At 42.2% G+C, this 573942-nt stretch overlaps 10 protein-coding genes, 2 long non-coding RNA genes and 1 pseudogene across 26 annotated transcripts; 7 read left to right on the forward strand and 6 right to left on the reverse strand.

Annotated features, from left to right (window-relative positions):
• Positions 1-1534: 1534 nt before the first annotated feature.
• LOC120381287 lies at positions 1535-54796 on the reverse strand. 2 transcript variants are annotated; one of them, XR_005588008.1, is made up of 3 exons: positions 54670-54796; positions 2400-2533; positions 1535-2149 (listed from the first exon to the last, which is right to left on the reverse strand). It is a non-coding gene; the product is annotated as an uncharacterized LOC120381287 (long non-coding RNA). The 2 variants fall into 2 exon arrangements; XR_005588009.1 differs by lacking the exon at positions 54670-54796 and adding an exon at positions 20170-20291.
• A 3151-nt stretch (positions 54797-57947) lies between these two features.
• LOC120380172 lies at positions 57948-64111 on the reverse strand (annotated as a pseudogene).
• A 30570-nt stretch (positions 64112-94681) lies between these two features.
• STX16 (syntaxin 16) lies at positions 94682-113983 on the forward strand. Of its 4 annotated transcripts, none has more exons than XM_039498460.1 (9): positions 94682-94952; positions 99458-99469; positions 102865-102972; positions 103790-103930; positions 104733-104895; positions 106105-106196; positions 107617-107760; positions 108549-108629; positions 111373-113983. In XM_039498460.1, exons 1-9 carry the CDS (start codon positions 94818-94820, stop codon positions 111475-111477), a joined length of 981 nt encoding a protein of 326 aa, XP_039354394.1. In that variant the 5' UTR covers positions 94682-94817; the 3' UTR covers positions 111478-113983. The 4 variants fall into 4 exon arrangements, with proteins under 4 accessions (XP_039354394.1, XP_039354395.1, XP_039354396.1 ...); XM_039498462.1 differs by having other exon boundaries at positions 94684-94898; XM_039498461.1 differs by lacking the exon at positions 99458-99469.
• Positions 113984-119574: 5591 nt separating this feature from the next.
• Positions 119575-141899, forward strand: NPEPL1 (aminopeptidase like 1). Of its 2 annotated transcripts, none has more exons than XM_039499395.1 (12): positions 119575-119775; positions 122488-122673; positions 124613-124783; positions 128015-128104; positions 128945-129026; positions 129173-129315; positions 130340-130417; positions 134371-134471; positions 136497-136620; positions 138635-138811; positions 140294-140404; positions 141630-141899. In XM_039499395.1, exons 1-12 carry the CDS (start codon positions 119626-119628, stop codon positions 141786-141788), a joined length of 1572 nt encoding a protein of 523 aa, XP_039355329.1. In that variant the 5' UTR covers positions 119575-119625; the 3' UTR covers positions 141789-141899. The 2 variants fall into 2 exon arrangements, with proteins under 2 accessions (XP_039355329.1, XP_039355330.1); XM_039499396.1 differs by lacking the exon at positions 119575-119775 and adding an exon at positions 120588-120650.
• A 1741-nt stretch (positions 141900-143640) lies between these two features.
• Positions 143641-205869, reverse strand: LOC120380173 (piezo-type mechanosensitive ion channel component 2-like). The gene is made up of 51 exons (XM_039497658.1): positions 205806-205869; positions 203151-203273; positions 202198-202360; positions 200479-200665; positions 199743-199944; positions 198973-199186; positions 198096-198258; positions 197636-197728; positions 196540-196654; positions 195764-195879; positions 194840-195103; positions 193604-193709; positions 192908-193089; positions 192259-192407; positions 189607-189780; positions 187563-187595; positions 186799-186902; positions 185829-185992; positions 184225-184401; positions 182850-182981; positions 181861-182061; positions 180485-180689; positions 179204-179305; positions 178896-179061; positions 177615-177858; positions 175821-175917; positions 175368-175530; positions 173998-174087; positions 170650-170765; positions 170010-170078; positions 168661-168773; positions 167915-168023; positions 167407-167478; positions 164925-165091; positions 163050-163237; positions 160692-160916; positions 159283-159541; positions 158677-158865; positions 157879-158077; positions 157179-157308; positions 156837-156984; positions 154970-155184; positions 154051-154209; positions 151455-151602; positions 149703-149891; positions 149265-149357; positions 148000-148169; positions 147172-147288; positions 146125-146204; positions 145515-145743; positions 143641-144189 (listed from the first exon to the last, which is right to left on the reverse strand). Exons 1-51 carry the CDS (start codon positions 205867-205869, stop codon positions 143934-143936), a joined length of 7833 nt encoding a protein of 2610 aa, XP_039353592.1. The 3' UTR covers positions 143641-143933.
• A 1970-nt stretch (positions 205870-207839) lies between these two features.
• On the forward strand, positions 207840-208139 carry LOC120380329 (signal peptidase complex subunit 1-like). Its single transcript, XM_039497959.1, has one exon. It carries the CDS (start codon positions 207840-207842, stop codon positions 208137-208139), a length of 300 nt encoding a protein of 99 aa, XP_039353893.1.
• A 15162-nt stretch (positions 208140-223301) lies between these two features.
• On the forward strand, positions 223302-230297 carry LOC120380330. Its single transcript, XR_005587716.1, has 3 exons — positions 223302-223360; positions 228018-228194; positions 229595-230297. It is a non-coding gene; the product is annotated as an uncharacterized LOC120380330 (long non-coding RNA).
• A 1246-nt stretch (positions 230298-231543) lies between these two features.
• GNAS (GNAS complex locus) lies at positions 231544-467758 on the forward strand. Of its 5 annotated transcripts, none has more exons than XM_039497954.1 (13): positions 231544-231957; positions 326550-326622; positions 342201-342230; positions 374537-374591; positions 374685-374804; positions 408839-408936; positions 450235-450289; positions 456512-456585; positions 458825-458883; positions 460982-461102; positions 461617-461747; positions 462603-462670; positions 463908-467758. In XM_039497954.1, exons 1-13 carry the CDS (start codon positions 231717-231719, stop codon positions 464052-464054), a joined length of 1272 nt encoding a protein of 423 aa, XP_039353888.1. In that variant the 5' UTR covers positions 231544-231716; the 3' UTR covers positions 464055-467758. The 5 variants fall into 5 exon arrangements, with proteins under 5 accessions (XP_039353888.1, XP_039353889.1, XP_039353890.1 ...); XM_039497956.1 differs by lacking the exon at positions 231544-231957 and adding an exon at positions 319922-321046; XM_039497958.1 differs by lacking the exon at positions 231544-231957 and adding an exon at positions 322893-322978.
• A 16080-nt stretch (positions 467759-483838) lies between these two features.
• NELFCD (negative elongation factor complex member C/D) lies at positions 483839-499063 on the forward strand. 3 transcript variants are annotated; one of them, XM_039498137.1, is made up of 15 exons: positions 483839-483990; positions 485688-485803; positions 485975-486084; positions 487536-487645; positions 488109-488216; positions 489341-489493; positions 491328-491458; positions 492201-492366; positions 492879-493013; positions 493507-493646; positions 494739-494853; positions 495251-495346; positions 495565-495705; positions 496166-496295; positions 496699-499063. In XM_039498137.1, exons 2-15 carry the CDS (start codon positions 485772-485774, stop codon positions 496731-496733), a joined length of 1602 nt encoding a protein of 533 aa, XP_039354071.1. In that variant the 5' UTR covers positions 483839-483990; positions 485688-485771; the 3' UTR covers positions 496734-499063. The 3 variants fall into 3 exon arrangements, with proteins under 3 accessions (XP_039354071.1, XP_039354070.1, XP_039354069.1); XM_039498136.1 differs by lacking the exon at positions 483839-483990 and adding an exon at positions 484243-484664 and having other exon boundaries at positions 485691-485803; XM_039498135.1 differs by lacking the exon at positions 483839-483990 and adding an exon at positions 484244-484664.
• A 533-nt stretch (positions 499064-499596) lies between these two features.
• On the reverse strand, positions 499597-507969 carry CTSZ (cathepsin Z). The gene is made up of 6 exons (XM_039498139.1): positions 507741-507969; positions 506628-506791; positions 503655-503834; positions 502766-502916; positions 502307-502469; positions 499597-501710 (listed from the first exon to the last, which is right to left on the reverse strand). Exons 1-6 carry the CDS (start codon positions 507881-507883, stop codon positions 501597-501599), a joined length of 915 nt encoding a protein of 304 aa, XP_039354073.1. The 5' UTR covers positions 507884-507969; the 3' UTR covers positions 499597-501596.
• An 8600-nt stretch (positions 507970-516569) lies between these two features.
• TUBB1 (tubulin beta 1 class VI) lies at positions 516570-523786 on the forward strand. Of its 3 annotated transcripts, none has more exons than XM_039499223.1 (4): positions 516570-516702; positions 519187-519295; positions 519806-519916; positions 521551-523782. In XM_039499223.1, the coding sequence occupies exons 1-4, from the start codon at positions 516646-516648 to the stop codon at positions 522633-522635; spliced, it is 1362 nt and encodes a 453-aa protein (XP_039355157.1). In that variant the 5' UTR covers positions 516570-516645; the 3' UTR covers positions 522636-523782. The 3 variants fall into 3 exon arrangements, with proteins under 3 accessions (XP_039355157.1, XP_039355159.1, XP_039355158.1); XM_039499224.1 differs by lacking the exon at positions 516570-516702 and adding an exon at positions 517834-518043 and having other exon boundaries at positions 521551-523784; XM_039499225.1 differs by lacking the exon at positions 519187-519295 and having other exon boundaries at positions 516613-516702; positions 521551-523786.
• A 3154-nt stretch (positions 523787-526940) lies between these two features.
• On the reverse strand, positions 526941-550161 carry PRELID3B (PRELI domain containing 3B). Its single transcript, XM_039498250.1, is given in 9 exon segments — positions 526941-527100; positions 528734-528860; positions 541847-541899; positions 541902-541968; positions 544866-544968; positions 546185-546255; positions 547060-547149; positions 548632-548800; positions 549943-550161. Coding segments are annotated over 8 exon segments (654 nt in total). The 5' UTR covers positions 549975-550161; the 3' UTR covers positions 526941-527100; positions 528734-528791.
• A 924-nt stretch (positions 550162-551085) lies between these two features.
• Positions 551086-560871, reverse strand: LOC120380505 (aurora kinase C-like). Of its 2 annotated transcripts, none has more exons than XM_039498249.1 (8): positions 560813-560871; positions 559738-559900; positions 558439-558496; positions 557482-557673; positions 555703-555841; positions 554723-554871; positions 553505-553679; positions 551086-551416 (listed from the first exon to the last, which is right to left on the reverse strand). In XM_039498249.1, the coding sequence occupies exons 2-8, from the start codon at positions 559883-559885 to the stop codon at positions 551243-551245; spliced, it is 1035 nt and encodes a 344-aa protein (XP_039354183.1). In that variant the 5' UTR covers positions 559886-559900; positions 560813-560871; the 3' UTR covers positions 551086-551242. The 2 variants fall into 2 exon arrangements, with proteins under 2 accessions (XP_039354183.1, XP_039354181.1); XM_039498247.1 differs by having other exon boundaries at positions 560777-560866.
• Positions 560872-573942: the final 13071 nt, after the last annotated feature.

Consider the following 573942-nt stretch of genomic DNA (forward strand, 5'->3'; position numbering starts at 1 on the left):
TTCTACTGATCTTAGATTTTGTAAAACCTTGTTTTTACAAAAACCTAAATTTCAGCCTTAAATCAAGCTGAATTTCCCATTAATAACACTGGTACTTTGGAGCCAATACAGTCCATCATATCACTGGCAGTTTAGGTATTTCAAAATAAGACTGTGTTATAAATCTATCCACCCTACTGTGCATGTGTAGAAAGTTTGCAAACTCAAAATCCTTGGGAAAAAACAGAGATGCTCTGCATACACCGAAGCCAGTATGTCAAGCTTAGTATCTCAGACAGTTTAATTTTATGCTGGAACCAATGGAACTATCCAGTTCAGGAATCAGGACTGTGCACAGAGGAGAGAGAGGTCTTTCTCTGTGAATGGCCTTCAGATCTGGAACTTGTTCCCAGGAGATGTTGAGTGACCACAAGCCACAGCTCCTTCAGACCTAAACACCAAACCTATTTCTTTGCTCTCTATAACCCCAGCAATAACAATAAAAACAGAGTCTAGTCCCTGCACTCTGAAGAGAGGGAGATTAGGCTCTCAAACCTACAACTGGATCTGTGTGGGTGGGCCCCATAAAGCCCCAATCACCTGCCCAGGGTGAAGTTGCAGGATTGGGGCCTGTCTGTGGGGAACTTCATAATTTCTGAGGTGCTCGGAGACCACGGTGATGTGTTCTGTATGAATAGATAGATGCTATCCTTTGTGTCTCGTTCTACTCATTTTTGCACCTTCTTCCATATCCCCAAACAACCTCTCTTTCCTCCTTCATATTCACTTTCCATGAAGACAGTCAGTGAGGACTCCTCCTAGCTACTGCATTGGGAATTGTAGGGTCACTTTGCTCAGGGAAGTGGTTGTATTATCGTCAGTGAGTGTTCAGATACCACAGTGATGTATGCCTAGACAAGCAGATAGTGTAGTTTTAGCCATTACGGTCCCAGGATATTAGAGAGACAAGACCCACCTTGTTTCTATAGACAAGCAGACAGCATGGGTTTGAAGGATTGGGCCCCAGACATGGTGCAGCACAGAGGTTCGTGAGGTACTGCACCAAGATACCAGTTCTATCAGTAAATGGCAGCCTGAAATTTAGAGGGGGACCTTTGATCTGCTGAAGCCAGAATACGGAATTGATTCTTTTCACTTGGAGGCGTGACTAGTGTTACATTTCCTAAGCCGGATAAGGGTGGTCCAGCTGTCCATGACTGTTTTTTGCATGGCCACTTCACATTTTTTTCCTTGCTGTTCAGTTTTTCCCTCTTGTAGAAAGACTTTCCACAAACAGTTGCTGCTATTTGAATCACTGCCTAGAAAAAATGTATTTGCATAAGTAACATCAAACTTTATTCTTCATTAGTTTATTGGAACTCCACTTCCTGTTCAGTTGCATGCTTCAGCCAAGCAGAAATTAACAGACAACTAGGGATTACAGTTTATTTTGCTACAGGAAAGTAAACATAATTGCTACAGATTGGACAGCTAAAAAAACAATCCATTTATATATTCTACTCTTGACCAATCAAAATATGAAGGTTTTGCTGTTTCAAAAAGGTGGACAGAGGGCAAGATTTAAACAAAACAATTACTTTTTGTGTTACATGAAAATCTGACAACATTAATATTGGGCCCAATCTAAAGTCTCACTCAGCTTTTAACTTAAGTGGAAATGTTGTCTGCGTAAGTGACTTAGAATTCTAACTTCCATTTCCAAAAGTGGTTTAGGCACTTAGGGATGGGATTTTCAAGATTGCTAAGTGAGTTAGGCACCTACTTTCACTGAAAGTCCATTGGAGTTAGGCACTTTGGAAAATGGGACTTTAGGCACCTTTGAAAACTTTTTACCCAAAATAAAAAATGAAGTACAGATTTCCAGATTTGGTCCAATGTGTATATTTCGACAATCTCTTTCTTTTTCAGATATGCAGCTGCATTGAGCCACAACAGTTTGGAGACTCCTGCTCACTCTTTTGCAGAGGTAGCTCTAAAAGCTATCAAATAAAATAATAAGTAAATTGTTCAAAACAGAAAAACACAGAGAAATAACTGGAAGGACTGTTACTTGTAGCTGTAATTACATGGTGAATGCTTATTATAACCTTTTGATGTAGATGAAGAAGAAGCTCGCTAATTCTTTCTCTGTCTGATATTCTTCCTCAGTCTGTGGATACAACATGCTGGGTGAATATAGAGTGATCAAAATTGGATTCAAAATACAAATACAACCATAAGCCTCAGTACAAGAGAGGAGTATGTCTTTGATGGCATTTATTTCTGTCTAGTGGTGGCTCCAGCAAGGGTGGGAATTGGTATTATACTTGCTGGTGTGGCTTTTATAGCATTTTAGGCTTTCTTGGGCTGTGGCCAATTCACAGAAACACACAAAGTCAGTCTTGAACTGACTGTCTTACCAGCAAGCAGGAAGAACAGTACACAAGAGCTTCTTGGAACTTGCTGTAAATATAGAAACACCATTTGGAAGAGATGGATTGTCATCCCTATTCCTAGATCTGAGATGTTGGCGTGACTCCTTGTCGACCAGCACCTATATGTGGAACACGATGTGGGAAAGACACAGAATGAAGAGCATAAGAAAATGTTATTGTCCTACAATATTATGATAGGCTCAAAACACTGGGCCATACTTTCAAGCAGGTGAGGAATACAACTGCATGCCTCAAATCTGTGGCAAATGTACAGCTAGTTTGCAAACATAATTATGGCAACGGCACTTAAAAATGAGATAATTGCATATACAAACTAGGTAATCAATTGCATGTGCCTTTTGGGGAAGAAATGGTGTGTCCAAGCTATTTGAAAATCTAGAACATTGTTTCTATGGGCCAGATCCCCATGGTCTATACTTAGCTTTTACTCAGTCCTCATTCAAACAATTTCCATTGAGTAAAAACTGAATGAAAACTTCAGGGTCAGGCCCTGCGGTTTTACTTTGATGATTATGGCTGTTTCAAAACCAGTAATCATTCTGTGTGGAACTCCCAGTTCCATGTGCCATGCCCATCGCTGGTATAGAAACAGCGTAATTAAGAGGCACAGCTCTAGATTTGTGTAGTGGTGGTGGCCGGATCTAAAATGTAGGTCCTCCTTAAGAAAGAGGGATGGTACAGATAGTGGAAGAAGTTCTTTATCTTGAATAGGTGGTAAAATTGTCCTTCTCTTACTGTATTTGATCTAAGTGCATGCCCTGCTATTGAAAGTTGGTTGCTCCTGGCCTCAGATAGGGCTTCATTTGATCAAAAATACATCCAACTGCAGATGCAACTGCAAATGTCAGCTGATCCCAGCTTCTGGAGACCAGAACCCATGGGTATAGTTGGTACTGAATTTGTGTGGCAACTTTCCCAAAGCATTTCTGACCTTGGGCTCTGTCACTCGAATGATCCGTTCACGTTGAGGATGATGGCTTCAGATTTTAAACACAGAAGAGCTCCATTCTACAAGCATCCCACTGACGTCAGTTTGGGTCACTTAGAAGAGAACTGGGTCCAATCCTATATGTGGAAAGATGCTCATCTCCAGCCAAATACTAATTTGTAGTAAGTAGCTATTCATCTAGGCAATCTCTTGGTGATATATTAAACAAAGCTGGTGATATATTCTAAAAAACCTTTGCCAATATTCATTTGAATGTTAAAATTAATTGACTTCAGCCAGGCCACGTCTCTTAGCATTTGCTTTCTGCTAATGTTCGGTTACGTATATTTACTCTCACAAATATACATGCAGGGTATAATTTACTGCTGTGCAGAAAGCCAGCACAAACATCTATGCACCATGGGAGTGCTATTTAAACTTTGAGGATTGGGGTAGAATTTACATGGGTCACAGACCTTAATGCTGGCTCTCTGCAGAGAAGTGAATTTTACACTTAGATTTTATTTTCCCCCCTCATTTTTAACAGAAGTACACATTATTAGGAAAACAGGAATGCTGGGGTTTTTTAAACGATGTGTAATATTTATTATTTGTATTGTCATAGTGCCTAGAATCCCCAGTCATGGACCAGAACCCCACTGAGCTAAGTACACAACAGAAAGACAGTCCTTGCCCATCACCAGGTGACTGGCCCATTTAAGGGGAATCAGGGCCTAGTCTGTCCACAACTGCCTTCTGAAGCCCCACCTGGGGGTAATTGACTACCCAGGTGGCTAATCAATGGTTAATTGGTAAACAAACCAATGGACCTAGTTAAAAGGTTACCTGAGCTTAGTTAGGGTGGGTATTCTCAGGGAGAAGGTGCTTCTACAGAGAAGGCGTGCTCCTAAGGACAAGCTGCTTGCAAGAGAGCTCACTGGGGGAAGGAGCCTCGCACGTATGCTCCTAGAGAGAGGAGATCTTTAAGGGGAGAACTATGCTACCAGGAAAGCCTGGTCCCACCGAAGGGATCTCCCAAACAGGGGCAGGAAGCCAGCCAGCCAGGAACTATGGGCTCTCCTTGAGAAGAGCTGCTGTTGGCAGGTTGACCCCTATCTCCAGAGAAGGATTCTCCCCAGCTAGTGGCAAAAGATTGGACTCCAGAAAAGGGACTTGAGTGAAGACAACCCTGCTGGTAAAGGGCCTGGACAGAGGCTAGCAGTGGGCTAAGGTGGGATGAATAAAGTAAGACTGATTCTGTGTCCCAGCTAAGACACAGGGCTGAAGGCTGAAGACCCTCTATGCTCTTTGATACCCACTTGTACTTGTTTATTCCCTGGGGTGAAGAGAAATCAAGGTAGGCCTCACCTGTGCTGCCAGACCTGACCACAACGGATGTGCTGGGACAGCCTGCACTATGCTACTGCCCCAAAGACCTTATAATCTAAATACAAGACAAGAGACAATAGTTGGATACAGACAAACTAAAACGGGGGATGGGCGAATGCAAGGAAACAGTGACAGTGGCCCCTTAACTAATGCATGATCACGGCCAACAGTAATGCGTTTCTTGCATGAATTCTTGCAGGGTGGTTTCTTATTATCCCTGTATGCAAATCCTTTAAATAAAGAATAATGAAGTTCAGACATCTCCCTGTTCAATGCAGGAAAAAAAGGGTTTCACAATGTAATGGGAAAATATGGATGTTTTCTAAGCAACATCCATTCAGAGACGTCCAAAGTGACACACAAGTGAATATCTGGTGATAGTAATAACAACAGATGATGATGATGCAATGAAGGGAGGCCATCAAATTAATACTAGCTGCAGAATCTGGACCTTGCAGGGGATGTCCATTTAAATCCCTTCTTTCCTTGATCTCGGATAGTCAAATCCAATTACATATAAGAAACACAAAATGTGATGTGCCCAAACAATTGTTCTGCTCTCTGGTGCTCCTGTATATAGGCCTGACCGAAGCCCACTGAAATCATTGGAAAGGCCCCTCATCGGCTTCAGTGGGCTTTGGAACAGGCCCTACTTTGCTACTGGCACTAACGCACCGTTTTATTTTGTTAATGGCAAACATTAATTTGAAACAGCCGTAGAGCCACGTGCATTTCTGGAACATCAAACACAGGTTTTCAGTCTCACATTGCTTGATTAGTCTGTTGACCATGACTTTCTGGTCACTCCTACTCTTTAATCAAGGAGAAATTACCTAATAGCTGAGCATTTTAATTTGCTGTGTATTGTCACAGGAGAGTAAACGTAATTGCTACTATGTGAATTAGGCTAAAACAATGAATTTCAACTCGTCTCACAAGCAATGAGAAAATGAAAATAATTGTGTGGCGTTTCCTACTGAATTTTCAAAGCAAGAGGTTTTTTCAAACACTATTTTTTTAAATAAAATGTTTGTCAAGATTATTAATATTGTATATATCGGAGGTGGCCAAACCATGGCTCGTGAGCCGCATGCAGTTCTTTTATAGTTAAAGTGCGTCTCACAGAGCCCATTCTCCACCCAGGTTGGGCACCTGGAAGTTGAGAAACCCCAAATCAGTGGCTAGCATTGAAAATTTTGGCCTTGGCTCCTAATTTTGCAATAGGGCTAGTGATCTGAGTAAGAAATACAGGACTGGGCACTTGTGCTTCTAGGGGTACATCTACACTGCAGTTAAAAAAAACCCTGGCTGATCCATCCCTGCTGACTTGGGCTCCTGGGGCTCGAGCTAAGGAGCTGTTTAATTGCAGTACAGATGTTTGAGCTCAGGCTGGGGCCTGGGCTCTAGGACCCTGTGAAGTGGGAGGGTCCAAGAGCTCGGGCTGCAGCCCAAGCCCAAATATCTATACCTCAATTAAACAGTCCCTTAGCCCGAGCCCCTTAGCCCAAGTCAGCTGGCACTGGCCAGCCAGGGGTTTCTAACTGCAGTGTACACAGACCCTAAGAGTTTATACTAATACATTTCAGGACCTGCTCTGTTCTGAAACATTTACATAATGTTCCAGCTTGAGAGTAAATTGTGTTTATGCAAAATAATTTTTTTAAAAAGCCTTAAACTTTGTAAATTACAGGCAAAATATTTATGGGTTTCAACATTACTTTTCAATCCCTTCACTTAAAAATGGCTTTAATCAGCATTGCAAGAGACACGGCTGTGAAGACCACGCTATTCTGGAGTGATGTTTTCATCAGTACGATCATAAAAGATCATACAAGGTTTTTTTGAATAAGCTGAAAAAAAATAAAAGGAAAATGTCTCTATTATATAATCTGTCCATTAACAGTTGGAAAAATGGTAGCATAAATTAGCTTTTGACAGAAACATCTTCCTCAGAGCCAAGCAAATTCATTTGTGGTGTTTGAGCACTGGCAACATTTCAGACTAGTCTGTAATGGGAATCCAGTGGAAAACTGGGGGAAGAATATCCCATTCAAAACTGAACAAGGGTTAAAAATGCATGGATTTACGGCGCAATCCCATCAATAGCAATGGGAATTTTGCCTGAGAAAGGAGTGCAGGTAGAATCCCCCTACATTTGGTTCTGAGAGACCTGCTCTATTGCGTGTCTCACCACCAGCTTGAGAATGATAGATGATTTATACATCATTTTCCTTACAGTTTTGTGATCAGTAAGCATTCTGATTGGGTCATTACAGATGGTTCATTCAGTCAGGGATTCTTGCACAGATGGGCTTTGTAGATGGCTTAGAAAATCTCAGCCAACTAGCCCAAATATGCAAGAATCCTTGATTGAGTGGACAGGCTAATGACTCAGCCCATTTATACATCATGTAATCATTTTAGCCTTGAACTCTGGGGTTGTCACTACTGCTGACACGTATGAGAGTGTTGAACTTTAGACACACAAAAGGTCCCATGGGACTACTGAGATGCATAAATTAAATGTGTATGTAAGAGTTTGCAGGATTAGGGTTTAGGCTTGGAGTTGATTAACAAACCCACTCAAGGTTCAGAAGTTGTAGAAGTTAATATATCACGACTGGTGTGGGGAAAGTGAATAAGGAAGTGTTATTTACCCCTTCACATAACACAAGAACCACGGGTCACCCAATGAAATTAATAGGCAGCAGCTTTTAAACAAACCTTAGGAAGTATTTCTTTACACAACACACAGTTAGCTTGTGGGACTCGTAGCCAGGGAATGTTGTGAAGGCCAAAATTATAACTGGGTTCAAACAAGAATTAGGTAAATTCAGGGAGGATGGGTCCATCAATGGCTATTAGCCAAGATGCTCAGGGACATAACCCCATGCTCTGTGTGCCCCTAGCTAAGCCTCTGACTGCCAGAATGACTGAGCCTGGAGGACAGGGGATGGATCACTAGATAATTGCCCTGTTCTGTTCATTCCCCCTGAAGCATCTGGCACTGGCTACTGTCGGAAGACAGGATATTGGGCTAGACGGACCATTGGTCTGACCCAGTATGGCCGTTCTTATGTTCTCATCTCTTTTTTTTTAATTTCAGATGCAACTTTGAAGCTTGAGATCCTCTAAGAAGGCTAATGAGAGCTAAGCGTCCAACTGCCATTGAACATTAATGGGACTTGGACTCCTTGACTCCTTATGCTCTTTCGAACATTCTGTCTGTAAAGTGTTATCACATGGAAGGTGAATATGCTTGGGTCAGCATGGCAGGGAAAAGATGTTCCACCCCAGGAAAACTAAAGCCAGCCAGAAGCTCCCCCCGCTCCCCTGTTTTTGACTGGCTCCACTAAAACTTGAAGCCTCTACATATAAACGACTTCTCAGCTTTATCCTTCAGGATAGGCTATCAACTCTCTGTCCCACCATGGACCAAAAATCTGTTAAGTAGGGTGATACAATGTTCAACATTTAACAACAAGATTATTCCTGTCTAATCAATCTCTCCTCTACTAAAGCAAATGTAGTTATTTTAATGGAGTGCCAAGATAAGTAAGAAACTGAAATTAATCTGAAAATTCCTGTTCCTGCCTGTTAATTGGGAACTTTCATGCATTTTCTACTTTGAAAACTTTCCCAGATTGTTCTGAGCTTGACTGAAATATCTTATTAAACCATCGCCTGGGAATTACTTTTGTGCTGGTTTAAAAAACAATTATCTAAAAGCTGTACAGGGGCTTTATTTTTGTAAGGACCTTAAAAGATATTAGTACTTATCTCTAGTTAGCTTTGATAAATATTTTAATTAGGGCACTAACAATTGAGTATATGGTCTTTTTACCGTTAGTGTATTACCCAGGAAAATTTAGTAACACAAATAAAAATGTAGGAAGAGCAAATATAAATGTAATTATCCGAGAAGTTAGATATAAATACAAATCAAATACTTGCTACATCTACATTATAGAGGACCAGCTAACTCAGTGCAATAGCAGCACTTTGCTGAATGGTGGACTCCAGTTTACAAACAGGTATTAAAAATTATAAAACTGCATTGACAATTAGAGAACACACAAAGCATAAATATACATGAAACTAAAACAAAAATAGTCATGATTGACAAATACATAAAGTCCATTCAGCACCAAACATAATGAGGAATTTTATTAATAACCCCAGATGAAGAATTGGGCTGGGATAACTGGGTAGCTAAGGGGATTGGTAATAAGAGGTCACATTTTTCTCCCTGGGTCAGCCATTCAAGTTCAGCCCAGGTTAGTCATTACCAGCTGATATTCAAGCTGATTGTGGGTTGGTGGCCTGGTCCATTGGATTGCTGTGTCATCACAAAGAAACTACCACCTGAATAGGCACTCATGTTTTTTATTGAGATATATGGGGCCAGATCCTCACATACTCCCAAAATGCACAGAGGGGAAGAGCTGGTATATAACTGTTTCTTGCAGTGCCATCATCCCAGTGCAGCTCTGTGCACACACACCTGATCAGGTGCAATAGTAGAGCAGCCTGAAGGCTGCTTTAAATTACATTGGCTCACAAAAGGTTGAGCACCTTGCCCAAGATCAGCTTAGCAGAGTTGTGTCCCAACTGACCCATACTCCCACTTCTCTGCTGTGCCAACAACAAGGAAGGTGTTTTAATACAGAAGACCTTGCCTTAGACATATCCTTACACTGGGGTAATCTGTCCTTGGCCATATGCTCAGATTTCACAGCCAAAGTACACCAGTGCAAAGTGGCTGCAAGACATGCAAGGGCCTGCCCCAATTAATAGGCTGTTTCCATTTTGGAAATATTGTTTTAGTAATTGTTGTCAACAATTTCATAATAAAAAATACCTAGACAATATAATCAGGACGTCAGATTATCCTGGATAAGGGAAGATCTCTCACCAGCCCACCCAAAACACACACACATTGGCATGCTAAATGACTTCCCCCAGGGCATGCTCAAGTAGGAATTGACCATTTCCCTTAGTAAATATCATCTGTGTATAAATTAGATTCACTAAACCACATGCAGACCATGTCATAATACAACACAGTTGGGACTGCAAAATCTTTTACTCCTCATGATCAGAATTGCTGGTGTGGCCAACCACCTCAAAGTGTGAAATAGATCAGATACTCACACACCACCAGGAAAATGCCACTAAAGTCAGTCTGTGCTGTATTTACAATGGATTTTAAAGTCTAGGCAATGCCTTTTTTAATAAACCCTAACGCATTTGAAAAGGTACCAGGAGGCGCCTAGTAGGCTAATGTCTCAGTGACAAACAGCAAGAAATCCAGTGACGGTCTCCACTTGCACTAGCATAACTGTCCGCCATTCAGCACTGCCAGTCAGGAGCTGCCAGCCTTTGATGGAAAATGCATTAGCAATTTGCAGTTAGATCAGTGAATCTGCCAGCACCCTGGGGTTACTAGGCAGTCGACATGGTTAGAGAGGATATAGAATGAATTAAAACTCTGTGCCATGGCTTTTTTAGGGCAGGAAATATGCAGTCACCATCCTTTTCTTTCTCATCTGGAATGCCAGAACCCAGCACGCCATTACTAGACGTTATTATTACAGCCCCTGATAAGTTTCAAGAGTTGCTACCGCTATTAGCTACTCAGAAGCAGACTTCTTCAGTGTGATGCCTTCGGGCTCAAAGCCTTCCATAATTCCATTGCTTATGCCCAGCTTCTAAGACTCCGAGCTATTGGCAAAGCCGATAATGACTCTCGGTAAAGTTAATAAAATGTGCATGTTTTTTAAGGATTGTCGTTTCCTGGTAGCTAATAACCAAGTGCCAGCAATCAGTGGGATAAAGCCCAGGATAATCCCACTGTCTCCCACTTGTTTTTACTTATCACACTACCAAAAGAACTACCCAAGACTCAAGCCTCAATCTAACTAGGGCTGGGAGAGGCTCAGCTGTTTGGTTTGCAGAGGGGTTCACGCAAATATTTTCTTGGTTCTCAGTCTACGTGGCTTCTCCTCTTGAGATTCATGTTATAAGGAGTAAAAATTTCCTACAGGGTCTTTGGTAAACTGAGAGGTTGGGAAGAAAGTACTGTGCATCAGATAATAAATAAGCCTTTCATCTGCGGATCTCAAAGCACTTAGCAAGCGCTCAGTCATAATGAAGACCCACAATACCCCTACGTGATAGGGAAGGTTTTTTGTATCCATTTGACACATGGAAAGACTGTGCCATGGAGAGGTTAAGGGACTCACCCAAGGTCACTCTATGAGGCAGTGGCAAAGTAGAAAACAGACCCGTAGGAGTCTTGTGTTCCCAGCTCTGTGGTGTAACCACAAGGCACAGAGGTTTTAGGAGAAGGGCCAGCCGTGAAACTTCTATTGCTCTAATAAATCTGTATTATAGAGCCACTAACCAACTAAACTCTCTAAATGGAATCAGATCTTAGAGAGCTTGCAATTTTGATTGTTCATTTTACTTTTTGTCCTAATGTGGCCTTTTGTTTGGAGAGGCCTGATCCACAACCAGCTAGCACCCCAGTCTTTCACCATAAGCTCAGCCAGGTGTCCCCAGTACTCTCGCTCTATGTGTTTTTCATGAATTTTCCTTCACAGAACTACCCCAAGTGCAACAGCCGCAGATCAGATAAGGGAACTCCTTCTCACTACCTAGCTGTTCAGACTATATATAAAACAAAGTGTAGGGGCACATGCTCGTTTTGACAGTCAGTATCACATGGGCTGAGCTGAGATATCCCCTGTAGCATTAATACAGTAATCATAGGTCTCCCTCAGGAGGGATAATTGTATACTATTGCCCTGGTAAACCTAAATCACCATTAAAACCTACAAGAAATATTTTTATCACAGTTTCAGTGCAAGGTGGGTGGGAATAATTTTGTGAAAGCACAGTGTACAGCAAAGACTAGAAAAAACTAATCAGTCACATTTTGACTTCACAAACAATGACAATTATATATTTGGAAACCAAAACGCAATGCAAATCTACACAGGGGAAACATGGGAAGGCCTCTTAGATCTACCAACTTTCCCCTTCTTTCCTATAGTTTTGTTGCTAGAAAAATCCCTTTCTTCATACATTTGACACCATTTATCTCTTTATCTAAATCTGGTCACATCAGCTAAAATTATCTAGGACTTGTGGGTGGCAGCATGTCTATGACAGCAGAAGGGCCCGTCCTAAGTGACTTGGATTTGTGAGCGTTTATTTGTCCAAGGATATCTGAGCACTTACACAACCCAGGCATTTCACACCTACAGAATCAGGGTCATCAATAAAGAGATGCTTTGCTGGTATTACTTTGATAAATCACATGAAAAAATAAAAAGCCTCAGTGCTATGAAGAGGATGCAGGAGTGTAGGAGACAAAGAAAGGGAAATATTTCTGTTGGTGTTTGGTTTGTGGGGAGAGGAATTTAAAAGCCACCTTTTCAAAAGTGATTCAATTTTTGGGTACCCCAACTTGAGGCACCTCAAGGAAGCCTGATTTTTAGAATGAAGGGTTTCAGTTCTTTCTGGGGATCAGCCTCCTTCACAATGGCACCCCAAATTTTAGGCCCTTTTGACTAGATGAACAATTCTGCAAGCACAACTCTGTTCCTAGTCTCTGTGTGCAGTTCTAATGAGCATGCAAATTATATTGTATCCCTTTGTTCTCTTATTCTGTTGGTGTAGTACCTAGCACAAGTGGGCCCCATCCTCAGCTGGCCCCTAAGCACTACAGTAATAAACATAATAGATTATAATAATAATAATTAATACATGTGGAAATAGCCGCTTCTGGTCACCTATGTGCACAATTACCCAGTCTGAGCACAAAATCACAGTAAGCATACAAGCAACGTGGGCACTCAGTTGCATGCCTAAACATTCTGAGCTACATTGTGCAACTTTTGCACAGGGCATTTACTCACAGGAGTAGACACACCCATTGGGGACTGCTCCTGGGAGTCAGAGCTCACCAACACGAGTGAGGATTGCACAATCTAGCCCTTCAGTTGTTAGCGGTTTTCACCTCAAAGATGCTGGTCGTGAAGAAAAACTTAATGTTGAGTTAAACAATCTGTTTTTTCTCTTTTAAATGGAAAAAAAAGGAAAGCCATTTTCCCCTCCTCCTACACCTTCAGTCCCCAAATGTTACAGCAATGGTGGTGGTGGTGGTGGAACTTTCACTTTCAATCCCCCACCCACCTACACACCCTTGGATGCCCAGTGGTCGCACAGTCCCTAGGGACACAAGATAAAATGTGTGACTAGAGTGTTTTTTTCCATACCAAGGCTCTGAGATCCAAGTGCTTCTATTCTTCAGGCTATAACTAGCTAAATGTTACAAACATTTCAAGTAAACAGTGACTGCATACGCTTCTCTAAGATCCGCTTGAGACAGAAACCGAGCAGGGATGAGTTACATTATCCTACTGGTTACAGACCAGTGGCATAAAGGGAGCAGATAAAAACCAGCTCAGGCTCTAAGCACATCTGTGGTTTGCTATATTTATATCATTGGAATCAGTTATTTTGTTCTACTGTATCTGATAGGACAGATGAACCCAACCCAAAAATAATATTGAATCCAGCTGGTTCAATATCTCAGCATGCAAGGAAACTAGTGTACAGAATGAGGGCTCTTCTGATCATTGCTTTGAATGTACCACATGCCTGTAGTTTAAGTCCAACTGAGCGGCTTGAAACTGTACTTCCCAGCTTCCTGACATAACAAAATATCAGTGATAAATTTGTACTAAAAGCAACAAATAGCCAAGATTATGGACAGTTCCCCTGGTGACTCCTTGCCCTCACCCTGATGTACATGTGCATGTGCTTTGACACACACACAGAGAAAGTAACAACAAAGATTCAGAAAACCCTTAAGCAGTTTGGACCAAAGAAAACATTTTCAAAGGCGCCTCGATTATTGCTTGAAGCCCAGACATTATTGTTATATCCATGTCTTCGGGGAGAAAGCCAGCAGAAGCAGAGATGATGAGAATTTTTCATGGCAGCTCATAGATGTCCCTAAAGATCATGAGATGGAGAGGTTTGAAAGCTGCAGACATAAAGACTTTCTATATCCCAATGTACCCACGAAAAGACGCCTATTTATTAAGAGGAAAATGGAGGGGCGGGGACAAGAACTGTAGGGAATTTAAGTGATCAAGAAAAGTGCTTTCAATCAACTAGAGCGTTTATTATTGCTCTCGTCGGCTGCAGAAAGGACCGGATCCAACTCCCGTTGAAGTAAATTGAAAGAATTGCCTTTGACTTCAACGGGAGTTGCTTTGAATGCCATATGTGATCTTAAACCATTTTAAGCTGCGTGCCTTCGAATAACATTCTAAAGGGTGGTGTACAGTAGGAAAAACTTGGAAAGGGGAGAATGTTCACCCAGGCGCTCTCAAATTACAACCGCCACTAATCTCTAGAATTTTATGATCTAAAAATTGATCCTCCAAGAAAGTGTGTGTGTATGTAATTTTGTAAATAAAAATGGATTCTGATGATGAAATGTTACCCAAAGCAGCAGCGCTACTCGATAATTATCCAATTAAAGAGGGAAAAGCTGACATAGTACCAGTTACAGGATGAGTTATGGGGGTCTAATTACAGGCAGCAGGATTCTCTTTTTAAAAAGTGACATTACATAATGCACAACTGAAAGTTCTTACAATTTAGTGGCCAGCACTCCTTGCACTTTTGGGCCTTCTTAGCTACAAAGAAAAGGAATCTGTGTATTCCATGAACACAAAGCAAGAGTGAGCCAGGGGGTCCCAGGGATCTAGTGAATCTGGGAGTACAAGGGAAAGAGCAAGCATGTGACTGCCACCACCTGTGTTCCTGTGACTGCAAGGGACCCGCTGTCCTTTATAAATATGCAACCAACAAGAAAGTGTAGCAACTCTAAACCTCCTTCATTTTCAGAAAGACAGAGCAGACTTCCTAAAAAATCCCTCCAAGCAGCAGTTAACCTTAATCTACTGAGTGATCCAGCTGAAGATAGAGAGCATAGTTCTTGCAGAGAGACTATCTAACCACAGTGGTATCACCTCCGTGAATAAAAAGCCGACATTTGCAACTCCAACGGAGGGCTAGCAGCAGGGGTGGACTCTTAATATCTCCACGTCTTTGGCTACGGAAGGGTTGCTAAGTATTCAGGGTCACATTTCTTTAAGTCTTCTGAACATGGACTCTAAATCTGCATGTGTAAGTTTTTTCATGCAAGAACTACAGGCAAAGTTCTATCTAAAATCTTGCACGCACCTCTAAAATTTGGAAAAGTTGAAATCAGGATCTGGGCTTTACAAATCAGGCCTCTCTAGAGCAATGTGCACTACCAAACTCGATAGTTAGGTGTCGATGTGCTCAGTTAGAATAGACTCCCAGCAGACTGTGCATGCAGAACATGAATGTGCAAATATAGGGCTCAAAATTACAAGGTGCTGAGTTCTCCTGCAGGGTGCTGAGCACCCTCAACTGAAATTAATGAAGGTTGCTGGCACTCAGCACCATGCAGAATCAGAGTCAAAGATGCCTTTTGTGAAAACACAGCCCTCATTGATCTGTAGGAATTAGAGAGCAAAAGACAGTGAAGTGCAGTGTCTGTGTGTCAACCTTCCACTGAAATGCGATAAATGTGCTGCAAGTGTCTTACAGAATTAGCTTCTTAGGCTGAATGACTTACATTTCTCAATATCATTTTTGGAGGTCTCTTCATAGACCAGATGGCTGCAAAGTAACAAAATGATTGGCAGGTACACAGAGATAAATGTCATATGTTCCAACCACTGCATTTCAACATATATAGTCTGCATAGCCAACAATACTGCAGAACATAACATGAGAGGACAATGTGTCTGATTTCAGCCAAAGAAATGTGGAGTCCAGGAAAATATGACTCTAGCAAAGATACTTGGAGAAAATAAATCAGCTCCTTCTAACAAAATATATGCGCAGGTCCCAATGTCACAAGACAGCCTGCAGTATGTAGCATAAATCTTCAATTAGAAACTGCAAGTTCTATCAAATTTAATTGCTTCTCTCTGCAGCTTTAAGCTGAGCTAGCTTCAAAATGAAGGCAGCTCCTCTTTAAAACTACACAGTAAAGGTGAGATTACTAACCACAGGCATTTACCAACAGAAGACAGCTCCTAAACAAAGATCTCTGGTATCCACAGCACGCTGCAGGATTCTTTTTGTAACTTAACCAGTCCTTTTTTACTAGGTCTAGCTGGAGGGGGCCCAGACGGTTATATATATGAGTCCTCTGTAATGTTGTGTAGTGCAGCTTAAATGGTAAAAATAGCATTGGGATGTGCAAATCATTTGTCCCTAGATTACAGTATCCTGCCCACCAGTTCCGATCATTTTGTGCCAAATCTTGATCCCACTGAGATCAATGGCAAACTCCCATGGACTTCAATGGGACCAGAATTTGGCCCAGGATTAGTTTCCATGCGTTTTGGCAGAGATTAATGCACTTTTATAATGAACAATTCAGAAACTTTCCAGAGGAATTCAGTAATGAAGGATTGTCCAGCTGTCAGAAACAAGGCACTTTAGATACTTCATGAAGAGTAAAACCTTCTTTAATAAGACTTGATTTTTTTTTCAACCTGCACTTCATTCATTTGCTAGAGATCCAGGAAACATTTGAATCCATTTAGCACCAAACACTGCAAAAGGCTGAAATGTGGTTAGCATCATGTTGTGAGCAAGGCAAAGACTTAGACAAAATCCACTCCCTCCAGAATATTCCGATCAATATTAGGGGAGTGAGAAGCAGCCGCAAACCATCTGGCCTTTGTTAGCTATGTTTTCAGCTTGACGTGCCTGGGGTTAGAAGTCCAAAAGACACCCCGTTATAGTCAAAGAGTTCCACCAAAAGTCTGGCTAGTGGATGAATGATCCTCAGAAGCTTCCTGATGATGAAGTTCACATGGTGTGCTGTGTTGACAGTGCTGTGGAACTGATATGTGTAAGTGCAGTTTATGATGATTTTTCCCAGTTTAAATGCAATAAAACAATCAGTACAATAAGTACTGTCAATTTCAAAGAGTCCGTATAATCATTCATTTCCCCCTCCCCCCAAAGCTTAGCAACAACAGGTCTTTCTGTAAAGTCTGTGTCTTCCTGTCACTGTAAATGCCTTGTCCTTCAGCCACTACAAAATTATTTGAGTATCAAAAGGGTAGCTAGGTTAGTCTGGATCTGTAAAAAGCAACAAAGAGTCCGGTGGCACCTTATAGACTAACAGACATATTGGAGCATAAGCTTTCGTGGGTGAATGCATCCGACGAAGTGGGTATTCACCCACGAAAGCTTATGCTCCGATACGTCTGTTAGTCTTAAAGGTGCCACAGGACTCTTTGTCGCTTTTTACAAAATTATTTGTCCTCCAAATATATCAAATTCTGCCTGCATCAACTATGATTTCCCAAAATACTGTGAGTATATATCCCATAAAAGAGCTGTCTCTCTGGGCACCCTCATCTAAATTCCTCGACAGTCTGTCACATGATACCACTTTGTTTAACAGATCAAATGATAAACTTGATTCCTCTTTGTGACGGCGTAACTTAGCCATTCCAAAAACTTGGCCTGGGATGGAACAAAAACCATCTTAGCGTTGAACTTGCATGTCTCTGTGTGCAAAGCTCCTATTGACTTCAATGGGTGTGCCACATGTGAAAGGTTTACAAGTTAGAGGCTCTAATAGATTTTAGTCTGTGAAAACAATAAAGTGGCATCACTCCCTTTAGTCCCCAAAGTGTTCCAGGACTAAATTACAGTCAGACACATGCTTTCTCAGTGGTCAGCAGGGAATGCTGAGATTTATGTGGTGTCCTGAGAGAATAAGCAGCTACTTTATCATAGTCGTTTGCAGGATTTGTTTTCTTTTGTGCAGTGGGATGGCTATCTAATGCATCGGGGTATTCTACAAAATGCCTCCTTGAACCTGCAAATCAAGAACAGTATTTGGTCTGTAAACAGAAGGTGACAAACCTTGCAAAAGGTATTGTTGCAGTAGCTCTTCCATGGGCTAAGCACGTCGTATAAGACAAGTGAATGGCATTGCCACTGAAAGCTGTGCCAGGAAGGTCAGTACGTTTCCCACTGCAGTAGCTTCTTATTTCAAATTTCCTTTCCCGGCTGTAGTCTCTGGCTGCTAAGGGGGAGTGTAGTTTCATGGTTAGAGCAGGTGAAGTGAGAGTCAGGAATCACAAGTTCTATTCCAGCTCTGTTCCTTAAGTGCTGTGTGACTTGGGTCAATCACGTAATCTCAGTTTCCTGGCTGTAAAATGGAGATAACACCTACTTGACAGGAGGAGGAGATGCAGGATTTAATTCATTCATATGTGTACTTCTCACTGAGATCCTCAGATGAAATGTTCACAGTGCTATCTTTTTCTTAGCGTAATTACAGTATAGCTTGGCCAGGCGCAATGAGAGACATGAACTTCACGGGGTTAATAGAGCTGCGTGGGACATGGGTTTCCTGTTCCACAAACATTTTTAAGATATTGAAAAAATTTCCCAGCCCAAATCAAGATGAAAAGTCAAAAATTTTGGAAAAATGAAGATGAAAAAAGAAAATAAAATTCAGTTTGGCGCAAATGAAATTGTTTGTTTCAATAATTTTGAAACATTTTGTTTTGTTTCCAACCATTTTTCATTTCAAAAGATAATTTTTGTGCTATAAGTATCTTAAATTTTGAAACCCAAAAGTCATTTCAAACCAGAAAACCAGGATTTTTTGTTTCAAAAAGGTCAAAAATGTTGACCACTTTGAAACATTTTTTTGAGTTGAACAATTCGTGAAAACTGACCCTTTTCCGTGAACAGTTTGTTTTAACAGACTGGCATTTTCCAATGAAAAAATGTTTTGTCAGAAAGTTCCTGGCCAGCTGTAGCTAATACCACTGTTGAAACTAGCCTCTGCAAAGGGGCTGGAGAGGCATTAGGGACGGTGGGTCCAAGGAATCTGTCCTAAACTACCAGCAGACCTGGCTAGGCATGGAAGAGAGTGTACACTGCACCCTCTTCAAAGGTGGCACAGCAACCACCTTGCTCAAGTACACAATATTTGCAAGCACTCCCCCTTGGGGTTGTGGAGCTCCCCATTGATCCCAATGCAGGGCTTGGCTTCAGGCCTTGGCAAATAGGGGCTCTTGAACTGGTCAGGAAATATTTTTCTTTGGCTGTTTTTTTCCCTGTGGACAATTTCAATGAAATAAAAAAAAAAGTTCTCATGAAAATTTGCTGTGGAAGATTTTCAGTTTTGTCAAAAACAACACAAAAATGTGGGGGCAGAAAACTGGAAACTTTTCAGTTTTCAATTTTTTGCTGAAAAGTTGAAATTTTCCAGTGAAAGTAGATGTTTTTATATATATATAAATATTTAAATGTAATAAACTCCCCCACACACCCAATTTTCTATTGAATAACAGGGGTTTTGTTTTGTTTTTTTTGAACAGACCAAAGAATCTCTCATTCCCGCTAGTTGGTGCTTCTTCTCTCTGAGTAACGTCAGCTTAGTCACACTGTACATACACAAAGAGAGCACTTTCTTCTCAGTACGCAATGCACTTTGGCTTTGTTGGCAGTCTCAGCAGAGAGGTCATGGGCTGCATGAGCCAGGCAGTCTGAACTCCTCTCAACCTAGAGGTGATCCAACAGGTCAGAGTTGAGGCACAGGGTGAGGAGACTGTTCTGTGGCAAACATGGGCGGTTTATCAGTCAGTCGTCTTTCACAAGCTCTAAATTCTCTTTGAGGAACCCTCCTCCTAATTTTATCCTAACAGTCAGTGAGAGCCTTCACAAATTGCCTGTGTAGCTGGTTTTATCTCTGACATTGGTCTCCTCAGCTCATCTCTCTTCCCACACACAATGAGCAGCCTGACAGCACAAAGCTAAATCAAGAAAAGAGCCAGAAATGATGCATGCTAGTGGCATCCAAGTGCACAAACAGCAAGAGCCTGAACTATGTCAAGTCATTTCTGTTCGTTTTAGGGATGAGTTTTGATGCCCCAGTAAGATACCTGAGACGACACAGCACTTATGTGCTTCGTTATCTGTCAGAAAGAGACGGGAAACTGATGATAGCAAAGGAGGTTGGGAAAAGAGTTTTGTTGACATTGCCAGTAAAAAGAGGTGAATAGAGAATCTCCTGGGTGGCCTTGGTGAAACACAGCACAGCCTGATTCCAAATAAAAGACAACAGTTTGCTTCAGATAAACCGAACAGTAGATATGAACAGAACCCAGATATGTGCTAAGTTCAGACCATTAGCCGAGTCGCCACAAGATATAAGGGGACAGAAGATGTCCCTCAGTAAATACAAACTTCCAGCCAAGTAACATTTGCCAAAATAATTCAAATGAGAAAAAGAACAGGAATTTTCACTCTTACCTGAGGACTGGGTGGTGCTGTGATAACCCACACTGTAAGTAGCTTCTGTATTTCACTATGAGCAGCTGTAGAGCTGTGAGGTTTTGGAGACTGTATGCTGTACGTGAAGTGAATGGTTCATCGTATGAGTCCACAACCTGGGGGTTTGAAGTCCATGGGGTCACAAACAGGCCCAGAGGAGGTTGCAACTATCCTGTACCTGCTAACTGCTGTATGTGAAATGAAGGGCTTATCTTAAGAGTCCACAATGTGGAGGGTCCAACCCCCACCTTTTGTCTGTTGTAACATGGAGTCATGGTGTGGAAAAGGCAGGGAAACCTTGGCTTGTCCCTTGCTCCCAGAGCCGGCTCCAGGCACCAGCCCAGCAAGCAGCTGCTTGGGGCGGCCAACGGTGAGGGGCGGCACGTCCAGGTCTTCGGCGGCAATTCGGCGGCGGTTCCCTCACTCCCTCTTGGAGCGAAGGACCAGCCGCTGAATGGCCACCGAAGGCGAGGTCTACACTGCGGGGGAAGTCGACCTAAGATACGCAACTTCAGCTATGCAAATAGCGTAGCTGAAGTCGGCGTATCTTAGGTTGATTTACCTGGCCGTGAGGACAGTGGCAAGTCGACCGCTGCTGCTTCCCCATCGACTCCACTTCCGCCTCTTGCTGCGGTGGAGTTCCGGAGTCGACAGCAGAGTGATCGGGGATCGATTTTATCGCGTCTACACTAGCTGTGATAAATCGATTCCCAATAGATCGATCACTACCCGCCAATCCAGCGGGTAGTGTAGACATATCCAAAGACTGAAGCGGTGGTGGTAGAGCTGCGGATCGCGACCGTGGCTTTTTTTTTTTTTTTTTTTTGCTGCTTGGGGTGGCAAAAACCCTGGAGCCGGCCCTGTTTGCGCCTACTGTTTAGAACAGTGGTTCCCACACTTGTTCTGCTGCCTGTGCAGGGAAAACCCCTGGCGGGCCGGGCCGGTTTGTTTGCCTGCCGCGTCCGCAGGTTCAGCCAATCATGGCTCCCAGTGGCCGCAGTTTGCTGCTCCTGGCCAATGGGAGCTGCTGGAAGCGGTGGCCAGTACGTCCCTCAGCCTGCGCCGCTTCTAGCAGCTCCCATTGGCCTGGAGCAGCAAACCGCGGCCACTGGGAGTCGCGATCGGCCGAACCTGCGGACACGGCAGGCAAACAAACCGGCCCGGCCCGCCAGGGGCTTTCCCTGCACAAGTGGCGGAACAAGTTTGGGAACCACTGGTTTAGAAGATACATCAGCTGACGGTGATCTGACAAACTCAACACATACGACAACATCACTCTTGAGGCACAGAGACTTGCCTATATGCTGCAAGGCCAGGGCCAAATGAAAGTATCTGCACCAAGTTCTCCCATAACAGAATCCTGGCCACGTTATCACTGGATAGGGACTTCATTTACCGGCAACTGAGCAGGCTGTGCTTTACTGGAAGTGCATCACCCAGAGGGAACTGGGATGACTCACTGGTAACAATATTTTAATACAGCATCTAGGATGGGCAGCAGCTCCGCACTGAGTCATTCTGCTTGAAAGCTAAAAAAAAGTTTGCGGCTGACAAGCTCTGTGAGGCAAACGATTTGACGTGAACTCCACTGTGGCTCTGTGGATCTTCTTTGTCCTCGTGATCTTTAAAGTCACTTCACCATGAACATCTCAATTCCCAGGGCATGGGCCAACGCTTAGGATATGAAATGAACAGGAAAGACTACAAACAGTCACTTGGCAATAGCAAATAATACGTAAATGGAGTGTGAGAAGTAAATACAACTGCCACCTCAAGCTGTGCTGGAGTTTAAAGATTCTGAGGAGGGCCTCGTCATCCTTCTAGTAGCCCCAGATGTAGGGTCAGCCTCTCTTTCTCTCTGAAGACAGCAGCTGTTCTACTGATGCTAGTGGAGAAAACCACTCCGGAGCTAGGCTACTGAGGAGGTCCCCAGCAGGCTGGCTGAGGTTGCAGCCAATACTAATATTACAGTACAATGTGGTGAGTTTGTTTTTCACAAGGTTCTCCTAGCTAGGCGCATAACTCAGAATTAATGGAATGCAACAACTAATTTCACTTGTCAAGCCAGCAAGACTACCATGTCTGTTGCATCACGCTGTGGCTTAGTTTAGGAAGAAATTCTTAAGAAAGTTTAGTGTGAAAAAGGCATGAATCTTGGTTGCTGGCTTCAGGTTGGTACACAAGGTATCTGAGGTGGGTATTTTTACTTCTGATGTTTTTCTATTAATCAAATTGGTATCTGCTAAAAAAAATACAACTCAGGTCCCCTGTTTATTGAAAAACCAGGGGACAAAGCAACATTTCATGTGTCACTTGGGGAGGAGGCAGTTTGGGGGCCAAGTAACCTTTAGCTGAGTTAATTAGCTGCCCCATTCAACCAAATCCTTCCAAGATAAATACCCCCAAGATAAAAGCAATTAGTCCCCTTCTTTCACCAGTGTCTTACCTGAGCTAATGTAAGTACCAGAGGAGGTCTTCCGACTGGTGTATCAGGATGCCAGTCCCAGGTGAACATGGTGTTAACCTCAGCTCAGCTTTCCTAGTCTCCTTGCACAGGTATTGTGGGGAAGAACTATAACTTGGCTTCTGAGGCCAGAGAAGGGAGAGACTGCCTGTGAGGGAGGGTGGAATGCCAGGGCTGTGCCATTTTGGGTTACTCTGCTGAGCCATCCTAGCAGTTTACAATGTTTTAGTATGCCGAGCTGTGTACAGCAGTTTTAAGCAATTGGGTCAAGCATTGGAGATCAAATACTGCCAAAATCCCAGTTGCTGCCGTGCAATTTCAGTCTTTAAAATATGGCAGAATTAGTCCCTAAACACATAGAGGTCAAAGGACATGTTGCAAATCCTCCTACAGAGATGAACAGAAGCACCTGGAACAATGTGGTAAACTCCTGCCTCCAAGAGGGTACCAGCTTTCCCACTGTAAGGGTCTGACCCACAAAGGTACTCAGGAACCTAAATCTTGTTATAGGCACCAGTGCAATCCACACAACTCCCACTTGGCTGTCATCTAATCCCCGTAGGTACCAACACTCACTCTGCACCTACCTTTTGTCCTTGGAGCATGCACACTGCAGCTTCACTTTAGGTGCCTATCTCCTCCCTAAGCATGCGCACTGCTGCCCCTGAGAGGAGCCCAGATGCCTATCTCCCACCTAAGCCCCTGAGCAACTTAGGAGAGAGAAGGGTTGGGCCACCTAGGTGACATGGAGGGGCCCTGATCTGATAGGTATGCTGGGGCCACCTACAAGACTGGGCTCCTCAAGCAAGTTCACAGGGAAGCTAGTGATGCCCTCCCTTTAGCCTAGTCACAGCCAGGCGGTAGGAGGCCCGAGCTTCACCTCACCACTGTTCCTGAAGGGAAGAACAGGGATCTGCTACTGCTCAGGTGAAGGCCTTAACCCCTGGGCTATAGAATATCCTATGGGGCTCCCCTAATCTCTCCTGTTGAAGTTGTTCTACTTTAACTGGCTAAATATTAATTGGGCCAATAAACGAGTTAGAATGTCTCTAAAACCTAGTGGTTGTAGCACTCACCTGAGAAGCCCCAGAGCCCTGTTCAAAACCATTCTCCCCCTCAGAAGCAGGGGGACATAGACCAGGGTCTCCCATCTTCTGGGTGAGTACCCTAGCCACGAAGGTAAAGGTTACAAGGGAGGAGGCCTCCTCCTGCTGTTTGTTTCGGGCCCTGCACACAATGGAGGCAGCCAAATCCCTAACTTCCCCTCCCCCAAACCCCAGTTCATTAACTGCTAGCAGAGATAGGTGCCTCCCCAGCTTATACCGGCTCCTCACCAACATCCTGTTGCGTTTCTGGCTGCACTTTTCCCCTCACCTCCTTCTCCACGCACTCCCTATCCGTGGCCCCACAAAGTCGCGGGACCTCCTGGTCAACCTCCTCCTCGCCCTGGCTAAAATGGCCATCTACGTGACCAGGGAGAGGCGGTTGGCCAATGGAGACTCCTGCGACTGTGGGGCTTGTTTCCGATCCTTAGTCCGTTCACGTCTCCGGGCAGAGTTCCTCTGGGCGGCGTCCGCTGGCTCCCTCGACACCTTCGAGGAGCAGGGGGCGCTGTCCGGGGTTCTCTGCTCGGTGTCCCCGTCAGGCTCCCTTCTTATGACCCTTTGACCGCACTCCTGTCCCTGTTCTTTTATTAGTTGTCCCCCGCAATTAGTGGGTTTCTGAGGCCCTGTGGAACCTCCCCTTAGGCTGGGGGGGATCCGTTAGCATGGGACGGGCTTTGCCCGCCCCATTTCCCGGAAACCCAATAGATACTGGGACCGCTCTGCCTGCTTGGGCTGCCCTGCTGGCTGGAGCGCTCCCCCTTTCTCTGGCTGCCTTCCTGACTGGAGCTCCTTCTCCCTTCCTGGGCTAAAAAAAATTAGACACTTATCTCCCAGAGAGGAGCAGGGCTTAGCACACACCCCTCTGGACAGCATCTCCCATTGGCTTCTAGCATGCTGGCTTTGGTGGATTGCATTCTTATGTCCCATCGCTCCCCATTCATTGTTCAGGGGCCTTGGGGGCCTAACACAGCTTGGTGGGTCACAGTGTTGTTCTTGTGATTTTCTAGGTACTTAAAAGTAAGGCTCAGCATTGCACTGCTGAAGTCCCTTTGTGGATTCCACCCTAAGAATTTATGTTGAGGCTTCGACGATCCGTTCTCACAGTGCCCTGTGCTGCTGGAACAGTCTCTTCCTTAGTGCTACCGAACACTGTATTCTTAAGACGCCGTATCAACAAAACTCTCCACAAAAGTTCCTTAAGACATCACACAGAGAGAGGCACTAATTACAGGCTCACTATGCGTAAACTAGCGACAATTTTCCCGACTGAGGACACAGTTTATTTTGAACACCAGTGGCAGTCTCTAGGATTGTAATAACCTAGCTTCACCACCCACCTGTGCAATTCTTCTCTCTGCCACCTGGGAGCGTAACTGCCATCGGCCGACAAGGCACTTGCCCTGCACACTTCTCTCCTGTCTTTAGCACATGCTTACATTCTTTTTCCTTTTGGCCCAGACTACACCTCATGTCAAGGGACAAAAATTACCTACGTTCCACACAACCTGACTGTTTCCATCCTCACACTAACTGTTCAAAACGATTTGTGTCAGAAGTAAAGGATCATGAAACTAAGGCTATGGAAAGAGTTGTGTCTGCTAGTAAAAGAATGAATCACACAACGTTTCGAGTGTCCTGCATGAATCATTTTTTTTTTGATCCTCATTTGGGCCTTGGCAGGTCTGAGAGATATGAATGTGAACAAGACCAAGCCCAGCCTGTGCAGTAATGCCTCTTTGCCATACTGTTTTCTGATGTGAAACATCAAGCAAACCAATGTCGCAATGACAGTATTTGTTTTCTGCTGTTAAAAGTTTTTCTTATGTTTTTAATATATCTATCTGGACAGATCTGTACTGCATCCACCCCATTAATGTGAAATGGCATTCCCTTAAATTGATCCATTCTTATTGTTGATTTCTCTGGACTAAAAATATAAACCTGCTATATAAAGTTGAAAGGCCAAGTACCACTAAGTTTTAATTCAGTTTCTGTCTTCTGTGTTGTTTAGTGTGGTACATATTTCCTTCCAAAGAGATGCTATTTCAGTATTTTCAAGGCCTACTGTATTACTTGTCTCTACATACCTGTTGCAAGGTATCTAATTTCTTTCAGGTACTGCACAGTTTATAATTTGAGCATAAGGTGGAATTTTATTTTATTTTATTTTTATTGCCACTCTTGGGCTAATTTTGCCCGAGCCCAAGATCAGTGACATTGATATTCACCATTAAATGTTAAAATAAAATAAATAAAAAATCCAGTCCCATCAAAACCATTTGATCTCTAAGAACCAATTTTAGTTCTTGAAAGACCAGTTCACATCTTGGGGTCATATTTATTTTATTAGATGATTTTTTTCTGGTGAGATCAGTTAATGGAAAATGTGGAATAAATTTTCAATAATATTCCATAATACCCAGAAAAGATCACACCTGTCACTTAGTTGTTAGTAATGGGTGCATTTTAATAGCCTCTACTTTTACATATCTCTGGTTTCATAACTCCCTTACTCCTACTGCATGTCCCCAAATACATATCTGGTTTCCTGCTTTCCTACTGAGCACTTTGGGGAGTTAAAAGTTAACTCCACTTCCTTGAGTTGCTGAAAGATTGGTTTCAGGTGCTGTAGGGGTTCTTCCCAGGCATTACTATAAATCAAGACATCATCCAAATAGGTCACTGCATACTCTAAATGTTTGCATAGCAGTAGGTCAGTTACTTGCTAGAAACACTAAGGAGTCACATACAACCCACACAAGCCATAACCTGATAGTGAACCACCCAATTAGTGTTGAAAATTCTGCTTTGGGTTTAGAAGATTCAGTTATATGTATCTGCCAATACCTGTTACATAAAGCCAAACAGTTTTCTTTACATCTTGCCTAACATCAGCTAGTACCCCACTCATCCATGCAGCTTGTTGAAATAATGTGTTAACACTGGGATCTACAGCTTGTAAAACACTAAATGATCTACTCCCCAGTCCCTGCTTGGCCATCTTACTGAAATCTTGTTCTTAAACTACACAGAGTGTTTGATCAGGATCTAGTCCCCTGAGCCCATTGGCATGCTGCTTGCATTGTTTTTTAGTCAACCTTTCTTTATACATAATCAGCACACATTGCCCTGAGGTACTGTCTTTAGGTGCTCTGGTTAAGTGCCTGGAGGAGGTGGGTACTATTATAAGCTGTGCACCCGACCCTTATCCCTCTGAAGTCAGCTGGAGTTTTGCCACTGACTTCAATGGCAGCAGGCACTGAAATCTTCCACAGGAGACTCTCCTTCAATTCCCAAATAGGAGAGCTTTTGGACCCTGGTTTCCACTCCCAGAAGGGAAAGGCTCTTCATATTGGGTCCAACCTGGGATTTAGCTCCATTGCCTTCTCACATATGTGACAACCCATGAAAGGAAAAAGACTCAGAAATATCTAGAAGCAGCGACATGCCTGCAGAGTGGGTTAATAAGACAATGAAAGCCTACAGCAATAGTTGGTGCAATGTTTCTAACTTGATACCCCATTAGAGAACCTCAGGTGGAGGTGGTTGTTTTATGCAATTGGAGGACACTGGAACGATCTTATCTTCTGCAGTTTCACCTGAGTTTAGTTGTAGTAATTTCTTACCGTTAATAAACTTAGTTATTTTTCTAACTTTTCCCCAGATTCTTTCCTTTCTTAATGACAGATTCTGCAGCCCTTACTCACATTGAGTAGTGCTTACTCATGCAAAAAGTCCCACTGAGGTCAATAGGACTACTTGGGTGACTCAGTGACAGTGAGTGCAAGGAGTGCAGAATTTACTCGTTAATACTGTAAAAGCAGAAAAGAGTCCTGTGGCACCTTATAGACTAACAGACGTTTTGGAGCATGAGCTTTCGTGGGTGAATACCCACTTCGTCGGATGCATCAGTGCCACAGGACTCTTTGCTGCTTTTACAGATCCAGACTAACATGGCTACCCCTCTGATACTTGTTAATACTGTGTAGTGAGTGCTGAACAGGTATACAAGTCACACACATGCTGAAATGAAGCACCTCTGGGTCATTGTGTGCTCAGAGCCCCGAGCTGTGCTACAATGTTGAAAATGCAAGATGCATTCACCTTTATGAGGGTAGAAGATTGCTAGAGATTTTTTTTAGAGCTACTGTCACTGGTAACTGAGGAGCTAATGAAGAATCTCTCCTAGCTCAAGAGGCAGAGCTATGCCACTTGGATTTAAGAATACTTGAATCAGGTTTGAGAAGAGGCAAACTCTTAAGAGCAGTAAAATAAGGAGCAATTCTTCTCCCATTTGAATTCATGGGAGTCTTGTCATTGATTTCAGTGTGAGGAGGATCAAAAAGCCATATGTTGTAGACTTCCCCTGTATTGTAACATGGCTTCAGAATGGATACATTTTGGCTCCACATCACATCACAAAGTAATTTAGCTCTAGGAAAGGAAAGAGAGTGAAATGAAGAGGAGGGCCGTTGCCTGGAGCGTTGGAGACCTGGGTTTATTTCCTTGCTGTGCCGCAGCCTTCTTGTGTGACCTTGGATGTCTTACTTAACCTCTCAAGTCCCTATCTGTTACATGTGGGGTATAGCACTGCCTTATCTCACAGAGGTGTTGTGAGGATGAACCCATTAAATATGGGTGCCCAGATGGTTCAGTGATGAGGGCCATATAAATGCTTAGAGCACTGATAACCACCACTGACCCAAAACTATACTGTGAAGTATATAACAAATTTCCTTATGTCACATCGTCCAAGAAGCAGCTTTCTCTTTTTTTTTCTTTATTTTGGGGGGGTGGGGAAGGGAAGGGGGGCTTTCTAATCCATAAAAAGAACTTCTGCTATCAGAGCAATTATTTTTTCCCTACAAAGCCCACAAGATATTATAAAAAGGTTATGTTAGTTTGATAACTCCTAGACAAATAATACATGTATGTACACTGGGCCTGTTAGCACTTCTGGATGTCTGGAAGTTGTCTGTGCATTAGTGCACACCAGTTGGGATGTAAATTCAAGTGCACCCCAGCGTGTCGCATGCTAACTGTCTGTCTGACCCCTACTGGCATGTCCTGAAAGTTCCCCAATGTGCAGTGACATGGTGCTGTTGAGACTATGTCAATGTGCACTAGGGAACTTTTATTGTGATCCAGGAGGGTCCACATGGACAGTTAGTGCCCAATGCACTGGTGCACACTAGAAGTTACACGCCAGCTAGTGTGCAGGAACACGCCATGTAGACAAGCCCTCGTTAGTGTAGTATATTCCAATCATACAAAAAGCTGATTGGCTTCACTTTAAGCTTTACTTTTACTTCCCTTGTGCACTTCTTTATTTGTGAAAATTCATCCATGATTAAAACTAGTCCTTTCTTTTACAACTTGCAATCACGGTTGCTTCTTTGCACTGGATTTCACTTTAACACACATTCTGCAGGATTCACTTTGCCCCATGTCCCTTTGCCAGGCTTCCCTCCACAAAAGTACAGTGGATATGGCAGTGGAAGCAAGGAGGGTCCTGGGGAACTAAAGTCATTTAATCACACCCTTCTGGCAAGAGACAGCAGTGCCTAGCAGCACAAACAAGAGTGAGGCACCATTGTGCTAGGAGCTGTACAAACACATAGCAAGAGATAGTCCCTGCCCTGAAGAATTTAGTCTAAATGTACAAGATAGACAAAGAGTGGCAGGGGAAACAGAGGCTCTAAGGAGGGAAATGATTTGTTCACCAGTCACATAGCAAGTCAGTCTTTTATTTTAGAATAGCAAAAAGTGTCCACACCCAGAACACCCTGCTAAGGATTTAAAGTTACCAAACCAAATGTAAAAGCAGCAAAGAGTCCTGTGGCACCTTATAGACTAACAGCCGTATTGGAGCATGAGCTTTTGTGGGTGAATACCCACTTCTTCGGATGCATGTATTGGATGACGGAAGTGAGTATTCACCCACGAAAGCTCATGCTCCAATACATCCAGGACTCTTTGCTGCTTTTACAAATCCAGACTAACACGGCTACCCCTCTGATACTTCAAACCAAACGTGTGGTTCCATCAGCTCACCACTGCTATTCATCATAATGAAATACCAACTGCCTCTTACACTGGCCTAGCAGAGTCTTCTGAATCCCAGTCCAGGGCCCTATCCGCTAGACCACACCACTCATATTTAGCAACTGAAAACTACGTGAGACCACTGCAGCTTAAGATCAAATTAAATCTGTGTTGACCGATTCATTATTTTCAGTTCCCTTCACTTTCTTCTGGTGTCACAAAGCAGCATATATGCAAGCCAAGCAACTGTCAGATAGAGAAATAATTGAAAGTTTGACTTTTTATTCCTCTTACCATGTCACTGAAAAAGCTTTCTTTCCAGCTGGAGCAGCCTTCCATGGGTCTGAAGAGGTAGACGCAATACAATGGATGGGCAAAAGTTTCCTGATGTCTTAAGCAATTCCCTTTAACATTATGCATAGAAAACTAAGGGTTGAGCCCTATGCAATGCCAGAAAAAAATCTCCCCCCCCCCTTTAGATGTATAATATTTACCCAGGTTTAGTTCACTGCCACCCAGATTCACCCTACTGCTGAAAAACACCTATAATTTTATTTCTCTGAAAAGCTTGTGAAGGTTTTGGCTCAAAGACTGGATGGGGGAAAAAGTACATTTATTCGTGGTTTATTGCCCTTAGGAAAACATACTTTAGTTATGAAGTATTCCCCCCTGAAAACTTACTTGACATTTTGTCAAGAAATAGTAACATTTTAAAAAAGTTGGCCAAGCTACCTAATACCATAGCTGTAAAGCAAAGACATTTAGAAATATTAATACGTGGACAGGGATAGCTACCTTGATTGTCTTTATTTTATCCTATAAAACATCTTTACTGACTAAGGGACTGATCCCGCAAAGACTTACACACAAAGCAGATTTACCCTAATAAGAAATGTTCCTCCTGTGCAGAAGGCTTTGTGGCCACAGTTTGATATTTCTGCCTGGCCAAGTAGCTGTTTGAGAGCCTGTATGGGGTTCTGAGAAAGCTTGAGAGGAATAAAAAGAAGCAAAGGTGGGTTTGAGGTTTGTAGTTAATGTTTTCATAAAATGATGCCAAAGAAACTCTATCAGCTTCTTTGAGGGTCAAACATGGCTTTTACATCCACCTGTGCAATCCACTTCAATGGAGAGGCATGAGAGCAGAATTTAGCCCTGTGTCTTCAAGGTTTCAAAGGAGCTCGACTTTCATCTGTGTTCAGGGACTGCAAGCAATTCCAAAAGTTCTCTGTCTTGTGCACCAGGTTTTTTGCTATATGTTATAAAGAGAGCAGGAAGATTACTACAATAAAACTTCTGCCAGTGTTCACACACATCAAAATTCATTTGCTTGGCTTTGCTTAACTGATTTAATTATTCACTGCAAATCATTTGCTCTGCTCTAATCTCTCTATTTTACAATTTTATAGAGAGGATGGGGGCATAAGGGAAAGCATATCCTCATCTGGATTTATACCAGTTGAAATCTGGCCTGAAAAGATTATGTCTCTATGTATAATGTTACACAAATCACTGTGCTACCTCATCAAAACTTTGCAGCTGGTCCATTTCTTTAGAAGGAATGAATCTAAATGCTGGGTCTGAACAAGCCTGAGCATTGAGTAAGTTTGGCCTCATGTTGGGATCTGAACATTTTGATTTTTCTTTCTTTCTTTCTTTGCCTATTTCTAGTTTTGCTGTAAACAATTTCAGAGTATGAAATTAGGTTTTAGGGAAACTTATAATAGAGCTGTAATTGGATATGATGTAATATATAATAATAATAATTAATATAATATACAGCAGCTGTTCAGTAAAACCTTTGCTGTGTTTAGCCCAGAAGGATCCAGGGAGTTAGCTGCAATTTCATATTTTGAAATAGGGAATATTAAACACAAGAACTATGTTGCAATAATTTTATTGTAAATACTAACAGGAAAGCCAGAAAAGTGAGAGTTAAGGATGACAAGAGGCTGCTGTGAGGCAAACTCCCTTAAGATAGGCTTTATTATGATTAATTATTATTATTATTTAATTGTCCCTAATTCCTACTTAATACAATGGAATCCCAGATATTACTTTCAAATGCTCCTTCACCATGAAAGACAATGCGAGTTTTGCTATTGCCTTCAATGGCAGCACAGCTGGGCCCTTAGAGTGTACTTATACACATTAACTTAAGATGTCTATCCAGATGTTTGTTTGAAGTTGAGTCCCTCTGCTTAAAATGACACTCCGAGTCTAGCCTCAACTCATGCCATTAAGAGAGAAGAAACATACGAGCAACGGTAGTTAAGGACGAAATGTCTGCGTTAAAATTGGATTTCCTGGCTTTTCTTGGAGTGTGTTGTAAGTATAATGTTAATGTTGCTGCTTGCATATATTCTCTTTGTGTTGAAAAACAAAACAAAACAAAACAAAATGTCCTGGAGTGATTAGAACAGGTAAACCTGCAGTTAGGTTTCTATTAGAGGTGTGTTTCTGTTAGGGATGTGTTTTTCAAATGGAAAGGCCAAAGGCTGCTCTTATATTGTACTCAAAAAATGAGCATTTGCATGTGCAAATTGATCAAACCCATTTGATTTTTGATTAAATAGACAGGAAGGAATTTATTACAATTATATCTTTTTATTGTTGAGTGCAACAATGGAGGAAACATTATAGAAGATCCAGGGAAATCTTCTTTGTTGCTTATGAACCTGACAGAGGGGGAAGCTTTGCAATAGCACATACGAATGTTGGATTTAAAGGGATCAGTTCTGCTGCACAAGGAGCTTTTTCCCACCTTCACTGTGCAAAAAGCAACGTCAGACTCCTGCTGATTATACTCTCTGCCTTCCAGTGTCTTAAACTGGCTTTGTATTCTACATAACGTGACTGGCTTCTACGGCCCAAGACAGCCCTCTGGGTCCAGTCCTGCCTACCAGTGTTGTGTGCAATTTGGGCCCATTCCAGCCATTTACCATCAAAACTGCCTTCAGGGGGAGTTCCAGTATTGGCCCCTGATCCTGCAAACATTTACTCACATGCTTAAAGTCAAGCACATGGGCAGCCCTACTGACCACAGTGGGGCTATGCTCATAAAATTAAGCCCATGCAGAAGCCCTTGCAGGATTGGCACCAGAGAAGGGAGGCCCAGCCGAGTGATGCTTCTTCACGTACCTTTCCACTGTGTTTGGGAACCATGACTAAACTGAGAAGCAAGACTTGCTGGCTGCTCTGATCAATCTGCGTATGTCTGTACTGCAGCTGGGAGCGAACCTCCCAGCCCAGGGAGAAAGATGCTAAAAATAGCCGTGTGGATGTTGCCGCTCGGGCTGCAGCTCAGGTTCTCAAGCCTGAAGGAGGTCACGCTGGCTTGATAGCCTGACCTGCAACCCAAGCTGCAATGTCCACACCACGAGTCTGTCTACCTGGGCTGGGAAGTTCAATCCCAGCTGTTGTGTAGACATCCCCTAAGGGCCTGAACTGGAGTCAATGGAAAATCTCCCGCTGACTTCAACAGACTTTGAATCAGGCCCTTAAGACATCCACACTGCTCAACCGAAATGTGTTAACGGCTTACTGGGAACTGATTCAAAATCTGTTGAAGTCAGTGGGAGTCTTTCCATTGACAAACATTCAAACAGATTCCTGTCCTTGGAGTTGTTTTGATATATTTCTGCCTTCACCATGTTACTGTATTGTACTTGCTTTTGAAGTACATTTTTTTAGCATAATAAGACTAGACAAACGTGACATTCTACTACTTCAATCGCAACATGCTTCTGGTCTCAGAATCTGCTTAATTTTTAACTTTTGATGGTACAATTGATTTAGCTTGTGACTTGACTCTATTTCAGCCTTTCACCCTGAAGGAGAAGGGAAGTTACAAAAAGTTTTGCAATCATTTTTACTGGAGCCGAAGGAATAAAGTCATTGGGTGTATCCTGTTACATTGCCCATTTCATGGAGAACAAGACAAGTATTATTAAGTGTGCTGATGAATCCAAAAGAGTTTTATAGTGACTAACTTCAAACAAAGTAACCTAGATGTTTTAATGATGAGATTGTTATCTGGCTAGAATGCATTTAAATGTTTATTTTACAATTCACTGGCCAAATCATAAAAGGACCATAAACCTCAAAAGGAAAAATGAAGGTTAATAGGTTAGAAATCAGCCACAGAATTTTATGGTTCAGGAATTAGTAAATTTTTATTCTCCTTTAGGTGCTTTGGAAGGCAAGTTGGTTAGGGCTCATGTTCGTGTTACTGTACTGAGCTGGCTTTTCAACAGTCACATAACACAGAGGAAGAAAGATATTTCCAAGAAACTTGGGATGTCACATAAAAGAAGGGAACAGCGCTGTGAACTGACATTACCAACAAGCGTTGTATTGTCAGCTACGTCGTGTCTCCCACAGATACAATACTTGATCCATACTGGCTAGATAACACGTTGTTCTTTGAAGTCTTTAGCACAGAGCAAAGGTAGAATACAGATGGCAATGCAGAAAAAAAAATCTTCTTGCATGTATCTAATCCTCATACAGATTTTACAGAAGGCTTTGTCCGGTGTTCCCATCTGCTCTGGAGCTGCTACGTTTCCCTGTTGTTCCTCTGTGATTGTTGTGTTTATTTTACAAGTTGTGCTTGGAATGTTGCATGGAATTCTTTTGGCTGGTCTTGCCTATGATTTACAGTTGTTATAAACATTCCAAAGTATACATGTAAGTCAAATGATACAATAATATTATAAAGCTAGAATTCTGGTATAAATGTGTCATCAGTTTGCAAATTCAGTTCCTCTCCCGCTCCCGCTGGTACCTGGTGAGGCTGAACAGAATCAACTCATTGTAAAAGCCCCAAAGATGTATATATTCGTTCTAAGGTGCGCACGCACACCCCAAAAGTAAAATATTGTTGCCTCTTTTTTTACCTGAGCAGCTAGTCAAAGTTTGGGGCCCTGGGTGTGTTCCAGTTGAGAGCAGAAATTGGTGACAGTCAGGTATTTCTTTGATGTAGTTTTGTTTATTTACAAAGAATGTACAAAGTCCCATATCTCTGAACACAGAAGGAATCAAATTGCAGGCAACAGCTTCTTTTGCTCATAGCACCAAAAGCACTCATTCCAGCCTGCACCTCTGACCTGAAAACCTCTTTCCAGGTGTCTTCCAGAGTCAGCTACCGTGCTTTCAGCGGCTCCTTTAGCCTGTTTCTCTCCCTCATCTGTTCTTGTCTGACTTCAGTTTCTGTGTGATCTCTCTTCTTTCTCACACACACACACCACTACTCAGAACAGTCCTCGGCCAAAAGTCTTGGGTGGGCTCCCCCACACCTTTTATTTTCGATGGGTCTTATGCTTACAGTAATGTTAACAGAAGGGTGAGTTCTCATCCAAAAACAATGTTTCATCTAGCTCATAACAATATTGTGAAGCAGAGAACAGAAAATAGACTGACCCTTCTATTGAGCCTTTGCAAAGGTGGTTGTTTCTTTGAGCAGTTATATGCATTTTTGTCATGTTTATGGAAAAACACAGAGGGGGGTGGGCATCACATCCTCTACAAATGACAGAGAGGCAACCTGTGTTCTCAGTTACACCCATGCAGTCCACAGGGCCCCATTCTTCCCTCGATACCCCTGTGCCACTGACTTTGAAATCAGCATGGGAACTGCAAGGTGCTGAGGGCAACAGAATCAGGCCCCTTGACTGTGCAATTTGCCTTGATGCATTTGTTGTTGTTTCATCAGGGTATTTCATATCGTGTTGTTTATTGTGACAATTCAATCACCTCCATCCTCTGAACACCCATTTGAAAATGTTTAAATTTGCTAGGTATACAGGGATAACCTCATCTGGAAGTTTCAAAGGAGCCTAAAGGAGTTAGGCACCCAACTTCCACTGAAAATCCCTTAGGCCTCTTTGAAAATCCCAGCTGTGATCTTCATGCTTTATGGAACAATTTAAAGCAGAAGTGAGGAAACTCTGAATTGATATTTACTATCTGTGACTTTTCTCATGGACATCATTAAAAGTCACAGCATAAGTAACAATCTCTCATTCATATGTTTTGAATACACTGTTCCCATACAGATGTCTGTCATCTCAAAGTGCCTTTCAGACTGTAATTCGTTAAGCTTCACAACACCTCTGCAAGGAAGCATTATTAGTCCCATTCCACAGGCAGGGAATCTGAGAAACAGAGCAATTCAATGTCTTGCCCAAGATCAAATCAGTGATACTATCAGGACTAGAATCCAGAACGCTGGATTTCCATTCCCAGGCTCTAAATACTTAATTATAAGAAATGTCAATAGGGCTAAACTCAAATTACAGCTTCCTATGATGCTATTCAACAGATTCATTTCAAATGGCTCTAGGACTGATGTTGCCATTCCGCCCCCTGCACCTCCCCCAGCTAAGCACGTGTTTTGATGACAGTGAGTGGCCTACTACTATTTTCTGAACCCAGATCTTCTGAATGGCAATTACGCGTGCATCTGCCAACCCACTTCAGATGCATTTCTGCGGTTTATGTTAGAGAGGGGCTGGAACTGGTCGGATCTGGATCCAAACCAACCTTGGTTTTGCTTTTTTAAAACAAAAACTGGGCTGATAAGGTTTTTCAAAACCAAAGCCACTGCTGATTTTGCCTCACCTCCATTTAAAACAGAAGTGAACCACAGTCAGAACCATTTATCCAAACACCAAGCTTTGAGAGGGTGGGTAAAGGGAAACCAGATCAGAACCTCCCCAGTTTAGATTTTTCAAAACGTAACCAACGATGTTTTGTGAAGTCAAAACCAATCCCTTTTTATCCATCCTCAATTCCATGAGGTGAGTCTAGCAAAACCAATGGAAGTTCAGGGAGTACAGCACCTTTCAGGATCAGGGCCTAAATCTGAAGTATTTATCAAAAACCATGAGAGAGCTGCCTCCTGACAGAGACAGAGCTAATACGTATGGCGTCTCCACCCAGCTATGCTGTATCAAAGAACCCATAAGGGATACTTGTCCTCTAAATAAAATAGATCAAATTTATTGTTTAATAAACAAGACTCTAAGCTGACCTCCGTCTTTGCTTTATTTGTATTACTCATGTTGCGTGTCTTTGTTTAATCTCATATGTTTTGAATTGGAAAGAATGCCTGGTAGCCCTCTGACTTTATCCTAACAGATTCAACACCAGCATTATCCTGAACAAACTAGTTAAAGAAACTGAAAAGGCCCTCATGAGAACAGACTGTATGGAAAACATTATGGTGGAGACTAACTAAAATACATAGTACCATATTTCCTGAAAGCTTCTCAGTTTGCGTGAAGCTACTTGTTTAGCTGCTCCATGGACAACTCAGTTCAGCCCATCCAGAATTCCTTGAACCGCTCTGAACATTTAAAACCATTGCAACTCCCCATAAGCTAATATTTAATATCTTTATCCAGTAACTCCATACACAACTGTAGAAAATGTTCTTTCTTTGCCAGAAAGTTACAAGAAGTAATGTCAGAATTCAAAAATATTAGTAATTTAATTCCCCTTTTTTTCCACAACTAAACATAACAAAGAATGCTCAGTTAGCTATCAGCTCAAACAAGACGACCACAGAGCAGCTTCAGTTTTCATTGTTGCAATATGAAAATGTTTTACGATGGCTCATAACTCATGCATGAAACACTGATAGTGGGAATGTCAGCCTCCACCTTTCACACTGTGCTGAAAAATATGGCTTGTTTATGTACCGCATGGGCTGTGGTCAGATTTACCTTTGAACACATGCAGCATGGGCATAAAGACTATTGTCTGAAAAGGGCCCTAATAACATAGAAAACCCTACTTGTCATTACAATTATTGTTTTAAAATTTCACTTTTTTTTTAGTTCATAGATTGGGCCAAATTTATCCATGGTGTAACTCCATGGAATTCATTGAATGTTTGGTGCTCCTTGGGGTTTTGCATATCACATTAACCTCTACGCCCTCCTAGAGATTATCCCAAACAGAATTTTCTATAAACCAACAAGATGGATAGATAGATAGATATAGCAGATTCACAACCTGTTTAGAAAAGCTAGCATAGAAAAGCTAAGAAATGTGACCCACATGCACCCTAAAGGCTCAAAAAAAAAAAAGGCAAATAAAAAGAACCCAAAATGTATTTCAGAGCAAAACAAAACATGATTTTTAGGCCAATCTCATGGTTTTTGGCTCCTGGCTCATGGTTTTGTAATGTTTGGGGTTGGCAATAACGTTTGTACTTTGACGTGATTATCTTGATCTTATTTTAGCACCTTTAACACAGTAAAATAAAACTATTAATTACACTGTGTCCTTCAACAATAAGCCCTTGTTTTTCTTTTATATCCTATGTTGGAGTAATATATTTCAAGCTAAAACCATTTTTCACAAAGGATCCAAGTGCAACATATTTGCTGACTATAAAAATGATTCTGTATTTCAGTTAGAGATTTTTTTTTCTTAGCACAAAAGATAAGATATCAACCTAAGGCATTAGCCAATGCCCCATAAACTTTTGCTCAGTTCTAAGATGCTGGCAACGTTGTCTTACCTTATTTATTGAGCAGCTGGGCAGTTAATGTGTACTGTTGCAGAGCATAACAGTTATATTATATAATGCACCAGGACTCTGAACAGAGCCAGCACTATGAAATCTGTGGGCCCGTGAAGCTTTCAGCCAGGGCCATGCAGGAGTTCAAGAGGTTCAGACAACTTGTAAGAAGTGCTGGGGTTGGGACTCTTCTCATTGCGGATGGTATAACCTCCCTTCATTATTAGTGGCTAGCTTATTCCTCCACCCTTAACCATACCCACTCCCCTGCTGCCTTCATGTCCTCCCTAGCTTGCAGCCCAACTACACTCATGCTGAGGCCCACCCCAGTGCTTCCTTTGAATTTTTTTATGTGCGCAGCAAACCCTATGCCTCAGACTCCACTGCACAAGGGAGCAGGAAAGAATTCCCAGGGGCGTCATGCCAGGGGCCAGCAGACATGTCTCAAGGAGTGAAGAGTCAACTTCTATTTTGGGGTGCCATAAAGGATCCAATGCAGCTGTGAGCTCTGCATTTAGGGACCAATAAAAAGCCCACTGAAATCAATGGGAGCCTTTCCATTGATTTTAATGGACTTTGGATCATGCCCTTATAGCACTGGTCCTGACCCTATAGACAGACTTACAGTATCAGCCTTGATTTTACAGGAAGGCAAACCAATATAGCATGTTTTCCCTTCCATTTATCAACATAGCCCATTCAATAGCAGTCCGGTAATATGCCATACTCCTTGCCTATGAGTCTGATCTTGGGAACAAGTATAATGAAGAGTGTGTAACGGAGTTTAGCATGGAGCTGGGAGCCAGAGAATAATAGTCTTTTATAAAGGGACCTATTATGGGGAAGTTCTGCATATTATATTCTTAATCACACAGTGGGTTACCCACACAAGCTACGTGTTATGTTTTCCTCTTGTCCAATAAAGTACATTTATATAAGTTTAAGGAAGAAATAAGACATTTTATAAGAATATTTCCTAGTCTCCGTGAACAAAGATATCTTGATTTAAAACAGTCAAGTGCCCAGAGGGAGGAAATAGTCCATATTATATGTGTAAAGAGAAAAATGGCCCAATCCACCAGTCCATCACATTTTCTAAACCGAGCTAGAACCACACATAGTAAAGCAGTGTGAATAATCGAATCTACCAAATAAAGGGCCAGGAAAATTGGCTAGAGGTTTGCAAACATTTTATGTGTGCATTTGAGTAAGCACCTTCTTAAGAATATGCAGCCAGTACATAGATGAATTTGTCTCATGCACACAAATACACAAACTAATTCCATTGTATTGAGCACTGGGATTGAAACACTGTCATTTGTAAGGTAAAACTTTTGGGTCCCTGCGGGACTAGGTGCTGTCCATACAAATAGTCCTTGCTCTGAAGAATTTGCAAGCTAAACCTGGCATTTCAAAAGGACCTAAACTTAGATGCCCAAATCCCATTAAAAAGTGACAGGATTTGGTCACCTATGAAAATTCACACCTAAATAGACAAGATGGAAAAAGGAAGTCCCCATTTTGTAGATGGAAAATTAAGGCACAGAGGAATTAAATGATATATCTAGTGTCATACTGCAAATCTGCAGTAGAGCTAGGAATCCAACCCAGATTTCCTTAAATTGAGTCTTGTGCCTTAACCATCTGACTATCCTTCTATTCAGTAAAAGAAGAAGAAACTGTACCATTTGCTAAAAATGTCACATTCCATTCACAAGCTCCTTAAGTGAATCCCTGAAAATAACTCTCTGCTAATTTGTTCCAAGCAACTCCATGTTGCCAAAAGACCTCCGTGTGAAATAAAGTTCTAAGCAGCTAAAGACTGACTTAAGGTCCACTGGAAATCAGGAATTATTTGCGGAAAATTAGCATATGTGATATATATGCTGAGTGACACTTACACTAAACATCACCTCCAGCTGGCAAACTCTTAACCTAGGGGACAACTTTATTGCATCCTCTAGGATTCCAGTATAATTTTCGTTGACAAGTAGTTAAAGATCCTCTCTAACAGGCAACTAATATTTCACTAGTCCATTGGATGGTTGCCTAAGGCAAGTTTTACTGTGCATGGGTCAATAAAAAATTTCACAACAAAGGGAGATTTTCTTGCTTTGCTTTGTTGCGAGCAAGGCAGAAATAGAACTTCGAATGGAAAGCATCTTTCAGGCTTTAACTGTGGAGGCACTATTCCATATTTCTTTTGTCTATATGCACATGTAAATCCTATTAATGTCAAGAGGAGTTACACATATGCCATGGTGGAAGAATAGACCCATAAGAAAAGACTGATCCGTAAGGAAAGACTAACACTTGACACGGTGCATATGTTCCCAGATATCATCATGCTTCCAGTGTGTCATGAGGCACAAGACCAGAGACTGACTACTTCCCATGTCCAAGACATCTCACCAGCACTGCTAATTTTATTTGTCTTTTTAAGCAAAAGCCTGGCAAAAATGGGTCACACCTGTTCTGACCGCAGCGTAGAAACCTTGAAGATTCCATCCATGTCATAGGAGGCCGACAGCGAAAGCGGGGTGGAGCTCTCTGCCTTTGTTTGGTTAACCATTCCATTCAGTAATAGACCTCTGAATCCTTCCTCCTTTCCTCTGAGCATTGCCGGCAAACATCAGGGTGAAATTCGCCCATGGTGCAGAGGGCCAGCACAAGACACCCCTTGCCACAAGAGCAGGAAAGGGATTGCAGCCGTCACTGACCTAGCCCCACACAGACAGCAGACTGAGAGGGGGTGATGCGCTGGAGGGGGGCCACAGAATCTGTATTTACAAAGTAGGAACTGGCTATGGCTACTCTTCCACCCTGCAGGGTCAGCAGACCTGCTCACTGGCCTCGGGTGGCAGAGGTGGACTTTACCTCCTTAGCCCCTCCACACTCCACCCAACTGCTATAGAGCCTGATCCAAAGCCCATTTACGTCAACAGAAAGATTGCCATTGAGTTAAATGGGCTTTGGATCACCCCCCCTTCCAGAATAAAGCTCCAAAGAATTCACAATCTAAACTGAGTCCAGGAGTGGACACCACAGTTAATACACAGAACAAGGTCATTCTTTCTTCTGAACTCCCAGAAATGGGACAAGTGCCTAGGTGATGGAGCTGTCTGGGTGGGTAGTGCTGTGTGCATCATGGTAGTTCCTTTTCACGGTCTATATTTAATGTAATGTTTTAAAGGACACTAATTAGAGGATCATTGGAATGGGGGAAAGGTGTGTGTTGAGAAGGGATTTAAAGGAGGAGGGGGCAGCTCTCTGTTGCATAGGATAGGCAGGCCATTCCAGGTACAGAGGCTGCATGGGAAAAGGTGTGGTGATGCTTGTGGGAAATGGGAACATGAAGAGATATGTCCTGGAAAATAGAAGTTGACTCATCAAGGGAGTGCTACGGGTAAGTTTTCTGAAGTTTGCACACTCTGATGAGATTGGCATATGGAGTCAATGTCAGTAAATGAAAGGCTACACATCTGGGGAGGACCAATAAAAAGGCAAAATGTACTTTGGATGGACTTCTTCTTGAGGAAACTAAAAAGGAAACAGAACAGTTGACAACAGCAACAGAACTTGCACAAAAGGCAAACAGGGCCCTAGAATACACTGGCCAGGGAGTCAGTTAGAAGTCAAAAGAGATAACGGTTCCCCTAGTCTGGTTACTTTAGGAAGGTTTTGTGCACTACCGAGTACTTAGTTTTACAAATGGCATTACGACAAAGGTTCAGAAGACAGAGAAAGAAGGTGAGTTTGGGGATTGGAAAGACAGTATTCTTAGGAAAGGCTTGTCCAACTAAGTATGGCTTTCAGCAAAGTAAAAGGCAAACAAATCATAGCACAGGATAAAAGTGCCTGAGAGATTCATACAAGTGGCTAAGGAAAGACGTGTTCTGACTTCAGGCTAGATGGGGTTGCTAGACTGCTCATGCAGACCAGGGGTGGAATGTCTCACACACTGTCAAAGGGCTGGGAGGTGTTAAAGTGTTACAGCACAGGACAGACCAAAAACAATCGCATATTTGGTTCATACAGAGCAAGAGGCAGATTTCATTTGCTAAGGGACGAGATTGACTGTGCATTCAGGAATCTATCTGCAGAGTAGTTCATTACTTCTCCATGGCAGTTTTCATTCTGTCAACAGCCCTTCACATAAGGTGAGGAAGGTTAGTGATGAGTCACAGGGGACCGTGCGGGGACTGCAGAACAAGGCCCTAGGTGTGGCTCATCCATTAATATTCCTGCAGGTGCGTGTTGGCATTTAGCATAGTCTGGGTGAGTGTGAATTTACACAGGCTAACAATTCTCCATCCTGCACTCCGCAGGACAGTCACATGGCCCCCAGCTGGCATTTCTAGGGACTGCAGTTTCAGTAAACTCTCTTTTGCTTTATTCTCACATCAGCAACAAATGGGGTCACAGAAGGGAAGTGCTGGATCCAAGCACAGAGTACACCTTGGTGTTTGAATGACTTAGAGTCAAATCAAGCTTAGGGGTCGAGGAAAGGCTGCTGAAGGCTTCAAATACATCTCAATAGCTGCAGTTCTTCTGTTCCCCCTACATACTACTGAGTGCTGCTCCACTGCAGCTCTCTCATTGCCCCCCCCCCGATGGGCTGGAGCAACCTGGGGATGACGTGCTGGGCATGGCCAGTGGAGCCATACCTTTGAAGATCCACTGGCCAAAGCACCAGATGAAAGGAGCACAAGCTCTGTGGACACTACTGCAGCCCTGAGACTATAGCAGTGGCTGCACGGTTGCTCCATCACTGCCTGAGGACATGATAAAAGTGCATAAGATAATGAATGGTAGAGTGAGTCAACAAGAGTACTTTCTGAGTGAAGACTAAAGGATCAAGACCACATATTTTAACCTGACTCCTCTCAGCTCATATTCCTCGAAGGTCAAGCATGCACTGCTGGCTTCTAGAAGGAAAAAGAGAGCACTGAATTGTAAAGTCACTTTCTTTCCCCAGATAACAGGAGAAATGTCTTCACTAGAGCACATTGAGTTCTGTGGCAATGGAATATAAACCAGATAAGAAAATAAACATGTTTGCCAGTTGTTTTCACCTTACTGACAGCCTCTATATGACCATGTAATCAAACGGCTGGCAATCTACAACGCTGTTACAGAATCCCATTGCAAAAGAATATACGCACAGCTGTTACCTGCCTCCAAGGCAGACAGTGAAAGCTAGCTAGAGACAGGATTCTTCCCATCAATTGGGCAGTTTGTTTAGTTTGCATGGGTCAAAGAATGTTCAACACCTTTCAGTTCCTTAGAGAACGGGTGGAAGAAAGGTGAGAGAGACAAGGTGACACCAGAAATTGGTGTCTTTTTAAAGGTGCCTTGATGATCTACTGCAAAAAAAATCTCAAGCTCTCTGGTTTCTCACCTGGCATCCTGGAGCCTGCACTGTATGAGGCCTGCATTTATAGCTCAGTCACCAGGAGTGAAATTCTTTATATGGCTCCGGGGAAACGTGAAAGGAGAGCTGCCCCCAGCGCACTACTAGAAGCTATGCCAGCAGTTCAAATAAAAATTTTCCAAGATTTTATGACCCAATCCTTGGATTACATTTGTTCTGCTGCAGAGGTGTGAGGTCTGAGTGATTTGTAAAAGGAAAGAATAGTTCAAGCAGCATACATGTGTGTGTTTTGATTTTAACTTCAACCATGACACTGTGGAAATCTGGGGGAAAGAAGGATGAAGTCATAGGAAACCTTGAATGAGAGTAAAAAGCACCAGTGAGAAGAGGGACATAAAGGACTGCACTGCAGCTGGCGTGCTCCTGTCCTTGACTAAATCACCACATGCGCTATTTCTATAGCCCTGTCCAGCTGGGAGGCTCAAAGCAGTCGGGGCCGGATTCTGCCATTCTTACTCAGACTGGGCCAGATCCTTGGCTGCGCTGTATTAATACGAAGTACAGCGAAGGAGAGTCGGGAGGAAACCTGTCTCTAAGCCACCTTTCCACTCTCCCAATTCTGGGCCGGCGGGGGCTGCTCTAAGTCATGTCAGGCCAGCTAAAGAGCAAAAGTTCTCTGGCCCCACCTACTTTTGCTCCAGCACACCTGTCCCCGCCCCTTACAGTGTGGGGGGGCGGGGGGGAGCCACCACAGCAGGGGAAGACCTCTGTTGACAATGCTTCCATCCATAGAATATCAATGCAATGTGCAGTATTCTATAAAAAACAACCAGCATCTCTTTATGTTAATGTTTCTTCTATACAAAAATCATATTATTAAAACCCTTAGGGATGTCCTGCCATAAAGATCCTTGTAACAGCCGACTTGTCTTGGCCTCTGTCATTTGCGTGGTAAGTCATTGTGGAGAGCTAAGAGCTTGTCTACACTTACGAGCCGCAGCTGCATTGCTTAGTGAAGATGTGACCTACGCCAATGAGAGAGCTTCTCCCGTCAGTGCAGATACTCCACCTCCCCGAGAGGAGGTAAGAATGTCAATGGGAGAAGCCTCCTGTCAACAAAGCGCTGTCTACCCTGGGGGTTAGGTTGGTATTACTGCGTTGCTCGGGAGTGTGGATTTTCCACATTCCTGGGTAATGCAGATATACCGACATACATTTGTAGTACAGGCCAAGTCTACGGTAATTTGCTTTGTACACGCCACTGCCTTCTTGAGGCTACATCTAAGATGGTGGTACTGTGAGGAAGACAAGGGAGCGAGAAACAATCAAATTGATCAGATGCCTACCATGCCCTGGAATATTCCTCCAATCCTGACAGGGAATCACATGGGAAAAGAAAATCACGGGGATTTGCAAGGACTGGTACAAAAATCGGTAGATCCGTCCAGATGACAACTTGCTTTCCCCTGGTTTTCCTGCTTACCAAAGTCCCCTCAGAGTAAATCCCTGCTCCATTTTAACTATCCAGACTGTGCAACTATTTGTATTACAATAGCGCCTCGAGGCCCCGACTGAGATCAGGACCCCGGTGTGCAAGATGCTGTGCATACACACAGTAAAAGTCTCTCCCTGCCCTGAAGAGCTCACGGTTTAAACAGACAAAGCAATGTATTATTATCCCTGTTTGGTAGACAGAGGAGTACTGAGTCATCAAGTGACCTGGCCAAGGTCACACAGGGAACTGTGGCAGAGCTGGGGCTTGAGCCCAACCTCCTGACTCCCAGTATAGTGCTTTATCTACAAACGACAACTCAGAGCCCCTGGCTTGTTTACATGGAGCCACCATGTGCACTGGAGGGGTGTGATTTCTAAAGCCACCAATGTGTTGCACATCAGCTGGTCCTAGACATACCCACAGTCACCTGTAGAGTTTTATTTTAATAGAGTAACATTTTATTAAATTGTTTTATCCCATTATTTTATCTTTCAAATTTCAGGCTCCAAATGGCTACACTAAGTTTCTTTTGTTCTCTGAGGGCATTGTAATAATAATACACAGTACTTCCTACATTATAGCTAATATTATATTAGCTCCGTTTTACAGCCAGAATTCAGACAGAGAGGTTCAACAATTTATCCAAGGCCCCAGAGGGCACTACGAAACCCAGCGAAGCCAATGGAAAGATTCCCCTTCAGACTGCAAAGAGAATCGTTTGCAAAGCAGAAACAGGTTCCAGGCGCCCAGTTCCATTCCTGTGCTCAGAACACTAGGCAAGGCCTGCCCTTCTGCTTTCATTTCTATTACAACGTTTTCCAGGCCCAAGTTCATCTAGGGTTAAATCTCTCCCTTTCACTTTCCATGTCAGGATACAGAACATTTAGAAGGGGCTATCTTCTTCTTGTGCGGCATCTCCATTACCAAAAGTTTGCAACCATAGTAGCCCATTCTCCATCGTCTTCTGCTAATCTCTTTGTGGATGAACTGTCATTTTGATCCACCCAGGATACCACATCGTCCATCCAAGAGTTAGGGGTTATACTAACTTTATAATTTGCTCTTTTGTAGAAGCTCATGTTCACTGTTGGGATATTCATAACCAGTAAATGTAACACACAAGCTGGCAGCATCAGCCACTTTACGGATGTAGTTGTTTTGCACTGTGCATAGAACCCAGGATTTGTTTAATATACAGAGCTATATTTGGGCCCGATCCTGTAAGCAGCTACACATTGAAGCCAGTGCGAGTTGCAAGTGCTCAGTACCTCTCGGAATCAGCCCTGTTGTTTTAGGGGGCTTTTAAATGTAGTGTCTGTTGCATGTCACAAATGCATATTTTTTTACCATAAGGAATTTCCCCCGTACACACAGCCCTCCCCAAAAGCCAAAGTCCTTTTATTTTTATAACTACAAAGAGCAACAAAACATATAATCACAAAGCACATGTAATATACCAGACGTCATGTTGGATTAAGTGTACTGTACGCTTGAAAAACAAGCCTTCAGATAAATAACAAATGTTAACAGCATTCACTCAGCAAACTCAGTTTCCACCCTATCTCTAATCTTGCTGTCAGAGTTTATGCTCGCCTACTTTACTGAATGCATGGATCTGTCATCTCTTGAAACCCGTTGAAATGGTTTCTCCAAAAGAAAAAAACCACCCATAACTTTATATATATGGGCAGCTATATATCTATATCACTCTAACAATGGAAAAGAGCAGTAACAAACCATGCCATGGATATTAACAGCAAAGATAGGGGAATGGGGTTCTGAAAGAGATGGGAATAGGTTAGGGAATCCTTCACTTCCATGTCGCTGGTTTGACTCTGACTTGGTAGTGACTGAAAGGTAGTAGCAGCTGTTGGTTAAGGTTGGAGGGGCTATTATGTGAAATGAGACTCATCCTAGGCTGAATCTACTATAGCTGCTACTTAAAGGAATTACTCCCTTAGCTGAGATAGCAGATGCTTGTGCTGAAAAATCCTGTTTCAAGTGCCACTCTGAGCATATTTGGTGAGGGTTGTTAAATCTACTTTCCAGGAAAGACAGAGACCAATTTCAAACGAGAGCGACTTTCAGAAAGTGCTCAGCACCCACTCTAAAAATGAAGGCACCGGAAATCGTTAATCACTTTTGTCAGTTTTGGTCAAAAATAACTCTTCCTTCTTCATCGGTTCCCTCTATGTTCAGTTCTTTTAAGAAGCCCAGGTATTGGGGGGGTAGAGAAAAAGGCAGAAATGATCTGAATACAGTGAATTAGTCAGAAATAGTCTGAGCTGAGGCGCTTTCGTAAAAATGACAGAACCACTTAATTTCTTTAAATGGGTGCAAGAATGTTGCCAAGTTTCAAGAGCAATTAAATTTAATATGAGATAAGACAGCAGGGATGAAGCATAATTATATGCTTTTGAAAGCTTAGGCTCTTTTTAAATGAAATGGCCTTAGGGACTTTTCCAGCAAAATTTTTTTTCAGCCTTTGGTTCCAAAAGAGCCAACTGCCAATAGTTACTTTTCAATGAGCGTATGTGACATGAACCACTAATAAACTCCCTCACAGCTAAATGGAAAGTTGCCACCTAACCTGACAATTTGTTAGGCTTTCCATTTGTTTTGGTTTGTTATATTTTCCTTACTGGTGGTGTCTCAGTGTTCTTACACGGCCATGTTGTAATGAAGGCGGGCCGGTAGCATATTGTGTACTAACCACTAAATATGACTACTGAGCATTAATATCTAGAAGTATTTTGAGTAAATATAGAGGAAGGGATCTTCCCACCTTTTTCAGAAAATAAAACTCCCATAGCAATAACTGTCAAATCCTGCAAGGTGTTTGATGTGTCTTGTGAGGTACCGAGCACCCGCAACTCCTGTTGAAGCCAATGGAACTCATTTGGATACAACCCTAACAAATGGATGCAGACTCAAATACTGAAGTCCTTAACCTTTATGGGTATGTCAGGGATTGTTATCCCATTATTGGGCGTATGAATGAATATCATACTCATATCACTACCAGAAAAGATCCCATTCACAGAACTTAAAGTTTTAGTAAAAGTAGAAAACTCCATTTCCACCATACATAACAGAGAAACAAAAAACTTCTTTAAGATTAATTATTGCTGATATTTGTTTTCTTTGGAAGTTATTTGTGGGATCATAGTATTACTAGTTTGTGAGTATTTAGAATATTTGTGAATATGTTTTTAGATCCCAAAAGTGTCGTGAATTTTAGCACAAATAATTTTTCATGATTATTCATCAAAGAAAAGGCTGGAAAACATGGCATTCCCTGTTCGTCACTTGCAACTCTCCTCTTTGAAAAGTTTCTCAGCATGCAGGGATCAGAAATGGCATTCTGTGACTTAGGGGAGCAAACACATCCCAAATATCAGGGAGTCAAACCAAACAAGTTCATGAACAGCCCAACAGCTGAAATTTGTTTTGGAAACGATTACAAGAAAGCTCATGAACATGTAAAACATCAGAGGAATGAAGGAGTCACAAACATAAAACAGGGCTAAATTCATTGGATCATTAATTCGTAACCAATAATCTGACCAGATTTATTTGGGAGTTTCAGTTACTGGCCTTTTTCAGATAACATTATCTACTCTTCAAGAAAACTCAGTGCTTTGGGCCAAGTTAATTCAGAGAAATGGAAAGAGCATGCTTGCTATCAACTTTCACAGCTCCTAGCATATAGCACAGCATCTAAGAAGTGTGACAGAGCAGGCAACAATTAGCTAGTTCCAATAGAAATAGGATATATCATCAAACAATTTGCCTACCAACATGACAAAAGTGATTTGCCACCCCTCCCACATTTCATTTTTAATTAATTAAATGTACTCTATGATTTTCTGGCAATTTTCCCCCTGAGGAAAACATACTGTACCTGCCAATAAGTTCAAACATATTTCCCCAGAACACATATTCCAAATAGCTGTATGTGATGCTCTTCAATATATTTTCCCTGCTATGGTTTAATTACATTTATTTTTAGTTAAATCACTATCTATTCTTGAGAGCCTGTTGGATCCTGAAGATGCCTGTACCTGCTGTTGGGAATATGGCATAAGCAGTGGTTCTGAAAAGCATGACACTTACAAGAGTTCTAACAATTTTGCTGCTGGCTAGGAGCTGAGAGTGCCATTTTCCCCAACTCCCACAGATTTCAGGATCTAACAAGCTCCAGACAACACGTGGTTGAAGGTATATCCACACAATTAGTTATGTGAACTTGCCTGATGGCATAACTCAGTGTTTCTCAAACTGGGGTCACCGCTTGTGTAGGGAAAGCCCCTGGTGGGCCAGGCCGGTTTGTTTACCTGTCCCGTCCGCAGGTCCGGCCGATCGCGGCTCCCAGTGGCCATGGTTCGCCGCTGCAGGCCAATGGGAGCTACTGGAAGCAATGGCCAGTAAGTCACTAGGCCCGCACCGCTTCTAACAGCTCCCACTGGCCCAGAGTAGCGAACCACGGCCAGTGGGAGCCACGATCGGCTGGACCAGCAGACGGGGCAGGTAAACAAACCGGCCCGGTCCGCCAGGGGCTTTCCCTACACAAGCGGCGACCCCAGTTTGAGAAACACTGGCATAACTGTATATTTAGTCACATGGCCACTCATGATATTGCCATACTGCCAGCAACTATGATCTCATAAGCTTGGATAAACTAAGCAGGGTCAAGCTGAATCAGTACTTCGATGGCAGATCTTCAAGAGACATTAAGAATGGGGCAGGAAGTCCCCTGGTGATTCAGTGGGTAGCACTCTTCCACCCGAGTACAGAACTAGCCCCTGAGCCACTGGGACCACTCACATGCTTAAAGTTATGCACATGCTTAAGTGCTCTGCTGGACTGAAGCCCTAATGTCCAGGATAGAGTTCAGAGTCGGATGCTATCTTTCAAATGAAGGATAAAACTTGAGGTCATGGGCCTTTGTGATCATTAAAGATGCAATGATGATTTTCACAGGAGCTATGAGATTAGCCCTCGATGTCCTTGCCAAGTTTAAACTGGGGTAATTATAACCTGCAATGTCTACTTTCCCTGTGTTGTGCAGTGCTACTGTACATTCTTAAACAGTGGTTCTCTAACATTTGTCCTGGTGACCCCTTTCACATAGCAAGCCTCTTAGTGCGACCCCCCCCCCACACTTATACATTAAAAACATTTTTTTATATATTTAACACCATTATAAATGCTGGAGGCAAAGCGGGGTCTGGGGTGGGGGCTGACAGCTCGTGACCCCCCCATGTAATAACCTTGTGACTCCCTGAGGGGTCCCAACCCCCAGTATGAGAACCTCTGTTCTTGAACAACTGAGCTATCCCTCCCCATAGATAGTTACATTTCAGTAATGAATGTGTTTGTATCGTATATAGTTCTTAAGGCCCTTCTGGCTCATTCAGAAAGAAATGTGCTTGCTAAATATGAGCTGCTATGGTGTTTATATTGTATATTATATTGATATGGTGTTTATATGGTATATTATATTGATATTTATTTTACAGCAGCTGGAGAAAAAGTATTTAAAAAACAAAACTTTGATGAAAGCTGCCACAGTTGGAGCTAGCTAGTAAATAAGAAGAATATCTGAATGGCGATTTCCTGAGTAAACTGATTTGAAGGAATCAAAATTCAGAACAGGACTTTCTGCAAATTTCCTTCAATCTGCATTTGAGAGACAATAAATACATGATAAATGTGACTGAAAAAAATATCGCGTGTATGCCTATTGTTTATGGTCCACGTGTTTTTAATACATTTTACATTCAGAATAATAACTATCCCTTTATGTTTTAATAGTTCATAGACTCTGGGATCCTGTATTCTTGAGTATAGCCACAACTTTTTAATATGTGCAATCTGAATGCAGGAAGCCATATTTTGTTCTCGTTTATACCTGTTTAAGTCTGGAGTAACTCCATTGAAGTCCAGAGGATTACTATGCATTTATACCAGTATAACTCAGACCACAATTTGTTCTTTTAAAAAAAATACCTTTGTTCACGAGGGAAAATGAATCCACAACCAATGGTGGCGTATTGCATAACGACCTCCTAATGAATCCCTGTCTGCGTTTTAGAGCTATGAAAACAAACCCAGAGACTGCGCTCATTCCTCTCTCTGTAGGAACCTGACAGGTGCAGTTAGCGATGAGGTCAAGGCTGATAAAAGCCACAGTTTCAATACACGAAAGAAAAAATATTTTCAGAAATGCACACTGGGCTCAGGCCAGTAGTTCAGGGATGTGGCTTTGTCTGTGAGACTGCCATAAAAGACCAAGCCTTGCAAAACTTGTGTGCCCTCAACTTCTGCTGGAAATGACAAGACTTCAGAGTTCAAGACGAATGCAGGTCCTCATTTACACTGGTGTAAATCAGGGGTAACCCCACTGATGTCCATGAAGATACAATGATATAAAACCTGTATACGTGAGATCAGGACTGGGCTCATCAGACCTTGCCGCCAGCAGAGTTATTCCTGATTCACAACAGAGTGAGATCATGAATCAGGCCCATTTTAAAAATGTTTAGGTTATTTTGATTTCAAAAGGGTCTTTTCAAAAACAATGATCATCCGGTACGTTAGGAAGGGGATGGGAGGGGAGAGCAGCTTTCACAGGTCAATTATTTACCTTGGAAACTTCTGCTCAGGCTTTGATTTTCCATGCAGTCCTGCTCCCTTCTCCCCACCAATTTCACAGTTGATTTAACTGTGGTTTTCAACCTATTTCCAACCACAATTCAATTATTGATCAGGATTTTTGCTCCCAAAGGTTTCTCAGCATCACATAATTCTAGATCCTAGAGACAATGAGGGTGCCAGCACCAAGCAGTACAGGTTTGTGTCAACTTGGGGTCTGAATCAATTGAGTGAATCACACACAGAGTTCAGAAATTTCACCTTACATATCTCGCATGCATTTTGCAGCTTATATGAAGAGAAGGGATGTAAGTTTCCAGTATGTTTCTTTTCTGCTGACACCCTGGTAAACTTTCTAGGTGGATAACCAGGATCCATAAAACAATGAAAACATCTTAGTAAGAAACCGTAGGCTAAGATTTATATGCGGTGGGGTAAATAAATATTAAATTCCCATTAAAGTTAATGGGAGTTAAGTGGCTAATTCCCCACACATTGCACTGAAGATTTATTTCTCTGTGTTTGGTAGACCAAATGAATTTATCGTCTTCCTGAAGGTCAGGCCAGGAGAAGAATAAAGAGCTCAGAGTGGGAACAGGCTACTTCATTTTTATGAGGTCATTTTCTGTTGTTGCTGCTGCTGCTGCTTTTTTTTAAAGAGATTTCTTCCCTGAAAGGAAGGAAAGGTTAAAAGAGCACAAAATTAAAGCAATGGAATGCCAGTGAAATCTGCGACAAACATTAAATCCAAACTATCAGACTTAGGGATACACAGAAAGATCCATATAAAATGTCTTAACAGAAGCCGGAAATTCTTAACGATAATCAAGGCTGACATTTATACAGCCCTTTCGTCCACAGATCAACAGGCTGCATTCTGCTTTCAGAGGTGCCCACAAAACTCCCTTTAAAATTAAAGATACTAGGAATTACATACCCATACCAGAGGACAATATTTGCTTCTGTGTAAACTAGGCTTACTTTACTGAAATATAGCCTCCTTTGGGGCAGAAATCAGCAATCATTTAAGAACACACTTCATCAAGGTACTTGAGCACATTTCTATTTTTAAGCACATAATTAGTCCCGTTGTCATCAGTGAAACTATTCATGTGCTTAAAGTTAGTTAGACCTTGCTTAATTGAGTCCACATCAGCACTTGCATGATAGTTTGGGACATTCCTATGCCAAAGTCCTATGGAATTTAATAAACAGTGCTAACATTTCTATAGGTCTTGTGAACCATCCTATGGCATTTAGTAGATATTAAATATATCGCCTTTAAATAATTGTATAGGATAGTTGTAGAAGAGATATTATTCCCTATTACATTCTATTCTTTTAGAAAGTGACCATGTTAAATTTCTCTTGGTTTCAGCTGTATTAAATTCCATAGGACTCTTCCAGAAGTACAGAAAAATGAACCATAGTGTGGAAGCAAAGCTGAATGTACCAGGGGAATTTCAGGGAGGCACACCATAATCACCCAACAAAAGTTTAGCCAGGACACCAAGGGGTTGCACTAAATTTTTTGTTATCTTTCTCTTTTGATTCACAAAAGATGTGTCCACGATAGCCCCTGAGTACAAGCCCATGCATTTAATAACATCACAATGTAATGATCAGTCAACTGAACAAGAGAAGGCCTTAGAATGTACCTACTGTTCAACCCACTCAATCCAATCCATCAGGCCAAAAGTCTGAGAGCGTAGACAGGCCTTACAATACACTTTGGAAGTCAAGAAACTCAGACTTTCAGAACTGGCCTTTGGAGCCCACCAAGCCCACAGCTGCATTTCTTCATGATGTGACAAGACCAAGAAACATGCAAACTGACCTTGGCTTTCCTTTAAACAAGCACAAGTAGGTTCTTTGCCTTTCTCCTTGTGACGCTCACCTTGAAAATGCTAGTTGAGGTAATGCATGCAGACCGAGCCATTGGGCAGTGAGTCTGATTTTTGAGTCACTGATTTACAGGTAATTAAAATTCTTTCTTCTTCCCCCAACCCACATATCTGCTCAAGACTGTCGTTAGAAATCAGAGGAACACAAAATCAGTGTCCGCAATTTTGGGCAGCTTCCCAGACCAAATCACAGCTGAAAGGTGTGGCATTAACCAGAGCTCCCAGTGATAATCCCTGAGTCCCTGCAACTCCCTCCCAACCAGTTACTTGCTGTTGAGCAGGCCTCTCTGCTGAGCAGATCTCTCTGCTGAGCAGCCTCTGGCAACAAGGAAAGACAGCTGACTAGGATGAGAGGCAATTCATTACTTGTATTACCTTAGCACCTAAGAGTCCCAGTCATGGACCAGAACCCCATTGTGCTAGGCAAACACAGAACAAAAAGATGGCCCCTGCCCCAATGAGCTCACAGTCTAAATGAGAGACAAGGTGGGTGAGGTAATATCTTTTATTGGACCAACTTCTGTTGGTGAGAGAGACAAGCTTTTGAGCTACACAGAGCTCTTCCTCAGGCTTGGGAAAGGTTCTTGGTGTCACAGCTAAATACAAGGTCAAACAGATAGTTAGCTCTGTGTAGCCTGAAAGCGTGTCTCTCTCACCAAAAGAAGTTGGTCCAATAACAGATATTACCTCACTCACCTTGTCTCTCTAATATCCTGGGACAGACAACGCTGGCTACAACAACGCTGCATACCAAAATCTAAGTATAAGACAAAAGGTAACAGGTAGAGACAGACAGACAGGACTATTGGTAGCCAGTCACTCTTGAATTCCATCAGACATCAAACTTGGTGACATTGACAATAAATTCAACTCCCTTCACCCTTTCTCCTCTGCTAAAAACACTGACCTGCAAAGAGGGAGGCACAAGGAAGAATCTGAATGAAGGAACAGTGGACTTCACTTCAGTAGACCCCAGCATGACACGCAGTCACCATAGTAATCCAATTTGCTTGGTCTTGTTCTGCTCTTCCCAGAAGTAGATCAGGCCCTCTAGAAAAGGAAGGGGGCAGAGAACAAACAGATCTGGAATGTGATTCTGCTGCATATTTGAAATGTTATTTACTATCTCACAAACCCATTTTATAGCAACCCTGTATTTTATTTTCCAACACTTCTATCGACACACACACTGTATATCAGTCATTATCTGATTATGGAAGCTTTCACAATGGTTTCCGGGCGCCTTTAGGAAGCTGCCAAGGAATTCAGCATGACAGAGTTTTGAACTTCATTGCTCATTTTCACAGCAAGGCTGAAGAACAAAAAACAAAGAGGAAAAATGTATTTAAATGGCATGCGCCAATGCAACAGGCCTTAGTTCATTGACAAATGAACCCCACAGGTTTACACAGTGCGGATAAGCTGCCCGCGAGCATCCTTCAGATCACTGGTCTCCAAATCTTTTTTTAAAAAAAGATTTAATTCCTGCAGAAAACCAACAAATAAGTGTCATGTTATTACTGAAAAGGCACCAGCAAGATACAGAATAAATATTAATTGTACTTAAAGTAGCCTAGTCAGACAGGGTACGTGAGCATCCTAGAGAGATGATGGACAGGTAAAGAAAGAAATCTCTCCATTTAAAAGAGATAGCTGACTGGACTAGTTTGTTTTTGCTGGCTGCATCTGAATAGGATCACGCCCGCACAGATTACTTTAACATTCTCCGCTTTTCCTGGGGGAAAATACCTTGTCTTTTTAAGCCATTTAGTTGTGTTGATAATTTTTATTCTTCATACTAGGCCATTAGCCAAGGTAAATGTTTGTGTTGTTTTAAAAACTTAAAGTATATCACTGTGGGAAACTTAAAATATACAGATTACTTCAGAAAGCATTTTTGAAAAAATTGTGATAATACTCAACGTTATTTCACTTTTCTTCTTTTAGTTTTACATGTTACAGGGCTTGGGAGCCTTTCCTGGGTTGTGGGATGGGAGACTTTGCTACTTTCAAATATATGAAAATAGTGATACAATATGAACTGAATCTGTCTACAGTGTATTCCACCCACCCCAGATATTACAGAAGAAAGAAATAATCTAAAATCAAACACTATTTTTTGTCTTTGAATGAATGTTTGAAATGTGCACCAGAAATAAGAAAAACACTTTAAAGTGAGTCATATATTAAATATTAGTACTAAATAGGACTCAAAATAGTAAGGGAAGGACTGGCAGTGTTTAATTGGAAATGACAAAATTAAATAAGACGTGGCCTTTAAGTTCACACAGAGAACATTTGTCTAAATCAGATGCTACTACTGCTGCATACCAATTAAGTACCGTATGTTTCCGAGCTCCAGGAACCAAAATAAAAAAGATTAGAAGTTTGGCTTGCAAAGCCTGCCTCAGAGTCTATGTAAAACAAAGTCCGACAGCTGAAAACATTCAAGGGCCATTAGACACCAACACATTTTTGTGGGGGATAGAGGTGCAGGGGGGAAGGCATCCAAATTCTTAAAGGTTTCCTACTTTCACAGTGCCATTCCCACTCCTTAATAGCCCCTTGTAGCAGGAGCGAGAGCAGCAAACAAAGACCTTCCCGCAAAGGGAAAATAACTATTCACACATATGGGCAGCACACACCACCATGAGCCAGAGTGGTCTCTCGCTGCATAATGAGGAGTATTAATTAGGGATAAACCTGAATTGCAAAATTTGTGTCTAAATCTGAATTCAAATTTGCCTGGCATTGAAGAGTGTTCACATCCGGGGTTTTCATAGGGTTAATCCAGTAAACCAAGAAAACACCAGCTGTCAATCTACCACCGCATCCCATACGTCTCTCTTATTGTTATGGTGAGGACACTGCTATGGGGGAAAAGGGGGCTTTAGGCCAGCCACACTATGCAAGCTAGATGCTGCCTGGTTTAGGACCTGGTAGAGCTTGTGTAAACTATACATGTCTATCTATTAATCAGATGGCCACTTTGTTCTGTGTGCTGTCTTCTAGTTAATTCTGTTCCTGGCATGTCCCACAAGTCCTCAGATCAATACACCACCTTGCACTCATGAGTCATCATAATCTCAAACCAACTTTCCCTTTCCAAGACACACACATACACACACACACACACACACACACAGAGGCACAAGTCCCCACAGGTTTGTTGTTTTAGGAGCAGATGACATTAAAACAGCTCAGGAGTTGTGTAATCTAGCCTTAATAAGCATGTGCTTTCTATTTGTCACTGCTTAAACTGTACTTTTAGACACACAGCCCGGGAGCCTTCCTGAAATCTGCAAAACATTAACTGCAGAAAAGATGAAGGGAGTTTGTACACTCCACAGGCAGAGTAGATCATCTGGCTGGGAGAGTGGGTTACGGAGAAGTCATTTTGATGGAATTAAGGGAAATAGTAATCAGGGTTGTAGTAAGAACTCTCTTCCTCGAGTTAATGTATTTTCTTAAAGAACAGAAAGCTCTTGTGTGCTCCTTGGGTATGTAGCTAACACGGTCTTTAAGTAACCAACATAACACAAATGCATTTTTCATTCCATAATCAATGAACATATGTAATATTTAAAGACTTAGAGCCAGAATCCCTTCTCAGTTACACTGGAGTAAAACATGAGATTTTCAATGGACTTGTTCCAGATTTACACCTATATAACTAAAACCAGAATTTGACCCAGAGGACTAGAATCTGCTCTCAGTTACGCTGGTGTAATCCAGTCCATTTATTTCAATAGATTTACTCCTGATTCACGATGGCAAAATGAGAATCTGGCCATAACTGTATAATGCAGCATCTTGGAGTGTGCACCACATGAATCATTAAAAATGAATATATATATATAAATATAAGAATAATATTTAGTGCTGACTTGAGGGAAAATGCTTTATATTTTTCACTAAAGTTTTTGAAAGGAATGAAACATTTTCATACTCTAAATGTTTTGTGGATTGTTTGTTTTTTTGTTTAAACAAAAAAAAAATACCCCACCCACCTCTGCTGGAATCCATTAATATGAAAAGCTATGGAGAAATCAATCAAATTTTCTTAAAGTTCAATTGCCCAGATTTTAGGTTTAGAATGAATTAGTTGGAAAGAGTTAAGAAATAATGCCATGCAAAAAAGAACTCCAGCAAGTCCCCATTCACAAACTCTGTCATAGAGTTCTTATACTGTACCATGACACACAGCTGCAGAAATTCAAGACTTCTCTGATGTTAAAACTGAGTCAAAGGCTGTTGATAACACTTTGCAAATAGCTTGTGCTTGTTCCAGACTATTACACTGATACACCCAGAGACTGTATTCTTCATAACTTGCATCTGTCGTCTTCAAAGCCAATTAACTCTTTCCTGCTCCCAGACCATCATCGTAGCAGACCATCCGCACAATTAAATACAGAGCATGTCTATGTAAAACATCATACTGATCAGATGTTGAGACTTTAATACCGTACTTAGAAACTCCCATAATGAACTCTTTTTCAGCTGGAACAAAAGGTAACTTTCCGTCTTGCTGTGCCACATCTATGTAATTTATCAAGTCCAATGGTCCCTCCAGACTCTTGCTCTCATCAAGTTTCTCATCAAGGGCCGCATTTTCAGCTTGCCTCAAGATGGCCTCTGAATTTGCATATTACTGACTGCCTCAGAAAACTTGGGTATGTATGTATTTTGTGCTGCCCGTTGGGTACATGGGGCTAAATAACTCAGCCCTGCCAGAAGCCGATGTAACTCCCACAGGCTGCAAGTAACATGATACCTATTTCTGCTCGTTACTACGCTGCAATTAGATACCCAGGGTTGGCCCAGGCTCTAGGATCCTGCTAAGTGGGAAGGTCCCAAAGATCAGGCTGTAGCCTGAGACCAAATATTTACAGCATAACTGAACAGCCCCTTAGCCTGAGCCCCTCAAGCCCAAGTCAGCAGTGTAGACATACCCTAACTGCAGTGTAGACATACGCTAAGGGCCTGGCCCACACTGGTTTGGAACCCTTGCAGGACAAGCCCTATTAGTGGTTCTGAAATCAGTGATTCACTGATGCCAGGTAGCTGTGGGGGGATGATTCTGTTCTACCAACATCTACAAGGAGCCCCATTTACTTAGACATTGCACCAGTCAAGGACTTGGGCCCAGATCCTCAAATGTATTTAGGCACCTAAGTGACTTAGGCACCTAAATGCCTTTAAGGATCTGGGCGTTGGCCCTTTAAAAGCATAACTCCTCATGCATAAATCCTCCATCAGTATCTTTCTCATTTGGCCTTTCCTTCTCCCTGTATCTTAATAGAATTTTTTTTTAAATTAAACAGAGAAATGTGTGTGTGTGTGTGTATTATATATATAAACTTCTTTACTTGGAACTACTTCTTTTCCTGCAGTTTTCTAGCTGACTGGTAAGTATCTTAGTGAGTCTGTTTTTTGGCAATAACCATTCCCTAACCCAGTCACACATACTGTCTAAGTGCCAGCAACCCAAAACTTTAAATAAAGTGTTACTGAAATAACTGTACAAATATCTTTTTCACAATAATCTGCTTGCTGTCTTTCATGCATTCGCTAATGGCTTCTGCCTCCTGTGGAAATTCATTGAGCTCTAACTTCTTTACAATTTTCCAGCAGTCGAAAAAAAAAAAAAAAGAAGTCGTCATTTTGGGGCAGGCTTTTTGTGTGTGTTTGTTTTGTGGCAAATTTGTATTTTATTGTCATAATTGCAGCTTTTTAAAATGAACTAGCCGTCAAAACAAATCAGAAGGGGAAATGACCGAAACGCTTCTTTTCTGGAGCCACTCTAGAACATCAAGAGCTTATCGTCTTATTGTTTGAGATGCTTAGCACAGCTAAAATGAACCTCAACATCAAAAATGAGTGGATCCCTCACTAATTATATTTCAAGTGTGTTGTGGCTTTAAAGCATTGAATGTGTAACTTGAGGCAACACAGAATTTTCCAGCTTAGTTAACACTGGTGTAATCATTTTAATATGTTCCATCCATGCAACCCATTATTAGAGAAGTAAATGCCTGGAAGAACCCATTCAGAGAGCATGTGCTTAGCGCCTAATTGTGCAAATAAAAGCTACTGGGTGTATTGCTTAATTGAGAGTTTTGCCATTGATATTTACTCCGGAGATCAGTACTATTAACCTCAGTGGACTACTCCTAGTAGTAAGCAACTCACTCAGTAGAAAGTATTTGCAGATCAGGCCCTTAGTTTATATAATCCACAGTATGCAGCTCAGTGCAGTGGATCAAGGACCTGGCCCCATGTTTGTAGCAGAAATTAAAAGTGGGGAAAGTGGGACAACAAAATAAACAAAGAAATAGAAATACATATTAAGGATCAGATTTGCAAAGGGGCCTCTACACAGCCTCTAATCATTGCACGTGCAATTCTACATGCACTACTATTTGCACTTGCAAAATCAATCACAAAACACAACCTCCTTGGCCCATGCTCTTGAAATGGGTGGAAAGATCAACTGCACAACTCTGCTGATTCTGCTCTCTATGATCATGTTTAGCACTTGCAGCATTATAAGTTTTTCCTCTTCTAAGCACCTTTCAAACATTAACTAATTATTAGGGCTCAATTCTCCCCTCGCTTAGAGTAACTCTGGAGTAATTCCACAGAGAGACAAGGTGGGTGAGGTAATAGCTTTTATTGGACCAACTTCTGCTGGTAAGAGAGACAAACTTTCGAGCTTACAGAGCTTCAGGTAGGTGGCTTGAAGAGGAGATCAAAGTAAGCTTGAAAGTTTCAATAAAAGTTGGTCCAATTAAAGATATTACCTCACCCACCTTATCTCTTTAACATTCTGGGACCAACATGTCTACAACAACACTGCACAGAACAGTGGGAATAAGTCCAGTCAACAAAGTCACCTTGATGCAAAGCAAGAGAGAAAATGATCAGAATCAAGATCCATCAGATTTTCCTGCATAAACTGTGTTTTAAGATCTATTGTTTTATTCATTAAATGTCTCGTTGTCTAGTAGCACAGCACTACATCATGCAACATATCCAGTTCTATACCAGCAAATCTCTTTATGCTTCTACATTGTATTCCAATTCACAGTATTAATGCTGCAAGTAACATACAGTGACAACCACAACTTTAAAGAGAGCACATAATTTTCATTCCAAATGCCCACTATCAGTTTCAGTAATGGGTATCCATTCTGCGTATATGTTTCTAGCAGACCATAACAGCATGACACCTAAAGTATCAGTGGCACTTGTGAAACCTCAAAAATGCAGGTAATCTTCTGTGAACAGTAAAACATTCCCATGGACTTTGGCTTCTCCACTTCCAGTCTTAATTCTTTAGTGTTCCTTTAAAAAGAAGGAATGACACAAAGCACGAAAACAGCAGCAGTAGTAACCGTGCAGAGACTTTCAGTAATACATCACCACATAACTGATTTACTATACATGGCAGAAAAACTGCAAACGGCCACCACCACCTCTAAAGACCCAAGAAAATGATGACTGAACAATAAATAGCATTAAAAAGTGACTTCTTTTTTTACTCCCAAAGAATCCACAGGTTTAGATTAGATCCACAGAATTAGATCCACAGAATCTAATTCTCCTTCGACTACCAGCACTTTTATACCCCCATTGTAGCTCCATTCATGTCAGCAGAGTCCTTCCTACAGTGCAAGTGACAGGGGAATTGAGTCCTCATGCTCAGATTTTCAGAGCTGCCTTAACTGGGCCTCCATTTTTGCATCATCACAAATGGCAAATAATTGCAGCTCAGGCTGATATTTAAACATCTAAATGACCTGCATTGCTGCTCTCACAGATAGCTGCTTGCAAAATTATGCCCCTAGTTATTAATGCCTGCAGATGACAGGTGCAACAGATATTAAGGACAGTGTTTGAAAATGTGACCCTTAAAGCTTAGAAAGATGGGCCCAAGCCACAAAGTTGAGAGCCAGATGCGAACTTTCCTCAAACTTGGAGCTGTTCCGATCCAGGGCTTTGTTTCAGGCCTCGCTCACTATTAGAAAGGTCTAGAGTTCCTACAATGGGGTTTGTACCTAAGGCTACATGCTCTCACTATTCCATGCACAGGATGTAATGGGGTGACTCCCATGGGTTTCAAGGAAATTGTTACCCTTGATGGCAGGATATGTAATTTTTTCTGCTGATTCTCACCAGATACTGCAAGATAAAAGGGGAAAGAGATGCAGGGACACACACGCCATATTAGAGTCAAGAACACGTCCCCTTGAGATGCTGCATCATTTAGTATTAATTAATTAATATTCAGCTTTTATTTACTACTTCAAATATGTCAGGATGGATGGCACAGTGGTAAAGGCACCTGGTTCTCTTTATACCAGTAGTGGAGCTACACCAGTGGTGATTTATGGCTATGAAGTTTGCTAAGGTAGATAATGACTTTGTTCCAAGTTACTTTTGAGGCTAGGTGAGCATTAGCACCCCTGCATTCCAGCCCATGCAAGCAAGTTTAGCCTACTTTCACCATTGTAACTGCAAAACTTGTAAATGGCAGTATCATCAGTAACGCTTTCCTTGTGGGCCACGTCTACACAATTTCAGCACCAAAAAATATTATTCCAAATAAATTGAGCAAACCAGAGAATCCCTTATGCATCCAGTGTGTCACGTTCAGTGAATCAAAACTTGGAGTAAAAAAAATCCAGAATGTATAGACGGCGAGATGGGGTGCAGTTCTCAGCGGCATCAAGTTTATGCTCAGAGTCGCTGCGGAGAAGTAGGGGAAAAGTAGCTCTAAACCATCTTTCTGTTCCCCTGAACCTGAGCCAATCTTGGGCTGAAATGGTCTCCAGAACAACTTAGAACAGCCCCGGGGCTGTTGTAAATTACGCCAGTGCAGCCAGTTGCTGAGCTAGCAAAGGATCTGACTGAGTGCTGTGTGCTCTTCCCCATATGGGGAGAGGGGGTGGTGGACGGATTGCGCAGAGCCAGCTGTGGCAGTTTTGCACAACCCTTCCTCCGCGTCAGGGGGAATCCTCAGTTACTCCATTAAGGCAGCATTCTGGCTGCTATGTGCTGCCTAAGCAGCACAGAACAGCTGGACCAGGGGCCAAGGATTGAGCTCATAAATTTCAGGGCTTTGATTAATTCCTTTGCTTTTTTTTTTTTCCTTAGCAGATGTTAACATTTCCTAAGCAGTTATATGCTACCTTGGTTAGCTGCAAAGAAAATAGAAACCATGTCTAAAGTTACACAAAGCATCAATTAGAATAGTATGTACCAGTTTAACACAACAGCTGAGATTAGATAAGGAGTGCAGGTCCAGTACCATATTTGAGAAATTGACAGGAATATGAAAAAAATTATTAATATGTGTTTGTGATACAAGTCTGTTTCACTCAAAGGGGAAATATGTTTATTTTTTGCCACCAATGCTTCTTCCCTGACCTGTCAGGCTAAAACATATTGGAAGAAGCAGAATAATACTGTTCTAGTGACAGCACAATTTTCTTCCTACTAAAAAAAGGTTTATTGTGTCCTCTAAGCCAGACCTCACAGCACCAAGCAGCATTACATTTACCTCTTGCTGCTGCTATCATCTGACACTTTTATATATGGCTATGGACCAAAATGATTTAAAGAAATGTATGCAGCAAAAATGATATAATTTTGCCTGGCAGAGCATGGTGAGGGTTACTTTCAGTCTCTGTAATCAGGCCACAAAATCATTCATATAAAAATGTATCCTGAAAAAATAGCTGTCCTAGAAAAGGGGCTTATCTACCTCTCCTGGGAGAACTGACATTGAAATTAAGAACCAATATTTCTCCAATAATATACCTTTAGTAGTTTTAAAACAAAGGTACAAAACTATACCTAAGAGTTACAAAAGTAGAAGCTAATAAAATATGGGCCAGATTTTCAAAAGGATGCATACCATTTTGAGATCCCTAGAGAGTTACAGCAAGTTCATGAGCAAATTGGATATTGGCATGGGTAAGTTGCACAGCTAGTCATTTGCTTGTGCAAATATCTAATTTGCACATGCAGTTGAAGTAACTGCAAGTTCAAATTAGCGATGCAATTCTATACACATTTGCACATGTAACTTTTTTTAAATTGTTTCCCAATATAACCCAACTACTACAAGCAAATATCAAACTAACACTTAACCAAGAATAAAATCACTGACTGCCACACTGCTGTAATACCACCCATCCTTTGTGATCTTGCATACTTCTCAGTTACACATCTGTATTATTCTTTATGCAAGAAATAAATTGCTCCCATAGCACCTAAGATTTCTCTATGTAGTCATTAATCTCACATATGCGATGCTCACCTGACACCATTTCCGCCATTTCAGAATACCAGCCTTTCAGAATGGGAACACATGGGATTTTCTTCCTTCACAAGATTAATCTCTTTGTATAGCTAAGGGCAATCACAGTCCATTTTTGAAAGGGCTCTGTACTCCCACATATTAAGGAGAAATCATGGTGCCACATTTTATTTTCCTGCTTTAAAAAAAATGTATTATTTCTCTGCAACACAAAACAAATTGTAGCCCACCCCACAAAAATCAGATCCCATTCCCAATTCAGATTTAGATTTGGGCACCCTGGAGATCTGGGTACCCCACTGTGGAGATCAGTGCCTGTTTTAAAATAATAATTGCACCGAAAGCCCATAATAAATAAAGATGGTTGAAATTTGTCAGCAAAATCTTTTCCTACGGAAAAATGGGCTTTCATAAAAAAACAATTTTTTTAGAGAGAGAAAATGTTATTTTCAATTATTTTTAAAGAAAATTTCTATGGGAAATTTCTAAACAAAATGAAATTTTTAAACAAAATGAATTTTTTTGTTCTGTTTTGAATTGCACTTTTCCTTTCAGTTTGGTTTTCAAATTCAAATTGAAAAAAAGTTATGAATTTAAGCTGCCAGGCTCATCTCTGACATTCAAAATTTTTCATTTTGTTTCATTCAGAAATTTCCCAACAAGAAATTCAAATGAGAAATTTTGTATGAAAATGTTTCTTTTGAAAATTTTCACAAGAAAAAAACAACAATTTCTCCATTAGCTTTATTTATACAAATAAGGACCATGTACAAATGTAAATCTGAAGCTGAATTTGGATTCTGAGCCTCCTCTTCAAAATTCACGGTGTTTATACCCATCTATAAAAAATATTACAGCATGGAACAGGCCACCCTAACACACTGGGAGAACCTGCTTCAATACTGAAAAACCCTCCTGCCACGCACTCCTAGTTGTCACTGCTCACCCCAAACTGGAACCCATACAAGGTATCATTAAGCAATTACAACCCATACTCAATGGGGACCACATCCCTGAAAGAAGTCTTTCCTAAACCCCCTCTTCTGGCCTTCAGACAACCCCACAACCTCACCAAGCTTATTAACAGAAGCAAGCTCCCCACAGACCAGGACACAACAACTCAGAGCAGCACCAGACCCTGCCAGAACAGATGCAAAACCTGCAAATAAATCTCCATTGCTACAATGATCAATATTTCCCACAACACACTTTTCAAGACCCAGGGGTCCTACACATCCCTATCACAACATGTGCTGTGCCTCATCCAGTGCACTAAATACCCCAATAACAACTATGTGGGTGAAACTCTCAAATGAACTCATCCAGAAAAATTAGAAAAGACAAAAATACCCTATTACTCGTGGGTGAATACTTTTCAGAAAGCAATCACTCCATATCTGACCTCTCAGTCCTCATCTTCAAAGGAAACCTGCCCAACATTTTCAAAGACGAGCTTGGCAGCTTAAATTTATAACTTTGCTAGACACTGAAAATCATGGGCTTAATAAAGAACACTGGATTTAGGTCTTATTACAACAATCTGTAACCCACTAACCCCCCTGTTTTGTCCTGTGACTGGAGAGCTGTTAAATAGCCACTTCACCTTGAATGGTCTCAGAATATATGAGCTACTTATGCTAAACAATCTGTTACACCTTGTATTTAGTTGTGACACTCTGAGGCCTGGCCTACACTAGAAAATTAGGTCAACATAATTACATTACTCAGGGATGTGAAAAATCCATAACCCTGAACAGCACAGTTAAGCCAATATAAGACCCCATGTAGACAGGGGTAGGTTGACAAAAAAAAATCTTCCATTGACCTAGCCACTGCCTCTTGGAGAGGTAGACGACCTGCACCAAAGGGAGAATCCCTCCTGTTGGTGTAAGTAGTGTCTACACTGAACTGCTACACCGGCACAGCTGTGGTGCTATAACATTTTAAGTGTAGTCAACCCCTGAGTACCTTCCCCAGACCTGAAGAAGAGTTCTATGCAGCTCAAAACCTTGTCACTCGCACCAACAGAAGTTGGTCCAATAAAATATATTACCTCACCCACCTTGTGTCTCTATAAAAAAATATAAGTAATGTAAACCTTAGGACTTGGCTTATAAATAGGCACCAACTCAAGAGTCTAAATATGCAAGCCCAAACTATTGGCACCTGTATGACAATCACTTGCAGAAACAAATTCATCAATAGGATGTAGGAGTGAAAATCCTGGACCACTGAAGTCAATGGCAAAACACCTATTGGCTTAAATGGGGCCAGGATTTCATCCTAGATGTCTAAATACTTGAGTTCAACAAACAGTTGCTGATGCAACCATTTCACTCCTGTAAATCATGTAGCTAGACATCCAAATCCTCTTATTTGGGCCAGCAAATGATTCTCTAAGCAAACATACTGGGATAAATTTAGAGGCCATTTTTTTCAAAATTTGAAGCCTCTGAGATTGCTCTATGGTAATAAACAGAGCTGAGCAAATAACGGAGGTTTTGGTTCAGTGGCTAAACTGAAAAACTGGGGGGAAAAATAGTACTGGGTTGGCCAAAAAATAGAAAATTTTCAATTTTTATTGCCAAAATGAAAAATTGTTTTGAGTGAAATAAAATGTTTCGTTCAACCTGAAACAATTTTTTTCTCTTTTTCCCCCCAGATGTTTTTTAAACTTTTTGTTTTGTTTTTTAAATACATCTAGCTACATTTCAAAACAAAATGTCATTTTGAAATGAAAAGTCGCAATATTTCATTTAGGAAATGTCAAAACTAAACATTTTTGAGTTTGTCAGAATTAATTAATTTTTTTCCCCACTTCAAACACAGTCAGACCACTTGGCTCAATTTTGTATCATGGAGACTCCTGTTTATGGAGCCCCTGGTGTCCTGTGGGTTTTGCAGCACCCAGACAGCAGGAGGCACCCATCAGTAGCCCAAAAATGGTGACACTTGCCCCGGAAAGAAACAGGGTCTCTAGTATGTGAATATCAGCTAAAACAGAGATTGGACCTTTGGCACGTGGCCCACCAAGGTAAGCCCCCTGGGGGGCCGTGCTGGTTTGTTTACCTGCTGCGTCCGCAGGTTTGGCTTAGGGCTGCCCAGAGGATTCAGGGGCCCTGGGGTCTTCGGCAGCGGGGGGCTCCTGCCATCGAATTGCCGCTGAAGACCCAGCACTTCGGCGGTGGGTCCTGGAGCAGAAGGACCCCCCGCCACCTAATTGCTGCGGAAGATGCTCCGGGGGCCCCCGAAGCAAGTGAAGGACCCCGCTCCAGGGGCCCCAAAAAATCTTGTGGGGGCCCCTGCAGGGCCTGGGGCAAATTGCCCCACTTGCCCCCCACTCTGGGCGGCCCTCGTTTGGCTGATCGCAGCTCCCACTGGCCTGGCGCGGCAAACCACAGCCAGTGGGAGCTGCAATCGGCCACACCTGCGGATGCGGCAGGTAAACAAACTGGCCCGGCCCACCAGGGGGCTTACCCTAGCAGGCCACGTGCCAAAGGTTGCCGATCTCTGGACTAGCGTGTCAATCAATAGCAATGGTGATGGTAATTTTTGAGACATGGAATCTATTCAACAAGAACTGAACTGAGACCAACAGCTCATTTTGCACAAGCAACTAAAGACTCATCAGATGAGAACAACTTTTGATCATTACTGACCAGAGGTGCATTTGATCCAGCAAGCAACAGTTCCTCTTCTTTGTGCCTTTAGTAAGCTGTCCAGGGATTGCATAAGCTCTCACTATCTTAAGAGCAGCATTATGCCTTTGCAGATTTCTGTGTTTGTGGATCTATTCATAAATTAGTTTTGTTTAAAATGTCCAGCTGCAGAGACTTGGCAAGAAGACCGCCACATACCACAAGCACTAACTCAGTTGTCACTCTGAGTATGGGGCTTTTACACAGAGTGACATTTCCTCTGATTGATGATGTACCTAAATATGGTGTCTATGTAACAAATGCATACGAGTGAGTAAGCGTGGTCCATTCCCAAACAAAAATCATGCCCAGGAGGAAAAAAAAATCAACGAACACATTAGGGAGGTGAAAGGTCAGATGAAGAAACTTTTCCCATTAACCCCTTAAGTGCTGGTAGGCTGAAAACAGAAGTGACTTAGTCAAAAATGCATGGAGAGTTAGGGGCCTGATTCGCCCCTGCCTTGCACCAAGCGGTGTGTTGTGTTAACGCTAGTATAAGGGAGTGGAGAATTCTGATTTGGTAGCATTCTACACTCCCTTTCCACAGGTGTGATAGCCACAGGGGCAAGGCAGGGCAGAATTAGGCTCTTGGTTTTCAAAGGATTGTTGTGAGTAAGCTCATCTTTATTTTGTTATATTCACTCCCACAGCTGCATGTGGCTCTCAGAGTATTTCTTTCTGCAAACCACTTTGTGAGGCTCCCACCTGCCCTCCTAAAATCTCCACACACCCCAATGATGGAGAGAGACCCGTTCTTTTTCTCTCTTTGCACCAAAGTATGCTCGCTCTCATTCTCATGCCCAGAGGCCTGGAGCAGAGCTGTACTCCCTCCCACAAAGCCCCTGGTGGCAGAGTGAACAGTTTATCAGAGGGGCTTGACTTGATCATATGGGAGCAATGATCTCTCTCTCACAGGCTAAGCGGCAGAGCACCAACAAGCCCTCTGAAGAACTGGTGGTCCAAGGGCCATAATTCTGGAAGCCCTGGAAGGAAGAAACAGACTCTCTCTCTGTTCTAGTCCCACAGCATTTTTTGTGTTTTCAATTACAGACTGTTCTCTCCACCTTGCTGCACACAGACAACACCCAGGAGTATCCTGTGCAGGGCCACTTCCTTACCCTGGGTCGCTACTGGATGTAGCTTCTGAAAGGAAGCTGAGCGGCGAGTGAGTCGGCCAGGACGGAGCACATTTGGGAACCATTCCCAGCATATGGAGGCTTCGTTCTGCGGCAAACTAGGGCAGTTCCCAAAGCAAGTGGAAAATGGGCTTCAACTCCCTGCGGTCTCGCTGTGGTTTGCTTGCCTGGCAATATTATTTCTGAATAGCATGCAGGAGCTACGTGTTTCTTGTTCTGTTTTGTAAATCCAATAACCAAACCTGCCCCCCTTCTGGGTGGTCCTTGCAGAATACCAGCAAACCACTCCAAGGCCATGTGATATAATAATCATAATAAACACTGGGTTTGCTTTGACAAGACACCTCAAAATCAGCTTTTCAAGAAACAGGATGTTTCTACCAGTCTGTCCACTCCCTTCGTTTTTCTTTCCTAGTCCCTTCTCTCACCCGCTGCCCCTGTTCTTCATGCTATACCTTTCATTAACTGGTAGACCAGAGTTACTGGCCTGGAAAATGAGCTTCATTGATGCATTGACACTTGACTTCTTATAAGACGTAGAGGCGGAGTGCTATGCAAAATGCCTTCCAGGTTTAAGAAGTCAGATCTGGACTGCAAACAGGCTGACAGGATTCAAGACCAAGAAAAAGAAGGGTATGATGCTAAAAGCTGGCTGTTATAACCCACATGTAGGCATGGTTTCCTTCTGTTTTTCTAAACATTCTGTGGGTAGCGCTAGTGTTCAAGAACTAATACTCTGAATAGAGCCAGCTATAGTGCTGCCAGGCACTGAGCCTGCCTGCACACCCATAGCTCTGCCAATGCACCTCAGTCTTGACCTGCAACACCCACTGCTGTTCCATTCCGGGGTCCCCCCACACACAGTGCTTGCCAATGTGCTTCAGCTTGTCCAGGACCCCTTCCCACTCAACTATGTCACTGCACTTCCATGCTAATTCGTAGCACCCCTGCTAGCCTACACTTATAACTCTCTTTCGCCAACTCTGCACACTGTTCTGAATTGTGTGGTGCTTTTGTCAGAGGGACAAATTTCCACGAAGGGCTAGGATGACGCCATCAAACTCCTTTCACTTCTGAATGAAGCAAGATTTGAACATAGATCTGAAGGTTGCTTATGTATTAATGCACATTCCCCCTAGCCTCTTGCAGAATCACAGAGGTTAGCGATGGAAAAGACTGATTAGATCATCCAGTCCATCCCCTTACAGATTGCCCATAAACACGTTAAATTAAAGGAAAAATTATTAAAACATATCCCTAATAGCTCACAGTCCTCTGCAGTAACCACTAATAATAAGTTACATTTACATAACATCTTTCCACACAAAGCATTTCAAAACTACAGTATATACACACGCACTCACCATTGGCATGCAGTCACCTCTTGACAGAGAAGAACCAAACTCCCATCAGAGGGAGAGAACATGCTGGCCAAGGACACTGGGCCAAATTCCCACTTTAATGAAAAAAAATCTATTTAATGTCTATATGGAACAGAAACAATGTTGTTTTTAAGGACCTGATCCAAACCCCATTGAAATCAATGGGAGTCTTTCATGTCATTCAGTGGCCTTTGGAGCAGATCTTAATTGTGCATCCATTTGCCTATGGTCTTATTTACCATCACATCTGGTTTGACTAATTACCACAGTATTAAAAATATTGATTTAATTAATGTTAACATCTGAAAGGGGAAAAAAATCCATCTTTCTTTCTACTACAAAGTTTGAAAGAGCATAATCTTTTGAGCTATTTGCACTAGAAAGTACTAGAGATTCTCACTACAAACCTAGCCAAATATTGCTAATAAGGATCAGAATTTGGCCAACATAGCTATATTACCTCACAATTTTTCTAAAGGAAAAGAATGCAATTTTCTCTCCCATTCTCCCCACTGTGAATCAGGCAGAGGCCATCTAACAAAAGTGGTAATACAGCAGAACTGTTTGTGGTGCTAGTGAGAAGACTCCATCATGAAAGGGGAGTGGTATAGTATATTCATTCTCTCTAAATAGTACTTCCTGGTTGTGTGACATGCTTACAGCATTATAGGATATACAGTTATACTCCGTCCCGAGATGGTATGCTCTTTGCTTATGGTGCAAAGGATGGGATATATGGCAATTGCTCAGTTACTGAATTACAATCAGAGATGATTTGGGTAAAATCAGAGCACCCTTTCCCCCAGATCTTCATCCTGATTCAAACTCAACCTGAAACTCCTTAGACTTTGAAAAAAGTCTGTTAACTTTTCTTCAGTATGTTTCTTTTTCACAGCCGCCACTGCTTGTCCGAAACTGAAGAATCATGAGAGAGGCTGTTCGCTTTGTACTCCATTAGAGAGGAAGGATGGTCTTGCATTTAATGCATCAGACAGGGACTCAGGAGATCTGAATTGGATTCAAGTCACAGATTCGCCATTGGCTTCTTGTGTGACCTTGGGGAAATCATGTCATGTCTCTGCACCATGGTTGCCTGTCTGTAAAAGGGAGATAATAATGTTTCTGGTCTCTGGCTTGTTCCTTTAGGTTGTAAGGTCTTTGGGGCAGGGATTATATTGGGACAGTGCCTAGCACAATAGGACACTGATCTCAGCCAATCCTCCATCAGTCCCGCCAAAGTGGCCAGTGGTTTAAAGCTATAGCCTGGCTTTTAATGGAGTCTAAATACATCAAAACTTTGGGACCTCCAGACAAACAATTCTTCCTGGCCCAATCCCACTGGATGAACTGACTTCTTCCACTCACCTCTGAATCCTTGATTTTGCCCACAAGTGAGGCAACCCAGACAGGGCAAGCCTCAGTGAGCAGGACACTGGCTGCAGGCAGCTGTGTGTTGTATTACCACCTGCTGCCCTGAACCCAGGAGCCTCTGACTGTGACCCTGAAAGCCAAGGCTCTTACTCTGTCCCTGGACCCCCAGACCTCCAAGTTTCTCAGGGTTAAATCTTGGCTCTATTGAGTTTTGCTATTGACTTCAGTGAAGCCAGGATTTAACCCTCAGTATTTAGCTCCTTGCCTACACACTCCATTTGGAGCCTGCAGCTTTTTTACACTTTAAGTTTTCTCCATTTCAGTTTTTAAAGTCACCCCAGGCCCAACCTGCCTGGGGATGCAGTCCTCAGGGCTTAGGGCCCACTCACATCCCTCACCAGCTTTTAACGTTTGTCTGAGCCCATAAAAGGGAATCACAGAGCAAGTACAAATCCGAACAGCAAGTCTGAGCACTAAAAACACCCACAGTCAAAATATCCATTACAACAACCAGGCTGCCCTGGGCTCCTATGGGTGAGAAATGCCAGCAACACCTACAGATCATGTCCCCAGGATGTCTCCATAGAGTCAGGCTCACCGCCCTGCAGGTCCCTCCTTTCCTCTTCTTTACCAGGAAAGCTCCATCCTAATTCCCCTAATATACCAGTTTGGCACACATGGCCTAGTCTGCTCCTGCTGCCTGGGAATGTAACAAGTAACAAGGCAGAGTTGGGCCTGGCAGTCTGGGTGGAAGGGGCCACTCATCACAGGCCCAGGTAGAGTTCTACATCTGTAAGGACAAAAGGTCAATCCCATTACTCACAACAATCTGTGAACAATTATAATAGGTCAGGGGTATGGGAGGTATGAGCCCAGCCATTAATATTTAGAGGGGTGGAGGAAGGAAGACATAGAGATGAAAGCCAAGCACCCTTTTGAATCACAGCCAAAGTTTTGTCAGCCATATAACTAAGACAACCTCATAGCCTGCTCAGCTAGACACATATCCACCCTCTTTCATTACACTACATTCCGTTCCATCCTCAGTTGTGATGGATCCTGGGAGACTCATGTATAATATATCGTGCCTGGAGTGGCTCAGGCAACAACAAGAAAAAATATTGTGTGAGTCACAGCCCATTGAAACGGCATCCTAAAGAGACCTGCTTAATACACTAATTACCAAATGATTGTGAACCCCCGGTCACAGTTGGCTCATAGATCATTGTAAGTGTTAAAATTAAAATGATCTCTAAGTGGACACAAGTGTAGTGGAAATCATGCAGCAGAGTGTGGGCATGGCAGTGATCCGTCATTTCTGACAGAGAACAATGACATTAGATTTTGATGGGAGCGGAGCTTAGGGAAACCCATCCTACCAACCTTATAAATGCAGTGAAATCCTCAACTATATTTAAGATAATAGAAAACTGGAATATCCTTGTAAGGATTCCCCAGTGACTCAGCCATGTTTACTCTCTGATGATCCCTTCTGCTGCTTTTTGCTCATTTGAGGGGTCCACATTCAGATCTCATTTATGCCAGCATCAATCCAGAGCAACTTTGCCTAATAGATCTGAACCCAACCCTGTTTTATTTCGGTTGGAACATGATTGCTGGCTTGTTTTGACCGCTCGGAGATACCCTTGACATGCTTTGACTTGCCTGCATCAAAAATGTAAACAACAGTGCTAAGTACAACAATTAACATTGTTTGTTTCTCTTGAAGGAGTTTGGAATTTGAGTGGGGGTGAAGGAGGAAAGTTAATTCATTTGGAGGCATAAGTCCCCCCTTGAGTTTTTTAAAACAGCACAAGCTGCTCCCATTCCTGTTTGTGATGCCAACAGAAACCCTTTACTGGACTGCAGCATTGTTATCAATCATCTGCCATCTGCAATTTTTTCTCTACTGTATAACAGGAGGCACTTTGGTAAAGCAGTATGTGAAGGCAGCTGGAATCTTGAATCATTTCAGCCCCATTTGAATGGAAGCCAGTACGTTTCAGATTGCTTGAATTTTTCATACGACTTATCTCGCCCAAGTCTGAAGATAATGTCGTCTAACAGTTGTAGGTTATAACTTCCAAATAGCAAGATAACCTTCATCATCAAGTAAAGGCATAAATGCCATTAGCAGATAGAAAGGTGATTTAACTCAATCTAGCCATTTGCTTGCAAGTCTGAATTTATGGTATTGGCTGTGATGAAATGAGTGTTTTCTTAAGATAGACATGTACAACTAACACAGCGCAGAACTCGACAGTCTTCAAAGGACACCAAGTTTGTAGCCTCTTTAAATTCTCTGGCAAAAGCCAAACATTTGTCTTTCTTATCACTTTCACTCAAATGATGTGTTTTTGCAATATTACATCAGGTTCATATGCCAAAAGAAGAGCCCAAAATGTAAGCACAGAAAAATGAATTCCGCCCTCAGTTACATCAGAGTAACTCCATCAACTCCGCTGGAGCTACTCTGGATTTACACTGATATAGCAAACAGCCAGATCTTGATACCACTAATGCATTATTTTTATACTATCATTCCAAAGGTGCTATGAATCTGGTATTTTCCAAGTGAGAAATTTCCGATGAGCAGTTCATAGCTAAGGTAATTAAAGAACTGACAAGGAAAGGAACCAAGCTCGGGATAACAGTAATAATATGACACTTGTCCTGCTAGCCACTTAGAACTGTGTTATGCTAAAATAACAATACAGTTCACTAGAAGTTCACTGCGGTATGAGATGTGAGGCTTCAGTTAGTACATATGTGCCTGGATGGGTCACTTTTATTTTCTGGTCTTCTTTAAAAACAACCCTGGGATGCTCTTACTTCTGTTCCTATTTAAATCTTTCAGTACCAGTCCTGCACTGCACCTGCTGTGCTGCTCTCCTCCAATAAGACCAATGAAATCAAACCAATGTTAGGGTGTATCTGATACATTCTGCAGTACAGATGTGTTCTGGACAGTGCCTGATCCATTTAGCAACATGGCAGGTTCATTCTACCTGGAGGTAATTGGGAAGTTCAGCAGAAGTCAACTGGTTTTGACTTCACTGAGGAAGCATAGGTAGAATTTGGCCCATTGAGATAATGACATAAGGACACCTCCCTGTGCTGATCTACTTCCAATGCCTAAAGAAAATAAAATTATTTCCAACATTAAAGAACATACCAGAGCTTTCTAACATTATTCAAACCCAAACATGCTGAAATAGTCAATAGAGGATTTTTTTTCTTATTATAAGCAAATATGGTTAGTTTTATTTCACCTGTTTCCCTTTCCAAGCACGACCTACGGCAAACAAAGGTCATGTGAATAAAGCACAAGGCAGTGATTCTGCTCTAGAGCAATGGTTCCCAACCTTGTTCCGCCGCTTGTTCAGGGAAAGCCCCTGGTGGGCTGAGCCGGTTTGTTCACCTGCCGCGTCCACAGGTTCGGCCGATCGCGGCTCCCACTGGCCGCGGTTCGCTGCTCCTGGCCAATGGAAGCTGCTGGATGCAGCGGCCAGTATGTCCCTCGGCCAGTGAACCGTGGCCAGTGGGAGCCGCAATCAGCCGAACCTGCGGACGTGGCAGGTAAACAAACCGGCCTGGCCTGCCAGGGGTTTTCCCTGCACAAGCGGTGGAACAAGTTTTGGGAACCACTGCTCTAGAGGGATCAGGATTGTGACGTTGTGGGGTCTTTTGGGGAAGGGAGATGGATCAGAGCTCAGTGAGTCCTGCTCTGCAATAATCACAGTAGATCCTACTGTCACACATATCATATGTGTAGCCTGTGCAAGTCTTGGCCTCTTTCCTAAATCAGGAATGTCTGAACATGCCTTATACAACGCACTGCAACTCGTGATTGGGGCTTCTGTCAGTTTTCAACAACGGTGAGCAACACGTGCTCCTAATTTTTGCATGCAATTACTGTGGTGGCATGAGCAGCTCAGATAACAGCATGGGCAAATGACCAGAGCTAACTACATGCATGCACACTTACTGGATTTTCATGTGCAATTATCAATTATGGTAAATATGAACATTTTTTTCTTCCCTGTGCACTCAACCATTTTAAAAATCACTTGCATTTGGTCATTCAGCCGATAAGCTCCATTATATACCCAATGCAAGAGCGTTCTCTACGGTACATTTTCAAGACAAGGGCCACCAAACCAAATCCCCAGACGCAGATACCTTCAACCTTCGGATTCTGACTGACATTCAAACTCGATAGCTTATGCCCATCTCTAGTATTGGCTAGTATTTCAGTCACTATAGTTTTAAATACGTTTGAACAAAGAGGAGACTACTTGTTACTCCAGAGCTGCTGTCTGGATCCAGATAAATCCTTTAAAACATATGTTAATGCTTCTATGGACAATTGTGTAGAGCTGGAAGCCACAGTTAGGGCTTTACTATATATCCCAAGTGCTTCACTTAAAAAAAAAAGTAGCTCTAAGTCTAGTCTATACACTAATGGTCTTCAAAGAGATTTCAAAAGGCATCTTGAATGTTTCACCCTTTCGTTAGCATGTTATGAGTGACATTAGAAGCCGTTTTTGGCACTCGCTATTATCATCACATCCCAGTAATTGCAGCCCACAGCTGCCCAGATGTTGGAAACAGCAGTGGAACAGATCTGTAACACTCTCTGACACACACCAGGAGAGTTTGTACAGCCCCAGTCACAACTCCACCACGCAGGAGATATCAGCCCCGCATGGCTAACTATAGATTTGCTGAAACTTTATCATACATGAAGGACTAATTAGGTGTGCTGGGCCATTAGCCATCTCTGAACATTGACTGATGAAAAACATAATTAATGGCAGCTTTCATAAACAGACTCCAGAATGTAGAATTAAATTAAAAAGAAAGCAGCTGTTGCTAATGGAAATAAGGACCATTTCTAGCTTGAAACATTCCACCGTCTTTCTGTGGGGGGCTGTTACAGAATGTTAGAGTGGTTGGGGAGACCAAGAGAACTGGGAGCAGATGGTTTGCAAAGCTTTCTGCTGGAGAAAACAAAACTTCTTTGGGTGAGAGGCATAGTGTTTTTCTTTTCAGATTCACTCAGGAATTAGAGATGGGTAAGACCCACTGGCTTATCTTGTCCCTCTGACTGCCAGGGTAGCTTGGTAACCCTTTGAAATCAAACCTGAGATGAGAGAACCCAGATCAGCTATGAGAGCAAGCATGACTTTGCATTAAATGTGTTAATGGAGCTAATTAGATTTGACCCTGACCAAGACCCTGGATTCTTACAGATATTTGCATATGCAAAACAAACAAAGAAATATCCACAATACAAGACCTGCCTGCTCTCCTCAAAGCCAACCTCCCCCACCCCCCACCAAATATAAATCACCCATTTGAGTAATCTAGTATAAATGGTAGCTTCCCCTATCATACCATCCCATACCCCACAGCCCCCTGGAAATATATGAGCTTTATGCCTGGCCTGAAAGCCAATAAACCCAAACTCTGTTGGATCCAGAAGTGGCAAATGAACTCCAGAGTCAAGGATCCTTGATGGAAACAATCTGCTCCCAGCCCTCTCACTATTAAACCATGGTCCTGCTAGTCTGAGCACTCCGTGGCAACATCACATGGGGAAAGAGGGGGCATAGCAAGGTCCTAGAGGCCCAGGTGCAGAAATAGGTTAAAGGCCCCCTTCCCGATTCTGAAATCTAAAACGTTACTTACCTTTACCCTCTTGGAAAATCAGAACATAGCCATCTTACCCACAAGTACACAAACACGCTATGCAGGTTATGCCTATGTATTTTTGCAGGCTCTTTACACATTGATAGAAATCGCTCACTGGCCGTGATGTAGTACTGCATTCTTTAGTGCAGGAGCCCTGTGGAAATTATCTCAATTATTCTGTCACATATGAGAGAGTCTCCAAAATCTATCTTGCGTGTGACACCATCATAAGGTAAAGCACCCAGATTCCAAACCTAACTAACATTTTATCTGTGATTTTTTTCTCATTAAAAATCTGTGCAACAGCAATTATGAGATTTCTACATATTCATATTAAATACACGTGTCATATCAACATAAAACACACGTGACTCACCTTTTACATGCCATACTTAAAACCATGTGGCAAGGCACATCCACAGCACACAAGTAGTTAATCAAAGTCCCAAGGGCTTGAGTCAGTGCTTCTATATCCTGGGAAATTTCCCAAAATCTGGGAATTTGTGAGTAAAAAGTTTTGATTGAAAATTGCCAGTTTCCCAAGTTGAAACATTTTACTCACAAATTCCCAGGTTTTGGGAAATTTCCCAGGATATAGAAGCGCTGTAAAAAACTTTATCTGGGAATTTTTCACCAGATTTGGGAAATTTTTCACACTAGGTTGGGAAAAGTTGGCATCACGATATAGAAGCACTGGCTTGAGTCATCATTGTGTTACCCCAGTTTCAAACTGGGGCAACTCTATTGGAACTACCTTAATAGAGTTACACCACTGTAAAAGAGGAATAATGCAATGGGGAATCAAGCCAATACCTGAACCCCCAGTTTTGCCAATGGAAAAACTTGCAATTTGAGCAGAGTCATGTGACTGAGCACAAAATGCAAACAAGTGTTGTCACAGATATACAGACCACTCTCGAAAATGCGGTCTCTTTGTCAGAGAAACCAAACAGAAGGAGCCATTCTGACATGACATTTTTTTACAAAATCCACTATTAAAAATCTACATCCTCAGCACTTCTCAAAATCACACCTAGTCCATTTTATATTACTATGTAAGTCAGGCACTTACGGTATGTCTGCTTTCATATCATAGAAACGTTATCTGACCTAGATAAAAAGACAGCCCTCCCCAAATCTGTAATATCTTCTAAGTACCTCTAAGGTTCACACACACTATTCGGATAGGGTTTGATCCTACTCCATATAGGGCAAGATTCACTGGTATGCTCCAGCTTCTTTGGGGCCACCCCAAACACTCAATTTAACTGGCTGATCAAACTAGGTTGACAATGGTTTTCCATTGTCAAACTGTTACTTGGGAGCTAGAGTGCACCGGTGAATCTAGCCTAGTTGGGAGAAACACTTTCTAGCTCAGAGCAGCTGAGCAGGGGGCAGGAGCGCTTCTGCCTGCTCCTTGGAGTCCTGGCTGGCAGGCAGCCGCCTAGTCTGCCTTTACGTAGACTGTGGCAAAACTACAGTGGTGCCTAAGGTAGATCAGCATCTGCTGGCTGGGCCCCCATAACCTTGTGGACCCTGGCACTACTGAACCATTTGCACTGTTGTAGCTACACCAGGTTCAGGTAGATCTCAAATGCTCTTTGTGGAGCTAAACAACTGCAGTGTTTATACCTAGGTCAGCAGAGGTTTGTTTCATGGAGTAACCACACACCTACAGTACCTTCCATGTCAAAGTGCTTTGCCACCATTACCAGCACAGCACCCTTGTTAGGCAGGTAACAGTGATTAACCCCACTTTGCAAAGGGAGAAGTTGAGATGCAGTGAGGCAAATAGCCTGGTTTTTAGACATCCTGAGCACAACAGCTCACTTCGCCACTGCAGCTCTCCTCTGGGCTGTCCATGGGGGATGGCAGTTTTAATGTCCATCACATGCCGGTCAGCTAAGAGAGGGCTGAATCAGGGCATCCTGACCACATTCCCCCTCACCTTTGGAGATGTGTAAGCCTCGTGCAGGATCCCTGGTGAAGAGAAAGTTGCAGATTTCCTGTGCTGAAGCAACTGCCTCAGGGCAGACTTTCTAACCAGGGAACCTGCACTAGCTGTTGCCTGTACAGGTCCTGCAGTGAATCATGCCTCATGGGGTATCCCAGCTGCCATCATTTGGATTCCAAGAACTCTGCAAAGGAAAAAGGCATTCCTGTGAAACTTCTTTGCTAAACACTTACTATACACTTCCCTCCTTCCTTCCTGATGTGTGAGTTAATTCTCCGCTCATTAAATTAGGAGCTAATTGCACTGATTTAAACTGGGGCCTAGTACAGGAAGTCACTGTGTGAGCCCCCACACTCCACTCTGCCAAAGCACTATGAATTCTGGTCTTCTTCTTATTATTATGTATTAATTGTCATGTGGTAATACCTAGGAGCCCCAGTCATGGACCAGGGCCCCTCTTGTGCTAGGCACTGAACAAACAGAATAGTTTCTGCCCCAAAGAGCTTGCAGTCTAATGCAGCACACTCTGTTATTCCAGTCCTGAGCATAATAGAACAAAAGCAACAAACCTTTTTTCACTTGTGAGCTGAGCCAGGGAGATGAACTCAAGACCTGGATTCAATTCCCTGTTCTGCCACAGATTTCTTGTGTGTCACTGCAGCAAAGAATCCTGTGGCACCTTATAGACTAATAGACGTTTTGCAGCATGAGCTTTCGTGGGTGAATACCCACTTCTTCGGATGCAAGCCCTGTTAGTCTATAAGGTGCCACAGGATTCTTTGCTGCTTCTACAGAACCAGACTAACATGGCTACCCCTCTGATACTTGTGTGTCACTGAATCTCTCTGTGCCTCAGTTCTCCATCTGTAAAATGGGGACAATTCAGTAACACCCCTACCTCCCAGGGGTGTTGTAGAGATATTTTAATGATTGTGAGGTGCTTAAATACTATGGTAACAGGAGTCATATAAGAACTGTACATAGATTGATAGATCAATCGAGTTTACAACATGCTGCAGTTAGGAACAGAAATGAGGCTTATGCTGACTGCATGGCCATCCTGCTGGAGTTTCAGAGACAGAGTCAACTACATGTGCTTCTCATTTCATGAGGAGAAGAAGGAGCTGTGAAAAGCAGTTTCATACACATGGGTCTGCTTACCGCTGGCAGTCACATCGCAACTATGAAAATGTTTATACTGCCTGCAAATGCTTATGTATTGGCCTTGATTGTTTAAAAGTGTTTTTAAATTGTAAGGCTGAGCTTCCTGAACTGCACGTGAAACAATCACAGGCTCTCTTCTCCCCTTGATAATAAGGGCAATTGTTCACCCACTGGCATGCCTAGGAGGGAGCTGCACAGATTGCCTAGGTCCCAGCCAAGGGTGCTCATAGGAGCTCAGCTAGCAGCTTATGAGCTAGGGGAGAGACTATTTCCTTTAGAATGATTTGGGCTCCACATCCAGGCCCATGGCACCGGGCGGACCCAGAGGCTGGAGTTTGCTGTTTCCCTTTTCCACTTACGTTCACATCTTGATGTAAAAGTTGTCTCTTGGGGGCAAGGCCCTCACTGGCAGCATTTGTACTCTGTGTGGAGTCATTCCACGAGATTACGTGTCCAGCCTTACTGCAGTCATGTCTCTTGTATCCCTCCAGGAATCCATTCCTTCACACACTGAATTCTCTCCAGAAAACCTACTGTCTGTACAACGACTAGCAAAATGGGGCCATGATCCTGACTGGCCCCTTAAGTTTTACTGTAATACACGATTCACTATGGACCGGATCCTTGGGGGCTTTTCGACACCTTTCTGCACCCCAGTTCTGAGGCAGCTGCATCCTTGCATTGACTCGATCAGTCCTGCATTGACTCATTCAGAACTATAGATCTTTTCAATAGCTCCTGCCCCTGAGAGCTAAGCTCGGGAAACCCTATGCCCCATGTGGCATGATGATGAGATACTTGCTGCACACCACCTGCACCCTGTGGAATGCAGCAGCATGAAAGGCTGAGTTCAGGTTGCAGCATCAAATTCAAAGTGGAAACTAAAGGGAAGGGAAGGTCTGACAGACGACCCTGGGGGCGGGGGCAAAGGGATGCTTGTCGTTTCACCTTTGATCTGCATGAGGCTTTGATGTGGTCTTTCAGCCCTCCTCCCTCTCCCCCAACAATGTAATTTATCCTGGGTGCACCTCATGGTACCACCAATGGATTTACATGAGGCAAAAAGCCTGACTCTGCAGCTCTCACTCAGACACTGCATGATAGAGCAGCATAATTTGGGCCCAGCTCCCTTCTCCATCCTCCCACCCCCCTCGCATGCACAACCTGGGCAGGAAATTTTCTTGAATAAACACAGAAGTGTTTGATGTTCCTAATGGCATTTCAGGGACAGGAAACATAAAACCACACGAGTTATTCATCTCTGTGTAATGGTTTTATCAGAGGCCCAGAACGAAATTCCTCAACCTCAGGAAGGCCGATTTTCCGGGTGAGACGTAAGCCCATCAGGCTTCACATGCTCTGATACCCTGGTGATGGGTGCAATGCAAGAAGATAGATAGATAGAAAGCAGCAGGCATGCTGGGATGAAAAGAACAAGATTTCCTCTGAGTAGGCTGCTCAGACATAGACAATATCAGAGAAACAACCAAGATATTTTTTTGCAAATCTAGGCCAAAAAAGGGGGTTTTCTCCATGTTTTGGAGCAAGCATTTATTATTTCTGTTGAGGTAATGCCCAGACATGGCCCAGGACCCTATTGTGCTAGGCGGCGTACAAACACAAAACAAAACTGTCAGTCCCAGTTCCAGAAACCTTTCAATCTTTAAGTAGGGGACCTGACTCATGGGACCTAATTCATCTCTGGTATAAGTCCACTGTAGTCACTTACACCAGGGATAAATTTGGCCCACTATGTCTAAGCATATGTCTCTCTTTACTTGCTGTCTTAAGCTGTTGTACAGTGCGGGTAAATCCTGTGCCACGTTCTAGCCCAGAAGTGGTTGCATTTCAGTGCGGTGGCGAAGTGAGGCCTATATTTACTGGGCAAAATCCTGTCCTTAGATACAGAAAGCTGGAGGTGGGAAAGGGTGCTGGCCACACATTCGGCACCAGAGCCATGTTGCTGGAGCAGGGCAGAATGTACTTGGTGAGGAGTGCAGTGATGCTTCTTTAGGAAAGAGGAGTGTGTGCCCTCAGACAGTGTTCACTGAACACTGCAACCTATGTTCTAGCCAGCGGGGGACCTGGCAGAACTTGCCTTCATGTGAGGTTGTAGTGTGCCTTCTAGGGAAGGAGCTGATGCCCCTACCCTAGCACTCTCTAGAGAGATGGGGATAATAGGGTACCTACACATGCTACAGGCCTATAAGTTTATAAAGCACCTCACAGCCATTAGTTAATCCTGTGAGATAGCCCGTTGTACAATTTATTATCGACTTTACAGCTGGGGAGACTGAGGCAATTTGGGCCACTGGATATGGCATGGAAGTAGGAGACATGGATTCTATTCCTGACTCTGCCTCTGACTTGCTGCATGACCCCAGCTGAGTCACTTATCCCCTCTGTGCCTCGGTCTTCCCTTCTGCAAAATGGGAATAATACTTAGTCTACCTACCCCGCTTGGTATGGTCACCACCTACATAATAAGCTGAATCATGGCACTGGATCTGGACTCCTCTAAACTTGTTCATATTTGAGGCATGCCGGGTGCCTATCCCTGCACATGGTAGGTGTCTGGATTTAGACTTCCATAGAATTATCCTTGCTACTTTTTTCACTCTGAGAAAAACATTCTCAAACTCTTGCACCTTTGATGTCTGAGTCACTTTGAAAAGAGGCAATATGGGCTTCACCAAAGGAGCTCTTGCTGCTGCGCCCCTCCCAAGCAAAACATCTGCCTCGAAACTTTCCGCGTTAAAGGGAATGTAGAGGAATTGCTAACTCCACACCCATGCTGCATCATTCCCCAGTGATAAAAGTGTGTTGGAGCATACACAGGACTGAATATATTATCAGTGCTCATAGAATGGAAACTTTTAACCAGCCATAGGGAAGTCTCTCTTCTTTGTCTATTCTACCATTTACATCCAGTCTATTTTTTGCATTGTGGTAACATTTGAAAATTCAGTAACAGTTAATTTTCATAGCTTGAAAGTTCAACATTTTCCAGGCGCTCCCAGCAGTGGTTACTGCACAGGGACAACATGGGACTGGCCCCTCTCTCCCTTGGGGTAGTATGGGAGTGAGAGGAACTATATAGCTCTAGCTTTGGCCTGCACTGGCCCAACAGTCCTGGCCTCAGAGGCAACCAGAATGCCCCAGCTGGTCCAGAGCACTTCTGCCCCCTCTCTCAACCTATATTTATGTATATCAAGTACTCATACAACTCCTAGCCTTACAGGATCTGAGCACTCTGAGTTTTAAGGTATTTATCCTCATAACACGCTGTGAGATAGGGAAGAACTGTGAGCTGCATGTTATTCCCAAAGAGACTTAGTGACTTGCTCAAGGTTACACAGAAACTCTGTCACAGGAGGGAATTGAACTTGGGTTTTATGCAACCTCTCTAACCACTAGACTAACCTTCCTCTCTAAGCACCTCCTGACTGTAAAAGCCAAATCAGAGCCCTTTGTGGGCAACTGCTACTGTCTTGCATATCCAGACACATCACCCCATTTTGCAGATGGCAAATGGATGTGCAAGCACGTTTTGCGATGGCATTTCCAGGGGGCCATTAGAAAATCTGGCCTCAAAGCATGAAATGAAACATATGTGTTTAAAAAGAAACACTTGGAAAAATGCATGTGAAACAAACCAGATAGAAGGAACAGAGTAGAGCGTTCTCACTTGCCTTTTCTCCTCTGCAGACTTTAATTGAACATTACTCATTAAGCCTTTGCTCTTCAAAGCAAACAGCTCTGTTACGTGACACTTCTGTTATATAAACAACCAGAAACCTTTCTAGAGGCGTGTGCATGCACGCACTCACACATACACATTTACACACAGAGGAATGTTGTACTCACACCAAAGACTCTGGTTTTGCTGTTCAGCTCCTGCATTAAAGGAACAAGGAGTTATCACTGTATTAGGGATTTTTTCAGATTAGCTTCACAAAGTCCACATGGAAACCAAACTGAGTCACCTGGGGCCTGGCAGTTCAAGAAATGAGGAATGCAGCAGCACACACAAAAGGACCATAAATGGTTATTTGTGAGCGCTCTTACTCCTAACTGTGTGCTCAGTTGCAAGGAATTGTGTCTGCAAATCAAGTGGACAGTTGTGGAAGCGAAACGGCCAAGGTGTCCCAGGAGTCAGTGCAGCTATACAATGGGACCACACCGGGCAACTGTGTGTGCAAGTGACACACACTAGTTCAAAAATCTGAGGTGTAAATGGGAGGAGTGTCCAATATGTAGAACAAGGCTGAAAGAGCCGGCCCCAGAAAATTCAGAGCGGAATAGCTACAACCTCCAATGCCAAGGTTGCCAAAGCAAAGAGCACTGTCACAGTCCAGGTTCAGGTTCAGCAGCCACATTTCTCTCTGAAGTTGGGTGACTCTGTGTTCCAGAACTGACCTGCTTGGCGTGGGGAGGTTTGGTGGCTGCCTGTTAACCTACCTCTACAGCAGGGGCGGGCAAACTTTTTGGACTGAGGGCCGCATTGGATTTTGGAAATTGTATGGAGGGCCGGTTAGGGGAGGGGGGCATAGCCTGGCCTCCACCCCCTATCATTCCCCCCCCCCCCCGCTTCTCATCCCCTGACGGCCCACCCCCGGGACTCCTGTCCCATCCAACCCTCCTTGTTCCCTGACTGCCCCCAGAACCCTCGCCCCGATTGTCCCCCGCTACCCCATCCAACCCCCCCCTTCCTGACTGCCCCCCCGGATCCCTGCCCCATCCAACCACCCCTCCTTCCTGACTGCCCCCCCCAGAACCCTGCTTCTGACTGCCCCCCGCCACCCCATCCAACCCCTCCTCCTTCCTGACTGCCCCCCCAGGACCTCTGCCCCCATTCAACCCCCTGTTCCTCCCCTGACCACCCCGACCCCTATCCACACCCCCATCCCCTGACCACCACCCTGAACTCCCCTGCCCTCTATCCAATGCCCTCGCTCCCTGCCCCCTTACCGCGCTGCCTGGAGCACCAGTGGCTGGCGGTGCTACAGCCACACACCGCGCAGCACAGAGCACTGGGCCAGGCGGGGCTCTGCAGCTGTGTTGCCCCAGGAGCTCGCAGCCCCACCGCCCAGAGCATTGCACCAGGGCAGAGCGAGCTGAGGCTGCGGGGGAGTGGCCGGGGACTAGCCTCCCGGCCAGGAGCTATGGGGCTGGGCAGGAGGGTCCCGCGGGCCATAGTTTGCCTTCCTCTGCTCTACAGTGTAAGCAGCACCACCTGCAGGAAAGCATGATGAAGGGGCAACAGCGACATGATGTGCCTGCAAACTGCTAGCGGCACACGCAGCCATTCCCTAAGATACTGCCATGTGGCTGTCCCCTCATGTCCGCAGGCCTGGCTGTAGCACACGCCTGCCACGCACACTGCACCTGTTGGGCAGTTTTCACATTTAGCTAATGAGAAATCCACAGGAAAGATACATTTTGTGGACCACAGTGATGAGATGATTGGCAGGAGGCATCCTACCAAAGAATTGTCTTTCCTTTCCTTCCCATTCAAAATATTCCCAAACAGCAGGAATACCAATTCTCATGCTCACATACTAGAGGGATAGCTAGATTGATATATGACTGCATTCACACTGCTTTATCCATCATACTTGTTATTTAAAGCTGCCACTTTCTATGCAGCTCAGCACTCTTCATTTTCCTCTCATAAACAGCATTAATTTCACTTATGGCCTTGGGGGCCACCTGCCAATCTGACACAACTGAGCTCGTAAACTGAAGATGTCTCTGACCTGCATGCTTCCTTTCCCCATTTCCCTAAATCCCACAAGCAAACTGAGTCAAGCATGCGCTGCTCCAGTGCACACGAGACCATGAATTGGAAAAGTGCACATTTTCCAGCCTTGCCTCGAGAGTGTCTCCCCATCAGTGGACAAGTCCTTTGCCTAAGGTCAGAGTATGGTGCATCACCTCGTATTTCACATGATACAAGATGGTGCAATGATCAGCCATTTCTCTAGCCTGAGGTTTATGGAGATAGCAATTAATGGGGAGTCAGTGTGTAGGGGACACACGGGCAGCACATGATATGGAGCCCTTGCTAGTGGTGGGTGGGGCTTGTTTGCCTCTCCCTGAATTTCTGCCAGACCAGTCAGCACATCCTCAGTCTCAAGGAGTTGGCAGCTGTTTTGCTTTGAAGCACCAGAGGAGGAGAAGGAAAAGCAGCAGAGATTCCAAAGGCTCTTCTCAGGAACTGTATTTCAGTTCCTAGTATCTTGTCTTTGGTCAGGAATCCTAGCTGGAGTTGGGTAAATATGCTGAGTTTCACTTAGACCAAAAAACCCACACCAGGCCAAATTCTGTCCCAGTTACCCCCTTCAGTGTCCTTGACTTATAAGATAAAATCTGGGCAGAATCTGAATTATTATCTATCTATATTGTTTATATGGCCTCCATCATTGCAGTCTCCTTAATGTGTTTATCCTCACAACACCCCTGTGAGGTAGGGCAGTGCTGTGGCTCCCATTGTACAGATAAGAAACTGAGGCCCAGGGAGACTAAGTGACTTGTCCAAGGTCACACAGGAAGTCTGTGCCTTCAGTGGGATTGCACAAGGATAACAAAGTGCAAACCTTGGCCCTAAAAGAGTCTCAAGCTTTCTGTGCATTAGTTTCCTCATCGGTAAAATGGTGACAATAAGACTCACCTACTTCACAAGGCGTTTGGGAGGCTTTGATTCACGTTATTAAAAGTTCTTTGTCAGGCACTATAGAAGTCCCCATATGTGTCCATAGAAACACTGTTATTGTGTTTTCTGAACATAAAGAAAAGAGGAAAAGCTAGTGAGACTCCTGGACCTGCTGCGGATTCTTACAAGCCCCCTGTTTTGTTTTAGGAAGTGTGGTTTGCTTTTTTAATATGTATATATATGTATGAGGCTATTTCAAGCAGAAAAGGGTTTCCATCTTCTCTTCTCAGCTACTCAGAGCTGCACCTCTGCCCCCTCACTTCACTTGGTCTAATAAGCATTTTTTTTGCATGGTCTGGTATCTTACATCATCCCTGTATTTGTCTCAGATTCTTGCATTTCCTACTTCTAAGGACCTCTGAGAACAGCAATAAATACCATGCAAAGCCGCATCTTGCCAGTGGTATGTCAGCTGCAAGCAGCTATCGTAAGTGACAGAAAGCCAGTTTGGAAACCTAAGACTCTCTGTTTTGAGGTTACCCATTTAAGAAATTTTCTAGTCACGGGCACCAATTCGTTAAGAAAGTCACTATTCGTTAAGAAAGTCACTGTAGGAAAATCTAGACCAGGAGAGTTTAGATTTGCTAACTAGATGCCTGTTCCTGCTTGCCCTCTGCTGTTTACAAATGTATATTTCAATGTGCAAAAGCTATTAATTTATTTGGAAAGATATTTCCGAAGTGTATGAAAGAGATCCTTCTTTGATAAGAATTGTTATTGCTGGAATGAATGTCAGGCCATGATCTACTGTGTTGCTGCTTTCTGAATCACTCTACTACATTTTATTAGCAAATTAAAAACCCTTCTAATTTGAAGAGATGAAGTCTTTCAGAGAGTGAAGACAAGCAGAAGCTGCACACTGGGGACAAGGCAGTCCATGATTCCCTTTCTGAATAAGGGAAGGCTTCTTGTACATCTGGAACAATCTTCCTCTTTCTCCTTAAATCCCATAGCTCCTGGGAAAATTTCTTACACTGGTCTCCTCATCCGTGATTTCTCTGGGAAGAAAGATCATCTAGGGGGTTAACCAGTGTTCCCTCTAATTTTTCCCACCTATGTGCAGAATGAATTTTGTTATGTGCACCAATATGGAGATGATGTGTCACACATCACCTCCATATTGGTGCACATAACAAAATTCTTTTGGCAGGGGTGGGGCTGAGGGGTTCGGAGTGTAGGAGGGGGCTCAGGGTTGAGGCAGAGGGTTGGGGTGTAGGGGGGTAAGGGCTCCAGCTGGGGGTGTGGGCTCTGGGGTGGGGCTGGGATGAGGGGTTTGGGGTGCAGGCTGCCCTGGGGCTACAGTGGGGAGAGAGGACTCCCTGCCACTCTCTCTCCCCGCAGCAGCACCTAGGCTGGAGGGGAGAGGCACCTCTCTCCGCCGCAGCAGCTCCAGAGCTGGGGCCACGGGATAGGCGCCTTTTCCTCGGCTGCAACAGGTCCAGGGCTGGGCTGGGGCCAGTGCAGAGAGCTGCCTCTGCCTGCCGCAGCAGGTATGGGGCTGGGTGAGCGGCATCTCTCCCCGCCACAGCCCTCAGCACCTGCATGGCACTTAATAGGCTGCTGCCGTGCAGCATAGAGGGAACTTAGGTTAAGACACCAGACTGGAACTCAAAAGACCTAGCTCAGCTCCTGACTCTGCCCCAGACATCCTGTGTGTACCCTTGGAAAAGTCACTTAATCATTCTGTGCCTGTTTCCTCATCTGCAAAATGGAGATAAGTCTGCTTTCTGGATTCAATTCCTAGCTCTCACATCCTATGTGACCGTGGCTGAATCACTTAATGAATCTCTTCTACTCAGGTATGTGAAGCAGAGGTACTTTAATGTCATTTCTAGATGTATACACCAACGCTGGCTATTAAATTCTGATCCACTGTGTACTCCTATGGCCTAATTCTGCAATTGTTCTGCGTGCAGGAGTGCTGCTGGAATCAACAGGACTTTTGAGTGTGGATTGAGGCACAACCGGCCCCACTTTGGAAGATGAATTCCTAGCATTACTGTATTTTACATGTCTACTATTCTCTCCCTAGGGGCTTTCCCTAGTGATATTCTTAATCTTTAACTCCAACAAATCATCTGTTAAAATTTGAGTTAACTTAGATCATATGAAAAGACAGCTTGTTCAATCAGTGGGTTTTCAGGAAAAGAAAAGTAATAGGCACACATTTGTAACACAGAGGCAATAATCGTTCTCTTCTGTTTATACAACTTTCCAATGGGTGCATTTTAATTATGATTCAGCAAAATAAAGAAATTATAGGCAATTACCTCCAGTTTTCTTTAAGAAAGTTGAAATACCAAGGACTAGTAGAAACAAAGGAGACTTCATTTACCCCAAAAAAAAAAAAAAGTCTAGAATGTTTCCACTCTCATTTTGCTACCCTATAGCACCACCTATAGAAAGCCTGCAAGAATCACATCGACCTGCAAAAGGCAGGACCTCAATTCACTGTCAAAGCAGTGCGCTGTTTCAATGAATGAAGTACTTATGAAAGCTGGTACGCCAACACCCTTGGAGTCTGAAACCATCTATTTATTCACTGAACAGGTGCAAGGGCAGTGCAAGTTTCCTCCAAAGTGCCTGAACTCTGATCCAGAGGGATAACATCTATCAGTGACAAAGTCAATTTACAGAGTGGTAGCCCTGTTAGTCTGTATCAGCAAAAAGAATGAGGAGTACTTGTGGCACCTTAGAGACTAACAAATTTCTTTGGGCATAAGCTTTCATGGGCTAAAACCCACTTCATTGGATGCATGCAGTGGAAAATACAGTAGGAATATATATATACACAGAGAACATGAAAAAATGGGTGTTGCCATACCAACTCTAACAAGACTAATCAATTAAGGTGGGCTATTATCAGCAGGAGAAAAAAACAGTTGACAAGAAGGTGTGAGTAACAGTAGGGGAAAAATTAGCATGAGGAAATAGTTTTTACTTTGTGTAATGACCCATCCACTCCCAGTCTTTATTCAAGCCTAATTTAATGGGGTCCAGTTTGCAAATTAATTCCAGGTCTGCAGTTTCTCATTGGAGTCTGTTTTTGAAGTTTTTTTATTGAATAATTGCGACTTTTAGGTCTGTAATTGAGTGACCAGGGAGGTTGAAGTGTTCTCTGACTGGTTTTTGAATGTTATAATTCTTGACGTCTGATTTGTGTCCATTTATTCTTTTGCATAGAGACTCTCCGGTTTGGCCAATGTACATGGCAGAGGGGCATTGCTGGCACATGATAGCATATATCACATTGGTAGATGTGCTGGTGAACGAGCCTCTGATGGTGCGGCTGTGATTAGGTCCTATGATGTTGTCCTTCGGATAGATATGGGGACAGAGCTGGCAACGGGCTTTGTTGCAAGGATAGGTTTCTGGGCTGTTGTATGGTGTGTGGTTGCTGGTGAGTATTTGCTTCAGGTTGCGGGGCTGTCTGTATGCAAGGACCAGCCTGTGTCCCAAGATCTGTGAGAATGAGGGATCGTCCTTCAGGATAGGTTGTAGATCCTTGATGATGCACTGGAGAGGTTTTAGTTGGGGGCTGAAGGTGACGGCTAGTGGTGTTCTGTTACTTTCTTTGTTGGACCTGTCCTGGAGTAGGTGACTTCTGGGTATTCTTCTGGCTCTGTGAATCTGTTTCTTCACTTCAGCAGGTGGGTATTATAGTTTTAAGAATGCTTGATAGAGATCTTGTAGGTGTTTGTCTCTGTCTGAGGGATTAGAGAAAATGCGGTTGTATCTTAGAGCTTGGCTGTAGATTATGGATCATGTGATGTGGTCTGGATGAAAGCAGGAGGCACGTAGGTAAGTATAGTGGTCAGTAGGTTTCCGGTATAGGGTGGTGTTTATGTGACCATCGCTTATTAGCACTATAGTGTCCAGGAGGTGGATCTCTTGTGTGGATTGGTCCAGGCTGAGGTTGATGGTGGGATGGAAATTGTTGAAATCATGGTGGAATTCCTCAAGGGCTTCTTTTCCATGGGTCCAAATGATGAAAATGTTATCAGTGTAGCGCAAGTAGAGTAGGGGCTTTAGGGGACGAGAGCTGAGGAAGCGTTGTTCTAAGTCAGCCATAAAAATGTTGGCATACGGTATTCTTTAACATCTCTGCTGAGATTGCCAACAAAGATCCCAGTTGTGAAAGGAATGTGGGGTTTGTCATGCTGAGTTGGACTTATTGGTCTATTTAGCCCAATATCCTGCCACTGGCACTGGCCTGTAGCATCAGAGGATTGCAGTGTTCCCTCAGCTACCCCCATATGAAACGTACCAATGGGGGAGGGAGAAGATGTTCCTTCCTGACCCTTGTTTTGAGCCCTGAAACATGAAATCTAACCTTGTCTAAATAGTCTGAATAGTTGCACAATGCTGGTGACTATTAGGAACTAAACTGAGATGTCAAAACGTGTGGGCACAATTTTAAAGTCATCTTTTGAAAATGTGGCTCTAGTTATCTAACCATTTTTGGAAAATTTTACTTAGCAGTTTGCCTCAAAATATAATTTTTAGATGAAATAAGGCGTACTTTTGTCTTTCTTTGGGAGCCTGATCTAAAACCCACTGTGGTAAATGGAAAGACTACCATCAAGTTCAATGAGCTTTGGATTAGGTCCTGGTTGTGGGTGAGAATGTGAGTGGAGGAATGTGAGCGTCCATAGAGCATGTACTGTATCATTGTTCATGAAGTAGGACAGCAAGAAAAAGATACTAAGAAATAGTGGGGAAGCAAGCAGAAGAAATAGCACTTAAAACAACAACAACAAAATACCAAGTGAGTTTTAATACAAAAAGAAGCCAGAGATCTAGGAATCCAAAAACATCTTTAAATGGAGACAAGAAAGGAAGACAAAACTATGCTAAAAGAACATCAAAGTTTGCAAAAATGAAGTCATGAAATGTAAAAGTTCAGGTACCATCTGCCCCTGGCAATATGGTACAGAATGAGGGCTTATTTCATATGCACCCTCATCAGATTCAGAGAAATTCCAACCAGCTTTCTTATATGCACATGTCCAGAACTAAAGGAACATTGAGAGACTGCCTGTTGAATGAAGAATTCAACTCAGCTTACATACACATGCATGTGCAGTGCCAAGAAAGTGTTGGAAGATCATTAGCAAAAACCTGTTCTCACCGAATAAAAAATTGTTAGAGTAGATTTTAAAAAATCACTTAGAGGAGTGAAGTATATATTTTAAACCTTTATAATTCAGCCAAAATCAAAACAGATTTTCACCAGACCACTGAAAACGAAGCACACGGCTAAGTCTTTGCAGGACTGAGGCCTATATCCCTCCCAAATTCCAAATTTCTAGTCTCTTCCATTGAGGCAGTAGAGCTGTTAAAGGATGGATCCTAAAATGTCTTATAATGGCAAAGGCCACTGCTCACTATAGATGCTGACCCAGGTGGCTAGACAAAATGGAATGACTTTTCTGGAAAAGGTATCTGTGATTATGGTAGTTGCCTGAGCAATATGTACAAATGCCATGTCTTTTTCTGAGAATTTAGGCCACTGAATCTCTTGAAGGACAAGAGAGGTGCACAGTGGGACAGTTGCTCTGCTGCTTGCCACTGTACATTGGCTTCAGTTTCTTGCTGTTTCAAAAGTAAGCTTTGGGGACCTGGTGAGACAAGAAAGAATGTGTAGATCACTGAGCAGACAGCAGAAGCATAGATCCCTCTCCATACCAAAAGGAGGCTCCCAGGCAGCTCCAGGAAGCAGCATAGCATACAGGATGCCCAGTGCAATAGAACAATCTAGCAACAAAGGAAACCGGAAAAGCCTGAGATTCTTCTCTAAGTCAACCCCAGTTCTCTGGAGTTTTTTCTGCCATTTGAAAAATTCAAATAAATTAATGTTTAAATATGTATTTTTGTTTTAATTAGTAAATAACATCTCCCACACTTTAAATTAATGCAGACAAGAATTCCAGAACTGTACTTGCTGCAGCCTGCCTGGAGAGAGGTCACCTTTCTGTTTCTCTATTCCATCTTATTCTGATGCTTATGTACTGTGTTGCCAGCTGTCATGATTTTACCCAGAATCTTGCAATGGCCAGTGCTTTTCTTAAAGCCTCACCTTCTGGAGTCTTGTGATTATGTGAGCAGCTCATTTTCAGCCCTCCTGGTTGCAGAGGAAAGCTGGAACATCTAAACAGTAAATGCTGGGAAACCAGAAGGCAAATCAGCAGAACCCAACGTTTATTAGTTTTAATAGCTCATGATTTTTACGCCAACCTCATGATTTTGGGGCCTGACTAATGGTTTCTGAACGCTTGGGGTTGGTGATCCTACTAACGGTTTGGCTCTTTGTACCCCTTTTGGAGATTAGTCCTGTAGACAGGTTAATGAGTTAGCTGCTGCCCTCAAGCTAAGGCGCTGGCCTTGCCCCTTTCCCCAATCAGTACAGGCTTATGCTTTCATGGACTTTGGTCCCTGCAGACAGGGACCCCTCGAGGACATTGTTACAAACTTGGGATGGCCCCGGCAACAGTCCCTTATTACAAGGGACATCCATCCCTTCTTTTTTCATCTCTGTACAACAAGCTTGGGAATTGCTGAGTGCTGCAAAAAGCAGCAAAAAATACCTCTGGCGAATATAGGTGAGAACTGCTTATTAATTATATTATTATTAATAATAATAATTAATAATACCCGGAGGAGGGATGGGGCAGAGGTGCTAAGAAACCAGTCCCTTGTTTTTGAAATACATTGGCAACCCTAGCAAAGGCCCCAGGACACTTGCAGCACCCACAGGCTTGGCACTGGGGGCAACCCCCATGGCGCGGCCCAGTGATGCTGGGGACAGTGGGGCAGCCCTAAGGAATCCCTCAAGATTTCAGTCTCAGGCTGAAAAGTACAACAGGCTTCTTCCCCTCCCATTCTGGGCAGGTGCCCAGGCCGCCCCGGGGCCGGAACGTTGGTGCCGCGGCGCGCGGGCCGGGGGAAGGGGCGCTAGTGATGCACAACGCGGAAGTGAGCCGGGCCGCTGTCAGATCCGGGGAGGGAGGCTGGATGAAGCCGGGGGCTGCCGCGGGGACTCGGGGCTCGTTCCCGCTCCTTGGTCCCTGTGAGCGGCGGGAAGGAGCCGCCGGGGACTCGCGCTGTATCCGCCCCGGGGTGTCTGGGCTCAGCTAGAGCGGGAGGCCCAGGCCTAGGAGAGCCGGGCCCCGGGGGGGATGCGCAGGGCACAAGCCTGACCTGGGAGTCCTTAGATAGGGAAGCCATTGGGGGGCTCGGGGTGTCCCGTGCAGGCCGAGGTGGAGTCGAGGAATCTGGGGACCCCTGGGAGTGCAGGGGGGGCCTTGAAGGCTCGGGGCTGGGACCCCTGGGAGTGCAGGGGGGGCCTTGAAGGCTCGGGGCTGGGACCCCTGGGAGTGCAGGGGGGGGCTTTGAAGGCTCGGGGCTGGGACCTCTGGGAGTGCAGGGGGGCTTTGAAGGCTCGGGGCTGGGACCCCTGGGAGTGCAGGCGGGCCCTTGAAGGCTCGGGGCTGGGACCTCTGGGAGTGCAGGGGGGCCTTGAAGGCTCGGGGCTGGGACCCCTGGGGGTGCCGAGGGGTCCCGTGACAGATCTGCGGGTAGTCCAGGGGGGGCCCGAGAAGTAGAGCCATGGCCACCCGGCGGTTAACAGACGCGTTCTTGTTGTTGCGGAACAACGCGATCCAAAACCGGCAACTGCTGGCCGAGCAAGTGAGTAGTTACAGCTCCTCCAGCCCTCTGAATTCACGTAGCATGGCTGCTGCGGTGAGTCTCCTCCCTTCATCCTACTGTATCCCACACTTGCTGCTCTAATGCCATCTGCTTAGGACAGTCAGACAGCAAGTGTTCTTGTCTCCTCCTTCCTCCTCTCTTCACCCCATCTCCTCTCCCCCAGTACACCCCTTTGCCTCACCTTCCCCCCAACTCCCGCGCTACCCTTTCTTCTCCTCACCCTATAGTTTCCCTCCTCCCCATCTTCTTTCCTCTTACAATTTCCTTGCCCCTTACACTTGTCTCCCCATCTCCCACCCTCCATTTGTCCTAAACTTCTAACACTCTCTCTCCCTCCCACTGCCCTCTCCCCATGTAAAATGAATAGAATAGATCTGTCCGTTCATACTGATCTTGTCTGTTTGCTCCATAAATAATGAACTTTATTATTATTTAAATATCTTCAGATTATTATTAGACATTAAGTTCTCTCTCCTTTTTCTCCCAACCCCACCTCCTTTCCCAGGTGAAAGGAACAGAGCTATCTTTTCATTCTGATATCTTCTTCTCACTTTATTGTGGGCACTGTTAAAACTTATAATGCAGTTTACCACCACTGTTTTAACCTTTTCTTATTTTGAGACAAGTTGCTGGTATCTCTTTTTTTTCCCTTTTCCGAAGTAAAATGAATGACTGTACTCTCTTCAATGTGTATCTGATATTTTAATTATGGAAAAGAGAGGCATATGGATCATGGTGTCATAAATTTGTTAAAATGCAATGCATGAATGCCTTTTGAAGTTCATGTAATATGGCATCCTAGACCTGACGGATCTTTTTGTTGTTTCTTGTTGTAGAGGTTGTTTAATCAATAGATGCATTCCAAATTTACCATGATTCAGTCTCCAAATTCTGAAAATACCATCACATAATTACACTTAGTGAAAGTGTAGGAAAAAAGGAAGTAGGATGGTTTATAATTGTCCACACAGCCAGTGCTTGTTTGCCTCTCTTTTAACCTACCCCAAAAAATTACACCATTCCCTTTAGGGGTTTTGTCACCTGGAAGCAATCTAATTTTATTAGGACTTTGAACTTCCAAAGCAACTAGCTCTGTTATCTTAGTGGTTTGAGCATTGGCTTGCTAAACCCAGTGTTGTGAGTTCAATCCTTGAAGGGGCCATTTAGGGATCTGGGGCAAAATCAGTACTTGGTCCTGCTAGGGGAAGGCCAGGGGACTGGACTCAATGACCTTTCAAGTTCTATGAGATAGGTATATCTCCATATATTATTTATATATATATATATATATATATATACACACGAGTGCAGCCATCTATTTTCCAGTTGTACATAGAGTGATGAAAAAAGCAAGGAAACAATTTAAGCAAAAGCAATAATGAAATAAAAATTGTCTAGTTTTAAAAACATTTGCGGCCACTCAATTTTTTATATCTTCATGTCACTCCGAATCCAGGTACACTTTTAGTTCGTAGTTTGGTTCTTCCTTGTTTTAAAGAACATGTACATATGCATACGGGATCCAATACTGACTCTTGCAGGCAAAGCCCCTGTTGAAACCTTAAAGAAGAATCTCAAAATTGGACCCATTGTATGAAGTCTATGTTATAGCTACCATTCCTGCAAGAAGATGCAATTAGAGTGGGCTGCCATGTAGGCATAGACTTTCTCATTAGCACATCTGCGGGAGAGATCAGGGCCAGAAGTGATTTGACATGTTTAGTTATGTATCAGTCATTCAATTTTTCTTTCCCTGGTAGGTATTAGCTTTGCTATTGTTCCATTCTGAAATGTAATCACTTGTTTTAATAAAGTCACATTCCACTGCAGTATATACAGCTATGTATGCAAAAATCCAGCATACAAAACTCAGTACATTTTTTCAGCTAAATATTATTTCAGCTACTTGAAAGTACTTCATAGTATAATAGCAAATGTAGAAGCTAATTGGACTCTGCAGGCACAGGAGTCCACCCTTGTATATCAGTTTGCAGGATTGGGGCTTGGAGTATATTCTCTCCATTGATAATTTAAACATACAGCAAGTTTATATATATAAAAATATGCTGTAGTTCCAATTTGGATATTTTAAATATGAAAGGAGAAGCCCTTCCATTTTTCTCCTTAATATCTTATTGTTTGTTTCCTCTTTCTTCTCTGACAGTTTTTATTGCTTTTGTTGTTTGTATTCTATTGCAAAGTGATTATAATACATAGGGCAGATACCACCAAGCATAATCCTCAAGTGCAAGAGGACGAACTCTATACCTGTGGCTGTTTGTAAATTTTGGTCTGGTCAGACTATGATGGAAAACTTCAGATTCCAGTGTTACTTTGAAATCACTTATGAAATAATTATCGAGAGAGAGAGGCTTTTGTAAATGCATATAAATAGGCCCAATTTGAATTGAATTTTAAAAATTGTATTTCAGTAAATAACTAAGCACCCCATTTGACAGCCCAGCCAAGTAGATTTCTGGCTGGTAACTGAAACTACATTAGTATAGAATTGTCTCTGTCCATTTCCACTTTTAAGTCAATCTTCTCATTTATTTAGAAAAGTCTCCAGTAAACATATGGGTCCTCCTTTCTTTCTTTGTAGCTTTTCACTAGTGCATTTTCTGTAAGGAGAAATGGTACTTAATGCTGTAAATTCCATTTCAACCTGGGAGCTGCCATTGACTAATCTTTTTTCATGGTTAGCTTTATTCCACCTATCTTTGTACAAGCTCCTTATGAAATTACATTTATAGAACAGTAAAGGTCACACCTAGTAATATATTTTAAGTGTACTTTATTTTGGCACTCTATTTGGCTTTTCTAAAATTTTATTTATCCAGATTGTAATTAGAGGTTGTTAAATCGCCAGGATTTTTTTTAGACATTCTAAAGTTTTAATATTTACCTAGAAATGTTACTGATCATGAAAACAGGCATAGAAGCAACTGACCAATCAAATTCAGTTTCTATTGAAAGGGTAGTGGGTTAGTAATACTTAGCACTTGTTTACAGCTTTACATTTTCAAAGCCTTTACTAGCATTGATGGAATAAAAAGCTATTTTGTCAAGTGCTGGTGTAAATGCAACCAGTACTGGCAGAGATAGAAAAGCTTCATGTCTCCTTGTTGCCCTGTGTGAAATGAATTAATAATTGGACCCAGTTCCTAGTGGACAGGTTTCTGTTCCATAATTGCTACTCTAGTTAAATCCACATTTGTCTCAGCAAGAAAGCTCTGTCTATACAGTTTTTGGCTATCTGTCATATATCCGTCTGGGGTGCCTATCACTACACCTACCACTATAACATCTGTGCAAATTGCCTTTTCCTCCCTAACATGGTGCCTCCAGCGCAGGGTTGAAGCACACTGGCAGGTTGACAAAGCCTTGTCACTACCTTGTCTTATCTTGTTTTGGGATAAACAGATTCCAGGGTTGTTGATCTACCACCCCTTCATGAGTACTAGAAATTGCTGTAAAAAGTTAACTTTTTTTATTCTTCATTAGAATAGTTCAGCCTTTTGATACTGATAGTCATTGAATCAATGCAACTGAAATTTTAAATACTCAGGCAAAGTTTAAATACTTAACATTCTTAAATTACTTTTTATTTCTAAAGCTGAGTATGTAAATATAAGAGGTATTTAAGTGTAGCATGAGACACCTTTTTACCTCTGAAGTATTTTGTCCTTGCTTTAGAAGTAACGTTTGCTTAATTTATTTTTCAATGATTCTTTTGGCCCCCTGTTCATACACTATGCAGTACAAAGATAATGCAGTGGTTACACTGGTAAAGTTGCAAATATATTGTAGTTGCTAGTCTTTTATATGCTTTTCAACTATAAGGACAATAACATTATTTGATAACTAAAGTATACTAAACTAGCTCTTACATCTTTTGGTGTTTGGTGTGGCTTTTTTTGCCTTTCACTATGTCCTCTTAAGGTGAGTGGGATGCTTATCAGTAAATGTGTGTCTTGAGTCGATTTTTCAAGCTTTGCCTAATAAAAATATCAAACCAAAATGCATACAGGTCTTCCAATCTCTTTCTTGAATTGAATGTGTCAAAATGTATACTGGATTTTGAATATTATGGACACATGATCCTTGCTACATTCAGCTGTTACAGCTCATATTAAATATGTTTTACACAGCAGTTTTTCTATCTGATAGTTGGTATTTGAAATCATATATTGTATTTAAATCAATTTCTTGACTGTTCCTTGATGATTTTTTTTTAAAACAAAAATTGTGTTCCTGTTTACCAGTTTAACTGAAATAACTTTTAAAGAAAAATGTGCTTTTGTGCACCAGGCTAAATGCTTATGTAGATACATTGAGAATGCTGTATTTTATTAGCCATTACTGTTTTAAGAGCCTCTTTGGTTTGTTTTGGTAAACTGTCAATTTAAAAAAAATAAAGCTTCAGTATTTTCTCAACTGACTGTACCCTATCTCTGTCCTATGTCTCTCTCTCTCTCTCTTTTACCTTTTGCTGTCCCTAAATGGATGGGGCTGATGGAATCAACTAATCATATCAGGAGCTGGATGAGGTATTGTTTTTTTTATGTTTTGTTCCACCATGATGCATCCAATATAGATGATGATCAGTTAGAACACTCATTTCTTTTTACTGTTAATTTTTGAGATTTAACAGTGTAAGATCACTTGGTTGTATTTTTTCACAATACAAGGACGAGGCAGCTTTTTCATTAGTGTGACGGAGAGCTTTCATGAGACATTTTGATGTTCAGGGTAGTCACATTACACTATTACTATATACTTACATAAAACTGTCCAGATTTACTGTGTGCACACTACATATAAAAACTTTATACAGTGAAACCATTAAATGTTATTCCTGCTTTTGTAAACTATAGCAGCCATAGGGCTTATTTCTGAGAGTAGTCCCTTAGGATTCAATGGACTAAGCAGTGTGCCGAGTAATGTTTGCAGCAACAGGGCCTTAGGGGGAGTATCCTTATTATCAACAGATCTTCAAAGCTTAAGCTTTTAAATTAGAAAAGCATTATACACTAGAAACAATTAATTTGCACAGCTTTTGATTGTCTGCACAGCTGCAAAATATACATGTTGCCATCTGCTTACACAAAGTAGTATTAATGGGATTTCTCTAATATGACATCTTCGGTTTCCATGACGTTTTGAAAAATCTTGCCTTCGCAGTCACGTCTAATCCATCTGTATAGGCACAGCAACCTACTTCAAAATGCAACCCAAACAAAATGAACTGAAGAAAACGTACTTCAGTAGCTTTTTCTTAATGTAAAGTACTGGTACATCATCAGATACCATTCATGCTGCTTTATTTAATTATAAAATAAATCCTTTCTATTATGCGTTCAATGTCCTATAAAGAAGCGGAGTGTTTCTGTTTGTAGCTGGAGCAGAGCGTTGCAGCAGTACTTCAGTGGGAATGAGAGGAGGCTGAGTGAATTAAGTTAGAAAGTACGGTCTAGTGGATAGATCACAGGACTGGGTGTCAAAAGACCTAGGTCTCATTTCTAGCTCTGCCATACATTTTCTGTGGACAAGTCATTTAACCTCTCAGTGCCTCTGTTTACACATCAGTTATACGGTATTAGGATAGTATTTCAGGGGATTGGTGAGGGTTTGGTAAAGTTTTCCTTCTGAGGTACTCAGAAGGAAAGTGCTATAGAAGTATTAAGTGGTTTATGTTGTTGTTTATTGTACTATTGGCCTTACCTCAGAGTTTTCTTGTTTGTACAGAGCTGTAATGAGCCTTACAGTTGTAACTACACACTGTGTTCATTTCTCTTTTTAATTACAAGTTATTCCAATCACATATTAAAAAAAATAAAAAATACTGAAGGTTACAGCAGCTAACTCAGCAAAAAGAACAGATCCAGGTAAACTACCTTGTTCTGTGTGTCTCAATCAGTTTGAGATTCTTCTGTTAGCTTTGAGGGGGGGGGTAAAAAGGAGTGGCAGGGAGGGCAGTAAGAGATTGCTAGAGTAAGGAAATAAATGGATATCTTCCTTCCACCCACTCCACACCTTAAGGACACAATTCTGATTGAGGATAAACAAGTGTATTTCATCATTAATTATGTCAAATCCTATAACAGCATATAATGCATTGGCATATTTGACATCAGAACTGGGCCTTTAGTCTTTGCCAGACTGAGCATGTTATGCTCTTTTTAGCTTCTTTGTTTTATTTTAAGGCTTTATTAGATGCCTCTTGAGGGTGAAGTGAAATTTTTTTTGACCTACACCTACCAGTGAGATTTGGAAAATAAGGCTTCTGCACACTTACTGTAAGCATTTGCAACTCTGCAGATCATCTTTGTGATTAGTTCTCTCTCTTTCCCTTAAAGCCTTTCAACTTTTCAAATCTGGTTGCAGCCATGCTATGTTTTAATAGAAATCCACGCTCTGTTTTCAAGTATACTATCTCTCTCTCTCTCCTCAGAATGTACTGCACCCTCATTTTAAAACTTACAACACGGCTATAAATAAATCAATGTACTTCAGCTTCCAATAACATTAAACTCTATATCATGACACCCATTAAAACATCTTCTATCATTCAAATTATGTGACTCCTATGAATTGTGATATACACAGGATGTTTTTCGTCTTTGTATTTGTGCTGTTCCAGAGAACATACCATGATGTTAGCGGGCCACTTTTTAAAGGCTTGCTTTCACTATGGGAGTCACTGTAATTACCGGTACATACAAAATGGTTTTGAGGTTGTTTCCTTCTAAAAGCATTTCTGTTGGCAGCTTTGCCTGTGTGCTTATTTATTTCCTTGCCAGGATCGCTACTTATTATTACTTACTTATTTTATGGTTACTCCCAGAGGCCTTAATTAGGACCAAGGCCCAGTTGTGCTAGGCACTGTACAATTACAAGTATACATACAATCTAAGCCCCTGACGTTGCAGTGATCTCCATGCAGGCAGACCCTTGTTGATGTCAGTGGGGCCCTGCACAGATTCAGGTGTTTGCTGTTGCAGATCTCTGCAGGACTGGGGCCTAAGTAGACAAGATGCAACAAATGAGTGCAACATGCAGAAGGGAGGCTGGGGTAACATGTATTTACGTTGGCTTATTGCACGGGTTTAGATCATGTATACTAGCTTTGTTATTGTAAACATGCCCCCTAAAAACATAGCCCCTCAGGTTTTATTAAAATTCTCCTACCCCAAATAAGGTGACTCTGGGCATCCTGATTTGGATCCTCCAATTTTTCTTCATATCAATTCTAAAAGACCTTACACATGATCATTTATTAAATATATTGGTCTAGCAGATACTTATCTAGCCCGTGTCCCCCCTAGTATTTGAGATTCCGAATTAATCAAATTCAGTATTTATGTGAAAGAACTCACTGGAGACAGAATATAGAAAACTTTCTTTTCTTAGCTTCACAGGGAGCTAATAAACATTATCTTTGGTTATTTGGAAATCTCATACTATTGTTTGAGACTGCAAAACAATATATATATATATTTTTAAAATTAAGTCATTGAAATGAAATTTGAAAATTTTGGCTAGCCCTGATCTGTAGAGAAATGTGGCCGGTATGAGGATCCATTGGCAACAAGCTCTCACATAGAGTGAGGCCACTTCCCTTACTCCAGCTCAAGGGCTTCCTGAGTCCTGGAGCAGAGAGGAAAATGTGTGGCTGCCTGCTAGTTGCAGAGTGGATTCTATCTCCCGAGTCCTGGCAGGACACAAGGACATTGCTAATTAATGTGTGAGGAACAAGCCAGGAAATGAGGAGCATCCATCACAAATGAATAAACTGAACGTGGAGTGCGTTAACTACTCTGTTAAGCTGGCTTTTTTTAAGGGAGGTTGCAGTTACCGTGATTACAAATGCCTGAATTGGATGTCTATAATCTGAATAGACATCATTTTCTGTCTTTAAATTTGTTGCTTTTCCCCTTCGTAGCTTGCTGACGATCGCATGGCATTAGTATCAGGGATCAGTTTAGATCCCGAAGCAGCAGTTTGTGTAACAAAGCGGCTACCTCCCAAATGGGTTGATGGAGTGGGAGAAGTAAGTACTTACATGGTATTGTTGGGTGTAGTTTCTCGTGCACGGATTTTATTGGGAAAATAGCTGTGACAACACTAATGCAATAAGGCTTATTGTAATAGTAATTTACAAAGGAGTTAGTTGAAGTAAAGTCTTTTTGTAAATTCTAATGCTGTTTTACATGCATAATGCAAGAAACATGGCACAAAAAGTGAAGCTGCTAGTACAGATTTCAAAAAGGCCTCTGAAAATGAACTCACAACATTTACGATCATGTCCTTTTCTGTATACAAAAAACCTCATGTGTGCACAAAAATGGGTATTCAGCCTTTACAAGCACAAGACGCTGCTTGCAGACATCTGGCTTATGACCTTACAGTGGTATTGGTAGAAGCCAATTTGAAATTATGCCCTTGAATTTAAACCATTATGCTTGGTTTGTATTGCAACACCATGTGATATGGGTGAAGGTGCCATCTGGATTTTTCATATTCCCTTCTAAATTTACATTTTTTATTTTACTGTTAGTTTTTTATATAATTTGAATGATTCTTTGACTGTATTATGGTCCAGTCCACTGGAGTTACATCTTTGAAAGCACCATAGTCCCATCCAGTGGATACTGATAGAGGGTTTATGCTAAGTTAAAATGTCAAAAGAGCAACAAGGTCACAGACGAAACAGAGGTCAACTTTGTACATTTTGGCTTAAAATATTTGGCCTATTTTTCTACAGTACACGCTTCTGTTAATTATTTCTTCACATAAATTAAGTCTATCTGATATTTGTCAGAACCTTTTCCTTTGTGGCATTACTGTCCTTTCTCCATTTCTTTTAGATTCAGGATGATATCAGCAGGATTAAACAGAAGATGAAAGAATTAGCCAGTCTTCACGACAAATATTTAAACAGGCCTACTTTGGATGATAGCAGCGAAGAAGAACATGCAATAGAAATTACTACCCAAGAGATCACACAGGTGCAGATAAAATATTTTCAGAGAAGATGTTAATTATGTTCAGTTCCGAAGCCACGGTTTTACTTTGCTCTATCCTGGTGTGGCACTGACTTATTTGAAATAAAGTTCACATTTGATAATCAGTGCGCTCTTGTGGTTAGAACAGGTGATTGAGCCAGAACTTTGGGGTTCTGTGCCTAGCTCTTCAACTATGTCAATGAGATCCTGGGTGCAGGTGGCCTGTGATATACCGGAGGTCAGGCTGGATGATCTGGTGGTCTCTTCTGGCCTTATACTCTATGATGACAAGTCACTTACTTGCTCTGTGCCTCAGTTTACCCATCTGTAATATAGATGTTAAACCCCTTGCTGTAGGATTGTGAGGCTCAAGTAATTCATGTTTGTAAAGGAGTTATACAATATAAAATAGTATTACTAATATGCAACCTCCATTCTGAACAGAAGTAATTACTTTCTAATGGAGTAAATAGTGTTCTTGGGCAGAACAGCCTGCATGATCTCTTGAATGCCTTTTTTATTCACAAAGTAAATATCATAACTTAATCACAAATCCTTTAATCAGTTACAAAATTTAGCTTACAGAAAACTTTCATTTATATTTATCTGCAAAATTGTTTGGATTTTAATCTTCATCTGAGTGCTGTGTTTTTATATCCATTTAAATGACAGTCTGGACATCAGTGTTCTTTACTTTTCTTTAGAAATCCTTATGTTAAAGTATTACAGTCATTTGTTCAGCATTTGAGCCATTGATAATTAAAATGTCTTACTATTCTTTGACTAATTGGAATTATTTTTTCAGCTATTTCACAGATGCCAGAGAGCAGTCCAGGCCTTGCAGAGCAGGTCACGTAATTGTACAGAACAAGAAGAACGGGTTCTCAGAAACATAGTGTCTTCCTTAGCACAGGCCCTTCAGGACCTATCCACCAACTTTAGGCATGCACAGTCTGACTATCTCAAACGTAAGCATCTGCAAATACATATAGTATTAAGTGCCTTCGTCTGCAAAGTTTTGACCAAATACCATCGCCCAATTCCATTTGTGCTGTGAAGGTGGTATCCCCATATTCTGGTTTGGGGAAACAGAAGCACAGAGAGGTTAAGTGACTTGTCCAAGATCACGAAAAGCTAGTAGTAGAATTCAGGAATTCCTGGCTCTAAGTCCTGTGCTCAAACCTGTGCCTCTTTTGTTCTTATTTATAAAATAAGTTAATATACTTAGCGTGGTCTTGATACAAGTACAAATATGAGGTGTATATATATGAGTGAAGTCTTATGTACAGTTTTAGCTGCAGGCAACAAGTGGAGATTGATTGCTAATAAATGTTAATGTCCAACAGCCAGAGAGGAGAGAAAACACAGATGCAAAATGCTATGTGCAATATACCACATATATAATGTGCAGTGTCCAAAATTCTGTAACTAGGCAAATGCCCCAACTTATTTTTATCTTGTCCACTTAATATTGACTTAATATCTCTTCACCCTGTAGCACAGCACTATAGTTGCCACAGGTAAGGTTTGGGATTATGACTAGGAGGAGACATGCAACTGAGAGGATTTCTTTGTTAGAAAATAACTTCCGGGGTGACACACTGAAAACTGCTGCCCTGTGAGAGACATAGTGCATGTATCTACCTAGGTACTTCGCAGCGCACATCACCTTAGTATGTGTATTTACTCATCACCTCTAGCTTTGCTCAATCCTAATAATGTGCTTTTCTGCAAAAAGAAATACCCCATTTTTTTAAAGATGGGGCAACAAAAAAAACAAATAAACCTTTAAATTACTTTAAATTTCATATGGTGAATGTTAGAGCATGCTAAATTACTTGAAGTTCATGGAACATAATGATTAAGAGTTGTTGATCTAATCAGAATCTTGTGTAGTCAAAGTTGGTCATGCTTTGTAAATAGCAATCTGTATATGCTGATTAAAATTCAGTGCCTGTTAGGAAAATCTGGCTAATGGCGTGATATTGCTCTGCATAAATAAGTTTCCCTGTCTACATCTTTTGTGTCCTCCTGAAGCTTCTGGAAAAATCTTATTTCACCTAAAGTACATTAATATTTAGAATGTTGTATTTCAAAATGATAATAGTGGATCTGAGTGACTTTCTGCTTTGTGTATCTAAATATTATACTCAGCCACAGCTTTTTTCTTTTTACAGGCATGAAGAATCGAGAAGAAAGATCCAAGCATTTCTTTGATACATCAGTCCCACTTATGGATGATGGAGAGGACAGTACTCTTTATGATAGGGTAAGTTGGTAGGTATTAAGTGAAGTTTATTGGAGAGTAGGGTTTTTTTGTTTGTTTTTACTGTGGTCTGAAATATGAGAATCATGAGAGTGAATCAAAAACCAGATTGTGTCTGATGTATGCGTCAAACCACATGTGAGTTCCATCTTGCCAGTTGCCTGAGTGTTTTCCTAATAGCACTATTGTAAATGAGTGGGGGGGGTTAAAGACTTGAATTTTAAAAAAAGTATTTTTCTGCTCTGATATGTCATCACTAAGATGTGTTCAGTAATACGGATCGTGCCATACATTTTGGGGGAAAAGGAAGAGCACAGATTGTCATTCATAATGTTAGGAAATTGGGATTAGCTTTGATTTTTTGCAGTGTGAGAGATATGAGTTCAGAAATCAAACTCTCATTCCCCTGATAGAGATCAGGAGCTCTGCAGAGGCAGCATTGTCACCCCTCGGTCCATCTTTCCAGGGCACATGTAGGGGTTCTGAAGAGAATTGTCATCAGCTGGCAGGATGGTAACTTCAATTGGATGGTGGCAATGTACAGTCATTAGGAGTGATCCCTGTGACTCTATTTCCTCTTGACAAAGAAGTTGAAGTTTTCTGCACAGACCTTATGGAGCATAGAGACGAAGAATGGGTCCAATTTAATGCTTCACCTCTACCTCACCTACTTGGTATATTACACAAGACACATCTCCAGTGTTACCACGCGTGCCAGATGCGTCCCTTACAAGTGCCCACAACAGTGTTTCAGGGAACTGCGTACTCCTGCTATGTCAGTGTTTCTCAGTATGCCTCTGTTTGTTGGCACTGCAAAACACCACAACCTCCAAGGCTAAAGGGTTAAGCGGCAAACTCGTGGAAAAGATGGTGGACTGTATTTCAAGTAGCATAATAAAAGTAATGTTCCACTTGACCTCTAAACAAGAGAGCCTGAAAATGAGCACAGTGCGTTGTAGTGAATGGCCTTGGCAGATAAAAATAGTAATGTCTGTAATACAAAAGGATTCTGCAAACACAGTCATTGCTGTAGTATACACACTTTAACAGCAGTTGACCTTATGAGCTGTTCTGTAAACTGAGCATTGAGTAGCTAGGCCATACCTACTACCATTGACATGTAAGTTTTGCCATTTCCTTGGTTTGATACATGCGGACGAACTTGCTTTCAGACAGATTTTGATGCCCTGCTGACATTTTGGGTGTGCAATACAGATGGCAATCCAAATTATTTTTGTGGCAGCCCTAAATCTGTTACATATTTAATGCACAGTAGCATACTAAGATTTTTTTCTTAATGATGTCTGTGGCTGCTAGAGTTCCAAAGAGGCCCTGGCATTAGGATGACAATGCTTTATATTTATTACTACCGTGTTCCATGTTGTTACTGTTAGCTCATCATTTAAATCTTCTATTTCTACAGGGTTTTACGGATGACCAGTTAGTATTGGTGGAACAAAACACATTAATGGTGGAAGAGCGGGAACGAGAAATCCGCCAGATTGTACAATCAATCTCTGATCTCAATGAAATATTTAGGGACCTTGGAGCAATGATAGTGGAACAGGTGTGTGGACCCATGGTATCAGCACTACAGACAGAGCTGGTAGCAGTGCCTGTTATTAAGGTTGCCTGACACTGCTCACTGGTAGACCCTCTTTTCAATTTCTTACAACTTTGCCAAATTTCAACCATTTGGGCTGTAATAGTCCATGTTTGGTGTCTGCCTCAAGCTAGTTTGCATATTCCCCCCTTCTTTCTCCCTCCCTGCCACCAAAATGGTTTCCAGGCTAGGGAAAAATATGTTTGCCCATGTTAAAAAAAAAAAAACCTCTGGCAACCTTTTCTAGCGTGTGTCTGTGTATCAGGGCTGGGAAGCGCCCTCCCGGTTGCTGTGTAGATATACCCATACCCAAAGGATTTGGATGCCCATTGTTTCTGTTCATTTCCATGGTGCAAGGAATTTGAGGGTTGAGAAAACTAACCAAGAGTACAACATTGTTTCCTGGGATCATGAAAAAGTGTTAGTTGCAAGAAACTCTTGGTCATTACAAGTAACTGGATCTGCATTTATAATTTAAAAACTGAAATGATCACTGTTACACACCTCAAATTGTGCATGCTTTAACAGTCCCATTATTTAGGCAACCAAGCTAGGAACTCCTTTAAAGACAACATTTTATTTTCTTGACTGGTTCTTTTTTTTTTTTAAGACGTGCTTAGCCTGCATAGCTCATCAGTTATCTTCTGTGAACCCTATTTATCACCTTCTTATTAATTGTAACTGATTGTGACAATTGTAGTATTTATTTAGGTTCAGGTTCATGCTCATTATAACTGTTGTTTGTTATTCAGGGTACAGTTCTGGACAGAATTGACTACAATGTTGAGCAGTCATGTATAAAAACCGAAGAAGGATTGAAACAATTACATAAGGTAAACAGAGTGGATGTTTAAGATGCTATATACTTTGTTACATGATACTCTTTAATATTTTTAACAAGATCCATCAAACACCATGGCCAAATTTTAAAAAAATAAATAACTGGTGCCTCTTCTGTCATGTACAGTTGCTTTGTGGCAATTGTGGATGCAACAGCAAGTGAAATCTATGATCTGACTCTACCAGGAACTTTACTGCATAATATTTTCAAACATAACAAGGAGTCCGGTGGCACCTTAAGGGCTAACAGATTTATTTGTGCGTAAGTTTTCATGGGTAAAAATCCTCACTTCTTCAGATGCAACCATTTTCAAACATGATTCCTGGCACTAGGCACCCAGTCCATAGTTGAGCACATAAATACAGGTGACCTGACTTCCAATTGCTGAGCCTCATGCAGCTTACACAGAAGATCAGGCTAGTTACTTAGGTCCCTCATCGTGGACTTAAATCCCTCACTTTAGGTGCCTAAGTTTGCAAATGTTGTCCCTTGAGGCCTGGGTTTAATATGCAGGCATTGCTTTTCGTGCAGCTAAAAGTGGGTATTTTCCCTTTTTCTACTGCATCAGCTAGGATTTTAGTCCAACCTTGTGCTTCTGCTCTGGAAAACTTAGCTTTGAGGTAGCTGAAAAGCTTGGACTCCAGCAAAATGATACAAAAAGGCTTTTTTCCCCTCTTTTTTTAAAAATGTAGGATTTTGTTCTGTTCAATTGAATCCTTCCCTGGCTGGCAACAACATGGAATGAGAAGTTTATGCTCAACCTCAGAATCTCAGTGGCCCATTATATTTTGGAAACTTGGAAGTCTATTTACTGCAAACTCAGTCTTCTTATATCATTGCAGATTTCTGATACATTGTCATCAGAAAAGTGCCATTGGAGAAGAGCATAATGCATTGCTATCTAGTTTCTTTTTTCTGCTTGTGTATAAAGATGAATTGGTGACCACTGAAAACAGGGCATTGATCCTCTGGCTATAATTATTAACGTAATGACCAGCAGTTTACACAGAATGTGCTAGAAATTAATAAATGATCAGAACTGGAAAGATATAGTCATGTTCGTGACCCTGCCACAGGTCCCTTCTGGTATACTGATTAGAGCTTGGATCCTTTGTGCAATATGCATTTTATACTGACTGTTTTCAGTAGATGTGGGCTGTAGCTAAGCACTTGGTAGAAATCTAATCAGTCACAGGAAATATATACGCAAATTATCATGATACTGTAAAACAGAGTGCCTGCTACGATTGGTATCTCTTTTTTCCTTTAAGGCATATGTTGTCAGTTTTCTTTTCTGCTTTAATGTGCACAGCTATTTCAAACTCTGTTTACCAACTGATTTGCATTATTCACTTTGGAAACCTGATGCCATTAATATTAAAATATTCCTCCCTCATAACAAAATGAAAATTACACAATCCATTGTTTTGGGATACTTTAAGGGCCAGATTTACAGGCTAATTAGGTGTGCAATTACGTTGACTACACATCAGTTAATTGCATATCAAAGCGGCTAGTTAACATTTCTTCACCAGTCCTATTAAGCATTTCTCATGGAAAAAATTTCTAACATTGTTTTTCATTTTTTTTTTTCAAAAATTGTCATGGTGTTTATCTGTTTTGATTTAAGAAATCAAAACAACAGTCGTTGTTTGGTTTTGATTTTAAAATTTTAGTTTTGTCTTCTTTTGGTGGGGGGTGGTTTCCCCCTCTAATCCCCTGAGTTGGGGAATAGAGAGAAGGTGGGGGAAGGAGGTAGAAAACTGAAAACTAAATCAAAACAAAAATTTCAATTCCAATTTCAGAAACTAAAACAAAATTTTCATTTTGATTTGTTATATCAAAAACACATTTTAAAGGAAATGAAGCTTTTTCTAAAAAAAAATTCATTTCCTTCAAAAACCACTTTTTTTAAAATAATACCAAAAAAAAGTTTGAAGAATTTTTGACCAGCTCTGTTACTTAGAGACATTTGTATGCACAATTGCCTGATTTGTGTCCACAATTTAGGTAATTTCCGCACCTAAACAATCTAAAATTATGATTTTAGTTATCATTTACATTTTCAGGTGTGCTGCCTCTATTTTAGGTAAAGTAATATTTTACACAGCACCCTATGGGGTGTACAGCTTTTCCAGGAACTAAAGATAAGCACAGCCAAACTTTGTTTAATTGACAAGAGATCAAATTCTGTGACATGAAGTTTCCCTCTTATCTGAAATAATCTAATGTGGATAAATGGGGTTTCAGCATATACTTGTCTTCAGTACATCTGTACCAAGTTAAAGTCTGTACAATGCTGACATGGGTTATTGAGTTATAAGGCCATGTCTACATTGCAATAAGTACCCGTGGCTGGCCCATGTCAGCTAAGTTGGGTTTGTAGGGCTCAGTCTGTGGGGCTGTGAACTTGTGTAGACATTTGGGCTCGGGCTGCAGCCCGTGAGCGGGAAGGTTCCCAGAATCCTGGCTCCAGCCCAAGCCCAAACATTTGCACCACAGTTATACAGCCCAAGCTCAACTCAGGTGACACAGGCCAGACACGGCTGTTTAATTGCAGCATAGACATACCCAAAGTGGCCGCTTTGCAGTATAACGTGAAATGTCAAGTTATAACTGTAAAAACAGTGTACATGTCTAGTATGTGTCTAGATACTAAACATGGATCATGCCAGGATCTGCTTTTGCACAGTGCTGAAATCAACATACTAACTACCTTTCATTTGTTTCTATAGGCTGAGCAATATCAGAAGAAGAATCGGAAGATGCTTGTCATTTTAATTTTATTTGTAATAGTAATTGTACTTATTGTTGTTCTTGTTGGTGTAAAGTCACACTAGGTAACGGTTCTATGATTTTCTTATTTTTGTGTGTATGTAATTATTTTTCCTAATCTAAATGGATGGACCTGCACTCCTGAAAGTTGCCTTTGAATGTATAAGCCCTAGTGGTACAAATTCTGTGCAATGTTTCAGTAGAACTCTTTTCATAACACATGCTTCGGTGATACCAGAGGTGTTTGTAAAACTTGTACAGAAAATGTCAGGACACTTGATAATGCTACCAAATTGGTCATCCAGTTCTTTATCCAAACATATTTGGAATATTGTGCAGTATTTAAAAAAAAGATGGAAAATAAGAGTAGATGTTTACAAGAAAGTACGATAATTAATATTTCACTGTGTGCAAAAAAGTGTGCCGTTCTTTGTAGTCTTATGTTGCAATTTTGTAAACTATAAAGGTTTTTATGGGACTATGATTTGGAGGTTAAATGCCTTAAAAGATGCACAAAATTCTAACTGTTTGATTTCACCTACTTTTCTCCAAACTTTTAAAAAATATATTTGGAGTGACCGTTAAAAAAGAAACCTCTTAAAACAGAGCATAATTCAACCCCTGTGATCTTAATTTACATTTTGCATCATTAGTAATTATCAAAGTAGTACTTAAAAGTGTAAATAACAAGACTTAATCACTGGTATAATTTAACACATTTAGTTTAATTAAAATAGCTTCCTAATCCTAAGTAATCATAGGGATAATTTTTCCTCATCAAAAAGATCATGCATGATATTTTCTATTGCAAATTTCTTGGTTATATATTAAATACAGCCAGCTACATTACAATCATTTTAATGGTTTGTGCTAAACCTGCAATAGAAAGGAAATTCTCCTTTTAACCCCCTGTATCCTTCATCTTTTCCCCTCCATCAGGTGTCCCACAACAGTAGATGGTAGACGGTCTTCACGTACAAGTAGTTCCAAATATTTACAGTACATCTATCCATACACTCATCCTAAATAAGTATTTCAATATGGGTACAATATATATTGCAGTCTTTATAAGGGGACAAGTTTAAAATGCAGTGTTGACCATGACTAAAATGATGTATTAGTATGGGCATGCATCAGATCTTTGGTACCAAATGTCTGGCTTGCAGTGATTCTGCAGCAATACAATTTGCTGTAGGTCAGGGGAGAGAGAGAGAGAAGAGAAATCTTGAGCAGTGGGATATTAATGGTTTAATATGGTCCAAAGTGTTGCACAATTATAGGGGCATTGCCTTAATACTTTTAACAAGGCTTTTCTGTATTGAATACTTGGTTTCTCTAAGAGGCTATAGCTTGTACTAATGGCACTTTGGTTCTGATTTGTACAATGATCTGCATACGCTTGCAGTGATGTTGTGCCCAAAGCCACTGAAGCTCAGGTACACAATATAATGGTTCTAAAATTGTACATGGGGGATTGGGATCCTCTGTCCATAGCAGTGCAGACTCTTGCCAGCTTTCTTCCTGTAATGGGCCATGTATGCCATCCACCAACCCCTACTTCCCTAGTAATGATGGTATACATGGGTCTTCCTTGGCATACTTAGACATAATATTAAGATATGGCCCTTTAAAAAGTATTTCTAGCTATTGATTTTCCTTTGTCTGACTAGACCTTCAGTCATTAGGGTGCTTAGGGTATCTGTTTACTTGCTGGAATACTTCAGTGTCAGTTCCAAGTCTCTAGGTGTCATATATGGCAAATCAAACCAGACAGATTGACTCTGATGGAAAGAGGTCCACTAATGAAGTAGATGTTCTCTCCTCCCCTCTCCCACCAACCTCCGCCACCCCCCAACTGAAGAATTGCAGTTAGTAGCTGCAAGGCAGAGGAGACACATGGAGGTCCTTCATAATGATTAGTCATGATAATTGGTGTTTTCTCTATTAAAGATATTGCAGGCTAAAGAGAGAAATCCCTAGCGTGTGCTTAAGTTACTGCCTTTTGCAAGATGAGTGTGCCAGGGAACTTCCTTGGGACCAGATTAATTTTCACTTTTTATTAATAGTCTCCCTTGGTTGGGAGAAACATTTGTTGTCCTTTATGAATCAGGCAGATGATAGGAGACTAATGGGGGGGAGGCTCATTTAAGTCTTGTAACTGACTTTGTGTGGGCAGAACCCTACCTGATACAAAGTATCTTATGAAATAGGATAGAATTCTGAGCAAGTAGTTTGCCTGCATGCAGCAGCACGACCCACAGGGTTACACACTGCAGACATTTTCAGGATAACCGCAGGCTAATGGAGTTCTTGCTGATCAAAGTGTCCCATCAGAATACCTCATTCCTTGGTCTGAGCTGATACTTGGAGAATGCTTATTTGATATGGGGAATAGGGCAAAATAAATTTGTCAGGTGGCTGGATGGTTTTTTGGATTGGTGATGGAATATGTGGAGCCATTAGGTTACTGGTTGAAATCTGTTCCTGTTGGTAACAGCCTTTAGTTACTTCCACCTGATGGATAATTCATGGCCTATGTGGAATAAGATGATAATTTCAGGCCAGTTTCACAAACTGGCACTAATTGGCACACTTTGCAAACCTTAACTGATAGGCCAATGAGACTGGACTATCCTCTGGCCTTGAAATTTGGGACAGTGTGGGAATCCATGCACTGCTTCTACTCCCAGGATTTGCTTTCTGGGTAAAGAGGAATTTGGTCTCCAGAAACTACCAATGTAGACTTTTCACCAGCACTAAATTCACACGCACACAATTTGTAAAAGGTAGAATAAAATTCTTTAGTTTTGTAGCTGGTGTGTTAGCTCCCCAGTGTTGGCATAGATCTTTTTGATGATTGTGACTAAAACTACTGTCTCCTAAGTGTGTTACTGCTGTCTGCATCCTATGGTGCGAAGCAGTAAACTTTGCTTTAATTTAATTGACTGTATTTGCAACTTTCACTCTAAGATGTTATTTATTTCTGTCTTGACCAGTGCTTTTGTTGTTTTATCCTAGCTGATTAATTTAAAGACATAATAAAACAACAACACTTCCAAACTAATTGGTTAATTGTTACTCATTTTTCTTACATATTTATACTAAAATAAAACAATTAAGCACTTAGTTTTGTTTAAGAAACATCAATGTAATTTTGTGTTTGTAGTCTGTCAAATTTAATGGAAGCAGTAATGACATAGAAGATCCCGGAAAATTAGTGCTCTTTTTAACTAATGCTAAATCTCATGTAGCATGAACACTTCACGTAGCCAAAATTAGGAAAGGAACAGCATTCATCTATAAGTATTGCTGAAATGGAAGGGATGGCCTAACCGTGCTAAACTGATAGAAAATATTTAGCAAATGTAAACATTTTAAATAGAGGTGCACATTTTATATACAGTGCAAATGACAAGTTTAAGCTCAGATGCACTGTCTAGCATAATTCATGAGCTAGAAATTGCTGAAGCTGATTTTTAGTGATACTGTGTTTATCTGAGAGAGAGGATCTTTGATAGGATTTTATTTCCTATATCATTCCAAATGTCTGAATTCCATTATAATTCGTCCTAGATACTTATTCAGGGCCAAACCATTGTCGTTTATGCAAGGCTGGAGTAATCTGGCTTTAATCTCCCTGGGGTTAAAAACGGATGGTATTACCCTTCTGACCTAGGCTGTGGAGCATCTGTACGGCCACAACAGTCCGTGAGCGGTATCAGCAGCTGCTACACCTACATTGAGGATTTGGGCCATTGGATCAGCATAATCTCATCAACCTATTGGCCACGCCTTTGACCTCCTCCTGACCTCCCTTGCATGCTGCGGAGAAAGCCAGTGCAATGTATTTGATGGCTCTTGGGGTGTGCACTTCTTCCTGGTCTCGAGACACCTCCCTGTCTGTAGTGGAGCCCCAGAATATGTTCAGAATCTGCTGTGGGCACAAAGGCCAGAGTAGGAGAACATGTTAGGATTCAGTCCTTGATGTGGAAAGCTATTGAGTTGAGAAAGTAGACACCTGCAAGAGCCAGCAGAATAAAAATTGCAAGAACGTGTTCTCCAAGAATGCGTGGCTCTCCTTACCTGTCCTGAATACATCCCTGGCCTACAGGTCTCCTTGGCCAGGCTGTTGACTTTTATATTAAAATTCTCCACTAAAATAGAAACAAGCTTACAAAAATGACCAAATCTACCTGTAAGTGTAACTCAAACTTACTAGAATCAAACTTCATTAAATGTTTGAAAACTACGACGTCTTGTAAGCTAATATCAATAGGATATTAGGTGCCACTTTGACCCCTCTCTAAAAACTGAAAATGTGTAATGGTTCTCCTTAAAACACACAGTGTAAGCATTAACACCACTTGTAGGCCTCCAGGCCTAACTAGCAGTGGAATGATGACTAATGATTTAGTATTCACTGGAGCTTTTTAATGTAAGATATAACATACTGAAATGTTGGATACTTGCTGTATGCACTTTGTTATGAAACTTTAATTTTCATCTGCTTTGCTTAACCTTTACAAACCTGGCTTTCAGTACAGCCATGCACAGTACATTAAGAACAAGAGGTGACAAACAGTTAGAATTTTGATTTTGCTAAAGAAAACTTTAAAAGACTTTTATCTACCAAGAAAACCCTCATGTTCTGTGTAATCTGCAAAGCGGTATTAAGGCAAACTGATCCTTAGAGTGTATCTTTGTTAGTGTATGAGGCATCAAAATGAAAAGTTACACTCTGTCAAAATAGAGCTTTATGAAGTGGTTGAGGAAAGCTTCTGGGATTTTGTATATTGTAATTTATCCACTTGTAATTAGAAGAAATTACATTTGTATTTTGGGGAAGAGGAAGAAAAAGCAAATGATTTGACAACATAATTTGGGTTTAACAGCCTAGTTTTTGAGCTAGACTAAATGTAAAATATGTACATTCCAAAGGAGTTTGCAAACTTGAGATCTCTTGTTTATGCCTAATGGTTTCATTGTAAGACAACGTTGTCTTACCGATTGGGACAAGTAGCAGTGCTTGCTTAAGGGATTGTCAGGGCTTTTTCTGCTCAGCACCCCTTTTTCCAGACAAATGGGTAAACATGGGACATAACTTTTCTTACTTTGCATAGTAATTTTCCTAAACTCCAAGAATGTTTTTCACATTCCTCAAAATGTTTTCTTAATTTAGATCTCCAAATAGTGCCTGTCCCCAGATAAAATTGATCAAAACTTGGATTTATAAAATAAACACACTTAAAAATAAGGAACCCAGTACAGATTTCTGTGTTGAATTGTAAGTAATCATTTAAGTCCTTAGCAGTTGCTTGATTCCATAAACACTGTTGAACCAGCACAAGGTTAAAAATAGCTGTGGCCATGGAATTTAGTTGTCTATGCTAGGGCTCTCACCATTTTTAACACCAGTGCAACCAATGGGGGGTGGGAGGGGAATTTAAGAAATTTTCACAGCATAGACAAGGCTTCAGAAAGAGATTAGACTCTCAGCAAGTCCAGTGCCTTGATTAAGACCCTGATTCGGCACCATTAAAGTCAACGTGAGCTTTGCCATTGATTTCAATGAAGATAGGATTGAGCCTTAAGTATCCGTTCTTTTTACCCATTCCAAATCTTACCTACTGAGCATGTTAACATTCTGGGATTTGGATTAGATGACCTAATGTACTTTTCCAATTGTAAATTGTTTTAATGTCTAAATCCAAAATACAGCTGTTTATTCCTATTTCTCCTATCTCCCACCGTAGTTTGTCCATATGTATTGGAATAGAATTGAATCCCTAGTGGAGTATGTTCTCTGGCTCAGTAATATCACCAAAGATGGAACCTGTGTATTAGGTCATCCTGTCCATTCCCTAGCAATGCAGGATTGTTCTCTACAATATACTTTCTGTATCTAGGCTAGCTGGCTTTCACCACTTCCTTTTGGGAAGCTGGCCCATGGCCTAATAAGACCTGACCATAAGGAAGTTTTTCCTGGTATTCAGCCTAAATTTTTCCTTTTTAAATGTCTTCTCTTTACTTGCACTTACATTCTGCTTTGCCACCATAAATAAATCCACTCCCTCTTAGATATATAGACCCTCCACCCATTTGTAGATTATCGTGTCTATCTCCGGCTGACCAAACATGCAGAAATGAAAATATACCCCAATATGTTTGGTTTAAACCTATTTTAGTTTGCTACTAAAAGTGGAGTTTGGAAAACATTGTTTCTTATTAGTAAATCCACATGCTGTAATTTAGAGCACAGTTTGGCCATTTCCTCTGGTTTTTGGCATGCTCCTTTATAAATATAATTTAGGTCTAATAGTTATGGTTTTGTGACTGCAAAGAAGAAAATTCAGCTTTCCATTTAGATTTAAGAATTAGTCGCCTATGAAATTAACATTTAGTCTGTTTACAGTTTCCATCAGTTAGAAGATATCAAAAAAACTCATCAAGAATGTGTAACTTGAGCTCTTCATTTTATAAAGGGTGCCTATTTTTAATGGTAGGTGGATGGTAGCTGGAATCAATGCTAATAACTTCCATTCATTTCCCCAAAATATGAATTACCACCTTAATCTGTGGAGTGTAACACAAGGGATCTCATGTTTTGAACAACCATGTACAGTTTATTTTCTTCCATTTCACTCTGTGAACTGTTTGTAATGTATAAGTAAACCATTAAAAAAATCTTAGTATATTTATTGAAAGTTATATTAAATGCACAAACATGTTAGATCAAATAGCTCAGGATTTCTCAGCCTGGGGCCACAACCAGGACCACTCTGCCCTTAAGATAGCATTGGAAGGGTGTCCCAGCTCAAGAGGTGGGAGATCCCCTCCCCCTATAGAAAAGCTGAAGCCCCCAGATGTAGGCCATCGTCTGTTACGCCATGTTTCCTATTGCTTTATCAAGCCTGTACTTGAATATCCCAAGCAATGAAACTTTCCCACTTCCTTTAGGAAACTAGTCCACAATCTGGTTTTACTCTGAAATATTTTAATGTGTATTTAGCCCAAATGTTCCTTTATATTAGCTTCCATCTTGTTATCCTTCTGCCTCTCTAAATGATTCCTCTCTTCCTTGAAGCTACACTATAGATGTGTTTTTCTTCTTCCCCCATCACTCTATCTTCACTTACTAAACTGGCCTAGGTCCTACTAGCAAAGCGCCCCAGTTCCTGGGCAGCATCCTATCCACTCTCAGACCCCCCCCCCACCCAAGCTACCCTCTGGGCTGGGTGTTCTTAGAGCCACCAGCTGCCCTTAGCCCAAATGTTCCAACTGATCACTGGTTGTGGTCACAGGCTGTCATAGATGTTTGTCTTTATGGTCAAACCATCCACAGCGTTTCCCCTTCTTGACCTGTGATCCTCTCTTGCCAGAGAAAGGCCCCTTTTTAACCCTGTCATCAAAGGGTGCAAAAGCTCAAGCACTCCCCAGCCAGCTGCGGCTCACACATTTCTCTTGCTTTCCAAACCCATCCCAGCGCGATAGTCTCCCTCTCTCCTCATCCTCTCGCGTACACAGGTGGAGTTGAAATCCTGAGCTGCTGCCTGTTGCTTGGCCTAGGGGCAGCTCGAAACATTTCATAGAATATCCGGGTTGGAAGGAACCTCGGGAGGTATCTAGTCCAGGGGTCCCCAGTGTGGTGTCTGCGGGGCGTCTAAGTGCGCCCGCATACTGGCCGGCGGACGAGCATCCGCCGAAATGCCACCGACAAACTGCGTCATCCAGAGGCGTCGCCGCTGAAATGCCGCCGATTTTGGGCGGTATTTCGGTGATGCTGCTGCTTGTTGGTGGCATTTAGGCGGCGACGCCTATTGATGTTGCCGCTTGTCGGCGGATGCTCATCCGCCGCCAGTGGCTTGTCAGACGAAAAAGGTTGGGGACCACTGAACTAGTCCAACCCTCAAAGCAGGACCAACCCCAACTAAATCATCCCAGGCAAGGCTTTGCCAGTTTAAATTTCAGAATTTTTCAACCAACCAAAAAAGTGTGTGTGTGGGGGGGGGTGATTTTATGTATTCCCAACCAGTCGCCTCCGTTCCCCCCCGCACGGCGAGGGTGTTGCGAACTGCTGAGCTCGCTGCGAGCCAGCATGCCCGGGAGGGACGTGCCCCCGCGGAGCCGGCTGTGCCCGGCGCGGCCGCACGGGGCGCCCGCGGCGGCGCTGCGCGGGGAGGCGGCCGGGCAGGGCCGGGGCTGCGGGCGGGAAGATGGCGAACGTGCAGCTGGAGTTCCAGGCCAGCGCCGGGGAGGCGGATCCGCAGAGCCGCCCGCTGCTCGTGCTGGGCCAGCTGCACAACCTGCATCGCCTGCCCTGGGCCCAGCTGCGGGGCAAGCTGCAGCCGCGGGTCAGCGAGGAGGTGAGGCCGGGCCGGGGCCACGATTCCCCCGCAGCTCGCTGACTGCGGCTCGGTATCCCTCGCGAGCCCCTCCCCCGACCGGCGGGGTGCACGGTGCTCCCCAGCCCCGGGGCTGCGGGGTGCATGATCTCCTCCCCCCCCCCCGGGCGGGGCTGCGGGGTGCGCCATCCCCACCCCGACTTCCCCCCGGGGCTGCGGGGTGCATGATCTCCTCCCCCCCCTGCCCCGGGCGGGGCTGCGGGGTGCATGATCATCTCCCCCCCCTGCCCCGGGCGGGGCTGCGGGGTGCATGATCTCCTCCCCCCCCCTGCCCCGGGCGGGGCTGCGGGGTGCATGATCTCCTCCTCCCCTCCTGTCCCGGGCGGGGCTGCGGGGTGCATGATCTCCTCCTCCCCGCCCCGGGCGGGGCTGCGGGGTGCATGATCTCCTCCCCCCCCTGCCCCGGGCGGGGCTGCGGGATGCATGATCTCCTCCCCCCCTTCCCCGGGCGGGGCTGCGGGGTGCACGATCTCCTCCCCCCCCGCCCCGGGCGGGGCTCCGGGGTGAATGCAGGCTCCCCGGGTGCACGTTCCCGCTCCTCTCTAGGGCCCCTTTTCTGCAGGGCCTCAGGGTGTATGTCCTCCCCCAGCTCCCCAGGGCCATACGTGCTGGGACTGGCGGTGCTGCCGCAGCCCCGGGCTGGCTTCAAGTGGTTTCCATCACAAAGATTTGAGTCAGTGCCTCTCCACACCCCCACTCTACACATTGGGCTTCTTTAGGGTCAAGACAGAGGTTTTTTTCCCCTGCTCCTTCCCCTGGGTCACTCATCCCACCTGGCTGCCAGGTGCATGATTGGGCCCCTGCATGTGTGTGGAGGAGACTCTGGAGGGCTGAAGGTGCGTGATTTCCTCCTGGAGTGGGGTTTGTCTTGGGTGTCCTGGGGGTGCAGGGTGCATAGTCCCCCTTTGGGGGGGTGTTTAATCCCCCCTGGGCTAAAATCCCTGGAGATTAAACACCTACTTAATACCTCTGTGCCTGGGCCTCACCAGAGCATCCTTCCTCTTCCAGGCTGGGTGGGTTGCACTCAGCTCTAATCTCCTAGCTCTGCAGCTGGTTGAGCCTGCTACTGCAGGGTGGGGACTGAATGGGAAATCACAGGGGAAGTCAGCAAATCACAGGGTGTTTGACCCTGCACCTTCATGTGTTTTCTGAGCAGAAATACAGTTGCTGTGACTGGAAGCGACTAGCTCTGATTGCCTGTTCTAGCAGAGCAGTTTCTGGTGAAGGGGGCCTCAGAGCTCTGCCTCAAACCATGGGGTGGTTGCATCCCTGTGAGGGGAGCCCCAGTTCAGGGGATTGGGGCTGGGGGCAGAGTGTCATGGGGAAGGAGGGCTTAGCCGGGCCTTCTCAAGTGAAATGAGATTTTAAATGTCTCCTTGAAACCCACAAAGCAAAATCCTTTGCCTCTCAATGAACGATGCTTTAAATCAGTGGTTCTTAAACTTTTGTATTGGTGACCCCTTTCACATAGCAAGTTTCTGAGTGCGGTTCCCTTATGAATTCAAAACGCCTTTTTATCTATTTAACACCATTATAAATGCTGGATACGAAGCAGGGTTTGGGGTGGAGGCTGACAGCTTGCGACCCCCCCCATGTAATAACCTCGCAACTCCCTGTGGGTCCTGACCCCCAGTTTGAGAACCCCTGCTATAAATGAACCTTAAAATGGCTCCTCCCCAAAGGAATCCCCCCTCCCAGCTGAAAGATACTTGGCAGGTCTTTTTCCCAGTGGGGAGAGGTCCGGTAGGGCTTCCAGGCACAGCAGTTAAGATAGCAACTTCTGGCAGGAGCCTGTTGCTGTTCTGGAAGATCTGTGGGATTTGCCATGTGCTCAACGAGGGGACTGTTGCAACTTAAAATGTAGAACTGATCTTACCTTCCCTCTGCTTTGATGGGTGTAAAGTGCTTTATGTTTCTTTGAGGTCACAGGTGTTCTAGCAATGCCAGGTGAGGATATTGTAATTAATGTAATTACTGAAATATACATTCTTGCATGCCAAATGGCAAGCTTGAGACCTAAATTGGATTTTCAGAAAAGGGTGAAATGTATCATGTTGTTGTTTTTCCCTCTCTCCCAGCTGTTTGGATGGAATGTGTAGATCTGTTTTTATTTTGATGCGCCTAATGACTTTTTAAAAATTACAGGACAACCACAAATATTTTTGCATTCTGGTTTTTAGCTTGCGAGATGTGTGGCAGTTCTTGATTGGACTGTGTGTCTCTAGTGAAGAACAATTGGCTCTCATCTCCTTTTTTAATTAAATGGCCATGTGAAACGGCTGTATATTCTATGCTAATAAATCAAACCAGCTTTTTATCACTATTAAAACAGTTTTAATTAAAAAGGCTTTGAATACCTATTACATAAAATGGCCTGTTTCCATGTTTAATGCAGTATCAAACATAACTTGCACTGCCTATGGAAGTATGTATTTTCCTGATTAATCAATAAGTTCCCCATATTTAAGTTGTGTGTATAAAGACATCATAAAAAAAGTTGTCTCCGTGTGGATACTAGCGGATACTGTATTTAAACTCAGGTGCATCATTCTACACTTTCCGCACCTAAATATTACAGTTGCGGAATCCATCAGAAATACCAAGAGTGAGACTGACAGAAAAGTGTTGTACTGTTCTTTGCTTTTAATTTCATTCCCTTCCTCCTCCTCTCAGATATGGCAGGCTGCATTAAGCACTCTGAATCCGAATCCCACCGACAACTGTCCCCTCTACTTGAACTATGCCACCGTAGCTGCTTTACCTTCCAGGGTTAGCAGACACAATAGCCCATCTGCAGCTCACTTCATCACCCGCCTTGTTCGAAACTGTCTTCCAGGAGGCATCAACAGATGTATTGTGGTAAGTGACAATTCAAAAGTACCTTTGTTAAAAAGCCAAGTTAAGCATTTTCTTATACTCAGGGAAGTCTGATCTGTAGAATAAGGCCTTTGTCTATAGTTGAAAGTTTTATCAGTATAATTATTTCAGTTAGAGAGGGATGGGGATTTTTTTGTTTTTGTTTTTACCAAAACAGTTAAAGCAATAAAAGCCCTAGTGTGGACACAATTATACCACCATAAAGAAGATTTATACTGATATACACCTCTACCCCGATATAACGCTGTCCTCAGGAGCCAAAAAATCTTACCGCGTTATAGGTGAAACCGTGTTATATTGAACTTGCTTTGAACTGCCGGAGTGCGCAGGCCTGTCCCCCCGGAGCGCTGCTTTACCGCGTTATATCCAAATTCGTGTTTTATTGAGTCGCGTTATATCAGGGTAGAGGTGTAGCTTATTCCCTTTTCCATGTTGGGCTAGCTATACTGTATATAGCTCTTTATAGCAATATGACTGTGTCTATGCTAGGGGGGTCGGTTGCATAGGTATAACTGTACTGGTATAATCACAGGGTTTGTCTACACTGCAGCTGGGAAGGTGTTTCCCTGTGCAGGTAGATAGACACAGTAGCTCTGCTCTAGCTAATGCACCAAAAAGCAGCATATCTGGGGGTAGCAAGGGGAATGGTTCAGGCTAGCCACCTGAGTACAAACCCGCATGGATTCCCGGGACCTGTTGTTCGCATGCTGCTCTGCTGTTGGCATGCTCCCAGCTGCAGTGTAGACATACCCATAATGTGGTACAACTTTCCAGCATAGCCAAGGACTAAGTGGAAGAGCTAGTCTGGGCACAAGGTGAACACCAGTTTAACTAAATCACTTTAAGAATTGTTTTTATTGTTTTTTTTTAAACAGATTTAAGCCAGATTGATGTAATGCCCCCTTCATCTGGAATAAGAGCCCAAACAAAGGGTTTGCAGCAATAGATGCCTTGTCTAGACGAGATCTAAGGTGTGACATTAACACATACTAGCAAGCGTGTTTTAAAAGTATAATGTAGAAGCAGCCTCCTGCCTTTAATACATGCTACACAACCAGTTTAGGACATATTAGAAGCAATGTGCCTTGTCTACACTAGACTCTGAAAACGTGTTAGCGAGCACCTGCTAATATCACACCTTAAATCCTAGTCTAGATAAGGATTTATTTAAACTGCTGCAACTGGAGAGACTTTTTAATTTGACAAGACCGGTTTGAATGGTGACTTTCAGGTTATGTCAGTAATGAAACATTTCTCTAAATAAACTGTTAGGCTATCTACAACACTCATCACATGAAAAATTAGTTGGGAGGCCAGTTGATCTAAGTCTGTTCCTTCTGAGTTAACACTGGTAACGTTTCTCTAAAACACTTTTCCATTTCTCATTCCTGTTGTAAACGTCAAGAATCTACTGCATGTATCAGGTGCCCGAAGTTAATAGTTAGCCTTTCCCATAGTAGTAATTTCCCTGTTAATGGGCTTGGAATATAGACGGGCAATTCCCATGCTTCCTAGGCCTTGACTATACACCAAAGTTGAAACGCTTTGACTATATCAGTGTAATTAAATTAGTACACACACCCCAGTGTGGACAGACTTGCACCTGGATAAAAGTGCTACAGGGTCCTGCAGTAGAGTTTATCCCCGTATGGGAAGTGGAAGAAGCTATTCTGGTCTAAGGCCCCTTTACCCCGGTATAACTGTGTCCACACAAGGGGTTATACCAGTATAACTATTGCAGGGGAAAAAATCACTCCCTAACTGAAATAGTTTAACCAATTTAAAGTCTGTGTATAGGCCAGGCCTGAGCTCCTTCTCTTTTCTGTCCCTGGCACTCTTATCAAGGATAACAGCCCCCATAATCCAGTTTCATCCCCTTCTAACACTTTGTGACCCATTTGTCTTCCTGCTGGTATTTCAGATGGTATGTGAGCGCTCTGAAGTCTTTGCCTCAGCTTGTGCGCTAGCCAGGGCATTCCCACTGTTCACCCACCGGTCCAGTGCAGCTAGGCGCACAGAGAAGAAAACTGTAATTGTGGAGTTTTTCCTGGTTGGACAGAACAATGGGCCCATAGAAGTGGCCACACTTAACGTAAGTTACAGATTTTTCCCTCTGTTAGCTGTCACATTGCTCCTTGTATATCCAGCCCAGTTTTCTTTCAGAACCTGTTACACTGATATGAATTACCAGTCAGTAGCTAATGAATGTTGAGTATCTACTGCACCCAAGATAAGAAATGGTCACAGATCAACTCAGTTTTATTACCACTTATGTGAATATAACTTTATAGCATTCAGAATTGGTAATGCTGAAGATATTTTTGCAAAGGTACCTGTTTTTAAAGATCTCAATCAGGGGTCAGACTCCTGTGTCCTCGGAGAACTGTACAAACACATCACACAGACACGTCATTTCTATAATATTTGTCTTAAGTGCAATTAATAGATGTTAATGTATGGCCTAATATTGCATTGAATCAGGCATGTGCATATGTTTCCAGCCAAAGGAAGTTACAGTAAGTTTATCCTGCTTTTATGAGGCTGAATTCTACCATTGGTTACATATATGCATCTCTCGTTGAAGTCACCGGTAACTGAATGTTCTGGGGCCAGAATATGGCCTGTGATATTTATATGTGACATTACATCACCTCAGTGTTTTATTCTCCTAGTGAAACCTTGTAGCCAGAGATGAGACGCTAGGGCAGTGTTTCTCAAATGTTTGTACTGGTGATCCCTTTCACACAGCAAATGTATGAATGCGCCCCCCCCTCCCCCCCTTTATGAATTGAAAACACTTCTTTTGTATTTCACACTATTATAAATGCTGGAGGCAAAGTGTGGTTGAGGGTGGAGGCTGACAGCTCGCGACCCCCCAACCTTGTGACCCCCTGAGAGATCACGACCCCCAATTTGAGAACCTCTGCACTTGGCGAGTAATCAGTCAGAGCTGAGCTGCAAGTCTGTATTATACAGCATGAACTTAGCATATCACTTGATTAGTTGCAGGAACCCCTCAACCATGTTTTTTGGCTGTGATGGAGCTGAAGAGGCCTAGGTTGACTAGTGTCACTGAGCTGACGCTTGTCCCTGTCAGAAGAGCAGTTACAAATTTTTCTACTTTATGCCTTTGCTTCTGCCCTGGCTAGCGAGCTGGATTAGCTACACAACACAAAATGATGCCAGCCCAGCTAATCAGTTTTTGTGAGGGTGGCAGGGAAGTATTCAGAGATTGGCTAAGGGCAAGATATAGTTGTGTTGATTTCTTTTTTAAAGTGGCTTTCCCAAGCTCTAAGCATCTTTGTTAGGACAGTATAGTACAATCTCGAGCAGACGCGTAACAGCGGACGAGAAAGTCATAGAATCATAAGACAGGAAGGGATCTCGAGGGGTCATCTAGTCCAGTGCCCTGCACTCTTGGCAGGACTAAGTATTATCCTATGAGTACTGCAAATGGACCCCATCATGGAGGCAGAGCCCAAGCCACTTAAGGCTTTATGGCTCAAAATCAACCCCTAGACTCCAGGTTCTCAAACTGGGGTATGGCCTCCTCCCTGTGGAAGCGCAGAATATATTCGGGGGGTGGGGGGGCATGAGAAGCTACTGGTAGCAGTGTTGCCTTCAGCGTTGGGCGTCTGGCCAGCAGCTACTGCTCTCTGGCCTCCAGGTCTGAAGGCAGTGTTGCAGCAGCAGTACGGATGGCATGGTGTGGTATTGCTATATACTTAAATGGCTCTGTTTGAATCAGTACCTTACTGGTTTTGATATTTAGTGAGTTGCAAGTGGATTTTTTTTATCAGTATATGTACTTGGGTGGCGAGGGGTCGTAAACTTCTGCAGACACAAAGAAAGGGGTGTGATCACATAAGTTGGAGAACCACGGCTCTAGAGTGAAATCCTGACACCCTTTCCCCAACTGAATTCAGTGAAAAAATTCTCATTGGCTTCAGTGAGGCTAGGATTTCACTCCATAAATTCAACCCAGAAAATATGAGATGGCTCGTGCAGACCCCAGAGCCCTGATGTCACATGCTTCTTTTTGGATACACCACTCACCAGGCAGGCTGCTCTATTCTGCACCATCTTCCTTGTCTGGGCTAGTTTAAGATGGAGGCCCATGTAGAATGTATTGCAATAGTAAACTTCAGCATTGAAGCCTCCAGAGTTAATCAGCTCAACAGCCTCCCCTCCAAAGGACTATATCATTTCCACAGGCTTCCAGCATAAGCAGCCCACTGTTTATGGGAGCCCTTCCTTATATGAGCAGCAAAGAATCCTGTGGCACCTTATAGACTAACAGACGTTTTGCAGCATGAGCTTTCGTGGGTGAATGCCCACTTCGTCGGATGCAAGAGTGGAAATTTCCAGGGGCAGGTAAATATAAGCAAGCAAGAAGCAAGCTAGAGATAACGAGGTTAGATCAGTCAGGGAGGATGAGGCCCTGTTCTAGCAGTTGAGGTGTGAAAACCAAGGGAGGAGAAACTGGCTAACCAGTACTGATAAAAAAAAAAAAAAATCCACTTGCAACTCACTAAATATCAAAACCAGTAAGGTACTGATTCAAAAGGAGCCATTTAAGTATATAGCAATACCACACCATGCCACCCGTACTGCTGCTGCAACACTGCCTTCAGACCTGGAGGCCAAAGAGCAGTAGCTGCTGGCCAGACGCCCAACTCTGAAGGCAACGCTGCTACCAGTGGCTTCTCATGCCCCCCCAACTGGCTAACCAGTTTCTCCTCCCTTGGTTTTCACACCTCAACTGCTAGAACAGGGCCTCATCCTCCCTGACTGATCTAACCTCGTTATCTCTAGCTTGCTTCTTGCTTGCTTATATTTACCTGCCCCTGGAAATTTCCACTCTTGCATCCGACGAAGTGGGCATTCACCCACGAAAGCTCATGCTGCAAAACATCTGTTAGTCTATAAGGTGCCACAGGATTCTTTGCTGCTTTTACAGAACCAGACTAACACGGCTACCCCTCTGATACTTCCTTATATGAATCAGTTTCATGCCCTCTCCATTGCATTCATAACTTGACATTGCACTGTGTGATTGTTCAGTAGGACAGTGAAAAGGACTGTTACGTTGTGCTGTCAATTCACGCTGAAAAGGAATTCGGTTTCCTTAAGGCACAGCTAATTAATTGGAGCTGAAGAATAGGCATTGCAGCAGTGTTGGACTTGAACAAGAATCTGTTGCAGTTGAGAATCAGAGAATGTGTGTCTTGTGCCTTTACGTTGAACCCAATTTCTGTGCAGTGTTGTGCAATTAATCCGCCAACTCTCAAATGTCTGTGCCTTCCATTTCTTTTATTTCCAGTGTTTGGCAAGTGCTACAGAAGGAGTGAGGCTGGCTGCTCGCATTGTGGACACCCCATGCAATGAGATGAACACTAACAGCTTCCTGGAGGTTGGTGATACGCCTTGCAACAGGGTTGCTTATTGGAAGTCTGTCCTGAATGTCATGGTCTAGAATTAATGCTGGCATCTCTTAGCGAAGTCTTGTGCAGCGTGAATGATGGCAGGCATCCCCAAGAAGCTGTTACAGGCTTGTCAGTAGCATCTGACTCTTTCGCAGCTCAAGAGCACTGTGAGTTTGAGGGAAGCCCAGTTAAACAGAACACGAGTCCGGAGAGCTGGATTCTCTTTCTGACTGTGCCACTGGCTTGCTCCATGATTTTTGGACAGGTCACTTAAGGCTGATATTTCAGAGGTACTGGATGCTCACAGTTCCCACTGGTTCTAGGGTGCTGCCCCCTTTTGGAAACGAGTCCCTTAGCCACTTGTTCCCCATCCATGAAAAGGGAATGCTATTCAGTTATCACTGTGGAGTGTTTCTGGGGCCATGGGGTGAAAGGAGCCATATGTGCAAATTATTTTAGTATTATGCAAAGTTTTTGAGAGCATGAACTTTCCTTCCCTGTTTCATCATGGTCTGATACAGGAAAGTGCCTTCTGTGGAGGCTAGCTGGCCTTCCTCTTTAAAAGCTCCTCTCTCTGTCAGAACTTAAAGGCCAGAGTCAGCCCTCACGCTGTCATAAATCAGTGGTATCTCCACTGAAGTCAAAAGAACGACACTATCAGGAGGTCAGCATCAGGTCCAAGATCTTGAACGCTTTGTGGCTTTGCACGCAGTGGATGTGTGGGTGGGCATCTTGAGCTTTGGAAAGACACATGCGCATTCTAATCAACATTGGCTAATTATCATTCTTTAATTTTATTTATATATTTTTTTATGATCACCTTAAAGGAAATCAAAAAAGTTGGCAAGGATCTTGGGATTGTTCCAACCATTATTCGTGATGAGGAGCTGAATGAGAAGGGATTTGGAGGTATGTCTTGCTGAAAGCTCAGTCTTTCATCTTCCGTTTACTTCAGAATAGTGCCCACTTCGTTATGACTTTTGTTGTTTATACAAATCCCCTCCCCCCACACACAGTTCCTTAACAACTCAGGTTTTTCAATCTTTCTTTTCCAGGTATCTATGGAGTTGGCAAAGCAGCTGTGCATCCACCTGCCCTAGCAGTACTCAGTCACACCCCGGATGGTGCTACACAAACCATTGCGTGGGTTGGGAAAGGTATTGTGTATGACACCGGAGGCCTCAGCATTAAGGGAAAGGTATGTAAATGCTGTATCTGTAGCTAGACTAGGTGGCTGGGGGAATGTCTAGACTTCAGTCAGCACATGTAGATGTATTCGAACTAGCTTTCTTCTAGCTATGTCAAACGACGAGCAGTTAAGCTACAGCAGCACGTTCCGCCGCATGTCTCCACTACATACCCAGAATCCAGGGCAGGAACAGATAGCCCATAGCTTAACGACTATTGTTTGTGCTAGCTGGGTCAAAGCTAGCTCAGGTCTGTCGACGTGTGCTGCAGTCACAGCTCTGATTGCAGTGTAGACATACCCAGTGTCCTGCTTCCGTCTTTGCTTGTGATAAAGTCGAAGGGGATAATTTATGTCGGAAATGTCCATGGAAAATGAGATGGTTTTCTTTGAGTTAAACACTTATACTTGAGATCCTTCATGGATGCACATCTGTAAACAAGCTATAAGGGTGAAAGTGGCAAATAAGGTTCTGGGAACGTGTGGCAAAGCAGTTAAATTGCTGCTGTTTTCCTCCTGCAGTAGCTTGTGGCGTTAGAAGAAAGCCAGAATTGAAGGGCCTTCTTTCCTGAACCTAAAGCATGATCCTAAACCCCTCCATGTCAATGGAAAGAGACCCATCGACTTTAACTCGTGTTGTCAGTCCCTTAGAGGACACTGCAGCCTGTTGACTTTATATGTTGAAATAGCAACAGAAGTTTAATATTTTCAGCTTTAAAACAGGATCCAGTAAGAGCCAGACAGAAACAATGTCTGGAGAATTGTCTGTATTTAACATAAAATTGGCTTGTCCAGTATGCAGATCTTGTTGTGAAAGCTTCCCTTGTGTAGCAAAAAAGTGCAAGCTGTTCATTTTCAGTGGGTTAGCAATAGCATTTATACATGTTCTGTCTTAAAATGTTAAGGTGCAAAGCAAAAGCTTTGAGGGTTAAGGTTGCATCAGAGATTCTAGTTTTAACAGGGAATAAAACTGAGACTCTCCCGTACATTTTTGAATGCACGCACACACACACCTACCTATTTCTGTTTTAAATAGACCACTATGCCTGGCATGAAACGTGACTGTGGTGGAGCGGCTGCTGTTTTGGGTGCCTTCAAAGCCACGGTAAAGCAAGTAAGTGAAATCTTAGTCAACATCACTTAGATCAGAATTCGTGCCCAAGTTCACGTACTGCCAAGAAGATGCAGTCTTGTCTAGTCCTGTGTTCCCTGGACTGGGGCCAAGGAGCTTCAGAGTTCTAACTGTGAGTGGCCTGGGACAACTGCTACACATCAGTGCCTGTCTCTCTGTGAAATCGGGAGGTTGCTCTTTTACATACATCACTGGGGTTTTGGGAATGAATGTTTGTAAAGCACTAGGGCCCCGAGTCGGGAAATCACTTTCCCAAACCATAGCCTATATGTGTAAGAGCCAAGTATGCTCATATCCTGAGAATTTCATTGATGCTAGTTCTTGGGTCACATCCATTCTGCCTCAGGTGAGGGCATTGAGTGTTTTCTTTATTGTCAGCAAACCGGTAGATAAGGTATGAACACTGGGAAAACAGGCTTATCTTTCCCCATCGACAGTTTATGGTCTTGCAAGGAGCTGGCTTTTGGTTTGCTCCTGTGGACAGAAGGTAGAAGGAGACCAGCATAAAGCCAAACCTTGAAATGTTGGGAACCATTCTGAATAATAATAATAAACCTAGTGTGAACGCTGCCAGAGGGATTCAGCTTTCACCATAAATCCAATCACTGTAAGTCTTGCTGATGGAGCAACCATTGCCTCCAAGAAATATCCAGGCTTCAAAGAACATTTGCTGCTGTGGATTAACATACAAGTCTGAGAGAAGATCTGTCCAGGAGATGGTCAGATGCCAAACTTCCATTTCCCAGCAGTTTATTATGACCTTAGCTATGTTCTTGGCTATAACAGGAGTGTTTGTTGTTGAAGGACTATAAACCTCATAGTTGTCTGCACAGTCTTGCAGTTGGAAGCAAATTTGCAAGGAGCAGCTTAAGCGAAGCTGCTAGCTCTGTAACTCTCATGCCTCAAATAATTTAAGTCACACACACACAATGCCAAAGGACACGGCAGAATTTTCACAGCACGCCGGTGGGACTACAAAAGCCATGTATGCAGTCAACATGACAACTTGACTTCATTTTATACTAATTATCCCTCAACGATTGTGCACCAAAGTTTTACAAGTGCATGTGCACCTAATTGTGTGCAGTTATTGCTCACAGTCATGATAAATGTACATGTAAATGACTGGTCATTTTCACACACTATTACTATGACTGTGCAATATGGCAGTAAAATTAGTCTGGGCAAATTAAGCCTGCAGAGGCTGTTGCATTTCTGAGAAAATCCGGGCCTACGTATTTGTAAACACAGGATCCTATTGCTTAGTTTTAAAATCTCTAGAATAAATGCCAGGCAGATAAGTCCAAAAAGAAGCTATCTCAAAGTTGTAATTTGGACAGTAGAGGAGTATTCATTGTTGTTACTGGTTTAAGGTATTTTAAAAGCAACGCATAGAACCTGCAAGAGAAACTAACAGGATTCAATTATCTGTCAGGGGACATTTGATAATGGGATGGGATGGAATGTCCACCTTTCTAAGCATTAGTTTAGCTGCATTTCCTATTTAGAGGAGTAAATATACCCCCGCTTGGTGGAATTCCTTTTATGGAACATGAATAGAAAAGCTTTTTGTCATGCAGATCAACTTTGCCCAGGAGGGCACAGTGGTTGGCACAGTGTGTGGTTGGCACTGTGTCTTTTGTATCCCTTTACTTGTAAAGTACCCCAGCTCTTGTGTGCGAGGTTATTTGATGGTTCCCTGCTGCTGTCCGTTTATAGGAATGGTTGTTGGCTTTAATTTACAAAGTACAAAGAGCCAATCCAACTCTTGGGTTAGCCCTTTGGACTTAAGACCATGAGCTGGCTCAGCAAGTCCTGGCTTCTCTAGCAGGTGAAGCTTATCAAAAGATCCCTAGTGAAACTGACCTCTGACACAACCAAGAGTTTGCTTCTTTTAAAAGCAGCTGCTGCTGTTGAAAATTGTGAAAGGGGATCAAAGCAGATTTATTAAGACACAGCTGCCACGCTTTCCTCCTCCCCCCCCAAAAAGAGCCCCCCCCCCCAATCTCAGGGCACTCGGCATGTTGTACACATGAAAACAGTGATATATTTTAAAATGTCATCAAACAAAATACAAATATAAACTGGTTATAAACCAGAAAAAAACAGAGTGGGACTTAATCAGAAAGAGAGAAAAAGAGGGAAGGGAAAATACAAATTATTTGCCAGCTTCTAAGAGCACGCCGTGTAGCTCACAGCAAAATAGGAGACCACAGAGTGATAATTCTTTTTCGTTGTGAGACACCTTATGGTACCATTAGAAGTGGGGGAACCCTAGGAAATGCTGTATTGGATCAGACTCGTGGACTGGATAGACTAGTATCTCGTCTCTTATGGACGATCAGGTGTGAGAAATCCTGCAGTAGACCAGTGTGGGATGGGAAATGATGCATTGACACACGTGTGGATACCATACTCTAGGACTGCCAGTCATCTTCCAAATGAAGTCTCCATAGTGGAATTTCAGAAAGTCAGGAGGCATTGGCCTGTCCTCTACGGTGAGATTGCTAATTATAAGTAGGCCCTGCAGGACAATGGACAGATAATAGGCATAAGGTCACTCGGCTTGTTGTCTGGAGAAACAACTTTCCATCAGATCTCTCCTGGCATCTGGTTCAATCCAATTGGGGTCCACATGGCCTGGCAGTTATTCTTTTAGGGTTCCTCTTTAGGAGGCTTACAGTTCACAAATGGCTGTAGCTCAACTGTTATTGTATCTAACCTTCTTCATAACTACTACAGGCTTTTCCCTGAGATTGCCGGACGTGATAGGGATGGGAGCAATTTATCAAAAGCCCCCAAGGCATCTTTCGAGACTAAAATAGAAGTAATAGAAAACACAAGCATTGGAAAATAAAAGCCCATTCATCATGAACTACTTTGTAACATGCTGTCACAAGTCTTTATAATTGTCATGTTGAAAGGATTTATTGTCTGAATCTTTTATTTGTGGCTAGAGATGTTGAAGTAGCTAGAAGTATTGTCCCAGATGTCCCTAGTCGCTGTGTTTTGAGCATGCTTTTAGGGCTGTATTGAGGTTGAACATGTGCAGTAGCACATTTCTGAAAATCTGCACCACTGTTGTTTTTGTATAAGGAGCTTGTACTTAGTAGGGGCCTGATCCAGAGCCCACTGAAGTCAGTTAGAAGACACCTGTCAGCGTCAATAGGCTTTGGATTGACCCTATTCGAGCTGGTCAAAAAGAGCAAAAATAATTTACAAAAACTTCTAGATTATTTTTATCAAATAATCAAATTTCACAAAGTTTCAACCAGCTCTGTTGATGCAGACATCTTGAACAGAGACACTTTTTAATTCTGATGTCACAGACTTTAAGGCCAGAAGAGACCACTCCATCATCTAGTGTGACCTCCTGTATATCGTAGCCCACCAGCGCCGCCCACTGAACCTGACAACAGAAATGAGAACAAAATATATGAGACCCATGGAGACTAGACTCTTATGTGCCAGAGAGTGAAAGAGGCTGAATTCAGTGATTTAAGCAGCTGGCAAAAGCTTTAGTTCCCCACCCTAACACACACGTACACATGCTTTCTTCTCAGCCTGTGCCGCTTTCTTTTTGTTAGGTTCCATATTATCCACTGAAAACTCAGAAGCTATAGTCAGTGAATCTCTATGCTGTCTTTTTTTATTATTATTTGTATTATCAAAGCACCTGGGAGCCCCAGTCATGGATCAGGACTCCATTGTGCTAGGCCCTGTACAAACACAGAACAAAAAGATAGTCCCTGCCCCAATGAGTTTACATATCTTGATATCAGCTCCAGACTAGAAGCCACTTGTTGCAGATTTTGCATGTGATAAATGCATTTCATGGTAATAATCGTATCTAAAAGCCAGAATCCCTCATTAATTTCCGTCCCAGTAATCTACTGTGTACATTATGTTGAATTGCATCTCTCTTATTGTTACAGGGCTTTAAAGACAATCTTCATGCTGTTTTTTGCTTGGCTGAAAATTCTGTTGGGCCTAATGCAACAAGACCTGATGACATCCATGTCCTTTACTCAGGAAAGTAAGATTGTCCGTCCCTTCCATAGACCTATTTAGTAGTGCTTTGTCTCTCCACTTTATTTAAATGGCTCCAGTTCAAGTGAACAAAACGTATAGCTGTAGAATCTATTTTCTTATATTGTAAGCTCTTAGAGGGACAAGGACCTTTTATTGTTGTCGTCCTGTGTTTGTACAACTGCTAGGGTGCCGAGCCATCACTAGGCTTGAGATGCTACCGCAGTACAAATAATAAACCCTCATATCATTGATACATTTCCCAGCGATAGACACCATGCCAAAGGAAGTCCGTGATACCTTAGCCAAGTAACTGAGAATAAATCAAACAATATTAACATCTGCAGCAAATTTTAAATTGGAGAAGATAAAGAAACAAAAGAAACTGCTGAACTTGAATTAATATGCAAACTAGATACTATTAACTGTGGGTTAAACAAAGACTGGGAATGGTTGGGTCATTACACCAATTGAATCTATTTCCCTATGTTAAGTTCTCCTCACACCTTCTATGGGCCATCTTAATTATCACTTCAAAAAGTTTTTTTCCTCCTGCTAACGATAGCTCATCTCAATTGATTAGACTCTGCCTGTTGGTATGCATACTTCCACCTTTTCATGTTCTCTGTATGTATAAATATCCCCTGTCTGTGTGTTCCATTCTATGCATCCGAAGAAGTGAGCTGTAGCTCACGAAAGCTCATGCTTAAATAAATTTGTTAGTCTTTAAGGTGCCACAAGTACTCCTGTTTTTTTTGCAGATACAGACTAACACGGCTGCTACTCTGAAACAAAAGATGGTTATAAGTTGTTTATTTTACGCAATATATTGCTGTAAAAATCTCATGTTACATCTCTATTGTCAACTAGAGCTGGTTGAAAGATAGGATGGGGATGGAAAATGACAAAAATTTTCGTCCTCGTTTTTCCTTTTGAAATTTCAAAATGTGAAAAAATGAAACCAGGTCTTTTGACAAATCTTTGCCACAAAATCTTCATCGGTATCTTGAAAATCTGCTCATTAAGTCCTGAAACGGGCTCGGATAATAAAGGATTCTTACCTGATTCCCAGACAACTGTTCTGGGTCATTAAAGGATCTGTATAAAGGATCAGCTACTCTAATTCACTGCTTACTTTTTAGCATTGGATGGGAGAGCAAAAATCACCCTTTTCTTTGAAGAGCAGTCACGGAAATGACATTGGGAAAGCGACTGCCCTAAAAGTATGAAATAGAACATCACAACCTGTGTCCTTGGCTGAAAGTTTGGAGCTGTTTGCATGAAATCTCCCCATTTTGACTGAAAACAAGAACATTTTCACACAAGAGTTAACTTTTTTTTTTTTTTTTTTGAGATGCAGCTGGGGGGCAGGGAGGGGACCCTCAAAGTTTTACAGGTTCCCTGAAAAATGACAATTTTTCTGAGTACAAACCAAAATGCAAAAACCTCTAATTTCATTTTTTCCCCCTCAAATCCTGATGCCGCTATTTCACATATCTGTAGTTGTAAGTTTTCTGTGTGTTTAGAAGTGGATGCTTTCTTCTTGCTAGCACATTGTAAGATATCGTTCTAATCTGATTCCCATCTGAGCAGAACAGCATCAGATTATGTCCATTTTCATCCTCGCTTTGTAGAGTCCCAGTTCCAGTAATAGGTTAGCATTGCCTGAGCGTTTAGGGCTCTAAGTTGACGATAGGTAGCTGTTGCTGTTCATATATATTCTTATTTATATTGCAGTAGTGCCTAGAAATCCCAGCCCCATTGTGCGAGAGACTTTACAAACCCATTAAAAAGCTGGTCCCTGCCCTGCAGACTGTAGGATCTATGATAAAGCCAGCACTAGACGCTCAGGTACGCGCTGTTTTGGAACTTTAAAGGAAAGGGTCCCTTGCTTCAAATAAGTAAATGCATTTTATTTTTATTTTTCGCTTTGCAGCAGTGTTGGATCTTAGAGCTGCTAAGCAGGATCTCTTTGCATACGTAATTCCCAACCTGAAACCTTGTTGCATTAAATAACATGTCTTCTTCCTAGAACTGTGGAAATCAACAATACTGATGCAGAGGGCAGGCTGGTGTTGGCTGATGGAGTAGCGTACGCGTGCAAGGATCTCGGCGCTGATATCATTCTTGACATGGCCACTCTCACCGGAGCTCAGGTACTTGTTTGCAAAGCCTCTGCGTTGCTGGAGGACAGCTTTTTATTGTAACGACCCCATGCCACCACTGTAGGTTGTCTGTGGCGACAGCATGCTGCTCCTTCAGCTACAAACCACAGGTCTCTACAACTGGAGCTGGAAAAGTAACTCTGTTAGCTAGCAGCAGTAATAGACTGTTATCCTCTACATCAGAGATCGGCAACCTTTGGCACGCGTGCTTACCCTGGCGGGCCGGGCCGGTTTGTTTACCTGCCGCGTCAGCAGGGATCGCGGCTCCCACTGGCCACGGTTCGCCACTCCAGGCCAATGGGGGCTGTGGGAGGTGGCGGCCAGCACATCCCTTGTCCCGCACCACTTCTCACATTCCCCCATTGGCCTGGAGCGGTGAACCGCGGCCAGTGGGAGCCGTGATCGGCTGAACCTGCCGACGCAGCGGGTAAACAAACCGGCCCGGCCCTGCCCTGCTCTACATGAACCAGCCAACAGGGGAATACAGCACACTTTGCCAGCGTGTTATATTTATAACTACATTAGTCAGACATGGTTTGTGTACCTTATGGGCTTTTATATCTTATACATAATTGAGTAAAAAATGGAATTTATTCAGACACAAATGAAACTCGTAAATTCTCCAGTGTTATTCAAAAGTTGACAGTTTTATCAATTTCTCCTTGAGAAAACTTGAACCAGTGTTTAAGATGCTGTTTTCAGTTTTCATGGTCTGATCCTGTTCCCATTGAAGTCCCTGGGGGGGTTTACCAAGCTGGAGGTAATAACCATCAATAATGGTGAACATATGGGTGTTTCTAAATTCAGCCTAGCAGATTGGACTCATCCCCTTTGCTTAGGCACAAGACGTGTGTTGTATGAAGGAGTGAAATGTTGTTAGGCTTTATCATCATCGCAAGGACGGGTAAGAGAACTCTGTGCTTGGCCTAGCACTTTTATCTGATGATGTAACTAGAGCTGGATATTTTTTAGCAGTTGCAAGAGCTGGAAGTTCTATAGGAGATAAAGATTAGTGGGCCAGACCTTTAACTGATGTAAATCACACTAGTTCCTTTGAAGTTAGTGGAGCTATGCTGATTTCCACCAGCTGAGTATCCGGCCCGGTGTCTGCAGTTAATTATTTGGCAAAGGCTTGATTTACAAGGTATGTTATATAATGTAGGGTGTATGTTACACACAGTCTATAATATTAGTAAAAGAGTAAAAACGGACATTGAAATACCACTTTTGCAAACAACTATAACATTTTTATAGAAGATGGTGTGGACAGGCAGTAGTTCCTGTGATGAGATCTGGCCTGGATGTCTGGGGTTAGAATTAGTCTTCATTTAAAAATTGGGTCGTTCCTGGAAGCATGCTTTTTGCATACATCAGGGATTGTGCATGCCAGTGTAACGGTGTCCTATTGAAAACCTGCCTTGTGTCTGCCAGTCTGCCCTATGGTACCTGTCTGGAAAACACTAACAACATACGGCTTCTAGGTCTCGGGTCAAATCCAGATCTAGGGTGAAATGACCTTTCCAATGAAGGATCCCGCATTCACAATGTCCATGTTATCTGTGGTTGACACAAAATGCTAGGTGGGTTGTCTGTGCATGTGAGCTATCTTATTTATAATTCATTGCCTGACCAACAAACACGGGCGTGCAGTCATACAGCCATATCGTTTGTTGGCTATGAAACCCCAGGGAAATGTTTGTGTGTCTGCCATTGTGTTAGCCCAGATGAAGGTGGAATATTTCACTGTGAAATGGATTTCTTTTCAGAAATGTAAAATGTTTTGATGATGCCCAGAACCCCTCTGTTTATTTATAACACCTCAGTCTTTTTCTTTAGTTTTCAGATATGTTTTCTCAGTGGGCATGTCATTGATAGCCATGTTACGTGGCAGGCAACTGCTAGCGCCAAGTAGGGGGAAGAAAATGGTTCTATCCAGCACGTCCGCTAAAGAGTTTGGGACTAAACTCATATTAATCCTACCCGGTTGTGTCTTATCCCTCACTAGGGAATTGCCACAGGGAAATACCATGCTGCTGTCCTCACCAATAATGAAGATTGGGAGAAGGCCTGTGTTATCGCTGGCAGGAACTGCGGAGACCTGGTCCATCCTCTTGTGTATTGTCCTGAGCTCCATTTTAGTGAATTTACCTCTGCTGTAGCTGATATGAAGAACTCTGTGGCAGTAGGTTTTTTTCCTTTTTTTCTTTAATTCCCTTATTTAATCAGAATTGTTCAGGCCAGACTCCCGGTGCATGTTCTGCATAATGCACCAGTTGTAGGAGGGGCTAGAAGATACAAAGATGATGTCTGGGTAGTTGATAAAAGCTTTTAGAAACCTGCCTGCCATTGACACTTGCAAACAACTCTGTTGTTGCCCCCCCGGGGGGGGGGCAAGTGGGGCAATTTGCCCCAGGCCCTGCAGGGGCCCCCACAAGAATATAGTATTCTATAGTATTGCAACTTTTTTTTATGGAAGGGGCCCCAAAATTGCTTTGCCCCAGGCCCCCTGAATCCTCTGGGTGGCCATGACTCTGTTTTTGACAAAGGGGGCAAGGCCTGGCCTCAGGTCTGGCTGTGGTGACTTCAGCTGTTGAGCTTGGTATATCTAAGCTAAACAAGTGCCAAAGTGGTTTTGGGGTTGGAATTGGTGTGATGGAGGATTCTGCATTGACTTCTGAACGGCCACATGCATCATGGCTGTGTAACCCACCCCTTCTGTCCCAGTGAAAGTACAGTGGTTCTGGTTAGTAAGGGGGATGGAGGTAAGGAGAAAACACAGCTGAGTGGGGAGGTAACTCCAAAAAGGAGCAGCAGGCATTAGCTCACTCTTGCATACCTGAGAACTGGCTGGCCTTATGAGCGATGGATTTGTACATTGTCTTCTAAAACCGTGGTTCTCAACCAGGAGTCGGGGGCCCACTGGGGGGCCATGAGCAGGTTTCAGCGGGCCCGCCAAGCAAGATAGGCATTAGACTTGCTGGGACCCAGGATAGAAAGCCAAAGCCCCACTGCCTGGGGCTGGCTCCAAGCCCTGCCACCCGGGGCTGAAGTCGAAGCCTGAGCAACTTAGCTTCACGGGGCCCTCTGTGGCAATGGGTCCTGAGCAATTGCCCTGCTTGCTACCCCCTAATGTTGGCCCTGCCTTTTATGTGCAGGAAAAAAGTTGTTGTGGCGCAGGTGGGCTGTGGAATTTTTATAGCTTGATGGGGGGCCTTAGAAAGAAAAAGGTTGTGAACCCCTCTTCTAAAATGCTGGGTAACGTAAAGAAATTTTTACGAGTTATTTTTAGACAAACAATATTTTTTTTAAAAAGAACAGGAGTACTTGTGGCACCTTAGAGACTAACAAATTTATTTCAGCATGAGCTTTTGTGAGCTACAGCTCACTTCTTCGGATGCATAGAATGGAACACACAGACATGAGATATTTATATATACAGAGAACATGAAATATCTCATGTCTGTGTGTTCCATTCTATGCATCCGAAGAAGTGAGCTGAAGCTCACGAAAGCTCATGCTGAAATAAATTTGTTAGTCTCTAAGGTGCCACAAGTACTCCTGTTCTTTTTGCGGATACAGACTAACACGGCTGCTACTCTGAAACCTGTCAATATTTTTAAAGACAAATTATCTCACACAATCAAACTTTTTACCGTTTCTCCAGGACAGAGACAATACTCCGAGCTCCTGTGCCGGGCTCTTTATCGCTTCTCACATTGGTTTCGATTGGTCTGGTGTCTGGGTCCATATAGACATTGCAGCACCTGTCCATGCGGTGAGTGTGTTCATTTGTCGTGTGAATTGTCACCTTTCCTGCTTGCTCTTTTTGCAGAGCTCTCTGATGTGGGGTGGGCGAATTAGACAGAAAAGCTTTCTTGTAGGAAGTAATGACTGTACAAAGAGATCTAGATTTTAGAAAGATACCTGCTTTATTCTGGTAACTTATTTTGGGTTTTTTATTTAAAAAAAAAAATCTCTAAATGTTACTTAGTCTAATTTCTGATTTGCAGCAACATGCGCATTCCTAACCCAGCTAAGGGCCTTCTACAGAGTTAAGAACTGAGTACATAAAACGTGCCATGGGGATAATTGATTTAGCCCAATATCCTTTCATGGTGGTTGTACAGCATTTGCTTTGTTGTGTCTCTTCCCGATTGGCTTGTCTGGGCTGCCTGTCAAATTTCTGTGGGGCTCTGTCTGCTCTCCCAGTGCCTCAGCAGATATTTGCGCACACATTCTTTTCTTGCTAACCAACTAGATGCTTTGCTTTTTAAAAAACAAAACAAAATTGTGGAGCTGGATTTTCCTCTCTGGTATTGAATTGTGGATTCTCTGCTGTGAGAGGGGTTAGGATAAATACAACACAGTCATTGTCAGTCTCTCTCTGTTGCAAATCAATTGCACTCTGCCTCCTACTAAACTACAGTAAAGTGCAAACTTCCCCCACTCACAAGTATCAGCCGTAACTTAACCCACAGAGTAACCATGTACTACTTCCAACTCATCTGTAGATCAGTTTCATAGAATACGTTCTTGCTTTGATGTTAAAAATCATTGTAAAGGATGTTGTGCTATGTTCATTTGTATTATTACAGAGCAGACTGGGATTTCTGCATTAGTAGTGTGCATGTTTCTAGACATCTGCATATCTTAAAGTATTAGTGTGGATTCTCCATTTTTCTCCTTTGTGTGTGGTGCCTGCTTATTTAGCACTTTTTCCAGCAGGATCTGTCAGTAATGCCTGCCTGCGAGCACGCTGCCAGCTTCTTCAGAGTTCTTCCGCCAAAGGCGGCATAAAAGGTGGGATTTTCCAAAGCAGCTAAGGGAGTTGGACATCTCACTCCCATAGGCACTTTGGAAAATGCCACCTCAAGAATGTGCGCAGACTCACGGGGTAAGCTCTCTGCTTGGATGTGCCAATTACATCCTGCTTGGAAAAGAGTGAGGATGAGTGCAACACCCAAGTGATATTAAAATCTGAAGTGTAACCATTTTTCTAGGGCGAAAGAGCTACTGGTTATGGAGTGGCTTTGTTGCTGTCCCTGTTTGGCCGTGCATCTGAAGATCCTCTGCTGAACATGGTGTCCCCTCTGGGATGCAATGGAGACTCTCCAGATGAGGAGATGGAGAGAGATTCTAAAAGGCGGCGCCTTGTTTAATGTTCCCCAGCCCTTACCAACGGGGCGCCTATATTACCTCACTTTGCACCGATCCGTTCTGAAGCAAAGAAAATACCACACGTGGGGAAACTGCCTTTTTTTTTTTTTTTTTTTTACTGTCGTGATGAGATTGATTGCTTATTTCTGATGAAATGGCCTATTCTTTTGTTTTTTAAATTATTGGTGCCCACAGTTGCTGAACAACATTGACCGTGCAATCTCTGAGCTCCACTAGCTTTAGTGGAGGGAGGGAAATGTCCCCCTTAAAGCACCTCACAAAACTTGCTGAGTGCATTAATGCATTAATGCATGAATAAGCCACTGCAGCTCTTGCTTACCAGGCCTTCTGATTTACTTTGTTACTTTCCAGGAGGTTTTATTAATTCTTACAGCCCCCATTGCTTCTCACAACAGAGTTCTCTGAGGAAGAAGAAACCACTGTAGGCTCAACTTATTCCATGGCAATTCAGCTTAGCAGCAAAGAAGGTCTAATGGGAAAAGGCTTTTTATTTTAGTAAGGTGCAGTACCTGCACTTTAAGCTTTCGCTGACCATTACAGTCAACAAAAGAGTGGGCCAAAACGCAGTTCCATGTCGCTCTTACTCTTTCAGATAACGGAACATATTCACTTGGAAAGAAAAGAAGAAATAGTGGGACTATGAATAAACTTGGTTTACAAAACAAAGTGGCTGCTTGCTTCTGTCTACTTTGCACATGCATGGTCTGAGTTTATTAAAGCCATTTGTATATCCCATCGTGGAACTTCATGGCATTATTTGCATTTCTGAAAATACTGGGTGCTCCTAAAATGAGTCTGACTGGACTGTGCGTGTAAGTTCTCACGCCCAGCTCTACTGCTGCACTTCAAATCAGACCCACAGCCCCCTTTTCCTCCAAGGAGCCGCTGCCACTTGTGCTGAATGACTAGGTGGCTTTGCAGTGCAGAGGAGCTTCCGCTAATGGCTAGAATACCAAGTTCTCTCACTCAATTCACTGAACAGAGATTAAGGGCCCGTGCTGCGTGCACACACAGTGAGAGACACACCCTGTCCTGAGGAGCTTCTAGTCTAAACAGACAGGATGGGAGGGGAACCAGGCACTAAGGAGGGAAGTGACTTTCCCAGAGTTTCACAGCCTGGCAGAACTGGAAATAGAAATCCTGGGGCTCCTGATGCTCCGTCCACTGGATACATGCTGCCTCCTCAGACATTTTTATGTGTAAAAGAACTGCCCTAGTCCATCCCCTTGTCCCTATGCTGGGGTACCATCCTGGATGTTATTCAGGTAACCCCTCTATTTTAACCTAACAAAACACTGCCCAATACGCCTGTTCTCTGCTTCCAACCCATTTTTCAGTGATTCTGCAGCGGGGAAAAAGTGGATGAACTCTTCACTTGGAAGGAGCGAGTACCCACTTAAAAGCAGAGCAAGCTGGGAAACCTCTCCAGACTATAAAGTAGAATATTAGTTGGGTAAAGGCTGTGGTAGAGACCTCTTAAGAATCGAAAGGGCCTTAGGCCTAGCTAGAGAGATCTTGCTCTGATTATGCAAGTGCCCCATTCTGTTCTTTTATTTTGTCTTGGAAAGGTTTGTTTTTATGTTCTAAACTGGAATATTTGCACATCTTGAGTCTGTGCATTTTGTCCAATGAGCACTGGAAGCCTCATCACCCAGGTCAGAGCACCTTTTTAAGTGTTTCTTTAAAATCTTACATTTGAACCTGGGCTCTTGTAAATTAGCCCTATTAACATTTCCTCCCTATAACTGATCTTCAGCCATTAACGGCCCATGCGGCAGTTGCTCGGAGGCTGCTGTGAGGAAGTTTCTAGCTGCTTTGCAGATAAAATCAGGTGGACTTGGGCCAAGCTTTTTGCACCCATGATTGTGGGATGAAGTCTAGAGGGGATCAATACTAGGTCTTCTCTGGCTGAGCAAAGGGAAGTCACTGACCTGAAAAGTACACTTAACTGCCTAAACATGATACGTTTTGGTGAGGAACGTGTAGAAAAGCTTAAGGTGAAAATATGCCAATGGAGAGGAGACGCTCATAGCATCTCCCGTTCCTGAATGTTAAATTTTGCTTCTCAAGCAGCCCATGACAATAGCTTCCTAAACCTGATCTTCAGTAAACAAACCTTTGTCCTGTCATTGTTCCTTTGACTCTCTGGTCCACTTGATCATAGTTTCAGGAGATCTGTACAAAAAGATGAGTTTGGCAAAGAGTTGTTCCTCCAGTTCCAGCTCCCCAATCTCCCTCACCAGGAAGATGTCCGTGCAGAGTTTCAGGATGCGGTCCACGTTGGGCAGCTCTTCAAACATTATAGAACGGGAGATGCCATTGAAGAACTCTCGGATAAACTTCCCAATGACCAGGACAACAGACATATAGAGGCCAACGATGCTGAGGAGAAGGGAGTAAAGAGTTGATCAGAACTAGGCGAAACAAGGGACCATATCTGTTCCCTAATATGGCCATGCTATCCGCCCACTCTATGGGAGTCTATAATGTCTATAATAACCATAAATGTCTATAATAAGCTATTCAGGTATCCATTCATTAAGGTGCAAGTTAGCTTTTCTCAAGGAGCCCAACTTTACCATCCTTACCTTGAATAGTTATACAGAGTTCCACTGATTTCAGTGAGACTACCAGTGCAGATTAAGGTAAAGTAAAAGGCCAGAAGGAGAGACTATTGTGATCAGCTATTCTGACCTGCATAACACAGGCCATAGAATTACCTCCCTCGGTGCTGTCTGCCTTAAACCCAGAACTTGTGGTTGAGCTTCAGCATGTCTTTTTTAGAAAGAAATCCAATCACCACCTCCTTAGCTAAAGTGGGCCGATGACTAATTATCTTCACTATTAAATTTCAGCTTTTATTTCTAGTCTGAAAATCTCCTAACCCAGGGATTGGAAACTGGGTCCAATGTAGCTCCCAGCATAGTGCTCTGGGAAGGGGACTTTTTTTCCTCCTCTTTGTTTTCACATTTGGGTTTACGGAAAAGCGTGTGATTTTTAGATAAAACTAAAAAGGGATATAAGGACTGCTCGCTGGCAAAACCCAAGGAATTTGTTCATGATTTTGAAGGAGAATAAAGCACCTGTGCCTTCACGCTCTTATAGAACACAGACCTAGGACTTGAGTAAATTGCCAGGTGCATAAAACCTACTGTGGGGGACACGGAAATGGTATTGCTTTATGTGACTCTTTTCTCTCGGCATCACTGCTAATTTTGAAAGCTGTAGCACTTTGCAACAATTAGACTGACATCCTGTCTGTTAGCCTGCAGGCAGTTTTGTGCACAGTGGGCTAAATTCTGCTCTCAGTTACACTTGTGCAACTTCATTGACTACAGCAGGGTCAAAGAGGAGTAATCAAAGGTCAAATCTGGTTGGTGATAACCTTACACCTCCATTTCAGTTGCTAATAACCCAGCTGGGGGCCTATCTTTCAGTCCAGTGCCTGAGTCAGGTTTGACAGGCTCAGCTTTCGAGCCATATCTGACCAAGGAAGGATAGAAACCAAATACAAAATACTGAAAAATTATGAAAGAACCAACCTGTCAAATACAATACACAAGCAGGCAGAATAGATGTCTATTCTGCCTGGTTGTGTAGGAAAATGCCAAGACTAAATAACTACCTAATAAACACGAATAAAGTATTCCTCTACCTAGGAAGAGCAATGGGGAGTATTTTTTTGTAGCGTAGCATGCCATCCTTACCCGTAGCCTGCCAGGAATCCCAGACTGGAAGGGCTGACTTTGTCATTGTAGATGATAAGCTCCACATTCTTGCTGCAAGCATTACCAGAGCAGGTAGGATTCCACTCTTGAATAACCCACCACTCAGTAACTTGGCCGGAAGATGAGTTGAGGGTCAGCTGCTGTAGTTTTATGGTTATGTTTCGGAAGAAAGCCATTTTGTCTACGTCCTGTGGTTTATGAGAATGAGCTGGTTCCCAAATGCAAAGATGAAAATTAGGAGCTTTTCCCCTACATGTCTAATATCTTTCACTACTATGCTTCCCTTCCCTGCATGCTATTTCCTTCTCCAAGTACTCCCCTTCAGAGAAGAGAATCTGCTCTGTAGAGCAGTGCAGTGGATCTGCTTTGCACATGTAAAAATTGATGTGCTCACAAATTTATGAGAATTTGTTACCAGGGGAATATTTCCAACATTTCAGACAGTTTGGTGCAGAATCTTTGAGATACTTGGAACTGTGTGTGAGGCTCACAATATTTCCCCTCTGAGCCCACAGTGGGTACCACTTTGGTTTCCACCAAGGAACCCTGAGACCAAAACCTTTATTGCAGCTTTATTGCAACTGCTTACCAACTTGCAAGCGATGTGCAGTTCTAGCTTCTGCTCCAGCAGTAGCCCTGAGGTATCTTGGTACCACGCCGGGAAGCAGTCTAGAAACAAGTGGAAGCCAAAATTGCCTTGGACTTATCAAATACTTCTGTGCTATGCATTAATCTTCTGGATCATTACCACTTAGAAATGTGCTTGGATCAACCCCCCAGAGTGAATCTGAACTTTGCAACTCCCACCCATATCTGTTAACAGAATGGCTCTATCTAGCTCTCAAGGAGCATATCAGAGAAACTAGCTAAGGTACCTGTATTGCCCCCCATTGCTATAGTATGTGAGCACCTCAAATTATTAACATTTAATCTCACAAGACCCTTGTGTGGTAGGGCAGTCACATTATCCCCATTATACAGATGGGAAAATGAGGCCTAGACCCTCAAAGGTATTTAGATGCCTAACCCCCTATTGAAATCAACAGGAGTTAGGTGTCTAAATAACTTTGTGCATCTACATCTGAGTGACCTGCCCAAGGTCCTGCAGGAAGTCTGCGGCAAAGTCAGGAATTGAACCCAGATCTCTGGAACCCTAGGCTAGCACCCTAACAACCAGATCATCCTTCCAGTCTGCCTCATAAGTTGCCCATTTTTGGCAGCCTCAGGAAAGAGTCCCGGGGTTGACTGGGCTCTGGAAACCAACCAACCCAAAACCACAGTGATGATCCCTCCAGGCACGTATGCAGGGCAGCTTCTGCCTGGGTTGTAGCTGCTTTGTGGAATCCAGGGCTTCAGTCTCTAGGGCTGTACAGACACCAGTGTTGATACGCAACGTATTTTAGAAAAGGATGAGTGTAAATGGGAGCTAAAATACTTCTAGGAGTGACAATAACACCCCTGCTCCTCCTTGTCATCAAACAGGAAGAAGTCCTAACATAGCGTGGTTCTAATGTTTGTAAAAGGAATGATGCTCCCATTTCACGTGTGAACAATCCCCTCTACTGTGTTCACCAACAACAATTCTTTGCCATGGCACATTTTGAAAACGCTGATCGAACAGAAGAAAAATACTGACATTGGCTCTTTCCTGGTCCCATTTAGCATTTGAACAATTTGTTCTCTTATCTCCTTCTCTTCATACCGCACCGTGTGCTTGCCAGACGCTTCCACATTCTTCACCAGAGAAGCATTCCTGCCCAAAGGAAATCAAGCGCGGTATATTCAGGTGTGGTACCCAAATGCAGTTCAAGATAAGACTTACTGGGAGGGATTCTTCTTCCCGCTGTGGGCCAGATGCGCTGCTGTGTACAGGGGCTGTAAAGACACTCTGGTGCAGGCACTATATAAGACAGCTGTGGGCTGTCTTATGAGGGTCCTTTGCAAGCCCTTTGGAAGGAGATATGTTGGAGGTGAAGCTGCAACACAGAGTGCTGCAGAGGATAATTACCCCAGCTTCTCGGTGGAGGTAGGTGTGAGGCTCAGGTCATGAATGAATGTTTGAGATCCCTGAATGGAAGCCATTAATTAACTAATTATTATTATGTATTTGTATTGTGGTAGCTCCTAGGAGCCCCTGTCATGGACCAGGACCCCTTTGTGCAAGGTGTGGTACAAACACAGAACACAAAGATGGTCCCGGCCCCAAAGAGCTCACACTCTTTGTAAGACAGGTGGGGAACGCGCAGGAAACAATGCGACAGCATTGGTCAGCATGACTGGCAGTGACCTCAGCACACCAGCAGGCTTAACCCTAGTGAAGTTTGAATTAATACCAGCTATATAATTCATTAACTGATGTAGTTAAAACTGACGTGTAACTCCTCTGAAAAGTACTTTTAAAATAAATACAGAACTTGAGCTGCTTTTTAATCCATTGCAGTGTTAACCACGATGCTGCATTTACCTGAGAATTGTCCAGTGAAAGTTGATGTAGACAGCGGTTGAGCTGGAGAGCTCGTCCATCATGGCTTCTCGGCTGGCGGGACTGATGCTCCACAGCAAGCTGGCATTGCTCTTTATTTTAGCAAGGACAATGTCCTCTGGGCTGTAGTTCACTATTAACTGCATGGCAGACTTGGGACGGGATAGAAGGGGTAAAACATCAAGACAGGAACCTGTTGGCTTCTCGGTAGGGGGGGCCTCATCTACACAGGCTTTGCAATAGGAACCAACACATTTAAAACGGCTTAAACGTAACAGCGGCCAAACTGCGGCGTTTGCTCGACTGCTGAGAGCAGGGCCAGGCTGTGTGAGACACTGCTCAAAAACCTAGTGCTGGGCCCAATCCTGCCTCACGGCCAAGTTCCCAGAACTCCAGGAGGGACAGAAGTGGGGTCACCGGGGAACAGCCCCCACAAAGCTGCTGCCAGGAAAGACTGGCATAGTGGAACAGAGCTTTGCCATCTCCCCTCACCTGCCCCCGTCCATGCCCCCTTCTGCCCTTGGCTGGGAGGACAGGACCTGGCAGCAGCACTGATGTGCTGAGAGGGACTCTCCTGCTGGGCATTTGGAGCTGAATTATGGCTCCTTTGCACTTCCTGAGTGTAACACAGGGGCCATAACTGGACTGAGGATCTGGCCCACTAACCCTACTAGAAGCAGGGATGTACACTAGAGTAGGGCTAGAGATCAGTTTAACCTGCAGCCAGATTTAAACCAGGTGTGACAGGGTGCAGGGGCACTACCTGGTTCTTGGTGAGCAAGAGGTTAATACCAGCTCAGCATTCCCTCCCCCACCCTTGCACAGGTGCTATGGGGAAGGGCTGTAAATTGGCCACTTAAGGCAGTGAGGAGAGGAGTCACTTTAGGGACTGTCCGGCTCTAGACGGGGGAAATATTTGGTGAGTTTATTTTTTGCTTTGACTTTAAGTTGCAAACATTCCCCTTTGAGGAAAGACCTTTGCTGACTACACCTGTGATTTGTTTCTGCTGAGTCATGCCAGCATGTGCCATGACTTCTAAGCACTGCTGAAATCCCTCTGTAGACAAGCCTTGGGCTAAAAAAATCACAGCAGTTTTATGAAGGGCTCACCCCAGGAAAGTGAAGATATGCCCAGCAAAGCACCTGGCACCTGCTGGAGAACTCGAACCAAGCAGCACTAACACTGAGAGATGACCGGAGGGGAATCTGGGCTCGCTGATGAAGTGACCTGTTCGAGTGACACTTACCGGGTGAAGGGCATATTGATTAGCCAGCTCGTTATATGCTGCTGGAGAGAAAGGGATCAGATTCCGCTGCTGAGCGCTCATGGTGAATAATGACTAGGCAAGAAAAAGAGGGCAAATCAGAGAGATGGCATTCTCAGTGCAGCCTGTGCCTCCAGGCACTGCCGCAATACAGAGAAAATCCATACCAATGGTATGAAGCATGAAACCAAAGAGAATTTGCCACCTCCACTTTTCTTTCTTCCTATTACCTTTCCCTTTTCTTTTGCTTCCACTGCCATTTCACACACGGCACTGAACAGCCTTCTGGCTTCAGTCGCCCCTAGCATGGGCCATGTGCACACCAACAATAAGGTGAAAAAATCCTGACCCTAGTGCAAATCCACTTAGCGTGTGTGTGTGTGTGTGTCAGTCACACTCCTGTAAGAACACTACCCTTACCTCGTAACCACTAATGGTAATTTTGACTGAGACATCCAGGGGCTGATTGGTTACTCCTGCCACAGATTTAACCAGTGACATAAGAAGCAGTGGGAACCACACGATGCAGACCAATATAAAGACAATGCAGCCTCCTATTCCATACTTCACAATCATTTTCTTCTTCTGGCCAGAAGGCTGAGGATATTTCTGCAAAGGCAAAGTTATAATTGAGCATGATGCAATTGTAGCATGGCAGGGAAACCAGGCAGGAAGGAACTTGGTGACCCTTTTGAGGCTATGAGATAGAACATTTGGGAAATAACCCAGTTGTTTTGCATGCACACTGAGTGACAGATTACTCAATCAACACACACACACACACACACAAAAAGGACATGTGTAAACTGGCAAACACACAACTTCAAGTGAAGTATCAGAGCGGTAACCGTGTTAGTCTGGATTGAGTTATTCCACTTGTAACTTATCTATTCACTTTTAATGAACTATTTAAAAATTATCAAGTTTTTAAGATGCTGTAAATGCTCATTATTTTATTTGTGAGGGTTGGGGTTGAAATGCACTGTACACACTTATAATTCAGTAGAAATTATCCGTATAATGTCTATATGATGTTCTTAGAGGTGGCCCATTGCTCCCTCTCAGGACTGAGTAGCTACTGCAGTGGAACAGCTCTTTGAGGAAACAGCACTAGTGAAACAGGCTGGGGCAAGGCTGTAAAAAGGCTACAGGGCTAGGAAGCAGCATCTAGAGGAAGAAGGGCCGGGAGCCTAAAGTCTTGGTAGAAATGAGATGTCCCCCAGCTCCTTCCATTGAAGGGGTGCTGCTCTCCGCAGAAAGCAGCAGCAGCAGCTGGCGGCAGAGCATGGCATTCAGATACCGAGGACAAATCTAAGATGGAGCTGGCTTCATTTCAAAATGACTGGTGGAAGCCCCATTGCTTAGAGGAGCTAAAATTAGACTGGACAAAATTCTACAAAATGTGCCATAGGGAGCTGTCCTGCATGGGCCAGAGGGGTGGAGCAGACCTCCTAATAGTTCTTTTCCAGCTCTAACTTGCGTGACTTTTAATATATTCTCTCATCCCCACCATGAGATATGAGTTGTACTTATAAATAAGGAAGAACTGTCTGTAGCTGGAAACCCCTTTAAGGGAGAGTCTTTTTTAGATGCGGGCGAGCAATTCTTCCCCTCATCTTATAGAGAGAGGGTGAAATCCTGGCTCCATTGAAGTCAAAAGGAGCTTTGACACTGACTTCAGTGGGGCCAGGATGCCACCCACAGTGACTATTCGGTAAGTGCAAAAGTAGCTTTTGATAACATAGAAGATCCCGCAGGTGGGCTCAGACCAATGCTGATGCTGAAGTGGAACTGGAATGGTGATGTACTGCTAAACTCCCATCTCTAGTGTCTATCTGACTAAAGGCAAAAGATCCCATAATCTTGGAGTCCCACCAAAATCCCCTCTCTGAGTAAAACAGGTCTATGCCTGAGACATTGCTGAGTGCGTAATTACGGCTTCCTTGTTTAACTATACAGTCAGAATGCTATGGGCATCTCCGTTTATCTGCAGTATTGCAATGCTCAGTGAACAAGGGAAGGTTCTGCTCAAACATAAATCTCTCTATCTTCCCAAGTCCAGTTTTTTCTGAAGGGTGCATTATTTCTCCCCCTCCCCCCAGCCTAAACCGGCCTCACAAATGTCTGTTAGATAATTTTATGAGACGGGATTGTACAACTGGAATCACTTGCCTTCTCAGACTCTCTCAGGCATTTCATAATGAAAACATTTGCATATAAATCCTCCACACAGATCCAGCTGGAAAGACTCAGTGTGGTGTCAGTCCAAACCCAGTCCATGACAGCTCTCAGCTCGGTAAGGAAAGGCACCATACGAAACCTACCAGTTAAAGAAAGAATGTTATTAACATTTTAGAGTGACATCTCTGTTAAATACCAGAGCCTGGAGTCCTAGCAGATAATTTTCAGGCATTTAGTGAAATCTTTTTCCCTGGCACAATCTTCCTTGATTTTGAGGGACTTTTCCTTTATCAGCTCCTGAAAACCCGTTTCCAGTGTGTAGTTGTATAGTACTGAGACTGTACAGAGTGCCCAGGGATTTCAGAAATCACAGAAACCTTCATGCTTCGGGGCAGAAGCCAAATGCAAACTGCCTAGGGATAGGAAGAAACTTCCCCTATGGGCAAATTATCCCACAATTGTCCATTATGGGAAGTCTGAGGCATCTGGTACTGGCCACTATTGGAGGCAGGGTACTAGACTGGATGGATCATTCATCTGATCCCATCTGGAAGTTACTATAAACCAGTGGTTCCCAAACTTTAACAACTTGTGAACCCCTTTCACTAAAATGTCAAGTCTTGCAAACCCCCTCCTGAAAATGAATATTTCCAGGCGATTTTCTCCTTTACCGGAGTATAAATTATAAAAGCAGTGATCTTGGAAATATCAAATTTGTTTTTATGACATGCTTATTACACACTACTTATTATTAATTATTTATCATGACAACATTTTTATTACATTATGAAAATGGCAACACTCTTCCAAGATCTCACTTTCGTAGCTTGTATCACTTTGAATAAGCCTGTTACAAGACAAGGCTCCTATTTTTCATCAAGGAGTGTCATTTGTGAAACAGCAGGAAGGTATTTAAGAAGCCAACTCAAAGAGTTCCTCCTACATAAGCATTCAGGTCTTGAGCAGTCCAGGCAAACAACGCACGTTACAACAAAGCTTAAACTTGTTCTTCATCATAATTTTTAAAACAACACTGGTTACCTATTTAATTTTAAAAACAGCAAAAAATATCCACCTCCCTTTCCATTTCTTATAAGGAGTCTTGAAGTTGAAATCTCCTCAGTGTGACAGATATGCTTGCCTTGATCTGCTTAGCTCTTGGAAGTCCAGGGGCTCCAGGCCACTGGTCCCATGCTGCCCGGTGTCCCTAGGGACAGCTCTGTCTGCCATTAGGGAATTTTTTTTCCAAGAACCCCCTGTAACATTTTGTGAACCCACAGGGGTTCCCGAACCTCAGTTTGGGAACCACTGCTATAAATCTATTCACCCACCAGGGAATTATTCAAATTTGGAAGATCTTCTTTAAAAGCCAAATTTACAGTGAGGCCTTGACTTCGCCTCCTGTTGTTCCTGTACAAATACCTGTGTGCACCCTTCTCAGATGTCAGCACCTGTGTACAAAAGACCACCCAAGAATGGGGTCTCGTGCTAGATGCTGTACGGAGAAGTATAGTCTCTGCCCCAAACTGATAGATTCTCTCACCTGCAGATGTAGGAGATGGAGTCTGTTCATGGAACATCCACTGATCCTGAGGGGGTGTGTCTTTGTGCACAAATCATTGTTTCTATCCCCTCAGCTGGCAGGTAATAGCACTCAAAACTGCAGTGCATGGCCCACTGGAGGCCAGTGCTTGAAAACTAGGCCACAAGCATGCAGGAGAGAGATTTCTCCCTTAAAGTTCCTTTCAGAGCCTCTTCCTTTATACAAAACCCACAGATTGCTCCATGCAATGTTAGCCCACATGGGAAATGGATATTTTTTCCATAGGGTTTTTTAGGTTAATAATATGTAACTCAGCATGTATTTAAAAATGCCTTGAGTACATAAAATTCATCCCAAATATGACCAAACTGTCCAATGGCTTTTTAATATCTCTGCCACAAGACTGTGTATCAACATATTTCCTGTCTGGAGACATTCCAGTGGCAATTCCAGGCATGGAATATATTTAGTCTATATTTACTTAGTCTATTTAACTTTCAGTTAGGCTCATCTCACAACCATGCTATTTCAGGGTGATTTATACAATATTTACATTGAATTCTGCTAATATTTCCTTGCCTCTTGATACTGGATCACAGCACATACATTCCAGAGACCCAGGCTGGAGGAATAAGCAGCTATTCTAGGCAATCAGAGAGGATCTAGCTAAGGGGAGACTGCCAGGATGTGAGATGATTTGTCTGAAAAGTTTATTGAGCGATTATGTAGAAAGGTAGCAATCAGGCTAGGGGAAAAGATAAGCTACAGCAACAAGAAATGGGGGTTGCACTCAAGAGTCAAGTTATGGCATTCAGACCCTGCTCTCCTTTCCTCTAAAGTGCAAACTTAGGGCTTGAGCTTAATTTCTGATATACCTGCCATAAATCACACATATCCCAAAAAAGAACAGTCAACGTTTATCGTGCTAAATACTGGTCCCACTGAATTGAGTGAGGATTGTATCGTTGGCTTTAATGAGACTGGGGCTTGGCCCATGGTTTTTAAGCCTTTATTATAAAAGCTGAACATCCCCTCTCTGCTTACCCTTGGAATAGGAAAAGGTTTACAAAATTGTAACTCTTTGTCAGAAAGTTGCCTAGGACCCGATTTGGATAACCACATTTGATCTGATACGCAGACAGGCCAAAATAAACACATTTGACCAGGTACCAAAGCTGAGCCACATGGTTTCTGTTGAATCTCCTGTAAGTGAATAAAACAGAGATTTCATTACACTATTTTTGTCACCAAAGTCCTTTTAATTTTTTTTTAATGTGACAGTTCCTGAATCACTAGTTTGACCTTCATTTTAATATCACCCCCCTCAGACTGGATTGGAACCTAGTGAAAATGAGATGCAAAGTGAGTGGCCATATGTCGTCACTTGAGGCTATGGGTCCTATTAAATGGAGCTTCTTTTCCCTGCAGCTTGAATAATAAATGTCCTTCCACCAAAGGGAAGTGTTGACCAACAGTGAGCAGCTTTAAAGTAGGATATGTCTAAAGTTGGGAGAATATTTCTGCCAGGGGTTTTTCCCCTTGCCATACTTCATAAGCCTGCAGATGTCTCCTTTTCCTGAGATCTCATTTTCAAAGAGTCAGATGCACAGTTCCTATAACTGAGCTTGCATATGAATCACATACCTGGCTATTTGCGCAAATAAACTAGGCATGCAACACAGTAGCATTTTGCACACATAATTGCACTCTCTTTTGTTTCTTTACCCAAAACATGCTGCACTTTCAATGTGAAGACTGCGGTAGGAAATTAAGTTGTCCCTCTATCCAGTTCCAAACCCACCCATCGCAGCAGAAGTGCTAAGAGCACAAATTAAATTGCTGCTGAAAGCATGCAGAAATGTCAGATTTCAAAGCCACCCTGGCTTCTGCCTGTTTTCCCATTGAAAACAAGTCCTGCTCATGAAAGAGAGAGATTTTCATGTGACACTGGCCACAGTTGTACCTTTCAGTAACGCCTGGCAAGATGAAGAACATCCAGAAGTGAATGCCAAAGACAAGGACAACCTGGAACACACACTTCCCAAACATAGTCTTCCTCAAGTAAATGGCCCGGTCCACTATCATGGTGCCAAACTGAATCAGGAGCATCACCAGGAAGGCTTCAGGGACCTGGTCTTCCGACAGGGATTCAGTTATGTCAGCAGCTGCGGAGTGTTTCTGAAAGGGGAAAATCTAGTTACAAAGCAATACCACTCAGGATTTATCCAATGATTTTATATAATCCATGGGATAGTGGGAAAACTCCAGACCGCTATTATGTGAATAGTCCCTATTCAGACAAGTATCTCCCCTGAGTGTAAGGGGACTTACAGCTGTAAGCAAGTGCTGCATTTTCTGTTAAGGGCTGGAAAGGCAAGGCTCTAATTCCTCCTCTCTACAAGCAAATCCCTACTCTGCAGGCACTAAGTAGAAGCATCTTAAATAAAGATGCAGACAAAATAACAGTGAGCAGCTGCTGATGCCTCATGGAGGATTCTGAAGAACAACTGGTTTTTAAACAGTTCTGTTCCTTTGTTTCATAGAGCAATGGTCATCTACCCTGCATCGAGAGCCAGGTCCATGTTTGTAGCTTGCACCTCCCAAAATAAAATCTTCAGATCCAGATTTCAAAGCCCCATGCTTGGGAAGGTTCAGATATGGAGTTTTAACTAGACCCATTATAAAAATATCAGGGCTTCAGCGCTGTGGTTTGGATCCATCTCCATCCCTCGCTTTCTCTTTCTCCTCCCTAAATTTTTATAACTAAGACTATTTTGCATGAAACCAAGCTTTTAAGGATCTTGATAGACTCATCTGTTATTACTGCTCATTCCCCCACTTGGAAGCAGAATCACATTCTTATGAGACATAACAATAACATCCAGATGTGGAAAGCACAAGCAAGTGCTACGGCAGCCAAGCACAATGTGCAAGCAGCAATGCTGAGAGCATAAGCATTGCACTGACTGGGTTGTGCTTCTGTTCCAGAAGCCTACATCACTCTGCCGCTTTGCCGTCGGTTTGGAGTTATAGCCCTTCTGGAAATGAAACAGTCTCCCGCTCTCTATGCATGAGGACCCGCTCCTGAAAGAGGCTGAGCATCTCTCATGAGATACCGAGCCGCCCTCCACTCCCACTAATGTCTATGGTGTTCTTCACATTGCAGTAGGGGTTCAGTACCTCATAGGATCAAGGCCCTACGTAACCCTCCCTTTCTCCTTTCTTTTGAGTAGTTTTCCATCTCAAATCTCTACACTGAGGTGATCTACTCTATATAAAAAAAAATAAAACAAAGCAATATGGGGTGGGTGGAGAATGGAACAAACAAAGAATTTATGATCAAACAAAGTGAAACATTTGCTTTCTTTGGGACACAATGGTACTCCCTGCCCAGTGTCTGCTGAAGAGCCTCTCCCTTCTCATCATTAGTCACTGTGTTATCTGAATCAGTTAGCCTGTCTTTTGTGGGTAGTCTCTTCTCTAGTCTATGGAGACTCCTTGCTCAAGAGAATTTAAGGTTGAATCAAAAAACAAATGAAAAGAGTGGCTGTAATTCAGGGGAAATTTCCATCAGGTCCCTGATGGTAGAGAAGAGAGAGGAATCAACTGTAGTGAATACAAAGTGTGTTCTTTATTCTCACACACACATAGGACACTGTGGTTCCTCCTGGCTCCCAGACTGATTAACTTAGTCTGTGCCTCCTTCTGTCTCCCTAAATCCTGGAGTATGCAGTCATGGAAGGGATTGCTGACTATATACCATAGTCCCCAAGTTAATAATCAAGCTACTTGCTTTGCAGTCTGTATAAAGAAAGTGCATTTGTGCTTACGCCAAAAGCCCAGTATCCAAAGATAACAATTATAAAATTGATCACGTCAACCAGGAACATCAGTGCATAGACGTCACAGACGGGGCTGTACTCCGGATGAATAATGTCGTAGAAGAACTGCCTGATAGGTCGATAGATTTGAAGGGCACTAGGGGTAAAAACAAGTATAATCTAGATCAATGGAAATTGTAACAATGCATCCGCAGAATGATCAGATGAATGTCTCCACTGCACGTCTTCCAAAGAAGACCCATAAACACTGGAATTATAATTACTCTACTGAACTGAAGTGCAACAATGTCTCATTTTCCTAAGAGATGTTACAAATAATACCCCAATTACATTTTAATCACCAGCTTCTTTGCTTTCAATATCAGTTGTTTCATCTTTTGCTTAAGAAGTTTCTTCTTACTGATGGGACTCTTTCTAAAAAGCTTCCATTTCTTCCTGGCTTCCTTCTTCTGAGTCTTGCCTACCAAAGGGAAGACAAATCACAGTTTTGTCTGGGGGCCATTCTTTTCTTAACAGCCATGTCCTAATTTTGTCACAAAGGTTTACAATTCTGGTAAAACTTTAGGTGTTCCAATAAGGCACTAATTCAGCCAGTAGGGTTATCTCACAAGAAATCAATGTTTGAGAATGCCCTATGAATATAGTTTCTTGGGCTAGCAAATACACTAAGTTACTCAGAAGGAATTATTTGGCATCTATATACCATGCTAATGGGCACATAGGAAAAAAAATCACAGTAATTCTCTAGTATGGGTAGGGTGACCAGACAGCAAATGTGAAAAATCGGGATGGGGTGGTGGGTAATAGGAGCCTATATAAGAAAAAGACCCCAAAATTGGGACTGTCCCTATAAAATCAGGACATCTGGTCACCCTAAATATGGGTGGGTAGAGACTACAACCATCTAGGCACAATCTCCCTATTTTCAGGTGCATCCAGAGAAAATTTGCCTCATAGTATTTTCTCCACCTGAATTTTAAAATGAAAACCCTCTCAGTGTCTAAAACTAGTTCAGTGTGGCTCTGACTACCTCTGTTAACGGAAGCTGTCTTCCTTCCTCTGAAGACGCTCCCTGAGGGATTGTGATGTCTGAAAAGGTGCCATGCCCCTGATCCAGGCTCATCTTCCTGCAGACCACCTCTGGACTCCTGATTCTTTGGACTCCTAGAAAATTTCCTTTTCTTGGTTTCAGACACATTGTCACCTTTGGAATCCCATAGTCCATGGCACTAATGGGAACATTTAAAGAATGATTAATACAGTTTGATACACTGTGTCCTCAGCCCAGCATCTTTAATTTGCAGTAACCATGAATTGCTCTACAGGCGGAGATAGAGGCAGACACAGAATGGGGGAGAGAGAAACAGGCTGGGTTTGCACTTGAGATGAAAGCTTGGTTTCATGATGGGTAGGGAATGGGCACAAGTCCCCAATTTGGATCCACACTTCAAAGCCTCTAAAATCCAGGGGCAAACCTCTTATTGACTTAAGCAGGGCTAGGATTTCACCCCAAGGACTCTAATCTCCCATCACAGCATGTGAGTATCTCACATGAAAGCAAATGGCACTTATTTGTAAAGAATTAGGCCCATAAGTGTTCAGATCTGGGATTTTGTTGGAGTTGAGGGCCAAATGCTAAGTTTAAATCCAAACCTGGGTTTGGACACTGAGTCCCTGCCCCCAAAGGATGAGATGAGTTTTGAATTTATAACAGAAATGAAGATCAGGCAAGTTTAGCAGCGTTTCAGTTTTTCTCTGCAAACATTCAGCAGAGCGCTAAGAAACTAGCCATTTCTTCTCCTTCTCCTTCTCTTCAAGAACAACTTACCTTCAAGATAGACCTGTGAAAGAACAAAGCCAGCAGCTGCACAAGATCAAAATGCACATAGCCATCCTTCTTCTCAATCCCAACAATGTTTGGCAGAACAAATGGTTCTTCTGCATTGATGCCGCAGTATAACTTAGTGGTCCAGGGAAAGAATCCAAACTGAGCAAAATATTTGACAACTACTGCTATCTAAAGAGAAAAAAAAACTAAATTAGTTGGAAGACATGGCCTGGCAGGGCAACAACTAGCCTTAAACATTTTCAGAAGCGTTTCTATATCTTCCAAATACAGGGAAAGACTCCAACCAGCATTTCTGCTGGCTTGAGATTCTGGAGAGCTAACCTTGCTTTGGGATCCAGTGGTGTTTTATCACGTATAGATGTTCTCTAATTGTGTTTGTTTCTGGTTTTATGTTCAATAAATTACCTGCAGTTTGTGAGCTACCTTCAGACCTACCAATGTCATTTAGTCACATCCACCATCTAGTCTACCCCATTAACATCAATTCTAACAGAAGTTTATTGCACGTTAATGTAAAGAAAAAGAATAATATTTGTTTGCAGAGAGACACGTCGGCAGCAAGGCAATTTTCTGGCTGTTGCATACCTCTGTATAAACGATAGCCATCATCCAGAAGAATTTAGTAGGCCTTGGAATGGATAACATGGCCCACAGAAATATAAGGATAGGCAGAACCAAAGTGAGGACTGAAGCGGAGACCATGTGGTTGAGAATGATCACAAAATAACAGAGCATTTCTGACTTGGATACCATCGCATTGTACAAAGCAAAGCCCAACTTCAGGGATCGAGGCAGACTCTGGTAAAACTTGTCTGACTGCTCCAGTTCATTGTCATGAAACATCCTGAACCACAGAACAAAAAAAAAATATAACAACAGATTAATTATATTTCCTCACAGAATTGGTGCAAGGCTACAAACTAGTATTTTTAATACAGAAGGTTATATAAATGAGACCAGATGTATGGCATAATATAATCTCTTCAGAACTGCATGCCTAAGGCTGTGCTAGTTTGTCAACCAAATCTGCTGTGAAAGCTGTCAGTGATCTAACTCACATACACTCATAGTCCCCCACCCCTCATTCTGAACGGCCCTCACAAAACACGGGTGTGTTTGCACATTTAAACCTCCAAGTACAAAGTAACTCCTGGAGGTGCTGCTGAGCACTCTCCGTTTTTGTTGACCGTAGCCCTTAATTCACCAATTCTGTAGCATTAGTGCATGACGACCGTAGCGCTCGTATGAACACAAATGCCTGTGCTGTGTGGGCACAGTTCTTTCAGTCTAACCCTAATAGTCGGGCTGGTCGTGGGGAGTGGGGACAAAACAACAACAAAAAACCACCTTAGTGACATTTTTGAAATTTCTGAGTTGTTTCCATCTCATAGGGTTCAAACTGGGCCTGAAATGTTCTGTGCGGGTGGGTTGTTTGTTTGTTTGTTTGTTTGTTTGTTTTACTGAAATTTTAATTTGTTTTTTAAATATTTTTTTTTCATTTATCACAACCACCATTTTCCATACGTAACAGTTTGTGGTAAGCAAAAAAAAATCTATTTTGGTAAAAAATTCAGTAAAAATCATGGAAAAATTTGCAAAAAGTGAGACTTTCAACAACTTTTTATGAAAAGTTTCATTGGGGGGGGGAAGCCATGGGGGGGGGGGGGCTTTTAATGTGCAAATTTTTTGACCAGTTGGACCATGTAGTAGGATTAGTCTCATGGAGACTATAATCCATAGTTCCATATCCCCCAGCTGGTGAAAGCGGGCATAGCTTTACTATGAATGGAGCTACACTGACTTACGCCAGCTGAGCATTTGCACCATAAAGTCTCTTTTTAGTCTGACATCAAACACAACATCCAATGTCAGCTTGTGCAAGTGAAGAAACTAGACACAGTCAAGTGATGCCATGTTGTTTAAGGCACATCATCATTCCATGAGCACATTTTTGGGTATCTCTGCAGCTGGGTTTGACTTTAGGTCTTTCTTGCCTGTTCAGAAGCAGCTCACTGGCAGTCATGATAACAGGAACTTCATTTAATGGCCTGCCTGCTTCTTTGCTCCTCTCAGCTGATGGGGAAACGGCATAATCTTTCCTTTCACAGGAAGGAAGTGGAGTGGTCATTTCTGGGGCAGCTTCTTTGATGCTGTCTTCATCTTCCCTCTTCTCTCCTACCTCATCTCCATTAATTTCCTCAGCAACTTCATCAGGTGTCCTAGATTCAGAATGAGGTGGGTTTTTTTTTAAAGATCACTGAAAATCACAAGTTAAGTTTCTTAATAGACATTGAAATAATTGTACTAATATGAAACCTCCTGGCTCATGCCAAAGCGAGAAGGGGCTCACTCACCATAAATTCAGAATCCAGCTAAGAATTCCAACATCTAAGGTCATGGTGACAGTGATTAGAAAGGATTCACACGGAATTTAATGTTATTTCCATACAAGCTTGTTCTTTTAAAGTATTCAAAACATTTCAATTTGCATCACACTAATTGCAGGCTAACCAGCCTCACAGCAGTCATTGCATGAGCTGCATGCTTATTGAACTCTCTGCAATATTACACATGGGTTACTCCAGCTGCATGCTAGCTAATTCCACTGTAATCATTCCCCTGAGTTTAGCTGCTGCTAACTGACCTTCCTGTAGCCACTCCCTAGGGGCTATTTTTCATAGAAATATTGGTCTGGGAGGGATTCGAGAAGTCACCACGTCAAGCCGCCTGCTCTGTAGAGGACCAAGTAAACCTAGACTATCCCTGACAGGTGTTTGTCCAATCTGTTCTGGAAAACCTCCAGTGATCTGGATTCCACAACCTCCCATGGAAGCCTATTCCAGAGCTTAACTACCCTTATCGTTAGAAAGCTTTTCCTAATATCTAACCTAAATCTCCCTTGCTGCTGATTAAGCCCATTACCTTCAGTGGATATGAAGAACAATTGATCACCAACACAGTTGAAGACTGTTATCAGGTCCTTCCTCAATCATCTTTTCTCAGGACTAAACATGCCCAGTTGTTTGTTTTTAAATCATTCCTTATAAGTCAGGTTTTCTAAACGTTTGTTGCTCTCCTCTAGATTCTCTCCGATTTGTTCCCATCTTTCCTAAAGTGGTGGCACCCAGAATTGGACACAGCTTTCCAGCTGAGACTTTACCAGTGCCAAGTAGAGCAGGACAAATACCTACCGTGTCTTACATATGACACTCCTGCTAGAACAGCCCTCAATGATATTAGTCTTTTTCGCAGCTGCATCACATTGTTAACTTATATTCAATGTGTGATCCACTAGGCATTAAACATCTCAGCTTTCTTTTTATGTCATCAGTTATTAGCCCTCCTTCCCTGCTAAGCAGACTTTCCTTCACCTTCCTCTTGCTCCTAACGTATTTGAAGAACCTCTTCTTACCACTTTTTATGTCCCTTGCTAAGTGTAACTCATTGTGTGCCTTACCGATTCTGGTTTTGCCCTTACATGCTTGTGCTATTCATTTGAACTCCTCCTTAGAAATTTGTCCATGATTCCACTTTTTTTTTTAGGATTCCTTTTTGATTTTCCAGTCATTAAAGAGCTCCTGATGGAGCCATATTGGCCTCTTACTATTCTTCCTGTCTTTCCTTTGCGTCAGGATAGCATGCAGTTCTGCCTTTCATATTGTCCCCTTGAGAAATCACCAGTTCTCCTGACCTCCTTTTTTCCCTTAGATTTTCTTCCTGGGACCTTACCTACCAGTTCTGAGTTTTGCTCACTGTAACCATTCATTGGCTGACTCCAGGTGCTGCTAACTGATGACACTGCTACCCCTCTCTTGGGATTACTCCTGTTCCATGCCGCAGTTTTTGCTTTGAGCTCAAATGAATCTAAAAATCTCAAAATGAAGCAAAACAGAGCTGCCAAGCTTCACCCAGCTTCCACTCAAACCATCAGTTATCCCAGACTCACTCTGAACTGGAACCAGTTCACGCCATAACCCAGGCTTGGAGGCTTGAGAGGAAGGATGGTTCAATGATCAGAGCACTAACCTAGGGTTTAGGAAACTTGTCTTCAAGTCTCTGCTCCACCACAGACTTCCTGTGTGACCTTGGGCACATCATTTAGCCTCCCTGTGCCTCAGTTCCCAGCTTTAGAATGGGGATAACAGCACCTTCCAGGGAGTTGTGAGGATACATACATTAAAGGATTGTTAGCTGCTCAGATACTATGGCTTGCGGGGTGGGGGGGATACATAAACACCTTAGATATGTAACAAATTCAGCAAATATTGCCTAGCTGCACATTACCTTACTACAGGTTTGCACAGCTCTTATGAGAAGTTCTGACAAGGATAATGTCCCCACTGTCTATTCACCTGGATGCACTGCTCTGGTGCGGGAGCTGAGTTCCCCTCCTGGGTATCTGCTGGCACTCTAATGTGTCTTCATGCTGATCCTCCTGCGTGCCTTTCATTTTATTTCCTCCATAAGGACTTGCTTGCACTTGCTGACTCTTCTTCAGGTTGTAATATTGGAGAATTGTGTCTGGTGAGGCTTCTTTTCCCTTAAAAAAATTTAATACAAAATCAGTCAGATGGGAAAAATGCTGTCCTCATTTCTGTCAATGGAAGCGATTGCAATCCCATACTACCCTTTGAGACCCCTACAGTCCCATGGGGAATTCCCACCTTTAAAACAGATGGCTGGTGCTCATTTTATATCCTTGTGTCCCACACTAAATAAGACAGTCCCTTCCTTGCTGTTAACGCCTTTCAAAATATAAGCATGACAGCTCTTAGTCATCACTAAACTTAGTTAGTAGAAACATGTGGGAATGGACATTTTATATGGATCTCAAGAATATCCAGCGTTATCTAATTAATAATAGCACAGATTTTGAAAGGAATATTAAATCTCATGTTTTCTGATTTTAAGCCAATGTCTATTAGAGACCAAGAGGAGACCCCTTTCTCCCTACTGTGGAGTTTCTTACATCTTCTTCTGACGAATCTGGTGCTGGCCACTGCCAGAGACAGGACACTGGACTAACTGCATCTTGGTTCTGATCCAATGCACCAGGGGTTCTCAAACTTCATTGCACCGCGACCCCCTTCTGACAACAAAAATTACTACACGACCCCTGAAGTGGGGACTGAAGCCTGAGCCTACCCAAGCCCTACTGCCCCGGGCAGGGCGGGCCAAAGCCCAAGGGCTTCAGCCTCAGGTGGGGGGCCTGTAACCTGAGCCCCACCAGCCAGGGCAGAAGCCCTCAGGCTTTGACCCTGGGCGCTTGGGCTCGGGCTTCAGCTCTGGCGACCCCATTAAAACGGGGTCGTGACCCACTTTGGGGTCCCGACCCACAGTTTGAGAACCACTGCAATACACCCATTCCTATGTTCCTATTAAATTATTGGGGGTTTTCTCCATGAAAAATGTATATGAAAACAAAAGATTTTCAGTTTCATCAAAAATTTTCTTCAAAAATGTTCTTGTTGAAAACACAAAAAATATAAACAGGTTTTTTTTTCAATTTGTTGTATTTATTGCTGAAAACTAAAAAACACCCAGTTTTTATTTTTTAAAAGAAAACCCCAATTTTTTTTAAAAAAAAAACAGGATTTTTTTCATGAATGTTCTCATTTAGCCCAAAAGCCATTTTTCATTGGAAAATAGTTTCAGTGAAAATTGTTCAACCAGCTCTAAATATTAGCTCTTTTAGTCTTTCCTTGCAAGTCAGTCTTTCAGGTGCCTGTAATACTTTTGTTCAGTGATGTAAGCAGTGCTCAGAATTTATACATCATCTCTTTAAGGGGAGTAACAATGGGTTTCAGAACACGGCCTAATGCAGAAAGATTGGTCCACAGATAAACATGAATAAACCATATTTGTAGTTGCTATTGTAATGCATAAATAATCAGAGAAACTGGTTGGAAAATGTAAATAAAAATCTGGAAATTATATTTTGAAAATGAAAAAGGAAATTAAAAGTGATTTGAAATGGAGTCTTGGACTGGAATTGAAGTGACCAATGAAAATTTTCTGTGACTTTTCTCTTTTCAAGACACTTCTATCAATGAGCTTGTGCTCAATGGAGCATTTTTATGCACATCTAACTCAATGGGAATTTTGTGTATATAAAGATTTCAGGACAGAGCCCAGAATTTCCAGCTTGTTACAGTTTAATATAGTCAGACATCCTGTTACATAAACAAAAAAACCCAGGACATTGTGTAAAATGACCGTGATCTTACCTTATTAATTTCTCGCCATAGCATGCACCTTTCAATTCTCAGTACATTTGCTATGTCCAGGTTATTTTTACAGAGTGAGTTTAATGCCTCTGTAGTATCATCTAACAATGCTTGAACAAAGACCCAAGTAAACTTGATTGTGTTGATTATTCTTTCGATTATACTTTCTGTCAAAAGGGGAAAAAACATGTGCAGTTACAAATAGGAAATGGTTCTACATACTATTCTATTTCAACCAGCTCCTCAGCACTGGCTGAGATACAGTGATAAAGGATTTCAAAGGTCAGTTTAGGTCATCTTTATTCCCATCCAATCCTGATCCATCTTACTGAAGTGGGTATTGCCAATACGGAGGTGAACCAGAATATCATACGTTAAGATCTGAATGACTTTGAAAACAGGAGTAATAGAAATGGGATGAAATTTAATAGTGTAAAGTGCCAGGTCACGCACTTAAGAAAAATTCTTGTTAATCCCTATAAAATGGGGACATATCAGTTGGAAGTGACTGAGGCGGAGAAAGACCTGGGTGTATTGGTTGATCACAGGATGATTATGAGCCCCCAATATGATGCGGCCATGAAAAAGGCTAATGCAATCGTAGGATGCACCAGGCAAGGTATTTCCACTAGAGATAGGGAAGTGTTAGTACCATTATACAAGGCACTGGTGAGACCTCATCTGGAATACTGTGTGGTGTTCTGATTTCCTATGTTTAAGAAAGATTAATTCAAACTGGAACAGGTGCAGAGAAGGGCTACTAGGATGATCAGAGAGTGGAGAACCTAGAATCATAGCACTGGAACTTAGAATCATAGGACTGGAAGGGACCTCGAGAGGTCATCTAGTCCAGTCCCCTGCACTCATTGCAGGACTAAGTATTATCTAGACCATCCCTGACAGGTGTTTGTCTGACCTACTCTTAAAAATCTCCAATGACAGAGATTCCATAACCTCCCTAGGCAATTCATTCCAGTGCTTAAGCACTCTGACAGTTAGGAAGCTTTTCCTAATGTCCATCCTAAACCTCCCTTCCTGCAATTTAAGCCCGTTGCTTCTTGTCCTATCCTCAGAGGTTGAGAAGAACAATTTTTCTCCCTCTTCCTTGTAACAACCTTTTATATACTTGAAAACTGTTATCATGTCCCCTCTCAGTCTTCTCTTTTCCAGACTAAACAAACCCAATTTTTCCAATCTTCCCTCATAGGTCATGTTTTCTAGACCTTTAATCATTTTTGTTGCTCTTCTCTGGACTATCTCCAATTTGTGCATATCCTTCCTGAAATGCGGCTCCCAGAACTGGACACAATAGTCCAGTTGAGGCCTAATCAGGGCAGAGTAGAGCGGAATAATTACTTCTGATGTCTTGCTTGCAAGACTCCCAGTAGTATATCCCAGAAGGATGTCTGCTTTTTTTGCAACAGTGTTACAGTGTTGATTCATATTTAGCTTGTGGTCCACTATGACCCCCAGATCCCTTTCCGCAGTACTCCTTCCTAGGCAGTCATTTCCCATTTTGTATGTGTGCAACTGATTGTTCCTTCCTAAATGGAGTACTTTTAATTTGTCCTTTTTGAATTCCATTCTATTTACTTCAGACCATTTATCCAGTTTGTCCACATAATTTTGAATTATAATCCTATACTCCAAAGCACTTGCAACCCCTCCTTAAGGAGCTTGGCTTGATTAGCCTAACAAAATGAAGGCTGACAGGAGATATGATTGTTCTCTATGAATACAGCAGAGGGATAAACACCAGGGACGGACAGGAGTTATTTAAGTAAAGGGCCAATGTTGGCACAAGAACAAATGGATATAAACTGGCCATCTATAAGTTTAGACTTGAAATTAGATAAAGGTTTCTAACCATCAAAGGAATGAAATTCTGGATCAGCCTTCCAAGGGGAGTAATGGGGGAAATAAACTGAGCTTGATAAATGTATGGAGGGGATGATATTATGAGGTTGCCTACAATGGCGTATGGCCCATCCCACATCTGCTGGTAACAAATATCTCCAACAACTGGAGATGGGACACTGGATCGGGAGGGCTCTAAGTTACTACAAATAATTCTTTCATGGGTTTCTGGCTGGTTGGTCTCACTCACATGTTCATGGTCTAACTGATCATTATTTTGGGGGATGGGAAGGAATTTTCCCACAGGTCAGACTGGCAGAGACCCTAGGTTGTTGTTGGGGGTGGGGGTTGCCTTCCTCTGCAGTGTGGGCCCAGGTCACTTGCTGGTTTGAACTAGAGCAAATGGTGGATTTGCTGTAACCTGAAGTCTTCAAATCTTGAGACTACAATGACTTAGCCAGGGGCTTTGGGTCTATTACAGGAGTGGGTGGGTGAGGTTCTGTTGCCTGGAATGTGCAGAAGGTCACACTAGATCATGATGGTCCCTTATGGTCTTAGTCTATGAGTCTATGAAATCATCTGAGCAACAGCTTCTGGTTTGCTGCTGCAGTATGGAGCTACTCACCTGACTCATCTAGGTTCTCTTCAGTGCCTGAGATCTCCCCTTTCTCTTCATGGAATTCCAACTTTACCTCTCCTGTATCATATAGGAACATAAGCAGAGCTATAGAGGAGATAAACTTCGCCTAGACATCTTTCCAGCTATTCCAGCCGAACCCAATGCCCAGTGAATCAATGGGATTATGACTCCATCTGAAGGTTACATAATCAGATAACAAGACACTGTATTGAAATGCACATGTATGTGGGGCAGAGTTAAGGGCATTGTGGCTATGGAAAAGGGAAGTCTTCATCCAGCATGTGGGACGCGCTGGGGGCAGGTGATATGGATGGTAATTAAAGCTGGTGTCAGGGTTTCCTGACCTGGCCACATGTAAATGAGTACCCTTAACATTGTGTTAGCTGATTCTTGCTGTAGGAATTACAGCCTCTCTCATTCAAACAGTTTCTTTTTTTGTCGAATTTGGCCTAGCAGCCCCTGTGCGCAAATGTCTGTGCATTCTTCCCATTACCTGCCAGTTGCAGTTGCTCCTCCTCTTTCTTCCTCTGCTCTCTGGTTTCATCTTGTTTTCTTGTTCTCAGAGCTGATTTAGAGCTAGACATCCAGGCTTCATACGCAAGCTGCAGGGAGAAACCCCATTAGTCTTTGGTGAGAAGCCTGGTGCTTCCATCCGGCTGATCAAGCCTAAGCTGTGTTTTGTTTGATGTACTCCGGGATGCTGGGGCTTCCCAACTTTTTAATAGAGTGGATCAAATATGTGGTGTGCCCCCCCGCTCCCACTTCCATTCGCATGCCCCCCCCCTTCTTCCCCTCCCGTTCATGGTTCTACAGACCCCTTTCCCTCCCAGTGGGAATTCACTGACGCCCTCTGCTTCCCTTTACAGTCACCTAACGCCCCCCTAGTAACAACAGCAATTGCTTCCATGGAAAAGCAATGTTGGGAAAATATTTTGGTAGTTTGCAGTAAATCTCTTGGGATTTTTTGAAAAAAAGGTAACTGTGTAAAATAATAATTAATAATAATACCCCATTCTTTTCACCCGTAAGTCTCAAAGCATTTTACAAAAGACATAAGCATCATCATTGCCATTTTACAGAAGGCAAAACTGAGACACCAGGAAATCGGGTGACTTGCTCAAGGTCACACAGCAATCCAGGGGCAGAGTTGGAAATAGAACCCAAAGTCTCCTGAGTCCCAGTCCTGTACTCTATCCACTAGGCAACACTGCTCAATATTATCAAAAATAAGTCCTGCACCTGGAATGCTGTTTTCTTCTTTGGTGATTCTTCCTCCCTCTTTTCTGTGGGCCCTTGTTCCTCTTCTTCTTCACTGTCTGTCTCAAAGAGGTAGTAGCTCCCAGCTCGAATCACTAAAATCAGTTCCAGAAAGAGATGCGGCTGAGCTTTTTCAAAGCTACCTAGGGGATTTAGATGCACAATTCTCCTCAAAATCAATAGGAGTTGCATATCTAAATAGGAGCTGCCTAGCTATGTGGCTTTGAAAATCCTAGTCTAGCCATTTTAACAGGACACATTTTTAGTAAATATTAACTAGCAGAGTGGCGCATGCGAGTATTTTTACTGTTACTATTTTTCATTCTCTTGATTAGTATCGTTATGCTTAATATACTTTAGAGCAGCCCTTAGGCTGTAAATAGGGAAACTGGGAGAGAAAACCACATTTCAACAGCACTGAAATATGTAGGAGAGGGCTTGGAAGGGACAGAGTAGACAAATTGCATGGGTTTTGCTAAGATACACACACACCCTCCTTCCTGAATAGGGGGGACTGTTAGGACAGCTATTGAAGAACAGTTTGGTTGCATTAGAAATGTGTTTTATAAATCATGTGCTTGTCAGCTGTCCCCGAATTAAATGACGACAATTGTCCCCTATGGGTCCCCGCCACGATGTTTCCTTTTTCCTGCCAGCCTGCTGTGTGTGCAGCAGGGGAGGGACTGCTCAGAGCTGCCCGGGGAGGGGGAGCAAGTGGGGCAATTTGCCCTGGGCCCTGCAGGGGCCCCCACGAGAGTTTTTTACGGGGCCCCTGGAGTGGGGTCCTTCACTCGCTCCGGGGGCCCGGAGCGTCTTCCTCTCCGGCGGCAATTCGGTGGCGGGGGGTCCTTCCGCTCCGGGACCCGCCTCTGAAGTGCCCCAAAGACCCGTGGCGGGGGGTCCTTCCACTCCGGGACCCGCCTCTGAAGTGCCAGGTCTTTGGCGGCAATTCGGCGGCGGGGGGCCAGGCCCCCTGAATCCTCTGGGCGGCCCTGGGACTGCTGCCGAGAGCAGAATCTGGCCTTAGGTTTACAGCAGAATCATAGGCCTGCCCCCCACTGGAGTTAATCGCAAAACTCCCATTGATTTCTACATGAAGCCCCATGCTTGTGGTTTTGTTTTGGGGTTTTTTTGGCGGGGGGGTGGGAGTGTAGGGCTAAAACGCAACCATCCAACAAAACAAAACATTTCTGCAGGTTCTTGTTGTGTACAAACCCAGCAACTGTGTGCAAAGACACTGTTTCTAGCAGGATCCATTGCCATTTGCTTATACATGTCATTTTTCCAGCTAGTTGTGGCTCACGGATCTTTAGCGCACACAGAAAACTTACTGGAGGCGTGGGTCACCCAGGGTTGCCACCATATCTTCTTGTCCTCGTTTTCCTTCTTGCCACCCTCCTCTGCAAAGGTGGTTGTAAAATGTACATAGTGAAACAGATGGACAGATTTCCCCCCCCCCCAACACACACAATTTAAAAGAATTACATTTCTCAATGCACAAGACTGTGCAGGACCCATTGGGGGGCTGCATTGGAGCCTGTGGGTTGGCTCTATGTACAGGTAGATCTCTTCATTCTTTGTGTGCCCTCGAGGGGTTCTCCACAACAGCTCTGAATTGCAGGCAGGCAGGATCCATTCCCTGGATCTCATACCCCAGGATTCCATTGCCCAGACACCCCATCATGATGAGCAGCAGAGGGAGTTTATATCAAAGACTGGTGGCCTAACTGTGGGTTTCAGCGATTAAATTAATCCCACAGATTTACAGACAAGGCCTGAACAGAGCCCAATTGGTTTGAATGTGAAGGCAGAATGTGAAGGCAGCGGCACTGGGGTTGTGAAAAGGCAATTTACTGTTTACTGTGGAACACAGCATTGCAGAAACAGAAAGCAGAGGAAGGGAAGGCACGGTGATCACTCTCCATGTTGTTGTCACTACACAGGCTATTTAACATGACAGGATCATTTCACCTGGATCTAGCAGCTGCTGCTCTTTGGCAGATTGATCCACAGCTGTTCCTTCTGGGCTTGGTGTCTTTTGCTTCAAACTGTCAAATTTCTTCTGCTTCAATTTGATTAGTTCCATTCTATAAGTTTAAGACAGAACACAGACAGGAGTATAAAATCATTAGCATTTAGATAAGTGCTTTCGGTCTGAACTTCAAAGTGCCTTACAAACATTACATAGTGATCCTCAAAAATATCCCTGTGACGTATCAGCCCCAGCTTGGTCGTTGTTACCCTCAACATTGTATTAGTAATAGAGGTGGTCAGAAAATGGATTTTTTTTCCTCGTGTAAAATTTTGACTTTTTTTTCAAAAAAACAAACCCAAAATGAACGTTTTTGGCCAAAAACTACCAAAATCCAAAAATTTTGTTTTCAGCTAAAAATGTTTGGGATTTGGTTTTTTGAAGAAAGTTAAAAATTTTCAAGGAAACACACACTTTCTACACACTGTGTTCTCTCGAAAACCCAAAAAAGTTTTGACAGAAAAATTTGGAACAGCCCCAGTTACTAGCACCAGCTGGTAAATGTGGAAACAATGTGTCCAGTGACACAGATAGAGCAGAGCCTTGTCAGAGCTGGGTCTGGATCTCAGGAGTTTTTGGCTCCCAGTCCTGTACCCAAACTAGACGCTTTTTTTTTCCCCTTTCTCTTGCTCTCTCTTTCAATCTCGTTCCCCACCATCTCCTCCTAACACCCAAAGTGTCACCAATACGCTCCATTCTGAAGCTTTTATCACAAGCACTAACACTGGCCCCAGCACATATCTATTTAAAATATTATAACTAAAACAGGAGGCCTGTGTCTTCATTGGGCTTAAATTAACTCGGGAATATTAACATTCTAACATTAACATTCTTTGTTGCTTATTCTAACAGGGCTAATCCAAAGCCCACTGAAGTCAAGGGGAATCTTTGCATGGACTTCAGTGGGAATTGGCTTCGGCTCCGAATACAGCTATTGTGGAGCACTCCTTTGACAGCTAAGATATGAGGGTTGTGATAATAACAGAGACTTTTATAACCTTTGGCCAGAATGGGCTCAGTGTATGTCTCTCTGAGAAGGCTGGCCACCTCCATAAGAACACATGCAAGATAGCCAGCCAGGAAATAATAAAAGCATAATTATTCATCTAACCATGTATACTGTTGCTAGTATTATTTTTTTACTGAGCACAGCTTACTTTGGACCTGGCTAAGTTTTGGAAGCTATCCATTCCAAGATCTGATATTCAAAACAGGAAGCAGTTTGATATATGCATGTAATACTATAGGCCAAACCAAAATAAACGCCGCCAATGTTTGGCTTTTGGCCAACTTTGCATGTGGTGAGGAAATGTTTGGCATTTTGCTTAAGAGTTTTGCAAGGAAACATCTGTGAAATTCTGCAGAAGATGACATGAAATGTTTGATCAAGCTTTGCTTATCTAACAAGTAATCAAGGTTTCATCCAGTCCCCACTGCAAGATGGAATGTGGGTCTCATTATTCCAATGCTGACAGCACCAGGCAGATGATATTGTTTCTTACAGTGCTGTCGCCTATACCATGTCAGGAACTGACACTGTACAATCAGATTTATCACCCCTGTGGGGCCAATGATTATAGGCACAGTGCAGGTCCCCATTTAACACATCCTTTCAGTCTTCAAGGGAAGTTTATTATGTCTCTAGGTTGATTTTTCTTTGTCTGAATGGGGGCATATCCAGTGGGAGACTCTTTAATAAAGCCTTGTGTACACCAGGGCTTTAGCTGGTGTTATAGCTGCACTGGTATAGTTGTATCGGTGCCAGTCCCTTTTGTAGATGTGATGAGTTAATGGGGACTTGTACCAATGCCACTTACCTGGGTTTCAAACTGGGATATATTGTACTAGTGCCAGCCCCAGTTTACCCCAGTGCAATATGGTATGGTTTGTACCAGTGTCGCTACACTACTGGCTAAAGCCCTAACGTAGACAATCATTCTGATTGGATACCATCATTGATCCTGTCATAAACAGATAGTTAAGGGTTAATGCTGCTTTTACCTGTAAAGGGTTAAGAAGTTCACCTAGCCTAGCTGACACCAACCAGAGGAACCAATGGGGGAACAAGATGTTTAAAAAGGAAGGAGGGAAGTTTTCCTTTGTTTAGAGTTTCAGTTTCAGTTTCAGCCGGAGTGAAAAAGATCAAGGAACCAGCCTCTTATCAGAGTAGTAAGTTTTAGAAAGGGATAAATAGGTTTATGGTTATTTTCTTTGTAACTTGTCTTGGTACCATTAAGGGAATTATCAAAATTGGGTATTTGGGTATTTTTTGTGTAACTAAATTTGTGCCCAGGGGAACATCCTCTGTGTTTTGAATCTGTCTGTGAGAGTAGCTGGTATGCTAATCTCTCCCAGAGGGTTTTCTTTTACCTTTCTTTTCCTTCATTAAAAGCCTTTTTCTTAATACCTGATTGATTTTTCCTTGTTTTTAGATCCAAGGGGGTTGGATCTGGATCCACCAGGAGTTGGTGGGAGAAAGGAGGGGGGATGGTTAATTTCTCCTTGTTTTAAGATCCAAGGGGTTTGGATCTGTGTTCACAGGAACTTGGTGAAAAAGTCTCTCAAGGCTCCCCAGGGAGGGGAAGGTTTTGGGAAGAAAGGGAATGTTCCAGACAGAGGAATCTGGATGGTGGCTGCGATACCAGATCTAAGCTGATAATTAAGCTTAGAAGTGTCCATGCAGCTCCCCACATCTGTACCCTAAAGTTCAGAATGGGGAAGGAACCTTGACAGATCCTATTAGCAATTTGTTCTCAAAGAGTGAAAAGCCTAAAATTCCATGGGACAGAACAGCTGATTGTCATCCAGCACAAGGGATTTTGTACCAGCCAAACAGCTGTCCTGTGTTACAATTCCTCTGTAGTATCAACCATGGAGCAGAGTCGATAGCTTTCTGGTCTTGCAGTCTAGAGTCCAAAACTCTCCTAGAACTCTCTATCCGGATCCTAAAGTCCCACAGAAGAATAAGGACAGGGAGTTGTTACTGTGTGTTGGGCACTGAGTCCATAATTTGAGCCCCTCCATTTGAAGCTCGTCAATAACTATTTTCATTTGATTGCCATTGTTGTTGTTATTTGTAGCATTACCCCTAACTCCTCCTCGTAGTGATGGGAAAGGGTTTGAGTTATGAGTCACTAAGAAGGGTGGGGGAGGGGGAATCAGAGGATGGAAAATATAATATCCTGAATACAGAGAGAAGTGAAAAGATGACCCATACCCATACCCACATACCAGTTAGATATGTGGTGTATAAGTAGTATGTGATTTTAAATGAACAGCAAACTTACTGTCTTCTCATGGCTTGCAATGATTTTTTCTCTTCCTCCAATCTGAGCGCCACAACTTTTTTCAGCTTCACTTCAAACAGTTCAGCTCCTCTGCATGTGTGAAACAAGCCAGGTCATTTGATAAACACTTCACTGGGCAGCATGCAACTATCTTCACACCACAAAGGGGCAGAAATATACCCAGCTACCCAGAGCATTGTCAATCTGGTAAATCACTGGAGTGACACTTCTGTCCCAGTTCTTATTGGTGGATTGAGGTAATTGTCAGCAATTACATCATTCTCCGGGCTCTGATTGGTGGGTTCTGGTAAAAAAAAGATTGACATCAGACCTCTGATTCCACCAATAAAAACAGCAGTTTCAGAAGATTTCAGTGAAGAGTCACTCTGGCAGTGAGATGGATAATTCAGGGTAAATCACTCCAGTAGCAATTTGAACAGAGGGAGGGCTTGGTGATATTAAATACCATAGAAAGGGGTGTATTATAAGTGCAGAAACAGACAAGTAGCTATAGCTAATGGATAAGGGACAACGAGATTGAAACTTGAAGAGGGATAGGAATGTAGAAAGGGTAAAGGGAATCCTCTCCATCTCAAGAAGCTTCTCTTTCATGGACTACGGTGTCCCACAAAATTCCCAGCGGAATTATAACCCCACAGTTCAGAGTTGCACATTATTTATTCTAGGTGACTCTTTTTTATGGCACATGCCATATTTTCTGTCTCTGCCACTTTCTGGTACTGCCCAAACATAGCTCCTAAACGCATGGCGATCTGCTTGTCAAACCCTTCAGGATTCTCCTGAAATCCTCAGAACTACAGATGAAGTCATAGCTGTCACAAAAGGTCTATCTTCCCCACCCTGCCCATTGTGTGAAGTATGTGGTCATGAAAGTTAGGATCTAAAGCCAGGCTTACTATAGGCCCATCCTCATCTCTTGCCCCACTGACCACTTTGCTAAGGCATGATCATGGCAATGGAGCCTCAAGCACTTAAAGCATCAGCATCTGCATCCTTAAGTCACACTCCTGACATGAAACCTTTGCAGGATTTCTGCCCCACCTCGAGTTTGCATCATCACCCGGGGCACTATAGAGGCCTGAGTCGGGTTTTAAGCTTCTTGGGGCAGGCGCCAGGTCTTGTTTACTTTTACAGCACGGAGCCCATTACCAGTGCTCAGCAAGTAGTAATAATCGTCTGACTAGATCCCTTGTTTTTGGAACACGAAGCTTGGGAGGCTCCCCATCACTCTCCCCAGCAATCCAAATCTCAGAGAGACCTCATTTCTTTACAGAGAGGAGGGGGCCTCCGACTCCTCTCTGCACCACTGAGGACTATTGGTTTAAACTTGTTACATCCAGTGCATGTACCTGGAAGCTAAGATCTTGGCAGCCTTCAGATCTGACACTACGTAGAGGAAGTAATAGCTCATAAAGACTCTCCGCTGGACCAGCAAGAACGTGAAACTTATCACATCCCAAACAATCCCGGCTTCATTTTCAGGGAGTTCGCACTTCTCATCCTCGGGAAGAGCTACACAGGAGAAATCATAGAATCGTAGGACTGGAAGGGACCTCGAGAGGTGACCTAGTCCAGTTCCCTGCACTCAGGGCAGGACTAAGTATTATCTAGACCATCCCTGACAGGTGTTTGTCTCCACTTCAATAAACAGGTCTCTGCTTGCACTGCAAGTGATACAGTGTTTTATTGGCTTTGTAGAAAAAGTGGACTAGATTTCTGCTTATCTTTCAGTAAGAAAATGTTTTCCTGAAATTACAGTGACATGGTACGTCCTCTCTGCCTGTTCATTATTTGCTACTTACCCAAGTCATACCCCGGTATAGTACAGAACATGCCAAAGGTCTGTATTAGCCAGCAATGGTTTCTCAGTAACTTATCAAGATAGGCACACGCTCCAATCTACAATAAAAAAGGAGACAGTGAAAAGGCTCAGCAGCATTCTGTTCCTTTCTATTCATTTAGCTAAGCTCTAATTGCACTTGCTGTTTTTATCCAAACTAGTATGATGGGTCAGTTTAGTGAGCCTTTCGAGCTGCTGTTCCTGAATTAGCTAGAGAAGAGGATTCTCAGGTATCCCACTTTCCTGCCAAAGAAACAGAGAAGATAGGCAGCCCGCAGGAAAGGCCTGTAATTGCGAAAAAGCGCTTTGCTCTCTGTTTGCTCTTGGGAGGGCACGCACGTGGAAAGCTGGGGCCGGGCCATGCCATGCCACACGTCTCTAATGTATGGACTGATCAATTGTCATAAGCAGGAAGCTATTTCTGAAAACTCTTTTTTTTACTTTTTCAGTTAATTTAATTTTCATTAAAGGTGCTGCATGAGCAGCCTGGACAAAGACGTCTTCCTTTCATCCACAGACAAGCTCCGGCACAGACCACAGCTGTGAATGCTTCCCCACCCTCTAGGGCAGTGGTCTCCAAAGTGGGGTGAGCAAGAGGATCCTTGGGGGTGCGTAGCAGGAGGAGCGCTTCCTTCCCCCCCCCGCCCCGCTTCATCAGTTTTGGCGGGAGTCCGAGCAGCCTTTTTTTTTTTTTTTTTTTTTTTTTTTTTGCTTCAGCAAAAATGGTAGAGCCGGCGTGGCAGGGGGTGCATGCTCAAAAAATTTTTACTGGTAGGGGTGCATGATTGAAAAAGTTTGGAGACCACTGCTCTAGGGGAAAGAGATATAGGGCCAGATTATTTTTTTGAAATGTGCATAATTTTATTATGTAACATTTATCATAATACAGAAGGGCTTAAATCAACTGAACTGGAAAAATCAAGCAGGGCCATATTCCAGTCACTGTCACAGAGAGCGTAAGTGGGCTGTGCCCAGGGGAGTGCCACAAATGGGTGGCAGAATCCTGCCCCAGAGGCCATAGGGCAGTAACAGAGCCACTGTGTGGCCTCAGGACTCATTAGCCTTCATAGCAGCTGTGTCCCCACCCCGTCATGCATGGAGAGAAAGGCTTTAGCCGGTGAAGCCACTTCATTGCAGAAGCTCTGTCCATGCCCTTCTAACTCCCCAGTCTTCCCCTGAGACTCACCTCCCCTGCACACCACGGCACCTAAAACCAACCTCACCCACAGCTCTGCAGATGCAGAAAATGTGGCCCCCTTTCACATGCGCTCCACATCCGGCTTTCCCCACACACAGCAGAAGCCCACTGATTCCACTACCAGCTGGCTATTACTTAGCTGTGGAAATAGAGAGGATGGATGGTCTTGAGGTTCAAGCACTGGAGTGGGACTCATGACTTCTGGGTGGTGATCCCCACACTGCCACACACTACCTGTGTGACCTTGGGAAAGTCACATGAACCCTGTGTCCCTCAGTCACCCCCATCTGAAAAGTGGGGATTGTAATACTTCCCTTTCTTCTACCTTTTGTCAGTCAAGAACCTCACTGACTTCAAGGATCTGCCCATGAGGAGGTCATTGTAGGATCAGGGCCTTAGATAGCAAGCTCTTGGGGCAGGGACATTTTCCACCATGCAAATGTAAATTCCCTAGCCCACTGGGTACCAGATTTCGGCTGGTGACTCTAGGTCCTACTGTAATATAAAAAACAACAAGAGGGCAGATATTTCCCTAATTTTGTGAAAGACAATACATACAGCCAGAAGATTCTTCATCACTATAACTAAGGCAGTGTACGCAATCAAATAGTCCCACAATCTGAGAATAGTCTTGACCGGCTTTAGAAGGAGACTGCTTCCAAAGAGCATAAAGTAGAAACAGGCCATCAGATAGCCCAGACAGAATATGTTGATTCGAGTTGTCCCAGTGATAAAAATCAGGCAGAGCACAAACCAGAAGTGATAGCCAAACACAACCACTTTAGCCATATCCAAATAGGACCTGCGGGAGTGGAAATGAAGTGTCAGAGCAGTATCAGGGTGATTCTTGTCTGCCAACTGGTGGCCATGCACTTAAATATTTAAACCAACAGTGCCCCTGGACTTATGACAGCACCCCATTGCACCTGCCCATTATACACCAAGCTCAGTCAAAACTAGATCAGTGAACTTTGTGTTTCCCCAGGTAGAAGTTCCACCAGGTGAATTGAGATTACAGGCTTGCCCACTCCCTTTGCAAACAGTTATTTTATCTGCCTATTACACTAAATATTAAAGTGGTTCATAAAAAGATTGCTGGTTCATACAGAGAAGAGAAAAGAAGCCACTTGCAAAAATTTTCCATGCAGTATGAACTTGCATAGACCCACTCAAGATCTTTTGCTAATGAGCTGAGAAAGTTAACTGTAAATCTATTTTGATCTTTATCCTAGGATATTATAGCAGTCCATTCTCTGATATTATTCCTTCTTGTAATTAAATGACATTTTATTTGGATGTGTTGAGGATACTAAAGGCCAGTTAGTGTACTCTATAAGATATAGTGAATTCCAACAGAGTGCTAGAGTTTAGCAGCATGTGGGTCCGCTTATAATTTGTAAGGGTGATGGTGATGAACTGTTGGAACAAGCTAGCTAAAGAAGTGATGGATTCCCCATCTCTTGATGTCTTCAGATAAAGACTGGATGCCCATCTTGAAGCTATGATTTAGTCAAACACAAGTCACTGGGCTCAAGACAGGGATAAGTGGGTGAAATTCTCTGCCCTGGGTTGCACAGAAAGCCAGACTGGGTGATCTAGTGCTCCCTTCTGGCTTTGAAATCAATTTAATAAAGTGTTTGTAACTAAAGATGAGCCCCGCCTCCAAACACCCACAAACTTTGGATTGGATGGGGACTCTGAGCTCCAGATCCAAACTGCACAGCTGCCCTCTACTTCTCTTAAAGGCCTGATAAAATCCTACATCCAAACACCTTCAAAATCCAGATTCCCTGTTTCCACCTGCTATACTTGGCCAAAGCAAATCTTGCTGGTTCCTACCTGCAGTGGATAAAGTTTGGCACAGGGCTGTACTGGCTGAGAGCAGCTGGATCTAATTCACAGCTGATCTCCACATTATCTCCTGCCTCTATACGCACACAAGCCTTATTCTCATCTTTGAATACCTGCCATTGCAGGGAGGCAAAAAGCAGGAGCAGGAAGTCATCTGGGAGGAGACAGGAAAACAGCTTCTTAGCAGCTTCAGACAAGACTATTCTGATTATGTTTAATATTATGATGACAATGATTAGTAGTTAGCAGCAGGAATTTCAGACAGTAAAATGCTGCACTGGATGACTGATACTTACACAGGAGAAAACTGGCATCAGGTTTCTTCGCAAAATCAGGCAGATAGAGCCACTTAATCAGATTGGAATGGATTGTCCATCGAGAGGTTCTCCACGGATAATCTGTAGGCAAAGGGGTTCGTTTCATCACACAAAACATGTTAAGCTAATTTCTGAGCTTACAGCCTAGAAATGTTCGAGTTGAAGCGCACTGGCATTTCTCAAGGGAAATGGCACACATCTGGATAACAGCACAGCCTCCTGATAGCACAGGGTTGGGACTATTGCTACCAAGAAAAGCGAGCCCTCATCAGTGCTGAAACAACTAGTGTTGGTGCCGTGAGTTCTCCAGTGTGAACATTGCAATTGGGCTTGGGATTGAATAGAGACAGAATTGTCCCGGTGTTGTCTGACCTCTGCTTGTTGTAGCTCAGAGCCAGCTGAACCCAGCCAGTGATTTACAGCTATTTGGTCCTCCTGAAATACCTCACCTCATCTGTTTGTCTGCCATTTCCTGGCTGCCCCCTCCCCTCCAGTCCCTTGGCTGTACCTGGTGTCTCTGGAATCATGGAAAGACTTGGCTCTTCTAATTCTCATAGTGCAGGGAGAGCACATGGGGTGTCACCTATGCTAGCAGGTGAAACCAAGCCAGTCATCCTGATGTGACTGTAGCCTTTTGAAGGGAAAAACCATAGAGAGGAAAAGAGCGAGAGAGAGAAGCTGCAGACAAGAGATACAATTTTACAGGGATGTATTAATAATCATCGTAATACTATTACAACGTTTGGGTAAGTTTTGGGGGGGGGTCACCTGACCAGGTAAAGGTGCTTCAGCTTATACAGGTTTAACAGTCTGGTCATTGGATGCTTGTGGTGGAGTCTCAAAGAAAAGGTAAGCTGGAACACAAGAGAACTAAGAGGAAAGGATGGGTGTCCCCTCCGAGTGGGCAGTAGCCTCTGGGGATTATTGCCCAGTGGTTTTCAGTTGATTTGCTGCTGTTTTGGGGGCAGATAATAAGCCCCGAGGAAAAGGCTTTAGAGGACTGAGGCTTGGAGTGTTATTTCCATTCCCTGGTTGGTAGAACGTCCCCACTAGCCTACACACCATCACCAGGGACTTCCCCATTCAGTGTCCCTGTATGTTCTCTTCTCCTTGCAGAGCTGGTTGGGATATGGCTCAACAGCCCTCACCGCTCATGTTTTGGCCAGTCCTCGTTCAGGTTATCAGTGACTGCTGGGGGCTTTTCCATGTGTTCACTCAACCCCCCCCCCCCTCTCAGACAATGCACTGTGTTGCATTTACCTTTGCAGAAAGCAGGAGGGAGGCCAATGCATAGCAAATACTGAAAGGTCATGACACTGGCAAGGAAAGAGCAATATCTCGGCCAGACCTCAGCCACTGCTTTCCTTCGGCGTCGGTGCAGCAGGTAGATCAGCCAGCAGCCGTGGAGAAGGGCATAGAAATCCATACGCTGCTTAATGACATTCACGGCCATGATGAGACACACCTGAAAGAATGGAATGTTCCAATGGCAACACTGTCCATCAAAGCCCATGGTTGCTCGGAAAGCCCTCCTGACCGCTTAATTTTTCAAAGGTTACCACTGCGGGGAGCGTTAGCACTTGGCTGTGTGGGAAAGCCGTACTGGTATCAGCTAAGATGTGAATTTAAACCAGTATAATTTTAGCATTATAGCCCTGCCATGTGGACACTCTTACTCTGGGATAAGAGAGGCTTTTTTCAGTTTCTTATGTCGCTTGAGAAGGAGTTTAAACTAATCTGAAAAAGGCACTCATTCCAGAATAAGAGAGTCCACATGAGAGTTATACCCATATAACGATACTGGTTTAACTGTATTGGTAAAACTTTCCCATGTAGACAAGACCATAGTCAACGTTAATAGATTAAAGAAAAGAGAGTTGGTCACTAGGGAATAAAATACGAAGAGGAAAATTCTGCCTTTCCTTCCACAAGGGTGACCTCCCCTGAACCAATGCTATGAAGGGAAACACTGAGAGAAGCTCATGTAGTGAAGAGAATGACTCTGACTACAAGGGCCAGATTTTCAAAGGCTGGGGAAGGGACCGTACTCACAAAACAATGCATTCACCTCATGCTACAGTGAAAACCATCATCAGCATGCAAAAAAAGGACCTGCTGACATGTTAAATTGTTTATGGCAGCAATAAAAACTTTCTGATGAAATTCCCCTCCTTATCCTCTGGGAGAGGGAGCACTGCACTCCACCAGGGCACAAGAACCAGCCGCTGCCACCCAGAAAGGGAGCATGATAAGCCCACAAAGACCAGGCCATAAGTGGCAGGAAGCCTGGATTTTAAAGCTGCCCTCCCCAAACTGAATCCCTGATACTGTAATCTGCTCTCTGGTGTGGCGACCTGGGCAAGGGAGGCTTTAAACTGCAACCCGCTCCAACCAGGGAAATGAATCACCCCTAAGAGCTCTGCGTCTGTGCAAATCTGATCTCACTGATAATTGCTGCCCATATCTGCATGGGAACACATTTTCTAGGGAGAGTCAATGGAGTTGTGCTTGTTTACACCAGAAGGGAATTTATATTCTCCGTTGGTGTGTGTTTTCCACAGGCTTCTTAATGCCTCAGTGAGCTATTGCCGGGGACCAAGTCCAAAGAGGATTGTTCTCCCCTGATATTTGCTCACCTCTAGTCCAAACTTGTAGAAACTGTAGTTGATAAAGTATTTGATACAGCTGAGTAACCCATCATCCAGGTGCTCTCGGGTGATGGTATCAAAAATGATCCCTGTAACAGGTGGTGTCAGCTGGTTTTGAGTCCGGTAGAAGAGCTGGTGGTGATGCACAGTCACTTCTATTACCATTAATGCCAAGATGGTGAGATGGTTCTGCAAGGGCAGAATGAAATGGCACCAGATGTTAATGGCATCCTAAATGCAATATTGAGCAACCCGCACTGAGAAAGACAAACGGCAGGACAAATGAAGCTTACAACTAAACTGTTGTTCTGAGCTGTGTCCAATCTGTTACATTGGATGCCAGGGGCTCTGCTTTTGCTATGTTTTGCTATGTTCTGTGTACAAGTGCCATGTACACTTACAGCCCTATAAAAATTTCTCATGAGAATAATAAGTGCTATGAGAAATGAATGATAAATGCTTCCTTTCTCTCCTGGAACACTGCAACATGGTGACTTGAGAGAGATTCTCCCATGGACTTCTCTCCCATAATACTGGAGTAGTAGCTATACTGGATTCAGACCAGTGGCAATTTCAAGGGATAAGATGTTCCTTGAGACGAACAATAATGGCTCTTGATGGTATGGAGAACATTTACCGGTGTCTCATCAGCTGCTGACGCAGAATGAGAAGAAAACCAAGTACAGAAGAATGGCTGAGAAAAACTTCTCATTTTCTTTGGTAGATCTCCTCTCTCTTCCACTTACCCTGCCACCGTTTTTTAATCACATCTTCTCATTAAGATCTAACCAGGATTTATTTTCAAGAAATTTTCAAATTCCCATGTTGCTCCCTCTTCCTATTTCAAGCTCCTCTTTCTGCTTGTGCATGTCAAAATCTGACATATCAGCAGAGGGTTTGTGCTGAGCGAAGCTGCTGACTACCCCTGTTACTCTATTCAGTAATAGTGTCTGAAGACAGCACAATAAGAATCCTACCTTCAGGCAGGGTAAAACATTGTCACCACACTTCCGTAACCCTCCACACCAATCGGCGGGATCAACAGGAGCGACGTACAACACTGATTTCTGCAACAGCTCATCCAGGCTGTCATGATAGTAGGTTCTGTTCTGGTACAGCCCCTATGGAATGAAGCATGTCTGTCTGAAATACACTCTCAGAAATTAACTCCTTCAATAGTAGGGGTAAGCGCAAGTCCTAGTGGCTCCCTTACTGTGTTTAAAGTTTTTTTGTTTTTTTTTTATTTCTACCAATTTATATCCAGAATGTAATGTGCACACAAATAGAAAAGATGCCATCTAATTTAGTTTTTGTGGTAGGCATGGATGATTTTCTATGCCAGAAATTTCACTCAAAAGTGCTTGGTATATTTCTTGCTTGGCAACACTCCTATATGCATAGCTATCATTTATAAATCTTTTAATTTTATAAGCCTACTGACCATTCATTTCTTTGTGCCCAATAAGTAACATGAGAGAGAAGTGACTGAGTAAAGGAAATCAAGTTCCCTAGAGCACTTTGACCTGGTACTGAAACAGGGTATGTTTAATATGCAGCAGGTTCCACATGCACCATCTGTGCATGGCACATTGGAGCACAGTAGATTTACATCCTAGCTTGCCACACATGAAATATTCTTGTAGACATGCCCTCAGTCAGGACTCATGAATCCTGGGTCTGATACTTGCTGTGTGACCATGGGCAAGTAACTTCTTTTTGCCTCATTTTCCCATTAGTTTGAAGTTCAAATACAAATCAGGTAGCTATCCATCCTGCTGTAATATTTGAGACCCTAATTATTTTGCCAGCACAAAAATTTTAACCCACCAATTTTGCAGATGTGAAAACTGTAGGTTTGAATTGTGCCCACAAAAGTAAGGTCTTTGTTTATCTGCAATCACCCCCATTCTTTACTATCTTTCAACAAACAAGTTTCAAAACTTTCCATTCCCTTTCACATTGCAGAGGTGTTTATTAAATGCAAACCTACAAAAGCTTCTCAGGAAAGCTTTGGCTGAGAGAATTGCATTCCCAGGACTATGTTAAATCTTGTCTTGATGTGGCATGGAAGTTGCACATTATTCAAAGATATTCTTGAATTTGAAGAAGGACACTGCTTGCTGGCTGTTCACAGATCTTTGCTGAGTGTGATACACTAAGAACCCCACCTCCTCCCTAGGCTTCAAAGCCTGAACTCTAGTCTGAGATGCAACATCAAAGCACCATCTATACAGCTATTTTTAGAGGGCCAGAGTGAGTCTGTTGACCCAGGCTGGGAGGTTCGCTTTTGCTCACTCAAGATATATCCCGAGTGTTTGCAGAATCAGGACCTGAGTGCTCTAGAATGCTCACCTGCATACAGTTTGAGGAGTAGTCATGCGGCCTGACGAATTTCAGCTGGTACATCATTTTACAGATAACCATCACACAGGACCAAACTGTGCAGATCTTTGATGCATGAGGCCGGAGCTTGGGATAGGGCAGGGCAAACACCCAAAGGACGAAGAAAGGGTAATTCATCAAAGATACCTAAAGTCATTGCAGGAAAAAAATCAGAGTTGTTTCACTGTAACTTACCTCTTTGCTGGTGTGTTTGTGGGTTGAGGAGTTCAGCTTGTGGCATTTGCAACAACACAATAGAGAATAACAGATAAACTATTAGATTAAGCAAAAGACTATTTGAGGAAAAAATATGCCCCGATGGTTGGGATGGCAAGTAACGCTGCTGGGCAGAAAGGACAAGATTTTCTAATCCTCAGGAAAGGACCTATTATAAATGTAGTAAGTGATATGATTTTATTTACATTTTTCTCTTCCTGAAAACTAAGGATGACTTTTTACCTTGCAAGGGACTAAGTGACATTTAGGTCACTGTTATGTAGTTTCCTATCTCTGTAAAATTAGATGACTACAGTTTGCACATGAATAGATTCATGAAAAATATTTATGAAAACCTGCATCTTAAGAGCAACAAACAGGAACAATTTGGGTTCTGGTGAAGCCCTGTCTAACTAGCCATTTGCACGTGTATTTAATTATGAAATCTTGGGTCTGAATTACATAAGCCACCTGAGTTTCAACTAAGGTTTATTCTGATGGCTGCAGGGAGGAAAGGAAACTTTGCTTAGTAAACTGAGAAGAAAACCAAGTAGGCTCTGTTATGCCATATCACATCATGATCAAAGTTCTAAAACAAGTCCCATTGTGCCTTACATCTAGGCACAATGGCAGTCCCTGTGCTCTCCTGAATTCAAGGACTACACAGCTTAACTAAAGGGGCAGGGAAGAATAGGGTCGAAGTGAGGCCATGGTTCTGCATCATCCACCAAAGCAATTAGCAGAGCTGTTCGTCAGATGAGAGTTCATGCTACACCTCCTTTAAGGGTGGCATGCTGGCTGCACTCCCCAGGAGATCTTGGAGGCAGTGTGCAGGCTGGTGCATTAACCTTGTAGCAGGTTGGCAGACTCTAGGACTCGACATATAAATGAACCCTTTATGAAGGTGCATTGGAATTATAGCAGAGAAGAACCAGCAAGTCGATTCAGCCAGGTCCATCCAGAATATATAAAAGTGTTTAGAGCCTTTCAAAAAGCAGAGGAAACTAGGGAATGGGGGAGAGGCGTTGGATGGAAAACCCTAAAAACAGCCAGCTGGCAGAGATGGTTTAGATTGAGGTTTATGTATGTTTGGTTGCTTGACTTAACAATAAAGCCAAACCCCAGGAAGCTGCTCAGTTTGGACAACATGCAGAGTGTGTAAACCTCATTAGAAGCGGGAACAAACGCCCACTAATATACATTTCTATGTACTTAGAGGATTACAGTTACTGGCCTAAAATATGAACATAACTCGCCATAGCTGCTGATTTGGAGGAGAGCTGAGTCTCTTGTAGCACCAGGAAAGGAGTCTGCAGAAAACAAATGAATAGTATGAAGAACCTGAAAATATCACCAACCTCCTGGAGAGTGATCCAGATCACCCAAGTGGAGACAATTTTAAGGATGTGCAGCTCTAGGACTTTCCAGGCTAACACCTGAGTTTTATGAAACTTTTCCAAAAGCTGCAGGAGAAGAGAAGCCAACTTGTCGATCACCAGGTTCCATTTATTAGGCTCTCCCCCTAAGAAAAGAAAAGTGCTGGGTTAGCGCTTTAAAATAACTTTTAAAGATGATTTTTGGAGACAGAGAAATAGAAATCCTTTACTATTTTTACTGCTTTGTCAGATGACTTGTCAGCTATGTCTTCATCTTCCACAAGAGGAAGGAAGGAAGAGTTCAGGGGTGGCAGTATTGTGGTGGAGAAATATGGGATTAAAGAGGTCAACAATAGCTCATACATGGAGTGCTAGTCCTTCCTCTGGCTTTGGTGACTATTTTGTATTGGCAGAAATAAGCTGTGAATTTCACTGTCTCTCAGTTCCTGCTCGAGCAAAGTCAGGTTAGGAATAAAGAACAAAGCAAAATTGTATTTGGGGCCGAAAAAACTATATATCCATCATGCTTTATATCTCCATACTCACTAATCATTATTGCTTCCTACTGCCATTGTGTTTAGGGAGGCCAAGGACTGCAAGTATGATTAGCCCTTGGGCAGGATTCCCACTACTATACACCTACAACGCCTGAAGTCAACCCCTAGAATAAGAATACTCAAGCACTTGCCTATACAGACGCTCCCTGGGTTACGCAAACCTGACTTACAGAAATCGGACTTATGGAAAAAGTTGTGGGGGGGTTGGCGTAATTGTCAGAGATACTTTCCTGACTTACACAAAATTCGACTTACGCAAGGCGTTCCGGAACATAACACTCGCGTAAGTCAAGGAGCTTCTGTAAACTATATAGTATTGGCTTTGCTCCATGTAAAAAAAAATAATAATAATAATAATCATTCAACCAATGCTGCAAGGAGTTACATATCATCACCTGATTTCTCCTGCTGAGCCTCTCCCATGGTTTCATACACTGTTGTATTCTCTATCTTGTCCGAGGTGGTTTGATTTTCACCATGCAGTTCATTGGCTTCCAGCCTGTCGGGAACACAAGAAAGTTGCTAATGCCAGACAACTTAGATATTGATCCCTTTACCTTGTAGCGTTAAAGAGAGTTAGACATATTCTGATATTACACAGTTTGTGATCCATTTTTAATTGCCTGCAACTAAACTGAAAGGGAACAGAATACAAAGTGGAGGTGTACACCTGTGATATATGTATAATTTATGGGTGGGATTTTCAAATGAGCTCATGGTTTGCCTAGCTCTGCCCTGATTAAAATCAGTGGTAGATCTCCCACTGAATTTAACAGGAGCAGAATTGGACCAAAGCTGAGCAAGTTTGAAAATCCAACCCTATTAGGTTTGTAAATAATACTACTGTGTTGTGAGCCTGGGGTCTAAACTAAAGCAAACAAATTTCATGTAAACCTCCTTTTTGGGTTTTTTTTAAATCTGTCTCCAATATTTTCTTAGACATGCTATAACAGTGCTGCATATCTGGAACAAGTGTTCCCAATGTCAGATTTCTAAGTACAAAATATACTCGTTGGTTCTACTATAAATTCATGGAGAAGTAACATGAGTAAATCCATTTACTCCTAATCAGAGCTACGCCTATGTGTCATCCAGGCATCAAGAGCAGAGTAGACTCCAATGCAGAGAAATGCATTCCTCAATGTCATTTCATTCTCACCTGTTTTGCAGTTTCCAAATATTTTCTTTAAGCCTGAAAATTAAAAACAGGAAAAATATAACATCAAATATTGGATTTTATCTGTCTAGTTTTCTACAACTACTACTATGAATCCCTTACAGATTTATGGAGCCTTTCATCCCAACAGGCCCAAAGCAATTCACAAATTTATATATGGCCATGTTCATACAGTAGCCCTGGTTATTAATAGGAATCAAACTCAACACCTTCAGCACCTACCACTCAAGCTATCACTAAGCAGCTAACAGAGAGCAGCAAGAGATTATCCTTGCTGGGGAGAACCATTAGAGAGAGAGAATTCGACACACTAAACAAGTGTTTTGCACCTATACTGCACTAACTACAATGCATCCACCTTGAGTGAGGAAAGCAGCTAACTTGCACACAGAATACTGCCCTACAATACAGGAAAGAAAATGTTGTCCAGGAAATGTATGGGAAGGTTATTGGTGGCCTACTCCCTATTTCTCCTTCTCCTCTCCATCAGTGACATATTTTACTATCCTTGCTGAGCTCCATTGTGTGTTGTCCTACAGCAAAATGAAGTACAATCAAAATAACGGTGTTGGATATAGTTAAAAAGAAAATGTTTGGAAAAGAGTGAAGAAATTAAATGAACTCACATGTCGGCCAGGAGATACACCTGAGTTTCAGTTTTCTTTTTACTAGGGAGAAAATATAGCATAAAGTCAACATATGTTCTCTTTAGCACATGGCTGACAGGATGTGCCTCATCCTCCCACATTATCTTCTGCATCACAATGAGGTTCAGTGCTAGTACCTTCCTTTCCAAAAATAAGAGGAGACCAATATTTCTGGCATAATACAGAGCCCAATTTTCAAAGCTGGGTTACTAAATCAGGGAATGCATTTGTGCTTCTAGGTGCTCAAACTAACATGTAGGCACCTAACACATGTGTTTCAAGGATCTTTTTTGCATTTATGGGAATCCTCCATGGGCCTGGGGCTCCATGCTGCCATGGCCTAATGCAGGATTAGGGTTTTAGGCACCCAAGTTTGAAAATTGGGCCCTTTCTCTATTAGGAACATTTACTGTGTTGCATGCTACGTGGTAATGGTTCAGTGTGTACTCTACTGAAGATGAGTTTATGTGATCAGTGTTACTCCCATTGAAATCAATAACAAAACTAACAGCAATTCCAGTGGGAGTGGGAGCAGAAGCAGGCTCTTTATATATTTATCATATATATTGGCATATTTCTATTATCCCCATCCCCTCCGTTCAGGGAAAAAAACAAATACAATATATATTATCCAAATAAAATCTGCAAAGTCAAAATGGAATGTTTTAGGTATAATAGGAGTCATTACAATTCATTAAGGGAAAGTGACATATTCATGGATTTCCACAAGTAATAAGATTTCCATGAAAATGCCTTGTAAATATTAAGCAATTAAAATCCTTTCCTGCTAATATTTTGGAAATTAAGGAAAAGTTACATTGTTCTATTCTTGTCTGACTCTTATTTTGAGGCAAATTTTCAAACCAAGACACAAGGTTTTCATACCAACGCACCCAGAAAGCCCCATAATTTTGCATGGAAAGAGGAATTTTTGAATGCAAAAGTGGGATTACTGGTGCACTATGTGCACACCTCTTTATGAACACAAAATTTGGCCTATTATGTTTTAAAGACCAGATTTCAAATAAGCAAGGCATCGTAATTGCACATGCATATATGTGACTAGTTTGTATGTGAAATTCCCCTAGCTGAGTAAGTGCAGGACAAATTATCACAATTAAGTATTTGTTTCTGGAGGTACCATTTTGTATGTGCAGCCATAATAAATTTATGCACCGATTAGACATGCTGTAATTGCAGGCCTAGCTTATCAATAAAAGTGTCTTTGTTCCTCCATGTGCATCAGAAAACCAATACAAATTCTTGTAAATATATAAAATGTAAAGCACTTTCAAGTCTCGTTTTCCAGCTGATAACACTGCGGTAGGGACATGCTCACATGCTTTGCAGTTTACCAATGTGCAGGTCTGTTCACATACCTGCCAGAAGTACATTCATGCTTGATGGGAATATTACTCAGGTCAGTGATCTTCAGAAAATCTTCACTAAAGTAACGAAGCTGAAGGATGCAGGCCAGGAGAAAAGTGGAAGGAAGCAGAATCTTAGCAAACAGTTCTACCGTGTCATACTGTTCAAGACCCAGGTCTTTTAACCTGTCAGGTAAAAAGGAAAAAGCCTTTCATGGGTCCACCTTAAAAGCTAAATTTCTAGTAAAGATACTGAAAAAGGTTACTCTAGGATACAGTGAGGTAGCTAGTTATATGGAGCTACTGTAGTGTCCCTCACTGTAGAGAATAGACTCATCTCAGTTTTAATGAGCATCAAGGGGATTCTTCATTGAGGCTTTTTGGATGCAGAGAGACCATATCGTTCTCTCTAGATCTCAAGATTCCAGATGACTGATGGAGCCTTGTGCTACCAGTCATGGTCTCCCTAAATCCTGTCCTGGACTCTGAAGTCATGGCAGGGGCTACCAACTACACTTCATTTACAGAGATACACCCCTTTATTTTCAATGTTATCTTGAGATCACATAAAGAACCCTGTTGTCTTTTTCAAGCACAGAATGTTATTCACAAATTTCCTTCCTGCTGTCTCTCTTTCTCTAACCTCAGGAAAAGACCAAAGCCCATTTTGTGGGGGGGAATAAACTCCATTGATCTTAGAAAATCTACCACTATGTGGCTACAATTACTGCGAAAACCCTCAAACTATTTAACTAAACAAAGTACGGAGTCTTTCCAGAAAAGCTGGCTACAGTATTTTCAATCTAGCATCAGCGATAATTCCCAAGAGAAAAAAAGCCGATGAGTCCCTCAAGCAAGCCTTGAGTTTGTATTTCAGCAAGTCACCCGTTGTGGTTTGTTTGGGTTATACCCTACATCCTGCTGCCTTAGCCACATCACTGAAAATACAGAAACCACTGGGAGCGCTTGGACAGCCCCACAAGGGGAATAGGGTAATGCACCCTCACTGCGCTATTCATTTCAAAATAATGCTGTGGATTTATTGGGCTTTATGAGGGGAAGTGCTGAGGTTCCCCAGCTCACACTGAAATCAGAGGAGGCACTCAGCAGCTTGTCGGACTGGATCCTTTCATCCATGCACCTCAGAGTGACTACAGTCATTAACTAATACAACATAGCCCAAACTTACTGACATTCCAGGCCCACACTCACTAACCTTCACAGGCATTTAGGCCCTGATCCAAAGCTTGCTGAAGTCAAAGGGAGCCTTTCCATAGGCTTTGGAATCAAGCCGATGGGGATGGGATGGGCTCACAGGATGTGAGGGGGGAGGCTGTAATTTAATTGCGCTATAAAGGAGTGATGGGGGTGGGAATTATGATTGAATGAGTGATCAGTGCAACAGTGTGTATGAGCCCTTTAAGAACAGGCAAGGCATGCTGGGAAAGAGGACCTGGTTTATAAACCCTTTTGTCCCTCATCCCAGAGAGGTTTTGAGAAGAGTGGTAGCTGCTGGTGGATTTCTCCAGGACAGACCTAGGAAGTGAGCAAAGGTATCCGAGAAAGAGGTCTTGGAGCTGGGTAAAGATGAAAACCTTGGACAAAGGAGTTTATTTAGGGTTTTGTCTAGAGTTTTCTTCTCCTGGGTGAAATGACCAGAGTTGTATCTTCCTGCTGAGGGGGGCGGGGAAGGAAGGAAGCCCCACATTCCCCATTTCAGCTGAGGGAGCCTGTGATCAAGTAGCCAGGGATTCATCCAGGGACTGTGTATTTTGGGCCTTCTTTTCTTTGTTTATGGCTCTGTACATCAGCCTCTAGGGTGGAAATGCCTGGGTGAAGAAACCTGATGAGGAGGCAGTGCGTATAGTGAACTCTTGTGGCCAGGCTGCCCAGTTGTTTACTTGGGACTTTGGTGGCCTTGTAAAAGCTTGACCAAATGGCTAAAATGTCCACACCCATCACGTACTGATCCTAAGGCAGCAGCTACACCTGATGATGGAGAGTTAAGAACCAACGACTGTTAGCAATGGATTTTAGTGGCTTCATGTAAATGCTGTGGTGGGGGACACACAGTGTGTCTGCGGTGATCCAAGAGCCAGATACTGATATCTTTATTCATGCTGTGTGACTCACACTTACTTTGAGTTCCATTGAAATCAGTAGCTATCCTTATGGAGTAAGGTGTCATTTGGAGTAAGGGTACCTGAATAACCAGTCTACACTGTGACAATGATTCCTTCAGCCTTGAAAAATTCCTCCTCTCATCTTACCTGGGGTGGATAATTTTTGGATGGGCCAATAAATTATAATTTTTTCCCCCATCATGGTCAACCGTCATGCTTAATGCAGGTGAGCAGATTCTGAGTCAGATCCTCATCAGCAAAATTCCATTAATGTCAGTAGCACTACTTGTGGTATAGGGCACTACTCAGGGTGAGTGAGCATATCACAGTCTGGTCTATAATCTCTGTCTTGTCTATTGGACTGTAAGGTCTTTGGGGCAGGGACTGTTGCTTGGTATGTTTGTATACTACCTAGTACAGTGGGCCCTAATCTAGGGTTCGTGCCTCAAAGTGCTGCCATGATACATATAAATAATAACATAGGTTCCTAGATAAAACAAGTGAAATAGGATTTCCAGAAGGATAATTTTGTTTTCCTTACCCCTCCTCTGACAGTCCCAAAGTCAGTAGCAAGAACCCAGAAATGGTTTTAAACTGGTAGGCATACACAGCAATGAGGACCACCATTGAATAAGAGACAACAGTGAGCCAAAAATACTTCAGAATTCGTCTCCACCACTCATAGTGAACCTGAAACCAAATGCATCTCAGGTTAGATGAACCTCAGTTTATTAAGTAAACTGAAGACAGCCCACTGACAGCATCTAGGTCAAATCCCCTCTCCTATCCAAAATGCCAAACTGAGAACTCCTATTGATGAATCTGAAACATTTGAGAGAGAGAGAGAGAGAGTGTGTGTGTGTGTGAGAGAGAGAGAGAGAGAGGTTTCCCAACAAAATGAGCAGCTTGGCTATCTTATTCTATCTGAGACCGTCACTTCAATTCAAATTGAATGGTAGCCATAGAAAATGAGAAGCTTCATGGACTAAGGATAAAATATAGGCCAGCAGCTGTATCAAGATAACCATACTGTAGGCAAAGCAGGATACAAAAGGGCAAATCCATAGCTGGTGCAAATTGTCATAGCTGCATTGAAGTCAATCGGTCTATGACAATTTGCACCAGCTGTGCATCTGCCCTGAAGGAAACAAAGTGGAGCATGTGAGCACTTTAAATTCCAGTTTGCTTACCTGATATAAAGCTACACAGAACAGAAAGAGCATAATGTACAGAATTTTGTAGACCACTACTTTGCCATTGAAACTGACAACGAAAAACATGGCAGCGCAGAAATAGATCCAATATTTAACCAGCATTCCTTTAATCAGAGAGCCTGAGATTTCCAGCAGAGGATTGTGTGGGATTTCCCTTTCTGTAATAAGAGCAATGCAAATCTGTCAGGTCAGGTGTGACGCTAGAATGTGCTTGGTTATTGTAACATTCTAATACCTTTATTATCATTCCACATTTCTAGGCTAGCAAATATCGATCCTAATGTGTTTAATGTTCCATGTTAAACTATGTCACAGACTTAGATTGTAACTATGTCATATACTTAGATTTTTGGGGCAGGGACCGTCTTTTTGTTCTGTGTTTGTACAGCACCTAGCACAGTGGGGTCTTGGCCCAGGACTTGGGCTAAAGTAAGCAAAGATGCTAAGGTAGGACAAATAAATAATATAGCAATATCATATATTGCTAATATAGTAATAATATTGCAATGGCTTCCTGGCCTTAAGCGTTCTTGCTAAATGACCTAATACTTCGAGAGATTTGGTATCCCCTATAATGGTGACTGATAGGAACAATGGTGATAGGGAGCAAGAACCACAACAGGCAGATGGAGTATCAGGGTGGTCTGATGATATAGTGTTAAGTTTTCTTACCATTCGCATCCACTGTCACTTCTGTGAGAGTTTCTTGCTTCTCCTCCATATGTCTTTTAATCATATGCTGCCTTAGCAATAGCCAGAACGTGAATGCATAAAAGATCTGCAATTAAACCACATTTGTGCCTTACTTTTTCATGGAAAGAACCCACATAGAAATGCAAATAACTGGTCTCCCTAGGAATATAGATTCCTAATTCTCTGTCCAAATGAGGTGGAAAAATAGTAGCACAATGGAAAAAAAAAAGGCTGGCTCGGTGCTTAGATTTTCCATATGTTTAAATTATAACTAAGGAGCAGAGTCTAGGTTGCAAGGTCTTAGGGGTCACACCTATCTTTTACTATGTGTTTGTTCAGTGACTCGCACAGTGGGGATGATCCCAGGCACTACTGCAGTACAAACTGAGAATAATCCTTTGCAAACCAACTTTTGTAGTGAAAACGTTGGGTTATTTGTTGCCAACTTAATGAGTTTGGCTTAACCAGAAGGCAAAATGTGGCTTGTGTGATGCTATTCCAAATGTTCTTCCTCTCCAGCTCTGGTATAAAAACTACACAAGTCCTGAGGTGAAGTATATAAATCCCTGCGAGGATTTATTAATTCATAGGGATTCTGATTCACCTCTGTTTTCTTTTACACGTACTTGATCTTAACTATTTGCCACCACTTCTTGGCCTCTCTAACAAAGTCCATTTTTAACCAACTGAATATTAACCCATCTCCACAGGCTAGAGACGAGCCTGGTTCAAACCCCTAAACTCTGGGGGAGTTTGGACCCAGATCTGAATTTTGCAGCTGGCCTCAATCTGTATAATGCACTGAACCCAAACACCAAATCTGAACACCCTGAACCTTTCAGCAACTTCAGATATATATCTGGTTCCAAATTGTGTGGCTCCAACCCATCTCTTGGTAACCAGGCACACTGTGCTGAATCAAAGCCTCATAAAAGTCCAAGCAAATTAAGCCAACTTCATCAGGTCTCTGCTTTCATTGCCATTCTTTCAAAGAGATGAATTGGGTTTGATAAGTACATGATGACCACACTGGGTAAATCTCTTGTGACTATCTCGGCCCAAGCTGTGAGTCTTTCTCATTTGGTCCCTGATCATGATCTCTAATTTTTTTCCTAAAATGGAGGTGCAACTTATAAATATGTATTTTCTTGATTCTTTCCTGTGTCCTCTGCGTTACTAGCCTCACAATTAAATGAGAAAACGCTAAGTTCATACCTTAACACCAAGGTGCACACATGGCAAAGAGTATGGTTTTAAATCAAAGTCAGTGAGCACGGAGGTTGGAATTTCAGGAAACAGTTCTTCATGTGAAATATTGAACCCTACAAAGAAATTGAGGATCACCAGGATATTCCCATAGATGGCAAGGAATGGAGAGCTACGCATGGCATAACGACGCCGGTCACGAACCATCCAAATGATACAAGACCAAATCAGCAGAACAAAAGTCAGCCAGCTGTTGTGGGTGATGCTCCAAACCTGCAAACAGATACATCTAAGTGAAAGAATGCTGCTGTTTAAATCTTAATGAAGCCAAAATCGGGGATAGCTGAAAAGCAAGAGACATATTACCAGCTTCAGTCTTTAATTTTGCACTCCACTTTGGCACATGCACCTATGGCCACAACAGTGAACATATTTCTATTTCACGTCCTTCTATCAAGCAGCTGGGAAACCAAAGCCTGATTTACACCGAGGTGCAGGTTCTCTGTGCATAACAGAGGTACAATGCTCCCATCTGTGCAAAAGTAGACACAAAACTGTAGGCCAGTTTGGAAGCGACACGGGCCGAGGGATGTACTGGCCGCGGCTTCCAGCAGCTCCTGTTGGCCTGGAGCAGCGAACTGCGGCCAGTGGGAGCCATGATCAGCCAAACCTGCGGATGCAGCAGGTAAACAAACCGGCCCGGCCTGGCCCACCAGGGGCTTTCCCTGCACAAGCGGCAGAACAAGTTTGGGAACCACTGCCCTAGAAGAAAGCAGTGAATCCGTTTCTTACAAGGTTTTGAGGCACTATACAATGTTTTCCTCCCCACACCAATGAATGTATTCCACGCTATAACAAACTCTTTAGGAAGGCTAATGGAAACCAGAAAATGACACGAATGTACAAAAGATTCTCATCAATTCCATATCTTACCATCATGGCAATCAGTGCACTGACATAACTTTGATTCATAATGAACTGCCCCAGTACTGCCATAGCGCTAGTCCCATCCCCATCAGCATCCGGGTTTTCAGGGCAGGTGCTATCCTCTGTAAGAAATGTAAAGCGTATAGATACAGGTGAAGGTGACTGAAGGGTCTCTAGTACACAAGTGAGCCCTTACATTGAGAATTGATGGTATTCTGTATCCGCTAAAAATTTTGTCTTAGGCGTGTGTGTTTTGTGACTGCACTTAAGGGGGTATCTGCACGACTCCCCTGAACTTTGGAAGGAATTGACCATACCTCCATAGATACTGTGTAGAAAATATACCTCTGAAATAATCAATGTTAAATGGATGGAGATAATTTCTGGCTTTACATATGCAAATATAACTCCCCGTAACTCACTCATTTACCTGCAGCTTTTGCCTTGCTGCAGGTATCATATAATGCACAAGACTCCTTGGCCTCACCCACCGAGAATGCTGCATTCCACACCTCATTCAAAAATTAGCTAGTTTTCCAAGATGGCAGTGACAGAGCCAGCAGTAGAAGGAGGAGCCTGGTCTACCTATATAACCTCGATCAGAAAAATGTACTGGGAGATGCTGTGCACATGACAAATGCAAAATGACATCAAATTCTTTCTTTCCTATTCTTCTTGGTGCTGCCTGCTTTCCAAGATGCTAGATGCCTACTACACTTGGTGGTTTGTGCGTCATGCTTTTTCATGCAATCATGCAAACATCACTCTCAGATGGTCAGTACCTGATACAGGAGCGCTGTGTCCTTCACTGGGGTCAGCACTGGCTGTGAGGCTCCTGCCATGTTCACACTGTAAAAGGGGCATGTCCTGCCAGCTTCCATTTGAAAAATAAGCCACCTAGAAAAGGAAATAGAATAGTGTCTCTCCTGCCTCGCTTTTCTACAAACACTGTGCCACACCTTAGTCTAGGATGCTGGTGAGACCGCTTTTGAGCTGCTCTGTAATTGATGAATACTGTATGTTGACCTGGCTATTGGGATGTTTATTGTATGACTATATTGGGGACTAGTAGGAGACTGGCAGGGGGTAAACAAGCAAGAAGGGAAAGAATGGCGCAAGATAAGCCACTTCGCAGCAACAGCTCAGAGTTTTTAAGAGAAAAAGCCAGGACAGGAAAAGTCCTGCAAACATAGGAAGTCAAAAGTGGGCGGCTAATTGGGAGAACCAGACTAAGATGGAGGCACAGTGAGGTATCTGAAGAAGTTACACCTGCATAAATTACCATTGGGGGATGATCCGTTTTTAAGTAAGAGATGAATGTGGACTGTTTGTTTGGTTAATCCTTTGTTCCTACTGTTAGAATAAACAATACTTGGTTTTCAGAAGGCTGTCTGAGCAGTGTTCACCACTAGTCAGACTCCAAAAGGGAAGAACCAGAGGGGCCCAAATTCAGTCAGAATTCACGTAGCCATGTACGCACAGTTGATCCATGGGGTACTGTATCCCAGGGCCCAGTCTCAGAGTGGAAGAATTGCAATATTCCATGCTGGGGTAGGAAAGGGCACAAGGCCTGACACCTGAGGGAGTGTGCTCAGAGACCAGAAAGGGGACAGAGATAAATGTCACAGCTAGTTTCCAGAGTGCACCAAGAAAACAGTGTAGTGGAGTGACTGCACTGAATGTGGTGTCTATGGGACCTCTTAGGTCTCGGAAATCCAGCCACTTATTTAGGCGCCTAATTACGGAATTAAGGGCCTACCTTTAGGCATTCACTCATGAAAATGTTGGCCCTTCCTACAAAACCCAAAGGATGGGCCTATTCTGAACTGTTAATATCCCCTGTAACCGTTGCAGGAACCTTCTTAAGATAGCCATTACCTTTTTCTTCTCATTCTTTGCCATCCAGAGCATGGTGTCCAGCTCCAACTTACTCTGCTCTTCCAGTGGCGACTGGATGCCCTCTTCACATTCCTGTATTAAAGGAAATATAACACACAGCTGTCGCCCACCTCCGGACACAGCTATATACCATCCAATGCAATTGTTACTGCACTGTTACAGGCCATCACCCTTATAATATTCCAGGACACGAGCCAGGTGGGAACTGGAACAGAAGACATGGCCTGTTTTCACATTTGTGCAATGCACCGGACAAGAGCGATGAATATTTAAAGAACTTCCTGCCAGGCCTCCCTCATAAATTCCAGGGGGGAAATGGACAAATCATGTGGAAAGACACAGATTTTTTTCTTGATTTCTCTCCTGAATGTGGCTGTATTTAATTATGGTGCCATTTGTGATCTGTCTTGTCCATTCTGCACTTTGACCCATGCATTACCTTAGGACTCAGAGCCCACTGCTGTAGCAACATGACCAGTGAATAATATAATACAAGCAGCAAAAGAGGATTTAAAAACACAGGCCAGCTTAATCCAGAATGAATCTGCAGCTTCCAGGTTTCTGTGCTGTTTGTCTTGATGAGCGCCACCATCCCCAGGAGCCTGGAGAAACAAAAGTTGCAGACAGTGCTAGCACTGGTTGTCATCTATAATTTTTACTATTGCTGTTTTTATATTAAGAATTGTTCAGAATACTGTCAAATAATACTAAATACTTTACTACTAAAAATAAGATCTCACGGATCATCCTCATTTTTATTATTCTGTCAGACTGCCTTTATTTGCAAGTCAGAGTAATTATTAAGGAGACAATGACAAATTCCTGATGCACCCTAGGGGTTAAAGAAGGCGACTGAGCGTGAGTCCTCGAGTGACCTCATGGCCCATTGAGGTCAGTAGCAAAACTCCCATTGACTTCAGCTGGGCCAGGATTTTTCTGGATTCTATTCTATTCTCCTGCCACAGTTTTCCTGTGTGACTTTGAGAAAGTTATTTAGCCTCAACTCCTCCATTATAAAATGGAGATGATGATAAAGCACAGAAGACTTGTGGCTTAGTTAATGTTTATAAATTGCCACAAACTCCTCCGATAAAAGATACTAGGCAACAGCAAAGTAACCGAAGTCCTAAAAGCTTAAAAGCAAAAATGTTCCCTACAAATCTCTCTTATTGGGAAATGTCGATATGTTACTTGTTTTTATACTGTCTCAATGGGTCAACTTAGGATCATTTGTATATATTTCAATTCTGCCTTTAAAATAAACTGATTTAAAGTATTAACCCTATCCTTTGCTGTATGGAAGTTGACGTCTTTACCTGGCATAAATGTCATCAGGAGGAACCAGGTCCTGAAAGTATGGCAACTGGTACAGGTAAAGGGCAGCAAGGTGACCTGCACTGAAGATAGCCATCATCACACACAAACTGCTGAAGGTGACCATGGTAATGGGACGATGACAAGCCCACCAGGAGCACAGGCCCAGGAACGTGAAAAAGTAGATTGCAGAAGTCACAGAAGGCAAAATTATACCTGGGGAGGAAATAGGCCATGAAAGGGCTTCTGTTCCACAGCAAACAGGATACACAGATCAGGCCAAAGTGGCTCCTCAATTGATGGACAGTGACCCCAACTAGTAAGAGAAGCCACTGTGAAAGTGCCATTGATTAATTTCCATATGAATAAAAATTAAGCAAGCAGAACACAGTCCTAGGTGATGCCTTCAACCATCTTAGCTAACTAGAAAAGAAAGTGAGACCCTCACAGTTTTCAGTGGGCCAAGGGACAGACAAATTCCCCTCTCCAACCTCCAATGAACAACTGTGTAAAGGCCTCTCTGCAGCTCTGAAAAGGAAATTCTGCCCCATAAGTGATTGCAACTTTGCAACAATAACCTATGACAATAAAGGCCGACAACAACACAACAAGGCATAGATCAAACAACAAATAATCGGGCAACAGCAAATAACCAGCAAGAAGAGTTGGGCAATGAAGAGGATTGCTTCTAGTTGCTTGTCTTGTTTTTCATGCTTTGTTTATGGGACGAAGACTCTTACCTCCTTTTAACCTCCTGCTTTAACAGTCTTACCTGCTAAGCCTAATAGAAGAGTTGCTACCACCTTTCCAGCACTTGTCAGGATGGCTTCAAATATGATTTTCATGCCTGCTAGGAACGCAGTGACTTTCTGAATGAAACCTGGTTTTCGGTCACCTTCCTCTTTTCCCAAATCTTCTTCAGATAAACAGTTGGTCTCTTCCACGTCACTGTCTCCTGCTTCTGTTTCATAGAGCTGTGGAAACAAGGATGGCCAAGCAAGATCTGAGCATGAAAACCAAGCTGTTGCTAGACGGATCCGAAACTCCTTGACTGCGCCATCTCAGTCATTAAGAGAACTATGTTTTACAGTATGGATATGCTGCAGTGCAGAATTAGGCACAAAATCCTATTGAAAAAATAATGGTCATGGCACTTTTAAGTCCCTAAATACTTCACTGAAACCATACAGTCTGAGGTGTGAACACTTGTTCCTGTGATCTCATCAGGCTAGAGACAGACAGTCATGAATAGGGAGAAAGCAAAGCTCAGGTCTGTTTACATAAGGCAGGACTCACTCCACTGGCTTAGGGAGTGGAATTGTTTCTTTAGTTTCCTGCATAGCAGTCTCACTATGGAGCACTCCTTGGGTTTTGTTTCTGTAAGTGAATGTAATCCAGTGCCCATGTGGCTCCCACGCACACAGCCAAATTCATTTTGCCCCATCTGAAAATGTCCAATGGTTTAGCCTGCTGAAGTCTTAATTAATGTAAGAGGATCCTGAACATACCATCTCCTCCTCCTCATCATCATCCTCGTCCTCATCCTGCTCCCGGTCTTCAGAATGAAGCCGCATTTTGGGAATATGAGGTTTCACCTGTTTTTTACAAAGCCTTATAACCATGAAGCCAGTGAAAAACATTCCAACGTCAGGAACCAGCAAGCGGATGATATTTCTAGCATCAACTTTGCTGAGCCTGCAGAGTGGAAAGCACATGAGTGAAACATAAGGCTGGTGCTCAGAAATGACAGTCTAATTTTTCCTGTAATAATTAACCTGAAAACTAATCCCAGAAATATATATCCGTGCATTTAAAAAATGACCTAAGAACGAAGTGCACTTGGTTATCCTATTGCAATTTGCTTTATTGTAGTTTCTGTATTCCACAGCAGAGAACAATACCACATTATTAGATAGCAGGTAATATTACACTCAGATACTGAGCAGAATTTTTTAAGATGTCTTTTTTTCCACGATTGGCATTGAAAATCTGCTGAAATGAAGAAATATCCTCTTCAAATCTCTTAATCATTAATAGAATATGAGCAAACTAAGGGTTTTATTATAAACACAGCTTATAACGTTTGCAACATTAAGAAAAGAATTGTTGATACTCTTATAACAAAAATCAATTAAAAAAATGTTAAACACAAAATCAACAGGTCACTGAACAAACAGCTTTAGAACACTTTGTCAAAATTACCAGCTCCAGTGATGTGTTTCAAGTTCATGTAGTCTGCATCTCTGGTTCAAATGGCTTTAGACTTTGTAGTGTATTTTTTTCAGAGCAAACCGTAAATCCTGGAAAAGTGGAGAGCTCTAAAAAAAATTTTATGGATTTTTTTTCCACACCGATAGGATAGAAAGGTTTTTACAGCTCTTTCAGATCAGCAAAAAAAGAGAGATCTCCCATATTAACAGAGAATCACATCTGCAACATCTAAGTGTATATTCAATTGACCATACACCTCTACCCCGATATAACGTGACCCGATATAACACAAAGTTGAATATAACACGGCAAAGCAGCACTCCGGGGGTTGCGGGGGGCCTTGCGTGCTCTGGCGGATCAAAGCAAGTTCAATATAATGCGGTTTCACCTATAATGCGGTAAGATTTTTTTTGGCTCCCAAGGAGAGCGTTATATCGCCGTAGAGGTGTACTTGCTAAATCAACCACTAAAATAGATATTGCTCTTATTTTTAATTATAATACAATAGGACCTAAAGGCCTCAGTCAGAGTCAGGTCCTCTGTGTGCTAGGTACTGTACAAACATGTGATAAAGACACGGTCCCTACCCTAAAGAATTAATTCTCCACTTCAAGATGTGCTCACATAGCTTGCAGAAGGATTGTAATTCCCTGCAATACCAGGCGTCCTCATGTATAATTTGGTGCTTTCTTACAGACCTAAACAAATCTGTGATATTATTATTATTAAGCATTCAATTTTCAGTGTCTACATCTTAAAAGAAGAGACATGCAACTGATATCCTACCTTAGAATTCCAAAATGACCAAGCACTTCCTCCCATCCATAGCCTACTAGAAAAGAACAAAGAGGCCTGTTTATAAATTGATTCCCTAATGTTTTCAAACCCAAACATTCACTCTCATCAATAGGCTTGTGTCTCACTTTCCTGCCCGCATCCTTCTGGAAAGTATTTCCGCCGTCTATAGGGAGGGCTTTTGCTATTGTCTTCAGTGAGTGCAGTATAACACCCCAAACCAAGACTCATTGATATGGATCACTTTGTATGGCAACAAAACTGAGGTGACAGGAATATAATCTATTTTACGTTTAAAGAGTTTCAAAAGACTTCCAAAGAACACGCCTGCGAAATGCTTCATCTGCACATGTAAAGCATATGGGTCAAGATTTCCAAAGGGGACTAGCAATTGTGGGATTGAAGCACATGTTTAAAAGCATTAGGGGCAGCTTTTGGAGCAATGCGAGCTGTATCTGAACTGCAACCTTTGAACCCAGGGTTTGTTTCAGCCCGGAGTAGAAATGCAATCAGAGGAGAAGCTGAGATCAATCAAAATCCTTTATAGCTCACGGGTAATTGTATCCAGGCCCATCTCTACTGATGGCATTCTGCTCCCAGAGATGAATTCCTTGGGCTCTTTTCCATAGGGTAAATTATTGCAGTGGAAATCAAATTTACCATTAGGTGGCAGGTAGTAGAATGCAATCTGAAATGCCACTTGGATCACAAGGAAAGTGAAGCTGGTGTAATTTATCGCTCTAAGCAGCTGCCGTGTGCCTCCTGAAAAATAAAATGCTGGCTTTGTTACAATAGCGCACCAAGTATCCTACAAACCATGAGACAAGCCAAGGTCCCTGCCGTAAGAGCTAACAGACTAAATCAGATGGATACAATGCATGGGGCAACAGCTCCCTGCCCTTCCCAACTGCACTGTGGACAAAAACAATTCCACCCACAGAAAGGCCGAACATCCCTCAGCCCAAGGCCAGAGATTGGGGCCAGCCCCCAGGGCTAACAAATAGAAAGATGTACAACTGCAGCTACGCTCTTTCTACTTCAAATAAAGGAAGTAAATAAGATCTTAGCACAATGTGCCTCTATAGAATTCTACAAGGTGGAATCTACTTATTCAGTTAATTTAATTTGTCTTAACACAATATTCATAGTCTAGAATTTGAAGGTGGTCCCCTACCTTTCATTGTGACAGCTGTAGGCTTGGGGAACAGTGGAATAAGCAGTAGAAAGATGAGATAGGCCAAAGACAATCCATTGTATCTGACAGATATCGCTGTGAAATAATCAAACGTGACTTTAACTGAGACAAAAACGGGAATAAAAACGAAGACTATATATGTATGCATCATTAATACTGGATCAGTAGAGGAATTTCGATATTTTATTTCAAAGCTATTGCTCATTCCCTCTAACTTCTAACCATAAGACTACTCCACTCTTCAGTACAAGAGCCATGACTATGTATTCTGCTCCTTTGCTCTGCCTCTTGCTGCTTTGATTTTATTTTTTACCCCTTGTTATCTCTTCAGTGAATCCTTCTCAGATTCATTTTTCTTCTTTATTACTATTTTTGTGTACCCACAATATCCTAGGTGCTCTGCAGACATACAGCAAGATACACTCCCATTCCTAAAGTGCTTACAGTGTAAAGAGACCAACAGAGGGGAAAAGATAGAGGCTGTTCCAGTGGCTGGGACACTAGCCTGGGACTCAGCAGTTCCCTACTCTGCCACAGACTTCCTGTGTGACCTTGAGCAACTCACTTAGCCTCTGCTTTAATTCCTCATCTGTAATAATAACACTGCCCTACCTAACAGGGGTATTGTGAGGATAAATACATTAAAGACTGTTTGTTGCTCAGATAGCTTGCTAATGGAAGCCATATAAGTATTGGTGGTAGATATGAAGGGTCATGGAAAGAGATAAAACATGCTCTATGATCAAAGTGATGATCACTTGAATTATCACATGAATCAGTACCATTCCGTAATTAAGGCTCTGTTGTGGCCTGTTGTCATAGTGAAGATTAAATGTCTTTATAATGTATGAAAAATGATTATCCATACCACGCTTACAGCAGTCACTCTTAGGATAAAGATTTAATCATAAGTAATCAGATGTATGAACTGTGGGTAGGTATAGGTTTGTATTGGCAGGGAATATGTTGTGGTGGCAAGTAGGAGGGGAATATGGATGAGTATGTGGTTGTGAATCTAGAGTTGGGGGTAGTTTGGATGCAAATTTTTCCTTTGCTAGGGATTTTTAAGATTTTTGTATTGTATTGTGATTGTATTGATGAGAAATGGGCTTGAAACACAGCGTATAATCCTGCACTTCTTATAACAGCTTGCACTGAAATCAAAGGGACCCTTGTCTTATGAAAGAATTTGGGAATGGAACACTAAACTTTAAAATCTATATTGACCTCAAACCTCTATTTCAAGTACATTTTCAATAACACATGCAAACCATTGAAAATGTGCAATTCATTTAATCAGCAATAAAACTAATATTACCAAATTAAAAAACAACAATAACAAATTGGCCAGCTTTTCAATGCAAAATATTTTTGCTATGGAAATTCACCTTTCAAGCATTGTATTTGGAAAAGAAACCGAGATTATGAACTCTACAAAGAAATGTATAATCCAGACAAATTTTATATGTAGTAAATATTATGAAAACAGTAATGTAGTTGCAGGCTTCTATTTTCAAGGATTGCTTACTTACAGAGGATGTAGGACAAAGCTGCAATTAACCTCTAGCTGATATATTTTTATGATAAATTAATCCTTAATTTGTACTACTAATGTATGCTAAATTTCCTAAATGCAGTCTCTCTCTCTGTAAGTGTAAAATATTTCTGAGTACATTAAATACAAAGTGTTTTTCAAAACACAAATGTACAACAATAAGAAATCAAGCCACAATAAGAAAATATGAATTTCGGAGAGCAGGTTTGCCTCATGCCTAAAGACAAAGCTATCTGAATTGGAACCTGTGTATGAAATTGACTTGTAGAGTAGAATAATGAAAGAAAACATTTTGTCCATGCATTTTTGCCAGGATAGTGTTTATATGATAAAAACTTAAGAGATATAGTAGCTGTACAAAAACAATAAGATCTCAGGAGGATAAATTAAATTACAAATGGATAAATTAAATTATAATAATATACTGCAATTTTATCAATTCACATTTTATAATCAGGGCCTTCATTAGAAGAATACACTAAGCAGACCTTCACTAAAAAAGCAGACCTATCAACTGAGCAAAACAGGATTTAATCCGAGTGCCCCTCAAAGCGGGGGCCATGATATTTTGGTAGTGATCCTTCGTTGCAAAACAATTTTCTCTAAAAGTATTATCCATCAGGAAGATATCTTGGAGAATAGAGAGAACATCTTCCAAGATTTCCCGAAACATACACACATGTATTACTTACCAACATAGCACTTGAATACAAGATGCAGGAAAATGCTATGTGTTTTCCATCTTCTGTAAATTAATAATCCCACATTATAAATAGGTGGTCGCCTAGTATTGTTCTTATCTGAAGTATGTGATGTTCTATCCAATGCAATACAATTGTATTTTATATATTATCTCTCGTTCAAATTATAGCCAAATGCAGTTCTCTAAAACCAACTCTTTAAAACTTCTTTCTTTTGGTTCTCATACTGTTTTTGGTTGAATTTTAAAAGAATTTGGCCAATTTCATCCCTAGTCTGCATCTACTGTCCTCCATGGAATTACATCAAAGGTAAATTTTGCCCACATTTTGTAGCATCTTGAAACATTACTCTTTAAACGTGAATGCAAATTTTCTTACCTGCTATCAAGGAAAATGGCAAAACTAATCTGAAAAGCAGCCCACAGGCTAAATTATTCGCCATGCTCTTCTCTCCTCAGGGTGTTGTCGGGAGCTGGGAGGCATCCACAAACTCTGGTTCAGCACTGGTGGCCTGTGTTGTCTGAGAAAAGGAGTGACTTTCCAATAAGCCTTTTTTGACCTCTATCCCTTTCTGTTTGTCCTTTTTAAATGTAAACCCAAAACCTTACAAAACTGCATTAAAAATGTGATCAGTGAGGCAATCGATTTCTCAGTAAGAAATTGTTACAGCAACTAGAAGGCTAAGATCAGGGACTTGTCCAGTAATCCTCATTTTCTCTGAGATGGGAACTATTGATCCCTTCTTTCTTTCCCACTTTAATCCAGCCTTTTTCTCTTTAGTGCTGAACAAGTATTCTTAAACTTGGCTGTCAGAGCTACATTGATCTTTCTTTCCAAAGTCTTCTTGCTTGTTGCTTTCCAGGTCCTAATAAGTAGTCAGACTAGAACTATCCTCTAAACTGCAAATAGGAATTTTTCCCCAAAACCCAAGTGTTATAGATGGTTTCTTTGTGAGTTTGTTTCTCTTTCCTGATGAATTGCCAGTAGCCATTGAAAGTTTAACCTGGATTACAAGCCAAATACAACCAATTGTATATCGAAGAATAAAGTACCTCCTTGTACATGCTTAGCAAAAAGCATAGTTAGTCAAGGAAAGAGATTTCAAAGGCACAGAGAGGTCTAAGCAGAAATCCAAATGTTTTACAATCCAGTACATATTTTTTTTTACACAAATCTTTCTCCAGTTTGTTTAAAAACAAGTATAAATTACAATATTAGTTGCAACATTGTAACATTTTTCACTGCGGCTGTACATTTCTAAACATTGGGAACGCAGCAATTCACTTGGAGCCTGATTCAATGCCCATTAAAGTCAGTGGGAGTGTTTCCACTGATTCCAATCACCATTGGATCAGGTCTTTGAGCAGAAATTAAGTTCTAGTGATTTCAGTTTGAGTTTTCAGCAGGATAGTATTTGGTCCATGGATCCTAACTTAGGTCATGGGCATACATGCACAGTGACTAAAGGGCTAATTATCTCTAAACACTTAGCTAACACTCATTTGTTCAGGAGACCTAAATTCCCCTGCAGTTTCACTTGCGGAATTTATTTGTCACTTCCAAGCCTAAAGATTGAAATAGAGTGTTGCTGGCCCAAGATGGCTGCAAGAAGTGACTGTATTTCCATGATGGGTTACTTTGTGAGCTCTGGGTAAAGTGCTTTGGGCTCTCACAGTTGCTCTAGAAATAAAAGGCTTTGGAATAATACATTGTAGGTGATTTTCCCAGGACTTTTTCTGCTTATTGTAACAATTAGAACTCTTCCCTCCCAAGAGCTCTTTGCAGCCCTTAGCATCCCCCTCCCCAGTCTTCTTTCTCTTTTCTGCTGCACCCCGATCTTCCATCCATCTCTGTCAATGTGGCTTCTTTAATCATGCAGAGGAGTTGCTAGTGGACAACACCTGCTCCTCCCCAGGGACTGAGTTCGCTGCCTGCATGGGATTCTTGGGAAGTGAGACAATTAGAGGGAAATGCAATCCAAGTCTCCACATGGCAATGAAGAAGCTGCCACTGGGCTGTCCAATATGTCATATATGTGTCATATATGTCATATACGCTAACAATATATGAACTCCCTTACTGGAGCTTGGTGTGATACAGTGTCTCACAACTGCCCTGTAATGCATCTGTTGCAGAAAGCACAGTATTCCTTGGAAAGGCCTCAGTCCCATGCGTGTTTGACCTCCTTATTCCAGCTTGTCATTTCCAGAAGAATCCACAGCTGAAAACATACTTCTCATCTGGTGAGCAAAGACGCTGCCAGCAAGCATTGCAGGGGTGCAGGAGAAACTGCCGACCCCTGATGCCAACCCATGGAAACAGCCCAGAGTTATGTCGGGAGCCTCCATGGGGCAGGAACTGAAGCCACTCACAACAACCTTTCAATACGAGGCGACTTCCGTCGCTAGCACCATGCTGGACGTATTTGGCTCCAACCCCACCCAGATGGACTATAAGGGTCAAAAACTATCAGAACAGATTTTTCAAGGGATCGTTCTTGTTTCTGCAGTAATTGGTTTTATCTATGGCTACATGGCTGAAGAGTTTGGTTGGACTGTCTATATAGTTATGGCTGGGTTTGCTTTATCGTGCCTGCTAACACTCCCTTCACGGCCTATGTACCGCCACAATCCTCTGAAATGGCTACCTGTCCAAGAATTGGGAACAGAAGATAAGAAGCCAGCAGAGAGAGAACTGAAACGGCATACTTAAAGTTGAAGAATATGAACCGTCATGATGTAACATTGGAGAATTTTGCTTCATTAAAGGTTTCTATGATAAAAAAAAAACTTTCAGTATCTAGAGCATCATCTGGTAGGTTTTTTAAAGCAGGCACTTCCACTGAACCAGAATCTATTTCTGTGAGGTGAGGAAGAATGATGGTGCTATCAGCTGTAGCACCCGGTCAGTGGAGAAGAGAAATGTCTCTGATGTTCTCCTTATACATTGCTTCTCTCTTACTGTTTGTCTTGTCTACTTAGATTACAAGCTCTTCAAGGTAAGGATTGTCTCCTCCTGTATGTTTGTATAGGACTGATCCTCTCTAATGCTCATGATCTGTGGTCACGGGCAGCCGGTAGGGGAGGCTGGGGGAGGCGGTGCCACTTCCCCACCCACACTCCATCCCCAGGACCCCGCTTTGACAGTGCCACTGGGCTCCAGGGGCTGGAGCCATGCCACCCGCCTTCCCAGTGCCGGGGAGTCTGCAGTGCTGCTGCTGTGCACTCTCCCTCCTGGGGCTCTGGGGCTGCCGGGGGGGCCTGTGGGCACTAGCCAGCCTAGGGTGGGAGCTGGCAGCTGTGGTGTGGGGGCTCTGGGTCCTGGGGTGTGCAGAAGAGGCGAGGCTGAGGCTAGCCTCCCCCAGCCACAGGTTCACAAGCCATCCATGTCTGTGGTTACAATATGGGCTTAATCTGCAGCAAAGGAAATTTAGTTTAGATATTAGGGAAAACTTTTTAACTATAAGTGTAGTTAAGGTCTGGAATAAGCTTCCCAGGGAGGTTGTGGAATCCACATCATTGGAGTTTTTTAAGAACAGGGTTGGACAAACACCTGTTAGGAATAATCTAGGTTTTCTTGGTCCTGCCTCAGTGCAGGGGGCTGGACTTGATGACCTCTCAAGGTGCCTTCTAGCCCTACATTTCTATGAACATGACGCTGACATTGTTTTAATCTTGATGTCAATCTCTACATCTTCCTCAAGTGTTGAAGAATATCCAAGAAAGAAGACAACATAAGTGAATCATTAGCAATATTTATACAAAGCAGTCAGTGTATGTGAGCTAACATATGTCTTAAGTTTGTGTGTGATCTGCATTGAGACAAGTTTTGGCCATAGGTTTCTTTCAAAATCACAATAGTTTAGTAAATATGATGACATTAATTTTATATTATAGCAATTTTCAGTCAGCATTTCTCCCTGCTTCTCTAGCTTTGCTGTTGTTCAGTTGATTTAACACTAGATTATTCTCTAACTTTGATGTATTGCTTCATAGGCTGTGAAAATAACTAGGACTATCAAGCAATTAAAAAAATTAATCGTGATTAATCACACTGTTAAACAATAATAGAATACCATTTATTTAAATATTTTGGATGTTTTCTACATTTTCAAATAAAAGTGTACAGTGCTCACTTTCTATTTATTTATTACAATTATTTGCACAGTAAAAAACAAAAGAAATAGTATTTTTCAGTTCACCTAATACAAGTACTGTAGTGCAATCTCTTTATCATTAAAGTTGAACTTACAAATGTAGAATTATGTACAAAAAAACCAGCATTCAAAAATAAAACAATGTAACATTTTAGAGCCTGCAAGTCCACTCAGTCCTACTTCTTATTCAGCCAATCACTCAAAACAATTTTGTTTACATTTGCAGGAGATAATGCTGCCCACTTCTTGTATACAATGTCACCTGAAAGTGAGAACAGGCGTTCTCATGGCACTGGTGTAGCCGGCGTCACAAGATATTTACATGCCAGATGTGCTGAAGTTTCATATGTCCCTTCATGCTTCAACCACCATTCCATAGGACATGCATATATGCTGATGACAGATTCTGCTCAATAACAATCCAAAGCATTGCGGACTGATGCATGTTCATTTTCATTATCTGAGTCAGATGCCACCAGCAGAGGGTTGATTTTCTTTTTTGGTGGTTCAGGTTCTATAATTTCTGCATCAGAATGTTGCTCTTTTAAGACTTCTGAAAGCATGCTCCACACCTCGTCCCTCTAAGATTTTGGAAGGCACTTCAGATTCTTAAACCTTGGGACGAGTGCTGTAGCTATCTTTAGAAATCTCACATTGGTACCTTCTTTGTGTTTTGTCAAATCTGCTGTGAAAGTGTTCTTAAAATGAACAACATGTGCTGGGTGATCATCTGAGACTGCTATAACATGAAATACATGGCAGAATGTGGGTAAAACAGAGCAGGGGACATTCAATTCTCCCCCAAGGAGTTCAGTCACAAATTTAATTAATGCATTCTTTTTTTTTTAACAAGCATCATCAGCATGGAAGCATGTCCTCTGGAATGGTGGCTGAAGCATGAAGGGGCATACGAATGTTTAGCATATCTGGCACGTAAATACTTTGCAATGCCAGCTACAAAAGTTTCAATCAAATGCCTGTTCTCCCTTTCTGGTGACATTGTAAATAAGAAGAGGGCAGCATTATCTCCTGTAAATGTAAGCAAACTTGTTTGTCTTAGCGATTGGGCGAACAAGAAGTAGGACTGAGTGGACTTGTAGGCTCTGAAGTTTTACATTGTTTTGTTTTTGAGTGCAGTTATGTAACAAAAAAATCTACATTTATAAATTGCACTTTCACGATAAAGGGATTGCACTACAGTACTTGTATGAATTGAAAAATACCATTTCTTTTGTTTATCATTTTTACAATGCAAATATTTGTAATAAAAAAGAATATACTTTGATTTCAGTTACAACATAGAAATACATATGAAACATACATACAAACATACATACATATGAAAATGTAGAAAAACATCCAAAATATTTAATAGATTTCAATTGGTATTCTATTGGTTCACAGTGTGATTAAAACTGCGATTAATGTTTTTGAGTTAATTGTGTGAGTTAACTGATTAACCGATAGCCCCAAAAATAATACATACCCTTGTGAGAAATAGGTGCACAATGCAATGATCCAGATCCTCACTTACTAGACTTCAATGGAGCTATGCCAATTTGCATCGCTTAGACCAGGCGTAGTCAATAGGCAGACTACGGGCCAAATCCAGAGCGCCAGATGCTTTTGAACAGACCCTGAAATCTTTTTATTTACTTATTATTATCATTATTGTTGTTGTTTGTTATTATTTTCTCTGGAGTCTGGACCTTGATTAGACCTTGACCCAGAAATTTGAAACTTAACAAAAAAATAGTTGACTACCCCGACATAGACTCTGACAACTTGTCTACACTTAAAACACTACAGCAGTGCAGCTGCAGTGCTGCCACTGCACCACTGTGACACTTGGGTTCTCCCTTCAACGTAGGTAATCCACTTCATCAGGAGGTGGCAGCTAAGTCAACTGAAGAGTTCTTCTGTGGCCTCAAAGCTGCTGAAGATAATTCACGTTTCCACCAAAAAAGCAATTATAAGCCATTTTGAGATTGGCACTCGGTGTGCATGGCCCCTTTATAGGACATTAACATTATATTTAGCTTAAAAAGAGAATTAATCACATAACTCCCTTTACAGCGACCATCCAGAAGGCTGTGACATGTTTTTACTAGTCAGCAAATAATACAGGTGGCCAGATTGTACTCTGAGTCACAAAGCCACTAGTGTTCTGCAGATGCACATTATCCCCACACTCTAATGGCTTTAGATAAGGGACTGGTGCCTTAATTGCATAATCTGGGCCAGGGTGCTTTGTCAGTGTCTCTGCAGGGCGTCAATCCCTTTCACGTATTTCTGAAGTTCTGAATGCATGTATCTGTTTATGTACTTTAACTCCAGAGTTGCTCTACTCTAAAGACTATATTCAGTCCTATAAACTTGTCTGTTTCACATGGAGACTGCCTAGTGGTTAAGTGTTCTACCTTTAAATCCTTTGGAAAGATCATTACATGGGGATAGCTCTTCTGGCACCAGCTGTCGGAAGAAACATTTTGATAATGGCTGTGGAGGTAAATGACTATCAGTAAAAGAGTAAAGCTCATCAAGTCCTCCTTTGCCAGCACAAGAAACTCAGCACTTAAGATGTAATTGACATCATAGAAAGGAAAGCACATTTTAAAATGGCATGGAAAATAAAGGCTCTTGTATTATGTAGCGATAAAGAGACAGCTAAACTGATGACCAGATAATATAGTCTAAAATATAGATGTCAGCCCTTATGTGCCCTGCAGTTTCTAGAAACTATTGGCCTATTTTGCCTTCATTTTTTATCTCTGCAACCCCACTGACCTCAGCCTAACCTTCAACTCAGGCCAATGGGGTTAATGGTTGAAGTGGCCTTCTGTAGAATAATGCAAAACCTAAAGGCTCGCCCAGAGTATTCAGGGGGCCTGGGGTCTTCCCCGGCACTTCGGCGGCAGGTCCCGGGGCGGAAGGACCCTCCGCCGCTGAATTGCCGCCGAAGACCCGGAACGGAAGAATCTCCGGGGGCCCCGGACCCACGAGAGTTTTCCGGGGCCCCTGGAGCAAGTGAAGGACCCTGCTCCAGGGGGCCCGAAAAACTCTCATGGGGGCCTCTGCGGGGCCTGGGGCAAATTGCCCCACTTCCCCCCCCCCACACACGCTCCCTGGGCAGCCCTGCTCTTAAATGATTTGTTTATGTCTACATTACTCTGATGTAGCTAGTGAAGGTAAAACTACCAGTGACTTGTCTCCTAGAGAAGTTTACATCAAGTTAGCTATCTCATTGCAGAAAAATTCTTCTGCAGTGAAGTCATAGCTTAAGGTTTTCACACAGTTTAAAAGAAAATTCTGCAGTGACTTATTTGTGAAATTCATGGCTTGCTAGAGTGGGAGGGCACTGCATACCAGAGTAAATATTGTGTCCAAAGTAAGGCATAGTTAGGATAAGGAACCAGAAACTCCTCAGTTTTAAACCTGTCCTGACACTGACAGACACTCTTTGTGTATTTTGGAATCATAACTCAGCATCTGGTTCCCACAAAGGGAACAATAATACTCACCTGCCTATAAGGTTGGATATGTTTGGAATAATGCTAGTTAAAAATTATGAAAATTTCTATAATTTTTTCCCAAAAATTTTTTAGGGGAAAGGGTAATTTGGGTGGGTTGTTTTTTCGGTTTTGTGAACATTTTCTAAAGAAATTGATTATATTTTCCAACCAGTTCTAGAACAGATGGCTTTATTCCCATTACGGATCCATCTTTTGGCAGTTATTTATTTCAATATGGGACAATCAAATTTCTTGCTTACAACATAGAAAGTAAGAGAAAAGTTCTCTGGGGTACGTCTACACTCCAGTAAAAGACCCCTGGCAAGGCTGCTGCTGGCCCAGGTCAGCTGACTCAGGCTCATGGGGCTTGGGCTGCAGGGCTCAGTAATGACGAGGATGTCACACAGCAAGCACTTCACATTCTCAAAAGGGTGTTACAAAGAAGAGCCTTGAGGAACCCCATTTTCTCCACGGACTTGCCAATCCTTCCCTTGAGGCAATTCTGTGCAGTCCATCTGAGACCCACCTTACTAGCATAGCTTTTTAGAGCAACAGAGGGGACATTCGTGAGCAAGGCACTCCCTCCTCCGAGACTTGAACGTGCCTCTGGGACAATGCTCCTCCTCCTTCTCTAATCAGAGAAAAAGAGGTCAGGACCAGCAGTTACTGAATTCTTGTTTGGTAGAAATCATCAGGAAGATGGAAGCTATAAGAAAGTATGGTGATTACAGCAAAATGCAACCTTGATCGAGGAAATGAGAAGCAACATGAAATGTTTCCCTAAACCTTATTTTCTTTTAATTCCAGTGGAAAAAATCATATAAACCAATGAACCTTCCGCAGCCATATTTGAAGCCGGAATATTACAACATTGGCTAATGTCTGAGAACCCACCCAGTATCCGAATCAATTAGAAACTGGCTGTGGAAGAGCAGAGAGAAACACAACTAGTAAAAAAACAGCACAAATAATGAGACTTAAATTAAATTTTTTAAATATTTCCAATTTAATGCAGGAAGTGTCATTAGCAATTTGCAAAAATAAATACCTAAATAAAGTGGTTTTAAATGTATCCGTGTCCCTTTAACTCTTACTCTGCTCGCTATAGTACGGCACTGAGTTGTAGTATTGCCAAGAGGAACATGCAAGCCATTACAGTAGTAATAATGAACAGGAGCTCTGTGTAAACTTGAACGCTTGTCTCTCGCACCAACAGAAAATACTACCTCACCCACCTTGTCTCCCTATTACAGCAGTGACATCTAGAGGATGAGACCTGCCTGCATTGTCCACATCTTTGTATACAGTGAGATCAAAGATATTCTTTCCAAACCCTGGGCCAAATTCTGCTGCCAGTTAATCGGAGTTGACACTGGTGTAAATAAGTGAAAACAAAATTTTGCTCCATGTAAGTATAATAATCCACAGAGAAAACGCTTTGACTTTATGCTTCTCAATTCATCATAGTTCCATATTTAATTAACAATCAAGTTAGCGCTGCTACTGCAAACAATAAAAGAACGAAACCACCATTCTTCTTTCCATAGACAATGCATGCATAACTCCAACGATATCATAACGTAGGGCATAATTGCAATGACTTGTAAGGACGCTTGTGTCAAAGTCGAGTGAGTGGCACTGCAACCCTGTGTCCCAGGCACTGCAATCCTGTGTGCCAGGCTCTCCCCTGCACCCCGCCCCCTGTCACGACAAAGGGATGGATGGTCCAAACATGAGTGGGGCTATGACCTTGTGTGCCAGGTCACAACGCCCAGAGCAGGGAGCTGGCCCAGCCCTGCAGGACAGGAGCTGCCGCTGCAGGGTAACATTTTCATTTTATCTTGTTTGATAGGTTGGTTTTTGTTCTATTTCATGTTATTCCACATTTGCGAAACACACGGGGCTCTGGTAATAAATATAAGCAGGGCTGGGTTAATAAGAGGATTGATGACAACAATCCTTCTGAAGTAACATTACTGTAATGTTAAAAGGTGCCAGTGTCTGCTATCAGGTGACTCTTTGATCCAAAGACAATCACAGAGGGAGTTAGTCAGCGAGCATACCAGCACTCTGTCAGATTCAAAGGAAGGAACAATTAAGTGCCTTTATGTAGTAGAGAAAACTACAAACTATTCAGTATCTGAGCATAAAAAAGGAAAGAACCAAGAGAGGGCAACATTCAGGCTTTGTTCCTTCCTGCTCATATGGTGTTCTCTTTCATCCAGCACTTCCTGGCAGTAGAGATCTCCAAGTTCCGAGACATAATCATACCACAGTACTCCCTGCTGGGAAGTTCTTTATGATAACAAACAACAGAGGGACTGCCCAAGGCACACATCAGGTCAGAACTGAACCGTGTGGGATGAGGAGGTCCCTGGTTTGCCAACACAGGGGCTAGGATATTGTCTTTCTAACTGGCGTGTGTTAGAGGCACAAAGCCCAGAGAAGCAATTGTGTGTGCAATCCTGGGGAGAAGCAGAGACCAAGCTTATGGGCGTAGAGCCTGCTGGAGAAGATCAAGAATGAACTCTCAAAACTAGAAACTCTCTTAAAAAAAACAGTCTTCCACACAGACTCCCTGGTGGCTGGACTTTACAAAAGCTAGACAAGCCATTTACAACACACACACTTTGCATCTCTACCGAGGAAAAAGGAAACTAAACTATCTAAATTCCTACATGCCACAAGGGCTCACAACAGTGCTTCCCTTAACTCGCCTAACAATATTGTTAACCTATCCAGCTATACTCTTAGCCTGGCAGAAGAGTCTGTCCTATCTCAGCGTCTTTCCTTCTGCCCCACCACCCCCACAAACATGATACAGTTCTGCGGTGCCCTAGAATCCTACTTTTGACGTCTCCGACTCAAGGAATATTTCCAACACACCACTGAACAGCACACTAACACACAGGAAGCTTCCTACCAACACTACAAAAAGAAGGACTCTGCGTGGACTCCTCCTGAAGGTCGAAACAACAGACTGGACTGCTACACAGAGTGCTTCTGTTGATGTGCACAAGCTGAAATTGTGGAAAAGCAGCATCACTTGCCCCATAACCTCAGCCATGCAGAACACAATGCTATCCAGAGCCTCCAAAACAACTCTGATAATAAAAAGGCTGACAACATGAAGCTGCAGAACTTGGAATTAATTTGCAAACTAGATACCATCAGATAAGGCCTGAATAAAGACTGGGAGTGGTTGGGTCATTACAAAACCTAAACTTAATTTCCCCAATACTAATTTCTCCCTACTGTTACTCACACCTTCGTGTCTGTTGTCTTTAATGGGCCACTCTCTTACCACTTCAAAAGTTATTTTTCCTCCCTTGGTAGCCTGCTGTTAATTGATTTGTCTCATTAGACAGACCTAACACTTGGTAAAGCAACCCCCATCCTTTCATGTATTCATATCTGCTCCTGTATTTTTTACTTCACACATCTGATGAAGTGGGTTCTAGCCCACGAAAGCTTATGCCCAAATAAATGTGTTAGTCTCTAAGGTGCCACAAGGACTCTTTTCTGAGCAGGGAAACTATCTGCTGCTGTTTGTTTCTAATGTGTTCAGGGAAACAGCACTTTGTGTAAATAAACAAGATTACATCAAAGAATTTAACTTACTCATATTGTTGATTTCTCTTCCTAGTGGAATACCCCTGCAAGGCATGAATGTTGGCTAACCACTTGGGCCATACAGGCAACATTACTTAATGTGGACAGGTCAGTAAAATTCCTGTTTGTACTGACAATTTTTAACAAGGTTAAATATTACTAATGTGCATCAATCTCTCTTGTGCCTGAGCAGAGAACTCAAACAATCCTCAGTTGCAGACTTGCCCTGTGTGCCCGTTCCAGCTGTTAAACACCATTTCAGCAACAACATTCAACCCCCTCGTGCAACCCACAGCAGCTCCTCCATATAAAACCCATGGGTTTTTAGGGCTCTGCGGGCTCTAAACAAGGACGGAGGTGCAGCTGTAGGGCTGGACTGCTCTCAGATATCCTAGTTTTCTGAATCCTTTGAAATATGCTGTATAGAATACTGCATTATCTTACAAAGATCCCCAGGGCACCCAGAGTCCCCTTTTCATGGCAGCTCCAGCTCTTGATCTTGGCTTTTAGGTCCTTTGTGTCCTAGTGGATTGAGCATGGGACTGGGACTCAGGAGACCTGGCGTCTATTCCTGGCTCTGCCACTCGCCTGCTGGACAAGACATTTCACCACCCCGTGTCTCTGTTTCCCCATCTGTCAAATGGGGATAATGATACTGACCTCCCTTGCAAGGTGCTTGGCGAGCTACTGATGAAAAGAGTTATAGAAGAGCTAAGTATTGTTATAGTTTTATTTATTATGGCAAAGAGTCTTACAATAGGAGGGCTGGCAGAATTGCCCCAGTGCCTACAATGGGTGCACTAGTGCTCTTCGTCTCCAGTCCCAGAGCTCCATGGATTTGGTCTTATGATGCCTGGGAGAATGCAAGGTTCCTTCTTTGGAGGAAGTCATGTCTTTTCATGATAGGGTGATCATACATTCCGTGTTGGCTGGGACAGCCCCCTTTTTAAGTCCTGTTCTGGGGGTCCTGATTTTTTGGGGTAAAACTGTCCATTTGTCCCGTTTGGTCTTGCCCACTGAGGATCAAGTGGGGGAGGAACGTTCCGGGGGTGAGCAGCTATGTTAGCCCCGCAGGGCTTGGGCCAGCAGTGATGCTAGGCAGCTCAAACCAGACCCACATGTGGGAGGGGGCTCAGTTGAGCCCTCGGGGGAGAAGGCCAGCTCCACATGGGGGGGCTTGGGCCAGCAGTTTGAGGGGGATGCTCAGGCAAGCCCTGCATGGTGTCCTATTTTCCCTGATCGTCTTTCATTATGAAAGTATGTTCCTGACATTTTTTCCATTTAACTTCACTTGTGTGCATGAGAACAACAGGCAAAGTTAGGCTGGCCTCACACTTCAGCATGAACTGTTGACCTTCCAGCGGCTCAGAGAAATGGGGAAATCTTTACTGGTAGAACTTTAACTACCTAATCACTCTTGAGTAAACTGGCTGCTATTTTTAAACCATTGGAAGATAAGCTAATTCTCCATTAAATTATTCCAAAGACTAAACAGGACAAACTGCCTTTAAAGTCAAAGGGCGAAGTTGATTCCTTTTTTATGATTATTAATTATTATTATTATTAAGGGAATTTTGTTGGAAGGCGCAAGCTCAGATATTGTTGCCCCTTGACCCAAGCAGGTAACCAATACTTGGGGCCTTGCCAGATTGTTTCCATTAGAAGGAGAAATTTCTCAGAGTCAAGTATTCCTTTTGTGCAATCCTGTTTATTTACAAAGAATGTTCATGAAGTTGTGGTTCCCTGAACTCAACAGGAACAAACAGCCAGCAGTGTCCCTGTTCAGAAGTCCAACTCTACCTCTCCAGTCAGTCCAGAGCTCCAAAGAAGCGCCCACACACACACACTCACTCATTCACACTCTCTCTCTCTCTCACTCACTCTCTGTAGTGGTACAGATGCACCGCTGCAGCGCAAGTGGTGAAGACTCTCTATGCTGACAGGAGAGAGTTCTCCTGATGGCATAAAAAACCCACCTCTGCGAGCAGCATAAGCTGTGCATACAAACGCTTATGTCGGCATAACTTATGTCACTCTGGTGGGGGGGTGGAATATTCACACCCCTGAGCGACATAAGTTTTGCCGACGTAGGCTGTAGTGTAGACATAGCCACAGTCTCTGTTGTTCTCATGCACCCCAGCCCCTGCACTTGCAAATAGTCTCCAGGGAAACTCCTTGGGCTGCCTGGTTCAGCTTCTACTGAGACCTTCCTAGATTGGCCCATGCCTTGGCTTCTGTTGTTTCAGCTATCACGAAACAAAGAGGCAATTCATTGCTCCCTCATTTAGCCTGAATAGAACGTGGTTAGCATGTCCCCCAGCTTCAGTGAGGTCCACGATTGCCATAGATCAAAGACCTGTTTGCCGGCAGCTCACATCACCTCCCAGCATAACCAACCTACTAAAATAACATTCTAGGGCCAGATCTCCTAGAGTAGTCCCAATGGCACTAACCACAGGAATAAGATTACTCGCCTATGTGGTTGTAGGATGGAGTTTCTGTCAAGAATGGACTCTGGTTATTTGCCACTCCCTGATTAAATTGAACTCAAAGGTAATGTCTACACTCCTAGGCGCTGACTCAGAAAAAAATTGGTGGGTACTCAGCACCCTCCGGCAACTCCCTGCCCCACCCCACCCGCTCCAGCTTGCCCCCGCCTCCTCTGTGAGCGCACCACTGTGTCCTGCTTCTCCCCCGTCCCTCCCAGCCCTTGCACCGCAAAACTGCTGATTTGTGGGGCAGGGAAGGAGGGGGGAGAGGGGAACACGGGCGCGCTGGGGAAAGAGGCGGGGCCGGGGTGGGGATTTGGGGAAGAGATCCAATAGGGGCAAGGAGGGGCAGAGTTAGGGTGGGGACTTTGGGGATGGGGTTGGAATGGGGGCGGGGAAAGGGTGGAGTCAGGGTGGGGGCAGGGGCACGCACTGGCGCCGGAGAAAGTTGGTGCCTATGTCTACCCTGGCTCTGAATCAGGTTGGAGCCCAAGGGTCCAGCCTGTCCCCACACAAATCAATGTGATTCAGGTCAGCAAAAACTCAGGACTTGGGTCCTGCTGGGGGTAGGTCAGTTAAGCAGGTGGTTTTCTGTAGTGGGCCTTAATTATGTCTCCCAGTATGTCAACTGTTGTTCGACCATATTTACTCCTGGGGGAATTCTGCACCACTGCGCATGCACAAAATTCATGTCTCCTGCAGATTTCTTTGCTTCCCCACAGAAAAATTGCTTTCTGACTGGGAAGCAAAGGGAAGCCGCAAGAGTGGTCATGCAGCTGGTGTCTCCTATCCAGCAGCAGGTTCAGCTGCTAGTCCTGGCTGGACTTCCTCTTCCCCTGCAAGGAGCAGCTGAGGCTGGGTCAGACCCATACCCGGGTCCCTCCCACTCATCACTGGGGGGAAGTGGCTGGACTATAGAACTGGGAGATACTTTCCCCCGAGGAAGGGGGAAAACACCTCTGTGCAGCCAGTGGCCTGTGCTTCCCATTGTCATACTGGAGTCTACACATTTATTTATTGACAAATTTGCAGAATCTTAAAATATTGTGCACAGGGTTTTTTTTGGTTTCTTTTTTAGGCACAGAATTCCCTCTGGAGTACATATTGCAGAGAAAGTGGCTATTGATAGAAAAAGAAAGACATTATTGCCTGAGATGAGATTGTCGTGACCCACAACAATGCATGATTTGGAAAACAGTAATTTTGCCTACTGTTCATGAAACCTGTAGCTTTCAACCTTATTTGATTTTAGTCGGTAATGCACAAGCGTATTCCAATGAATAATCACCATCTGGATGCAGTCCAGTGTTATTACAAGATTATTTGCCCAGTTATCTGCTTCACTCTAGGGGCAATATCTCCTCAGTGTAGGAAACTGTTTTACACCACCTTTATTGACAGGGGCCAACAGATGTCAGTACAGCCTGAATAACAGGGAGTCTCACTTGCAAAAAGCTGAGCACCTACTGGAAGAATCTGCTTCTGCAGGGCCAACCTTCTGTGGGAGTTTCACTCTAAAAGACAAATATAAGTGCTCACATGATGGGGAGGGAAATTTCCCTATGAACAGAATTAATCTGTGGCCTAAGGAAAGTTTAAAAGGATCCCACCAGCTAAAAATATCCACTGCTGAGTACTTTTAAAACACTTTCAAGAGTGTTTATATGCACACAGACTCTTGCTGCCAGGACAGAACCTCTCATTTATATTGTATATTATCTTTGAAAACTTGGCGTGTTCGTATCAGGAGTTGAGTTAAAGATGCCACAATGTGATCCCAACAACACAAGCGAGTTTTCCTTTTAGAAAGGAAGGTAAGAGTAAATGACTTCATCCCTTAGAAGAACCAGGTTCAGAAACCAAAAATAGGCCATTTAACCAAAATGTTAGAATTCCGTTTTCATGAGTGCAGTCAGGCCAGGGTAGTCATTTTTTTTAAGGTCCAAATTTTTGGACAAGGTATAGTCAAGGTCCAGACTACAGAGAAAATTAAAATAATAATAATAATAATAATAAGTAAATAAAAAGATTTTTGGGTAAAGCATCTGGCAGTCCAGATTTGGCTCGTAGTTTGCCTATTGACTACCCCTGCTCTAGCCCTTCCATCCCTATTCAGGAAAGCCCCTAAGTGCATAATTTTAAATATATACTTAAATCTTATTGAAATCAATGGGACTTCTGCAGATACTTACAGTTAAGCATCTACTTGTATTATTTCTAGTATAGGGATGGACTTAAGAATGTTACTCAGGAAAAGAGGATTGGGCCCTGCCCCCAGGTCACCCTACAAACAGCTCAAAGGAGGGTCCTGGCCCATATTTAAGAACATCAGAATAGCCATACTGGGTCAAACCAAAGATTCATCTAGCCCAGATCCCGTCTTCCGACAGTGGCCAATGCCAGGTGCCCAAGGGAGAATGAACAGAACAGATAATCATCAAGTGATTAAGTGGCAAAGAGAGGCTAGGGACACCACCCCTGCCCATCCTGGCTAATAGCCATTGATGGACCTATCCTCCATGAATGTATCTAGTTCTTTTTTCAACCATTTTATAGTCTTGGCGTTCACAACATCCTCTGACAAGGAGTTCCACAGGTTGATTGGGCGTTCTGTGGAAAAAATACTTCCTGTTGTTTGTTTTAATTGAATTGTGTGAATTCAGCGAATATTTTGTGCTCACAAAGTGAAGTTTGATAGTGACAGCAAAAGCCATTTGGGGGACCAAATTCAACATTGACATCAGCGCACAATTCCACTGCGGTCATAGTTGGACCCACTTATACCAGTAGTCAATTTGACGCTGGTGCTGGTAGGCACAATAATCCCTGTTTATCAGAGACAACTGTTTTTACCTCCTGATGTTTAGATGGGTGGTGACAGTATAGACAGTGTGGAAATAAACCCTGGGGCAAACAAACTCACTTACATTTATAACTTTAACACAGATTTGAACCCATAATGTTCAACCCACAAAAACACACAGGCCCCACTGGTAGCTGTGCCACACGGTGTCAGTGTGAAATAGAAAAGTCATTACAATTGCCAGCCAACCAGCACAGATAGCGTGCCTGATATACAGCTGTCAAGCAACAGCTGGTATGATGAATGGGAGAACAAATCTTGGGAAAGGGTACCAAGGAAAACACTCAGGCCCAGGTCCTCAAAGTGAAGTGCCTAACTCTCATTGATTGAAATGGGAGTTAGGCACCGAACAACCTTTGAGGATCCAGGCCTTAATCTTATAAAAAGCACTGGGGGCTGCAATGCTTAATGTGTGTCAGATCTGAGCCTCAGGACATCCAGGCTTGGCAGTTCATAGCCTGGCACCTCTGGCCTTGCTGCATCCGTTATGAATGTAAAAAAATTGCTTAAGCCCTGGCACCTTTCATTACAAATTAAGCACTGGCCCAGGGCTGCCCAGAGGGGGGGGCAAAGGGGGCAATTTGCCCCGGGCCCCGGGCTCCGCAGGGGCCCCCAAGAGAAGAGCGGAGGCTCCCGCCTCCGCCCCTCTCCGGGAGCCTCGGCGCATCAAGCGCCGAGACTCCGGCCGAGCCCCTGAGCCCCGCCCCGAGCGCCGTGGGGAGGGGGCGGGGCAGCTGCCTCCGCTCGGCGTGGAGCTCACAGCCCCGCCCCCTCACCACGTGGCTCTGAGGGGGACGGAGCTCAGGCCCTGCTGGCGACGCGCTCGGTAAGAGGCCGAGGCCGGGGCCGGGAGAAGCCGGGCCGGGCCGGGCCGGGCCGGGCCGTGGGAGAAGCGGGGCCGGGCCGGGCCGGGCGGGGGGGGGAGAAGCGGGACCCGCCGCCATCGAAGCGCAGCCCGGTGGTCAGCGGTAATTCGGTGGCGGGGGGCTCCCGCCGCAGGTCTTCGGGGCACTTTGGCGGCGGGTCCCGGAACAAGGGCCCCGCGCTGCCGAAGACCCCGGGCCCCCGGAATCCTCTGGGCGGCCCTGCACTGGCCGTCTGGTCCCTGCAGTTCTAATTAATTACTCCAGCACAAACCTCATTAAGAATAGCTGGGCCTAACTGATGGCCTGAGCAGAAGTAAGAGGCTAATTAGGCAGACGATACAAAAGGCACAGGAAGGAAGTGGGAAAGGGGCATGTAGAAAGAGATGGCTTTTCCCTGCTTGGGCCAGGACCTGTGAGCTCCCTAGGACTACAGGGGTGAGGTTATATAGTGTATATGGGTGATGGAAGCTAATATTGTATGTAAACTGCAAGGGAGGGGGTTACCAGCAGAAAGGCCTCTGAGCTGTGTGTGGACTTGAGCAGAGCTAGGAGGAAGTGGGCTCTGCCACAGGGTCTTTAATGCCCACAAAAGCAGATCATCACATAAACTAACTTAATTTTTAAGGCCTCTGCTAAGGGAACTACACACAGTAAACTGCATAGCACTGTGCCCCCTGCTTTCACAGAGCCTGAGGGTATCAAACTTGAAAATCAGACCAGTCAGCTATCTCCTCCAGCTACTGTGTTCATATGCTATGTTCTCATCTCATCAGCAGAAAAACTTCATTCAGCTTATACTTCTGATTAACTTGAATCTGTCGATCTAGGTCCTCCTTCTATTTATGATGCCAGGATGAACAGTTGAGAACATCTTGTCGTAATACAGCATATGTTAACAGTCCCATAGGACCCCCTGCTCCCTTGACTGGAAGCATTTGTTATAATTCTTTTCATTTTACATTTTGGAAGTGAATATGAACAGTACTAACTAATTTTTTCCACATCCTCTTTCCCCTCCGCCCTTCTGTGTGAAATGAGTAAGTATCACTATCTTCCCTTTACAGATGAGCTGAGTCATGAGGAAGTTAAGTGAGATAGCAAAATCCCCTGCCAGTAAAGGTAGGATTAGAGATTAGGAGTTTCTGATTTACAATCCCCTTTTCAATCCTGTAGATCAGTGTCTCTCCAGAAGGCCAAGCAGAGAAATTAAGTACCTAGAGTAGGTCATTAGATGAGGACAGCAAACTCCTGATGGCTTGAAGCATAGCAAAAAGATGCAGAAGAAGAGCTGGAACTTGATCCAGATAAAATCAATCTCAGTCTTCAATGGGCACAACTTTGTAAATAATCAGACCCAAATTTTCAAATGTAGGTGTCTTACTTTAAGCACCTAAACCCATATTTTTGCACTGGTGTGACCTGATTTTTCAAAATGCTGAGCCTGCGCGGTTCCTATTAACTTCACTGGGAATTCTAGGTGCTCACACCTCTACAAATCTGGCTACTTTGTTAGATGCCTATGTATGACCCCCTTAATTTGAGCCTGAGTGAGTGGGCTTGACAAGGCCTGAGCTTGGAGGGGAGCACCTTAGAGGTTGCAAATGACTCTGCCACATTGATATCTTGCAATGACAAATGAAAATCTTGAGTATGAATTATTCAAGTGTAAGGGGTTTTGTTTTTGTTCAGAGGGTGAATCATTTTCTTTCCATCCCATGGCACAGATAAATACGAATTTTACTCATTTATGTTTCTTCTGCTGGCATATTTCCTGGTGTTCATCCAGGAGTAAAGTTCTTGCACTCTATTTGTGTGCTCCTTAAACCCACCACTTCTTTATGCTGCAGATGGTGGTCCACCTACCTTCCAAGAGGGCAGTTGGCATTAATTAATCTCACATTACTCTAATTATTTACACCATTCCTAAGAATCACTTTCAATGGAAAACAGAGATGAACTTAATGGTTTGTCAGAAATGTTGATTCCTATGAAGAGTAGTTACCTCATACAGGATTGGACGAGGACACCCTAAGGGAGGAAGGAATACAGAAGCTCAATATCCTTTAATGGTTAGAGTGCCCTGTTTTAAATGTCTGTGTGCTGGAAGTAGAAATGCCCGCAAGAGCTAAAAGAATGTAGGGAAGTAAATGAATGTTGTACCATACTGAAGCCAAAACAGCTCTAACCTACCTTAATGCTATTCTGAATAAAGTGAAACACGGTCTAGTCTATAGATCAGTGTTTCCCAAACTTGGGATGCCCCTTGTGTAGGGAAAGCCCCTGGCGGGCCGGGCCGGTTTGTTTACCTCCCCCTAGCCGCGGTTCGCCGCTCCAGGCCAATGGGAGCTGCGGGAAGCTGTGATAGTCCCCTGCCTTCGACTCAGACTTGACTTGGTCCAGGTAACCTGGCTCTGACCCTCAGCTCCAATTTCTGACTTTGGCTCTGACCCTTGCCTCCGAGTCTGGCTCCATTCCTGGCTACTGACTGCTGCTCTAACTATGAGGTCTGAGTGCTCATGTCTTGGTCTCCAAAAGGTTGGCCTTGTGTAAGTCACCTTCCTATGCCTCCATTCCCCATCTGTAAAATGGAAATAATGATGCTTACCTCCTTTATGAAGTGTCTTGAGATCTACTGATGAAAAGTGCTGTTTAAGAGCTAGATATAATTATTATTACAGGACACAATCAACATCCTGGGTGATTTTTATTTTTTATTTTTTTGGTGTGGGGGGTTTAACAGTATTTCACTCTTATTAGCTGTCAAACTGCTCTGTGGAAAAACAGCTGTTAGCATATCGTACTAGGAGTTTAGCAATGTCTTGCCTCTTGTCCCAGCTCTCTTTAATGTGCATAGGAAGTGAATATGATATATTAGTACTCCCTTTAAGGAGTTTTTCAAAGAAGTTAAGCACAGAGTTGCACATCTGAGAGAACACACTGACTGCAGTTAGCCAGTACGTGTGCACAACCATGACATTAACATGGAGAACTGAGGTAGAACTCTTTGGAAACCTGGCTTCACATCCTGTCAGTGCATTTTGTGTAAACTACGATTAAACCTCTGCTTTTGTGGCCAAATTCCATCCCACTGTGTAAAAGCCCCTACAATGTTCATGCCCATATGTAATAAAAGATACTTTGATCATCAGGTGGTATTCAGACCTGTGTGACTTTCAAAATTAATCAATATCATTGTAATACACCTAACTGTGAAATAGAAAACTAAGACCTTATCATGCTGCCACTGAATTCAGTAAAAGTTTTGCCATCTGAATTGGCCGGTGGCCAATATACAGTCCAGAAATGCTGATCAGTATAGTGAGAAGACACAATGATTGAGGAAGCTGAATGAATTCAGAGTTACACAGTAACTGTAGGCATGGACGGTAGACATGAGTAGACCAGCATATACACATTTTAATTTCAAGCTGCTCTTATATCTCCTTTTCTTGCCAGATACCTGTATCTAACTCCACCTGCTGTTTTAGTATGGTGCTGTCATGTTTTTTCTAGGAATTTAAAGACATGTTGTGGGCAGAGGGCAAAGGACTGGCTAGTGCAGGGGCCGGCAACCTTTCAGAAGTGCTGTGCTGAGTCTTCATTTATTCACTCTCATTTAAGGTTTCGCGTGCCAGTAATACGTTTTAACATTTTTAGAAGGTCTCTTTCTATAAGTCTATAATATATAACTAAACTATTGTTGTACGTAAAGTAAATAAGGTTTTTTAAATGTTTAAGAAGCTTCATTTAAAATTAAATTAAAATGCAGAGCCTCCCAGAGCGGTGACCAGGACCCAGGAAGTGAGAGTGCCACTGAAAATCAGCTTGCGTGCCGCCTTCGGCACGCGTGCCATAGGTTGCCTATCCCTGGGCTAGTGTGTCTGAGTTTTAAATGGCTAGCTAACACCTTTACCTATGGTTTGGGAGGGTTTGGTTTTTTATAAGGCTCATTGCAGTAAGAATGGGTGTTGCATGCCGTGTAAAACGCCATTCAAGACAGCAGTTAAGGGCACTTGGGAAGAACTCATCTTTGGAAAGGTTTCCATATTTTAATTGCAGCCAACCCAACTAATCCTAACATTTCAAAGTCTCATTGTTGTGCATTACACAAAGCTGATAATATTTGTCCTTCTGAAGCCCTGGGGGATCTGATTCTTTAGCTGAATGCTGCCTTCTGTTGTCCTTTTAGTTTGCCCTTCCCCCCGCCCCCCAATGGCCAGTCAAGGGCTCTTGTTCCTTTTTCAGGCAGCGGCAGCGCACTGACTCTTGTAACATAGTGTGCCTCAAAGAATCATCTCAGCTCTAAATATAACCTTACTCTTGTTCTAGTGCCTCTCCAAAAGCCACAGATGGGGTTGGGGTGGGGGGGAAGAACTTAATAATACTCCTCAAACCCACTTGCCTGGCCTTTATATTCCGTCAGCATCTTGCATTTCTTTCACTTGAGTATACGAATGAGACAGACAGAAGTTCAGTCCCGGGGGAAAGACATCACAATGAGGGACACAGAAAAATAGTGGTGAGGACACTTCAGTAGGACGTGGGGTTGATTCACTTCTGCAGCACAAAATTACTGTTTCTACAATTTTGGGGTCATGGCCGCATAGCTGCGGTGAATTTTTCTGCTGTGCAGTGGTTTGTATAGCTATCTAATCTCTCTCTGGTATTTACAAGGCACCAAATACGGTAATGTCCAGGCACCAGAGCACTGAATCGGCATCTAGAGCATTGTTTAGGTATATTATAATAAACGGGAGGAAACAAATAGCAAAGAGTTAGAATCTGCCCCCCACCTGCTCATGATGAGTGGCACCTTACTCTGGGAGTAGTCCTATTGACCTCCATGGGACTACTCATGGAGTAAAGTACTACTCAGAGTGAGTAAAGGTGCAGAGTGAAATGAGCAACATCCCCAAGACATGGGTGTGGCCTGCTCTGGAGTTCCAGAAACCCACTCTTGTAGTTTAGTTGCAAATTTACCTTTGTCCTATTCATCGTAATGCCAGCTCCCAGAGAAGTCGGTTCGTAAAGGGACACTGGAAGCAAGTATAGATAATCCCCAAATTTACTTTTTTTTTTTTTTTTTTTTTAGATGAAAACTAACTTCAGACAGGGCTATGCATCTGGTTCTGCAGGGACGCAAGAAAGCCTGAGAGAGAGTGTGTGTTTTGCAAGATTGTGTCTTCTCATAGTATTTCCATTCCTGGATAGTGAAACTATCATGAAGACCAGCTCTCTCATTACTTAGGCCCAGAAATGCCTCCTTCAGGTATTCATAAAGTACATTAAACTATAAACCCAGAGGTGAAAGTAAGCCGGTACAGTATGGCATACTGGCAAGAGCCGGTATACAGCCAACCATACCGGCAGGGAGCAGCCTCCCCAGACCAGCAATTTAAAACGGCCCTGAGCTCCTGGCAGTGGCCGCAGCCCCTGGCCCTTTAAATCGCCACCAGAGCCCCACTGCTGGAGCCTTGGGGTGGTGGCGGTGGCCAGAGCCCTGGGCCCTTTAAATCACCACCAGAGCCCAAGAGCTCCCGGCTGCCGCCACAGCTCCCACTACCATGGGGCTCCAGCGGTGATTTAAAGGGCCCGGGGCTCCCTGCCACCGCTACCAGAGCCCCAGGCTCTTTAAATTGCTGCTGGAGCCCCGAGTAGCAGCAGCAATTTAAAGAGCCCAGGAATTTAAAGACCCCGCCCCTTCCACCTGAGGCCCTGCCCCTTCTGGTTGAGTGCCCCCTCCCCATTGCTCAGGACCCCAGTCCTGTGTACCTGTAAGTCCCTTAGAACAACATTAAAAACAAACACTGAAACCGGCATATGCCCTTAATGTCTGTAGAAATGTTTCTGTGGGGTTTTTTTTTAAAGGGGCTCCACCTACTTGAAATCTAGCTCAGTTTTTTTAAAACAAGTTAAAGTTTGTTTCAGGTATTACACTGGCCTTGCCCCCCCACCCCACACCTATTTTTATGGTTTTACAATCACATTTTCTTATTTCCTAAGCATTAAACTGTAACCTAGCCCTATATGGCTGTATAGGGGGGAAGAGAGCATAAGACAATGCTGCTGACCCTTCCCCCAGGCGCACAGCCTGCATGATCATGGAGGGCTTGCACAGATAGGAAGCCCAAACACCAAGATAAGAGCTGATTCCGTGGAGTCATAGTTCCCCACAGCACACAGGAAGGGACCAGAGACGCATAGGGAAGAGCAGGGATTTGGTTGACTCTTGGCTTTGCCCACCACACCTGTGCCAAATGGCTGAGCTAACTGAGCACAGAGGAGGGAATGTGCTGTGTATAGCAAGGGGCTGATGGAACATGCTGTTCCCCCTCCTTGTGCATCAGAGGATCTCCTGGGGAATTATAACTCTGAGGGGTACCTCTGACTCATAACTTTTTTCCTCTCTTTCTGTGGCAGTGCAATTGCATGACATGTCTTTAACAAGCAAAGCGTCAATCTAGCCCCAACTGCTTTTCTCTCCCCTGAAGTTCCCCTCAAAGGCCCTGGATCTCCAGTTACACACATGAGTGCATAAAGTTACTCAGATGCAGAATAAGGGCAAACAACAGCCCTTGGATTAAAAGAACATTTTTGTTTTAAGAATTGCTTTGCATTGTTCACATTGCAGCAATCTCTTGCTATTATTATTTCCTTTGTTTTGTACAGTGCCTAGTACATGGATGCTGCCTGAAATAATGTATGGAGCATCAAGAGAAACAGAAAGTGAAAATGACTAGTCTCTTTCCAGTCTAAGGGTCTGATCCTCCAAATACTGAGCAGCAGCAGCATTATCTTTCCCCAGCAGTCAATGTTGGTTTCCCGAGTCCAGAAACAGCTCTCCTTTGAATGAATCTTCTCTAGGACAAGTTTTTTTTTCCCCACAATTAGCTGCTCCAATTTCTGTCTCCGCTGTTGAAATCAGCTCAGCAGCGCAGTGGCTGGCTTCCAAAGCCATCAAGGTGCATGATCGCTAATGCATGTGTAGCAACCTCTGTATATTAATGAGTGTCTGGACCATGGCACTCAGCTGTGTTCCTTCTGTGCTGGCTGACAGTTTGAAAATGGCCCTGATTCACAAAAGGTGGATAAATCATGGGATGCCAGCGGAGGATTCATAGAAATTTGCTACTGTGACCACAAGTCCCTGAATTCGCAGGGCTTCTGGTAGCTGTCCCACAATGCACAGTGAGAAAAATCCCAACATGCATAGAGCTCACCAGCAGGACAAAATGCCAGTGGAGACCTAGTCAGAATTCTGAGCACTTATTTTGGAAAAAAGTCAGTACCATGTGTATATACTGATTCGGAGGGAAGTAGGTAACAGCCAGACATGTGGATGAAATTATTTCAGAATAACTATTGCAAAACTGTTCATGCACACAAACCTAATCTGGGGTCGGGGTGAGGGGAAATCACTCATCCTGACAAGCCCTGACATAGGAGAATAAGGGAGACATGCTTCTTCCAGTAATGCCCAATTCTTACTCATTCAAAGCCATCCCACTGACCTCAATGAGATGAATAACATGAGTAGGGATTACAGTATTGGGCCATATAATATAAAACTTTCTGGGGTGGGGACCATCCCTTTGTTGTATGTTTGTGTAGTGCCTAGCACAATGAGACTAAGGCCCTCCAGATGTAACCACAATGCAAATAACTAATCAGAATCAAAGAGTAAAGAAACAGCAAAAAATGCAACAAATTAGATTTTTAAAATTCTTGCCACTAAAAAACAGGCCAGATCCTGAACTGCAAATGTACATGGATTTACACCAGTTGAGGACTGGGCATAGGATTTATTGTTGATACATTTGGGGGTTGTGGGACAGTACATGGCTAGAAAAGGGATACACAGGATCAGAAAGCTATCAATCTATGTAATCTTCCACTGAAAAGTGATAGTACCCATAAATATCTTTCTCCCTAATATGCATTGAAGACAGGGATATATTTGGCATCAAATAATTCTTGCCTTTATATTATCCAATCAGTGAACTGCTACAGATGCAAAAAGTTATCACTCATCAAAAGCCAAGGCTGGTTAGAAGACACAGGGATTTAACTGTCCATTCGTTTATGATTTTTTTCCCCCTGAGCCAGCACAATAAAATAATACAAACTTCTGGGCAGACTTGTACTGGTCTGTTCTGATAGCTCAGGTGTTAGCAGTAGCCCAAGAAAGGAGTTGTGGTTATTTAAAAATACCGGATTTTAATCTGACAGTGTCCCTTTAACGTGGGAAGGGCTCTGAAGTGCATGGGTTGGATGAAGCTTTCTCAGTTAAAAATGATTTTGCTTCCTGTGTTTCCATGAGATATTTACAAATCTTAGCCATCGTATTTATTTTAAATCTCCCTCAGTGGGATTGTCCCGCTTCAGAACAGCCCTTGGAGTCAATTCCCCAGCAACCTCAAAGCGAATGTTTAGCTAATGGAGGAGGAGGTGAAGGAGACAGTGAGACACTTCTTGCACCACCCACAGCAGGCAAAGCCATTGTAAAGAAAAAAGAAAAAAGTACAGTATCTCCCCCGCCTGGGTTTTCTGGAGAATACGGTAACCAGGTCGGGATCACGTGTATATTTCCCCTTATGAGTGTGGAAAGAAAAAAAAAATGACCCAAAAGGGGGAGGGAAAAATGTGCTCCTGAGCCCAGGGGCAGCAGCTCCACCTTAAGAGGCCGCAGGGAGAATCCCCCAGGCAGAGGCTGGCTCCCGAGGCGCCCAGCTGGAGACCATGCCTGGGGCTTGGTAAAGGGCAGGCGCCAGGGACCCGCCAGCTTTGCCCCATGGGGATGTGTTACAGCCTGCGAGCCAGGCTGCTGGGAGCCCACCCCTCCATCGCCTACGGCGGGGAGGGGGAGCCGCACGCCGGGCAGCTGGAGCACGCGGACCCCCAGCTGCTCCACAGGCTGCGGGAAGAGCTGGTCGCCAAGGAGAAGGCGGACAAGAAACGGAGCAAGAGCATCGACAAGACGCTGAAAGCCGAGAAGCGGGAGTACAAGCAGACCCACCGGCTGCTCCTGCTGGGTGAGTGAGGGAGGGAGGGAGCGGGGCTGGCGCTGCCCAGACCCCCTGACTCCGCGGGCAGGTCCCCGGGCTGGCCGCGCGTGTGTGCGCAGCCCGGCGTGTGCCAGCGGCGAAGGGGGGCTTGCAAGTCCCTTGCCGCTTCTGTTGTCCTCCTTTAAACGCGGTTGTGGTGTAGATGCGCTGGGGGGGAAGCTGGCTGGCTCTCGTTGGCTGCTGCCTGTGTCTGCTCTGAAACGCTCAGACTTTACTTACTAACTAACTGGAAAGCGTCTTGGAGATCAGGACGCTTCTCCCCGTGGCTTGGCGTTGGAGCCGTGTAGTGGGTTCGTTATTTCAAGGGTATCCAGATGATCTGCAAGGTGAACAAGCCGCCCAGCCGCTGGACCGCACCACGCCGTGGTTTGACAGGTTAAAGTTGATTATGAATCAGGTAGCCAGAGAGTTGATTCGGTGTCGCTGTGCCTTGATTGAGGCTATGGCTACACTTGCACTTCAAAGCGCTACCGCGGCAGCGCTTTGAAGCGCTAAGTGTAGTCAAAGCGCCAGCGCTGGGAGAGAGCTCTCCCAGCGCTGTCCGTACTCCACCTCCCTGTGGGGAATAACGTACAGCCTTCTTCTATTGGCCCGTTTATTGTCACAGTCAGGTTAAGTTATTCAAGGAGCGGATAGACACTACGGCTGCATTGTTGGGAAATCAAAGGGGTTAAGAGGTGATTTTAAAAAGGGAAATAAACAATTATATGTAGAGGCTGGATTTTTCTGGTTATTCCAAGCAGGTTTAGAAGTTCCTGTGAAGTGTTCAGAGTTTGATTCTTTGTTTCATGGCTTCTCATCTTAAATTACAATTAAATAACTGTTATTTTACCCTGTTTGATCTAATCCATGGTATTTGTAGAGAGGAGTCAATGTGGTATATCTAGGTGCTGATAAATGGGCTTTAGCAAAATTACCTTTATTTTTTAGTAAAACTGGGATACGTATGTTTAAAACACTGATGTATTTTTCCAGTGCTAAATATTTGTTTGCAAGAGATATGTTCCATGTGATTCTTATCTGCTGTCAAGATTATATTAGCATCAGCATTTACCTTCAAAAATGTGTATTTTGAGAGGTAGTCAGAAGCACAGTGGAGAGAATAACTGGCTTCCCCAGGAAGAAAAGCAAGAATGGAAGGGACAGAAAACGTTTTATCTTGTGTTTATTTACATATATAGTTTATACCACAATATAATGCATGATCGAGGACTTGCTCATAAAACAGTGATCAAAAATCTTTGTAAAGTGTAACTAATACATTGTATCCTTCCTAAATTACAGCATTCACTCTTTGAGGACAGTGTTTGATTTGGTTGGTTGAATTTCCATGTAAACTGTTACTCTCTGTGTTGTTATAATGCTATGTGGACCCTTTTAAGAAATACTTTGGTGCGTTTAACTTACTTTTTGTTTCTCTTTAGCAAATAAATTACTAAACTTTGAAATCAGCAAACCACTTCAGGACTGTAGCAAAATCTAAAGTCTAGATAACAACATTTTTTAAAGCTTATTAAAGTGATAATGTTCTGTTATTGATATAGGCCCCAATCCTGCAATTTACAGCACTAGCACAGAAGCCTAACATAAGTGGAGCTCTACATAGGGGTAGCAGTCTGACTTCACATTGTAAATTGCAGGATTGAGGCCTTAATAATAACAATTTCTGTCTGGGAGTTTGATCCAATGTAGGCTGACCAGAGAGCAACTGTGAAAAAACAGGATGGGGTGGGGGGTAATAGGGGCCTATATAAGAAAAAGTCCCAAAAACCAGGACTGGCCCTATAAAAATGGGACATCTGGTCACCCTAATCCAATGTCTCTCAAAATCAATTGGTGTCTTTCCATTGACTTCAATGGGCTTTGCATTAGGCCTGAAGTCGTGATGTTGTTAACAAATATTTTCATTTGCCCATATTTGTCACTGAATAGATGTTCCAGGATCTAAGGCCTGGCCTACACTACAAAGTTAGGTTGATATAAGTCAGCTTGCTCGCTCAATTTTGTCTCTGGTTGACATAAGCACCCTGTTGTAGCTGCACAGTAAAATCACCTCCCTGAATGGTGCAGAGCCATGGTCAACCTACTGATGTTGACCTATGGAGAGGATAGACACTGCAGGACCTGGGTTGACCCTGACAGCTGTCCCACAATGTCCCATTCCCTGCAACAGTGGCCGCTCTGGTCAGTACCTTAAACTCCACTGCCATGGGGTCACAGAGACTGGAAGTCACGTACACATCATTTTAAAACCCCAGCATGTTTTTGAAATGTCTTTTCCTGACTGCCCACCTCGGCAAACACATCTAGCAGCTCAGCCCTGTAGTGTGCAACTCACCATGCCAGTTCCATGCACTGGACGAGTTCCTACCTTGGGTAGGCAGGATTTTGTATCTCCTGGGCCTCTGAGGAGACGAGCCTGTGCAAGCAGAGCTACAGACCAGCCATGGAAATGTGAACATCTGCAAGCGGATTGCACAAGGGATACAGAAAAAGGGGTCTGACAGGGATCAGCAGCAATGCCCCATTATTTTGTACCCTGGTATCATGTATCATGACCACCGGCTCCTCCCCAGTACTACTCATAACCCTGTCTAGATGTCTCAAGAGATCTGCAACCTCCGCACCCAGCAGGCAGTTCACCATGTGGTTCTCCCAATCATCACAAACCCAGCTATCTATGTTTCTAAGATCAACTCCACCATTACTATTACTTGTCTCTTCCTAATAAGTAGAGTTCCCTCTCCTGGCGATGTATCTTCAGTGTGAGAGGATCCCATGACATCATCTATGTTCTCCTTCCCTGAGACTTTCATCCTCCTCCTTAGAGGCTGTCAGATTGGGGGTGGTACCACTCTATGGTGGGCTGGAAAGTCTCTTCTATGTACCTCTCTCAGTCTTCCTTAGCTCCTCCAGTTCAGCCACTCTGGTCTCCAGAGCCCGTACTTGGTCTCTGAGGGCCAAGAGTTCTTTGCACTGAATGAACACATACGCCATGGCCCCCCATAAGGCACATAATCATGTATGATGCATTCAGTGCAATACACTGGATAGCCCCCCACTCTGTTGCTGGACTTCCGCCTGCATTCTCTCTTTTACTCCTGCAGCTTTTTATGTTGGGGTTTCTTCCTCTGTTTTGTTTCTATGGGGAGGGATGGTTTATTGCCTTAAGTTTAGCGAATGTTAATCAGATGTATCTAGCTCTCCCACTTCCTCTCTAAAAACTCTCTCCCTGTTAGCTGCTCCTGTTCTCTAGCTCTATAACATAACAGGTCTCAGTCCTGCAAATAGTTATGCATGCTCGTTACCCTCATGAGAAGTCCCACTGATTTCTGCGGGAGGACTGTTCACAATAGTAAAGTTAAGTGCGTGTGTAAGTGTTTGCAGGATCAGAGCCTATATGAGGCAGAGATCATACAGACAACAGTGTCATATACTACACAACTCTGATCCCTTCCTTGAGCACCATATATCCTGGGCCCTGAATAAGGCTGGGATCCTATGGAAACACATACTATGTGATCTGTAATTAAAGACTGTATCAGAACACAGACACACCAAGGAGCTGAATTAGGGTTGCACAGCTAACCTTAACTCTGGCAATCCTAGTTTTTGAGACACTCTTAATGTAGTTTTTTGTATGTAACTTCTTTTTTTTCTTTTTTTAAGTAGACTGAAAAAACCCAGAAATTCCATCAGAAGGAATGACAATGACACACACCTCACCATGGGTGATCAGCAGGGTTGGGTCATTTCAATCAAGAGCACAGAGGTCACCCAAATGAGCGAACCAGTTACTGATTGTGATAGTATGCTCAGTGTGCTCTGTGGGACTGGAGCACATTGTAAGGGGCATGCAGGAACTGTGTGGGGAAGGAACGCAGTCAGTCCCCAGAGAATGGTTTGAGAATTTAGCTACCGGCCTCTAACAAACCTTTACTGAGCATATGCAAATGGTGATTTTTCAGGGACATGTAACTTTTAGCCCAAGTTGGGCATATTTTCACAAGAGTGGCAAAAGGCATGTAGCTGACCACAGTCCCAGTGCCCCAGCCAAATTTCAGGTCCCTACTCCAACGCATGGAAGTGCTAGAGCTTCTCAATGAAATGGCTGTACAAAGTTTTTAACAGTGAGCAAGACAGTGTCTTTTTTTTCTTAATCTCAGTCTTGAAAACAATTTAACTATTTTTAACAGAATTTAAAAAAAAAAATCAGCCTCAACAAGACAGTTGGAATGGAAAATTTAAACCTAGTTTGACAATGGAAAGTGCTGGGCAACCTATAAGCGGCAGAGTTCCCTCTAATTTTTCCCACCCATGTGGTGGGGTGGGGCCGAGGGGTTTGGAGTGTGGGAGGTGGCTCAGAGCTGGGGCAGAGGGTTGCGGTTGGGGTGGGGTGAGGGCTCCCACTGGGGGTGGGGGCTCTGGGGTGGGGGGGGGTTGGGGTGCAGTGGGGCTCCACATGGCTACGGTGGGGTGAGAGGACTCCCCCACAGCAGCACCTGGGCTGGGGGGGAAGGGAGCCTCTCCCCCAGCCCTGGCAGGTCCAAGCCAGGCTGGGTTGGAGCCGGGGAGGGGCGCCTGTCCCCTGGTGACAGCAGGTCTGGGGCAGGGCTGGGGGAAGGGTGCCTCTCCCCCTCCCGGCCATGGCAGGTTCAGGGCCGGGACTGGGTCGGTGCCAGGGGAGGGGCGCCTGTCCCCCGGCCGCAGCAGGACTGGGGCTTGGGGAGAGGCATCTCTCCCTGTCGCAGCCCTGAGCACCTGCACAGTGCTTAATAGGCGGCCACGCAGCTTAGAGAGAACTTAGTGCCGCCTGTCTATCCGCTAACAATTATGTTATGACAAAAGGTGCTAATGGATTGCACGTTAGGGGTCACTGATGTATAAACACCCAGCATGAAACTCTCTGTGGAAAGAGTTCCAGAGGCCATGCAGTAAGTGCTTTCAGAGATGTTAAGCCTATTGTGGGGGGGGGGGGGAGAAGGAGGGAAAAGTAGAGAGAGTGTGGGTACGTCTTCACTACCGGCCGGATCGGCGGGTAGCAATCGATTTCTCGGGGATCGATATATCGCGTCTCATCTAGACGTGATATATCGATCCCCGAACGCACTCCTGTCAACTCCGGAACTCCACCAACGCCAACGGCGGTAGCGGAGTCGACATGGGGAGCCGCAGACGTCGATCCCGCGCTGTGAGGATGGTAAGTAATTCGATCTAAGGTACTTCGACTTCAGCTATGCTATTCACGTAGCAGAAGTTGCGTATCTTAGATCGATTTCCCCCCCCCCCCCCAGTGTAGACCTGCCCTGTGTGTGTGTGTGAAAACACTCTTCTTCGGGCTTGTCTTCACAACCGGATAAATCAGCCTAAGTCGATGTAGCTTAGGTCAACTTACTCCAGTGTCTTCACTGTGCTGTGTCGAAGGGAGACGCTCTCCAGTAGACTTCCCTTGTTCTTCTCGGAGAGGTGGCGTACCGGGGTCGACCAGAGAGCGCTTTGCTGTTGATTTAGTGGGTCTTCACTAGACCCCTGCTCCATCGATGGCTCCCTGTAGTGAAGACCAGCCATTCGTCTGAGCCCTTAGACCTTTCTGAGCTTCCTTTGTGTTGCAGAGCAAACACACAAAAGGAGGATTAAAGAGCAGGTCACCTATTTCAGACCATTCTTTCTAGGGAGAAATTTAGACTTAAGTCCAGTCTACCTTCCTAAGGCCTGTTTTACACTACAGCTGGTGGTTGATTTAAGCTACGCAATTTGAGTTACGTTAGTAGCGTAACTCAAGTCCGACACAGCCTAGATCTTCTTACCACAAGGTCCACACTACACTATGTTGACGGGAGATGCTTTCCCACCAAAATTGCTTCTGCCTCTCATTAAGGTGGAGTACAGCAATCGACGGCAGAGCGCTCTCCTATTGATTGAGCGTGTCTTCACTAGACCTGCTAAATCGATGCCGCTGCATTGATTGTAGCAGCACCGATTTACCTTCGTACTGAAGACAAGCCCTCAGTTAGGTCAACATACGCCACCTTATGTTGACCTATCTATCTCAGTGTACACACTACAGTCTTGCTCCTGCCGATGTAAGTGCCCTCCAATACCAACATCATAACGCCACCTCCACTAGAAGCCAGGGCTTATGTTGGTGTGCTTACCTCAGCTGTTGGCTGTCTTGTCAATTTCATGACTCCAGGCTGGAGCCGTGAAATTGACAAGAAAGACCGGCAGCTACAGCCTGGCTCCCTGCTCCCAGCCAGGCTGCTGCCCAGAGGCTCACTGAGGAGAGAAGGTCAGAGGGGCCAGCTGGGCTCTGAGCAAGGAGCTGGGAGCTCTGGCTCTCAGCCCCCACACTGCCCCTCTTCAGTCAGTGGTGAGGACTGGCACCACCGACAGAAGGAGGGTAGTATGGACATCAGCCATCACTGTAATTATGGCGGCGGCTGTAAGTCAACCTAACATAGGTTGACTTAGGGCTGTAATGTAGACATGCCCTAAAGGTTTTCCAAATGTAAAGCGCAGGGGCTGAGGGAGGCAGAGGGTCACATAGTGTGTCCGAGTAGTTGGATCTGTCTGAGATGAGCGAAAGTCCTGGAGAGAGACAGACCCATGGCAGCTGCTTCCTGGGACAGGACTTCCTGAGGTTTCTATAAAAGCGAGCTGCCTGTGTGGTGGTTGTACCCACCTCCGTTCAAGGAAACGGGAACTATACAATTTAAAACATGTACACAAATGACATTAAGAAAATACCTTACTCCATATCATCAATATCAGTAATGGCAGTAGGACCTTTGGAATAGGAATCAGCGTCACCCCTAGTGGTATATGTGGGGAATCAAAAGAACATAAGAACGGCCATACTGGGTCAGACCAAAGGTCCATCTAGCCCAGTAACCTGTCTTCTGAGAGTGGCCAATGCCATGTGCCCCAGAGGGAATGAATAGAAGGTAATAATCAAGTGATCCATCCTCTGTTGCCTATTCCCAGCTTCTGGCACACAGAGGCTAGGGACACCATTCCTGCCCATCCTGGATAATAGCCATTGATCAACCTACCCTCTATGAATTTATCTAGTTCTTTTTTGACCCTGTTATGTCTTGGCCTTCACATCTGTGGTAAAGAGTTCCACAGATTGACTGTGTGGTGTGTGAAGAAATACTTCCTTTAGTTTGTTTTAAACCCACTGCCTATTAATTTAATTTGGTGACTCCTAGTTCTTGTGTTATGAGAAGGATTAAATAACACTTCCTTATTTACTTTCTTCACAACTGTCATGATTTTATAGACCTCTATCATATCCCTCCTTGGTCGTCTCTTTTCCAAGCTGAAAAGTCCCAGTCTTATTAATCTCTCCTCATATGGAAACCATTCTATACCCCTAATCATTTTTGTCGCCCTTTTCTGAACCTTTTTCAATTCCAATATGTCTTTTTTGAGATGGGGCGACCACATCTGCATGGGGTATTCAGGATGTGGGCATACCATGGATTTAGATAGAGGCAATATGATATTTTCTGTCCTACTATCTATCCCTTTCATAATGATTCCCAACATTCTGTTAGCCTTTTTGACTGCCGTTGCACATTGAGTGGATGTTTTCAGAGAATTTTCCACAATGACTCAGAGATCTTTCTTGCCTGGTAACAGCTAATTGGGACCCCATCATTTTATATGTATAATTGGGATTATGTTTTCCCATGTGCATTACTTTGCATTTATCGATCATTATATAGTTAGCCTTATGAGTCTTATCAGCAGAAGCAGGTTGCTACGGCACTTGGAGCCAGGCAGGCAAACCACCAACCCCCATCTGTACAGTTCTCAGCAACAAGTAAAGTGTTTACTGTTACTTAAAAAGTCTCCAGAATTTTTTTTCCTGTTATACTAGCAAGTTGGCAACCACTATTACAATATCTGCTCCCAACTGGAAACTGACCCACAAGGCCCCGACACTGGCTTTTGTTCAGCAACGGGGCAGTAGTGATGATATTGCTGTTGCCCCTGTTGACCCAATATTTGGGGACTTTCAGGTTCTTTCCATTAGGAGAAATTGTTCATTGCAAACCAATAGCCTAAAAATCCTTTAGTTCATGTGGGCCACATTTCTAAAGAGAATTTCCAAAGGTTAAATTTGTAGGATACCTTTCCTGATATTTATTACATAGTTATTAACCACAATGAAATCCAAGCAGATTATTAGCTCATCTGCTATCTTGAAGTCAAGTTTGCAAACCCGTTTTGAGCAGGTGCACATTCTCAAATTGAGACCAATTAGGAGGTCAGGTTTATGAATCCCCTATCCCCCAGCCTTCTTAGCATATCTACTCTAGTAACTGTTCCGTTTGAGCCAGTGTCCACTATTCCTGTGTGTTTCATAGATCTGATTACACACTTAATACGCACATTTCCATTCTTCTTCTTTAATTGCCCAGACCTAAATAAAAACTGTGGGGTTGATCCTGCTATCTCCAAGCTTTGTCCCTTCAGCTTGGTGTCACCCAGCTCAGAAAACGGAAAAGGGCTTTCACTAGACACTTGTGGTGCTCTGTCATGTTCTGCCTTATATTTGTAACAGTCCTTCATTATGTGGCCAATTTTTTTTCACGCTACCAGCATTTAATTCAATTGCTTCCCTTACTTTTTGTGCCATTGCCAGTTTCCTCTGTGTCACAGACCAAATTATCATTCTTCCTAAATCGTCAAAAATGTCGTCATGAACTTGATTAGAATCCCCTTTTCCATCCTATGTCTGAGGCCTGGCCTACACTGGGGGGGGGGGGGGATCGATCTAAGTTACACAACTTCAGCTACGTGAATAACATAGCTGAAGTCGACATACTTAGATCGACTTACCGTGGTGTCTTCACCACGGTGAGTCGACTGCTGCCACTCCCCCGTCGATTCTGCCTGTGTCTCTCGCCAAGTTGGAGTACAGGAGTCAATGGGAGAGGGATCAGGGGTCAATTTATCACGTCTCGACTAGACAAAATAAATTGATCCCCACTGGATCGATCGCTGCCCACCGATCCGGCTGGTAGTGAACACATACCCTCAGACTAACAGGGCTTATGTTGATCAGCTTTTATCTTATTTACTGGTTCTGGTGAACCATTGCAAGGAAATATTTGAGTTCCATGGCAAATACCACAGCCTCTCAGAGTGACTTTGGCTTCCTGTCAGAAGCATCAGCAGGTCCCTAAAAGTGATGGGGGCCAACCGGCGCCTGAACTGTGGCCCTATGGGTAGGGCACTTGGAGCTAGGGTTCCGATGGGTAGCGCTTCCCGCCCTACGGCTAGGGTTCCTAAGGGTGGGGCACTTGGAACTAGGTTTAGGGTTCCTTTGGGTAGGGCACTCTGCCCTAGGGTTAGGGTTTCTAAGGGTAGGTAACTTGGAGTTAGGGTTACGGTTTCTATGGCCCTGCCCCCATGCTGCCCCTTCTCCCTGAGCTCCTGTCCTTGCACCACCTCTTCCCCCCCCAAGACACCTCCCTTTTTTCTCTTCTCCACCCCCATTTCCCCCGTCGCTCAACCTTATGACCGGTAAATGTGGGAGGCCCATGACCCCCTGCCCACCCCGTTCTGGCACTCCACCTCCTGTCACAGACTTGGATTTGCAGATGAAGATCAGTCTGAGCGTGTACAAATTGGTCCATTGCCAATTTATCCTGGAATCCTTTGTTAATACCTGGGTATGCCAGAAACCCAAGTCTCCACAGGTCCTCTGCCAGTTCAGGTAGCGTCTCTTCTTTCCCTTTCCTAGCTCTTAGCAGTGCCCTGTAGCCTGGCTGGCTCAAAACCACATATCAAAGGTTTGTACCAGATCTGGATAACGCAGTCTTTCTTCTGGGGCAACCTCTCACGTTGGCTGCTAGAACCCTCCTTTCTGTTCATGTGCCCAGCCATTCGTTTGGGCTGTCATGTTGAATTTAACCAAATAAACCTCTCAGGGAGTCAGAGTTTTTCCTTCAAAGATGGTGGGTTTTTCATTAGCTGAGCTGAGACCATCCAGCCTCTTCCCTCTGGGCCTTTTTGGATTACAAACAGGGTAGTGTTGTAAAAGTCCTGTTACCCAAGCTCTCTGGCTAATCCAATTCCATATCCAGGCAGCTGACTTCCTCTACGGTCTTCTCAAGGTGATTTTTCAGCTCCTTAAGTCCTTGCTGAAGCTCATCTCTGTTAGCAAGTTCACCAATGCTTTCCCAGTCTCCCCTCCTTCATAGAAAACCTTAGAACATAAGAACAGCCATACTGGGTCAGACGAAAGGTCAGTCTAGCCCAGTATGCTGTCTTCTGACAGTGGCCAATGCCAGGTGCCCCAGAGGGAATGAACAGAACAGGTAATCATCAAGTGGTCCTTCTGGTCCATGGCAGTCAGGTTGCCATCACCTCACTGATCCATCTTATCATTCCAGACTGGGAGTGTTGCAGCTGGGCTTCCCAATCTGCCTAGACAATTTGTAGTTGGTGTCCCAACAAAGATTTCATTCTACCTGCACGTCATCTCTGTCCTTTCTCAGAACCCTCCAGAGGCTACATTAATTTCATTTGTGAAGCCTCCAGCTCTAGTTTTAAATTATTTTGGCCATCGTTCAGTTTTGTGAGCACCTCCGTTATTTTGGTTCAACAGGAATGCCAGCTCACAACTTCTCTCCCTGGAAACTGGATCCCACCACTAATACCAGAGTTACTCCTTTGGACCCAAGCAGTTAGCCAATATTCAGGGTCTTGTGGGGTGTTTTCTTTAGGAGAATAGGTTGCTGATAGGTATTTCTTGGCTACAATCCTGTTTCCCTGAACACAACAGGATTAAAACAAGAGACATTCTCTTTGCTCAATCTTCCAAGCCTCTTTTTTTCAGCAAGTACTCTACCCAAAAAGCTCTCTCTCAAGGTCACGCTACAAGTGCCCTCCAGCTGTCTTTGGCTTTCTGTTGTGTGCGCGCGTGCGCGCGCGCGCACACACACACACACACACACACACACACACTTCCACCAAAACAATATGCAGTCCTCTGCATTTGCATTTAGCCCCACCCTCATAACTCAGTGTCTGACCACCCTGTGCTGTGGGTGGTGGCTCCTAGTATTTCAGCTATATTATTCCAAAAGGAGCTTAATTGCTTTATATATTTAATCTGACTAAAAGGCATCTATTAAGCCCATTAGCTTCAATGAGGTTTTTGCCCAGTCCCTAGCATAGCAATAATCTAGATTACGGAGTGGATGACCACCATATAACACCATCTGAACTGGATTGTATAACACATCTTCAGTTATTGCCTTAAGAAGTTACGGGTAACTTGGCATAATCCCTGGCTGGAATCAGAAGTGAGTAAGGAATAGACTGTGGCTGGATCTTATCAGGTTCCTCTGCAGCAAAAAATAAATCTATATTATCTCATTCTCCAGAGCAAATAACTAAACTGAAAGGCTGATTCAGTGAAGCAATAACTCCAGCTTGTTCGTACTGGCACTCCCTGTTTATAGTCTTCAGTTACAAGTTCAGAGAGTAATTGCCAGCCAACCACAGTAACAATCAAATCATGACACTTGAGCCTTGTCCACGCTGTAATTGACTGAGTTTGTAACCAATTAGTGGCATGGTGGGCTCTAAATGGTTGGTGTTAGTGCATCACATGGTTAATTCTTGGCTAGTAGTCCTGGCTTCTAGCAGTGCTTGAGCCCAGGTTGCCACATGGTTGTCTTCCTGTAACTAAGTTGGCACTGTTTATTTTCAGTGCAGCCAGGACCCGTGAACCCACCTGAGTAATAAGTTGGCCTGGTCCTCCTTCCTCCAAGCAGTGTGTGCAGTGAATATCTCAGAGTGTATTTGTGAGCCTGATCAGCTGACACAGGAAGAGACCCAGGAGAGGGAAATGAGAACTCCAGAAGGAGATGCAGGGAGACTGAGCCCCTCCGCAGAGTAATGGAGGAAGGCCTCAGAACCCCAGTGGGGAGGAATCCCAGAAAATGTGGTGAGCACTTGAAGCTCCATCCTATCGGGGTGGTTGATGGGTACGTGGATCTGTGTGTCATATTACCTCCGCCGCAGAGAGTCCGGTGGGGATTGGGAGTAGCGTGTATGCAAAAAGTTGGTTGAGTGAGCACATGGGTGTCTGGGTGATTTAGTGGCAGAAATCGGTGATAGGGTGGGGAAGTAGTACAGAAAGAGGCGGGGAGCGAATTGAAGCAAGAAGAGTGAGATGGGGGATTAGGATAATTGGGAAGTTTGGGATGGGGAAGAAGATGGAGGAGAGGCAGAAGGGGGAAGAGAAGACTGGAAAGGTGGAATCTTTTTGGAAAAAAATATGGAAAGGGAGAGAGGTAAACACTAGAAAAGAAAGTGAGGGAGAGAAGGAGAAATTAATCTAAAGAGAAACATCCTGAAAGGCAAAGGGGTGAGGAGGAGGAAAAAATTACAACTCTGAAAAAGAAACGAAGATACAGGAAAAGGAGAGAGAAGTGAGGCCAAAGGCAAAGGAGGCTATGCATGTAAAAATTATTTATTGTTAAAGTTTTAATGCTATAATAAAATACAGGCAAATGCCCTGTGTTTGATTTATATGGTACAGATGAGCTCTTTGGAGCAAAATTGCACTGTAACTCTCCCTTATTTCTCTCTCTCTCTCTGCTGGTAAATTAATTGGAGTTATGGCTGCATTTTTGTGGGCTGCTCAAAATATCTCTGACTGTTGCGGGTTGGACTGGCAGGCACTAGACGTGTATGAAGAGGGGTCGTATGAGCTGGAAGACCCACGAGCACTTCCTCCTTCAGGTGAATGAGTAGGGGACTTTTTTTTGCTCTGATTGCAACTAGGGTTGCCAACTTCTTAACAGCACAGAACTGAACACCCTTGCCACGCCCCTTCTCCAAGGTCTTGCCCCCGCTCACTCCATTCTCCCCCCTCCCTCTGTGGCTTGCTCTCCTCCACCCTCACTCACTTGCTCATTTTCACTGGGACTGGGGGCTGGGGTGCGGGCTCTGGGGTGGGGCCAGGTTTGAAGGATTTGGCGTGCAGGAGGTGGCGCTGGGTTGGGGCTGAGGGGTTTGAAGTGAGAGAGGAGGTACGGGCTCTGGGCTGGGGGTGTGGGCAGTGGGGTGAGGCTAGAAATGAGGGGTTCAGGGTGCAGGAGGGGGCTCCGGGCTGGGACAGATTTATGGTGCAGGGGGTGTGGGCCATGGGGTGGGGCTGTGGATGAGGGGTTTGGGGTACAGGAGGGGCTGGGCTGGGACAGGGGGTTGAGGTGCAGGGGGTAAGGGCTCCAGCTGATGGTATGGGCTCTGGGGTGGGGCCAGGGGTAGAATCTGGGAGGGGGCTCAGGGCTGGGGCAGGGGGTTGGGGCATGGGAGGAGGTTCAGGGCTGGCAGTTGGGGCATGGGGGGGGTAGGCTCCGGGCAGCATTTACCTCGGGCGTGGCAACATATCCCTCAGCTCCTAGGCGGAAGCACAGCCAGGCGGCTCTGCATGATGCACGCTGCCTCTGCCTGCATGCTGCCTCCACCCTGAGCACTGGCTCCACAGCTCCCATTGGTCGTGGTTCCTAGCCAATGGGAGCTGCGGAGCCAGTGCTCAGGGTGGAGGCAGCGTGCGAAGACCCCTTGGCTGTCCTTCTGCCTAGGGGCTGCAGGAACATTTTGCTGCTTTCGGGAGCCGCGCAGAACGAGGTAGGGAGCCTGCCAGACCCGCCATCTGGACTTTTAACAGGATCGGAGCCACCAGGATCCCTTTTTGACCAGGTGTTCTGGTTTAAAAAAACAAAAAACCAGACACCTGGCAACACTAATTGCAATCCAGGCTGTGGTCCAAGGGTGGAAGCCAGCCTGCTGCTTCTGTTACCACAGCGCTGTTTCTCCTTCTTGCCCAGATCCTACTGGTCTTTCTGGCTCTTCCCTTGCCCAAACCCAACCATTAAACTCTCCCCATGTCCTTTCTTCAGCTAACTAGGCTCTTGTTTTTAACTCCGTCTGAATGGGAAAGAGGAAACGGGAGAGGCAAAAAGATAATTAACATGCCTATGGGTGTCCCATAAAGGAGCGACGCAAAGGCAGAGGAATTGAGAGATCTACCGTGTGGTGAATGAGAGAGGCAAAAATCTGAGGAACCTTAGAAATAAAGGGAGAGGTTGAGAGATCCCGATTCTGTGTGGTGGGCAGATAGTTGATGAGTAATGGGCACGTGGTTTGGGGGAGGAATAGTGAGTGGTGGGACTACAGGTTTTTAAGTATGTTTCCTTCTGTGATCGAATGGGTACATGCAGTGTTGCCACCTCTCATGATTTTATTGCAAGTCTCACTCACAGTATTTGGTATTTATAATAAATCCCCAGCTCTGGAACCATGTGATTATGTGAATCATTTAAAAAAAAATCTTTCTAGCCTTCCTGGACATGGATAAAATCTTGAAAACATGAACCCTAAAGGCTCAAACCAGAAAGCAAATAAATAGAAGCCAAACTTTATTTTTAAAAAACTCATGATAAGTCAGTCTCATGATTTGGGGAAGGGGGCTGACTCATGATTTTTGAACACATGGGATTGGCGATACTGAATGAGTGAGTAAATGCATGGATGGGGAAGCCGTGAATAAGCAAATGCATGTGTGCTTGTTATGGGAGGTAGCCCTCAAAGTGTTTGATTAACAGATGGAGGAAAAAAATTGGAGAAACAGAGGAAAGAAAGAGATTGGGGGAGGATAGTTAGGGGCTGGGAAAGGGCACTGAGAGAAAACAAAACCGACATGGAAGGGAAGGTGGTGTTCTTTGACAAGAGCATGGGAAAGGAAAGGACACAGTGAGGGAGAGATTAGACTGAAAAGGAAGAAGCTGAAAAAGATGAAGCGGGAGGAGGGAAAGAAGCCAGGATTCTAGAATAAAAAGGAGAGAGAAAAAATTGAAGGAATGAAAAGGGAAGAAAACAAAGAGAGGAAAAATTAAGGCTTTTTAAATGATGATTATTTAATGTTTCCTGCCTCTCTCTCTCTCTCCCCATGTGCATGCGCCATAAGTGATATTCATATGCAACCGATTGTGAGAAATGGAGGGGAGTTCCACTCCAAGCCGCAGGAGACACTCTAGGTGCAAATCTCCCACAATACAGGCCCACCTAGTTCTTCTTTGATAATGCCAAGCAGCTCTGTCATGAAAATAAGTGGTAATGTTCCAAAGGCCCTGTCCACACCAGGTTCAGATTTGGGTGAGCTACAACCCTGTTGAAATCCAGTTGTTGCTGGCGTGATCCTGGCATGCGTTCCCTGACAGCGGTGAGCACAGACATTTTGGCCCCTTGGATGTTATGAAACTGCACAGTTATCACAGGCCTGATCCTAGCACAAGTAAGGGCCTCTGAAACATTGTTAGGTCTGACCAGAGTTATCTTACAAACATAAAACCAGATGGGTCCACATTCTGGACTGTGGGAAAGGTGCTTATCAGTCAGCAATCTGGTGGAATACCTGTAATACCTCATTGATTCACAGATTCCAAATCCAGAAAAGATCATTATGATCATCTAGTCTGACCTCTGTGTAACACAGGACAGAGAACTTCCCCAAAATAATTCCTAGAGCAGATCTTTTAGAAAAAACATCCAATCTTGATTTTAAAATTGCTAGTGATGGAGAATCCACCACAACTGTTGGTAAATGTTAGAATTAATTACCTTTACTGTTAAAAATGTACACCTTTATTTCCAGTCTGAATGTGTCTAGCTTCCAGTGATTGCATTGTATTACATCTTTCTCTGCTAGATTTGAATATTAAATATTTGTTCCCCATGTAGGTACTTACAGACTGTAATCAAGTCACCCCTTAACTTCTCTTTGTTAAGCTAAATAGATGGAGCTACTTGAGTCTATCGCTATGCAACAGGTTTTCTAATCCTTTAAACGTTCTTGTGGCTCTTCTCTGAACCCTCTCCAATTTAGCAACATCCTTCTTAAATTGTGGACATAGTGTTCCCACAGCGGTCGAATCAGTGCCAAACTCAGAGTTGAAATAATCTACTCCTATTCAAGAGTCCCCTGTTTTATGAATCCAAAGATTGCATTAGCCCTTTTGGCCACAGTGTCACAGTGGGAGCTTATGTTCAGCTGCTTCTCCCCCTCAACTCCCAAATCTTTTTCAGTCACTACTTCCCGAGTCTCCCATTCTGTAAGTACAGCCTAGATGTATACATTTACACTTAGCCTTATTCAAATGCATATTGTTTGTTTACCATGTGATCCAGATCACTCTGTATCAGTGACATGGTCTCTTCATTATTTACCACTCCCCCCATTTTTGTGTCACCTGCGAACTTTATCAGTGATGATTTTGTTTTCTTCCAGGTCATTGATAAAAATGTTAAATGGTATATGGCTAAGAACCAACCCCTGCGGGTCCTCACTAGAAACACACCCGTTCAAAGATCATTCCCTCTCTACAGTTACATTTTGAGACCTGTCTCTTAGCCAGCTTTTAATCCATTTAATACGTGTCATGCTAATTTTATATTATTCTAGTTTTTTTAATCAAGATGTTGTGTGGTACCAAGTCTCATGCCTAAGAAGTCTAAATGTATTATCTAAACACTATGACGTTTATCAACCAAACTTGTAATCTCATAAAAAATATAAGGTTAGTTTGACAGGATTTATTTTCCATAAATCCATGTTGATTGGCATTAACTATATTACCCTCCTTTAATTCTTTATTAATTGAGTTGTGTACCAGCTGCTTCATTATCTTGCCTGGGATTGATATGAGATTGATATCAGTCTGGCAAGCCAATAACCAAGATCATCCCATTTTCCATTTGCCCTTTTAAATATTGGCACAATGGTAGATGTCTTCAGACTTATTGAAATCAACATTAATGGTCCAGCGAGCTCCTCAGCCAGTTCTTTTAAAACTCTTGGGTTCAAGTTATTCAGATCTGCTGATTTTAAAATGTCTAACTTTAGTAGTTGGGGTTAAACATGGTCCTGAGATATTAGTGGAACGGAAAGAGTGTTATCATATGATATGACTACATCATCATGTTTTTTTTCCCCAAATACAGAACAGAAATATTTATTAAACACTTCTGCCTTTTCTGCATTATTACTGATAATTCTACTGTTTCTATCTAGTAGTGGAGCAATACCATTGTTAAAATTCTTTTTCTTCTGAATATATTTTAAAAACGACTTCTCCTTAACTCTAATAGTCATACATTGCTCTTTGTGACTCTTTGCTCCGTTTATCAGTTCTCCATAGTTCCTACCTTCTGATGTACATGCAGTACTATGAACTTTTCCTTTTTTCCATTTATTACATATTATTACTGAATTTTTTATAGCTGCCGTCTCCTCTTCTGTAAATCAGGTTGGTGTTTTAACCACTACAGCCTTCTTGCTTGATTGTGGCTTGTGGGGCACCTAATAAAGTGTTCTTAAACAATTCCCAATTATCAGTCACATTTTTTCCAATTAAATTCCTCCCAGCTGATTTGGCACATAATTGTTCTCAGGTTTGTGACACTGGCCATTTTAAAGCATCAAAAGTATACCTTACTGGCCTGGACTTTATTCTGTTTGCACATTGTAAATGTGATCCAGCCATGATCACTAAGTTGCCATTAATTTTTAGTTCTGTGATCAGTTCCTCTTTATTTGTCAAGATAAGGCCTAATATAGAATTTCCCCCATATTTGAGGGGATTTTTTTTTTTAGTTAGGAAATTTGTCATTTCTCTCCCCGCAGGAGCATCTGCGACGGGGGGAGGCGGGGCGGAAGGCGGCTGTCCCCTGGATGCAGCAGATCGGGGGATGGGCGAGGTTGGGGCCGGGGGAGGGGCGCCTGTCCCTTGGCCGCAGCAAGTCGGGGGCCAGGCTAGGTTCGGGCCAGGGGAGGGCTGCCTTTCCTCCAGCCACAGCAGGTCCGCCGGTGCTGAGTTCCCTGAGTGCCTACGCGGCGCCTAATAGGTTGCTGCACAGCCACACAGCTTACAGGGAACTTAGGTGAGGTTTTGTGTCTTGTCTGTGGTCAATGGGTCCCTTCGATGTAGGTCCGCTATTCAGGAAACTGCATCTGAGAACTAGCTTCAGAATCTTTCTTTTAACTTTTAAGAGTCATTGCAGGGCCTGGTTTTCAGAAGTGCTGAGTCCCCCACAACTCCAGCGAGCGTCTGGTTCACATTTATGCCTCTTGAAACTTACATTCAGTTTCTCACCTTGGCGCTTCTTGAGCCTGTCCTTTCTGTTTGCTGTTTCACAATGATCTGCTTCTGCCCATCTGGCACCCGTTTAGTGGAATTCCCTCCCCTTGAATTCCATATGGCTGATTCATCAGTTTGTTTAAACTTAGGCTCCAAATATTAATTTTAAAACCATTTCAAGCTCATTTTTGTGTTGCTGGGTGTTTGGGTTCCACTCCTTTTGTGGGATATGTTTGCTGCCTTAAAGCACCTTGGAAGCCACTGGGAGTTTTGCCTTTGACTTCTGCGGGCAGTAGATCGTGCCCATAGTGCTGTACCAGATCCTGATCTCACAGGGTTAGTAACCCCCTCTACTGCCCGTCAGTGTCTGTGATTCTTGAGGACATTTCCTACCTAGCAAAATTAGGCCCTAAATCAGGAGCTTTTCACTGGTGGAGCATCCTGACTGCATCTCTTCAGTTTAAAGGGTGAGCTACTAATTGTTTGCATGAGCAAAAGTTTGCAGCATCTCTGCTACAAATGGCAAGTACGCCTAGGCACAACTCTATGGAACTATGGGGCACCTTGGCACAAGCTTCCGGCTGCCTTGCCAGTGCAGTCTGCCCTGGAACAGCTTCCATGGTTTAGCTTCTAGAAGTTCTAGCTTCTAATGGTTTAGCTTCTTGTGCTTAGGCTTCTAGTAAGAAACTAAAAAAATAATATTGTCCAGTGACCACAGTATGATCAAAGTTGGTACTGTCTGTGAGGAGGAATTGATAATCATCCATTTAAAAGAAAAAAAAAAAAAAAGCTCTCTGTCTCTTTAACCATGATAATGATACTTACCCAGCTTCATAATGCGCTTTGAGATCTGTGGAAGAAAAGCACAATGTAGGAGCTGATTTTTCCTATCTGTGCACCAGACCCTCAGTATATACACCAGGTCATACTTCTGTTGTTTTTTCTCCCCCTTAAATTTTGGTCCTGTGCTTGTACAAGTGTATATAATCATTTATTTTCATTTAATTTTCCTTCTAATTGGTACAATCAACAAATGTATAATAAGAGGCTTGGTAATTCACCCAAATGAACAGAACTCCAAATGTTTGTTGACTGAGGGAGCCTCTGAAATGTGATTATACTTGACATGTAGATCCATATACTTCTGAAGGTGAAGGATGTGTAACGAAGGGAATGTTGGCTGTGGGACTTACTCTAATTTACCCTTGGTTCAATGAGGTACTGGAGAAGCAAGACTGCATGTATTTTATAAATAGGACAGATGAAGTGTTTTTTACTTCCTCTAATGAGTTCCTACTGCTGTGGAAACCTACGGTATCTATTAGCTGCCTGTCACAAGCTTTGTTGCCACTTAAAGAAACAGATGAATCTTTCCTCCATTAAGGAACCTTAGCTCAGGGGTTTTCAATTTGGAGGTGCACAGGTGTCAGGTGGTTGCTATCACCTTCTGCTTCTCAAATTGCAAGATGGGAGGAGTGGGTCCTGGCTCAGTCTCAGCTGGATGGGAGGAGGGTTTCGGGTGAGGGTGGGGTGTTACCAGTAGGGGAATGTCTTAGCCTATCTACCTGTTTTCCTAGTCTTTGCAGTAATGTGTTTGGGGCGGGGGGCTACTGAAAACCGTGAGGAGACCTTGTTAAAATTCTGCACCCAAAGTTCAGGAAGAGTTTGCATGATTTTCCTGCCTCTGGTGGAGTCTCCCCTCCCCCATCCCCAGATGCAACTAAATCACTCTGACTGGAGCGGACTTACTCTTGTAGCTCATAAAAATGCTTCCAGAGAGAGGGGTTTTTTTTGCCTTGAGAATGAATCAAATTTCCCAGAAATGGAAACCCCAACCTGCTAGAGGTCTTAACCTTCCCCACCCCCAAATCATAAAGGCTGAATATTGTGCTGTGCTGCCAATATACTCAGAATAGTTTTCAGGACCAAAGTACAAACATTTCCAGCCAAGGGCAGCTTCATAGAAGTTTACTGAACAAACAGTATTTTCTCCCTACTTGGCTATGGTCATAAGGAAGTGTTCTTATGTCAATGGAAAAACAAATGAATAGATGGCCCAGCCTCTCTCCTCTCTCGTTGCTGAGCACACACATCTCTGCAGAATGGGGTTTGCCACCATCTAGAGGGAAAATAATTGTGGGAGCACTCGTTTAAAATAGCAGAAGCCCACCCCTCAGCCCAGTAAGCCCCCATAATGAACTAAGGGTGGTTTGTGAGATGGAGTCCTGGAGACATGACTGGAAAGACATTTTTGCAGTGTAGTCACATTGAAGATGCATGTATTTTAAAGCACCATTTCAGATCATCTAGTAATTAGGATTCTTGCTGTATATTTCTGTGCACTCCAACAACCACCTCTTCGCTGTTACTCTGAAACATACTGCGCTGTGCTGTGATTTTTGGTCTGTTTGCTTGATTTTGCCCATCAGACTGCCAGAAATTCAGAAGCTTTCAGCCTGAGACAGTACCTGGGTGGGAAATCTTCAGGGAATAGCTGAGGGATATGTGATTCAGGAGAAGATGCAATTCTCTCTGAGTCAGTTTGGCGTTAGGGGTTGTTCTGCTGTGCAGCTGAAGATACCCAAATGTCCATTTTAAAGATTCTGTTACTTGTAAGAATAAACATGTTCATCCTTATGTCCATTGGCTAATGACATCCTGCCTCAGATTCCCCAAGCAATGACATGTGGAAAAGGGATTTCTCACTTCCTGCCCCAGACTGTTGTAGGATGGTTCTTCCTGCCATTAACAGCTGCTGAATCTCAGCCTCATGGTAAATAGAGTGACCCCTGTGTAGAGGTTGTGTATGAGCTTGTAAAGCGTGTTGGGTTGAAAGACGCTGATGATAGCTTATTTGTTAAGTACACAGTATGTTCTGAGTAGAGCTGGATGAAATTTTTCCACTAAATGTTTTTCAGCTAAAAATGCAGATTTGATAACACTAAACGTTTCACAAATTCATGTCAATTTCATTTAATTTTTTATTTAAAAAAAATAATTCAGAAAATCAAAATGTTTCAATGTTTTGGTTTGATACGGCTTTTCATTTTGAAATTTTCTTTTCTTTTTTTTAAATCATTTAAAAATACTTGTAATTGAAATTAAATGTTTAGTTTGACCCCAAATGATTATTTTGACTTTTTGCCAAAATTGCCAACAAACTGAAAAATCCATTATTCTCCCAGTTCTTGTTCCGAGCCACACAAGACACAGAAGAAGGCACTATCCCTGCCCCAATCTGCTCAAAACCTAAAGGCAAAGATCTGCATCTATGAACTGCAAGTTAGCTAAGAAGGTGCCCGTTTAAGGAAGAGCCACAGGAAATTGCTGAAGTCCTTCCTGACTCTATTTTGGGGAAGTGATAATGCCAACATTCTATCTGTGAGATTGTTTTATCTAGGCAGGGACAAGTCAGCAGCATTTCTCAAACCAGCATGAAATACAACAGCAAAATCCTGCTGGCAAAAAGAGTTAGGAAACATAAGATCAAAATATTTAGGGTAAACATCTAAGATCTGAACTTGGTCATTGATTAATTCTTGAAACGCATTGTTACCTCTCCCTATTTCTGGCTGAAATAAAATAACAACATGTTACTATTACACTATAGATCAATGAGCTTATGATGCATCAGTTAAGACGCTCCAAAGGGTGTACCTTGCGGTTCAAGTCCCTTCACCTCCTGCAGTCCTTGTTGAGGGTCAGTAACGGTGGCCCACAGATGAAGTGAGCACAAACTAAGGGGTTGCTACACCCTCTAAATGATGCTGTAGAAAGGGTCTCCATGCCTGTTCCAGATAGTCCAGCGTGTAAGACTCACAAGGAGAAAAGGTGAAATTTTAACTCTGTTGAACTATGGAGAATAGAATTTAAAACTCTGTTCCTTTGGATGCCTTAACCCAACACCCCCCCCGAAATGGTAGTATCAATGATATGCATGAAGGGCTGTTTTTGGCCAAGCTCCCTGTTATGTTCAAACTTGCACAGCAATTGGCAAGTTTTGCTAAGGTGGGATGTTCTACTCCCTAGTGGTGGTGTCTGGTTGTAGCTCGTTCGGGTCAAGTCTACATTTTGTATAATCACTTAAGTTTAGACCACTGTTTTACTGCCCAGGAGAAGTGTCCGTAAAGCTGTTCATGCCAGTACAATAGGGGGGATGTGTTTGTGGAGAGCACGGGTCTATTTTCTCATTGGTACATTGGTGTTTATTAACAAAAGCTGAATTCAAAACAGCAGTATCCTCCAAACCAGAGTTAAGACCTGGATAATTTGAGATCCCAAATTCTAGTTTTCCGCCCAGCGACTTGGAAACATTAGGAGGGGGGAGGGATAGCTCAGTGGTTTGAGCATTGGCCTGCTAAACCGAGGGTTGTGAGTTCACCCTTGAGGGACCATTTAGGGAACTGGGGCAAAATCAGTACTTGGTCCTGCTAGTGAAGGCAGGGGGCTGGACTCAATGACCTTTCAGGGTCCCTTCCAGTTCTAGGAGATTAAGTATATCTCCATTTTTTATTATTATTATTAGCATACCCAGTGAGGAGAGAGTTATTTTGGCTGTTGTAATTCAACCATTTGTTTTTGCAGTGTAAGTATTAGTGAGGGTCAATTCACTTTTGCAATCATTTTATAATTAAAAACGTTACTTCAACATTGGGGCTGATTTCTGTTCGGGGGGGCAAAATAAGTTCTAGGGAGCTTTTAGGATGAGACTTAACTGGGATGTGGATGATCCTCAGCATCACTGAAGCTGTACGGTGGCATTGTGGCGGGGAGCTAGAACGGTGCAGAGGGAGCTCTGTACCCATTTCACATTGCAAAGGGTGCTCCATTCCAGTCTCAGATAGATTGGTCCATAGAGGAGATGTGAGGTGGGCTAGAGGGCCTTCAGCTGTGTTGATCCAGTAGCCCTAAAACCAGCTCAAGAGTGGGAGAGTCTAGAAGAGAGAAGGGATGGGTGGTACTCGCTGTACTATCAGGCTGCTCAGAAGCTTGTCGGGCCTCCAGCTTAAGTTAGAGCAACCTCAGGGCTACTGTGATTTACACTATGGCTTCAGTAGCCCCCTATGGGCCATTCACAAGCTAAGAAAAGCTGGAGTACAGCAGTGCTCTTGCCACACTCTCTAAGATGGGGATGGAAGGAATGCTGAGATACAGACCTCTGTGTCAACTGGGGACACCACTAAGATGGGAAATATTCCCCAGGTGTCACTTCCACCCCTTTACTGATGCTTCATGCAGCCGAGCGACATAAAGGAGCCATACAACTGAGACTCAAGCCCTTTAGGTGAAACGAGGAGTTGCTGTAGCTGTTTTCGCAGCTCAGGGCTTGAGAAGCAGCTGCATTTATCCACCTTCCTTAATACCATGCATAAACCCTGCTTAACCTGGGCTGTGTCCAGAAGGGGTGGTTTTCACCTTTGAAGAAACCAAACAACCCAAGGTGAGCATAAATATCACACAAAAAGGGCATTGTTATTCAGAGGTTTAAACTCGTCAAGTTGCCGTGGACTGCAATAAACAAACACTCTCAGATGGCCAGGGAGTACAGTTAGATCAAGGTAAACATTCCACTCTGTACAGGCTGTCCCATCCGACTCTTGAATTTTACATCTGTTAATTTTCACACTAGCGGCGAAATGTGAATTCCCATTCTTTACGTTCACTGAATCTATAAATTCTTTTGGCTTCCGAATGGATCTTACAAACTCTGATTTATAACATTTTTGGCTGTAAACATACTTTTGTGGATCAAGGCATAGAGTGAAAATCATTACAATAATTTTACGGTGAAAGTTACCAGTTCTCTGAATTTCTTCCTGAGCTACTACAGGAGCCTTGATATTAAGATCCTGATTCTGAGCTGATGTGGAGGAAGTGGGGAAATGTGGCTGTATGCTACTCCAGATAGGGGGGCTGGCCTGAGATCAGTGGGGTCCCCAGTGTAAACTAGAGGCTGCTCTAGCCGATGCATGGCTGCCTGGGTAGAAACGGAGACTAGACAGCATGCAGTAGTAAAACTCTGGCTGTGACCCTTTGAGCTGTTGCAGTGGGCTGAAGTATGGCATTGAAATGAGAGATGGGGAAGTTTGGTTTTGTTTACAGGTGTGGATTTGTCCTGTTTTTGCTGCTTTGTTTGGCATAAAAAGAGATTTGTTTGAAAAAGACAGGGGTGGAGTGTGGGAAGCTCGAAGGTTTTTTTTCTCTGTTTTTTGTTTTGTTTTGTTTTTTTTACATTAGAAATCTGAAATCTCACTGTTCCTTTTTTAGCTGGAGGGCTCTTTGGAGCACTGGAGAATTTGTGGGACTTGGACCTCACAGAAGATTGAAAAGCAAGCAGCTGAGAAGGAAGAGGATGTTGGAATATTTAAATGCTGATGTTTGATTTGGTTTTGTTAAAAACCTGTTGTAATAGGGTGATCTGCCCCTTTAAGGTGATAGAGGCCAGCCAGCTGTGTTCAGATATCAGTCCCATCTGGTAAGGGGTCCATTGGTGCCTATAAAGGACCGAGAGAGCTGCTGGAAAGAGAACTGTGATAGGGCAGCTGAGTCCTGTGACTGGCCCTGCAGCAGGGTCGTGCCCAGTGAAAGGCGTCTGGGCCTCTGCAGCCTGTGTTAGTCAGAGGAATGGCTTTGTTTCCATACAATCATAAAAAATACAGGATTGGAGGGGACTGCAGTAGGTCATCTAAGTCCTGCCTCAGTGCAGGGAACTGGACAAGTATGATCTAGATAGGGTTTCCAACCCTCCAGGATTGTACTGGAGTCTCGAGGAATTAAAGGTTAATCTTTAATTAAAGATTGTTATGTGACGGAATCTCCAGGAATTTGTCCAACCAAAGTTGGCAACTCTAGGTCTAGACCATCCCTGACAGGTGTTTGTCTAATCTGTTCTTAAAAACCGCCAATGACAGAGATTCCACAACCTCCTTAAGTAATTTGTTCTAGTGCTTACCTACCCTTAGAGTTAGGAAGTTTTTCCTAATGTCTAATCTAAATCTCCCTTGCTGAAATTTAAACCCATTGGTTCTTGTCCTGTCCTCTGTGGTTATGGAGAACAATTTGTCACACTCCTCTTTATAACAACCTTTTACGTACTTGAGAACTGTTATCAGATCCCTCCTCAGTCTTCTATTCTACAAACTAAAGAAACCCAGATTTTTTCAATTTTTCCTCATAGGACATGATTTCTGTACCTTTAATCATTGTTGTTGCTCTCCTCTGGACTTTCTCCTCATTTTCCCCTGAATTATGGTGCCCAGAACTGGACACAAGGCCTGAACTGGGGTACTATCAGTGCTGAGTAGAGCGGGAGAATTACTTTCTCATGTCTTGCTTACAACACTCCTGGTAATACATCCCAGAATTATGTTCCTTTTTTGCAACAGCATTACTGTGTTGATTCATATTTAGTTTGTGATCCACTATAATCCGCAGATCTTTTTCTGCAGTAGTCCTTCTTAGGCAGTCATTTCCCGTTTTGCATTTGTGCGATTGATTGTTCCTTCCTAAACCTAGTACTTTGCATTTGTCCTTATTGAATTTCCTCGTATTTATTTCAGACCATTTCTCCAGTTTGTCAAGATCGTTTTGAATTCTAATGCTGTCCTCCCAATTGCTTGCAACCCCTCCCAGCTCTGTATCATCTGCAGACTTTACAGGTGAACTCCCTATGCCCTTATCCAAATTATTTTTGCAGTTATTGAATAGAACTGGACCCAGGACAGATCCCTGTGAGACCCCACTCAATATGCCTGTCCAGCTTGATTATGATCAATTGATAATCACTCTCTGAGTATGTTTTTCCAACCAGTTGTGCACGCACCTTATAATAGGGAAATGTAGCCTAGATGAACCTAATTTGTTTGAGAAAATAATGGGAGACCGTATCAAAAGCCTTACGAAAGTCGAGATATATCACATCTACTGTTTCCCACCCACCCACAGGGCTTGTTACCGTGCCAGAGAAGGATATGAGGTTGGTTTGACATAATTTATTCTTGACAAATCCATGTTCACTGTTACTTATTTTCTTCCACGTACTTAGCAAATAATCAGACAATCAATTTGTGTTATTATTTTGTGTTGTTTTGTATCAGAATTAATAAACTGTACCTCAAAGGAAGGGCCTGAAAGAGACTTTGGTGTGGGGGTAGTGCTCCCTGGTAGGGGAGACAGGCCAGCAGCCCTACACCTGTTTAGCTCAAACTCCTGACAGATATTTGGGAGAAACATTTTACACAGAGAGCCTAGCACACTCCCCCTTTCCCCTGAGGGCTGACAAAGGTCCCTCTCCATTTCTCCTCTCTGAAGACAAATACAGGATGTGACAGCCCTGTGATTTCTAAAGTGGTAAAAGTACGGTGACCATCTAAGTTCCCTCTAAGCTGCGTGGCTGTGCAGCACCCTGTTAAGTGCCATGCAGGCACTCAGGGCTGCAGCGGGGAGAGCTTCCTCTCCTCCAGCCCCGGACCCAACCCAGCCCCAGCACGGACCTGCTGGGAGAGGCGCCTAGCCCACAGCCCTTGCCCCGGAGCTGCCATGGCGGGGAGAGGTGCCCCTCCCGCCCCAGCCCAGATGCTGCTGGGAGGAGAGAGAGCGGGGGGGAGTTCTGTCTCCCCACTGTAGCCCTGGGCAGCTTGCACCCCAAACCCCTACTCCTTGGCCCCACCCCAGAGCCCGCATCCCCCGCTGGAGCTCTCACCCTGCACACCAGCCCTCTGCCCTAGCCCTGAGCCCCTCATCCCCACCCCAGAGCCCACAGCCAGAGCCTTCACCCCCCTGCACTCCAACCCTCTGCCCCAGCTCTGAGACCCTTCCCACGCTCCGAGCCCCTGGGCCCCACCCCCACCACATGAATTTTGTTATGTGCACCAATATGGATTGTCTGATTGTCACACATCATCTCCATATTGGTGCACATAACAAAATTCATTCCACGCGTGGGTGGGAAAAATGAGACTGGTGACCATACGTCCCGTTTTGGCTGGGACAGTCCCTTTCTTAAGCCCTGTCCTGGCTGTCCCAACTTATTTGGCACAAGTGAGCATTTGTCCTGTTTTCTCTTGCTAACTTGATCAGTTGGCAAAAAGCAAATGGGCAAAATGCCCACTTTGGACAAAAGAGTGGGGTGCGGGGGGGGGGAGGTGAGCGGTGAAGCTAGTGTCTCCTGGTGTGGGGAGACAGGGCTCAGGCAGGGGCAGGGCCGGCTTTCCCCACGCCCGCGCCTAAGAGCGCACCGCACCCTAAAGAAGAGCGCCTAACTTTTCAATTTTTACTCACCCAGCGGCGGTCCGGGTCTTCGGCGGCACTTCGGCAGCGGGTCCTTCACTCACTCTGGGTCTTCGGCGGCATTTCAGCGTCGGGTCCTTCAGTGCCGCGGAAGACCGGAGCGAGTGAAGGACGTGCTGCCGAAGCCTCGGACCGCCGCCAGGTATTCAAATCGGGCCCCGCACTTCCTAAAGCCGGCCCTGGGCAGGGGGCAGACGGGGCTCAAATGATCAATGCCATTGTCAGCCTCATGCAGGGAGCAGGCAAGGTTCGAGCAAGCAGTGGTGCCAGCCCCGTGCAGGGTCCCATTTTCAAAACTCATTAAAGGCAATAGGGAATCCCAAGGACTTCACCTCCAGGCTGGGGGCATGTTACCTGAGCCCCCCTCCCTTTACTCTCACCCACACACACTCAGGGCTCAAGCCCTTTGGGTTCGGCCCCAGGCCAGTGGGGCTCAGGCATCAGTCCTGGGCCCCTGCAAAGCGAATGCAGGTCCTTGCTGACCCCATTAAAATGGGGTCATGACCCACTTTGAGGACCCGACCCACAGTTTGAGAACCGCTGATCTCTATAATCAAACAGAAGAGCAATGTATAAAACATATCAGAATCATATCATAGAGCTGGTTCTGGATGCTACTCTGAGGTTCAGTGTCTCACATATACACTAGTTAATAATATCCTATGCTTGGAAAACACACACACACACACACACACACACACACACACACACACACACACACACACACACACACACACACACACACACACACACACACACACACACACAGTTTGTTTTTAAAAAAGGTTGGAGAGTCAAAAACTTTAAAAATGCCAGATTTATGGTTACCCTTCTAACCTTAATTTCCCCCTTGTGTTTATGAATTATGATTTATTATTGCATAATCACATAGCATATTTCCATATGTATAGGTGTGAACCCAGGATCTGCTGATACAGAGCACAGCCTTCTTTATCTTGAGCAAAAGTAGCACCTTGTAGTAGTTGCAGGCCTTTTCCTCCATATAGATTAGTCCCCAAAGGAGGACATGACAAACTTTGCCAGTGGATTATAAACTGTTTGTAACACTATAGTGGAATGCTGGCTATTAAGATTCTTGAGTTGTATTCCTGACTCTGGAAACAGCGTGATCTAGTGCTTAAAGTATTGGTTGTAGACAGGATATACAAATATATACATTTGGCACATTCATGCTGAAATTCTGGCTGAGAGGATGACTTGGTGCTGTCATATTAGAGAGCTGAGACCTATTCCCATCTGTGTTTGAAGTTATCTTGTGCAGACTTCATTACTTTATTTCCAAAATGTTGAGGAATTATATCTGTCTTCTGTTTCCTGAGGTAGGGATATATATAGCTGGTCAGTAAAATAAGGTTTGTGAACTGCTTTGAAGTATGAACAGCAATCAGTACAAAAGAAGTGGGACCAGAATCCATGGGCTCCTGGATTCCAGCCCCGTAAACCTTCCCTTAAATTAAACAGTACTTCATGGGAGAAGGAAGAGTATCTGTCAGTCATTTTGAAGTGCTTGACATTTTACCTAAGATACACACAGATCTGTCAGTGCTGCCAAATCCTGTGTCATCTGAATGTTTGACACTTGGCAGGTCTGCATACCACACAAGCAAGAAATTTGAGAATCTTTTTACTGTAGAGATCTCTTTTTAAAACAAAATTAATCTTATTTTGTCTTTCACTCCAGAGAAACTTTAAGGCATTCCACCAGATTTCTGTCTTCTAAAAATACCATTTGTCTTGAAAATGTTTTGATAAATCAATTGCTGTGTAGTATGGCACCCTCTTTTGATTTCCTGGTGTTTAATTTTCTCACATTGCCTTAGAAGAGGGACTGCTTGTACATATAAAAACTCACTTTTAGTTTGTACAAAGAATAATAAGAATTATGGAAAATTGCCTAAATTTGTATTTTAGTGAAATGAAAAAGTCACTTTCCATTGAGGATAGGGTGTGTATTTCCATAAAAAGTTTGTTTTTTATTAATTAATGTGTTAATTCTTTAGGGCTTAATTTTTGGTTTATGCAATTAGATTTGTTTTTAAAATAAGAGAGTTATAAGTACTTCCTCTCATTAAAACCAACAATCTCAGATCTATCTTTGAGAGAATCCTAACCTTGGAGAATAGTTTTGTTCTCCTGATATACCTTACAAAGAATAGGCAAAAATATAACCCATCATGTTTGTTGGGAGAAAAAAAATTGTGCTTTTTGGTAAAAATCTCCTGTGCTTCAGATTTTATAAAAATGGTATTCTTATGTACCAATCCCGACACCTGTGAACAGGATTATGGACCCACAAAAGTTCTCACATATGGGCATCCACTACGTCCTGGGATAGATCTCCTCATTCCACCACACTGGCAACAACTCAGGCTTAAACAGTGTTCCTCTTAAATTCAGACTCCCTCTGCTGTGCTGCCACAACACTGCTCTGATCTCAGGTTTTTTCCTTCATCTGAGTGTGCTTTAGGCACATTGCTGTCCACAACAGAGCTTTCGTGTGTGTTTCTTCTGAGAAACTGCTGGGAACTTCACATGAGTTGGATTTTCAGTAATCGAAATCTGTTGACCTTCCTTTTAGGACAGCCTGAGGATTCTGTGCGCAAGAGCCAGGGCGTGAGTGCATGCCTATGTATGTGGCCTAGCTGAGCATGCCATGTTACCATACCTTCTGCAAGTTTCCCTTAGCAATTCAATAGAGCCGTCTAGCCCATCACGTCAGAGAGCAGGTAAACCACATATCTGAATTCTGTAAGGAAAAAGTAAGGCTGAATTTCTCCTCTTCCAGCAAAAGGCCCAATAATAATTCCAAGCATCTCAGCAGGGAAAAATTGCATTCTTCATGCTGTTGATATTTATATCTGAAAAGATGCCGATGCATTGAACAGACTAGTGTGTCCAAAATGCTGAAGATACCATCTAGGAATTCAGAGAGAGTCTGACAAGGACGCCATTTAGCCAGTGGGAAAATAAAATGAAGAAAATAAGAATTTCTTAGGTGCACTTAGTGTTTAGTAGGCTATTTAAGCCCTGTTGAGAGAGAAGTAATACCTGGTGAAATGTCAAAAGTTATTCTGCAGGCTCATGGTTGACCTCCAAAGGAGGATGGATGTACCAACTTTCGAATGCTATTTGGTGGATTTTTTAGGATGAGGGTGTGTCTGCACCCTCATATCATAATTATCATAACTTTGGAGAAATTCCTGCTGTGCACTAGGGGAGGCCTTTGATCAAAATGTCACATGTGATGTATGTTTTACATAACTAGGAACTCTGTACTAAATTTATGAAAGCAATTGAAGGATGTTTCATAAGGATTTAACAGATTATATGCTGGTGATGCTACTGTTACAATGTTGCTACTGTTGCACTCTAGGTGTTCCTAGTTATGTAAAACGTAATCTAGATCGACATTAGGACAAAGTTTAAGAACAAATTTAAATTAGTGATTGAATCTAAGCCAAGGAGAACATAAGTGTTGAGCTAAGGACAGGAAATAGTGGTTGAAACGTGGCTGAGGGAACATAAACCGAAGGTTTGTTCTTTTTCTTCTAGTTTTTAAAATTTAAGGTTATTTTTTACCTCCTCTCTTTGCAAAGAAGTTTATGTTGCAGTTTCTAGCCTCAGAATGGTGGGGAAATTGTGGAAGCAAATTCATGGAAGACAGGACAGTTGAATTCAGAATTGTGATTTTTTTTTTTTAAAGATCTTTATTCCTCTCCAGCCAGCTCAGTAACATGTCTGAAGTACATTTTGATTGGCTTGGTCCAAAGACTGTAACCGGTTTTTCACCTCCTAACCTAACAGGCTGCAAAAAGCACACCTATGTTAAGGGGAAGATACAAAAGTGGTAGCTAATTAGTATGTTCTGGGGAATTGATTTATTGTGCTCTTGTTTTACTTTTTATCTTGGACAATGTGTGTGTCTTTAAGTTTGAGGAATAAATATGCATAGCAAGTGAATGTTTTTAATAAATCTTAACTGGCTTTTTCCAATGGTTTTTTTCCCTAGAAAAGTGTGGGGGTTTTATCTTCAGGCAAGGCAAAATAACCACCATGTTTGTGTATAATTTCTCCCCGTTGGCAACGATAGGCAGATGGCCTCAGTTTTCAAGTAACTATCTCCCTCTCTTTAAGAGTCTTGTTTGCCTTCAGCTGAATTGTTCCCTAGACTATTGACTGATACATTTCTGGAAGGACATAACAGCTTCTCAGGTGCTCATCTGAAACTCTCTCAAAAGAGCAGAAGTCCAAAAAGAAAAAATTAGAATACTTGTGGTGTTACAGGAGCCGCCTTTATTCTCTCTTGTCACAGGTTAGGTTGTGCATGTGAAAGTCAGACTGTTCTAGAGGTCCCATACCTATGTTCACCAGGCAGCAGTGTCAGCTGTGATGGATGCTCACAGAAGCAAAAGGAACAGATTCCTGGGCTTAAAGATCCCAGCAGTGGAAAGCTCCTTCTGCCTAACCCAGGTTAATTCCTTGCTATTCCAGATTCTCCTTGGAACAGTACTTCGTTATAGGTCAAAGGTATCTCCTTTTTCCTTTCACTTAATTAATTTTACCCTTTCTGCCCCTTACTCTTATCTCCGCTGCCATTAAGAGAAAAACGCGACCTACATGTCAAATGGGTATGTAAGAGATATCTGAAAAGGAGATGACATCCAACTCAGAGAGTTCTCATCTTGCATGGGGAACAGAAAGGAACAGATCAGACCGAAAGGCTCAGATTCTGCAGACACACACGAGAGTAACTATACTTGCGTGAGCAGTCTCATTGATTTCAATGGAGGATTATTCCTATGAGTAAAATTCTTAATGTGAGTAAGTATTTGCAAGTTCGGGCCCAAATAAAGAAATGTGTTTTTAAGTCAATTTTACTTTCACGAGTTTAGTAGAATTTCATTTTCAACACACATGCTTGGTGAGCTTTCTTCTAATAATCCTATTTTGTAAAGGTCTGGGAGTCTGTTGCTTCTACTTTAAATCTAAGCAAAAAATAAATATTGCAAACAGATATATTTTTAAGATTCAGCGTTCAAGGTTTACTCTGGGGGGAAAAGGCAGGGTAGCCTGATAAGTTATGTGCTTGACCACACGTAGTTAAAAATATTATTTGAAATATAAACTTCCTTGTCTGAAGACTAGCTTTATACACGAAGTCAAACAGCACAAAAAGCAGTTCTCTTCCCCTCCCCCCATAAGTATACCTTCACGCTGCAGAATCCTGGAAATTATACAGGGCGTGTTTTTCTTAAAATGTTGATTTTGACTTTTTGCCTGGTGCCAAGTGTAAAGTCTTTCCAAGGAAATGCTTAGAAGACTCACAACGGAACCCTAATACAGCTGCCAAACCTTAGTTTTAGTAAAGTGCGGGGAGGGGGATCTGGACAGTTAAACTTCGTCATTTGTAATTAAATCCTCTTCTTTTGTCCACAATAAACATATACTTTAAAAAAAGATCATTTTACATCATACTTAGGTGGTTTAGTTCTTTCTTTGGCCGCTAAAAATCAAGTGATGTGCTGTCTTTTCTAGTTTTGCAAGGTAAATTTAAAGATTGCAGGAAACTGGGAAGCCAGGAATAAGGCAACCGTGCCAATGCAGTGACATGTTTCTACTATATGCTTACATACAGGTATGCTTACATAGTGATTACATACTAATCAAGCAGGGGAATCCTAAACACAACCACCCTTCCTCCCTCCACCCCCAAAACCTGCAGATCCTGACTAGCTGAAATTGACACTGACGTGATATTTTAGGGGAAATTTTGTCCACCACCCTGCTTAATCAAGAAATAGCCTAGCAGATATTTTTACAAACTCTGTTTACATTAGGAATGTGCAGAACTTCTGAAGCAGTGGGAAAGGTCTGGTGACTCAGAGATAGCAAACCCCCTCATTGATGACATGCAGGGAACCCTGGGAAGAAGTGGCATCAAATACAGGCTTGACAAGGGCTAGCAGGAAAGCGCGGCCACTCATAAGAAAGCTTGGAGCAGCACAGACACCACTACCCATACTTCAGTGTAAAGTGTCCCCGAACAGCACTGCCACACACCTACCTAACATGGCAAAAACCAATGGGGGTGAGCCGTTTGGGGAATCAGTAAAGAGGGAACGGCACCAATACAAACTGTCCCACCTTGAAGTGAGGAGGGTATCTTCCAGCCTTTCTCCACTGAGGGAGTGGAGAGAACATTGAGCCGCAAGAAGCAGAAAAAGCATTTGACAAGATTTCACCAGAAGTGCTACTAGACTTCGGTACAGATAAAATGGTTGTCAATTTTCATATCCCATTGCATTCAAGAGATCAAGATGCCTAAGAGATGGTGGTAAGCTATGGTGATAGCTATACGAAACCCAATAAGAAACCATCCTCTTCCAGCTACCTTCTGTCCAGTATCGTTTCTGAGTTGTGCTTACAAACTTTTGGGGCACTTAACTCTGCAAAGAATCATGCCCACAGTAGACCAGGCTCTGAATGATGACCAGGCAGGTTTCAGCCCTAATAGGAGCTCTTACCACCTACACAGGAAATGGTGTTCAGAAAAAGGAAGGCTTGTGATAGAGGCTTGGGTCAGCAAAGAGCATCTGTTTTCATGTAACTACCCCCAATGGTATTCATATGCCTTTGGGATTGAGAATGTATATAGTCATAATAAACCCAAACCGACCATAGATACCTGAGGGTATGTTGCAGAGTGAGGTGATCAGAAGAAAATAAGGCCATTTCTTTAGGGAGTCTGTTTTGCTGGGTTTTTGGGCCATGAGACTGTTTCTGCCTTTGTTGCTTAGGGAGGGGCTGTAGTTTCTTGTGTCAGGTTTTCTTTCAGACTTTTTGTTTTGAACGATTAGACTTAGATAATGCAGTGAGTGATCCCTTCTCCAGAATCTTGGAGCTCTGGTACCCAGGTGTCCGGCAAGTGCCTTCCTGGGGGGTGAGGGGGAATGTTGATTTGCCCTTCCCTAATGGATTCCCATCACTCTCTTTCCCCCATCCCTCAACAGCTGTACTTTTTATTTTATTTAAATCTACTAGTATGTTTCTGGTTTGAGTTTAAGACAGGAAATGCCTTTTTCAGAACTGGAAATAAAAATATTAAATCACTCGATGTCAAAAAGGTCCTTGGAGAGGCAAACCAAGAGGATGAGATTTGTGTGTTTACCAGTGGCCTATAAAATTCTGAAACCTGGATTACTAATAATGCCACTCTAATCAGGTGGCTTTCCCACCTGGATCCACAAAGAGTACATGCACAATAAATATAGTCCAAATTTACCCTTTCCCTGGGGTTTGGCTTTATTGGTAACTCTGAGACTAACAAAAGAAACCTTACCTAAGCTTTCTTCCTCTAAACTTGACTCTTCTTAGGGTTTCTATGCAGGAACTCCACTGTCCTAGTCCCCTCTGCCCAGATTAATATTCCACCCTTGTTCATTCTCTGTTTAGAGCTAACAAAATCCTTCTGCCACCATGAGTCAGCAGTAAGTAATCTGCGTTTTTAGCACCTACGCTCAGCGTGGCTCACTCTAGCTCAGTGGGTCTCAAACTGGGGCCACTGCTTGTGTAGGGAAAGCTCCTGGCGGGCCGGGCCGGTTTGTTTACCAGCCAGGTCTGCAGATTCGGCTGATTGTGGCTCCCACTGGCCGCGGTTCGCTGCTCCAGGCCAATGGGAGCTGCTGGAAGCGGCGCAGGCTGAGGGACCTACTGGCCGCCACTTCCAGCAGCTCCCATTGGCCTAGAGCAGCAAACCGTGGCCAGCAGGAGCCACAATCGGCCGAATCTGCAGACCTGGCGGGTAAACAAACCGGCCCGGCCCGCCAGGGGCTTTCTCTACACAAGCGGCCGCCCCAGTTTGAGAACCACTGGTCTAGCTAGTTAAGTTTTTTATCTTTATTTCTCTTGTAACCATTTCTGACTTTAATCCTCATGCTTGTACTCACTTAAAATCTCTTTGTAATTAAATAAACTTGTTTTATTTTGAATCTAAACTAGGGCTGTCGATTAATGGAAGTTAACTCACGTGATTAACTTAAAAAAATTAACTGCAGTTAATTGCATTGTTAAACAGTAGAATACCAATTGCAATTTATTAAATATTTTGGATGTTTTTGCCATTTTCAAATGTATTGATTTCTATTACAACTCGGAATACAAAGTGTACAGTGCTCACTTTCTATTATTTATTACAAATATTTGCACTGTAAAAATGAGCAAAAGAAATAGTATTTTTCAATTCACCTCATAGAAGTACTGTAGTGCAATCTCTTTATCGTGAAAGTGTAACTTACAAGTGTAGATTTTTGTTACATAACTGCTAAACATTCGTGTGTGCCTTCATACTTCGTCCACCATTCCAGAGGACATGCTTCCATGCAGATGATGCTCATTTAAAAAATATAATGTGTTAATTAAATTTGTGACTTAACTCCTTGGGGGAGAATTGTATGTCTCGTATTCTGTTTTACCCACATTCTGCCATGTATTTCATGTTATAGCAGTCTTGGATGATGACCCAGTACATCCTCTTTTAAGAACACTTTCACAGCAGATTTGACAAAACGCAAAGAAGGTACCAATGTGAGATTTCTAAGGATAGATATAGCACTCGACCCAAGGTTTAAGAATCTGAAGTGCCTTCCAAAATCTGTGAGGGATGAGGTGTGGAGCATGCTTTCAGAAGTCTTAAAAAAGCAACATTCTGATGCGGAAATTATGGAACCTAAATCACCAAAAAGAAAATCAACCTTCTGCTGTTGGCATCTGACTCAGATAATGAAAATGAACATGCATCAGTCCTCTCTCCTTTGGATTGTTATTGAGCAGAACCCATCATCAGGATGGCCGCATGGCCTCTGGAATGGTGGTTGAAGCATGAAGGGACATAGGAATCTTTAGCGCATCTGGCATGTAAATGTCTTGTGACGCCGGCTACACCAGTGCCATGAGAACGCCTGTTCTCACTTTCAGATGACATTGTGAACAAGAAGTGAGCAGCATTTATCTCCTGCAAATTGTAACCAAACTTATTTAGCTCTACAGCACTAAGTCTAATAGAGCAATCTCACGGAACAGAATGTTGTCAGCTTTTTTCGAAATTTCCATTCCTCATTTGGGGGAAGGGGCGTTTTAGTTTGGTTTGGCTGGTTGAGGGGTGTGTGAAATTGTTTTGTCTTTTTTCTTTTTTCTTTTTCCTTTTGTTTAGCATGCATTTTTTCCACTTTCCCCATCTCCTGCCCCATTAAGTTTGTGTGCAATTTGCATTTCAAATCCTCCCCTTTTCCTGACACTCAGCTCCATCTACAGGATAACTTCCTCCCTGTACGTGATCAGAGTTTAGCCAATATCTAGTCTGTGATTGGAATGAATTGCTTAGTGGTCCTTGCTTTCAGGGAATAGGCTTTCTATTCTTCAGTTACTTCCTATCAGTTGAGCACACATGGACTGTCATCCTGTGGGGTGTGGGTGTGGGTGTGGGGGGGGGGTTTGAAAACCTTCCTCAAACAGGAGGGGCCTTATGGTCCTGGTTAGCCATGCCTTGAAATGATTGCCCCCTGGTAAATTCATGTGATGGGATGTTCACCCCAACATTGGAAAGGAAGGGGTGAAAAGCAGCCTACGAAGGCTGCACAGGAAGCAGCCAATCGGAGGAAGGCTAAACAGAGCAGCCAATCAGGGTCCAGCTGGCTTACATAAATGGAGTTGCAGGGCCAGAGACAGTCAGTTGCTGCAAGGAGCCTGAGGAGAAAGGACGGTGTTCCTAGCAGGCTGCAGGAAGGTAGCACCTTGGACAGAGAAGTTGCTGACAAAAGCTGGGGGAGCAAGAGGGAGCTCCTGGCTGCTTACTGGAACATGCTGGTTGAAGGCCCTGAAAAGAGGGTGAAGAAGGTGCTAGGGTCATAGGGAAGTGGCCCAGGGAATTGAAGCAGCATTGGTGGAGAAGTTAAGGAGAGGCATCAGGAGGCTGCTATCCACAGAGTCCCTGGGCCAGGACCCCTCACCATTGGGGAAGTGGCTGGACTATAGAACTGGAGATACTTCCCCACCCCTGGAACAGGGAAAACACAGATAGTGGCACAGCCAGAGGGACGAGCCACAAAGAGGATGCTGTGGTTCCTGAGGCTGCGAGTGGGGCTGCCGGCGGACAACAGAGTTGGAATGATGGCGTGGGAACCACGGAAGAGGGTGTCACCTGAAAGAGCTAATCCCCAGAGTGACCAGCAGGAGGCATTTCAAGCAGTGAGTGGTGCACCCCGTGACAGGGTGACACAATCTGCTGGTTAGCATGTGTCTCCATTGTTTTTCTATTGGATTGAATGTCAGCATGTAATGGGCCGACTCACCCCTGTGGCGCCTCCTGCTGGTGACTCTGGGGAATTAGCTCGGTTTCCAGCACGGAGCGCCCTCTGCAGGCCAGGCCCATCTCCCTCTACAGCTAGAGAGAGACTGTCTGCTTGGGCTTCTGGCTCCCTGGCCTTCTATAGGGGCCAGCTGTGGCCTGATTGGGGTGTGGCCCAGCTGCAGCCACTTCCCCAATCAGCCCAGCTTTTAAGCTGCTTTCTCCAGCCACGTTCCCCTTCCCAGGGCTGTTTTTAACCCTTCAGGGCAGGAGCAGGGGTCCACCCTGCTACACAGCCCTGCTCAGAGTAATAAGAATTCTCTGTCCCTCCTGAACAACAAAGAAGGAATAAACCTCAATACTACAGAACTATTGTTACTAGAGCTAACAGAGATTTGCTTGTGTGGTAAGGGGCTGCCTAGCTTCTGTGGTCGGAACGATGCACTGTATCCCAGATGATGCCTGTTTGTAGTCCATCTGTTGACTATGATGTCTGAATATATAGAGAGTAACATATTATTGTCACATGTTGCTTTGGCTAGGAAAGAACACAGGAGATACCAGCAATCCAGAGCATACCACATACTGTACGAACAATTCAGTAATTACATGAATACAAAACTCCAAGATTTTACATGAACAAGAGCCCAATAACTCAACATTATGGTTCCTACAGCAACTGTAACTTGGCCACATTGCATTTTTAATTAGAAGTCTAATAATTCAGGATACATCTTACACTGCTGACCTAGTGCATCTAAAAATTGTAATAGCAAGGAGTGTCCATCAGAGGGCAGGAAGCAGCACAATACAGTGATGCTGTTTAAAAAAAATAGAGAATGTCTTACAGCCCTTTTTATTTAAAAAAAGTTATGTTGTAGGTACATTATCTGGGTAGATCTTACTGCATTTTTGGTTAATTTTATTCCCAGCATCCTGGATTTTTTTTTTACTATGCCCTTTCTTCAACTTTGCCTCCAGATGGAGGGTTGCAAAGGATTTAGCTCCAAAACGTTCCTTGACTGGGAAATTGCATCACGGAATATCGTGTGACCCTGGAAAATTTTGGAGTGAATCCATTGTAAGTACTCAGAGTGGGATGCATTAAGTAATCTGGCATCCATATGTCCAGTGATTTAGATTTCCTGTTGAAGACTAAGGAAAACTGCCTCTTAAAGAGACTATTCAAAAGTCTATGGGAAACCAGCAATCAGAATAAACATACCATGCTGAAGTAGCACAAATGGCTTGATTGATTGACAATGGATGGAAAGTATTAGAGGAACATGCATCTGGGTCATTGCAGTTGGTAGAGCAGTTGGCACCTGATGCAAAGAAGCCCTATTTAATACTGCAGCTACAAATCATCAGGAAGTTTTCTATCCTGTGACTTGAGAAGACTAGATTAATAGTATTGATATATTTTCCAGCTTAAGCAGGCACTGAAAATCTGTGAACAGTTCAGTTGCTTGCTGGTAGAATGTCTAGAATTGTTCGTTTTTGACCCAGACAGATACTTCTGGTTGTCTGCAACTTAATTGTCGGGATCTGTGATAATTTTATACATGTGGGGGTTTTTAATGTGTTTTTAATCAGAGTGTCCATATCAAAATAGCCAGAGTCTATTTGTTCCAGGAGAAAGTCTCAGATTTTGAATTATTTACTTAGCATGATTGATATGGTCAACAACCTACTATCACTGTTTCATAAGACTATAAGAATGACCATAGAGGGTCAAATGAATGCTCTGTCTAGCCCAGTGTTCTGTCTTCCAACAGTGGCCAGTTCCAGATATTTCAAAGGGAGTGAACAGAAGAGGGATATTTATTGAATGATCCATCCCCTGTCATCCCAGCTTTCAGCACCTGTATCTCCCCCACCACAATCACCACCAGAGGTTCCCAGTCTCTGAGGAGGTCTCATGCCTCCAGCCATCCCCTATCTCTGGGCAGGGATCCTTGTCCTACTCCCTTCTGAATGGGTTTTTAAGACTTTACAGCTCCCTTTGCTTGCACTGTGATATCCACAACAAAACAGTTTGACCAAAGACCAGCACCTGTGCTTTGCTTTCTCTCTGCAAGTTGTGAACAGTGTATTGCCCACAGCTACAAGTTACCATATTTCTATTTCTAAGCAAGCGCCTTTATTTTTAAGGTAAAAGTATTCCAGAGAAAACGTAATAAAAACCAATAAACAGATTTAAACAAACACTGAATATACGAGGAGTCACCCATCGGTCTATGGGGCCAAAGTCTTTCCAAACCTTCCACCAGGTTTGGGGGCCCCATTTGACAGAAAGTCCTGTTTGTTTGTTGGATCAGAAGGAAGGCCCTGGGTCAACACAAACTCACTTTTTTTTATATATACCAAAAGCCCTTTCTTTGTCTCTAAGTTTCTAGAAAACTCAGCTTGAACCAGTACATGCAAACCTCTCCAGGGGGTAATACCCCTCTAGAGTTTAGTTTCAGTGATTCACCTTAATCGTCTTCCATTGTTCTTAATTTCTGTAGGAGATGTGGTAACTTTATCCCTGAAGTAGAACACAATCACAGATAAGTATTGATAGATTTAATACAAGTATGGACCCCAAATATATTGCATGCAATTGCAAAATCTGTCACACCTCCCATGAGTACTTAAAGTAATGCTGTTTCATTTAAGACCTTGCAAATCTAAGTGATAGAGGATTCTGAGACAGCTTGCTTCCATTGCCTTCATTTCACTAGCTTCATCCACACTGTTTCCATTACGTATTTTTTTTTGTTTCTTTTACCATATAGGCCTGGTCCTGCAAACATGCACATAAGCAGTCCCATTAAAGTCAATGAGATTATTTACATGCATAAACTTTACTTCCATGGGTGTTTGCAGGATTGAAGCTAAATTGGCTTCAAACTGAGGTGAACCTCTGTCCATGCTCATGAGCCTACTTCAGCTGGTGTTCTCAACTCTCCTCTTAAGTATAGATACTGCTTTCTGGTAGATTTCTGCAGATTTTCCATTCCCTAAAATTGCTTTCTTGTGATTTTGTTTTTCCTATATAGCAAAACATATTTGTGCTGAAGAAAACTGCAGTAGTTAAAGTGCAACAGTGAAAATTGTTGTTGAGCCAAAAATTCAGAAATAGCACTAAATACGAGAGCATTCCTTCTTTATCACAGGACTATCAAATGCAGCATTGTAATTGCAGAGCTTTTTAACAGAACAATTTGTCAGGCAGGCAAGTTACAGCTTTACTTAAATAAAAAGATGGTTTCTAATTCAAAAGGCAAGGTTTTGCTTCAGACTGGAGCAGGGAGGCTTGTGGGCGAGGGGGAGTGATTTAATGAAATAAGGAAAGCCACAAACCTCTTCCTAGCACAAGGAAAACTTGTGGCAACACAGGAGCGCTAACAACCTGATCCAGGGAAATCTCTCTTGACTTCAGTGGGATTTGGATCAGGTCCTATTGCCCTGCAGGAGAAAGAGAGGGAGAAGGGACATAGCGGCGGCGGGAGGGATGGAGATAGGTGGCGGTGGAGTCTCTTCACCATGATGCTGGGGGGCTCCCCACTGGTTCCAGTTGTGGAGAGAGTGATGATAATCACATAGCCACAGTGAACCCAAACCCACAAAAGTTGGATGCAGAGGAGCCTTGGCAGCTATTCCTGCTCCATAGGCCAACCCTCAAGGTTAGAGGGTGATTTCCATCCCTCCGGTCGCCCAACACCATCTTAGCGCGCTGCACAAAAACCGCTCCTTTGTACTTCCTGCAGGGAAGGGCCAATAAAATCTGGAAAAGAAAAATACTGTCACTCCGAAGCTACCTAAACTGCTTTCTCTTCCTCCCCCAATTTATCACTTCCTTGTGTAAATATTTTAAACGATAACTGGTGCTAACCTTGAATGTTTAATGCTAGAACACGCCTCTGTTCATTGCGTACCGTAACAGTGGGGCCACTGTGTAACAGCAAGAAGGTAAGTAGCAGCTAAGGAGGGTAACTTGTATTGTAATAGAAGGATTTAGCTCCTAACAAAGCTAACTGGGTGAGTGAAACTTATTACAGCAGCGCCCTCAAGTGCTCCTGCAGTTTAAAGGTCTGCCAGTGTCTCTCTCTCATAAGCCACGTTTTTAAAACTTGCAGAGATTTACGATTCTGCTATAAAATCTCATGCCAGGTTGACTTTGTGCATTCAGTCTCAACAAGAGAGCACAAATTATTTATTTTTTTCTATAAATTTGCTTTAAAAATGTTTTGTTTTTAAAAAAAAACAGTTAAAGCTATTTTTAAATAATAACAATAGCGCAAAAGAAAACATAGTGGTTTCAGGGTTTGTTCAGGTTTTTTAAACTGCTGTGTGGTAAATATGATTCTGTTCTTACAGATTTTGGTAGGAAGGGCAGGTAGGTAGAAAAGAGGTCCCAGACAGATGAGTTTTCCTCACCCACCCAACCTGACAAAGGGTCAGAACCTGCAAGATGGTGAGCATCAGCTCTCCTAGCACAGAGCGCCTTTATACCAATTTGAATGTATCCAAATGTACCACTTTACCTATACCAGTATTGTTAAAATGGTATAGGCCTTCGCCATGCTTACTGGACCATCATTCTGTCTGGTAAAATCCCATCTCTCCCACCCTGTTCATCAGTAGTTGCATCACTGTACTAAGGGGCCCTTAATTACAGGCTCAGTCCCTGACTTTCTAGCCAACAGGGCTCACAGTCCTTTCCAAGGCTGAAGTGGCTTTACCTGGCTGACAGAATGCCGGCTATATTCTGTAGAATCTGCTTTCTCCTCACGCTGGCTTTGCCTCCTCATGATTCCCAGCTTGTGCTGATCCAAGAAGGTCAACTCTCCTACAATTGTCTTTATTTAAAAATAAAGAGAAGTACCCAGTTGGCTATAGGAGTGAAGCATGTGACAGTGATTCTCTAGAGCGCAATGCAGTAATAGCAACTAATGGCTAGCCTGGATCCTCACTGCATTTGAAGGTGTAATAAATATGTGGGCTATTGGAGATAGCAGAGGGAATCACTCCTAATAACATTCACGTATGTAAAACAATAATGTCCCTAAGTTTTAGAGAGCCACTGTGTAAAGATACCTCAAGGAACATGGGCTGTAATATTGTGCTAATCTGTATTGTATACAGTTTTAATGCGTGGGTTTGCCTAGCTTTATATGGAATTGCAAAGACAAATTCTCCTTAGTGATATCCATTTGTAGAATAAAGAATGCAACGTTTAGACCACCTTCTGCTGTTAGTATTTGTGCCTGGAAGAAGGATTGAATGTACCCTAATATTCAAAGTACCTCAGCTACAGGACCGTGGGTACAAGAAAGGGGAGGGGAAAGAATCTACAAGTAGCTTAATTGTTTGACTCAAGAGGAAAATAAAATTGGCCAAAATATCTTGAAAAATAAACAAATCTAAAAGTTCAGTGATTGAACTTAGACTAAATAGCCTGGGGATCATGCTGCAGAGGTGTGTCTGCCTGGTGGTAACAGGCCTCACTTTCTGGCCACTGTCGTCTACTTAAACTTCAAAGAAAGAAATAGGGACACTTTAGAGCCTTTGGGCCAAAGTCTGCTCTCAACTCTGCCTGTGCAAATTTGCAGTGCATTGCAGTGGAATTACCTTGAATTGTACACCACCATAGAGGAGAGTTTTTCTTCTCTAGAAAACATTATCATGCTTGACATAATTGTAAAGTGTCAAGTTTCCTGATACAATCCTAACCACAACTGACTAGTGTTGTGCCTGACGTTGGGGGAAAGGATTCTCACAAATGATTATGTGCTGATTTTCTGTGACAGTGCTATGGAAACTCTTCCTGCTTGTAAGGATTTGATTGTTTCCTTCAATGGCTGCAGATAAGTTTGTGTTTCACCTTTTGGCCAAGATCATCTAGTAGATGGAGCACAGTTCTGAAGAGGATGAGATCAAGATACTCTTCCCAGCTCTGCCATAACTCATTTGGGGACACTAGGCAGGCAAGCCACTTGAATTCTCTGAGTGAAATATAGAGGTAATGAGCAAAGTGTTGCAAGTTTCAGGTTAGTAAGTGGGCATGAGGGAGTCTAAGGCCTTGTCTACATGGGAGAGGTTTTTTGGTACAGCTTCAGTTTTTCCAGAATTTTAAATTAAATTATAAGTTTATTTATCTGGTATCTTATCCTGCTTTAATTAATCTGCTTTGGAAGCAACATAACTCTCTATTCTGGAATGAGTTATACCGGTATAAGGTCCATGTGGATGCATCCCTATTTCTAATTAACTTTACCGCTTCAGGCAGTTCTCTGTGGCTGTCCTACACTTCATTGCTTCGCCCCCTCTCTGTTTACCTGTGAGTCCTCCACTGCTGTGGGGTTGTCATGACTCTGTCACTTCCCTATTTAAATACTGGTACCTACCCAGGTGTGCCCTCTTGTGATTTCAGTTCATGGCAAGTTAAGCTACCTAGGAGTCCATCATAACAGCCATGCATAGTGCTTGTGCACAGCCCTATCCGGTTTTGGTCTGGATTTCCTTGCTTTCTGGGGAGAGGAGCACATCCAGCCCTGTCTTAACAGGAGTTACCGGGATGAGAAGATCTGTGCGGCTACTGGAGCAAATGCAGGAGAAGGGGCACTCCCAGGACAAGGCTCAGGGCTGTACCAAAGCCAAGCATTTCTGGCAGAATTATAAAAATGCTCGGGACAAAAACAAGCCCTCCAGCAATGCTCCCAGTGCCTATGCATTCTGTTAGGAGCCCGACCAGACTTTTGCTAGGGAGGCCGTCATGGAATCCCTTTATGTTGTGGACAGTTTGGAAGGCCAACCACAGACCGCAGTGAGGAAGGGATTCCCTTGGACAACCGCGATCTCTTTGGCACACCAAACCCTGTACTAGAAACCCAGGTACAGAGGTGGTCCCTGAGACCCAGACAGAGAGCCAGTCTGACAGGGCAGTGGAGGGGACCTCAACCAGTAAGTATTATAATAACTATTTGTATTGCTTCTTTGTTCCCCTAGCATCTGACATGCTACGGCCCTCACAGAAAGGGGCATCATCAGTTCCTGAATGCCTGGGAAGCCTATGAGGGGAGAGAAACTGGATGAGGGAAGACGTGTTTGCTGACAGCGTCCCAAGAGCGGGCCAAGAACCCAGAAAATTGGAGGAAAGGCCTCATGCTCCAGGATGAGAACAAGAGAGAAGTACAGGGAGCAGTCTGCAAAAGAGGAGTGAGTTTCTGAAGATCCTGGCAGCCTGGACCCTTCCTGACCACCTCACATGAATATTGGTGAATGTACCATGGTGATCATCGACAGAAAGGGAATACAAGATCCGATTGAACTCTGAAGCCCGGGGATCAGGGGCTAGGGGAGAAATAATGGGTACCTAAATCACATCAGTGGCCCCCTTATACAACTAGGAATCCCAACCATGTAAATCCATCAACAGCCTCCTGTGCATTGCTTTATGAAACAGAGCTGCAGCACCCTCTTAATAGCATCACAGCCATCATGACCGCAACCCTGACAGTTGACCTACCAACCCCAAAGTGGTTAGCTACTGACTGGTAGCAATCAGGGATGGCGAGGTTCCCGATGATGATGATGATGGCTACATGCTTCTCCACGCTGAGGGGAATTCTCATGTTGGTGTATGTGCTGCTGCAGCTCCAGGGTGAGGGCTGCGTAGATCTTGAAAAAAGCAGCTTCTGCTTTCTGAAGTCCAGATACTGCCGCTGGTCATCCCAGTTCTGCAGCACTGTCCTGCCTCACCATTCAGTGCTGGTTGGCCAAGCTCAGAAGTGGTGCTCTGCCTACTGAAGCTGCTCCAGAAAAATGTCACGCAGAATTAACTGCTCAGTGCTGTCACCACAGTACTTCTCTTCCTCCTCCTCCTCCTCTAGCAGTATTTGTGCAGTATAATGGCAGCTATGCTGGTGGCTGTCTCCCAACTACTCCAGAGCCATCTGGCTGTGACTGTTGATATATCTGGAGCACCATGTTTGTATTCATGGCTCTGGGATTATGTCATTCAGCAGGCAGCACGAAGGAAACACCGACAGCAATTTGAAAATGGTGCTGGATTGTTAAAACCAGATGAATTATGGGATAACAGCAAAGGAATCATGGGAGTTTATTAGTTTCACCCAAAGTCCTGGAATTCTGGTAGATATCCCAGAACGTGCTGGGAGAAAAATCCCAGAATACGCAAGTCTCGTGGCAGAATGTTGCTCCATGGGATATCTATCTAAAGTGCTGGGTTATGTCAGAAAAGCACAGAGCTTTGTGGACTCAATGATTCACACAGGAAGTATTTTAAGCCAGCATAAACAAAACAGTATGGACATACTCTTTCAATATAGTTATAGCAGAAAAACATGGAGTGAAAAACTTTCCTCTGTAGACAAGGACTAAGATAATGTGATTTATCTCCTGAGAATCCAGAATTGAGGTGCGTAGCAGGAAACACAATGCAAAAGCTTTAAAAGGTGTAAATGAAGGTTACAGCATTGTCAGTTCTTGCAATTTTATATAGGTCTAATTATAGTAGTTTTTTAATGTCACAGCTCCTGGAGTCATGGGATTAGATCACCTTTCTTTTAAAACAATAAGAAAGCAAGTTACTAGCTTCCATGGCTGTAGGAAAAGGATGGAAAATATGACTCAAGTGCACTCTAAGGATCAAAAGCCAGAGGATAAATTAAAAACTACGCACTTGATTTTTGTTTTGGGTTGTTTTGGTGTTTTAAGCTCATGCTTAAAATACTTTCATAATGTTTTAGGGTCTGACTCATGATTTTTGCACTCGCAGGGTTGGCAATACTGATAAGCCACTCTAACCTCTTCTAACAGTCTTCTAGCCTGTTAATATGTAACTCACACCTATTTATGCTCCTTTACACCCACTTGCTGATGTGTTATTTACACTCCCTCTTAATTTGGTCCTCTGTGTTTCTGTAAAATGAGAGGAATACCTAGCTCCCAGACCAACTGTGAGGCTTACCGTAGTTAAATTCATGTGCATTAATCCCTGCTGGTGCTTTAAGTTAGAGGCAATAGTAATATTTAGTATCTGATCAGTCTAATTGGGGAAATATCCTTTACTTGCAGAGGAACTGACCAAACCTCTTGTTTCAAGGGCCATCACTCATTTTAGACTCAAAGTTACTTACATTCCACACAGATTTTGTGATTCTCCCCCCCCCCCTTTTCCCCCTCCTTTTAACATCAGAAATAATTAGATTGTGGAAGTGTAAAGCTATGGAACAAGTTCATTGTACTGAAGGAATGAATCCCACAGCTTTTGAAGCATTCTGTATGAATTTTGTGTGCTCTTCATTTGGGATCCTGGTCACTCACTTGGGAGGTTTGGGATGGCTCTGTACATCCGTTATCCTAAGGAGATGTCTATACTATAGCGGCACAGCTACATTGATGGAAGGGGTTTGTCCATCAGTGTAGTTAATCCATTTCTCCAAGAGGTGCTCGCTAGGTCGACAGAAAAATTCTTCCATCGACTTCGCCACGTCTTCACCAGGGATTAAATTGACGTAACTGTGGTGCAAACATTTTTCACAGCCCTGAACACATAGCTAGGTCAATCTAACTTTTAAGTGCAGGCCGGACCTAAGGGTCTGATCTCCCCCGGAAGCTAGTCATTTGAGTGTGTGCTTTGTAGGAGTTTAGTTGTCTGACCCCTTTAAATGCGGAATGAGCTCAGGTAGAAAGAACGCAAAAAGCTCCCCTCATCAGGCAGGGCCCCGCCAGCGGCTCCAGGGCACGTCCGGCCAGTTATAAATGGATCATGTGTTGCTATTTTTAGCCTGAAGAGGATTGTAAATATAAAAGGGTATAAAGTGCAAAACTTAGCAACAGTCGCGTTTGTTTGCTCTCTCTCCCCTCCCCCCCCCCCCCCCCAACACACTTTGGCAGGAATGTGCTTGGAGAGGAATGAAGCTAAAGCAGGAGATTTGTTGGGTGATCCAGCTTGGACTTTGCACTGTGCACAACTGTTTTTTGTTGGGGGGGGCGGGTTTGAAGGGGGGAAGGGGGAGGGTGAAGATCGGCTTTTCAAATATTGTTTTAAGAAAGCAGCTTTGCCAGATCTAATGCACAGTAGAAATGAAAGCACTTGGGGAATGGTGGGGAGTGGAGGTGAAGTGTAGGGGAGGGGAGGAAGACCAGGAATAGGGGCCATTTTGGGAGAAGTTGGAGAGGAAGTGTGGGGGAGGAGAGTGTGGGTATTAGAGGACAGTTGGGAGGGGGGAGTGTGTGTGAGAGAGAGGAGGGAGTGTGGGTAGGTGAGTGGGTAGATATGGGGGAAAGGTTGCGTGGGGGTGGTTTGACTGAAAGTGTGTGTTGGGTGGGGAGTTTTGGGGGGAGGAGCAGAGGGCTGTCTAGATGAGGACAGAGTTCAGCAAATGGAAAACACTGACATTTTATAAAAATAGCAACAGCTGGTTTAAAAATAGCATCTGGTGAAATAAATGTGCTGTAACTTGTGAAACTCTCTTGGGAACATTTCCCTTCTCATCCAGTCCTGCCCTGTTCCCTATTTCTTCTGTAGAGAGAAATCCCAAGGCAGATCCCTCTGTAGAATGGCAGACTAATTCAGTACTTTGTACATGGCCGAGAATGAGTTTTGACTATTTTAATTTAATTTAATTTAATTTTTAATGTATTTATTTTTGAGACTCCATGCCAGTGAGGGGGGCAAATTCCCGGTTTGCTGAGCCTCGTGCCCAGGGATTGGGAAAGTTAAATTAGAAGGTTCCTTTCTTTTTTTTTTTCTTTCCTTTTTTCTTTATTCATTTTTACTGAGTTTCTTTGTTTTTTAAGACCTTCTTTTGCTTTTATCAAACCCGTTTTGAATGTTCTTTTCCTGTTCCAACGTCCCCTGTGCTGGCCACAAGCTGCCAGACAATGGATTATAAATCTCCAACAGATTTGCAGATCTGTGACTCTTAAGAGCAGCAGCTTCCCCTGTGGCTCCTCCAAAGGGAGGTTTGAGGTGCAGTGGCGTTCTACTGTGTTTCCTACAGATGAGAAGGTGCAGGCTCTTTTCCAGGAGACTTGTGTGATGGCAAAAGGGAAGCCACTTAACTGTGTGATAGAAAAAGGATGAAGAGACCTTGAATAGCTCTTTTCTTTGGAGCAGGGGATTGACTCCCTCTTTCCTGAGGGGACTAGGGAGATTAGGGGATCAAGGAATGAGGTGGTTCCAAAAAATGGATCAGGGAGGGGGCAGGAGGAAGGTTATGGGCAGGATTCAGTTAAGGACAGACAGGGGACTTAAGGATATTCTTGGCTCTGATGAGCATGGAAGGATTTGCAGCTTTTTTGAAATCTCTCACAGCCCTGGCTGTAAACATGGTGCTTGTTTTGACTGGACTAGATAACTGAGGCAGAAATATTTAGAAATCACAGACAGACCTGTTATTGAAGCTGTTCTAGCTGACTGGGGGTGGAGAAAAGTGAAGTTTGTTTAGTTTAGAAATTACAGTAACTTTCTTAATTTCCTACCAAAACGTCTAGAGCATTCAACCCCTTTTAATCACCCAGGTGAAAGACATTGGTGGATCTGAAAGTGTATTGTTTTGACTTTGGAGCAGCTCACTTCCTAATCAATCATATTGCCTCTTTAAATTTAGCATGGTAACTCTAGTCAATAGTAAACTAAATGTCCTGACTGCTTTTTGCAGACCAGAGAGAGCACAGATCCTTTTCAGAATAAAATTCAGTCACAATTCTTTTTCTGGTATATTTATTTAGAAACAGATTTATGCATGCAGGATAGTTAAGATGTTCATGTATCTCGTTTGTACAGTATCAGACAAATATATATTCATTAATAAGAAAACTAGAGGATAGTTCAGACTACACAACTTTGTTGAAATATTACTATAGCCTCCGGAGATGACTGATTCAAGAGCTGAGTTTAATCAGTACTTTTTTAAAAAGCCTGAGATTATCACCAAAGGTGTTTTGTCAAACCTCTGTCACATTTTGTGTGTATGTTTTATCAAGCTTAATTGTATTTAGTATGCTAAGAATTTAGCATTTAATTGCTTTTTTTTAAGTCTTCCATATTCCACAGCTTGTTTCTCTAAGTTGTTTAAAATGTTTTGATGTTTAAATATAATTAATATGAAGTATAACTAATTCCTTCAAGCAGTGTCATTTTAAAAACAGAAGAGTACTTTCATTTACTATAAAGTAAATAGAAAAAAATATTTTTGTATTCAGTTAAAACTGGTACCTGGTTATGTCTTTTTATTTTAATTAAATTGCTGATGATTTTTTTTTAAATTTGATCATCACATACTAGATTCAGCACAACTAACAGAATGCAGAAATTTCTGTGTATAAATCCAAACTGAACATTCACCTTCCTATCAAAATATTATTATGGAAGGATATTACAGACTTTGCTTGGCACAGTAAGCAAAGAAATATATGGATGTGTTAATTTATTCCAGACCCAATAAATTGGTATGGTTTATATAAATCATAAATGCTTTTTGCCTATTAAATAATTTGCTCACATTAACAATAATTGACTAATTGCTAGATGTCTGAAAAATATCGTGACCACCTCTAATCTTGAACAGATTTTTGGTTACAATGTGTGGACTGTTCCAGAAATCATTATTCCAAAGTAGCTGGGGTTCTTACACATTTACTTTCTTCCAGTCTACAATTTCTGGTGCCCAAAAGAGGGGGAAATTAGGTAAAATGTATTCTGAAATTCCCCTCCTGGGATTCTGAAAACGAATAAATTAGGAACTTTAAAATCTGATGTAGTTTTGAGAGGCAGTTGATGAAAAATGTAAAGATTCAGGTACATACAAGATAATGAATGGAGAAGATTTCTTAATATTTAATATTTAGCATTAATATTCTATGAAATTGTATACAGTTGAAAATACATAAACTGTATTATCAATATAGGATTGCTGTGGAATATATTCATGTTAAATTAGAATAAAAATTGTAATCTGTTTGTTGTGCTATTGTAGCCTAAAGGTGCCTATCAGTAAGGTATGAAATAAGTCTGATTTTTAACGTCACTCCGCTAGAAAGTTCTTAGTGTTCTCTGTTTGAGTTATTCTCCCTCCTGCGCATAATAACAGATTCTTTTCCCAGATTTTTACTTTTCTCATTTTTAGAACACAGTTGACACCTCTTTTCATGTTGATAATTAAACAGCTAACTAAGAGTTAACCGCTGGGATTATGTCATTTTAGAGTAAAAGAATTCCACAATTTATATTTTTTCACCTGTCTGAGATTTACATAAATCAAACTTGTGATTCTGCTATTTTCAAGTGAAAATATAAATAACAGTAATATGTAAACACCTTCTGCAGCTGGCAAGGTGTTCAACATGAAGTCCAACAATTTATCCAGTAAAAACACAGAAAAGGATTAAAATACCAATATGTAGTTTTAAAACGGCCTCTACACTTAAAAAAAAGTAAAAATGAAAATCCTAAAAATAAACTAAATACATAAATATAAGGATGGAAACACATGATAGGTAACACCATAATTTGAATGGAGAACAGTTATAATTAGGAAGCTAGATAAACTGTTTTTTTTTTTAATTTAAAACACCTCTACCCCGATATAATGCAAATTCAGATATAATGCGGTAAAGCAGTGCTCCGGGGACGGAGTGGGGGGGGGGGCTGCACACTCTGGTCGATCAAAGCAAGTTTGATATAACGTGGTTTCACCTATAATGCGGTAAGATTTTTTAGCTCCCGAGGACAGTGTTATATCGAGGTAGAGGTGTATGTTGGTATAAATATAGCGAGGTAATCTGGGGAGATATGTAAAATATGAGTCAATTTTTGTAGGAGTTAAATGCTTTATTTCTTAGTCATGAAGACAGAAAGTATTGTTATGCTATTATAAATAGGATCTTGCATTGTTTGTTTGTTAGAAATGAAACTGACATCAGTAGAAGTTTTAGAACAGGGATTCAGAATTGAGTCCTAGAAAGTTGGCAGAGAGGTGACCCTTCATAAGGAAATTGCTAAGGAAATAAATACAATTCTGTATGTCTCTAAAAGAATGAAATTAACTTTTTTTTTCCTGGTGAATTTGTCTGTTGCCTGCTATGCAGGGAGTGTAAAAGATGAGAAAGAAGAAGCAGTAAATTTTGAATAACTCCTTTTGATATTTGGACTTCTAGCCAGGAAAAATACCCCTCCGTTCAATTTTTGAACTGTAAATGAAAAAACAAAACTAAAATAACAGAAAAGCCACAACACATTTATTGCAACAAATTTCCAGATGGGATATTTGAAATCCTGGAGTCCTTTCACTTTCTGTTGTAATAGTTCAAAATATATCTCTATCTTTTTAAAGAACTAAATAAAAATGTCAGTCTGAATTTTAGATCCAAATGAGAACAATTTAGTAATAGCTAAAATTTTCCTTCATCAAAATCATGGAGACATTCCTTTTATTTTTAGATACAGATATTTCTGTAATCTCATTACAGAAATTATAAAATCCTATTATACCTAATGAGATTATAGCTGATCAGATTTTCGGTTAAACATGAGATGAGTATCAAACTGATACTTAATGTAGTCCATGTAATTTTAAAATGTGCTAAAATGCATGGAGGCTAAAAATTGATATAAAATTGGTTCACAATTTTTTTTTTAATCTTTATAAATTCTTTGGACAAGGATCAGCTTTGTGCCAAAGGTGATATACATCCACAGTGTTAAATATTTAATAACGATGACTACATTTAAAAGAAAATGTAGTAGCAAATCTACTATTAATAGGAATTTGTTTATGAATTTAAAATGAGAAAAACAATTAATTTAGAAGCTGATAACAACAAAGACATTTAAACTTTTAAAATCTAAAGATAAAATTAAATACCAGAATCATCCAATTGATGAAAATAGCAAACTCAATCCCACATGCACAAAGACGACCAATATTCTGGGGAGTTATAGCATGTTTCACTTTTTATATGTTTTTAAAATTGCATTTTTAAATAACGGAAGCAATGTAACCAAGAGACACTAATTAGGGGATTTTAGATTGTCCCCTTATAATTTTTGGTAAGACAAAATTCATAAATTCAAACAAGGAAAATAGTATTTGATTTTGGTGGAGGAGGATGGAGTCAACTCATGTTTGCTGAGATTGTTCAAACCACGAAACCACCATGCACTTATCTTCCTTCATTTAAAAAGACTGATGGCTATCTTGAAAAATTGCCCAGAACTGTGTTTGACAGATAATCATTCAAGTCCTCATCCTGCTTTCCTTGTGTTCCCAGATCAACCTCTTTCCTCCCCTATCCTCTTTGTATGCAAGGAGTGTAGGAACAAAACCTTAAGTAACTTTATACTAATACTGCACTTCGTTTTTATAAATTCTCAGTAGACAAGGAGAAAATTGTGGGTGGTTTGGAAAACTTCACTGGTCACTTATAGTATTTGCAGAACCAAACTCACTGAAGGTTTAGATCCTCGTCCCCTCTTAAAAATAAAATAATCAGTACTCTCCTGAGTTAAGTGAAGGAATAAGGAGCCTTGGACAGAACTCTCAGTAGTAGCCCAGCTCTGTTTTGTACATCTGAAAAGTGTTGTCTTTGAAATATCCTTGATGCTTTCACAAATTGAAAAGATGAGTCTTTTAAGTTAATTCACATTAAAACCACGGGTGTGATTATTAACAGACACAACTATGTAACGTTGCAGTCTGATAAAAGGAAAACATTCAAACATAAACCAAGCAAAACCAAGCAAACCAAAAACTCATTTTTGCTATTAGGCATGGAAGCAAACTTTACAGAAAAGCCTTATAGCACTTTAGGATAGTTAAGGCTGAAGTGTCAATCTCAGTTGTGACATTGGTTTGTTCATCTGTGTTGCAACTAACAGTTTCTAAGTTCTGATTTCCTGAGAGTTCTTTCAGAGTCTTTCTCAGTAAATCCTTGGATGTGTGTAAGTGTTTGCGTGATGGACTGTAACTGCTCTAGGACCTGATCCAAAACGCACTGAGGTCAATGAAAGATTCCCATGGATTTCAGTGGGCTTTGGATCAGACCCTAAACTCCGAACAATCATGTGAATGTGCATTTCAGATTTTTGAAACCTAGAGTGTATAAAGTGTGTTTTTAGAAACTTTAAAATAATAGATGATTGATCCACATGGCTTTAACCACTGTGGAAAAATATGTATCGATAATTATTTGGTGATTAGTAGTGCTTACTCAGACAAATCATTTATGCTCTGTAAATCCCGCTGTCATTTGGGATTTTGGGGAGGGAGGGATATATAGTCGGATATAATTGACAGTTTACCAAACTACTCCAAAATCTCTCCCTAAGGCAGTATATGCCTACTAAAAACAGACTCCTGGGGATCATTACAGGAGATCCCCTGCCAACAAATGAAGAATCTCCCAATGTTATTGAGAGAACACTTCTATTCAGTACAACCAGAAATGCTTCAATATATTTTTCACCATATCCATCCTGCTCTGCTTTAAGAGGTTGTGAATGTGCTCTCCTATTCTAGGTTTGTTTCTGTGAGCAGATGTGTTATTTGGTTTAGTTTAAAATGACCTGCAGTTTATTGTACCAAATTCATATGAGAGATCTGTATTCATAGCACTCTTTCGTTGAGAGGCAACATTTCAAAATCAGTATAAAATTCCTGTCTTTGAGGTGACTGGCTTCCCCTAGCTCGCTGTGCTATCAATTTCTGTAGGCTTGATATGAATTTAAAATAGACTCTTCATTGCATAGAAATATTGAAATCACTGATGATGGGTCGGATAAAATTCCCCTTCCCTAAATAGTCAGGCTTTGTGTGAGGAACTCTGCTGCGGTAGGCTGGTGATAGGAGGGGAATTAAGCGGCCCATCAGCTGGGAAAGCAGACACAGTTCCTCAAGCCTTTGTGGGTGATTCCGTTCATGGAACCTACATAAACATTACTTATTCAAATGTTCTTTGTGAAGCTCTAGTTAAGAATCTACTAGCACTTCCATTATAAGGGACTGATTTCAGGAGTTCATCTCTCATCTGCAGAAGTTAGCTGCAGCTTGAAATTTGACCACACACAGTCTCAACTGTGATTTGTCCATCTTGGCCAAAATTTCTAGCCCTGACGCCCTAAAGTTAGGCTCCTAAGTCTGTATATTCTGCACCGAAATTTAAAGTGGCCTGATTTTCATTAGTGTGGTAAGACCACAAATCCAATGGGAGCTGCTGGTGCTCAGCATCTCTGAAAATCAGGCCACCTTTATTTAGGTGCAAAGATTGGGACTTAAGAGCCTAAGTTTAGGCAGCCAGGTTTAAAAACATCGGCCTTTTGAAGTTAACAGCCCTGTTGATCCATTATCAGTCTTGCAGGTGAGTGAGTCCAACATAAGAGAATAAATTGACTGCATGCTCTCTTGCAAATCCTTGTGGTTTTGGCTTCATTTAACTACGTATCGTAGTTCAGTGCTGAGCACTTCACATCTCCTATTGGAGATAGCAGAAGTTGCAAGCAGGCAGGACTTCTCAGGATCAGACTGCGATCCTGTCATAATGCTTTGCCTGAGGAACTGCACAGCAGGTCAGCTTTCCCATATATGGGAAAACCCTGCTCTAATTTTAAAGCTCTAATTTTTAAAGCTCTCTGTTGTGGCTGTGCTGAATATGGGAATTTTATAAGCAAAGTTGGATGCTTGTTGTGATCTTTTGCATGCCAGTACCCAGAACACAGTAGTTTCTAGTCTTAACTATAAAGCCTAGTTGCAGCCCTTATGCAGGCAAAGTTCCCAGTTATGTTTCTGGGAACTTTGCCTGAGTAGGCATGCAGGATCTGGCCCTGTGTGATAGTGGTGCTGATCTCTGAGTTCTGGACACCAACCAAACAGCTGGGGCATTAAGTGTGTGTGTGTGTAAGTAATCTTTATTCTGCTAAACATGTAGTACAACTTTTTTTGCCATTTCATTTGCAAAGGCTTTTCGCTAAGGCTGTAGAGCAGACTCATTAATCTCTCTCTCTAAGCAGTGGTCTCGGTGCCACTAGATGGGACAGAACACCACACCCAGAAGGTGTGTGGGTTACACTAATATTCAGGAAACATTTGACTCCCCAGAACAAATAGCCTATTTGCCAATCCCTGCTCCTGGAGTTCTCTTCCTTCTTGGCAGCAGCTGTCCCTTATTCCTACAGAAGAGATAAGGAGGCTGGCACTACGTGCCATGGGGCACCTCTTTCCCTGCCTCCAGCTTCTCATGGCCCTCAGACCATAGAGGAGGCCTTTGCTGGGCCTGCTGGGCTCTTCCTTCCTGCAATGAGGCACTGGTGAACGGAATACTTGAGTGTTAGTCAGTTGTATTTAGCCGGAATTTGGCTCGGATCAGGTCTGTGTGGTTCATCCATTCATGCCATATACAGATAACAGGATAGTCATGGTGTAGATTTAGAGGCCATGTCTGCATGAGTCAAGGAGTAGTAGTTGACAGTGGACATTACCCACAGGCATGGCTATAGATGTCAAGAGGCCCACTTTATTTTCAGTAATCATCCCCAAAAGTGTGCCATCCCCCTGTGGGAATGAGTGGAGTGGAGTGGGGCATTGTATTGAGCTAGTGTTTAACTCTCTGGGTTTAAGTACTGTTTGGGTGGAAAGGGGCTTCATTGTGACATAGCACACAGTGGATATTTGTTTCCATCATAAAACCACCCAACAGTATGGTGCATCTGATGGTCTGGTCAAAAGGGTTTCAGGACTGAAAGAGAACAGGTTGCAATGGTAAATGTGCTGGTTAGGAAATCTATAATTGCCTATGTAAGGATTTATACTAAGCTCATCACCACTATATAAGAACACATTACAAGGATTGTTGAAACCCTAGTAGGCCAATGATGTAGTTATTGTTTGGCAGCCCTGGATATATGGATAAATGAAATCTAACTCCTTACTGCCTGCCACACAGGCTAGTAACCTTAGATGCATTGAATTGATAAGTATGCCTGATCAGAAGCTGAAAATGAAGTCTTTCTCTTCCCTTTTCTGTACATGACATCAGACAGCTGAAAAGGGAGATGATATGCCAGTCTGGACTACTGATTTGCTTAAATTCCGCTTTTGGCTACATTCACCCATGTGCACTTTGAGAGGAGAACACACAACAAGTTACGGTTGGCTACAGTGAGGAATGGGAAGAAAGAGGACAACCTTTCTTCCTTCTGGGACTACTTGCTTGGAGATTCAGGTTCTCCTTTGGGCATGTCAACTTACAAAAAAGAACTCTTACCCTACAGAGTAGGGTACAAAAGAGTTGTCCATACCTTGTCCTGAACCTTTAAATACAAAAGCAAAGGAATTGCTTCTCGCTAGAGTGTAACTGTATCAAGCAAGTTACATTAAATCATACAGTAGCTGCTTTTCTTAAAATGTGCAATACCCTTGGTTTGCTGTCATTGGCCTGCTAATGGCCGACACTACTTCTAAGCCAACAAGTGTTCTGAAGTACCTTGTGGTGCTGTTAGTGGCTATCCTGATGTTTATCCGTTGATTTGGGGTTGCAATGAAAACACTCCTTTGATGCAAGCTTGGCTCACTGGTCCAGCAACAGAAGTGCTAGCATAAGCAGATTGAGAACCTAGTATTTTTTTTATAACGAACTTGCATAAATGCAGTTGTTTTGCGGCTCGTCCAACCCCACCTCACCCCCTGAAATCTGGTAACTTTTTGCTCCCTTGTGTCTTTTTTTGTTTGTTTGTTTGCACGTTCCATCTCACTATACGTTGTTGTTATTATCAACATATTTATCATGAATCATATTTAATACCTGTGAGACTGTGGATCTACTCAGCAATATAAGAGAGAACATTGTAAGTTCTTACTGGCTGGAAATTAAAAAGATGCAGCAGCCAGTATCAAAATTGCCACATTAGGTCAGCAGCTGCTTGGTGCTTCCAAACTTAAAATCCCAGACTTAGAATTAGTTGCTTGGAAAAATGAAATGGAAACCATGCAGCCGCAGAGAATTAGCAGAGACCATGAAGTTTCAGTGTTCTGTAGATCACAATACCCATATTTTGAAAACTATTGATGCTATTATGGAGTCATAGTCATGGTTCCGTGGTTAAAGATGGAACCAGCTGTCTATTATTAGGTCTATTTTTAATCCCTCCTCTCCAGCTGTGTCTAAAGAACAAACTCCATTTGGCATGAACATTTTCATGTGAAATCTCAAGCCAGAGGAGACATTTCTGATCTGGGTAAAACCTGAAGCAATTGGTCAAGGTTGTTTTTTGAACTACAGAGAAGGGGAAATCTAACATGGGGCCGTGGGGTGGGGGGATTATATATAAATGATTTCAGAACACGACAGCATATGACTGCCTTTAAAAGTTCCTAGTATTTACATGAGGACTCATTTACATTGGACATTGACCAAATTGGTATTTAAAATAAAAAATCTGGGACCAATGGACACATGGATGTCCCAGGTCCTCACTCAGCCCTTCTGGAAAGCCTTGAGGCTGCCGTGTTTCTTTGTTTGTTTTCCCCTTCCCTAAAACTCCTGCAATCTGTAGTTAAGCTGCATTGCCTCCTTTTCAATAGCAGCTCCTGTCCCAAAGGATCAAGCATTTCAGTCAGAACAGAAGCAATAAATGTGGAAGGAGTAGAATAAATCCTTAACCTTTCTTCTCCCTCTATTAATCCTGGAGATGCTTCGACTTTCCAGTGTCTAACACTGGCTCAGAGCCAAACCTAAATGGAAAATGAATGACAGGTTGCCACTCCTTGAGTCTGTTCTTCTGTGGCTAAGATCTAGTTTTCTTCCTCCAATTGAGAAAGCTACTGGAGCAGGGATTTAAACTTTCACTCATCAAGCAAAATGCTGGTGAGGGAAAGTTTTAAATCCCTACTCCTTAGCAATTTCAGAAAAATGCTGAAGTGGTAAGTAATGTACTTTTTTTTCCCCTTTGCTGAGCATCAGAATTGCACTGCAAATGCTGAATCTTATCCTGACCCCGTGCAAGGCTACCTAAGTAAACAAAGGAAAAACTAATTTTTGTGGGTTTTTAATGAAGATCCCAATGCTGAAAAGTGAGTTAATGTGTTTGATTTGCCTTCTCTTGAGCTGTTTCTTACACCTTCTTGTGGTGACTTGGGAAAGAAATTAATAAAACACACATTGCAAATTGTCAAGTGAAAACATTTCTCTCACTGCAATGTCTTCTAAGCATTTGCAACAAGGAATCAAACAATTAGTGTAATCTATGAAGTATCATTTCAACTTTCTCTCTGTTGTTGTGTTAATTTGAACAAATAATATGGTTCTTCAGTTAGGCATTTGGTACCTAGATCTGTGGTCTTTGTCTCGTGTGTTCCTGGATTTGTCTAGTGCTGTTGAAATTCCAAGATGCTGCAGTCTGTTCAAGATTGTAGATTGTCAACTGTCCTTGAAAGGAAATCATCCTTCAGGTTTTGGTCGCTGTCCTTTTGGAAACCTCTCTCCAGATGTGTGTGAGATACTTTGTCATGCTTGCAGTGTCCCCTGGCACATAGGACCTGAAGCCAATAGCAGCTGGGGGTGCTCAACCCCTCTGAAAATCAGGCCCATACTATTGGACAGTCGGACTCGCTGTGCGTTCTCTCAGTTTTGCAGCCCCAACCACTTGATTCTGCTTGTTGATATCTTAGCCTGAGTCTGTGCTAGGTTTCTGGAGCATTTTTTTCTCCACTATTGCTAATCTCAGTGATGCTCCATCAGTGGCTCCTGCAGCATTTTTACTAGGGATGTAAATAACCCTGTAAAAACAATAACCGTGTAATCAATTAAAATTCTATTGGTTACGCAGTTAAACATTTAACTGGGGAACCAGGTGTACGGGGGGTGCTGCACCATCCCCGCATTTTAGGAGGGGCTTTGCTGCCTGCCTTGCGCCCGGAAATCCCCTGCTGCCAGCCCCACACCTGGGGGTCCCAACTGCTGACCTCGTGCTCGGGGATTCCGGCTGCTGACCCTGCACCACGGGTCCTAGCTGCTGCCCCGCCCTTGGAGCTCTGCACAGGGTGGCAGCAGAGCCCCAGGCACATGGCAGCAGCCGGGACTCCATGCATGCTGGGACCCCGGAGGCAGGGCTGGCAACTGGTACCCTGGGAGCCAGGCTGGCAGCTGGGACCCTGGGCGGAGTTTAATCGTTAACAGAAACTGATAAACATCAAGCTTATCGGTTAAACTTTTACATCCCAAATTTTTACCATGATATAATCAGTGGCAGCTCCAGGCACCAGCGCTCCAAGCACGTGCCTGGGGCAGCAAGCCGCAGGGGGCGCCCTGCCAGTCCCTGCGAGGGTGGCAGTCAGGGAGCCTTTGGTGGCTTGCCTGCGGGAGGTCCGCCGGTCCTGTGGATTCGGTGGCAATTCGGTGGCGGGTATGCCAAAGCCGCGGGACCGGTGACCTCCCGCAGGCAAGCCGCCAAAGGCTGCCTGACTGCCGTGCTTGGGGCAGCAAAAAAGCTAGAGCCACCTGTGGATGTAATTAGCTCTTCTCAGAGCATGTTGTGCAAAGATTAGGCTCTACCGCTTGTGGACTGAAGCTATCAAGAGTGCAGTGAAAATGGAAGGGATGCGTTGGACCAATGTCTACATGAAACTGTTTACAGCTTTTCAGTTACCCAGTAAGTGGAAGGCTTATTTTTTTATATCTGTTTATTTGTTAATAACATGGCTCTCTTCTGTTTCGCCTTATTGTCCAATTGGCTTTTCTCCTTTTGGCAAAGGAAGTCTGCTCTCTCCTGCCATGAGTAAAGCTTTTTACAGACAATCAGAGGGGAAAATGCAAAGCAAATGTCACCAGATCCTTCCAAAAGGAAAATGGCCCTCAGAACGCCGAGATGTTTGCAGCAACCCCAAGGAAACAATAAAACAAACGCCAGGCTGTATTTGTGGGAACTGAACTATCCCTTAGGAGTCCTGCATTTCCATGGGAAGCAGGACTGTGAGATATGAGCTGGCCCGTTGTGCCAGTGAAAGAAGTGAAATGAACCTAATGGGCTCGCTAATGGCCTCCAATAGGATAGGGGCAGAGTTGCTCCCATGGGAGCGCCATGTGGACTCATGCCTGGGGAAGCACACTCCCTTCCTGGAGCACTGGCTAGCACAAGGAGAGCACAGCTGGTGTCAGGTGTACAGGGAATAGGAGACGTGGCCCTGTCAATTAAACTAATGCGGACAGTGGCACCCATCTGGTGGAACCATTGTAGCTAACACCTCTATGTGTAGCCCAAGACAAGGAAAGGCTGTCACCCTTTCACGCTTGCACAGGGACCACACGCAGGCAAGGGACCTGGTGGTGCGAGTGTTCACCACCACATGTAGTACGCACTGCTGGGAGTTTCAAAGGACAGAATATGAGCTAAGTGTCAGCCGAAGTGTGACTTCCTTTTTGCACACATAATAAAATATTCTGTAACCATCTTTCCCCCAGGCCTGCTCTAGGACTGTGTCTATTTAAACATCTCCTTTACCTTGACAATGCTTTGAAGATATTTGATTTATTATGGCCTGACAGTAGCCATTTCTGTCTATCAATGCAGATCTATATTTGTCTCCTTTCTGGGACATAACAAGATATTGTGTTAATCCATTATTTGGAATAGTTCATAGAATCATAGAATACCAGGGTTGGAAGGGACCTCAGGAGGTCATCTAGTCCAACCCGCTGCTCAAAGCAGGACCAATCCCCAACTATTTTGTGTGTGTGCCCCCGATCCCTAAATGGCCCCCTCAAGGATTGAATTTACAACCCTGGGTTTAGCAGGCCAGTGCTCAAACCACTAAGCTACCCCTCCCCCCAAAATGACACAGCTGTCACTGTTTCAGATAGTGAAGCTCCTTTCAGAGGTTGTTTGCTTTATATACAAACCATAACTCTTGAGAAATAGCAAAAATATTAACACAAATAGGTGGAGAAAGCGACATGGTCTCCTTGTGCACGCGCAAGGATTGGATCCCTGCGGAATCTGCCATGCCACCATAAGAAATCCGCAATTGCTTTTCCTTTTCAAGTGCTTGTGCAGATTCCCTTTGTTTTCTACACCCATTTCAAGTGCAGATTTCCATGCACACACTTTAGATTCCTAGTAAATGTGAAAACAATTACAAAGCAACTGCACCAAGCTACAGTTTCCTCCTGGATCAGAGATGGGTGAAAGCAATGTCCTGGCTTGATACTTTTTGTGCCATCTTTGGTGCCGTTCCCATGAAAAAGATAGTTTTGACCAATCCTGCTTGTGCCACCCACCAAAATTTAATTTTTTGTTATCCCCACCATCCAAATAAATCAAGAGCTCGTTTTGAATGCAAACATGAAAAAGGCAGAGACTAGTAAATTGTTGCTTTAGTGTTGACAGTGTGTGTTGTGCTGTATAATGCAAAAACTGCACAGTTCTGGCACAAAGCAGAAATACCATCGTGCTCTTAGAAATCATCATTTTCCATCAGTCTGAAACACTTTGTCGTGGTTGATTTTTAACTGAACCAAATTGACAGGCACAAACTCTGAACAGGGATGCTAGGGTGGATCGGAATTTCCTCTTTGCTTGAAGAGAACTGGTGCATTGGTCACGTTAATCTGGCCGACAAACAGACAGAAAACAGAGCAAAAGGATCAAAGGTTTCCTCCAAATCTTGGAGTGATCCCTGCTCTCCTACCTCTGGGGGGAGAACCTCACAGACTGTGATACTCTACAGATACGAAGCATAAATGTAGCACTAACTGCATATTGCACCCACAAAACCCCCTGTATGATAAAGACAGCACAGAGCCCAGCCCTGTACTGCTTGAATTGGGGGTGGGAGGTGGAGATTGGGAGACTGGCTGCTATATTATTTTTAGGGCCTACCTCTCTTCTGTCATATGGCTCCCTTACATCTTTCTGCTGTTTAAACTGAAGCATGCCACTTGATATTCAAGGCCCTCCCCCATACTCCCCTTCCCCAATAATTTAAGAACAGTAGCCTCCACTGCCTATGCACAGGCTCTCTCTTGACTGAGTGACACCCCTGCTTCCCCCCAAAACTCCCCAGGGAGCGGAATGGCACCAGCTCTGCTGCTGTTTACCCTCAAGAGAAAGAGCAGGATTTGCCCTTATGTTGAGACTTTTCCTTGCTGTAAAAACCAATAAGGATGTGCCCCTTGCTAAGGCCTGTAGGGAATTTAATTGTGCATTTTAAAACCATTTGGCAATGAGGGTTTCCTCTGAAAGTTGGCACCTTTCAGCAGGCAGGCAGCATCCCCTCCCCCAGTGCTACCACACTTGAACCTGGGACCTTCTGGCCCAGTGCCGAGAATGCTGAGTCACACTGGCATATTTATGACCAGTGATAAGTAGGCCGCAAAGTCGGCGTTCAGATCAGCTCTGGGTTCCTCTCTGGAGCACTTACGGTCTTCGCCTTCCCTTCTCTGTGCCTCTGTTTTGCTTTGTTTTTTCAATCCATCCAAATCTTTCCCTGTGCCCAGTTTGGCTCCAGCTCTCTCTTCCCTGTACATACAACCCATTATCTGGGTTCCTCCAAGTCTCAAGGACCTCAGGACACACTGGATGCCTCAGGCCAGGGAGCAGCTCTGGAGCATAAACAATTTTACTATCATATCCACATAGCAGCCCTAGCATCCTCTGTTTTAAAAAGCACCATGCATATTGGCTGGGATTCACCCAGGGGAGTTGGGCCCCATACCCTGTGGTGGTTCCACTCAACATAGATGCTGCAGAGTGGGGAAGCAGGAAGCCCCAGCGAGCCCTGCCTGCCACAGAGATTGGTTATACACACAGAGATGGTCAACACAAATTTAAATTTATTCATTTTTTAAAAGTCAAAGTTTTTAATTGAAATTTCAGACTTGAAAAACAAACAAACCAATACCCTAAACAAAAATGCTGTGGAAAGTTTTTTAGCTTTTTTGCCAGCTGTGGTTACACCCAACTCTGCATAGTCTAGCAAAAGTGGGGGAATATAGGGGTAGCGGGTAGAGCTGTCAGCATGGACTGGAGCCATAAACAACCTGGGGGGAGCGGAGGGTTACACAGGGGTCCCAGTCACCATTTCAATTCAGGGGCTGGAATAACAGCCACATAGGAGCTTCTGAGCAGCTACTGCCCAGGCAAACGGCGTCGCTTTTGGCTCTTTGCATGAGGCTGTATCCTGTGGTCCTGTAAAGGAGAAGACTTTGTTGGTGGAAGAAGAAGCCTTAGATTGTGAGTGAGGGGAGAAGCAAATGCCTAGACAAAGTGCAATGTTGCCAACGCCAAGTGCTGAAAAATGTGAGGCCCAAGAAAATCCTGATTTAAAATAATAATAATAATAATGTTGTTTGGGTCTGTTTATTTGCATCTGGGTTTTGCATCTTTAGGATGCACAATTGCAAGCTTCTCACTGCAACCAGTAGGGCTAGAAATTTCCATTTTTGTTTGTTTTAATGAAAGCTGGGATTCTCACTTAATCACGTGATTCCAGAAGCTGGGGCATTAAGAGAAACACAAAACACTGAGACTCGCCAACACTGCAAAGAGAAATTGAACCTGCAGAAAGATTTGGGCTTAATACTTGGACCTGTTCAGAACTGGTGGGAACTAGTCCCCTCTTCTCTTTTTATGGATACAGCTGTTATTCAGCAGCTTTGTCTGCCTCTCCAATGAGGGTGACCTCCTAAATTTCAAGGTAATAAAGGCTAACCACTGGAAAAGTACAGGACAGAGCTCACTTTTTAAGGGGCAGCACCCTACAATTTTTTCAGCCCCAGCACAAAGTCTTTATTTGTTGTTTAAATAGCCTTCCTTAACTCATTTTTTTAACTTGAAAAGCAGCTGCAGTGCAATATATAATTTGTACTGTATCACTTTGAGACCAACTTTTTCACATGGGACTTTGAATGGGGCCCCAAATAGCAACATAAATTAAAATACGGGCATGGTGGAAAGGAAAAGAGAGGTGTCAGTCCCCCTCTCACAACTAGCATGGCCACATAATAGCCACACGCTTCATCAGAAGCATTTTGTAGGGAGACGCAATAAAGGGAAAAGATCAATAGATTTTAATGGCAGAAGGGACCTTTATGATCTCCTGCATAACACAACATAACAGAAACTCAGTCATTTCTGCATCAAGCCCTGATTTTGAGCTACAGTGTGACTTTTAAAAGATATCCAGTCTTGATTTTAAAAGTTCAATTTGTAATAAATGCTTCAAAACGTAGACAGCAGCTTTGGAAAATGTTCCAAACACATCATGTTCCCTTAAAAAAACATTAGTTCTGTGATGTTATCAGCATGCTAATAAAATGCCATCTGAAGCTTCTTGGGAGGTTTTCTTACCACCCTGTTGGCACAGGTCCTTTGTGTATTGTATTAACCTTTGCACAACATTTTTCAAGAAAGTAAGGCTACGAAGAGCATTTGGGCAATGTGAAGTAGTGACGTTGCGAAGGAGAGACATTGGAGTAGGAAGTGACTCTGTGATATTTAGTTTCTCTTGCTTGGCAGTATTTAGAGGAATCCCAAACAACATTTTTAATTTTCAGCATAAAGCAGGACTCCTGCTAGGCAGGATCTGCTGCAGAGTTCTGGTACTGGTACAGATCATTTTGATTCCCGAACAGCGCATCTTATTTTAGTGATGTTTTTATTTCATAGTTTTAAATATATGGATTCTTGCCTGATTCACAGTATTTTGGAAAATCCAACTAGCGATACAGCAGTAACAGCCAGGATTGACTGTCAGCCACCTTTTAGATTTTCTTGACGTTTTCTCCATAATAGCTATAATGTAGCATTTATTTATTTAATTTCCTGTTGGGGAGAAAACACAGAAAAGTTATAGAATTATTTAATGAAAATATTTAGGCATAGAGAAGAAAAAAAATCTGATAACTTCAAAATGATTAAATAAATAATCTTAATGAGGTGAGTAGAGACATTTAAGTACCTTACAGAAAAGCTTATTTTTAGCTAGATGAGTGCAACTGCTTTCGTACATATACTATGGATGCTAGAAACATACATGAAAGATTGCTCGTAGCTTTCTGTATATGCACATCAGCCTCATATCTAAAATCTCAGCTGTTTGGGTTCGGTTTTGTTTTATTGAGGGAGAGCATCGAATCAACAGACCATTTGCCAAGTTGCATTTTCAGAAAGTTGAAAACATGCCACCATCTTATTCGACATGACCCAGCTACCTGAAAGGACTTCACACTTACAGTCAGTTGCAATAGTACATTCATTTCTGTCACATAGATCTAAATAGACGAATTGGCCATCTGCAATTAATTCGCATTGTACAAATAGTTTGAAAACTGAGCAGTCCATATTTGGGACAGAACAATCTATTTTTAGCTTTTCAAGTGAGTCTGTTTTGTGTTCTTTGTAGAGTCAGTGACATTCTTTCAATTTTTTTCAGCTTAATTAACACGAAAGAAATTTGTAATCTGAGAAGGCAGCAGAAACATAAATCCCTGAAACCCATGAATATGTAAGAAAGCAGAAGATGGTAGCTTTGTGAGAAAAATGGGCAGCTGATAGGAAAAAATGTGTGATGGTGATTTGTGAGGGGAGGGGAGGTGTTCTTTTTTTAATAGGGGGACAGACTAATTTTATACAGCATATTTGTTGATTTGGAAGCATACATTTACAACTGCTAATTCCTGAATTCATTGTTCTGAACATGGCAAGAGCTACATGGAGGCTGACATTTTCCCTACTTTCTAAAGGAGATGCACAACTACAAAAAGGGGAAGAGTATAGATCACTTCATGTACAACAGTCATCTGTACAATGGTATACACGCGCCTAGCTTGGGGTTGGGCCTGGGGCCCTTTGCTCACATGTGTTTGCAAGACTGGACCTTTGTACAGACATGTGTGCGTTCATCCGTGTTTCACATTTTGCAAGCAAACAGGAGGAGTTCAGATATAATCACCGTTTTCATTATAAACCTGCAGTGGCAAATGCAAAACTGTACATGCATGTCTAAATGACTGAAATACATCACTAATGAGAGGATATTAATTGAAGGCTTAAAGGCAAAACTGTCACTGTGGCCGCAGGAAAACTGTTGGTTCTAGACACAAAGATGGAAAAGGAGAAGATTGAAAAGGGAATGAAGGAACAAACTCCAAGCACAGTCATTGAATAAAAAGTAATAGGTGTTTCTTTAAAATAATTGTAAGGTCTCTGCACATGGAAACAGGCATTTGTGTGTACAGATTCACACAATATTAGGCTGCAACACTTGCCAGCGTCCATTGGGAATCAGCACAGTGTCTGTACATTGTAAGAGCTTGTAGAACATCTTCCCAAGTAAAAAGAAAGCTTGATAGCTGATTTGGAGTGGGCAAGTAGAGAAATGAATGCTAATAGATGTTCACCCTCTTTGGGATCTCTGTAAAAGACTCCCATGGACTGGGCCAAGGGCAATATTTTCAAAAGCACCCACGTGATTTAGGGGCCTACATGCCTAAGAAACTTTTGAAAATGGGACATAGGCTCCTAAATCATGTAGGCCACATTTTAAAAGGTATTTAGGTGCTTAAAGATGCAGAAAGTATGGTTTTCAAAAAGGCTTAGGTGCTAACTCCCATAGTTGCCTAGGTGCTTTTGAAAATCCCATTTTGTGCCTAATTAAATTTAGAAAGCTGGCCCACTGGCACTTCTGAAATTTTTACCCCAAAAGCAAGTTTCAGTTGCCCAGCTAGCTTCAGTATGAAAAGATTATCAGAATTAATTGCAGAAACCTGTTCGGCTCCTTCTGTAATACTTACTCATGGGCCAACCCAACCCTGTGACAACTTACAAAAAAGATGTGCACCAAAAAAGTGCATTTTACAAGCAGATAGCTGAATTTAGCTCCCAAAACCACAAGCATCTTTGAACGCATGAAGCTAGGTAGAATCCATGACTATCATCCAAAACAATGTGTCATTTTGAATTGTCAGTTCAGGAAACCATTTCCTGAAGAGTGTAATTGACTTGTTTAATGCTGATTGGTTCTGTGACATAACATCAGTATAGTAGAACCTGAGAGTTAGGAACAACTCAGGAATGGAGGTTGTTCATAACTCTGAACTGTTCGTAACTCTGAACAACATGTTATGGTGGTTCTTTCAAAAGTTTACAAATGAACATTAACTTAATACAGCTTTGAAACTTTACTATGCAGAAGAAAAATGCTGCTTTTAATCATCTTGATTTAAATGAAACAAGCACAGAAACAGTTTCCTTACCTTGTGAAATCTTTTTTTGTAACTTTCCTTTTTTTTTTAGTAGTTTACATATAATACAGTACTGTGCTGTATTTGCTTCTTTTGCGGGGGAGGGTGGGGAGATGTCTCTGGCTTCTGCCTGATTGTGTACTCTGGGTTCCAAATCAGGTGTGTGGTTTACTGGTCAGTTCGTAACACTGGTGTTCATAACTCTGAGGTTCTACTATACTTTACAGGTGAGATTTCTTCAAGTACTGCAAAGCAATGGCTGCTCCACTGAATTCAGCAAACCTCTCACACCTACATCAAGTTTCTGGGAGCACCGGTCAATCATGAGAAAGTCCCGATTCATCAATAATAGCCCATTTAGAATTTTTTGAAGACTATAATTTTATTACCAGAATTTATTTGCTAGGAAGTATTTAAAATGATTTAAGCCCAATCATATATTTGTGACTATATTTATTTATGCCACTGTTCTCAGTGTGTGTTAGGGAATTCTTTTCCTGTATTTCACTGTAGCTGTATGGAATCTACAGGAATTTACTGTTCATGCCTCTGCCTGCTTTCTGGTAATGTGCCCTCTTTGTCATTTGATACCTTTATTCACTTGTATTAAAAATGTTCGGCTCTTGTAAATGTGACTCCTGTCTTATAGTCTGAAATCTACAATTCATTTGTAATACCAGCCATAAAGGGCCCACTTTTCAGGACTGTCTCACTCGCACGTATTGTTACCATCACTGCATGCATTATTGTGGCAATTGCATGACAAATTAGGCATGCATTTTTGGAGCCTATAATTGAACATGTGTAATTTTTGAAAATAGAAGCCTAAAATAAGGTGTGTTGGTTTTTTTTAATTTTGTAAAAAATGTTTCACTGCAAAAGTTTTACATGAATGCATCCTATATTTAAAAGGGTGTTATATACACCCACACACCCCATTAGATTCTAATGTCCTTATTATTTAGAAACAATAAGAATGTTATAAAGCTGCCCAGAAGTATAGAGAAAGGAAATGTGCTATTACATCTGTGATTGAAGAGGCATGTGGCTAGTGAGTGGAATGAACTGTCAGAGATTGTTAAAGAGAAAGGAATGAAGTTGTGAACTAGTGTTTGCAGCTTAGTTTTCTGGAATCTAGAAATTTCTGGAAGGTGAGAAGGGTGTCCCATACAATGTTCTGTAGAAAGCTGTCTTGCTCTTCTTAATTTTTAAGTCTTCGTAGTGTTGGGTTTGCTTGGTATTTTTCATTCTAACTGTAGTAAACATGAAACCTGCTGACCAGTGCTACAAACTGGAGTTTAATGTTTTGCAATTACCAAACATCGGTGTAAAAATGTATCTGACTCTGTGGGCCTGATTCTCACGTGCACTGAAGTCTCTCTAGAATGAAAATTATACATGCATAAAGTTGAAAGAGGAGATAGGAAACAAATGACTGAATGGACTGTAAACAAATATATTTCTTTTGAAATAAAATTTAAATATTGTCAAGAATTTATAGACAGGATTCATGCTCATCTCAAAATGTGTGGTCCTGTCTGGCCAGCTCAGCACCAATGCACTGGGCTTTTAGCACATTAGGACTGATTTGATTGAAACTTCATAAGAAGTTAGGTGCTGAAAAAGCAAATAAGTTGGTTAAAGTGCATGAGTATCTATAAGCAGATACAGAAGAATTGCAGGCGTAACTAATTAGTGAGCTGGGACTTGGTTACTGTGTTTGACTTACAGAATTGCAAGTTTTTCATTCTGGACAAGAGGTGTATGCTCTTGTGTGTCTGAGGAATAACTATGCTTACAAAGCAAATCACATACTAGGTGTTTTGAGTTTCATTTCATAAAGGCTTTGTGAGGATTTTTTCATTGAGTATTTTTGCTGCATTAAAACAAAAACCAGTGGGCTTTTCAGATGAGTGGAAATCACAGCCACCTTGCCACAGAGTGGCAATCACTTGTGTTTTGTTTGAGGAAGGGAAAATTTCATCCTTAAAGTATAATTGAGTACAATAATAAACAGGAAATCGATCCCAAAAGTCTGATTCTCTTTGTTTTAAGCCCCATAAGAAAGTCTGTATCTCTTGTGAGGAAACTGAGTCTCTAAAACACTTACTTATTTTGCAACTGTTACACTAAATAAGGTAGTCAATGGTACCATTGGCTTTTATAGTCCAGCTGGTTACTTGCCAATGTAAACAACAACTTAAAGGCTTATTTTTACTAGAATTTATTTTCATGTGATTTCAGATATAGTCTGATGTGAACCGTTCCAGTTCATCCCTAATTGCCAAGAGGAATAGCTATTTAACTACTTATTGGAATAATGTTGTTGTTTATAAAAGAAACTGACCCAAATTGTCATCCCTAAAGATAGAATAAACCTCTCTTCTACTTTATTCATTTTCTTCTTACAGATTTTCCTTTTCTAAGAGTAACAGAATATTTCCTTTTATTTTTTTAAACACAGAGATTAAATCTATTATTCTTTTCTCTGAATGGCCTTGCAGTCCAATGTATTGTCTGTTGTTGAGTCAGATTACACACTGTACAGTAGTCAAGTCTTTAAACCATTGCATCATTAAATAACAGTAAGTACTTTATTGCTGCTGAATCACTTACGGGAAAGATGGGTTTATCACCTATTTACAAGTGCAGCACAGGCCCAAAATATTTCAGACATCTCCATATACTACCTAACCTTCTAATTGGACAAATTGTGTAAATGGCATAGCTCTTTGCAACTGTTCTAACCTAGTGGGTTCTCAACCAGGGGTGGGCCCCCTGTGGAGCTGCAGGCAAATGCACTGCTTGCTACCCCCTGATGCAGGTCCTGGCTTTTATATGCAGAAAACTAGTTGTTGTGGCACAGGTATTTTATAGCATGGGGGGAAGGTGGTTCGGAAAGAAAAAGGTTGGGAACCCCTGTTCTAACCTAGTCTGCTTACTATATTTTGCTCTATTTAATATTTTGCAAATAGTGCAGTAGGATCTTTAAGTTCTTGCCTAGCCTCAGAGTTAAAATTGAAATTGCTCTGATTTGTTTGGTTCTAGTTAATAAATATTACTTCAGGAGGAAGGGATAAAAATGACTTGGATATAAATTTTTGCAAATATTTCTATGAATTACAGAAGTCACTCTGCAAGTTGCATAGTGTGGCCACAAAAGGCTCTAAAGGAGAGAGAGAGAGAGAGAGAGTCTCCAGTCAGAATCTTGCATCCAAGAACTGTGCAGCCAGATTCAGAACTTATGACTAGGGCACATCTGTTCTCATAAGCAGTGGGAACGTCTGTGTTGCTGCTACAAAGGTGAAGGAATCACAGAAGGCTTTCCACATCCGCCATGTGCACTGTTCATATGCAGTTTGCAGGTAGGTGTTCCAACGGGAATTAAGGGAGCGTAGGCTTGTCAAACAGAAGTAGTGGGTCCAAGCATTAGCGATTAGCACATACCAGCATGCTGAAACTTGGAACCCACAGCAGCCCTTTTACTCAGGCTTTGCTCCCTTTTGAAGGATTTGGTCTAATCTTCGTAATAATCAAGATAAAAGGACGTGATGTGCACATGGGCTGAGTATTTGCAGCTTACACTGACTTTAGCTGGAGTCCTGGCTGTTCAGCACTTCTGAAAATCTGGTCCATAGTTATTAGCTAACATATTGCCCAATTCTGTTCACTGAGTTCAGCTGGAGCAGGACTGTTCCTCACAGTGTTGTCAGAAAAGGAAGACAAACGTTCTGAAAGTACGGACTTCAGTCGGAGTTGTATGCATGTTGTTTTTGCACTATGCAGGCCTTTAAAGGGGGATACATACTCATGAATCTTAAGAAGATTCTAATTTAGGACCTTATTGCAATCATTAAAATCTGCAGGCAAATAACCTTTTTGTTCTAAAATTAAAAATAAAATAGACTTCTTTGTCACCAAGAAATTTAAAAAGTTCTTCACTTGCAAAGCAAGTCAGACAGTAGAGGGAGCACAAGTTAACGAACAGCCACTATTCTGAGATCCATGGGATGTCAACATTCATGGCACCATAAATCAGGTTAGTAGAAATCAAATAAAGAAATAAACAAGTAAAAGCCATGTTGGTTTGTGGTCTACAGGAAATGGGGGTGGGGACTGCAGTTTGTCTAATGAAAATGGGTTAAACTAAGTATTACTAAACAACGGAAAGAGGCCCAAAATGGCACCTTAATATGGAGTCTCTGCACATTTCAAGGGGAGATTGTATTTAAATTCCTGGATCAGAACCTGCCTCCCCAGATTTGGGTCTGGGTTGGATTCAAAACCAGAAAGGGACTATTTTCTCTTTCTTCTTTGGATGGAAGTGATATCTCAATAGACTTCATGCAGTTTTGGTGCCATAACCACTGAAGCTAAATGGGAACATTGGTCCTAAACTAGCCTGGAATTGAACCCCCAGCGTTGACTCTTTACCGCATTTCTGCTAAACAATTGATAACTCTACTGAAAAACAAACAAACAAAATCTCGCACCCAATTAATTATAGAAAGTAATCAGGGACGGCTCCAGGGTTTTGCTGCCCTAAGCGGCCAAAAAAAAAAAAAAAAAAAAGCTGTGATCAGTGGCTGCTCCACCGCGCCACTTTCTTCTTCGGTGGCACTTTGGCAGCAGGTCCTTCTCTCCGAGAGGGACCGAGGGACCTGCCGCCGAATTGCCACCAAAGAGCCCGACATGCCGCCCCTTTCCCTTGGCGGCCCCAAGCATCTGCTTGCTGGGCTGGTGCCTGGAGCCGGCCCTGAAAGTAATCGGCCATGTCCCTTTGACAATAACACAAAATCCTTAACAACTGATATGCTTGACAATTCAGGAGCCAGAATATATTGAACCTGTGCTGGTCTTTTTGGTTTTGAACATACAGCATCTCCAAGATACAGTTTTCGTACACAATGAGTCAAATGTGATTGTGTTTTGAAGTACCAGGGATGAACTTGGATTTGTTGCTGAAATGTACGTTTTCTTGGGGATCGTATTCATTACTGGGTTTGTTGCAGCTAGAGAATGACATTTACATGACATTAAAAGCCAAACTCAATTGGCTATAAACTTGAACATGAAAAATTCTAAGAATCCAGGGTTAGATGTTACTTTAGAGAGAATGTAGGACAGCAAGACGTGAATCTGGTCTGCTCTCTTTATGAATTTTTTCAATAAAATGATTTGAGTTTGTTAACTTTTTACTGCTTAAGAAGATTATATGGTTCATAGAAGAATAATTCAGATTGCTTAAGTTTTAAAGCTTTTCTAATAAGAAAACTTCAAAGAGGTTCCTTTCATGATAGCATTAAAGTAAAGCAGGTAAAGTGAAATGTTCCTACGTTGGAATGTAGTTTGAAAAAAAAAGATTTATTTTTTTTTAAACAAAGATGAATCCATAGAAATATTTGTACAAATCTGTATTAAAAAGAACAAAATGTATTTTAGTGACTAAACGCTTTATTAAAGATAAATATAGTAGTTGATAGTGTGACCATTTGGGAGTTATGGCTGTATTCAATTGCAGATTCCGTTTTGCTTTGTGAACACCATTTTGTGATTGTAACCTTTACTGCAATCTTCACTGTGTGTTGCAATGTCCATGTTGGATTCAGATATGCAGTCTATGCTGAAAACCAGCCTAATCCTGACTCAGTCTGTTCTAGAGACTGTGTGTTCATGATAAGGTGTGGGGCACTTCAAAGAGGGCTAATAATGGCCCTTGCTAGCTCTCTCATTTCATTGAATGATTCTTCCCTACTGGAACAATGAGTTCTCTACTAGTAGGGCCATTGACTTTGAATGGCTCTTGGTGACTAACCCAGTTCCTTGGGACAAAAGACACAGAAGCAGGGCGGGAGGAGAGATAGGGCTGGAGCGAGGAACTCCTGGACAGAATGGGAGGGAGATGGTTTTAAAAGAAAGATTCGATGAGATTTCGAAGGAAAGGGCTAAATTTCTGTCACCACTTGTAAGCAGAACTTGCTGAAGAGAGTGAAGACACAAGAGACTCTCCCTTGATTAAAGATGCTGGCCAGAACCAGGACTCGCAGACAGGGTGAGATCAGACTAAGGGGGGTTGAATTCATAGATCTGTAATTCTACTGTGCTTTTTTTTAAGAGTAAAATGTGTGTGGTTAGGAAATCCTTTGCTAAGTCGGTGTTCTTGCTTTACTCTCCCATTGGCCCTGATGAATTTAACTAGAAAACCAGAGCTCCCACAGCCAGGTTAGGGTGACCAGATGTCCCAATTTTATAGAGACAGTCTTGATTTTTGGGTCTTTTTCTTATATAGGCTCCTATTACCCCCACCCCACCCCCTGTCCCGATTTTTCATGCTTGCTGTCTGGTCACCCTAAGCCAGGTGGACCCTTATTTTCGTACATACATATTAAGAGATGGTAACAAATGTGTATGGTAAAGGAATACAGAAGAGTTGAGGCATTATAGGTTATGAATTACAGTAGGTATATATTGTTTTTGTAAAAATTATATGGGGGGTTCTGTATCAGATCATCTCATTTGCCCCATATTTCCTCATATAGTTCAGTAGTTAATCTAAAAAGGATCAGAGCAAAAGACTTGTTTTAGAATGGGTAAAGGGTGTAGAGTATAGGAGCAGCATAATAATTTAATTCTATTTTAGGATCATAGCTATGCTGACAGAATGTATGTTCATTCACTCAGCATAGCCTTCCCCACCTCCCCAAACAAAAAATTATAAGGTATATTATAGCCATCAGGCTTCAATACATCTACTATAGCAAGTGTAGATCAAGGGAAGGAATACAAGATAGGGAACAGATCAGTTGATTAAACCAGTGGCTCTCAATGTTTACAGATTACTGTACCCCTTTCAGGAGTCCTTTGTCTTGTATACCCCCAAGCTTCACCTCACTTAAAAACTACTTGCTTACAAAATCAGGCATAAAAATACCAAAGTGTCACAGTACACTATTGCTGAAATATTGCTTATTTTCTCTTTGTTTTCATATAATTTATAAAATAAATCAATTGGAATATAAATATTGTACTTACATTTCAGTGTATAGTATATAGAGCCATATAATCAAGTCATTGTCTATATAAAATTGTAGTTTGTACTGATTTCGCTACTGCTTTTTATGTAGCCTGTTGTAAAACTAGGCAAACATCTAGATGAGTTGATGTACCCCCTGGAAGACCTCTGCATACCCCTGGGGTTATGCGTTCACTTTACTGAGAACCACTGGATTAGACAGTCTCCAAACAAGTTGGAAGTGCATGGGGCTTTAGCAAATGTACTACACCTGACATGCAAGAAACAAAGACAAATTGAGCTAAAACCACCCTGTGCTGTACTTTATCTAGAAAGATGTCAGTCTTTCACATATGTATAGAATACATGACAGCTGCATATATACCTGAGCAGAGATTGAAAAATCTACTGACCCATGGCAAATAGGACACTTCCCTGTATAATTGTGGATACCAGCGCGTTCAACTTCTGCAGCTATACACTTTCCTTTACAAAATGCATGAGTGTTGTTGGCACTCTGAACTTCTTAATTAACTCCTTTAGGGACAAGGTGGCAGGACAGCACGGCTTAGCAGTAATAGTCACTTTACTCTTAAACATCACTAGAGAGCTACAGATCTTTGAAAAAGAACCCAGTCCTCAACACATCCCCTATAGTCTGGTCTCACCTCTCCTGTGAGTCCTGGTTTGGTCAACATCCACCAGATAGGCAGCCCTTCCTACCTTTTCTCTCTGTAATCTGGTCTTCCTGGATGCACTGTGATTGTGACACTGGATGTAGTGCCATGTTGTGAGCTCCATTGTTTTGTGAATGACATTTTGACTGTAACTTTCATTTTGGAGGGTGACTTTCATCTTGCATTGCAACTTCCATTGTGTATTACAGCATCCATTTTGTAGTAGAGGCTTGACTGAATGACTGCCTCAGGATCGCTGACACAGAACAATCTAGGACCATCAGCTTTGACCATCTCCCAACAACCCACTCACAAGAATGATGAACTCTCTACAGAATCCATGGCTGGGGGGAAGAGACTGGACTTTCTCCTTAAATATTGTCTCTGATCCTTTGGTCATGTGCCCAGGCTGAGAAAGTCTCTCTTTGAGGAGACTGTCTAAACTCGCTCACTAGAATATTCAGGGGAAATGAACACACTTTTCATTCAAGTGTATATTCATGGAAAATGCTGTGTGGCATTCGCCCAGCTCTAGTAATAATAACACACATGCTCATGCATGAGCTAAGCCAAACAGGCCTAGAAATACAAAGTTAAGGCTGAATCCTAAAAAGGCAATGCAGGGACATTAGGCCCCAAAATGTCCTCTAAAAGCTTGGTTGTATTTCAGCTTGCTGGATAGGATTCTCCCTGCAACTACAAGATATTTCAAATAACAAAATCAATTAAATCTATTCCTTTCTGTGTGTCTCACAATAGGCAGCGCTGTGCATGCTTAGCACGTGTGCTGCTTTGGTACAGAGACACTGTCAAGACCGAAATCATTTTAAACAAAACAAATAATATGGCTGCTGAAATTTTCCTCTGGAAGCCGTCCTTGGGAGAGGCCTTCCTGACCAGTCATTTACATGGAGTTAGTGTCTTCCTCAGTAATACTCACCAGTTCAAAGGTAAAATATTTCAGGATAAATGTGTGGCTATGTAAATGAAATGCAGCCAAGTGAGAGAACCCTGCATGGAGCATGGGACTGTCCCTCCCGCGTATGCCAGAGGGGACTCAACGCTGTTTTAAGTAGACTGCAGCAGAAGGAGTCATTAGGGAGAAGGAGTCTGCCAGGATCCTGTTCTGCACCTGCACTTTCTTGAATCTAGTTTAGGGTGACCAGATGTCCCGATTTTACAGGGACAGTCCTGATTTTTGGGTCTTTATCTTATATAGGCTCCTATTATCCCCGACCCCCTGTCCCGATTTTTCACATTTGCTGTCTGGTCGCCCTAATCTAGTTACTCCAAAACCATGCAGAGGACACACAGAGGGGTTTATAGGCTGGCATAGAAGCCTGGAGGCTTTGCTGCACCCGAGGGGGTGGTGGGGTGTGAATTCCACCTGAGTCCTCACCTTTGCAGCATTCCCTACACAAATCAACAAAGAGTCCTGTGGCACCTTATAGACTAACAGAAGTATTGGAGCATGAGCTTTTGTGGGTGAATACCCACTTGCATCTGACGAAGTGGGTATTCACCCACAAAAGCTCATGCTCCTATATGTCTGTTAGTCTAAGGTGCCACAGGACTCTGCTGCTTTTACAGATCCAGACTAACACGGCTACCCCTCTGATACCCTACACAAATCCTGATTCCTCAGCATTAGTGCAGAGAGGGATGAATTTCAATCAACAGCTCTTTACTAGCACAAATACAGTGACCCCATAGACTGAAGAGGAGAGGGTGAGTTACACATACAGTATTACTGCATTAATTTATGTGGAGCATGCCAGAGGCCTAGTAACTAAAGGCCAGATCCTATAAGGTGCTGAGAATCTTCCACTCCCATTGAAGTCCATGCAGGCTGAGTATGCTCAGCGCCTGCCAGGACTGGGCTCTCAGCTCTGAAACTTGCTCAATGTTTACATGGTGTAGCCTTAGCTGTAAGAACTTGATTGCTTCAGAAGTGGATAGGCTACTCTTCCTCAGACAAGAGAGCATGCACGAGCAATGGAAAAACAAATTCTGCATTACAATACCCAAGAGCATAAAGCAAACAGGTGACTTGTAAAAGAAAAAGCCATAGGGTTTCTGCCCTGATTGTTTCTTGATGGTGGATAAAGAAGGCCTGAGAAGTGTGTGTGTGTGTGTGTGTATATTTCCAAAAAGAAAAGTTTGCTTCTTTGTTACTTAAATATATAAAATGTATGGAAATGTTGGGAGCTCAGATGAGAATTGAGGTTTTTTTGAGACCATCACTGAAATACAAGAGCGTTGAAACTTTAACAAAGCCATCGTTCTCCCAACCAGGGGCGGCTAGGCACACCAGCGGCCAAGCGCCGCGCAGCCATCCTGGGAGGGGGCGTTGTGGGGCTCGGAGGAGCCGCCGCCCGCGCGCGGCAGCAGGTCCACGGGCCCGGACCGACGGGAGCAGCCGCCCGCGCGGCTCAACCGAGCTCAAGGAGCCGCGGGGACCCGGGACCCGCGCAGGCATGACTGGCACGCCCCCGCTGTCCCCCGGCTCGTGGACCCGGCCGCATGCGCCGGCAGCCCCGAGCCGAGCCCGCCCCAGGATGCCGCCCCCCGAGGGGAGGAGGGAGCCGGAGGGGGAGGGGGGAGCGCGGGGAGCGCTGGCGCGCTGGGGCAGCCTAGCTACTGCCGCCGCCCCTGCTCCCAACTGTGAGTTAAATAGGTATTAATAAAAAACAAAACAGTTTTACAGTCTAATAAAGATCACTTCCCACTGTAATAATTATTTATTTTATTTATTTGTATTCCAGTAGTGCCTAAAGATCTCAACTGAGATGGAGGCTTCATTTTGCTGAGTACTGTACATAGTCATAAGAAATGGTCCCTGCCCTGAAGTGCTTATAATCTAAGTAGGCAAAACTGACAAAGGATGGGAGGGGAAAGAGAGGCATAGAGAAGGGAAGTGATGTGCCCAAGGTTGCACAGCAGATCAGAGGCAGAGCTAGGTGTAGATCCCAGGTATCTTAAATACCAATTCAGTGCTTTGTCCACTAGACTGCATTGCCTCTCCATTGACATAATGGTTTAATTGCATGGCACCTCTGAAATCATAGTCCTGTCAAATCTCCAGTTATCCATAGAGTCTTCCAAGAAAAAAATCAGTGTAGATAAGAACTTAAGCTCCAGTTCTAGAACTGCATTTGTGTGCTGTATGAATACAGCTTTAAGATAGGGGCCGTAGTTTTTAATGTAAAAATAACAAGGCAGGAAAAAAATATTTTTTTTAGATAAACTTTTCAGGCTTTTGTGCTAAGAAAAACAGCAAAAACTCAATTCTGTTTCCTTTGCAGGTCACCTTTAATAATGGCGGTTGGTACTGAGAGTAGTATAGCTTTGCCACACTAAAACATATGTGCAATTATATAAGCTATTTTGTGTGTGATGGTTTGGGGGGAGGGATAGCTCAGTGGTTTGAGCATTGGCCTGCTAAACCCAGGGTTGTGAGCTCAATCCATTTGGGAGCCATTTAGGGATCTGGGGCAAAAATCTGTCTGGGGATTGGTCCTGCTTTGAGCAGGGGATTGGACTAGATGACCTCCTGAGGTCCCTTCCAACCCTGGTATTCTGTGAAGGCTGTTTGAATTTATAATGTAAAAAGTGGCAGACACTTTATAGCACATTAGAACCTGTGGCAATGTATCAAGATCTATTTAGAAATCCTCTTATACCCCTTCCTGTTACACTCCATAAAATGAAAATGCTCAGCCAGTAATTAATAATAATATTATTTAGGGCTAATCTGTGCACTGCCTAAAGAACAAACTGGTAATGAAATTGTAACTCATCATCTGCCTCTCAGATCCCACCCTTTGAAAGCAACATGTCACATGTGCTGCCTGGAGCACTAGGATGTACTTGTGCTGCAGTTTCATAAGACACTTTTTACAAAGTTCAATGCTGAATGCCTGAATGGTTGGAAAATAAATAAATAATCAAAAAGAGAAGATGGGTGAAGGTAGAAGTTGAAAGGCGATAATTCTGTGTTTTTATTATCATAATCCTGAATTCCTTAAAGTCTGTTTTCATTTAGTTAAAGACAGGGCCGCCTAGAGGATTAAATGGGCCTGGGGGCCCCCGCCGCCGAATTGCCGCAGAAGAAGCTTCGGGGGCCCGGGCCCCACAAGATTTTTCCGGGGCCCCCAGAGCAAGTGAAGGACCCTGCTCCAGGGGCCCCAAAAAACTCATGTGGGGGCCCCTGTGGCCCGGGGCCTGGGGCAAATTGCCCCACTTGCCGCCCCCCCCCCGCCCGGGCGGCCCTGGTTAAAGAGCAGTTTAGAAGGGGGGGGAGGGGTAGGACTTCAAAAAAACAACAACCTTGTGGCCGATTCAATAAGTAGGTTTTGGGATTTTTTTTATTTTTATTTTTTTTAACTTTAAGGTTTAGAATTTTTGTATGGAAAATTCTGTTCTACTGGAGAGGGAAACATTTCCCATTAGCTCTGTTTGTTTTGGTGTATTCCGGAAGTGGTTTCAGTTTGTTCTTTTGGGAGAATATTGATGGTACACCTATTTCTTTATTAGTGGCATCGCACATTTTATTACACCCTGATTGTTTCCTATTCAATAGGACCTACTGTCGTTCTACCTGATGATAGTTTCTTGATCTACCTGAGTTTCATTGAGGATCATTTATTTTTTGACCTGGTTTGCCTGTTAATGCTTGTTGACCTTTTTTTTCTTTTTTTGCTGGTGCCTGCAAGGGACAAAAATTTGCATAGGCTGCTAGCGCCATGTCCCGTTGGCTTTGTTTTTCCGTATTAGATTATTGCTTGGTTCAGTTTATTTGTTCCCCTTAAACTGGCTCGAGGTTACTCTAGGGCAGGGGTTCTCAACCTTTTCTTTCTGAACCTCCGCCCAACATGCCATAAAAACTCCCAGGCTCACCTTTGCCACAATAATTGGGGTTTTTTTGTGCATATAAAAGCCAGGGCTGGCATTAGGGGGTGAACAAGGAGGGCAATTGCCTGGGGCTTATGCCACAGGGGCTCCCGCCAAGCTACAACCTGAGTGGCAGGGCTTAGGGGCCTGGGCTTCAGCCCCAGGTAGCAGGACTTCAGCTTTCTATCCTGGGCCCCAGTGAGTCTAATGCTGGCCATGCTTGGCACCCCCCTGAAACCTGCTCGTGGCCCCCCAAAGGGCCCTGGACCCCTGGTTGAGAACCGCTGCTCTGGGGTCCTTTGTTTACCATGTCAAAGGGCAAGCAGGAGACTTTGAAACTTTTTTTCCACTGAGATGTTGTTAATTTCGAGCCCAAAGGATTTTGCATGATGGAAGATGGCTCCATTTACCAGAAATGTAAACTGCAAGAGGCCATTGGGGTCTCATGCGTTTTGAGACCTCCTCCTAGGAATTGTTCAGGCAATGACAGAACTAATCAAGGCAAATAAAAGATGGATATGAGTCTAAATCGTAGCCTTAATTAATCACCACATCAGACTGGTGGGAAGGCCAGGTTTACTGGGGATTACTCATCTTGAGAATTGTAGGTCTGATCCTGCATTACTGAAGTCTTAACCCAAGAGCATAGGCCTTTTATGCTTTTGTTTTATTTATCATGCTATATTTAAAAAAAAAAACAGCCTGCAGATGAGAGAAAATATCTCTAATCAACATGAGGGTCCGTGCACACACTCAGAGATACACTAGGTGCCCTTAAAAAGTGCCACCTGGTTGAAAGATTCCACTGGTTCCAGTGATGCTCCCTATTTTTACAAGGGGGAATTCTCTTAGACCCACTGGAACATTAGGGTCATGAACCTATGGGGCAGCAGCATAATGTGGACCTCTCCCAAGGAAAACGTATTGCTACTCAAGGGTCCAATCCTGCCAGGTGCTCAGGACTAGTGGAATTTTTTTGGGCACCCACTGCATATAATTGTGTTAATTAATTATTTCCCCCAATACTATAAATCCTCTAGAAAATAATAAGGCCCTGAAAACAACATTGCCCGAGAGTGGAGCAGAAAAAAAGGAAGGCATCCGCATCCTTTCTTCCCATACAATGAATGGTATTAAAAAAGGAAACAGGGTTTAGGCCTTGCCTTGCAGGATGCTACGTTATATGTTTAGGTGGGGGAGAATTCCAGATTCACAGGTGTTTGACAAGAAGGGATCAGCCTCCCTTCCTCTCAAGATCTCACTTTCGTGGGATCAGCATTCCAGTCCATCGACCCACGTTGCTGCAGTGCAAGAGAAAGTGACAGTCCTGCAGGTGGACTGGTTCTATATTATTTAAAGATAGTAGAGGTGATCCAGGTGCATGAGCTAGAGAACATTTTCAGATGTGGATACCCTAGTTAAACAATGTCTAGTTCATTCTTTGTAGGGGGATCATTATAGTATAACTTAAGGACTTTTCTCCTTTTCTCTTTAACACCAAGAAAGCTGGTTACTTACAGAAATCTCCTGAACTCTCTTTTGACACAACACACACAGTTTTTACTTTTACTATTTTTAGTCAAAATCAAAAAAGATCAAAGAGTAACTCTAAGAACATAAGAGCAAAGATTTTAATTTTTTAAGATTGTCATCTGAGCACATGAATGGCTTAATGAATGGCCTGTGTCTACCAGCATACTCACCACAGACCCAGAGACAGGAAATAGTTACATCCCCACTCCTCCTCCTCCTCCCACCTCCCCAGTCAGTCTCTGTCTCCCTCCTCTCCTCTCAACCCTCAAATCTCATTAAATAAAATTAAAATGAAAATAGGACAGGATCACCCACCCAGGACAGGGCAAATTGTATTTGAAGACTGAAGGCCTAATTTTAATCTCACTAACACCAGTGAAAGTCAAGAGTAACTCTAATGAAGTCAGTGGAGTTTAACCAAGGTGAGATCAGAATTAGACCCTAAAGATTCTGTCCATCCAGTCAGAAAAAGGAGTAAGGGAAAGACATTTCACAAGTGTCTGTTCATATGAAAAATTGGTGTAGAATTAAATAGCTGATATGAAAGAGACAGTGTCAACTTAAAATCTAGTCAGTTAACAAAATAATAAGTTAAAGCAGTTTCAGGAACTACACCTGCACCTGGATTATTTCTAAATCAATTTATGTGGTTGTTACCATGACATGTTCATGCATATCACACACAACAGGAAAAACTAACTGTGCAGACTGTCCACAGAAAACAGAGTGAAAATGGCTATACAGTGTCCTGTCAAATGTGCAAAGTAAACACATTAAAATAGAGAAGAATTGTGTTTTTCTTTTAGTCTGTTTAAGCTGCAATATCCATAGGTGGTGGTTGTAAGTCTTCAGCAGACAGAAGTGCAGTTAAGTTGACTTTGTCCCTTTCAACTAGTACTTTCCCACTTTCACTGTCATCAGTAGCCTACTACTTCTTTATAGCAACATGTCTCTAAGACCTCATAAATCAAACTATATTGCTGTCCTAGCTAGGAAGAGTATAGTCTCCATTGGTAATGATCTTCAGTGGGACTACTCAATTGAATAAAGTCTGCACATAAGTGCTTGCAGGATCAGGGACAGGAGATGTGAACGACAATGTAATAGTAATACCTATTTCCAAAAAAGATAAAATCACTCATTAATTTTCATTAGAATGCAAGACAAGGTAGAGTAATAGACAAAAAATTTAATTCGGCAAATCTATCAAATATAATCAAAAGTATTATATGAAACTTACCAACACACAAACCTCTCTCAATCACCTAAGTACAAAGGTGGTCTTTTAATGCTATTAATCTCCAGAGATCCTATTGTCACTGCTTTGGAGCAATTTTTAACTTCAGGTATAAACCACCTTGACAGAATATTATTGTCTTGCCACCAGGGTAAATTCCATGCCCCTTCCCTCAAAATCCTTAAATCTAGACCCGCGCAGAGGTATCAGTTTCCTTGGAAATGTTTATTTTAGACTGTAAAAAAGAATCTGCAACAGGATAATATTGGGTTGCAATATAACATTTCTTCTGGAGCTTTTACCTATCGTATTTAGACCCAGAAGGAACATCAACAGGTTTTAATATTTAGCTGGAAGATTGAAACACAGTGAAAACTAAAAGGAGCCCAGTCTCACAAATTAATGCATATAGGACCTGATCTCCCATTAACGTAAACAGTGCAGGATCAGGTCAATAGGTTTTGTCTCCCTCCATGTGTAGGCCTGCAGTGGGTGAAAAAGACATAATTTTTCAGATAAATGAGGAACAGTCCCTAATACAAATGTCATGTGATCACAGAATACACACTTTTGGATAGTTCTTTTTTTACTGTTTTTAATAACGAGAGCCTCAGTTTTAATACAATGGGCCAAGTCTTGGTTCCACTGTAAATCAATGGGAGTTTTGTAAATTAGTTGAATACGTCCTTCTTATCCAACACCACAGCCCAAGGTCCTATTACACCCCAAAGGCCGCAGGTATATAGTATACAAGGACTTTCACAATTCCTTTGTCCCGCAGCTGCTGCAGATATACAGAGCATTGTGGTCATTTCAGCACACACATAATTCACATTTTATTTTAGGACAATGATCAGTGCCATCAGGTACAGCTGCAAACAATTTCACAGCAATGATTCACTTGTCGGTGAATGTTCTACCACACTTCCAATCCAGGTAGGTTGTTTGGCCTTTTTCTGTCTCAACCTCCAATTACTATCATATTTGTGTACACATTTATGAGTACTTTGAGGCTCCATTTAAAGATCTCCCCCAATCTGGAAGGGACTGATGACAAAGAAAATACAAAAGCGCCTTGACGCTGAGGGCAGATTTCCCCTTCTTCATAAGGTGGAACATATCGACAATTCTGCAGTCTCTTCATAACTATTACAATGGGAAACTGATGAGTTTTTACTAGGGCTGTCGATTAATCACAGTTAACTCATTAAATTGTTTTTTTTTTAGTTAACTGTGATTTAAAAAATTAATCGCGATTAATCACACTGTTAAACAATAGAATACCAATTGAAATTTATTAAATATTTTTGGATGTTCTTCTACATTTTCAAATATATTGATTTCTATTACAACACAGAATACAAAGTGTTGAGTGCTCACTTTATATTACTTTTTTTACAAATATTTGCACTGTAAAAATGATAGTATTTTTCAATTCACCTAATACAAGTACTAATACTATTTCTTTTGTTTTTTACAGTGCAAATATTTGTAATAAAAAATAAATATAAAGTGAGCAGTGTACACTTTGTATTCTGTATTGTAATTTAAATCAATATATTTGAAAATGTAGAAAACATTCAAAAATATATATATTTCAATTCACCTCATACAAGTACTGAAGTGCAATCTCTTTATCGTGAAAGTGTAACTTACAAATGCAGATATTTTTTGGTACATAACTGCACTCAAAAACAAAACAGTAAAACCTTAGCACCTACAAGTACACTCAGTCCTACTTGTTATTCTCCCAATCGCTAAGACAAACAAGTTTGTTTACATTGACGGGAGATACTGCTGCCTGCTTCTTATTTACACTGTCACCTGAAAGCGAGAACAGGCGTTCGCATGGCACTTTTGTAACTGGCATTTCAAGATATTTAAATGCCAGATATTCTAAACATTCATATGCCCCTTCCATGCTTCAACCACCATGCCAGAGGACATGCTTCCATGCTGATGATGCTCATTTAAAAAAAAATGCGTCAATTAAATTTGTGACTATACTCCTTGGTATTCTATTATTAACAGTGTGATAAATCACGATTATTTTTTTAATTGCTTAGCAGCCCTAATTTTTACTTTATTTTCAGTGTAAATTTTACTCTGGCTCATATGGCCCCCACCCCACTGCAAATACCCTGTTATATAACTGGCATTTGTTTGAAAATAAATTGACTCCAAATACATTTCAAATGATAATAATTAATAAAAGCCAGGAAAATTATACATCTTCTGCTTCGATTGAAGCTGGGCATTGGGGATTCAAGACAAGTCTTTGAGGTCTTCTTTGGGCCTGATCCAATGCTCAGTAAAGTCTCTAGGAGTCTTCCCATTGTCTTCAAAGGATTATGGATCAAGGCCCAGTTTCCCTGTCACTTTCACGATTGACACCAACAGAATCACTGAAAGCCCTGAAAAATCTCCAAATCCTTAGGTTGGGTAGGTATTCTGTTCCAGACCTATGAGTGCTTTCAGATCCACCTCCCTATAAGTAAGGACAACAGAATAGGTGCAGTCTAATAGGTCAAGATGACTTCCTGGATGCTTATTGTATTCAGGTAACTATGTTACTGCAGGTGGTTGCCACTATTTTAACTGGATGATGCACACTGGAATTTTCTTATGCAGAATTTAATTTTCCAAAGGAGGATAAATAAATTTACTTAGGATGATGGACATACATTTTCACTAATCACAGAGAGAACACAGTGATAACTAATATAGAAGCTCATCTACCCCAAACTGATATTTGAGACTAGTTTTTGTTGATATTAAGGCAAACAGGGAGCACAAATTTAGGGTTTTTTGCAAAAATGGTCCCTGGTCCTGCAAGCCCTTCAGGAATTAACTTCATGCACATGAAAACATAAAGTTAATAGATGTGCAATTGTTTGCAGGATCAGGTCTACAGTGACAGTTTTGTGTTTTTTTTAATAACTCTTTGGCATTGACCTTGTAAGCTGCTCTGCATAAACATATCTATACCTCCATTCCATGAAGCCCCACTGAAGTCTGTGAGGCTCTGCACAGCTTCCTTCCACCTGCAGATTACAGGATGAGTGCCTTAGAGAAACAAATCCCTTTTTGATAAATAGTGGGGAACTAGTATTTTACAAGAAGAAACACTAAGGCACTAACCTTTATTTTCCAACCGCGAGTGTAGTTCACTTGTTTATACTTGTTACTGCCTGCTTTGGGTAGGGTATTTTTATTTTTTAAATCTTTTAAAAATAAACCAGAAATGGTTAGCTAACAAAAGGCATATACACAAGAGACAGGATGTAGTGCACTGTCGTCTGAAGCTTTAATCCAGCAATATTACTTTAACCATGCGAGTAGTCCCATTTACTTCAGTGGAATTATTTGCATACTTAAAATTAAACATCTGCCTCTGGTCTCAGGCCTGCAGGGAGATGATTCTGCCTATGCTGAGCTCCTTCCAGGATCAAAGTATATGGGAGTGTCGTGGCAAACATTTAGTTGAGTAACTTTACTCACACAGAATCCCGTACATCAGTAAAGGTATATGCTTAAGTGTTTGCAGGATGGGCCTTATGTAGTTTAGAAAAGCCTTAAAATTCATCAACCAATAACATGTACAAATATATATTTAAATACAAATATTTGGTTTGATCTCTAATAAGTATTTTATTTATAAAGTGACAGTTCTTTCCCCATGAACAGCTTAGTTAAAATGTATACGGAATAAAGTTTATAAACTTTAATTGAATAGTTAAACCTCCAATCCTGCAAACACTTAGGCACATACTTAACTTTAAGCATGAATAGTCCTTCCGTGAGACTATTAAGTTTAAGGTCATTGAAGTTATGCATGTACCAAATTGTTTGCAGCATCAGGCCTAGAACATGATACTAATGAATAAAATTAAGATAATTTAGTCCTAAATTGGATAAACCAATCTAGCTACAATGACTTCAGGGGGCCTGTAGGCTACAGGAAGCATTATGCACTGGTGTTTGCAGGACAGGCCCCTACTATGGTGAGCTTACTGGGGAAACTAGTAGCTGTTTACACTGCACCACTATAAAGAAATCAGGATGGTGGAATAAAAATAAAATAATTTTTCTGAAACTGGCAGGGGAACTTTTAGGCGGTAGAAAGGTATTACTTTCGTTGGAACTTGACCAGACAGCAAAGTTCACATACCAAAACTGCCCCGGGGGATTTACTGAACACAAGTACTCAGGACCTTGGTTTTGCATATCAGACAAACAAGGATGCCCAGTAAAGGGAAAATTCTGCTGTTCTACTTGCTTGCACTGGTTTTGTAGCCAAGCCACTAAATAAGCAAAATTCTGAACGTGAAGAACAAAGGAGGGGGGGCATTAAAAGGGCGCATAAGAGCGAGCGCGCTCGCCTCTCCCCACATCTCGCCTCTGGGACCCGGTGCCTCCCTGGGTGTTTGGTTTGAAGAGGGCGCCTCTAGTCAGTAACTCCTGACGTTTGGGTATCATGTGAATGGTTCAGTTCCCATGGTTCAGTGTGTGAGCTTGCTTGCCCCACCCCATCTCTCTCTCCCTTCTCTATAGATCTCAATAAATATCTCCCTCTCTCGCTAAGAGAAATGCAAGAGAGAGGAGAAAAAATAAATTAGGGGAAAAACTCGCTAGTGGGGGGCCAGTTTTGCTTGGGGGGGAGACCAAACCGGCTTTTACTTCTCTCTCCCCCCCACCCCTCCCCGCCCCCCACTCCCTCTGTTTGCTGGAGAAGCCAAAGGATTCAGCAGCCTGGAAACCTAATGTGAAAAAGCAGCAGCAGCAAGGAAAAAAAGGGGGGGCCTTGGACTGGAAAAACCACCATTAGGGAGGAAGAAGCAGCAGCAGCAGAAGAGGAAAACCCACACAGCCCAGAGAGGAAAAGGGACTTCTTATCCAGCAGGGAGCTGGGGGTTGGATTGACCCCTTTGAGTGCTTCAGCCCTTTGGAGAGGGGGGAGAGACAAGGAAGAGACATTTCTAGATTCTCTGTGATCAGGATTTGGGGAGGTTTCTCCGGCTGGAGCCTGTGCCTTGGATCTAAGGAGGATTTTTTTTTGTGGGGGGTGGACCTGCAACTGGATTCGTGTGTGTGGAGGGGAAACGGGGGGGGGATTTTTTTTTTAAATCCGAACTAACCGGTGATCCGGCCAGGGGTGCGGAGATCCCCTATTTTTTTTTCTCGGGAAAGGTGCATTGAGGGGATCGGAGTGGGTCTGGGAGGCAGGGTTAGGAGAAGCAGCAGCTGCAGCTGCTGGGGAGGAGGCCCGGCTGAGCAGCAGCAGCAAAGTCATCGCCATCGGCCCCCCCTTGGCTGGCTCCGCTCTCTCCATGTCTCTGGGCAGCGGCAGCCACAGCAGCGAGTAAAGGGGGGGGAGGAGGAGGAGGAAGAAGAAGGGAGCCCGGGAGAGTGTCTCCCTCCCTTCCCTCCCTCCCCCCAGCAGCCCCAGCCGCCTCCTGCTCCCTTCCCCTGGTCCCCCCTGCCGCCCCCTCCCCAAGATGGGCTGTTTAGGGAACAGCAAGACCGAGGATCAGCGCAACGAGGAGAAGGCGCAGCGAGAAGCCAACAAGAAAATCGAGAAGCAGCTGCAGAAGGACAAGCAGGTCTATCGGGCCACGCACCGGCTGCTCCTATTGGGTAAGGGGGGCCCTGGGGAGACGCGCCTGGGGGAGCAGGTCTGTAGGGCCACGCACCGGCTGCTCTTTTTGTGTGCGGGGGGGGGGGGCTGGGGCCTGAAGGCCACGCACCGGCTGCTCTTACAGGGTGAGGGGCGCCCTGGGGAGATGGGGGGCCTGGGGGAGCAGATCTATGGGGCCACGCACCGGCTGCTTTTATGGGGGCTGGGGAGACAGGGGCCTGGGGGAGCAGATCTATGGGGCCACGCACCGGCTGCTTTATGGGGCGGGCTGGGGAGACGGGGGGCCTGGGGGAGCAGGTCTGTAGGGTCACGCACCGGCTGCTCTTACAGGGTGAGGGGATCCGGGGGCGACGCGCCTGGGGGGATCAGGTCTGTAGAGCCACGCACCGGCTGCTCTTACAGGGTGTGTGTGTGTGGGGGGCGCTGGGCAGACAGGGGCCTGGGGAGCAGATCTATGGGGCCACGCACCGGCTGCTTTTATGGGGGTGGGGGCTGGGGAGACAGGGGCCTGGGGGAGCAGATCTGTAGGGCCACGCACCGGCTGCTTTTTTGGGGGCCCTGGGAGACAGGGGCCTGGGGGAGCAGATCTATGGGGCCACGCACCGGCTGCTCTTACAGAGTGAGGGGGGCCCTGGGGAGACGGGCCTGGGGGAGCAGGCCTGTAGGGCCACGCACCAGCTGCTCTTACAGAGTGAGGGGGGCCCTGGGGAGATGGGCCTGGGGGAGCAGGCCTGTAGGGCCACGCACCGGCTGCTCTTACAGGGTGAGGGGGGCCCTGGGAGACAGGGGCCTGGGGGAGCAGATCTGTAGGGCCACACACCGGCTGTTTTGGGGGGGGGGGGGCTGGGGAGGCAGGGGCCTGGGGGAGCAGGTCTGTAGGGCCATGCACTGGCTGCTCTTACAGGGTGAGGGGGGCCCTGGGGAGACGGGCCTGGGGGAGCAGGCCTGTAGGGCCACGCACCTGCTGCTCTTACAGAGTGAGGGGGGCCCTGGGGAGACGGGCCTGGGGGAGCAGGCCTGTAGGGCCATGCACCGGCTGCTCTTACAGGGTGAGGGGGGCCCTGGGAGACAGGGGCCTGGGGGAGCAGGTCTGTAGGGCCACGCACCGGCTGTTTTTTGGGGGGGTGCTGGGGAGGCGGGGGCCTGGGGGAGCAGGTCTGTAGGGCCATGCACTGGCTGCTCTTACAGGGTGAGGGGGACCCTGGGAGACGGGCCTGGGGGAGCAGGCCTGTAGGGCCATGCACTGGCTGCTCTTACAGGGTGAGGGGGACCCTGGGAGACAGGGGCCTGGGGGAGCAGGCCTGTAGGGCCACGCACCAGCTGCTCTGGGGGTGGGGGCTGAGAGGACAGGGGCCTGGCCCGACTGTGTAGGGCCCACCCATTGGCTCTTTTCTCCGGAGTTAGGGGAGAGAGTGGCTGGGAGGAAGGTTTAGGCTACTCTCCCTGGGGTGGCCCTAGGCCAGGAGGAGGGGGTGTTGTGGGAAGTAGTTCTCTAGGGCCATTCAGTTTCACTGAGTAAAGGGGAAGGCTTGGGGAACCTGGGAGAGACAGGTCTATAGCACCATCCATTGGGGGAGCCCGTGAGAAGAGTGGTCTGGGTGGAGGGAAAGGGGGAGAAACAGGTAAGAGCTCTTGCAGGTAATGGACTGGAGGAGGCCTTGGGGAAAGCTCAGGTACAAGTGGGTCTGTAGGGATGCTCCTTGGGTCCTGACAACCTGACCCTGTGTAAAGGGGTGCCAGGTGCAGGAAAGCAGTTGGGGGTGAGAGAGGGAGTCTGGAGGAAAGCAGCTGTGGGAAGATAAATAGGTCTGGGTAAGGGTCTTGGGGGCTGGGAAAAATCAGGGCTTTGAGCCTAGAGGGAGATATGGGCAAAACAGCAGTCCAGAAAGAGCTAGTAAATCTTCAGGGCCTACCCAGGCTCCTCCTAATAGGTAAGGGAGGGCACAGGGAGTAGTGGGGGAAGCAGTTATTCAGGGATGAGCATGTCTACAGGGCGACTCGCTGATCCCACTTACTGTTGAGGAGAGAGGAATTAAATGGGCTTGTTGGGGTGTGGGAGGGGAGGGGAAGGGAGATCTGGAGGAACTCCCCCTTTTTGAAATAGGGGATGGGAACAGGGAAATGCACCTTACAAGCCAGGCTGTGGAGGAGAGAGATGGGAAATGGATTTTTAAGAAGGGGGATACTGTGTTGGAAAAGAGGATGGGGAAGTGGTTGGGGAAGGGATGTTAATCCTTGAGGGGAACAAGGAAAGGGATTGGGTGTGTGTGAATATCTGTGGTGGGGAAGCTGTGAAGTGTAATGTCAGGGTTGTGGTGGGAAACAGGCTGTTTTTCAAAGGGTCATGGACATGTACTCTCTCCTCTGTCATGTTTGTTACCATTATTATTATTATTTTCTTGTTGCAAATCTAGTTAAATGTTATGTGTTCTGGGGAGCATTTATGGCTTGGTCCTCTCTCTCTCTCTCTCTCTAAACATCTAAGACTGGATTATTTGCATATGTGGTATTTTTGAGCAGATAAAATTAGAAATACAAGTTGAGGTTTATAGGGTGGTGAAGGCCCCAAAATTACAATAAAAATATTAATGAAAAAATGTACCTGGGACAGGCATATTGTTCTGAAATGTTTTTAAAATGACATGTTAAACATGAGATGTTAGCAAATTCAGTCACTGTAGAGTGTATTGCTTGTGAATGTATGAAGGGTTTCTTTTTGTGTGGAGGAGAGGTTGGCCCTGGGTAAAATTGAATAAGTTCTGTTATGAAATAACATCTTAGTATTTTTGCGGGGAGGGGTGCAGACTTGGATATCCTCATGAGTAAAATCTTTAAAGTGCCGATTTAGAAGAAGAAAAGAGGTTTGGCATAAATGGAGAAATAACCAGAAGAATTATTTGTAGCATCCACTATGCTTATGAGTCTGTCAACATTCCCATAGAAGACCCCTCTTTTCAGTACAATTTGGCTTTCAGTCTGGGGGAAATTTCAGCCAGAGATTCAGGAGACTGACTGTTATATAAATATTCACACAGGAAAATCCTATCAAATTAGTTTGTGTAAGTAAGCCACAAGATTTCAAAAAATAGAAGACATTTGGTTGTGATGTGCTTTTTTGTCTTTGGCAACAAAAAATGGCTCTGATATCTATAAATGAAAACTTGTAGGCTCTTTATAATAGTTATAAGGCCTCTTCATGTTTTTTTTGTTTTTTTTTGAAATGTGAATGACCCAGATGTTGAGAAATACAGTAGCTGTCCTGTATTTATGTGAAATCCATAACACACATACCTTAATGGTAAAATGCTTGTATCTGTGTATTATTGTCTTATGCTTATCCACTTTTGCAGAGCACTTGAAATCTATAAATGAGAAACTCTAAGTGCAAAACGTTATAATAACAGTATGTTGAGAAAAATATTAAGAATAATACAGAGTACCTAAATACGTTCCATTTGATGGATCGATAATACTGTTCTTAGGCTCCAGTCCAGCAAACCTATATATGGTTACCTTTACTATCATGAGTAGCCTTCCTGAAATCAGTAGGACTACCCATGGTGGTAAAGTTAAGCACATATGTAAGCGTTCACACTACTGGGGCCTTTATGCGTCCCTGTTGCTCCATAATGAGCTACACATTTTAGGAATGGGCTCATTCAGAGCAATATATAAAGCTTCAACTTGGTCCACTGATGTTCTGTCTGGTCCAAAGAAGCCTCTAACTCCATGGAATGTCAATTACACATATTATACTCTGTTTTTACTCTTAAAAAAATAAAACCTAGAAAAGGAAATTAAGAAACTGGAAGTTAAAATCTGTCTGAGGCAATCATTAGGAAATTCAGCATTAGAGTTGAAATTCTGTTATTAATTACTCTGTGTGTAAGTATCTCAGCCGATACAACATTCACTGCAATACATAGGTTATTTCCAGGTGTGGAGACAACCCAGTTTCTCCTTTAACTGAGAATGTTCATGTTTTTGATTGGTTTTGCTCCCTGTCTTATCAGACGGCATGGTTGCTTTTTGTTGGTGGGGGGGATATGGTGGTTACCTAGATGCAAAGTTAGGGACAGAAAATATTCTTAACTAGTGAAAAGGGGAGAAAAGAGGTGAAAGATTTTGGCATCTGGGCAGCAAAATGTCCAAAGAGGCTTGTTTGGAAGGAGGGCAGGGCTATTAAGGACTTGGGTGGAAAAAAAATCCAACCTTTATGATGGAAGGCAGAGGTGAGTGTCCCTGTCAGAAAACAAATTTTGAAATATAACTACTAAAATGCAGTTTTGAACGTGAGACTCAAAATGGAGGCTTGTGCTGTCAGTGTGTGCTAGGGAAGGCCTGGCATCCTAGAAACACAAACGGTGCTTCCATGAACCCATCCTACAAAGGTCTTTATGCACTTTCTCTTAGTGAGACCCACGCTTATGGCAGGGGAAAATAAGCAGCCAAAGGATGCTAAAGAGAGCATCTATGTGTATAATTCACTAGGACAAGGGGTTTTACTCTGCAAAAAATGTCTGTCTGCTTTGCACAGAGAGCCACCGATCTGACTGTGTGGATGGCTCAATTGGATTTTGTTGCTGAAGCCCTTTAGTATGCAGGAGGAGTGGGTACAACGTGCAGACTGGAATGGGAGAAAAGGGGCTTTCTCCATAGCCTAGGCTCAGTGTGTAGGGTGGGGGAAAACCAGAAAGGTACTGCTTATAGGAACCTGACTAAAGTGAAGGGGCTTTCTCTTCAGTTTATGGTGTGTGTGGGGGTGGGAGAAGACAAGAAGGGTTGCTTACAGGATGCAGACTGGAGAGGGCTTTCTCTGCAACCCATAGAGTGTGTGTGTGTGTGTGTGTGTGCGCGCGCAAGCGAGAGAGCAGTTTGGAGCATGTGGAGAGAATAGGGGAGGCTTCTTACAGGATGCAGACGGGGGTAGGAGGAGGGAGCTTTTCTGCAGATGTGTGGGTGGAGGGGTCAGAGGGACTGCTTTCCTTATTCAGATGACAATGTCCATATTTTGCATATTGAGTGGTTAAATTTCAGTGTTTGTATGACAGGAGCTACATTTAAGGCTCAAAAATTTTGAGGATCTAACTGTAAAATGTTTTTGCTTCACATGGATTTAATTGACTCGACCTTTCTCTCCACCAGAAAGTGGTGACCAAATGAGAAGATTCAAACTTGTCAGTGTTTTCCCCTTCTTTCCCCCCCCCCCCATCTTAAAGTTGCCCTGTCTCTTCCTCCAAACCACCAGCCTGCTTTTAACATTGACACTAGAAATAATGGACAGTGAAATCTTCCAAGTTTCAGCTCTGACACATGACTGGAACTGGGCATTTATTTTTAGCCATGTCTGCAGTTTCCTATGGCAGTTACTTTTTTCTTTCACTTTTCACTCTTGTACTGAGTAATCCAAATTTTTTGGATTTTGCTCCTGAAGAGAAGATTCTTATGTGCTTCTGCATCACTCATGCTTCCTTCTGAAACTGATTTACTTTCATTTTCTAGGTGCTGGTGAATCTGGTAAAAGCACAATAGTCAAACAGATGAGGATCTTACATGTGAATGGATTTAATGCTGAGTAAGTGCATTCATCTTTTTCACTCCATACCTTAGGAAGTGTGTACCATACAATAGTGGTTGCTTTTGTGTTATATCCAGTATATTTCCTTCTTAATGTTATGACTTTGAGAATTTAGCTGTGTATGTTTAGATGGGAATAATCAATGTTATGTGCAGTTTATCTGGAAGAAGTCAGACACTAGTAATAAATAAGTGACATTGCTATACAATGATTTTATCAAGGCTCTGTGTACCAGACTTGATTAAGACTAAGATTTTTTTTTCCACTGCAGTTTCTTTCATAACATGGCTGACACTGATTTACCTCTGCTGTAGCACATTGATTCATGCTGCTGTAAACATTTTCTCTTGTTAAATTCTGAACTACAAAACAAATGCAGTCTTCTTTATTTCGAACAAGGAGCTTATGTTTCAGTATCTTCATTATATACTCTGGTTTGTGAGGTTTGGGGATTCTGGGTTTGATTTTCTTTCCTCTTCCTGTGTGTGTTAAATCCTGTGGCTTAAAGCTTTCTGTATTTACACTTATTTATATCTGTGAAATTATTTGGCAGTATTGATGGGGAAAGTATTAGGCATAAAAAGTCATTCTTATCAATAGTTTAGTTTTTAACTTTACATATAGTTAAAACAACTTTGCAGCTTTATCTCAATGCTATATCAAGTTGTTAATAATAATAATAATTAGTCTTCTGTACCATTAACTGGACCAAAAAAACCCAACTGTACCTTTTGGTTGCGAGAGGTTTTTGTTTTCTAATTTTTCACTTAATCCTATTAAGGGGAGATAAAGATTCCTCCTGGCTTTTGTTTATGCTTACAGACAATCTCTGCTTGAGAAAGGTGTGTGCTGTTAGAAGTACAACGATTCCAACTTAATTTCTGGGCATTGGAATTTCAAAGCCCAGCATCTTTTTGTTAGATTGCGTTGTAGCCTCATTATACTTTTTTCCAAAGATAATATATTTTTCAGTTGTGTGATATTTTGTCTTTCAGACAACATAATTTAGTATGTGAATCTTCTGTCTCAGAGGATTAGTTAGTTTTTCAGTAGATAATTCTTCAGTAAGAACGTCTGAGCTAAACATCCAGCCAAAGAACCTGGACAATACTTCCTCCTAATCCCCAAATGCTAGTTCAGCATAAGGTACGCATTCTCTTGGAAGAAAGTTTAGACTGATTGACAATAAATAATATCCTACACTATGACCTTTTTAGCTGCTATTTGTAAAGAATATTTTCTCTTTGCCCAAGACAACAGTCTCTGCCTAAGGGCCCAATCCTGCAATATCTTACTCATGTGAGTAATCTTTATTAATTTAATTTGACTAGTCAGGGGGGTGGAGGATTGTAGGATTTGACCCTGACGTAGGATCAGATGCTGAGAACTGCTAAGCATCTGCAATACTCAGCAGTTGTAACTTCCATTGACATTAATGGATATCTTTCAGAAATTGGCCCATAAAACGGACACAGATTAAATCTACTAAAGATATTAATGGTTGCAAAAATGAGATGTTGCTAGTGAGTAATGAGTGACACATTGCCTTCATACATTCCCTCTATCACTAATAAGTGTTGGGATGTTTAGTTACATGGAAACCACAGTAGAAAAGCATACTGAATGTGTGAAAAGCATGTTGTGTGGCATCTAAGTTTTTTAATTGCTACCAGAAGAATAAATAAATCATAACTTACCCTTCAAATGTTAGGGGGAAAGATATGCTTAAGCATGGTGAGGACCTTGCAGATTATGCACTAGTTCCTTAAATTATTTATATTTTTCTTAAAGTGAGTTAATTGCTCCCTACACCTTCTTCCTTGCCCATCCCCCTGCAACCTACCCACTTGATTCCTTGCCAGATTTTCAATATATAAGTAGGGGTTTAGTTTTCTCGCCTGGTAAATTAAACATTAATTTTTCTTATTTATCATACCAGTCCCATTAGAAAAAAGTCAAGGATAAACTCAGTCAGATATACAACAACAAAATAAATAGATGTGATGAATGACTTGTGGAACTCATTGCCTTGGGATGTAGTGATGACCAAAAGTATAACTGGGTTCAAAAAAGAACTGGATAAGTTCCATGGATGTCAGGTCCTTCAATGGCTATTAGCCAAGATGGTCAGGGATGCAATCCCATGCTTAGTGCAACCCTAAAACTTGGGCAGCCAGGAGTAGAAGATGGGATGGATCGCTCCAACGGCCCTGTTTTATACATTCCCCCTGAAGCTCTGGTACTGGCCACCATTGGAGACAGGATATTGGGTTGGGATGGACCTTGGGTCCGACCCAGTTTGGCACTTATTCTTATGATAGGTTGTTTGTAAATGCTGTAATACATTGTAAGTAAGGAGTTATTCATTAGTGTAATTGTCCATTGGAAGCCCTTCTGCTGTCTAGTATGGATGTGGTTTTAAATCTTTTCCAGTGATGTAGGTTAACCGTGTGGCTTACAAGAAATCCAGGTTGGTAATACTGTTGAAAACTTGGATGTCTTTGATTTGGTCACCTCTGTGATCATGTGATACAAGCAGAAAGAAAGTACATCTTGTCAAAAATACCGCATATGCTTTCAGAATAAATGAAGTAGGTATCTTGGTGGTGCAAGTTTTTTCTTTGGTCAGATATTTTTAATTTCTGCTAATTAAACTTTCAATGCTAAGTTTGCTAGTTTACTGCAGCAATTTTTGTATTCTGCCTTTATTCTATATTTGTGGTTTTCAGCTTGTGGTCCACGGACCCCGGAGGGTCCAAAGACAGCCTAACATTTCCAAAGGGGTCTGCACCTCCATTTGCAATGTTTTAGGGGTCCACAAATGAAAAAAAGTTGAAAACCACTATTGTATATCAAAGGCAATTGTATCTGAGCACTCAGCTAAACTTGGCCTTGAGTCCTGTGTGTAGTGTATACTCTGGTTTCTTTTCAGATTCTAGAAATCTTTTGCCTATTTAACTAGGTGAAATATTTATTTTATTTTTCACCAAACTAGAAAATTGTCCTTGTGGAATTCAAATTCTTGATTGTTTGTTTTAGCTAATTAGTTATTTGAAGAACGGTGAGGGTTTTCCAAGTAATTAAGATGTTTAATTGTTAACTGCGTTGAGGTGAATTTGAGGGTGGTTAAAGTTTTTTAGCTAGGTGACTACAGCAAAGACTGCTTCAAAAAAAATCAAACATAGATCTTATAAATTATGGTTGTGAAGAGAAAAAATGTTTTCCTTTTGGGAGGGGGATAAAGCATTGTGGTATGGGTGAACCACTTCTGTGATATTGGGGAAGCAGGACAAGGTCTGTAATAGAAAGTGATTTGCATTGGCATAAGTGCTTGCAATTCTTATAGAGAGTATTAGTTGCATCCAGAGCTCATAAAATATGAGGGTTGGAAGGGACCTCAGGAGGTCATCTAGTCCAACCCCCTCTCAAAGCAGGACCAATCCCCAGACAGATTTTTGACCCAGATCCCTAAATGGGATCCCCCTCAAGGATTGAACTCACAACCCTGGGTTTAGCAGGCCAGTGCTCAAACCACTGAGCTATCCCTCCCACCCTGTAGACTGACATATCCACACAGCAGTTACAGCATGGGCACTGGGAGTACATGCTTCCCCATGCTGCCTTTCCACTGTGCCTCATCCTTGACTAGGAGAAGCCATCTTTAAAGATAGTTCAGACACCATCCCAACCAAATCCTTTGTGCCTCCACAAGACTGCCAACAATGGGGCCCCTTGTGATGTAGTAAGGGTTTAAAATTGGCACGTAATAGCAGGAAGCCTGTGACTTCCCTTCCTTCCCTCCTTAATATTTTGAAACTGTATTTTCATAAGAATACTGCAAAGGAGCAGGTCTGTGCTGCTGCATGTTGCATTTTTCCAGCAACTAGTAATAAAGTGAAACTGATATGATCCTTCTCTCTTTGACTTTGCTCCTCCTTTGGAAGCATTATGTGCAAGATTTAATATATCAGCCTCAGTGAAACAGGAGGGAGCAAACTGAATGGAGAAAATGACAAGGGCAGACAGAAGGAGGGGTTGATTTAGGGGTTAAAAATGGTGTTTTGTTGACAGGCGCTGGAGGGAGGGTCGCTATCATGTGTGACTTCAGAAAGGGAGGAATAAATGGGGAATGGGCAATTTGGAAAAGCCTTATTAAAAAGAGGAGAGGTTGAAATAGTTCAACAGAAATGAAACCAATGCTGGAAATTAGGTGTTGAAAAAGAGACACAGGAAATCAACTGGGAAAAGTGATAAATAAGGGCAAGATGGCTTTCTAGTTAGTAGACTTGGGTTGTTTTTCTGGCTCAGTCAGTCTTGCTGCAAGACCATGGATAGATCAAGTAGCTCCTCTGTGCCTCAGTTTCCCCATAATATATATGGGGATAATTCTTAAATACCTCATGCTTAGTTTACTAATATTTTAAAGCACTTTATGTAAAGCTTGATAGAAATGCAAATTATTTTTTAAAGATAATAGGAGAAACTGGCCTAGTGAACGGGGGAAACAGTAGATATGATATATATTTTGATTATTAGTAGGGCTTTTGACACAGTCCCACATGACAGTGTCATAGACTAGGGAAATGTGGTCTAGATTGGGGACACAGCTGATTGGAAAACCATACTCAAGAAGTAGTTATTAGTGGTTCATTGTCAAACTGGGAGAACACATCTAGTGGTGTCCCTCTGGGGTCTGCCTTGTTTCTGGTATTGGTACCATTCAACATTTTCATTAAGGACTGAGGTAACGGAGTGGAAAGTGTGCTTATAAAATTTGCAGATGACACCAACTGGAAGGGGTTGCAAGCACTTTGGAGGACAGGATTGGAGGTGTTTGGAAAAAAGACAAAGATCAGTTGTTCTCAGTGTCCGCTGGAGGCAGGACAAAAGTAATGGGCTTCATCTGCAGCAAGATAGATTTAGGTTAGATATTAGGAAAACTTCCCAACTATTCCAGAGCATAACTACCCTTATAGGTTTCCAAGGAAGATGGTGGATTTGCTGAGGACAGGTTAGACAAACACCTGTCAGAGATGGTCTCAGTGCAGGGGGCTGGACTAGCTTACCCTTCAAGGTCCTTTCCAGCAATGCATTTCTATGAATCTCTGATTCTGTGATCAGAATTCAAAATAAAGTTGACAAATTGGAGAACTGGTCTGAAATCAACAAGATGATATTCAGTAAAGCGAAGGTACTACACTTAGGAAGAATCAAATGCGCAAATACAAAATGGTGAATAACTGGCTAGGCAATAGTACTGCTGTATAGGATCTGGGGGTTACAGTGGTCTAGAAATTGACTATGAGTCAACAATATGATCCATTTGCAAAAAAGGCTAATACGCTGGGGTGTATTAACAGGAGTGTCGTACATAAGACACAGGATGTAATTGGTCCTCTCTACTCCGCACTAATGAGCCCTCAACCAGAGTACTATGTCCAGGTCTTGGGCGCCACACTTCAAGGAAGATGTGGACAGAATTCAGAGGAGAGCTACAAAAATGATAAAAGTTTAGAAAACATGACCTATGATGAAAGGTTAAAAAAACTGGGCATATTTTGTCTTGCTAAAAGAAGACTGAAGGAGAACCTGATAACAGCCTTCAACTATGTTAAGGGCTGTTATAATGAGTGTGGTGATCTATTATCCTACCTTCAGTGGAAATGGAGAACAAGAAGTAATGGGCTTTAATCTACAGCAAGGCAGATTTAGGTGAGATATTCAGAAATACTTTCCAACTATAAAGGTAGATAAACTCTGGAATAGGTTTCCAAAGGAGGTGGTGGGCTCCCAATTGTTGAAGGTTTTTAAGAACAGGTCAGACAAACATCTGTCATGGGTGGTCTAGGTGTACTTGGTCCTTCCTCAGCATGGGGGGGCAGACTAGATGACCTCTTCAGGTCTCTCCCAGCACTACATTTCTATGATTCTTTGAAACAGAATTGAATAGCTTAGTTTTTAAGGCTGTCAGACAGATTATATATGAGTTCCTCACTGCAATTTTTTTTCAAAATAAAATTGAATTATAAACCTATCCAATCCCCTAAAGTTTTGGAACGTTCTCTTTTTGTCCTCTTCCCCACACCCAATTTTAAAATAGTTTGAGGGAATGTGGAGATATTGTCTGATACACAATTTAATCCTTGTTTGTACACTCGTCCACTAGATCTCAATCATTTCACATAAGCCAGTGAATGACAGAGTGAAAAACTGTATAGTCACTGTCAACCCAGACTGGATCCAAACAAGTGATTTTACAAGTAAATTGGTCCACAATACCGATTCCCCTCGACCATCCAGCTCCCCAGCATATGCAATCTTTAACTAATTCTCCAAACCTATCCTTTGAAATGCATTTTTGAACAGTTGATATATAAGAATTATTGGGATTTTGTTTTCTAAATGTTGGTCTTGGGTTTTTTTTTTTTGGTTTTTTTTTAATCACAAAATAAACCAAGACAAAGGGAAAGAATAAAGCAATTATAACTAAGTCATTTAGAAGGAAGAGGGAAATCTTCCTTACAGATAGGATATTACACATGCAAACATTGTTCCTGTGCCTTCACTATTTGTTTCAGACGGTGTACAAGAATCATTTTTTCAGAATGGTTTTGTCAGTGCATTGCCAGGAAACATAAAGTGACTTTAGTAGATTCCTTCCTATTAACAACAGAAACAAGTTTTCTGGTGGCCAAGTAAAACTCACAAGTTGTTCATTTTTTGAGCCATTTAGGGGAAATAGCCTGCAAACTCTGTGTTTGTGTGTGAGACTGTGGGGTTTTCTTGAAGAATTTTCAAAACTTTCTTTCCAGCTGAACAATTAGTCATGGGTTTTGATAGGGGGGCCTGTGTTGTGGAAAGTGAGATACGGGGTGAATCAATAGGGGAGGAAGAATTTATTTCAGTTTAGTGTATTATAAATCTTTTCTTAAAAATAAACGTGGTTGTCTTTCGATAAGGCTACTTAACATAATAATAAACTGGCAGTGTATCAGCTGAGTAGATATTGTGATTAAAACTTTGTCCTGCATATGTCTTGCGATGGACACAACACTGTTTATAAAAGCTAAACATTGTCTTCAATTTTTTTTCAGTCTGATGGAAGACAGTTATATCTGATGAAATAAAAAACTCAGTTGTTAGGAACCTGAATGTTGTGTTAAGGTGAACTTTTTATGGAAAACATTTTAATTTCGGGGGGGGGGAATCACCCTTTTAAGGAGACAGCAAAACTCAGTCTTGTCTCTTCGGCCTTGCCTACCCTGGCAAGTTTCTGCACAATAAAGCAGCTTTCTGCGGTGTAACTCCCGAGGTGTACACACGGCCAAGCTACTTAGTGCGCAAAACCACCCTGATGAGAGACGTACGGCTCTCTGTGTGGGGGCTACAGTGCTGCGGTGCCAGTGTAGACATCGTAGTCAATTACAGCGCTGCGTTTGGCCTCCAGGAGGTGTCCCACAATGCCTGTTCTCGCCTCTCTGGTCATCGGTTTGAACTCTACTGCCCTGCCCTGCCCTCAGGTGACAGCCATCAACCCCACCCCTTAAATTCCTTGGGGAATTTTGAAAGTCCCCTTCCTGTTTGGTCAGTGACGTGTGCAGTGGTCACAGTGCATCTTTCCAGGTGACCATGCCTGCTCAACTCATCAGGCAGTCCCCTGCTTGGAGCAATGCCAAGGTGCTGGACCTCATCAGCATTGGGAAGAGGAGACTGTCCAGTCCCAGCTGTGCTCCAGCCCTAGGAATTCTGATCCCCTCAGACAGATTTCATGATGCATGACAGAAAAGGGCCACGACCGGGACATACTGCAGTGCAGAGTCAAAGTGAAGGAGCTGCGGAACGCCTACCACAAGGCGCGGGTGGCAAACTGCTGCTCCGGTGCTGCGCCCACGAGCTGCCAGTTCTACAAAGAGCTGGACACAATGCTCGGTGGAGACCCCATCTCCGCTGCGAAGGCCACTGTGGATACTTCAGTGGCTCGCTTGCCAGTGGAGAGTGGACCGAGCCAGGAGGTGGAAATCTTGGACGAGGATGTGGAGGCGGAGGGGGACCCGGAGGCAGAGGATGACTCGGAGCTCAGAGATGCATGCAGCCAGGAGCTCTTTTCTACCCTGGAGGAGGCTAGCCAGTCACAGCTGTTGGAGCTTGGTGAAGGAGAGGAGGCCCCTGGTAAGTGGCTTTGATTTTGGGAATCACTGAAGCAAGTTGTTGGAGACAGGAGGGTTACAGAAAGCAGGCTTGTGTCTGTATGATGCGTGTACCACCACATGCCTAGTGTGAGTGGCGGAACATGGTGTTGATTGACTCCCGCACTTCATGGGAATCTGCCTCAGAAATCTCCATGAAACTCTCATGGAGATACTGGGCAATCCGCTGCCGCAGGTTCTTTGTCAGAGCTGCTTTGTTTCTTGCCCCATTAAGGGTAACTTTCCTGTGCCACTCTGCCGTCACTGGCGGTGGTGGGGGAGGGAACTATTGCCACACACAGATGAGCTGCATAAGGGCCAGGGTGGAAGCCGCCGTCCTGGGGAAGACCCTTCCTTGATTTCCTGCTCACGTCAGCAGCGAGATATCTTCCATAATGAACACAGCCTGTGGAAAATGTGGGGACAATAATGATTATAAGGCCCCTCCCACAGTACTGGCTCTCCCCAAGAGCCACATGCCCAGTGTACAGTACAGTCCTGGAACACTGATTTCTTCTGCCCCTGCGGTTACTCACCATTTTGGGAGTCTTGTGGCTCATGTGTGCTTGCCTGGGATTAGCCAGTTAGTGACAGGTATGTGAATAGTGGCTGTTTTTTAAATTACTGAGTCAGTGGTCGGTGTGCAGTAAACAATACTGCTTTATGTAAAATGTTGCATTTTTGGCTTCGCAGATATGACCTTGGGAGCCCAGCCTCCCTCTTTGTTATCGCCAGTTGAATGGCTGCACAGAATCAGAAAGCGGCCACGAAGAACTAAAGAGGACTTCCTGTACTCCGTGGCGGAAAAACAAGAATTGAAGGAGTGGCGGGACAGCGAGAAGAGGGACTGAAAGGAGAATGCAGCATGCCAGAACGAAGCCATGGAGCGGTTTTTAAAAGTTATGGAGCGCCAAGCGGACACACTCTCTAGGCGTTACTAGTACTACAAATTGAGCAGCTCCGCCCCCGCTCTCCCCTGCAGCTGCTGTCACAAAACTCTTTCCCATGTGCCCCAGACACTGCCAACACACACTTATCAACCTCCTGGCTCCAGTCTGTACCCGTTGTATTCTACTCCTGCCCTGTTACAGTCCAGCCCTGTGGACTCCCACTACCCACTTCACTCAACATCCATCTCTCTGCAGTTTAGCCCTGCTGAAGTACAGTACCCGTTGCACTGTACTCCAAAGGATAAGGTTGCATATGATACCTGGACTTACACAAATGTTTAACCGTCCTGGGACCTCACCTCCTCCTGGGACCTTCCTTTCCCCTACACAGTGCTGAGGGGTTTTGTTATTTGTCTCTCTCCTGCGGTTGTTGTTTTTTAATAAAAGAATTGTTTCGGTTTGCAAACAATCTTTATTCCATTAATTGAAAGCAAACAAAGCCCTGCAAAGCAACAATTTTCTTAAACCTTAATAGTGCATCGTCTGCACCAATCACAATCACCTCCTAGCATTACAAGCACTGCACTCCTGAGCATAGCAACAAATATTAGCAGATTTCAGCTTCAAATTGCTGCCTCGAGACATCCCTGATCCTTATGGCCCAGTGCTGTGCCCCTCTAATAGCCCTGGTCTCTGGCTGTTCAAATTCAGCCTCCAGGCACTGAGCTTCAGCGGTCTGGCCCTGAGTGAAGTTTTCACCCTTCCTTTCATAAATATTATGTAGTGTACAGCATGTGGCTATAAGCATAGGAATATTGTCATCGACCATGGCCCACCTCCCATATAGGCAGCACCAGCGAGCCTTTAAAAGGCCAAAGGCACATTCAACAGTCATTTTGTACTTGCTCAGCCTGTTGATGAACCACTCTTTGCTGCTGTCAAGGTGGTCCGTGTATGGCTTCACAAGCCATGGCATTAACTTGCGCTACGTTGATCTTCTGGTCTGGGAAGAAAGTCCCTGCTTGCAGCTTCCTGAACAGGCCAGTGTTCCAAAACATGCATGCATCATGCACCTTTCTGGAGCAGCCTGTGCTAATGCCCGTGAAATGCCCACGGTGATCCACAAGCGCCTAGAGAACCATAGAGAAGTACCCCTTCTAATTAATGTACTTGGCTACGTGGTCTGGTGCCAGAATTGGAATATGCATGCCATCTATCGCCCCTCCACAGTTAGGGAAGCCCATTTGTGCAAAGCCATCCACAATGTCACGCACGTTGCCCAGAGTCACGGTCTTTTGGAGCAGGATGTGGTTAATGGCCCTGCAAACTTTCGTCAACATGCGTCCAACGGTCGACTTTCCCATGCCGAACTGGTTAGCGACTGATTGGTAGCAATCTGGAGAAGCCAAGCTTCCACGGTGGAATCGCCACACACTTCTCCAACGACAGGGCAGCTCTCATTCTCATGTCCTGTGCCGCAGGACTGGGGCGAGCTCATCACACAGTCCCTTGAATGTGGCTGCAGAACTTTCGGATGAGGAAAGCCACTGCTTGGCATCCCAGATGTGCATGACAATGTGATCCCACCACTCAGTGCTTGTTTCCCAAGCCTAAAAGTGGCGTTCCACTGTGGTCAGCACTTCCGTGAACACCACAGGCAATCTCATGTCGTAGCTACTACATGTGGCGAGATCAATGTCGAACTCCTCTTGCCTTTGTAGTTTAAGGAATAACTCCACTGCCACTCGTGACGAGAGCGAGCAGCATATTGGTCAACAGTGTGGGATCCATTCCTGCAGACTGAAGAGGCAGAATGCACAGTACACAAATCATTGAAAGAGGGTGCCAAATGTGGACGGAAGCACATGGGTTGCTGGGATGCAAAGCAATGCATCACTGGGCATTGGGACAGGGCCCAGGATGCCCCATGACCCCTCTGCCTTCCCACAACTCTTAGCAGCAGAAGAGAAAGAGGTGCTCTGTGGGATAGCTGCCCAGAGTGCACCACTCCGAATACCACTGAAAGTGCCACAAGTGTGAACACGCTATTGCGCAGGCAGCTGACAGTGTGAACACACAACAGCAGTTTCCCTTCAGCGCTCTCTGAGTGGCGCTGTAACTGCCGGCGATGTAACTCTGCCAATGTAGACGTACCTTTCATCTTTCTTGGTGGAGATCTTGAAGGACATTACATTTAGCCTTTGAGTCGCAATCTGAGCTGGGCAGTTGTTCATGTCATTGTCTTTAGGCTTTGACTTCCAAATCAACTGTCTCTTTCACATTCTTAGAAAGTTAGCATTGAAAGCAGGTGCTGTGTGGATCTTGAATTCTGAGTTGGAGGGAGACTTCCTTTGAAAGGGCTACACATGCCGGACAAGAGAATCTCCTTGTAGGAGAAGTATATGATCCATATGCCAAGCTCATCCTTCTGGAAGTGCTAATACTTCATAGCGTCTGCCTTGTGCGTCACTTAATTTGGTCTGCAAACACTAATGTCCTCTTGGAAATGAACATAAGTCTGTAAGGGCTGGATCCAACGCCCACTAAAATCAGTGGAAGAACTCCCATTCATTGAGTGCAGTGGGCTTTGAATCAGGCTCTAAGAATTGTCAAATACACTGAACTGTTATTTGTATTCACTTAAAATACAATAACGTGCAGACAGCTGACACACACACATTTTGAGAGTTCCTTAAAAACGGAGAGTCCTGTCTATTTCTATCAGAATCATGCTGCTGTGTAAAGGCTTTAGTTTTAAAGCACACTATCGAAGAAAAGATTCAGGCTTTTTTTCTTTATTTTTAAAGAGATATTGCTTGAAAGAATGTTTTATTTGCAAATTGATTGTCTTGGTGATTCATTCTCCCTCAGAACATTTGCTAGATTTTGGTTGCATATGAAAGAATAACAGCGTTTTCGATGGCAGACTATGCAAATTTATTTATTTGGGGGTGGGGGGAGAATCCTTCTGGTAAAACAGTAGTTAACACTGCCAATTAGCATTGTCACAAGTAAAGAACTGTTTGTCTTTTGAATTATTGTTCCTGGCCTTGTAACTTCACATTTGTACAATGGTAATCTCTTCCTTTAAACTATATTTACATACGTCACAAGCAACTTGATTTATTAGGTCTTTATTGCATATTAGGAGGACTGTACAAAAATATAGCATTTGCTGTCCCTTCAGTTTTGAGGTTTAAATTTCACTAAAGCTCTTTAAGTATGCATAGGGAGTTTTCAATCTAGTACAGAGCTTTGGTGTTAGAGTTCTAGAGGGCAATGCTTATGATTACAAATAGTGGAATAAGCATGACTGATGTCATCTGAGAACCAAAAAGGAAACATAAAACAGTCCTTAAAGATTAATGTCTGCTGAAAATAAATTGCAAACTGTTCTAGAACTGACTTTGTGTGTGTGTCTTTGTTTTTTGTTAATTACTTTTTGCCAATGGTTAAAACTAAAACAAACTTCAGTGGTCTGTATCTCATGACTTTCCAAGGATCTCTCCTCTTTCTTCCCCCATACCAAAAAATCACCTACAGCTGCAGTAAAAATGTAGCTAATTCAAAACATGTTTTTGAACACTTTGAGAATGATTGATTGGAGCAAAAATACTCAGAAAATATCAAGGTCTAAACGGGATGTAACATTTTTCAAAATTATCTGTCCCCCTGTCCATAATTCCCGACAGTAAATTTTTGCAATGTAACTGTAGAGCAGAATATTGTCTTCCTAATCTGTTGCACAACAACAATCTAAAGCTGTATCATCAAATACTGCTACAAAACACAGAGCTAAAGAAAAGAGTCACTGGTCATACCAGAGTTACATGTAATCTCCTCATATCCCAAGCTCTATCCTGAAGAAATATCTGCATGTCTTGCTTCCTCCTACCAGCCTCTTATCGTTCCCTCAAGAATTTGACCAACATGCTGCTTGTTATATTCCTTCTGTTGCACAGAGTCTGTGCCCGGTTTCAATTCCTGTCTCATCAGCATCTCACCATGAATGTCCTTAGCTTTTTATTTGTCCATACCCTTTTAAATGGGCAGACCAGAGGGTAATCTGATTCATTCTCTCTCTCTCTCTCTCTCTCTCTCCCACAAATGTTTTCTCAGTTAAAATTGCTGTCTTCTTGGCATTTCTTGGTTGGAAAAAAATAATACTTTTGTTCATAGACAGAGTCTTCCTGAGCTTTCCAGCCTCATGGAGTGTTGCATTTTTACTTTTAAAACCATGCATTCAGATTTTTATAACCCTTTGAGTCCCTCCATGTTTCAGCAGAAACTCCATTTTTCTCTGTCCTTAATCAAGCATAGAATTTCAGTTAGAATTTTCCCAGGAGAAAATCTGTTTCTCGAATTCCAGTGAGCTGATCCTGTCAAAGATGCTTTATTCATCAATACAATCTCTTTACTGTATGCTCCTTCAAACTAAATATCTGAATGGCTTGGCTTCTTGCATTGGTTGCTATGTTCTGTACACAAGGAGTTTCAAACTTGAGGGTGATGATATGATTATATTATACCATTTCTGTTGGTCTTTATGGTGGATTCAGTGTTGATGATGAGGGAATAAATTGCCATAAAGCTTGCCAACATGTTGGTTTCAGTTTTTGTGCATCCTTTCAGGATTTCTCGAAGATAGCGGCAAGCATAATTTAATGCCTTGGAGTCAAATATGCAGCGGAGCCTGCTGAGATTAAGCTCCATCTTTATTTTCAGACATGTCTTGCCTTTGTATGTTAGGGGAACATAAGAATAGCCATCCTGGGTTAGAACAATGGTCCGTCTAGCCCAGTATTCTTTCTTCCAACAGTGATCAATTGCAGGTGCTTCAGAGGGAATGAACAGAACAGGGCAATTATCACATGATCCATCTCCTGGAATCCAGACCCAGCATCTATCTGGCAGTCAGAGGCTTAGGGACACCCAGAGCATGGCATTGCATCCTTGACCATGCTGGCTAGTAGCCATTGGTGGACCTATCTTCTGCGAACTTATTTAGTTCTTTTTTGAACCCAGTTATACTTTTGGCCTCACAGTGTCCTCTGGCACCAAGTTCTACTGGTTGACTGTGCATTGTGTGAAGAAATACATGCTTATGTTTGTTTTAAACTTGCTGCCTATTAAAAATTTCATTGGGTGACTCCTGGTTCAAGTATTATGTGAAGGGGTAAATAACTCTTCTTTATGCTCTTTCTCCATACCATTTGTGATTTTTGTAGATCTCTATCATATCCCTCCTTTCCAACAATCCCAGTCTTTTTAATCAGTCCTCTTGTGGAAGCTGTTCCATACCCCTAATCACTTTTGTTGCCCTTGTCTGCACCTTTTCCAATTCTAATATATCTTTTTTGAGAGCAGGCAACCAGAACTGCATGCACTCTTCAAACTGTTGGTGTATCATGGCTCTATATAATGGCATTGTGATATTTTCTATCTTATTCTCTGTCACAATGGTTGTGCAGGCCACATCTCTAATGAAGAACTGAGGCAGAGCTAAAAATAAATAAATTGTACAGTCAAACCTCAATCATCCAAAAATCTCAGTAACTAAAACAAGGGCATGTCCACTGATAAGGATTAATTGCATTGAAAATTCCCTCATTTACCCAGATTAATACAATATCGCCTGTTCTATTCAGATAGTTGAGGTTTGACTTGCTGGTGCACACATGAGACCTTAACTTAATACATTCACAATAGCAGCCCCCTTTTAATCATTAGTTACATGTTTTGCGTTTAGATGTAAGTACATAGTTAATTATGATTGGATGCTCTTTACAGTTGGCCTAGTTATTTACAATCAACAGTACTTACAGGTACATTTTTGGTAGCCACTGGACAAAATTCTCTACTTTTTGAACAAGATAATTGTGGCATATCTTGACCAGGTATTCTGCTTTGTGTAAAATGTTCTTGTATTGGGATTGTGACCTGATGGATTAGCTACCTCTTTGTTTACTGTATTCTCTAAAGGGTTATTAAATAAGTCACTGTGTTCGCTTGTATTTTTAGTCGAGGCACGAGAAAATAATCATCTGTCCCTGCTGCACCTTTGTAGACTCCCAAGAGCACTGAGCTAATGGAACAGTGGAGGTGTGGAATACTTCCTTCTGAGGCTTCCAATGCTCTCAGGAGACATCACATTTAGCCCTGAATAGCAGCCTAATAGCTAGCTAAGGGATTTTCCATACAATTTATTCATATGATTTTGTCACTGCCTTTTTAACTATTGTGATTCAAATACTGTCCCTAGATACAGGTTCCACACCCCCACATGCACACGAATACACTTTAATGTTGTACTCCAGCTATTAATAGATTATTTTGATTCTAAATAGAAATTTTTAGAAAATGTTTAGATTCAATAGAAAACATTTGTGTAGAACATTGTGGTTTTGATTGCAGTAGGCTGCTTTCCTAGGTTTGCATCTGGGACGATGGTCTACTCTTATCTCTCTTGGTTTTTTATTTTCCCTTCGGTTTTTTATAGACGGTGTAATGGGACACTTGCATACATGATGTAAGTTCAGCAAACTGTGCGTATATCTATTTTTTAACCTTGATTTAAGTAGTTTAAAAATACACATGGTAGCCAAGTTTGATTTACCATGTCAATACTGTGGGAAAAATGAAACTACTTAATTCATTTCATGAATTAATTTAATTACATCAAGTGATTGGTAGAACAACTTAGATATTTTGTATTCTAGCTCAAGTCTTTACGGCCATTTTAAGTAAAGACCCAAATATATATCTAGTATGTAATAATATTATTAAAATATAAGCAAAACTCCCTAACTGTAAAGCAATAGGTCTCAAATATCAGTTAATTGAAAAATCCTTTAGTCATATTAAATATATAATTTTTGTACTTTTTTGTTTTCTATATCTGTCAAGTGAATACATACTAGTAATATAGCATCTGTAAGGTTCCCAAAGCACTTTATAATGCAAAGTAAGTGTTAACCTCTTTGCGCTTCTGTTTTCTTACCCGTAAAATGAGGATAAGTGAATTACTCAAGGTCACTCAGTAGGTTAGTGGAAGAGCTGGCAATAGAATCCATGGGCCAGTTCTGCTCTCCATTATGTATCAGAATGGTGTACTTGGCTCTGGGACCATTGTGACTTCTAGACATCCTGCCCCTTTCATCTATTTTTTGCAACAGAAGGGTATTTTTAAGGTTTGTAAAAAACATCCCCATAGGTCAGTGTCCATTTAGGTGCACTGTTTCCTATGTCTTGTACCTCCCTTGCTGCAAGATATGTTAAGTATATTGCTCAACCTTGTGGAGGTTCTGATTTATGGCAGTAACTCTGATTTTTGTAATTTTGGCTGAATGGTCAGTGATTGAATTATATTGACAAAAATGTGTGTTTTCAGTTATTTCTAAAAGTTTATATTTTCAGAATTTGGGGTAGGAAAGGCTAAAGCTTCACTAGCCAAATCTGAGTGTAACAAAATAGTTTGAGAAAAATAGATTACTTTTAAAAACAAAAAAAAGTTAAACTGATGACTTGTAAGACATGACCATTTTGGATGGCTGACTCAAAGGAAGAAACTTGGTTCGGAATAGGCAGAACTATCAAGGAAAAATATGTACCACAAATAAATATTACCAAAAAATTACATTAAAAGAACATTGTTAATGTTGAAAAGTCAAGCAGTCAGAACTTAGTAAATTGCAGAAGTAAGGTTGCCTATGCAACCTTAAGTTGGCCCCATTGTGCATATGCAATATTTATAGTCATTTAAGTACATAATCTGCTGTTTTTTTCCACAGGAATCCTGCCTCATTCATGACTCACCTTTCAACTTCTATAGCTAGGGCCCTACCAATTTCACGGTCATAGGATTTAAAAAATCATAGATTTCATGATTTCAGCTATTTTATTTGTAAGGGTCTTGACCCAAAAAAGGAGTTGTGGGTGGGGGTCAGGTTTTGGGGTTATGGGGTTTTTTTTGTTTGTTTTTGTTTTTTGCAGTATTGCTACCCTTACTTATGCGCTGCTGTCCTTACTTATGTGCTTCTGCATTCTGGGGAGCTGGAGAGCGGCGACTGCTGGCTGGAATCCCAGCTCTGAAGGCAGAGCTGCCGCCAGCAGCAGCAGCGCAGAAGTAAGGATGGCATGGTATAGTATTGCCACCCTTACTTCTGCACTGTTGCCTGCAGAGCTGGGCCCTCAGTCAGCAGCTGCCATTCTCTAGCTGCCCTGCTCTGAGGCAGCAGCGCAGAAATAAGGATGGCACAGTATGGTATTGCCATACTTACTTCTGCACTGCTGCTGGCGGGGTGCTGCCTTCAGAGGTGGGCGCCTGGCCAACAGCTGCCGCTCTCCGGCTGCCCAGCTCTGAAGGCAGCACAGAAGTAAGGGTGGAAATACCACAATCGTCCCTAAAATAAACCTTGTGACTCCCCTGCAACTCCCTTTTGGGTCAGGACCCCCAATTTGAGAAATGCTGGTCTCCCCTGTAAAATCTGCCTAATATAGGGTAAAAGCACACAAAAGATCAGATTTCATGGTGGGAGACCAGGTTTCACAGTCATGGCTGTGAATTTGGTAGGTCCCTACCTAGAGACAAATCTCCTTCACTACATAACCCTGATTCATTCCAAGGGCAGGTCTGTTCTGTGAACAGCCCCATCCTGGCCCACAGCCGCTGTCGCAGGGAAAGTCCAGCTTTGTCCCTATAGCCTTGGCTGGAGGGAGCATGCTCAGTCACGTTGTAGGGATGGCACATATGCAGTCTGCAGTAGGAGTTATGTGAGGGTCAAGCATGTTCAGTGAGGGAATCTTCAGCTTTTAATAGTTAAACTCTAGCAAGTCTCAACTGAGCATGTGCAAACTGCGAGATTCTCCACTCCCCCAAAAGCTAATACCTTGGCCAAATTTGGGTGGATTTTAATGGGGCCAGCAAAAGGCACATTCCTCACACAAAGACCACCCCAGTCCTGCCGTATTTCAATTCCTAGCTCAAAAGCATGAGGGCACTAGAGCTTTCCAAAGAAAAGTTGCCAGAATTTTTTTAACATTGAAAAACAACATATCTTCTCCAGCCTCAACTCATATGGCTGAACTCTTCTGGCTGAAATTTTCAGAAAAAAAAATCAGCTTGAGACAGACACCTGGCATGGAAAGAAAATTTCAGCCCGTACAAAGTTATAAGCAACTGAAAACAGAGTTTTATAGTAAAGAGTTGTCAGGCAACCTTAGTAATAAACCAGTCTTGCCTATAATATATCTAGACATTTTTTTTAAGTATTGTAGAAATGTGATGCAAAAAAGATTACTGTTTTTTAAAAAAATCAAGCTTTATTTGCCTTCATTTATTTTATTACCGGTACTTAAGGTTTATGATTATCTAGAATGTTCCATATTGCTTCTGTGTTTTGCCTTTACCCACACTGGACAGCCTCGGAAGTAATACTTAATTCCTACATAATGTCTTTCATCAGAGGATCGCACTGTGCTGTGTAAAGACAAGTGATCCTATCTTTACCACAGTTGAAGGTAAGAAGGTAGAAGAGATGTGAAAATGATTACATTTAGTAAAGTGGTTTTTGACCATTTTGCATTCTTCGTAGCACCTCAGAGTATGTTGCAAGAGCATGGGCAGAATTTTGTGGTCAAATTTCTTTTCTTTCTACAACATCTGGTGCCTTGGAAACATAAGAGGAATGAAGGAAGAAAAAAGAGGTGGAGATAAAAGGAAGAAACATTCTTAGACCTTTGCTATGAGAAACTAACATTTTTAAAACCAATTACTTTTTGCTATCAAGTGTGTAGACTTGAAACAGCAATGGGTTATTTTCCCCTAGCCATCCCAAAAGAAGACTAAGGTCCTAGTCATTTGGGTCATAAACAGAATCACTGTAGCAGCTCTTCATTTTGTAAAGCAATAGACTTCTTCATAGCATCCCTTCTGTTAAATCTGGGAGTGAAAACCCCAGGATATCTATTAAATACTGATGTTACTCCTGGAAGTAATATGCACAATGATTCGTAGTGGGCTAGTCTTCAAGATTCCAACCTGCCGTTACTGTTAAGGCCTATTGATTACTTCAGTTGGACTCTCCATGTATATGGGTCTATCCTCATTCATAACAGATTGCCGGGTCTTTGCTTTACTGAGCAAAATTCAAATTGGCAGGTGACATTTGGGGGGCCTTAGTTTCCCTTAGTGAAACTAGATGCAGCTATTTTTCTATTCCATTCATTCTGGACCCTCTCTCTTTTTTCGATATGTCTCGCTTGTTGCCAGGCAACCTCAACAGTACTAAAAAATGAAGTGAGTGGTGTTACTGAAAATAAGATGCCTTCTGACGGGCATGAATGATGAGTCCCATGAGAGATGGGCTGGACAGTGGAAAGTTTGGAACTGGTGTTCTGAAACAGTTAATATTTAGCACCTATGTAGTGCTTTATATTTTCAAAGCACTGTATAAACAATCATAGGATTATTTAATAAAGGGGTATTTTTTCCTTTCAGTGAAAGATGAAGTCAGTTGCTTTTATCCTTCACGCAGCTGAGAGCAGAATTCAGTCCCAAGGGGCGGGAAATTGGTTGGTTTGTGTATTTCTTTATTTGACAAATATTGACTTCCTATGTTTCTAATTGAGCTTTAAATTAACATGGAGAGTGTTGTTGTTGATTTCTTTGTTGATGCATTAGCATCACTGATGTCAGCTGCAGAACAAATTTAACTGAGACTACTAAACGGATGGTATACTGCAGTTCATTTAAAATATTTAGAATCCAGAAGATCTTCCCAACTAGAACATAAACTAGACATATGTAGGTGAAATTTAGGGCCTATACTGCTAGACTGTGCTCTAGTTCAGTGGTTCACAGCCTGTGACCTGCGGACTCATGGCAGTCCACAGACTGTCTTCGGAAACTGCAAAAAACTTCGACTGAAAACTGACTGAAAGGAATTCAACTATATGTACAGACAATAGATTTCCAAAGGGTCCGCACCTCCATTTGAAATTTTTTTAGGGTCTGCAAATGGAAAAAAAAAAGTTGAGAATCACTTCTCTACTGGTTACGAAGTAGTAGTTTTTATTTTATTTTTTATATTCTTACCATCTCCTAGGTGGAAAACTGCTTCAATATGAGCAGCAGGTGTTCTAAATCTTAAAGGCAGGGATAGCTTGGCGAAGGCTGAAGCTGATATTGAAAGAGCTGGTTTGAGCAGGAACCGGCAGTTATATCATCTTAAGGCCTGTATTGTTTTATTTATTTTGAATTAAAATGAATATAATCATCACACACAAACAACCACATGAAAAGAACATTATTAAGGTTGTAAAGTGAAGCATTCAGAAATGAGGAATGCCATAATTAAGGTTGCCTCTGTAACCTTAATTCAGCTGTCTTATGCATCTGCATTTTTATGCCATTGCTATCAGCCCTGCCCATAATTAAAGCTTAATAAATTTAAAGTCTCAGAATTAAACTAAAAAAAAAGTTAACCCATGAACAATCTTTCTGCTTTTTTTAACTTAAAAAAACCAAAAAGCAAATTCTGATACATTGATCTAGAACTCTGAGTAACATACTGTCATCATACAGCAAATTAAATTGCCCCGGAAGTTTCACTAGAGAATATTCACTTCATCCTCTCATGACTGAATGCCTTAGTTTTCAGTCCACTTTCTAAGGAGGTGGTGTCAAAAGCACAGTCCTACTTATTTTGTGAATAAACATAATAAGAGGAGATTTACTCAACATGAGTCAGAAGTAGCGAAGTCAGATTCATTTTGTACAGAAATCATTAATACACAACGTATTTCAAATTGTTCACAATTTTTAGCCCTGAAGCCCAAGCTTGAGCCTGCCACTGCCAGGGCACAGGTCTTTTATCACAGTGTAGATGTACCATCATGTCTGTGGAAGGGAGAAATACGTTCCAGCCATGTATTTCCTTCACAGTGTGGCATTCATTCATTGCTGTGCACCTTTTGTGTTAAGTCTCATGATTGTATTTATATGCTAGATGACCAGTTAGGCACTTCTGGCAAGAGGCTTCCATTTTGACTTTGAGATATGAGTGAGAAAGAAACAATATGGGAATCTTTCCATCAGTCATACAAATAAAGACAAAAACCTAATGCAAATTCACAGCATCTCATGACAATACATCTTCCTACTCTTCTGCATCCCCCATAAGCGAGCTTGTAAAAATCGGACATTTTGAAGGTTAGGAAGCTCTTTGAGAGACAAGATGGGTGAGGTAATATCTTTTATTGGACCAATTTATGGAAGATACTTTGAGATTACCAGGAGTGCACTTTATATTTTGAATTATAATCCAGCTGCAAACCATCTAGATGTTGATGAATGTGCAGGCCTGAGGTGACCATGGGGAACAATTAATAATCAAGAGGGAAGATCTAGTTTGCCCTAGGATAAAAGAGTGATGGTGTATTACCAGCCAGTAGCAGATTTTGGTGGATTTGAGTCAGCCGGTGATCCGTTACTCTTCTTGCTGTTAATACGTGGATCCAGAACCATACCATATGATATTTCCTAGGGTTAGCAGCTCCTTGGGTTAACAAAGTTATCCACTAGAACTGTTGAATTGAACTCTGAATCATTTAAAACCAAATAAAATAAATGTTGATAATTATCTGGGAAGCAAGATTCTGAGCATGCTTGCAACATAGTTTTCCAGGATCTAGATATACAATTTAATACATTGTTTATTGTTATTAGTCACAACACTTTTTATAAAATAACTATGCATGAACTTAATAAAAAGTGTGACTGCAAACTCTTAAATTTTAGGGTACAAAGTAAACATGACACCAAAATTTAATGTAGCAGATTCAGAACTCTCTGGCTTTAGTTTCAACAAAACAGAGGTGAATCCATTTAGTTTGTGGAAATCCTCTTTGTGGCAAAAATGAAGTAGGTTCTGGAGAATATAATGTAAATACATGACATGTTTATTTTGGGGGTTGTTTATGGTTGCTTTTTCATTGTGTTGTTTTTTTGAGATGGCTTTATATCTCCCTAAAATTGGTAGCCACTTAGAAATTAATAAATACTGTCGCCTTTTTGAATTTCCCCTCCAGAGGTAGATTTTTCTTTTATTCATTTGTAAATGTGTATATAAAAATGGCTACTAAGGTATTGTCTGGGCATTAAATGCTTTTTCATAACAGATCCATGGCTGGATCCATGGAGGAAACCTAGTGAATCTAGGATTCTTGGAGTGTAAATTTCAGTTCCAGTTACAACTCAGACATCCGGTTTCGTTAGTTAAATCATCTGCTTTCAAACTTTGGTTGCTGAAAATTGGCTCTGGAAGAAGTGATCAAATTGCCATACAAATATTTCTGCAAGTCTTTTAAAAAGAAACATTTTAACTGTACTTTTCTAAAAAATACTAAAAGGCAGATTTTAAAGGTATTTATGTGCCTAAAGATACAAATAGCAGCTAGGCAGAAATTTTGTAGTCAGAGAGTTATGCACGTAGGCATTTCTGAAAATCCCACTAGGCATCTTTCTATATCTTTAAGCAGCTAAATACATTTAAAAATCTGGCCCTTAGTGCCATTCTTGCAAGATACTGAGTGTCCTGTGACTTCAGTGAAAATTACCTCATTTGATTGACCCTCTAAGACCATTTGAATGCTGTTCCTCATAGTTGGATTGTGGGAGCCCAGGAGTAAACCTGTAAACATTTTACAGAGCCAAATAAGGGCTGTATAATTTTAGGAGAAATAGAATAGTGGCGCCTCGTTTAATGCAAGGAGCCTTTTTTGAGTTCTTTAAATACTCTACCTTCAAGAATCTTCGGTGTTACATGACAACCTCTGGCTGGGTGCCAACAACTTATTTCCTCCTCAGTCTTCAATACGTTGTTACTAATATTTTTAAATGCCCTGAATATATCTTCAAGCTGCAGAAGAATAGGAAGTTATTAAATTGCAGCTTCTGGATTTCAGAAGATATTAGCTTGGCCCAAAGGTGGACTTCACTGTACCTATAGAAGCTCTTGATACTGAGAAGAACTTTTAAAATTGCAAGGAATTGTATTTGAAATGTGGTGCTTACGATGTCAATATAGATGTGTAGTAAGATACTCCCCAGTATGATGATACGTAATGATTGATGGTCGGTACTTGGGGCATTTCCTGTATGTTAATGACTGGATGTATGAGTTGATGGCCTGAGGTGAAAATACCCAGTTGACCTTTTTTTCTCCTCTCTCTTTGTTAATGGGAAAATAATAATAAACATGCGGCGAAGTCAAATAGATATCTGGAGTGTGCTCTGAGGCACAACTTACAAACTTGTACACCATAATCTCCATTCAGCATGACTATGGTTATTTTAATTTTTCAGTTCATGGTTTCATATTCCTGGTATCCAGGTACACAGCTCATGTTGCTAGTTGTCCAGTAGGATTACTCCGTCAATTCCATGACATTTTGTAAAGTTCAGTATTGCCATGGTTTGGTGTGTTTTTGAATACTCAGTCTGTCCTCACAAGAATGAAGTTGATAGGAGAAGCAGTCATAATTATGTAAGCATAAGCTGCCAGAGGCATGTGTTACACTGATATAATGCCACACCTTGGATGTACTTTAATACTTAACCGCTCTCCTAGGAAAGTTGTGAGGATTTAACCAGTCGATGTCTGTACAGCACTTGAAAAATCTCAGTCCTAATGTGGTTTTCTACTAGGCTTAGAGTGATTCCATTTTTAATTTTTTTATGAACTTTTGCTCATATTTTTTTATTAGCACTACCTGCAGATAACCTATTCAAATACATAATTTGGAACATTTCATTCCATTTTAAAGAATGCAGGCCCTGCAGATGATCACTTTCTTTACCATGATGTATACTGGGTCCAGATTTCTTGATTAGATGATACCCAGGTACAGTGGGGAGGCAGCAGAGATCAATATGGTGAATTTCTTTTAAATTTTACAGCTTTCGTTAGACATATTATCAGACCACCTCATAATTGTCTTTTTGCTTTTAAAACATTATCAGACAAGGGTCTTTGTATATTACAGCATCACCTTTCTTCATGTTAAGTGTTGTTAATGTTCACCTGTTTAAGAATAGGTACTTGTGGGACAGGGGTAGATAAAGTTTTTGGTTTTTTTTTTTCTTTTTCTGTTAAATTTCTTCAGCAAAGCCAGATTATAAATTGTAGAAATTGAACCTTTCAGAGGAAAGTCCTCCTTTACACAGGTGAAACAAAGCTGAGAGAAGGATGCACATCCAGGTCCACTTAAATCTCCCAATAGGGATATTAAGTTTAAACTGTTTGTATCCCTTTAGAGCTTTGTTCCTCCCTAGAGTAACTTGCCAAAGGATCCTCTTGGAAAATGGCTCTTAGCCCTTCAATCCAATTGACAACATTTTATATTTTCCATTGATAAAGGCATCTTTTCATTGTACAAATCAGTTCAGTCTTCACTCCAAGACAAGCATTGCCAAGATTTTGTGCTTTTCCCTCTGGCTGAGAAATAGCTTCCCTTTTTAAAGTACACCATTTCTTTATTTGAACTCCTGGGTAGCTCAGAATAGGAATAGCCTTTTTTTTTTTAAATACACATTGACAATTGTCTGGCTATACTAAAAGGAGGAGAGGAGACACTTGATGTGGTTTTAATCAGTCTGCAACTTTATTATTAGATGTCTGGGACTATACCTAGGACAGAAAAATTATACAGTGCAGGTAACTCCATGTTCATTCAATATCTACCTGGGGGGGGAGGGGGGGCTTCCGTCAGCCTGCTGTTTTTTTCCATCCCGTCCCCCAGTCATAGGAACCCCCCCCCCCCCCCCGTTCTTCTCCTTTAATCAGTGCTTCCTTTTTAAGTCCTTTCCTACGCCATTTATCCCGTCAGTCTATACCTTCCGTCTGGAGTACCTGTACTGCACATCCACCCTGCCCCTTACATAATGGTTTGTGACAGAATAGACACTTCCCTACTCACCATAACAAAGCCCTCCCTGAACCTGCTGTGGGGAAGGTGAACTCCACTCCACCTAGGCAAACCTGGTGGTGAGAGAGAGAAAATTCCTTCGCAGGCCCCCTAGAAAGGAGCAGCTAGCGTGACGCCCAGAGCACGTCCTGACCAAACCTGGTATTTTGCTACCTCAAGGGGAGGTACATGGTTCAGGGAAAAGGGGCTTTCCCAGCCCTTCCAGTCCCTGGGGATGAGTCAGCGTCACCATGCTGGCTGACTCCTGCTTTTGCAGCAGCTTTTGAGCCTCATTTTCCCCCTTTGCTGGTAAAGTGCTTTCTCCCCACCCCCGGCAAAGTGCACAACCCCACCCCTCTGCTTCAAGGTGCAGTGTGGTCAATATTATTTCCAAATACTACTTTGAAATTTTTGTCAACTTAAATTTTTAGTACTAGGAGGGAATTTGAAAACAACAAATACCTCAACTACTAGAATATCTGTAGAAGACAAGATTCATAACAGATTTAAAAATCACATTTACCAATTTCATCATTCTTTTTTTCTTAATGTAAAATGAAGGGATTAATAACTAAAGAGACCTTTTGAGATGAGTTTTTAAAAATATCCACAGGTATTTCCTTTATTTTATTTCTCTGCATAAATGCTTGGGTACAATGAATAGGGCCCAGATCCTGCAAGCTGTTTGCTGTGCATAGACAAAGCCTTGTGACCACATGGAGCTCCATGGGAGTAAAATGAAGCAGGATCAGATTCTCACGACAAATTCTTGCTTCTGTTGTTGTACTCACATAATGGCCTGTCCAGCAGCGAATTGGATCAATAAATATGTCCAACCTGTACTGTTAAATTATTTATTGTTTAATAATTTTTCAGTCAGCACACATTCTCTTGAGATATTGTTTTAATGAATGGCTGACTTCTGTTATAAAGTTTTTTTCTACAACTATGTGCATTTAAATATACAAATAGTAAATTGTGAATGTAACGGGACAACTTATAATGGAATTTGTGTATTCTGATTAATGCATATTGGTTAAACATCAAGAAAGCTATTTCTCAGATCTCTCTAGTGCCTGAAAACCCCATTATATTACATACTATCTCGCTATGAACTGTAACTTATTTATTTTTCTTACCTACCTGTAGAAATGTTACGTCTCTTCTACACATACAAGTTGTTTCACTTCAGCTGTGCTAGTACAACTTTCCTAATGTGAATATGCTTATACCAGCATAAATGTGCTGCTGTCAGTATAATTTATTCCCTCTCCCATATCATTAAAAAAATCACACCCCTAACTGATGTTGTACCAGTATAAAAACTTTACATAGACCCGATGTTGGTGATGTGTATAGTAAAGCTGAAGTCTTTTTCAATTAACTTAATTAATTGTGAGTTCTAGACCTTTCAACAAGCTGCGCTATTAAATTTTGCATGATCTTGAATCTGCCTGTTGGTCAGAACTATATAGTGCTTAGCTTTGCTGAAATAAATTTCCGCTTTACAGATTTAAGCTTCGCGCTTGAATCTTGACTGTCTTGTACCTCGTGTAGTTGCTTGCACTTTTGAAAAGGGATGTAAAATGAAACCAAACCAGTTTAGTAGTGTTCTGCACTGGGGTTGCCCCCACTTTGCACAGATGTAAATAACTCCAGAAGAAGCATAGGATCAGCCTTTTAGATATTTGTTTAAAAACAACTTTTCATGAAAACCTGACTCCTTGTGAACTTTCAAAAAAAAAAGTTAGCAAATGTAATGATCTGTAGACCTCCCATTAACACAGTGCTGGTGGCATGACTGTTTTTAGTGAATTGCATGTGTATGAATGCTGGGCTGGTCAAGTAAAGTTGACTAAAATAATTACTTAAACATGTGTAGGCAAGTCTTCAGTTTATAACACTACGCCACATTTTTCTATCCCCAATCCTTTGCTCACAGTAAAGTAACATTGACTTGATTCTCAGAATTCTGAAGCCGTGAGTGTATTTTAGTTGGGATCCTAGACTATTTCAGGAAAGGTGGTGGGACGGAGTAGTGCAAGAGTAAAGCAGAGGCTGCATACAGGAAGAAATGATTTCAAGAAAAAGCGATAAAAGGCAACTACTAAAAACCAAGTCTGTTTAGATGTGATACTTGAAATGTCCTAACATATCATCACCTATAAATGAAAGGGTTAAGAACTTATAAATGACTCGTTTCCAAAATTGTAAAATTAGAATATTAAATAACCTAGCAAAAATTATGATAAATTAAATAACTTGTAAAATAAGCATGGCATGATTAGATAGAATTATTACACGATGCTTATACAACATATTTTCTTCCCAATATCGTTTTTCTCCTCTTTCCCAATGGATTCTACTCTTCTTCTCTCAATGTTATAAATACAGATGAAGATAGATTAAATCCCGAAAGAAATCACAGCTGTCTGAAGGAAATAATTAATGTCCTTGTTCAAGACCTCTCCATTAGCAATGGCAAACTCTGTTAAGGAAGGAGAAGATAACTATGCAATAAGCAGAAAGGCAGATTGACTGTAATACAGATTTCTAATGGAGAGATGAAAGGATACTGGCAGCTCATAAAATAACAGCATTGTAATGTCCCTCCAACTTTATGAACAGGATTATGAGAGGCTTTTAAAGAGAGTGGTAGATTCGGAGGGGGGAAAAACTTCCATTAAAGACAGACCCTGCTGTGATATTAGCTCATCACCTTGAACTGTGGCTAGGCACGTCAGTGTCACCACCTCTAAGATGATAGCTTGCCAATAACCTCGTCCCTTGTGAGGGGACCTTGTCCACGTGAAATCTCTGCACTGATGTTTGCCAGGAGTTTAGAAAATATATTTAGTAAATACAGTGCTTTGCAAATCCAATGCCTGACACTTTATAACAAGAATTTAATTCTCTAAAGGAAGAGACCTTGTAACATCCAGTGATCTAGTCAAGTCTAACCTAAAAGTTTAGCAGTTGGTACTAGTTATGCTCTTAAAAACCATAATTGCAAACTCTTGCTGGTGTCCAGTGCAGTGCACGCCCACTTAAGCTTTTGTAGATAAAATTAGTTTGCTGTGATACAGAAAAGGAAATATAAAACTAAATCATAAATGTATTTTCCCCCCTCCTACTGTGGGGTTTAATTCAATGGGCACCACAGTGGACATTAGAGTATTTAGGTCAGGCACATCTATGTTGTGTTTGAAAAACTAAGATACTGAGTCAAGGTCATTGCTACAACCCCTACTGACATCAGGGAAGAATTGACCTATTTATGTCTACACAGTGTTTTGGAGTCCATGGAAGTGATCCTCTCAGCTTGGTTTGGTAGACTTGGGGTACTAGGGCTTGCACTTGCACTTTAAAAATAGCTGTGTAGCTAGCACTTTGAAGTTGCAGCTTGGGCTGGAGCTCAGGCTCTGAAGCCCAGGGAGGAGGGTGGCTTCAGAAACCAATAGGACCTTACATTGTAGGATCAGAGTCCACGTCGTTAACTTTGAGCCATTTCTAAAATCCTGGTAATCTGAATATTTGTAAATGATTCAGTCATATACTGCAGACATTGATGCCAGCATATGTTTACTTTTATGATTCTTGATAGAACCCACAACATTACTTGCCAATGGGGCAGGAAAAATGGATCACGGACCCCAGGCTGCAATCCGATTGTTACTGTTGCCCTTTTTGGGCCTGTTTTAGCTTTGGGAATATTTTTTACTTTCAGGATTATTAAATAATCAAAACTGTATCCAGTAACCAAAAATAGATAGTACAGTAATAGAACATAACTAAAATTAGTTGATTTCCCAGAATGACTATTTCATTGAAGTTGTCAGAAATGAAAGTATTTTCTTTCATCAGAACTAAAATTTCTATGTAAATGTTAGAATACTTTTACAGGTTTCATGACTCACCTATTTGATCAAGTACTACAAAAGTGTTGCTTATGATGTGTTCTGTTTGAGAACTGCTAAATAATAAGGAACCTTCTCAAGGAGAGGTGCAATGTGTCCTTGAAGCAAATTGCAGTCTACAAATGTTAATTACCTTCACTGCTTCCATGAGTCTTTACTATATAGAATAGTAAAATCACCATAGCCCATTGCATATACTCTTTCAACTGGTAATTGTGGAGCAAGATTGCTGTGGTGTTAATAGTGAGGGAAATATTGTATTCAAGAGAAAACAGACTGACATCCATTTGATATCTCAGTAGCAGCCTGAACAATGGCTCGAATTACATTTTTTTTTCTTCATTGTAATTTGGATATGAGCATATTGCTTGGGGAAGAGACTCCCTCAACTGGGGCTCCCCTAAAGAACTTACTCCAGGGGGACATGCTATTCTTATGACAACTGTTCTGCTCCGTTGTTGTGGCCCAAGGGCTCTAATTCTTGGCTGTGCATTTTGCTAATTTCTGAAAATCTGCCATGCTACCCAGAGATTTAAGAACTATTGTTCTAGAACACCCAGGGACAAAGGCCATTTAAATAAACCATTTATGTGAGGTTTCTGGCCTACTGGCTAATACGTGTGCACTTTCCGTCTGAAATCTGGTGTTCACAGTGTCAGGCTTGCCACCTCCTGTTGCGGAATAGTTGGACCAGTGTTTGAAAATATTGCCAAAAGGAACTGTGACAGGAGCAGCCAGAGCAGAAGACATTACCCGTCTTCTAGGTTTGCTTCTACTGGTATCCATTGCTGTAGTTTCTGAGTTCTTCCTGCTTAATTGACTTGTGGACTTCATAGGTAAAATGGCTGTCTTTTTCTTTTATGTTGAGGCTATATTACCTATTCAAACAAGTATCCCAAGTAAATATGTATAGTTTAAAGCCTGGACACAGGGAAGCCATTATAATTAACTGGTCTTGTGATATCATTTCCAGGCAGCCTTCCCAAAAAAGGTAAAAATCCAGTTTACCAGACAAGTGCAAACAATAACAGTATATGGGATTGATCTATTCACTTGCTACATGGGAAGTGAATCCTAGCTAGGGGTTGCCAACTTTCTACTCGCACAAAACCAAACACCCTTGCCCTGCCCCTTCTCTGAGGCCTTGCCCGTGCTCACTCCATCTCCCCCTCCCCGTTGCTTGCTCTCCCCACCCTCACGCGCTCATTTTCACTGGGCTGGCTCGGGGTTGTGGTATGGGAGGGGGTGAGGGCTCAGGCTGGGGATGCAGGCTCTGGGGTGGGGCCAGAAATGAGAAGTTCAGGGTGCAGGAGGAGGCTCCGGGCTGATGCAGTGGGTTGAGATGCAGGAGGGGGTGAGGTCTCTGGCTGGGGGTGTGGGCTCTGGTGTAGGGCGAGGGATGAGAGGTTTGGGGTGCAGGAGGGATTCAGAGTATGGGAGGGGGCTCTGGGCTGAAGCAGGGGGTTGGGGTGTGGGAGAGGGTATGAGCTCTGGGATGGGGGTGCTGGTTCTGGGGTGGAGCCAAAAATGAGGAGTTCAGGGTGAAGGAGAGGGCTCTGGGCTAGGGTAGAAGGTTGGGATGCAGGGGTGTGTGTGTAAGGCCTCTGGCGTGGGGCCGGGATGAGGGATTTGGGATGCAGGAGGGTGCTCTGTGCTGTGGCTGAGGGGTTTGGAGTGCAGGAGGGGGCTCTGGGCTGAGGCAGGAGGTTGGGGGGGGCTGAGGGCTCCGGCTGGGAGTGCAGGCTCTAGGGTGGGCCTGGGGATGAGGGGTTTGGGGTGCCAGGAGGGAGTTCTGGGTTGTGGGGGAGTTCAGGGCTGGGATTGGGGCATGGGCTTACATCAGGCAGCTCCCGGTCATCTGTGCAGCGGGACTAAAGCAGGCTCCCTGCCTGTCCGGCTTGGCACTGATCCCTGGAAGTGGCCAACAGGCCTGGCTCCTAGGTGGGGAGGCCACGAGGCTCCGTGCACTGCTCTCGCCCACAGGCACCGCCCCCCCCCAGCTCCCATTGGCCACAATTCCCAGCCATTGGGAGTGCGGAGTTGGTGCTTGGGGCGGGGTCAGTGCGTGGAGTTCCGGCGCCCCAGACTTTTTTAGCCTGGTCAGCGGTGCTGACCGGAGCCGCTGGGGTCCCTTTTTGAGTGAGTGTTCCGGCTGAAAACTGGACACCTGGCAACCCTAATTCTAGCTAGACAGTTTACACATTGGAGAACCTGAGCTCTGCAGACTGTAGCATTAGCTTATAGAGCCACTCCACTGTGAGGGTATCGTTATTTAGTATGATAAAGGTTTACTGAATGTTAGAAGAAAATATGTTAATTATTTCTTACAAATAATTTATGCTTTTGAATTGAAAAATAGAGCTTGTACATATTACATCTTTCTCAGAAGTGGAGATTTCTGATTTTATGTATATTTCTCCAATAGAATGCCCTATTTTAAGTGAATCTCTTCTGCCACTTCATTGCTCAAGTTTTAGAGCTGGCTCTGGATCCATTAGTAAATGTATTGGTTTCCCAGTGTGCTGTCTTGTCTGTCCCTTCTGAATTCCTCTTCAGAGAGCTGTGTCCATATATGTTTAGTTGTTAAAACAAAACAAAAACGAACATGGGATGTATCAATGGAACAGCATCAACTTTAAATCTAATCAGTTACAAATATAGAGTTAAACCTTGTTTAGGGTTTACTATACCAGTTCCAGAATCATCCTCCCCTTTTGTTTTTTTACTATCACATTTTCCTATTTAAAAAAAAAATATTTCTCTTCTCTGGTGCACTGCGAAAAACTCACACAAAACAGGCGAAACTGACTGTTCAGAGAAAAGAATGAAACTGACTCTTTAAAAAGTGCAGTCAAATGTATAAAAGAACCAATCTAAAAAGCTAGAGAATTTTCCCCACTAATCTCTTTCGGTTTTATTAAACTTAAGTGTTACTTGTAACAGTAGTAGGTTTAAAAAAAATCAGAATTGAGATTTTTAAAGATGACTGCATCCTGTACCAGGAAAAAATATACCTTCTCAATTGTATAGTTTGAGGTTTAATAATTACAAATTTCTCTCGACTCTTCTAGAACACGTTTGAATACTGTGCTTGCTCACATACTTGCTGCTTAACAGTTTAAGTGCAATTATTTCTCTCCTCTTACATGTCAGAGGATATGGCATGTTTCATCTTGACTATATTAGTGGCCATTATTTGTAACCGATCTAACTTTATTGTACTTAGATCTTCAGGATGTTTTAAACAGGGACGAGAATTGTCTAATGGATGAAACTTACCATTGTACAGAGGGCTACCACCACTCAGGCACTCAAAATAAGAGTTAATTGAAACTTAAGTAGCCCTTGTGATTGCCACATGCATGGGGATGAATTTTGCCCAACAGTAGAAGCATTTTGATGCTTCTGGCTTAAGAGAGTTGGCTTGCAGATAAAATTTCCTTAGAGAAATGATAGGCCACTTATTATATTTTAGAAACTGTTCATGCCTGACCTGCATGGCAGCTTGAGTTCCACCTGCTATAACTCTTGTTCAATCCTTGATCCCTCCCCCAGCAGTAATCCAGCATGGTAGCTTGTCTAGGAACCATTCACAAGTATCAGAACTCTCCTGTGGAGAGAAATGCACTCTGAGCATAGCTGATGGCTGTCATGTTTGTGTGACCTCTTATCCAACTGCCTCATCTCAGTAAAAATGTGGTAGCAACAATGGCTCCACCAGTTAGCTCAAGAAGAGGAGTGTTTCTTAACAGCAGTAGAATCAGCATATTTAGACCTACATCTCTGTACAACAGTTTTGATTTCGGGTTGCAAAGGCTATTTAATGGGACTAGCTGGCCATCTATTTGTTGTGGGTTTTGTTTTTTTTTAATTCTCCTGTATCATTGATCATGTCATGATATAGCTGCTCTTTATTGCACAGAAGTAAGCAAGAAATTGCATCAGCTTGACAGCGACAAACCCATGCTATATAAAGATATGGAGATTGAACATAATAAGGAAATGTGCCCACAATTTTCATCTCTGAAGCACCCTTTGGACCAGTATGAGCAACTCCTAACATATAGGGCTAGGATTGTCAGAAGACTGAGGAAGTTAGGTGCTCAACTCCCAGTGAATTTCAATAGGAAATAGGGCATCTTGCTCCCTTAGGCTCCTTTTTGAAAACTGTTTAGCCATCCTGAGTGTGTACCCACGGGTCTCAGGTGGGCTTGTACTTGGCACAGCTAAGCTGTGATGCCGCTGCCCATGCTACTGTGGCTACGCTGCTATTTATACTCTGCTAGTTCTCATTGGGCCAGTGTGAGTAAGTGTATATGAGCTGGGAATCGCATCCCTAGGTCATAATGTAGATCGGGGTAGGCAACCTATGGCACACGTGCCGAAGGCGGCACACGAGCTGATTTTCAGTGGCACTCACACTGCCTGGGTCCTGGCCAAGGGGCTCTGCATTTTAATTTAATTTTAAACGAAGCTTCTTAAACATTTTAAAAACCTTATTTACTTACATACAACAATAGTTTAGTTATATATTATAAATGTATAGAAAGAGACCTTCTAAAAATGTTAAAATGTATTTATTACTGGCATGCAAAACCTTAAATTAGAGTGAATAAATGAAGACTCGGCACACCACTTCCGAAAGGTTGCCAACCCCTGATGTAGATGTTGCCCAAGTGTTACGCTTAATTTCGGGATTCTCCATCCAGCATTGCTAGAACACAAGCTTTTTTCCCTCTAAATTGGAATGGGGGTTACTTGCTCACTTTTGTATAGTAATGAAAGATTTGAAAGTGGCAAGGAATTTTGAGTGGTCAGGACTATACAAGAACTTGGTCATATCACATTGAATAAAAAAGAAATTGGTTTGAACTCCATTTAGGATTATGTTCCAAACTCTTCCAAATTATGGGGGTGTTTAAATCTAGAACAAAAATATCTAGACTAATCAGTTAATCATTGGAAACTGTGACAGACAAACTGGAAAGAAAGGAGGGATGGCCCACTGGCTCAGACACTAGCCTGAGACTTGAGCCTGCTTTCAAAACCTTGCTCTGCCACAGACTTCCTGTGTGACCTTGGGCAAGCCACTTAATCTGTTGGTCCTTCAGTTCCCCATCTGGGGATAATAGAACTTCCCTACCTCATAGAGGAGTTGTGCGGTATTCAGATACTATGGTAAGTGGCTACTGGTGTGATTCCCAGCTTGAATAGACAGATACTCCCAATAGCTCTCATTGAGCTAGCATGCTAAAAATAGTAGCGTAGCCGCAGTAGCACAGAAAGTGACGAGAGGCATCATGGGCTAGCTGCCCCAAATATGTACCCACAGGGTATGTCTACACTGCAATAAAAACCCCACAGCTGGCCTGTCCCGGCTGACTTGGGCTGCAAGGTGGGAGGGTCCCAGAGCTAGAGCTCCAGCCTGAGCCCAAACTTCTATACCACAATTAAACAGCCACTTAGCCTGAGCCCTGTGAGCCCAAGTCAGCTGGCACATCCCAGCCACTGGTGTCTAATTGCAGTGTAGCCATACACATAGGGTCCAGGCAGGTTTGTACTCAGGATGGCTAGCCCGTGCTTCTGCTCACTGCTGCCCATGCTGCTGCAGCTACTCTGCTATTTTTAGCATGCTAGATTGGTGGGAGCTAACACAAGTATATCTGTGCAAACTGGGAGTCACAGCCCTAGCTCCAAGTGTAGATTACCTGAGAAGATGTAGGAGAATAGGTAGGGTAGGATCATTAATTACAGAATCACAAGAAAACTCAGCAAATGTTTGTTCAGTTCAGGTTTCTTCACTGCTTACACAATTAGTGTTGGGGTTTCGGAAGGGATAGGGAGGAAGAGGGTAGGCGGCTTCACTTTCAGTTGCAGGTAGATCATGTTTCTTTGAACAAAAGCTCACCATTGTAATGATTATTGCATTGTCTTTCATAGCTACATGGCAAGGACTTGTAACCTTGTTAAATCTCCCTAAATAAATAAATGGTTTAAAAAAAAAACCCTCTAAATTGGAAAAAGAGTGGTATTGGAATGAAGAGTAAATTGAGTGATACACTATTTTAACTAATGGAAAATCTTGCCCAGAATTACAGGGACTCTATCAATAATTTAGATTCTAGACAGTCTATTTTTAAATGTTACTCTGAGGGAATTGTCTCTGAATTCTAAGTTCTTTTTAAAAAGTGTATCATTCCATTGCTGAGGAAGTTGCAGAAGATATAATGTAGGGCCTACACAAAAACAATTGTTTTGTAGTCATGTACGGAAGTAAGTTAACATTATGTCCCATTTTCTTGTATTTATGTTTTTAGTAAGTCTGTTTCTATAATATGGTAAAAATCTCACCACCATCATTTGGATAGCAGAAATTTACAGCATTCTAGAGAGTGCTGATCAGAGACCAGCAAAACAGCCTATTATTCGATGTTTTATAGAACTTTCTAACAAGAAAATCTTAATGCAGTACGTTCTTGGTAATGCATGTTTAGTGTTGAATTGATCAAAATAATTGTTAAATTGAAAATACAAACACATCTGATCCTTTACTCAAATATGACTTTCCTCACATATTGTGTTTACATATTTAGGAGTTTGTATAGCATGGTTGTGCTAAATACCTGAGGCAACAGTAGATCAGAGTTGAACTGTTGAAAATTTGCCTAAATTCACCTTTTCTTTTTGTGGGGGGGTGGGGGTGCTCATTTTGACATTATCCTGATATCTATATAAGCAAGGAATGTCTGAGAGTTTATTGTATTGCAAACCGTTTTTGAATTAATTTGCTACTATTTTATTTAGAAGAATAGGCTTAATTTGTCAAAGATTACTTCCCTCCAGTGAACATATCCATTTTTGTATAGATAGCCTAATTAGGAAAATGTGGGAATAATACTGGGCTGTGAAAGAAAAACAAAGGTAAACCATGATATGAGAATCTCCTCTTTATAAGAGTTTTTATATAAAGTTTTATGACTAAATTCTTGGGTTATATTCCCATTCTGTAGAATAGCCCATATCTTTATGTTTACGTGAAGAGAGATGTGCTTGACTTGCAGTTAAGTTTTGCTTTCTGAAGTTTTTATAATTTCTGATGAAGAATAATGTTCATATACAGTAGCTAACGTTTGGATAATTCTATTATTTTCCCCTCTGACATAGCCCATGTAATAAGGGCTGACGCTGCAAGGTGCTGAGTGCTGTGGCCCCAATCCCATCCAGGTTTAAGCATGAGTAGTCCTATTAGAGTCAGTGGAATTACTCATGGGCTTAAAGTTAAACGTGTGCTATAGGGTTTTGCTGGATATCTGCCAAAGTTGTCGTCATCTTGTCCACATTACGGACTTCTTTCTTATAAAATTATTTGGAATTTTGGGCTGGAACTTTATTGGCCAGTTTTTTAGAACAGCTCATTTACATGCCTATTTTGCATGTTTAATTACCTCATTTGTGCATGCTGGAAACATTATTTGCATGTGCAATCACAGTAATTGCATATACTAATTGGGTGCACAAATGCACATGCATAATTTTAAACTATAACCCTACCTGCCAAGTTTTTGCACAGAATGAATTTGCACTGTTGAGTAGTAATTCCCCGTAAAAGGTTGGTTTGTTTTTGTTTTCATTGAAACAACAACAGAGCCTTATCTGTAATTTTAATGACATAGCTTTTTAATGATATCCAGCTTTTTAATCGTGTCCATGTAAATCACAGCTAGACACTAGTTTATTTTTAAGATATTAACAGCTACATATATGGCAGAGTACGTTAATAAGAATGGCTATGAATCTAGGCCTTCAAAACACGAAGATAACTAGTACTGATTTTCAACTGCCCCACTGCTAATGGGGTTGTAAGCATTTGTGTAAATAGGGCTCAGGCTAGAGCCCTGCGCGGGACTATTATTTAATCCTACTCCCACTATTATGGCATTGGTTCCTGAGGGACCTGCGAGATCCCAGTCTCACTGCAGGGCTTTACGCGAGTCCTGCACAGGGCTCTAATTCAGGCATTTTTGCATTTAAAAACTTAAAAGAACAATTTAGAAACTTACCACAGAATCTATAGAATGGAGCGTCTTGGTTATATCTTCCTTCTGAGGAAAACACAACTGCCCTTCACACTGAAGTCTGTAACTAGAATTGAGCGAATAATTCATGATGAATTTATTTGGATTTAGAATCTTTCTTTGTTTACAGAGTATATAAAAACAGATGGTGATTTCTCTGCTTTTTAAAAAATCCTCTGTGATTTGATAGCGTATAGCTTTTTGCAAACAACTGAGCTCGTTTGGCTAGCTGTGATTAATTAGATCAGTCACAAGGTATGGTCTCTCTGCTCCCTGATAGGATGTGTTTATAAGAACTTTTCTTGTCCAGTTATTCTTATGTATGAATTTCCATGGATACTTGTGCATGCAACTTTTAAACTCACTCCTAAGTAGTCTACTGCTGGCAGTCCTCCCACTGTTAACCCATACTGCATTGCTTCACACCTGGATTGGCCAGTCTGTGTACTTGTGCGCCCTCCACTGCTCCGGAGTCATGACTGTCACTTCTCCATTTAAATGCTGGTGCTTGGGAGTGCATTTTTGCAAGCAATGTCACCACAGCACCCAAGAATGATATGATGGACAGTTATCAAGAAAGCATCCCAGACAACACAGCAAGCACCAAGACAGCATGCCAAGCACCCAAGACTCTACAGAAGGCAACCATGACCCCACTTATACCATGGAGTCTGACCACAGGAGATTTTTCCTGGGCAGCTAAGAAATATACGACACAGCAGATTCAGAGATTACATGAATCCCATGCAGACAAGCAGACTGAAACAGCTGTGGAGGACAGCTCTGCTGGCAGCCAGCCTGAAAATGCTGCAGATGCGGAGCTCTATCAGTAAGTATTACGTGCCCTTGCTAGTTGTCCCCATTCTGCGGCAGTGTCCTGTCTCACCGGTCAGCGCTGAGTGACTGAGCCCAGAAGCATGGCTCCACCAACTAAAGCTGCGCCAGATAAATGTCCCTGCAGAAGTAACTGCTCAGTTTCATCCTCCTGCTTCTCCTCCACCTGTAGTCATATCATTGCGGCATCCGAAGCCTTCAAGCCAAATCCATCCAGCTGCGTGACTGCGAATATGTGTGCATCATCCTGTTCCTATTAGTGACTGTCATGATAGTTGCACTCGGCAGTGTGGTGTCCATGCTACCTGACAGCTGTTCCCAAATGGCACTGGCAAACTACAGATATGGAGAGTAATCTTAGGAGTTTGTTAAATTGACTCCAACTCCCAGAATTCCTGTCGGTTCTGGAAGGCAGCCCATAGAGTGTACTGAACTGTGGAATGCTGCACCATGGGATATCTTCCCAAAATGCTGCAAGGTTAATTCAAATGAGCCCAGAGTTGTATGGACACAATGATTAACAATAGAAATACCATTTTAAACTGGCATAATCAGTGTTGGATGTACTTCATTTTGAGAAAGTTAATACTGTTTACTAAAAATGAACAGAGTAATCTGAGGTAACATCCCCACACAGACAGTTTCTAGCTGGAGAATCGCTTATACTTTACCAAAGAGTTTTAAATGCACTGCATGAATTAAGAAGCCCTTACTTGTCAACACCTAACCCAAAATGGGGGGTTGTGAACCCAACCTGCTCAGGAGTTTGGGCTATTGGACTGAGAGGGTGGAGGAATTTTTTGCTGCATATTGTGTTTGGAGAAGAGAGGGGAGATGGGTGACAGAACACACTGAAACTGAGAAAAGACAATCTGGAAACTGAGCCAGGGTTTGTCTACACGGTGGGGTAACAGGTGTGATTTCTAAAGCACATTAATGTGTTGTGCATTAAGTGGTCCATGTAGACCCTACTGGTGCTCACTAATGGTTCCCTACGTGTTTCAAACAGCATTACGTTAAAGCACAGCACCTGGGATTACCTGGGCCAGTTAATGTGCAACACATTAGTGTACTTTAGAAATCACACTTGTGTAAAGTGCATTACCCCACCGTAGAGGCAAGCCTTAAGAAGCCGGAAGAGAGGCAAGCAGCAGCCTGGGTTTTTGGTTTTTGGTTGTTGGTTTTGGGTTTTTTTGTATTTTTTTTTTAAAAGTTTGACCCTGAAAAAAGCTAGCTAGAGAGCTTTTGGGTCCACTGGCTGAAGAGGCTCATGACTATGAGCTAAGAAACTGCTCCTTTTGTTACCCATAGACTTTAACAGGAACCAGTGTGATCATCTAGTCTCACCACCTGAACATCACAAGCTTCAGAACTTCACCGACCCACTCCAGTAATAGGCCCATAACCTGTGGCTGAGTTATTTTGTGGCACGAGAATTTTGGTTACTCCAGCATTTGGCGAAGCAGGACTTTGTACGTTTCTTGTTAATAAACAAAACTGTATTGAAGAAATACCAGACTATCACCAATTTCTACTCCAAGCAGGAACATCCCCACAGCCCAAACTTTGATGAGCTACTCGGATCGAAAAGAGGCAACATTATGTATTTGTGCAGCTGATTGTGCATTTTTGGGTGAGACTTGATGTTCAACTGAGTCCAGGACACTTGAAGCTGGTTCCATTTGAAAATTGGTGTCATATGATCAATTTTAACCATATATTAAATCTGAGTATATTTTTAACAAGTTATTCAAACATCTTTTTGAAATAGATATTATTTATAATTGAGTAAAATGAGCAGAGAAATTGAACAATCTAGCTAATACAGGTTCCAATTTACACTGTTACGGGACAGCAAAAGAACAATTCAGAACTTGTTAGCCCTATGGGGCAGATAGTTGGTATCTAAAATCACTAATGAAAAAGAGAAAAGCAAAATCCTTAGATTGAGAGCAGAATGTTTAGTGGAAGGGAGTTTCCGTAGGACAGGAAAGAAAACAGAAGTAGAAAATAATATAGGAAAAGGAAACAACAGTTCTTGATCCAGCAGCAGCAGGGATATGCTCTGATCAGTGAGCTGTCTCCAACACTTTTGATGCATAAGCATGGTGTCGTTAGTAAAATAATACTTGAGGGCTTGTCTCCACAGAGCAGTGGTGCACACTAGAAGGGTATTATTTCTAAAGCACACCAATGTGTTGCATGCTCACTGGCCCGTGTAGACCATGTTGGCATGAACTAAAAGTTCCCTTGTGTGCATTAACATAGTGCTGTTTCTGACCTTGACTCTTTTTACTTTTATCTCCTCTCTTCTGTTTAAACCTCTCCCTTCTCTGTTGAGTGTCTTTTATCTCTCCTCTGTACTGTTTCTCAATCTCTTCTTCCTCTTTCCTTTTCATTTACTTGTATGTCCAACCTTTTCATCCTCTGGTGACCTCACGTATATCAAATAGACAGGGTTGCTGGTAAACTAAACTGACCTACTGCATTGTCTCAGTCACGTGTTTATAAAAGAAAGTACTTTGACTCAAAACAGATAGCTCCTTGGATTTTAGACTCCTATCATAATGTGCATAACAGAAGAATTTTGGTAAAGCCAGGCTGCAAAACTTGGCTTACTGCTGAATCACAAAGTAATTTGGGAAATTTCTGTACCCTAATTTAATGTTGTTGTCTTCATAATACTGATGAATTTCATGTCCTATAGTCCTAGTCCTGTAGATCTTGGATGTATTATTTGGTATATATTGGATATATTTTAGGCATACTCAAACATGCATATTTCACTTTTTATCACCTTTCATAGGAGGACTACATAAATGATAATATACATTTTATGAATATTCATAAGAACGGCCATACTGGGTCAGACCAAAGGTCCATCTAGCCCAGTATCCTGTCTTCCGACAGTGGCCAATGCCAGGTGCCCCAGAGGGGATGAACAGAACAGGTAATCATCAAGTGATCCATTCCTTGTCGTCCATTCCTAGCTTCTGCCAAACAGAGGCTAGGGACACTATCCCTGCCTATCCTGGCTAATAGCCTAGTTCTTTTTTGAACTCCATTATAGTGTTGGCCTCACAACATCCTCTGGCAAGGAGTTCCACAGGTTGACTGTGTATTGGGTGAAAAAATACTTCCCTTTGTTTATTTTAAATGTGCTACCTATTAATTTCATTTGGTGACCCCTAGTTCTTGTGTTATGAGAGAGAATAAATAACACTTAATTACTTTCTCCATACCAGTCATAATTGTATAGACCTCTGTCATATTCCCCCTTAGTCATCTTTTTTTTCCAAGCTGAAAAGTCCCAGTCTTATTAATCTCTCCTCATATGGCAGCCATTCTATACCCCTAATCATTTTTGTCGCCCTCTTCTGAACCTTTTCCAATTCCAATATATCTATTTTGTGATGGGGCAACCACATCTGCACGTAGTATTCAAGGTGGGCGTACCATGGATTTATATAGAGGCAATATGATGTTTCCTGTTTTATTATCTATCCCTTTCTTAATGTTTCCCAACATTCTGTTTGCTTTTTTGACTGCTGCTGCACATTGAGTGGATGTTTTCAGAGAACTATCCACAGTGACTCCAAGATCTCTTTCTTGAGTGGTAACAGCTAATTTAGACCCCATCATTTTATATGTATAGTTGGGATTATGTTTTCCAATGTGCATTACTTGCATTTATCAACATTGAATTTCATTTGCCATTTTGTTGCCCATTCACTCAGTTTTGAGAGATCCTTTTGTAGCTCTTTGCAGTCTACTTGGGACTTAACTATCTTGAGTAGTTTTGTATCATCTGCAAATTTTGCTACCTCACTGTTCACCCCTTTTTCCAGATCATTTATGAATATGTTGAATAGGACTGGGCCCAGTACAGATTCCTGAGGGACACCACTATTTACCTCTCTCCATTCTGAAACTGACCATTTATTCCTACCCTTTTGTTTCCTATCTTTTAACTAGTTACCAACGCATGAGAGGACCTTCCCTCTTATCCCATGACTGCTTACTTTGCTTAAGAGCCTTTGGTAAGGGACCTTGTCAAAGGCTTTCTGAAAATCTAAATGCACTATATCCACTGGATCCCCCTTGTCCACATGCTTGTTGACCCCTCCCCCCAAAGAATTCTAGTAGATTGGCAAGGCATGATTTCCCTTTGAAATACACTTGCACATTAGTGTAGCTGAAAAAAATGACTATATACAGCTATAGTAAATTCAGATTCAAAGCACATCAGCTGATACAATATTTTATTTATATAGACTATAAAAATTATACTATTTTTTTAAATGAGTGCTGTGATAGGGATTAATCCTTACCTGCAGAAGGCTACTCTTCTGCTTTCTAATTGTGACGAGCTCACAAGAGGGGTGTGCTCCACTGCCAGTGGCTCTCAACCTTTCCATTCATTTGTAAAATATGAAAGCAAATTGATATTCTGTTAATTCAGCACAGGTACACATTTTTTACATTTTTTTTTTCCAGTGGGATAGAGAGCTAAGTGAAGTTGCTTTTTTGGGTACTTTTATAAGTTTTGCTGGCTATATGTACTGTTCTTGTTTGGCAACTAGTATGTTTAACTGGAAACATAGTGTTGCCAGGTACAAATTGGTACTTTTTTCACCCCCACAAGTTAGCGGAATGGTCATATAAGCAAATTCATTACAGTGAGCTAATTTTGTCATTGTTTCAGAAGTTGAGGTATTTATGTAATAATGCCTATAACATTGACCATTGTAAGTGGCAAAAGCCAGGTTGTTAACAGCCTTGAGAGGAAGCCAAAGGCAGTTAATAAGCTATATTAAAATCAAGTATGTATCCCTCTGGTTGTTGCATTTGGCAGTGTAGATGTAAAGAGATTTTGCTGTTTGTTGTTTGCAGCAGTCATATAAATATTTAGTAAATTATAGTGCAGCCTGACAGCTACAGTAAATTGGCAGCATCCTAGAATAATTAATAAGTGTGTTTTTTAACTCTCTATTTGAGAAAAGTTACATAATCTGGACCCAGTGATCACAAGGAAGAGTTCCTGTTTCCAGTCAGATACCCTACCTATCTCTTCAGGGTTCTGGACAGGCTGGCTGTTGGTCAAATAATACATTAATGACACTGAAGGCCATACCACCACTTCACAAGCAAAGGAAATGCGTTATGCCTAGGACACTTTTATTTATTTCTTGCAGATTTTAAGGCATGCTCAGAAATAAAAAAAAGCAAACATCCTTTAAAAATGAATGTCAGCATAGCTTATATAAGCAATGCTGAGGTTTAATTATTGTACTCACATTACAGTAGGCCTAAGTGCATTATGTTTTTCAGGGAACATCCCTGCTTTAGGTGGTCTTCATGCTTGGATTAACTAGCATCATAATCCACTTTGAGAAATACACTTCACCCTCATTAGAAGTGTTTCTCTGTTATATACTTTCTGATCAAAGGCTTTTACTTTGACTCCCATATATAGTACATCAAACAGCACTGTAATCACCTCTTCACTGCATCTTTTATAACATGTTTGGTTACTAAAAATGTTTTTATAATCAGGCTGTGAAATTTGCTGTGCAGTCCCCATTTTATTGGGAAAATGTTTCTCTATCACTTTTAAAAAAATAATTTAGGTACGTTGTGAACCTTGAAATGACGGTGGCACATTGTAATGGATTTTATTTTTTTAAAACTTTCTAAGGAAAAAATAATTAAAATAGTTTTGTAACTCTGAATTTCTGAAGGATTTGGGTTTTCTTTTCCAGCAGTCTCACTGAAGACCTGCCATAGTATATGGAGAAAAGTTTTTTTTTTGTTTTTAATTTATCATGTCTCTTTATATAATATCTTCAATAGTAATTGTAGAAAGAGTAAAACACTCTAGTATCTAATTTTAAACTTTTTTTTCTTTGTAGTATTTGTATTCTTAACACCGATAGTACTGTACCCATTCCTTTATAGTACAGTACATGACTTCTTAACCTGCCAGCAGTTCTAACTAAACATGTGATTAATGAGAGGTTGAAACTAATACTTTGTTCTGTCAATTATTTTAACCAGTAGAGCAATCATGTCACACGTTTTATTAATGTGACCACGTTTTAATAATTACCATAGCACATTTTATTTAATGCCTTCAGGCTAACAGTCTGATTTCTACCCCTCCTCCTAGCAAAGCGTACACTGGTTCGCAAAGAGCGAACTGACTTCCTGGTCTTTGCTGCCACCAATAAAGCGATTGAAATATTAATGTAGAAGTTATAAGTTTTTTCAAAAGGTCCCTATACCCAGTTTACAGATGGATATTCACATAGTTCCTGGGTTCTAAAATGCAATAAAAGCGACAATTAAATCAGACTACAAAAAAGGCAACTTGCTTGGTAGCCCGCTGGCTATGTAGGATTTGATAAAGCATTATAAAGTCAAAACTTAAAAAAAAGTAGTCGTCTTCTTTAATAGAAGATCATTAGGGCACTGATTCAGAAAAGCACGTAAACACATGAAGTGCTTTACTGAATAGGGGATGCTTTTCCTAATCAGGGAGTAAGCCTGGACTTCAAGGCAGGATTGAGTCTCTTAAGCTTTAAGGTGATTTGTGTTTTGACTTTCTTCCCTATTTGAAATTAAAGGTAATATTTTTCATGGTTCCTCAAACAGGTTTTAGTGGCTTTCATGATAAATGGATGCAGCTTCCCCGCCCCCACTCCTTTTAAATAGCCAGAACAGAGCTTGATAACTACTGTTCAAACTGCTCCCCCACAACAGAATTTAACCCTTTGTTCTGGGCTGTGTGGACTGGCCCAAACCATGGTATAAACTGAGTTTTAAAAGGTGCCTTTAATCCCTGCATGAATCTATGTATACCACAAGCTGTGGAGTGGTCAGTAAATTAAACATGAACGTTTCCATGATATTGTATCTAATCTATCCCATGAAAAGATTTTGTTGGGATATAAACATTCCCTTGCAGTTTTGGGATTGAGCTAGCACACAAGAGCCAAAAATTGAAACCAACTAGCATGTTTTCAGTTTAAAGTGGAATGTTGTGCACAAGTAAACAATCAACATTAATGGTGGGATGTAAGTGATTTTTAAAAATCTTCGTTTTTAAAATCTGAGCTGTCTTAATATAAATACAAGAGGAAAAGCTGTTTTTAAATCAGAAAATATTTTTAACCTGGCAATGTTCCTATAAAAATAATTCTGGCCGTGGTGAATGGGTGGTGGTGGTTTCAGAATTCAGTAGGCTAAAAATATTTGTATAATTTGTGAAAATGGTGTTTTTATGTGAAGAGAGGAATTCACTACATTTTATAAATCCCTGAATAAAAGCTGGTACTAAGTAACACTTTTTAAAAACAATTGCACTGTACATCAGATATTGGCTGAACTATTGATGAGCATGTTGAGTTTCCTGAGGAGTGAGGCACCTCATTGCCATGGAAAATTTATGCTTAGTAAACATTATAAAATACAAAATGAGATGATACATTCATTGCTGTGTAATAAGATTCTTTGTTTACAGGACATGCCACAGGGCCATGGCAACAAAAACACAAATAGGGGGATGAAGTATTCCTGTAGTAAAGATGGTGATGATTACCTAGCAATTTGTTAATTGTAGAAGTTTTACACTACTTCAGAATCCATTATCACTTTATTGTGATACTGATAGCTTGAGGATCTGTGAATGTAAATATGAAAGTGACTGAAAATCTGAATGTAATATTAAATATAGAGCTTTTGTGGTCTGATTTGGGAATTTTTCATGAATGCACACTTAGCGAATATATTGAGAAAAATTTCTAAATAAAACCTCATTTGTTTTGGAGAAGAATGTAATTATAGTTGACCTTTTAAAAAACAAACACATATACATTAATTGTATGCATTGTTGTTGTAGCTGTGTTGGTCCCAGGATATTAGAGACAAGATGGGTGAGCTAATATCTTTTATTGAACCAACTTCTGTTGGCGAGAGATACAAGCTTTAGAGCTTACACAGAGCTCTTCTTCAGATCAATATAAGTCTCCACCTTGTCTCCAAACAAACACCTAAATCTGTTAGATTTTTGTTTTGCCTTGTTTAATGCCGTATCAAAATAAGGCAAAATAATTAAGTATAACCATTCTTTGTTTGATCCCAGTCCTGCAGAAACACTGACACCTATGTCTAACTTGAGTAGATCAGTAGTCCCGTTGACTTCAGTAGAACTGCATATGTTTGAAGGTTCAGGGCCTCTTTGAATAAAGGGGACAAAATCAAACCAGAGTAAATGAAAGTCTCTCTCTGTGAAGTTTGAATCAGTTACCATTTGCTTCCTGCCTTCCCTCTTCTCTCATCCCTAGCAGTTTCATTGCATTGTTTTGTTTAATGTTTACCCTACTCAGTAAGAGCACTAACCTTTAAAAGTGGGAAGTCACAGTGGTTAATGCGATTGTTGCATTAACCACATAACATTTTTGTACCTACCTTTGTCTTGTAAAATGTTAGTGTGCTTGGGGCGGGGAAGGTGGGAGGGAATCCCTTGTCATCTCTTTAGTGTGTGTGTGGTGGGGGGAGATGAAAAGGAAAAGAGACAGAGGCCTGCTCTCCCTATCTCCCCCTGTCCTTCCCTTATTTACTTATTTTTCTTAGTTCAGTGCTTTTGGCCTCTACTGATTCATTGCTTTGTTCCCATCAGTTGTGCCAAATCCCTGAAGCAAAAACTGGTAGTCGTCAAATACGGTAAATTTGGAATCAGATGGTCTGTAGGTAGACTAGGAACACAACCACAACTGAGACTTCACGTCTATTTGATGCTAGAATTCCACTACTCTGCCTGTCTGTTTCAAGGTACATGGTGCCTCAGTGCAAGATGCCGTAATGCTGCTGTGTTCTTTCAGTCCACAAGTGCAACGCTCGCACCATAATCGGATCCTAGCAGCTGTAGGAAAAATTACCTCCAGACCTGCAGCTAGTCACAAAATGCAACGTGGCAAGCAGCTAGTGCACTGTATGTGTGTTCTTGGACTTTGTCTTCTTCCCCAAAGGCTTTTTATTCATGTTTTATTCTATAAACAGATTTCTCCACCCATCCCCAGCCAACTATGTCTGCCTGTATTATTGTTGAAGCAGTATTTTTCCTTCAGCTCTTCTGCATTCCTGATTGCTGATTATACTTCCAGTTTCATTTCACTGCGTTAAGAGTCATGGTTACATCAGGTGTTTTTAATATGTTGATTATACATCTCATTTGATGTAATATTAAACATTTAATATTAAAAAAGCTTTTGTGGTCAGATTTGCATATGACATACATTACATGACATACCTAATGGATTTACCTCGAGAGTAATTTTGTTAGTCAGTGGCTTCACGATCTGAAGAAGAGCTCTGTGAAGCTCGAAAGCTTGTCCCTTCCCCCAACAGAAGCTGGCCCAATAAAATATATTATCTCACCCATCTTGACCCCTGTATTATGTTGGTAATTCTATGTAATAGCTTAGCCCTCCTATCCGCACTATACTTTGCATGTTTATGTAGTTAATTTGTATATCTCCTTCTGGTCTGAGCTCTCTGTTCCAGACGTTTTCTTCTCTGATTTTCTTTTCACCCTTAAATCTTCGTGTTACCCTGGTCTCCTTTGCTTTTTCTTGGTTGTTTCGACTTTTGGTAACTTGTCTCTTTTATCTTTTCATTTCCGCTCGTCTATAAACCGTCTCCAGGTATTTCTATTCTTTACACTCAAATCCAAACCTGCTTGATCTACAGCATGTCCCTAGTAGTACTAAGATGAGTTCCTCTCCATCTAAGACTACAATTTTAATAAGTTTATATGGGTTTATTATGATTAAACACATGTATCTGAAATCAAAATCTGTTTTCCTGAACAGGTAAGATAGTTGGTGATCTAACTACAAATGTGTTCAGTGACTGAATGAGAGTAAGCAGGCATCTCACTTGTACGTTTTGTTCTAATGAAGTCCTTTTTTGTTTGCATTCTGCTTCAGAAACCTTTGTTTTTGTGGTGCATAAACTTAATTTGTATGTTTCCTTGGTTACAGGGAGAAAAAAATGAAAATTCAGGATATTAAAAACAATATTAAAGAAGCTATAGAGGTAAGTCTAAAAACCATTGTGTCTTGCTTCTAAAAGCTGTTTTTAACCACTATCTCAGTAACAAATGTGGGGTATTTTTCCCTTTCTTTGCAGACAATAGTGACAGCAATGGGCAATTTGGCACCACCAGTGGAGCTAGCCAATCCAGAGAACCAGTTTCGAATTGATTATATCTTAAACTTAGCTAACCAGATAGACTTTGATTTCTCAGCAGTAAGTACATTTCCTCTTCAGTTACAATTGTGCTTTTTGTGTGGATGATTATTTTTCACCTGTATCACAGTAGATGTTTACAAGAATATCATGCAATTCAATGAGCCTTCTTTACTGGGTACATAGGAACTGCCATACTGGGTGAAACCAGTGGTCCATCGAGACCAGTAAACTTCTGACAAAAGCCAGTACCTGATGCTGAGGGTGAGGTGCAAGCACCCCCCACCCCCAGCAGGCAAATGTGGGATAATTTTGTCCCTCATGAAGATCTCCTGATCCCTAATAGAGATAGTTTAAACACTTAAATATGTGGTTTTATATCCCCTTCCCAAGTTTTTTGATAGCTAGCCATAATAGCTAGTGCTATTCTTGTTATCCATATAAATGACAAATCCCTCTTGGGTTTCTTTTTGTATTGCGTAACTAAATAAAATATATAGTAACATAACTAAAATATGCAGGACCAGATTGTGGATTGTCCTGCCTGGGACTCCAGGAGCCCTCTCCTCTTCCCCGTTTCTCTTATTTAGCTAGCCACAATCTTAAGGCAGTTGTTCTCAACCAGGGTACACAGAGGTCTTCCAGGGGGTACATCAACTCATCTAGATATTTGCCTAGTTTTACAACAGGCTACATAAAACTCACTAGCAAAGACAGTACAAACTAAAATTTCATACGGACAATTACTTGTTTGTACTTCTCTAAATACTATACACAGAAATATGAGTACAATATTTATATTTCAATTGATTTATTTTATAATTGGAAAAATTAGAAAATAAGCAATTTTTCAGTAATAATGTGCTATCATACTTTTGTATTTTTATGTCTGATTTTGTAAGCAAATAGTTTTTAAGTGTGGTGTAATTTGGGGAGTACTCAAGACAAATCAGACTCCTGAAAGGGGTTCAGTAGTTTTGAAAGGTTGAGAGCCACTGATCTAGGGGTGTAGGACTGTCAGTTCTGGTGGTGCACGGCTGCAAACCAGCCTGTCCCGATAGGGTGGGGTTCAAGCTCAGCACGCAGCAGCGTTGAGCAAGTGTAGGGGATGATATATACTTTACCTTTTGGAAGAGTGGCAGAGTTCTGGCATGACTCCAGCCAACATGCCACCACAGCTAACCTATCCAGAATTACACTGAGGGTTCTCACTAGTGGACTGCCCCTCCTCACTCCCTGAACCTCATTAAACCTAGCTAATGGCTTTAAAGCCAGAGCAAGTCCAGAGTAAATAACAAAAGGTATAATTAGTTAACTTGTTTTTTGAGGATATATCTGCTGCCTCTGACTCGCTAATGCTGTCACTTGACCTTGGAGACATTCAGCAGCCCCATAAAAATACAAGGTGCTACTTCTAGTTACTTGGAAAACCACTGGAAAGGCAGTTTTGTTAATTACCTCGTAGCATATGATACTTAGTTGTAGTGTTATGCCAGCAATTCCAATGGCAAGATTCAGAAGACTTCATGGGTTCCAGAGGAGGGTATATTACTATACTGTAGCAAAGCTAGGGTCCATCTAGTCCAGTATTTTGTCTCCAGTAGTGGCCAGCACCAGATGCTTGATAGAAAGATGCAAGAAGTCCTGAAGATGTGGGATAGCTTGTCCTGGCAAGATTTTGACTCATCTAAGCTTTAAAAATTGTTTAAACCAGCTAGCCTACAAATTCAGCAATGGAGACGTTTTATAGCTATTATTGCTGCCAATAATTTTCCAGCATCAGTCAGCTTACACAAGAATGTCCTCACATAGCTTGTATCTAACGAACACGTCACTAATGACCAGTACTCCAATATTGAGATTGGCACTGTGATCTCACAATCCAGAGAACCTGCAAAGGTCAACAAAATCAGAAAGGCGGGGTAAGGTCTTGTTTGCGCCAAAGCCAATATAGTAAGAATACCAAAGTAGTCGGAGTAATTAGCATAAACAATCAATTTTTGTAAAGCAGTGAATCCACATGAGATTTTAATTTAAAACTACCTCTCATATTGTTAGTATGTCTTCACGTTTTATAGTTAAATGAAAAATCTTGTGCTTCAGTGCTACAAAAATTCCATACTTTGAGTGCAATAAATAGAAGTATTTCTGAGGGCCAAAGCATTACCTCTCCACTCACTCTTGCTTTGGCTTGCTGCCTGCAGCTCTCACCAAGACCAGCATTTTGTGGTGCTTTAGGCTGAGACCTATAATAATGTGATAGATTCCTATGATTCTGTGTGATCAACCTCTGATTTTTAAATCGGACTCTTCTCTTTTGGCTTGTTGCTGGCCTCAGTTTTCTTCCTGTTAGTGATATTTGTGACTTTTTTCCTGAAGCAAGCGATAGTTTTATACTCTGCGAACTGTAGATAATTGAATAAACCGACAGTGCATGTGCACATTTGTGTAAATTAAGGTGTGTTCAATATACAGTGAAGAAAATCAAGAGGTCCAGCCTGTTTTGTTTTCATCCAGGCACAACCTGAAAAACTTTCATCTGGACCCTTTCTCAGTCCTGCAGTTAGTAGAGATTCCTTTTACATATTTGGAATATTCTGTGTGTTTTTTCTCATAAATATAGAATTTCCTTTCGGTGGCTTTGAGACATGCTTATTCTGAAGGACACAAAGATCTAGTTGAGGCATGCTCAATATAATATGGAATATTTGTTTGCTATTCTCTCTAGGAACTAATACAGTCCTACCTCACGAGGATATTGTGCTGATTAATTCATTGATGTTTGTAGAGGTCTGTGGAATCTTTAATGGAAGGAAGGTACTGAAGAAGTGGAAGATATGATTGATTCTTCTAGCATTGATTTACCTGACTTACTGACAGGCCATTGTTTTGTATTTATACAACTGCGACGCTTGGTGTCCTTGGCATGAGCAAGAGGCGTGGTCAGTGGTGTCTTTTCTGTTATATAGACATCTCTAAATACTACACCCTAAGAGCTTCATAGTAAGGTTTGTTATGTATTCTTGTGATGGTTACAGACTAGCAAGTGGGTTCTGTTGATGCTGATCCACTGCCAAGACTTGAAGACATCTGGCACTCCACAGATATAGTGGGCTGGCAGAATCCTAGGAAAACTGACTGTCAGGTGACGACTTGTCAGTCATGGATAGTCCCACAGAAAAGAAAGGGTTAATCAGTCAATATAGGATATGAACCCCCAGAGAGAGCTGCTCCACTTTGGGATGCGAACACACTTGTGGCTGGGACTACAGACTCCCCAGAGAATGTTAACACTAGTGAATCTGGAAAACCTCTTCAGTCTTGCATTGCTGGGGAAGTGTGAAAAAAGAGAGACACAAAAACTCTGGTGTTCTGAGCAATTTTTTACTAAGGGCACTGGCCCACTTCTCCTGCCTCTCACTCAGTTGGACTGTTTTTCTTCTAAGCTGGCTAACTGCTGTGAAGCCCCAGTTATTTATCTCTATCAGCTTGTGAGAGGGAAGAATGGGACTTGATCCATCAGAGCTTAGGACAACGGCTTCTTTTAAATTTCCCACCTCCCCCACTTCTGGTTTCTCTCCTTACTGAGCTGCCTACTGCCCCCAGCTGGCAGGTTTCGTATAGGACTAAACATTCCAATGCCAGCTCCCAAAAATGGGCTTCCCAACTACCACTGATGCTTTGGGCCCTAACATTCCATCCTCCAGCTCCCAAAACACTTTTTGTTAGAATTGCTCTGATGCTGCGGGAACGGAAGGATTATCATCCACATTGTTCCTGTTATACTACTACTCCTTTTAGCCACCTCCCTTAATATCTGCTCTTTCTCTTGTGTTGGTGGTGAGTGAAGTAAGGCAGGGAATCTGACCAAGTCCACAGATATTTCTTCTCCAGACAAGAGCCGTTGTGTGTGTATTTCTAAGGCAGAAGGTGACGCACACTAGTTTAGGGATACAAATCACCAGTTTAGGGTGATTACAAATGCTTTCATGGAACTCTCATGTTTTCTTGAGCAAAGAAATTGTTTTGATTTTTAAGCACCGATCCTGCAAAGACATATGTACATGCTTAACTTTATGCTCTGTGAGTAGTCCAATTGGCATATTTAAATAAGTTAAAGATGTCGTATATAAGTGTTTGAAAAATTGAGGTTTTAAACTGAATTTCCATTAGCCACCAACTTGGACAAATACTGTTAGCGGGTTCTGTCCCCAGTGATGATAGGAACTGTAGTTTCAGCTGACCTGATTTGAGTGTAGATTATATTCCACTGGCACCTGAAAAATGTAACCTGTGTATTAATTATGTGAATTAAATAAATTAAAGACTGAGGATGTCCCAAGATGTTAACTCCCTGGGCATAGTAATTGGAATATATGGTCTGTGAATGTCTTGGTAGGAATAATGCAAACTTTGTGTGCTGTAGAGGATTTAAATGCACCAGATAGCGCACACAAACACAAAATCTAAAATTCCAAAAAGCCCACAATTTTCTGTAGGTGGAGAGAGAAGCCTCAGCCTTCTGGTTTGCAAGTTATGCAGTACAGCTAAGCAGATCCTGGTTATATGATAAATGTTGTCATTCACTAAAATCATTTAAAACTGTTTTAAGAGGCAACTAGATGCCAGTATCACTTTATGTGTGTGCTGCAGTAACCTTCACTTACACAAAATTTAAAAAGAGTAGTGTGTGTGTGTGTGTGTGTGTGTGTGTGTATATGTATGTGTGTGTATATATATATATATATATATATATATATATATATAAACACACACACACTCTACTATATCTATCTATCTATCTATCTATATACTATATATATATATATATATATATATACTGTAAATTCCTATAAACTTAAAATAAAAATGAAATCTGTAATTCAGAGAAAAAATAAGAGGATTCTGAAAGCAATTTATTCATTTAACTTTACTTTCTGCTCATGCCTACATGTTTGAATTCACTTCAGACACAGAAGAGACACAATATGGGAGTTAATACTTTATTTTAACCTGAGAAAGTTACAGTATCAGTCTTTGTGGGATGAGGGAAGGGAGAATGTAAAAGATCCCCAATATGTTTTCTTCTCTACCCTTCCCACACTTTCTGTCCTTTTTTGTACATTGCTTTATCCCCCAGACACATGCAGTGCCGATACCCAAATATAGCAGAACTTTACCTGCTCTGACTCTTTAACAGTGTTTGGGGCTAGCAGTAGCACAGTGAAACAACACATTCCGCCCCCTTTTTTTTAACAAGCTAGTAATCACACCGTTCATATATTGGGTGTTAATGCTGAGAAATTTTGGGTTTTTTTTAAGCAGTTGTGATGATATTTAATTATATTTAAATGCAATAATAGATATACTATTTTACATATTAGGGTCTACCAACTTTCTTTCCCATTTGCTCATTTGGAACTCATGTTCCAGCTGGTATCCAGACACTCTGCTCTCATTGTGGTGTTTGAACTGGATTTTCTATGAGGATATGCAGAAACTGCAAAGTAATCAGATGGAGAAACATAATAGAGAGGACACTTGTGGTGTTACATCTCCAAAATATAGAGGAGTCGCCCTTTGAGGGCTATAGGTATTTAGGGCCAGCTAATGCAAGACGCTGAGCATCCTCCCATTTGAATTCACCTCCTGTGATCATCATCTAAGTACTCATTTGCAGGCGGTCTGGAAAACGCATGTTTTCTAAGTGCTGAGTCAAAGATAAACAGAATTTAACACCCACATGACTTTTTGGTGTTTGGGTTGCTTTGTTTTTTTCACTCTGGAAAAGAGACAACTAAGGAGGGGGGATATGATACAGGTCTATAACATCATGAATGGTGTGGAGAAAGTGAATAAGGCAATGTTATTTACCCTTTTCCATAACACAAGAACTAGAGGTCACCCAATGAAATTAATAGGCATCAGGTTTAAAACAAAAGGAAGTACTTGTTCACACAATGCACAGTCAACCTGTGGAACTTGTGGCCAGGAGATGTTGTGAAGGCCAAAACTATAATGGGGTTCAAAAAGGAGTTAGATAAGTTCATAGAGGATAGGTCCATCAATGCCTATTTGCAAAGATGGTCAGGGTTGCAACCCCATGCTCTGGGTGTCCCACTGACTGCCAGAAGCTGGGAGTGGACGACAAGGGATGGATCACTCGCTGATTGTCTATTCTGTTCTTTCCCAGTGAAGCACCTGGCGTTGGCCACTGTTTGAAGACAGGATATTGGGCTAGATGGACCATTGGTCTGATCCAATATGGCCGTTCTTATGTATTTTACATTATTCATTAGCTAATCTTCATAACATACCTTTTGTAAATGAGGAAACAGAGATATGAGACATTAAGTGATTTGCCTAAGACCACACACTTCATTGTCACTGGTAGAATTGTGTTAGAACTAAAGTTTCTTTAGACCATGCAGTCTGGCTAGAGCAGAAAAATGAATTAAAAAAGTAAAATTATATTCACTAATGTACTGAGCTGTAGGAAAGATGTGTCTTAAACATAACATAGGTACACCCAAGATTCAGAGTTGGGAATAAATTTGATATACTGCAGTGTCTTATTAAACATGACTACGGTTAAGATTGTGTCACAGTTTTTTGTAGTAAAAGTCACGGAGGGGGTCACAGGCAGTAAACAAAAATTCATGAATGCCCATGATCTGCCCCAGACTTTTACTAAAAACAAGTGTGACAAAATGGGGCTAAGCCTAAGCCCTGCTGTGGGAGGGGAAGGTGGGGTCCAGCACCTGCTGCCCGTGGTGGCTGGGAGCTCCAGGTCATGTCCCCCTCCCTTCCCCACTCCCCAGCCACTCCGCCTGCAGCAGCAGGGATCCCCGAGGACCCCCTGGGGACCGAAGCAGAAAATGTCATAGAATCTGTGCTCTCCGTGACAAAATCTTAGCCTTAAACATGACCTTAAATTGAGAGGAGGACAGTGTATTTGGCGATGTGACTTAGTTAAAAATTCAGCACATTTGGTAATGGACAACTAGATTTCCTGAAAACAAGTGCTTGGTTTTTGTATTAGCATTTACTGGCAGGCGATCTGGCCAGCTGACAGTAAGCAGTTAAAGTACTTAATTCACAGTAACATCCCCACTTTTTTAATCCTTGCTTCCTGTTTGTGTATCTTGTATTCCAGTGGCAGGAGGCTAGGAGACCCTCTTGAAACTATGAACCTGAAGAGAGAAACTTCTCTGTTTTACTGCCACTTATCCAAAGAGCTTCAATGTGTTTTGAATAGCACTGTATCCAACATCTTGTCTTTGGCATATTTTCAGCAGATAGTTTCTGAAATCTAAATGTACAAATATCTAAATTTTAAAAGGGGACTGGCTGAGTTAGGGGATTGATAAAAGAACATGGTGTCTGTCGACTCTTTAAGTTTCCAGGCTGAACCCAGTCTGGGCCAGAAGTGACCACGAGTAGTCATTACCATCTGATGGCCTGTTCTGTGGCCTACGAGAAATGAGAGGCTTCAGTCCTCATCCTAAGAACCTCCTTCATAACTGGCACACATTTTTGGGCAGCCCCAAGCAAAGGAAAAAGATTGAATGGACATAGAGATTCAGAAGCCTTTCTTATAAGGTGTTGCTTCCAGACAAAATTGGAGGGAAGCCCAGCACTTGTCATGGCCATGTTGGTACCATGTCTGGGGTGAACAATGGATTTCACCCTTCAGGGACTGTAAAATTTGCATATTTATGAACTCTAGAAACATTTTTAAAGAGAGAAATCCAAAGTTAAAAAAATAGTGTAAATCAGTGGTACCAAAATAATTCCTAATGATTAGAAAGTTTCTGACCATTTATTGATTATAAGGGTTTCCCTTAGGTAATAATTGGAGATATACCAATCTCCTAGAACTGGAAGGTCATTGAGTCCAGCCCCCTGCCTTCACTAGCAGGACCAATTTTTGCCCCAGCTCCCTAAGTGGCCCCCTCAAGGATTGAACTCACAACCCTGGGTTTAGCAGGCCAATGCTCAAACCACTGAGCTATCCCTCCCCTCCATACTCATGAATTTTGTTGTAGTTTTTGCTTCCCAGCAAAACCACCTGCCTGCAGGCATCAAGAGGTTCAAAACCCTGTGTCCTGTATAGTCACAGTAAGAAGCATTTTATCAGTGTTCAGAAGTTCACAACAGTTTTGAAGTATCCAAGATCAAGTCAGTTGTACATGTGTTTTAAACTAAACCGAAACAAAAATCTGAAAATCAGTTGAAATACTCTTTGTTCATTTGGCAAATGTACTTTAACTTATTCTTTACAGTAATATAATGGGTGCAGTTGGTGTATACTTATATATATAATACACACACACATATATGCTGGGGGAATATGCTAAACTGTTTACCAGTTTTAACATATTCCCCAAGTGTATTATATAAGTATATTGGATATGAATTATATTCTTAAAACAGTGTTATCTTGCCAACTGGCTAAAAGATGAAGAGCTATTTATTTATTAATTAACCATACCCATTGTACTTCATAGTGTTCTAGTAAGCATTCGTTGTATATTTTATAAAGCTAATGAAGGCTTATGTAGTAATATGAGACCTCAGTTTAGCTCTGTGAAAAATGTGGGAAGAGGTAGAAACCACTTTTCTTGATGGTGTGTGAAGCTTGGAAAAATTCTAATTTGTGAACTTTTTCCTTTTTATTAAATAGCAGCCAGTTTTACATATTGGTTTCTAAATTGCTTAGATGTGGGTGGGTGTGTGTGTGTGTGTGTGTGTGATAAAAATTAAAGACAACCCTGAAGTCCTTCACTGGATTTTCTTTAGGTGAATAGAAAAGTACATAATTGAAACCAGGGTTTCAATTTTGAAACTGAATGATGATTTCTGTAGATGGAATTTATGGTTTTAAATTTACAATGATCAGCGTGATTATTTTAGGGGAGGAGAGTAAGTTGACAAAAATGCTCTATTAATCAAAGTGAACCAGGTCAAGGTAGCTGAAGAGGTTAATTGTAACAGAGCTGATGATAAACAGAAATGATAAGAAACCTTAGAATTGGCGTGATTTTTCTTCCTGTGGACACATTGTAAAAATACTGAATAATCTAAATAATTGTCGGTTTTCTGTCTGAATCTTTTAGAAAATGTCTGGTTCGGTCATTAGAAAAAGTAAATAATGAGGAGAAATTTGGTTTTTGTTGGGATGTGAAGCATGAGATAAATGTTGATCACTGAGGCTACTTTGCAAATGTAGCAAATAGAAATGTTTGGTTTGTGGCTTGAGCGAAAAACCTAATAAGTGGGAGATCTTGCTGAGTTTGTGCTAGGACTGCTTTTACTTCACCCATCATATCCCCTGTACTGACATCTCTCAACCAACTGAATTGCCCAAGATTAGATGATATTCTCTCATTTTCCATGTAATCAGAATAATAAATGCTGTATAGGGGACAACCTGGTGCTTAAAAACTGCGAGAACTCTATGTTTGAGGTTGTAGAGTGTGTTAAAATGGAAAACACAAACCAGTCCATGTTGCTATTTCAGTGGTGTTCCTGGGGTGGGGTCAGTCAAAACAGAATGTGGTCTCCATCAGTATGTTTCTTTGATGCATTTGGTTAACTTTTGGTGCAACACAATAGAATAGCTCCTCTACAATTTCAGTGAGATGTGAAAATGGGCTTGGGGAAAATTCATTGACTATTTCAGATAATCTTGACTATCTTTCTATCCAGCTTGAGTTCCGAGAGGTGGTGGACTAGAAATATGGTGGAGGTGATGTTTTTACTCTTGATCCCCATATGTTGTAGGGGGATTTCTCCATCCCCATCACCAACTGTGGTGGTGGGCGCCTGGAGCAGCCAGCGGAGAGCAGAGGTGAAAGTAAGCCGGTCCCGTCTGATATGGTGTACCGGTAAGAAAGTGGCTGCCAGTACACAGCCGACCGTAGCAGCAGGGCCGCTGATGTGGGGGGTCCAAAGGGGCCGCTGCCCCGGGGGCTGGGGATTAAAAAGGGCCAGGGGCCTAGGGTTCCAGTGGCAATTTAAAGGCCCCGGGGCTCCCAGCTGCCGCTGCTGTTACCGCACCAGCGGCTGGACCCCTGGGCCTTCTAAGTCGTCACCGGAACCCCAGGCGGCACAGACCAGGCAGTGCTGAAGGGCTGGCTGAGGGATTCTGGCCCCAGCCCCGCCCCTTCTGGGGACTCAGAGCTGCTGCCCCACACCTTGCCCAGGACCCTGCATACCAGTAAATCCGTGAAGTTACTTTCACCCTTGGTGGAGGGGTAAATCACTGCAGGGGGTTGGGGACACCCCGTCCGGTGGCTCCTACACTGCACTGAGCTCAGCTGATAGTCCCGGTGGGGCTAAGAGGGGAGAGAACTACAATTCCCCTGCATGGAGCAGCTGGATCCGGGTCAGACCCATCCCCAAAAACCTCCCCCCACTTCCTGCCCTCATCACCTCTCAACCGTGGGGGGAGGGGGTCACTGTATAGGGAGTTGCTGCCCCATCCGCCCAACCCCTGTGCATCTGGACATCCCTATACCCAGATTCGCCCCTCGCTGAGCCCCACCTCCTGCACCTGCCCTTCCCCGCTGACCCCTCACCCCTGCACCCACACCACCCTCTGCTGAGCTCCCTGCACTCAAACACCCTGACGAGCGCCACCCCCTATGCACCCAGACCACCCTGACAAGCCCCCTGCACCTGAGCCCCAACCAGCTGCACCCAGACCCCCAACCCACCAAGCTCCACTCTCCCAGCACCCAGACACCCCCCCCCCCACTGAGCCCCTTCCCCCCCACACCCGCCTGCCAAGTCCCAACCACCTTCACCTGGACACCCCCCCAAGAGCCCCTGTGCATCCAGATCTGTCCTGCACCCAGACCCTCCCCCCCCGCCACTGTCCCACCTGCACTCAGATTGCACCACACAGAACCCTCTTACCCCACACCTGGATTCCTCCCCCCACTAAGCTCCTCCATACTTGGATCCTGTTAGATTGAGCCTGCCTGCTGGTGCACCTGGTGGGGAGGGGCAGGGCCCCGGGGTGTTTCTGGAGCAGGCCCAGCCCTTGCGTCCTCTGTCAGGGTCGGGTACAGTGTCAGCATCGAGTCCATGTCCTGGGGAGAGCAAGAGGGCGGGGCTGCAGCGTGATCTCCCACCTCCATACTGTGCAGCCAGTGGACTAGGCTCCCCACTACCATACTGGAGCTTCACATTTATTTATTGATTAATAAAATTTCCAGAATTTTACAGAATTTTAAAATACCATGTGCAGATTATTTTTTTGGGGGGTGGGCGGGAAGGTGTGTGCACAATTTTTTACTTTTTTGGTGCTGAATTCCCTCGGGAGTAATAGTCCCCATGGTTGCAGGCCCACAAAAGTATTTTCTGATTGGGCACTTAGAGTTGTGTAAAGAATCTGTAGTTGAAGCAGTCACATTATGTTAAGCTATTTTGCAGCAAATGAAATCTTAAGTACAGGAAGACGTGCACTTTGTGACTTCTCAGAGTTTTGGATGAAGTTTTTGCAACAAACTGTTCTCATGCTGTGGGAGTCTTGAATATACTTTCCGTGTGTTACCTGGGGAAGATGGCAGTATGCATTCATTTGCATTCATCTCTTTTAAAATGTTGCATTCGCTCTTCTTGCCAGATCTCTACCAAATGTGCTCTTCCCAGTTGCACTTCAGGAGACACATGAAAGAGCCACGGTCTGAGTATCACTGCTATAAAGCAGCACTCTTGCTTGCTATTTCTAAGTTTGTACTTCACTTAATAATTGACCAGACGTATGTTTTAACTAGAATGAAAAGTCATTTAAACTCTCTTGACATAATTTCCATTAACTAAATATTAAAAATTCTAGATCCCCTTTTAAATTCTGTACCAGAGCAGCAAGGGTTATTGAAGGAGTTTGGGGAATCTATGGAGAAAGGAAGTTTAAGAAAATGTAAACAAGATTTTCTATGTACATGCTATTGTCTCCTACTTACGATTTGAAATTATCTTCTCTGAGCTATCTGTGCAGGAAAATAGTTAACAAATATAATTAATTGATTTATAATTTCTATACCAAATACTACAAATATGGTGTAACTGATTTTCTTATCCAGCAAAATACACTTGCCAATGCTGAGATTTCTACTTACATTGATATATGTGTATAATTCCCAATAACATTTGTTGTGGAAAGGAAAATTAATCCTGTGTGGAAAGAGTCATAAATTGTTGCCCTCTTAATCCTATGACCTTTTGAAGTCCTGCTTACTCATGGGATCTGCAAAATAAAATGTGAGTTGGTCTCTCTGAGTCAGCATCCCCCAGTGCAAGACCAACATCACAACAGTAAATTCCGCTCTTCCCCATTACATTTTTCTATTAAAGAAGAATTGTAAATATTTTCCTAGACAGAACAGTCCGACTTAGTCCAGATCAGAGAAATAATGATTTGAGGTACAGCAGGAAAAAAATAAAGAAAAGTTAGATCTGCTTATACACTGTACACGATTGCCATAAAAAGCTTAGTGCATGCTAGCAGAATTTTTACTGATATCTTAGTTACAAAGGTAGCGTCTGAAAGGTTACCAGGTTCAACACAGTGCTTGACTGTCATTTGCCAGGCTTCTTCCATAACCATACGGTAGAATGACAAACCTGTTCACTTCTAAACTGGAATGTCATCTTCACACAGTTCTAAATCTCATAGATTTTGAGGGTGGAGATAGGGAAAACATATTCTCTACTAGGTACTAATGGTGAGCTGGAAAACAGAGAAACTGTTATCTGGGTATCTATGGACAACAGGGAGCATAGTGTAGCCGTTAAAGAACAGGACTTGTGGGCAGCTCTGGTTTCTATTCCTGGTTCTGCCACAGACTTGCTGTGTGACCTTTGCCAAGTCAACTGTTCTGTCATATTTTTCTCATTTATAAAATACGTGTATCTGTCTGTCTCAGGGGGGTTTTTGTGAGGCTTAAATTACTAGTGTTTATAAAGGAGTTTGAGATGCTCAGCTGATAGGTGTTATAGAAGTGCAAAGTGTTGTAACACAAGAATTTTACCATCTTTATTAAAAAGCAATAAGACATGCTCCAGATACTATCAGAGGCTGATCTGATTAGATGCTTGAGCCTCTGATGTCATCTCTATACACTTTTATTTCTTCTTCACTCCACCACCTCCTCAGTAAACAGCCCTTCTAATGAATAGTCAAACAATCCAGTTAGCCTCATGGGGTTTGTTACCTGAACTGAGATTGACAAGCCAGAACTACAGGATAAGAACAAACAGCCAGTTTCAACAATACAAATAAAATTCTGAATACTAGTAAATTAAAAAGTGGAAGTCAAATCCTAGTGAGGTAAATAGAAAGAAGCATAAACACTGCCAAATTAAGTGTAAAAATGTATTAAGAAAAGCCAAAAAGGAGTTTGAAGAACAGCTAACCAAAAACTCAAAAAGTAATAACAAAATGTTTTTTTAAGTAATCAGAAGCCTGCTAAACAACCAGTGGGGCCCCTGGACAATTGAGAGACAAAAGGAGCACGTAAAGACGATAGTCAGTGCAGAGAAACTAAATGAATTCTTTGCTTCAGTCTTCACGGCTAAGGATGTTAGGGATATTTCCAAACCTGAGCCGTCCTTTGTAGGTGACGAATCTGAGGAATTGTCACAGATTGAAGTGTCATTAGAGGAAGTTTTGGAATTAATTGACAAACTTAACAGTAACAAGTCACCGGGACCAGATGGTATTCAACCAAGAGTTCTGAAAGAACTCAAATGTGAAAATGCAGAACTATTAACTATGGTTTGTAACCTGTCCTTTAAATCAGCTTTTGTACCTAGTGACTGGAAGATAGCTAATGTAATGCCAATATTTAAAAAGGGCTCTAGAGGTGATCCCGGCAATTACAGACCGGTAAGTCTAATGTCAGTACCGGGCAAATTAAAGAATAAAACTGTCAGACACATAGAAGAACATAAATTGTTGGGCAAAAGTCAACATGGTTTCTGTAAAGGGAAATCGTGTCTTACTAATCCATTAGAGTTCTTTGAAGGGGTCAACAGACATGTGGACAAGGGGGATCCGGTGGACATAGTGTACTTAGATTTCCAGAAGGCTTTTGACAAGGTCCCTCACCAAAGGCTCTTACGTAAATTAAGTTGTCATGGGATAAGAGGGAAGATCCTTTCATGGGTTGAGAACTGGTTAAAAGACAGGGAACAAAGTGTAGGAATAAATGGTAAAATTTCAGAATGGTGAGGTGTAACTAGTGGTGTTCCCCAAGGGTCAGTCCTAGGACCAATCCTATTCAATGTATTTATAAATGATCTGGAAAAAGGGTTAAACGGTGAGGTGGCAAAGTTTGCAGATGATACTAAACTGCTCAAGGTAGTTAAGACCAAAGCAGACTGTGAAGAACTTCAAAGAGATCTCACAAAACTAAGTGATTGGGCAACAAAATGGCAAATGAAATTTAATGTGGATAAATGTAAAGTAATGCACACTGGAAAAAATAACCCCAACTATACACACAATATGATGGGGGCTAATTTACTACAACTAATCAGGAAAGAGATCTTGGAGTCATAGTGGATAATTCTCTGAAGACGTCCACGCAGTGTGCAGCGGCAGTCAAAAAAGCAAACAGGATGTTAGGAATCATTAAAAAAGGGATAGAAAATAAGACTGAGAATATCTTATTGCCTTTATATAAATCCATGGTACGCCCACATCTTGAATACAGTGTGCAGATGTGGTCTCCTCATCTCAAAAAAGATATACTGGCATTAGAAAAGGTTCAGAGAAGGGCAACTAAACTGATTAGGGGTTTGGAACGGGTCCCATATGAGGAGAGATTAAAGAGGCTAGGACTTTTTTTGCAAATTACTGAGAGAGGTCCTATTGTAAGTAACTGCTATTCATGATAATACACAGTGTGCACAGTAGTGAGTAGTAGCTGACTTCAACTGGTCACTTTCAGTAGTATGCCTTAGACCCGGTGATAACTTTTCACAGGATTAGGGCCCAATTTACTGAATTGCATAGGCTGCATTGGGTTTCCTAGTCACTTTTTTGAATTAGTGAGATTCTGATGTGTTTCAGATATGAAAGAATAGGTCCTATTTTACTAGGTCCATGAAACAGGAAACATTTGAATCAATTACTACATTATCAATGCAGTCTACAACATACAGGACATTTTTTATAACCAATTTATAGTCAGAAAAGATATGACAATATCTCCAGCAAAGTAGCTCTCTGCTGATATGCTCTATAACAGGAGTTCTCAAACTGGGGGTCGGGACCCTTCAGGGGGTCTCGAGGTTATTACATGGGGGTCGTGAGCTGTCAGCCTCCACCCCAAACCCTGCCTCCAGCATTTATAATGGCGTTAAATTAAAAACACTTTTTAATATATTTATAAGGGGGTTGCACTCAGAGGCTTGCTATGTGAAAGGGGTCACCAGTACAAAAGTTTGAGAACCACTGCTCTATAATTAATCTCCTTTTCCCTTTCTGTAGTAACATTACAGCCAGCTTTATTAGTTTGCCTGATGCTTTATTTTTTTTTTTTAGAGAGTTTCCTAGCTTTGCCTTTAGATTTGTATTTATTTTGCCTAACAAGCTTCAGTTGTAACCAGAGGTGCTGGGATCTGGTTTCCACTGCTAACGAGTCAAAAAGGCAGAAGGTTTGCATTGCAGAATGCACCACTCATGCAGTGCAGAAATTGTCTTGAAGCCTGCATTGAGTATAAATATTTAATACAATCTTTTGGAAGAGCAATACCATTTTGCTGTCAGCTCAAAACTTTGAATACAGGTCTATACAAGAAACAAGACAGGACTTTTTTTTTTTTTAAATATGAAATGGGACCTATTATAAGATATAAATAGCTTTTCTAACAGTATTGCTTTTTACACAGTGGTTGGTTGCTTGGTTTGTTTGCTACAATACTTTCTAGTTCTTCAATTAAAAAAAATGATTTAGCTGCTATATAAATGTGGCAGCAGCTGTGTATGAGTGTAGCCCTGCCTTCAATTTAGTAATGATCCAAAGACTGTGCCAGTACCAGCAATTCAAACTGCACTGAAAGTGGGGACACTATTAGTACTTAGCTTCTAATTTGTCACATGCCATAAAATAACATCTGGTACATAAATTTAAGATATTGTCAGCTAGAAAATTGTACGGTTATGCCCTTCAGTTACTGCAGTGTTCTCAGCAAGGAATCTACACAGTTTGAGAGAAACCTTTTTAAGAGTTTCTCAAACCGCACCACCCAGAATTCTGCACTTCTTTTTTATATGACATTGTGCAAATATCACTTCTGTAGTAATTATGATGGTGAAAAACTTGTACTGTACAATGTACTGTATCAATGCTTTATTTTTAGTACTTTGCTCTTAATTTATTTAAATAGTGCATGAGATGCTTAACATCATAAATTTGTGTGCACACCCAGTAAATCCCCACAGTCCTGCAATATCAGGGTCATGAGTTCCTACTTAGGATTGAATCCATGTTGAGGAAGTAGTGCCTTAAATTTAGGTGTAATTTGCTTTGCTTTTCTCAAAGCAATTTTAAAGTGTAGGAACAGATCAATTAAATTGCCACTGAAATAAAAGTGAGTGTCAGCTGAATCATGTTGAAAATATACAGAAATTTTAAGAGTTTACACCAAGAGCTCAGCTCTTTAGTTCCAAAGAGAAGACCTACAAACTGATTTATGGGTGTGCTATTCTTTTAAAGGGGCTGCTGTCAGGTTAAAAATGATGCAATTAAGAAAAAGAAAGAAAAAACCTTTTTCCCAGCTCATGTTGCTAATCACACCTTAAGTAAATCTTGAAGAATTAAAAAAAATAAAATGTATTTTCACTATTGAAGGTGAATTTTCTTTTTTAAAGTCATCAGCATTTCTATTGAACTTAGATTTTATAAAAACTTTGTTAAAGGAAAACCTAAATGTCAAAGTGCAAGCTATTTGATGTTAAGTAAATATCAATTTAACTGATATCACTGTCTTTTTGTTCATGTCCTTCAGTGCTAGATTTAAAATTGTTGTTCTTTAGCATTATGGTATTGTACACAATGTTGTGGTTTTTTTGCACACTTTCGCTTACTATCTCAAATTCAGAAAGCTATTGAAATATTTCCCCAATAAATAGGTGTAAACTCTAGAAATCCCTACAAAGAGAGAAATTGCTCTATGGCATGGAATAAAACAAGAACAGTTGCATTAGTTTTAGTTAGAACTGAGTCTAGAGAAATGTGTAATTCATGTTCATGACCCCAAGTTACAAAGGAAAGCATTAGGTCCTGCTGCTTTTATTCGAATTTTCAGAACTCAAGCACAAACACCCACTGGAAGACAGTGTTGTGCTAGAACAAAACAGGTTTAAATTATATGCATAGTTTATAAAAGAAATGGAGATGCTTTTACTGATCCTATCAAGGGGAAAGGAGAGACCTAGAAGGTGTTCTGACTTGGGAACAGAGCAGTTTCCTGAGTTTAGCAGAAAGCTTTGAGAACTTGCTAGTTGGCTTTCTGGAGAGCAGGAATCTATGAAAGAGATTTGGAAAGTGCACAATGTAAATAATACATAGATAATCTAAGAGAAATAAAGCTGGCTGCACTTTATCCACATGGCAACTCGTGTATGTCCAGGGCTTGTACAAAATTTTGCTTTAGAAAGAATCAAAATTCCGGGCTCTAACCAGGAGCCGGTAGGCTGGGCCCAGAACTGGAAGCGCAGCCAGTGCTGCTGGGCCGGGCCGTGGTGGGCACACAGGCGCTGCCTCAGGGGCCTGAGCTGCTGGATAGGAAGCAGTGTGGTGAGTGGGTGCTGGATAGCCCCAACTCCTGCTTGCCACCTAGCTCAAGCCACTGGCGTCCAGCCCTGAGCGCGCTGCACACCCTGGGCTGCCCAAGCCAGGCGCCACTGGTGAGTCGAGCCCTGCGTGGTTGTATCTGCATCCAATCCACTATCTGCAAAAATGGTCCGTGGATATCCATGGATTTGCTGAGTTCTACTTATGAACTGTAGACTTGCTCATGAGCTTGCGTGAGAGGTAGATAACGTCATATAAACTCACTTTTATTCATCATCATCTTCTGTTTTCTGTCACAGATGTAAAATGGGAAGCCAAGGTTGAAATTGTTTCTGCCTTTTCAGTGTTCATTGGATAAGTGAAAATAAAACATTCACTGGCTTACAAGGAAAACTAGGCAGCCTGCTCCTCCTCAATATCTCCTTTTTTTTTCTTTCTTTTTTTTTTTACTCCTCCCCTCCAAACTGTGTGCGCTTTGTCTTTGTCATACAAACCATTCTCTGAGTAATGCATACTTAGAATTTCTCTCCAGAAAAAAGTGAGTAGGATGGTTTGAGAGAGATCCTCAGGCTTTTCTTGTTTTTTAATTTGCAAAAAAAAAACCAACCAAGTACATTATTTCATTTTACCCTCTTCCGTTGATGATCTCTGCCTAGCTGCTTCAGCTGACCAGTTATTAAAGTAACTCCCTTTGCTCCCTCCTTGCGGGTAAACCAATGTACAGGATCTTCTAAGTATGAAAGCATTTTTCATTTTGTCCAGTGGGGAAAAAAAAACATTATGGAGTAGTAATTGCATCTAGAAGCCAGGTTCATTAGTGGCTAAAAGCCACATTTGACTGATTGTGTAAAGTGACTTAAACTTCGATCCTACTGTTGGATTTACAAGACACTTAGGGTTTTGAATTCTTTGACCAACTTAGGCCAACCAATCACTGGCCGTTGATTTTAAAATGATCTATTTTAGTAAAGGATAATCTGAGTAGATGATACAGTGCTCCGTAGTTTAGAATCATTAGATGAAATTCACCTCTTGCATAAAACCAGATTTGCACTTTGTGCAGGCAACAATGTGGAGATTTGTGGAAGGGGATAGATTTTTCTCTCTCTGACCTGAAAGGTGTCAGCAGGGCTACAGTACAGCCCCTTTATGGCCTCTCCCTTCAGTGCTTGGTTTTGAATTATGGCTTGCCAGAATTACATAGGGTGATAAGATCACTAGATTTGAGTATTTATTTTAAAATTTACCATGTACTTATTACATCTCTCCAAGCACACACAATACAAAAAGCAACTAACTGACTTGATGTTAAAGGAGTCTCCCAATCCCCAGTTTAAAAGACTCAAAAAATAAAAATCTCAAAGCATTCTCAAACGCACTCTGTCCGAGGTTTTGCAGTGCGTCCCTGGCCTCTCTGTTCTGTGCCATCAGAGCCAAAGTAGTACAGAGGGCCTTGTATGAATTTAACCCTTTAATGAGTTTGCTCCCTTCCAGAGGGGTGTTGTATGGCTAAGTGTTAATAATTACTGAAAAGAATTGCAGGGAAGTTGAGTGCCTCACCCAGGGTTACACAGTGAGCCTCTGGCAGAGCAGAGAATAGAACCCAAATGCCCTGACTCCTAGCTCAATGCCTTAACCACGAGTCCATTCTTCCTCCCCTTTAGAAAGAGGTTGGTGTTTTTAATGGGTGGTTACATACAGAAGAGAAATAAAGCTCTCAGGGTTTGTGTAGCAGCAAAGGCAGCCTGTGTGGTATGTTGTTGAGGAGGGAAGGGGAAAAAAAAAAAGGGGGAAATACATGACCGTGCCAGTGATCCCTTTTTAACCAAAGGCATTGTACAGATAATGGCTACAAAACTGTGGGCTGAATACAGTAGGGTTCTGAAATGCCAGCAAAGGAGAAAATGAAAGTTTAAACTTCACAGGCGTTTCTGAAACACAGTTCCCCTCCCACCACCCACTCGTCCCCTTCCAGCCAAGTCCAGTATAACTTGTGCTACCAGAAATGTGAGGACAGTGGTGCTGCAGGCAATAGTCCAAAATATTTCATCTTCCTTGCTTGTTTCTAAACATGAAAAACTATTGATAATGGGACTGAATCCTCACCGAAAATGTTTGTTACAGAAAGTGCTGAGTACCCTGGCCCCTCCCATAGAGCTTTGTGTTCAGCTTTGGATACATGCCAGTTACTTGAGAATATCTTAAACTATTTGTAGGTGTGTGCTTCCTTTGCGATAGCATCAGTACCACATTTTCCCTGAAATAGCAAGCAATAATTAGCACTTATTCACACCATTTAGGAATGTGGATGATTTCCTATCCAAATGAGCAGCTAATTAAACCTTGTATTCTGTTATCCCATAAATGTTAGTGGTACTACCAAAGGGTGGGGATCATTTGGGTTCCTAGTCTGAGTAGATTTAACATCAGTAGTACTCCACTTGATTTCAAATCAGAATAGAATGAAAGAAACCTGTTTCTCTTGTATTTGCATATCCTAGAAAGAAAAATGAACCTCTGCAGTTCCAGCTGGAATGTGTCAGGGTGCCTTACTGGCATTCTGAGCTCCTGTATTCTTATACCGAGGTGTAAGTGGAATGCAACAGTGCTGCTTGACTCTCACAAAAGTAAACTTTGTAGGCCCACAGTTGTAGGTCCACAGGTCTTGATAGTAAGGGAATTTGCAACCAAGGTTTTGGGGTTATTTTTATGTCTAAAGACTAAACAATCTGGAAGAGAAATGTCTCCTGAGATATGGTTTTACAGCTCAGAACGTGATTTTGTTTGACCTTTAATCACTAGGTTTACTAGGGGATGACCTATTTAAAACTCTTCTTATGAAACGTGTAGTTTCATGGGACATTGAACTTTGTCCTAACGAAATTGAATCCCAGTTTTAACCACAACATTGTGTAACTGCTGTACACACCTTTTTTATAGTTTTTTTTTCAAGTGACATTGACTTTAGCTGGAATCAGTAAATAAGCAGTTCTAATATCAGATCCACCCTACGTTATATTTTACAAAGAGAAGGTAAGGTTATGCATCCATGTTCCTGTGAATGTGGTGTCATGGTTTCAGTTGCCCTGCCAACATCATAATGCCTATAAAACATGGCTTCATAAACTACATTTAAAAAAGTCTCTTGGGTATTTATATATTTGGAGGGAACAAAGCCTTTCAGACAGTTTGTCCAGTTTTTTTCTTTCTTTTTCTACTAATACTTTATCCTTAAAATGTCTCTCAAGAGCCTGGTCTTGGATTCTTATTTTTTTCCCAGGCCTGGAGTTGGTCTCCTGAGGATTATATTTAAAAAAGAGAGAGAGAGAGAGAATGAAACATTCAACCTCAAGTGTTCTTAAGTCTTTAACACTTTCTCTGGTTGACTCTGGTTATAGAACACTAGCTCACCTGGATGCCATTACTTAATTTACCAAACATTTGTCTAAGCCCTCTATTATAAAGAGGATTTTAACTGGATTGGACTCTGCACTACTGAGTAGAGCATACCCTTGCTCTCATCCAGTGTTTTATCTCAGTAACTTCTTTCCTGGGTGGAACACAGTGTTTCTTTGTCTCACTTGTAAATAGTTTTTTTCCCCTCCAGATGTCTGCTTAAACTACCATAAATAAATATATGTAGACTCAAACTGTTGCTTATTCATTCACTGTATTGGAGAATTCTCCACAGTTCACAGAGGAATAAAGCGTCTCCTAATAAATAAAACAAAAAGCAGTTAAGCATGCTTCTTTGTCATGTAAATTAGGAATCTTAAATACACCTCTACCTCAATATAACGTGACCTGGTATAACACAAATTCAGATATAACGCGGTAAAGCCGTGCTCGGGGGGGGCTGCACACTCCGGTGGATCAAAGCAAGTTCGATATAATGCGATTTCACCTATAACGCGGTATGATTTTTTGGCTCTCAAGGACAGCGTTGTATCTAGCTAGAGGTGTATTATCATGTTACTGTATCACCTTCTGTATCTAGTCTCAGAATTTTCAGGGCTGTTGCTTTAAGAAATCGATCAGATTTGTATCCCCACTTTCAAACAGGCAAATCTAGTAGTCTGTTGCATATTCCTGCTTGGTTCTCTAATATTGCTGTTCCATACTAGAATACGTTTGGGTTTTACTGACCTGCAATTTGGAGATTTCATCTTTTATTGCTGGTTTTTCAAGCCTCTCATCGATATTCTTGGCCCTTTTCTGTTTATTGACCATATTATCTTTTCCCATTGCGCACTTTGAAAGTGAGCCACTTGACCAATATTTGTAGCAAATGTTTAGATCCTGCCCCGATCAGAATATCGTGTGCATGGTGAGCATTAGATGGAATGAAAAGGGCATTTTTTCCTCCACAACCCACATTTTCTCTGTGTAAGGAGTAGGATGCGATCCCTGACCCTCCTAGCACACAAGCAAACACTCTGAAGGCATGCCCAGGTAGCGCACTGACCCACAATCTAGAGTTTCAAGTGGTGTAGCCTGTTGCGTATGGAGTGTGCTCAAACTTGCAGCTAGATAGCACGTGTCCTTACCCAACATGCAGAGTTTCAACTCAGGCCCTGTCCTCACTATCATCACTTTGGGCATGGATCCCCCCCCCCGGAACCACATTATCGCTGTGTCATGAAACTGAGTTATACACTACTGAGGTGGCAAGTGCAGTCTTGTTAACATGGTTTTCAGCACAGGCATAGTTTGACTTCTGTATCTGGGGGGGAACGGGGACAGCTCCAGTAAGGCCAGCGGGGATATGCATGGAGTAGGCAAATTCCACACCTTCTGAGGCTTGCAGTTTGCGGGGGAAACCTTAATGTCTATGACTCTAAGGTCAGAAGGGACCAATATGATCATCTAGTCTGACCTCCTGCACAACGCAGGCCGGAAAATCTCACCCACCCACACCCGCAACAAACCCCTAACCTATATCTGAGCCATTGAAGTCCTCAAATCATGGTTTAAAGACTTAAAGATGCAGAGAATCCTCCAGCAAGTAACCCGTGCCTCACGCTGCAGAGGAAGGCGAAATCCCCCCAGGGCCTCTGCCAATCTGCCCTGGAGGAAAATTCCTTCCCGACCCCAAATATGGCGATCAGTTAAACCCTAAGCATGTGGGCAAGACTCGCCAGCCAGCACCCAGGAAAGAATTATTTGTAGTAACTCAGATCCCACCCCATCTAACATCCCATCATAGGCCATTGGGCATATTTACCGCTAATAGTCAAAGATCAATTAATACCATCCCCTCCATAAACTTATCAAGCTTAGTCTTGAAGCCAGATATGTCTTTTTGCCCCCGTTGCTCCCCTTGGAAGGTTGTTCCAGAACTTCACTCCTCTGATGGTTCAAAACCTTTGTCTAATTTCAAGTCTAAACTTCCTGATGCCCAGTTTATATACATTTGTTCTTGTGTCCACATTGGTCCTGATCTTAAATATTTCCTCTCCCTCCCTGGTATTTATCCCTCTGAAATATTTATAGAGAGCAATCATATGTCCCCTCAGCCTTCTTTTGGTTAGGCTAAACAAGCCGACTCTTTGAGTCTCCTTTCATAAGACAGGTTTTCCATTCCTCGGATCATCCTAGTAGCCCTTCTCTGTACCTGTTCCAGTTTGAATTCATCCTTCTTAAACATGGGAGACCAGAACTGCACACAGTATTCCAGATGAGGTCTCACCAGTGCCTTGTATAACGGTACTAACACCTCCTTATCTCTACTGGAAATACCTCGCCTAATGCATTCCAAGACCACATTAGCTTTTTTCATGGCCATATCACATTGGCGGCTCATAGTCATCCATACTCCAAGGTCCTTCTCCTCCTCTGTTACTTCTAACTGATGAGTCCCCAGCTTATAACAAAAATTCTTGTTGTTAATCCCTAAATGCATGACCTTGCACTTTCCACTATTAAATTTCATCCTATTACTATTTCTCCAGTTTACAAGGTCATCCAGATCTTCCTGTATGATATCTGTGTTGGCAATACCTCCCAGCTTTGTGTCATCCGCAAACATTATTCGCACACTCCCACTTTTTATGCCAAGGTCAGTAATAAAAAGATTAAATAAGATTGGTCCAAAAACCGATCCCTGAGGAACTCCACTAGTAACCTCCCTCCAGCCTGACAGTTCACCTTTCAGTATGTCTCCCCCCACCCCCTCCCCCAAACTATGCTCATGGTTTTCAAGAAAATCTCTCTTCACCCTGCTCAGGTGTGCCATGTTGTCAGCAGTGGTTTTGAAACTCTGCTATAGCTTACACCATTTCAACCACAGGTTGGATGTGTGCTGTGCAACTGGCAATTCATTTTAGGGGGACATTACATAGCATGAAGAAAACTATTCTAATCAGTTAACACAGACTGCTAGCTCTGCTGTAGTTGTCTAATGATACAGATAAATGTTGGACTAAAGTTTTAGATGTTATTAAAATGTCATTCAGGTTTGGTTTTAGTCCTCTTAAAGGGTTTCATTATATAGTGCCGAAAAAACCTGCATTGTATGTTGTATTAGAATGTGCCAATAGATGAATCAGTGTTACAGGAAACAAGAAATAGACATGCAAGGACTAGTCTCCTGGCTATTTCTTTCCAGGAAACTTCCCTACTACAAAATGTGATTGGTAATTTTTGGCTACTTTTGGTTCCTATTTCATTGTTATTATAGAAGATACAAATCAGAATTATTCAAACTCAAAAGCTTGTGACTTAAGAACATAACATAAGAAGGGCCATACTGGGTCAGACCAAAGTTCCATCTAGTCCAGTATCCTGTTTTCCGACAGTGGCCAGTGCCAGGTGGCCCAGAGGGGATGAACAGGAACAGGTAATCATCAAGTGATCCATCCCCTTTTGCCCATTTCCAGATTCTGGCAAACAGAGGTTAGGGACACCATCCCTGCCCATCCTGGCCATTGATGGACCTACTCGCCATGAATTTATCTAGTTCTTTTTTGAACTGTGTTGTAGTCTTGGCCTTCACAACATCTCTGGCAAAGAGTTCCACAGGTTAACTGTGTATTGTGTGAAAAAATACTTTTTTTTTGTTTGTTTTAAATCTGCTGCATATTAATTTCATTTGGTGACCCCTAGTTCTTGTGTTATGAGAAGGAGTAAATAACACTTCCTTATTTACTTTCTCCACACCAGGCATGATTTTGTAGACCTCTATCATATCCCCCCTTAATCGTCTCTTTTCCAAGCTGAAAAGTCCCAGTCTTATTAATCTCTACTCGTATGGCAGCCATTCCATACCCCTAATCATTTTGTTGCCCCTTACTGAATCTTTTTCAATTCCAGTAGATCTTTTTTGAGATGGGGGACCAAATTTACATGCAGTATTCAAGATGTGGGCATATCATGGATTTATATAGAGGCAATATGATATTATCTATCCCTTTCTTAATGACTCCCAACATTCTGTTTGCTTTTTTGATTGCCGCTGCACATTGAGTGGATGTTTTCAGAGAACTATCCACAATGACTCCAAGATCTCTTTCTTGAGTGGTGGTAACTAATTTAGACCCCATCATTTTATATGTATAGTTGGGATTATGTTTTCCACTGTGCATTACTTTGCATTTATCAACATTTAATTTCATTTGCCATTTTGTTGCCCAGTCACTCAGTTTTGAGAGATCCTTTTATAGTTCTTCGCAGTCTGCCTGGGAATTAACTATCTTGAATAGTTTTGTATCATCTGCAAATTTTGCCACCTCGCTGTTTACCCCTTTTTCCAGATCATTTATGAATTGTTGAATAGGACTGGAGGACACCACTATTTACCTCTCTCCATTCTGAAAACTATTTATTCCTATCCGTTGTTTCCTATCTTTTAACCAGTTACCAATCCATAAGAGGAACTTCCCTCTTATCACATGACAGCTTACTTTGCTTAAGAGCCTTTGGTGAGGGACCTTGTCAAAGGCTTTCTGAAAATCTAAGTACATTATATCCACTGGATCCCCCTTGTCCACATGCTTGTTGACCCCTCAAAGAATTCTAGTAGATTCATGAGGCATGATTTCCCTTTACAAAAACCATGTTGACTCTCTGCCAACAAATCATATTCATCTATGTGTCTGACCATTTTGTTCTCTACTATAGTTTCAACCAGTTTACCCAGTACTGAAGTCAAGCTTACTGGCCTGTAATTGCTGGGATCACCTCTGGAGCCGTTTTTAGAAATTGGCATCACCATTAGCTGTTCTCCACTCATTTGGTACAGAAGCTGATTTAAGATTGGTTACAGACTACAGTTAGTAGTTCTGCAGTTTCACATACGAGTTCCTTCAGAACTCTTGGGTGAATACCATCTGGTCCTGGTAACTTATTACTGTTTAATTTATCAATTTGTTCCAAAACCACCTCTACTGACAACTCAGTCTGGGACAGTTCCTCAGATTTGTCACCTAAAAAGAATGGTTCAGGTTTGGGAATCTCCCTCGCATCTTCAGCCATGATGACCAATGCAAAGAATTTATTTTGCTTCTCCGCAACAGCCTTGCTTGACTTGAGTTGGTTTCTGCTTTTCACCTAAATATGTAGCAAAATTTTATATTTTCCTTAAGCAAATATCTCCCAACCTTATCTTGCCCCTCAGGCAAACATCTGTGACTTAAAATGGGACCTTAAGGTTTTGTCCAGTTTTTTTCCTCAACCCTTTATTATTGCTACATGGATCCTTCATGTTGATGGTTTAGTTATACTAAAGATTATTTCAGAATCCTTAAAATGCATCAATTGTAATTTTTAAAGATTGAAATCTGTTTTAAGAAACCATTTAACATGCTTTAAATAAAAGTGGTTTTCTAACAAAGGTAGAGCGTAGTTTTACTCCCTGTGTCTGGTTCTCATCTCTCACCAGTTTTACACCTCCTGCCTTAAAAGAGGTACTCCTGATTTGCACGTGTGTAAGTGATATCAGAATCAAGGCCAAAATATTTCAGGATTTTTTGAGATGCTCTCAAGAGAAAAGATTGCCCCATATGGGCAAAACAAAACAAAAAAAATTCTTTCTTTTTAATACAGTAATCTGTTACTCACTATTTATTGTACGTCCTGATTTTGAAACACCAATAAAGTTCAAGGAATGTGGACTTGAATTCTTTTTCCATCCCACGTGAACAGTTAATAACCATATTAAAAAGATTGCATAAATATTGCTGGGTGCAGTTCAGATTAGCAGGACAGACACCAGAAAAGACTAATCTGCAGTATTAAAATATTTTATTGCTAATTTGGACCAGTCTTCCTGCCTAAAATGACAGGAAGGAGAATAAAGAAGAGGGTCTCTCGTTTACCCGTCTCCCACTATTGTGACCCAAATGTTATCTTGGGGGCGTGGGATACATCACCATGAGGACACTGTTGCAGGGCACGTCACTGATTGGGTGTCAAGTCCAGACTCAGCCTTTCTGCTTTCTAACCTAGAAATCTGGTCCTAAGAGCTGTTGTAGGGCAAGGATCTGAAGTTATTTTTCCTCCCCTTATAACATCATGGCAAGAGGAGCTGCTCCTAATCTCCTTCCTGTAAGAGTAGTGGTATTCAGTTATGTGCTTAACTACTTAATCGTGTTTCTGTCCTGCACCAGGTTATCCTGGTTGTAGTATGAAATGCTTTGGTTATTTCAGCGTGGTTACATTGGCTTATTCTGGAAAATGTCCATTTTTAAATTGCTTCCATGTTGAGTTTCCAGGGAGGTTTTTTTCATGGTTTATTTTTACTTTCCTCTGTTCACATAAGCTTGCTGCTCTTAGACCTAATTGCTGTGATGAATAGTCCTCCTGAGAAGCCCTTACTATAATATGTGAGTAAGACATGAGAATGGGAGTTGGGAGTCCAGGAGTTCAGTTCCTAACTGTGCCAGAGATTTCCGCTAGGATCTTGAGCTAGTTATCCAGCCTCTGTGCCTTGGTTCCTTCCTCGCAGGGGTTGATACTAAATTTATTAATATTTGCAAAGCACGTTAGGGTTCTGGGTTGAAAGGGTCTGGAAAAGTGCAATGTATTAGAATTGACTGACTTTTAAATCATTAATAGGGGAAGTCTATTGCCTGGTGCATTTGGGAGGTGGGGGGATTCCTTCTCTCACTGATTAAGACGCCAGCCCTGGTGGGACTGAAGTAGGTTCAACTGTGGAAGGTTCCTACCTTGAGGTAGGAGATTTAGGCATTTTACAGGTTAGTGTGTGTCACTGCCCCTTTGGCTCACCTGAGCAAAACACAACCAAGAAGCCAAAGTGGGATATCAGTGTCCCTGGATGACAGCTTAGGATGAAAAGAGGCTGGAGTTAACTTACAAGGTCAGCCTGCCCATAGGTATGAGAGCTGGATACGTGAGAATTAAATTAGTGTAAATTTTGCCACAATCTCAAAAAGCTTGTGGTCCTTTCTGTCCACGATTACAGTAAGTGCTACACTGAGCATTCTTTGGCACGGACTTCAAATAACCAGAAAGTCAGAACACTGAACAATCTTGGAACAGAACATGCTGAACAGCCTTGGTAAATCATTCAGCAGCTAAGCAGTTAATACAACGTAAAAAGTACAGTAAAATTGTGGTAGTTTTGTATTTCGTCAGTTGTTTTGCTGTTGCTTGTTTTGAAGAGATGCATCAAGGTAACAAAACTCTGGGACAAGAGAAGTTAGTGGGAGAGATGGCAAGAGTGAGGGAGGAAGATCAAAAGTGTGTTGGAACATAAAGTTAAGATCCTGGGTAGATGCAACAGAGGTTCATTGTTCTAATACTTTTTTTTCATTAAGCTGCTGTTTCTTTTCTCCTAATACAAACATACATTTTGCAGCGCCTGAGGACGCTCTATGCATTGCTGAAGTCCTTTGCTGAAAATTTGTGTTTTAATTCATTTTTGTGCTGATTGCTGATCTGAAAAAAAAATAATCTTAATATTTTAGGGCATATTTGAAGATAATTGACCAGTTGGATGATTTAACTCTGTTTTAATACTAAATGTAGACCAAACTGTTGGGCTAGCTATTCCAAATCTGTTAGGGCAATTAGAGTTCAGCTATGAGAAAATTCCACAAACGTGCAAATCGATCTTTCGCTTTCTCCTCCTTTCTTCTCAGGTAACCAGAGCAGCAGGGACTTTGGACAACAAGTCCTTTCCCTCACTGCACTGTGAATAGCTTTATAACTAAAAATAAACTCCAAGTTTTTGGAACCAGGGGAAAGGAAACAGCAGAACAAGAAAAGCCTAGAAAATACAAAGTTTTAATCAGAGGGCAACGCATGGGGTAGGAGAAATGAAACCAGGACTGAGAATTAAGAATTTACTGACAATTAATTGGGCACACAAAAGGGATGGGGGAAGGAAAAGAACTAACAAGAGGGGCAAGAGAGATTTTTGAAGTAATACTGATTGAAACTGTCTCTGCTTCTCCTATCCCACCTACATTTTCCTTTGCAAGGAAATTATTTCTTTCTTCAAATATCGATTAATTTCATGTTAGAGAGACAGCTGCGGTTTTGAATTTGATCTAATTTTAAAACTGTTAATATTTAGAATCCCATAGTCTTTCCTAGGTGTAACACCAATTGATGTCAAATTGGCTTTTTGTTCCATGAACACTTAAGGGGGAGAGGGGTAAAAGGCTGAAAAAAATTAACCTCATTCTCTAAATAAACTTTTCCATGCCCTCTAAAGACCTCTTCCCCCATAGAAAAAAAAATGTATGCGGGGAGGATTAGGATTACACCACTGGGGAAATTAAAAAATGAGTGCACATTTAATTTCAAATGTCTAATTTGTGTGCACAATTACTAAAGAGTGAACACCCAATAGTGATTAATATGTGCTTGACAGTTCATTTAGATGCTTGCTTGCCACAACTGCACAAATACTCAGGGTGATTACGTGTGCAGATTAGACCTGCACATTCTTCTGGCCTGCAAGTCTGGACTGCTAAATCAACTTCCAGTTAGCAAATGGCAGATGGTCTTGATAATAGTCCTGCCATGAGTGCCGGGGACTGGACTAGAGACCTCTCGAGGTCCCTTCCAGTCCTATGATTCTATGATGACCATTAAGATACTAGAATAGTTAGAGCTGTAACTAAACACATTGGCTGAAAGGGGATTTCAGCTGGCAAAACCAAGAAGCTGAATTTCTTTGTAGAGGTCCTAAAATAAAACTTTGGGAATTGGATACGGCTGCTGTCTTATCATCACATGGACAGTATAAGAATGTGAGGTGCTTCTGGCATATCTTTCTGGGGAGGATATAACCTAATCATGTGCTGTATGCCCATGAAACAGGAATATTCTGCTCATTGGTAAACTGCCATTTCCATAGCAGAGCTCCTGAAGAGATATCCAAACAATGGTGTCTTAAAACTGCAGTGCTATTTAGAGACATTTCTTTCCTTTAAACAAAAAGTAGGGAAAATGTAATTTAAAAAAACCCAACAATTGTACAATGATTATTTGAAAGGTCATGTGCAGTTCTGCTTGCAGAAAAGGTGACTCGGAATATGGTACCTAAGCCAGTGAATAACCGGTCTAAGGGAATTAATTCCAAACTGCTTAAAAGCTCTGATAGGCAGAAAAGTCTGTGATTATTTATAACAGTCGTGTGTGCAGTGGTTTGTGTACTTAAATTACTAATCGGTTGCTTGTTTCTTTTAAGTTTATTAAAAAATTCTTTGTTGGGCTAGAAGCCAGAAATATGATTATATATAAAACATGTAAAGTTGCTGAAGCTCAAACTTATTTTTTCACATGCAGAAAGCCTTTTTTCATATAGTATTTTTAGTATGTCTCTGGCAGGTGCACTGAAGTATAGAGCTTTCCTGGGATATGTGTTTGATTATAAACCATTTTAGGAACATATGTAATATTTAACTCTGGCACAATAATAATATCTAGCTCTTGTATGGTGCTTTTAATCCATAAATCCAGTGTGCTTACATCTGTTGTTACACTGCAAAAAGTTAAATCCTGTAAATCCTTTGATAATTTATTTTGTAAGTTACAGATGTTAGACGTCTGATGTAGCCCAATTATATCATTCTTGAGATATAGATACCTTCCAGCAATCGCCACTTATTTGAAACCCAGAAGAGCAATACCTCTATACTTCTGTGTACATTTGAACATAAATGAACCAGTCTGTGTTTTTTAATTATTTTTTAAATTAAGTGAGTGGATTGCTGACACTTCCAAAACTATAAACAGACCTTAAATTCAGGCAATATATCACCCCTAAGTGAGGAAAAGAGTAAAATAAATATTTTTATCATAGCAGATTTGAGGAACTTGAAAGGGAGCCAGAGTGTTTGTTATGGCCCATCTTAAGTTTAGAATTCTTATTTTTTGCTTTTAATTTTTTTAAACATTCATTTTCAGCAGGTTGGATAAATGACAAGCTGCTGCCATAATGAACCTCTTTCTGTGGAAATTAGCTTATTAGTCATTAATAAATAAAAAGACTGAAAAAAATATTCTGGTTGGATAAATAAATTATTCCACTGGATGAATGTGGCCCTGTAGTATCTAATCTGTGCATAGTATGTGTACAAATTGAGGAACTGAATGTGTGTTAATCACATATAGAATTTACTGCTGTTTGATACACTGTTATTCTGATAGCTGAACAGCCAAGCAGGCTTCAGAGGTGGTAACTCTTAGCCACGAGCTCCCTGTTGTCCATCTCTGGGTTTAGTAATTATATTCCATCCAGCAGTAGCATAGCATAGAGCAGGGGTTGGCAACCTTTCGGAAGTGGTGTGCCGAGTCTTCATTTATTCACTCTAATTTAAGGTTTTGCGTGCCAGTAATAAATACATTTTAACATTTTTAGAAGGTCTCTTTCTATAAGTCTATAATATATAACTAAATTATTGTTATATATAAAGTAAATAAAGATTTTAAAATGTTTAAGAAGCTTCATTTAAAATTAAATTAAAATGCAAAGCTCCCCGCCCCCCACCCCCCCCCGGACCAGTGGCCAGGATCCGGGCAGTGTGAGTGCCACTGAAAATCAGCTCGCGTACCGCCTTTGGCACGTGTGCCATAGGTTGCCTACCCCTGGCATAGAGAGATGTAGTCTTTGGAGACAGTCAGCATGTTGAGTTGCACTTAGAAGCAAACAGGAAACCAGTGCAAAGCACAAGTATTACCTTCCCCTTTAGCCCTATTCTGCCCAACAAGTGTCTGCTTTCTGCTCTACCTAAAACTTAGACCCAGTCTTCAAGTAAATCACATTGATGCATCTTCTGAAATATCTTACGCAGCAAATATTCCTTCCCTCAGGGAATTTGAAATTTTCAGGCCTCCTGTTGTCACAATGATGGACTGAGATGGAGAATGACCCCTTATGCATTTTAGACTTTTGGAGGCCTTTGTGTTCCTGGAATTTATGTTGTTCAAACCAGATATTCAGGCATTTGTTGTTGGTTTTTTAATTATTTATTTATTTTTACTCTCTGCACATATGACAGTACAAGATCTTACTGCTTGGGTAAGAGTGGGTATTGAACTGTGTCCAAACAGTCCTTCCAAGTGGTCACTTTCGCAGCAGGGAAATCAGTTGTCACTGGCATGTAGAGTCAGTCAGTATAATCTACTAGTTAAGAATGATCTCTTGGAGAAAGTAGATTTGGATCTGCACTCTCCTTTTACTTTAAAAATAAATAAAATAATAAAATTTAAGACAAAGAGGTTGTCCTTTGCACTGTTTTATTTCAGTGTCTTTTTGGAAAAAGTGTCAGTGTTTTTGCATAGCACATGCTTTCCAATTTGTATTACGTCTGCATTCTGGGATGGGATGTTACTGTTTCTAAACTTCTTTTGTAGGTCTGTGTGGAAATACTTTTCAGGTATCTGCATAACTATCGACTTAGAACATAATATAGCATGTATTGTTTATTTCTCTCCTTTTCCCCATTAGTTCCTTATTATACCCGTATTGTGTGGCACTGGAATTTGTAGATACATATTTCTTAGATAGTTGAAGTGTACAGGTACTGAAGATATTGTACTTTTATTTTTAGTACATTTATTAAGAGGGAGGGTTTTATTTGTTACCATACATATTTTATTAATTAGGATTTTGTCTTATTGCATGGAATCATTTTACTAATGTGTTGGTCATGCTCTGTTTTGATTTGAGAAATGTCCCTGCTGCAGTGTGTGTGAGTTCAGACTGTCAAATTATGGAAAGTAGTAGGTAGGGCTAGTGTTCCACCACTGTTACTTGTAGATATTGAGAGTCTGGGGGACAGATGTCAGAAGTATGTTTCTGTTACCTTACTTTTTATGACATCTTGTCCTACCTCATACTCTTCCTAATCTAGGCTTTTGGTTGAGGTATCTCTGTGAGGTTTTATTCCTGATAGTTTACTATTTACAAAAGCAAATGTTCTTTTTTTAAGAGACATCCTTTGAGCTTTGTAATCTTCAGGGATGGATCTGTTGGTGGAGAAGAAAGTTCCTGTTCTCTGCAGATAGTGATTTATATTAGGGGGATCACATTTTTGAATGCACTTAAATCACTTAGGCGCCTATCTCCCATTTTCAGAAGTGGCATGGGCACTTGGGAGCCCACCTCATTGAAAGTCAGCAGGACTTAGGCGCTTAAGTCACTTTTGAAAATGGTCACTTTAGTGCTTTTGGAAAATGATACCTAGATCCACACTCCGTCACCTCCTGTGAATTGGAGTTTTGTTGTTGTTTGAAGCTGACAGAGGTGGTGATATTCTATGTACGCCCTTTGGTCACATGACCTGTGGATTCCCCAAGAGTTCTACATTATTTTAGTTTGTTCTTGAGCCTCTGCATCTAGTGTCTAAAATCAGGGATGTGGTCTCTACTTTACATAAGAATTACAGATACGTATGCATTGTGGGGTGGGGGTGGGGCAAATACTTGGCACTCAGCAATGTAAATGTGCTAGCCCCTGAAAATGGTGAACTACGTAACACAGGGAAGGTAATACCAAGAGTTAGTGGAAGAGAGACATTGAGGAGCAAATTTTGCCAAACAGTTAGTGGTACTTATTGAGAAATACCAACAGCATGCTCAAAGCTGTACATGTATGAGAACATGATCTGTGCCCACAGACAAAACAGTTCAAAGACAGTGTATCAGATTGTATAAAGTCAAGATGGTGCAGAAATCTAGCTCTGCTCTAAAGTTAGCACTAAGCATGTTTCATTTCTCATGATTATAAAGCATTTATAATTGTTTTTCTTTATATGTACATACTCCTTTTCGTGCTGACTTTTTTCCCCTCTGTTTTGCTTTCAGGAGTTTTATGAACATACAAAAACACTTTGGCAAGATGAAGGTGTGAAAGCCTGCTACGAGAGGTCTAATGAATATCAATTGATTGATTGTGCACAGTAGTAAGTAGTACTTCTGTTCTGATATATATTGTCAATAGCTATAATTTTAGTATTTGCAAATGATAGAATGCACTTTGTTTCCTGACACACACACGCTATCCCATGAAAATAATAAATGTTTACTATACAGTGAAACCTATCTTAATCAGCCACTTGTGGGACCACTAAAATTAGTCAGCTAATGGTAGTCTTTACATGTTAAAGACAAATTATATTGCAAACATTGGAGATCCCTTTAAGCAGTCATGACAGGAGACTCAATTTTTCCTGAGATAAACTGTGTCTTAATAGTGTGTCTGAAAGCCAGTCCCCTTCCTTTCCAGTGACAATCACTTGGACCCCACCTCCTTTTCCACTGGCAATCAAATAAAATCCCTGAGGCATCAGCAATTGTTTATGTGGAAAAGTTAGCCTGGAAGGAACATCTACTGTATTTGTAGCTTTTTAATGCAGTTTAGTAGCTAGAAAGAAGGTGGTGGAGCCACCAGTAGCGGCTTGATGCATAGTTAATGCACACTTCAGAATGGGAATTACTCCACTCCCATATTAATATTACTATGTATAGTAATAATTATAGGGATATTAAGAGACTGGAGGCAAATTTGCAGATCTTTACTCATAGCAGAGTTCAGAAGTTTGGTAGTTTTACTATGTTTGTTTTCTATAAAGATTACTTATACTTTAGTCATAGTCTTAGAGTTGAAGGCCAGAAGGGACCACCAGAACATCTAGTTCTCGAGTGCATAATGAAACCTTTTTTATTTGGAAGAGTTATAGGTAAAAGGTACCATCTATGAATATTGGCGTCTATCGTTCTCTTTAGCTTTTGGTAGAAGTCAAAAGCAAGATTTTGTGATTGGGGAAACAGTTGCATCTCGTTTCATATAACGATCAGTGGTCGGGAGTGCTTGAGACTGTGTTTAGGACTGGGTCTTTCACAAGTTTAAGAGCATTAGATAAAGTAGAATATGATTTTATGTCTCTGTTTACCTCAGACCAAAAGTAAGTCTAAAATTATCTTTGCTATAAAGAGACTGCCTACCAAAGAGACTTAAGAAACCACTGTAAAGTTATGACAATGTTTCTAGTACCATTTTGTTTGACCTGCAGTTAGACCACTCTCCTCTAGGTTACTGATATTTTTCTAGTCCTTTATGTGGTCACTTAAAGTGGTTTCATTGTATGTTTATTTGCTGCACAACAAGAAATATTTAAGGGTTTGGGATTTTGAGTTTGATGTGTAACACTATAGCCTAAAGTGTTGCTCTGTCCTTACTAACAGAACTAGTAAAAACCATGTTTCTGGTAGTGTTTGGTTACCTTCCTGTTTCTGCTAGCAGAAGTAGGTAATATTAGGAACTTGGACTCCCTCTGTCATGTTGCTCTGTACGGGAGTGGGATAACAGTTTTATCTTTTGCTTAAGATGAAAACTCAGGAGAAAACTTAAAATATTTTTTGCAGTCGTTCATGATTCCTGGACATGGACTTTGTTGGGTCAGCAGGCAGGAATGGCCTTTGATGGTTTTACCATCCTGCTCCATCTAGTGGAACGTTGGTTTTTACAGCATGGGTAGTTGAACCAAAAATAAAACCTGACCACTGGTGACAAATTACAGAAATTTGTCTAGACTATTTTTCATTGTCCAATTTGTTTTTAATTTATTCTATAATCTCAACGCTTATATTGTTTTTTAACTTAGAATTTGTTGCAACATTTTAGTAGTTCTTTTTATAAAGAATTTTATCCTTGTTAATTATAGTTCCTTTTGGTGCTTTTTGATACTGCACTATTCAGTATTTTTAATATCCTAGAACCAAAGGGGAAATGTTGATAATGAAAAATGTTTGCTCAGAAATTAACTCTGCTTTGAAATCACGTCATACCTCATTGCTACTGAGTCTTCTAGAAAAGTATCAAAAATTACTTTTAGCAAAATTATAATGACAGACTGATTATCTTCAAATTAATCCAATGGCCAGACTTAAAACAAACCAATAAAAGAAGGTTTCTATTCTACAGTTAAATTACTCTTCTAAGGGGACAGTTTGTTCAGAGAAAATATCCAAGGTTTTTAAACGCTTTCTGCTTTTTAAAACTGCCAGAGTAAAACAAGAAATGGGCACTATTGAATTTAAATAATACAAATTCTATTAATCATCTTTTGTTTTAAAAATAAATGCAGTTTCCACAAAGTGTTTTTGCTCCTCCAAAGTTAATCTTTTTAAAAAGATTTAGTGACTTCTGTCTCCTCTGAGCCACTCACACTCTAAGTTTATACAATTTTGTTGATAGAAATGGACAGTTATCAATTTCTAAGGCTGATTGGGTTTTTTGTAAATGTGTATTACTTTTTACCATAATCCTCTTCACTAGGACTGCTTCCACGTGTGTATTGGTGAATACTTAGTTGTTTTTTACAAGAGCAGTCTAATTCTTTTATTTATATATGTTTATATATAGATTACTAATAAGCACGTTTGCACTCTTGCAGGTAGTGTATTAATATACAAAAGGGTTTGCAAAATACAGGAAACTTGGGTTTCATAAGTTGTTTAAAACCAAGCTTTTTAGTCGTTCTATAAAGTAACAGTGAAGAAATCAACTGGAAATTTTTGTATTTATTTGGCGTTCCAAAATTTTGCTTATCAAAGGTGAACTTGACCCATCCCTGTGCAAAGCCTGCATAAAGCCCACACAAAGCCTTTGTGCAGGAAGAATGGAGATTGAGAGGATGGCATCTGCCTTCAGTCAGTGAGCAGGCTGTGATCCAGCCCCTGCATGGCTGTTGTTCCAGCCAGTGAGCTAGCATAGCAGCCACTGCCCCCTCCATTGACCCTCTTATGCATTTCTGGGGGCAGACTCTGACTCTTCCCTTTCCTTTCATACTTGCTGATTTGGAGCCAGAGCTGTAGTCCTCTTGGCAGTGCAGAGGGAGTGTGGAGACAGACCTGCATGGTCTCTCCATGTGCATGCCTCCTTGCACAGAGGCACAATGGAGGTTAAAATGCTCCAGAGAGGTGGGCCTCCTGTACTAGGGTGAGACACACCTCAAGCCAGCAATTTGTGTGTAATGGTGTGTGAATTGAGCTTTATTTTTCCTAGGTTTGGGGCTTACATTCTGTTTCTTCCCATTGAATCCATCTGCCTATCCGTAACTTGCCAAGATGGGAAGACTAAGCCCTGCCCCATGGCCTAGATTGACCTTCATTCTTTTAGAAATTAAAAAGTGAAATAATTTGGCCCCTCTAGTCTTTTTTTTTTTTTAAGTGGAAAAATCTGAGGAGTTGACTGGGCTTACTTCTGCATAGCTTTGTTTCTCCTTTTATAGTTCTGGGTTTTTTTTTAAAGAGGAAAGTTGATTCTCTATATTGAGAGAAAGAATAGCTATTTTCCAGCAGAGGGTTCCAGAGATATTTTAAATTATGATGTTACTTTTAGTCTTAAGTCATGTTGAAAAGCAAGAGATTTGGGGATGTGTGGACTCACTCTTTCACATACCAAGAGGAGCCCACCCATGTGTAGAGCAGAGGTGCTTATCCTAGCTGCCTCTCCCATCTCCGTGAAAGAAGCCCCATCCCTTATCTAATCAGTCATATTTTTAGAGCATGCTTCACTGTATTGTCTAGGCATCAGTATCTTGGAATAGTATCTCTCTTCTATGCACGTCCAGCAGCTAAGCCCTATAGTTAGTTTATCCTAACTATTTAAAAACTTTTCAACATCTTTCCATGGTAGGTTACATATTTAATGCACCTGGACTGCCTCTGTCTTTCTCTTCCCCCTCCCCACCACCCAAATACACATTATGATGAAATTTACATAGAACTACTTGGGAGACACAAGGCTCTAACCTTAACTGTAAGAACAACTCTTCTGCTGTCTTCTGTCCCTCACTTCTGCTTTTAATACCCCCCCTTCCAGTTTTGCAGCTTGAAACTATACCCAGGTTTGCTGAGAGTAAATAACATTTGTCAACGTAGAGGCATCCCTGTTGATTTTGAAAGAGTAGCTGCCTCTACTCATCATGAGCTTTACTGTACATCCTGCTTACTAATGCTTGCAGTTTTAGGGGAGTAGGAAGGAGACTGTTTCCCTTCTCTTAACTGGACTTAGTAACTAGTTACTTTCAGTTCTGTTTTTAGAAAATGTGTGGTCTGGGAGCTTTCATCAGTTTCACTCAATATGGAATGTTCTGTAGGTGTGAGAAGGGAACTATATTGAGGAGGAAAATAGGACTCCTTGTCCTTGAATATTCTAGAGATTCACATTGGGGAAAAAAAGAGAAATGTTTACAGAAGCTGCACTGTAGTATTTATCATTATTTCTGGCTAGTGATATAGAATACAGAAAACTCAAAGCAACGATAGATGATTTAACAACATTCCTATCTAGTCCGTGAAGAGCACAAAACTGCATTTTTATTCAAAAATACACATTACTATTTAATATTAAGGAACGTAAGGTTCATTGTCTCCATTTTACTGCCTCAGTACTTGTTTGCAGCACCAAAGGCACATTTCCGTAGCTTAAATTTGGTTTTGTCTTGTAATAAAGCTTCACTGCATTGTATTAATGATATGTATTGAGTTAGCACCTGTGGGGGGAGGGCCCCATTTTACCTGATACTGTACAAACACATAACAAAATTGTTGTGGTTCAGATTTGAAAAAGTATTTAGGTGCCTAAAGATGCAGATAGATGCCAAAATACCTTTAAAATCTTGAGCCTCTTCTTTGATTTTGACATTTATAGTTTATTTTAAAATAGTTGCAATGCTTAGTGTACTAGTCAATATTCCGCAGTGCATTTTGTAAAAGTAGTGAAATCATAGTCATATGAGGCTGTAGTGAGGACTCTGCTGTTAAACCTTTCAGAACTGGAGTGATCACTGTTTGTACATGCAGACACTTGAGGTATGGATTAACTGGGTTCTACTGTAATGCATTGTCTTGATGCTGTGCTTTTGATTAATCAGACTGATTCCTTTCACTAATTTTCAAGGCAGTCTTTGCATTGATCTAACTTGCAGTTTGTGTAATATTTATAAGGAATAAAATCCATTAACTGGCATAATCTCATTTGGAGGGCTGTCTTGTTATCAGAAAATACAAGCTGCACTGATTGTTCTCTTAAATATATTACCAAAACCACATGATTCCAGAACACAGGTGTATCGAGTTAATTCAGCAGGGCCATTAATTTTGCTGTAATTTGTGAATGAGTTAATATTCTACTTTGTGAAACTGGATACAATAGGAAACATTAAGAGTCTAAATATATATAAAAAAGGAATGTATTAAGATGTTCATTTATGGTCTAGGAGCTCAAGGATCAAACTACAGTAATTGCTACCATTTTTTCATGGGGAGAATTTTGACTAATCAAGCTGTCCACACAGATTAACATTTTTTTAAACCCACTTCAGAAAACGTGCCATATACATAGCAAATGTTTTTAGTCAAATGCAATCTTATCCCACACAATCCTAAAACTAATCTGAATAATCATTTTAATGTTTTAGGGCTCAGCTATTATAGGCGGGACTGTTAAAACCAGCTGTTACTGAAGTTGTCAGATACTTCCCATGCTAAGACCATGTTTTCAGTTGCTTATAACTTTGCCAAACTTTAATAATTTGGTATGAAATTTTGCATTCCAAGTGTCTGCCTCAGGCTGAATTTTTTGGGAAAAATTTGATCCAATACGTTCAGCCATTTCCAAGAGCAAGACTATGGAAAAATGCATTGTTTTGCCCAAATTAAAATGTTGTTTTTTTTTTTGAAAAGTTCTAGTCACCCCCATGCTTTAGAGCAGGGACTTTAAATTTGTTTGAGGTGGTCATTATGTCAGGGATATGACTTTTGGAGTCCGTGTGAAATCTGCCCAAACTTGGCCAAGGTATAAGTCTTTGAAAAAATGCAGTTTGCACATACAGTAGCACCTCAGAGTTACAAAATTACAAGCACCTCAGGAGTGAAGATTGTTCATAACTCTGAAATCTTTGTAGTTCTGAACAAAATGTTATGGTGGTTCTTTCAGAAGTTTACAACTGAACATTGACTTAATACAGCTTTGAAACTTTTCTGTGCAGAAGAAAAATTGCTACTTTTAACCATCTTATTTTTTAATGAAGCAAGCACAGAAACAGTTTCCTTACCTTGTCAAATCTTTTTTAAACTTCCCCTTTATTTTTTAGTAGTTTACATTTAACACAGTACTGTATTGTATTTGCTTTTTGTTTGTTTGCTTGTCTCTGCTGCTGCCTGATTGTGTACTTCTGGTTCCAAATGAAGTGTGTGGTTGACCAGTCGGTCCGTAACTCTGAGGTTCTACTGCACTCAGTAGACGACTTAGATTTCAGCAGCTAAATTCCCTCAAAATTCCCTCTGCACTGGGCATTCGTCAGTGTAGAGCTGAGCCATTGCAGCTGGGGCTGCTATTGGCTATGTGGGATTCAGGCACGTGAACTGAGAGCAGGGAGACCATCTCTCCGGTGCTCTCAATTCCTCTCTGCTGACATGGAGTCTGAAAACCAGCCCCTGCCCCTGCCCTGCCTTTTGCCCCCAACGCCCCACCCACCCCACTTACTCCTCTCCCAGCCTCCTCCCATCGCTTGCTGCTCTCCCCCCTCAGCTCCAGCAAGAGCATTCTCCAGGGACTTGCAAACCCCAGCTCCAGCAGGCTGCCTGGGAGCACAGACCAGAAGAGCCCTGCGGCTGCATGGGAGCAGCCAGGCAGCCCCGCTGATGAGCTAACACAGCTCTCCTGCCTAGCTGCCCCTTGCATCTCTCTGTGCTACCTGCCCCGCAGCCCCCTTCCCTTCCTGCTTGAACCCTCCCTGCCCCAGAGCTGCCTGAGAGCGTGGACAGGGGAAGCACCAGCTGGCGGAGCAGCTTGTGTTCCTTCCCTCCTGGGGAACATGCCATGCCCACTGGGAGCCCCTTACCCAGCTCACCATGGGCCCCCCACACTCTGTCTTCTGCTGCAGCCCTGCAAACCGTGCTCCTTGAAGGGGCCACCTGTGGCCAAAGCTGATGCATCTGTGCTGCCATGGGAGCCGCCACTTCAGGGCTGGGTGACTTCCTACACACACACCCCTTCTCCCGACGGTAACCGGACTTTTAATGTTCAGTCAATACATCTGACTGGACACTGCCAGGTTCCCTTTTCGACTGGACACCTGGCAACCCGATGCTGACATCCTAACTTGAGTCCCGTGCATGCACAAAAACCCTTAGCTTGAACGTTGTGTTGGCTGGCCCATCAGGAGGTATAGGCCACAGCTAGCTAGTTCAGGGGTTCTCACCACAATTTTTTTGGTGGCCTCAGAGTGCAGCCACCAACTCGTGTCGGTGGCTGCACTCTTACAATTTTTGCTAAAATACTTAATTAACTTTAGGAAAAAACAAATAAATATACGTGTCCAAATTTATTTACGCAGAGTTTCTTTTTGCAGACTCAATAATAAACATAATGTACAGTTGTCTCTATTCTTTACTGGATCTAAACAGAATACAAACACAAATAAGGTGCTTTGCACTTTCTTGTCTTTTTTTTGTTGCTTTTGCTTTTTTCGTTTCTTTTTTAAAAAGACTTGCTAGTAAGTCTGCTTCTGTGAAAAGTGTTTTTTGTTAATATCACTTTTCACAGCAGACTTACTAGCTACCTGGGAGGCTGTGAAAAGTGATATTAACAAACATACAAATATCAATTTTCACAGCAGAGTTACTCAACCCTGGAAAGCCCGGGGACAAATTAAGCCCTGGATGGGGAGGTGGGTAGGGAGACAGCTAGGGCCAGTGGCGATGCAGGGGTGGTAGTGAACCAGTTGACAGCACCTGCTGCCACATGGCTGGGGTAAAGCCCAAAGCTGGAGCCTCACTGCCCCATAAAGGCTACTCACTCACTACCTACTCCTCCAGTGCTTGTGGCTCCACGAGGGGTATGGGTCCAACCTGTGCTGGTGGCCCTGGAGAAGGGTCCACTTCCCCTCCTCCCCTCCAAAGTCACTGCCCAGGAGGTTGTGGTCACAAGAAAAGCTCTTGGTGGCCTCATTTGAGAAATGTTGAGCTAGCTGGCACAACTTGTCAGCTGCTTAATGCAATCACTTGCTAATAGAATCATTCTGTGTGGTAATCCAGTCCACTCTGTGCAGCCAAGTGTTACTTGCAATGTGGCCACTAACTCAAGAGGCATTAACTTGAGTGTAGATCATTCAAGATAAATCTGCAGTGAAGCCATAGGGTTGGTCTTCGTTGAAAACTTACACTGGCATAACTATTGGCTCGTCTACACTGGCAATGTTAAAGTGCTGCCGCGGCTTGTGTAGTCACAGTAGAGCGCTGGGAGAGAGCTCTCCCAGTGTTCTAAAAAAACTACCTCCACGAGAGGCGTAGATACCAGCGCTGGTGCACTGTCTACACTGGCGCTTTACGGCACTGAAACTTGCTGCAGTCGGGGGTGTTTTTCACACCCCTGAGCGAAAAAGTTGCAGTGCTGTAAAGTGCCAGTGTAGACAAACTGTGTCTCTTAAGGATGTGAAAAATCCACACCCTTGAGAGATGTAGCTATGCTGACCTAACTCCCAGTCTAGACAGTTCTAGTGTGATGGAAGAATATTGTTGATCTAGCTACCACCTTTCAGGGAGGTGGATTAACTACAGCAGTGGGAGAACCCCTCCTGTCACTGTAGGGAGTGTCTACACACACGGAAGTGCTACAGCAGCACAGCTCATGCTGCTGTCTCATTTTAAGTGTAGACATAATCATAGCCTCTGTGATGCTAGTCAGGTCACTTAAGCTAAACTTTTCACACGTGAGCACTAATTGTGTTCTATTTTCTGGATCCCCAACTAGAGACCCTGGGGTCTCATTTGCTGAGTGCTCATAGATGCAACTGAAGTAATGGGAGCTGTGCTTTGAACATATAAAGTTCTATATAACATTAAGTACTCTGAAAAAACACTTCCTGGGCATCTCAGATTGGGCACTCAAAATTAGTGGATAGTTTTGACCTTAATCTCTCCGTGCCTGAGTTCACCATCTGTAAAATGAGATTAATAATGTCCACTCATGTCACAGGAGTATTATGAAAATATTTTTTTAATGTTTGTGAAGGACTTAGTGATGAGCACCATAGAAAAGCTCATGAGGAAATTAATTCTGTTTTCAATGCAGCCGGGTTTGAAAAGTGTGCAGTAAATATAACTACACATTGAACAATGAGGGGAAAACAAAGTATTGAATAGATGCTCATGAAGCGAGCACCATCTATCCTGTGCACCAAATGCGGCAGGGTCCTGTGAAAAAATACTATGCAATTGCATAATTAATGACTGTATCATAACGCATATATACAAGGGGGCCAAATTAGGGTTGCACTGGCAACCCTAATTCTTTCATTTTCTAGCTTTTGAGTGCTTGACTTTGCAACTTTCATCATAATCTTTTAGCTTAGTTTTTGTATGTGTAATACTAGAAATAGCCCCTGCAGCAGCTAAACCACAGGCTACTTCATAGATCTGCCGTGACTTCTGATTCTTTGAGGTAATTGGGGAAAGTTTTTTCAAACTCTAGTCCCAGACTCTGTCCAGTCTGGTGACCATTTTAATGGCTACTTGGATCATGCTCAGGGAGTCTTTTAAAATTGTACCCGATAATGAACTCTTAGAGCTGATGTCAGTCAGAGAAGCTTCATTTATGACTGGAAATGGGTGAACCATTTTATAAATGAGAACAGACCTGAGCTCTTTTATAGTAATATAAAGCACTTGTACAACGTCTTTCATCCAAGGACCTCTCTTTTTTAGCCTCACAAACACCCTAGAGAGGATAGGAACAATAAGGTGTGTTCCCCTTTTACAGGGTCAGTTAGACTGACCAGATAGCAAGTGTGAGAAATCTGGACAGGGGGTAATAGGAGCCTATATAAGAAAAAGCCCCAAATATCGGGACTGTACCTGTAAAATCAGGACATCTGGTCACCCCTAGGGTCAGTTAAGACACAAAGGATTTAAGTGACTCGCTCAGGATCCCATAATGCCTAATCCAAAGCCCATTGAAATCCATGGAATGATTGACTGACTGCGGTGGTCTTTGGGTCAGGCCTATAGCAAGTGAGAGGCAGAGCTTGGGAATAGAACTTTCATGGTGACGTTACACAATTCTAAGCAATGGACTATGCTCTCAAACATTTGAATTTCTGGTTTAATTAGCTTTGGCTTGCCTAGAGTACCTTGTTTACAATTTGATTTTTGGTTCATTTTAATACTGTGCTTTTTGTGCTCATCTCTTAGCTGACACTTCCTAGTTTTGACTGGAGTGGAAAAGGAAATAGTGTGAGAGAAGCTATTTGCAAGCCATTTCACACTCCTCCAACATCAGGAAGGGCTGGAAGTAGCGTGAGAGAGCCTGTTCTCACGCTATTTCCTGCCTGAATGCCTTGCTGTGTTTTCTTCTGCTGCTGTCTGCCATTTCAGAGAAGGAGAAAGCTAGGGGAGGTTGCCAGTGTAGGTACAGTAGGACACGGTTCTTGTAATTCAACACCAGCAGAGCTACTTTGATGGCCTGAAAATGAGCCAGGCAACTCCAGGAGAACTTTATGAATAATAATTTTTAAAAATTCATTTGTTTTTAACTGCTTTAGCGGGAAGAATGCAGTATAGTAACTCTGCATAATAGCACCAGCTGATAAAAAGCCAGCAGGCACGGATGTATGAGGGTTTTATTTTTAATTTGTCACGGTGTTGGAATTCTTTATTTTTAATTTATGGTTTTATTGTGTTTGTTTTCTCTGAGTCTGTCCAGTAGCGAAGGGTAGGCAGTTAAAACCCCCAAGTTTACTACTTGATAATCCTCCTCCACACTGACTGCACTTTGTTACAAGCTTCTCTCTCACTCTTGCCAATAAACAGTGGGTCTCCTTGCTGAAAGTCAGTCCTTTACAGGTAATACCTGGCTTAATGGGGCCACTTTGTGTTAGCCTAGCTTCCTTTTCCTAGTATTTATTAAAATGGCTCTATTTTTAACTTAATCTCTTTGTTTAGTACCATTTTGATTTGGTGGTTGAGTCCCATCCCTTGACACAGTTCTGTGAGCTACTTATGATGTGTCACGTACAATATTCTTTCAAACAGGACAGAGGCTCTATGGCCCCTATTCAGACATGAATGAATATATCCTTACAGCATCACTGGGTGGTTGGGAAATATTATTATCCCCATTTTACCGATGGAATACTGAAGCAAAAAGATTGTGACTTGTCCGAGGCCACGCAGGGAATCTGTGTGGAATCTGGGAATAGAGCCCAAACTCTTGATTGATAGTCCAGTGCCTTAACCACAAGGCCATCCTACCTCATCACAGCACACGATCACCACCACAGATAGGTAAGTGGTGACTGGAGCCCCATCCCTACCCCTGTTCATTGCTGAGAAAGTAGTGGTCCCAATCCCCAAACAAGGGTGGCAGGTTGGGCTGGCTGCCTGATCCCCTGGGTACATACGTGGGTGGCTAGCCCAAACCGCTGCCCATGTCACTGCAACCACACTGCTATTTTTAGTATGACAGCTCAAGCAGAAATAGCATGTCTGTCTACCTGCACTGTGAAGCATGCTCCTTGGAGAGCGGGAACAAAGAGATTGGGTTGGAACTGGCTCCTTTTAAGAGTCTCAACCTGGTCCTGCTTCCAAGCAGATCCTCCCTTTTCCTACTCATAGCACACCCTTGCAGCACTTTGCAACCCTGGAAACTGGATTGTCCAAAGTGTTAATACTGAGTAATCCCCAGTACCTTTTTAAGGTTTAAGGATGAGCTATCACCAAAATGCTTAGTGCCTGATTTTCAAAAAATGAGCATTCATTTTAGCTGTAGATTCTAATGATTTCACATGCAAATAGTGCATTTGCTCATGCAGATAGTCATACCTACATATCCATTTGCATGTTCAAATATCTAATATGTATGCAAAGTCATGGCAACTGAGTTAACAGAATAGGTGTGCAGTTGCATGTATACATTTAAAAAAACCTGTTTATTTGAATAAAAACGGTTTTCAAATAAAATTCTCTAGTAAAATTGCACTTTGTTTTGGGGCTAGGTAGAGCCATAAGTGTTTTGTTCAAATAACTTTCTCCCTTCTAAAAGACTTTCTCCCTTGTGAAAGAAAGGAGCACATTCAAGATTGTTTTGAATGGCAAAGGCACAAGGAGTCAGCTGGTGACATGTATGCTGAAGTGACAAGCACAATAAAATTTTGGGCTGCTAAAGAACATATAGAGAATCTGGAAGATCATTTGTTCAGCATATGTTCTGTATCTAACACTCTTTACTTTTAATAGGCTACTTTAAAATCAAAGTTGATGTTATGAAAAAATGGGATCATATGAGTAAGCACTAAATTTTAATTTTGAAAACAGATACAATTTACAGAAAATAGCCAACTAAATGATACAGTACTGAAAGTAATTCACTTGGATTTTAACATTCTACAGATTAAAGTGAAATTGTTATATACCCATTTTTCTTCATGACCTTGCATATATCCATAAAATTAACATGGTGTTAAAATAGTACAATTAGGTATTAGAAATATATATTTAAAGACGTCCATGAGTCATTGATGAAGATGATAGATTTTCATGGTAAAAATGGCAAATTTCATTGTTTGATAAAGAATATTACAGTTACATCACTACATGGTTTGCAGTGTTCTAATGAGTATGAATAGTACAGATGAATGGCATCATGTGAATAAACACTTGCGACTTCTATTTCAGACAGAGAAAAAATCTAGAGCTAAACTTTTAAAGAAAACTACAGTATGTATTATTGGTGTGTGGAGTTGCTCTGATACAGTATTTAATATTTGAAATTTTTTACTGTATACATTTCCCACACAAACCTATATCTGTAATGAACCATGTGTTTTGGTAGCATTTGGTAAATTAGACTGTACAAATCTGCCCTTTGAAATTTACTGAGATTTTTTGAAGTTTCATACAAAAGAAGCTAGAAAATGGCTCAAAGTTTGTGGTTTAACCTTAGCTGGCTTTTGTATTTTAGTTGAAATGCTTTTCTTCCCCAAAGTTTGCTTTGTTGTTCCATAAATTATCAACATGAGAGCAATAGGATGAGAAGATGATTGGTAAATTTGTTTTCAATGTCTGTTTATGGTTTTATAGCTTAGACTCTTTTGGAGAGAGTGGCAGATTTCAGATTGGCCTTTGTTGCTTTTGTGAAGAGAGCACCTTAATAATACCCCTCTACCCCGATATAATGTGGTCCTCGGGAGACAAAAAACCTCACCGCGTTATAGGTGAGACCACATTATATCAAACTTGCTTTGCCCTCCCCCCCCCCCGTTCCTTGTTCCCTGACCACCCCCTCCAGAAACCCCCATCCCCTGCCTGCTCCAACCCCTATCCACCCCTCACCACCAGCGGCAGGAAGCGGAGCAGCCCGGCCTCAGTCCGCTCCACCCTGCCAGCTCCCAGCGACGGCGCTCCGCTTCCCGCCGTCGGTGAGTGCGGGTAGGTTGGGGAAAGGATGCCCCCCGCACTCACCTGTGGTGGGAAGCAGAGCGACGTGGCCCCAGCCTGCTCTGCTTTCCTTGCCCCAGCCCCTGCCGTGTCACTGGGGGGCAGCTGGGGAAAGGTCCTGCACTCACCGACGGCGGGAAGCGGAGCGCCGTCGCTGGGAGCTGGCAGGGTGGAGCGGACTGAGGCCGGGCTGCTCCGCTTCCCGGCACCGGTGAGTGCGGGAAGGTTGGGGAAAGGACGCCCTCCGCACTCACTGGCAACGGGAAGTGGAGCGACGCGGCCCCAGCCTGCTCCACTCTGCCACCTCCCAGCTGTGGCGCTCCACTTCCTGCCGCCGGTGAGTGCGGGTAGGTTGGGGAAAGGACACCCTCCTGTACTCACCTGCGGCGGGAAGCGGAGCGCTGCGGCTGGGAGCTGGCAGAGTAGAGCGGGTTGGGGTCAGGCTGCTCCACTTCCACCGTTGCGGGTGAGTGTCGGGGGGATCCCTTTCCCCAAACCCCCTCCCCCGAGCGATACGGCTGGGGCGAGGGAAGCAGAACAGGCTGCTCCCGGCCCCCCGCTAATTCTCTGGGACTACGGGCCCCCAAAAGTGCCCTCCCACAGCTCCTGCCCCCCAGATCCTGTGGATGGGAGCCCCTGAACTCCCCCGAGACCCTCTGCCCCTTATCAAACCCCTCAGGCCCGGCCTGGCCCGACACCCTTAACACGCTGCTCAGAGCAGCGTGTCAGAGCTTACCATGTTGTATGCGAACTTGCGTTCTATAGGGTCGCATTCTATCGGGGTAGAGGTATACATAGATGCAAACTCAGCTACAGAATATAAACCAGGGGTAAGCAACCTATGGCACGTGTGCCGAAGGTGGCACGCGAGCTGATTTTCAGTGGCACTCACACTGCCCAGGTCCTGGCCACTAGTCCGGCGGGCTCTGCATTTTAATTTAATTTTAAATTAACCTTCTTAAATATTTTTAAAACCTTACTTACATACAACAATAGTTTAGTTCTATATTATAGACTTATAGGAAGAGACCTTCTAAAAACATTAAAATTTATTACTGGCACGCAAAACCTTAAATTAGAGTGAATAAATGAAGACTCGGCACACCACTTCTGAAAGTTTGCTGACCCCTGAAATAAACCAATGGAATATACACCTCTACCCCAATATAACGCTGTCCTCGGGAGCCAAAAAAAATCTTACTGCGTTATAGGTGAAACCACGTTATATTGAACTTGCTTTGATCCGCCAGAGTGTGCAGCCCCCCACCTCCCCCCCTGAGCGCTGCTTTACCGCTTTATATCTGAATTCATGTTATATCGGGTCACGTTATATCAGGGTAGAGGTGTATTACCAAAGTGCTAGTAATTATACAGGGGAGTGAGGGGGTAGGGGGCTGAACTTAGACACATTTCTTTTTTTTCTTTTTTTTTTTTAGGCAAGCACATTTCAGTTAGACAATGTTTTCTTTTTTTGCAAAGCCAGTATTTTTTAACTTGCAATCAAGACAGATTTACTCAGTTGCCATCTGAGAAGAATTTAAATTCATAACTTGTCAGCGCAGATAAAGTTCATTTTGGGTCTGTAAGAGATGGTGTAAAACTCTTGACACGTTGACAATAAATTGTGAAGATTGGAGGCTTTATTGGCTATTTTCAGTTTAATTATAATGTCCAATACTTATAAGAATAATCCATTAATGTGTGATTTGATGGATGTATTCCAAGTTCTTACTAAATAGTTAATCAGAATTGACTCAAAATAAATTCTTCATTGAATTCATGTTTCATTTTTAGTTGTACAATATAAAGCAACACTCTTGTGTATCAAACATTGTACTACTTAATTATTTTGTTTTATGATTGTAAAACTTAATAAAGATTTAATGGGCTGAATTCATCCTTGTAATTTTATTAAAAGTCAGTAAACTTAGACTCAGGATGAATTAGGCTTTATCATCTTCAGATTTTAGTAACTATTTTAAGTAGCAGTTTAACTTTTAAAGAATTTGTTGACCAGGTGGGCTGTGCTTGTAGTGAGCTGGTGTAAAAGCGTTTCATGTTTTTAAAATCCTAGTTTACGTCACCAGGAGAAGTTAGTTGAGTTTTGTGATTCTGGCCCTGTAGTAGGTACCTCATCATAGTACCAGGCTACTATTGGCAATAAAATGGCATAATTGACATTTTCATGACAAGAAAAGCTTAAGGGTCAAAAAGCAGCCATGTGCCATACACAGAGATTTGAGACATGTTGATAGAGCTAAGTGGGGGAATTTCATAGTGCTTGCCATCACTATACTTAGCTCTAACAGATGTTATTAGTCTTTCCTTTTCATGAGCATCAGATTTATGTCCTCCTGACACCAAATACATTTTTAAATGTTGATTTAAAAGACATGAAAGTAATGTTCTGAATAAATCAAATGCACACAGAGTAAACTGTAACATTATAGGTGAAATATGTCGTCCATAAGCTGAATGCTGTAAAGTTTGCCCTCCAAAGAACATGCATTAGCATCTGTATAACTTGGGGGGAAAAAATGTAACTTTTCTCTGCAGTTGGTATTTGGTGAAAATTATATTCTGTTTAAAAGAAACAGCCATTTAAAATAAAATTTGAACCAATAAGAAAATAGATTATTTTTATGCTCAATTTTTATTTTTCTTTGCTAAAAATTTCCTTTAATTTGCTTCCTCTGTTTGTAAAAGAAAACTTGTGTTCAGTCTGTGCTGGAATGGATTTACTTAGGATGACATGTCGGAGGGTTAAGTGGAGGGAAGTGGTGGTGTTTCTATAAACTGTATACAGTGTTTAGTTGCTTGCTTTTGAGGTACCAGTATGTTTCAATAGATTTGTTTTGCTTCTGTTAACTTTTAATAGTGTAAAAAAAGCTGAGAAAATCAGTAAAACTCGTAGTGCATAATTTAATTTGCTTTCATTTTCAATAATAATTGGAAATGTAAATTGTCAGAAATTTCTTTTTAAAAACTGTATTGGACTTTGGTTTCTATTCCTGCGTAAAACCACAGCTCCCTTGAGTGTTAAAATAAATCAAAATGAGGCTATTCTAACTTTCTTTAATATTGCTTCCTGATCATTAATTTTCACTTCCCCCCCCCCCTTCTCTCTCACCAACTCTTTTTGTATAACTAAAACCCTTGTGTGAGGTTGTTTCGAGTTGTGAGGTTGGGGGGGGGATCTGGAGGGGGAGCAGCATTTCGGCACAATAGGAGAAATTGGAAAAAAAGGAAAGTCTCTGCAGCTGGGTACTAAGGCATCTGTTGGAAAGAAAATCTGTAGGTATAAAATGTAGTTAAAAGTTATAAATAAATGCTTGAGGAAGCAAAAAGTGAGTGCAGAGTTGACTGCGTCATTTTTGCATTACCTTTGTAACAGCTAGACTCGTATTTGCTGAGTGGATTTGATGATAGGCTAGTCGACTCCACTATGATTAAAGTGTCATGACCGCTGATGTTAACTGCAGAATTCTATTGGCTGGAACAATCAGCTTTTCATACAGGGGACCTGCAAGGGAGTTTCTCCATTTAGGACTGGGTGGTTTTGTGAAAGGCCCAGAGCAAATGCTGCTCTGACAGGAAATAGCTTACTGAAGTGGTATGTTTTTACAAAGCACTCTGACAGCAGCAAATGTGGAACAGGTGTGTGACAGTGATATTTTTAGAATTTTACAGTTTACTTGACATTGTTTATGAATAGCCGCTAAGAAATTTTTGCCTGACTTTGGAATCGGTCATTTCTGATGTTCCCTCTCAGGGAGCACTACACCTTGTAGAATATAGAGCTTCTGTGAGAGCACACCAAAAGTAACATTATGAGAGGGAGGAAGACAATTGAAGGAATGCATTTATCAAATCAATGCCTAAAGAGAGAGAGAGCAAAACCTCATAAAATATCTGTTTAAAAAAACATAATAAAGCTAAAAGTATTCCAAAGATAAAATGCAACAGAAAATTTCTGACACAAACATGAATTTAGGCCAGGCCAGTTGGCAGTGCTTTGTAGTGCCATGTGATAGAGCCAGGTTCGATTCCCAATCTTTCCCGGGGCTGGGATGCAGCACATGGAGTCCCCAGGGTGAGAGAGCACTTCGATTGTTATGTAACACTTTCGGTGGCAGGTCTAGGATCTGTACTGACAGGCTTTTGAAGGAAGTGCATCTAGTGGCTATGTGGGAGAGGCTGATGTGACGTTTTTATGGTAGTGGAAATAAGGGTGTAAAATGGGGTGTGCGAAAGGTGGGACGCTTGGAGGAGCAGGCAGGGATGAAAACTGGAGGGATGGGAAAAAAGAACAGATCTACTAAAAAAGAAAAAAAAGAAACATGACTAAAATGAAGTGTGATAAGTTTATCAGACCTGTATTGTATGAAATATAAAAAACTGTTTTGTAATGCCATATACTGTATTCTCTTCTACATGAGAAAAAAACATTTTCATCAGGTTAAAAAAAAATTGAAAAATACTATTTATAATACGTGTCTAAATGAATCTTAGATAAACCATTAGCTGGTAAAGAAAAAAATTGATAGCTAATTTTTAAATAAGCATTATTTATGTTACCCATTTCAGTGTTTTGTGGGCAGCATCTGAATTGATGGCTACTGGGATTTAAAACACAATGTGTAATATAAACCAATAAACATAAATTGATTTTTTTATCTGAATTGCATGAAAATAAATAATTACAGTTACTATAAAACCTGTGTGTATGATACACTAATATTGCAAAAAGGAATGCACATCTAAGGCCAAATCCAACAGTCTTGCTCTATAATTTGTATTCAAAATGCACCAGCCACCCAAGAAATTTTCTACTAGGCTGTTGAGTACCTTAGATCCACTGCAAGGGTCCCCTTCCCCCAGAGTGCTTATGTAAACTACAGGCAAAGCAAAAGCCAGCAAAGAGCTATTTTTACCAAGGCTGCTGCAGTTGGGGGAGGGTAAGGGCTTTGGGTCATGTGGGAGGGCATATCAAAGGGGCGTAGCCCTGCGGTGAGCTATATCTAGCCCTGATCATGTGGCCTGTCAGTACTGCCGCATTTTTATAGCAACTTGTGTAAAAATTATTCAAATTAGATCATTTTCTGAACTGAAAAGTGATCACTATATAATCATGTACACTTAAAATCCTGGCAACTGGAGTTAATTTACTATTCCTCTTCATGTATTGTAAATGCTGACAGTAAGTGTTTGTGAAATTACTGAAGACAGTATGTGGAATGCAGTGCCTGTCTAACTCACTAGCTATCAAGCTGCCACAACTGAACTTTAACTGTTCCTGTATAGACATTCCAAAATCTTTGAATAACACTTTTAAGGAAGTACTCTAGGCATCGGCAAAGTTAGTGCCTGCTAAGGCAACTTTCTGCCTATGATAATTTTATAACAAACTATGAACATAGTAGTTTACTTGGTTCTTGATATTTTATCCTCAGGCTTGAGTCTCAGCAATGATCTGGTCTTTATTTTACCTAATTCTCTAGTACAATATGAGAACTGGAATTTTTCTTTCCTACTGTGCCTTAGTACTGTACATATTTATGTTCACTAGGAAGGAAGGATAGACTTGTGGTTAAGGCACAAGATGAGTTCTATTCCTGGCTCTGCCACAGACTTCCTGTGGGAACTTGGGTAACCCAGTTAACCTCTTTGTGCCTTAATTTCCCCATCTGTAAAATGGGCATAATACTTCCCTACCACACAAAGGTGTTGAGGTTCATATTTGCAAAGTGCTTTGAAATGTATGGATATAAGATATCAAATAAATTCAAAGTAGCAATATATTCTGACATAATCACTATTCCTGTGGGTAACATAACTCGCTGCAGAAATTAGATGTATGGTGTATGTAACCTGATGTATCAGTAAGTGAAGTTATTAGTAAAAGTAAAATATGTGTAACAATCATGAGCATATTCTATCAGATGAACATGTCACTAAAATGTTTGCTTTTAAACAGTAGATTGGAATGCAGGTTTGAAGATTAGAGGATAACAATATATGTAAGATTAGTGCTAATATCCTGATCTTAATGTAAATTATGTGGGCCGTTAATATTTTTATAAACATCAATAGATTGTGAGTTGTGAATTCCTTTGCATTATTTTAGAGAGTGCTTCCATAGAGGAGATCTTGACCCTTCCCCATTTCTGCTAGAACACTTTACTTTCTGCCCATGCTCCGCAGAGTCAAACTACCATAGGACCCACCCAGCTTATTACCAAATGCAATTTCCAGCCTTCACAAGCTGTCTCCAGAAGCAGTGATCTCCACATCTGTTTGCTTCACAATGTGTATTCAGCGCAGGTAGATCACTAATTCTATAGCTGATAGGGAGCATTGCACAAGGAAGGTGAGAGTGAGGGAAGGGAGAAAGGAAAACAAGGCAGGTCAAAGCAGAGCTGCTTTCATTCACGAAAAAAGCTGGCCTGCAACCAGCTTGAGGATCAGAGGAGGTGTTGATAAGTTTCCCAGTTTTGCTCTGATTGGATCACAGAGACTTATCAGGCAGTAACCCAAGTGCTGCTTAACCATGTTTCTTATTTTGAAAGATGACTAGAATCTTGTTTAAAAATAACTTTAAAATTCAAACCATTAAATTTGTCACCAAAGTATTTTTATCAGGCTCCCAGCTGTTTTCTTAGTGAAAAAGTGAACTAAAAATAGGTAGGATCTTTGCTGTTGCATGCAGCAACAAGAATGTATCTCTCTTTCAGCTCTGACTTTCTGTAAAGAAGTGAAAGGTGATTGTTTCCATAAGAGCATGCTCCTGGGCCTTATTTAAGAAAAGACACTAATTGTGTACATTAGTTTTGTGATACAGACACATGTATGCTAAGGAATACCAAACTGATTTTTCCTCAAGACAGCAGCTCAAACTCTGGAGTCTTAAAGTGAAAGATTAGTGTTTCATCCATTAAGTCTAATCACCTTACTATGGGGTGAAAGAAATGTTTGTAATAAATGTTTTAACAAAAAACTAGTTTTGCCTTAACTATAGCAATAAAATGATTTACCTACCATTATTATGGAGATGTGGTACCTGCTCCCCCGTTAAGGTATCATGAGCCATTCTGTTCTGTTCTATGTAATTTAAATAAAAATGTACAGTCTAAGATAGAGGGGGTGACACGTAATCACCACTTTGATACTGCATAGAGCATCAGATATTTATTGGTCTGAAACTGAAGTTTACTTGACATCAATTTTGTTTATTAAAGAATACAAAAATCTGGAATAGCAAAAGTCCCTTTTGTAAAAGCATGGACTACAGAACTGATAGATTGCAACATTCGTGTTTTAATAGTGTTTTTCTGAAATCCTCTCCTGTCTAACATTTATTCCTAATAGCAACCCAAGAGAGGGTTTTAAGAAGAATACTTGGGGTGTGTCTACACTGGCAATTTACAGCGCTGCAACTTTCTTGCTCAGGCTGTGAGAAAACACTCCCCTGAGTGCAGCAAGTTTCAGTGCTATAAAGCGCCAGTGTAGACAGTGAACCAGTGCTGGGAGCTACACCCCTCATGGAGGTGGGTTTTTTTTAGAGTGCTGGGAGAGCTCTGTACATTAGTTTTGTGATACATACCCATGTCTGCTGAGGAATACCAAATTGATTTTCCCTTAAGACAGCAGCTTTAACTTCGGAGTCTTAAAGTGAAAGAGCTCTCCCAGCGCTGCGACCACACAAGGCACGTTAAAGCGCTGCTATGGCAGCGCTTTAGCATTGCCAAGGTAGACTAGCCTTAAGTGTGAGGAGGAGATATTACAGATTTTGGTTGGACTTCTATACATATTTTACCAAAGGTAGGAAACTCTGGAACAATCTCATCATGAAAAAGGTTTTGTGAATGGCTGATATTTTGTTTGTTTGTTTAAGTACTCTTAGTACTTAAAAACCTAAATAGCTATTTCTTCCATTTTTACCTGAGTTTGATTAATATCAGGATTTTTGAAACCAGAAGAATAGTTGCCTAATTCAGCACGTTTCAGAGATTCCCTCTAAACTGTTGCCTAGAAGTTGCTAAAGCAATAGAAAAATCACACTTTTCCCATCATGTTGATGCTTTTTCTCTGTGGTACTTCCAACCTGGACTACACAAGTCCTGTGATATTTATAGACTAACGTGATCACATTAGCGCATAGGGAAGTTAAAAACCAACAACAACATCATAGAATATCAGGGTTGGAGGGGACCTCAGGAGGTCATCTAGTCCAACCCCCTGCTCAAAGCAGGACCAATCCCCAGACAGGTTTTCACCCCAGTTCCCTAAATGGCCCCCTCAAGGATTGAATTCACAACCCTGGGTTTAGCAGGCCAATGCTCAAACCACTGAGCTATCCCTCTTCAAATAGAAGGCGTTTAGAGTCACTATCAAGAAAATTTTGTGACCCCCCCCCAATCAAAATCGGAGTAGCCAGTCTGCTGTGCTAAACAGAAAAGCTGTGGGAGCTATTATTAAAATGTAAGTCTTGGAAATTAAAATTGTTTAATTAAAGGGAAGGAATATTATTTTCTTCTTAGTGGATATGCAAGACAGAATTCCCCATGCAATAAATATTTTTACCATGCTGCATTTAAACTTTTATTTACATCTAATTTTCTTCCTAATGAAATACATATTTCTAGAGAGGTTGGTGGTTTCCAACTACTCTGGCATCTTGACTTTCAGCCTTCCTATCTGCATGCTGGTATTCCAGCCACAGAACTTGCTGTGCATGAGGTTGGTTTGTTTCAAAGATAAGTAAAGTTACATAAGAAATAGCATCACGATATGTTGAAGAAGAAGAAAGATGAAAAAAGGGGCCCCTTACAGCACATCCTGGTTGGCCTCTTCTTGGCACTGACTCTCAGGGTCATCATCGCTGGAGGCCAGACAGTATGTTCAAGGTACTGAAAGCCTTGTTGTGCTGGAAAAGATTTGGAGAGTAAAGGAAAGACGGAACCAAAAACTCGTATATTTAGTAGTTGCACGTTATTAATACCAACTAGTACTTAACATTACAGTTGTTGCTTTCAAAGTCAACTCTTTTACTGTGGAAAGTTTAATACTTTGCTGCAGTATATATTTTACATTCTAACTATAGGAAATTCTTCAGTGGAGTCAAAACCCTGCAGTGTGGTAAAAGTTGATATTTTAAGTGAAGCTACAATGGTATATATAGTATTTTAATAATATTTTATATAATATGGTATAGCATGGTGTAACACAACTCCGTTTCATCCAGAATCACTTATTCCTTTAAAAATAAGTTCTCTACTATATCTGTCCAGTTGACTCTCTTCTACCCCCAGAGTCCCTGCTGTTCATCTAGAATCTAAACCATAATCCGGAAGCTCTAATTATAGTAATGGAAAACAAATGGAAATCCTGGAATTGTCTTTTGCACTGTAGATCACACAAATGCTAAGTTACAGGTATAAGAGTAATAGGTGACCAGAAGAGTCTGACGAATTCTGAATCATTCCATGAGGTCTGGTATAGTAGATCTGTGAAGTGCCTAGTATAACTTGGAACTGATTAGTAGTAATCTCATCTCTGGGCCTGGAAGCAGTGGGTGCAAGCTTCCCACTGTGGTTTGGGCTCAGACTCGGTGCTGTCACTGCAATATTAAAGTGTGCTGTGGAATTAGCGGTGCTTCCCTGCAATGAGATATTGTAAAGAGATTTTACCTTTGATTGTCTAGATAGAAGTTAATGTGGTGTTATTCTTGAACACTGCTTTATAATGCCCAGTTCTGTTCAGTTTGTCATTAGATTGTCTAAATTTTTCCTTGTTATGTTGAAGGTGGAGATAATTAAGGGTCAGGACTTGAAGAAGAAGAAGGAGGGGGTGGGAAATGAGGATGGAGAGAGCTTTGAAAGACTCGATGCTGGTGAGGGTCAAGTATTTAAACAGATTTTTAGAGCTTCCTCATAGCATCTGCAGTTGGGTCTGGAAGAGCAGAGATGGAGAATTTGGAGGGTCTGTTTCACAGGTAAAACTAGTGAATGTAGACCCCCTGCTGCCCAGATCCTTCTCCACTTTGGCATTTCCTTGCTGCCTATCAGCCCGATTTTCCATTCAGTAAATACATTCTGGGTTTTTTAATCTGAATTTTGTAACTTATTCCTTATGCAAATTGGTGAATTAGCATCTCTTGATACTGAGCCCCAGAAAACATACAACATAGCAGAGGTGAAATCAGGAAGGAAAACAAAAGTAGGAGTATTCTTCCAAGCTTTACCCACTTCAGATGCTAAAATGAGACACTGCTCTCACACTGTGCGGATGTTAAAAATCTGCTCATGTGTGCGCAGAATTAACTTCTGAATTAACATCCATTGAGATGAAGGCAGTTCATACCTCTCAGAACTGCTGTTTCACCCTCTCCACATACTCAGGCAGATGTCGCAGCATTGCTTTGCACATGGATCACATTTACAAGGTTTACTTTGCAACAGCTAGCGACTTACTTAAAAAATGTGAAAGCTGAGCTTTTAGGGACCAAGAAGGCAGCTTGAGAGGGGTGCCACCAGTATGCCACATCATCACGTAACCGCCCAATTTGAGCCCTAGCCCAGGTAGTTTCCGTTCAGGACTCCTATGCCACCTGCCGGTGTGATTCAGCCTTGAACTGGAGGGACCACGTTTTGAGGAGTGAATTTTCCAGGGCCCATTCAGCCTTCTGAGTCTGCTAACAAGGATGCCAGATGTGATGGTGCTTTTCTGTGATGCGTACTGAGAGCATTAGATCATTTCATACAGGTCACTGAACCACTGTCTTTGATATTTGATATAAACCTGCACTTGATATTTTGATCAGTAAAAGGCTCAGTTTCCTGCCCTTATTCTGAGCCATCCATTCCCTCCATTTTGGTGTTTTATTTTTTAATGTCTTTAATAGTTTTTACTGAAACTTTGGGGGAATATCTTTCAGTGGGATTCTGTTCTATCTATTGATCTAGCTAGGTATTTATAAAACTCCTGTCAGTATAGGAACTAGGTACCATACTGCTAATTTAAAACCACTGTTTGTTTGAAAGGGCCATACTCTCCACTGTTCCCTCATTATATCATTTTCTTAAGTAGATAAGTTAAAGTTTTAAGAACGGGGATTTAAACAATCCCTCCAGTTCCCTCCCTCTTCCTGGTCTGTGTACGCCTCCCCCTACACACACATACCAACTCTAACACTGTCTCTGCTCCAGTCTTTGTGGCATCTGCCTCCTCATGCATGAGTCATTAAATCACAATGGAAATCCCTCTGAATGCTGAAATCAAGAACATGATTCAGAGATAGTAGAGGAAAAGCTAAAGTAGTGCCTTGTCAGGGCTTTTACATTCCCTGTGCTCATATCTGGATAAACCCTGCTGTTGTTTTAGTCGTAATGACACGTAGATGGTCTGCAAAAAAAACCCTACACCATGCTAATGGGTTTTCTTTAAATATTTGAAAAATTAATTGATGGAAATTTTGTTTAAGAATAAACTCACAACCAGTAGACCTGTGCGAAAAAGTGGCACCAAAATGGTTTATCTATTTTATTCTAAAATGGCATACCATGCCACACCCAGCAGATGGACAGTACATGTCTGTCTGTAAAACTTCGGTGTTCTGTGAAGTTTCCACTGCAATTTTAAAATTAAAAACTTATCAAAATACTTTTGTAAACAGTTTTGGAAACTTATCACCTTCTTTAAAAGTTATTCATGATAACTTCCCTGAATGAAGGCAGAGAGTTTTATCCAGAGCTTGGTTGTTTGTTAGATTTTGCTACTACAAAGAAGCGAGGAACATGAAAAGGATATCTAAGTGAGATACGAAGAGTGAAGTTTGGATGGATTTATCATTTACATGTTAAAGTTTATATCAAAGTAAGACCATTTTGGAAATTTTCAGACAGGTGGTCTCTCTTTTGTGTATGCAGGTTGTGCCCTCAAAATTTATACCTGCAACTTTGTCCTCACCTTTGAGTATGGGTGCAAACCTGAATATTTATGTCTCTGTCTACACGAGTATGGGTACAAAACAGGCAGAGGGGCAAGTGTTCTCATTTGTGCATCTAATTTATTTTATGGCTGAAAAAGTCAGAGATTTGGCAGGTGAAAATGTCTTAGGGCATTTGCACCCAAGAAAAGAAGGCTAGGCCTGAGTCTCTCTAAAAGATACCAAATTTTGTAAAATCAATTTTGGAGCTCTACCTTACTTGCCATAAATTTTATTAGAAATCAGGTTTTTAATCTGTCTCTGGTATTGGCCTGCATGGCCAAATAGAATGTTTGTGAGAAGGAAGGATAGTAATTTTATATCCTGATTCAATTCTAGAGCATTGAACCTTTTGTAGGAGCTTTAACAGTAGATGCCAATTTGTGTGTCTCCACTTGCAGAGGCCTGGAGTTGTTTTTCTTAAGTTTGAAAAAGAAAAAATGGGTAGCTTGCCCCAGAGGAAAACAAAAACTGAAATGTGAGTTGTTGTGAACTGTTTAAGCGATCAACTCCAGAACAGGTATCGACAGGTTGTTTCTGTAAAGGAACTTACTGCCATTCCAGTCCCAACAACTGCCTGGGGATATGGGGATTGGTATGAAGATGTGATGTGGATTTGAGCTTCCCATGAGAAGAACAGGTCAAAATTATTGACTTTTTGCAAAAGAATTTTACTTGAAAATATAGTACCTCAAGTTTGATGTTGACTTGCAAGGCAAAGACGTGAACATTTACCTTCTGCTGAATTTACATGCTGTATTTTGAAATATATTGAATTACTTTATATATTAATCTGAAGAACTTTTGTATTTAAGTATATTCAAAAGTAGGCAGTAAGGGTCTCACTGTCACCGTCTCCAGAACATGACCATCATTTGTCCTTACTTTGACCTGGCCTGTCAACTATTTGAATTCCTGAATCATTCCTAATCTTCTAGGGAAACCAGAATCCTGTGTTCAGAATACTCTCTCTTGTTCCTTAGAAAGTGAAATTATACCATCCCCATTTCCCTCGTTATCTATAACTGCAATTCAAAATTCCATTCCCACATTTCAGAACTCTCTCTGTCGACACTGTGCAACTTTGCCTAGAGGGAACCTGGGTTTTAGACTACACTTGGCACATGTGAGTAAGGAGAAATAAAGGCTATTCCCAGCACTGTCACTGATTCACTGACTTTGAGTCATTGAATCTCTGTGTTGTTTGACCCATTTGTGAAATGGGAATAATACTTTTCCATTTCAAAGAGGTGTTGTGAGGCTTAATGTCTATAGAGCATTTCATGGCCCTTGAATGGGAAAAGCCATGGAAGTATAAATTGTTATGACCATTTCTGATCTATTTTTCACTTAGCCCCTTCGCTTGCTGAATTCCTTCCTCCAGTCTTGGCTTTCTCCCTTTCCACAGTAAATGCTTGGATACACTCTCAGGACATCACTCCAACTACCTGAAACGAGTCACTTCATCTATTTAAATTTCACCTTAAAACATTCCTGTTCATTTTAGCTTAAGTGGAACTTAAACTCTCCTCTCCTCTCCTTTCCCATCCCTTGTTACGACATCTTCCTTTCTTTTCTCACTCACCTGTTTTAATTAGTCTGCTGGTGCTTCATTGAATCTTCGCTGTTTTTAAACATCAACTTTTTACCCAATCTTTTTCCATTTCTACTTGCATCTAATTCTGCGGTGTTACCTTTCCCATCACTCTGCATTTTCTGGCACCTGCATGAAGGACACTAGAAAAATACACTCTATCTTATGTAAAATAGCCACATCATTTCATAGTTAAGGCTAAGATTTTTTTTTCACGGTTATTTTTAGTAAAAGTCACGAACAAGTCACGGGCTCCGTTATTGCCTGTGATCTATCATAACTTTACTAAAAATAACCGGGGGGAGGAAAAGAGTCTCATGGGGGAGGGAGGGACTGATAAGCCAAGACCCCAGCCATGGCAGACAGCAGAGCCCTGACTCCAGTGGCTGCAGCGGGGGGCATAGCCATGGCGGGAGGGGGAGATGACACACAGCCCTTGCTCCAGAGCTGGCCCAGCTGCGGGGCTCGGGTGTGCGGCCCCGACTGCAGTCCCGCCAAGCCTGGGGCGTGCGGCCCCGGCTGCAGCCCCCGACAAGCTGGGGTCGCTGCGGAGCTGGGGCATGCGGCCCCGGCTGCAGCCCCATGCCCAGCTGCAGCCCCCGGAGGAAGCCGCAGGGCTGGGGATGCAGGGTCCTTGTTCCAGCCATCCCCTGTTGCAGGGCGGGGGTGCACAGTCGCACCACTCCTCCTGCTGAAGCCGTAGAAGTCATGGAGTGTCTGGCAAAGTCATGGAATCTGTGACTGCCTTGACCTCCATGACTAAATCGTCCCCTTACTCATGGTAAATTCTCAGAAAAATTACATTGTAAAAATCTGATGTTTCCTTTCAGAAATCCCTGGCTTCTCTACTGCAGGGAGTTTTAGAAGATGTATTAATTTAAATTTAAAAAGATTGTATTGATGTGGTAAAATATTTATACTGAGGGGAAAATAATTCTACTTATTTGATGGCCCTGGAGGGAGCTAAAGACCATGAGGACAAAGTCCGTATAAATACTTAGTTATTAATAGTTAACACACAAAGGCCATCCTGTCAGTTTCATCTATTTCTTAACTATTTAGAGTGGCCTCTAATAAAGGAAAACACATTTTGCATAGCACAGACTGTGGTCTTCCTAAAAATGAAGTGTCCCAAATCTCATTGCTGGTCATTATCAGTTTAACTAAAGGTGTGTTTTAAATTTGATTTAGTTCCTGTTTGGACACTTCTAAATTGGGTTTAAAATGGATTGTTTTGATTTAATTTAAATCAGTAATTTACCACCTTAAGATACATCAATATCAGTCATTTTAAGCCAGTTTAAGAGTGCCCATACAGGGATTTGCACTGGTTTAATTAAATCAATTTTAAAACACTGGTACAAGTTTGTGTGTAGACAAGATTCAAAGGCTTCACCAGAGGACACATGCTAATCTGTTTTGGCACTACATGGACAGCCTACAACAGGCACACTGATCTGTCAGCTGGCTCTGAAGATCCATAGAGTAGTTCCCCATAGCTCAGCCCCCATGCAGTTCAACTTGTGTGCAAATAAGCCATCTCTGTAACACAGTCCTGCTTCTTTTTTCCACACATCCTCAGTCCACAAATAACTGTCTGGCCTTACACTCAGAAAGATACTGTCAAGGCCAATACATACTACAGCTGGGAGAGATGTGGTCTCAAAATTCACCAAATTCCTCAGCAAGAGAAGGTAATAATCCAGCAGCTGTACAACATTATAAAACTATGGAAGTAAGGTGAGACAAAGCATATTAGCTGACATCATACCAGTAAATGTTTGGTTCCTAGCTGAAAAACACCATCAAGCACCTATCCCCTTTCAGGTAAGCATCTTCTAGCAGACAGGTGGGACAAAAACATGAGTGAAACATGGATGCGAAAAGATTGAAAGGTATGTTTATGATCAGATCCATGTTTGGTCAGCCAGACTTGATCACTAAGGGGTTGTCTACACACTGACACTCAGGAAAGTTGAGACGAATTAATTAAAGGGGTGACGTTAATGCACTTTAGTTAAAAAGCATGAAATTCCATGTAGATGCTCTTGTTGACCATTCAGATGGGGGTTTAATGCTCTTTAACTTACAGCATTAACTTCACACCTTTAGTTAAGTGGTCTTAACTCCCCATGTACAAGTGCCCGAATTCTTCTAGCTTGATGGTATTGAGGGTGGCCAAAGACCATGAAAGCAAGATTCATTGCATCATTGATTAACATACAGTATTAAGCTGACCTGTTAGTCTGTTGCTTTTAATTACTCATGTAAAAGTACAAATTGTAGTATTTAGCATATGCGCCTTCTCAGTGAAATAACTGAACAAGTCATGAGTCTTCCAGGCATCCCTATAGAATTTCATTCTTTTAGACAACAGTTTTTGTCAGAATTATACAAAGTTAAAATCAAATTAAATAGCAAGAAAGGCAAAAATCGCTTAGATATTTCATAGAGACAGCTTTGAACATGAGCACTTAGCATTCCTAGACTGCTATCAACCTTTACTCAAACTGTAGCTGTTCTTAGTTCTCGCGTGAACATCATGAAGTTAGCCTTACTTAGGAATAAATATATACCATTGCCCTGCATTCCACCTCAAATTAACATGTGGCACATTTAAGGGATGGAGGGATCGTAATTTGACCTTGTTAATTCAGCTCTGTCGTTTTATTCCATACTAAGTGGTAAATAGAGTTAGGTAAACTAAGATGAGCCATCCAAGCAAGCTTGCTTTTTAAAAAGGGAGAAAAAACTTGTACAAGGTCACAGCGCTTTGAGTTCTTCTTAGGCCTACATCTAAATAACTGGCTGGGATGAGGGATGCTGAGCCCAAGGAAATAGTATTCTGGATGCACCTGTGCCAGAGAAGCTGTTTTGATTATGTTTTTGTCAGAATAAGGATCGTGAATGAGAACTGGTTTCCATTTTTATCCTACTGGCCAAAATTCAGGGAGAAAAGAGCATTTCCCACCAAAAAAAAAAAAAAGTGTTTTTGGGTCTCCAGACTTGAATAAGTCCTGGGGTTTGATCTGTGAACACTTTAGGCTACCAAGAAGAAAACAAGGAAACATGATGGACTATGCTATATTAAAAAAACAAAAATGAGTTAACAGGGGTTGCTGCATGTTCGTCACTGCTCACTAACACACAGTGTTCCAGCCTCAGGCTTGCCCAGGAATTGAATCATGACACCATGATCTCATTCATACTGTTACCTTTCATTTCTGCACCCTGTGTGCTTGGATTGATTTAAGCTTTCTTCTGGTTTGGTGAAGGAATTTTTTGGGGTGGGGTGAGGGGCTATTCTGAAGTTATTTGAGGGAACTGGGATTGTTTAGTCTGCAGAAGAGAAGAATGAGGGGGGATTTGATAGCTGCTTTCAACTACCTGAAAGGGGGTTCCAAAGAGGATGGATCTAGACTGTTCTCAGTGGTAGAAGATGACAGAACAAGGAGTAATGGTCTCAAGTTGCAGAGGGGGAGGTTTAGGTTGGACATTAGGAAAAACTTTTTCACTAGGAGGGTGGTGAAGAACTGGAATGGGTTACCTAGGGAGGTAGTGGAATCTCCTTCCTTAGAGGTTTTTAAGGTCAGGCTTGACAAAGCCCTGGCTGGGATGATTTAGTTGGGTTTGGTCCTGCTTTGAGCAGGGGGTTGGACTAGATGACCTCCTGAGGTCCCTTCCAACCCTGAGATTCTATGATTCTATGATTTGACATATGCAGGCTTGCAGTGAAGAGTGAGCCTTGCAGGTATACAGTAGTAAGTTTTTTAAACACTCTGTTGATTTCGATAGTTGAGAATGCTAAAATGCCTGTTACAAGTTTAAAAGGTGTGGATAGAAGCAATTGGAGAAGCCTTCATTGTGTTGTTTATTTTGGGGGGCTATGAGGTGGATGTTTGGTTTGGGAGGTGGATAATCAAAGGGGCCAAGACACTGAAAATGGACATAAACATCTAGAATTTAAATTTGCCCTGGTTTAGTGGAAAGCATGGAGGACCAGAAAAACAGCTGAGGCATCCACTCCCCCTGTATGCTGCAGAGGAGGTCTACACTTAGATCTACCTAGCTATGTAGCGTGCAGAATTCACACGCTTTAGTACTCTAGGTAAGTCAACCTAACCCCAGCTAGAATGTGTCCATGGACCTAGATACTGCCGCTTGGGGAGGTTGATAGTCTACAGTGACAGAGGAAATCCCTTCTGTCACAGTAGGAAACGTTTATGCTCTGGTGCTAAACCAGCATTAGTGTAGCACCATATCTGTGCTACTGTAGCATCTGTACTGTAGACATGGCCTGAGCAATAGTGGGGCAGGCCAGTGAGTTGGGGGAAGCAAGAATCTAGTAGCTTGAATACGCTGCACAAGTGGCCTGGATGTGGTATGACTGCTCGCAGACTGCAGGCTGGGGGTAACAGTAGAGCTAGTCCGGGATTTCTTAACTAATACGTTTTCCATCAAAAAATGCTAGTTTGTCGGAACCAAAATGTCATGAAACAGGGCTGGTTTTTACAGATCCCCTGTCTCCCCCCCAAAAAACAAACAAACAAAAAAAAGTTGACAAAAGTTTTTAACTGTATAATTATTTCATTTTCTTATTTTGGAAACCCGAAAAGAATCCAGTTTTCTGGCTCAAAATGATTTTTCATTCAGAAATTTAAGTTAATTAGATTGAAAAATGTTAAAAGTAAAAAAGTCAAAATAAAAACGCAAACATTTTGATGGAACCGAAAAGAGGGGAGGGGGAGTTTTTTCGATTCACTAACATTTTCTAGATTGTGACTTTTCATCTTGATCCAGGAAGGTAAACGTTTTCAAATATTTACAAGCCAGGAAAACCATTTCCTGCCCAGCTCTAGGTACCAGCCATGGGTACATTGCTGCAGAGCTAATTTCTCTGTCATCCATCACTCTCTCTCCCGTGCTTCACCCACACAAAGCCAGGAAATTTAGGCATTCTGTGAGTGAAGAAGATTCCACTCCGAATTAGTAAAACATTGCAAAATGTTTCTTTATTCTTTATCGTGTCTTGTGATTCATGCTGGATGAAGCTTGGCATTGATTTCCGTCGCTTACACCAATCTCAAGCTTTTGGAGTATCTTCACAGAATAAATGAATGGAAATTCTGAATTATATGTAACATGTATGTTACAAAGTACATCTTTCCAAAGAATCTCTATGAAATCTGCTGTTTTTCTGAAATGTGCATTGTTCAAATGGCAAACGGACAAAATATATGTGGTTAATGGGGGGAGGGGAGCTCTTATATATATTTGAGTCTGGATGGAACTTACTCTACAATTTTTAGAAATGAAAATATCCATGTAGGGACCTAAAGGAATCCTGTGGGCTGATGGTGCAGTTTGCATTGAATGCCTGTATTCGTGTCTTTATGGCATTTGGAAGATATTTTACTGTGGTTTAAATGCTTATTACAGCTGCACTACTTTGATTACATCTGCAGTCCCCATTGTTTTTTGATGAATTACTAAGACTTTATATTTTGTGAATTGTCTCATTTCTTGATTCTAGTATAAAATGTGGTTACTTCATTAATGGATCTAATCTCTCTTGCCTATTTTACATCACAATGGCTGCTATTTCTGATCTCTGTGAAATCATTTATTATATATAACTCGTAAGTCTTATTCCTAGACTGTTGGTGTATCAGCTGGTAGCTGAATCTCATGATTGTAGAAATGTTTGCTGTAGGGTAAACCAGCTAACGTTTTTGACACAAGTCTGTGCCCATATAGATAATTTGGACATAATTGAATGGATTGATCAAGACTGTGTGCTAAAAATAAAAAATTCTCTCATCCATGAAATGAAAGAAAATGGATGTTTTAAAGGCAGCCATCGTCAAATAGGGGCATAGGGAAGAGAACTATGTTATGCAGGGACTTAAAGGTTTTGCGTTTCACCTCTGAATTCAGGAGTTCAGATTTGACTTGAGTTGCAAATAAAACTAATTTGTGATCTTAGTCTAGTCTCTGTTATATATTTGTCCTTCAGAAATCTCCATGCCATTTGGAACAAAGTGGCAGTATTTGCTTGCAAGAACTAGAATAAGAATAGCTAAAGTGCTGCAACTTGGGAGGTGGCAAAGCAGTATGAGGAAGCTTGCAAAATACATGATCCTGAGAGGTGCTGAGCACCTGTAATTCCCAGTGACTTGACTTAGTGCTAGGTGCTCAAGCCCTTTTCCCACCAGACACATAATGTCTGCTTGTCTCTCATTTAGTTATTGTAAGAACAGAAACTTACTGAATTCAGGCCAAAACCTTAAAGAAAATACACAAAAATCTTTTTTTAAAAAGGCCTCACAGGCAAGTGATTGTACTGTTAGTCTTTAAAGTGGCATGGTTTGCCACAGACGAGGGGGGAAAATGGAAAATAGAGGCAGAGCATGACTGAAGCTTTCATTTTAGTACTGTAACTTTTTTTTATAAACCTACCATAAATTCAGTCCTGCATTAAAAAGCAATCAAAGTTGTTTCTCTACCTCACTCTGATTGTCTCTGTGTATGAGTTGAGAGATGCATTGTACCTTTCCAGCTTCTCAAACTGCCTGTGCCTATTTTTATTTGTCAAGCTGGGGCTAGGCTGGCCCCATTCCAGATGTGTCTCACAAGATTTGGTGCTGATGAGCTATTTATAGAACTGTGGTTCCATTGTCATGACAACCGTGCTAGAGGCCAAGGCGGCTGGGAGCTATTTCTGGACTTGTGCTGTAATGTAAAACTGATTGGGAAAGTTAGTGCATCCTCTAAGCCAGACTAACATTAGACAGGCAGAGAGAAAAAAGACGTCCACAATTTCTTTAAATACACTTTCCTTTTCTCCTACCTTTTTCCCAATTTGTTCTTTTCTTGGCAGTTTTTGAAAAGCCATGCATTTTCTACTTGGTATTGCCTGTAGTGAAACAAAATGCATTTTAGGTCCTGTGGCCTCTTGTGGGTTACGCTTTTAATTATGCAGTTTAGGAAGCAATACACGTAACCAAGCTGCATTTTTGTTTTTAGGGAAGGGTTTGTTGTTTTTCTGTGGCAACACAAAAGTAATGGTTTAATTTATGATAGTTGTAGTTTTGTAGTTCTTCAGATCCAGTAGTTTTAATATTAAATTTTTCGTGTGTGCTTTGTGCTCTCCACACCATATAAGGAACTGTAACCTTGATTACCGCAAGATGATTCCAAATATATGGAGTCATACTTTTCAGCTTTCTCATTATTTGCTTCAAAATTAGACCAGTGGTGCCCCTCCGCCTCCAAGTGGCTGGAATGCTCCGAGGTTATTCCGAAATTAAAGCTGATTCTTCTCTCAGAACCACTTTTATGTAATACACACACACACACACACACACACACACACACACACACACACACACACACACACACACACTCACTCACTCACTCTAATATTCTATATAAATAAATTCTAAAGTTTGGATATTTAAAAGTGTTCTAACCTGTGCATGATTCCGTAAAATGTACATTTAATTGATGATCATCCTAATAAATAAATGACTCAGAACTGGAAATATAAAGAAATATATTTCTAGCTTAGTGGGGCTATTTTTACTGAATAGTTGTCTCTTTTGGTTTATTGCAACTTCATTATTTGCACTGTTGTAGGAAAGCTGCTTTCCATTATAAATCTCTGTTTTTAAGCATGCCCTAAAGGGTCTGAGAACTTGGATGTAAAATCTCATCCCAGTAACACGTTTTTGTTTTGTTTTTTTAACTGCAATTCTCATCTCATGATTATACAAGTACAAGATTTGTTAGATGCTTTCTTGGGTGCCTCTGATTTGAAAGCAGTTCTGTTTGTGTTGTTAAATACAGTTTTACAAGTATTTTAATAGGCCCATAAAACTAAGATTTTGGTGGGATTCTTCACCCTTCATTCTAAGTTTTCTAAATATTACTGTGTGTACATGGAAGTTTTTTTAAAGATCTGTAAGAATTTTAACATGTCTGCATGACCCGTATTAATCTGAAAAATTCCATCTTAGTGAACATCTGAAAATTTCACTTTAAACAGCCTAGTGTTAGTATTTCCTCTTTGGATTTTTTACTAAATGTTGAGGAAATATCGTGTATCATAACTGCATGACAGGTTTGTATTTATATACTATGCATGATTGCAGAGACACCATAAAGATTAGCAGATCTAACACTATGCCAGCAGCTTCGTTTTTGTTTGCCTCCATATACCACCAATCCTCTACTTGCCTGCCTTCTCTGTTTCTCTTAGTAGGTATGGTACTAGAAATATGCAGGAAACCTCTTCCACCAATTTCAAGAATATGGTTCTTGTATTTTTCAATATCCTGCTTGCTCCCAAGAGTAGAAAGGATAGGCAAAACGGAGGGACTGCCGACATGTGCATGCCTGCGGCTGCAAATAAACCTGGTGCCCTGGATTTGTTGTCAGCATATTGACCTGGGTGAGAAGCTGGGGTTTTAGCAGTGTTGCAGTCCTTGTTTTTCAGGGGTTGGGAAACTCCTCTGGATGTGTTTGGAGAATGGGAAGGGGAGTCTACTTTCAAGTTACAGGACATAAAATTTTGGACTTCTCAGCCTGAATGTCCCTTTAAGAAAAATATTATATAATTTTACAGTAACTTGGAACTCTGTAGCTGCAGAATAGACAAAGTCTTTGAGGAAAGAATTTCAATTCTCAGATATTTAGATCACCTTTGCTTTTTAAAAAGCTACACTTAAATAACAAAATTATGATATAGAGACAAAAGGCAGAAAATTCAAAGTACTGTAAAAGGTGATGATCTGTTCTGGAGCAAGAAAGGCACATGTTACTTCCAAATAATATTAGTGTTGAACTTAATTTACAGTTTAGATTCTAGTGTCATTTAAGAGAGAGAAAATAATTTTGCTGTGCTTGATGAGGCAAAACTGTCACTGATTTTGATGGGAGTTTGCATAGGTAATATCTGCAGGATCAGGCCCTTCATTGGTAAAATCAGTAAACAACTAATGGTTTCATTTTCAGAAACAGAAACTGAACTGTGACCGCTCCCTCGGAGGTGCCCCTAACCACGACAAATAGGACTGTGATTAGTTCAGAATAATAATGGAGTAATAAAAGCACAAGGCTGAGAGGAGATCTGGAATCTGTTCTTGCTGGCTTGATATATGACCTTGGGCAGCTCCTTTACCCTTTCAGTGTCTTGATTTCCTCCTCTTTAAAATAGGGTGACTAATATTTACCTTGGGGTGGGGAGGCAGGCGTTGTGAGCCTGATTTGGTATCTGTAAAGTTCTTTGAGAGTCTCAGATGGAAGGAGCTTTACAACTCCGAAGTGCTAATACTACTAAGAAACAGGTTTCAAATAAATGTTTTTGTTTAAAATTGAGACTGAAATATTTTGAAATACATCATGTGCAGTGGTAACTTGTGGGAGGTTAATGTGTCAGAGAAGGGGGTCTAGGAAGAAGTCAGTGTTGGTTTCATTTTGCTTGTAAACTCAGGTGATGGTTTTACAAAAAATAGTATCCGATAGGAATAAAACTTGCCTCTCTGAAAATAGATGTGTGATCTGTTGAAGGAGACCTTTGCTATATTCTCCTTGATTAGAACAAAAGCCTCTTTTAGACTGAGATTCAGAATTTTTGCTTGTCTGTCAACCACTTCATCAGATTACAAAGACTAAAATTTCAAGTTACTGTTTACTGAAAAGGTTGGCAAGTTTTTCTGTTTCTTCAGTAGGGGAAATCTTCAAGGAGACAGACGCACTTTGATTATTGTCCAGCTCTTCTAAAAAGCGTGGCATTAGGTGGTTGCGTGGGATGGGGTTTTTTACATCGATTTATAAATCTTTCTGAAGGGGAAAGTAAGGAGAACTTATGCTAATAGCTCTCCATCTTCATTTGCTAATCTAGACCCCCAAATGTGAACACACAGTAGTAGCAGAAAAGATTTCTGAACAGATAATTCTTAAACTCCGGAACTGCTGAAGAGAGAATGGAAATAAGTAGGTCCTTTTATCTGGAAATCTTATCTTGCTTGGGGAATGTCAGGTTTATTAAAATTTGGAACAGTCTTCGGAGTGAATGATTCAGTTACTTACTGTGTCCCCCCACGTTATGGCAAGAAGGGCAGAAAAGGAACCGTTGTGCCAGCTTTCTGTCTGAGTTTTGTTTAATAAATACAGTGCCTAAAAAGTGGAAGGGAATGTGATGGTTCACAGTGGCTTATATCTCCTACATTTTGTGTGTCCTTTCCCTTCCCTTAGGTGAGGAGGTCTGAGGAAAAATCCTGGTTTTGTTTCAGATCATCTTCGTTTACCTTTAAGTTTTAATACAACGAATTTTAATATCCAAGACAGAAGTCTGATTCTGTACTAAGGCCCTGCTCCTGCTTCTGTTGAAGTTGGTTGGTTTGTTTTGCTAGCTGCAAATTAACTTAAATTATTTAACACCTCCCACCCTGCTTCTTAGCACTTTTTTTAATAGTGTAGATAAAGGTCACCTGTGCCAAAGAGAGAATATTTTGCAGAGCAATGACTCAGTCCTGCAACTCGGTGCAAAGCAGGGTCGGGCCCCCAGTGAGAAGTGGAAATGACTGCTGACTGAATGGCAGGGTTGCTTTCTGGAAAATAACTTCCTCCTCCAGTCTCAACAAAGCAGCATGGAAAAAGGCAGTGTAGTTTTGAGGATTGTTTTTTGTGTCAGTTTGTTTTTGTAGTTTGAAGCAGAAATTGTTATTGATACAAGATCTAGCTTGATCTTGGATTTTGGCTCCTTTGTTTCTGAAACACAGCAACGGTTCTGCTGTTTATTTCATCACAGCTACCTTTCTCTGTCCCTCTAAACATCCCAGAGCCCATTACAAATTTCTTCTCAACTTCTCTTCCACGGCAGATTGTGTTCTCCAGTAAATTGGAAGGCGTGTGTCATCCTTACATTTTCTGTCTCCAGCCTGAAGTCCCATAGATTTAAATCTGTTTACATACATTTTCAGAGCTGACATAAATGGGCACATCTCCTCTGGAGTCAGTGGAATTGTACCTGTCTACCCTAGTAGTGAATGTAGTGAATGCAGACTGGCACTGAAATGTCCTCACCCAAAACTTCACATTTTGGACAGATCATGAAAGGAACTTCAGAAAGAAAAATAGTCATTACGATACATTTGTATGTATTTTTAATTACTCATTAATTTCGCATGTTAAAATGAAACCAGGTTGGAAGTGTTTTACTCTCACTGAGTATAATCTCTTTTACTGGATAAATTGCATACTCAAAAAGAAATCAGTCTTGATTTGTAGTAACTCGGTATTCTCCGGGTCTCGTACTGTGAGCTTTTCTGAGCTCTCTTCACTCCCTCCTTCTCCCATTCCCACCCCCCCACCCCCCAAAAAGCACACACCCTCACTTTAGTTACAACAGGAGAGATGGTAGCTTTTCCACTGCCGTTTTGATCTTCTTTTTGTTTTTTTGCAAATATCACCTTAATTTTGCAGATAATCAGCCTCAGTCTGTTCAAGAGGTGTCCCTACAAATATGCATCACACATCTATAAATCAGTATGATTTTCTTGTGTGTGTTTTGGGAATTAAGGTCTCTAAAACACTTTTCATGAAGTGGAATATGCACAGAAAGGAGAGCTCTGTATTTAACACTTACTTTGCTCTCTTCCTCCAAAAATGCTGCTGGAAGGATGATTGTAGTTTTTTTGGTAACTGTCACACAATTACATGCTTTCCTCTAAAGTAGTATTGTTTTGAATATCAAACTTTATTGAATATTGGAACTTGTTTTGGGGAAAGAAGAAATGTTTATTACATTCAAACTTATTTTACCTGGCATGGATGCAGCCATTGGAATTCATCTCCCGTACATTACTGCTTCTCCTATGTGGCTGGTGTTTTTCAAGGAAATCATAGGTCTAAAAATAGTCTGCATAAACAACAGTAAGAGGTTTGTACTTTCAGTTCCAGGTTTTAGAAATCTCTCGTTGTTTTCTAATTGTCAGAGTTTCCAAAACCCATTGCATTCTTATGAAAGTAAAAAAGAGTTTGTGGAAGCTTACTATAAAATGTTACACTTAGGTGTATATTGTGTGGAAAGACTGGGATGTTTCAAAGTCGCATAGGTGATTAATATAACAGCTCAGCGTTCATAACATAGCAAGAATTCCTGCATCAGATATCCTCCTGCTTATGAAATATACATTGTCACCACATGTTCCTGAGACTGCAGTTTTAAAAGTAGAATGCCTTTATTACCTGTTGACCGTTTGTCTAGTCTGAATCCATAGACAGTCTTACCCTAAACACCCTGATTTTTCATTTTTTTGAAATGGTGTTTGTTTTTTACTTTAAACATCACATGTTATTTGATTAATAGCCCGGAAGATTTGAGAACAAATCCAGTATGAGCAGTGGCAATACAAGTTTCACTCTACTGCTCTGTTTCCTTGCCTCTAGCTCTACCTCCGTCTTCAGCTGTATCGCTGCGAAAACATTGTCAATAGGAGCTGATTTTTAGGTGTATATATTTTTTAATAATGCTACCGCTGCTTCTTAGGATATAGCCCAGTGTTTTTAAACTTGCAAATCTGGAAATATATAAAAGTCTGATATGGGTAAGTAGTGACCTAAATTCATTGCTGGTGGTTCTTCACTGGCCTGTGGAAACAATTGATCATTTTAGTCCATTTCCTAGTGCACAATGTCTACTTCACAAAGCCCGTGTTAGAGTTGGTGCTAATTGGCCCTATTTGTAATCTTAGCAGAGTGACCAGTGATAAAATATGCATGGAGACTGAGATGCTTTCTTGACCCTAGAGAAGGTCAACCAGGTGAGGGTTGAAATGCATTGTTCGGGTTGAAATGCATTGTTCAAAGAGTGTGTAGGAACGGGAGGGAAAACTTGTATTTTGGCTGCTTGTGCTATTCCTGTTCTATGGGCAGAGGAATTCGGTCAGAAGGAATTTCAGTGTGGCATCTTTCAAAAACACAGTGCTTCTAGATTGTAGTAAATTACCAAAAAAGCTAACTGCAGAGGTATTTTCAGGCCTCTTGGTAATATTAATATGGAGGCTGTATAAGTGCTGTGTAGCTTGGATACCCACGTGGTATGACAGGTGTGATATGGAGAAGTTTGTAGCATAAAATCTGGATGCTGCTGTAGGCACAAATATTGAGTATCTATGAAAGGTGAGCTGAGAGGGAAAAATTTTCATATAGTTGAGCTGCATTGGTGTCAATATACACGAGAGCCTATTCTCTGCATCCGTTGTTTATCTCTGTGCTCGTGGGGCTATAAAGCATATATATATTAAGGCATTTTCTTGATAAATGTGTGAGCATTTTGCAACGGTTGTGAAACAAGTAATTAATAAAGCAGCATCTTGGGATTTTTGCTTCCAGTTAAAATGAAAGGAAATCAGGAGGGAATGATTACTGCTAAAGGCATTTTAAAGACCACGTTAGCATTGCTATCTTCTTTAGTTGTATTAATCAATTTGAGTAATACAAATCTCGTTATGGCTAATTAATCTGCTGTTACCTACTCTGGTAAGTAAACTAAAAGAACTTCTGCAAACAATCAAAGGACAGATCAGTCCTACTTTACTCTTAACTTAATTAGCAACATAATTGGTGCAGGGATTTCACCCATTCTTTTGAAATAAAGTAGTAAAGTTTGATTTAAAAACAATGTTCGTGTCTTGCTTTTGTAATAACTAAATGCAATGAAAGAAATACTTTGCCTAATGTTCTAATGTTAGGGGTAGCCGAGAATGATAGCACAAGTTATATTAGTGTTTAGATATAGATATTTGTCCACACGGTTTGAAAAAATAAAACCACATGTGTATTTCTTAACAATGAAACTGTTTTAGTGAAAATTGTAATGAGATTATCAGAACAGTTGATTAAATTTGTGTTCCTGGCCCTCTGCTGGATAGTGGTAGCCAATGCAATTCGTTTTGTATTGCTGTTGCAGACGTAGTGCCATTCATATGTTAAATAATTTACATCACTTCAGCATTTTGTAAATATGAAATGTAAGACACCGGGGTGGAAAAAACCCAAACACCTGATAGCCTATCTTTTAGGTGAAGCCTACTCAAAAGTTGTAATTAAACTTTAGATACAGATCACGAATGTATTTGACGATGAAAAATGACATTTTAATTTTTTCCCCAGTTTTCTAGACAAGATTGACATAGTCAAACAAAATGAATATACACCATCTGACCAGGTGAGTAAAATTGTATTAAGAACTTCTATAACCCAACCACTATCTATTTCCCATTGCCAAGAATAACTAAGCTTTGAATTTCACAGCATATATTTTAGCTTCCTTTTGTCGAATTGGCAGCTGCAGTCTCCATTGTAGATGCCAACCTCTGTTGTATGATGTTTAACATTGCAATGAAAATAAAGTTTACATGCATATGCTTTGATCTCAGCTCAAGTGTATCAGGAGCAAGGAACTATGACGAGAAAAACTGCCCAGGTTAAAGTAAAGGTCAAACTTTTCTAGTAGTAAAAGCCATCCCTTGTAACCATTGGAATTAGAGCTTCATAAAGTCAGCCCTCCCCGCCTCACCCTCCCCCCCCAGCTGAATAACTGCCATAGATATTCCTTCTTAACTTAAATTTGGTTTACGCTTTCTCAGTCCTCCTGTCTACCACTGCAAATTAGCTCTCTACGTAATGCAGTGGGCCACATTGTTGACAGTTAAAGATAGCTTTCCAGCCTTTTTCATACATGTTACCTGTAAAATCAGAGGACTGCCTTTTGTTAAACCAAATGGCAGAATAGCCTACCAGTCAATAGTCTGTCAGTTTAAAACAGCATTCTCAGCAGGATGGTATTGTTGTAGTGAAAATGTAGTTTGACCCAGTGTTTTGTAATTAAAGGCAAGTGTCAGTAGCACTGGGAAAACTTCCTTTGCAAATGACACCCATTTTCTGGCTTGGATCAGTGCATCCAGAGCTAGCAGAAGCTAAACTCCAGACATGTTCTGCCCAATGAAAGTGAAGTTATCCTGTTTTTATAATATGCCCACTTGCATGCAGAATCACTTCATTATTTACCCCCGCAAAAAAAAGTGTGCTTAAAGTACAACTAGCACTTCAGTTTCTAAGATTTAAATTAACATTATGGTAGAGTATGCAAATGTAAAACTAATTGGGCTAGGGAAACCTAATTATAACAAACTATGGACCAGTTACTACTCCATAATGCATAGGAGCCTGGATGAAGCCAAGTAGTCATCAGTTGTCAGTTTTTCGGTACATAGCTTAACTGTTCTTTAACTATATAAGCAAAATATGTGGCAGTCCTTGATTTTATTTATTAACATGCTGTTCAACAACAACATCCATTTTAAAACACTCAAGTCCATAAGCAAGCCTTGATCCTGCAATTGGATCCACACAAGTGAGCTCCTGTGCCCCTGGTCCACAGGTCCAGTGCTTTGCATGCGCTCAGGGATCTACCCTCATGGATCCGACAGCAGCATCAGGGCCAAAAATTGCTCTCAAGACTTATCACGTGTGTCCCAGTGAATAGATATCAGACAGCAGAACAACAAAGCTTTCACATTCTACTAAAACAGTCAAACAACTTAATGAATTTTAAAGGGCCGGCTGCTATGGATAGACTGGAATCAACACTCTCCCCTTCAAAAAGAATCCCATTCCAGTGGACCTGAGGTCTGTAGTAGGACATGTTTTGTTAGGGTTTGGTAGAGCTTTCTATTACTGTGGCTTCCCTAACTGTACTTGATGCTTCTAAACATTTCCCTATGTCAAAATAGCTTTGATTATTTCTTTAGAATCTGTTGCAATCCCTTTAACTCATATTGAACACAATAATGTTCTTTATGTGAACTGGCCAGTTCATCATAAATTAAGGACACGACCCTGTGACTGGATCCATGGAGGCAGACTTCTGTACCTGTGTAGCGTTCCAGTGGACTCCACATGGGCCATAGGGGTCTGTCATTGTAGATCTTAAGGCAGTATCAGGGTTCAAGAAGTAAAAAAGTCAGTCTTTAATTACCACAAAAAGAAAAAAGAGCATTCTGACAGATTGCTTCCTCTTCAGGTGCAGACCCTTCTCTTTAGGAGAGAACTGCTTCTCAAGTTACCAGACTGAATGGTCATAAAATAAGTGTAGTCATGTCTGATTTGTAAGTTTTCCAATACTTGATGATGATCTGAAATTTAATGAATGCTCAGTTTATCTAACCCCTGTTCTCAGGAAGGATTAGAAGTGCAGACTGACTTTTACCCACTTACAACTCTGATTTTCTTTGTCCCTTCTAAAATCACTCTCTCATCTAATTTCCTCTAGTAGTCTACAGTCCCTTCAGAGTTCTTCTAATAGTCTCTCCAGAGTTACTGGAAAAGAACGTTGTATATAGGCAGCTTTGTCAGTGTGCTTTATTTTTAAGACAAAGTGGGGATAATATCTTTTATCAGACCAGTTGTGTTTATGAAAAAGACAAGATCTGAAGAGCTCTGTGTAGCTCCAAAACTTGTCTCTTTTGCCAACAGAAGTTGGTCCAGTAAAATATATTACCTCACCCACCTTGTCTCTTTAATATCCTGGGATCAACACAGCTACAACAACAACATTTTATTTTTGTCAGTGTAGGGATTGTAACTTTTGTTTAGTTTGCAAATAATTTGAGCTTTTGTTTGAGGACCAAATGACCAATCCCAAGACACAATGCACATGCACTTGACTTTGTGCACAAGTAGTCCCATAAAGCGTGTACGTGAGTTTCTACAGAAAAGTAGCCAAAAATGTTAGACCATGTCTGCACTGCGCTTTTGTTGTTAAAACTTTTGTCGCTCAGGAATGTGAAAAAACCACTAGGGTGACCAGACGTCCCGATACTTACTTGTTTGTCCCGCATCCTGATCGATGTTCGGTCGGGACGCAAATTGTCCCGATATTTTGCCCTCCAGTGCATAGGTGGAGGGGGCTCAAACCCTCTGGCCCCACCCCAACTCTGTCCCCTCCCTCCTCCATTGGATCCCTCCCCAAATCCCTGCCCTTGCTCCACCTCCAGCCCTGCCCCCTCACTGCCCCATTGGATCCCTCCCCAAATCCCTGCCCTGGCCCCGCCTCTTCCCCAAGCACGCCACATTCTCCTCCTCACCCCTCCCTCCCAGACTTGTGCTAATCAGCTGTATGGTTTCAATTTTATATTGGAGGCCAATGATGGCAGGAGCTTTGTGTGTAATTATTAATTATGTCAGGGGTCGGCAACCTTTCAGAAGTGCTGTGCCGAGTCTTCATTTATTCACTCTAATTTAAGGTTTTGCGTGCCAGTAATACATTTTAACGTTTTTAGAAGGTCTCTTTCTAAAAGTCTATAATATATAACTAAACTATTGTTGTATGTAAAGTAAATAAGGTTTTTAAAATGTTTAAGAAGCTTCATTTAAAATTAAATTAAAATGCAGAGCCCCCCGGACCGGTGGCCGGGACCCAGGCAGTGAGAGTGCCATTGAAAATCAGCTTGTGTGCCGCCATTGGCACACGTGCCATAGGTTGCCTACCCCTGAATTATGTGCTTGTTTAGGACCATTGACTTTGGTGGAGCTTCATACATGTGCAGGAGTAGTGGAGTAGTGCTTGTCTTCAGACATTTTGAAGATGGCCACTTGTGTTTTTAAACTTGCACTGATTCTAGAGCCTGACAGCTTCTAGATTTTTTCATATTTAACGTTTTAATTATCAGAGAATTTTATTTAAAAATTATCATTCCTAACAAATGTATCTAGTTAGAATATATGCATGTTGAACTATTCTAACATAAGTGTTCAAGAAAACTAGCAAGTTTGCAACAATTTGCTGTTAAAGAAGGGTTTGTAAAATACAGCCATTTTGTTTAACGATTTAACAGTATTGTCTAACCTTTGGATTTCGTCTAGCAGTGTGACTCTTTAAGTTTAAACACTGACTAACTTATGATTGTTTTAACATAATATCAGTGCAATAAGGGAGTGGCTTTTAATGCACTCATCAGTTTTTAATATTCTACGCCATTCTTATGGTCTTATCTGTATGTTCCAAATGTAAGGTCCATTTGTAACAGTGCCCAGTACAGTCCCAGTAATACCAAGATTAGTAACCATGGTAATTTAAGTCCTGGATTTCAAAAATCTTCAGTCAGATTCAAAATTATGTCTCCTGATAGAACATGAACTTTCAAGATTTAATTTATTTGAAGCCTCTCTATATTTATTTGCTTCTATGTTAATTACCCTTTAGGCCAGTCGTCCTCAAACTTTTTTTTTTTTTTTTTGCAGACCACTTGAAAATTGCTCAGGGTCTTGGCAGACCACTTAATGATCTTTCCAAATGTTGTTTGTACCGCTAGCTAGCTATTGTAAAGCGCTTTGGATAAAAATGCTATATAAAAAACCCTAAATAATAATTAACATGTTTTTGTTCTACAAATAAAAGCACGCAACTCATATTTTAATATCAGTGGTCTCTCCCCTGCTGTGGAAGCCCATGTGCACACCTTAGAAGGAACTATCCGCAGACCACCTGAATGGAGTGGTCTGCAGACCACAGTTTGCGAACCTCTTCTTTAGGCTTTCTACATGCTTGCCAGTCCATACAAAACACCTCTGGTGGCTTTTGCTTATTATGTAGGCCAGTATCACGACTTTCATATTTTATGGCTATCTCACTTGTTGGCATCTCTGGGGATCTGATTGTTTTGTGTGTCTACAGGAAAACCCTAATATGATCACAGTTTGAAAAATCTATTTCACATAACATTCCATCATTTGGGTTCCTAGTTCTTACCAATAATAACGTGAGCCCCATGCCTTTCCCCAGTAGCCAGGTATTGGGAAGAAGGGGAGAAATCTTCCATAAAGTGCCACTTCATTAAGGTTATTGCAGCCCAGTGTCCGGAAGAGCCTCCTAACCCTCCTCTTGCAAGACTTAGCAACACTGGGATTGGGAGAGAATCCAGGCTGCAGTCTGTTTAAGGCTTGGGAATAGGTCTGGAAGTGTGGGCACGTTCAGGACCCCCAACCCCTCTGCCAAAAGCATTTCTAGGAAGTGTAGTGCCAGGGGGTGCTGGGGCGTCTAGGCCTCCCTAGCATGACACACTGGGAAGGGAAGCAGAAAATAAGCACATTTTTCTCTGATAACAGGAGACAGCGGATGGAGGCAGGAGCTGGAAGTGTCTCCCAGTGATTGGGAGAGCTCACCTGCTTACATCTCCTTTAACCCTCAAGTCTCTGGGGAGAATTGGGAACCTCAGGAGGAAGAAGCCTTTTGTGTTTGCTTTGAGCTTCAATACTAGACTTGACAGTTTGGTTTTAATCAGTGCTCCCCTGGGGCAAGTCTGGGTTCTCTGGAGAAAGAAACCCTATGGGAAGAGCCATGTTTGATTTAAAAGGAACTCCAGTGGGAGATAGGGGGTAGCCTTTGGGGAATGTCAGCCCAATACACCTCTACCCAGATATAACGCGACCCGATATAACGCGGTAAAGCAGTGCTCCGGAGGGGCGGGGCTGCGCACTCCGATGGATCAAAGCAAGTCTGATATAACACGGTTTCACTTATAACACGGTAAGATGTTTTGCCTCCCGAGGACAGCGTTATATCGGGGTAGAGGTGTACATTCCTGAATGTCTAAAGCCATAATAATTTTGATTATTTGGTAGATTGTTGCTCCTCTTTTTTTTTAACACAAATGTGATATTTGGGATGACAATTGTTGTGTGGCATCTGTTGTCCCTAACTATGCTTCACCAAGCTACAGGATAAGCAAATAGTAGTGTGCGCTCAGTTATCTGTTTTGCAAAGCTTAACATTTTATTACCCCCTATATCAGCATGTTAAGCATCTACTTTTCTCAAAGTGAGCCTGTTCCATGTAGCCTCTCAGTCTTAATCCCTCACTATAGGGCATGTTGCTCTGTCGTGTGGGGAAACAGAAATGTAGGTTATTTTGCACTGCTGTGTGATGAAGCCATCCACTATTCACCTGACAATTTTGTTGTCTTATGCTCAGAAGTTTATAGTCTGATTTTTAAAGGTGGTGCTGAGCACTCACTGCCCCTCTGTAAATCAGTGGAAGTTGAGGCTCATCACCTGAACGTCCGACCTTCAGTGGACTCTTATAAGATTTAGTAGATCTGAAGGCCACATCCTCAGAGGTGCTCAGCACCTGCATTTGCCGTTTTGCAAAGGTTCGTTGGTTCTCAGGATTTGGCACTCGGATCCTGATTGTGCAAATGCTTGTTAAGCATGTGTACAAATTTTTAGGTTGGGGGCCTTCCCCCAACTTCACATACATTTTCCTTTCTCTACAGCACTGAGTACAAGAGCAGCACTCAGCAAATTATTATATTTTCTTTTCAAATCTGGAGGTTTGAAGAATAATCAAATCACTGCTTTGAATAAAACGACTTTCTCTCTTGTACTCTAGGACCTGCTGAGATGCAGAGTTTTGACATCAGGAATTTTTGAAACCAAGTTTCAGGTGGACAAAGTAAACTTTCAGTAAGTATCCTCCTTCATTATTGCTGAATTTAACACTTAACGGAAAACAAGTATTTTTTCAGATACTTCTGTCTAGGAGCTTTACATTTTAAGGTTTAAAAACACCATCGAAATTGGCTGACATTTTTATGCTTTTGATTTAATGCCAAAGAACTGGTGGTTTTTTCCCCCATGTTTTGATAACGCTTTTTGATAACTTGATTCTCCTTTACTCTATCTTTCTATAAGCCTGAAAATAACTTTCCTCCTGATTCTGCTTTTTTCTAAATGGCAAACATATTTTCTTCTGTTTTAATGCAGCTGATATTAAAATGGATACTGTTTTGTTTACAACAAATGTGTATATAGCACTTTAGCTTTCCAAAATACCTGTCTTGTGCATTTGTATCATCTTCTCTGATTATGCAAAGCCAGGAGAGGAAGCAGAAAATGCACTTTTGTGGATAATATTAAAATAATGGGGCCATGTCTGGTTTTTTGTTGTTTTTTTAATTGCTCAGCAGTAGAGTTAAGAGAAGATATGTGTACACACACATGTTTAAAAGAAGGTGTATACAAAAACCACTTTATTGGATAAATTCTGCCCTCTCATAAGGATCTGCAGCTCTCATTGTTCTCAGTGGAAACTGTGTACAATTTGCCCCACAGAGCACAGTTTTTGAAAGTAGTCACTTAGGCCCCAATCTGTACAGGCCACTGCATCTGAGTGGAGCCCTCCTGACTTCAGTGGCACTTGGTGTAGGCTATGGGGCCTGCCTGTACATATCTCACTTTTAAGATTGGGACCTAAAATTTTACTCTGGGATCTTGTATTTGCTTCAGTACTAAGAGTATGTCTATCTACACTGCAATAAAACGCCTGTGGCTGGCCTGTATCAGTTGACTGGGGCTCAGGTTGCGGGGCCGTAAAATTGCACTGTAGATGTTTAGGCTTAAAATGGAGCCTGGGCTCTGGGACCCTGACCCTCACCGGGTTTCAGAGCCTGAGCTCCAGCCCAAGCCCAAATATCTACACCGCTGTTCTTAGCGACACAGCTCTAGCCATCGCAAGCCCAAGTCAGCTGACCCAGGCTCTGAGACTCACTGCCACAGGTCTTTTTGTGCTGTGTAGACATACCCACAGATAACACTATCTGAGCTGTTACCTAGATTCTTTTTCCCGAATCTCTTCATGTTATGAGCTAATCTCTCATTTGAACTCTGCAGTTGGTCTGTGCTCTGCTTGCCTTTTTAATTCTGTTTTGGTTTCCTATAGTTTTCTTTTCCTCTCCTTTCTGTTGCCTTTCATATTGTCTCCTGGAGAGTGTCTGTCAACCAGTTTTATCTAAATATAAAAGAACAGAGAGAAACTTTTCTTTGAACTGCTTCTGTGCCTCCTTTTGTTCCAGCTCTGCCATGTTCCATATTTAATAAAAGTTTAAAATCAGTGTACTGACCAAGCTGTCCAAAATCTCTGTGTGTATCAGAGTAACAGAAGAGGCACACTTTCCTCCCTTTTCCAGTTTCTAAGGAGCTGGTGCTTAATGGTTGTTTGATGGCCCTGACCCAAAAATGTTGACTCTTAAATATCAATCTGATATTGGTGAACCTAGATCTACAGTATCTCTGTGAGGAAACCTCTCATTGTAGTAGTTTTATTAAATGTCTCTTTGATCAGTGAGGACAAATAAGAACCCTGTGATATGCTTCAGCTGTTCTAGCTTTTCTTGTCTTTTTAGTGCAAATGAGGGAATTGGCTTGTCTACATGAAATCTTGGTGGGTGGCAAGCCAGGGTATGAATGTGTAGCACACTAAGTCACTGGGCGATCCTGCTACCACGTATTAAAAGTTGAATAGCGTGCTGTGACATACTGCTATTCCAAACAGAACTGTAAAACTTCTAGTGCGCAGTAGCAGGGTCCATCCACACAGAGAGTTAATGTGCAGTTGTCTTGTGTGCCGTAGATTTACACGGTACCCCAGCTTGCTGCACACTAACTTTTCATGTAGACAAGCCCTAAAAGTACTACATTACGTTTTGGGGTGAAAGCCACTTTGCACTGGCGAATAGGCTTTTACTCCTGCCTGCAGATTCTGGCAGTCCTTTGTCTCATTAGGTTCTGAAAAATGGGAGGCCTGGGGTTGTTTACATGCTCTGTTCACATACAGCGTTTCCCCTTACTTTAAATACTGTATGTCAGAGTCAGGAGAGCAGCGGTGTTTTTGTACAGTAAGTGACTAAGGGTTTTTCCTCTTTAGCATGTTTGATGTTGGAGGGCAGCGAGATGAACGCCGAAAATGGATCCAATGTTTCAATGGTAAGATTTGGAATTGATTTTTTTTTTATAAATTTAAAAAAATAAAAGTTCATTGCAATATTTTAATGTAAATAACAACACGTGAGATTTAACTCCTGTCCTCTTTAGTTGTCTGGAATCATCCGGTGTCTCTTTGAACAGACAGATTGGCTGGAATTTGTATCATCGTGTAATCTATTGTAACTGTTTTGAATGTCTTGAGTGAAAATTTGGGTGGGAAGGAAAGCAAGCTCGGTAACTTAAAATAGTTTGTCCAAACTTCCTGCTGCCCCAACTTCCGGCTATCATTTAATAAGTTCTCCTTTTTGTGATTTGCCCACGACATGACAGTTCATTTCCAAACTCTGTCTGTTCTGTCTTAACAAGTGAAGGGCTACATGTAGCATAAAAATGGGTGATCAAATTAGAATGCCACATTATTGTGTGTAAGAGAAGCTATGTTGCTGACCGAGTAGGTGCCACTCTTCCACGTTAACAGTGAACCATTGCCGCAGTCAGGTGCTAGGGAGCCCTTTGGAGGTTCTGGCTTTTGGATAAGTTGTAAAATTGCGGTCCAGAGTGGCACTGCTCATAGTTTTCCACTGAGTTTTGAAATTGTTGCACTTTAGGCATTTAGGTATTTCTGTAGGACAGCTTTTAAAATAATCCTATAGAATGTGTTAGGCCCTGTCTACATTGACCAGGAAAACTCTAACCACCTTGCTGGGAAAAACGGTTGGTAAGCTCCTTCCTCTAGAATGCTAACATAGCAAAATGGCACTTAAAAGTCCTATGCACTTTTCACAAGAGCTGGACTGTTAACAGGTTTTTTGTGTCCTGGCCAAAATTCATTTTGAGTAATCTAGTCTTTCGTAAACTCCCCCGGTAGTTTAAATGGTCCATAGTCCTTTTTGTGTCCTGAACCTAATGTGTGTGAGTTTTGTACAGCTGCTGCATTCCACCCCAGAGGTGTCTGCATATCAGTTGTGTGTGAAGCATTTCTTTTGTGCACATAATTTTGTAAAGCTAGATCTAGTCAAAAATTTTCAGACTTACATTTTTCCCATTAAAAAAATTAATTTCACAAAATTCCTCTCCCCCTTTTTTAGACCAGTTCTAATGAGCTCATAGAAGAGGGAAGATGCTAAATAGAGAGAACATAGTTTATTTGCTTTTTAATCAGCTACAGTTGCCTCCATAATATCATCTGAGCAATGGGATATGCATGGGACTGCTATGCAATGTTTCCTTTTGCCCTACTAATAAAAGATCCGTTCAGTTTTCACCTCTGCTCCTTCCTCTTCCTGTTGCCTTACGATCTGCTTCATCTCTCCTGCTGTTGATGTCTGAGGCAGATGAGCTTGGAAGTCAGTATGAGGGGTCTGGAGCAGCACAGCCACATAGAATCATAGAATCTCAGATTCTATAATTCTATGAATGTCTCCCTGGAAAGAGGCAGTGTCCCTCTGAGAGGTATAGTATGCAGTGGGAGGAATTAAGACTGCAACCATGAATTCACAGTGACTCTTTTGTTTCATCCTTCTTCTCTTTTCTTTCCTTACCTTTTCTCCAGTCATCTTTCCTCTCATCTCTCCAAGGAATATCATTTTAGAAAAAGGTTTTGGGAAGGGGCCATACTAATGTGATTTCAGTGGTTGTGCCTTTTATTGCCATGGAAGCAATTGCCAAAGGCATCTTTGCTTTCTCTTCTCCCGGTGGCTCCCTACAGTTGATTTTTAGCTTTTTAATTCCCTCTTTTCTTTTCATTCTTCTTTTCCTTTTAAAACTCACTCCCTTTTTCTCTGTACCTCACTTCATCTTTCTCAGTCTTTTCTCCAGTCTCTGATCCTTCTTTCCTCTCTTTCTATAGTTTCTTTCTATTCTTTTCACTCCCCTTCACTATCCTGAATCCCTTTCAGTCCTCTGACTTCCCACTTGCCTCTGTTATGCTTTCTCCTCTTTCTTATTTCTTACACCTAGAAAGCAGGAGGCAATCCTTTTAGGCCAGCCCCTCCCCACCTTAGTGAAGCTGGAAGCTTTACAGTTTCATAGAACTCTGGGGTTCTTGAAGATTTTTATCGGGATCTTGATGTTAACTACTGGGTGTTTCTTGATTTAGATGTGACTGCTATCATATTTGTGGTGGCCAGCAGTAGCTACAACATGGTTATACGAGAGGACAATCAGACCAATCGGCTTCAAGAAGCGCTAAACCTCTTCAAGAGTATCTGGAACAACAGGTCCATGAATTGAAGTTTCATCATTAATTTCACATGCATTAGTAACACTGTGTTATATTGATAAAGTTAATCTTTGGTATAAAGTGCACCATTTCTATTTCTGACATGGCCCAGTCAATCATTATCTTTGATCGCCACTGTAAACCTGATATATGGAATACTAACACACAGTATTAAAATCTAATGGAAAAAAACTACACAGTATTGGGAAAATGGTAGTCATAATAGTGGGGAAAAAATAAAATAAGCTTAAGAGAAACCGTGATAGTACAGAATATGAATATATTCTCTAAAGCAGTGGTTTTCAACCTTTTTTCATTTGCAAATCCCTAAAATATTTCAAATTGAGGTGCGGATCCCTTTGGAAATCTTAGACATAGTCTGTGGACCCGCAGAGGTCTGCGGACCACAGGTTGAAAACCACTTCTCTAAAGTGTAGTGTGTTATGTTTTTTGTTATTGATGTTTAAGCTCAGCCATATGTTCTAACAATATTTGGCTTCAATTTTCTTTAGGTGGCTACGGACCATTTCAGTAATTCTTTTCCTGAATAAACAGGATTTGCTAGCAGAGAAAGTTTTGGCAGGGAAATCTAAAATTGAAGACTACTTTCCAGAATTTGCTCGCTACACTACACCAGAGGATGGTAAGAGCATTGTTCTCATCTTTTTAATAAATCTGTATCATCAAAGTACCACTCCCTTGGGCTATAGTATATGTTAATTGTGTATGTAACATTTATTGGAAGTTTCAGATAAACTTTCAAACAAGCAAATTTCCGAAGTTGAAAGAATGTTCAGTATCTTTCAGACAAATTGTAATTTAAATATTTCTGCAGTCCCGTTAGAGGACATTATCAGTTGGACATACACATAGGCATCTCAACAGGCTATCATTTTATTACGCACTTTGTTGCTAGACTCCTCAGTGCAGTGGTGGGGGTGCAGCAGTGTCCTTTGAGGTTCAAGATTCCATGGGAACACCCTTTCTGTGTGTGACAGCACTTTTTAATGATCCTTTTGCTTTTTAAAGAGATTCTCTAAGGAAGTTTCCATCTCGTATTATGCGGTTACTTATAAAATAAATATACCTGTTACAGATTCATTCATTTTAATGACCATCAGCCTTCCTTTATCTGCAGCCAGAGTAGTACAACTCAACCCAGTCAATGGCATTAGGGGTGATATAGTGTTGCAGGTTACCTGGAAGTTCCTTACAAAAGCTTGTATTTGCACGATGTCCTTACATTCTGACCCATTCCTGACATTATGGATCCCATCTGTTTTGTTGCTTTCCTGGAGTCTTACTGTTTTAGATACCGTATTAGAGACTAGAACTATAATATTTTATGTTAAGAAAATTGTTTCAATTGCAATTGCACAGAAAACAAAGACTAGTTCATAAAGTTGATGGTCAGTGGGTAAGTTACGATTTTCAGAATCATTACTATGAAACTCCTACTTTAACAAATGCTTATTGTATTATTATTATTATTAACCAGCAACACCAGAGCCTGGTGAGGATCCCAGAGTTACAAGGGCCAAGTATTTTATTAGAGATGAATTTCTTGTAAGTATTTTCTTTTTTCTGTGTATGTTTTTCCATCATAAGCTAAACTGTGTTTTAATATTGCAGAACTGTTTGCCTGTTCTTACAGTGGCTTATATTTAACCTGTGTGCTATGTAATACACCCAACTAGAGGTTTAAAAGGTGTTGGATTTTTTAGCTACTTTTCATTTGTTTAACAAGAGACACAGTTCAATGATTAGAATAATTGTTGAGAATCCATAATTCTCAAATGGGAGATAATGGGTAAATCCCTAACCCCACTGACATCAGTAGCAAAACTCGCATTGACTTCAGTGGGAGCCAAGATTTCATCCACTACGTCGCTTCTAAAGGAAATTGTGGTTCAAATCAGTATATTATCTGCTGAATATTAATATTTCCCTGTATCGTTCCCATCATCTCTTTAGCCAGCTGATTAGTTTTAGTAACAATTGTTTAAGTATTTGTACAATAAGTACCTGAATTGGGTGTCATTATTATTAGGGATACTGAGCAGCACAATAAAAATTGGGACTCGTCTACACCAGAACCAAAAAAATACTGAGAGACGGTGTGTAGTTTATAAAGAGGAGCTGAAGATTCACACACAGGCAAAATTCAGTGCTCTGGAGGGGGAAGTTCACTACGGGAGTGGTGTGGGCCAATTCCCTCCCCCACCTGCACATACATTTCCCTATTAATGTGAATCAGTGAAGTTATCTTCTCTATGTAGTTACATTTCAGTTCCCAAATACTCCGTTTTTCCACATGCAACCTAGTTCCCCTCAAGTTAAATCCTTGGGGTGAAAACCTGATCTCACCGAAGTCGATGGGAGTTTTGCCACTGACTTCAGTGGGGTCCAGATTTCCCCTTAGAACAGCAGTTCTCAAAGTGAGTTGCGACCCATTTTACTGGGGTTGCCAGGGCTGACTTAGATTAGCTGCAGTCCAGGGCCGAAGCCTGGGCAGTGGAGCTCAGGTTACAGACCCCCTGCCTGGGGCTGAAGCCCTTGGGCTTCAGCTTTGGCCCCCACCACCCAGGGCAGCAGGGCTAGGGCAGGCTCAGGCTTCAGTCCCCCCCTCTGTGGTTGTGTAGTAACTTTTGTTGTCAGAAGGGGGTCGTGGCACAATGAAGTTTGAGAACCCCTGTCTCAGAACTTACAGAATATCCTCACCAACATTCAGCTGAGGCTTGAGAGCATCATTTTTCCAGACAATTTTATTTTGACACACAATTTCTCTGTACTATTCCTACAGAGAATCAGCACAGCAAGTGGAGATGGAAGACATTACTGCTATCCTCACTTCACCTGTGCAGTGGATACAGAAAACATCCGGAGGGTTTTCAATGACTGTCGGGACATTATTCAACGGATGCACCTTCGCCAATATGAGTTGTTGTGATGGAGAGCACTTTTTTCTGTGTTTTGGACTCCTTATTCCTTATTAAAAAAAAAAAAAAGAAAAACAAAAAAGAAACAAAAAAAAAACACCTTGCCCACATAGGGTGGAAGAGAACTGTTGCAGTCTCCCTCTGATTTGCACCCCTCAACTTTTTCTCCTTGCTGGACAATAGCAGCACTTCTAAGCTTGCTTGTGTCCCCCTCAGACAGTTTGAAATGGCACCTAAAATTTAAAGGCCATTTTCATGGGGGGTTCCCTAACACTGTTGTTAACTAAATAAATTAATTAATTTAAGGCCCTGAATGTGGAGCACCTGAAAGGATTGGGGATAAAATTAAAAAAGTTAACAAAAAAAAAAAAGAGGAGGAGGAGAGAAAACCTTAGGTAATTTAGCACTGTTGTGTGCATAATCATATAACCCATGATCTCAACTTTGTATCCATTCACTGCATCAGACAAAAGAAGGTGCCAAGTCACAGACCAAGTTTGAAGACAGACACTTGAGTTTGGTTCTCTGACTGTAATGTGGCTTTGAACGGAAATACTGACAATTCTACAACAGACCTAGACAGTGCAAAAACTAACCGCTACCTTTCAGAAGGGTATTTTTAAATCCAGTCTTGGTGGTCTTAAGATGACCATGGACGTTAAGAATTGACCTGCGTATGGCCTGTGATTGCAGAAAGAGTTAACCACACACTGTTTTCCGTTTGTCCACTGATGATCCTGTCTGCTATAAAAATCATTATCTGGACTTTAGTCCTCACGGTCTTTCCCTTCTTTTTCTTCTCCCCGCCCTCATTTTTTTATTTTACTGCTGGATTATTATTCTTGTACAGACTGTAAAATGTATTATTTTGTACAACTTTATTGAAAAAATAACTTGTAGAAGATCTTTGTGCCTTGATTATGGCTGTACCTGTACAATGAGCTAAGATGTAAGTATGTTTGATTGCGCTGTACAGCTTTGTCAACCCTATCTGCAGCATTAGCTCAAGGTAGGGAAAATTTATCTGTAGTTTAGTTTTTCTGGTTTATAAAAGAAGGAAAAATACTGTTTAGTAAAAAACAAAAAAAAACAAAAAAAAAGTACAAATTGTGCAAACTTAACCACTTTAAAAGTGAGGTCTTCAACAAGTGACCAGATGTTGCAGCATCATGCTTTTTAATTTTTAGCTTTAATTCATTTAAATCTCTATCCAAATGCAAAACATGGCTTGTTTCTACATAAACCAAATTTTGCTACAAATTATAAATGTTAGTCTTTGGTCATTCATAGTCCTTTTTGCAAAAGTCAAAAGCAGAACAAAAACAAACACATAGGTATCATGCAGGTCTGGTGACCATCTGTAGACTAGGCCAAATACCCCACCAAACTCCGCTATCTTGCATGGGCATAATACTACGAGAATGATACAGTGTACACCGCCCTTGGATTTGGCCACTGAATTCCAGTTTCAAATGACATTTTTATCTCTCTTTTAATAAAGAGATATCTTAGAACCTTTTTATTTTATATTAACTATATAAGTAGCTTAAAGTGAACATGTGTGGATTTTTTTCTTAAACTTGAATAATTTATGCAAATTATATGCTTAGAACAACATGTGGTACAGTAAAAAGAAAAAAGAGCAAAAATCACTGTAGCAATAAGAGAGCATGTAATTTTAGTAACTACTACACTGCTTTATATTTTATACCTAGGTGTTTTATGTCTCTGTGAGTGTATTACTTTTTCATGTGTCTAAACCTATGTGTACAATTTGTACAAAGTCAAAAATTACAGCTGTAATAACACATCTAGAACAGTGTTAGCATATATTACTCAAACACCCTTCTCCGCTCCCTCCCTCCCACCTACTCCCCCCAAACCAATCTGGATCTTAACGCAGTGAATTTTTTAAAAATTACCTCTTTGCTTTCACACTAGCTTTTTTCACAAGACGTTAATTTCTTTTTGGGAAGAGGTCCAGTTTAAATTAATGCTAGGGTGTGGCCAGCAATGTCTGTGTGGCTAGATTTGCTACAGGTACTGGATGCCTTTTTAATGTTACGAACTGTAACCATGCAGAATTGAGAATGTTTTGTTGTTGTTGCTTTTGTGGCTTCCTTTAATGAGGAAATTAACCACCTAGTCCATTTTCACACATGCAGAAAGCAAGGACTTAGTGTTGGTAATATCTCATTCCCCACTTGGTTCAGAATGACTAGTGATCTTTCAGAAGACGCTAAATTGTCTTGAAGCTTTAGCTGCAATGGCTAATGAGATTTGAAAAACCTGTCTGTCCAGTTCACAAGCTGGAAAGCTGCCATCTGAACCTTGTGAATCGGTAGAAGAGCTTGACCCAAAATAGCCCTCACATTCTTAGATTGGAATCACTACCTGTAGGTTAAGGGTTGGGGTTTCAATAGGTAAAAGTGGGATGAAAAAGAAAAGGAAATAAAACATGAGCCTTAATTTTTGTTACAGAAGCCAAAACCTTTAAGTTTAGTGCCAACCCTTATCTTTTTAAGCCTGGAGGAAGTTGGTGGAAGCACCAAATTTATATACGGGGGGGGAGGGGGGATCTAATGGTAAGGGATGTAATCTCTGATCTGAGAAAAAGAAAGCGCCTCCTCTTAAAAATACAAAAACTATGTCAAACTCCTTCCTCTGACAGTGACAAGGATACACAAGCATATGTAACAAAGAAGAAATATATAAGACAATACCATTTTAAGAAACTTTCCTATAAAGCTTTATATGAATGGAAATGTTTAGGAGACGCTTTTTTTGAGCAAGAGTGAGAGAGAAGGCAATGTATTGAAAAGTCAGGTTGCACATGTATGGAGTGTGTGTGTGTCTTAATGTCTCAGTATTGCCTTTGTTAGTTTCTTCAGTAGTCCATGCAGTTTGGTGGCCTGGTAAACGCAAGTCTTATTTTTAACAGCGTTTCTTTTTTGTTTTGTTTTTATTTTTAATACAAAACCATAAAGCTTTAATGCTTGCTATTTAATTAGTAACTGTGTTTTCTTCTCTCTCTAATTTAGTAGCCATCATTTGAAGTTATTTGAACCATTCCAACTTAACGCTTGCTTTTATTTTCTTACTTTTATTATTTTCCCTCCCCATCCCTCATTTATTTATTTGAACTTCTTGTTTTCATAATTGAGGACTTTCACCTTTTGTCTCATTCACCTGTTTGGGCATTTCTGACCCTTACATCCAAGACTTTGCTCGTTCTACTCAGTATTCATTGATGCTGAAGTGTAAGATACCTGCAAATGTAAACACTACCACTTCTGTTAATAAAAACCAATACAGTGTTTTAGGGGCACGTTTGCATCACTATAGTTAAGGTTGTGTCAGTATTTCCATTATAAACCCATTGGGGGAGTCTATACCTTGGCACCAAATTGCCCCAGGCTAAATCTTGCCATACAAGGCTTCTGCTCCAGCACAATTTGGAGGGTTGGTTTTTAAACAATTTCCAACACAAACTTTTGGTTCTGTTTTAAATTATACAACTGTTTTGTTGGTCAGGGGTTGAGTTAAAAAAAAAAGATTGGTTCAAGATATTTTTGGCACTTGTATAACTCAAAAACGGTTTTGATTTAAAACATAACCTTTGGCAAGTCAGTAATCTACCATATGATCTGATCACTTTGGGTATTTTGTAAAAATGATGATAATAAATTGTAGCAGTGTTGTGGTTTCAAAATCAGCTACTGTGCATTTGCAGTAACTTATTTCACCCCAAGGATTTTTAGCAGTGTGGACTTAGTGTACATGTGCACCAGCCAGTGTGTTACAGTCAATAGACATGTCTCCAGAGGTGCTTTCTATGGTCTGTTAAGGGAAATAATCTATTAACTGTGGAGGATTTACCCTACAAACCCAGATAGCTCAGACAGCATCAACAATGACCTTTTTTAAATGGAGGGTGACATCCTGGCCTGATAGAAGTCCATGGGAGTCTTTTTCTTACTCACTCACTTCATTGGGCCAGGATCTCCCCCAAAATGTGTGAATGGGGACTAACATGAGGAACGGGAGCTAATTCCTGTTGGTCTCGTACTGCACACTTTCAGAATTGGTACATGCAGCAGGATATTTTTTAACCAATAAATCTATGCATAGATTTATCATTTGTTTATAGGCGTTTTTGTGGTGCTCATCACAGTAGTATCTGTGCACCTTATAACCATGAACATTCCTGTGAAGTGGGATGTTTGTATTAAATCCCCATTTTACGAATGGGGAAATGAGGTACAGAGAAATGAAATGATTTACCTAAACCACAGAGAGAGCCCAAATTTGGGGCTAGAATCCTGGTCATCTGAGTCCCAATCCAGTGCCTTAACAATGAAACCATTGGTTATTGGTGCTATATAAATGCTGAAGGTAGATAAAATAATTATGAGCTATCAAATAATACAATTTACATTGGAGGAGAAACCCCCTTCTCTGCTTTTTCATACAATACATGTTTTTATCCATGTTGGCAGTGTTAGCACTGAATCCTTTTCGCTGTGAAGTCAATGACAAAACTCCTGTTAACTTTAAAAAGCAGAATCAGGCACATAGAGTTGCATCAGTGGCAGCTAAGGGCAGTCAGCAACTTACAAAACCAGACCCTTGTTCCTTCATAAGGTATGTTGTGTTTATACCACCATGAAAAATATTTATAGGCAAAATTTCATTGCATTCAGAGAGGAAAACTGTACCCCTCTCCTTCAGCTTGGTGTTTCTGAAATTCAGCGTTAGGGGGAGGAACCTTCTTCTGCTTTAACAAACTTAGAAAAGTTTTTTAAAATAAAATAAGTTACAAAGGGGATTTCTGAACCTCAGTTGGTGAAAGCCCTGACACCAAAAAATGACCTCATTTGGAGACTGGCAAGGTGGGAGTTCCAGCATAACATACAGAACTAGTTTCCATCCTATTGGTGGAACCATCCAAAAATGAAGTTAATCAGTTTGTTTGAATATTAAGTATGAAAGCTGGTATTTCATTTGTTAGGTCAGTGTTAAAGCAGGATGGGAACTGCTTTTAAGTATCATTTTGTCAGTGTCGCACACAGGTCAGTAAATGGCAGCCATCAGTATTAGGCTCATAATAACCGTTGTACATAATTGTATTTTCAGTTAAATTTCTTTATTAATGGTGAAAACTGCTTTTCATCCTGTCTACTTTTAATGTGCTGAGCAAAACTGAAAAGGATTTTGGGGTGATAGTGAATCACAAATTAAATATGAGTCAACAATGTCATTCAGGCTAATGTCAAAAGATTAATATCATTCTGGGATGTATTAACAGGCAGAGCAGTCCCTTGGGTAGGGCGAATTGGGGTGACCGCACTGGGCCCTGTGCTTTGGGGGGGCCCTGCGGGCAGGTGCAATTGGCCAGTGCGGTCGATCCCGGAAGACACAGGCGCAGAAACTATGGGTGCGGGGGGTGCTGCAGCACCCCCAGGCTCTCGGCTGCTACCCTGCATGCCCAAGGCTCTGCCCGGCCGCCGATGCACAGCGGGCACCCAAGTCGCCTGGGGCTGATTTGCCCCGGGCCGTGCACTCCCCCTAGGGACGGCCCTGTTCACAGGAGTGGTGTATGTAAGACATGGGTCATAATTGTCCCACTCTACTCAGCACTGGTGAGGCCTCAGCTGGAGTGCTGTGTCCAGCTTTGAGCACCACACTTTAAGAAAGTTGTAGACAAATTGGAGAGAGTCCAGAGGAGAGCTGCAAAAATGATAAAAAGTTTAGGAAACCTGACATATGAGGAAAGGTTGAAAAAACTGAAAAGAGATGACTGACGGTGGACCTTACAGTCTTCTAATATGTTAAAGGTTTTACAAAGAGGCCGGTAATCAATTGTCCTGCATGTCCACCAAGGGTAGGAAAAGAAGTAGTGGGCACAATGGAGATATAGGTTAGATATTGGGGAAAACCTAACTATAAGGGTAGATGAGTCCTGGAATTGGTTACTGAGAGACGTTTTGGAATCTCTGTCATTGTAGGCTTTTAAGAACAGGTTAGACAAACACCTGTCAGGGTGGTCTAGGTTTACTGGCGCCCATGGGTGGTGGGTGAAGGGTGAAGCCCCTTGTCCCCCCTCTTCCGGCCAAGGCCAGGCCCCCACTCACTGCTCTCAGCCCCCCCATGTGGCCCCAGCCAAGGCAGGGGGTGGGGGTGGCTGAGAGCTCGGTTAGGGCCATGAGTGAGGGGGCAGTGGGGCTGAGAGCTCGTCTAAGGTCGAGCTCTTGGTCCGGCAGGGACTGTGGTGGAGAATCAGCCCTTGTCAGAGCTCCAACTCCGGAGTCCCTCCCCCGTTCTGCACCTTCCCCTGCAGCTCTGCCCCCCCACTTGTTCCTTTGGGTCATCCCCCCCACTGTGGCCCAAAGACTGGAAAAGATCCCTGGCTGGAGGAGCAAGAGCTCTTCCAGTCTGGAGCTGTGGTGAGGGGAGATTTTTCTGGGAGCTCCAAATTGGCTGGGGCCCATGCAGTAATCTGCCACTGCCCCTACTTCCCCGGACAGTGCAAGGTTTGGGGAGGCTTGGCCTACCCTAGCCTCCATTACGCGGCACCCATGCATGGTCCTGCCTCAGGGGGTTGGACTAGATGACCTCCTGAGGTCCCTTTCAACCCTGAGATTCTATGATTCTATGAGGGAGCTGAACTAGATGACCTCTTGAGGTCCATTCCAGCGCTACATTTCTATTACTCTAAAATGGGCACAGTTTAAAGCACAGTCCTTTAAAGAGTGACATTGTGGGGCTCTGTGTCCATGTCTATCACTGATTTCTGCATCAAATTTGCTTGGTACTTAGGAAAAATGCCTTTTTACTTCTCTGCCAACCCTGCAAATTTGGCCAGGGCTCTGGAAGTCAAGCTGGGTTCTTTCCATCTTGTGCATCATCACCAGTAATAAAAGTTCAGTGACACCTATGCAGTGAGATGTAGTTGACTGAAAGTTGGTAAACAATTGTCTTGAGGAACAAGATAGAATAGAATCCGCAGCTTGTTCCGTCCCACTCGCTCTGCATTGCTAATATGAAAAGCAGCAAAAATTTACTTCGGTCAATAAAGTCTGAAAACATGACTCATAATACATGTGTTGAGTGAGATTATCAAATAGCGCTAACTGCACTCTGAGGCTGGAACAAATGCAAAGAATTTCAAAAGTTAAGGCTTGAACACTTCTCCCCTCCTTGCTTAACTCACTTTGGTTCTTTTCGCATTAAAAATGTCATGTAATAACTACCCTGTGCTAATGTCAAACCTCTGCAATGCCTCATCAAGGCGTGAGTAAGGACAGATTGAGCGCAGGCTAGTGTTGCTTTGAATTCGTTTCGTTTTGTTAATTTGTTATATAATCTAAATAATGTTTTGGGGCCGGTGACTTTCATTTGGCTATAAAACATGAAGTACAGTATTTCTCTCTCTTTGTAATTGTCCCGCTCTTGGTCTCATGTAAGAATTCGCTTGTATCATTTGTACAAGCAATATTCCAGAGTGAGGAGCAGCCAGAGAACCGGGTTTGTCCCACCAGGATCCTGAGCACCACTTCAGTCCTGCGAACGCAGTATTGAGGGCCCTTTGAAGGGATTCCCATTCAAATTCATTTTCACTCTGTTACCACTCCTAGGTTTGCCAAATTGAGAATTTCCATGGAAGGGAGTGATAAAACCCCAATAGAAACTGATGGATGAAGACACCTCAACCCTTTTATAAACCTAGAACTCTATGAAACAATGCAGGTATCTTGGGAAGAGTTGATGATTCTCAGTAGTCATAATCTGAGTTCTGCTGTTTGCTTGAAGGCACCATCTCCAAAAGGGCGTCTAAGGAACGGATTACATTAAAGGCTCTGGAGTTTGCCCTGATTTCTATTCCCACAGGTTAGAGCCATGCTGGGCTGCAAAGTTACACATGTGTAACAGGCTCTGCGAGCCCAGTGCTCAGACACACAATAGCATGTTAATAAAATACCTGTGCCTAAAGTTCCACCGCAACCAGGTTGTTTGGTTCAATACTGTACCCCATAAACCTCTACTCTGCTCTGCTCTTGGGAATACCACTGGGTTGTGCCTCTTTCTTTTTCACAGCTGCTGTGAAAGACAACAGGAGACAGCCCCATGAAGGATCAAAGGAATTGGAGAAAATGTCAGGGGTAGAAAAAAAATTGGAGGATTTTTTCATTCCTCAGTGTAAGTTTCTCAAGTTTGGATCATTATAAAACTTATCCAAGGCAATGGGGGCTATTTCATTAAAATGATTAGGATGCCCTAAACTAAGGAACATGACTGAAAAACACAAAATATCCAAGTTGAAAGCTTGTTGGTAACACAGAGAGAGATTGATTGGTGCTTGCTCTGGTATTAGGTAACATGGGTTCAATTTGAAAAGTACCTGGGTGTATCGTGAGGTTCTGTTGTTTAGCAATTTACAGTATATAACAATAGTTAACTTGAACATTTTAAAGAGGTATTATAATCGTGCTGCTTCGTCTCTAATCGGTGGCCACTCATGCTCGTCCCCCACTTCCTTGTTTTGTCTCTAAAGTATTTCCCAGTTACCTAGCAAATTGTCTTCATGTTGCAGTGTTACCCTTAAATTGTGAATCTCAAAGTCAAAAAAGTGCTTAATCTTGAGCTTTTCTTCCAAGAAGAAGAGCCCTTCAGCCACATCTCATTAGCCTAACTTGATGCTGCTATATTTTCTTGGTGGACCTGAAAGCTATTAGAACCTTATTTCTATTTGAATGTATTGACTGGGTCTTAAAGGGCTACTGATTACTGAAATACTAGCTTCTACTAAATGAATTCGGTGAGAGGTGAGGGCAGGGGTAATTAGGTTAGAGAGAACAATTCCAGGGTGGAATGTGTGAAAACACATAAATGGAAGACAAACTTTGGTATGAAATCAGCTCTTCTCCTTGGGGTTTGTTTTTTGTTTTATTTTTATTTCCCTGATAAGCTTTAGTTTGCAAAAAATATTTCCCAGTCTTGCATTAAGTCAGGTTGGTCACACTCACGTCCAGCTCTCTGATACAATACTTAGCACTTACACTAATCCTCACAACAGCCCTGTGAAGTAGGAAGTCTGAGGCTGGCAGGTATGGTAACTTGTTCAAGACCACACAGCTACTTGGTTGCAGGGTCTGAATTCAAACTCAGGCATTTGACAGTCCACTCATAGCATATTCCTCTGGACCATGTTAGCCTCACATATGAAAGAAAGGTAGTGTAAATAACTGTGCAATTAAGAGGGGAAGTCCTGTTTATTTATTTACTGGAAAATTAAAACTCTTTAGGACATTCAGGTAAATTTAAGTGTATTCATTATAATGCAACATTAAACGTTGCACTGAAACCTTGAAAAACACCAACGCATACGGGAAAGTACAATAACGCCAAGGGGACATCAACATTATTTCTATTCAGAGTTGTAAAAGCATAGTTGGCAAGTTGCAAGTTCTGGTAAACTCAGAATATTTAGTAACAATTTAACTGATACATTGAGGCTGACTTTCTTATCTCACTTTGCCTGCTGTTTATTGACCTAAGGGAAAAAAGCCTGGAGATGATGCTTTTTCTGCAAAGGGTCACTCAGCTAAAGTTTGACTTTGGTGCCGTCCCTGGTTTTCCTCTCTAGGAACGTTGGAAGTAAATGCTTTGAGTATTGTTCATTCTTATATATAAAAAGGTGAAAAATAATTTTCTGTTACTGTAATCAAAATAAAGAAATACAAATATATAAAGAGTTAAAAACTTTTTAATTTTAAGATCCAGTCGTTGAAAGTGCTCATGTCACTTATTCTTAACATTGGATCTAGTGACGGCATTTGCTGCTGTGGACTGTTGAATCCTCCCGCAAAGCCTAGGTGATAAGTTTAGGTATTACAGCGTGGCTGTAATTGTCACCCCCAGAGGACAGCAGTCCTGATCATTGTCATCGAGTGAATTCTCAGCCTGTCCTGGGAATGCTTATGGGGACTACGAACAGAGTGTGTTGACGGTGAAGCTCCAAATATAACAGACCTCTCCACTGGCCAAACACCCTACTTAAGAGGTGCACATATCAGGGACCTCGAGATTTGTGGGGGCGGGGGAAGGGGAATGGTATTCCCACACATGCAGGGACATCTCCTGAGATCTGCTGTGCAAAGCCCCTTTATTTGGGCTTTCTGTAGGGAACGAAGATTTGGTCCTAAACCTATAGTTTGTGTGTGTGAAATATAAATTATTTATACCTCCAAGATATGAGCCAGCAAAGCCATATATAGATTTTAGTGACCATTTATTTACGTTGATACAGCTTTCACTGACATCTTCCCTGTCCTTCCTTTTCAAACCCCTCTGTATTGTTTTATTACTCCCATTCATTGCCTTATGTCTGCAACAAGACGGTAAGCTCTCTGGGACAGTGGCCATGTCTTTCTCTCTCTATTACAAAATGCCCAAGACACTCTTAGGTGCTGTAAAATACTAAACATCAGAATTGCAGACCCAGTGCAATTATAGACCTTGCCACCTTCCACCAGCAAAGCTCATTTCTTCAGGCTGCCCTCTCTAACAAACGCAGAGCAGCATGCACATTTAATAAAAACCACAAAATTGCACTGCACACACAATTCTTCCCCTGAGGAGGGGATGAGAGAGAAGGAAGCACCTGTGACATGTTAAGTCCTGTCACTTGTTGCACTACTGGAAGGTGCTTGGATGTTTGTACAACACCCTACCACAAAGGGGCCCTGGTGCATGGCTGGGGCTCCTGGGTGCTATGGAATCCTAATAACACGGTGCTGAAGATGGCACAGGCATTAGATGGCATTAGACTACAATAGTACAGCTGTGGAGAAAGAACCGATTCTATTCTGGTTTGTGCATTATTAACTGCATTGTTAACCAAGTTCCACTAGCAGAGCCTAATTCTGCCCTCTGTAGACAGAGAGATTGCAAAAGTGTAACTAAGGGCGGAATTTGACCTGTAAAACTTATTTATTGGAAATAACTTTTTGCACCACACATGACTAACCTGTGGACTTCGTTGCCACATTAAATCATTGAGGCCAAGAGGTTGGTGGAATTTGATAAAGGCTCTTCAAACTTCCTCTTCAAAGTGAAAGGATTGTAAAAATTTTAACTGAAATCCAGTATTTGCAGATGACTGTAACTACCACAGAAATAACTTGTATCGTAACTGCTACATATTTGCATGGAAAAACCTCTTCGGTACAATCCAGACACTTGTTTAAAATGAGATAGGATGAAAAAAATCATCCCTCATGCTTCAAAGCAAACGTCAATACTAATTGATAAGGGTGAGGAAGACACCTTTTTCAGGTACTGTCTCTGGGTTTCTTGAACCTTGCCATCTGCTCCTGGCCACTGCACAACATGGATAATTGGTTTGTTCTAGTGAGACAATTCTTGTCTATTTATGGTGATGCAGTAGAAGCAAGAAATAACTGAGTTTACCTTGCAGGACTGGCTTTTAAAGGAAAACACATTTTTACTTGTATACTGAACTTATAGAGGGAATTAATAAGATCCACACAGACCTTCTGCTACCATCATAGTGTCACTTGTCAGAGTACAGTCACATTTTAAGATGCATCCACTTTCGACAATTAGACTGGGACTTACTGTTGTTTTGTTTCCCAATACCTCTCTCCAATCTTGTCTCCATTCCCTCATTGGTTTTCTGGGACCATCTCTCCCCCTGATTATTATTCCCTTATATATAACCACCAATTCTTAGCCACTTCCTTCTTGCCACTATCCTGTTGGCTGAGGGAGGACTAGAAACTTCTTTATGAGAGTGTCATTGCTACTAATTAACTAGACAGAGTGGTTGGTGTGCAGTGAGGTAAATCACTCTGTCCTTCCACCTTCCCCCACTTCCTTCCAGACTCAGCAGGCAACTTTCACTAACATCTGCCAACTTGTTCCAGGAGAAACATTACTCCTGCATTATTGAGCTCAGCCATGAATTTATCCTGTATGTTCAGTAGCACAGACAAAGAATACAGGCCACATTTTCATTTAAGCTCATTCTTAAATTTCCATGTCTGCCTAGAATGGGGACAAACCAAACTTTTCTGCATAGTAAGGGGTAAATGTTATCTTCAAAGCCACAGGAACCCTTTAACATCAGTGAAGGAAGAATTTCACTCTCACGGCTCGGATTCCAAAAGGGTCTTTCATGTGTGCCCCTTTCTCCCCACCATCCCTTCCATTTTTGCATGTGTCTTTTAGAGCATGGAAGATGCAGTATTTTATGTGTTGGAGTTCTATAAAATAGTTTGCAATTATTTGTGGGTGCAAATATATAGGCATAATTTGCAAGTCACTGTTGCACAGTGCATTCTAATGTTAAAGATTGTATTTTGAAATCTATATGGCTTCCATCCAGGCCCTGTGTCTACTTGCTTTGTTTGTATTCAGAGCACATAGATTGTGTTGGGTATTGATCTGCAGTAACCAAAAGAGTTAAGCAGCTGCTTATCTTCTATCGTTTTGTCTAATCTACAGCAGAAAACTTAACATGTGGGAATAAAATGCCAGCCTGGACCTCTTCCAAATACCTACAGAAATAATCATGTTACTTTGCATGGTGTTTTTGAAACAAGAAACATGACGCACAGTAAAATGCCAAAGTTAGGAGCCTATGCAAATAATTTGTCTCTATATAAATTAATAATTGATCCAAGTTTCCTCTTCATAGGGAAAGGACTGTAATATTTTAACTGAAATCCAGTGTATACAGATGACGGAAATAGTGCCAGCTCTAGGTTTTTTGCTGCCCCAAGCAAAAAAAAAAAAAAAAAACCTCCAAAAGCGCAACTGCTGCCCCCAGAATGCCACCCCTGCAATTGTGCTGCCCCAAGCACGTGCTTGGTTTGCTGGTGCCTGGAGCCGGCCCTGAACAGCAATAACTTGTATCATAACAGCTACTCATTTGTATGGAAAAACCTCTTAGTTACAATCCAGAGAAACACCTGGAATTCTTGATTGAAATACATCACAGACAGTAAAGGCTAAGGCAGTGAAAGTCTTCTAGTAATGAGAATATCTTAAAGATAACAAGTCTGCAAAGTGCTTTATGGTTCATTACATATATCCAGGGATCACTTCACCCACCAGCAAAATGCAGCCTTCTTGTAGCCATTCTGTACCAGTGTTACCTTATCTAAATAATTTCTATATAACACATGCATGTGGTATATAGTCACTGAAGTGGGTTTTTTTCTGTTTGTTTCTTTTGTGTTTTTGTTAGGAGAAACTAACAATCCAATTGAAAGAGGAAGGAGAATTTAGAAAGACACACATGTAACAGCTTGATTTGAAGTTTATACATAGCTGTTAGGTCAATCAGAAATGGTTCAGGCCTTGGAATTACAGATCCTGTGAAAGTTACAATAACAGCCGCCTCCCCACTAATGGGGGGGATCTTCTGTGTTACTCAGAGAGAAGGGAGTGCTGGGCAGTCACTAGGGTGACCAGATGTCCTGATTTTATAGAGGCAGTCCCAATTTTGGGTCTTTTTCTTATATAGGCTCCCATTACCCTCCACCCGCTGTCCCCGATTTTTCACATTTGCTGTCTGGTCACCCTAGCAGTCACCAGGACTACTCTTGGCAATGCCAGTTTTTTGCTTTGTGGTTTCCCATGTGAGTATTGATCAGGCTGGACTTTGAAGTCTTAGTGTTTGGTTTCCCTTTTTGTACAGGATAACTTGTCTTGATTTTCCTCCACCTTCCATTACATGGGACAGCATAGTAGCTGTCTTGCAACCATCCTCCAAAAATCTGTCCTACAGTTTGCAGCCTTGCACACCATTCTGGATTATAAACACAACATACAAGTGATCTGATGAAGCGTGAGGGGTACATACATTGTTGTTACTCTTGGAGGATCTGCCTCTTGTCTTTGCCCTGGCTAGAGTAGCTTCAGGTGCAGTATAGAAATGTCTTATTTCTATACTGTAAGTCAACTATTCCATACAGCTCAGGTGTGCCATGTACCTTGAGATAGAATTAAAACTACTCACACCAGAACTGAAGATGTAATTGGAGTTCTCACTTCTCCTTGAGCTTGACTGGGGCATTTCTAACTGTGCTACCACACTGCGTTGCTGCTTAGTACTTGCCTTTTCTACCCACAGAGTTTCAGCACTCAGGAGTTGGTTACAACAGCGCAATCTGCTCAGCAGCGATACTGGTAGCATTTGAATCTGATAACCCAAATATAGCACAGATCTTGCTTCTGTTAACTACGTAGGGCTGCACCAACTAAAATATATGTAGACTGAAAACAAAACTTGGGCTTGATATACCCATACCACTACCCAAAAAACGAGGTACCATTTGCCCACTGCTTAGTGCCACTCCTGTAAGCTGAATTGTTCCACGTTGTTAACCTCAATGACTAGATGGGTGCTATGTTCTTCTCCTTTCACTGCTGTCAGGTGCCGATTGCCACCTGACTAAAGGGAAATGTACCAAAAACTGTGGTTTGAGCATTACTCCTGGGGGAATTCTGCGCATGCACAGAATTTATGTCCCCCCCCGCAGATTTCTTTGCTTCCCTGCAGAAAAATGACTTTCTGACAGGGAAGCAAAGGGAAGCCACAAGAGTTGTCATGCCACCCTTCCCAGCAGGATGTTTTAGGTGCCCAGGGCAGCTGGCAGAGAGGTAAATCGCTGTGGGGCAGGGGACTCCTACCCTGCACCGGGCTCAGCTGCTAGTCCAGCTGGGCTGGGGAGGATGAGACTTCCTCTTCCCCTGCATGGCATCCAGGGCTGGGTCAGACCCACCCACAGATTTCTCCTCTGGCTGCAGGAAGCTTTGCAAACTCCCCCTGCTTCCTGCACCCATTGCTCCTCAGCTGCAGGGGGAGGGATCCCTGTAGAGGGAGCTGTTCCCCCATCTGCCCAATCCCCATGCATGCAGATCCTCCCACTGAGCCTCCCCTCTCCCCCTGCACTCAGAACCCTCCCAATGAGCACCACTCCCCCTCTACCTGGACCACCTCAATGAGCCATCTGCACCTGGATCCTCACCCCACTGAGCCCCAGACCTCCAGCATCTGGACCCCACACTCAGACCCCGCTCTGAGCTCTATCCCCTCCACACCCAGACCCTCCCCCCCCACTGAGCCCCAACCACCTTCACCTGGACTCCCATGCAGACTCCTGTTACCATTGCACCCAGAACCCTTCAACAAGTCCCTGTGCATCCAGATCTCCCTGCACCTGGGTTCCCCCCCGAGTTGCCCACACCCAGATTGCCCCACACAGCACCCTCTCAACCCACACTAAGCCCCTCCATACTTGAATCCTTCCTGAGCCTGCTGCCCACACTCGGTGCACCTGGCATGGACAGGTAGGGCCTGGGGTTTCTGTTGGATGCAGCCTCACCGCTGAGTCCATGTAGTCAATCTGAACTATCTGTTCTGAAAATACTCATCTCTTAATTTGATTAACTGTTGTACATCTTTCTGACATGGGCTATATGGGGTTCAAAGAGTCAACACAAAGGTTGATCTACACTGTTTACTGTATCAGAGGGGTAGCCGTGTTAGTCTGGATCTGTAAAAGCAGCAAAGAGTCTTGTGGCACCTTATAGACTAACAGACATTTTGGACAATGAGTTTCGTGGGTGAAATTACATGCATCCAACGAAGTGGGTATTCACCCACGAAAGCTCATGCTCCAAAATGTCTGTTAGTCTATAAGGTGCCACAAGACTCTTTGCTGCTTTTACTGTTTACTGTGTGCGTGGAGAGGGAGTAAAACATCTGCTCGATACATACCCTACATATAGGTAGGTGCTCTGCGTGGCTAAAGGAGATCACAATAGCAGGATCATTTGAGCAGTGCATCCTCATCGTTCCAGATTCCCTCCACTGGTGAGCAGTGAAACAGTTATCAATGTTGACATTTAAAATGTTATCTGTAGGCTTTACAGGTAACATCACATTAAATGAATGAGCAGAGTAATTCAGATTTCAGAGCTACAGTTTCAGGCTCTCTATAGATCCAGGAAGGCAATAATTACCACTTGATTATCATTTAGAAGGTCTTATTCACAACCAGAAAAACTTGAAGTATACCTTAAAAAACCCATGCAAACACACAAGAGACTCAGACTCTGGAACACAATTCTGTGCCATGGCTGTAGAATACTCTGGTCTTAATATGATTTATTACTACCAGGACACACAAGGAACTATTTTTTTTTAATTTAGTAAACAAGATGTACAGTTTATGTCTATAAGATCATACAAATGGATGTCTTTCATATAGAGCATGTCCTAATGTTAAAAAAAAAGGGGGGGAGGTAATTGTTTACATGTTAGGCCCTAACCTGGTGTAGTGTTTATATGCAACCACAACATAAATATTTAATAACAAACTTATCACTGGCTTTCCCATTTCACCGCAGCATTTCAAAGAACAGTAAATAGGAAGCTGTTGCTACTAACTCACAACTGTAGTGTGTATCTACTTCCCCTCTCTCTTCTAACCGACATCGAGCTTAATTTTTTTTGCTAATATTATTGTGCCTTTAGCCTTCAATTTCTGGTAGCAACTGTAACCAGGGATAAATCACTGAAACTGGAACAGAAAGAACAAACACACTGGAAAACGCCATTACTGTGGCAGTCTTTAATTTTCACATTTTATTTGTATCTGCCCGTGCTCGAAATGGTCTCACCCATAATTTACCAACCAGTGGCTTTTACAAACATGCTTAAAAGAGCAAGAAAGAGCGCAACAATTTGTTTCCAGCAAGTATGTAAAACATTCACAATTCCCTAAGCAAAACAAATGCTAATTATAGAGGCAGTGAATACTGGAACTTCAGGAAAGCAACAAGAGGAACTTCTTATGTAGAAGAGATGCATCAAAGCTCCTTTTCCCCCTTTATTAAATATATGGTAGCTGGAATTATGGTTTAAATAGAAATATTTTAAATATTTCCAAGAAAAGAGGCAGACCTATGTTTACATAGTATCCAGTAAAGGAAACCCTGAATACGTAAGACAACAGAAATGCAATACAATTCATATTTACAAATAAGCCATCTGTATATTACTCCTGAGGGCACTATGTGCCAAAAAAATTTAAAAATTGCATACAATATTTCAAAATTCAGCAAGTTTTATTTATCAATAAATAAATGCAGAGGTTCCAGCATGGCAGTGGGAAGCACAGGTCACTGGCTGCACGAAGATGGGAGATCACTGAGCAGCCTCCCCACCCCGGGGATGTGGACTCAGTGGTGAGGCTGCACCCGACTGACACAGAAACACCCTGGGGTCCTGCTCCTTTGTGCCAGGCACACCAGATGTGGGGCAGGCAGGATCCAAGTATGGAGGGGCTCAATGTGGGGTGAGAGGATTCTGTGTGGGACAATCGGTGCAGGCAGCTCAGTGGAGGGTCTGGGTGAGGGGGGATCTGGATGCACAGAGGCTTGTTGGGAGGGTTCCAGGTGCAGGGGCAATGGGATTCTGCAGGGGCTTCCAGGTGAAAGTGGTTGGGGATCAGCAGAGGGGTGTGAGTGTGGGGGTCTCAGCAGGGGGTATGGGTGCTGGGGGAGTGGGGCTTGGGGGAGTGGGGATCTGAGTGGAACTAATTGGGGATCAGTGTCATGAGGGTCTGGATGTGGGGACTCAGGGTGGTGCAGGGGGGTGGGGCTCATCAGGGTGGGAATTTGAGTGCAGGGAGCTCTGTGGGGGGTGGGCTGGGTGCAGGGGTGAGGATCCAGAGGCAGGGGGCTCCAGATTCAGGGGTTGAGGTTCAATGGGGTGGGGTTTCTATATGGAAGGCTAGTGGGGTTCTGGGTGTCTGGGGTGAGGCTTGGTGGGGGTGTCTGGGTATGGGAAGTCCAGATGCACGGGGGTTGGGCGGATGGGGAGCAGCTCCCCATACAGTGACTCCTCCTCCCCGCAGCTGAGGAGCAATGGGGGCAGGAAGCAGGGGAGGATGCTGTGCTTCCTGCAGCTGGGGAGGTTTCTGGGGGTGGGTCTGACACAGCCCCAGCCACTCCATGCAGGGAAAGAGGAAGTCCTGTCCTCTCCTGCCTCCAGCCCAGCCAGTACTAGCAGCTGATCCCGGCTCAGGGTAGGAGTCACTGGCTGAGGTGTCCCTAGCCCTGCAGTGATTTACCTCTCCGCTGGCTGCTCCAGGTTCCTGACATGATCTACCTGCGCAGCTAGGGAGTGGTGTGTGTCTAGTCTTGCAGATTCCCTTTGCTTCCCTATCAGAAAGTCATTTTTCTGTGGGGAAGCAAAGAAATCTGCACTGGACATGAATTCTGCACCAATTCCCCCAGGAGGATAATATGCTTCATCCATAGACCCATCTCTCCCCTCTCAAAAACAATAATGATCCTATTTCATAATTTCTTATGTGCTTGTTGTAAAGACAACTTAGAGCCACTTCACACCATGCTGCCACATCTGTAACTGCAGGAGACTCCTGAGGCCCACTAATGGTAATAGGATGTTAAGGACCCATTCTTCAGTGATGCATGGTGTAGAACAGGGGTCGGCAACCTTTCAGAAGCGGGTGTGCCAAGTCTTCATTTATTCACTCTAATTTAAGGTTTCGAATGCCAGTAATACATTTTAAAGTTTTTAGAAGGTCTCTCTCTATAAGTGTATAATATATAATTAAACTATTATTGTATGTAAAGTAAATAAGGTTTTTAAAAAGTTTAAGCAGCTTCATTTAAAATGCAGAGCCCCCTGGACCACTGACCAGGACCCAGGTAATCTAAGTGCCACTGAAAATCAGCTTGTGTGACGCCTTCGGTGTAAAAAGTAAATCATGGGGATAACTTGAGTACCATTGGGATTTGGAGTCTCCCTCCCTTTATTATGGCTCTGGTTCGAGAGCATCCTAGTCTCTTTCCTCCTTATTAACACACAATCTCCACCCACAATGCTCCTTGGGTGTAAATCCTGGATCACAACCTCTTTGAGAATAACAGCAGCACCCCACACCACCTACACAAACAGCTGGCATGGCACAGAATGGAACAGTGGGCTGGGAGACAAAGATCACTGGGCAGGGGGTCCCAGGTTTTGTTTGAACAATCTCTGACCAGGTACCTGAGCCTGTGAGGTGCTGGGAACCTCCTGGGCATTAAGGGGTAACCTCTTGGAGAAGTGGGCTCATGGCTGATCTTCCAAACTTACTCTCTTGATATTCACAGACCTGCTGTTTATTAACCTGTGACTTGCTCCATCAAACCCCACATGTAGGCTTGGAAGGATTTGGTTTTTATGGGTGAATGTTGGTAAACATCAATTTCACCGTACACATACAAACACAAGAGAAAAGATTTCTATTGATCATCAACATTTATGGCTAGGCAAAGAAAGAAAAATGCTGCTTGAGAGCTTACTTGATTTTAAGGATATATACTTTGTATATTTTGGCAGGTGACATTGATCATTTAACATTTAAATTTTTAACTTTTTGAATCCTAATGTCTACTATAGCAGTTCTCAAACCGTGGGTCGCGACTCCATTTTAACAGGGTCACCAGGACAGGCATTAGATTTGCTGAGACCTGGGGCTGAAGCCCAAGCCCCACCGCTCAGGGTGGTGGGGCTCAGGTGACAGGCCCCCCACCCGAGGCTGAGGCCCTGGGGCTTCGACTTTGGCCCGCCTGCATGGGGCAGTGGGGCTCAGGGTTTGTCCTCCCGCCCCTAACTTCCCGCAACTGTGACAATGTCACTCAATAAATGTTGAGGGGGGGGGGAGTTTAAACCCCCGAGTTTTGCTCAGCTGTGAACATTTAACTAGATAAACCGGGGGAATGTTTTAAAATACGCGTCGCGCTGGGCTGGCTACAGCCCCAACCACCAGCAGCCGGCGCGGGCCGGGCCGGGCCTCCCTACGCGCGGGCTCGGCCGCTGCCTGGCGCGGTTCTGAGGTAAGTCGCGCGCCAAACGGCGGCTGACGCACCAGCTCGGCCAGCAGTGGGGCCCCGTCCTGCACGGAAAAGCACATCGGTGTCGGCCCCGCTGCGCCCCGGCTCCCGGACCCAGGCACGCAGGGCGGCCACGGCCTCCCGAGACACCGTGGGGGGTTGCGCGCCGCCCTGTGGCGGCAGCTTTCCGGCCCGGCGTGGCGCACTCAGCGCCCCGCATGGAGGGTCTGCGCCCAACAGCATCAACCGCCAGCAGCGCGGGGCCCTTTTCCGCAGTGGCTGCGGAAGGCGCCGCCCCGGGCCCTTTCTTTCCCCCGGGGCAGCGGGCACGCGCCACTCGGGGTGACCCGACCGCCGGGCGCTAGCGCCGTGATCCTGCCGCGCCGAGGAGCCTTCCTCATGGCCGCGCAGCGCAGCCCCTCCCCCCACCGCGCGCGGCCCCGGGCCCGCCCGCCTCAGCCAACGCGGCCAGGCCCAGCCCAGGCCCTGCGGCGTTTCTTCCCCGCCCAGCGCAGCGGGACCCGCCCCCTCCTGGGCCAGGCCTGGTTCGGCCGGCGGAGCCGGGCTGGGAGGCGGGGGTTTCAGTCGGAGGATCGCAGTGGAAGGCGCCCATGGAGGACACTGACTACTTCGGCGGCAGCGCGGCGGAGTGGGGGGACGATGCGGATGGCGGGGCGGTGAGAGGCGGAGTCGCGGGGTGGGGGCAGAACCGGAGCTTGGAGGGGGCGCGGGGTGAAGGGCGAGCCGGGGGGGACTGGCAGAGGGGGTGCAGTGTGGGGGGCGGAGGAAGGGGTGTTGGACAGAACCGGAGATTGGAGCCTGGCTGAGGGGTTGTGGCTGGAGGTCCCTTCTGGAGGGGGAGCAGAGGCGGGAATATTGGCTAGGGGGCTCTACCCCCCCACACACACACTTGTAAGAAGTATTCCCAGAGGCTGACTCTCCCCTTGTCCTGTCCCCACTGCTCCATCACCAAAGCCGCTTCCGTTACACATAGCAGCACAGGCTCTCCTCTTGCCATGCTGAGGGTGTGGTGTTGTGCCCTGGGTGCTCCCCAAATGTGTCTGATTGCCTGCTTCCTACTTGCTCACCCATTGGCATGGTCAGAGCAGGCACAGGGGTTCCCCTCTGTGATTTTCAGGAGTTTAAAAAAAAATGGTTTCCCCTTTGATAGCAAAGCCTGGCTGCTCTTGAGCCCCTGTCCTCTTTGGGATGAGCTCCAGGCAATCATGGTTGATCTTTAGACCCTGCCAGTCCCCTTCATGTGGCAAATACTGTAAATGTGGGGTATATTTTAAAAAATCCTATTCTTGATGGCTGCTTCTGGTGCCTGGATTTTTTCACAGTTGATGCTAAAAAAAAGTATAAAGGAAAGAGATATGTCTTGCTCCAAGAGATTTATAATTTAATGCCCAGAGTCAACAGTTGCAGTATTATTATTTAAGGTTTGATTGTGCTCACTTTCCTAAAAATACATGTTTTCCCCCTAAAAATACATTTCACCCCTAAATGTGGTAGGTGTTGAAGTAAACTCTGTTAAGAGGTTGTGCTTTCTGCTGTAGAAGGCATTTGCTGTAGGAAATCATGGTGTGTATATGCACCTTTATGGGCAACAAGCAAGATATTTAAAATGTAACTAGCACAGTAGAAGAAAAACAAATGTAAAAGAGAAATAACCACTCTGACTCTGTGTTTGTAAACAGCAGGATGATGAGTATGGAGAAGGAGAAGATGATGCTGAAGTCCAGCAAGAATGTTTGCATAAATTTTCCACTCGAGATTATATAATGGAGCCCTCTATATTTAACACTCTAAAAAGGTGAATATAAAAGAATTTGATATGTAATGATAATATGTTGCATGTAACAGAGAGTTTGAAAATGATACCTGAGCGCATTGTTCTGCCTTTACATAGGGGTGGAATACTTTCTGTTTCTTCAGTTAATTTTGAAATAACTGCCCTCCCCCCCCTTTTTAATCCCTTTGTCAGGTATTTCCAGGCAGGTGGCTCTCCAGAAAATGTTATCCAACTGCTGTCAGAGAATTATACTGCAGTGGCACAAACTGTAAATCTACTGGCAGAGTGGCTCATTCAAACAGGTACGCTACAGTGGTCTAACATTGTCCTGTGGCTGTAGTTTTTCTTCATACATCAGAAACTTCTGAACTGTTGGCAGATATAACATTGATCATACCCAAAAGGTGGTTGATGTCCAAGTTGCCATTCTATACCTAAATATATGACTAAATTCATTTTTTTGCTTTGAATCCCGATATACCTGATGAGAATATATTTTTAGTTCCACTTTTGTGTGATGATGTGGCAGCTGTCTAATAGAACACAATTGTACCCAAGGGATGAGTGAGGTAGTGTGGTGATGAACACTAAAATACTAAAATTGTAGTATGAAAGGAGCTATTGTATATTAGACTTTCTGCTTTCTGTCTATTATTTTAATCCCATGTAAAGAGACTAGTGCTTAGGTAGTGTTGTGATAGATACTCTAGAAATACCTAACATCTTATTATAGCATAACATTAATATTGATTTAACTACATTTTAGTTGCAGCCTGCTTTTTGTGGATCAGTTAAATATACAGTTTTGTAAATGTAGTTCTCAAAAGTACTGATTGAGATTGAAATTCTTTACTGTCAAACCTTCTGGGATTTCTGCAGCTCTGCCTCTGAAGGGGAAAGTTCACAATGTAAATTTTGCTGGATCTTTGCCATGGTGTAATGAAGGGGTGAAATCTACATCTTGGTAGATTCAAATGTAACTAATATGAAAAGAATACATGCACCTGTTGGAAATGTCTTAAATCACTGCAATCACAGTACAGATACTGGTTACTTAATTACACATTATTCAAAAGGATACACCTCTACCCCAATATAACGCGACCCGATATAACACGAACTTGGATATAACGTGGTAAAGCAGCGCTCCGGGGGGAGCGGGGGGGCTCCGGCGCGCTCCGGCGGATCAAAGCAAGTTTGATATAACGCGGTTTCACCTATAACACAGTAAGATTTTTTTGGCTCCCGAAGACAGCGTCATATCGGGGTAGAGGTGTACTTGGAAGGCTGGTGGGCATGTATTTGAATCTGTCATATGGGAAGCAGCTGTCTTTTAGTTTGTAGCCATGTAGGTTCACTGTCTATTCTCCATATGCTTTCTTGTGAGCAGACAAGATATTGAAACATACTTATCAGCCTATTTAGCTGTCTTGTAAATGTCAGTGCCCAGCTTGCTCACATGAGTGGAGAAGACAAGTTGAGAAGAGGATTAGTGTAACCTGCACATGTGTGCGCCTGTGTAATACAGCTGGTAGGTCTGTGTTTAGGAAAGAGAAATCCTAAATCCTTCATATCTGATCTAATATTGCTTGATATGCCTATTTTGGGTTTTGAATACTGTCTCCCTTTTTGCCTCTTAGTTAATTTGTTAGATGACTTCTGTTCTATTATTCTAATAGTCATGAGAAACTTCAAGGAGTTGCTACTACTCTGACAGTTTAGATTCCACCCAGTGACATTTCCTTCCTTGCAGGTGTTGAGCCAGTGCAGGTTCAGGAAACTGTAGAAAACCACTTGAAAAGTTTACTCATCAAACACTTTGACCCTCGGAAAGCAGATTCCATCTTTACAGAGGAAGGCGAGGTAATACATAGAATACACGTGGCCAAGTACAGACCAACTGCTCAGTGGCCAAACTCAGGGTTGCAATTGTTGGACATAATGTCTCTGAGCTCAGCTTTACGAGATTGTATCTCTTTAGACCGAGGTAAATATGGCCCTTGGATTCAAATACTGGGCAAGGAAGCTGTAGCTTCCTCTTTAATACTTTACTAAAACTAACTCTCTCTTAAAATTACTCTGCATATCTGAGAAGCCCTGTAGGTTCACTTAGACAGTGGAAACTGCTTAATGCTGAATACATTTTATTTTGTTACAAGGTTCCAGTTAGCTATTTCTCTTTCAAGACTCCTGAAATAATGCATGTAAAAATTTTACTCTGGATAAGCTTAAGCAGTAGAATCTGTTGAATTCTATAAATGTTTAGATTCAGGATTTTTATTGCACTGTACAGCAGTATTTCTTTCTGTCACTGTAATTCTTGCAGACTCCAGCCTGGCTTGAGCAAATGATAGCACATCCTACATGGAGAGATCTTTTTTACAAACTGGCTGAAGCCCATCCAGACTGCCTGATGCTTAATTTTACTGTCAAGGTAATCAATCGTGGAGTCTAATAAACAGCTTATTACTGAAACGATGATTTCTAATTCTTCTTGCATTACATGCCAACTGTAACCTTCCCCAATCTCTGTGCATTCATATTAATACTATTTATTGTATTGTTAACTCTGTGCATTTTAAAAGTCTATTTTCTATGGGAAGAATGTTGCAGACTGCATGTTAAAAATATTTTTCTTTTAGTTTGACATAACTGAATCAAGGATCAAAGACAGTAATATACATGTGTGATTTTTAATAGTAATTTGTTCCATTTCATTTGTAGGCAACCTAAACCACCCTCCTTATGACTGCCATGTGGTGGGACTTCTTTAAAGTGAGCTTGGTGATATGAAATATAATGTACTGAAATCTATAGCATTCTGGTTAGGTGAAGAGCAGGTATTTGTACAGATATCCTCAGTACAAGCTTCACCACAGCGTACCTCACCCTATTTTTAGAAGGATCACTAAGTATCAGGGGACCAATTCTTGATTTCCTCCTTTAAACCACTTGCAAGGATGCCAACAGTTATGGTGTATTTTTGTGATATAAAGGGAGACTGACCATCAACCCATTTCGTGTAGACTATAGAACAGCTGACCAATGGTTAACCTCTTTTTGTAGTGTGTCAAGAAGTAGATAGTCTCCTGGCTTGCCTGTGTGCTCCATGAATTTGTTTTGTGTAAGGTTTTACAGGTAACTTAGTGGTCCCAGATAGCGATGAGAACACTTAATTAAGAAGCTTAATTCAGTTCATGGTGATTATTATATTTTATATGAACTGCTTTAACTTTGCTTTAACAATTGATGACATTAGCAAAACCCTTCACTGAGAAGAAACGGAAAGGCATTGTTTTATATTATGTGTTGGACGTTTTATCTTTTCCCTTTCAGAAAGTACAGGGAATGTTCTATGACTTGGGTTTATCCACCTGTCCTGTTATCGTCATATTTTCAGTCAGTGTCTAGATGCTGATGATTATTTATTTGTATTACCTGGATTCCATGGAGAGTATGCAGAGACTCATTTAACGTTCTGTGCGGTGTATTTTCACCCAATCTTCCTAAGATGTGCTGAGATACAAAAATCATTTTAAGTGTTGTTTGTTGTTGTAGCTTATATCTGATGCTGGTTATCAAGGGGAAATAACCAGTGTATCAACAGCATGTCAGCAATTAGAAGTCTTTTCTCGAGTGCTACGTACTTCTCTGGCTACAATTTTAGATGGAGGGGAAGAAAACCTTGAGAAGAACCTCCCAGAGTTTGCGGTAAGTGTCTTTTTACCTTTTGTCAAAAGGAATCTCTCTGCTTCCCTGGTGATGGTGTAGAAACTTCAGTGTATCTTCAAAATGTTGTGAAATGGTTATGCAGTCTTGTTTATGGGCCCCCAGAAAAAACTGTAGACCAAGAGTTATGCATCAAAAATAGCTTTTATACTGTTCAAAGTCTTGACCACCAGGGTTTGTATGGGCCGCTGAGATGACACTTTTTGAGGTTTATTAATCTGAATAATTTGAAGGTGCAGAAGTCTAGCAGGAATTTTAGAACTCATTATGCTTTCAGCAGTATCACTAGTGTCCTGATTGACATGCTATCAGTTCACAGGGGGGTATCAGACCTGGCATAACGTAGTGCTCTGGAAAATCTAGACCCAGAAGAATGTTGGTTATGATGCAAGTCCTCAAGGCAGCAACTCTTAGAAGTTCCTCGGCAGCCAACAGTGCTTGGATTGAAGTGTTTAGGAAACTCCATTTGGGATTTGTGCATATCATTTTCTATTAATAAAATTGTAGACGTTATATGAATTTGTGTTGTCCAGGGGAGGACTGGGCAGTACAAGATGCACGTTTCTGGGGGAAAGTCTGGGACTGGGAATTTGCTGATGTTGCTCTGTTACTAAATTAAACCTCATTCATTAGGGTTAACACCTTTGGGAACATGGTAGTAAAATGCAGTTGTGTTTGTGTTGTGGCAGTGTATGTACCTTCCAGTAGGAGGGAGGGCGGGCTAATATACTTCCTCCATTATCAACCCTTTGAAGTCACCCTCGTGCAGAGAAATAAATATACTAGTTCATATTGGATTCTTCAGGGACTAACAGACAAAGGAAATACTTCTGGATAAAAGCCTGGGATTTAATCTGCATCAGGGCATTCTTCCTGTTCCAGCAAATGGACAGGAACCCTGGTTCATGGAGGGTCCCAGTGCTTAGGGGAGGATTGGAAGGACTTGGCCTACTGGGGCCTCATAAGACTGTGTGCTTGTTCTGAGCTGAAGCTCTGATGAACTTGTAACCACAAGGATGCCCCTAGATGGGGTATTAAAAGACTGCATCTGCCAAAGCCCATGTGAGAGTTGGGATGAACTCTGGTAATCTTATTAGCGTGTGTGTCTTTTATTGTTTTTAATAGGTATTCTCTTAAGAATAAAGTAGGCTTGCTTAGAAAGAACTGTGCGGTAACTTATCTCAAGCAATTGTACTGTTATCCGTCCTGAAGAGAGAGCATGCAGGTGTCCTAGGGCAACCTTTCAGTGCTAGGAATTACACAGTAAAGTCAAGGGAACTGTGTAGCCTGGGAATACCCCAATCAGAAGGGATAGAGACATGTCTGTCCATCCAAGAGAGGCAACAGATGCGGAGTGGGATGCCTGAGGGTGGGTACCCTTGGTGTACCACTGAGGGAAAATACAGATGCAGTTGCCCTGAACTGTGACAAGTGCATGTTCTTTTCTGTTAAATATTGTAGTGAGGTTTGGATAGCTTAATGCTAATTCATTCTCTAAATTTAGTGAGAGAAATACTGGACAACCAGGAGATCTGTCAGTTGGGTGAAGGAGAGAGAATTCTAAGAAGCCTTTTATGTTGGGTAGTAAAGTGAAGCAGGAACTCTAGATGTAGCTTGTCCTGGAATAGCATCACATACAAGGATGTCATTCTGTACTTGATTTTCTATGGTATCACCTTTCCATTTACATTACATCTTACTCAGTTATTTAGCACCATAACTAACCCTTGCTGCTGCTATTAAGGCAATATATTTGTTGAAGGGTGACCCAGATTTTTCACATTGGTGAATAACATCTCCCTGAACGTGTTTACAGAAAATGGTTTGCCATGGAGAACACACATATCTCTTTGCTCAGTCTATGATGTCCATATTAGCCCAAGAAGAGCAAGGTGGGTCTGCTGTGCACAGGATTGCTCAGGAAGTTCAGCGATTTGCTCATGAGAAGTAAGTCTTTGTTAATTTGTCTTTCTTACATGAGCAGAATTTCACTGGTAAAAGTATAAGTCACAAAATGTCAGCTTTGCCCATTCTTGATTGAAATAGAGAATTCCTAAATTTCTTCATCCTTCTCATAGTAGGATAAAGCTGCACAGTAAGAGAGCTGCTCAGGTAGGGTCAATAAACAAATATCTACAGAACAACAAACGATCCCTTTTTCCTGTGTTGGGATACCTGAAGTAGCCATTATGAAAGAATTAAGTAATGTCGATGTTCTGACTGTGTAAAACGTGTTAAAATACCCTATGCAAATGTTTTATTTCCTACGGTAGCCACATTAGTATTATCTCAGGGCTTGGCTACACTGCTCCCGCGGCAGCGCTTTGAAGTGCGAATGTGGTCGCGGCGCCAGCGCTGGGAGAGAGCTCTCCCAGCGCTGCAGGTACTCCACCTCCCCGTGGGGATGGCTCCCAGCGCTGGGGCACTGTTTACACTGGCGCTTTACAGCGCTGTATCTTGCGCTCAGGGGGGTGTTTTTTCACACCCCTGAGCGAGAAAGTTGCAGTGCTGTAAAGCGCCAGTGTAGCCAAGGCCTCACTGAGGAAAGGGTTCAGTCTTTAAGGCTCTCTGCACACTAGATGACAAACACTGATTATTCTATTGGTATGTTTCTGAGGCTAAAATTAACATGTTTCAGTTTCTTTATAAGAAAAATATAATGCCCATGTGTGTCTTGCTCTTTACCAAGAGGCCACGATGCTAGTCAGATTACTCTAGCCCTGGGTACTGCAGCCTCCTACCCTCGAGCATGTCAAGCGCTCGGTGCCATGTTATCCAAAGGAGCTCTGAATCCAGCAGACATCACAGTCCTGTTCAAAATGTTTACAAGCATGGACCCACCTCCAGTAGAACTGGTTCGTAGTTACCTCTTTATACTGTTAAGTTTTTCTTTTTATTTCTGTGACATAAGCATCTCAAGGCCTTACTCAGGGCTTCAGGCTCCATCGCACAAGGTGCAGTACAAGTACCAAAATAAGAAAAAATTATAAGTGCTTCCCCTTGCTAGCACTCAGTTACTCATTATGGAGACTCCTCTCATTAAGGGATACAGAAATGTGAACATGCTATTTGTAGCATCTAATTAAGAATGCTTTTACAACACTTCCCCAAAGTTAAATATGGAAAAGATCTATTAGGTTAGAGTTTTAAAAGTGACTTATAAAATTACACTGTTTAGATTTCTAACTACCTGATTATGTATGGCGTTTAAGTAATAAACAGGAAAATTTAGATATCTAAATAATAGTCTATCACTCAGCAGATAATGCATTATTGTACCCTATTCTGTGTGTGTGCACAAGATGCAGATATTTATTTGGTGCTTTTTAATCTGTTGCACTAATGAAACCCTGTGTTTCCTTCACAGATTCGAGTACCTGCCTTTCTGGACCTTTTCATGCAGTCACTATTTAAGCCAGGTGCTAAGATCAATCAGGACCATAAACACAAATATATCCACATATTAGCATATGCAGCCAGTGTAGTGGAGACATGGAAAAAGGTAATATCAGATTCTTTGACTGTGTAGAAGTTAAAGTTAATGCATTAATGTAAATATACTTAAGGAAAATCCAGGCTTCTTGTTTTAAATTCCATCATTGCTTAGGCTAAAATTGTGTGCGCCTGATTTTTCGGAGGAGTTAAATACCCCCAGCTCCAACTGAAAAAAATGGGAACTCCAGGTCTTCTGTAGATTAGGCCAGGAGAGTAAAAGTTTGGAATTAGATGTTTGGGGTTTTTTGCCATTATATCTTAGAGTAGCAATTGCAGGTCTGTGCTGTGCTAGAAAATCTGAACTCTCCTTTTAGAAGCAAATGAATTAATTTAAAATTATGAAAATTGTTTTAATACAAGAGAAACATTTTTAGTACTTTACACGCCTCTGTACTTCAGTTACTTCACAAATTATATACAGATTTCAGCATTGAGAAAGGTAAAGCTATTTGAGTCGCATCATATAATAAGTCTTTCCCTAAAATTCTGAAATATTTTAGAACAAGAGAGTGAGCATAAACAAAGATGAGCTCAAATCGACTTCAAAAGCCGTTGAAACTGTTCACAATCTGTGCTGCAACGAAAACAAAGGAGCTTCAGAGCTGGTTGCAGAGCTGAGCACCCTCTATCAGTGCATCAGGTAGGTAGAAAGTCTATTTCTAAGCTGAAACTCCTTTCTGTTAACAAGAAAGTACAATTTATATTGTAATAAAGGCAGCAAATAGTGAAAGCTGCAACTAGCTCTGTTTCGTAATTCATAATGCTACACATGTCCCTGGCTTCAGAAGATAGCTATTTAGATATTGGCTTCTGTCTGTTTTTTCTTGCTTCTCTTTCCTTTCTGTATTATGTAATATAACTGCGTATTTTTAATGAAACTCCTTCATTCTTCAAAATTGCTGTTCATGGGAAGGTCTATTTCTCAGTAATAAGTCCTGACATAATTGCTGTGTTCTGGATAGATAACTAGGCCCAAAAAGACCTTTTCTGGGAATGTTGAACTGGGAAGTTATTTCCATTTCTATTCACAGCTCACTCTTCCGGAGCAGTTGCTTCCTTGTGGGCAGTATTAGGAGTATCATCATTCTGAGCAGATATGTGAAATATCTGTCTCATGGTCACATTTGCAAGGTGTAAGCAACATTGAGGCTTCAAATATACCTCATCAGGATCAATCTGTAATCAAGTCGGCTTAGTCTACCTCCATCTTATTACTCCATTTCCCAAACTGAAATGTTCTGTACTGTAGAAGACTGTGCATTTGTACAGTTGGAAGGAGATGAATCACACCGGAGTCACTTTTTCCTACCTAATGAATCTTTCTCAGCACAAAAATCCTTACACACACGCACACACCAGTCCTTCCCCAAGTCTGAGACAGCTGATGTTGAATAGTCTGACTGGAACGTTCTTGGGCCTGCTCAGCCTTACAGTACGTTACGTGGAGAAAGCTCTTCTTGCCCACTGTGTATGGGACATACCATTCTCTGCTAAAGGAGCATCCTTGTGAAGGGAAAAGGAATTTCTCTAGGCTGAGTGTCTCCTTTTACTTTATCAGTGGAGCCTGTTGTGAACATGCTGGTAGCAGGAAGAGTATTTCTTTTCTTCTCTGAGTATTAATTCTAATCTAAGTTAAATATGAAACTTTCAGCTGATTGTAGGCGAGACTAAGACCGCACTTTAGGATGGAGTATCTAAAATCAGTTTGTCTAATGGAGCTTATTCTATTTAGGTTTCCTGTGGTGGCAATGGGTGTATTAAAGTGGGTGGACTGGACAGTGTCAGAACCACGATATTTTCAGCTTCAGACTGATCACACTCCAGTGCATTTGGCATTACTAGACGAGGTAAGACCTTAAGGGATATGTTACTGGGTGGTGATGGTAATGGCAATGTTTAGGTTTATGAGTGGAATGATTCTAAGGGCCTGATCCAAAGTCCATTGAAGTCTCACACTGGATTACATCAGTCAGTTTACTGTAACCCAGTAAACTTACTGAGATGAATCCATTTCAGTACCCCAAGTTAACTGCTTGGTACCATGAGATGGGATTTCCTGGAGCAAATCCCACGGAGTTGGCAACTCTAGCCCGCAAAGGGATGAATAGCAGTTGTACACATCCAATCCTGAAGAATTCTGTACTGAGCACTGGATCAATAACTGAAAATAAGGGTAAGCCTGCTTGAATAACTGTCTTTTAAAATACAAGTACTGGTGATCCTAACACTACCTCATGTTTGCAGATCAGCACATGCCATCAGCTGCTTCACCCCCAAGTTCTGCAACTTCTTGTCAAGCTTTTTGAAACGGAACACTCCCAGCTTGATGTCATGGAACAGGTGATACTTAGAGGATTTGTTCTTTGTTGCTCCTTATCTGTTAGACAGACTCATGATGACTGATCTTGCTGCACCAACATTCCCAGTGGAACTTGCTTCAAGAATATTATGTCATCATAAAAAGTTACTTGACAGACTGAAATAAGGATGAACAATGACACCTTTTTTTAGGTGATTCTGATTCATATGCATGGCTTTTTTTCCTCTTGTCTTTTCAGCTGGAATTGAAGAAAACCCTTCTGGACAGAATGGTTCACTTACTCAGTCGGGGATATGTCCTACCTGTCGTTGGTTATATCCGCAAGTGTCTGGAGAAACTAGACACAGACATCTCACTCATTAGATACTTTGTTACTGAGGTCAGCTGCTCACTTTTATTCATGTAGCACTTTTTGTTGGTTTTGCTTTGAAAAGGGACAACTTAACACATAACCAGATGAGATTTAATATAGGTTTTATAGCCGTTTGGATTAGACTATTGGTAGAAATTACTAACTGATGATTTTACAAATACCCGTATTTCAAGACACATCAGATTCTGAGAGAGATACTTAACACTGGACACTCACTAGGACATGGTATGCTGTTTTCAGAGGGCAGGAGTTCCTGTAGTGATCTAAACTGGTTTGTCTGCAACATCAGCAAGCTAGAGGCAGCACATGGCCGAAGCATAGCTGGAGACTAGAGGTGGTGTGAAAGAAATGTGAATTAGTAACATACCACCAGTTTGATTTAAGAGAGGAGGATAATACAAGTCAGTTGTCTCTGCCAATCACCAAACTGGAAAAGTAACCCACAGTTCTCTGTCTGACATCTCAGGTACTGGATGTGATTGCTCCTCCATATACCTCAGACTTTGTGCAGCTTTTCCTTCCAATCTTAGAGAATGAAAGCATTGCAGGCACTATTAAAACAGAAGGTGAACATGACCCTGTCACAGAATTCATAGGTAAGATGTTTGCTCCCTCCTCACTCCCTTATGTACGCCCTTACATTCTGAAGATATTTCTGGGAGGGGGATTACAGTTAATAGAATATATTATACAGGCACTATTGTGTACATTCTAGTTTCCCTTTCCTCTTAAAGACCTATGTGGAGAGAGTTTCTGTTAATCAGGGATGGCTAGATGGGACTTCTTTTGAAAGTCCTTCACTGGTGCTTCTAGAGAGGCTGCTGTATAGCAGAGCAAGTCCCTTCCTATTGCCTCCATAGCACACTCATGCCTGAGAACAAAAAGGGTCAATATGTTCCCTAGACTCAAACCAATTATATAATGTAGACATTGCACATGAAAGCGGTTATAACTAAAACAACATGCTGAACAATTTTTTTAAATCTTTTTTTCTTTAAGCTCATTGCAAATCTAACTTCATTATGGTGAACTAAGGAAGCGATAAAACAAGAATGCAGAGCACCATGAATACTGAGGTTATGGACAATCACTTCCTTGCTATGCCCACCACCAGTAGGGTTCTCTAGTTGGATAATACAATGGCAGCCAACAAGGAAGAAGTGTAGAGATGCTTGCTGATTCATATTGCACAGTAACTTTGAACTTTGTTCTGGAAGTCTTCTATTGCATCTTTGGGAAATGGTCAATCCATACATGGATTAATACTTCAGGATATTTTTATTACAAAAATCAGTTTGCCAGCCTAAGAGAAGCATGAGAAATAGTCATATTTCAAGGAATGTTTTTTGTTACTTTCACAGCTTGTAGAAATTTCTTCTACTGATCCTGTGTGTGTGTGTGTGTGTGTGTGTATGTTTATATATATACATACACAGACACACACACACACTCTCCCTCGCCACTTTTCTAGTGACTGTAACCCTGAATGCTGCAGGCTTTGATCTTGTGATTTGATGAGCACAGTTAGTCCTGTGCTGCGGAGAACCCAGAATGATTTTTCTCGTCGTTGCATTCCACAGGTGAGTGTTCTGAATATCCTACAAAATTACCTTCTGAAAAACTAGGTGTGTTGTGGAACACAAACTGAGTTGTAATAATCAAGGCTAGTTCTGTACTGATAAACAAATCCTGTGTGCAAGCAGCCTTGTTCAGAATTTTTTTTTTTAATAGATGTGTTAAACATTACTGGTAAGTTTCATTACCATGTCACAGTTGGTACTGTAGCTAAATTATCTGAATATATCTAAACATTCTTGGTGTAGCTTTTTTTTATTACTTTAGCATTTACTAATTTAGTGTGGAGATGAGCTGTGGAAATAAACCACTGAGATTCTAATTTATATTTTTATAAACAGTACTTTGACAGAGACCTCTCTTATGCTTTATATGGTTAGCCTGATTTTTTTTAAAACATAACTGTGTGGGGTGTTTTGTTATTTTGCGCACAAACACATGCAGGAAAAAAATGGGGGAGCAGAGAAGCCAAACTTGCCATGCTATTTTAAGGAATGTTGATATCTATATGCCCTAATTTCATCCAGATAAATTGCACTTGTAACTAACAAGGGGCATAAAATTGTTGTTTAGAGCGACATTCATAAAAAGAAGCCAAGCCCTCAAAGTAGCCAGATGTGTTCATGAGTCTCTGGTAATGAGATACTACAGACATGGGTGCACTAATAGACAAGATAACTTGCCATTGTTTGTGGACTCTTCTGCAGAACTGCAAGAACCTTCTTTTCTCCCAATACAAGTGGGACTCTCTATCAGACTGTAATCTGTAGTAGTTGAGTAAAGGGGACAGTGCTTCCTAAAGGGGATCGGCGTCAGTGCTGCTGCAGCAACTCTAGTTTATTACTACCATAACACTGGCCCATTGCTCAAAGGTGGTGAATCTTTTGCATAACTAGTGCTTCCTCGTTCTTGGTACTAGAGCATTCCAAAGTGCTTTGTCAACATTTAAAATACAAGGCTTCAGGCACCTCTGGGAGTATTGTAGGTAGAAGGGACACCTAACTTTAACTCTTTGCAGTCTTCCATAAGCTCCCTGTTTTCTGTCTCACCAAACAGAAGCTGTTTGTCTTTACTCTAAAAGCCTTTCATACCCACCCTACTACCATCTCTGATTTGCTATTGAGACATTGACTCCTGCCTTGGATTGACCTCCATTGTTCTCTTAACTTTCCAAGCAAGCACTTTCATGCGTTGTCCTCTCCTGCCCCTTGTGGTTGGGAGGGGCTTGCTGTAAACATCAGGATAATGACCTTGTTATCTTCCTTAAAACTCTCCTTTGCTGTGATGCCTACAAAAAATGGCTAGGCCACTGGTATGCCAACACTAGTGCTTACCATGCTGACCAATACTGTTTCCTTATTCTCACCTGTCTATAGCCATCTCTTGTCCTCTACTTAAATTGTAAGCTTTTGTTCGTTTCATACAGTGCCTAGCACAATGCACTCCGTGACATGACTGCCATATAAATAGCTTTCAAAGTGGCTAACACTTTCCATTATAAATTATTTTCAATAGCTTATAACTTTACCAAATTATAACCATTCAGCTTGCAGTTTTCCATGCTGAATGTTTTGCCCATGTTTGGAAAAAAAATCTTACCACTGTGTCACTGAGAAGCTCCATGTGTTGAAGCAGGAATTATCCTGCTCTCAGGCAAATGGTCTTTGCTGTTCATGTGAAAATCCACACATTTGGTCTCTGAAAATTCAGTTTGCATAATGTCAGTTGAGGTTTGTTAGAGGCTGGCAGCAGCGTTCAGTTAGTACTGAGTATACGCCTTCCCTGCCTGTAGCAGCTAAGCAGGATTTGCCTTGGAATTGCTACTCCTGGCAACTGGCCTGAAAGGAGAGAGAATGTTTGTTTGCATGCATTTCTGTTTCCCCCTATTGATGCCTGGGCGCTGAGGAGGAAGCAGCCTAACTCACCTGCCAGGTGGCAGAGGATAAAAGGATTTGTCATTTATTTTAAAATGCTCCTTTCCAGAAACTGGAATGGAACCCAGGATTCTTCAATCTCATCATTACTCTGCTGTCAGCAACTAGCAATGAAATCCAAGATCAGCTAGTGTACCTCCTCCCCTAGCAATGGTGGGTTCACAGAGGCAGATAGCCAACTCCTCCCCATTACTGTTAAAAAGAACCTTAAGGCTGAGGTTTCAAGAGTTAGGAAAAGTCAAAATTAGAGTTGCCCTAACAACTTACATTTTGGCCTTCAATTGAAAGGTCTGTGGTGTGGACATCAAGGGACAACCCTGCTGATGACCCATCTAGGTCACTGTGGCTTCATATTACATTTTTAGTAAACCTTAAATGTTTTTTTAAGTTAATTTTAAGAATAGCAAGGGTGAAAAGTTGAGCTTTCAAGAGTCAGGCAGTGCAGAACTGAGGTTGCCCATCCAACTTTACTTTGCATATATGAATTATGCTAACATGACCATGTAACTAGAGACTATTAATTTTGCAACCTTAATGTTTTAGTATCCTTTTTTGACAGCTAAAGGAAAGGTATTTGGCCAAGCTCACAAAGAACATCTGTCAGAACTAGGAATAGAATGTAGCTCTTGTGGCCCATCCAATACTGTATCCATGAGACCAATGTTGCATGTTCTAATATGGATCATAGGCCCCTAGCCTGTCTTCTGTATTTTGCTAGGCAACTAGTTTAGGAGACAATTTTCTCTCTCTGAGATTGAAGGTAAAGATTGGACCTAATATTACTTTATCAAAGCAGCAGCAGCAATGGTGTTAGAAATCAGTGGGACAGTGATGGAGCTAATAATTTGTAAAATAAAGCCCATGTCACAAAGAAACAACTGTAGATGAGTAATGTGCCTCAGTTGTAGGTCACAGGTGAACAATTAAACTTTTATTTAAAACAAAAGCAGCTGGCTCCTGAAATTAGAGATGTTTTAAGACATTGGAAGATCAGTTTCTTCTTAACTTGCCAAAATGGAAAACAGCAGTCTGTAGCTCCCTGCTGCCCTGTAGAGTACCTGAAATTCAGACCCTAATCTCTGTTCTAGGTAAATGTGACCTTCAGTACATACTGCAACATGTAGTAGGTTGTGGTTGATCAGCCTCTCACTCCAAGAGCAGGACCCTGGGTGACATGGGGCACTCAGTTTCTGTGCAATTGTAGGTGTCCTTAGTTCTCTCATACACATGCAATCATTAAAAGGTGGCTCTATTCCCCCACCCATCCTTCGTTAGCGCCTCCTAGTGGCATTTAACTAAAGTACAGATTCTGTTTAAACCTTGTCTGTGCCCTGCCAAGAGATGCTGCCATAGGTACCACTAAGTTAATGCTGAGAAACAAATTCCATTAAACTCTTACAATCCACTTGTGCACCCTCTAATCACTTCACATAAGAAACAATGTCAGTTTAACAACTGTGATTCAGTTAATCTTTGATATGGTTTGGGTTGTAATTTACACCATTAGGGAACTAGGCACATGAGGTTGAGTAAGCAGGAAAGAGGAAGATAACATACCATCTTTCCTTGTATGGGAAAAGCACGTGTTAAAAGCTATGTCATTAGAACCCTATTCCCATTCTCCCCCCCTTTAAAAAAAAACCCTGTCATTGTACAGAAAAATAGTACAGCCATTCAAATACCAAAGCCTAGAATTAGAGTAAAGAAAGCATCAGGCAATCACAATCAGTGCTTATATTAAACATTTTCCGGTAGTTTTAAAGAGATTTGGTTACTGTTGCATCACTTTCAATCAGATAAAAATGACAATCTGCAGTGCAACACATGCCTTAGTGAAACAATATCATGTGACTATAGGACACAGTTAAAATAGAGAACAAAAACGATTTCTGTATTTATGTAGCTCAGTGATATTTACTTTGTGTATATAATTTACAAGTCTAAACCCAAATTTTTAAAAAATCAGTCCCTCTTGCTTAGAGCAAACTTTAAAGTTTGTACTAGAAGGAAAACCTCCTTTGTTACAAGTGTAAAACAAATCTTATATATTCCTTCAGATTAAATATTGACAAGTGAGAATGATTTTTCCAATGAGAGGATTTGTACTTATAACTTCTGATAAGTTGCTTGGTAAGTACCAGGCACATAAAGCAGAGGATAAGCAAATTTGTCTTAACAGCTGCTTTTAAATATGCAGTGCAGGTTAAAAATTTAGAGGCAGTTTTTCCACTTCTAAAACATGGTGATCTGAGCTAATTCCTCTTAACTGCCTGGTCATTCTTTACTACAGAATAGTTAAACTGCCTTTTAATTAAAAAAAACAAACCCTTGATGAGGGGGGGAATAAAATTTCAAAGCCAGGAAGTACCCCATAAACCCTAGAGACAATCAAGGTAATACAGGATCCCCATAGGCACAATCCTCTTCAATAGCGAGATTGTAATCAGCTCCTTTTCCACCTTTATATGCGCTTGTCACAATCCTCAGCCAGCCCAGTTCACCCTATAGTAAATTAATTTTCATTAGTATTGGCAAAAGGTTTATAAATTAGTAACAAAGTAAATTCTGTCTCATAAGCAGTGTACTTTGGGCAGAGCAAGGGTGACTTGAGGTGAAGGCAGATCCCTGCAAAGGGTTTGAGTGGGATTTACAAAACAAGCTTATTTGAAATAGCGGTTCTCTGGTAAACTCATTTGTTTGCAGCCAGGAATTCATTTCCATATCCTACTATCCAGAGCCAAATATAGCTTTGTGATATATGGTTCCAATAGCTATTTACCACTGGCTTCAATGGGAGTTGCATACACATATGAGCGCAGCATTAGGACTTGCGGAGTTGACACCGCACAGAGGCTGGCCTGCTATTGCATTGTGTTATTCTTTGTAGTGGGGTAGCATTACATTCAGTTTAGATTTTTTTTTCCTAGTTGACAGCTGTATTAAAAATCATAGATTGAGACAACTCCTATGGCTAAGAGTTAGTTTTTTATAAACAAGCTAGTTGTACAACTTGTAATAGAAATTTCTGGAGTTTTTAAAAATGTGCATTTCATTTTGCAATCATTTTTTATCACATCCCTTCTCTCTCTCCCCCTTACCCATGGTTCGCCCCAGGAGTTACGGACAATCCAGTATTCAGTTCCATTTTCCACACCCCAGCCAGCCACAGATACAATGTGATTCACCATAGGAGAGGGGTTGTATTCAGCATAAAGTCCTCCAGTGTACGCATCCAGCCGTGCAGTAGCCATTATGCCACAACTGTAACAAGCAAAAAGAGCTTCCTCATTCAAAAATAATTGTATAGTAGACTACAAAGGAGAACAGTGTCCATCACCCACTTTTCACTTCAAATGAAAAGTTCTTAACTTACGTGGGTCTATATCATAATATATCTTGCAAAAGTTTAGCACATAGTCTTCAGAGGCTAAGGCCTGTTCTGGTGAAGAAGTGCTCAATTAGCTACATAAGGAGGCTCTGCAAACTTCATGGGATAAACAGGAAACAACTAAAAGAAAATTAACAGGATAACTCTTACCCTGTAATACTGTCTTTACCTGATTGGACCATTGGCATAGATTTCTGCCATCATTTTTTCCCTCCCACTGACAGAGCCATAGTCAGCAATTTTCCAGAGGGTGTAGTTCTTTATCACGTGGCATTCCCCAAAGGTAACACATGTTCCACACTGGTTAAACTTCTTGCATGCTATAAAGAAGCAATGACATTTGATTAACATTGCAAGCTAGTGTTTTTCTTTAGTTTAATTATTCAATGAAATAATTGTAAAAATTAATTCCTTTTGAGGGGCCATAATTAGATTAAATATAGCAAAGAAAATTGCTTGTTTCTTCAAGTTAAATAAAGCTGCAAGTTCAGATTGCTAATTAAGGCAGCCTCCGCAGTCAATATTTCAAGGTTATGTGCTATTTATCTGTTGCAGCCTTCAAACATGCTTTTCAATTGTAGGTTATAAAAATTACTTCCTGATAAGTGTCTCAGTATACAAATTATTAAATTGCTTCTGTGAAGCTACAGAAACAACTCAAGGGATTTGTTTGCAAGTAAGTATAATAGACTGAAGTTCTGCTCTGGTTACTTAAGATGACACTTCTAAATATTACTGCATGAAAGCACCGATGCACATCAGCGCCTAGCGAGTTCAGATTAGCAGCCTGCATGGTGAATGCTTGTTCAGACATGATGGCAACACACTATGCTGTCTGACTCTGGTGCAAAAAACAAACAAACCAAACACAGCTTCTCTAAGGGAACCTGCTGCTTCTAGTTAGATAGCAGGTGCTTCACTAGCAGCCAGCAGTAGGTAGAAGCAGAAAGAAATGGGTGTGTTAGCTAAATTATATTTAATTTCCTTTAAAGCGAATACCAAACCCTGCCAAATAAGAGTGAGTCGTAGCTAGGAAGGTTTGCAATCTGTTGCCATACTTTGGTCTTTGGCTTGGTAGTTGTTACAGGTCTCATCTGGAATGCCATGGTCGTGAGCGTACATCCAAACACCTGTGTGGTCTCCACCTTCGCAGGACCCTGCGTTGGCACAGTCAATAACATTCTGAACAGAGAGGTAGGCAGAAGGCCAAGCACCTTTTCTCTTAATGTTGATGCGATCTGTGGTAATAACAAAAGAACAAACAATTGGTGCTTGTTAGTTTTACTGTTGTCTGTAACTCATTACGGGCCAAATGTTTCAGCTGTGTCTCCTTAGCTGCATCTGTTAAATATCTGCAGACAGCTGTGGGTGCAAAAGCCTACAGTGGTTCATGCTAACAGAATGGCTAGGTGCCCACACCGTGACCCAACCGGAGTGGGCAAAATGATGGTGTCTGTATGTTTTGCAGGTGCAGCTAATATTTTCCATTCAAAGTTGGCTTCAGGGACAGTTATATATGGATGAACGTTTCATTTCAGTCCTTAATTAGATAAATCCTAACATCCTCTACCAGTTATGAAAGCCCTCACGTGTAACTAACGATAATACCTGGCTCTTCTATACCATGTTTCACCTACAGATCTCAAAGCTCTTTACAAAAGCTTGGAAGTATAACCATCCCTATTTTACAGATAAAGGAAAAACGGAGAGGTCAGGAGACTTGCCTCAGGTCACCAGTAACGTTGGCTGTAAATCCCAGGTCTGCCAAATGTTCTGCTAGGCTCTGAAATCTCAAATCTGCATAGACTGAGACAGCAGTGAGACCAAGGGCCAAATTTTCTGCCAGTTTATGCCCACTTGTACTTGCTTGGTTTACTCTTACTTGCTCGCCCACCTCCTTGCTTTCTCTGCTCTCCCACTTGTTTGTCTACTTAGACTGAGTCCTTTAGGGGCAGGACTTTATAACAAGCATTTGTACAATGCTTACTATGATGAGGCCATGATCCTTAGGTAATACTGCTACTCCAATCAGAATGATCATTCTAATTCTTCTCAGATGCATGAGAAGAGCTCTTTATGAAAAGTAAACACTCCTACTGCTTCTCCTGCGGCTTGAGAAAGCTTCCACTCTACTTCCCTAGAGTGACAGCAAGGAAGCAGAGATTTGACACCCCTTCTATTACTAAAGTTAAGGAATTTTGATACATTTGATTTTTTAATGTCCTGGGCACCTTTAATTTTTATCAAAACTGTAAACAAAGATGGTCAGAAACTTCAGTTGTGTTTACGCTGAAGTCCAGCTTTCTGATCTACATGGTCACCAAGCCCTGCCTGGGTATCTGCATTTTTTGATTAGTTAAAAACCTGGTTCTTCATAACTCCATCTTTGTCCCTGACTAGTTTCCCCAGCAGCTCCTACTGCCTCCAATCTAGTCTCTGTTCTGCATCTTTCGCTGTTCCTCCCTTATACTTAGTACCACTCTCCACCCCAGACACTGGTTATATATTGTATCTATCCAGATTAACAGAAACTCTGCAGGCATCTGCGTGTGTTTTGTAGAGCACTATGTACACCGGCAATGAAACCTGTACTTCTGTTTCCCTGAGTGACTGGTAGTGAGACTTCCTCTTGTTCGGTATGTCTGCTCAACCTGTATACAGTAACTTCTCACGTAACATTGTAGTTAACTTCCTGAAAAATGTGACTACATGAAATAAGCGAATCTGATTTCCCCATAAGAATGAATGTAAATGGGGAGGTTAAGTTCCAGGGAAATTTTTTTTCCATAAAGTACAGTACTATAGTTGGGAGGTGTCCCTGCCTTACCCCACACAGGCACAGCCCCCTGGCACTGCAGGCAAGAGGAGGCTGAAGGTGCTGTAGGCTAGGAGAAGCACATTGTGCAGCAGCAGCTTCCCAGGGGTGGAGGGCTCAACCCTCGGCCTGCCCACAACCCCTTCCCCCAAGCCCCCACCCTTAACCTGCTTCTTTCCCCCCTGCCCCCTTTCTTTTGCTATGCAGTACAGTATTGAGGAGGGAGGGGGAGCCTGCACACCAAGTCCTTGCTCCTCCTCCCTCCCGCATGCTGCAAGCCAGCTGATTGCCAGGGGCAGGAGGAGAGGGAAGGTGTCAATCCGTGGGATCTGCTGGTGGGTGGGAGGCACTGTGTGTGGACCAGTGTAGGGGAGCTGATGGGTGGGCTGCCAGCTGTGGACAAAGCAGGCAGCCAAATGATGTTATAGCAAAGCATTGCACAACTTTAAATGGAGCATGTTCTGTAACTGAGCAGGGACGTAAGATCGAAACAACGTTAAGTGGGGAATTACTGTAACATGCTCCCAGCCCCACGTGCATCTGTCCCACTGCTGCTGTTGCCCTGAAGAGGCAACAGAGAAACTGCTCCACCGAAAGCTAAACTCCAGCTGAGCTGCTGCCCTCACCCAAAAAGGGAAGTTACAGTGATATCATGGTTTTCACTGTATTAATAGAATAATTTGTCTACCTACTTCTGGCTTTCGGGGCTTAACTGTGACTGAATGCAAGAGGGAGAAGAGAACTGTACACTGAAGGGCATGTGACATTCCCACCCCACAAGCAATGTCCATTCTGCTAAATGTGTTTTAATCACTCCAATTTTTCCTTTTTAATCTGTGTATAATTCTAAACGAGGGAGGACACCCCTACCACAATGGAACATTCCTCCAGAAAAAAAGAATTCCCCTCCTCAGCTGCCAGTTGGGGAATTCCCGCAGCATATGCTGCCACCAAACCTGCCTTCACTTTAGAATCTTCCTTACCCTCTCCCCCGTCTGTCTTATGTAGGGCAGGAACCTTGGCCCAGATACTCAAAGCTATTTACGAGTTAGGCCCTTTGTCTTGTGCAGTGACAACCCTGAATAATGCTGATAATCCTGCAAATTGAAGATTACCCCCCTCCCAAATCAGAGATTCAGAATGTGGGGGATCCTGAAAATGGACTGGCTGCAAAGGAAACAATACCCACTAACAACAGATACCCAGTAACAAGTACCTGCTAAGGCACTGGTGCTGCCATGAGCCCAACAAGACCCACAGTACTGAGGAATGTGCTGGTTCCGAGTGGTACTGGCAAAATTGGTCCCGTTTACATTTCGCCAATCCCAGCTCGAGGGAAGTTTAGCGATGTCCAGGTACTCGTGAGGTCGAGGGTAGGTTCTATATGGAAACAAAGTAGTAAGAGTTAAGCCTGTTTCCCAGAGATGATTTTTATATTTTTTTGGGGTGGGGGGGGGGGAGAGAAATCTTCCAGTCTCACAATGATGTGTGAGAATTTCCATCCTAGCTTGAGATCACATGATAGTTCTAGTCACTATGACCTTTAATACCCTTCTATATATGGTCTTGTGACTAGTGTTAACTCAGAAACAGCTATCAGGTAGGCAGCTGAGATTAACATAAGAAATGAGAGGCCTGGCCAATGCAGCCCTTCACAGCAGTTCACATGAAACAATCCTAGGGTGACCAGATGTCCTGATTTTATAGGGACAGTCCTGATTTTTGGGTCTCTCTCTTATATAGGCTCCTATTATCCCCCACCCCGTCCTGATTTTTCACATTTGCTGTCTGGTCACCCTAAACAATCCAGACTTCATGCTGTTTTTGTTCTACTCAAAACAAAGGCTGGATTTATTGTCTCCCTTCTGCAACGCTCAGGAGTCCCGTATCAACGAATAACTTGGCTACAGTGCAAAGCCCCGTCTCCTCCCCATCCTCAAGGGTATTGAGGCACCAAATTCCCTCGGAGGAGCTGGGTCCTGGCCATTTGCCCCCAGAAAAGCAGAGAATCCTTGGCCCGGCTGCTGAAACTGGGGCTAATTGCCAACACCCCATTTCCCCGCCTCCCTAGGGGATGGGACGAGCACGGATGTTATGGAAACTAATTGGGCTGGTGAAGTTCTCGGCTGTTACCAGGGGCCACTTGGGGTCGGGGAACGCCCGCGGGTGCAGTAATGAGGGGCCGGGGCGGTCTCGGCATCACGTGGGCAGTGACATTCCGGGATTTCACCCCCAGCTGCTGCCTCCGGGCGGCTGCTGCGCTCTGCCTGCCCGGCTCGGGCAGCGCCCCTGGGCCGTTCCCGGCTTCTCCCCGGCGCCCCCCGCTCACCTGAGCCCGGGCGGCCGGCGCGGGGCCGGTTTGTAGCAGTGCTGCCCCTCCCTGAAGTGGAGGCCGGCGGCGGAGGCCGGGCAGAGGCAGCCCCAGAGCAGCAGCAGCAGCGGCGGGAGGAGATGCTGGGGCAGCCTGGCCATGCTCAGCGCCGCGGTCCTGGAGCTGCAGCTGCTTCCTGCGCGGCCGGGCCGGTTCCCCCCCGCCCCCGCCTCGGCGCGAGCATTTAAGGGCAGGTTGCGGCGCCTGAGTCAGCCAGGGGCTGGGCTCTGCCAATCCCCAGCTGCGCCCTGGGCGGGGAGGGACGAGAACCCGCGGCGCAGGAAGCGCCGGGCCCGGGGTCCGCCCGCGGGGAGGGGGCTGCGAGCGCGTGTGGCGGGCGGGGCCGGGGCGGGGGCTCCCCTGGGATTCGCGTCCGGCCTCGCCGCTAATCCCAGCCTCGGAGCCCTGCCAGCAGCACCGCCCGGCGCCCCCGCAATCTCGGCGCTGTTCGGTTGCTCAAGCAGGCGCCTGCCCCCTGCCGGAGTTCCGGGCATCTGCAGGCCTAGAGGCACGGGGTCCTGAGAGCTCTGCAGCCGGTTCCCCCCTCTCCTCCCCCGCCTTGAGCGATCATACCGCGAGCCTTTCTCTTAATAAACTTGCAGGAGCGTCTGGTATCAGTTTGGGATCTGCCCAGAAAGTGCCTTGTGCTAGGGTCGGATGTTTTTTCACTGGGAAGGTCGGTTGCCCCCAGGCTGCCTACAGAAACACTTAGTCATTTCCACTACATGCATCCCACGTGGGTATTCACCCATGAAAGTTCATGCTGTTAGTCTATAAGGTGCCACAGGACGCTCTGCTGCTTTTACAGAAACACTGAGGCTCCTGCCTGCGTAAATCCTTAACCAGGGCTGGCTCCAGGCACCAGCACAGCAAGCAGGTCCCTGGGGCGGCCAACGCGGCATGTCCGGGAATTCGGCGGCGGGCCCCTCAGCCCCTCTCAGAGGGAAGGACCTGCTGCCGAATTGCCATAGAAGAATAAAGCAGCGCGGCAGAGATCGTGATCGCGGCTTCTTTTTTTTCCCGCCGCTTGGGGCGGCAAAACCCCTGGAGCCAGCCCTGTCCTTAACTATGTTCTTTAAGACGTATTTCCATTAAGGCCCTGATCCTGCACGAAGTGTGCATGTGCCTAACTTTATGCACTGAGAGTAATGCGGCTGAAATCTTCGCAGGATCGCAGTCCAAACACAGGAGGGTTTTTTTTCAAACTTTTTTTTCTGGCAACCCAGTTGAAGAAAATTGTTGATGCCCATGATCCAAGGGAGGAAGGGAGGGAGGAAGGGATAGCTCAGTGGTTTGAACATTGGCCTGCTAAACCGAGGGTTGTGAGTTCAATCCTTGAGGGGGCCACTTAGGGAACTGGTGTAAAGATCTGTCTGGGGATTGGTCCTGCTTTGAGCAGGGGGTTGGACTAGATACCTCCTGAGGTCCCTTCCAACCCTGATATTCTATGATTCTATGGTGGGAGGAGGCTCAGGACTGGGGTAAAGGGTTGGGGTGAAGGATGGGGGTCACGGCTCTGGGTGCAGAGTCTGGGGTGGGTCAGGGATGAGGGGTTGGGGGTGCAGGAAGGGGCTCTGGGTTGGTGGGGGCTCAGGGCTAGGGCAGGGGAGTGGGGCACAGGCTACCTCAGGTGGCTCCTGGTCAGCAGCGCCTGGTCAGCAGCGGAGTGGCTGTCCTGGCACGGTGGACTACACTGTGCCCAGGAAGCAGCCAGCAGCAGGTGTGGCTCCTAGTCCGAAGCGCAAGTGGCTCCATGGGGCTGTCCCCCGCAGGCACCGCACCCCACCTCCCATTGGCTGGGAACCAGCCAATGGGAGTGTGGAGCTGGTGCTTGGGACAGGGGCAGTACGTGGAGCCCCATGACACCCCCCCCCCCCCATCTAGGAGCCAGACTTGCTGCTGGTCGCTTCCAGAGCGCAGCGCAGTGTCAGAACAGGTAGGAACTAGCCTGCCTTAGCCGGGACTTTTAACGGCCAATCGGCGGTGCTGACCAGAGCCGCCATGACCCAGTGCCTTACAGTCCGTGACCCAGTACTGGTCTAAACCACAGAGGGCATGTCTACATGGGAAAAAAAAAGCAAACCAAAAACCCTGTGGCAGCAAGTCTCAGAGCCCAGGTCTGGAGACTCAGGTTCACACTGTGGCACTAAACGTAGCGGTGTAGCTGTTCAGCTCAGGCTCTGAGAGCCTTCCCCCCCCCAGCGAGGTGTTGGAGCCCAAGCAGGAACGTCTAGGGTGTTTCCAGCTAAAAACACCATAGCATAACCCACAAGCCCCAGGCTGTAGACTGAGTCTCTGAACCTCACAGCTGGAGGGTGGGGTTTGTGCAGTGTAGACTTACTTTTATAGTGCTGACCAAGCTCTTGGTGGGAAAAGAAAGCAGAAGCAAAACCAGTTGTGCAATTTTTATGTGCATTTCTGACTGTTGTGCAACTTTTATGTCTCATGACACGTCTTTCTGGAGAATTAAATTAAACTGCACATTTTGCTGACACACAGTGGTACAAACACAATTGCCTGACAATTATTTTTCTAAGTGAAAAGTGCCGTCTTGCCAGCCCTGGAGACTGAACTCCTCTGCTGAACCACAGAACAGGTACAATGTAGGCTGGTAATGGCAGTGCAAGCTCCCTCCAGTGCCCTGATATATCTTAACGCTAACTTGGTGTGAGCATCCCTGAGGGTTCCGTTTCCATGGTTGTTCAGTGACTGTCCTTTCTGTTGAGCTGACAAACATGGGGGCCAATAGTGGTAGTGGGTTTTCCCCAGTTCTTTGGTGGTCTGGAAACCTGTCCATTAGGCGCTAGGAGATGTGAAATGCACTACATAGAAGTCACCAAAGCCATTAGATAGTAACAATTTTTGGTCATCATTCTCTTGTGCCAGTTTTGAGCAGATAACATACTGGTGAGAGAGTGCAGATCCCTGTGCTAGCCACTCCCCACATTCAGCCCATGGTAGCTGGGACGTTCTGTCCTCTATATAAACTGCTCTGCTAGAATTTTCACAAATCCACCTGTATTGCCGTGTAATTAAGATTGACACCTGAGGGCTCACACTTCTTTAAAACTAAAACTGATTTTGAAAATAAATAGCATCTGCTACACTTGGCATACGGAGATGAGTCAACAGCTGTGATGCGCCCAACACAAAGGTCTGTGATACACATGCAGCTGCTTTAGGACAAATGCTTTAAAGGGATGACAAATTCCAAGTAAAAGGCCCCCTCATGTATGAAAAGATGCAGGAAATGCTTGGAAACACAGAGCTACAAAACACCACATTGGTAAACTGTAGCCAGAGGCTGCATGACCACAGGCATGTCCAGTTTTGTTAGCCATGTGTTTTTAACCACTCAGGCCTTCGTGATATATGTACTAGCAAGGAAGGCCTGAGAGTTTTTATATATATATATATATGGAAAAGTTGCAAAAGCCCTAACGTGACTTAAAAGCCTAATTCCTGGTTTCAAAAGTGCCAGGCAATCACAAGCCGTAATCTGATTGCGAGCGAATGAGGGCCAGTTTTTTAAAGGGATTTTTGGCATTGCTTGGTTGGGTGAAGCATGGCCTATCCCCTAGGTGGCCTGGTGCCTAGTGGAATTTTCACCCCCGAGTTAAGCAGCTGCCTGTTGAGTGCAAGGGGGCAATTAAGTGCCTAAGAAAGGGCTTTTCAAAAGCCAGCCAGCTAAGTGGAGAGCCATCCAATCTAATCAGGTATGAAATGCCAAAGAAGGGGAGAGGGATTTAGGTGCCTAAGTAACTGACTTGGTACATGTGCCTGACACACCAGAGAGAGGCTCGTCCCTCTGCTCAGGATCCTCAGCTGCAAACTCTGTTCTCCACCTAGGTCAGGTCAGTCACTTAAGTAGCCCATGCCCTAGCAGCCAAAACACTCTCATATGCACAATAGCATGCTAATGCTTGCCCTATGGTTCGCTGTGCCCTGGCTGGCTTTTGTGCAGGGGCTAACGCTGCTTCTGTCCCCTCCAGTCCATGGCCTGCTGCAAGGTCTGACAGGTGTCAAGTTGAAGGCATGCTCAGAGCACGCCTGTGATTGAACCTTGGTGGCAAGATAGGCATGCGCCTGCCTCTTTTAAAAACTCTGCGCCTGGCAGACTTGAGCTTGGCCTACAGCTATGAACAGCTCATTGGGATGTCTGGAGCACTGAGGCTGCTTTGAAAATGCCACCTAACAGAAACAGAGGCATCTAGGGTACTGAGGCACGGGGCCGGGGGCGGGGGTGTTTAGCTGGTGCATGAGCTGCAGCTTTGAAAACCTCAGTGGCACCCACATTAGGCAAAACATTAGGATTCAGGTGCCTGTGGAGGAACCTGAATCCTTTTACATATCCGGCCCCGAGCTCCTGTGTGCGTATGTCACTGTTGAAAGTGGGTTTTAGGCCCTTAATTTATTTAGGTGTTTTTTTTAAATTTTACCGGGCAGTCATGTAGTTAGTGCACCATAACGAAAACGCCTGTTGAGATCCCAAAATGTGGGTGAAGGTAAGAGATCCTTAAAACTGTCCATGAGGCATCAGGGCCTGTCTTACCCACACAACGCAGAGCCTGCTGATGCCTTCATTAAGCCTGACTGAAGAGATGAGATTTTTGCAGAAACAGTAAATGGCTGTTCTTCTAAACTCAACTGTATTGAGAGAGAGAAAAACTTCAAAGGCAAACAGCTTGTGCTGGCAACACGTAGTTTCGTTTCTGTGTTGAAGCATGACCTACTTTCTGTATGTGGAACAGATGGTGGCTTGACTGTCAACAGGTGTTGTAAAAGGCTTTGAAGATGCCACATGCTATGGAAGGGCTGGAGACGGTTTGTAACAGTCCCAGGAATGGCATTATGGCCCCACTTGGTTGTGACTAGAATTGGTTACAGGCTGGTGGCCATTCTGTGCCCTGTAACGCAAATTATTTGCTGGCCTCCATCCAGTCCCATCACAATAAAATAAAAAAGCCCCTCCCCCCAAACAAAACACCGTCATAAGAATAAATATTCAATGACTTTCTTGTTGGCAGTCTCAGCAAATAAACCAGGGTCGGCAACCTTTGGCATGCGGCTCGCCAGGGTAAGCCCCCTGGCGGGCTGGGGCAGTTTGTTTACCTGTCGTGCCCACAGGTTTGGCTGATCACGGCTCCCACTGGCTGCGGTTCACTGCGCCTGGCCAATGGAGGCTGCGGGAAGTGACGAGGGCTGAGGGATGTGCTGGCCATGGCTTCCCACGGCCCCCATTGGCCAGGAGCCACGTGCCAAAGGTTGCCGACCCCTGAAATAAACCAAGGATTAATGAAGCCTTACAGACTGCAGTGCGCTCCTGTCCCTCTCCTCAGTTGTGATCCAGGCCAGAGAATGTAGCTTGTTTGCTGGCACTAACTGCTGCACCCTAATGATTACAAGGCTGGGGAGGGCGGGGGAGCGGGGGGCATCTTTATGCCTTGCCACTATGTAACTCACATTAAAGACAGTGGAAACATGGAGTGGGCTGATAATATTAATGGCCAATACAGCGCTCCCCTGCGCTTTGTTACATTCACTTAAACTAAGTCAATATATTTACAGAGACACAACCCTTCCACCTGTTCCTGCATGCTACAGCGGCTGAGCACGTGAAAACATCCACTGCTTATCAATGGTAACACATGTACAACATTGGCAGATAGGGAATGCCTTCGTATTATTAAACAGGCTTGACACTGCCAAACAGCCCAGGAATGCCAGGGTAAAAAGCAGAGTTGTTTGTATAAAGATGGAGAATTACAGAAAAGTGCACTTTAAACGATTCCATAGTTGAGGGTATTAAAGTACTTTGTGCCCCAGGCAACAACATATCCAAGCTGTATTTCAAAGCTGTTAAAAAAGGCAAATGGGTTCAGGCAGGTATCTTTAGAGAAAAATATACTTACTATAGCTGAATGAGGCGCAGTGAATAATTTTTTTTCACTTTTTTTGTTCTTTGCTCAGGAATTGTTCTCAAAAAGACTGTGACAATCTCAAATGTGTGTGTTACTCAACCCCATTCTGCCAATTTCTTCAGCAACTCATTCCTGGGTGCCACTCATTAGCTAAATGTAATGATTTACAATGCAAACCGTGTAAGTTAAGTGCATTGGTCAGGCAGTGTTGGTTCTTTGCCCTAACTGGATGACTGATTACAATTACATTAAGCACCACTTGACTGTGCAAATATTCCTGTCACAGTGGTTCTCAAACTTGTGTACTGGTGACCCCATTCACATAGCAAGCCTCTGATTGCGACCCACCCCCATAGATTAAAAACACTTTATTATATATATATACCACCATTATGAATGGTAGAGGCAAAGCAGGGTTTGGGGTGGAGGCTGATCACTTGCGACACCCCCCCATGTAATAACCTTGTGACACCCCCCCAGTGTCCCGACCCCCAATTTGAGACCCCCTGTCCTAGCAGTAGAATTTGAGTGTTTGAATGTTTTCAGGAAGTGAACAGAAAATATATAATGCCAAAGTCAAATTTACTTTCCAATGCAAAGGAAAATTCACAAATAATTTTTCCATCATTCTTCCAGCTCTAGAAAATACCCATGATGCAGTAGGTGAACATGATAGTCTAGATACAACTTCCTTGCCTGTTAAAATACAATGTTAGAGGATCTCCTGCAGCTGAAAAATTATGCACTTACCCCATTCTAAAGAACAAATGAAAGAGTTCATTCTTCCTCTTACTGCTCTCATTCTTAATTACTGGGTGAATTAGAGTGCTCAGGCATGTGAAGGGTTGGTCTAGGGGCAAAAGGATCGTCATGCCTGATGCTTGCACATAGACGTTGTGCTCCGTTCCCTGCAAACAGTAGTTCTGGGAGCATTTTTTTGCTCGGTGTCTTATTTCTATTGGCTCTTTCTTTAGCAGCTAGCAAGATTGACACAACTTTTGTGGTGGGGAAGTCTGGATTAGGCTGATATTCCTTTGCAGGGAGGCAGGAGGCCCCCTAGATTGGCTTTTTTTATTTATAGTTCTCCATAATGTGATAAAACAAATTACTAGAACCTCATTCAATGAGCCAAGTTCTTCCACCGTGCTGGTCTTATGTGTTTATTCAAAATAGACATTTAAAGGAATCATCTTAATGCGTCTTCAGTTCTTTTCCTCTGGCCTACTTGGAGACTGAAAGGAGCATGTCACTGAGGTGCACTACGTGCCTAATATATAATGAAGCCGTCTTAAACTCACAAAGGCGTCCTGGCTGGGCCATCTGGTGCTCTGAGATACCAGACCTGTGTCTATCTGCAGGGGACATGACTATGTCATGGGATTGGTTGGAGTTATGTTACTTCTTTGACGCAATGAAGCATTTCCAGTGTTCCTTGGGAACACTGTTTTTTATCAGTAACTGCAATGGGACCAGGCTTTCCCCCTCTATTTTGATGGTAGATTCCATGGTACATACTAGTCTTTCTTCCTAGTCAAATTCCTTGTGGGAGGCAGTAATGTCCCTGTGTTATAAGGAGGATTTCGCAGCAGACTTGTACAAATGTTCAGTACTTCATGGCAGTGTAACATGGATTATAGTAAGCCAATGTATAACAATAAAACAAAACACCCTATGCGCTGCCTCAGCCTGTAACCCAAAGTGCTTCATAGGGTGCCTAACAATCACAAAGTTAAAATATAAAATAGTTTCTGGGACGGGGTGGGGTATGTGGGGAGAGAGAGAGAGAGGTGCAGGCAAAAAGAAATGAAGGCAAAAATAGAGAGGTGTTGAGTACGTAATTGACTTCAGTTCTTTCCCTGCCTGTGGTATAGTAGCTGAAGAGGCTAAAACTGTAACTTTTAAGATGATTTCATTACATTATTAAGGTCAGAGTTAAGGGTGTGCACTGCCAAGTGGTTTTTCAGTTCTTTGTGTTATGCCCTGAGGCTGATAAAGTTGTTGAACTGAATTGGTGTGGCTGAGTTGTGAGAGTAGAGGCCTAATGCTTGAAGGTCACTATTGGTTGTGAATGTTGCCTTAACTAATTGTGGTGAGGAAACACACACACACACATTTCTAAGTTGGCAATGGTTTTTATAGGGCCTTTGTGTAACATCTGGCAAAAGCAGCTAAGTCTTATGGACTCAAGCCCTTTCTCTTAAACAGAATATTGCTATAAATATTGGCTACTAGTTCTATTCAGAACATCATTTTAGGGATGTAAATAGCATTGGTGTTGGCAGATGTTTAGACTTCATCCTCATTGCTGCTCAGGATTGTATTGTGTATTTGGATTTGAATTGTAGCGATAGGACTATATTTTAGCGAGTTATGGGCAATATCCCACTATCAATCCATGCATGGAGCTCTCGTTGAAATCCATGGGAGTTTTGCTTGAAGACTGATGAGAGGCTGTGGCATTTAACAATCACACCTTCAGTTCACAAACAGATGAGGATTTGGCTTGAATTTGTTTGCCTCTGTGTCTAAAGCAGACTTAAGATAAGAGAGCCGCACTCCTTCAATATGGAATATATGCTTTAGTGCCTCTGTTTCTGAACGGACACATTCCCCACAGACTTAACGTTAGTTGAGGGAGAAGCAAATTCTTCCTCTCCACATTCTCTGCAATGTACGTTTGATCTTACATTCCATCCATAGGAAGAAAGCCCAGTGAATGGGAGTTTTGGCTGTACGTGTGCAGGCTTTGTTAATGGGGAGATGAGCATAATGTGTGAGGTTGGATACTCCCCTGCTTGTTTGAGTGACGGCATCACCAGTATAAAAAAGGCCCTTTTTGAAATGACTCCAGTGTGGCTGTAGCTGATATTGCAAGAGAGCGAGAGGGTTTCTTCCAGAGACTGAGCCAGGCTGTAGCTGCTGAACTTTCCAGGCTACATAAAATGCGTGAAATTGTGCATCTTCAGATTGGCCAATGTGGAAACCAAATCGGAGCTAAGGTGAGAATTGTTTTCAGTAACCATCATTAGTGGCAAATGATTTGGGACCATATGGGCAGTACAGGAGTGATTAAATACGGACTGATGTGGGGTATCATGGCGTTCTGTTCAGAGGCAGCTTGAGACGCATGAGAAGTGAAGGTGTAGGTTTTAATGTAATAGCGACGGGCTTCTTCATCGGGCAAATGCAAGGGCTGAGCATAAAACATCTGCAATAATTATGTGACGATTTGGTTGTGAAGATTATCAGCATTCAAGGGCACTCAGTCCTGCCAATAAACATTGGAATGTGTGCAGGTAACATTTATACCAGTCTTGCAAAGTTCCCATGCAAATGTACTAGTCTAGACAAATAATGTATTACCCCCACACGCAATATGCTGCTGACTGTAATAATTTATTTTAAAAGGTGTTTTACTTGACCATTAAAAGAAATTACTTGGCCTGGATAAATAAGTGAATAGAATTTTCCCAGGTTGACAGAAAGCGGAGTTCAGGTTCCAGTCTAAAACTCCTGTTACAAAAGACAAATAAATGTATATTTATATTTACATAACAAAAACAACTGCATCAAGTACCACAGAGTTCAGACCAAAAGCAATTTAAAAAATCCTTAGATAAACTCTTTCAACTAGTTTTGAGATTATATATGTGTACATAGAGCTACATAACCTGGAAATAGCTTCATAAAGCATGCTGTTAAAGCACATTATAGGGTGAAAGATGGCTAATTTTTCAATGACCTTTGAGTCTCATATCCTGCACATAAAATGCTATACAGTAATTACCCCTCTAATAAAACACAAGCATTAACACAGATGCAGCGATAGAGGGCATAAAAAGTAGACAGACTAGCCAGGGAACACCTCTTCGCAGCAATCTAGATGAGGATGATATTAATGAAGAGGTTGCAATGTAGCATGAAGTTTTACTGCCAAGGGTCTTTAAGTGATTTTTGTCAGCACTTAGTGTTAGGGTTCGTGCCATTGCTTGTGACTGTAACTTATTTTGTTTGTATGTCAAGAACGAAATATTATTTAAGCATAAACCTATATCATAGGCTGTGATGGAGATGATTATGTATTGTGTGCACAGGCGATGGGAGAAATACTGTTTGTGTTGCATGACTTTTGCAGGAGTTTTTCTCTTTAATAGGAGACTATCAAAATGACCTGGGACAATTCAGAAAAATGAGCTCTTTAGCAGATGGATAAAACAGAAAGCCTGGGCCTGGATTTCTTGCCCCTCCACAATGCCCACTGACTTCTTTCCCTGGGAAATGCAGGACTAGCCCAAGAGGAAATATTTTCTGAATGAAAAAGTCAATGTGGCTTTTTAAAGGTGTATACACTTTACTCTTTCTCACATACACACATGCTCAGAAACTTTGCTCTGCAAACCGCTGGTCTCTAGTAATGTTGGTGCAAAATGCTCACACTATATAAGCGCCATCATCTAGATGTGTTCTATTTGTAAATTTAAAATGATGTTGTGTGCTAAAGGCAAGAGACCTTTAAAATTAAAATAGCCTGCTCATGCCAGAGGGTGTGACTGCATTAACACTGCTGTAGTGAGCTGCTTAGATAAGAGACTCCAGGGCTGGAGCTATGAATGGAGGTCTAGATAGGAGTTTTACTAATTTTGGTTTTTGACGAGCTGTTCCTGTATGCTCTGAGCATGTTGCCGTCAAGTCTGCCTCTTACAAGAAAGGCGTGTTTCTTTTAAATGGTTATGGGCCAGAAGCAAACTCCAGAGCCAAACACTCTCAAATGTGCATCACTAAACCTACATCACTAAAATTAAATATGAGTCATTAGGAAAAGTGAAATGGCTCAGAACGTAAACTCAAGCTTGAACTCTTGAATGCATTTTCTGCCTCTGCATCCCCAGAATCTGTGACAATTTCTATGCCAGACTCCTTATTCTACGCGTCTGCATCTTCAGAAAAACCCAAACCCAGCTGCAGACCTAATGCACATGCACAGTTACTTGGACTGTGTGTGCAACTGCTTGAAATGTCACTTATGTAGCTAACTGGTCCCATCCGCCTGGCATTGTGAAGTATGCACGCTACACCTAATGAAAGGGTGACAGCGTTCTGGCTGTAATGTGTAAACCTGGCTGAGTCCATTAGAATTCCTCCATACTCACTTCAGTGCTGGCCAATCCTCAAAAGACCCTTACTGCGTATGATCATACAGGCTGGGCCTGATGCTACTTCCCTCAAAATCAATGGGAGTCTTGCAATTGACTATAATGCCCTTCTGTAGCCAACTTGCACAGTTGATGCCTAGACCTGTAAACACATATCTGTTGACTTTTTGTGTGGCACTTATTGGTTTTGCTATTAATGTCTCTGATGCATTTCATACTAGGCTGCTTGTATTAGGTAAGATGCTTTCCCCCTTGTGGCAGTTTTATAGGTAAATGGTGGGACTGAAGAAGTGCTTACTTGGCTATATTTAGTCCTGTTTCCTTTTTCAGTTCTGGGAAGTGATAAGTGATGAACATGGAATTGATGTCACTGGGAACTACCATGGTGATTCACCACTGCAGCTTGAGAGAATTAATGTGTACTTCAACGAAGCTCATTGTAAGTGCTCAGGGTTTTTAATGGGTTGGCTGAGCAGATTACAAAGTTAACATGGGAGGGTTAAAATAAAAAACACTGTGGGTGAGTGGGATTTTCAAAGTCAGTGTTTTAGGAGCACAAGTCCCATTGCTTCCAATTGGAATTGTTCTCCTAAGTCACTTTGGTGCTTTAGAACATACCACCCTGTATCTTCTCTTCCTGTCATGTAGTCCTAACTTGTTCTTACAAATCAAAACTCCCACTGAAATCAACAAAAGTTTTCCCTGTAAGCACTGCAGGAGTGGGCCCAATGTTGATTGACCAGTGAGGGTTTTTCCAGGTTGTGACAATCTGTAATTATTGAAGGGACTATCAGTTCAATAGCATGGATTGCACTTTGCTCTATTGTAGAATGGAGAATTTTTGTAGAATGTGCTGACTGAAATGGCTAAACTGAGAAGATGTGATGTGATGGGGGTAAGATTTTGCCTGGCTACCTGTCAACTTATTCTTATTTTTCTTTTGCCACAGCCAAGAAGTTTGTGCCCCGTTCGATCTTGGTGGACCTGGAACCTGGAACCATGGACAGTGTACGATCCAGCAAAATAGGCCCACTCTTTCGGCCTGACAATTTTATTCATGGTATGTGCAATATGTTGTTAATAATATAAATAAGACATTATGGGGATACTGTGAAGGTTGACAGACCCAGAATCCCAAACACAGGGTTTGTTTGGTTTTGTTTGTTTGCTTGTTTTTAAAAGCATCCCTACATAAAGCAAAAACGTATTCACTCTTAACACAGAATTGCTACAATAGTGTTAGAGGGAGACAGATTATAGCCAATACATTTTTTTAAGTTTGCATCTGGGATAGTAATAAGAACTTTAAAACTGAATTTTTAAAATCTGATTTACTCTTCACTATTAATTCTGATTTACTCTATGCATTTAATTCAATTAAAACAAATTAGTCAATTTCACTTTTCAGCCTTCTTCAGCTAGTGCAATACTGCAATGATTGGGTTCCTCAAAATGCCTGGGAATGTTAAAATACAACAAAACAAACAAACAAAATACAGCACACTTTGCACTGGAATTTAAAACAAAATATTTCATAGAATCATTTTTATTGTACCTTCAGATTTTGTAAAACTGGTTTATACAAAACCTAAGTTTTAGAAACATACAAATGCCAGTGGGTCTTTCAAATCCCAGCTGCCAAGCTAAGCAACACATCCTATTCAAAACAAGTTTTTCAATATCTTGGCAGAATTTGTCTTTTTAATGTCAAGAAGTCAAATAATTAGAAAATAGTGTGCAAAATGTTGCAATTAACACCTAAATTACAAAGATTGGAAGAGATAAGCAGATACAAATTTCTGTTTTTCTCAGTTAACTTTTTGCATTTGACAACCCTTTGTATATAGTCAGTGTCCATATTTCCTCTGTTGTGTGTAGGTTCCTTTTCTCACAGCAACGTGGAAGAGAAAACCTTTTTTTTTTTTAAATTGTAAAGTATGCCAATAAAGCCATAGTCAAAATATAACATTCTGGGGAATAAGTAACATTTTCAATGTTTTTAGTCACAGAAAGTTAGGATATTACGATTAAGGAAAGGTTTAGAGGGTTATTGAAAATCAAGATACAGGAGTTTTTACCCTGGAACTGTTCCGGGTTCACAAAAGAGATGAGCCATAGATATTTTGTATCTGAAAAAGTTGAATAAATTCCCAATTGTTTTTTGTCTGTATTTGAAATGCAGCAACTTGTTCTAGTGCTATTGGAAACTTCGAGTGTGTAAGCAGCATGTAATAAAGAATTGTGGTTACTATTGAAAATGGTAGAAATTTTGTATTAATTTAGGAATTTAGCAACTAGCACCAGAACTGTGTTAAAATTCAAAAGAAGATAAAGAGCAAAATAAGGAAATTCCATTTCGTCATAACAATTTTGGAGGAAACAAATCAGTTTGTTGACTCTTTCCTGAGCTGAATGTGCAAGAAAGGTGTGCAATTGCATGTTTCGAGTTTTTCCAACCCGAGTTTTCCCAAATTCAGCAAATGCACATTATTCCTTAGCTAATGGGAATGATTAGACACTGGCCTCTTTAGAACATATTTTTTTGTATTTGTGGTCAGTTATGATGTCTCTCCAATATGTCATTAGTCCTATGGCCTTTCTACATTTGTCAGTATTTGGCAGCATTCTTATTAATGGATTTTTTACATTTGGCCTGATAAATTTGTGGATGGTTTTCTGTAATTACGTTCACAGGTAATTCAGGTGCTGGCAACAACTGGGCTAAAGGCCATTACACAGAAGGAGCTGAGCTGATTGACAGTGTAATGGATGTGGTCAGGAATGAGTGTGAGAGCTGTGATTGTCTGCAGGGGTTTCAGCTCATCCACTCACTTGGAGGAGGCACAGGATCCGGTATGGGCACACTCCTTATCAACAAAATCAGAGAAGAATACCCTGATAGGATTATGAACACTTTCAGCGTAGTGCCTTCACCCAAAGTATCAGACACAGTTGTAGAGCCATATAATGCCATACTGTCCATCCACCAGCTGATAGAGAACACAGATGAAACCTTTTGTATTGACAATGAAGCTCTATACGACATATGCTTTAGAACCCTAAAGCTCCCCAGCCCCACCTATGGTGACCTCAACCATCTCGTGTCCCTGACCATGAGTGGCGTCACCACCTCATTCCGTTTTCCTGGTCAACTCAATGCAGATCTGAGGAAGCTGGCTGTGAACATGGTGCCTTTCCCTCGCCTGCACTTCTTTATGCCTGGCTTTGCTCCACTGACAGCTCGAGGCAGTCAGCAATACAGAGCCCTCTCGGTCCCAGAGCTTACCCAACAAATGTTTGATGCACGGAACATGATGGCAGCCTGTGACCCTCGTCACGGACGCTATTTGACTGTGGCATGCATCTTCAGAGGCCAGATGTCTACCAGAGAAGTGGATGAACAGTTGCTGGCTATCCAGACCAAAAATAGTGCCTACTTCGTGGAGTGGATCCCTAACAATGTGAAAGTGGCAGTGTGTGACATACCACCACGAGGGCTGAAGATGGCAGCTACCTTTATAGGCAACAACACAGCCATCCAAGAGCTCTTCATTAGAGTTTCTGAACAGTTCTCAGCTATGTTCAGACGGAAAGCATTTCTCCACTGGTATACTGGAGAAGGGATGGATGAGATGGAGTTTTCTGAAGCAGAAGGCAACACCAATGACTTGGTGTCTGAGTACCAGCAGTATCAGGATGCCACAGTAGAGGTGGATGAATATGAAGAGGTAGAAGTGGAAGTTAGCCAAGAACAAGATAAACTTGAAAAAGATTTTTAATATCAGAACACTATACAAGAACACTCTATGAAAAAAAAAAGCAGTAATACTCACCTATGTATCTGAAGGGAGAACTCTTAAAAGTATCTACTTTTTTCTATATTAAACCAAAGCATATCCCATGTATATATGAGTATGAAGTATAGTGACACTGAAATTAACACCCATGGTGCCTTTTCCTCATAAACAATGTCTAGTACAGCAATCCCCACAAAAATAACAACCATGAGAGCAAGCTGTACAGTGTCAGCCATCTTCACAATTTACTAGCTTTTAGAATGGTATAGTCCGAGTCTGAATGTAACAGTGTGTTGTGTGTGACAAAAGTCATGACAATGAGTGCTCATGTAATATGCTCTAAACTGTCATAACATTTATTTATTCTCAGGTAAATACAGATGCCCAGGCTTTGCATTTGGGAATTTGTGATTTTTAGAAGCATACATGTGTATTTACCTATCAGGATATAACAGTATGTACCTATTTTGTTCTGCACTCCAATCATCAAGCTGAATCAGTATTTGTTAAGGAGTGTAGAAAAGAGTTTTAAGGTACCTTCTAAAACATTTCTTAACAGACTGAAAGAGTATTAACCAATAGCATCACTTTCTTTTTGTTTTATATTATGGAAGATGTTTTGTATTCACAATGTTTTTATATTAAATATTTAGAGTGGTTTGTATTAGCTCATAGTTTTGTGAACTTTATCTAGAAGTTTTTGGTGCCCTCCTTCTCCCTTTATATAGGGTATTTATAACCTTCCCTCTTATTGTTTCATACAGTGAACTAAATAGAATGGTTTGCAGCTAGTTTGAGATGTAACCCCAATGTCACAATTCAGTTTACAAAATTTAGGAAAGTTAAAAACAACAATGCATCTCACTCAAAGACACAGCCTGGTGGTGATGTTATCTATTCAACACTATTTATGATATAGCAACTATTACTGTGGTGTTTTGATGTTTCCTGAATAATTCCCTCATTTTAAATGAATATGTAACAGTTTACTCAAATAATTTCTAATTACTTTACAAAACTTTTTTGAATATATTTTCCTTGTCTATCAAATGTGCTTCATTAAAGTTAAATCTCATACAAAACAAATGTTTATGTTCCAAATTTGAGCTTTTTTAAGTTATGCATTATTTAAAATAAAAAGCAAAAAGACAAAATTGTTGGGTCATTTCTTTCCCAACCTTTCAAGCTTTAACTTTGCCACTTGCTTGGAGATGAAATAATTAACCTTTTTTAGGGTAGAACCTTAAAAGATGAATGCAAGTCCCATTAATATTCAATTCCACTTAACACATGGACACTTAAAAATGTTATAGCCACTGGATATTAGAATCAACTATAGAATCATAGGTCAGTTGGGTGCGTTCTGAAAGTATTTTAAAAAATGTGATTTCATCTATCTTTTTATGGTCTGTAGTCTGTACCAATGCAACTGACTACATTCTCTTCCAGTGAGAGGTGAATGGCAAAGTGACTTAAATAAGTCTTGCTGTGCAAATAGGTTATGACTACATATGTAGATTACTCAGTCCCCACTACGATGCTAAGAGTAGGGTAAGCCCCATCATGAATGGATAAAAGAGACATTTATTTTTCTCAGCCCAAACCACAAAACTTGGTTACTACTTATCTGGGAAATAAGGCAATTGAGCCTGTTATCTGTGGAAGAGCCAGGTCTGACCTACTTATAAGAGTCTCTTGCTTCAAATGCAGACAACGTGGTCCACAGCATTCCCTCTGTCAGAAAAGGGTCATTAAAAACAAAAGGGGAGATTTTCAAATGAGCCTGATTGAGGAGCACAAGTCCCAGTGACTTTCGAGGAACTGCAACTTTAACCCAGTTTGTTCAGTACATTGAACACCGTGTGCCTTGTCTACTTTAGGCTTTTCAAACATGTTAGCTCGCACATATTAGCGAACATCACACATTTACATCCTAATCTAAAAAAGGTTTTAGGCTGTTTGGAAAATCCCAGCCAAAGTGTCTCCCTCTGAGCACTAAGCTTTATCACTCATACTCACTCCCAACTCAGAAACCCAATCTGTAGCATTACTCTTCTGAACCACAGCTTAGGTTAGACTGAAAGCCTCCAAGGAACAGGTTCTCCTGCAGTAGTTCATTTGTGCAATGACCTGCTCTGTCACGTCTAGAGCTCTACTCTTTGGCCTTGTGTTTTGAGAAATGGAACTTGAACTTCATCTAGATAACTGTATTACAAGCCAAGCAGCACTCTGAAGTTTATACGTGCCTTTAAGGTAACTTTTTCCTTCTGTAAAAAATTCAAATACAAGGAGCCAAGAACATTAAAAACTTGAGATTTGTTTATTGTCCAGATCAAAATGCTTGACACTTCAGTTGCAATAATCTGGTCATACAAGTGAACACACCCAGTGACCCAGCTATTCTGTATAACTAAACTTGGACAATATTACATAGCTCACATATTCTGTTGCTGAATGATTAACTTGGAAAGGACTCCTGTAGCAAAGAGATAAGTAACAAGTTAGGAGTATGAAAGCCTCAATGACACTGTGAATTCCTTTTAAAGATGCTGCTGTTTCATGAAAACTAATTGTTCTACTCTTTCCATTTTCCTATCATTATATGCGAACAGGAATAGCTGAATGAAGTCAGAATCTTAGAAGGATTGTATCTACTTCATCTGAATTAAGATAGGTTAGCAAAGTTGTGGGCCATACAGTCCGCAGCAGTCAGGAGAGCCACATTCTAGCTATGAGACTCCTTTGCTGTTTGCTATTTCCCCTGTACTCCCATACCGCTCTATTTTTGGTGAACACCTTTGAGTATCCTATCCTTTGACCTACAGTAATGACAGTCGTAACACTTTGTCAACTTACAAGAAATGACCCATAGAATTGGTTGTGGTATATACCCCAACTTCCTGTTATTCTGCCCACACAATGTGTGAGTGCTGACAACTGTTTAAGTATTAAAGATAGGACCAGAGCATCAGATGTTTTTTTTATATATATATATATATATATATACACACACACACACACACACACACACACGCGCGCATACATACATATACACACACACACACATTTGTACCTTTAGAGGCTACACAACTAGACACTGGGGGAAGGGATAGTAACTGAATGGTACAAAAAACCTCGGGCACTTTACTTAGTACTGGGGTTGTCAGAGTTGTGATTTCAGTAACAAAACATGCGATGCACTTTATTAGTCAAATTCATGTTTTGTCACCTTCTACTGGAACACTGTGGGTTCTTACTGTTTCCTGTAACTACAATGAAAAGGTTGGCTGATAGATGGTAGGGCCACTCAACCACTATGGAAACTTCCTCCCCATAGCCTCTTTCTAACTGCCCCATAAAACATACCTACCTTGAAGAAAGACTCAGCAAGTGTGGCAAAAAATACCATGTACAAGATACCCATAATTTTCCAGATACCCTGCTGGTGCCAAACTCAAACAGTAATGCTGTTACTGTTACTTATGAACACCCTTTTGGACAATCCAGAGAAACAGGAGAGCTCCCTTCAGACCAAGGTATGAGAGTATTGTTCAACATATGAAATCCCTTCAGGGGAAGCTAAAGTACCCTAATGGAATAGTTTCCATTTCTTTCCATACACAGCTATGCCACTTGTCAATAGAAGACTGTAACAGGTGTTAAGTTGAAGTAAGCTCTAATCTTCAGAGGGAAATTTGGTCTTTAGATATCACATTTTACAACTGTTAATCTGTCCAAAAATGTACCATTTATTGAATGTAAAGTTTGTTTAATGCTTACAGTGAATTGGGAACATCACCTCTTAAAGGTAACCTGTGAAGAACCTGGATTTGTGCCTTTATTTTTTCCCTGTGGTTTTTTCACTTTCAAAATACCAGGAATGTCAACTTTGGTATCCCTGGGTTTTGGTAGTAGACTTGTTGGGAGTGAAGGCGTATCACAGAACAAATTTATTGTTAGCACCTCAAAGGGGATAGATGCCTTTTTGTAAAGATTGAATACCAGTCTCCAAGATGTTCATTAGTCACGGAAAGTAAGTAGTTGAGTAGTCTGACTTAAAAAAAAAAAACACCTCTTCCCCTCTCAGCTTTTATTAAACTCCTCAAATTCACCATTTTACAGTAATTAAGCCATCTAGACTAGATGGTGCATGAATTTCCAATATAAAAGCTACTCAAATTTCCTTTAAGAAAAAGTCTAACGATTTGTCTCTTGCACAAAAGAGAAAGTAAATGCCCCAGACAAAGATAGTAACTCACGCTTTCAAAGAGAAACCACAATAGCTGCTATGGTCATGATGAACTAGAAGCTCAGTTTATTAGCATGTTGACTTACACATGTAGGCAGATTTTATAGCTAACATGAAGAGACTACACTGCACATCTTCAGACCCATGACCTTGTCTTCACTTGATATTTTGTCCATACAGTTCATCACGGGGACAATCCTATGAGATATTTAAAGAATGTAATAAGTCATTTGCTGTAAGGAGACACGATGTTAGTATTTGCAGTGTTTCTAAACAAAACGGTAGTATTTATTCATAAGGGGGGTGGGAAAAGAGTTGTCTCAGTTCAAATGCAAAAGTTCTGCCCTGTATTTTTAGAACTGCTAAGCCTCCTCACCTAGTGGTCATCCTTGTGGTACACAGAAGGGCCCCATAGAAATTAATTACTTCAGGCTACATTCACAGAGGGACAGCAATTTTGGGGGATGACTGGTAAATCCTCTCACTTGGGAGGTGAGATCCAGGTTTGAATCCCTGATTTGGAGCAGGGACTTGAACATGACTCTCCAACATCCCATTAAATGCCCTAACCACTGAATTAGAGAGTCACTTTCTCTCTCACTAGCTCAATGAACAATGACTTATTCAACATGGAACAGCTTCAACATAAGAGACCCACCCATGGATATCTGACAGCTAAGTGGTTAGGACACTCACCTGTTCAAATCCCACTCCAATTCAGGGATTCAAACTAGGAGCTCCCACCTCCCAAGTGAGTGCCCCCATTTGTAAATCTAGCCCTGTGTGTTCAGAGGACAGAAAAACACTAAGAAGAGTGAAGTTATTTACTTTGTCAACATTTGTAACAGATGATCCTAATTCAGTTGTTTGTATTTCAGTTTTTACCCTCATCTGCAAATTTTTAGAAAATATTGCTCCAACTTCTTGAAGAATGACACTATGCAGACATGGTTCCTATCAACATAAATACAATGGGAATTTTGGCCATGATGCTGAGAAAAACATGGCACCTTTACTGAGAAAGATAGATATCCCCATTAGACTGCAGTTCTAGTCACATGACTTCATGTAGTCTTTGGTCTGTTTTGACTAGCCAGGGTAAACCAACAGGTACACACCAGATTTCTTATCCATAGTCATTCCACTCCATAGATATCTGGAAAAACTCCTCTAATTGCTTGCAGTGTACGTGTCCTTACAAGTGAAGGGACAAATAGTATCCACCTTTCACAAGCACAAAACATTTGCTCAACAGAAAAACAATGTAGATGAGATTAAGTTACCTGTTAACCATCTGGGGAAGAGTTATTTAGGAATGAACTTTGGCTCTGTGTGCTAGGCTGGGTGGCAGGGTGGGGTAGCAGAGTTCAGGGACCAAATCAATCGCTTGGTCTTGTTCAAATGAAGTGGAGGAACAAGGGGGGGGGGGGGGAGGACTGCTATTCAAGCTAAAAGCTTTTAAGCCGCCTGTAACAATTTAACCCAACCAGACACATATAGAGCTCAAAGTCCCCACAACCTAAGCTCTTGTTTGAAGGCCGAGAGGGTCTCATTTTACTGAGCTGAAATTAAAGTTTCCTCCTATCACTGAGCCAACCGGTAGTCCGAGAAATCTACAGACACCTCCAACATGTTACTCAACAGCCTATGCAACCAGTCTTATGCACCAAGATCTGGGCTACACTTTCTGCACAGTGTACAAGCTACCTGCAATTTTAGATTGTTGTTAACCTGAAAGGTAATATGAGAGGATTCCTCAATATCACCATGAGAAGACGTCAGGAACCTATAATAAGGGATCCAAAAAACCCTTCCCATGCTATTTACTTACATCTTACTCCTTTTTAGGTTTTGCTATTTTTATAGTGGCCACTGCAGCTTTTTCTGCCTCAGCTTTGTATTGTGGTTTCATCGCTGCTCTGACAGCATTGGCACAGATCTGGGAATAGCGGATGTAGCTGAAAAGAGGAAACAAACAGGATGAAAATCAGGTGGACCCCCAAGAATTAACATAATCAGCCCCAGGGACTCTAGCTCTGCCGGGAGCGGGCGAAGGTGCCGCCAACAACTGTCCTGCCATGTTTTTAGGCAGTTCCCTACGTGAGGGCCTGCAGCAGAGCGCCCTTCCCAGCGAGGCACCCTCCTGCCCGGTGAGCCACAACCTCGCCGCTCAGCGGGTGGGGTCGCAGGGCGGAAACAGGCAGCGCCGCCTTGCTTGACATTGTTCCCATCACATCCAGGGTTTAGTTTCGTTCAATGGCTTCCAGCCCCTCACGACGGAAGTTGTTCCAGCGCCACGAGCCGGGACCGCTCCCCAGCTTGGCAGCGGCCAGGCGGGGCTCCCCAGGGGCCTCCTCCCCGCCGTGGCTGGACCCCAGGCGGCTACAGCCCAGGGCCACACCGCGCACCTTCGCCCGGGCTATTGAGACCCTCCGCGCCGGGCCACGTAGCGTCTGAGGCAGCTCCGAGCCAGGCCTCAGCGCTCCCCCTGCGGCCGCTCCCCGGCAGGAGCCAGGCACAAGGCAGGCGCGGGCCGGCCGCGAGCAGCCGGTACCTGAGCCCGGCCTGTCTCCAATACGCCACCATGGCTGCGGTTCCGGGACCCCCAGGCGCCAAGGTCAGCGCGCACCGGAACAGGAAAGGCCGAAGCACCCGCCGGCAACCAATCAGAAACCGTCCCATTTCGCCAATCAAAGTTTATATCCCCTCAAGGAACTCGGCCAATCGCAGCCAACTAACTGCTCCCACCAATCGCAACCCGATTCCTCCGTGCCGCCAATCAGAGTGCGGCGTGACCTGGCACCGCCCCCACCCCGGTTGCTGCAGGGTTTGGCAGCGCCGCGGTGCGGGGAAGCGGCGGGTTCGCGCTTATAGGCAACCAGCGGCCCCTGTTCCACCGCCCGCGCACTACGGGTCCATGGCGCGTCCCCAGCCGCCCCTGCAGGCAGCCCCGTGCCTTGGGGGCTGAAATCTCAGCCAGGATGAGCCAGCCACCGCGGTGCTGCCAAAGCAGCCCGGGATTTGCACCCAGCGCTAGCCCCGAGTGGGCACCGTTAACCTAACCTCCCCCTGCCCCCCCACACTTCTGGCTGAAATCTGCCTCACCTACTGCTGCCCCAGGGGACACCCAAGATCTCTGTGACTGAAGGAGGTTAGAGGAAAACACGCCTCCCTGTCTGTTTCTTGGTGCATTCAAGAATGCCCAGCTGCAGGGAACAACTTACAGGATCAGGGCCTTTGTGACTATCCCCCTGTTGCTTTGTGTGGGTCTTTAACACAGCAACCAGAGAGCGAGAGAGAAACAACTAAAATTGGGGAAGGCGAGGTGTGGTATCCAGAACCACTTCAAAAACTCTCTTGAAACTGACTAGGTTTCAAGTTGCCTATGTTCACTGAAGAATATAGTTTTATGAAAATGTTGTTTAATGTTCAACACTCAGGGGTTGTTGTTAACCCTAGATGTCATAGCCCCAACCCTGGCAACTGTCTCTGGACTGGCAGACCTCTGACCTGCATAATGTTCCAAACACTAATGGAGTGCTACATGTGTTCAGAGGTCTGTCTAACGGGAACCAGTTTCAGGATGAGGGCTTTGGTTTTTCATTTCTAAAACCACTACCAATAACTTGCCTGAAAATCTCCAAAAGTTAGGACAAAATAAATAGGAAACCCTAATTATTTTCTACAAGGCTGGAGAACAGTGGATGGTCTTATCACATAATGACATCTTACATTTAAATAACACCTTTCAGTAGGTTTTAGGTTACAACTGACTAAAATATAGCTGAAGCAAACATCTGAGAATATGCTTTTATAAAATGCACATAACCCATACCAAGATAATCATATCTGAAGAGCTGAAAATTGTTAGCAAAGGTGTCTGCAGACCCTAAAATTCTCCCACACTCACTGAGACCTCATCCTTGGGAAAGTGAGCCTTTAAAAGGGTCCTCCTTTACATACAACAAAATAAAACTGTCTTTTTTATATTTGTATATTCCTGAAAACTATACCCATAATCTGTCTAAACATAGACATGCAAAAAGAGGGAAAATATATACCACTAACCAGAAACCCAATCTAATCATTTTCTACAGCGGCCTGAAAATAGTGGGTTACTTTACATATATAACAACAATTTAAAAAAAAAAAAAGATGGATCCAAGCATGCCCTCCTGCAAATTGAAGGTCAGAAGTTTGAGGATGAATCTCTGAGCTTCCCTTACAGAGCCTGAGCCAAAACTCGTGTAAATCAATGGGAGTCATTTCATTTACTTCAATGGGCCTTTGATCAGACCCATGGACTTGTTCCACGGAGGTATGTGCATGTGAGTCCCCCACCCCAAAAACAAAACAAAAAATTATGGATCCTCTTGGCTCAACATGGGTGTTAGGAATCCCCGAAGACCTGTGCCATCCATGCAGATGCGCTGTTCTTCCATGGCTATTCTGAGCTATGCTGCAGTCTTTCTCCATAGAAGCTACACTGCAAAAATTTCCTCAGCAGAGACTGCCCCTTGGAATGCCTTTAAAGGAAACTTCTCAAATGTGAAGTGGCTCCACTGTGATGGGAAGCCTCAAGCAGATTTACTGCTGGTTGCCTTCCGAGATGATAGATGCATGCTGACCTGCTCCAGGTGCAGGAGTCCTGGGAAGGGGCAGAGACGGTGCTGTGGAGGTGGATTTAAACTGGGCATGATCTGAAAACCAGCCTCTTTCTCTCATCCTTTCAGAGCTGTTGACAGAAAAGCAGCATTTGAATGGTCCATGTTGGAAGCAAAGCCTATTTCATTCCATCAGAGAGAAGCAGGACACCACCACTTGGCAAATCCGTCCAGTGAACATATCAATTAACTTATTAGTGTGTCTGTTTCACACACAGAAGCCTCTACATGGCAAAGAACAGGTCATTTCCAAATGCAATAGAGCTTCCACTTGGTCTAAAAACCGTGACAATAAAAAATCCATACATGGTAAGAATGATAACATAGCTTCCCCAGAATCCAAACCTGATCTTGGTGGATAGCGCTGATGAAAGATGTGAGATTCACAGGCCTAGAGACATCTATTCATGCACAAATACAGTCTGTTACACAGCATGTACAGCAAAGGCAGTGAACATGAAAACGTGTCCATTTTGCCACACCCGTGTGCCTGAAAATCCTATAAATCTGGAAGGGTGATTTCATCTCCCTGCACATTCCCTACTTGACTTTTCCATTGAGATTCCTAGCAAGAGTTCCAATTAGTGCCACTAGTGATTATTGTATGTGTTTTAAGGTGGACACTTATCTATACGGAACTTAACTTGACCAGCTCATTTCACCTCAGGCACTAATTTGCTGATTTTTAAGGGTCTACTCAACTGCTTGACATCAAATGCAGCAGTCGAAGTCAAACTTAATTTTTAAAAGCTTTTATAAAATAAAAACATCTCACAATTTCTCCTATAATAATTCCACAAAAATTATTATAAAAGAAGACAACAATCTTCTTTAATGTGTTTATTTTCTTGCTTGGTTTTCTGCAAGTCATTTTTGCTCTCTTACTTATGAGGCATACATGGCATGTTGGAATAGTTTCCAGCCTGTAAAAAATAACCTATTACTACAGAAATACAAATTATTTCTACTGAACACACAGCACTTTGGGCACAGCAGCCAGAGGGAGTGTCAATCAGTCAATATCAAACCCAACAAACTGAACCAACAGCCTGAAAGCACAGGTAGTATCCGTGACAAAACAAAAAAGAGCAGGATACCAGGAAGCATTGGAATATGCTCACCTCCATTATGTTTGTGACAATCCTGCCAACAAATTAGGTGTTGCACAGCTAACTGTTCTATTTGCTAAGTCATTTTAGTATTGGTGGGAGAGAAGGGAGGGTTATTTTTAAACTAGGGTTGCTTTGATTTGTTACACCTGGTGATTTCATTTGATAAATACCATAGCTCCAAGCAAGGTCATTTGATGCCTCATGTGTTGCCCAAACCATCAAGACAATTTATTAGGATATTAGGAGCCCTGGGCACCTTTATCCCACTAAATGTTCCTCTACTTTTCTCTGTCTTCCCCACTCCATCCCGTGCCTGTCTTTGTAGCTCTGTCTCTCCCTCTTCCTCTTTGGTCTTTATTTTTTTCATCCTGCTTTGCGCTTTTGTCCATGTCTTTCCTCTCACTGTAGCTCTTCAAAAACTCTATAACATAAATGACTGACTTTTCTGCAGCCATAAGCAAGGCACCACTACAGAGCTGTACAAACTGTTTTCATACCCAGGGCTGAGTACAATTTATAGAACTCTCCCAAACAGGAACTCATTTAGAGAGCTCTAACAGAGAGGTCCTGAGATGAGGTGAGATTGGAAAGGTCCAGAGAAACTGAAGAGGTGAGAGAAAAGGCATCCTGAAAGGTGAGGTCAGAGAGGTCCAGAAAGGGTGAAGAGATGAGATTAGAAACATCCAGAGAGGTTGATAAGGATAAATCAGAGGAACGCTGAGATGTTAAAGTGTTAAAATTAGTGAGGTCTAGTGATGCAGTGGGGGAAGAGGTCGAAGAGGTGAGATCAGATATATTCAGAGAGGGTGAAGAGACTCCATAAGGAAGGTCCAAGGAAGCTGAAGAGGTATGACTGGAGAAGTCTAGGGAGGGTGAAGATGAGAGACTCGAGAGATCCAAGGAGGCAGAAGTGGGACTGGAGAGGTCCAAGGATACTGAAGAGCTGGGATTAGAAAGGTCCAGAGAGCCCGAAAAGGTGAGACTGGAAAGGTCCAACGTGATTGAAGAAGTGAGACTGGAGAGTTGCAAGGAATCTGAAGATGTGAGACTGGAGAGGTCCAAGGAAATTGAAGTGGTGATGCTGGAGACGTCCAGAGAGGCCAAAGAGCTGCAACTAGAGAGGTCCAGAGAAGATGAAGAGGCGAGATCAGAGAGGTCCAGGGAGGATGAAGAGGCGAGATCAGAGAGGTCCAGGGAGGATGAAGAGGCGAGATCAGAGAGGTCCAGGGAGGATGAAGAAGTGTTGCTCGAGAGGTCCAAAGAATCTGAGGAGCTGAGACTGGAGAGGTCCAATGAATCTGAAAAGGTGAGTTTGGAACGTTCTAAGGAGGCTGAAGACTCAAAAATGGAGGGGTCCGGGGAGGCCAAAAAGGTGAGTCCACAGAGATCCAGGGAGGCTGAAGAGACTGAAAAGCCAAGTAAATCCACAAAATGATTGGTGTTTTATATAATCGTAGGCAGGTTTAGCTAAAACTCTCCAACAATTAAAATGCTAAGAAAATATAAAACAATGAGAACATAAAAACCAATTAATATTACTACTGAAAGTAACTAAACACAGATTTCATTCTGGGATTTTAATCAACTAAATTATAATATTATAAGCTCACAGCATTATCCCTTAGAATACTAGCGTTTCCAAGAATTCCAGACAAGTAAATGCACATAAGCATTTGTGCATCAGTATGTATCTGTCTTTTTTCTAAGTGTATCTATGTCTCTAGACCATAGTATGTGCAAAATCTTAGCACAGGACCCTCAAAATACCCTCCTGTTACATACATAAGCTCATCACCTGGCCTGATGATTTAAAATAAAATAATAAAATAAGAGAATGAAAGTTACTAAACCTTCTTTTCAACTTCTGGTCTCCAGATTCCAGAGGGCATTCAGATGCCATAGTGATTAGAGTGGAATAAATGCCATTGCAGACAGCTAGATAGGTTTTTAATGGCTTACAGTTAAAACAAATATGTAGTTGTAAATGGCAAGTGTGAGTCCTACTTGTCCTATCACTATAAAGATATGATGGATCATTTCTTTCTCATCTGAGTCAATGCTGAGAGAGGCAGCATAATTCAGCAAAGTGCATCTCCTTGAGGACATTAATAGAGATGGAAAAGAAAATAGTCACTCTCTTAGCAATAAGTATTGGTTTATTTTGGGGGGCCAATGTCATTCCAAATTGCCTTCACAACTAATTAAGAATGTATTGAAAAGGTCTGGCAGCTTCTATTATGCTCTTTTATTTATTTTATATAGTGGTCCCATCTGATCACTTGTTATTTTTTTCTTTGGGTGTAATTCTTAATAAAATAATGATGATCTTTAATTTGTGGGCACTTTGGCTGCCTTAATAAACTATACTGAAGAGATCAATTATGATAAAAAGACAATACATCCATTTTAATCCCAGAGTGAGAACAAAGTTTGGGAAATGCTCAGCAAAGCCACAGAACATAAGCAATGTATAGCTGAAAACTTCAGATTCTAGTTCAGAATGGTGCCTTTAATATAGTCTGGGATAGATCACAAGATGAAAATTCTACAGCTGCAGGCCCTGCTCCTGGCCCCTCAAGACTGCACAGCAAGACAGTCAGCAGTTCCAATCTTACTGACACCAGTTGTCATGATGGGACACATGGTAACAGATGTATTTAAAAAAAAATCATTACAAATATATATTCACTCACAGTTGTGTTCAAACACAGTATAATGGGCCAGGACATGTAAAGCATGCACTCATGATGCAAGGCTGCAGTTTCTCAGGTGGTTAGGAACACAACTGAACTTTGTCTGTATTATCGTCTGACTGAGGTGCAGACACACGCATAGCTGATTTAACATCACTCCCACTAAGGTTGCTTCTTAGTGAAGAGAAGTCAATAGTTTAGTCGTAGCATGTACAGACTCAGGACCACAGGAATTTGGCACAATATGAAAAATATTTCATTCTACAAAATAAAATCCACATATGCAACAATATAAGGCCTAAACAATACTGAATTACCAAATAAACTTTACATTTATTTTTAATAAAGCCGTGATTTTAGAGGTCCTCCAATATAATTGTCATTTTATCAAGTGTACAAAGTATATGGATCAGGATGGCAAAATACATGAAAATCTCTTGCCACACAGGTTTCAGTAATGTTTATGATGAGCATATAAATATGCTCACTCTCCTTCTTCCCTTGCACACTTTGATGAAACAACAAAAATTGTGAACCATCTCTGAGAAATCCTTTCCCATCTAATGAATAAGGCTCCATCATTCTGTGACTCTCTCTTCAGATTAAAAAGTTTCACGCATGCACATTACAATAGAAAACAAATAATTATAACTAAGCTAATCGCAACACAATGAAAAGCCGATATTGACATGATTTCCAACACACTACAGATTCCAGTGTCCCTTCACTGTGTCTCTTCTGCATTTGTTTAGAGTGGCAAAGCTACTCTGCTTTTCCTGTGAAATGACACACATTGGAGAAACATGGAAGCATAGCCATTACTGCACAGAACATACAGAGAGCTTTAATAATACTTCATACCTTCTCTAGTTGTGGATTTGTCACCTTTCTTCCCTAGTGTGAGCCATATTGGTCTCTGCTGTTAAAGCTCTGCTGTGCTTCCTGAAGATGACCCTAATCTGTTCAACAGCTACTGGAAATCATGCTATGCTGATTAAAATACAGGTAATCTTCTGGTAAATCCCTTACTGCCTCAATGAAGCACTAAGGATGGAGCACTAGTACATAATACTGTATTCTGAAATTATCTACAATTTTAATGTAAGGCTACAGTTCTGTATTGTTTTCTCTTACAGAGTTAGATGTTGGAGATGAGCTAGTGATGTGGATGAACCCATTAGGTGTTTTTTAACTTTTGGACATTTGGATTCAACTCCTGGTTTAGACTAAGTAAAAATGACTTTGGCAGTGAAATTTTTATTTTCAGTTGTCCACTCTGCAAATTAGACACAATCTGGCAGGCTTGGCTAACTATTCTCAGTCTAGAGTCCTAGGTTTGGCATAATAAGGACATTGTGGGTCAAGATTCAGTCCACATTTACTAGTTACAAATAACTATTGTAAATGATGTATTTAATGACTTTTTCTTGTTCTTTTAATTTAAAATATATTTAACGGTCTGTTGTAATATAACATAAGATTTTTTTTTCGGTAAATGTCAAAGCACTTTACAGACAATAGTAAATAACACTGGGTACAATTTTCTAAAGCACCTAAGTGACTTAAGAGCCTCATCAAAAGCAGCTAAGACACTTAAGTGTGGGATTCACAAAGGTACTTAGGCACCTAACTGTCCTTGAAATCAGGAATTGAGGGTTTGCTAGAGCCACCCTTATGTGGAAACCCCAAAAGCTGAGGGGGGCAGACTCCATCACTGGAACCCTGGATTAGATACCCACCCTGAAGCCTCTGTAAATGATGCAGTGGGGGAAGAGTAAACAACACCCATAGTGAAATTGTTTACTAAAACAAAAAAAACCCAAAACACCAGATGAACTATCCCACTAAACCCAAATACCATTTTGCTCTTTTATTAATTTTTTTAATACACAATGCAGCCTTCAGCCATACAGTAGGAGCAAGATTTTAAAAGGCAAAATCCTTGATTAGCTAGTATGAGCAGTCAAAGGTATTCTTGGGGACTAAAACTAACTGAACAGATTATAAATTCTGTTGAAAATAGCAGCAGTGGGGTAACAACCTAGATAGTAAGTTTCTGTAGGACCTGAGATTAAATTGGCCAACGTATCATAGTCCCAAATGTAATTTAAAATGTAAATTTCAAATAAGATTAACTACAGCAGCACTAGTGGGCCTCACTCACATTAAAGAATCCACTAGAACTCTATTGGGTCTCTCTAAACAGGAATCCTCAGTACAGGCTGCAGTGGTTCTCAAACTGAGTGCGACCCCCTTATAAATTAAAAACACATTTTTATATATTTAACACTATTATAAATGCTGGAGGCTAAGCAGGGTTTGGGGTGGAGGCTGACAACTCATGACCCCATAGGGTCCCAACCTCTAGTTGGAGAACCCCTGTGCTAGAAGGTATGCTGTGGAAACAGACCAGGAAAAATCTGACAGTATTGCATCCAAAATAACCGAGAAGACAAATATAAAGTGGTGATAATAATATGCTAGGCTTGGTTATGTACTTGCATAGCACATAGTGAGCACACAACACTGAGGAACCAACAACGAGCAGAATGGGCTCTGGCCTATCTTAATTTCTTTCTGGCTGCTTTCTGAGGGCCTGTCTATAAAACTCACACAGCCAGTGTACAGTTGTCTGGTAGGCTTTGAGTGACTCAGTAAATTTTTGCTTGTTGTATACACACAATATTGCTATTAAACTATTATTCCCTTGTAACAGTGTAGACTTGTAGTGTATAGTTTTGAGTAGGAGAAAAGTGATTTGGGGCCTATCTAGGATGATAAATTTGACTACTACATCCCTAGGATCTCGCAACTCCTACATTAAAAATTTACTCTGAATCTATAATGCAGCAACTTTGAAGCAGAACTCCTACTGAACTCAATAATGGTGATCTGCTTAAAAACTGATAGCACAATATGGCTCTTTATTAAGGATACCTGATTTCCTGGTTCAAATTAGGAATTTTAAACTCTGGACCAGATCCTCTTCACTATGCTCACAGCAAGCCCTAGTCAGCCTAGTGGCTTTAAGTCACTTTTGTGCCTAAAGTCATTTGTGTGCCAGTCGCAGTATCCAGCATAAACCTGCTTCAGAGTTGCTGTAAATTAAGATAGCTGCTGGCATCCCCCCGAGGCTATTCAAATAGCTGTGGGTCAGCTAGATATAGGGTGCCCTGGCTACTCTCCATTGGGCATTAGCTGGGTAAACTATTTAGGACTACTTTGAGATAAATGGGCCTATTAGATCCAAAGCAAACCACTGCTCCCATGAATAATCTCACCATGTGAATAAGCCAACCTCTCAAAGCAGTTAAAAATGGTTTCACCTAAACCCATTTCTAAGTCTGGCCAGTCTACTAGTTAAAACATTTTTTTAAAAACATGTTCCTAGACTGGTTAGGAACTAAGAAACTGGGTCCCAGGCCAGCTTTCTATAACCCAAGGGTTTAATGCCATGGTGATAGAGAAAGCAAGCAGGTATAAAAAAAGAACGAGGTTATTATGGTAATTGTGGTTCATAGTGTTGCCTCTCCATAGTAACACTTGCAGGATGTTACCCCCAGTGCCACAGAGCTTTGGGAAATTTCAGGAAAGTAGTTCTTGTTGGAGGTCACAACAAGCTCAGAGCAGAAAGGGCTGCACTGCCCCTATGACTTCAGTTCCCTCTGTTAACCCCAAGAAAGGTGAGCAGATATTGCTAAGAAACATGCACTGACTCCAATGGACTTGGAACTGGGCTGCAGGTTAATGCATGGTGGTCTTACAGAAAAGATACTTGGCAGTACAGAAAGGTTATAGGAACTGTTTGTGCTTAACTTATTAGTGCCTCTGTAAATTTGGGGATATGCTATTTAATAAGTAAATTAAAAAGCAGAGTGTCTCTTCCCCTGCATTCAGTGCTCTTCCTCCGCTACAGAACAGTGAAGAAAAGAATCAGTAGCCTTCAAACTGACTGCTACTCTAACGGGCATATAAGGTCTTATGACCTGATTGATTTCTTACAAACTAGCCAACACTCAGCAACAATTTTATTTAAAATAAAAAATTTACACACAAAAGCACTACCCTGCTCAGGAAGAGCCCAAAAGCCTGAATAAATATGAAACAAATCAAAATCCTTCAAATGCCTACTAAATATTGCCAATTCAAGTTAGTTGGTCCACAGTGTGGCAAAATGAGGAAAATTTACATTGAGTTTAAAATGCACAGAATTAAGCTAGGTTTAAGAGAAAAGGTACAAATTTAAAAAGTTTCTAATCACTAATTTGAGCATTGCAACTTTATCACAAGATACATTATTACTACAGAAATTTGATCAAGTAGCAACATTTACTAATCTTTAGTTGAAATATAATTTCAGTTGTACGAACAATCTCCATGTGTAAAAAAAAATCCACAAACCCTAATGGATTTGAGTTGCTTTTACAAATGTACTAACGAAGTCTCAAATTAAAACTTCATAGGTTTTAAGTAGAAAAAAATATTAAATAGGTACATTTTCTTTTGTTGCATTATACACACACACAATCTTTCATCTATATAAAATCTTATTGAAGTTTGTGTTCCCACTATATTGAGCACTGTTAAACTGAAAAAAGATCTAGTTTTGTGTCACTTTAAAACACAATATTCAATATGCAACTTTAGTATCACAGAAAAATGGCATATAACAGAAAATACTAAACATGTGACATCTTATATTCTGAAAAATGACACAAAACAACATATGATTAGGATTTGGTCTGAAATGCCAAATGGACCCTTATGGCACCAGAAGTCAGGATTTCCGACCAGTAAATCATCAGTACTGTTTCTTTAATGCTACATTTTGCACTTTTCCCTCCCACTGAAGGGTGCCTTAGGACTTGTCTACACTGGCACTTTACAGTCCTGCAACTTTCTCGCTCAGGGGTGTGAAAAAAACCACCCCTGAGCACTGCAAGTTTCAGCACTGTAACGTGCCAGTATAGACAGTGCACCAGCGCCGGTAGCCATGCTCCTAGTGCTGGTAGCTACGCCTCTCATGGAGGTGGGTTTTTTAGCTGTGCCATGACTACACAAACCATGTAGGCAAGCCAGTGTAGACAAGACCTTATTTTATGAGATTGATTCACTGATTCCAATGGAATTATCTGCAAAGTAATATGGTACTTGACTTCAGAACAGTTGGCAAAAATCTGACCCTTAGCGATAAGCTGTGGGAACTCAAGAATGAGACAGCACCAAGAATCTGTGGCCAGTACCAAGAGACAAGATTATCGAACCCTCTTCTAAATTCTGATTCCTGTCTTTCTTTTTAAAGCCTTGTTTGTAAGCAGACAATTATTTCAATAAGATATAAAGGAGGCACACAAAGCATTACATAGAAAATTAAATGCAAAATACTGTGTTTAAATTAAAGGACACCCAAAGAGTCTGTGATGCCATGCTTAATGAGTATTTTTGAAGCATGATTAGGCAACATTTTAAACATATTTAGCAATGTAACAACTCCTGTAAACATATGAGGAAGTATCTCAGTCTCACTTCTACAATTCTATAAAGTTCCTCTAATAACATCAAGGAAGTTTTTCTTCTGAATTTCAAAATACATTTCTACTTTTCTATGAAGCTTTAATAGTCTACAAAATTACATGTTAAAATGCACATGTGGTTACAGTACCCTTCTACATAGAGGTTGTTTTCCTTTGTATTGTGATAGTGGACGAAAAATAAGCAAGCACATAGGGCTAAATTCTTCCGTCAGTTATTGGCATGTAACACTCAACTTCATATTTAAGGACAGAACTTGGGCCTCAGCAGGTAAGTACACTATTCAAAACTATTCAGTGACTTTTATTGTGAGTTTTAAGATGCTGTTTGATGGATATAGTTAACTTTAAAAGTACCGTTTTAGCTCAGCTATCCAATAACTTTTTAAGAGCAGTTTTTCAAAACAAGTATTTTTATACAAACATTCATTTATACTTCAGACTTCAAGTAATAAAACTTCCATCTAAATCAAGTTATATCATTCAACTGCTCAAGACAAACATAACACCAACTTTGCTAGAACAAGCTATTTTGCTTAATTATGTGCTTGGTCCCAAAAGAGGTAGAGTTCATGAATCAAACCACTAAATTCCACCCAAGTAAGATTCACTAACATGTCAATCTCCTGCAACGTCTGCAACCTTACCTAGGATAAAAACTGTTTTATATAAGTGTTCATTCAATACAGGAATTAGCTCTGAATGTTAGTTGGTTATTTCATTTGAACGTTCAGTCCAATGGAACTAACATGTTAGTGATGCCCCAGCACATAACCTTCAGTCACAAGAATTTGTAACTTCTCTCCAAGTTATAATTTAAAAACTACCTAATATACAAATATACCTTTAAATAACAAATATAAGAATAAATATATTTCAACTTGGAGAGAAGTTTTAGTTTGCTTATTTCACTTAGACCTATTAATTGATATAGCTGTATTCACTATTATTTCTCTACAAATGCTGCCGCTGCCATAGAAGTCCTCATGCTTCCTCTTGCTGAAGCTGTGAACTCCTCAATTTCAGCATTCAATTTACTGATTACCCATTCCAATGCTTCACGGCCCTGCAATTAAAAAAACAACACTTTTTCACATATTTATGAAGAAAGGAAAGGTTTGTAAGTAAATGGCCACGGCATCATATTTTCTTGAAGACTAGCTAGAACAAAACCGTTGAAACAGGGGAGCCAAGAGTGAGCACAGATATACCTCCACTATTCATGCAAACCAGAAGATCTTTCTCCCAAGTCCCAGACTTCCCTGTAAAACCTTTATAGGGCTAAGCTATGAAAGACCATGGCGAATTAATTTTATTGAGCCCAGGTGATGTTAAACATTTTTCTCTTTATACTCTGCATTTGAAATCTAAAATTAATTTCTGCTATTATTCACTGACAGGCAGAAAACAAAAATGTAATTAGGTCTTGACAAAATGTATACAAGGTAGACAATGTGATTTTACGCTTAACATACACACATACAATTTTATAATACACAAGCTATAGCTTCACACACCCCTGGAATCCTTTTGGACACCTAACTGTTGCTGGAATCTCAAACAGCTGACACTAATGATAGCCAAAACTGGTTAAAAGAATGCACCACATCTTACAGAAAAACCCCAAATGGTTTTGGCCAAGTCTTTGGAAGCTCCAGGTCAGAATAACTGCATTGTACTATATACCTAGTCACAAGCACCCCCCAACAATACTGAAGTTGACTGAAGTTCCATAGGTAAGACTGAGTTGAGTTTTACATGCAAGAGGGACTGAACCACTTCGTTACGTATGAAGATAAGGTATAGCATTTTCTTTCAGCACAGAATAGATTTTCAGAAAATCTAACTGATTTGCTTGTAAATTATGAGTTTAAATTAAAAAAAATCAGTCCTGTAGTGGACTTGAAGGAAAAAAAGTCAAGTGTCTTTAAATCAGTTGAATCTGAGATTTACAAACACTTGTGCGCTAATCATAATTGTATGGTTACTGCAAAGTGCAAATACAAGGGAGAGTCCTTGGGTGTCTCGCCTGTGTATTTCCATATGTTAATATACATGGACTTCTCACTACACTGGCTCTTAACAGAATAATGTGTTGAGTTCAAAAGCTGCAATCCTAAATTAAGGCCTTCCATGATACTGGCCCGAGGTTGGGTGTTTTTTTGTTTGTTTTTTTTAAAAGACAAATTCTCTGTACAATGACAGTCCTTAGAAACTATGATGCTGTCAACATCAAGGATGAAGCTACTGAGAAAGAGGAAACAGGGCATTCTCAAGAACAGGACCAAGGTTTCAGAGTTTACTCCACCAGAGATTAAAATTATCACAAATATTAGTCTTCAGAATCAAGTGAAAACTCACTTCTGTTTCTCTCTTCTACAGCTGCAGTAAAAACCACAAGAAAGAAGACAAAGAAAAAGGTATAGAAAAAAGGAAGAGGAAAATCAGAAAATGAATAGTACAACAGTGAGAAAAGAGAACATTCACATAAAAATAGTTTAAAAAAAATTCACGTGACTGAGATGGGAAGGCAAGGAGGAAAATTAGGTCTCTAGCAGTTCACAGATTTGATTTCAAATTCTTTGGGAGACACTCATAACTAAAATGATGGGCACTATTATAAAAACCATAAGAGAGAAATATTAGAGGGGCCAGAGATAAAATTGTTCTAAAAGGAAATAAAACTATCCAGTTTTGTCTTCTTGTCTCTGGCACCAGCAAATACAATGGATTATATTCTATGGCTGAAATTTATCCCCATGCAGGAGGCCCACACAAAGCCTTACATGTCTCTTATTCCGCATTTTAAAAGACTTAAACTATACCTAAGTTTCAGAGTAGCAGCCATGTTAGTCTGTATCCGCAAAAAGAACAGGAGTACTTGTGGCACCTTAGAGACTAACACATTTATTTGAGCATAAAGTACCACAAGTACTCCTATTCTTTATACCTAAGTTGTCACATGAAACAATGTGCAGAGCATCTTTGTACTGAGGTGAATACTATGTGAAATAGTATTTTCTTTAATTAGGTTTATATTTACTGCCTTTTCATTTTGTTTGTCCCAAAGTTCTGTATTCTATGACAATATCAAAAGGTAGGGGTGACAAAGATCATGCATGTAACTAATAAATTAAGTTTTAGCAAACCAAAAGTTGATGAATTTAGTTTTTATAAAACTGAAGATGTAAATTAAATGAGACCTCAACACACACAGTTTCAACAAATAAAGCGAACAATCAAAGTATCAAGGAAATAAGTGCATTTTTTTTTTTTTTTTTTTTAAAGATTTTCTTTAGTTTAGCAGTGCTTAAATTGTGATTGCAAAGTTGCTTCTGTCAAGCCTATGCTTCCCAACTGCTGTAGTGCAGTCCAGGACCTGTTTGGATTTCCAGAGGCTAGCTGACCAGTTGCAGTAAAAAGAAGCAACTGTTTGCACCTGCTTCACATCTGCCGGATGTAAAATTTTGGATGGCACTTGAACTGGAGGAATAGTAAACATATAGAACAGAACCAAAGTTCAAAGTGACCTGGAGATGCTAGCCCAGGCAGCATGGGGATACTTGGTACTAATAAATATACAGTCAACGAGGAGAAAAAACCCAAAAGATTCAGAGAGATGTGATCAAGCAGCCACACCCATCATGCTAAAACATGCTTATTTTTATTTTGTCATTTTAAATGTTAGGACAATATTAACAAAGTGCTATTGTTACGCTAGGGAAAGTGCAGAATCAGGATTGAGAGGTTAAGCATGGCGATGCCTATCACAGGATCTGTATTTTAAGAAGTGATTCACCCTACGATCCCTTTTGAGAAGCCCTGCCATATCTTTTTCAAAAGTAAACTAAATGCAATATGAACAACGTAAAAAAAAACCTTAGCTTTTTTTTTTTTTTTTTTAACTCCACAAATCAGGAAGCCAGAAGTCATAAAGAATATATATGTAGGAGTCATACTTACTTTATTCGCATTGGAAGAGATAGTGTTTTCCATTAATCCTTCTAGATAACTGCTGACACTGACACCTTTCACAGAGATTATTGCTTCTTGAGTCAAAATGGTTCTGAGTAAAAAAAAGTTCACTTTATTTTTTCACATTATAAAAACAAATATTCTTTATAAAAATAGCTCCTCACCCCACCCTCCAAATGCCCTTCTTCCACAGATCTACCTGGCAAAATTGTTTCTCTCTCCTGCTTCTGGAATGCTGGAACAGAAAAGCATGTACACACTCCCCCCAATGGCTAATTGTTTTGAAATGGGATATGTTGCTGTGAGGCTGGGTGTGCATGATTCTCTGTTCCAGCATTCCAGAAATAAGATACAGTAATCCCTACCCACCCACAAATGTCCCTTACTTCTTCTTGAATCCTAAATTCTCCATAGTAAAGGGTAAAAGGGAGGGTCAACATGGATCTGCAGAGGGACTACATTCGAAGAACAAAAGTCACCTTTCTCCCTTATGACATTGCCAGGACGTATTCCCACTGAGAGAGACTAACTAGCAGCACCAATCTTCCAGGAGGGGGCTGTGGAATATTACTAGCTACAAAATGATAACACAGCTCTCCCAAAAGGAGCAGCTAATCTGATCTACAATTACTTTTGTTAGTCTAAAAGAAATCCAGATGCAGACAGGTGTATGGTCTGTGTGCACTCAGGTTAATGGGAAAAAAAAAAAAGATTAGAGACCCATGAAATTACTTTCATTTTATTAAACAATTTTTCATTTTATTTTCCTGCAATTTTGTGTTATTTAATTTTATCCATTTTATCAACATGGGGGGAGGGGTCATGGGTCTTGCCGAGGGAGGTCACAGAGCAAGCCTGCCCTGCACTCACCTGGCAGTGGCATCATGATGACAGAGGGGTGGCGGGGCCAAACCTGAAATGGCACTGAGAAACCATGCACCAAGTCGCAACACCCCAGAACAAGGAGCTGGGCCCAGCCCCATGGGACAGAAGCCATAGCTGCAGGGTGAGTTTTTTGCTTTATATGTTGTTTTTCATTTTATTTCATATTTGTAAAAAACACAGGATTCTGGAAATGAGAGACAGTTGGGAGACCAGGGATTTTTATACCCTTCATTTTAAAATGCTGAAACAGAGGGGGCATATGCTCACTCCCTGAACAGCTGCTTTGAAATGGACTCCACTGTCCTATGGAAGGGCATGCAATCTCACAGTGGGGATTTGCGGCAGCAATGCCATTAAGGATAATGTAAATTTATTTTACTCTTCTAAGGTGCAATCTTGAAGACAAATATACATGTGCTTACTTTTCTGGCTCTTGAGGATGTGGTTTATAGATAAGCCTCTCATCTACTGATACTAGATTTGTAAATGAAATCTATGGAATAAAATGAGTTAGATTCTTATCACATAAATAAAAAAACTTCATTAAGATGATGCAATAAATACAACTAGAACAACCTAAGACCTTAACACTCAAATATCTGATTTTAAACACCATCCTTCAATGTGGTATTCTAATTTATTATTCTAATATTACAGCTGAAATACTATTTAATGAAACTGGTATAAACATACACAAAAGAAATACATCCTAAAGTTCAAGCTTGCTAAACTACTTTTCCTTTTATGTCCTTCAGCATACACTGTCAAGGACTGTTGGGGGGGATAGCTCAGGGGTTTGAACATTGGCCTGTTAAATCCAGGGTTGTGAGTTCAATCCTTGAGGGGGCCACTTAGGAATCGGGGGCAAAATCAGTACTTGCTCCTGCTAGTGAAGGCAGGGGGCTGGACTCAATGACCTTTCAGAGTCTCTTCCAGCTCTATGAGATAGGTATCTCTATATATTAAGATCACAAAAGGATTTTAACAACCATGTACATACAATATACAGTACTGAGCAAAGTACTACACATTAAGGTAGCAGCAATACAACAAAAGAATTTTTGAAACAAGGTGGGATGCTTTGTATATGCTAATCACTAATCATTTCTAGTACAGGTGTTTCATAACAAAGCTGGCAAAAAAGTTCCTTTACTATAATGGGCTATAGGAGGTTGAGAATACGAGGTATGCTATTTTCAAGATAAAATTTTCTCTTTCAAACTGTTTATACAATTTAAACATGTTAGTCAACTAGTGACTTTCTAGTATTATTGATTAAAGAAATTACAATACTTACATTACTTGACTTAAGTTCCATTGTTTTTTCCACAGGGTCAACTACAGAGTGTTCCTGAACATATGTCTTTGTTCTGCAAGCACCGATGAGCTACAAGAAAGACACCCAAGATTATACACGCAAACACACTGCAGTAACTATTCTGAAAAGGTTAAAGATTTGTATTTACTTTTTTCCTTTCATTTCAACATACTATGGAATATCAAAGTAAACATTACTATACTGAATAAAGAGTAAGAAATGCAACTAGCCTTAAAATGACAAAGTTGGTATTTATTTCCTGCTTAAAATAATAGGTATAATTTAATTCAATTTCTTTAAAACACCACCATCAGTTTGAAATCCATCAATTTAAAAAAAAGCTAGAAGGTCCACTGTTCTTCCCTCTGACAGTTTTAAAACCACATGCTCCTATTAGAAAAATATTCTCGCTCATTATGCTGCAAAAAAGCTGCAGAATCATTATACAGGGGAAAGGGTGAATTTGTCCATAGACAGCTGTCAAATGTGCAGGGAAAAATAAAATAATTTTTCTATAATTCTTTTCAGTTATAGCAACTGTGTTACTTTTAACAACTGCAGGTAAAACAGTTTATACTGAAATGTGATTTAAGATAACATCCTTTTAAACTTTGGAAAAGTATGCAATAGTCTAAACTATATTATCTACTACTTACAAAACAGAATTCTGTTAATCATTTAAAAGTAACATCACAAAAAAAATCAGAAGAATGCTATTCTCTCAACTAGATGAGAAATAAGTGGCATGGTTTCCCAAGTCCAACCTTATTCTTCCAGAACATTAAAATAGGAGCACTAGCTATTAAAAGGAAATACTACTACTCCCTTACTCCCAACCTTTGTCTGTCTTGTCTAGTCAGACTGAATTCAAGGCAAGAACAGTCTTTGACAATGTTTATGTAAAGTGCAACAATGGGATCTGATCTTAATTTATGGGGTATTTAAAACTGATAATAAATAAGGAAGCATGTGGTTCTTCCACCAAGCTAATAAAGAAACTCTTATCATGAGGAAAGCCATGTTAATACATTGGGAATGATTTATGTACCTTTCAGGACCAAAGTATACTACAAAACTTCCTCAAGGATCAAACAGAAGAATGTCAGTGTACCTGACAATCCAATACAAATTTGCCATTTTTAGGAACAGGACACCTTAAGAGAACAGCTGTTAACCAGATTACTGCTGCTGCTTTTCAAGTAACCAAGCAATAAGATACAAGAGTTGTTGCTGCAAGACAAGACATGAAAGGTCATATTGGGCTTTACCCCCACCTGCCTACACAAAGCAAGAATTAGATACAAGAGCAGCTTCTGTGCTTGAGGGTGGGTAAAGTTACTGCTCCCTCCTAGTGTCGCAGGGACATAAATAATTGTAAAGGAGATAGGGACATGGGATGGCACCAAGGAATGGTGCAGTACATATGATCCCCCAAGCCCTGTGTTGTCCCAAGAAGAGCTGGATTGTAAATTATATACTGTTCTGATTATTTATAAAAATGAGATAACTCATACGTACTCTCTCTCTCTCGTCTTCTAATAATGTACTTACTGATTTTACGATAGATGGCATCCCCCATTCTGTACTGAGCAGTCTATGGCTATGCAACTTTCCACTGGGGTCTATGTGTCTGTCTAGTACGTCAACTCCAATCACACTAGGGTTCATGGGATTTGGGTATTTCTGCATAGCAGCTGTTGTAACTGTTTCCCAAGGGTGGCTGACAAAATAAATCAAAATTAACACATTTATAAATTACTTACATTAGTTTGTCATACTTTCTATTACATAATGAAAAAGATGCAGTTTACAGTTTGCTTTAAAAATACAGGTACAAAACATTCAGTTGAAACAATACATAAACAAACCAAACAATTATTTGTGAAATACCAGAGTATTGCAGATTTCTTAATTATTGGCTTTACTGTAACACAGCAGTTCTCAAACTGTGGGTCCCACCAGGGCTGGCTTAGACTTGCTAGGACTTGGGGAAGCCTGAGCCCCACAACCCTAGGCAGCGGAGCACGGGTTACAGACCCCCTGGCTGGAGATGAAACCCTTGGGCACGGGTTTTGACCCCTTCCTCGCCGGGATGCTGAGGCTCAGGCTTTGCGCCCCCACTCCACCCGGGGCAGTGGGACTAAGGCAGACTCAGGCTTCGGTCCCCCCCTCCTGGGGTCCTGTAGCAATTTTTGTTGTCAGAAGGGGGTCGCAGGGCAATGGAGTCTGAGAACCACTGCCCCACCTGAATTAACAACTATGTAAGACCATGATAATTTCACCGACGTTCCAAACCGTAGAGAAAGTTTCAAGGAGTTTGCACTGAGACTTTACTAACTCCGAGGGGTGGGGGGGAGAAATGTTCTTCCTATGACTCTACAGAGCTTGCCAGACACACCTGCCCTGCGCCTAAACACATCCTGAGGCAGACAAAGCGGGCCAGGTGATCTCTTTCACTGGACCGACGGCTGCTGGCGGAAGGGACAAGCTTGCGAGCTCCAGAGCTCTTCTGCAGCTCTGCGGGGCTCGAGGCTCGTCCCTTCCCCTTCGCCCGCCTCCTACGCCCCGCACCCACAATTAGCTACGGGCCCCTTGGCAAGAACCTTCTCCCCCCCCCCGCAGATCCCCGCCACGGGCTGCTAGCGCTGCTCGGACAAGCGCGGCCCTGGGTCTCCGGGCCGCGGCGCTGAGGGAGCCCCCTAGGCAGGGGCTTTGCCTCCACAGAGCGGCAGCTGCTGTGCCGGCAGGGCCCCCCCTTCACACCGCCCCAGCTGGGGAACGAGCCTCTCCATGCGGGCCCAGGCCCCACCGGGGTCGCTCACGCCCCGCACGGCGCGCGCGTGGCCCCGCCCCCGCCCTTACTCGAAGACATGCTCCGAGGTCCAGATCTTCATGGTGCCGGCGGTGACCGGCCCGGGGCAGGCGAGCGGGCGGTGCTGCGGCCGCGCGTCTCCCCCTCACGCGGCGCCCCTGGCGTCCCAGCGAATGGAATGGAAGCCAGAGCCGGCGGCGGCCCCTGCGCCTGCGCCGTGAGGAGAGGAGCGTTAGGCCCTGGTGGGAGATGGGGAGGGGGAGGGGAAGGGGGGGGATACTCCCGTCTCCAATCTTACGCTCTTGCGTCAGTGTGACATCAGAAGGGAAGCGCCACTCGTCGGAAGGACACGCAGTTGGCCACGTGCTGCGCTGCCTCCCCTCCCCAGACAGACGCGCGCGCAGACGACTGTCTCGTGACATAATTGCACTCAGGACGCATGCGTGCCGGCTAACCCCGCAAGACCCCCCCCCCCCCGTGTCGTGGGTGTTTCTCGCGCATGCGTTTGCGCAACCTTGGCAGTGACTCTCGCTGTCACAGAGAGTGTTGCTCCCGCGCTGGCCTGGCGGGGGCGGTGTGTGGAGGGAGGCGAGTGGGCTGCCTCTGGCCTACAGGCGCGCCGGGCCCAGCGTGGGAGGGAAGACAGGCCCCTTCAGCGTCGCACTGAGGCGGGAGGGGGTGCGCGCTGCAGTGTGAGGGACTCGCTCTTTACCACCAGCTCGGGCCCTGCGCTGCAGAGGGGGGCAGGCAGCACTTGTCCAGCCCCCTGTTTGCAGCACAGCTCGCTCGCCCTGCGACACAACCAACGCCACTGTCCTCTCGAGGCAGCGTTATGTGCAAACTAGAGGCAAGGAGTGGGGGGGGTTACCTATTGCAAAGTTAATGGACTCCACCGCACATGACGCATAGGTAAAGCTGGCAGTTACGATGGTTCATGTTAAGCAGGAAGGGGGTAGCTGCTCTCAAAGCTTATATCGAAACATCAGAGTGAACAGGGGGAGGGAAAGCACAATTATGAAATTAAGTTTATACAAAAAGCAAACTACTATAGTTAATGGCAGCACCTGCTTTATTTCTAAAAGTAAATTAACCCCTATCCATTTAAATATTACCTTCAGGACTGAAGCTATTTTCCCCACCACCTCTCAACCCTGAGCCTTAAGACTCCCACTAGTGTTTTTTTTCTTTCCAGCATCACAGAAAGTTCTCTACCTTAGTGTCTAATACTTCCCACTCCTATTCATTCTGATAAACTGAATCCTAACTGAATTAAAAAAAAATCCAGCCATCTCAAAAAAGCACACCTAGTCAATATTCCAGAGTGAGAGTATCTTCTCTTAAAGCACAAGTTTATTGTTCAGCTGCTTTATAAAGTGGTGGGAAAATCCTCCTTGAGTTCTTCTTAACCCATGGATGTTTTATTATTTCTTTGAGAGGGAGCCTCAAAGAGGGAATGCGCTTAAGTGTTTTTGAAATAAGGTCCTTGGCACCATCAGGCACCCATGTGGGAAATGTGAATTTAACCTTGAAATTAAAAAAAAAAAAGACAATATTAGTTCCACAAGGTAACAGCAGGTATGATGCAAGTACAATGAATCGTATAATATCACCTAGGAGCCTATGTCATGGACCAGGACCCCAGTGCACTAGGTGCTCTACAAACAGAATGAAGGGGCTGGGGGGAGATTTCTCTAGATAGCTTGCAAAGATTATCAAACTATATGACAAACTGACACAGGAGACAGCTTTGGTCAGCACAATAGACTATGGTCTCAGCACACTAGCCACCAAGCAGTTGTCAAGTTTTTTGTAGTCTTCACAGCTACAAAAAGTACTGCTTAATGGGTAATGAGTGATGTAACAATATTACCAAAGCCAGGTAATTCCATGATAATAAATTAGTGTCTTCAAAAAAAGACAACAGTCTTGCATTTTCGTAATTGACAGTTAAGATTTGGAATACATGTAAATCTGATAGCGTATAGCTGGGTTATAACTTATGATGACAACAACTGAATTTCAATGAAAAGTAAGATTTTGTGTGCTCCAGAATTACATTGTAACATCTCCTATACCAGATCATTGTCACAGCAGCCACAGAATAGATCGAATCACAAGAACTTTATCTGATATACGTCTAACTCTCATTAATGTGCAAAATAAGATCGATGTTTCTGGCATAATACACTTCCAATTATCTGCGATACAGTGTGCACATTAGAGTACCAGTCAAGGACACTAGCTGATAGTATTCACTAGAATAAATTGGTTGGCTGCTTAATTTTAAAGAGACCTTTTGTACTGAGCAGTGTGGAAGACAGAATTAATGAAGGAGAGTAATCTTCATTGAATAAGGCTAGTATTAGAACCAACTGGTACATTTTGTCCTATATCCCTAGTCTTCAATATATTTATCTACATTTGCTCATCCCCCTCCTCCACCATGTCAATTTTGCAGATAGAAAATAAAATTACAGACTCAGTCTTGCTCCCATTCAGATCAATGGCAAAATTCCAGTAGATTTGTACGGGTACAAGACAAGGCCCCAAATCTATATCCAAGATGATCCACTGTTTCAAATTAGGTAGTTTACATCTTGTCACCACTTTTCACCCTAAACTCTGTACAAAAAGGAGCAGCTGTCTGAAACACATCCAACACTAATTTAGAGTAACAGTTTTGCCATATGTATTGCCAGTTGAAGTGCCACAGTATGTTTGTGCTATTTTTAGTAACTAGATAGCACAATGGATGAATACTTCGGTAAAAGGGGAGTGCCTCGCATTACTATTTAAGGACTCTTGTTGATTTAAGAACGAGTCTATGTGCTCTGAAGGCATCTTTATCCAACCCTGCTCAACTACAGACTTTGAAGAGGGAAATGGTAACCAGGATTTTCTCATAATGAACAATGTTATTTTGACATTGTTCTGAAGATTTTAACTGGGAATGTCAGGGGTCCTAATGAATACAGAGATGGTATCAAACAGGATGCCCAGTTCTGTGTAATGCACTCTGACAGTGCTTTAACCAGTCATGTTTGATGTCAACAAAATCAAAACCCAAGCAGTGTCTGATTCTAAAGAAGAGAATTTATTGGCCTGGTTATCAGTGGTGCTGACAGTTGTGAGTTCCTAGTCTAATCTTTTATATGATTAGATTATTTGTAGGCTTCCCAGAAATTGATTTTTTATATAATTCAATAAGTAGCAAATGTTTAAGTTTTTCCATTTTTATCAATTTAAATTTTCACAGTTGCAGAAAATTATGGGAGGGTGGGAAATCAGAATTATTTAATGACAGATGGCAAGATTAAAAAAGTTAAATCTTTATAACCATTAAAACACAATTTGTCAACATCAGTCAAAATATACAAAGTAAATATCCTTAAAGCAGAAAGTTCTCAAGCAGCATTTTTCTTACTTTGCCTATCTGTAAACTTTGATCATCATCAATTAAGCTATTATTTCATTAGTTTGTGTGTACCATGAAATCAGCTTTCACTGATTAAAAAAAATCCTTCTGAGGCTAATTATTTGTTTGCCGGTGGGAGTAGATTTTCTTTGCTCTCAAAACCAAGTAACTTCTTCCATGGATTTAGGAAAGCTTACCTCTGCAATTCTTTTATATGTTTCATTGCGGGTGGGTGCTTCAAATGGCGCATACCCCACAAGACATTCAAAACACAGAACACCAACACACCAAACATCAACATTTTCATCATGGGTTCTCCCAACAATCATTTCTGGGGCAAGGTAATCTGTCGTGCCACAAAATGTTGTCCTCCTGTTTAAAAAAATAAATCACCAGTCATTTTGTTGCATTAAAATAAGGTAGAGTAAATTTATCAATAACTGATTTACTATGTACATCCATACCCAGTTTAGAACTTTAGGGGCCAGATTTGGACCCACTAGAATCTGAGCTGTTTTGAAGATCTTGCCCTAGGTAGGATGTCAGCTTTGTTGCCTAGGTGTGGGGAAAGTAGATTAGCTTCTGTCTCAATCCTAGGAAGTGCTTTACTTACCCAGCAATTAACCTTCTGACCAATTGAGGCCCAAACTTTCAAAATTGTGTATGCAAGCTGGGTGACTCCGGGCATACAATTTCTTAAGTTTCAGTCTAAAAGGAGTAGTTTTGACTGGGGACTAGACATAACTCCTGAAGCCAGAGATCTAGATTAGGTTGAACAGAAGCTACATGAGGGGTTTGGCTGCAGAGTCAAAAACATTCTCTTAGTACTTCATGAAAGACAAGAGGCACTTATATGGCTCCATGACAGTAATATTTCAGACTATAGTCTGTGTCGCAAGAATCTTTGGAAAAAAATAAAGATTCTAATACCTAAGAAAAGCCCTATGCATGGTTTTGCTTTCTTTCCTCAAAGTGCCAGTCAAAGCATAGAGATAGCCAGCCGTGAAGGAGAGCTTCTCTCAGCTGTTGGTCCTGGGGCTGCCGACAGACCTCCTCTCCGCTCATGCTGTCTCAAGGACCATGTAGTGGAAGCAAAGCAGGACACAAGGAACATACTTTTCATGCCTTTGTGGAGGCCCTGAGGATTCATTTCAGTGTTCAAGGGACCACACAACCTTGAACCAATCCTGCTCCTCCTTGCTCACCATCAGTGGTGTCACAATCCAGTGATTGTCCACAGTTCATTTCTTTGGAGACAATTATGTGGCATCAGTGAATCAAGACGAGAGAATTAGGATATTAGACAGATTTTACCAAAATGTTGTCAGTGGAGGAGCTGGAAATACAGGACAGTTGAATAGAGACTGAGTGCTTACAGTAATGGTCTTACCACTGAAAAGAGGAGTCAGACTCACTTGAGTGACGGAGCATGCACGGACCAGCCAAAGTCTGCTAACTTCAGTTCCCCTTTAAATCCTAGCAGGAGGTTTTCAGGCTTGATATCTCGGTGGATCACTTTCTGAGCATGGCAGTATATCAGAGCATCAGATATTTCTTCTACATACTGCAGAATGTGCCACACCCAAGAGAATAATACAGTCAAACACAGTTTATGTAGTGGTTTTCTATAGGAAATACGATTTAGCCATTTAGTAAGTTAAATACAAACCTTGTTATGGCTCAGCAGTGAGTGATTTGGTTTGATATTTACCATGGTTTGAGCATTGGCCTGCTAAATCCAGAGTTGTGAGCTCAGTCCTTGAGGGGGCCATTTAGGGATCAGGGCAAAAATCAGTACTTGGTCCTGCTAGTGAAGGCAGGGGGCTGGGCTTGATGACCTTTCATGGTCCCTTCCAGTTCTATGAGATAGGTATATCTCCATATATTTAGGAGGAGGGATAGCTCAGCTGTTTGAGCATTGACCTGCTAAACCAAGGGGTGTGAGTTCAATCCTGGAGGGGGCCATTTAGGGATCTGGGGTAAAAATAAATATGTCTGGGGATTGGTCCTGCTTTGAGCAGGGGGTTGGACTAGATGACCTCCTGAGGTCCCTTCCAACCCTGAGATTCTATGATTGTTTTGATATTACTTGTAAGAGTGGCTTAGAAAGCTAATGGTAGTACTATATAAAACTAGGGATGGATGTACTGAACCTTTGAAGATTAGAAAGAAGCCATGCCGCATCTTGGCAATTCCTGGCTTTATCCAGGAACTGGAACATTGGCAGTCACACAAGACACTTTGTGAGCAAGATATTTCCAACTAGTTTTACTTAGGCAAGATGATTTTTCTGCATACAAACTCAGCGTGTTATGTCTACAGTGCATACATTATTGTTCCAAGATGAGATTCCATTCCCCTTCACAAACATAAGCAGCATCAACACTTTACTCACCGTGGCAGTTCTAGTCTCCTCAAAATGCTCATGTTTTTGCAATTCTTTGTACAGCTCCCCTCCTGGAGCATATTCCAACATCAAGTAGATCCGTGTTCTGTCATGAAAGTAGTTATAAAATCTCAAAATATTTGGATGCCTAAAAAAAAGCCAGAAAGGTCATGTTTGGTAGCTGAAAATCAAACAAGTATCACAACACTGAAGCCAGATGTTAGGCTAGTTTCTTGATTCCCACCACCACATTCCTATTCAGTTGGATCAGGAGTGTTATGAAAGCTTGCACATGTGGGAAAATAATAATCCCATGGTTTAGTTGGTCTAGTGATGAATTAAATGGATCAGGTACGTAAAAAACAGACTATACATTACTAACAGAATGACAATAGGACAGCTGAAGTAAAGTAGCATTGGCTGCTGATTTAACAGGAGTAGAAGCCATGCTGTAGAAATGGTGCTTGTTATTTCAGAGGTCTGTGGGGGAAAAGGTTAGAGAATTCCCCCCAGGGTTAGTGTGATGGATTTGGAGCAGCTCTGTGACAATTTATGAATGCTGTATGTGACCTGGCTTTTGGCATGTTTACTGCACTGAGTTTATTTGATAATAGGATTGTCAGGAAATGCAGGAAGCCAGGACAATTGGCCAGATAACAGACTTTCAGCAAGCACCCAGAAATATGGACTTTAATGTTACTACTCCCACTCTTCTTGAGCTACCTGAACTGGTTTAACTAGGCTCAGAAAACACAGGAGAGCAATAAAACTTGGGGCTGGATAAAGAGTCACTCAAGAGAGGGAGGGTGAAGCCAGGCTCCAGAAGTTGAGTGTCTGGAATATTAGACCTGAGTATGGTCTCTGCTAAGGACGGCAAGCCTTTAAGGCAAGACAGATATGTAGGTAGCCCTTTTGTTGCTTTAACAAACTTTTGTCTTATGGTTTGTTCATGCTGTTAAGATTAAACTCTTTCCACTAGTCACAATCTCCCAAAAGGGAAGAATTGCAGGTATCCAACCCTACTTGGACCTATTGGGGTGAGCACAGACAATACACAGGGTACTGTCACCTAGGAGTTGGTGGGAGATGGGCACTAGGCCTAACACCTGAGGGGGTGAACTCAGCTCAGAGAAGGGCTCAGAGGCACAGTTAGCCTTGTAACTGTGGCAGTCAGGAATTAGGTTAGTCAGAAGCATGCTGAGATTGGCACAACTGAACCACGTTAGAAATCAAGACAGCAAGCTCAGCATCTCCGCTTTCCCAATGAGATCCTCTTTAGTTCACAACTGAACAGTGATCAGAATTAGGACCCTCAAGATTCTAGCCTTAAGTAGACAACTGAAAAAGGCAATGGAACAATTTCTTGGGGGCGTGGGTGGAGAGTGAGGCCCACCAGCAGCACACCATTTTGTTTGCTGTATATTTCTTAGAGGATAGCAATGATCTGTGTAGTTTGTAGGGATAGATCTCAGAGATTTTCCTCACCCACATGACAGACTAATGAGGGCACTTCTACCTTCTTTCCCACCTCTCAAGTTCACCAATTAGGTTAAGTTGTTTTGAAGTAAGGTAATCACGTTTTCCACTTCTCTGTATCTCCAAAAAGGCAACCCAGAAGACTGGCTCCAGTTTGTTGAGCTTGCCACTAGGGTGGTCTAGAATGAACTGCTGTCTGGCTTTTGCTAAAATGGAGGGTGCGAAGACTAAGTCAGCCAGGGATACCAGCATTCCTCAGACTGCAAGTTCCACTCCCTTGTTATTTTATTTACTTTCAGCACAGGTTCTTACCTGAGATGACTCAGAATTTCTATCTCTCTTCGGAGCTGGTACTCCAGTTGTGATTTCTCGAGGGCAGACTTGAAGATGACTTTTAGGGCTAGGATGAAGTGGGTATTTTGTTCACGAGCCAAATAAACGGCTCCAAATCTACCTTTCCCAAGTGGCCGCCCAATTTCAAAGTCATCAATGCACCACATTTTCCTGCATGCAGAATAAGAATCGGTATTAAATTATAACATTAGTAATTCCCAGTAATGGAGAAATATCAGTCAAATTCAATCTTAGTGTAAAACAGATGTCACTGCACTTGCTTAGCCCTATCATGAGGGTGTCAGTATATTTCAATATGTTTAAGTTTCCTATTTACTACATTTAGATATTTGATAGAATATAAGTGAATGGGTAGACAAAGTTACTGAAGACAGCCAACGCAGCCTAAAACAGAGCCTTTCCCCAGTGTAAGCCCTCCATGCTAAAATAGTCCTACTATTTTAGCAAAGTAAATGTGTATAAATAAAGTCTTGGTAGACTCAATTCTAATTACCAAGTTACTGAAAAAATAGGGCTCAGGTTATCAAGGTCATACATGCACCTGTATGTTCAGTTGTGCTTAATTTGCATATGCAAATGGACAGCTGGATACTTGACTGCCCATGTGTGCTCACATCTGCCATGATTTCACATACAAGTGTCTGCACTTTTGCATATGCACATTTCTGAAAAATCTAGGCCTTAAATACTATTCTCTACAATGTAAGATATAGTTCTAAATATCTTAGGGGAAAGGCCCTTTAAATATCTGTATCTTTTAAACCCAACTCAGGAAATTGGCAAGACAATTCTTACACAGAAAAAAAAGCTAGTAGTTTTGTAGTATCTAGAGGTTTGGGATGATCTGGAGACTTCTACAGCAAACAATATTAATGCTCCAGAAGCAGCATACTGAGATATTTTCTGAATAGTTACCTGGCCAGCTGAGAAACAGAAGTACATTTGGTGTCCATTTTTGAATCATTTTCCTTGTCTGTAAAACAAATGCATCAGCTTTAGAACAGAAATTGTGTCTTTTTAGCTGTAGCTTGTAGAGTGGACCTGAGAGCTTTTGGATGGATGAATGGGGGAAGGAAGTCTTCACTGAGTAGGAATTCTACAATGAAAACAGCCCTAGGAATGTTTGGACATAGTGTTAGACATCACGTCACCCATTAATTGTGGTGGCAATAAAGTGCAATTTAAAACAATAGGATGAAGATGGAAGGGGTGGGTGAGTAATGACCAGAGCCCAGAGGAAAACACCGATTGCTATCTCATGATGGAAGGGGACTGAAGAAGCTGGCATACCCAGGCAACTCTTGCATCCTTGAATATGAAGATGATCACTGAAACTACCAGCATGTTTAATGTAAGAGTCAAGGGGGAATATCAGACTGTCCTTAAAGGCAAATTGCACCTAATTTTATTAATCAGTCTAAAGGTGTCTGGCGCACAATAAGCATCAATTATCTCTGGGCCAGTTTCTGCCTCTTGGTACATGGAGCTCCAGTTGACTAGGAATAAACACTCCATTAAAAAAGTTTCAAAGGCTCATTTGTATCTTTGTAGAAGGTCCTGTGTCTTTTGTACCATTAAATACTGAGTTCTTTTTAAGGCTGAACTGCCCTTTATGTAATACTGACATTTGTATTGTTTCTGCATTTCTTTATAAATGAAGAGACCATGAACTGGGAAGCAACACTTCTTTGCTCAGGAACTCATTGAAACCGAGTTATTGACAGGGTGGAGCAGCCTAACCTTGCCTGGTTTGTTGTAGTTCAGCTAGGCTACTTTTGACCACCTGAAAAAGCACCATTATTTCAGTTACTTCTGCTGTTGTCACCTGGCTTACAGGATTTTTTTAAGCAAAGAAAGCATTTCACAAGCTTCTTGGTGCACATAAACTCCTTAACAGTGGAAGTTATAGGACTAGTGCCTACATCTGAAGCTTTCAGAGCCAGTCAAGTCTCAACCAGATTTTTAATAGAAGTAGAGAATCCTATTTCACCCTCACACCACCAAAGAAGTCACTGGCCAAATAACTGCTGGATTACTCCTTGACCAATTTCAGCTCCACTACCCTGACTCTATATTTTTTTGAAGTTATGGTTGAAATTGTAAGCAGTTCTTTGACAAGTGGGTGACCCCTTCAGGATGTCTGGGAACTGGAAAATTCTCATCTCCACATAACCTGTGGGATGAGTCCAGCTATGGTTTGAGTAAGTAACATACCCTTAGACTCTGATCCTGCTTTGGCTTTGCTTGTGATATTCTTGATTGTTGGAGAAGACGGCCCCTTACAGGAAAACACTGAAATGCAGGAACTACTCAAATGTTTTCTCATGTTCTTCTGGTCCACATCTGAGCTGCTTACAGTCATTGGCTTTGGAGACAACTTCAACAGTGAAAATCCAAGAGACAAGAACACCATGAGGTTAGATTAAAAATTCTTTGGGACAGGGACTATCTTTTTTCTTCTGTGTCTGTATAGTCCACTGCTTTCTTCACCTGGCTATTCTCCATTTCCCCTCTGATTTAAATGCCTGCCACTGCCCAACCCCTACCCTAACATCTCACTTTCAGGAAGTTTCCTATTAGCATGGATATAATGGAGTAAGAGGATGAAACTAGACTTCTTTAGCCTCCATGCTGTTCTCAGGAGTGGTTACTGATTTTGGGTACCTAATTTTAGAACAGCCCCAATTTTTCTGCACCCTCCCTCTGAAAATTAGGCCCTTTTAAAGTGTCCCAAGCTGAGTACCTATAATCACATTGAAATCTTAGGCTATCCTTTGCAAGCTGCTATGTTCCTCCATTAGTCATCATGAGCATGTAGCAATTTTACCCAATCACTTACACCTGGTAAGATAGACCAGATCTCATTTAATCAGACACATGCATTTCACAAGAGCTGAGGCTTTAACAAGAAAATAGGCACAACAGTCACACATAAATCTGCTCTAACAAGCACTTTATAGATATCAAATGGACCAAAGCTTGGCCAGAAACTAAGCTGCACTTCTGCAGTTTTAGGTAGACAAGTTATTATTTAAGAACATTTTGTAAGAGAGTGCCCAAAGACATTAAAACCTTCTACATGAGTATTTTAGGATTCATTAACATATATACTAAGTGAATACTAAGTTTTATTTCCAATACAATAGCAAAATACACCTATATTAAAAAATGGATGCCCACAATTAAGGGTTTTTGTTTATTCCAGGACCCTTGATAACTTTCTAATGAAACAGCTAAAGTAAAATAAATAGACCAGATTGGCAGCACTCCATTGGATCTCCATTCTGACCTTCAGTAGATTCTACTCCATAGACCACCCCCTCTCTCCCACCCTCACCAGCTAGCATTGGAAACACAAATTAGTTCTAAAAGCACCCTTTATATAGAAGGCCAGGGTCATGTGACACTCCTTAGGCCTTAAAGTCAGACTCCCCACATCTGATTTCTAAACTGTGAAACTGAGGCACAGAGAGAAGCAGTGACTTGCCCAGGGTCACACAGTAAGTCAATCACAGAGCCAGAAAAAGGATCCAAATCTTGTTCCAGGCTTGTGCCTAATGTTAATATAATATAGTTAGATTTAGAAATGGGCCAAGGAATGGACAGCGCTTTAGGGAAGATTGCTTTGATTTATTACAGAGCAATACATTACAGATCATTACACACATGCTTTGAATCAACACACAACTTAATGCACTATATAAACCTAAATAAAGGCAGAGAAATTCCTTTTCTGATGAATGAATTAATATTTTGCAAAGTGCTTTGGGAATCAGTGTGACAGGTTAAAAGCTACTGTATCACTCCCTTAGCAATGGACCAAAGCCCTGAATCTCAGCATCTCAAGCAGTGTAGGGGTAGGGTTGGAATCTGAACCCAGAACTAGTTCTCAGTTTTGAGGCCAGCCCTGAGTTCTACAGTCTCAAATCCCAATTCTAAACTTTAAGGAATCAGAATCCAGTCCTGGATTTGAATGTCACAGTTCATCCCTCACTCTAGGACAGGCAAACCCATGACATCCAAACTGAAAATCCCAGTATCTGTTGATGCCTGGGCACATTTCTAATCACAATTATATTTATATATCAGTGTTAGGCAGCAACTGCCTGGGAGTGAGGAGACCCTGTTCCTGTCTCTGCTACTGATTCATGGTGCGACCTTTGTCAACTAACTTTCTTTCTTTGTGCCTCAGTTTCTCCACCTGCAAAATGGGGATAATGATTCTTACCCATCTTTGCAAAATGCTTTGAGCTCTACAGGTGAAATAAGTGTTATGATTATAATTAAATGTAGTGGTTTCTCCAAGTGGTCACAACTGGGAAATATGACAAACCGGAATTACCTGGGGAAAGACACCTCTCCAGGGGCCAGTTATAGACTACCTTGTGTATATATGTTAAGGTCTTGGCCCTGCAAACACTTGTGCACACACTTGAATAGTCCAGTTGAAATCAATGAGACTGCTCCTAAGCTTAAAATGAAAAATGTGCTTAAATTTTTGCAGGGTCAGGATCTAAGTGCTGTAATTTTAGATAATTTATTTTTTTTAAATATTATTTTTCAGTCCTGGGCAAATTAATTGCAGTATTAACAATCTTCATGATTTTATCACAAACCTTGTGATATTTAATGTTTTTTTCTCAAAGCTCCAACTTCTGGAGATGTTATTTCATGAGAAGCTCAGGGGTGGGCTTTGTTTTGCTTAAGCAAGTTTCTGTTCTTCACAGTTGCAGGGAAAGGCCAGAAGACACAACCCGAATGCACTCTAAAGCGCAGAAATCAAAAGAATGTCACATTGATCATTTGTTAAAAATCCCATGATTTCTAAGACTATCTCATGATTCTTCTGGCCCTAATTCATGATTTTTGCCTGCCTTGGTTAGCAGTACAGAAATTGCTCCACATAACATAGTAAATATTGGCAAAACAGTTTTAAAAAAATGCATTCGAAGAACAACATTTGTAAGGCTACCATGAACTGAAAACACTAAAACAATATTTCCTTTCAACTTGAAGTGGCTTACACCTGAGCTACAAAGCCCATCTTTTCATAAGGACGTTGAGTAGGCTGTGGGGTAAGATGGAGATATGTATGGGCAGTCCTTTGTTTATGTGAGCTCATTTTTAATTTATGGAATAGGTGCCCAGAGCACTGGATGGGCAATTGTAGTTGTATTTGGTACATATAAATCAATACGGATACCAATCCATTGCTATGTAATCAAGCCATCTATTTCCAGCATTGCTAGAGCACCTATCCTCACAGCATTTAAGCACCTATATGGAGCCTGCAGACTGTTGGAAGCTAAATCTTTCCTATCAAATATAAGCTTCTAACAAGTGAGAACATTAAACATAAGTTTAATAAGAGAGTCTATATTTGGGTCCCTGCTCCTGATTGCACATCACCTTTATGAGCAGCAATGTTAATACTGAGTGAAAATCATCAAAGTTGCAAGGAATCTTCTCAGCTCTTCAGCTGAGCTGGAATTTTGCATGGAAAATCCTTCACTTCTTCAAACCCATGGTGCTGGCCCTGACACTGAGCACTGCTGTTCTTTGTATCTGCATTCTGTGTTGAGGGAGCCTGAATGCCAAGCCAAAACGTTCTGTGGAGGAGAGAGGCTACCTAGACAAAAGAGGATGGCAGAGGGCTAGATCTTCTTCAGCTCGTAGCACAGTATTGTTTTCTGAAACAATGCACTGTGTCCTGGTTCATGGGCCGTATTTACTCAGAGAAACACAGTCAACTACAGGGTCACTTGTGTAATTCATAAAGCTTTGTTCTCTACTTTGGGATGGGGTCACCCAGCAAACAGCCTGTCTTACTGCACAATTGTATTTTTCATTCGTGACAGGGGTTGTCCTCTGTCTCCACCTGGCATTAAGCAGCTGGCACTAGAGTTCCAGCACTCAGCAGTGGGTTTTGTTATTTGCTGTTCACAAATGGGAGAGCTACTAGAAAGGTACTGGAAATGGGAGAAAGTACAGGAGTTAGGTAGCAGACATCAGGGGCGGCTCCAGGCCCCAGCACGCCAAGTGCGTGCTTGGGGCGGCAAGCTGTGGGGGGCGCTCTGCCGGTCGCCGGGAGGGCGGCAGTCGGCTCCGGTGGACCTCCCGCAGGCGTCCCTGCGGAGGGTCCGCTGGTCCCACGGCTCCAGTGGAGCATGCACAGGCACGTCTGCGGGAGGTCCACCGGAGCTGTGGGACCGGCGACCGGCAGAGCGCCCCCTGCGGCGTGCCGCCGTGCTTGGGGTGGCGAAATGGCTAGAGCCGCCCCGGCGGACATATATTAAACAGATATTGATCACCTGAGTGATAGATTCCTTCCATGTCAGGTATCTGTGGTGCTACAAATGCCGGATTTCTGAACAGATATATAGAGATACATTTCATTAAAAATGATACTAAAAGAATGTTATTTAGGTTTCAATGTCAAGAATTCAAAAGTTAGGAAATGCCAGATTTAGTATTGCCTCTTGTGTCCAGCCTGTGCACTGAATGAGGCAGGAGTCCCATGGGAAAAAACAGTATATGATCATGTCATTGACGACAGCATCACAATGTAAACGCATAGTAGGGCTGAACAAATGTTGGACACAGGTGTTAAGGCTTAATTTAGTTTCTGAAGCACACTACAGTCAAAACGTGCTATAGAACGTAGTGTCATTACTGTTTCTTATGCTGTTCTTGTTTATTGCTCTTTACTGGCTCGAATGTCTGATGTTGGTTTGGCACATGTAAACACATATAAAACCTCAAGCATTACTCAGTCATTGAGGACTTTGTTTTATTGACATAGTTTCAGTTTATTAAAATGTAATATATTTAACAAAGTATAACTTAGCACTGTAATAGTGCTTTACATATCCAAAGCATTGTACAGATATTAACCACTGAATCTTCCCTCTAATCTAAAATGGTTTCATGATATAGTTAATTAGACATTTGGTCTTCCTAACGGCATAGAGAGTACACTTATAAAGTTCCCAAGCTGGGAGGGGTTGCAAGTGCTTTGGAGGATAGAATTAAAATTCAAATGATCAGGACAAACTGGAGAAATGGTCTGAAGGAAACAGGTTGAAATTCATTAAGGAAAAATGCAAGGTACTCCACTTAGGAAGGAACAATCAGTTGCACACATACAAAATGGAAATGACTGTGGAAGGAGTACTGCGGAAAAGGATCTAGGGGTCACAGTGGATCATAAGCTAAACATGAGTCATCAGTGTAAACACTGTTGCAAAAAAAAAAAAAAAGCGAACATCATTCTGGGCTGTATTAGCAGGAGTGTTGTAAGCAAGACAGGAGAAGTAATTCTTTCATTCTACTCCGTGCTGATTAGGCCTCCACTGGAGTATTGTGTCCAGATCGGAGCGCCACATTTCTGGAAAAATATAGACAAATTGAAGAAAGTCCAGAGAAGAGCAACAAAAATGATTAAAGATGCAGAAAACATGCCCTATTAGGGAAGATTGAAAAAAAATGGGTTTGTTTAGTGTGGAGAAATGAAGATTGAGAGGGGACATGATAACAGTTTTCAAGTACATAAATGGTTGTTACAAGTAGGAGGGAGAACATTTTTTCCTCATTAACCTCTGAGGATAGGACAAGAAGCAACGGGCTTAAATTGCAGCAAGGGAGGTTTAGGTTGGACATTAGGAAAAACTTCCTAGCTGTCAGGGTAGATAAGCACTGGAATAAATTGCCTAGGGAGGTCATGGAATCTCATCATTGGAGATTTTTAAAAGCAGGTTAGACAAACACCTGTCTGGGATGGTCTAGATCAGTGGTTCTCAAAGCTGGTCTGCCGCTTGTTCAGGGAAAGCCCCTGGTGGGCCGGGCTGGTTTGTTTACCTGCCGTGTCTGCAGGTTAGGCTGATCGCGGCTCCAACTGGCGTTCGCTGCTCCAGGCCAATGGGGGCGGCAGGAAGCGGCAGCCAGCACATTCCTCGGCCCGCGCTGCTTCCTGCCGCCCCCATTGGCCTGGAGCAGTGAACCACAGCTAGTGGGAGCCGCGATCAGCCCAACCTGCAGACACGGCAGGTAAACAAACCAGCCCGGCCCGCCAGGGGCTTTCCCTGAACAAGCGGCAGCCCGACTTTGAGAACCACCAGTCTAGATAATATTTAGTCCTGCCTTGACTAGAAAGCCTCTCAAGGTCCTTTTCAGTACTAATATTCTATGATTCCCTATTTCAAGTTCCTTGTACTCTGGTATATCGCCATGTATGGCATCCTTTCTGAGTCCAATCTTGACATGTGTCCAAACCATTGCAGTTATCTTTCTTAAATCAATTTCTTGCCCTAACCATTTTCTTATCACTTCATTTTATTTTCTGCAGTTATGAAAGTCTCAATATTCCCTTCAGCCAGTTCATTTCTACAGTCAACATCTTACATTAATCAGTTTTCCTCATACTCCAATATTCTGACCGTATATGAGTATTGCCATGACAATTGTTTCATATACACTGATTTTTATTTTTATCTATATGTCTTTAGATTTTCAAATCTTACAGAGTTTTCTAAATGCAACAGCAGCTAGTCCAAGGTTCCTTTTTATGTCATCTTCACAATTCCCATTCTTTGATACTAAACCTCCAATGGACACAAATTTTTCCACTGTTCTAGTTCTTTGTCTCCGACTTTTATCTATGCCTCTTCCTCGTCTTCCTATTGCCACAGACTTTTGTCTTTGCCACGCTGATCTTCAGTCTGAATTTCCTGCCTTCCCAGTCTACCTTGTAAGTTATTCTTTGTAAATCCTCCTTGGTCAATGCTATGAGGCCAATATCACCTGAAATCTATGCTTATTCACTGTCCTACATAACTCATGTCATGACATGTTAACTAGATATACTTCATTTAATTTTTACCGTACAGTATTTGAAAACAGATTTGCCTATCAGCCACAAGAGGGCACAGGGATGCTGTGAATCCCATTGATAGAGCTAGAATGATGGTTTTGCAGAGGTGATAACATGTATAAACATTGTTTATACTGGCTTATTCATGATCATCCCAGACTCTACCCACAGCAACTTTTTGGTGTTAGCCAATTTGTTTTGTAATCCTGCTGGCTGGGAGTTGTTTTATAACTAGAAGTTATAAAACAGCTTCTTTCATCACCTTCTCTGGCAGTTTCTTCTTGTTACAGAGCACCTATTCCAGAAGATAATTGCTTTCTGTTGTCCATTCTGGCCGGTCATTCCTATATATTTCTGGAGTGAAACAGAAGTGATTTATAAGCATAATAAAACATACTCTCACACACAAAAATCCAGCTGTAGCCACAAAAAAGGTCTCCCAAAGATTGTTGACATGTGCTTTAATCAGCATTTCCCTTCACAGTTATAAATACCACATGAAGTAGGAATTGACTTGATTTGTGCAAAAATGAATCCAATATTTTTTTAAACGGGAAGAATATTACAGGCCATTATTATAGTGCACTCTCTAAATGGCTGAGATAAGAGATCCAAATGTATGTCACTGGCTGTTTTCATTTCTCAGACTTTGGGTTTTAAATAGAAATCATATGAAAAAAATAAATAACAACCAAAAACAAGAGGATCTCATCTTTAATTGTTCTGGGACAGATTCTGCCACCCTGACTTATGCTGAGTAATAACTTCATCCATCATTTCAATGGGACTATTCATAGTGCAAGGTGTTAATAGACAAGAGTAAGTGACAGCATGGGGCTCTTACAATTCTTGAAAGGAGCCAAACTGAGAGCTCTGGAGAGTGAAGTTCTTTCTCCCTGGAGTACGTGTCGCATGGGCAGCAGAAGTACAAGCTTCCCCACAACAATGAGCCAATATGTCTCAAAGCAGCATTAGGGAAGAAAGGATATTTCAGTCTCAGTGGCCCTGTCTCCTCTGCTGAGACTGCCACAAAAGGGCTAAGCAGTGCCAACTGAGATGGTAGTTGTTTTACATGGACAACCCTCAACTAGGAACTGACTGATAACCAGGGCTGCCCGGAGGGAGGGGGGGCAAGAGGGGCAATTTGCCTCAGGCCCCGGGCCCAGCAGGGGCCCCCACGACAGTTTTTCGGGGCCCCTGGAGCAGGGTCCTTCACTCGCTCCAGGGGCCCCGGAAAACTCTTGTGGGGCCTGGGCCCCCGGAGCGTCTTCGCTCCCGGTCTTCGCTGGCCGGGGGTCCTTCCGCTCTGGGATAGAAGGACCCCCCCGCCTCCGAATTACAGCTGAAGCGGGACCCGCTGCCGGAGTGCAGCCGGGTCTTCGGCGGTAATTTGGCGGCGGGGGGGTGTCCTTCCGTTCCGGGACCCGCCGCCGAAGTGCCCCGAAGACCCGTGGCGGGGGCTGCACTTCGGCGGTGGGTCCCGCTTCGGCGGTAATTCGGCGGTGGGGGGTCCTCGCTGTGGGTCTTTGGGGCACTTTGGCGGTGGGTCCCGGAATGGAAGGACCCCCCGCCGCCGAATTACCGCCGAAGCGGGGGCCCCCCGCCACCGAAGACCCCGGGCCCCCGGAATCCTCTGGGCGGCCCTGCTGATAACTACTAACCTGTGCAGTGCTGATGACTTACCACTAGTTGACATGGTTTAGGAAGGAAATTCCGCATGGACTGGTTATTCCAGAATTGTCCAATATGAAGTTTCTAGCACCTTCTTCTGAAGCATCTGATACAGGCCATTGTGTTGGGAGTCTTATATCCAGTTATAAGCTGGCTTCTTATTTGTTATGGTCCTATTCATAGTAAGGGTCAAATACAGCAGTCCTTACTCAGAAAATTGCCATTGTATTCAAAATGAGTGGAGTTTGGGGACTGCCTGGCTTGGCCCTAAGAAAATACCCATTATAGCCGGACCCATATTTAAAAATGGACTCAGCTAACGCCATTTAAAAATGCTTTTCCTACTCAATAGGGACTAAATTAAATTCACTTTAAAAGGTCCCTAAATTGACTAGGGACCTAGTTACACAGTTTAATACACAGATACATAGTTTACGGGACCTAATTTTTTGCTAAAGGCTAGGTAGGGATAGAGGGATTGGATTTAACACACTTTTGCTATGTCCAGACAAAAAAAACTAGTTCTTGTCAAAACATATTTTCTTAGAGCCTGATTCTGTGAGGTGTTATGTGTCAGAGTTACCAGGCTAACTGCATGTCTGACCTCTCTGGGTCTTTCGAACACCACCCCTACTGCCCTAAGATAGAACTCTGAGCCCAAGCAGCAGCTGGTGTGAATCAGCATAGCTCCAATTAAATCAATAAAGTTAGATAGATTTATGCCAGCAGATGATCTGGCCCTAGCTCTAACCTAATTCCTCCCTTCTTCCTGTGTCATAAGGGACATATATTGCCTTACTTACACAGCCTTTAAACAGTGTTGAAGCGCTATAGAATTAATCTCTTATTTCAGAAGAGATATTATAGGGTTGCCAATTTTGGTTGGACATATTCCTGGAGGTTTCATCATATGACATAATCTTTAATTGAAGATTAATCTTTAATTCCTGGAGACTCCAGAACAATCCTAAAGGCTTGACAACCCTATGATATTACCTTGAATGGGAGAAACTTGATAACAGTTTAAAACTGATTTGGAGATTGGGTCAGATTCCTAGCTGGTGTAAGTCAGGATAGGTCCACAGACTTCAAGATTCTGGCCTGGTATCTTCTTAAAGTGCAGTTCTAGTCTGAAAAACCATTCTGTAAAAATGACCCTGTGGGGCTCCGTTTCCTGTACGTCAATGATTTATGTATCACATGTGCTCAGTTTACAAGTGACAATAATGTTTTTCCTAACTGCCAGCCTTGCAAATTCAGCCTGGGCTCTCAGCATAAAGTGGGTCTCTTTCCTTCTTGTTTATCTTCATCAATAATGAAAGGTCTGCAGACCACACTGGGCTCTCAGTTACCGCTGCATAAATCTACTGCCTTCGAATGATGCCCTCTGACACATGTGCAAATCCATTGTCTTCAGTGGGGTTGCACAGAGATGACTGGAACTTTGTAAACAATTCTCTTGATGATGCACAAGAGCCCAGTTCCTTCTCTGTTAGCTTGGTGGAGCCAATACAGCTAAGAGGTAAAAGTAGCGAAAACTTATTTTTGTCATTGAAGCCAGTAGATCTGATGCTGAATGCACTCAGGGGGCAGATCTGTTGAGTAAGGAGCTATAATTATTTATTGTTATTTTTCAGAGCAAAACTGTACTTTAAAAGCTTCTTCAAAAACTTTTGCCTAGAAGCATTTGTGATCCTTAGCAATTACATGTGCATATTTGCATATGTTGCTAAATGAAGGTGAAAGAAAATGGTAGTCTTCACAATTTTATCAGTTTAGTTTGAAGATTGCCAGAGGGACTAAAGAAAAGTAGAACAGATTAAAATCATTATATACCATCAAGTCAAGAGAAGAAAAAATGATTCAGAATGTCTTATGAAACATCTCTGGTTGAATTTTAAATTGTTCCACAGGATCCTCCAAAGACATTTGATTTGAGAAAAAAGCAGCATGTCTAATCTGTTCCATCCACTCACTTATAAATTTTGTTTATTACATTTCTCAGATTTTTTTTTGTTTATAAGTGATCGGTTTTCTTTTTTTTTTTTCTCCATTTCAGGCAATTCAAATTGTAATTCTCACCCTCCTTCTCCCCCGAACCATCACATTTTATTCAACGTGACATTTCACTCAAGCTGCCTCATTTTCCTTGCTCGAAGTGAGCACCAGGTTGCAATGAAATACATGTCAAAACTCTTCCAGGGAGCCAAATTCTGTGCTGGAATGCAGGTATGTGGTCTGAACATAGAGGTGGACCAGAGCTGCAAACATGCTTCAGAAGGTGGTTTTGTGGTTATTCAAAAGTATGTGTAATAGCTATTAGTCCATTCACAGCTCTTGTGTGGAAAATCCATGGCGGGGGCCAAGAGGAGTGGGAGAAGTAGGAGGAAATCTCTACGAAGTTTTTCTCATCGAGAATTGTTGCTAGTCATTCCACAAGGAAAAGGACTGGACTTGCCCTCATAAAACAGGCTACAGGACTCACTCCAAACCCTGTGTATCCCAGGGGATCAGTTGGCACAGGGTCATCCGAAGGAATGGCATCACAGCTGTATTGGTGCTGCCCTTCCAGGGCTCCCACAGCCAACAGCTGCCCCAAGGTAGCCTGTCCATGGAGTCCACAGGAGGTTTTCCTGTAGAGGTGGGTGCGTCCTTACTTCCATCTGTGTGTGTGTGTGTGTGTGTGTGTGTGTGTGTGTGAGAGAGAGAGAGAGAGAGAGAGAGATCCACAGATAGAGGGTCTCCTCTGTAAGTGGACCAGGGAGATACAATTAGGCCTTTTGTTAATAGTTCATAACAGGAAATAATAAAAGACTTTAAAAATAACCAGAATCCACCAAAATAAAGAACCAAGCCCTGGAATGACCCTTAGTCATGTCAGTTGCCACATCTACGTCAAAAATACTATTCATGCAAGTAATCTTTACTCCTACAAGGAAGGGCTGCAGCATCAGAGCTTAATACTTCCCTTTAAAAAAAACATCAATGCTCCCTGCTCTGCGTGTACTATCTTGTTTAGATTCCTGACTTCATATTAATTATCTGCAAAGCACCTCAGTGCGTCTGAGTACCAGGTAAACTTGATCATCCCAATTTTACAAGGCATTTCACACACAACACTTTCATAGAATCATAGAACTGGAAGGGACCTCGAATCTAGCCATCTAGTCCAGTTCCCTGCACTCAAGGCAGGACTAAGTATTATCTAGATCAGGGATCAGCAACTTTTGGCATGCGGCCGGCAGGGTAAGCACCCTGGCGGGCCAGTTTATTTACCTGCCGCGTCTGCAGGTTCAGCTGATCGCGGCTCCCACTGGCCGCAGTTCGCCGCTCCAGGCCAATGGGGGCTGTGGGAAGCGATGTGGGCCGAGGGATGTACTGGCTACCGCTTCCCGCAGCCCTCATTCGCCTAGACCATCCCTGACAGGTGTTTGTCCAATTTGCTCTTAAAAATCCCCAATGATGGAGATTCCACCACCTCTCTAGGTAATTTATTCCAGTGCTTAACCATGCTGATAGTTAAAAAGTTTTTCCTAATGTCCAATCTAAACCGCCCTTGCTGCAATTTAAGCCCATTGATTCTTGTCCTATCTTCAGAGGTTAAGAAACATTTTTCTCCCTCCTCCTTGTAACAACCTTTTATGTACCTGAAAACTGTTACGTCCCCTCTAAGGGTACATCTCCAGTACAAAATTAATTCAAACTTATTTTATTTGAATTTTCGGAATCGATTTTATACATTCAGTGTTGTGTGTCCCCACTAAAGCACGTGAATTCGGCGGAGTGCGTCCACAGTACCGAGGCTAGCATCGAATGTCAGAGCGGTGCACTGTGGTAGCTATCCCACAGTTCCTGCAGTCTCTGCCGCCTATTGGAATTGTGGGTTAAGCTCCCAGTGCATGATGGGGCAAAAACATTCTCGCGGGTGTTTCTGGGTGTGTGCCGTCACTCGCTCCTCCCTTCGTGAAAGCTACAGCAGATGCCATGCTACAGCAGACGGTGCAGCACGGTGCACCGCCTGTCTCTTGGTACTATGAATCCACCACGCATGTCCTCTCATCTTTCTATCTACTCTTTCATCTAACCATTTCCCGCCTTTTTTCGGCTACCATGAACAGAGCCACACAGCTTCTGCCACAAATTCTACTCACGTTTCCGCTGCAAACTCTGTTCTCCCGCTCTTACAGCTCTAACGAGCTTCCCGACTCCGTGAAAGCTACAGAAGACAACCATTTACTGCCTTTTATCGGCCATCTTGAACCAAACAGCTCGTTTTGCGCCCTTTTTCCAGGATTACCCAAGCAGGCGCCATAGTGCGGCAAGCACGGAGCCCGCTCAGATATCCACTGCAGTTTTGACCATTGTAAATACCTCGCACATTATCCAGCACTATGTGCAGTACCTGCAAAACCAGGCGAGGAAGCAACGACTACGCAATTACTATACTGATGAGGACATGGACACGGACATTCCTAGAAGCACGGCATGTGGCGATTGGGAGATCATGGTGGCATTGGGCCTGGTTCATGCCATGGAACGCCGATTCTGGGTCCGGGAAACAAGCACAGACTGGTGGGACCGCATAGTGTTGCAGGTCTGGGATGATTCCCAGTGGCTGCGAAACTTTCGTATGCGTAGGGCCACTTTCATGGAACTTTGTGACTTGCTATCCCCTGCCCTGAAGCACAAAGACCCAAAATGAGAGCAGCCCTCACAGTTGAGAAGCGAGTGGCCATAGCATTGTAGAAGCTTGCAACGCCCGACAGCTACTGGTCAATCAGGAATCAGTTTGGAGTGGGCAAATCTACTGTAGAGGCTGCAGTGCTGCAAGTAGCCAACGCAATCATTGACCAGCTGCTATCAAGGGTAGTGACTCTGGGAAATGTGCAGACCATTGTGGATGGCTTTAATGTGCTGGGGTTCCCTAACTGCGGCGGGGCGATAGACGGAACACATATCCCTATCTTGGCCCCGGCACACCGGGGCGGCCAGTACATAAAGAGCAAGGGGTACTTTTCCATGGTGCTGCAAGCACTGGTGGATCACAAGAGACGTTTCACCGACATCAATGTGGGATGGCCGGGAAAGGTGCATGACGCTCGCATCTTCAGGAACTCTGGTCTGTTTGAACAGCTGCAGGAAGGGACTTGCTTCCCAGACCAGAAAATTACTGTTGGGGATGTTGAAATGCGAATAGTTATCCTCGGGGACCCAGCCTACACCTTAATGCCGTGGCTCATGAAGCAGTACACATGCACCCTGGACAGTAGTAAGGAGCAACTCCTTTCTTGCAGGTGTCCACGGACAGTGATGGTATAGTGGTGGCGTCACCCCCCATAATTGCATGGAGCTCACGGTAGAAGCGGAATGTATGGGGCTGTGACCCAGAGCACCCATTTGCCTCCCTGGCTTTTTGGTATGCTTGCCTGAGCTCCTTGATTTTTGTACGACACTGCTCTGTGTCACTGGAGTAGCCTCTTTCCATCATGGCCCTGGAGACTTTAGTGTACGTATTTGCGTTCCTTTTTTTTGGAACGTAGTTCTGCCATAACAGACTCATCTCCTCAACATGTGATGAGATCCAGTACCTCCCGTTCGGACCATGCTGGAGCTCGTCTGCAAATCCGGGACTGCGTGATCTCTTGTGATGGTGGACGCTGCATGGTCGCCTGTGATGGTGGACTGTGCTGACGGTCACCTGTGCTGATGGTGACCAAATAGGAAATGAAATTCAAAAGTTCCCGGGGCTTTTCCTGCCCACCTGGCTAGTGCATCGGAGTTGAGAGTGTTGTCCAGAGCGGTCACAAGGGAGCATTCTGGGATAGCTCCCGGAGGCCAATAACGTTGAATTGCGTCTACAATACCTTTAACCCGGGATT

The sequence above is a fragment of the Mauremys reevesii genome, linkage group 13, assembly GCF_016161935.1.
Source record: "Mauremys reevesii isolate NIE-2019 linkage group 13, ASM1616193v1, whole genome shotgun sequence".
Classification (NCBI taxonomy): Eukaryota; Metazoa; Chordata; order Testudines; family Geoemydidae; genus Mauremys; species Mauremys reevesii.

Coding starts and splice junctions, on each gene's coding strand:
- TUBB1 (XM_039499223.1), top strand. CDS start 516,646: ATGCGTGAAATTGTGCATCTTCAGATTGGCCAATGTGGAAACCAAATC. Junction 516,703..519,186: donor GAAACCAAATCGGAGCTAAG/GTGAGAATTGTT, acceptor TTCCTTTTTCAG/TTCTGGGAAGTGATAAGTGA. Junction 519,917..521,550: donor GCCTGACAATTTTATTCATG/GTATGTGCAATA, acceptor TTACGTTCACAG/GTAATTCAGGTGCTGGCAAC.
- LOC120380505 (XM_039498247.1), bottom strand. CDS start 560,806: ATGGAGATCCAATGGAGTGCTGCCAATCTG. Junction 559,901..560,776: donor AATGGAGTGCTGCCAATCTG/GTCTATTTATTT, acceptor TCACTGTTGAAG/TTGTCTCCAAAGCCAATGAC. Junction 557,674..558,438: donor TCTGTTTCTCAGCTGGCCAG/GTAACTATTCAG, acceptor TTCTGCATGCAG/GAAAATGTGGTGCATTGATG.
- GNAS (XM_039497954.1), top strand. CDS start 231,717: ATGGGGATGTGTTACAGCCTGCGAGCCAGGCTGCTGGGAGCCCACCCC. Junction 408,937..450,234: donor TTGATTGATTGTGCACAGTA/GTAAGTAGTACT, acceptor TTTTTTCCCCAG/TTTTCTAGACAAGATTGACA. Junction 456,586..458,824: donor GTGGACAAAGTAAACTTTCA/GTAAGTATCCTC, acceptor TTTCCTCTTTAG/CATGTTTGATGTTGGAGGGC.
- LOC120380329 (XM_039497959.1), top strand. CDS start 207,840: ATGCTGGACGTATTTGGCTCCAACCCCACCCAGATGGACTATAAGGGT.
- NELFCD (XM_039498135.1), top strand. CDS start 484,599: ATGGAGGACACTGACTACTTCGGCGGCAGCGCGGCGGAGTGGGGGGAC. Junction 487,646..488,108: donor TCTTTACAGAGGAAGGCGAG/GTAATACATAGA, acceptor TAATTCTTGCAG/ACTCCAGCCTGGCTTGAGCA. Junction 494,854..495,250: donor ATTTGGCATTACTAGACGAG/GTAAGACCTTAA, acceptor TCATGTTTGCAG/ATCAGCACATGCCATCAGCT.
- CTSZ (XM_039498139.1), bottom strand. CDS start 507,883: ATGGCCAGGCTGCCCCAGCATCTCCTCCCGCCGCTGCTGCTGCTGCTC. Junction 502,917..503,654: donor CTACCAAGCCAAAGACCAAA/GTATGGCAACAG, acceptor GCTTCTTTATAG/CATGCAAGAAGTTTAACCAG. Junction 502,470..502,765: donor TATGCCAATGGTCCAATCAG/GTAAAGACAGTA, acceptor TGCTTGTTACAG/TTGTGGCATAATGGCTACTG.
- LOC120380173 (XM_039497658.1), bottom strand. CDS start 205,869: ATGGCGAATAATTTAGCCTGTGGGCTGCTTTTCAGATTAGTTTTGCCA. Junction 177,859..178,895: donor CCAAACTTTATCCACTGCAG/GTAGGAACCAGC, acceptor CCACTCCCGCAG/GTCCTATTTGGATATGGCTA. Junction 174,088..175,367: donor GCCAAGATCTTAGCTTCCAG/GTACATGCACTG, acceptor TCACACATGCAG/AGGAGCTGAACTGTTTGAAG.
- STX16 (XM_039498460.1), top strand. CDS start 94,818: ATGGCCACCCGGCGGTTAACAGACGCGTTCTTGTTGTTGCGGAACAAC. Junction 107,761..108,548: donor GAGCAATGATAGTGGAACAG/GTGTGTGGACCC, acceptor TTTGTTATTCAG/GGTACAGTTCTGGACAGAAT. Junction 108,630..111,372: donor GATTGAAACAATTACATAAG/GTAAACAGAGTG, acceptor TTGTTTCTATAG/GCTGAGCAATATCAGAAGAA.
- NPEPL1 (XM_039499395.1), top strand. CDS start 119,626: ATGGCGAACGTGCAGCTGGAGTTCCAGGCCAGCGCCGGGGAGGCGGAT. Junction 134,472..136,496: donor CATGTCCTTTACTCAGGAAA/GTAAGATTGTCC, acceptor TCTTCTTCCTAG/AACTGTGGAAATCAACAATA. Junction 136,621..138,634: donor CCACTCTCACCGGAGCTCAG/GTACTTGTTTGC, acceptor ATCCCTCACTAG/GGAATTGCCACAGGGAAATA.